This window comes from Nesoenas mayeri (assembly GCF_963082525.1).
Source record: "Nesoenas mayeri genome assembly, chromosome: 1".
Taxonomy (NCBI): domain Eukaryota; kingdom Metazoa; phylum Chordata; class Aves; order Columbiformes; family Columbidae; genus Nesoenas; species Nesoenas mayeri.
The window spans coordinates 11,121,424-11,698,139 of NC_137541.1; the positions used below are offsets into that span (position 1 = coordinate 11,121,424).

Genomic DNA, 576,716 nt, shown 5'->3' on the forward strand with positions numbered 1-576,716 from the left:
ATTATGCAGCCTGATGTGGCCAACTTATTTTTCATTATAGATCTTTTTAAAATTTCCATCTTTAGAGGTGATCTTTTGCTTGTCTTCCTCTTCTGTAGTTACTAGGTATATAAGCAGTTATCTCTAGCTGAGAAACATTTTCTTTGTGTGCCATAAGATACCTAGAGCTTGCTTTTAACATTCCCTCATTCTTTAAAATAGGTTCTCTTAAAATACTGCTGCTAAATTCTGCTTGTTCCCCTCATGCAGCAGAACATAGTACATCCTTATGCAAGCAACAAGTAACTCTAGAAAATGAAAACTTACTGGAAAAATAAGAAATACTTGATAAGTTTATGATATCTGGCAACATTGAGAATATGGAAAAATAATTGCGTGCACATGCAGCACACAGAAGTACCTTTTAACCTTCCTGCAGTAGCTACTTGTGCACTCTCTTGTCATGAAAGTGGTTTAAGGTCGTGTCTGATGTTGCATTTGCAGTGGGCAAAGTGCTCAGCCAGTCAGTTAATACAGTTCAACTGAGATTTCTTAATTTACGCAGTTGCAGTAACCCAATTATAGTGATATGCTCTGAAATAAGAAAAATGTTTCTCTGATGAAAAGAATATCATTTACAGCTATTTTTGCTCCAAGCTCTAATACATTAGAAAATGAGCAAAGGCTTCTTCTCTTAAGCCCAGACTGCTTTGTCAGCAGATGCTCTGCAAAGTGGAAGATGGACAATGTATGGTGTAATCCCATGTGTTGCTACAGCAGTCACTGTCTTTCTTGTTACCATACAGCTTTATGCACTCTGAGTTCTCCTCTCATTATAATCTTTTATCCTATTCAACTATAAACTCATTAGGCTCCGTCAATATGACAAGCTGTCCATTTTGCATCTCTCAGCTATTTGGATCTTTGCTAATAATCATCTTTTCTTATTTCATATCCATAAGTCAGCATAACTAATATATGACATCAGCCATCTTGCATGTCATAGTAATTTGGCCACTGGCAACATGTGACAGTCCGCATTTCAATCATCTGGCTGAACCAATACAACTTGTTAAACATTTTTTTTCCTGTACATTGGTATTATACACTTTCAGTTAAACCACATGTAAATAAAATTATGTCTCATTTTGAACAACATAGGTAGAGTTGAACACCCATAACTTCTTCTTCTTTGTATTTTCATAAACTTCATCAAATTGCATTGAAAAATTCAGATTTGTTCTCACAGTTTATTATAGTCTTACCTCCTTTACTATAATTACTAGATTTTGAAAGAAGTGATGCGGACTCTTTACTCATAAGAGAATTTCAAATAATTTATTTGGCTTGTCATAGTGTGTACAGGCTATGATTCCAAATGGGCAACTCTTTCACTGTACATTGGCCATTTGATTCTTTACTGACAAGGCAAGAATAAGAAGCATCTCTTTTCTATCAACAGAGACAACAATGTAACTGGAAAGTTGCTTGTGGTTATATAAAAAAATGTCAGAAAAAAACCAACTTGTTTTACAGATTGCATTTGAACACATTTTGTTTTAAACTAAAAAAGAAACTGGGGAAAATTGTCAGTAAGTTAAACCTATTTTTATTTTTTTAATGAGTAAAGGCAGAATAGCTGGTTGTCACGAAGTTCCACTCCCCCTGCCACAACTAACTATGTTTAGTTTATTCTGCCTTTCCACATACTAGTGAGACAATTAAGATCTAGTACATGCTGTGGACCATTTTTAGTATCCTCAAAAAATCACTTCATGTAACCTAATATTTTAAAATATTTTTTGCGCCTTGCAAATAAATAAAGCCTTTTCAAAATGTTTCTCACTAATACTGACTCAATCAATACACACAGCACTAATTAAAGTAATTTAAATGACATTACACCTTGCAGAAAGATATCATAAAGTAAATAAATCAATGTCTGTGAACTGTAAAACCAAAGAAGGCCAAGAAGAATCCCCCCTTTAAGTAGGCCAACAATCTGTATCCAAGAATCTCCAGTCTCCACAAAGAAAAATAAAAGCTGTAGAAGTAAAGCTATAGAAGATATTTGGAGTTACCAGCTATAACTTTTGATAGAAAGCCAAGTAAACCCGAATATTTATTGAGAATTTTTGCCTATGAACCCTGTATTTTGGTTCATGGAAATAGGGCAATAGGTGCTGAGTAAAAACGAAAATTTAAAAAAAAGGATCGTAATTGGTTCTAAGCTGCAACTGAGTCATTAAGTAATAGCATGACTTCAGTAATAGAATAAAAAACATGCAGGTAAAATGACTAATTAACTTGAGAAAAGTCCTTTAGTTTGATTTATAATCAAGTGAAGATCACTCTTTTCAGAACTCATAGAAATTATTTATTTTTGGTAGAAATTATTTTTGCTTAAGCACCATTCCAATTACTGAGGCTAAATTTTTAATTAGCTAATTTGATCTTGATTACTTTTTTTTTTTTTTACTCAAATATGAACAATGTCGTTTTACTGGTGATAGTTACAACTGATTTATTATTGCTATTGTTTAAATATTTTCATATCAATACTTACAAATATCTCCAGGGTGGGTGTCAAAAGAATGGGACCAGACTCCTCTCAGTGGTGCCCAATGGTAGGATGAGGGGCATTGGGCACAGACTGAGGCACAGGAGGTTCAATTGAAACATGAGGAGAAACTTTTTTACTTTGAGGGTGCCAGAGCCCTGGAACAGGCTGCCCAGACGGGCTGTAGAGTCTCCTTCTCTGGAGACATTCAAACCCACCTGGACACATTCCTGTGTGATCTGCTCTGGTGAATCTGCTTTAGCAGGTGAGTTGGACTAGGTGATCTCCAGAGGTCACTTCCAACCCCAAACATTCTGTCATTCTATGAGCAGTCCCTAAATTGTGGTTTTTTATCCAATAACTGACTAATCAAAAACATGTAAACAGTCTGAACAAGGTCCTGGAGAGCAGGACGGGTTTTCCTTCATCTTGCTGTCTTTTTGAGCAAAGTATCTTGACAAGGTGGAGTTGAAGCTGCAATGCCTTGTAGGAAACATTGAAAGCAAGGCTCCAGCTCTGTGGAGGAGCCCTAATCACTTGTCGTATGCAGCACCAGGCTTAATCCCCAAGATAACTTTTCTGATTTAAGAGTGTGTCCATTGCTTCTGTGTTTTCTCTAAGTTCAATAGCATCAGCACAGAAAGAACATTCTGCACACACTTAAAAATCGAGGCTTTTGTATAAATTTTTCTTACGGTTCACAACAGAGCTGAGAAACAGAGCTGGTAATTAAAAAAAAAAAAAAAAAAAATCCATTCTGCATACAGAATATGAACATTTAAAATTAAAACCAAATTTCTGGAGTCTCTGACCAGATTCTGCTCTGTAATCAGAAGACTACTATCCAACCTTAGTGCAGGCTAAACAGGTTCAAGATCCACAGTCAGCTTAGTGTCCAAACTCATCCTCAACATGGCACTCAACCACACCAAAAAAGACAGGGATCTGGTTGTTGCAGCCAGGAAAATAGATTTAGGTTTTTTTCCCCACAAAGATAAAGGACAAAATTTTGTCACACCATGGTACTTCAGTAGAGTGATGTCTATGGCAGACAAACTAAGCAGTCAAAGACTTATTTTCTATTTTGTAAACACAAAAAAGCCCCTAGATGAATAAAGCTCTTAGAGTGCAACATGAAACCTTTTAGCAGCTCCTGAACCAGTCAGTATTCCCATGCTACGTGTTTTCTTTTACATCCTGTGTGTACTAATGACAGATTAACAAGCCACATAGGTAGAAGTGGGAGTTTGAAAGCCAGTTAGATGCTGTGAATTTTCCCAAATGTGTCAAAATAAGAGAAGTGACTGTGCTAAATAACTGAGTGCTGATACTCTGTAGAAAATGAGTGGTTAATAAACTTCAGTGCTTTTCGTTTGTCTCCTTGAGGCATGGTGATGTGGCTGCTCCGCAATGTGAAGCAGAGAAGTATGTGTACAACACAGCCAACACTACATAAATCATCCAAATCAGTATTTTATTTTAACTTCCAGTCCTCTATTTAAAAATGAATGTTGGTTCATATATCTTAAGAGTGACAGGATCTTTTTCTCATGATTTTCTCTTATAGTAATGTTTTGAAGACATGGATGGAACTTGGATGGATGGCTTTTTAAAAATAATTACTAATTGTTTGTAGAAAATTGAGAACGAGTATCCAAGTAGGATACTTCTAGCTACGTGTCACAAGTCCCTGCTTCTTTAGTACCAAATCTTTAAGAGAAATATTGTGAATCAAATGTTTTGGCTTTATATTTGACCTGCAGCCTTTCTGGCTTACTGACAGTCACCCTGGGGAGGCAGAAAAGGAAAGATGGGGTGGCAAATGCTATTTGGCAGCCCATTTCTAAGCTAACGTCAATTTTAGTTTTGGCCTGAAGTGCAAAAGTGAAACTGCCAAGACCTTTTGAGGGAAGATAGAAAAAGAAAATATCTATTCTAGATTTTGCAAAATGGTAGATTTCTAGGACTTCTTTTCTAGGAAAACAAACAACTAAACAAACTACAAACAAAAAACAAACAAAAACAAACAAACAAACACACCCCCCCATATATATATTAAAATAATTATCTTGTTTCAAGCCCCCCAAATAATCTTGTAGAAGCATTTTACTGAGCTCTACTCTTACAACAGTGCAGTACAGGTGGATGCTTTTTTCAGTGAAAAAGTTTCTGTGACTTGGATGGGGAGTGATTTCAGTTCAGTGGCAATAATTCCACAGAAAAACTAACTATTACGGTTCACTTCTCCAAAACTAACATGTAAGTGAAAATTTGCTATTGAACTTTGTAGCACTAGAAGTTCCCATGACACTGTCCTTTTGATTGATAGAAAAAAGAGACTTGAAACACAGAAGAGTCAGACCACTCACTTCTCATATAAAGGTGATAGACTAACCCATTACCCAGGCAGTACAAATATGTGTTTTATTTAGCCATGGTTCATGCTTCAAAGTAGCTCACCTGCTTGCAGATTCAGAAAACATTTATTTAGTAAATCTAGGGGAACCAGGTAAACAGCAACAAGGACTTCTCTTCAGTCTTAGCACGTCAGGGGGTGGAATTGTTCCAAAGGTAGCCTTAAACCTCAGCAGGGTGGATAGGAGGAGGAGTGATGAGCTCCCACACTGCCATTTTAATTAGTAGGAAATCAAAGCTGTACATCAGACATGGGATTTTTCTCCCTAAATCAAAAGGACAACAGCAAAGCGATCAGCTCTGTGCTAGACGAGGAAAGGACCTTCCCTGAGGAATGCATGATCTGAGAATGTATTTGAAAATAACCATGACAGCAGCAGGAGACAAAAAAAAATAAAACGGCATTTGTGAGCTTGCAGCTTTCTCCTGTACTTCCTTGGCGAAAGTTGAAAAGGAGGCATACAGACTATTTCCAATACTGTGTCCATATAGTTTGCAGGTTGACACCATCTCTGCTATGAGTTTGCTGACCTTCCATAAGGAGAAAAGAGGACACCTTTTGTAATGACTATTGACTTTTTTACTAGAGGAAATGTCTTCACTTATGATCTCATTTAAGTAAGACAATGTGTTAAAAGAAAGTTCTTAGATCAAAAGCTTGGTTTTGTCACTGTTTAGTAAAATCAAAAATATAAATCTGTCTTTATGGGGAGAACCCATAAAAAACAAGCAATAGATTTATGTTTTATGCCTAAGATGTCTTTACATTGGGAAGGATACAGGGTTATAACAATTTCAAAAAACTACAGTAAATATGAGTCTAAAACTAATAAAAGGAAATATAAGGTGAGCCAACTACTGTAAATGTCACACATATTTACCTGCAAAGCTCTGCTGAGTGTAATTCACTTTCTGAATCATACCCAACAAATAAAAAGGAGTATTCTTGATTATCAGTGGTCCCTATGATTAAGAAATTTCACTTACTGTTGACAGAAAAGCATAATTTCATTCATATGGACCGCTCCCTGACACACCTATTTTTGAATGAAAATTTTCTTGGTTTTACTTTTACTTTTTTCCTCCAGATTTTACCAAATGCATTGACATTTCTGAGGACAATTCAGTAACATCTGTTGTTGGTTTCACCATTGGGAAAATGCTACAATCTCTCATGAGAAACTTTTAAAAGTTAAGGATTGAACAAAAAAATGCAATGTTTTCAGTTTGAAAGGCATTACGTAGGTGCTTTCTGTAGACTGAAAAACTCTTTAGCAAGAGTGTCCAGTTTAGAATATCACACACCTCTGAGCTCACCTGTCTTCATCTCAATGAAATGAACAAGTATTTCCAGTAATATCAGAAGCATTATACAGGTAGAACAGATATATCATTAACATGCCATTATGGACATCTGTCCTTACATAGAAATCTGACAAGATGATTAAAATATGGTTGCCCAGAAGGAAGGATCATAAATCTTACTCACTCAGGAGTGTACGAAGTAATTATCATTGAGCAATGATTATAAAATTAAGAAAATATGTTGCTTTTTCGAGCCTCAGGCTAAGTTTACTTATTCATTGTCTGAGACTGAATTTGAAGAAATCTCCAGCATTGATATAAACGTTTTAAATATTTTGCTAGAGGCTAATTTTTTAAATAACTGACTGACTAATTGATACCATCAAAGGGTGGAACTCTACATCACCTTTGGTATTTACCTACTTCAGTGAACAAAACTCATCGTGTGCTGTGACAGCATCTTCACTGCTGAGGTGCTCTTGACTATTTTCTGAGTGAAGGCAAAGGACTGATTGAAACTGATTGAAATTCTATGTTAAAGGACTGTAGCAGATGTAGCTTGCAGACTGCCCAAGTCCCATTGGTTAAATGGTTGCCTTCTCTCACGTTGCTGGGTATGATAAAAGATTATCCCACTCCAGCCTGAGCTCTTGGCAACATATGGAAATTCTCCTGTGTAAAAAGGGGGTATAGATACAATCTCTGGCACCATTCTTTCTACTCTAAACACCTCTTTTTTCGGTCATCACTCATCTCACTTCCCCTCTAAGATTTTTTTTTTTTTATTTTATTCTCTCTGCCTCTGTTTATCTTTACCTTTGTCATAAGCTATTTTCTCTTGGAAGACTGTATTTGACTTCTCTATTCTACCAACTGTTTCTGGTAAGGCAAAACCAAATCAATGTGTAGTCAGGGTCAAATGAAACAAAGCAAATAATCCATAGTCAGTGCTTCAGCATGGCTGAAGAATAGGAATGACTCCACAGTTTCAATACCTAGCAGACCATTAGATTTGCAGTATTCCTGTGCTGTATTAACAGTTTAACAGGGAATCTCTCTTCCTCCTGTTGGTCTTTCAAACTCTATTGTCTTTTCTTCCTGAGAGAGTGGAAAGCACAGCCTAGAGGAACCAACCCACAATTTTCTTCTTTGGGCAATTCAAAAGTTTGTCTAACAGACTTTGCCTCTACATCTTCAGTCCACTAAATTCAGCTTTGCATCATCGGGATGCGAAGAAAAGACTGTTACTCAGTTGACTCCTAACCCACATTGCCGTAGCATCTTCTAGTTACAAGAAAATAACATTATTTTAGTTGTGGTTTTTGTTTGTTTGTTGGTTTTTTTTTTTTTTTAAACAAGAACCCTAGTGTCAGGCTTCAGTAGCTGAGATAGAGCCAAAATCTCGATTGTAAAGGCCAGAGTAGCCTGGCAAAAAAAATAAATCATTGGCAGATACTTGAAGTTCAAGCCCTGAAAACAACACCGCTAAGACTCATTTATTCATCCTCCAAATACAAGAGAAAAATGAAATTAAATATCTTCATTACATCATTACAGATTAAACTCTGCATGCAAAAGGATTTGACTTTCTATACTTTATGTCGAGTTAAAGTGCTGTACCAAAATTAATATAAGCAATTAACATAACTAAATATTCCAGGGATTTCCAATACACTTATTAGCTTGGTATATGGGTATCTTGCAATCTTAAAAGCATTTTCCTCCCAGTAACACTGTGAGATAATAAAGTATTCTTAATTCCATTTCACAGATGGGAAAGTGAAGCTCAGACTGTTGAAATGGTGTTTGGCTGTGCATTGACATTCAAGTATGGCAAGATCCATGAGTAATTAGTACACATGGCCTATGAAAATGTCATGAAACTTCCAGAGTTCAACTTCACATCTCTGCCAGCCTCAAAACACCAGCTTAGTTAGAGCTAGCCTAGCATTTCTGTGAGATATTGCTTTGTACAGGCTTAGTGGAATTGCAAAAACATAGGAAACTGAACTTGGGCTATGGAAATGAGAGGACCAGTATCCTCAATGTTGAACCATGCATTCTATTCAGGTGTTGAATAATGTCAAGATCATATAAAAAAAAGGCAGATGCTTTGGAGCTTATCTTTGGTTTTATCAGGACTAAAGAGTAATGAAAAAGAAACAGCAGGAGTATGTTACAGAAATGCTATCTCCTTTATAAAACTAGCATAGAAATAGCATAAAACTTTGAATAGAATTTCTCAGTTAACCCTTGCTCTACACATCCCCAGATCATTTCACTAGTGAGAATGTAAAAAAACCCAGACCAGAGTAAGAGCATTTTATACCCACTTTACACCAGTCAACACAAGTCAAGAGAAAGCAAATTAGACCCCCTATGTGTGTTATATTATTTTTCATATGTGAATGCTAATGGCTTTCACATTTAGTCAGTTCACAATGAGCAGGTTCATAAAATACCTTGACATGTAGCTTGGCCTACAGAGTCAGCTATATTCCAAATATAATGGACTGCAGACTTTTTTCAGTGAAATTTGGGCCACATTATTTTATTGATTTTCCAGCAGACAGTCTAGTGAAATCAATGGGCATCTCTGCTTAGTAATCAATGGTACCATCTGGCCATTAGCTGATATTAGAAGAAAGATCCGAACATCTGATAGACATAGCTAACAGTGCCTACATCTCATTACAGCTGTGTAGATCAAACCACAAAAGCTATGGCAACTTTACCCTCACATAGAAACGCTACTAATAGAAAAGAAAGTAACAGCGGAAAAAAATGCTGCTATCACATAACCTCTTAAAGAAGCCAAATCATTAAAAAACAAGTTGCCCATGTTTTCTTTAAGGACTACGCATTGTTAAACAGTCACACCAAAATCTGCAGTATTTTAAATTAGTAATCGTTGTAAATCTTACTCATTTCTGTCAGAAAAAGGAATCTATGCATGAAAATTTTAATTCCTTAAACCCCAATTCTTAGCAAATTGATTTTGTGCACTTTTTACTTTCAGTTAATAGTAAGAGCGAACAGAGTTTAGTAACCTTAAGAACAGAGTCGATTCACCAGATGGACTTTGAAGTCACACCTTGCAGAGCCAAATGTGTGTTTTCAGGACTTGTAATATTTTTAGCCATACTGCTTCTTTTGATCTGTGCTGAATTTTGAGTTGTTCAGACATCTCTCGATCAAGCTAAAAAAAGAAAATAGTATATATGTGTGCTACAGTGACTTCAAGTAAAAATACAGGCAATTCACCTCACGTAGATGATAGAGACTTCCTGCACAGCATTTCAGGTTTAATGCTCCATAAAGCAAGACTTTATGAGAAGCAGTCTAAAGCATTTAGACCCCTGCTGGAACTGAAGCAAGATGTTGAAAGCTATCTGTATCTCAGCTGTCTTTATTCTATGCTGTATTAATTTCTGCAAAGTGTCAGTATGACACTGATATAAAATTAGCTGCTTTTTTGTCAGAATTTTATTTGATTGATGTTTTTAGTTTTTGTTGATCCATTATTGTTGTTTACTATGGTGTTAACAGTTTCTGGTGCCCATAGTCTCACCAGAACATTAAAATGGTGGGCCTGGTTCAACGGAGCCACATGATGAGCTGATTCTAGGATTGTATGAGGTGGAAGAGATTTAACATGTACCCTTTGTCTACCCCCAATCATTCAGGTGGTACATTTGAGAAAACTAAAGACCTTTTTGGTAATCTCCATTTCTGCCTTTGGTCATTCACAGATCCACCGAAGTACAAATAGCCCCAAGAGATATTTTGAAACCTCTAGTAGAATTCACAACTGAAATCTATCCCAGTTAGCACAAAACAAGAAAGAAGCATCAGTGATTCATGTCTCATGTTGTACAACAGATAGTAAAATGATACCAATTGGCCATTTGTATTTAGAAGAGTAGCAGTATGAGCAAACAAGGCCTACCAGGGAGCACAGGAACAAATTCTTGGTTTATTTGATTTCTACTTTCTTGAAGTGTTCCATGAGCATGGGTCCTGAGGTATGCTACTCTGAATCTTGCTTTTTACACATAATTATGTACTCACTGGAAGAGGAATTGTAATTGGGTCCTCCAAGGTAACTGCCCTAATATCCTAATTCTCTGTTCCAATGAATAATTAGTCTCCTAATAATAATTATATTATGCAAAGTGGAAGAGTTTCTCTGAAGTGAAGAATTAGATCTCCATTTGGTCAAAAGTGAAAATACAAAAAGAGTAAAAGAAAAAAAGGTCCTATAGATATGCCACTCTCCTTTTCCACAGTTTAATTTTCCTGGCACGTAGGTAGAGTCCTTCAAGTGCCCACAGAAGCCTGGGAGGAACAGACTGTTCGGTGCTAAGCTGTGTGATTAGAGGCTGGTCACCACAAACCCAGGGGCCTGGCACAGCTCAGAGGAACAATGCCAGGGCAAATGAGGTGCACCAAAAAGGCTGCTCCAAGGGCTACTCAAGGAGAACACTCAGACCATCGTCCTTGGTGTGAAACCCAGAAAAGTGGTTCAACCAAAGAAACTGTCACAAGAATAACTTGCAGGCTGAAGAGGGTTGTTGCTATAGAGATATAGGACTTCTTATGGGAAGCAGAGGAAGAACGTTTGGAGGTTGTGTGAAACTTCTAATGTATTTATGGGGACTATGGGAATAAGCAAGACTTGTTATGGGTTGTTTAAAGGAATAATTGAAGGGAAGGAAAGGTAGACATCAAGATGGATTGAGGAACAAGAAGAATGGGAAAACAGAGCAGAAAGAAAATAAGAAGGCTGGCTGAGAGTAAACAGGTTGCTAGTCTCTAGGTTTGTCTAGCCTGGACCTGTGCCTGATCACCATATAGGATTATTAAATCCCATTCCTGCTTTCAGCGTGATCTCACGTGCAGTTCTGTGTGTATGTGCATTGTATGTGTATGTGTATGTGCAACAACTGGAGAAGGGACTGAAGGTCATCCAGGTCTGGATGCCAGCAATCCATGTGACCTGAGGTATGTTTCCCTAAGGAACTGCAGGACTTCATGTGTGCGTGGAATTTGCTGGCAGACTTTAAGCCAGAGTAGCTGATGAGTGGGATAAGAGGTCTGGGAGTCAGCTACTGGGGAGATGGGGCTCTCGATACTGGGCTGACCAGGGAGTGTGAGAGATGGCAGCTTGGAAGAATGTAGGTCTGGACCAACTGCCATGTAGACCTGGTTTTGTCTGGTATTGAGAAGAGGTTTGTGTCCTGGCAGCTGGAGTGGGGCTGGGGGAACTGGGGCGCAGGGGTCTGGGACCAGCCACTGCATAGACTGATTGTCTAAGGCCAGTTACTGAGGGAGCCTTATTGTCTTCAAATATGTATAGACTTCCATCCTGATCAGCAGAAGAGGAGGATCAAAATCAGGTCAGTCACGCTGGTCATGTTTCTGTTGGTGTTGGCAAGGCACTGTGTGCGGTATGTGAGCGTGTCCCTAAAAGCTCAGCCTCTCTACTGGCTGGACCAAGACACATGAAGCTATAGCAACTCCCTGTTCATCAGGGTACCAGGTATGTCTCTGGCAATCTGTTTTTTTGTTTGCTCTTCATCTTGCCTTGAAAGAGTAAACAGTTTCCTCTAACCCCTCCTCCTCCTTTTTTCCAGGGCCCAGGTCTATAAAGCTTCACATTCCCTTTAATCTCTTATTTTCTTCTTTGCAAACCAGCATTGTCTCTAGGAGTGAGGATCAAAAAGATGCTCTTCATGGATACACCACAGGCTGCTATGTTGTGATGCTGTTGGGATATTCTTTATTTGCATCATCACACTCTTGGCTAAGTACCTTAGCAGCCCTTTTTGTAAGTGATGCAACTATAAATGAGTTACTGTAAAGCCATAAAACCAGGTACCATATCCTTTAAAACAATATGTATTTCCAGATTTGTCATGGTGAGCAAAAAATATGATGCAAGGATTGACTATCAATCATAAATCGCAAGATCTGTTAGTTGTACAGTATCACACAACTAGAGGGCTGAAAGAAACATTATGGTCCTGCAGTTTGTTATCCCACACAGCAATGAGAAGCACTATGATTTAAAAAAAAAAAAAAAAAAAGAAAAAAAAAAAAAAGGTTTAGTGAACTTGAACTTAAGCACATATTTTAAAGATTTATTGAGTCTCCATTAAAAATGTATAATTTTTGCTGTTCATATAATAACTATATTTAACATGTAGCCTTTTCTTCCAGTGAGTAAATACCACTTGATATAGCTGAATAAATGGCATGTATATTCTGCTCATTAACTGTATTGTGCATGTTAGAGACCAGCTAATGAATCTGTCCGAGAACTGTGTCTGCTTGGGAAAAAACTCATCAATTCTCTGCATAAAAGACCAATGTAGGAGTTTCATTAATGTCTCTTTAACTGCTTTCTAATTAGCAATTATGGCGCTTTCCTATGATTTTTCAAAAGCTAATACACAAATGTAACAAAATGTTTTTGAGAGAGAGTAACAGTGCTTTAGAAAGAAAATCCCCTTGTGCTACAAATAAGATCCTGAGAAATAATCACCAGCTGGCTTTTTTAATGCTTATTTTCTACAGGAGAGATCATGACAGCTACATTCACTCCAAGGAGACTGAATCAGTACAGAACTCCATTGGGTCTTTTTCTTTCAGACTCCTTTCTCATGCTGGCCCTTTTTCTTATATCCTTTTTGAGTCTGTCAAACTACCACAGACAGTTATTAATGTATCTCATGTGCTTTGTTCACTGAGGAGGCTTAAAATGCCTGTTACAGAATTGCAAAGCCAATCTGCTCTACATGAAGGACAAGGGAATATAACTTTAACAGTGACTCAGCCCTTCTTTGAATTAGTGTGCTCATGAGGGCTGAAAATTAACACAAACACAAGTGCAGAGCCTCCTTTGAACATGTGAGCAAGCTTGGTAACTGATAATTGTAGCCTCTTAAACACAGGGTTGATGCCCTTTACATAATTGGCCCCAAGAGAGAAACTGCAAAATGTAGCTTGAAGGTTTTCCTCTGGGAATACAGAAAGCATCTACCCTAAGAAGTTCATTTTTAGCAATTAAAAAAAAAAAAAAAAAATCCAAGTCCCACCTAAATCTTTCTTAATTCAGTTTTATGAAAGGTTAGAGAAGTTTGGAAATAAAGAATATAAAGAAAAAATAACCACACTACTGAATTTCAGTGATAATTTGCCTTATTTCAGATAGAGCTTTCAACAATCTGGTCCTTTGTTTTCCTTCCACACAACAACCACTCGTGGTTTCTTAGCAAACAGTGTATTAATCATTTTCTAACAAGAAGAGAAAATTCATCTACAATTGAAGCCAGAGTTACCATGAGAATACAGTTCTAAGAACATATTTGTCCACAGGCCAGATATGAAGATGACTTTAGGAGCATAAATAAAGCTTCCATCGCTTCAATCTAAACCCAACTTTAAATCCAAAGTCGCCCCCTACAAAAACAAAATAGTACTAATTGTCTTCCTGATATAAAAGGAGACTAAACTTACTGCTTTAATTTAAATCAGTGATTTTATTAGTATCTTTACCTTCAGGACATAACCAGAGCTCTGCTGTGAACAGCCAAGGAAACAGGTCTCACCCAACCCACTCAGCTAAAACCTAGGAGAAACAATGTTTCAGTTCTCTACAGGGTCAGGCCTGGTAAGCCTGTTTGAATGACCGTCATGTACTCTAAATGGGACACCTTTACTGATAAAGAAATTGCATAGGCCATAGTATTTAATTACAATCATAACTAAACCATTAAATGAAATACAAGTTATAACAGCCAGAGCCACCTTCATTCAAATCAAAGCAAGATGAATCAGTGGTGCCAACAATTTGTATCAGGTATTAGACATTATTGCCTTAGACTCCTACCTGTCTTCAGATTCAAGTGCATGTAGTTTACATACCCTAAAATGCCTTAAGCACCATATGGCTTCAGTGTGTCACCTTCTACCCCTCCTGCTAAAATCTGACCAATTGATTAACAAGAGTTAGGTTAGGTTATGGTTAGACTTGATGATCCTGAGGGTTTCTTCCAACTGAAATGATTCTATGATTCTAAGTAAAGTAAGATTCATATGAACAGAATAGGAAGAAGAAGAAAATAAAAAATAAAATAAATAAATAAAACAACCAACCAACCAACCAACTCTCTACAGATGGCCTAATATACCCTTTAGGTCAGCAGGAGACTCCTGAACTCTGGTAACTGTTCCCATCAGTGTTTATACATTTCATATTAGGCAGTCATTGGGTAAAAGTAAAAATAATTATGAGAGCAGGAATCTGGAATTCAGGCTTCCCATCACCTACTTGATGGATATCTTAGCAACTAGGCTGGTTTATTTTTAAAATGACTCCAAGCCCTAACTTAGCTGGAGTAGAACACTTTGTGTACAATATACTCCTGCAATGTTCTTCTGTCCAAACAACAGAAACAGTCTTTAGTCATTAATCAAACTACTCATTTCATATCACGAGGTATTACTTTTGTCAGTTCACTTCTCACACTCTTTTCCAGGCAAGTAACAAAATCAAGGCTCCTTGTGTGGTCCTAGACATTCTTTAGATCATCACGGGTGCTATAATAAGTATAGCTACCAAACTTTTTAAATGATGGAACTGTTATAACAGGTTACTGAAGTGAAAGGCTGCTAGGCTGTTTAGTTAAGGAAGAAGGAGAAAAATACCATTAGGAAAAAACAAAATTCAAAACATTGACAATGTTATGTTGAAGAAAAAACTGCTGGTTCATTGTGTGTCCATTAAGATGATGGCAGCAGCTACTTGTGTTTTTGAGTATGCTTTTCATCCTGTTTAAATATGCTTCTCAATGAGTCTTTACATTCAAGATAAAATGAAAAAAAATGTAGAGGCAATCTCATTCTACCTGCCAAATGACAGATCATTGCAAAGATGTTCTGATACAGAGCAGCCTCCTTCACCTACTCCTTGTCGCCAGTCCACTTAAGAAATTATTTTCCTCCTTCTCCTCCCCACACTGCTCTTCTTTTAATATCTTTCCTTTTATTTTCCGTAATGTTCCTTCTTTGTTCATCTGCAGTGGTTCTGAATGCTAATGAATTCACTTCTGACTTAACATTTTGTGAGGTCAGTTTGTGAGGACACTAGAAGCAGACACTGTATTTTGAATCCCAGATTAATTAAAAAACACCTGAACAAAGACTCAAGGTCAGTTATTGCAGTAGAGGAAAAAAGAAAATATAGGTTCAAAAAATGTAACCGGCAAATGATGTTAGGATGAAGGTAATGTCAAAAGTACTGCAGACTGTTCAGAGACCCTAAAACTTAGGGACAATTTCAGTGCTCATTAGTTCTGCAAGGTACACATAGTGTGTGGTGATAGGGGAATCATATAAGTGCCTATGAGCAGACGCTTCCAAAGATGTTGCTTAAATGCAAACTTGGTCTGAATCACAACCAATTTTCTGTATTTAATGAAATGCATTATTTTTTCTCTATTTTAAAATAATAAAATCACAGTAGAGGTTTTCAACTGCTGGTCATATCCCTTAGTAATACAGCTTCTCCTTTTATTTACTTAGAATTTTTAGTGTGACTTATTCTGCTTTACAAATAATCTACTTTTTTTAATTTTGTCCCAGACTCTTTCAGTCTCAGTACTGAGCATGTATCTTCAATGTGTCTACTTAGAATGAAAAATAAACTAAAACTATTTTGAGGGCTCCTTTCAGGGTATGTATATGTTTTATATATGTTGAAAATAACACATGAAACTCCAGCTACTTACCCCAGCAAAACCCATTCCTTCTGACCCTATAGTGGCTTATTTTTCATGTCCATGGTTGTATAACCACGATTTGATAACAAGTTACCTTTCATCACAGTCAATTAATAATCACCTGTGAGCTCATCATTCTATCAAGGATAGGTGTTATCTCACTATGATAATGCCTAAAGAATCCTGTACTTTATCATAGAAATATATTGCCAGAGAAATCGTATTACCATAAGAGCCATATATGTTTAGAAGCGGACCTTTCTGCATACACAGGGGAACCTCCATGTCTAGGCCAAGCTGTCTGGAAAGACAGCAGAGCACCTGTGTCTTTCTTTGACTTTTAGTTCCAGGGCTGTAGATGAGTTTCCTGCAGAATTTAAGGCAGAGAAAAATAGAAAATAACTGTAATATGTAGTGTGATGTGTTAATCAGAAAAGTACAAGCACAAAATCCCATAAATGCTTACTGAGCATAAAAATGGTCCTGATTCAATCTATTCCTTCATGTAGAAGACTGAAACATCTCCCCTACAAATCCTTCACCATCACCTCATCGACCATATTCTTCTGTGTCTGATTCCTCCCTTTAAGGCTGCTCTGTTTTGCATTAAATACTTATATACTCTCTCCTGGTAAGAATGACCACACAGTTCAGTTATCGAGGCTTGGGAGTTCAATGCCTGTGTTCTTGTCTCTCTACCTTTTTTTTCTAAGCACTTCCTAGTGAACATTTTTCTTGCACAGACAGCCTGATCGAAACTCAAATTTAGAATCTAATCAGACTTGTACGAAGTTCTATTTGTCTTTTACAATGTGAGGCAATGTGAGAGAACAGATTAAAATGCCACCCTAGAATATCTCATGGGAATTTGAATAATCTCTAGAAAGATGTGATTTAGTCACATATTCTCAGGTAGAGGGAAAATAGACACTACCCTTTATATCCTGATTAAGTCTTCTATCTACTGTATAAATGAATAAAAAGAGGAATGTCAATGACTAAATCTTTTTTTCAAGAATTCTGACTAGAAAAACTTTGAGTGTCCTTCACAGATATATTGTAAAGGCAAGGCATGTTTGAGAGGTCAGTAGGGAACAAAAACCACACTCAAACATGTACATTTATGTTCATATCCTCTCACTCAATGTACACGCAGTACTGGGAGAAAAAGAGAGGTAACATTGAAATTAGATAATATTAAACATATAGAAGATCCAATTGAATTATTCAATTGCCCTTTCTGGGCTTAAACTCTAGGAAATCTATAATCATCTGCCTTGACCATATAATGACGAATCTGCTCTTAGTTTCCTCCATCACGTAGTCAGAAGATTGAATATACCCAAAAATATATATTTTTTCACCTTTGAAAACTGTGGCATTTATTAGGTGCTGCCACAGGATAATATTGACAGTTGCTTTTGTTAGGTTAGGAAATAACTTCAAAAAAATTACATCAGAGACCACCAGTGTAGCTGCTATCTAATACTGACTTTTCAGTTCCTATAGATAAATTTAGACCCTTAGCTCTAAACGTTTACGTGTCTATCATCTCAATAAAGGCAAAGAAGAGAAATAGATGAGTTTGGAGGCCTCCAGAGGGAGAATCTGTTCACATAGGTCAGGTACCTTACTTATACTAGATCTTTCCCTGTAAGTACTTGTGGGATCTTAACTTTAAAATATATTTTTAAAATTATATTTTTATATTAAGTACTTATTTGAAAGAATGCTCCATTAGATACATAAAATTTAGGCACGAATTAAATGCCCAGTGTTGATGGATTTGCACGTGGCCCTGTATCTACGTGAATAATATCAAAGCCAAAGGGCTCACAGATATTCTATGAGTATAAATGAAGAGGCAGAGTTATTTTATAACTTTCAGGTTAATAAATATTGATGTGTAATTAACAAGCACAATGATTTGGACATTAATTTCAGAAATGGGCCAGTCAGTAAATTCAGCCATCTAATCACAATACATTTTTTTTTGAAGGCCTGATTATTTATGCTTTATCCTCAAATTCTAACAAAGTCATAAGAAACCTTTTGCAGATATGAAGCCTAAAAATACTTTTAATCTGAAGTTTATACCAGGATACAGTGTCTATTTTGTTTCATTGTAAAAATATTTCTCTGTACAGAATGCCAGCTTATGCTTGAATTGGTTAGAAATACCTTGGCATTACTGCAAGTAATATCAACTTTACAATGGCAGTAAAGTGATTTTAAGCCTCTTGTTTATAAACCTTCTCATTTTCAGGTTGGTTGGGTTTCTTTTTTAAATATATTTTATCAATACTATATAATACACAGTATTTTATCCAAAAAATGGAGTAGAAAGGAATGTTGACATGGGATACACAATATGCACAATGTAAGCAATACAGCTCTCAGGTTGTGCTGCAGTGTGCATGTATCCAAGATACTGCTTCAAGAAATCTTGATAGCTAAAGCAGACAGTGTTCAAGCTACAGAGCTGCCTCTTTTGGTGATATTCACTTCTATTTGATGTGTTTAAGCTGGGTGTGAAATGTGTGGGAAATTTTAGGCATGTAATGAACTAGTATGTGCCTACCTTGTGCAGCAAGTGGAGAAAGATTTAGATCCAGATTACCATTAGATACACTCAGTCTCTCCCTGGGATCCCTCAAAAATGAGGAAATTCATGTTTCTATTTTGCCTTTATAGACATTGATCTCTTCAGAGGAAGAATTATGCTGGTCGATATTGGTATTTATATTGAACAGTTCTCCTTTGGATTTAAGCCTAAGACAAATTTAGAACCCACTAATCTTTTTTATGTATCTGGGAAAAAATATATAGAACATAAAGAACCTCCCTAAACCATATATGATAGCATGGAGTCCATGGAGCATCACAGTAGCTACAAGTGCTTCTGCTTTTCCATCCCTCAGAGGGAAGATGAGGTTGGTAATCCGTGCCAGGAACAGGGATATAACTCCTCCAAAACAAAACTTTGTGTCCAGCCACGAAACAATAAATCTAGTAATTAATAAATCCATTCACCAAGCAGAGATGTTACTGAGCACAAGTGCAGTTGTTTCACAATCTGTATGTGTCCATGCAATCATCTTCCCTACAATCAAGGAAACCAAAGTACCAAACACAGGAAACACAAACTGCCATTACACAGTGAAGAGAGGAGAAGAAAGTAAATTCAAATATGCAGAGATAAAAATAAAGCAAGAAGTTGTTCCACCTGGACATCTAAGTCTCACAAAAAGGACACCCTCATTTTAGAGTCACAACAACAATCACTTCAAATCTGCTCTTGTCAAACTGAAATTACTCACACTGCTCAGAACTGCTGCAGTCATTCACTTGATTTTATTGATTCTTTTTGTCATTGCAAATTTGCAGCAGTCTCCACCACAATGTCTCGGACCACGAGATCCAAGACCACTCTTGGGAAAGAGATAAACAGACACCTCATTTTGCTCCAAATCTTATTTGACTAGGAGAAATCAGAACTTCAGGTCAGTCTGACCTGAAATCTGGGAGGGATGGAGAGGAATAACAAACAATCTTCTCAACAGAAACAAACAAATTGAAAAATGCAGCTTTGTCAAGTCATTGATTTCCTTTGATCAAATTTTAAAAGATTTTACTATTATTTTTAAAAAGGAGTAAATGAAGATGGTGAGGAAGCATCCTATTTTATACAACAAGACAGTAGTTAAGATATTCATTGCAGAAATTCAGGTTCAGTTCCTTTGTCTGGATGAGGAGATTGAAATTCACAGTCTCTGTGTAATTGTGTGAGCATTCAGGGCAGGGTGGGCAGCTCCAGCTGTTGTAATATCAATTGGCAAAGGGAATGGAACTCCAGAAAACCTTTTCTTATGTTTGTAGTCAAAGACAAAGTCATGGAGTCATTCTCTCCTGCTCTTTGCCAGTGAATATTTTTGTATTTTATGCTTAGGAGTACTTCAAAGAGACCTGTTTTGCTCTGCTGCACAGCCTGATGAAGGGAGGAGAGGGAACTTGTCTCAGAATTTCATAATGATTGTCTGTCTACTTTGCTCAAACTGAGGTTTCCTAGTGCAGGAACGGTGCTCTATCAGTCAAGAGGTAGAGCTGTCGTATCTTCTCCTTAATGAGTATTTAAAATACTGTGTTCAGCACTTCCAGACAAAAAAAAAAAACCTGGTACAGAATGTCATTATAATAATGTCATGAATGTATTTACATGCCAATGCGTATACTCAGATGGTGCCTATCCTATGGGAAAAAGGCACTAACCCACAGTTGCTGTTACTTGAGCTGTAAGGACAGTTGTGTTAGCTGTTATCCTTTTTCTTACTGATACGCTAATCACTCAGTTTATAACACTGAGCATTGTGCTCAGCAATGAAAGTAATAAATTCCTACCAGGTGGTATGTTTTTAGCCTTATCCATTAGCTTAGTGAAGTCCCTTTTTATGTACAGTTACGATGGATGAAAAATATTAAAAGTCTTTGTCTGGGTCCTGGAATTTCATTCTTCTCGTTACTATGGGGAGCTGAGGGAAGCAGCTTACACAAATGATAGGTAAATACAATTAAGTGACTACTAGAGCATGCATCAAATACTTCTTCACAACATCAGAATATTCCCAAGCAAACCTTGCTGTTCAGTCAGAAGCTGTTCACACATCACATTAGTTGGACACACAACAGGATAATAAGTCACAACTCAGCTCAGTTCCCTGTGTTGCTGTTTTCCAATGCAGATAAGACATTAACCCTCCAGAGGAGCAAGACCCTTTTCTGGCATGTCTGCACATCATGCTTTGGGGAGCTCCCAGCAACTCAGAGAGCAAAGCTCACAGCTGCTTCTTTTGTCTTTTTCTGTTTTCATCTTTATTCATTTCCAGGGCATTACAAGACTCATGCATTTTCTTTCAGCAGCTGAACTGCTGTAAATGTTATGAAGAGTTTAATAACAGAGGCTGCTAGGAAAGTGAAAAGCATTCTCTTCAAAACCACCAACCAAGTATCAGGTATCACAGACTGCCTGTGTCATCATCTACATCATAGATCAAGTGCTCAGAATGACAACATTTGGACTCATCAGACTTTCCTGTATATGTTGCACTATGACAGAATTACAAAACATTCTCTGATATTAAATAGCAAGAAATAAATACCAAAAACTCACAAAGAGCCATATCCTGAGTTTTAATTCTTTTTGCCTTTTTTTCTTTCTTGTATGTGTGTGTGATTTTGCTCCAGCAAACTCACATCAACTGTAGTTTAAAAGAAGGAGAATGAGAAATATAAATTAGGAAAAAAAGCCTGAACAGTGAACTCCAAAGTTTTGGTTTATTGTTATGTATTCCATTTGTGGCGAAGATCAAAATTAGAACCTTTAGTTATTTCTCCCTTTCTAAGTGCAGTACTGTAAGCAGATTTCTGATGCTGAGGGCACATCAATAGGTAATGGTAAATGGCATGGAAGTATTGAGTAATTCAGGCTCAAGCCTTTGGTTCCTGGATGACTTGAATTTCTGTTTACACTTTCATATTTCACTCTATAAAACTTTGATCACCCCTCCCTCTCCCCCCATTTTGAAGAGTTTATTTCAATGCTGTTTACTGGATTTCTTTTGGAAACACAGTTATCCTGAGATGCATGTGAATTGTACTAAAATCAATGGACCTCTCCATGATCTTTGAATTGGAATCTTTTACACTTGTGGACAGTGAAACATAATTTTTAACTAACAGCCCACAGCTATGTTTTGGGTTTATCTGCTTTTTGAGCTTGTCAATAAGAAAGCTTGTTTCTCTTAGGAAATAGTCCCAGTAGTCTCATTACACTTCCTATTCTATATGCATACCCAGGTTCATATCAACAAAATTGTTTCTGCAGCTATTGGACTGAGTTCATTGAACACTGATCATAAAAATATTCTTTAGGGAATCCGAAAGAGAGTTATCTAGTATTGATGCTGAGTTATATGTTGGCTGCCCTCAAAAAAAAAAGAGAATGCCAGATTTTTGATGCAGAAGGCTATGCATTCAGTTTTTAAAACTCTGTTGCTTTATACAATGCTATATCCACTTCATCTTAATAATCATTGTCTGAAGTGAAGAGTGTTGGAAATTACAGCTAAGAGGGTGAATAAAAGAGGCGCTCAATATTTTTAAACATATGTATTAATCATAAATCAAAAAAGGGGTGAGAATGGGTGTCTGCTCAAGGAGATGATAAGACAGTGAGTAAGGAGTCTGTTTTCTAAATATCTGCTTCACCAAGGCTCAGAAGAATTACTCCAAGTGCAAATGTACAGCTGGCGTGTGCAGAAAAGAAGTGAAATGGGTATTTTTCTATATTAACACTCTGAATAAGCCCACTCATTCTTCTGACGCAGTGGGAGACACTCAGAAGCAGGGGGGATGTGTAAACGTGAACTTGTATTAAAATAGCAGTCATCATTAAGTTTTCCTTATGTTTCATAATGAACACAATTTAAAAAAGTATCAAATGGACCTGACAATACTCTGAAGTATCTTATTATTCACAGTGATTTGTTCATGATAATTTATTTCTCATGTACTAATATAGACTAGGGATACACTGACAAGGCTGCTTTATTGCTTCATTTTCAGTTTATAAGTGTTGAATGTGTAATCCAACCGCTGGGTGTGAGTCTGAGCAGTTCGATCACATGAATAGAGTTGGGTACACCAAAAGTCAAAATCAGTTCTTGGTGTCCTATTCCATCTGCACAACTCATTAGCCAAAGAGAATTGTTCAAATTCAATTAATCAGCAGAATTTCCCTTGTATATACTGCTTATGCTAATTTATAACAATGCATAGATGCTATAATTGAGATAATAAAGGAGTGATTTCAGGCCAAGAAATGTATGTAGCATACAGGAGAGCAAGTGAAAATACAGGAAAATATTTAGTTAGGGGAGAAACGTTCAGTAAAGAAAGGTATGATTTTTAGTTGTTTAAATCAAAAAATTATTCATGAGAGGAATAAATTAGAGAGATGGATCAGAAGTATTGACAAGAACTGAGGAGCTTGAACAAAGCTGGGAGTGAAAGGAAGAATCTTTTACAATTCTAAGAGCAAAAGGGTTGTTTCTGGTGTTTTCTCTACAGATTTCAATTACCTTAGGATTGTCAGAGCTTTAGTTTTCTATCCTTTTTTCTTGAAAGAGAAAGTTTTTGCCAAGCAGTCAACATGAGGCAGGGGAATGAAGAGCTGATTGTTTATCCCTGGCTTTGCTGACTGCCCCTGGGCACATGCCCTCCGCCTGCTTCCCACCCAGGTGTTCTGCTGAGGTCGTAACCTGTCCTGGGGAACAACAAACTTGCAGCATTCACACACTACAAAGCACATTCACATTGGGGCACACAGGCACAACTAGAATAGAAATAATAACATGCTCTCCTCCCCAGCCAGGAGGGTCTTCTCATGAGACATTGTGTTAAAAAACACTGAGAGCCTTCACTAGGAAGCTATTTCACATTCATTTTTTCTCATTCATGAATGAACTGGCTATAAGTAATTGATTTAAGGTACTAAAGAGAAATGTTATTTGTGTAATGTTTCACAAGCATGTATTACCCACGACAAAACAGTGCCGTTATTTTTTTTGGGGGGTGGGTGGTATTTAAGAAAGAAATTTAACCATATTGTTTGTCCAGTTACTATAGGAAATGAAACCGTAGCTATCACCTGTGCCAAAGGAGAAAAAAACCTACCTGCCACGGTATTCCCCTGAAAGCATGAGTCATGGACCTATTGAGAACAAAATATGGCTGTCAGATGGTCAGCCCCTCAGGCTGTCTGGCAACCTGCTTGCTGCTCAAACAGAGGTAACAGCTGCTTTGTAAGACTAATAAGGATGATAGAAAAGCCTACATTGGCATAAAGAGCTCCACACCTGAAGAAAATAGGCAAGACAGGCTGTTTTTGAAACTCAGCAAACAAATAAATTCTACTAGTGGGTCTTGGAAGTAACCACTGGGTACCCTCACTTATGGAGCATCAAGGAAGATTCAGTTCTTCAGTTCATTTTAGTAAGTTGTTGGGGTTTGTTTGTTTTAATTTAGCTTTCAGCTCTTCTAAAATGTAAATCTTTAAGGCTGTTTTATACTGTCTGTGTTATGTTTGTGTTCTTATACCGGGGGTCTGAAAATGAGCTGAGGGGATTCAGTTGCCCACTTTGGTAATCCCACTCTGTTCTTTAAGCAGCTGATTCTGGGATGCTGTGATGGCGAGAGAGTCATAAAGCGGAAATCTGCCAAGATGCTGCAGAAACTTCAGTTCTGAAAACTCAGTTACAGGTAGCAAAAGGTCAGAAAAGAGTCAAGAAGTTGCCTGTTACTCTAGAACAAAGACTTTACGGTTTTATTTTGAAATCCTGAAAACAAAGGTGTTTCGTGGAGTTAGGGTTAAAAAAAGGGGGGGTGATGGACGCTTTCTTTTGTAGGTAGTTTCAATTATGGGATCAGAAACAGTGTCTATGGAAACACAGATGAGTGGATCAGGAGTAAATGGAATCTGTAGCAGATATGTTGGATTGTTAGGAAAAATACCCACAACAGTTGTGGGAATGCTAAAAAGATTTCAAAAATGCGCATTGATTTCACAATATTCTTTGCTCTATTAAAACACAGCAAGAAAATCATACAAGTCTGAGATTGCAAATAAACAAAAGCAAGGTTTGTGCGTTTTGTTTTAAATGCAAAATTCTTGTCTTTATGACACTTCTTTATTTTTCAAGAGGAGAAAGCTTGAAAACAAAATGTTTTACTCCCTGTCAAATGTAATGTTTTGTTTAAGCTAGAGTAGTATTTTTAAAAAACAAAACTCTTGATTCACCAAGAAGCTCAAATAAATCTTGGCTTGACCTCAAAAGGTGCTTTGTTTTTCTCATCTTCAGAACTTTCAGGAAAAAAGAACCCTTTATTCACACAGCTGTAGCAAGGCAGAGGGGGAGAAGTGGGTAGCTGATGAGAGGAAACATGCCGAAGTCTTTCTCAAGAGATGCTGCAGTACTGCTGCTGATGTACTTCAAGGTCTATTACGCTGTAGCTGTTTCCTTTGTCCTTCCTCATAAAACAAAGGAATATGTTCCTTTCACTTCTTTTTGTTCCCCCTGCACATGACCCAACTGATGCTAAATGTGAGCAAGTGATAACAGACCCCTGTAAACCAAGTGCTAGATGTCTTGGGCCACCCCTGACAGAAGCCTTCATGTGTGTTTAGATACAGCTTTAAGTAGATACTCATGTTTGTAGGAAGTTCTTAATTTAACAGGCTGAAATAAAATGAAGAAATACCATATAATGATTAAAACAGCTGGACATTCCTTATTCCTTCAGCAATGAAGATATAAACAGTACCCCTGGCACAACAGTACCTTTGTTCAAGTGCTAGCTGGACTCAGCCAGAGAAGCTTTCTTGATTTGAGGAAAACTGTTTTCAAATAGAGATCAGGTCCAAAATATGACTCAATCCAGACACAAAGATTTAACCTGCCATTTTCCTATCCATGACTTCACTTGCTTTCTATTTTTGGTGTCAGGTCTCTCAGTAAAATTTAAATCAGCATAAAGAGTGGTTTCACACCTGGGATAAGATGTCTAGAAATAGAAGGTTTAACATTCAAGTGATCTGCTGCAGGCTTCTTCCCCATTCTCTGGGGAGTTGAAACACCTCCTTCAGCTTCCAGTCCTTAAGGCAGACACAGTATTGTACTTTTTTCCATCCCTTTTCTGCCTTACCTACTTGTGTTTGAAAGTTGCTTGCAGCAGCCACTATAACAGAAAGTTTCACATCATCTATTCCAGAGGGTTCCTCAACTGCTTCTAAAAACTGTAACAAAAAATGCCTTCTTCAGGCCCAAACTGGGGTATAAACTGCTGCTAAATGTCTGTGTTTGAGTGTTTAAATAAAAGCAAGCCTTTAAATCCTTGGCAGTTTGCCCACAGCTGACAGAATATGTAGAAATGGTTAAAATAATTTTCTATATTCAGGTTATAAAAAGATATTCAATGCAATTGTGTCAAAATCTCATTGAAATAGGGGAGTGTCTTAAATGTCAAAAAGTATTTAAATGCTAATGAATGTCTGATTCACCCCTAAATGAACAAGATAATTTAGGAAATAAAAATGACCTCCCTCCTCCATGCCCTATTGATTATGTGCCTATAACACCTCAGTGAATAGGATGTCACCCACTTCTTCAGTTGGACTTTTTGCTCATTAGGAATATTTGACAGTAGCTTTCAACTGTCAACTCATGTTTCAAATATACAAGAGCTGTGATGGCTGAAGGGCAAGCTTCTTATCTGTTCAGGTAATGAACAGAGCTATAACTGCTGTTGTTATGTTAGATTCTGGAAAAACTTCAGCATTATCCAAGTTATATGACACACACTTCTTTTATAAAAGCTCTCAACACCTCTCTAAACTAGTTAATGAAGTAGCAAAAAACAAATCTGAAAAATCATAACAACAACACAGAAGTTAAAATATGCTGTTCTTGATTTAAAATATCCATTTAAAATTATTTACATTATTACTTATTTTAGGAACTTTCATGTTTAGAAGTATCCTGGTTATCATATCTGAGTAGAAGGTCTTCTCCTCTCCACTCCCTGTCTGGGAGAACAGGCAGACTGGAGAACTCTCCTGCAGGTTTTCACAGATGAAAAGATTAATCTAGAACTTTGTTCCAAAAGTAGAATTGCAAACAGCTCTACAAATACCAAAACTTCAAGACAAAACCCCAGGTGTTCATGAAAATTACTTTCTTTTGAATTTTGCAAAAGACTTGGTTATGCATATTTTTCAATGATGAAGTAATTCTCTCAAGGCTGTTTTAGTGCATGCATGTCTTTCCAGTTCATGCTTACCTGGCTTTCTGACTATACCACATGTGAGTTGCTTTGGAGGGATGAACACATAGAGCCCTCCAGCTCTCCAGAACTTTGCTTTTATTGTTGAAGATGGAAAACCTGAGATCCAGCTCCATGCTGGAGCTTTACCATCTTGCAGGATCTCAGACTTGTGTCTCTGTGGGGTAAAACATACAGTATCTGTAGCATTTTCTCAGATATTGTTGTGAAATCCTTCTCCTTTGGCCCCAGCTGGGTCAGGGTTGCTGTCAGCAATATCGGTGACGCAGGCACTGACGGTTCCCACTTCTCTTGCAGAGACACACATTGTCTGGGCTTCTTTAGCAGTTCTGAAGTTGTTTTCTTTTAACTCACAGAAAAACCAACATTTCCCACACTTGCAAGTAGACAAGCTAAAAATTATAAAATCAGAAAGGCTAAACATGCCAATTCTAAGCACTTAAAGATTTGGATAACCATTTCCACAAGTGTAGTCATGTTATACACAGAAGTTTACTGAATCATACTCCTAGTTAGCTATAATGGCAAGGTAAACACACAAACCCCGGGATCACAGGCTATGCTTAAAAGAACAGGTGCCCACAGTATTCCTAGAACTAAAAGCACTAAAGGTAGTATATTTTTTCATTTGAAGTTTAAAAAGAAATTACATTTTTTTTTTTCCCCTCTAAAAATATGATGCTGGTTATTGCCCCATTTTTAGAGGTACTGAAGCTTTTGATTCACATAAAATAGATGCTCTAGGTAGATCTGAATTTAAAAGAAATAAATTAATATATATTTCTCCAAAATTACTGCTTCAGGTAGGCCCAATATAGATAGATATCTGCACTGAACTTATGAACATCTGCAGCCTTGATATGCAAATTTCAATTTCTGTTTTTTAAACATTTTCTTTTCAACATGTGCAAAATTCGACATACAGAAATAAAGTTCCATTTCCAAGCATAATTTTATACTTTGAAATAAAAGTAAAGCTGAAATTGTAATATTCTTTTGTTGGGGTTTGGAATGTTTCAATTACAATCTTTTTAATAAAGAAAATATTTTTATTTCCATAGAGTGAAATCAAATACGTCCCAATGTTTTCCAGCTCAGCTGGTGGATCACAACTAAATGATCTAAACCACTGTGTGATTAAATATGGGCTTTGACTGATAGACTCTTTCTTCTCTAAACTTCCTTCATAGACAAAAGAGAGGCAGATGTTTCAGTTGCTCAATTAATCCTTGCAGCTCTGATTCCTCTCTGTTCTGAGGGTACAGTTTTTAACATTGAGATGTTAATATATATGTTCTGATGTAGCCTGCAGTCTGGTATACAAAAGACACCTTGTTTCATGCTAGGTCAGTGAAGGAGAGAGACTCACTGACAATATTGCAGGTGTGGTGACTGCTGCAGAGCAATTCAGAATTCCTGGGTAACATCCTAAGGAGACAAGCTTATCAATATAAATCAAATTATTCAGAAACAATATGTCCTCATTTTTTTCCACAGGAAAGTCAGAAAAGAAGCAGTTTTCTATGGATTTCATCTCTGATGTGTTGTTCTGCTAAAGGACAGGATTTATGGGATTATGAAAACAAACATTGAAAGTTTTCCTGTGTATCATCAAAGTGAATTAACGAATTAAAAGCTTCCTTTTCTCTAGAGGTGAAATCTTCACTTTTGGCACTCCATCCTGCAAAGTGGAGTGAACGCAGAACTTTAGCATACAGTAGTACATCATATACAAGACCTATAGAAGCACATATTGGTGAGGAGTGAAGTTACTTTTCAGCATTAAGTATATACAGGTCTGCCTTGATGTTTTCTTCTTGCCATAGCTTCTGCAATCTATCTATTCGAATATCCTCTGAAATTATATGACAATTACTTTTAACAGTCAGAACTAAGAAAGCAAAGGTTTAGAAATGAATTATGTTTGACAGGTTATATTTTTTTACTCTTATCATTTCTTCTGTAGATTTATGCTATTTTAAAATTAATCCTTTGAAACAAAACCCTTTTTTTTTCTCTTCCCTTTGCATAACAAGCCTGTATTTCTGAATGATAAAAAATAAAAATAGATTTGCTTTAATTCTGAAAAACAAACATCTGAATCTCAGCAATAATTAATACATGGAAGTGCATATACCGCAAAAGATCATTATCATCAAACACAAAGTGAGTGAACATATGGTGGCAGGACAAATCAACACAGAAGTAGTATAAATAACCACACCAAGTCATTAGGTAAATAGGGAGGAAAGGAAGATAACATTGCATGAAATAACTGGTGACAGAACAGCATTTGAGAAGAGAATTTATGTTTAATGATGTTTCTCTTTTCTGTGGGGCAACTGAGGGTAACATATGATGCCGGTGATGTGGACATAATTTGGGTGCATCCTTCTAATTAAGTAAAATGGCCTTCAGAGCAATGGTGTTAAGTTCTGCACTTTAGATTCAGACTGGAGTTCTGGCCCTGCTCATGGAGTTCAAGACTATCCAAAGCATGGAGAAGGTTAATGTGTTGTCCTCCCTATCCCCCTACTACCACCACTCCAAGCAAATGGCCCACAGGACTGCAGGGAAAGAGGCAGCTTGTTAAACCATCTTTGTACTCACTCAGGACATCTAAGACCGTCAAGTCGTAACAGCATGCTGCAGACTGATATTATAATTGACAGAGGTGCCCTAACACAAGTGCATTGCTTCAGGACTCTGGACGCATTGAATCTGGGGGAATTCAGGAGCTGGGCAATGCATTGCTCAAGTATAGGATGACATTACAGTGGAAGGATCCTAAAGCATTAAAATATATCAAACACTGTGGACAGTCACCCTCTAGAATTTTAATTTGGCACGCGGTCAACTATGACTGCCAGCTCTGAGGGGGAGGAGGGGAAAGGATTGGTGTCAGTAGAAAGGGTGCTGCTTAGAATTGTTTCTTTGGAGACAGAAATAGTATGAAGCTGATGGAAGTAGCTCCAGGGAGAAATAACATTCCCTAGTGAAATCTATCAGAAATAGCCTGTACAGTACTTTCACCATGTCACAGAGTAAATGGTGACAGTGCACAGAGGGTATTTCTATGCAGAAAATTACTGAGAAGCAGCAGGAGCAGGAGACATGTTACAAGATCAACATGACAAAGTGAGCAATTAGGCTTTCATCAAACAGAGGACAGAATTTTTCTGCACCCTGTCATCAGCTCTCAGGGCTAAGGATGATGCATATGACCCTACACAGGCTGATCACAACAGACCATGCAGGGTTGGGACCTATTGAGTTGCTTCCTTCAGTTCAGGTGATGGAATCTATTCCAAAGGCTCTAAGGCATAAAACAAAACATAGTATGCATTAAAATTACATTATTAAGGCTACAAAGCTAATAGAGGCAAGCATTCAAAAGCTACCTCTGCAACCTTAATTCAGTCCCCATTGTGTGGTTTCTCCATCTTCCCCTGAGTCTCCCTCATACTTTTATACCATAGATATGCCTCTTACTGAATTTTGTTCATGTCATCGGTACAGTGACACAAGAGCTTGAAGACACTGTTACATAAGCAGTATGTAAGATCTCATATAGGAACTATCTGTTCACTATTTATTTTACCTTAATGGTTTAATATGCAGTCTCTGGATATATTTATTTGACAATATTTGAACTGGTCAGACTCAATCCCTGGCTTTTTGACTCATAGTAATGTAACATCACTTTAAAAGTCTCAATGAGGCACCCACATTAGAAGGATGTGCTCTCTCTGAATATGGAGAGATTAACTCTTGCTATATGGAGACAGAAGTAGTGACTTGTCATTGCCTCTGAACCCGGGGAGTCTCTTCTGTAAAGAGGTAAATAAACAGTTAGGGAAACAAATTGCCTAAACTCCAATTAAAATAATCTGAAATCCACTGAGAAGTTAAGTCCCTCTACTAATAAGACCCAACTAAAATGAACACAAGTATCCTCCCTTCCCTGTCAAACTTTATTTTATCCACAACTGGCACCAATATATAAGTTGCCATGTATTTCCTGCTATCAGGAGACTCCACTAAAACCCAGTAAACAAGCTAGAAATTACCCTAGTGATAACTTAATTGCATTCTCTGCAAGGGGCACTGTCATCAGGTCAGGTTTTCTCAAGTCACGGCATTAACAAATTTCTATTGTTAAACCTTTCCTGACACAATCAGTGTTTGAACAGGAAATCTGTTAGCAAAAGCTACAGAAACTGATGAAAATAGCAACAAAAATTCACTAAATCTGCACTGTCCCAACATTTGACTCAGTTCCTGACTGGGAGTTGCATTTCTCTAGGCTTTATGTCTGGGATTTTGTACCAGTTTCATTTCTCTGACATTCTTTGGTCAAATCTCTTATCTGCAAAAATTTCCTGAGGTTGAACTGTGGACACTGCTGAACTCTTACGTCAGGCCACATTTTGTGTTTGGGAATAACTTTAGTCGCTCTGGTAACCAAAACAGCCGTAAGTTATGTTTAGCCCATGAATCCACATAAATGTTGACTGAGAATAACCTACAGGCAGAAATATTTCATCACAATAATTTTGTAACAAAACAAAAACCAAAACCACAGTAAAACCCAAAAGCCAAGACAGGGGATGTGTTAATGGTTATTTATCAAAGCCTATTTGTCAGCAGATTTTCCTAACTGACTTTCTACTTAAACCACCTTTTCTTCTGATTTGTACTAGTGTGATATCATGGAGCTGGAAAAGAGAGCTTAGAAGCTCAGACCTTAAGACCTTAGCCTTTTTTTCAGAAGAGCTTTTGAATTCCTCCAGTGTAACTAAAGGCTCCAGGAATTAGGCACCTATTTTTTAGGACCATGAAAGCAGATAATTAACATTATTAACCTCAAGAAGTTCAACAAAGCCAAATACAAGGTCCTGAACCAGGGTCAGGGCAATCTCCAATAGCAATATAGACTGGGGAATGAGTGAATTGAGAGCAGGCCTAAAAGGACTTGTGGGTATTAATGGCAGAAAAATTGGACATGAACCAGCAATGTGCACTTATAACCCAGAAAGCCAACTGTATCTGGGGCTGCATCACAAGGAGCATGGCCAGCAGGTTGACAGAGGTGATTCTGACCCTCTGCTCTGCTCTGGTGAGACGCCACCTGCAGTGCTGGTCCAGCTCTGGGGTCCTCAACACAAGACAGACGTGGACCTGTTGGAGAGGGACCAGAGGAGGCCACCAAAATGATCAGACAGATGGAACAGCTCTGCTGTGAGGAAAGGTGGAGAGAGTGGGGGTTGTTCAACCTGGAGAAGAGAAGGCTCTGGGGAGACCTTATTGTGACCTTTTGATATTTAAAGGGGGCTTATAAGAAAGATGAGGACAAACTTTTTAGCAGGACCTGTAGTGGTGGTTTTAAACTAAAAGAGAGTAGATTTAGTTTGGACACAAGGAAGGAATTTCTACAACGTGGGTGAGACACTGGAACAGGCTGCCCAGAAAAGTTGTGGATGTCCCATCTCTGCAAGTGTTAAAGGTCAGGCTGGACAGGGCTTTGCGCAATATGACCTGGTGAAAGATGTCTCTGTCGATGGCAGTGGAGTTAAAACTAGATGATCTTTAAATGTCCCTTCCAACCCAAACTATTCTATGATTATTAACAATAAATAAATTATTCAGCCTATAAAAATTTTACCTCTGTAAATGCAGCTTTCTCTGGTGTTCTTAATGAGGTTTTCCTTACAGCTATCAACCTTTGTCTATTCTACCATACTTGGAAACATCTGTTACTTATTCCAGTTTTTATTATGATTCATTATTTATGGGTTAGCACCTATCAGCATTATGTGATGACCATTAGGGTGGATGTTTCAAAAACACAAAAAATACAAACCAGCCCAGTTTACAAAAAAAGAATTTATTCTATCTAAATAGAAGAAATAGGCAACAGTTTCAACACATTTTTAATGAAACAAATAGCATTTTATAATTATATATTTTTCACAGTGGTCCTGTCAAATAATTGGATATGATATTTGTTATCACAATATTGTATAATCCTGTGATTGCTAGGCACCCAAATAAGACTACAAGTACAAAAAAAGAATAAAATTTCAAACAAAATATTTTTTTTCTATTTTAAAGTTAACATATAACAGCATATAAAATGAGCTCCAAGACTGATGAATATTGTGTGGGATTTCAGCAACATAAAATGCTTCTGTTTGTAAGACAAATACATGTCCATGATTATTTCTTTCCCAATTTTACCCGTTATTATTTTTTTTTTTTCCCTTGGGTAAGTGACTCAAGCTATCAAAAAAAATCATTGCAATGAAAAAACAAATAAAAGAAATAAATTAGAAAAAAAGAGAGCAATGAGCAAAAGTGAAGTTTTAGGCGCCCACCTGCCTTTGTGGCACTGAAAATGTGTAAATTACACATTCTATTTCAATCCTTCTTGGTCTACTTTCTTCCTCTGGTCTTGAGTTTGACAAAAAGCACATCTGTCCTTCCTAACTTTCTCTTTGGTCCGGCAAAACAAGCAAATGAGCTGCAGAGCCATGTGCTGGACGATGGGACAGGCAAGGCAGGAGCAGATGTGAGCTGGAGCACCACGCAGCTCTCAGGGGCCTCTCCCATCCACCCCATGATAGGCTTCCCCACCACCTCCAGCCTTGTCAGCACTTGCTGCAAGACCACCGCTTGGAGAAGAGGAGACTGAGGGGAGACCTCATGGTGGCCTACAGCTTTCTCACAAGGGGAGGAGGAGGGGAGAGGTGTGGATCTCTTCTCTCTGGTGACCAATGACAGAACCTGAGGGACTGACAGGAAGATGTGTCAGGGGAGGTTTAGGTTGGGCATTAGGAACAGGTTCTTCCCCCAGAGGGTGCTGGACAGTGGAACAGGCTCCCCAGGGAGGTGTCACGGCCCCAAGCCTGACAGTGTTCAAGAAGAGACTGGACAACACCCTCAGACTCATGGTGTGAACTGTGGGGTTGTCCTGTGCAGGGACAGGAGTTGGACTCGTTGATCCTTGTGGGTCCCTTCCAACTCAGGGCATTCTATGATTCTATGTCAACCCATTTTTTTACAGGTACCCTGCCCTGAAGACTATAATAAAAAAAGTTATATCCTGAACAATAACAAACTTCTTATAAAGGTTAAAACCTGCAGCAACAGGTTTTTGAAAGTATGATAGTAACTTTAAGTCCTTCTGAATTTTTTTTTATTTTGTTTGTTCATTTTTTACCTACTTTGACTTTAGGATCTTGACTTTATTGGGTTTGTTCTCCTGCTTATGGAAGGCTAGAGGTAGCCTAATTTCTAATCCTGTCATAGAACATCATGAAAGATCATTTCAGGGAAAGAGCTGACTGATTTGGGAGATTCACTGACTAACAGGGAAATAATTAGATGAAGTCAAATAGAAAAATGGGCAAGTTATGCAGTCAAATTAAGATTTTTTATTTTTTCCATTTAAATAAAAACATTTTAGTTAACTTTTTAGTTACATAAGTCTTGTGTTAAATCATAGGAGTTTTATTTCAGCTCTTGTAAAGATAGAGCATGGAGTGGAGTATTGAAATCCAATGTTACACCTATTCTGAAATCTAGTCTTCCAATTTTTTTTTTCAGCAAAACTTCCAAAACACTTCGCAAATTCAATCCAGTCGTGATAAATGCTTCAGTGTTACATTTGCATTTTTCATCAGTGTTAATATTTTAGATGTAAAATCAAACCGCTGCTTAGTTGGCTTTAACTTACAGCTCTATTTATGTGGAACATTTTGAAGGACTGGGGTTTCCTACTTACCTGGAACAAAACCAGGTATGAAAACTCTTTCTGAAGGAAAATGTCCAATTCTCATTGCGCTCCTGAGAGGAGACCTTGGTGTGACAGGAGCTGAGTTATGAACAATGTATATCTCATGATGTGTTCAGAGTAAGCATGCAATTCCTCACTGACTATCTAATCCTTCTGAAGCAAAGATTTCTGGTCATCCTCATCTGGGCTTGCATAAATTCACATATTAGTTTTAAAATGAGATAGAAATTGTATCGGATGTTACTGCATTTAACATTCTGACTTTAGTCTGAAAGAATGTCAGTTTATAGCTGAATCTTGGCAACCTTTGCTTTCATAGCCTAGGAGCTGACTTAGCATTTAAGTGCATCAAACAACTGTCTTGCCCCAAAATAGTACTAATGGTAATTTATCTATTTGAAAGTCAAATTGTTTAAATGGTTTGCTAGAAGACATTGGGATAGAAGGGCTAAACAGCTAATGTTTGAGAACATTTTAGTCTGTCAAGAATAATTAAAGAAAAAAAAAGTAAATGAAGTAAGCAACCATCTTTCCTTGGCTTTTCTCCACTCCTGACAACTCTATCTGTTTGAGAAGGTGGTGGACAAAAGCTTTATTTGTCTGTTTTTAAGTGAGCACCAGAAAATATTGAGAGCAGAGGATTTCGCAGCTATGTGCTTGATCTAAGGGGGGTAAAGGACTTACAGTTTTTAGTGGCTGCATATAGGCTGACATACTGAAATGTAAAACATACAGGTCTCAGAGCATTTTTGATGGGCAATTAAATGGAATGGTGAAACACTGACACATTTAGATAATAAGGATAACAAAGAAAAAGAAATGAAAGCAATTTATGCTTGTATTAATCCAAGAAGTAATATGCAGTCTGCCTGCCTGTTCCAGTCCTATGTTGGTAAATTTTAATGCTGTTACATGACAATCACAGAGAATCCTGCAACTGAGTTGCTTTTTACAGCATTGAGCAAGAAATTATATTTCATCTGTTTTGGTGCAAAGCTTTTCTAGAAAGGAAGAAAAGGAAGAAAGGAAGAAAAGGAAGGAAGAAAGGAAGAAAAGGAAGGAAGAAAGGAAGAAAAGGAAGGGAGGAAGGGAGGAAGGGAGGAAGGGAGGAAGGGAGGAAGGGAGGAAGGGAGGAAGGAAGGAAGGAAGGAAGGAAGGAAGGAAGGATCAGGAAACCTAAGAAAATAATACAGAAACAAAAGGAGAAAGACATACGAGGAAGCAGAACAAAATAGTAAGAGGGTGAAGCAGCACAGTGAAAAAGAGCATAAACACAAAAACTGCAGGGTAGGCAGGTGAGAGCAAACGTGAACTCTGTTAAAAGAGAAATTATGTTTAATTTCTACTGTCTGGAGGGGTTTAGCAAAGTAATCCATTAGTGAAGAATAATGTCATTCATGTTAAGGGAAATATGTACTCGCTGTGGAAATAAAAATGAAGTGAGAAACTGGTCTGGACAAAGGGGCAATTGCAGCGCTGCTTCTGTTTCATGAACTGGAAACACTCCTGCTCTTTTTGCCCTCATAGGCTCTCACTCCTCTGACAGTCTTGATTTTCCTTTTCACATCTCTCTATCTATGGTTAATTTGTGCCTATTTATACTTGTACCTGCATTAAAAGGTGTATTCTCTCTTTTCTGTCTGCTTTTACATTTTCAGAGGGTGGTCATACTCCTCATCTGCCCTTACCAGCTTGTAAGAGCAAAGTACATTTAATCCCATAACCCTTCTTAGCCCTCGCTCCAGTTTGAATTTATTTGCTTAGCCAGAAGTGTATTCCACAGTCACAATGGGGTCTCACAGGCTATATCTGCATGGGAATGTAAGAAACAGGGTTCAAACTCCCAGTTTTCCACTCAGCCCTAATTCAAGTACTTTATAAAACCAATACCAAGGAGTAGAACCAGATTACAAGATCATATTTGGTTATTTTGCATCTACATAATATTAGTGGATCATAGTAATCCTGTAACCAGGTAATATGTCCAGCATTTTTTTTTTGTATTGGCCCATAAAGTCGTGATTTTCTTCTTACTCTGTTACTGCCATCATCATTCACCTTTCTCATGAAAATATTAGAGGAAATAAGTCTCTTAACTAATAATTAAGGTAATTGTTTAACCAACAATTTACCTCAACATTTCACTTTTTCTCTTTTAAGTCTGTTCTTTAACCATTTTAAAATTCTTGTACTAATCCCTGACTTCTCTATTTAACTAATAATTTTCCTTGTGGAATTGTATCAGATGCTTTGTAAAAGTCCAAGTAGATTAGATGCATTTCATTTCCCTTGTCCAGAAAATCAAAGGAAAATATCAGCTTAATCCAGCATGATCAAGTAAGTCTTTGGTAAACCCATGTTGCATTTTATCACCTTTTTTTTTTTTTTTTCCTGTGTCTTTAATTACCTTCAAAATATCTTCTGAAGCATTTTATAAAATGGAAGTCAGACACATGGAAGAATGGGATGTTTTTTGGTTTAAAGTTTATGTCATAGCTGTGACATATGTCATTTTTTTTCCTTAACCTCATTGTATAATGCCTCTGCTTCTCTCATTTATGAAAGTAGTGAAACTTCTGGTTCTTGTTTCAATTTCAGTTTGATTTTTGGCAATTCTTATTTTATTCTAAACCTTTCTGACCTTAGGAGCATGACATTTTCTGAGCATGCTTTGCCAGCTCCTAGCATCCTCATTTCACACAGCAAAATCGGCAAGAAATTCGTTCCATTACCTCCAGTTAGCAGGAAGCTCCAAGCCACAGGATGACCTGGTCTTGACTATTTGCATCTTCATTCACTCAGCTAGGTACAAACAGAAGAAAATTCTAGTGCTTGGAAAGGTGGCCCATAGGGAATTTAGCATACATAATGCTGCAATCATATTTCTAGATCTGTTTTCATCTCTACAGTGGAATTTCACAGAGTACTTAAATGATTCTTTTCTGATATCCAGGACATTCCATGCATGGGGTAGTTGAAAGATATGTAAAGACCAGTTAAATATCTGGAGTGAAAGCCAAGGACAGCAACTCCCTATCTTAGAAGCATAAGGGAAAGATGTTACTGTCTTGCCCTACAAATTCTTCAGCTCATTTCTCCTCCCCAAACTTCTTCAAAAGTCCAATTTCTTCTCATCGGCCCCGTTTCCCAAACTTGATCTCTCTTGAATTATCCCACTCTTCTTGCCACATCAAAACTACACTGCTATTTTCTGTTTATTTTTACTTCAAACTCTCATAAGCTCCTTCATCTGCTAAGAAGCCACTTTGCTTCCACATCAAAATTTAATGTTGCTTACATGGCTGAAAAACCTGAGGCTGAACCAAGGTGTGCTTGGTTTTTTAGTGCAAAACTATATAAATAAAACAACGGATGAAAAAATTAAAAAAGTATGTATAATAAGAACAAATATTCTTCACATCATTAAATGGCCCATTGAAAAATCAGTCAAGTACTATGATAAGGAACAAAAAATACTAGTTTGTATAAAAGTAATATACTTGACCTCTCTCCTGCACATAGGCAGATGCACTTGCAAAATGGCAACACATCCCATTGTTAAAACAGGGCAATAGTGCTCCCCTTAAAGTAAAATCTTTATACTCACAGTTTTCAGACAGAAGGTTCAATGTAGGAAAAAATGAACTGGTATTGTGTTTTCAATATGTTGACTATTTTGCTAACAATGATTCACTGCTGCTGGTTGCACATGCCAACATGTGCCAGTTGTCAGTCCACAAAGTTAGAGTAATGTGCCTTACCCACCTTCTAGTATTCTACTCCTTCTAGCTGATTTTGATGCATGAGCTGAAATGATCTATAACAAAGGGATATAAATCTGTAAAACTGCTGTAACAGAAGTAGCCTTCAATCAAATAAACTTAAAATCATGTTACTTTCTCTTTGATGCACAAACTCACTACGTCTCCTTTAACAACAGAGTTATTAAAAAAGTGTTTTCATTTTCTTTTCCTGTTAAGCATCTTTCATCAAATGAAATAATATTAGAAAACTAGATGAAACATGAAATAGATAGATTAGATTATATTACAGTAACACAGGGTAGTACAATAATGGGCTTGAATTTTTCACCATTTCCATTATAGCCTGGGTATTAGGGGTCACAGTTGAGCCACTGTAGATTGTGTTGGAATTAAACTATAATTCAAAAATTTCTAGGTTACCAAGAGTTTTGCAAAGCAATTTTTAAAGTACTAGGGGAAGAAAACTGGGGTTTTTTTTTGTTTGTTTTCTTATAGTTGTACATATTATACTTCCATTCTTTTTAATTGCTTTGAAAGAAATATTTTTAAAAAATACAGAATGTTCTTTGTGCAAACATCTACATTTCTGGTATTTTGTAGGTATTTTGTTTGAAACATTGGACATTTTTTCCAGTTTGAGAAAAAAATAGCTACAAAGCAGATGCACTAGCTATTTCAAAATACTCCCTCCCGCTACACCAACAGAAAACCGTGCTGTTGATTGCCACTGCTTAATATTACCTCCCACACATTTAGAAAGCCATGATTTCTAGAGTGAAATATCCAGGACAGTTCACTTAAATAAGGTTTGGCATCCAGATTACTAGCCTGGCTGTAATCAGCCTTTGAGTTATAGAACTTGTAAATCACATATCAAAACAAGGGAACACATCAATTAATGTTCTACTGGAAACAAATCAAGGACAAGCCTACAGTGTGACATTCTGCCAGTTTTATTTTGAATAGACGTGGGTGAAAAGCTGCAGTGTTTGGTCACAGCCTTTATTTACCCAATCTGTCTTATATACTATTGCATAATGCTATCACAATATTAATATGCAAATTGCTGCTCAAATAAAAGCCACGCTTTCCCCATTGATTTTCAGCAGAGCTTTTGTTACAAAGAAAAATACTTAGCACTTATATTCCTTTTTCATCTTCAAAACTCTTTTAGTACATTTTAATTAATCCTTTTCATTTTCCTGACCCTGCACTAGGTTTTCTGCCTCCTTTACCCATGTACTCTCAAGGTTATATCCTCCTCTCGACACTTTCCCAAGACTTTTCATGTTTTCCGAAATGATCTCCCTCTCATCTCTTTTTACACGTAGAAAGCAGACCTCAGGAGACTGCCCAGAAGAAAAGGCTAGACAAGGGCCAAAGAAGTTTCCAAGGTCAAAAAGAAATAAAGGAACTCTGTTCCCAGGGAATAACGTACAGTGGCCCCATCTAGTGCTGCTACAGCTTTTCTTTAGCAGATGCTTCAAACTGGTCTCAGGCAATCACTGGTGAGGGGGCGAGGTGACTCTTCTATAGGACATCATGAAAGATGTGCATCCAGCACAGCATCGCCAGCCGGGCAGGAAGGGGATTGTCCCGCTCTGCTCTGCACCGGTGTGGCCTCACCTGCAGCACTGTGTGCAGGTCTGGCTGCCACAGGATAAAAAAGATATGAAGCTACTGGAGGGTTTCCAGAAGAGGCTACAAAGCTGGTGAATGGTCTGGAGGGGAAGCCATATGAAGAGCAGCTCAGCTCATTTGGTTTCTTCAGCCTGGAGGAGACTGTCATGTACTGATAAGGATAATGACTGAAACATTGTGGCAAAACTAGTTCTTCCAGCCACAGGAGAAGATACCTTCACTATAGGGTGAATTGTGATTTATCACAATATCACAGTATGTTTGGGGTTGGAAGGGACCTCAAAAGATCATCTAGTCCAATCCCCCTGCTGGAGCAGGAACGCCTAGGTGAGGTCGCACAGGAACATGTCCAGGTGGGTCTTGAATGTCTCCAGAGAAGGAGACTCCACAACCCTCCTGGGCAGCCTGTTCCAGTGTCTGTCACCCTCACTGAGAAGAAGTTTTTTCTCAAATTTAAGTGGAACCTCTTGTGTTCCAGCTTGATCCTACTACCCCTTGTCCTATCGTTTGCCACCGAGAAGAGCCTGGCTCCATCCTCGTGGCACTCGCCCTTTATATATTTATAAACCTTAATAAGGTCACCCCTCAGCCTCCTCTTCTCCAAACTAAAGAGACCCAGCTCCCTCAGCCTTTCCTCATAAGGGAGGTGCTCCACTCCCTTCATCATCTTTGTTGCCCTATGCTGGACCCTCTCCAGCAGTTCCCTGTCCTTCTGGAACTGAGGGGCCCAGAACTGGACACAATATTCTAGATGGGGTCTCACCAGGGCGGAGTAGAGCCACAGACAAGGCCGATTGGCAAACACAGGATGTGAGGGATGTGCTAGAGGGCACATAGCTCTACCTTCTGATACGCCCAGCATGGCACAAAGGGAAAAGCTGAGACCCTTCAACATGGCCCCAGACTTCTCAATCTTTCACACTCACCCCTTCGCCCCAGACTATTCTCTCTTTCAAAATAACACCTCCACAAAAGACCAGAAGTTATGCAAGCAGGCAATCTGGAGGTCTACAAAGGCCCACCTTGTGCAAGCATCATCCTGAGGCCCACTCTGCCCACCAGTCTCACCACATGAACTGAACAAGACACCAGAGGATGCCATGCACCCCTGGACCCAAGACTGTGAACTCCATCACACATAAAGCCAAGCCATAAAGATGGTGAAATCTTTCTCTCTCTTTTCTTTCTTTCCCATAATTTTACCTTTTTTGCTTTCTATTTTGTAAGTAACATAGTAACATAAGATTTACAACCCTGCATATGCCACAAACTTTTTGTGTTTACCAATCGAATCTACAATAATGTAAATCCTTCTGTTGCCGAATCATACACCAAGCTGTGAAATAAGAGTCTTTTTTTTTGCAGACCTTAAGTACTGTATGTACTATTTTCCAACCAAAGGGGACCCACGAACCTGAGTCACTTATCCCCCCAACTCATACCTGAGAGTGGGACGTGACAGAGACTAAGAGGACACCTCATCACAGAGAGAATGTCAGGAAGATGTGCCAGGGGAGGTTCAGGTTGAACATTAGGAAAAGGTTCTTCCCCTAGAGGGTGCTGGAGCACTGGAACAGGCTCCCCAGGGAGGTGTCACAGACTCAAGCTTGACAATGTTCAAGAAGAGACTGGACAATGTCCTCAGATACATGGTGTGAACTCTGGGGTTGTCATATGCAGGAACAGGAGCTGGATTCAATGATCCCATGTGGTTCAGCTGACCTCTGGGGTAGAACACATGGGCCTCCAGTCCACAGTGCCAGATGAGAAATTAACAGTAGCCTCTTCTGGAGAGGAATTTTTTCCCCTCAAAGAGGAGTCCTGCTTCAAAGTGTTGCGTGGGAGGCAGAATATGCTTAGGTCCTACAGGAATTTCCCGGCTTGCTGGGAAGATGTTGGTCTGTGTTATAAAAGGAAAACTCTCAGTCCAGATTTATTCTCTTATTCTGTTTTGTTTTTTTTTTTCTTTCCTCCAGATTCTAATTTTGTGTGTTTAATTATTTTATTTTGCCCTGGATTATTATTACTTACCATGTGCTTTAGGTAGATGGTTTGATGACAATTTTAAATGCTGGACTATTAATACATACAAGCAATTGAGGTGCTATGTACCTTTCTGAAGATTACTCACAAACTGGGCATTACTTCTGACCTACTTAAAGTCTGAAACCAGGATTTCAGCAATGCAGGGGACAAAGGCTGTATTTCACTCCCAGAGCACAGATGGGCACGTGTGGGACTTGACAATGGGCTTCCCTTGGTAATAAAAAGGGGAAAATTCTCGCAGTACTGCTAGAGTCAGTCATCTGCATTTCAAAATGGGGGAAAGGCTTTCTGTACTCTAGGGAGGGAGAACTGGGCATTAAAGACACATTTTCTATTGCAGCTATTTGTGGAAATTCAGCTCAGAATGTCATGATTTTAATATGACAGTTGAAGAGTTATAATACAATGAATGATCACCACATTTACCTACAGAGTGCCATTACTTAGTGAAAAGGGTTTATTTTTTAAGAAAATATAAATTTTGTCAATAACTATATCTTCTGTTTCCTCTTCCAATTTTAATTATCTTTAAGGACCATTGGTTATAAATGTAAAGAAATACTTGAAAAATCCTTTGAAAAGGAAATATTTCTCTTATCTCAACATACCATCTTGAAATATCAAAAAAATTCTCACCTTTTTTTCCCCCAGTAATTTCAAGTTGCAATAATTTGCAATTTCAATAATTGCTTTTTATTTTCCCTTGACTTTCTGATATGAGAGTAAATATTAAACTATGCATATCTGCCTTTACAAGGACGCTCGGTCTAGATGTTTCAGAACACTTCTTACCCAACAGCAAAAGTAATTGAAAGACTGATTTTACAGATGATTCAAAGATATGGTTACTTGGTGTGTTAGCTGATACACTTTGCTCTTCTTCTTGTAAATGTGCTGGACAGTGGATATAAAAAGCTGTATTTCAGTTTGAGGTGACACAGTCATGTGGTTAATTTTTAATTCATATAAATGATATTAAATTCATGCTACATTTTCTTTCTTTCAAGTAATAAAAATCTATGATTTCAAAAATTTATTTCTAAACCAGCACTGCTGGTAACACGATTATATCTAGGAAATCTGTGATGTTGGAGGCAGATATAGCTCCACATTTACTTGTACTGTATGTACTCTGACTTCACTGGACTTTACAGATTGTACCAAAAAGTTCAAACTAGGATTAAACTTAAAAGGATCAAATGAGAGTATATCGTTAATTTAAGTAATTGATGTTTAGTAGCTTGGTATCTTCTGAAAACATCCATATTTCTCTGTGTCATTTATTTTTGTCTATCTTGCACTGCTTAGGGTTTGGAGATTTTATACATATATGTGTGTATATATATATGTTTTGTCAGATTGTCTTTGTCCTCCTTTTAGAAAAACAGCACCAAAAAAAAAAACCCCAAAAAACCCAAAACAACCTACCAAAAAAAAAAAAAAAAATCCCACAAAACCAAACAAAAACAACTACTCAACATACTTCCCTTCACACCTTCTTTAAATTACCATAGTTACTATGGAAACAGCTATTAAACTGGGAGTGACAGTAATTAATAACATCTGCAAGTGCAATATGAAGTCTACAACATAATTAATATCAGCATTTGGAGTGGATAGTTCAGAGCTGCCCTTTTGGCTTTGCATGGAACTGCAAACCGTGCAGAGCTGATGACAACAAGGGGGCTTAACATTATTGTACTGATATACTACAGCTTGTGAAATAGTTTGCACAATAGAAGGAGTATGAAAGGAGAGGAATAAATGGCATAATTATTACATTGTTTAATGGAACATGATTCTGGAAGGAATAGGACCTGTAATAGGTATAGGACCTTATGGGCACATTCAAAAGTTTTACTTTACGCTTTCAGACAACATAAAAATACTCACTACTAAAATGATAGCAGAAGCTTGAAATGTAAATTTTAAGTCCATTCCTTCGTTTTAATTAGAGACTGATGCTGATTAGACGTGCAAGTTTACCTATAGTTTCTTTTATCTTTTGACTCTTCACTTTAAAAGCTGAATCAGAATTTTTTAAGAACTGCCAATTAAAGATTTTTAATAAATCATGAAAGACCTGAGAGAACGTATTGCCCTTAGGCTTTATAAGAGATGGAATATTATAAATATTTATTTATTATTCTATTATTTCTTAAAGATACTTAGCATAATGTCTACCATCGATCCCACTAGCTTCTCTCATTAAAAACTATGGGTGCACACAAGATTCAAATTAACCTTAAATCATTTTTGCAGTTTGTGTAAAATGTGTAGCAGACGCCGTATCATCAGATTGAGGTATACTGTATTATACAGGAGAGAGTTCTGCCTTTACGCCGAGCCCAAGTAGTGAGCTTTGTGCTCCTAAACCAGAAGCTGCGTGGCCTCTCTTATCTGAGCAAATAACCTCTGTTTTGGGGCAAAGTGAATTAGGTGGGGCCCGATCCTGGATAACAACGCCCAGCATGGGCACAGCAAAGATACAGAATCATAGGATCATAGAATGTCCTGAGTTGGAAGGGACCCACAAGGATCAACCAGTCCAGCTCCTGTCCCTGCATATGACAACCCCACAGTTCACATCATGTGTCTGAGGACATTGTCCGGTCTCTTTTTGAACACTGTTGGGCCTGGGGCTGTGACACCTCCCTGGGGAGCCTGTTCCAGTGCTCCAGCACCCTCTGGGGGAAGAACCTTTTCCTAATGTCCAACCTGAACCTCCCCTGGCACATCTTCCTGACATTCCCTTGGGTTCTGTCACTGGTTACCAGAGAGAAGAGTTCAGCGTCCATTCCTTCTCCTCCCCTTGTGAGGGAGCTGTAGCCACCATGGAGTCTCCCCTCAGTCTCCTCTTGTCCAGGCTGAACAAACCAAGTGACTTTAGCTGTTCCTCTTACGGCTTCCTCTCCAAACCCTTCACCAACTTTGTAGCTCTATTCTGAACACTCTCCAGTAGCTTTATATCCTTTTTATACTGTGTCACTCTACAGCGTCCTTCCCCAACACGCTCAAAGACTTGATCAACATATGTCTTTTGTACCAGTAAGATTCTTCATTTGCCATCTTTTAAAACTAAAATAAGCAGAAATGTGCACATCAGTATGTGTAGACCAAACCTCTGTCAATGTTCCTCCTCTTTTTCTTTTGTTACCCTTCCCACTTACCTGCATCTTTTCAGCACTGAGTTTTCCTTCCCCTTAATTTCTCATCTTCCTACTCATTTTATTTTCTTCCTCGCTTTCCTGTTTTCTTGTTTCACTTTACTTTGCCCCACCCCTTTTCCTTTCCTTTTTAAAATTTTAGCTTCCTTCTATGAAATGTAATTTTACTGGTTTGTATTAATTTCCACATGCATACCTTTTCTTCTGAATTTATCCTTTCCTGTTCTTTACTCTTACTTTTCCTTTGTTATCTTTAATTCCTGTTCTTTCATTTTCCATCTTTTCTCTGCTCCATGTTCCTTCTGGGTTATTTTTGTGTTCACTAATGGTTTGTAAGACAGATAAAATAGGAGACTGATATCACCTCAATCACCTGTTTTCAGACAGAATGTATCATTCTGTGGAAGTCCTGGTCTATGTCCATTGACTACAAATGGAGCCCAGATCACCAGGTTTTCCTAGCTGTTAAACTTAAAAGCATTGGGAGATGAGTGACCTAACACCTTATGCAAAGATCACTCTATAAAAGGGTCTTGGAGACAATTTTCTGAAAAATACCATGTCTGGTTCATGTGCAATACCTCAGCCAAAGACGACAATGTTCACACACTCTTAGGCTGTCATTCTCAGCAGCACAAGTCACTTAAACAATAGTCATGTAATTAAAAACATATTACTTGCTGTTGTTATTGGATAAGATAAAAGAAACTTTTTGTTTGTTTGTTTGTTTGTTTATTTCCTAGTAGATTGTGTGTATCTCAACAAATGCTGAATGGGAACAGTAACAAAGGGAGGGAGTCAGATACAACTTTCCTAATAGGCTTTAGCTCACTCTGTCGAACTTCCAAAGCAGCGTCAGTGGCTGGATGGCATGAGTGTAGCCGTTCTTTTGCAGTAATATTGCTAATTAAAATCTCAGCAATAACTTGTGAATGCAGCTTTCATAACCAACTGCTTAATTAGGTTTGAAGGGTTAAACAGGTATGAGATACTGAGATGGCTTCACTCCATTTGGCTGGACATGGTTTACTATGAATATTCTGATTGCCACCTCAGAGAACTGTTGTCCTGGATGATGTATTAATACCCTTTTCTAGTCCTATAAAGTTGCAAGATACCAGATTTCAGGAGAGTAGCACACTTACGTTTAGTAAACTTCCACTGGTGTAAGGTTGTCTCTCACAGGGTGAAACTTTGGAGAGAAATTGTTTGATTTAGGAGGTGAAAGAAGAAATGCATATGTATTTTTGGTTCAAGAAAAAACTAGATCTGATTAAAGTCAATGGAAGGGATGGAATAAACAAAGTTAAAATAGATTAGGGGCTGAGTGGAAGATAGACAAGGTTGTACAAAAATATTGTGTCGCTTAATCCGTCCTCATATAAAACACACATATTATTTGTATAAGACTGTTCTTAGAAGTTATATTTCTTTACAAGCTCAGAACACACCACAGTTTAACATTTATAATTGAGGGTTTCCTTCAGCAAGATTACTGGCATCTATGGTTTTCTGTGAGTAGTGTCACAACATCAATATGAGATTTACAATGAGCACTTATACATCACACTGTGAAATACAATACAGTGATTCTCGAAAAAAAGAGTTCCCTTTCCTTCCAATCTCAGAAGCATAATAATAATACTGGAATGAACACAGAGCCTTTCAGAACCAAACTACTATCACCACATAATGCTACAGGGTCCTGTGTAGATGTGTCAGGATCAGTAACAATAGAATAAATTTTGCCCTATATTTCCTCCTTAAATAGATGAAGATTTACAAGCCTGCACTTTGTTTTAAGATAGTTTTCTCTAGTATGCACCAAGAGAATATTTATTATGCTGGGTTCCAAGTTTCAATATAAAACTATCTTTATATTATTGTTGGTTTAACAACAGTGTCCATAAAACCCGATCAAACTAAAAAACTTTAAATGTGAAAATGCATACATTGCTGCTGTCATGACTAGAATTAAGATTATTGTTTTCCTCAAATCTGACAATAACAAGAAAAAGATGAACTCTTAATAATATTAGATGGGAAAAGTTTTGCTATTAGGTTCAGCACTCAAATGTGAATGAAAACAAGGGTGAAAACAAAACAGTGTTGACTACCTTGCTGCTGGATGTAGTTCACAAAATTTTCACTATATAAAATGATATTTGATTCAAATATGTAAAACAATTCAGCTCACTTACAACGGGCCAGATCTTGCATTTCCATCTGGTGCAAATTTCAATAAGAGGGTTTTGGGGTCTTTTTTTGCCTGAAATTAGAAATTGAGATCAGGCTGCTTGCACTCTCCAGTCAGACCTGCAAAAGCAAACAGAATGAGAATTATTCAGTAAGATTACCCCCTCCTGCCCTGGGTAACACACAGACTTCAAGAAGGTACTACATGCCAGGAACAAAATGGTATTGGTTAAGACCTTGTCATACTTTTTGCGGTATTTCAGCAAGCATATTTTGGCTGAACTGAATGACATCTGGGGTTCCATCTGTCAAAATACTCGTCACTCCAACCACAGAGGTGACGTGTGCTCAGATTAGGTTTGCGAGAATAACAGCCCCTACTGATTTATTAAATACAACCAAAATAAAAGAAAAAAAGAAAAAAGGCACTTAAGACACTTAGTCAGTGCATGTTATCTATTCACACAAGTATTACAAACACTGTACATGTTAAGCCTTAAACTGCCACTGTTTTCCAAAAGTTTGATGACAATGCTGATTACTGAAGAATCAGTTTTATATATAAGCATAAAAATAGGTCAATAAAATTCTGAATCTGGTTCTAACTTAATAACTGTGGGGTTTTTTAAAGAAAAATGGCCAAGACACAGAAGACCCAGCTCTTTGTCTCTTATGCTGTATTTGCAACATGTAAATAATTTCTGAAAATGTAAATAATCTACCCAGAAATTGAAATTAAAGAGAAAGGCTTGGTCATAAATTAATACTTGTTATTGATATACTGAATTGAGAAGAAGCCTTTGATGCAAAATAAATTCTGTATTTTTGCAACAGGATTTTTTATTACTGATTTACAGACCACCACAGTCAGTTGAAAGATTCCCAGTAATTTCACTAACATCATAGAACAGAATTATAGAATCTTTAAGGTTGGAGAAGACCTTTAAGAGCATTGTGTCCAACTGTAAACCCAAGGCTGCCAAGTCCACCAAGAAGGTGCAAAACAAGCTTTTTGTAACAAAGACACTTCTCATTATATCAATCCCTGGCATTCCTGTGCTCCTTCACAGAAAGGTCTTGGTCAGGTATGATAGGCAATAAATTTAGAATGAGGTGAAGAATGAAGAAAGATTTACTTTCATGGTTTGCCATTCAAATCTGTATTTAAGTGCTTAAAAAAGAAAACTTGTCAGCTATAATAGATCTTTAGGAACCTTAACACAGATTAGTTATAAGAATACCTGCAGTGCAACATGTCTCTGAAGTAAAAACTACATATTTAAAATAGAGTTTGAAACATGACAATGTAGGGAAGTAGTATAACCATCAAATGTAAAGGAACTGATCACTTAGGAGATTCTAATGAGTTTTTAAAATTTAATGATGAAACTACGTGGAAGGATGAAGAAATATCAAGAAACTTAATTCTGCTAACATGTTTTAAGTCAATCACTCCTTCCCACCAAAGCTAGCAGGAACTCATTTGAATACAATTACTCATACCCCTACATGTTTGTAGGATGAGGTCAAGATTTCTAAACATTCTACATCTTTAATAAACATGTTCCACTTAAATGCATTTTTTAGCTGTAAAGAATTAGCTGAAACAAACAGGTGAGTAAAGAGTAAATAACGTATTACTTCTGGAGTAAATCCTGCATTTATTTCTTCCTGTGCTTCGGGGTGATACTGGCTTCTTAACTTTCCAATTCAGAAAAAAAAGGCAAAAATTCAAAACTTGTCTTCAAGTCTCACTTCATTTTGAAGTAAAACTGTTATTTGAGTTCAGTTTTTCTTAAAATTGGGCTCTTGTCCAAGTTTGCTTGTAAATCCCGTAAAGCTTGCTGGTTGAACTTGAGTTGTGTATCAGAGATCTGAATCTTCCCATGAATGTCCCACAGTTTGCCCTCACCTGGCTATTTCTCCTCCATGCTGTAGCTGCATATAGACACCCCTTCTCCTTCAGTCCTGAGCCTCAGTGAGCTCCACAGGCATTCACTTGCACCTCAGTAGTGCTCACTCTAGGATTACCTTGCAGAGAGTCTCGTTATAGAGTTGTAACCAGCATGGTAGATCTGATGCTGCAAAGATTGCTGTATTAAAACATAGTGGGGTTTTCTCTAGCTTCTTTTCTTCATTTCAGCTATCATTACAGTGTATTATTATAGTACTGATGAAACAGTCACAATCCGGACCTGAGGTACTAAGTGGGTGGCAACCCACCCATGTATTGCCCTGTTGTGTTGCTAGCCATGTGTTGCTGTTGTTGGAATTATTAGTAGAGTGAGCACTACTGAGGTGCAAGCGAATGCCAGAGTGTTAATGCATCACTGTGTTGCCCACTGCGAGGCTGCAGGTGCAGAAGAACATTTAGTTTGTGGATCTCAGCAGAGTTTAGGCTTGAACTTGTGCTGAGCTTCAGTGTCTTATCAAAGAGCAGAAACAGTGTTTTTCTGGGAATATTCATTTTCATAACTGAATTGTTGTCCTCTTGATACTGGATAATGCCATCCTTAAACAGTGTGGGGCCCTAGAGTGAAGAGACACCTTAAATTACACTCTCAGAAGTAAATCTGTTGTGGCCTTGTGCAACATGAACTACTGCACGTTTCCAGTCTCTCTCCTATGTGCATTTCTCCAAACCTTCACTCCACTCTCCAACATCTTCCCTCCACCCTGGACCTCATCTCATCTCAATACATCCTGTGTGAAGCAGGACCTCTGTGTCACATATCCATGACTCTGCTGATATCTGTCACACCTTGCAGCAGAGACCATCAGTACCTCTGCATCTCCATAGAAAGCAAAGCTGCTGAGTACCTGAAGCGTTGCCATTCATGTGGCAAAACTGTCAAGCCATGGGAGACCTACAGGAGCTGGTTTATACACACTCTTCAGACTGCTTGAGTCTGCAGGCTGCAATATCACTTTAGAAATTGCTATTTTGGAATTGCATCCGAGCCCTGAATCCTACATATCCACAGGTAGGTGGATAGGTGAAGACAACCGAGAGTTCTTCCCACCAGCTCCAAAGCGCCAGCTCCAAGACCGAAACAATGTGGATGAGTGACTGCATGCTTTACAGATTGCAACTGAAATATTATGCTGGCTTGGAGCCTGGGTGATGTGAACACTCAATTCTTCATTTGTGGATCACAGCTTTGGTGCTTTTGCCACCTTTAAATATAGAGATGATCACTCTTCTGTTTTATAGAAACTGTTATGAGTTAAAACATTCAAGATGATGTGACCCTGAAATACAAAGCACATGAAAATTGCCTGAATGCTGGGTCTGCTCTTTCATTTTCACCTGTTGAACTAATCAAATGTATAGAAATAGAAACATAATACTATTTCATTAAATAATTAAAAATGTATAAACATATAAAAAGAAAGAAAAGCAAGCAAACAAAAATAACAACCCACTGATCAAAAGGAAAATCGAAATTGTGACTGAACTTTTATCTACTTTGGTAAATAAGCTGAGAAATATTTCCCTGAATTACTTTCTCCATTTGTACGGAGAATGTAGTTGCCACAGAGACCGGTAGATGTGAACATCGGTAAAATAAAGGACGGGAGAGGGAATTTGTCCTCTATGTTTTCAAAGGAATCTGAAATTAATATCTAGGTTAGAGATGCGGCTGGGGCGGGAATGAAGCCTTAGGACTCCCAGCCGCGCCCCCAGGGCCCGCTTCCCACAAGTGCTTCGGGCACCCGCCGCGGACGGGACCCTGAGGCTGGCGGGGACGGCCGCGCTGCTCCGCCGGGCCGGCTCCGCGTCGCTCCGTTCCGCGGGCAGCACCGCACTCGCCCCTCCGCGCTGAGCAGCGCTTCTACAGCCAGCGGCGGAAAGAGCGGCATTTATATATACATATGAACACATATATACATGCAGACTGGTGGCACACGGGCTGTGTGAGGCTGCTGCTCAACAGGGCGGAGGTGGGGGGAGGAGGAATTAAAATAAGGCACGAAGCGGTTTTAAAAATAGCGTCCGGGCGCTGGGAGGTGCGGCACGCAGCCCCGCGGCGGGCGGGGCGGGAGCGCGGCGCCGGGGGCGGCTCCGCCCGGCCCGGCCCGGGGAGTTCCTCGGCTGCCTTGTAAGGAGCGCGGCAGCCACAGGGCCCGGCGCCCTCCCCCGCTCCCCGCCTCGACTTTCCTCCGCTGCCGACAGGGAAGGCAGGAGCCGGGAGCGATCTGCCCGTCTCCAACTCTCGCTCCTTCTTTCCTCCTCTCTCTTCAGAAGCCCATACCCCGCCTGCCTTCCGCCTCCTCCTGCGCTGCAATCAGGGGAATAAATCAGGGAAGGACACACACACGCACAGAGTGAGGGGAGATCTGTTACAAAAGTAGCGCTGATGGCGGCGGATCAGATGAAGCTGGAGCTGCTGCTGGAGTAACAGAGAGTAGAGTATCTCTCTCTCTCTCTCTCCTTTCCCCCCTCTCCACCCACAGATCTCCATCGTTTCTCCTCCTCCTTCCCACCCTCGGCCGCTTCTCCGCACATCTCTGGGCTGCGCCTCCCGCGAGGGGGCGGGTGGGGGGGGAGCGGAGGAGGCTTTAAAAAACAACAGCCCCCCCACACCACCGCACACACAGTAATTGAATTTATTATTATTGCCGTCTCGCCGACTTGGGGAAAGGGGATCGATCTTCGATCAGGAAGATGGCTGCTGGCTGGCTGCTAGTCTTTAGCCTGACACTTTTCCAGTCCCTGGTGATGAACCACTCCTCGGAGGGACCTTTCCCTTCTGCCACCACGTAAGTCCCCGCGGGGTCCGGGGGTTCGGGGCGGGGGACACGGCCGGGGCGGGGGGGCATCCCTGTGCCGGCGAAAATACAAAGGGAAATACAAGTACGGGCGGAAAGTGGCGGTGAGGAAAAAATTGCAGGGTTTCGGCTGCTTTTGTTTGGGAAAGAGTCACGGTAGCAGAGGATGAGGGGAGAGTGCCCCGGTCACGGCCGGCGGCGGCACTTTTGAGGGAAAGGTTTTACCTCACAGCCCCGCTCCAGAGCGGATCCCAGCTCTAAATATACCTTGGCAGTTCAGCGGTGCTGAGAGGAAAGTTTCGAGTTACACAGATCCCGCCCCCTCTTCCCACAAAGGTTATTTCAGCCTGGCTGGAGTTTTAGCACTATTGAAAAAAAAAATAACTCTGGCAATTTATTAAAACCCACTCGAAAGGTAGGTTTTCTTGCCTTTCTGCCGCAGGCGTGTGTAGCAGGCAGGGCGAGCATCGCTTTGAGTTTTGAGCCTCACTCCTACCTGGCCATGTTCCAATGCACACCACGAATATTGTGACAGTCGCAGGGTTTGTTTGCTGCCCGCGGTTGTGGGGGGGTTGTGTGTGCGCACGCGTGTGCCACCCCGGAGGGGTTTCACATGCTTAAAGCAACACCACTGAAGAGCTGTTTTCCTCAGCTCTGGCCTTGCAAATCGGTACTTCTCCAAAATCACCTTCGCGAAAGCAGGTGGATGCTCTCGGTGCAAGCAGCTCTCTGTTTGGCGGGGCCGGAAGATAGAGATCTTTAAAGCACTGCAGACTTATTGGCGTGAAAGTGTTGCCCAGGGGAGTGCAAAGATCATGGAATGAAAGCATGTAATAAAAGGCAAAAATAAGCCAACACATCATATCTGAGATTCGCCTACAGATTGGGGAAAAAAAAAATAAACACAACGAAACACTATAAACTAATGACCATGCTTTCTTTTCCTTCTCACTTCCTCGACTTATTATTTTATATTCTTTTGGGGTTTTTTTTTTGGAAGCACTTAGTCCTTGAATTTGGGTTAAAGCTGCCAGTAGGTAACTTTAAGTGGATGACTCACTTTAATGCATTTTACATAAGAAAAACAGTGCTAATGGTAGTCTTCCCTATTGTTTAACGCGGGGTAGAATTTATTGCCCTCTTTCATCCTGTGCAGAAGGATGAGTTTACAGCAATTATCAGCAATGGATTTTCACTAATTAGTACTGCTGGTAGCTTGTTATAATTGGATTCAGTTCTGAGTATCAGTTCCATTATGAAAGACTCAAAGGGATGCTCGCACTGTTAAATGAAAGGAATAGAAAGATAAGTGCAAAAGAACCACTTAATACCTTCTAAGTTGAATAAATAAAGCCTTTCACTGAAGGGAAAACTATCTTTTAAAATATTCTCGTGTTGCTGTTTGTAAAGCTGTGCCATGTAGAAGCAAGAGTGACAAAATACAAAACCAGGGCTTTTTAAATCGCTGCTTTTCTTGTGTTTGAGCTCCTGTATTTACTGTTTCTTAGTGAGCTGATAAGGTTATCATACACAACTAATTAGAATTTATCTTCTACATAGATTTTTGTAGGTTTTTTTTAAAGAGGAAGAAATATGTAACCTAGTGAAATTAAAATAATAACATATAAAAAGAATGTTGTATAATTTCAAATAGAAGTCTAGACCACTTTTTAGCAAAACATCACGTGATATTTCCTTAAAATTGTTTTTGTCCCTCTGATCATGTTTGATAATTGCCTTCAGAATTTATCTTAACTGCCAATCACGATAATAGAAAATGTCAACAGAGAAATATACTATATAACTTTAATTATAACTATACTTATGATTGAGTAATTCAGAATATGAAGTTAGTGAATAGCATTTCCATGTTCTACACAATCTACTTGCTGTTGGCTTTCCTTTTTCTCATTATCATTCCACTGAAATATTATAGAAACAATCTATAGTGTCTGTCCTTCCTTTGTAGTAATGTTTCCCCTTTGAAATCAAATCAAATTTCAAATAAGGCTTAGTTCATTTAGAAGACAACCCAACAGGTTGATGGAGGGAGAGATGCTTTGCAAAAAGTAATGATGTAACAGGTGAAGGAGAAAACAATTTTGGGGATTCTTTCTTAAGACTTGACAGTAGTGTTTTGTTTCCTACAATAGATTACAAATGGGGAAGAACAAAGTGAAGTGACGCAAATGCCCTTAATGTGAAATAGTTTATATTTTAAGAATATTAAAAATAGGAAAAAACACAGGAGAAGAGAATAAGGGAAAGAAAGGATATTAATAATTAAAGAACTGAAGGTTTGCAGATATTATGTTCTTAGCAAGGTGATTTTTCCCTGTTATCTTTAGCATCTTTTTCTCTTACTTAAAATGTTGGTCTGAGGAAGCAGTATTTCCCAGCTGTTGTATGAAAAATGTGCATATTCATGGCTATATAATTCATTATTTCATCAACAACTCATTAGTGTACAATCACTTTCCTTCAGTCATCTGTTCCTTCTGCATCAGTAAATATTTCAGCATGTGCTTTTACTAAAACATTCGGAAGTTCTAATCACCAATGCAGTAGTATACAAGTATGAAACATTGCAAGCAAAAAATGCTGAAGGTTTAAGTAATGCTTGTTTCATAGAATCTCAGTCATTTGATTAATTTTACTTGTCTGACAAGGCAAAAAGGCTCTGATATATTTGCCCAGCAATGCACAGAGAATTTCAAGTGAAGGATTATGCTGTATAAAATGGGAGCCTTAATTTTTCATTGAAAATCTGAGCAGGTGATATAATCACATTTCTTTCTTCCCATGTTGGAATATTTCACCGCAAATATTGAAGACTTTTCTTTAATGAACTACTTAAGTGTAGCGGTAATTATGTCTTGATCTTTAGCTGTAAGGCTTAGTTACTGATCGATACATTTTAGGTTTCATTAAAATGTATCATTTTCATTGCATCATTGTATTAGGCATCTACTATATGTTGGCGCAGGGTATCATGCTCTTTTAACATATTAACTCCAAATATTTAAAATTATATGCATAGCATAGCAGATATTTTGCACTTTCATAACCATCTTCTTGCATATAGTACTCCTGTCCCTACAACCACACTACTGCTAACACAGTATGCAAAGCACTTTTTTCTTTGTAGCTATATATATTTACTTATCATCTGCATCCATACAGACTTAAGAAGAAAAAATACTTTAAGTGAATGTAGTTTGTATGTTTCCTGATAAAGGCAGCATAGGACTCACTTTTTTTTTTTTAATTATTATTTTTTTATTATTATTATTTTAAAAAAATCTATGCTGCATCAAAACATATAGCCTTGAGTTTAAAGATAAGTTGTCATTCTTAGGCATACTTTTGGCACAAGATGTCTTAGCAGTGTTCATATTTTTACTGATCATGAGTAATGTACGATATAAAGCTATACCTGCTGCTTCCTGATGAGAACCCTGTCTGTCCTGATTAAAAAAAGAAAAAAAAAACAACCAAGGAAACAAAACATATATTTCAATTTTGGTGAATTCTCTGATGAAGTTGTTCAATATCGGTGGTATTTTTTCTGTAATTACATCATTCTGGATATAGATTAATGTCTGCTTTATTTTATTTTCTCCAATTTCCGCCTTCCCCTCATTTTCCCTCTTTCCTTTATCGTTTATCACTTTCCCCCCCTCAACCACCTCTCCTGTACGTAGAGATTAAATTATATGTTATATTCAAGACAGATCTGCTACTTAAATAAATTCGCGTAAAACATCTGAGGATAAATATACATAGGAACATATATACATATGTATGCAGGCAGAAAATTTTCAGAAAAGAAGTTGTGTATTCCCATTTTTTTTAATTTCCATGAATCATCCTTACAGTTTTGGTGTCATTGGGACAACTCAGGGAAGTCTATATGAGTCATATGAATTAGGGCTTGCACAACCAGGACATTCATAATTTTTGGTTTTTGTACATAGACCTAACAAAGGTAGGTCTTGCTGAGAATGTAGCTGGGCTTGGTACAGAGCATCGCTTTCTGTATGAAAACAGTGACCAGATGCAAACAGAAGATATTTATGATGTTTTCTTTTCATGTTTCTACTTTCAGACTTAGAGATTTTGACACCTCTCATATACCTAAAATCTCATTTTTAGCATAAAATCTATGACAGAAGAATGCCAATTTTATTGCTGATGTTAATTAGAAAAGACAGCTGCGTTCATGGATTGTAAAATACCAGGTTCTTTCTCATTTGAAAATTGTTATTTTCCAATCTATTTAAAATTCTTCCTTATTAGGAAAAAAATCATCTGCTGAAGTGTACCTTCCTATCAGTGAATTGGCAAGAAAGCCAAAAGGTGTAATCTACTTAGAATCAGGGAAGGTGCAATATCACCTCTTAGTGTTTTCTCAGCAGCACATGTAGGAATACTGACCATTACGCAAGATGTACAAACTCACTGATATTTTAGAGTATCACTCCTATCCGTTCCTCTAGTAGAAACATACTTCAAGTGGGAAACAGCTTGTTGATTGCTGTTGTTTTCTTTTTGTGAGTGTCTCTGTACGTGTGGTGGTGATAAATGCAAATTACTGGGATCTCACAAAGCATTTTCCTGTTTTGCATATTTTAGATGTAAATTGTGAATGGGTATTATTTTTTATACTGTTATTCTTCTTTTATTTCCCTATCAGACATTTATACTGTGGCCTCAAAATTAGCAAATTCCATAGATTTATGTTTTATTAAGTATGAAAATTCAGCTGAAAATGTCAAAACATACACTGATTATAAGAGACAAAATTCCATGGAAATAAATCAGCATTGTAGAGGTTCTTGCCATCTTTCATCTTGCAGTGATGCTATTTTCAGAAATGCATTGCTCATACCCTGCAAAATGATTTTATCCAAGAATTCAGCTGCTAGAAAGAGAGCTGGAGCTTGGCAGCACATTAGACTGAAATGTATTCATTGTTAAATAGAAGGCCTGTTGTACAGATCTTAAAAATATTTATCTAGCAGAACATTTTAAATTGATGGAAGCGTGGTCAAATTATTATTACTTTAATCTTTTGTAACAAAGAAACAAAATAGACTATAGTTGCCGACTGATAACTGTGATCAGACAGGCTTATGCCTTTATTCTTCCCTTCTATGAGAATCTTTTACCCAAGGTGGTATTATCTTCCAGACTAATGTTTGACTTAAACCTCAGCGAGACAGGGGTTGCAGTTTAGGAGCATTTCAGTAGTTTAGGAGAAAAATGGCTCATTCTCTCTGTTGTTGAACATAGTAGAGGCAGAGCTGGGCCCCAGATGGTTTTGTGCTTCTTTGCAGCAATACAGGGGCTTTTGATCCCTCTATGCTCGGGACGCACATTGTGCTTAGAGAGCTTAAAGACCTTAGTGACAAAAGCTGGTATTATGGACTACTGAAAATATTGGGTTTTTGTGCCCTGTTAAAATATCTGCTTTAACAGAAATGATTTACCCGAACATAACACTGGAATAAAATTTTTGGACCATTCAGTAAATTCAGTAAAGCCAGATGCCATCCTTTATTTATGTCTTTTATGAACACTGAATCAGACTTCTTGGAAGAAGGAATGACAGTTCAGTGTCCTCGGTGTCCAGGCAAAACATATCCAGCACCTTGAAAATACACAGAACTTAAGAAGTACAAAACAATAACTGCATTTCTGCCCCCATCCCTGGGCAGCACCTGCGTGATGTGTCTTAGATGACTCTTAGATCATTCCTGTATCGGCTTTTTCATTCCATCTGCAGCTGCTGCAAGACAGGTGTCAACAAATACTATACTTAAATGATTCGCATTTGAGATTACAGGTCTGGCTTATTTCTCTTGTTGCATCTATTAAATAGCCTGATCCCACTCAACTTCTCTCAAACTTATATTGGGCAATGTTCTGTTCCGTAGGATCTGACCAAGAGTTGAATTTTGCATCAGTTGTGCCATTGCTTACTGTGGTAAATTGGTCATTGCTACTAGAGTGTGCTGAGATTCTTCTTTCCCCCCTGATTTCCAACACTAAAAGAACTGGAATCAATATTGTTTGCAGAATACAATTTGGATGTTGAGTGGTACTGTGTAATGCACACAGTAGTGTGGAGTGGCTCACTTTAAGGTACAAAGAGGTAACACTGATAGTGAGATCACTTGCAACTGAACTCAGACCTCAGTGATGTTCATGGATATTCTCAATTTAAGGCCAGACTATGCTGCTGAAATAAAAGTCCTGTTGAAATTCTCGGAAAAAAAATAATCAGTTTAAGAGTGAAGATTTTCAAAATATATCTCAGCACTTTTTAATGGCGTATGCCTGCAGCTATTCAGCTCAGGAGGGATTTGTCTTCTCCTGTAGTGCTTTCCAGACTATTTTTTGACCTATGCTGTTTCTAGGAAAATTCAACATTCCATGTCTTCTTTCTTGCCAGACTTAATAGGTTTTCAGGGTGAAATGTGAAATATACTCCCTCTTTCACAAGCTCACTCTGACAAGAATATGGCTCACTATTTGGTGATGTTACACTGGTGATCTTAGGGAAAGGACTGTCATTTTTCACTTATGTCCCTCGTTACAACACCGTTCTCTACATGTCAATGGCAAACCTCTGACAAAGAGCCAAATTTCTGTTCCTCGTATAATTTTTGCTATTTATTTACAAAGATTCTAACAAGTTTATGAGAAAGATTGACATTATTTTGCATCAACAAATCAGCAAGCTTTTGCAGTTAATTACAGTAATTCAAAATCAGACTATTTTTTTTTTTTTTTAATCTGAGGCAGGCCTGAAATACCCATAAAATATGAATGTGAAGTCATAATACTGCTGACTAATATAAAAGTGTTTTATTAGATTTTTCACTCTCTTTAAATTACATTCTCACTCCTTCCCATTTGAGAACTGGTCAGGACCAGAACTATAGTCTGACTTTGTAACGGATTTACTACATAGTGATTTAAGCATTTTCTTCATTTTTGAAATGTCTCCTATTTCTCCAGAGCCATAAATACAGAAAGAATAGGATCTTTTTGAAGAATGTGTCCTATGGATAATATGAGCTAAGACTAATTTTTTACACAGTAATTATTATCTTTAACATGGAGCTATATATTGGATCAGTGCTCCTCATGTTTATAAAGCTTCAGATGAAGTCTACGAGCAAAAACTCTCAAATTTATCCATTACATTAAATTCTGATTTGTTTTTGACCTGATTTATGAGGTAAATAAGACCATGAAGGAGTTGCTGAGTCCACAGTCTGGCTGTTTTAGTAATCAGATGACAAATTATGTGAATTTTTATCTAAAGAAGAAAAGCTAAACTTGATTTATCTAAACAACTTCCTAACTCAAGTGCCCCTGTTTCCTCTGTACAGCTCCCCACTAGGCTGGCCTAAAAGCTTTAAACACTTCCAAGCAACATACTTATACTCTCTCCCTCTCTTATCTTTACTGGGATGTTTATTATGTTTTGCTAAGCACGGACTAAATCTTCTTTCCAGTAGGCATAAAAATAAAGTTATATTAGGTCTCTGGGCAAGGGTGGCAGGGCTAAGGCCTAAATCAAAGCATGCCATTTTTCTCAATTGTCACTTTTGATATCATGCTGCGTTTTTCTTTCTGCACTAAGGTAGTCTTAAAGACACCACTAAAAGGGAAGTTTTCTTTGTTCTTGGAATGAGTAGAAATTTGCCACATCTGGGTTGTATTTACTCTTGATTAGAAATTGAAACTTTTTCCATAGGAGAAAATTAAGTCACTGGGGCTGTTCTGTTGATGATTACTAAGTAAAACATTTTGCCCTCTGAGCTGGAAGAAACGTGTTTATCAATAGTACAGGAATAAGGAGAAGAATGAAAGAAAGATGACTAGAAGTATGAATTACAATTTTAGTGTTTTTACTCTTTCTTTCTCATTCTTACAGGTGAACAACTTACTCTGGCACAAGTAGATCCAATATCCCATTAGATCAGTTAAAATGTTGAGTGATAAGTTCAACTGTCCATTAAAAGGCAAGTTTTGATTTATGATATTCTGATGTGGACTAGTGGGAAAAATGACTTAGTTTGTAAATGGCTGAATGAACCCTCAAAGCAATGATTTTCCCTCAGTGTAGATTTGAACACTCTATTTGCTACAGATCTTGTGGATCCTACATACAACTCTGTACTTGGAAGCAGTACTCTTTACTCGCCGAGTGCCCTGTGAGATATGTTGATATCCTGTTTTGTGAATATAACCCAGACATGTGGTGGTTTCACATGCAGACATTAATGTAGATATTGCCTTTCCCGCCCCCACCCCTCCCACCTCTATGTGGCTGATTTATTTTAGTAAATTGAATTAAAATATAACTCCTAGTATACTGCTCTTCCGTAAGTATTTCCCTGAGGTGCTTGGAACATATCTAAACAAGAGCAATGAAGTTGGTGAAGGGTCTGGAGCACAAGTCTTATGAGTAGCAACTGAGGCAACTGTGGGTGTTCAGCCTGGAGTAGAGGAGGCTGAGGGGAGACCTTATTGCTGTCTACAACTACCTGAAAGGAGGTTGTAGCATGGAGGGTGTTGGTCTCTTCTCCCAAGTAACAAGTGATAGGATGAGAGGCAATAGCCTCAAGTTGCAGCAGGAGAGATTTTGGTTGGATATCAGGAAAAATTCCTTCATGGGAAGGGTTGTCAGGCATTGGAACAGGCTGCCCAGGGAAGTGGTCGAGCCACCATCACTGGAAGTGTTTAAAAGACCTGTAGCTGTGGTGCTTAGGGACATGATTGAGTGGTAGACTTGGCAGTGCTAGGTTTATGGTTGGATTTGATATCTTAAAGGATTTTTCCAACCTAAGCAATTCTATGATTCTATTTAGAATGCTTCCTGCAGAATTTATTGAATGTTCATATTTTCTGTTAGCCTCATATGTTATTTTAATCTTTTTACATATGGATGTAACAAGTTCATTAGAATTTTTTTTCAAAGACAGGTTACAGTGAAGAGACACACATATAGGAATGTGTGGTGAGAGATGGTGGAAATTGAGTGAAGTGAGCCATGAGTTTTCCTGCACCATCATCTTCTGTGGAAAGGCATCCTTTGTTAGGGTGCTTAGCTGGGTGTGTATTTCCTAATGCAGCAACTATTTATTGATCTGTGACATTTATCATAAATGAATCCAGGGGCACCAATTTTGGAAAAAAAGACCAAAACAAACAAACAAACAAGAATAGCAATAGAAGAGATAATAGGCTTTTAAATTTACTTTTATTTAATCAGAAATACTCTATTTGTGTTTTCTATGATGTACATCTGGAATTGCATGTATCTTGGCTGAACTCTTTATTATTGTATATTTCTATTAATATCTGCCCTTTACCTCCCTTGCATTATTTCTTAAGTTTTGTATCTTTGTTTTCTACATTAATTTTTCTCAGTAATGTGGGAAACTGCAGTATCTTATCATTTAGTCAGGCCAGGGTTTATTGTCAAGATTAATTTGTTAGCTAATGCCTCTGAAGCCCCATGTAGTTGAAAAATGTTGTTAAGCTGTTAAGCCTTGTTTATTAAGATGTATGTTTCCTATATTCCCATCTTACCTCAGAAATTCGAATGATCAAACTTTTCCTGATTTACCCGATTCTTGATTTTTTTTTTTTTTTTTTTAATAGAATCTTTGTAGAAAAGGCATCATCATATCTGCTTCTTTTGGTAACTTGAGATCTGGGGAGTTAAAAGAACTCTATCTCCATGATCTGTACTTCTCAGATGTACACAGATTGTAAAGCAGAAGCTTAATGACATTTTTAGAAACTAAGAGGAGTCAGCAAAAATCTGCAGACAGTACTGTGAGGAGAAGCCAGCGTATCTGACTCATGCCAGCGCTTTGAGCTGGTTACACCCCTTTGCCACATGGAAAATTGTTGTTCTCACCGTTGAAATCAGTTGGAGATGTAGATGCCCAGTTTACGTGACACTTGCACTGTGAATGTTTTGTACTTTCTAATTAAAATAGAAGCAATACATGGGGATAATGCTAACCAAGGGCTCATGACACTTGAGTTTATTAACCTGCTCTTCTACCGGCTTCTTTTGCAGCACTGGCTACTGCTGATTTTGTTGCTTCTGTTCCCATTTCTAAAATGGGAATGATACCCCACTGCCATCCTGCTTGAATAAATGCATTGCATATTGCAAGTTGTCCCGCTTCTGTAGGAAGAAAGGTCATAAAAGCACATTATTAGTGCTATTTAGGTGGTCCAGCATCAACTTATTTGTGTTTATGGACTTGTAGCATGCCTAAGATTGTCATTAGCAATCACTGCTTACCTGATAATCACCAAGGCTGTCAAGATTTCAAGTAGGAGTAGCATAGTTTTTATTACTATTTGTGGCAAGCCAAAATGATTGTAACAGTAAGTGTGGTCCTTACTAATATTTTTCTCCTTTTGTTATTCACCAAGCCACTTTTCTTGCCTTAGTATCTTCTTGGATTAGATTTTCATTTATTTTGAAGATATTTTAGATTATGCAGGTAAATATATAAGCTGGGAGAGGATCCCTAGTATATGCAGGAACAGGTCTTAAGGAGATTTCTGTATACCTTATGGGGAAAAGCTTTGTGGTAACTGAAAGCAGAATCTGGTCCTTGCAGCCACTTTGAACTGATTAGAAACACATGAAGGAGTAATTAGTTTGTTGTATGACTAAGAGTATGTCTCAGGATATACTCTAAATGTCTTTGGAAATGATTAGGTACCCAATTTCATCCTTCTTTGCACCAGTGTATTTTCAGCAAAATGAATATCAGTCCTGTATCATTTAAATCCTGAGTGCAAGGACAAATCCACATAAGATAATTTCTGATTAAACACATACAGGTTTCATCGCAACAGAATAAGTCATCATTGTCAAGGCCTGATTGTAAAAATTACATGAAATAAAATATAATACATGATCGTATTAGGCTATACAGAGGGGAATAGTAGTATATCACAAAGAAACCATGCGTGATATCAGATGTGGTCATTTGTCTTCCTTTTCAATGATAAGCTCTGACACCACTTCATTGTCCGTGCCCCACTGAGCAAGTGTCCATGTAAAAAACTTCTTAATGTGCCGGAAGGCATTGAAAAATGTTCCCCCAGATTAGGAACAAACACAATTTTATGGAAGTATGGAATTGTAAGAAAGAAATACTTTCCTTCTCAAAATAATGCCATGTCTAATAATGTGCAGGATAACTGCAAGTGGCTTTTGCAAATTTCCTTTTTATTTATTTATTTTTTTAAGCATTTAATTCTAGAGTTCAGCACTGCAATTTGGAATGGTAAGAATCATATAAGTCATTTATTTAACCCCCATTATGCACAACCAAATAATTTGTTGATCTTCTGGTATGAAATCTTGATTTTTTTTGTTCAGGTAATTAGATTTAAGATCAGCAAGAAATTTACAGACAAACTATATTTTTTCTTACAGTGAAGCTGGGTTAACTATGAAAGATGAAGTTGGTATTTTATGGGGACGTGAGGTGGAATTCTGATGTGATAACTGCTCTGCTATTAGAAGGACTCAGCCAGTATCTTTACTTATCTGCTACATAAATATTCCTGGTACAGATACACTCTCCCAGTCTCCAAAATTAGGATTACAAACATCCATCACTTTCTTGCATGGATGGTGAGAGATACAATTAGCAAGTGGCCAAAAAGAATATTGTAGTGGATGTATAGAAAGATACTTTGCTTGCAGATATTTTACTGATAATGATTTTTCCTTTCATAACTAGATTTATTTATAGAATAAAATACCTTTATGGCCAGCAAGGTAGTTTTACACAAAAATGCTCAGTTATTCTTGTAGATGTCCATGCTTTTGTAGATGTCCCTTCCTGTATTCAGTGGTGATTGTTTCACCTTTGCAAGCACATGTTCAATATCTGTGATTAGATGTTTTGTTCCCCATATCTAATTATCTGGGGCTCTACTTCTTTTGGGTGACTAGTTGTCCCATTACTATCCATGAGACTAATCTGTTTATAGAAGAAAGTGCTGACGAGTCTTTAAAAAAATCCAAGAGTAAGTTATACAATTATATAGCTAAACACTTGAAAACTAGGAAATTTAAGATATTGAAATTGCCTTATGGTCTTGAATTGCTGTCTTTATACATCTTCATTGTGATCTTGTCTTCAATTACAAAATCAACCATTATTTTTTCTGCTGGAAACATGTTTCATTGAGGATATGAAATAAATGCGAAAGGGCAGAATTAGGCTTACATATTAAAATGCAGATGAATTTCGGTTATTCGACTTTACAACTTTTATGATATTGACTTAATAAGAGGGTTTTTTTCTATAGCTAATTATTCAAAATGCACTTTCTGTGTAAGACTAACATGACAGGTGGATTTTGTGGGTAACTTTGGTAAAGTTGCAAGGGACATTTGAGGTCTTTGGCAATGAAAACCTGGTAATCACCTCCACTCCAGGGAGGGAGTGCAGGGGCATCTGCCTCTGAGAACTGCACGTGAGCTATTAGCCAAAAGTTATTCTTTGAAACCAAAAGCTATGGCAAAGATAACCTACGCAAAGAGATGTTTTTGAGATATGTTCGGATGTTTTCTATTGCTAGGATATTTTTTCACTGTAAAAAGAGAAATTGCTGCCTGATCTTGTGTTTTTTATGCTATGCAACTTCAATAATTGTACAACTCCTTGCTGAGCAGGAATTATTTCCTAGCTGGGTTTTTTTCTAAAAATTAACAAACAGGAATTGTCAGCAGTATACCATGGAAATACAGGCTGTTTTAGTTACCTGCATGTATAAGAAACTCATGCTTGTGTGTCTACATTTGATCTTATGATTATGGGAGTGACCATATCCAAATTTAAGAGGTTTCACCTATACTTGAAATTTTAGATTTCTGGTGTACAAGATCAAAGTTTCATATATTGACACTTAATGACATGTATTTGGACAAAATTTATTTAAGGCTTTTTTAATGGCCATATAGATAAGCTGCAAACGGGATTGTCTGTACAATGACTCATTCAAAAACTGCTTAAAATAAAGTAGTTCTTCATTACCTACAGTGAAACACCCTTACAATATCTGCAAAGTAATGAAATACCCCTCCCCTTCATTTAACATGCTGTATTATAGGTATGTTTTAGTCCAATGCCCTTAATCAAATATATGATAGACAAATAAAGACTGCATGAGGTTCAAGTTCTGTTTGGTGTGAAATGAAGCTTCTAATTCAGCTTCAATTTAGATAGATTCTAGTTTGTGGTTTGTTACTATGTGATTTGCAATGGACACACACCCTCCATGTGACATTTCTTTCACCTGAGAAAATTGGATAATGAGCTAATGAAGGTTTTCTTGGCTGGTAATGCTGTCTATTTTCATAATGGTGCAATTACACAATCTTTTTAGCACTCAAAGTCTATCTAAACAAAATCAATGCAAAAATAAGGGCTATTTACAGTGAAGTATTGTTACTCTACATTATTTGTATAGTTCTCTAAGAGTCTGAAATTATGCTGAAATGATACAGTAAAAAAAATTCTCAGGAGCTTTGAAACCAGCAGTTTAATGGCCACCTGATTTTTCTCTCAACTGAAGTAATTCACCACGATTTGTCTGCATCCATACAAATGTAATCCCTTATCATTGCTACGCTTACTTTTTTTTTTAGAAGAAAAGCTCATTCTGTGCATCTCAAAACTAGACATGGTTTGAATTCACATGGCTTCAAAGTTGTAAGCTAGGGCTGAATTAAAGGGTCTGAGCTATTTATTTACAAAAATAAAACAGGAGTTTCAGGGTTTGCTTTTTTCTGTTCTTATCCAGTTTTCTCTTTCATCTCTGTATCTTCAGAAGGGCATAGATAATTGTTTGGACAATGCTTTCAAAATGTAATACAGTGTATAGTTGCTGAATTTTACTACTATGTATCAGAGCAGACTAAATGTCTGATTACAAATTAGTATTAGGATTATGGTAAAGATGAAGCTATCAGCTGCTTCACAGACTTTAACCTGCAAATTAAGGTAAGGAAAATGCATATTAAATATACACAGTGCCTTGATCGTACCACTGGGTAGCTGGTGGATTCATTCTCTGAACATGTCCATGATGCCTCTGAACTGTTAAGCTTCTACTGAAGAAAAATCTGAAAGAACAAAAGCTCTCTCCTGTATTATTTGGGAGCTAGAAAGTATTTTTTCATTGCTCAACTGTTTTCTTTCCAACTGTTATGTTACTAAAAAAGAAAAACAGAAACAAAAGCAAATAACAAACAAACAAACCAAAAGACCCCAATCAACAAAAAAACGTCATTTTTAAGTCCACTTTGAAGGTGTAAGTATGGAATGGTGTCATAATATGATGCTCAAGATAACATTTCTTCTGCAGAATTTGACTTTCAGTTTTTGGATCAAGTACTGCATCAGCTGGCTCATCTGAAGGAGTTACCACTAAATGACTCCAATACAACACATTCCCTGGAGACATCCCAGGCCAGGCTGGACAGGGCTCTGAGCAACCTGACCTGGGTGAAGATGTCCCTGCTCACGGCAGATGGGGGCAGACTACATGATCTTGGGAGGTCCCTTCCAACCTAAACTATTCTATGACAAAAGCTTAAGAGACAGAGATCCTTAGACAGAAAGTGTGGCATGGAAACAGCATCCCTAGCAATGATGAAGCAATATAGTTTGTCTCCTGAGGGTTTTTTCTGATAATGCCTGTCAGGGAACAAATAATAGCAGTGGTAATATTATGTATACTAATGTGTGTATACCTCTAACATGATGCAAGCCAAATCCCTTCTATTATTTTTTCTCCTATAAGTTTGTTGCTGTTATCAATGTAGGACAGACATGTAATGTAGGCAGACATTAAATTGTTTTATGGTTTAGAACCCAAGAGAATGGCATAACCTCTGCTATAGGTGACACCATTCATGATGGATAGGACAGAATAGTGGTTTGCCCAATACTTAGTACAAGTCTCTTATTCTTTTGTAAATGTGTGTTGCCACCCTTTAGGACTTCATAACACTTCGCAGGTCTCTCTTATTGTTCTTATCCTGCAGATAATTTTGCCTATGAATATTTCTGGACAGTCCAGTTATGCAACAAACAAAAAATATGTAAGACTGGGCACAGTTAGCTTATTATAGGAGCTAGATGCATTAATTTATTACAGTACACCTAGTATGGCCCCATTCTGTCTTCAGACCGTGGTCAGTTAAGAGACTTAAATTTTTGTATCTTTAATTAATATCTGACAGCTGTTCAGGCTGAGATCCTTTGGATGAGTATACTGAGGTTGCATTGGTTTGGATGAGAGTAGCGTGTACTTTGCCTAATTTCTGTATGCTAGCATTATTGATACTCTACAGCACTATTATACTTTCCCATTATGATGCATGGTAATATCTAGTAGGATATTTTGTAACTGTAGAATTAAAAATCATTGAATATTAATCTACATGACATTCAAACAAAAGAAACCACCTCAGCTTTTCAAAAATATAAGCTATACTTCAAACCTAAATTTATAAAGTCATTTTATAAACTGCTAGTAACTGTGTGACCTTATCACAGGATTATGTTTGCCTTAACTAATGGGTCTGCACTATGCACATCATCACCACTCTACACCACACCAAGCACAACAACTTGCTCTGGATCCAATTTCCAGCAAGTATCGAATCATTTAATCCTCTGTCTTTTAAACTATGAGGAAAATGCTTGGATCTAGATCACAAAATTCATGTTGACATCAGTAAAGCTGTAATTCTGCCTTATACATTTTGAAGTTATTTCTGTGGCATTGAGGTAAATAGAACTACTGCATGCATGTGTTGATGATATACAAATTTCCTCTGCTTGACTTTAGTTCTTTATTGAGCTGAATATATCTTCCACATGTTCTTATATTCATTTGCCTATTACCTCTGTATAGTTAAAGTTAATATCTACATAAACATCAGCTGCATATACTCAGAGATGAGCTAAGAGTAACTACTGACTAGTGGTTAAAACTAGCTGGTAGACAAACAATTAGGGATACTTTTGAGAAGACTCAGAGGTATTTGTGCAGCTGCTCTCTGTGCTTTCTGTCCAAACTGAGACATCCACGTTTATGAGTATTCAACTTCTTTCACAAATACTGAGCATTTTCTTTCAACTGAACATCCACATCATTAAATTTTGACAAATAAAATGCATTTAATCTGCTATCAATGGGAAAAAAGACTTGCTTGTTTGCTTTCTGAGAAAGTAGTAGTTATTGAAAGTTAAATTGAGCTTGGCCAGCAATAGATATAGGTTGTTGAACACTAGGGAATACTTAAAGGCCATTTGGTTTCTTTTTCTGAAAAAGAATGCAGAGAATCTGGTGGTGAATCAGATACTGTTTAAAAGGTTACTTGGATTGCTGATATGAGTCAGGGAAGGTGGAGTGAAATTTGATTTCTTTGTTTAGGAATTGCCATGTAGCATTTAGAAAGACGTGTGTATAAATTTAAATAGCGTGATTTTTCCTTACTTCCCCAGCAGTGCTATTTCTGTCTTTAGTCTGTATAAACCCAAATATTTCTGCTTATTGGGAGATAGAAAATTTGAAAGGAGCGGTGCACCTGCGGTGGGAGGAAAGCAGCATCCCTGTGTTGAAAGCAAGCTCCTGGTAGGGCTGCATGCCCTTCCATTGGAAATGCAGGACTCTGTTCTCTTTAAAACAAAGGAATCTGAAACAAACCTACCAGATTTTTCTTTTCTTACGTTCGCATATGTATCTATGAATCATCACTATAGAAAGAAATGCTATCAGATTAGCAAACAAAGAGCATCCTGGACTCAGACAGGTGCCAATCAAAGCCAGAAAGGCCATTCCCAGTGACATTGCTAAACACAGGGATGAATATTCTCCGGAGTTCACTTTGGAACAAAAACGTTGCCACAAAGGCCTTGTGCTTTCAGCTAAGGAGCTGCAGGGAAGGGGACACACCTGAGGAGCACAGGTTTGACACAGTTGGACTGTATCCAGCTTTGGGTAGCGCTGTGGCTTCCCACAGGAAGCCAGAGTCGCTTAGAACTAATGAGGTCCGTACCGTGCTCGAAGCGCTCGCTGACAGCCTGTCACAGAGCGGCGGGGTAATACAAATAATAAGATTTTACTCTGTTTTCTGTATTGCTCTTTGTTGCCTCTATTTTTAGCTCCTTGCTACAAGAGATGGGTCTCTGGATTGCTTGCTCTGGTGCACACACTTTCTTTTTCACTGGCTGTCTCTCTCTGTCTCTTGACAGGTGTAAGGAGGATCCTAAATATAGAAGCCACCCGTCAGTTGGCTTCAGCAATCAGCAAGCACAGATTTAGCATTTCTCTTAACCAGCTAAGCTCCAGAAAGGGTGTTTCTTTTAAATGTTTAGAAATTTATTCAATTACAAGCTTTCTTTAAAATTATCAGCAAACCAGGTTATCCTATAGTATGAAGAATTCCATAAGCAAGCATGTCTTAGAAATGATAGTTGTCAGGGATGGCTCTTGTGATGGAAAGGAGAGAAAAATGCTCTTTAAAGAACTCCCATATTTTAGCAGTTTAGTTAACACTGCAGTATCCCATTGGGGAAAACACAGACACTAGGTGTAAGTACAGTCTTTGGTTTTCAGATAAGGAACACACTTTCAAACACAAATAACTGTACAATTTCCTACAAGCTTTTTCCTCAAGAGAAGACACTTAACTGCAAGTTTACCAGTTAGCTGGGGTTTATTTGCTATACACAGAAATGAGACACATGGTAAGAAATGCAGTTGCCCTGCTACTGAATGTTTGCACTGCTCAATAAAAGTATTTTAAACACAGAGTAATATTTTTCATGATGTACCTTTATTGATGCTTCTGTTGAGGTCAGCACAACATTGATTCTTAAATATTAATTGGCCAAATTTAATGTTACCAATGCAAATAGTTCTAATTAGGATATTTGGAGAAAAAAGAAAGAACAGCAACAGTATATTAGAGGCAACATACACGCGTTAGTCCATAGGCAAACGTCTCAAATTCTTTCTCTTCATTGTTGCCAGTTAACATTAATATTCATAGAAATTTTTCACAGTCTGCAGTGAAAGAGATCCTAAAATTCAGTATTTAATTGTGAAGAGTTGCATGTGATGAAGAACCTTTTTGATATTGACTTGCTTTGATTTTTCTGTTTTATGATTGTTATACACTAGTAGGATATTGAAGATTGTGGTAAACAGAGGAATGCAAGTGAAGTCAGTGCCTTCATGTGGTTCGAAAAGACAGTAGTACTTTTTTTATGATAGTTGTAGTGGTTACATGTGGCCTGTCTGGTTGTGAAAAATTCTGTAGCAAAATATAGCATGGGTTTGTTTTGCTTATGTAAGGTGTTATTTTTGGTAACCTGTTCTCCCTGTTCTGAGATATGAGAAACAACCTCTTCCCCTATTTCTTTTTCTTATTTTTTTACTGTTTTTAAATTGGTATAATACATCGCAAGCTTCTGCCAGGTCTGGGATGTCTACTTAGGTGGTTGGTGGAGAGTGATTCAAACCTGCAGAAAGAAGCGAGAGGGTCACTAGGTAAAAATAGCAGGACTGGACTTAGAAAAGGAAAAATGGTGTAAGGTGGAGGATGTTTCCAAGAAAAGGATGTGTTCTCAAGTGTGGAATACAGGGATAGGTCTAAGTTTCTTGATACAGATGGTCTCAAGCTTTATACTTGAAAATTCAAACTGTCTCTAACGAATCTGAACCCTCTGAAGCCTGGTGTTTTTAGTTATAAGCTTGAGTTTCTGGGTCCAAGGGAAACTGAATATTCTTCAGTGTGAACTTGTGTGATCTGGCTGTGGCTTATCAAAGGAGCAAACCGGAATTGCCGTAAGCCGATAATGCAGCTACCTGAGCACAGCTTTAGCTGCAACCAGCTACTATTGTGGTGGGCAAATGTATCTCTGCTGAGTTATGAACCACCAGGCTAGAAGGAAAAATGCTTGTGCATCTAATAAATAGAAATTTATTCTCTTCTCAGTCCTCCAGTACTATGTCTCTTCTAGTTGGCTTGAGAACTGGCTAGATTCTGTCTGCCATTGTTTGCAGAATGGAAACAATGGGAAGAACTTTTCTACTGAATTTATTTTACCAGCCTGGCCTTTATTAGGCAGAATAGGTGGTAGTTTCCTCTCACGAGTATTGTGCTTTAGTCACAACGTACAGGAGTGGTGTTGTGGCTGTATGGTTGCATGGTTCAACGTTTATCCAGCATAGAATCCATGTACTCTATCTTCACCTTTGTGTTTTCATAGTCTAGATATATTTTCTAAACAGAATAAAAAAAATAGGTCAGATGTTTTTTTCCATCAACCTCCACAGGCATTAAATCAGGTCCATATTGGGATTATGTGAAAATATGTCCATTTTTGTATCTTACATCATAAAGTTGCATGAAGCAAAAAATAGCGTTTGCTCAGGAAAATTCATACTAAAATAGCTCTTAGCAAAAGATAAGGAAAAAAAATGCATTTAGATTGTGAGAGTTAGGAAACTACCTTCCAAATAAAAACCTTTGTCTGTCTATCTAGCTATCTATTGATCTCTTGATCTATCCATCTATCTACCTATTTAGTGGGATGAAAGTGAGTATAAGAAATAATGCCTATAACTGGATTAAAGATGTAAGAAGGTTACCAAGAGGATACAACAGTACTTTGTGAGAAGAGTTACTAAGATTCTTAATGAAAATAGAATCACCGGTCACATTACATGCTTGGTAATATTGTGGTTGAAGTGGAAATACATGGAACAAAAAGAACCCCAGGGTGTCTGTAGCATTAGTTAGGGGTGGTTTGCAGTGCTGATAGTGATACAAATGTATGTTTGTCCAAATAATGGGAGGAGGACCTCCAGAAGTAGAGTTAGTAGTCTCTTATGCTGAAATAGTTGCTGAAGTAGTTTCTGAAATGGTACTTAGTCTTGTATGCACACATATCAGGTTTTGTCTCCCCTCTCTATGCGAGTCATTAGTGCCCAGCAAAAGCAGTCAGGCTGGATGATGCACAAACCTCGGGCATTTTCAGACAGCCCAATTACAGATAGGAAGTGGAAATCTCAAAAAAAGCACAATCAGTTATGGTCTTCCCACAGAGAGAAGGAGCCCTTCACTGTTTTCAAAACAGACTTGTGACTAACAGCTAGCTGTATAAATAATGGAGATCTTGTATCTTATGTGACACATAGGAATTATCCTCTCAAGATGTGTGGTAGTCCCTTAAGCAAACCAAGTATTTGCTTTTCAAAGGTCTGGATAGTTTTTAAAAGCTTTACTCTTGCTCAATAGTACTTATACTACTGGAATTTGCATTTAAGCAATTTCAGACCTTGTGGGGGACATAAAATATTTTATTTGTTAGAGTGAAAGTAATATTTGTCCTCATTTTCAAATTCCAGTTGCTGCTTTTAAAGGTAAAGGTGAACAAAATCCTCTTATGAAGCATTATTCCCATACTCTTAGTTCAGCAATGTTTTGGGTTTTTATTCTGTGAAACAGGATTCTTCATGGTAAGCGCTTCATGGAAGAAACCAAATTCAGTGCTGTCACAGTAAAAGGTTCAGAAAACAGATGGGCAGGATGGCAGTTTTATTATAAGAAGCAAGGAAGAACTGTGATCCTCATGTCTGAGTGCAAACCTAAGCCGTGGTAATTGCATAGTATCATCTTTTCTGTCATTTCTAGTTTTGGATTTACAGGATCTCAGAACCTGTAGGTTGGACATGTGCCTCCTGTTTTCCTTTCCTTCTTTCTCCACTAACAAAATCAAAGAACTGGTACTTCAGGAAAACAGTTCCTACAAATTAAAGCTATAACCCCTGTCAAGAGAAAACAACAGAGAGCTGTGTACATATAGTCTGTTTCTGTAGGCTTTTTGCAAACACTATGTAGACCTCGAGCTTTGAGTACTTGCCTCCAAATTTATTTAGAACATTTAACCTCATTCTATGACAATGATGTATGTTTGCATAACATTTTTCACCAAACGGTGGTCAGAGGGCAGGATCTACCCAAATATCCCTTATTGCAGCAAAAAATGGCTACACCTGTACCACCCTGCTTGCCAGGCCTGGGGGAGCCAGTACGGATCCAACAGTTGTCCCAGCAGAGAAGATGTCAGTAGTATGTAAGACTTAAGTTGCAAAAGGCATAGCAGGTCTGATATAGGTTCGTAGATTTCTCCTGTGCATCTTCATTCCTTTAGGCCATGAAATCTCAAATACAGTGTAAACTCTGGGATTCTCAGGCAAAAGCCTTCCAGGAAAGACCTTGTCTGTTTTTCAGGGAAGACTTTACTAGAAATGTAGGCATCAGTTGTAATTGATGCCTGCTTGGCTCTGTCCTGGGGAAACTAGTGTCTGCAGGATATGATGGTAAACTGAAATGTGAATGCCATGGCAGCTGTAAATCCATCAGCTGTAGATAGAAATTCAGAACAAACGGAAATACATGTATATTAGCTTAATGTGCTGTGCTCCTATGAGTGAAAGGAAGCCGAGAACGCTGCAGGAAAGTGCTCTTTGTCCTGAGTAGCCATGCACCTTAAACCATTTATAGCCTTTATATTGATTGCCCTGCTTGCAAACTTCCCTGACCGCAGTCATCCCATTTCTAGTTCAAGAGTTAATCCCTTGGTGGCTGAAGCACAGGAGTGGCAAATCCTCAAGTAGCCTGATCCTCTTAAAGGGAAAGTACATATACCGGAGTTGTAGCTCTGCAAAGTGCTTAGTGGGGCACTGACTGAGAGTTTTCCACCCTGGCTTGTCCGAACACATATATATATTGTTTACATACCTTTTAGTGGGGACTAAGTAACTGTGAGGAGAGTTAAAGGCACGCGTGCTAGGAGACTGTTGCCACCTGGCAGTGCAACAGCTTGACAGTCCCAGTTTTGCAATTAGTCTTTTTAAGCAGAGGTTTGCAAGATTATGAATCACATGTGCTCAAACTAATCTTGGGTTGTTTAATTAAGGAATGTAATCTAGTTTTCTGGAACTGCTAGGAATCTAATGATAAAAATATGAGTAACTTTCATACTTTCACAGTTTATATGTTTGGTTTTATTTTTTTTAAAACATTAAGAAGTCAATTTCTTAACACTAATCATACAGTGACATAAATACTGCTTCTTATACACATCCTTTGTGGTAGATTTACTCCCTGTATGTGATTATGTTGCAGCAGGCAACACACAGTTAATGTATTTCTCCCAGTTTACGGCTTGTATAAGGACTTCAGCCCTTGCAACCCAGAACTGCATAGCTCTCAAAGGACAGCTGGAAAGGGGTGTCAAGACAGCACAGCTTTGTGTTCACTGCACTTTACATGTTAGCTTTTGGTATTGCACATTCAACTTTTTAAAGAGGTGTCATAGATTTTTCTATTCTTAGTTTCAATGAAAGCCCCAAAGAGGATCTCTTTTGGAGCAGTGTTGGTACAGTTTGGCTTAGGGGGACATGCTAAAACATAACACTTTGTAAACAGTCCCCAGGTTTGAATGGTTTTCATCATGAGACATTCACCACTTGTCAAAGTGTCAGCCTGACGACGGGAGGGGCTGAAATACCCACCAGAAAACAGCAGCATGGGCAGGGCTTGGGCTGACTCCCTCAGTTAGCTGTTTCCATCTCTGCTGTCTGGCATTGATAAAAAGTATCAATTTTAGTGGCCCCCAGCCCCACTGTAATTCTGAAGTCTTTCAAGAGCCAAGTGTCAGTCTCAGATATGGTGAAGGTGTTGTTAGTGTTGCTGGAGAGCCATCCCAGCCCAGCTGTGAGGAGCAACTGCAAAGCATCTGACATACACGTGACTGCCTTTGAAGGATGGCTGGAGGCATTCCAAAATACTTGCTGGAGGATGTCACTAGCTGTCTGTCCCTTTCTTCTTCCTTCTTTTTAATGTTCTCTGTCACCTCTTGTAGATGTTGTCTAACTCCATCTAGGCAGACTGCTGCTGCAGTGGGCTCTGTGTCCCTCCCTGTGCTGCTCACTTCTCCTGCACAAGGGACGTAACCCAGTGGAGGTGTGAGGCGGGACAAACCTTGGCTGTGTCCTCGGTGCATTTGCAGCACAGCTTAGCTAGTAAAGGAAGCTGGCAGATACAATTCATTCCTGAACTAGCGTGTGACATAAAGCTGAATTTCTGAGCTACTGCTCTCGCCCAGCTCTGACAGCAGGCATCATGACAAAAAGCCAATGTACTTCTTTGCGCTGTCAGGACATATTTCTCCTCTCTGTCCGCAAGGGAGAGGGTAATGGCAACAGCCTGAATCTGCAGAGATCCAAGAACCAAATGCTTCTTCTGCAGCCTTAGACTGATGCTTGGTTTCCTTGAGTCTCCTGAACTGCAAGGGGTTGTCACCTTTTACGACAGAGGGATGCTGAATTAATTTCAGATCATAATGCACTGAGATTTTAAAGGAGTAGGCACTATGTAAATACATTTCATAGACTAGTATCTGTATTATATATATATGTTTATCCTCTCCAACTCCATCATAACAAACATTAAAAAAAAAATTCACTACAAACTGTATTTACATGACACAAGCTTTCCCTTGCAGAAAATAAAATCAATCACCCTAGCAGGAACAGGATGATACAGGTGTTACCAAACATAGAGATTCCCATTCAAGCTACCACATTTTCTCTGAAACCTCTCCTTGTCTTTCAGCAACTGGAAAGATTAAGCACCTTTTCTGCACAGATAAATAAAAGGAAGAAGCAGCACTCTGCTCCATTTACACTGGAAGACAGTTGATCATAAAACTAGTGTTCTGGTACCTGGTTCTGGATCTATTCACTCTCAGCTTGTCATCTTCCTTAGGCATGCAGTGGTCCTGGCAATTCTTCTTCTACTGTGCTACTGCTGCTAAATTCATGACAGTCTCTCATGGATCAAGACTGATATCTGGCTACAAAGTCCAGTCAAGAGAACATGGAGGCTGATTTTTTAACAAAAAGGTTGTAGATATAATGAGATTAGTGGCGAACTATTAAAATAGCATCTCATCTGATCTGCTTGCAATTTGAGTCTGAATCTAGTAATTAATTTACATATCAAAATATTTCTCTTGAAAGTAAAATTCCACACAGAAAATGTGGCAGGAACTTTAGCAGACTAAAATCCTACCTGGATAGACTTAATTGAAGACTTAATTTGGATTTTTTTTGTAGTACAAAATTGAAGAGGTTTTTCTTATATGAATGTGTTGTTATGGCAGAAATCATTAAAAAATCATGCTCCTTGTATGACTGATCAATAAAGACAACTCTTTTTTTTGGTTGTTGTTGTTTTATATCCATTTTCTTTCTCTGGATTTGTAAATTTATCCTAAAGGCCACATTTATCATGCAGATTTTAATAGTCAATAAGATTTTAAAAAGGGTAGAGCTTACAGTTGCACATGTCTGAAAGATGAGTGTCTCAAAAGACTGTACAGAGAAAAGTATAAGAAATGGGAAAAAAGGAGGAAGTAGGAAAAAGGGTTAACAGGACATTATCACAGCAGTGGAGGCACACAAAAGGCTTCAGATTCTGTACTTGGAAAATGTCAAAGTAATAGTAAAATAGGATAAAAAGAGGAGAGTACAGGACCTACAGTAGCAAAACTTAAAAAAAGACTTATTCAAGCAACATCCTGCAAGACTAAATGCAAATTCCAGCTCTATTGATTTAAGTATTTTGAGGTGCATCTTGAAGACTGTTGGTTAATGGAAAAGATGACTACTCAATTTTCATCAGCCAAAATCCATATCCCCAACCTCAAAAGTGTTGAACTTCATTATCCCCAAGTAGTTATCAAACTGTCACCTTTGCAAATCCCCAAAGAAGCATAACCAAGTATATTTAGTTAGACTTGTATAGTCTGTACATGTGCAGCTCTGGACAACATACAGTTTAGAGCTCTAAAGGGGCAGCCTCTGAATCTGTGAAAATTATCTCCCATAAATCCTATGTGTCAGAAAAAAAAGATTTGATATTTGAAAGAGGAAAAAAAAACGAACAGAGACTGACCTAGGGAGATACCAAGCAATTACTCTGTTCTTGAAAAATATGTAAACAGTGTCAGGAGTTATTACAGCATACTTCAGATGACATTATGGAATTAACCAGAAATACTGTTAAACAAACATTTTTTTATTAAATTTAGTCATTTTTAGCAAAAGAAAATTGAAGTGGGAATTGATATGAAGATGCCTAATAAAAGTCTGAAGTCATCCATTTAAACAACATTGAGGTACTGTGGGCATTCAGAAAGCAGCAAGTGAAGAAACCTGACCTTGCTGCACAATGTCTTGGAAAGTTTAGAAAAAGATCTTTACAGTGTTCTCATTGTTAATTCATTAAAAAAATCACTTTGAGGGAGAAGATAAAAGGATGCATTATATAAAAATGTTTTGGGAGAAGAGCTATTTGGAAACTATTGAGAGACAAAAAAAAGGCGGCAGCTGATACAGTACCATTGAATAGTTTTGGTTGGAAAAGACCTTTAAGATCATCAAGTCCAACTGTTAACTAACCTTGCCACGTGCACCTCTTTACCACATCCCTCGAAATCACATCTACATATCTTTTAAACTCCTCCAGGGCTGGTGACTCAAGCACTTCCCTGGGCAGTGAGGTAGAAGAATGGCCACATTATAGGATACAACACTTTCCCAGCAAGAAAGAAAATAAAAAGTCTCTTAAATGAGAAGAGACATATATGAGCATCTATACATTTTCCAAAGGCACTCTATACTTCCATATTTGAGGTTAGATTTTTGTAAAAGTAACAATTCAGCAAGTTTGGAAAGTCAATGTACTTTACTATGTCTTGCACACCTGTGCAGAAGCTTTAGCCACCTATAAAAGCCTTGATCATATAACCTGCAAATTTAAGGTATTACTTGTAGTCTTGTAGACAGTTCCTTGTGTCTTGCATGTGATTTCTCTCTGGAATTTCTTGGGAAGGATGTGAGTATGAAAGAACTGGAGAAAATACAACGGATTTATTTTTAAGGATCTAGAAATGTGACTATAAGTCTTTGGAAGATGTTAAAACACTTGAGTGTATACAGTTCAGAAAAGAGAAGTGTTTTATCATTTGTTGTCCTTACTGGCCAGTGTTTCTTTTTCCTCTTCATGTTTGTCTTTAACCTTTTCATTTGCACTGATTCACCAGCAAACTTGACAGCAGTTAGTCTGGTTATGTACTGGGAGGTTTGTCTGGTACACAGAGGAATATTGCCTTCCCATTTTATTAAACTCTCTTATTCACCTGTATTATCTTTGAGTTTGTATTTTGTAAGTTGCTTGCGAAATGGGACACTCTGGACACAACTCAAATGTGCCATAACTGTGTGCAGAGGATGGCCCATGAGGGTGACTTTGTCACAAAACAACAGTAACATCCTTAGTGTGCAAATAACTATTATCAGATTGTGCCATGTCTTCTATGTGAGCTCAACAGGATAAGAACCAATTATAGGTAAAGATTTGTGCTACGCATATTGCATGAGAGACTATACTGTCATCATTATGACCCTATAATAACTTTCTTGGAGGATGGGATGAAATTCATTCATGATGTATTTATGGTGCAATGATGAAATGTGGCAAAGTAGATTCTGTATGCAGGAGATATGTGCCCTAGAGTTCATAGTCATATGACCTTACTTTTCTCCTTTCCTGGAAAAATGATAAAGAACTCAAAATATGAGTACCAGCAGGCTATTAAGACTTGTGGCAGGCAGTGTAGTGACCTAGACCATAGATTAGCATGATCATCTAGTTTGACCTTCTGGTTAATGTGACACCTCACTCAGTAATTCCCCCAGTTAGCAGATGACCTCTCCTCCAGCTCTGGGATTACATATCATTAGAGAATGTCCTGACCAGTTGAAGGACAGAATTCAGTAAGGACTCAGCCTCAAAGGATGAAGAGAGCAGTGATTAGCCTCGTGGAGTAGGCATTTTATTTCCATTCATCCTCTTTAAATAAGAACAGTTTTTCAAGCCAGTCTTGTGTTCAAGAGGCTGAAAGAAAAGAGACCAATAATCTTGCCTGATTGTTCTTCAGGCTGTTGGAGCACGAGCACCGCGATGCCCCTATTTATTCCCTCTTTTATTTCTGTCTCTATTTTATTAGCAGATTTCCTTTAGTCTATTGCTCAGTCTTACAGAAGGTTCTTATAAATGTCATTTTCAGAAACATGACACAAGTTTTTAGTATCCTGGGATTCAGAAATACCTGCCTTGTGAATGTGTCCTGACTTTGACCATAGAATTCTATAGAAGAGATGCATTAAATGTATAAGACACAAAGCTCTATATGGCAGACTCCAACAAAAAAGAACTATTAATTCTGGGAATCAGAAATCACAGTAACAATTGAAACTTTTCCAGCCAGAAAGGTGAATAATTTCCATGTCATGGAATTATAGAATGTAAATAAGCAGAAAAAATACGTCTTTTCTGGTGATGTAATGAAATCTGTATCTTTTGTAGCAATGGGCATAGTTGTTAAACTGTTATGTAATAGTAAATTGAAAAAAATACTTTGTTATGCAAATAACTTCTTTGCATTTTTGTCTGTCCCTCCCAATTCAGTTTTCAGGTTCATTTCCTTAGCTAAGAAAGGAAAAGAAACAAAACAAAACAGAAACAAACACAACAACAACAACAACAAAACAGAGAAAAAAACAACCAATCAAACAAAAGCCACAAGAACGATCAGTCTATGATGACATTTGAAGATCAACAGATACATGTTTAAAAATGATAAACAGGAAAAGGTCACTTTTGTCAAATCTCTCAAAAAATATTAAACTGCTCTTAAAAGTGATACATTCTACTTTGCATTGCATATAGTAGGTCATAACTGGGGGGGACAAATGAAAATGCAGTAAGGCTGGAAAGGGATTAACAGAAACTTTTAAAAGAAAGTCTAAGATTTTAAAACATAACAGAATTACTTCAAAATTTTTTAAATCTATGACATTCTATTTTTCATGCTTTCTCATGCTCTTAAATTAATAAATATTATTTGTATATGAAGGCCTTCACAATAAATTGTTAAACCAAACTTACTGTCAGAAGTGTCTCTTTGCAAGAGCTTTCAAGAAATCAATGTCCAGATATTGAATGTTTTTTACAATGTGCTAATGAATTTTTGTGGCATTTTCCCAAGCAAACTCATTTGTCACTTGCAAAAGAATTCCTGTACGTGACTGCCTGAAAGCAGAAAAGTTCAGAGCAGTCCCCTATATGCAGTAGAGAACACGTTATTATTCTGGATGCGATAAGGATGGAAGATTTGGCTGTATCATATGGCTTGGAGGCATTTTCTTCCTCGGAACCACAACCCCATTAGTCTTTGTGCTGGATCTCTGCTTGATCCCACCCAGCAGCAGTGATAACTGGCAGGTCTGCATTAACTCCATCCATCCATCCACCCTATCCCACAATGGATGCCACTAGACCTGGGGACATAGCACAGTTGTCTCCACAGATAGACTAAGGAGTGAACAGCACTGTAATCTGAATGTCCCTTTACCTTTAGAAATGATTTCTCAGGCCACAGGTTATGGGATATTGGCAGGACAGATTGCTAGAGAAATGCTCTGTCACCCTTCACTGATAAAGAAGCTGTCGGCTTCTGAGCTGGTTGAACTACAAGCCCTTTGGAATTGATGCCAGAAAGACAAAACTAGATGAATAGAAGGTGATGTTCACACTTATTCTCCTGTGACAAGTGAAACATCGGCACAGGTTCTACAAACAAAGAAAAAAACCCATAATATTCTTGAAGTTTCATCATTCTTTCCTCTGTAATGTTTCAGTCTCAGGACCCTGGCTTGCCAAGGGAGTTGAACAGCACTCTGCATGACAGTGAGTGCATGTGCCAGGCAATTTGCTTGAAGGTCACTTTCTTAAATGTGATCTTTAAAAAAAGGTTTACACCTCTGCTGCAGCATTGAGATTCTCTAAAACTTCTCTGCTGCTGCCTGAAGCCTAAATACCAACAGGTTCAGTGCAAGCAACATATGGTGAGAGTGCTGTGGAGTAATTTGTTAGCAGAGTGATTGTTATCTTGCTTTGAGGTGCAGGTTTCTGGCAGGATACTTTCCCCTCCCCCCCCTCCCTTTATACTCTAACACACTATTCCAAAAAAGCCTGCCAGGTTTCAGATATTAGTAACACCAGGAATGGATAAAATATCCTCACTAAAGCAGGCATCACTTCTCAAGATAGACAATGCTTGTAAGAATTAAAATAACTGTGAGCCTAAAAGCCAATCTCTGCTTTCAGTTAACCCTTTGCAAGCATTAGAACTTGGGTTTTGGTTTGTTGTTGTGTTTTGTTTAGTTTTCTTGTTTTCCTACCTTCTTCACATCTACCTCACTGCTGATATCTGCTAGTTTGATCCTTTTGTCTTGTTAAGTGTCCAAAATCTTCTGCTGAGAGGCTGAAATGATGTGAGACAATTGTATTTCTAGAGCCCCTCAGGTATTCACCTGTAAGGATACGGCCTGTCAGTGTGGATTGCACGTCCATGCTTGATACATGGCATTGCTGTTCTACACCCGAAGTGTAAAAAGCTGATGGAAACATGAGAGTTTTGCATATGGCTGAGGTGTTCCTTAGGCTATGACTATATATGTTGGCAAATCCAAGCTGTCTTTGCTGTAACACTGAGCTGCCTGGCAGCCGGAGCATCCGTGGCTTTGTCAGCAGCAGCGCTGTGCTGCTGAACAGGCCGTGTGGGGGAACAGGCTGCGGCTGCCTGGCCATAACACAGGGCTAACAGAGGTTCTAGGGTGGAAATGGCTCTTCTCCAGCCAGCTGGAAACAGGCACAGAACACAGAATTTTTCTAGAAGATACACATTTTGCTGATAATTTGTTGCTGCAGAAGACTCCCTGTTTTTATATCCAAAGGGTATGATCTGTGGGTTCCTGCATGTTACTGCAAAGGAAATTATTATTTACAATAAAATTCAGTACTTGGTGCTCTAGTACTCTCTGCAACTCCAGAGCCACAGCTTTCCAATGCAGCAAGCTGCTTTTTACAACCCATGTGTGCCATATTCATCCAGTCCTCCTTCCTCAAGCTTGTCTGCCATTTATTTCTTCAGATAATCTTGAATCTCTGCGTAATACTTAGGCCTCTGTTCTTATAAGTAGCCAGCCTTCCTGTGCTGTACCTTATCTGCCTCATTATCTCATTTTGATAATCTTATAAGATGTCAATCTTTTTATTGCTACTTTGCTGACATGGAGATTAAGTCAGTTCTTCATGTTCTTAAGTTCTTCACATGAAAATCAGCTATGAGTTCTTGTAACTACTAGATGTGGGAGATTCTGATAATGCTTAAAACTCCCTGTATTGATTTAAAGGGCCCTCCTGGCCGTAGAGTGTCCTTTTTCTTTTCAGAAGGCAAATTAAGAAAAATCACAACAAATTATAGTTTATAGGTTCTTTCCTATCTGGCAAAGCTTTATCAGCTACAATAAGAATGGAACCTATTCTGACTTTTTGGAGCACCACTCCTAATTTCTTATATAGATATAATTTTTATAATAGCGTCTTAGAGATTGCCTTAGCAATTTTTTTTTTTATAGCACAAGTAATTTTATGCATGCTTCAACACCTTTGTACAGCTAGTCCTTTTAAAGTCTGTTAGAGCTCTTCCCTTTTCTTCTTTAAGCTGGTGTATCACAGCTCAAACTGTGCTCCAAGATGACACTGTTGCTAATCAGAATAATCTGTATCCACATAAGAAAGCGCAGGCTGAAATAGTAGCAAAAATCTATTCTCCTGTCTGCATTGCAGATCTCTAATGCCTGCTACATAGCTCATCTTTGTATTGGATTCCTAATGCCTTGGGTGGAAATTGTGTATGGGATGAGAGAGAAATACGCAGCGGTAACCTGATGGGTAGATACACGCACTGCAGACAGGAGGAGCAGAAAATTGGGCATTTTATTGGCTTGTGCAAGGGAGCCGATGCTGCCATACTTGCTCTTCTTTGCTTTATTAATTGTAGATTAAATCAGCAGTTCTGTAATCAGTTCCACATGGGAAGGTGCAAGTTAATTTTTCTTGTTACCTTTTGTGGTTTTGATGCAGGCTTTCACATGGGGCTTCTTATGCAGAAGAGTTTGCAGAACTAAGGACTAAGTTAAGGACATGGAAATATTAAAATGGATTTTAAATATTGTAATAAAAAAAAAAATCACATCCTTTTTCTCTAATAGATTGATGTGTTGGAAGATGTATATATGTAAATTCCCCCAAATACATGTTAATACATGTTTGTTTACAGCAGAGGCTTGACACACATTTAAAAAGGAAATAAAGATATCAATTCACTAAATAACTTTTAATATGTGCATAGAGAAAAACTCTTCCATTAAAAGTAGTGAGGAATAGTGATATACCCATTAACTACTAATATTTTTTTTCTAAACAGTTTCCAGGATAACTATGAATATGAGCTGTGCAAATGTTACATTTTTCTGTTACTGTTAAAATGTATTTGGAATTCATCATTTGATGTATTCATGAATCATTGCAAAAGACTTCTGTGTAAAGTTATGGGGTTTTTTTGTGTATATACAGATGTTTACATATATATACATATGCACACATTCAAAGAAATAGATGATCTGTTTAAAACTGCTGTAAAATAAAATTTCTTGTGTGGTATTTTTTAGTTACTGGAGGCTAAAATTTAAAATATTTTATTATTTTTCTGCAATAATTACAATACATTGAAAATATCTATAAAAAACCAACTGTAAGAAGTATTTTATAATTTTGCAATGAGCTACTGTTCTGCTGAATTCTTATACCCAGTGGCCAGCATCTCATATGATCACTTAAGCGCAGATGTGATCCATCACTACAAATTATCTCAAAGTGCATACAAAACATCCCTTAGCTGTCTTACTTAAATACAAGAGGCTGTCCTACATGACCATTCTTTCACCTACAGGACCAGTTTCTGCTGAATGTTTAAAAATAACTTATCAATGTCCAATTTAGTTAATGCAGCAGCCAAAACCAGCTAAGAGAGTGTCTGGCCAGATTCACTCTAAAGGCTGTTGATCAGTGCAGTGATATGAGGATATTAGGAAAAAAGTCTTCACAGAAAGGGTTGTCAGGCATTGGAACAGGCTGTCCAGGGAAGCAGCGGAGTCACCATCCCTAGAAGTGTTTAAAAGGCATTTAGATGAGGTTCTTAGGGACATGGTTTAGTGCTAGAATTAGGTTATGGCTGGACTTGATGATTCTGAGGGTCTCTTCCAACTGAAATGATTCTATGAGATGTCCAAATCAGTCCAGATACAGCAGGAGCTTCCTGAGGGAATCTTCAGGACTGGCCAAAATTCCCACTTGGAAAGCTCCTGTACCAAATAGTGATTTTGCTGTGGAAGTCCCTGGGATTCACCCAGGCTAAAGTAAGTCCTTGAACCCAGATCAGTCCATGGTCTTGTCTGCATAGGAATTCCTGGCCCACTCAGGGAATTGATGGTCCAAGTACACTGGATGGGCACACAGGCACAGACCTGATGCCCAGGTGCACCACAGCTGGAACACTGAGAACTGGGTTGAAATTCACTCTGTATCACACTTGCATGAAAATCTCCATTGCTTTTGCACATTTTCTCAGCTGTGGTGAGGCTGAACCTGGAGAGCAACATCCAGCTCAGGCCTCTCAGTTCAAGGATGATGTTGAGAAAGAAAAGGAATCTAAGGATAATGTGTTTTCCACACATACTGGCTGATAAAAAGAAAAAAAAAAATTAGCTGTCTATATAAATACTTACATAAATGAACTTTCCCTTTTAGATTGATAATGTGTATTAAGAATATGAATTGTAAAATTATTTTCACAGCGTTTGATGTATTGACAAAGTAGGCAATGCACCCTCATCCTCAACTGTTGTGTCAGTACCTCAGAACTATGCAGCAATTCTGGCACTTGAGACAAACCTTTCTGATCTTTCATCTTCTTATCAGCAGTTGAATGTGTTTTGATTTACTAATGATTTGATGGAATGATTGCAGTGAAGGTCATCATTATGAAAATGAGGGATAGAGGGATAAAATGAGCATAAAAATCAAATCTTTATGTTGTAAACTATTTTGCAGTGGTCTCAGTTAAAACAAACCAACAACGTTCTTTATAAGTGAAGAAGGAATAGTATTGGAAATGTGAGACTGTGAGAAGGACGATAAAAATATTATTGCAAAAGCTCACCAAGTCTGGCTGTAGATTTTGGTGTGTTGAGCATTTTAGTTCAAATGCAGAATATACATACTTGGTTCATGTTGCAGAGTGATCTTGGTGCACACAATTTTTATTCCAGGTGAAAAGTAACTGGAAGTTGTGCTTCAAGACCACGACTAATTGCTCACAGGCATTCAGTCCACAGGATCAAACTACAGTCAGTCCAAAGAAAAATGCCCCAAGTGCACCTGGTTTGGGCATTTGGTCCTCAACATAACTGCTTTCCTCTCCAGAATTGCTCCTGATGTGCATCAGTGTTTGCTAATATGAGCGTAGCTTCTGTTTCAGTGATGTTATCAAGGACATTTTCTAACTCCACTGTTTTCCTTGGGAAAATCCTGACACAACTGACATCAGTGAGCATTTTGAAAGTGATGAAAGGACCCAGCAAGGTTTCATTGCCTTTCCTCTCTTCACCCATCTACTTTGTGTTTCTTTGAATTTGTTATGATTTGAAGAGATTCATCATTTTATAGCAGACACTTGCTGTTTGTAGAGCAGCAGTCCCACAATAAAGAATGAAAAAAGCAAGTCCTCTGAAACCTTTTCTTTCATTACTTCATTATTCCATTCCCCTGTCTATTCTTAAAGTATCAATTTTTCATTGTGGTACTGAAACTGGAGCTCATCAAATTCCCAAAAAGAATTTCAAGTAGAAGCTGCAATTATTGTTGTTCAGATGCTTCCAGCATGTCATGCTTCATATTTACGGATGCCATTACGCTGTGCTGTAAAGCGTTCATTCTGCTGCAAGGAATTCTGGCTGATGGTACTAACACCCAAAGGCCATGCTGAACATTTTAGGTATGTGCTGTGATTTTCCTCTGCTGCTTCCTTATGAAGTGGTGCAATTTTAGCGTGTTCATGTCATAAGGTAGGGTGGCTTTTTACTTAAAGGAATTGGTTATATAGAATCACGGAAGAAGTCACGATCGTGAAGACGGTAGATAACTGATAAAAGTGGACAGTCGGTGAAACTATTTTATATCTGCTCACTATCTTTTGGAAACAGAGCTGTGTGAAATAAAATCACATTAAAGACAACACAGAAATGATATGCTTTCTGTCAGCAACAGCTTTGTGTTTCTTTCCTACCAGTTTTTGTTTTGTTTTGGTTTTGGTTTTTTGTGTGTGTAATTCATCTACCTTTCACTTTGTTTAAAACACTTTTCTTCGGGGGAATGAAAATGGACACGTTTTGCCCACAGCACATGTGTGAATTTGCTTTAACCTTTTCAAAATGATTTTTTAAAAAACAAAAATAACTTCTTGAAGTACCTACTGATAACACTTAATTTTTTTTCCCCTCCCTGTTTGGATGGGCTTCATTGAATTCAGTGAAAAGGATTATATTTGAGTCCTTAAACAGTGAAATTATTTACAGTACAGATTTTACTGGATTGTAAGAGTTTGCCTGAAAGGAACATATCATAACATCCTTTTTTTCTTTGCTTATGGCTAAAGCAGTGTTACATGAGTCTGAAAAATACTAAGTCTACTCTATGCATGTCTCTTAAGTAATAAGAGCTTGAGTATATGGCTGATAAGTGAAACACTTACCTCTTGAGTAGGATGTGCATAGTCACAGAAGTGACTACCGAAGGACTGACAGAAGTCGCACAAACCACCTGTAGCAGAAGATGTGCAGGGCAAGAAACATCCGAAGAGGCAGTCGAAAATACATAGCACAAATAAAACACGTGCTGTTTGCTAGTAACTGGAGTTTGAGAGTGTGTTTAGCAAATGGCTAAAACAATGAACTAAATGGGATGTATGTGATAGAAGATGAGACCTACTGGAAGAATGCATGAGCTAATGCATGAAGAACTTGGTAAATGTATATAAAATAGATCCATAGTTTGGATTCTTTGGATTCAAGCTACAAGACAGCTGCCCTCAGAACTTGGTTTGTTGTTAGGTTTGCTAGCATGATGCCATGAGTGAAAAGGACCCTATGTGAGAAATCCAGTATTAAAATTTAGGGCTGTGCAAGGTGACTCATTGTGTCCCTTGGAGGAGGTGGAGGAACTCTGGAGGAATCAGTTGTGACCAGTACATGAGACCCTCTGGCCTGGAGTGCCTGAAAGTGACATGACACCTGGGAAGCCAGAGACCTGCTTGTCCTGCAGTGGTTGTCCTGTGCTTGTGGGAGCGGCAACCTTGGAAGGAGGGAGTAGCATCTTGTTTAATCAATTTCCAGGTAGCTTTAGAAAGAACCAATGGTTTATTATTTAGCCGTAGCCACATACAAAGCTGTTAGTTGGCTTTTCCTTTGAAATTTTAAATGCCTTGTTGGGTAATAGCAATTTTTCACAATGGTAAACTAGTTTTGTCATGTCAGTCTTCCTTTGGAAGCTGCTAAACCAAATCAACTTAAACCAGCATAAAAGTAGTGTCAAGTAGTGTAGATACCTCTTTTACTGCATCAGGTGAGTGCTGAGGATTTGAATGGATGTGAAGAGGTATGACTGCTCTGAATAGTTTTACTTGCTGCTTCTCCTTGAATATTAGGAAGTCGGAGAGGTTAGAGGTTTGCAGAATGAAGTTATTTCTGCTCACACTTTCTTGCCCAAAAGTCTAGCGAACCAATGACAAGGGTGATGATTCTTTTCATGGTTCTACCATTATTCCCTTTATGATTCAGCAGGTCACTTGTAATTTATTTGGCCTTTCAGGAAATACCAATTTGGAGCCTGTAGTGTTGACAAAAGCCCAATAAACATAACAAAGAGGGTGGTCCCTGTTACTTGTCCAGAAGACTGGTAACAAATAGAAGGTCAGCTTTGCATTTCATAGGTCACTTACTTTTTTCTTGTGGGAATAAAATCAATCTGCCCACTTTCCCTCCCCAAGACTACTGCCAATGGACTGTGTGAATGATGATGTGACTCTAGTTGTGCTGACACGCTTTTTGGATTGGCATTTGAAAGGAGATGGTAAAAAGTCAAAAGTCGTTGCAGTAAATGCGCACTTGCTAAGGGATGATACACAATTTTAGGTAGAGCAAGAGACTATTTCAAAGTATCCCATCAGAAGTGGAGAAGAGAGAATTCTGCAATGGCAGTGAATAGCAACGGGTTTTACAGCTTACTAGTCCAGAACATGCTACTTGATTATTTTCTATTTAGCAGTTGTCAATATGGTGACTGAGCTGTCAATACCTTGCTTGTATAGGCTAACAGGTACATGTACAGTACATTTTGATGCACATTGTCAATATCTCACTATGTTGTATGCTATAAAAAGAGAGTCTGTATGGAGAAAAGCCTTGTATTTCAATATTAAAGTTTATATACATAGAGTTTCATCTCACGTAACACTACCTACTTAGGATGTAGATATTCAAATGGACAATGTTGTTAAGAATTTTGGAGCTTTTGTGCATAAATCTATTATTTTTTTCTTCTTTGGCCTTTTCGTGGCACATCATAGTTTTGCCTTCATTTTGTTTTATCAAAAACTGCTTTCAGCTGTCTCAAGAAAGGATTTCTACAGAGATGAAGAATGTGACATTAGTTCTGTATTGTGTGTGGACTAATGCTTCTGATGTCTGATACCAGTGCTGTTTCTGTACTGGAAATGAGGAGAAGATAGTGTTTTATGATGGGTGCTTATCATAAACCACACTTAAGAAATACCTGATTTTGTGTTTGCAATATGAAAGTAATTTATTCAGAGAAACAGAAGAACTATAAAAGATTTATGCACAATTAGGAGTTTAACTTGAGTAGCAATGTCAACATATTTCTCCCCAAATGCTCTTCTGTGAAAGTACTCTCCACTTTCCCTTGGAGGATATACAGTAGCCTACATAAATCAAAGTATTAAGTTGATTAAATATTAAACACAAATTCTAAACTTTCATTAAAGTGGTCTGTTACCTTTGTAAGACTGAAAGCGATCGCATCCTTATCTAAAGTATCATCAGTTGTAGTGCAGGCAGCAGATCTCACATAGCACTGCACTCTCATATTCTAACTGAAAAGAGATTATATTTCAGTGACACGTTTAGAAAGGGATATAAATGGATCGAATTTTGATTGTGCTCCTTTGTTGTGCACTAAGGGCTTTTAAACATCAGTTATCTCAGCATGCATTCCAGATAGCCTTCAGCAGTCATGGTTGCTAGTAGAAAAAAGGACATGCTAATTCTGCAAATGGGGCTAGTCAGATGTCTCTGCCTTTGTTTACCTTCTATACCCACAGAGACCAGGTGGTTGGTTATAGATGTGATAGACTGGCCCATTCTCAAACTCTCACTTGAATTTGAGAGGGTAATTTTCTTGATAGAGGCAGGTTGACAATTTTGCAAAGGCACATTTTCTTTGGCAAAACAACCATGGGGATTTAGACACTTGTGAAAGCTCCTGTACTGTTTACCCCACAATACAATTCTTAGGTGCAGCTCAGAAAGCCCAGGTCAGGCTTCCCACATGTGTCAATGGTAAGAGGCAGAAACTTCCAAATAGGCAATTAAGAAAATCTCCAGCGAGAACCTGAAGCAGATCATACAAATACCCCTCAGATTTTCATTAATGTAATGGAGATTTAGTACACAGATCCTTTAGGCATCGAAAAATCTCAGCCTTCTACTAGGAGAACATTCAGAGACTTCATTTATACTCCCAAGCACTAAACACTGTGTAAAAGTACAGTAAGGATGTAGTATTTATCTAGGGATTTATCACAGAACACTAACGGTGTACGTGTCAAATTAGGCCCTCATATTTACTGCCAGATAAATATACTTTGACTGTCTGCACATAAAGCACATACAGCACCTGACTGCTACTGCCTGTTAACCTACAGACAGCAAAATCAGCCTGTTGCCTCTGCTACCTCCTGAAGCAGGCCTAATATTTAAAGGGCCATTGTAAGCTCTCTCAAATAACCCAGATAAAACCTAAGTAAGGTAAATTGGTTCTTAATATTACATTTCAGCACAAATGCATTTTAAATCACACTCTTAACTTGAGGCTTGATTCATGATTTCTGAATGCAGTCCTTTAATATCCTGTTAAATAAATGACATTAGTGAAAATGATTGCAGGAGGGAAATACAACTATATGTATCTAGAAAAAACTCAACCCAGTGAAACGTAGTTCTTAGTACATGGAAATGGCTTAAAGGATGTTGATCATGTTGTGATCATTCAAATCACACTTGAGAAACTGGTCCCATTTGGATCCCATCTGCTGTGCTCATCTAATGTGATGCCTGTAATCCACAGAGAAAGAAAATCGAGGACCTTCTGATGCACCTCTGAATCATTAATCACTAATTAGGATGTAAGAAGTGGGCAATGGCACAGGCATTACATTTAAGGCTGGCTTCATGATCACAGTGTAACAATTCTGATTTTATCTGGAGAAGACTGTGACCTTTATTTTGTGCAAGCTAGCTAGAATCTTTGACAAAATATAGGTAATCGGTTAGTGCTTGTTGCAGGTGATTTTATTTGACTTACTGTGTAGGGTGTGTCAGGTACTACTAATTCATCAGAAATACCTCTATGTAAGAGAGTATTTTGAAATAAGCAAATGGCATGCACATTACAATGCTATGAAGTTTATTTTAGCATGCATGCAATGGAGCATGCAAGAAAGAACTTTGATATAGAAACTACTAGCCTATTTATTCTTCTATTTAACCCCCTATTTTCTTTTATTTTTTTATTCCTATCATGGAAAGACTTAAATAGACTCCATCCTGAACAGACACGAGATGTTTCTCTCACTGGGCAAGAGTGACCAAGGTGTTGTCTGATAAGTCTAAAGTCCAAAGTGCAAGTACATATAGACAGAGATTTGCAAACTGAGCACAGACCATTTTCTGTACTGTTTCAACATGTCAGATGCAGACAAAAGAAGAAGAAAATTATGAAAAATACGCTTATGAAGAAGAAAATTGTACAGATTGTAACACTTAGTGAATGTCTGGCAAAGGTATGACTGCTGTTTCAGAACTATCTTTATGGTGAACACGAGAACAGGGTTGTACCACAGTTTTTGCCTTTCATTCTGTCTGGGGGATGTTACATAGTCAGAGCTGTCGAGGCTTTCAACGTACCCTTGGAATCTGGTATGTTGTCACAGCAAAATTGCATTACAGTCATGACAATGAAGAGAAATGCAGAAACTGCACCTAGTTTAAAAGGCTCCTTCATCTTCCTCTAATGATATTGACAGCCTTTTACTGAGCAATTTGGAAACTGCCTGAAGTAGTGTTATATAAATATAATATTTTTTTTAAAGTTGAAATGCCCTTGTTCATAGACATTTGTCTAAATTAAGCAATTCAATATTTTAGTTTGTGCTTTTGCAGTATAAGAGCTGCCCATTCCCACTTCCCATCCCTTCCAGCCATTGCTCTCTTCCACTTACTGACACCCATCCAGGCCTATATAAATGCAACATGAGCCTCCAAGAGTTGACATTTTCCTTGCTTACCAGACTCTTTCTTATTTTCCTCTTTTCTGTTGCCTAAATAGTTCATGTCTTTTAAATGCTCTTTAGTTATTTCCGATAGCCCAGGTTGGAACCAAGGCATCTCTTTCCTTGCCACAGTGCAGATCACAGCAGAGGGAGAGGAAGCTTGAGGGGGAGAGAGGGTTGTGTTCTTTGCATGATCAGATTCAAATTAGTGTTGTTGTTTCCATTTGAATACATTCTTTTTCTTTTTGGGAAAAAACAAAAAAAAAAAAAAGAAAATAAGATAAAATCAATCCTTTCCTACATCAATATCAGTGAATTTGTTTTGCAATTGTTTATTAAATTGTTGGTAGTGCAATCCCTTCAGATCAACTATCACCACAGCTCTGGATTAACACTTCTCTTAATTAAATACTGTTTATGACTCCGTAACTTAAAACCACAGTACTTTATACTGGGAAATGGAAACGGCGAGCAAGGTGCTGGAAAAGCAAATGTAATGCACTCTTGTGATTTATCCATTTTGCATAACACAGAGGGGCATTACTTTACCAACTGATTTTTTTTTTTTCTTTGCTCAGTGTAATGACTGCTAGAGATACTAATTTAATCAACCAACCATGCAAGTGCAATGATTGTGAACCAGATCGTTGTGAAGCAAACAAATGTTTCACAGTAAATTGCCAAGGGATACCAGCTACCCTGCTCTGTTTTTACTCAAATAGATTGTCTTTTAAGCAGCTGCCTCATAAAAAGCCTTCCCTGTGTATGGACCTTTAATCAAAATGTCACTAACGCCTGCATTCTGGTATGCTTCATTTGAAACACATCCAATGCCCTTATTTATTAAATTGTCCGGCATTGGCTCCAACCGCCATTAACCCTAGTAAGCAAAGATGGATGAGGGAGTGACAAAAAGCTTGTGTCAGAGCTGAGATCAGTTGTGCGTGTGTGATGTCTTGATCTATTTGTACATCCCTCTTGGGGACCGTCAGGCAATTAAGTTCACCCATTTCAAACACAGCCCTTTCTGTGCACTCTGATGCGATAGGAGAATGGGTAATTCCTGGTAATGACTACTACATCTGTTCAATTATATTGCATTGTATTGATGCTTAATTAGAGAATGTGTTGAAATTGGGGAAGGGGACAAGAGGAAGAGGGGAGAGTTGGCTCCTAAGTAAATGTCAGAGACTCTTCCTTAATAGTCTGTCTTTTTAATGTGCATTGAATGCCCTGACAAGCATTGAGGCCTCCTGACCTTCAAGCATTTACCCCAGCCTGGGAAAGGAGAGCGGAGCCTCTTTGAGAAGGCATTGTTTTAAAGCTGAATTACATTTAATGTCATTCTTGTTCAGCTTTACTGGGAACTGACCCTTACAGCCCTTTGGCCCGTGTGCTCAGTTGGAAACCGTTTCTGTGCCTGAGCTTTCTGAATCAAACACTTGCAGTCTCATCAAACAGGCTTTCAAAAGTGAAGCCAAAACATCACTAGTACGTACTCTTATTTTTCTAACAGTAAGTAATTTGTGAGCTATCTGTAAGAGTTCTTTTTCTTTTAAGGAATGAAGCTGAGAATTTCATATCACTCCAATAACAACATTTAGCATTATCCTTCAATCTCCAGTTTCTGCAGATTTAAGAAAAATACTGTATATATCACTGTTGGAGGATTACAACAGAAATATAAGACCTGCACAGCTATTCACGACTGAACTGGCCTGTGAAGCCTGACAGCAGCCATTACAAAAGGTTAATTTTGTAAAGGGGAAGATTGAAATATGGTTTTAGTTGCTGCTGGTTCTTTACAGGGTAATTATATCAATTTTTTTCTGTTAGCACTTCTGATACACAGCTGGTCTATCTAACACCCTGGAGAAACTTAATCATGATTTTAATATGTCTAAGGTCCACCTACATCAGGCTGTGTGGATGCTGTACTGATCCTGTGATCAGGAATTTTGACCTCCCCCTGGTTTGCTAATATACAAAGAGTTACGGGATTTGGGCCTCGTATTGGAATGGACAGTTATCAAAAGTGTTTTTGAGATAGAAAACTGGAGTGTTTGTGGGAACAGATTGTTAACCTCTTGAACAGGAGGAAAATAATGCATTGATTATTTTATTGCATACTATTATCCTTTTCAAATAGACATTAATATGCATTTGCATCCCAGGAACCACAACATGCCAGCTGCGCCTTTAGGAAAAACTCAGTGTAATTCAGCATGACTTTGTGAAATGGAAAGGATTTAAAGACAGCATGGCTATGCTAATTTTGATGTTAATTTCAGTAGAAACTTAATATTCTATGCCAGTCCTTTGCTTGTATGATAATCTCTGCCTTGCATCTTTTGCGTCTTTTGCCGTGATATTTTACTTTTTGTTTTAAATGGCAGAACTGAATGCAGATAGTGCCTGTCTTTCAGAAGATGGAGTCTATTTAGGTCTTTCCAAAAAAATGTCTCTTCATTACTATAAATGCTATTACTACATGTGCCACAGTAGTGGCACGTCAGGGAGGTGACAGCTTTGCACATTGGAAGTCAGTCCTTGAAAGGAAGAATATATTTGCAAATGAAACAGCTGATTAATTTGGATGTGCAGCTTTCAAGTAATATTCTTAGGAGAGCACTGTACAACAAAAAATTCTTAAAATATATTATAATTTGAAAAAAATATAAATTAGAAGAAGAGTAGCATTACATTGATGGAGTATAGTTGGAGTTGGTGGTTTGTTTTTTTCTTAAACTATATAGGTGTATCAGAAGGTGGCATTCTGCTATCCAATGTAATAGATGTTTTATTTATGAATCATTGTCATTATTAAACAAGAGGGATCAATGTCACAGAAAACTGCGTTTTAAAGGAGGTTTCAAAATTTGAAGCTTGGTAGAGAACAGCTCATAGCTGCATAAAAAGATGCTACACTTTTTTTGCCAACCTTTGTTTCTTTTTTCAGTGCATAAAAGATTATAGAATGTTTTCAAGATGAGTTTCATATTACATGGCCATTACAAATAATTTATCTTAATAATTATAATAATAATTTCATATGAAGTTATAAGGAAGATAGTTCCTATACAATCAAGTCCTGTCTCCCAGAGTGCATAAACACTTGCTCATCTTTAAGCGTACCTCTGTTTTTACATTTAACTCTTACATTTAGGCAAGTGGCAGATGCAGAAAAGGCAGACCTGCTGTACAGGTCTGAGGGCAGACTCCCAGTTTAGCTGTGTCCTTAAATTATACAACTAGTGCCAGATGCACAGGTGGGTTTGTGGTCCTGCTGATGGACCTCACTGCAGCAAAGGCTCCTGCTCAGGGCACATCCCTGGGTTGCTGGTGCTGCTGGCAGCCCTGAGGGCTGGACGTCCTGCTGCTGCAACCAAAACCCACATCAGACCTCAGATGAATATAGAGAAGTGAGTAACTGAACTCCCTGCTGACACAATGTCATTGCCTTAGTTACACTTACCTAATATGTTCTATGAGAGGTGAAGTACTTTAATACCCATTTTCTCATTGAAAACAAGAAAAAATCCTTAATTTTTAATATGGGTGCAGATTTATACCTCAGTTCCCTGAAAGACAGTGACATACACTGATTCAAGGATGCATTTCTGTGTTGCTAAACTCAAGGGAGGTTTTGCCATTCACTTTCTCAGAAGTGCAGGTGGGGACAAAATGGGATGGACACGTGGTCATTTCTCTGAAAGCTTATATTAGCATTGCTGTGATATACATTCAATGCTGCGTAACCTAAACCATAATAGGTTACTCTGCATACAGTCAATGATAGATAAGCTAGAAAAAGAAAGGTTAAAATTTGATTGTTTTTAATCTGAATTACTGTATCATTTGTTTTGTTTTGGTTTGGTTTGGTTTGGTTTGGTTTGGTTTTTCATTTCATTCTCAGGTCTGATCCTGTATTTCTTTGTCAGGCTGGGGCAGGCTTTGAATTCATTATGATCATACCATCTCACAATACAGTGATAATATTGTGCTGTGTTATGCAGACATGATGTGATCTCTATTTTCACACAGTTATACCTAGATACTAGGGTTTCTTCATGTATATTATGAAAAAAATGTAAATCTCCTACCACAAACAGCAGATCAAACTAATCACATGCTTTATGGAAATAAATGTATGTGTGTTAATGTGCTGGCCTAGATAGTTTAGTCAGTATAATGAGCACCCACGTCTGTCCATATGTGTAACTTGTGCATTCTAGATCCATGAAAATAAGATACTGCAATGATAATGGCACAAATTTGGTGGCTCAGATAAAGTTCTCAATGAGTTGAATTGGTGAACATATATGTAGATGCACAAGTGTGAGTTTCTGAATATGGTCCTGGTTTGTATGAAACTTTCTTTTTACCCTTCAGTCTCTTCTTTACTAGTATCCAATATGCCATGTTTTAATTTCCTTGTGCTTTTTTTTTCTGAGGCTAAAATGTCATGCTTATTAGTTCTGTGAAAAAGTAATTTCAGTATAAATTATGCTTAAAGTATGAGTGTGATATGTTAAACGCAACTGATAAAATCATTTTTTGCCTGAAATGCCTTAGCAAAATTGTGTGGTTAAGCATTTTGTAAAGTTCCATTGCACTGAGATTGATTTTTCAATCATTTTTTTAAGACATGCTTTTTTATTCTCCAAAGGCATTATACCATTAGCAGACTTACTGTATAATATAAAAAACACCAAAAAATGATAGCATTTACGTATTCCTTTGCATAGCGATCAGCTTCTAATCCAGATTCTGCTGCTACGGTACTGGAATAACTGTAGTGATGTGGTCTCCTTTTTACCAAACTGAATGTATGATTTTAGTGGAATATATGTGTTTGTACTGATGAACTTACTCCAGAATGTATTTAACACTCTTTAAATACTAGTCATCAGAACTGAAGCAAAGAGAGGATAAGAGGCATTTTAGGCAATGTTCTAGGGGAACTCTAGTGGGGGAAAATACATGCAGGCCTCTCTAGTGGCTGCTCCTTCACAAGATCTATATGCTAGGCCGTATGTTAAACCATTGCAATTTAGAACAAAATGGTTCTGTTTCATCTAATAGAGATCAGAAACAAATTAAGGATTCTTCATTTTGAATTTATATTCCTCTGCTACAGGAAAGGAAACTGGATTTTGAGTGATTGTTTTTCAGTGCTAAGCAATAAATGGTATTAGATGTACATCTGATAATGAAACACATCTGAGGACTACTGACAGTCATTTGAGCTGCAAATTTGTGATGTCTTTTCTGTTGAGCTGTTTTAGTACTCTAATCTTTGAGAATTAAAACAATAATTTTTAAGAGGTTCTTTTTTACAGCTTATAGTAATTTTGCAGTTATCTCTATTTGTCAGGCTTACATTATTAAATGTAAGCTTAAATTATTAAATGATATTTTGTGCAACAGTAATCTCCATAAGAGTATAGTTTTCATGTTATTTGCTAGGAAGCTTTAAACTCCAAAAGAACACTTTTAGCAAAGTGAAGGGAAACATTTGTAAAGCAAAATCTGTAATTATGAACATGGTTGACTAAACACCTGTCAGCCACTTTTTTTATACTGAACAAACTTATAAAATAACATGACCATGCCTGATGCGGGATTTTGAAAGTCAACACAATTTTTGATGAATTACTTGGTCACTCCTGTTTAACATTTGGATGCTTTGGAGAATCTACCACACACTTATTGAAGTGGAAAGTGCAGTTCCAGATAAAGAACTGAACTGAAACATGAGGAGAGGGTATTTAGATGAGAGTGAGTAGCGGGTCCATCTGCATTTCCAGATCCATCCTTGAAGCCTTCTGATGAGATATTTAGGCAGGGTTTTGTTGGAAGCTGGACCAAAGCAGCCATTCAAGCTGTGTTCCAGGGCTACACAAGCCATGACAGGGTGAAGTGGTTAGTTGGACCTAGAAGTTCTGCGTGAAGACAGCGAGGGGTTTCTGCTTTCTTGAGCACTGAAGCAAACACTGAGCAGCCCATGGGGCCATCTGCCTTGACTGTTTCCATTCTGGAACCTGCCACTGGAGCTCAATGTTAAGAAGCAAACCAAACTGAGATTGGACATGGCACTTAGTGCCATGATCTAGTAAACGGACTAGAGTTGGACGAAGGGTTGGACTCGATGATCTCTGAGGTCTTTTCCAACCCAGTTGATTCTGTGATTCTGTGTGATTTAACCATTTGTTTGGATATAAGCAGTCACTGAGGTGTGACAGATGTGCCCTTCATATGCTGTGAGCCATTGACTTGCCACTGATTTTGTCCTTGAAGTCAATGGTGGAACTTAAATCTCCTGACCTGCTGGCCCATTCCTTTTCTTTCTGTTTCTATCAGGGCTTCATGACTGGGTTTCTAGTGCCCCATTTATCTGTGATGCCGAGGGATTCCTTGCAAGAGCGGTTAGTAAATCAGTCATTAGCAAGTGCTACTGCGTGCTTGTCCTGTGAAGACTATGACAGAGAACAGCTGTATTTATATAGAGAATGGGTGTATAATATCTTCTGTGACTGGAAGGCTTAAACTTGTGACATAAGAGCATAAAAACCCCAAGTCTAAAAATTAAAATGTCTGCTACTAAAAATCAAGCGTATCCTGAAGAGTTTTCTATCTACATTGACCCTTCCTACGCAATGAGAGATATGACACAGAAGTTTTGTCTTATCCTCAAATGTCTCAATGTGACGAATGGAAAATAACGATTCCAAGCGAGGATTTTACATTTTGAAAACTGGAAAGAGTAAGAGGGACCCTCTGGTCTTAGCTGTTGTGACTGTATTATATCTGGAAAGTCCTTGCAGACTGCATGGGCAGCAGCTTTGCCATGTTTGGACAGATAAGACAGTCAAATAGGGCAGAAAAAAAAGTACTATTTTTTCTTCTTGCCAACAGAGGAAATACCTTTTCCTATGGAGCAGATAATTCATTTTGTGCATCCATTTGCATGCATAGAGACAGCATATCTTCTGTATTTTCCTCACTTAGTGTGGTAGCTAAATGCCATGAATTAACCTGTGTTTTGCTTTTATTACACAAAAGTTCTTTCAGACATTTCTACAAAATTGCAGGGTATTTTTTTTTTCAACAGATAGCTGGCAGTGCATACACATGCCTGTATCAATATCACACTGAAATTAAGTGGGATTTCCTAACACTTGTAGTTTAGATTGGATATTAGGAAAAATTCCTCACAGAAAAGGTTGTCTGGCATTGGAACAGGCTGCCCAAGGAAGTGGTGGAATCACCATCCCTGGAGGGGTTGAAAAGGCATTTAGACAAGGTTCTTAGGGACATGACTTAGTGCTAGAGTTAGGTTAGATTATGACTGGATTTGATGATCTTGAGGGTGTCTTCCAACTGAAATGATTCTATGATTCTATGCCCCTTTTCACTTAAATTACCGAATCCTTAACTTCCTTGCAAATTGTTATTTGCTATATATAGTATTTCTACTATACTGGCCGTCATACCTTCACATAGTCCATCAGCCAATTTCCAGACAATAGAAAGAAGAGTATAAGAGGGCTGTGCAGCACCCTGAGGGGTTCATAGCCATAGAAGTTATAGAATGAAGTGAGCATGTCTCTTGATTATGAACTTATATCTCCTCTACTCTGTGGCCCCTAATCAGACTGTTACCTACCCTATAATGAGATCTGGAAAATTTGCAAATGCTTATTATGGACTACTTTGACTTTATTTTTATATCACATCTAAATTATATAACTCTCTTTTATTCATTTTCTGGCAGTGCAGTGGAGATTCAAGAGTTTAGTCTAATAACCATGGAATTTTAGTGAACTTTGCATCAGTCTCTCCATATCAAACCCTTTTCATTCCCTGATTTAGAATCAGTGAGATTTTAGCACACTATGACAATTTGTTCAGTATTTCACAAAACCTGCCTTTATTACTCCTTCCAAAGTGTGGTTCTCTATATATCTATGCATCCACCCACCCACATACCTGAAATACGAGTATTGTCAGCTTAATAGGTCATCAAAATATATAGTGTATTAAAACTCAGTAGTTTTGCAGTAGGAGGTATAAATGCAGCAACACGGGTAATTTCTGTGTAGAAGTTTAGTAATTCCATTATAACATATGTTCTTCTTTTATGCACCTTCTATAAATTACAATAACAGTTTCTGTTTGCCCTTTAATTTTGCCTAAGAGGCAAAAAGAATGGTCGAGAATCCTGGCCTTTCCCCCCTACTTCACTGGCAGCAAATGTTCTGAAAAACATCTGATTCCCAAAGTGAAGGTTTTTCTGAGCAAGAAAATAGCGTAGGGTTAGCTTGGGAAAATGTAACAAGGCTTGCTTCCTCACTTTTCCTGAGTCTGATCTCATCTATCCTAATTTTTCAAATACCACTTTTCTACTGAATTAGGAGTAATGTGTTACATATTTATTATCTCAGAAATATTGACCTATTTTGAAAACACTTCTTCCTCTTGCTACTTTCAGCTTTCTCCTCTCCTCTCCTCTCCTCTCCTCTCCTCTCCTCTCCTCTCCTCTCCTCTCCTCTCCTCTCCTCTCCTCTCCTCTCCTCTCCATCTCCTCTCCTCCCTTCCCTTCCCTTCCCTTCCCTTCCCTTCCCTTCCCTTCCCTTCCCTTCCCTTCCCTTCCCTTCCCTTCCCTTCCCTTCCCTTCCCTTCCCTTCCCTTCCCTTCCCTTCCCTTCCCTTCCCTTCCCTTCCTTTCCCTTTTTTTTTTTTTTTTCCTTTTTCTGATATGCAAGAGTTATTCAGAAACTTGAACAAAATGTAATCTTAACTGAGGAGAGCTGGATGTGGATCTCCAACATACCAAGTGACTTCAATTGGCTGAGTTAACTTATATGTCTGCCTCTTCAGATTATAAGACATTATTCAAGCAGAAGTCAGCTAATGGACCTGAAGTTAGTGTGAGTGGTCTGCAAGCTATGGCATATAATTACATGAATCTGCTTTCCTTGAAGTTAGTAGAAAAATGTGCATTGGTTTCAGCAGGAAAAAGTCTATAGCCAAGCTATTCTACGTGTAGATGTCTTGGTTTCTTTAAGCCTTGTAGTTGAGAACTGCTCTGTTCTGAAAGTACAGTTTGATATACAGGTTTAACACCAAAATAGGTTTAAATGAAATTAGAAGATTTCTTAGTCTGGCACCTGCTACAACATGACTAAGGGTGTACTTCTGAAAATCCTCTGACTTCAGGAAATATAATTGCCCTACTTAAAAAAAAAAAAAAAAAAAAGGAAAATAAAGAAGATGAAAAAAGGTGTTTCTTTCATTTTGTTCTATATATAAGCTTTCTCTGCTGTCTAAAGAGTTGTTATGCTGCATTGTCTAATAGTGTAATGTGGATGGATGGCTCTGTAGTGTTCCGGCTGCTTCGTCATCAATCTGGTCACAGCCCGGGGACAGCAGCAGAGTTGTACCTTCCAGTTCTCCAGTAAATGACCTGTGTCTGTCAGTCTTTAATCAGACAGTCCCCTTCACCATTCAAATCTTGTAGAAGTTACTGTGCAAATGCATGTGCACACTCCTTTTCTCATTGCTTCATGTGGGGAAAACCTGTGTGTGGGAGGAGGTGCTTAAAATCAATTGTACTGCAAAATGTAATCACCTTTCAGTGGAACATCCATTACAATTTTCATGCCAAACTAATAATGATAGGAACAAACTAACCTTTTGTACAGGCTTTCTGTTGGTGCCCTTTGCAGAAAGATTGTTGCTTCTTTAAGTCATGGGAGCTCACGTTTGCTGTGACAGCTTTTCAATTGTTAAATAAACTCTGACCATGAGCAGCTGTCAGACAGATATTGCACTACAGGCTTCAGTTAAAAGGAGCACCAGACAAGCATTTCAATGCCTAAAGGCTCTTGTTACATTTTTTGAGACACACATTTAAAACCAAAATACAACAAGATAATATGATTCCTTAAGTGAGGGGAAAAAAAAAAAAATATTTATAAATTCTGCCAAATTTTGCCGTGAAAGTTATAGGATGTGATTGTGCCCCTTTCTGAAAAACACTCTATGAGGAGCATGAAATACCTCAAATGTGCACTTTTGTCTGGTGGCAAGATGGGAGAACTGCTATGCAGAAATAATGATGTTAGACCTTATAAATAATACTAACGATGTCATTTAAATTCTTGTGGGAAGGCAAGACTAATTATACCAAACAACCTCAGAGTTGTGAAATGCCATTTTATCATTTATACTTTCGATATCCTTCTATAAAAACCTTTCTGAAGCTATAACTTTTTAGGATGTTGGATCCTGCCCTACTAGCTGTTGTATAGGCAAGTAAGAAAAGGACAGTTTCCACTACAAAATGTATAATAAGCTAAAATGAATATGCAAGAAAATTATTTTTTAAGGTAAATATGCAGTCAGTACTGGAAGAAGCATTATTATTTACATTGAAGTTACAGCTGGGGAGGGAAATTGCAATTAAATTAGAATGAAGGTGGACTGATATTGTCTACCCTAATCTGTCTAAAAGACAAGTATGTAGCTTAGCTAGGCTGGAGAACCTAGACCAGGAATCACAGTTGTCCTGGGCTGTGCTAAAGACAATGCAGGAGATGGGTAGTTCACCTCAGCCTCCTGATAATAGAAAGGATCAGCTCCGGAGGTGCCTCTTGCCATTGACTGAAGCAGAAGGGTAGTTCAATTGAAAATAAAACCAAAGCAAAACAAAAACAACCACCAAAATCAGCCTGGGTGACAAATTTCAAAAGGCAGGTGTGGGCTAATTGTGTGGAGGCAGGAATTCTAGACAATATATGTGTATTTATTAAAAAATCAAAAATATTTTTGCAAGTTAAGAGGAAAATACTCATTTACGAGTAATAGTAGTTATAAGTAATTCATGTCTTTAAGGATAACTTCTGCCAAAATATCAAGTTTAACTAACTAATATATGTTCTCTCCATTACAGTTTCCTCTTTAGGACAGAGGCAAATATATCCAGTAAAAATACAAAGCAGTGGGAAATGGAAAAAGTCAATTTAAAAATCAATCCTCCCTGTTTTTTTCTATCGACTCCTCTTAGAAATAACTTCTAGAATGTTTATAACTGAAATGGATCAGAAAAAAATCTCAGCGTGTTCAATTATTTATTTTATGCTTTTGAAAACAATTTTGGGTAATGGGTTTCAGTTTTTTTTACCTTTCATATACCTCATTCTTTCACACAGAAAAAATAGAAACCATTCAGAAATGGCAGATGATTGCAGGTTTTTTGTTGTTCATACTTGTGCTCATGAGTTGCGACTGTTCTCACAGATACACATGATGGGCTTAAAGCCACGGTAAACATAATACAGTGTAGAGGTGATTTTTAACTGATTTCTCTACAAAGCTAAATATTTATATAATGTAAGGGCTTTATGGGGATTTAAACCAGGAAGTTAATTTATTTTGCATCAGATTTTGGAAAGCAAAGTATAGAAGGGAAGGTTTGGGAGCATTAAAACAACAACGGAATCAGTTGTAATAGTCAATGAAAATGTAATTGGTCCCTAAATCCCCACATATATTGCTTTTGTGTGGCCAAGTTGGAGACGTAGGATGTGAATGAGCAAAGAAATAAGGCAGTAAGAGTACTCTTGGTGATATGGTGCAAAAGTAGAAAACAAATACAGACCATGACTCTGTTGACCTGTTGCACTTATTAGTCTCTGTTGAACATCCATGGAAAAACATCAACACTAACCTGAAAGACTCTACTTGTTATTTGGCTTGGAGATGGGCAGAAAAGTGACTCAAATCACCACAGAATGGCAAAAATAGCCTAAATATTAGTCAAATCACACAAAGGGTAAGGAGGGTCAAGAAAAATCTAGAAAAAGGGCTGCGTAGTTCCAGTGGATAAAAGGAGCCTTTGGACACCTGTTAAAATAGTGTGTCCGTCTGGAGGTCTGTCCTGTAGCACTCTGTGTGTTGTAAACATTTAGGGAGATGTTAATTCCTGCAGCAGAGAGTTCTGGTGGGGCACTGGAGGACAAACTCATAGAGTTTCCAGTCTTTTTAGTCGTTCTACTGCCACCCCATGACTTTCTTAGGATTTATGAAAAGAGCAGGGGATATATCAAGTTAAGAAGTAGGCCTGTTTTGAGGTAAATCCTCTTTACATGCAACAATATGGAGAGAGTACCTCTGGGAATTATGTATCAGTAAGACTTCTATTGAAGACACTTGTTCAAACCCTACAGTTTCCCACTAAAATGAGGAAGTTTGCTCTTCCCAATTTATTAGCAGTTTATTACTAATCTACTATCAGATGACTGGAATCTTAACAACTGTTCTAATTCCCATCAATTCCTTTTTAAGTGTCAATGGGTTTGTCACAGTAAGCACTTCTTACATTCCATGTTACACGTTTATTTTTTTCTTTTAACAATTTTCACAATTTTCTGTACTTGCTTTTTCCTCTTGGAGAACCCACTGAGTATTTTATAGAGTAGGACTCCTCCTGTCAAGACAAGAAGTACTTGTTTACTATGTCAGAATATTCCACTTGTGGATAAGTGTATTCAAATAGGATTCATGGCAGACAGGATATTGACCAGGGAGCTGCCCAATGTGGATTAAGAAGAGTGTTTTGTCTTAAATATGGCACTTTGGTAGAACTCAGTACCTTTCTGTCCAGATAGTTCCTATTCCTATTTGTACACATATTATTTTGGGCTACCAGAAGGTCCTTCATGTTAAGATGTCATAGCCCTAAATCTTCTGCGATTGTATGACTAATTGCTTTCTTCTAAAGCATGGAGAAGAATCCTTTCATAAAAGTAGCAAAGTCACAACTCCATAATAGAGATTTTGCTCTTTTAGGATATTGATTGTGGTTTAACACACAAAGATCATGGAAAGGAGTAAAACCAGTTCCCCATATTCTTTCTTAGTCTTCCAAATTTTCCATATTGCAGCAAAAACGGAGTCTGTCTATTTTTCCCATCTTTCCCACTTTTATGAATAATCTAAGCAGTCATTCCTTGGGTATGAGATTAGTATAGATATATGTATCTGTTCCATGATTCAGAAGAGGGAGCTGTGATAATGACAGGGGTGCTCTGACAGACAAACTGTAGATTAAACTTTCTGCCTAGGCAAGCAGTACAACCTTCTTTGGTTACGGGAGTGAACGTGGACTTCACTGGAATAAACCGGTAGCATGGCTCCTTTCCTGCTGCAAAACGTGACATGGCATAGAAATCTAAACACTGTATTGGATTCAAAGCTTTTCCAAAGAGTCAGGTTCACTGGGCACAGGGAGCTGAGCATGCACAGCAATAAATCACTGCCTGTTCCCCAGTGAAGAACATCAGCCAGGAGCAGCCGCGTTTTGCCAAAATCACTCATACCACCTATGGCTGCTGCTGCTGGTCCCACTGCTGCTTTCTCGGTGTGTCCAGAGAGGGGCTGCAGGGCAGAAGGTTTATTCTGCTTTGTCAGCCTGCTTTCAGCTGTGTTTTTTCCCTTATGCTATCTGCTGGGAGTGTGGCCTCAAGTGTCTCAGGAAAGACCTTGGTGGGAGTGAGCTGCAGGCCAAGCAGTTTGTTCTGGCAGGGAGTGCACCAGCTTTTTGTGCTGATCTTTGCTATAGCTTGTGATAGCTACAATGAAATCCTTAGTTTACAGCTGAGTTGGTGTGGTGACCACCTCAGAAAAATGTATGAGAAGAATTAGGTCATTAAGGCTGGGTAGAGGGTCTTCTGAAAATAATAATAATAATAATAATAAGTGTGTATATATATATATATATATATACACATAAGTTAGGCTCTATCACATTTGGAAAAGACCTTGGTACCTGTCAACAAGAGGCAGCAATATATTTGATGGTGAAGACAGTGTCTGTCCTGGAGAGCACCAGGCAAACTTCAGCTGATAAGAAGTAAAAGAAAGAAAAAAACAAGTGTGTAGCCTGAGTATTTTGACCCATTCTAAGCTTAATATTTTTAACAAAGACAGGTCTTGTTGATTTTGTTTTCAATTTTATCAGTGTATTCTGACTTTAAGCCCTTTTTCTGTGCTATATAATTGTGTGTAAGTTCCATTTGACAGTGATCTGATTGGATGTCTCTCTTATCTTTTTGGTTTTTGTAGGATAAAATCATGGGTAGATAAGATGCAAGAAGATCTTGTAACATTAGCACGAACTGCGAGTGGAGTGGACGAGCTTGCTCGTGTAAGTAAGAAGACACCCTTTAGACTGCAGTAACTAGAAATTGAAGTGACATTATGATCATTTCATCCCAACATAGTGAATTAAAGAGAATTAAACTCTGCAGTGATTGCTGAGAGAGAAATGAACAACTCAGACATCCATCAATTCAATCTCTTAATGCTGCAGCACTTGCTTACTGCTAATATTTAATCAACTTTGCAGTATCAGACATAAGCCTTACCATTGTTGCAACACTTCTACCTGAAGCAAGCGCTTTTAATGTTTGTCAAATACAATATCCAGGAAGCAACCATTCATGACAGTGGAAAATTCTGCTCTCTGTTAACAAGGGAGACTATTTTTCTGACACATACTTCCTGAAATGAGGTAGCTTTGGGTTAGAAGAAAAGTAGACGAGAATGAAATCTACTTTTATTCAGCTGTTTCAATCTAACCCAAAGTGTGTTTTAGGCAACAACTTACAATTCTTCTGGCATTGAGACGAAACTTTTGTGCTATATTCTATTCATAGAAGGTAGAAACACAACTGTAATTGCAGCAAAATGAAGCAAAAATGCAGAAAATTTCAGGATTATGCTGCCTGTATGACTTCGTCTGTATATAACATGATCCAGTATGCAACTGCAGGATCATATATTTCCCTCTTTCTGTCCCCGCACAAGTCCCATGGCTCCTTCTGTGAACCGATAGATATCTGGGTTGATGTAGGACTTTATACTGAAGGGAAATGTTGCTGGTATATCAGGAAGGTTATTCTGTCAGCCAACAAAAGCCCTTGGTGATTTGGTTTTCAGAAGTCATAACGTCCCCAAATGATCCCTGAAATGAATAGTAACTGTGTTTCAAAGCCAAAAAGAAACACATTGAAAAAATCAGGTGTGAAGTTTCTCAGATTTAAACTGTATTAATGTATTCCTTTGATCTTAATGACTTTTTACCCAAACATCCACATGTCTCACGTGAATCCTGTCCCAGAAGGACATTTTCCCTTAACTGACTATAAGGCAAGGCTAGATGACTAGCTCAGATGTCCACGTTTACCCTGTGGAATTTTCAATTTAGATGACATCATTGTCCTATAGAAGGAAGGGCTGTGTCACCTCATGTACATGAGGAACACAAAAGAAGATTACAGAGATTTACTTCTGGCCTTTCCTAGTATTTAAGTGCTTCATATGGCAACACAATTTAAGGTAGATGCTTTAGATGCACTTTTTAATCTTGGAAACCCCAAACGAACTAAAGACAGAATCACGAGATCCTAACACAAAGCATCAGATTGATACACACATGGGTTTCCAGCACAGGATCTCGACAACACAGAAATGTGTATCACTTGAGCTTTCTGAGGAACTGTGAGGTTTACCCAGCGTGGAAAACTGACGAGAATTTTTGTAGGTGGATTTCACATGTATCTGCTGACAGAGAGCAACGAAGCTTGTGAATCATGTCTCTCCAGGTTTTGGTGAGGAGTTTCAGCTAAAAGGAGGGAACGCCCTTCTTGTTCACCTGATTTTCGTGTAATCTGTTCTCTTCTGCACTTGCCATGTCTCTTTTTTCCCTACCATCTCCTCCTTCAGCATCATACCTCTGATCCACCATTGGACTTTCCATTCCATCCCTGCTGTATGGCCATGCTGTACTGCATGGCCTTTCATCTATCCTGAACATATTCTATGTTTCTGCCTTAGTCTGTGCATTTGCTGTCTGGCCAGTCTGCCTTTCTCCCTTACACTGGCTTCTTAGCCCTATTTTAGGATATCTCTCTTCATTTTTTTCCAGTTCAGCACCTTTCTCTGGACTCTTCATTTTGCCTTACTTTTTCCTGAACATTCTGTCCAGGTTTGTGTGGCCAGCCTGCCCAAATACTCCTGTTGCATCTCTTCCCTGGGTATTTTTCTTCCCCCTTTTAACCTTTCCCTTCTCACTAGTTCTTAGTCCCAGATCTGTGGTTTTCTCCAGTATATTTTTTCTATTTCTTCTCCTCTTCTACATTCTCTTCTCCTTATTCTTTGCCTGCCATTTTCCAAGCTGGTATCTCCTACTTCCATATCCCAATCTCTTAATCTTTATTCTTCATTCAGTTCTCACTTTCTTTTTCTCCCACTACTTAGACCACAAGGGTGTAGAGATCACCTGAGAGACCACAACAAGTCTGAGCTTTAGCTTCTGAGGAGATGTGATGTTCTCTAGGAGGGATGCTTTTTGAGTTGGAAAACACCTGCATGTAGGATCTCGGGGATTTAGCTGATAAAATCTCTGCAGTGACCTGCAGGTGCTTTTCGGACTAAAATTAATTAAACACCAAAGAGTAAAAAGTGTATCTTTGAATACATGTGTTGAGTTTTTAATCTATGCAGGGACCATGGAGTATTTCAAAGGGAAATGAGTTAGAGAGGATTTCTAACAAGAAAAAAAAGAGTTTTTGTCTCAACTGTTTTGCTTGGCATTTCCATGTAGAGACCACATAGTAAAATCCATAATGAAAAGCCAAGAGATTGACGTTGTCACTTTTTTCCCTGAGGAAAATGTTAGTTTAGGTAGTTAATATTCAGCAAACTTACAAACTGCTAAAACAGTCTTATACTGAGAATTGCTGGGCAAGCATAATAATATGTGGTGCTACCAGCTATACTTCAAGTATAGCACAGTGACATTCATGTTGAAAAAAAAATCGTCTCTGGATACTGTAGGTAAGTTTCTTTCTGAAAGCCAAAATTTATAGCACACTTCAAGCAAATAATAAGGTATCTCAGAGAGTATCCAGCAAGTGGTCAATATGTGCTTGTAATCCTAAGATTAAAAGCATGAAATGGGGATGTTTCCATGTAAAATATTCTTCTGTATCAAAGCCCTTTGTTTGACCTAAATAGTATGATGTCTTTCTCTAGCCACAGGGTTTTAATTAGCTCTTTTCTCTGCAAGGGAGAATGCAAAGCCCTGCGAGGTGTGAGCCAGTCTCTCCCTCTCTCCCTCTTTCCTCTTGTTTACAGGCTATTGTCACTTTCCCATTTTTGAAAGACTTTTTATTTACTTATTTATTTATTTTCTGCACTGCCTAATAACATTTAATTGGTTCTCTTCTGAAATGAACCACAATCTTGGAAAAATGGAGACTACGAGACACTAAAACCAGCGTTCTTGCATGCCTTGCTCAAGCTTTAAAAACACTTAACAGTCAGATTGAATTTTCAGCTTTGTTTCTGACTCATTACTTCTTCCAACTCCAGAATTGTTTAGACTAAGACTATAGTCATCATGTTGTTGGAAAACTTCAACGAAGAAATAAATTCCTTTGTTTTATCTATCCCTCCTCTCTCCATAATAGAATGATTAATTAAAGGGGAAAAAAAAGGGAGCAGACTGCTCTTATTATAAAATAATAGCAGACATGACTTTCTGTGAACAGCTGTAGTAGCAGAGTGTGTAGGGTTGCAAAGCTGCATTTTGGTCAGACAGATTTTTGGTAGGAGAAATGTCTTTCCTTTTTCTAGGGAAAATCAATTTTGATTTGGCCAAGTGCTGAGGTTAAAGCTCATAGCAAGGACATGGAACAGATTATAAACATTTCACAGTCTGGTCAGCATCTCCCTGGACTCAGTCCCACTGGTTCAGCTGGAGTTTCATTCTGTGTCTGCTTCACACAGTTGAGTCTTCGGTGAAGTTTCCGTAAGTGACCAAGACAGCTCTCGAAGAAGCACAATTACTGTGTTCTCAGCTGGAGTGAATTAGTTCTTCAAAAAACAGGGCTTTTCAATTAGCTGCTGTGTCATGTAAGTTTGCTGTGTTTTCATAACTCGTTGAAGATATCTCAGGGTCCATCAGTGCTATACGTGCTTGTATGTGTGTTGGATGACTGTGGGTCTTTGTGCTGCAAGAAATTTTATTACACAATGTTCTCTTCTGGAGAACTCAGAAATATTTTCTTCTGGCCAACACAGAAAGGTGTAGGAACACTGCCTGAACACTCACAGAATCACAGTATGGTTAAGGTTGGAAGGGGTTTCTGGAGATCATATAGTCCAACCCACCTGCTGAAGAAGGTTTACCTAGAGTAGATTGCACAGGTTTATGTCCAGGTGGGTCTGAATGTCTCCAGAGAAGGAGACTCCATAGCCTCTCTGGGCAGCCTGTTCCAGTGCTCTGGAACCCTCTAAGTAAAGAAGTTTCTCCTCATTTTCAGATGGAACCTCCTGTGCTTCAGTCTACGTCCATCGCCCCTCATCCTAACGTTGGGCACCACTTAAAAGAGTCTGGTCCCATCCTCTTGACACCCACCCTTGAGATATTTATAAACATTGATGAGGTCCCCTCTCAGCCTTCTCTTCTCCGGGCTGAACAGACCCAGCTCTCTCAGTCTCTCTTCATTAGAAAGATGCTCCAGACCCCTCATCATCTTTGTAGCTCTCTGCTGCATTCCCTCCAGTAGTTCCTTGTTCTTCTTAAAGTGGGAAGCCCAGAACCGGATGCATTTCTCCAAATGCAGCCTCACCAGGGCAGAGCAGAGAGAGAGGATTACTTTGATTTTAGACTAGGAGAGCTTTTGACCGGAGAGAATGTAAAATAGAGTATAATAAGTACTTCCAAAGGAATAAAGACATTCAAACCTAAAACATCATTGAACTCAAGTGATGGACTTGTTAGGTGGATAGTAGACATTTTGTGATCAGAACCTACATAAAAAACTGATTTATTCTGCAGTGTTGACATAGATATCCAGTGTTTACATTCAACATACGCTCAATTTAATGGAATCATGTTTAGAGAGAGTAATCTCCTCAAAGCATTTGCTTTTCTTTGTTCATTGACAAATTTCTTAGAGTGACCTGGAAGCACAGTCTTGTCCTGGTAACTAACAACTCTTCGTCTTGCTTTTGCACATGCAGTAGAGCCGTTGTAAACCATTGCAACTTTCATTAATCACAACTTTTGAAAATATCTGAGTAGTGGGGATACACTATGATATACTCACGAGTACTCCACATATAGTTAAAAACGAGAAAATATTTGTGATCTGATTTAGTGAATTACTTCAGTGGTGACTATATTTCTGAAAATACGAATCTGTTTATGCCAATGGACATTTCATACACCTTTTCTCTTAGTAGCAATGAGAACAACAATATAATGCTCATAGGAAGCAAAATTGTGAAAGAAAACTTGGAAGCCATTAAATTAAGAGCTCTCCATTGAGGCTACACTTATCCATAGCCTTAACGAAGCAAACCAATATATCTAGAGTAGAAGGAACAGACAAAACGAATATGTGTAAGAGATGGAGAGGCAGGAAAGAGCTGAGGTTTATTATGATGTACAGAAGAACCATGATCTTTAATTTATAGATGTGCCTTTACTCATTAATTGATATTTGCCATGCGGAGAGAATCCTGATCCAACCAAGAATTGAACTCAGATTTTCATTTTTCCCATTTAGAGCTTTAACTCCAGATCACTCTTCCTCTGAATTAGTTGTGGTAAATTAATACTTTGGTGGTATGAATCAACATGAATACTAGAAACATCTAAATGTGAGTTCTGTTATCAGTAAGACTGATTGTATTTAAAGTGTAATTCCTCCTTGTGTCCTTTAAGTCTTAATTATACTATCTGGGAACGGTCTTAAAATGGTCTACCAAAAATAGTTTTAAAGCACATTTTTAAATACTGCTTTTTTGACCTTTATTAGGAGTTTAGGCAAGATCAGGGAGAACTCCAACTTGGATTTAATACCAGTGTAATATCCTCCTTAGAGTAATGCAAAGGTTGGTTCAACAAGGCAGGAAGTCAGAATTAGAGATGCTAAGATACTCAGCTGATTGAAAACTGGCACAGTTCCACTGACTTCAGTGGATTACACTGATTTACATATGCTAAGAATCATGCCTAACAACGGTTAATTTACAATTCAAGAAGGTAAAAAGGACTTTGAAACAAAAAAACAAACAAACATTTTTACATAAGAAACAGAGGCTATAGCTTGATATTATGCCTGCTGTAGATTCCCTGCTGAACAGGGTATTTTTGGGTCCTTTATATGATTTAACAGACTTTTTTTCCCCTGGAAGAACAAAGGGAATGTTTATAAGACAGTGTTGTAAATACAACTTGAGACTTAAAAGCAGGTAGATGGGATACAAAGGAAAATTTGTGTTAAGGAGGTATAAGATGTCCAATGTGCTTTTTAAAATATCTCTCAACTAAGACACAGCTTAGTATATGCTATTTACTGTTATAAGTATCGTGTATAAATAAAACCAAACAGTCATATAATTGTCAGTTAAACTTAAAAAGGTTAATGTAACTTTGTCTTACTCATGAACTCTCTGTGCTGTCAGGCATTATGAAGCTGCTGTGGTGTGAATGATAAGCAGTTTTTACAGAGCTTTTTACAGACTTTAAAAAGGTAAGAAGGAATAGACAGCAGCTTAATAAAATTTGAAAACCCGTATAGCAAAATAAATGTTGAGGATGTATCTCATCTCACTAGCTTCATTTATCAGGCATTTTGTCTTAGTAAAGACAAAAAAATGCATATAGAGTTTCAAGTCACATTCTATACATATGAATAGTTAGCAGGTGGGAAAAATAGGTGAATAACCTACTGAACTACAGAATTGAGTAAATACACAGACCTGTTTTGATTGAAGTAAGCTCAACTTCTGTTTTTACATAGACCTTTCACAGCAAAGGCCTATGACTAAGCTAATTGACAGCTCTTTTAATCTAATAAACTACAACAACTATACTTTTGATTTCCAGCTCCCAAAACACCTCTAGGGAGAGGAGAGAGGAGGGAGGGATCCCTGCAGTACACAGAAAGGGAGACCTGAGTGGAGAACATCCCTTAGAGCAACACACGAGCCTGTCTGCCCCAAGCTGATTGAAGAGAATTCTCTTCCACATAAACACTATATTATAAATGTGGGTCTGTGTTAAGAGCTTTGACGTGACAAAACATACTGAAGCTTCACTATGACTGCTACGGCAAAAAAATGCCATGTTGTACAGTGTAACCTTTTCAAGCAGTGGCATAATTGAACAAAGCAGCAGATAGAGAGGCAGTTCCAAGGAAATCTAGTCTCTGAATCTGTTTTCTTTTTGATACATCGCTGCGGAAACAACCCATGCATGATGCTCATAAGGCATGCTGTTATTACAGTCCCAGGAGCTGTAGAGTGAACCCATATACACTGACTTGGCCTTTAAATGATATTCATACTTAGATAGAAATACCGTTTTTTCCTCCGAAGTGAGAGCTACATGCAGATATTTGATACGTGGCAATGAGTTCCATTCACAGAAGGTGTCCACCAGCAACTGTTAGAATTTTTTATTTATTTATTTTATCTCTGGAATGCTGTTTTATAATAATTAGCTCTTTCTTGCTGAACACCCAGTCAAGGTTCTGCATGAGCACATTTCATCCACTGCTCAGTGTGAGGTCTCTGTGCCTCATGCACAGATGGTGCGAGGCTGCTGAAGCGCTCAGGTTGGCAGCGGATTCCCCATCCATCCTTTTAGCTTTTCAGGTCTTGGATCAGCATCTAGAGTTGAACTGAGATGAGTGACTTGTAAAAGAGATGTTGGTCTCACATTTGAACTGCCCTGGGGCAGGGATATTCAGGAAAGCTTCTGCTGCCAAAAAAATTTGTGACCTGGGGGTAATTTTCTATTGGACTCATTAAAGGTTTTTGCTACATTAGTGTTATGTTCTAGAGATTTTACAGATAAAGTCATGACACTAATACATTACCTATAGAAGCTGCCATATATAGCTGGCCTTGTTCTCTTCATTACCTGTATAGAGGTCTGTGCAAAGGGAGGCTTTAACACGTTGCTTGAACTCAATATAAAATTTGCATCTGTATGACTTCTCCCTACTTCCATAGGTCGTCTGGAATTCCTGCTTCAAAAGCTGGTTTGACAGATAAGTTAACAGTAAAAGTTTTCATCATTACTATTTTTCTCTATGATTGGTATGATACTTATGTAGTTCTTTCTCTAAAATCACCAAGTCAATGGAGATGAATTAACCAAAGTTCGATATAAATCTGAAATTATCTATTAAAAAATAAAGATGATCCATAAAACTGAAATTCCATTTATTTTTACCATTTTTTTTAATACTCTATTTATCAGATTGGATTCTGTTTGAATATGCTTTAGCCAAAGGAAGAGTATTGTACCTCATTCTGTTCTCTGATAAACTACTAGATCCACCTGTGCTATATATGACCATGTTCCAGAATATATTACATTTGCCCTTGTTAAGGCTGAGGTAGTGGAGAGCCTTATGATTAAGAAAAATATAAAGAAGAAATGTGAGAATTGATTATTTTTTTAAAAAATGGTTTGATTTTAAGAAGAACAACACAAACGTTTGGTTTACATTTCTCTATCTATGGAAGAATTTCATTTGAATGTTCTGATTGCTATAGATTCTGATGAGCTTGTCACTGTTTTGACCCTGAATTATAAGACACTTCTGTATTAATATATTGGTCTGCACTCTTTATCCTTCTTCACTCCTGAAAAAGGGAAACATAACCAATAGCACAACACATGTAGGTATAATTCGCGTAGTTGTAAAGCTATTCACCATGTGCCCTGGGTGTACTCTGCAGTGCTTCAAGAAAGGAGATAATGTGCTTAAATGTGGGAATTAATGAAACTTTTGTATCCAGTGAATAAATTTTGCCACCCACTAAGGTTCACTGTGGCTGTTATCAAAAGCCAGAAAAATATTGTGTCCCTTTTTCCCCTTTTTTTTCTCTTTTTGTTATTCTCCGTGGAACACAAGACTAAAACACCTTTTTTTAGCATCAAATAAAACAGAGAGGAATTTTTAACTATAGAAGCCAAATGGAATTAAATTTTGAAGAGTCATTTTGAAATTAAAATTTAAAAAAACCCTCAAGTGTTTTGAAGTTGTTGAAGCACTTTTTGTGTCCTCATTGGGTTGCTGAAACTTCCCTGAGTTCAGGGCACTTTTATGAGTGGTGCTGGTAGGTCTAGAACTGCAGTTTTCCATGAAAGTGCACTTTAGTACATTGTTTTTCTAAGGAGCAGAATGATAAAAATCTGAAAGCAAGGAGACAACTCCTTCAATAATGTGTAATAAAATAGTTCATCGTAAGTGGGATTGGTTGAGTGGGCAAGTATGAGGTCAGTGCTCTTAAAACCCGAATCCTTTCCAAGCATAAGTTGGCTGTTGTACACTCTTTACATTTATGCCTTTTCCCTCTTCCCTAAGGTGAGGACACCAGTTTGCTATCTGAGCGGGTTGTGGCAAAGGGAAGTGAGGTCAAAGTCACTTTTAGAATGGAATTATGAAGGGGCTGGTGCAGCAAAACATGGACATTTTGGGTATTCATTGGGAGGTCAGAGTCCATTTACAAGAATTAAAGTAATGTATGAGATGGGTTAGACTGGTTAGAGATTCCCAAAATACAGTAACAGTCTTTTTGTAATACAGTATTTAGAAAGATACATCCCATTTGGGATATACCACTGCCACTGCTACGTTCTGTGTGCAACCAAATCCCAAATCTGCAGACATTAAATATAGAATCCTCCAAACTCACTTCTGTTGAGTTTACACATTGCTAACCAATGTCGAGATGTCAGGAAAATTAAATCACTTTTAAAAATGCAGGCTGGGAAATTTGAAGACACATCTGCAAGTTCCTTTGTAATCCAAATGGAAATTAAGAGATTGTCAAAACACAGGGAGCCTCATTTATTTTTTGCAGATGCTTCTCCCCCTCTGCTCCCTTAGCAATAAACTGGCATTTTGAAGAGTTCCTTCTTCCAGCAAACAAAATCAGCTGGAAGTCTCTAAGAATGGGTGGCTGCATTAACAAAGCTTGCTCAGGCTCAAGGGAAGGGGTGGCCTAATATTACCATAGTTTTAATTACTATTTGATGATGTGGATAATCTTTGAACAAAGCATTGTTCTTGATTCATTTATAACTTTCCATTGGCTTTAACACTAATAAAATCTGTCCTATTGTTGCTTATGTTCAGATGTTTCTCATAGAAGCTGAGAGCAAATTAAAGATTTTCCTTAAAAAAAAAAAACACCACCACACACCAAAACCAAAAATAAGTCAAACATTATAGTTAATCTGTTTCCAAGTCCCGCGGTTAGTAAAACACACAAAAAAAGACTCTGATAGTTTCCTGCAACTTAAAATTACCTTTGGGGAGTGAGTCAGTGGGTGTTAAATTGCATTAAGAGCAGCTGAGACAGGGCAAAATTTCCTATGAATAAGTGAGCTTGAAAAATTATATAAGTGCCCACCTCAAAATATGCCAGAAATGCAGAAGAAATCTGAAACACTTTCTTCTTATTGTTCTTCTGTTACAAAAAGGATTCACTTCTTGTACATGTTGTACTCATCATGAGTTGGGATTTTTGGGTTCTCATCCAGTCTCAGCTAAGAGCCTGAGCTAAAGCTGCTGTGAAACCACTAAATGATGTAGTCTTGTTATTTAATACTGTATTGCTATCACTATGAAACAAAATTGGATGCCTTAAAATATATTTTACTTAATAACAGGGGATTTTTTAGATCTGTTTTTTATGTTTGTACAATAGCAGGGGTACAAATCTGAACTCATGTTTTATGGATTGAACACAATGTGACAATTACGAAAATTACTTCTTGATTTTAAAGTCCTCTAGAGTACTTTGTTAATTATCAACTGTCAAAAGTGTCTGGTTTTTCCATCCTACAAAGCATCCCTTATTATCTACTTTCCTATGAGTAGACATCTGAGTGAACCAGTTGACTCTGGCGCTGTTATACTTTGTGATGCTAACTGAGGCATAAGCATTCCCAACATCTTGCAGAATTCAGCCTGAATGTTCTACTTAACAATGAACTAGTTCTGATATTTTTTTTTTCCTAATGTGCACACAGCTACTATGATATATCAGAGTTTTCAACGTGTCAGCTGCCCTGTGACTTGTCATCCCAGACCTTTACAGCACTCAGTGATCCGGCGAGTGATTCTGAAAAGCAACAGCTACAGTAAACTATTGAGGTGTTTTTTTCCTTTGTGTTGTTGCCATGAATTTCAAGAATGAAGGCATCTGTGAGTTGCTAGGGAGCAGCTGTAATCTTATTTATACACTATGTGTAACAGAGAGTAAGACATATTTAAAATACTCAGCCTGATTTCTTTGAACATACAGAATGCTTCTTGGGAAGAAGCATTTTTCAGTGTGTTCCACAATGGATCACTTGTGATTCAAAGACTATAAATGTCTTGTGAGAAAAAAAAAATCTCTGGCACAGAAATAGAAAGTGTTAGTATAACTTTGGAAATAGGATATGGTAGTAAGAAGATAGAATTTACTGCCTCTGGGAAGATTATATAGTTGTTTGTGACTACTAAAAATTTGAGTTAAATGAAAATATCTACAGTAATAAAAGGTTAGCAATAATAATGACTCACATGGATTGGAGTAGTTATTTCTGTTTTCTGACTTTTTCTGCTCCCAAACTCTCTTCATATGTTTGCATGGCTGTCAAACAGCCCCCCTTCTCCGCTTTTCTCACATAAATGAGATCATGACACGTAACTTCATGGCATTCATAATGCCAACAAAGAAAATTAGTGAATATGTGGGTGTTAGTTGATATTTAGTTAGCTAAACAAAGTTATTAAAACTGAAGCTGTTTGTGATTCTGTAAATACATTGAATATTGCTGATAAAACAATATCATTTCATCAAAATATTTGTTTTGAAAATTTTAACATTATTCAAGGCTTCAATAAGCAGTGTGCTTTTTTTTTCAACGAGATGACTTTTTTTCTATTAAACTTGTGGAGGAGTCAGTCTGTATGATTTTATTTTGGATGGGAAGAGGGAGGAAGGAGAGCAATGAATGAGCTCAGACTGACCAACATCTTGGGCCAAGCTGCAGTAGATGTATAAATTAGAAAAACCCTCTAAGTTATCCCATTAGCTATTTTTTTATTTAATATTTCGATACATTTTATTAAGAAAGATTTTTTCTTCAATCAAGAATTGAAAGGTAAGTATCTTTTGTCTAGATAAGGAACAGATAGAAATACTCTGTATTGGAATGAATAAACCACTGGAAGTGTCTGTTCCTTTCAGTGACTGTAAATGTGACTTGGGTGCTTGCTCAGCCTTAGGTTTAGAAATCTCTAAGTTACATAAATCCTCGACTGTTTGCAAAGAACCAACATAATTTTTCAATTGTTATTGGTTTTAGCAGGGAACGACACAGTGCACAGAACCAGCTTTGGTGTGGAGTGGCACCCAAAGTGTACACGCTGGATGGGACTTCAGAAGTTGGCCTGAACCTGTTGGGATATTTCTGCATCTTACTCCCCAGCAATCATGGCTCTAAATGCTCTTTTAGTGTGAGGTCAGCTCTGTACCTGAGCTACTTCTCTGCATTTGTGACATACCGTGCCACAGCTAATAAGTAATCTGGGGTTGCTGGTGCATGAGGTGTCTGTTGCAGAAATGCTGGCTCTGAATGTGGTGTCAGATTAGCTCTTTCACAACCACAGGTAGTAAATCTGTAGTTGCTCCACGAAGAAATGTGCAAACATCCATGAAAAGTGTTCTACAGTTTTTCTAGTTCCATCTTCTAGTTCCCGGCAGTTAATGCTGAGGTAAGGTAGTTTCCTCTCTGTAGCTCCAGCCTGAGTCAGGGAGGGAGGATAGTGTTTAGCTCTGACTGCAGGTTTAAAGGAGTTGGTGACAGGGTCTGTCAGCAGTCTCAGACAATGACAAGCAATGGACGAAGTCCAGGATTCAATTGGGGCCTCCAGTCATGAGTAAAAGGAGATAGGGTGAGGAACAAGTTGGAGACAAGCTTACAACATAGGTCAAATGTCCATCCAAGAGACAGGACTAGAGAAAAGTTTTGACATACATCTGAAAGGTCCACCTAGGAGATGGGCTAACTACAGGATAGGACCAAAACCCATCCAGAGGGTAGGGCTGGAGACAGGCTCACCTACACCATAGCCCAGGACTGGGCTGAAATAGAGCCTGTGGACAGGGGTGCAGGTGGAGGTTTCCAGTGAGGCAGGTCATGGTCATCGAGGCCTATTAGTGCCCCAGGGTGGTAGAAAGCAAGAGACTTTTTGGAGGGACCAGGGGGAGCTGGCCATGGGAGGCCCACTCCAAAAGCAGGGACCAGGCAGGAAGAGAATCATTTACAAACCCTTTATTTAACATTTGTTCTGTTCTGAGTTTTGTTTGCTTGTTTTTCCTATGTATTTAATAAGTCATTTGTCATATAAGCTTGTAAAACCTAGCTCAAGATTTCACAAGCACTCTTGGTATTTTCATGCAGTCACTTTCAAAAATTATGGAGGAAGAACCTCCACAAAGTTTTGGTTGATTTGGGGTCCCAAGCTCAGTAGTATCTTTGAGCAGTAATTTTACCACCATGGTACTCTCTAGCTGATCTAGACTGATGATAAACCATTGATTGTTGACAGAGGAGTACCATCAGCCTAGCTGAGCCGAGTGGTCTTGAAAATAGTGTTAAAATAATAAAAGCATCAATATATTTACCATCTATAGACAGGTATTGCTGGAATTGTTGAGTTATTTTGTTTTTCTATTCCAAAGCATATTTAAATATAAGAAAAGATACAGCATTTTAGGTTAACTTGAAATTCTGGGTTTGAACTTCTGAAGATCTTGTCTCATAAAACATCTGTTAAATGTTCATGAAAGTATCAGCGCTGGAACTGAGATCGCCATGTTCATGTCCCACCCTTGCGCCCTCGGCCAGGTTACCTGTTGAAAAAGGTCCATTTTTTCTTAAATGGGGAGACTGCCAGTTTCAAAACAAACAGACAAACTAACAAAGAGGCAAAGGAGTTCTATTGTAGTTTAGAACAATTTAGTGTGAATTATTATCCCTTGTTACTTGGGTAGTCTGTAAACAGTGCCAAGACCACAGAGCCAAAGCACAGATAATTTGTCACTCTCAGGAACTTTTTCTTAGGGTAATAAAGCATGAGGGCCATTTAAATAAAATTTCAATGTTAGAGGGGGCCCCAATGCCTGCCACAATGTAACAAGAGCTGTGCAATGAAGGCACATCTTTCATTCTCTCTCAATTGGTACAGAAATGTTTTCCTTTCCCTCCCAAGTCTTATAGAAAGCAAGGAGAATGTCTCTTTGTGAGAGGTTTATAAAGGTGTCCTTAAAGACTGAGTGGAGAGGGGCATGTTCTGCCAAGGACCTGGCTGTATTTTATCATCTTTACCACATACAACTATTGTCCTTCTTTTTGTGTTGTTTGACACCAGTGTGACTCTCTCCACCATATTCTCTCCCCTAAAACCTTGCAGTTCATTATACCAGAATAAATACTCCGCATTTAGAAAGCAATTTTAATACGTTCTTGCCTGAAAAGTACGTGACTATAGACTTCAGAGAAAAATTATTTCTTGTGCTATGACCTTGCAGATTTCACTTAGTCATGCAATGAGACTTTATTCTGTGAGAACTGGTAGGATTTTACTGACAATTTTGAGAGCTTTTAGCACAACATAAATGATTAAAGTACTAAAAATGATTTTAGATGTAAAAGCCAACCCAAACTTGCATTCACTTGGTCAAAGCAATTTAATAAAATATATTCAAATTAGCTCTTCTTAACAAGCCACAGAGCCTGCCAAATTGCATTTTGAAAGACAAATGAGCACACCTTTGCTGATAAGAGCCTTTATGGCTATTTGAGATGAGCTTTTGCTAATTGTATTTGACTGCTAGGCGGGAGTCTTGGAGAAGGCAAAGTTTGTCCCAGGGTGCCAAATCCTGAAGCGTGCGTTATTTCCTCATGTGTTGTTGTGCTGAACTGCTGCAGTGCTACATCTGAATTAAAGAAAAGGGGAGCAGGCAACAAATAAATTATGTACGCACCTCTTAAATAATTAGTGAAGATTTCTTACAGTGTGCCATGGTAGTAGTGAGAGGTATCATGCTTCAGGAAAACAAAGAAGTGTGTGAAGTTCCCAGTTATTTCTGATACCTTTTGTGTGGGAACCTGTGGGATAAACCTTTCACCGGTGGCAGAAGCAGGGAGATGTGTGCTCTGAGCCCTGACGTAGGATAAAGTGAAGAGGAGGACAAAGAGTCACCAACTCAACTCTATGTGGGATGTTGTGCAAAACCCAGTGGGGTTTTTTGGGGTGGATGGGTTGATTATTCATTCATTTATTTATTTATTCATCTATCTATCTATCTATCTATCTATCTATCTATCTATCTATCTATCTATTTGTCTGTCTATCTACTTGAATCATAGACAGGTAACAGCTTGTGAAGCCAGCCTTGGAGTCAGGCTTTCTCAGTGGTAGGACCCACAATCCTTGTTATAAAGGTTTTAAGTTGAAGTATGGTGACCTTATTAATGGTGACCTTATTAATGTTTATAAATATATAAAGGGTGAGTGCCATGAGGATGGAGCCAGGCTCTTCTCGTTGGCAAACAATGATAGGACAAGGGGCAATGGGATCAAGCTGGAACACAAGAGGTTCCACTTAAATTTGAGAAAAAACTTCTTCTCAGTAAGGGTGACAGAGCAATGGAACAGGCTGCCCAGGGGGGTTGTGGAGTCTCCTTCTCTGGAGACATTCAAGACCCACCTGGACATGTTCCTGTGCAACCTCACCTAGGCGTTCCTGCTCCAGCAGGGGGATTGGACTAGATGATCTTTTGAGGTCCCTTCCAATCCCAAACATACTGTGATACTGTGATACTGTATGGATAGGACTGTCTCTTCTGATGGTGATGTGAGGGAACTGAGGGGAGAGGGGATTAACGATGTATCTGCCATGGTTTTATTGTCACCCCACAATCAAACCTCAACAACTCACTAGACCATGCTTTGATAGCCTGCAGCTTTCAAACCATTCAAGCTTGGAGGTACAGGAACAACTTCCCTATAGGAATGGGATGTGGGAAAAAATTGCGTGCTTTCAAACTGGGGTTTATAGGATCATGTGTTTGGTATAAGAATGAATTACATATGGGAATGAAAGTGCAAATTTTACATCCAGATTCCTAAATCCTCATCAGTATGACTTACTGTGTCTTTGCTTTATATTAAAATATTAAGTCCAGTGAATTATTTTTACTTGTTTCTGGTTGGTGGAGAGCAAAATCGTGGTTGTGTGGCTGCAGTGCACCATCACCTTAACTTCTGCTGAGGCTGTTAGATCACAGCCTGTCAGAAAATGTATTTCACTAAGTGCTTAAAGACATCACAAAACCAGCAATATAGTCTTTGCACTTATGTAGCTGGTCAGCACAGTCTCCAAGTCACCAAGATCATTGGTCTGCTCCAAACCTGCATTACTTGAATTGCCTGTGCCCCTACTGTGTTTTTTCTTTGCTTGTGGCCTCCTTAATGTTTATTTGTAATATTGACTGAAAAACATAATTACAATGAAATGCCATTTTTGCAATGTTCTACTGCTTGCTTCAAATTTTATGATGTTTTTGCCTAACTGAAATTCCAAAATGAAAAGGGATTATATTTATATTTTCTAATTGCTTTCACCATTGAGCAAATAAAAAGCAATTGCATGAAGAAACTTGCAAAAAGAAAAAAACAGTAAAAAAATGAACAAAGCAAAACATTTTTACAAGTAAAATACATGAATGCTTTAAAATGATTTTGTAAATTATTATTTTAAAATTCCCATGAAGTTTATTTTACATTTTTCTAGCCTATTTGCAATATCTTGTGACCATTCTTCTATAAGTTCAGTAACTTTTCTTCACACAGTCACAAATGAAGTTTAAAGAATTTGGCACTACATTTCTCTTCAAAGAATAAGACATGAACACCTGGTACCACCCATATTCCAGTGTCTGTTCCTTACGTGATCTGGGTGAATATTTCCTGATGATGGGAAAACTGCAGAGTTTTGCCAGATTTGGAGGTGACTCCAATTTAGATGCTCCTCTGAAACTTCCATTATTCAGACCATCTGGGTCTATAAAACTGATTTCTACTCTTGCCTTGCCTGTAGGACTCTAAGGCTCTTCTGGTCACTATAGTCAATTAAGCTCCAAATGCCACTGCTGAATGTGCAAATTTAATGTGCTTCGAAGAACAATGTAAGAAATTCCATAGTGATCAATTGCAGGACAAAATGTCTTTATTTCCAATTTTGTTGATTAATAATTGACCTATGGAGCATTTCTACTATTAAGATAAGTCCTCAAAAAAAAAAAAAAAAGAAGAAAGATAATTTGGGTTAAACGTTGTGTGACAATTTTGAAGTCAAACACTTAAAAAATATCCAAACAATAATCTGAGCTCATTAAAAATGGTCTTTTGTAGTGGCTTTCTGCTCATGATGCACTGATTTTTTAAAATAGTTGCTACTATATGAAGAATTAAAGAATATTCTAATTATTCAGTTACTGGTGGAAAGACTGTACGTCCGATGAAAACAAAACCACAAACCCAGCATAAGTGTTGTGAAATTCAAAAGTGATGAAAACATATGACAGTTTATGAGACATGCATGATAAAAATTTGCAGCTATAACTGTAGTTGTCAGAACTTTATTTGTGATAAATACCCTTCCAAGCATCAGAGACGTATTTTGGGGAGTTTCTTCAAGGTCTCCAGAGCTTTAACCTGAGAAACCTGGTGGGAATCGCTCCCTCAGAGATGTGGTTGGTGCTACATTAGTTTTCCCCGTTTGCCGATCTAGCCATAAGGTATCCATCTTTTTTTCTCTTCTTTCTTTTTTCCCCCAAATAATGTTTCTTCACCTAGTTCTAGTAGAACAGAGATAGGCAAGTAGATTTCTTGCTACTCTTTTCTTTCTTTACATCTTGTGGTTGCATGCATTTCATTGTAGTGGCTTTGTTTAACAAATCAAGTTATATCCTTTATATACATATTCTGCTTTGGAAACAGTCAATGTTCCCTCACCAGAGATAAACTATTCACAATAGAGAAGAAACATGATTATAGTTCCTTTCCCTTTATGTCTCATCTTTTCTCCTTCCTTTTTCCCCCATTCCCTCTTTTTTCCCTCTTTTCTTATATTTTTTCTTCCTTTTCCTCTTCCTTCCTCATAAATACTAACACTATAATATGAATAAATAGGTAAGGGACTAAATTGATTACATTAGCATAACTTAAGTGGCTTACTTCAAATGGCATGTTTGTTGTTCAGCGTTCAAGGAAGAAGTAAATTCGACAATAATTATTTGATTTCAACCTCAGTCATTTCAAAGCATCTTCATTTTACTTTTCTCTCAGCATTGTATGGAAATTCAATTCCTTGAACACGTAGCAGTTGGATAGTCCATCACTAGAAACAATCTGTTTTTAAGATGTATTAAATTATTTTTAGTGGCACCTTCTGCTTCTCAGTCAAAAAAGTGAAGTGTTTCTTCATTTCTTTCCTGAAACATGTTTGGATTTTCCTAGCAATAGCTTATCTCAAGCTCTCCAGTAAGAAGAGAGGACATCTTGATGCCTCTTCTGACAAGTCACTTTGCTTACTTTGTATGTCTTTTGCCGTTTTGATTTATTTCAATTTTTTCCTCTTGCAGATTTATTCCAGAAACAATCACTTGTATACTGTAGAAGCCAACAACCCTCGTCAGCTAGTGGAAATTGCAGCCAGAGACATCGAAAAGCTTCTGAGTAATAGGTCTAAAGCCCTGGTGGTGAGTACTAATGGGTTATATTTCCTATTTTCTATTTAGCTTTTAAAAACAATCTTTATTCATTGTTGAAACATGGGTTTTGTTGCTTTTGCTGCCTATACACTTACGGGTAGCGTCAGCCTGATGTGTACAGGACATGACATGTAGATGGATGGCTCCTGACATCATGGTAGAAAATGAACTCATTAGTTCTTTGGCATAGGGCAGATGCTTATAATATTGACAGACAGATTAGGAACCATAGCCAAGTAACAAATCAAGTTATAAATAGATTGGAAAATATTCCTTTAAGTGACGCACATGAATTCTTATGACTTGAAGATCACTGTACTCTACAGCCACTAGTGATCTTGTGGAAACAAGAAGTAGAGTTTTTTAAAATGTGATTTTAAAATAACGGTATCTTTGAAGTCATGATGTTCATTTTAGTATTATTGCTAACTACATCTGTTGCTATTTGGTCTCCATCTTTTCAGTTACTCAGTCTTTTTTCATGGTAGCAACTAATTCTTCTTCAACAAATGTAGCCATGTGTGAATCAGATTAATTTCCATAAATATTCTATTTCTGACTTGTTAATTTAATCAGTATTTCAATCATGTTTCATATCAGCAAAGATAATTCTGAACTATTATTGTGAGCACCATGCTGCATTGTAACATCATGGTTCTTTATGCTTTAAATAAGGAGTAGCTATTTCTTTAAAGTGCTTTTTGCCAGCAATACTGTTCTGTTTTATAAAACCCAAACCTGAGTAATTGCTTCTTACAATTCCAACTCACATTGCTCTGACTTGTGTCAGAGTGTAGAGTGCTTTTCAGAAGGTACTGACCAAAGACGTGCAAGGAGGGTCTGGATGAATTAATAAACAAGCTTTTTACATAATAGAGCTATTAGAAATAGGCTTAAAAGGATGGAACAGGAGACTGGGATTCCCGGAGCAAATATATATCCACACAGACTTGCAGATTAATTCGGACAAGTGAAAGTTCTTTTAAAGCGAAAGAGAGAAGAAAAAGAGGTTAATTCACATTACTGTAGACATCTACTCAGCTGGTTGTCCTAAGCTCTCGTTTTGTTCAATAGAACAAAATGGACATTTCTCAGTCAGGATTGACCTGACACGTTCTGAATATGACTTTAAAATGGGATGAACTACAACCCTGAAGTACTGACTTCTTTCTCTGTCAGAGGAGCCTCAATGTAAATGTCTATACTGTAGGTTTGCAAAGCTGGGGGAGATGAGTCCCACCCAAGCAGTCCTTTTGTCAGTACCGTTCCGCACAGCTAAAGAATCAGACCAAGAGTAAAACTTCTGCTGCACACTATCCTGAATACTGTCCTCATAGGCAATGAGATGTTGTGTAGTCAGCTGTCTGTGCATCGCTCCCACAGGAGGGACCCATTTTCCCACCTTTGGTCTTAGGAGGAGTTCACTCCTTCAGTTCCAGAGCTTCCCTGCCATGTACATCAATCTTACCTGGGCCAAAGCTTCTTTGTTTCAGTCTACTGAGTGTAAATAGATATGAGTTTTCTTTGTTTTCCTGTTTTAACTCAGTGGGCACGAGTTTATGTAGCACTCTGTTGACTTTGTATTGTGGCAACAAATTATAAGTCATTTGCAGACCTTTGTGAACATACCAGTTTTTCCACCATTTTCCCATCAACCCTATTAAGTCACGTGTTTCCAAGTTATGACAGCCATATCTTATATTTTCTTGAGATTTAAGGTTAATGTAGGGGTTTGTGTGTTTCTGCAGTGGTTTGATCTTGAAACTTTAAGATAATTAAGTAAGTAAGCATCCTGTGCTTAATTAGATCCCAGACCAGTTTCTCTCAGAATGTAGAAGAAGAAAGGTGCCTACCTCATTTTAGGCAAGACTATGGCCATTTTTTGAACAGGGTAATATAATTCAGTTCCCTGATGTAAAAGAAGATTAAATTAGGGAAAGGATGTTCCTTCAGGCTAGTTTCTCTCTCTTTTTTTTTTTTTTTAAGAAGTTTTTTAGTCTTCAGAAATTTTCCGATAATTTCAAAAGATCAGGTTGATGCATCTTGAAGGCAAATAAAAAGTCCTGCAGATGTATTAGTGGATAAAGACTTATGACTTCAAATACCCATTTTAATATTTTGGTGGATGTGACTCATGGTGTCTTTAGACCTTGAGGTTGCCATTACTGTTAGTTCTGCAGTGGATGTACAATAATTACTCTTTTTAGCTGCATGCCATCATTTTGGAATGCATATCAGCAAGACTTCTGCATGACACCTTTATCAATCTTGCCACTTCATGCAGAGTGCAATTCATCCCCAAAGAGATGGAAATAGCTTAGCTTCCCCCACACACTTCACTCAACTGAATTTGATTTGTCATCCTTTAAATACTGATCAATGATGCTTCTCTTTAGTGTTGGGATATCTCTAATTTTTCTTTTAATTACTTTTTTTTTTTTTTTTAATTGCCAAGGAAACACCAGAATTTACAAACACTAATTACATGCTTACAACACATAAGTAAGATCCTTTTTGTAGCTAAAATGATTGAAATGACCTGTTGAAACATTCCCCCACTCCAGTTCAAGAAGGACAGAGATGGCTTAAGAAGGTTGTCAGGTTTCGGATGTTTGCCTTGCCAAAATGTTCTGTCAACTTTATATACTTTTAATGTGCTAAATATATATATGTGTGTGCATATATATGTCTCTTAGTATTTATACATAAAAATAAATATAGATACTTGGTAATCTACTCTGCTTTTTTTAAACAAGTGAGCAAGTGATATTTATGGTCTCTCTCTATATATACTAGTTTGTTCTTTTACTTTTTTTTTCCTTTTTTTTAATGTCTACACACATTTTAAAAATAAAAAAATATGCAAATTGCTTTCTTCAGAACAGCTTTCTAGAGGCGGTTGGCCATAGATTGTTCCTGAGAAAACTTACTTTTCCTTTTGTATCAAATGCCAGACACAACCAAAGCCAATGCATTAAAAATGAGTATAACCTCTCGAATTAGTAAAAATGACTCAGTGTTGATAAAGGTTTTAAATATTATTTTCATTGTTTGGTTTAGCTTCTGATTTCTGATTCAGATGTTTTTCTCAACTGTTATCAGTGTTAACTGGTCTGGTGATTCTGCTGTATTTCTGATGTGTATTCATGTACCCAGGGGCTTAGTTGGACTACAAAAAAAGAAGAGAGGAAAAGGCCTAAAAAGTATTACTTAAGGGAAAAAATACCCTTTTATTAATCTCAGTCCTAGTCAGATCTCTTTGCTGACTCATATTCTACATGCTTATTAATTTTGGATCACTTCATGTTGCTTTTTCTTCGGCTATCACCTGACCTTAAAAACTCCTAACAGCTCAGATATTTATACTGGCCTTTCTATTTCTAGTTAACCCGATTTATATCAGAGCTTCCAATGACTTCTGATTTTAAACCTTCCTCTAGATTACCTTTATACGCAGGAGACACTATCTCAGACATCTGAACTATTACTTTCTGCTAAGAGAATTTCTTCAGTTTCCATATGTATTTCTCTTTCTTATTTTTTTTTTTTTCAGTAACTATCTTTATACTGCCATTTTGTAAACTTTATGTAGTGAAGCTGAATTATTTAGGTGAAATGTAAGTCTTAAATCTGCTGGGTCACATTCTCTCTGAAATCAGGAGTGGAGTTGGATGGAACTGTTACTAATGATTGCGCAGAGGGTTTTACCGTTGGGGCTAATATGACTCACATTGTTAATTAAGACCTGAATCCTGAAAAGAGTATGATGCAAGAGGATTATACATCCTCCAGTGATGCCATGAGGAAGGTGCCAGTGAATGACATCAACAGTGTCATTGTTCAGAGACAAGCATACCCCAGGGATGCCATGATTTTCTCTAGGCTGGCTACACAAACAATCTTTGGGCAAGGTTGTAATAAGCAAATATTAGTGTTGACTTTTCTAATAATAAGCTGGCTTCCCTTGAGCTGCAAGTGCACCTTTAAATGAGAAATAACTCCTGCATTCCAAATTATTTATCTCTTCATGTAACTTTGTGCTGGAAAACTCTGTAGCTATGACTTCAAGGTAAAATTACTTAGTGGTTCTGTAAAGTACATAGAAAAAGCTTGAGTGATATGGAAAAGCTTTGTGATTTCATTTCTATTTTGTATGAGAAAAGATTATAAGAAAAATCTGGATGTAGATGACTTGGCTCACTGTAAGGAAAGAAAGTGTATTCTTATTTTTTCATGTGTATGAATTTATGCCTGGGAGCAGCTTAAAAAAGGTGGTTGAAATAGGTACCTAGCTGTGAAGGAAGAAAGGAGAAAGTCCTGATCTGAACTCAGAGAGCTTTCCTAGGTAGCTACTACCAGAAAATTGTGGCCATACAAGAAAAAGTTAGGATGAAAAGAAAACGGAGTTTTGCTCATAGTTGCCGCAGGATAGGTTTACAATGAAAATTTGCTTTGCAAAAATCTGCTCTGGGATTGTGTTCTGTATTTATGATTGTGTCATGAGAGAAATGAAGCGTGACATATCTTGAAGTGACGTTTGATCTCGTGCTGCACACTGAGCCAAAGGCCTCGCCGCTGCACGGTGTGGAGTCGGGAGTTGTGCAGCCCTGGGCCTTCCTCTGCCTGTGTGAGCGACCTGGAACTCATTACATATCAGGAACATCCTCAGTCCTCTACAGCAGGAAAATCTGCAGTTTTACCCCCTTGCTCATTTTTGTTCTTATATGTTAATTGAAAGGAGTAAGCAAGTTTGGCTCTCTTAGGTAAGAGAAAATTAAAGTTAAGAGAGAAAATGATAAATAAAGAACACCTACTAACACTCTTTGCAAGCAGAGGCTGGAGAAAGTTTTGAAAATAGGATCAAAATGTTCTATTTCTTGCTTAAATACTATCCCTTTCTGAATTCCCAAATTATTAACTGTTGGTTACTTGTTTGCATAATACTTCGAGATGAATCCTGCTGGTCGTCTTCTATCCAAAATGAAGAATTCTACAAATTCTCCTGCAAATCTACTTTTCCATAATGAATTATCTCTTTCTGGAAAGCCTTGGTGTCAGTACCTTATTGTCAACACTATGTTGTACATTCAGAGTGTGTTTATTATTAAACTTTTCTCCTATTACTGCCCATATTCTAAGGTAACAACATAACCGTTTGTGTAAAGTAAATGCTCAAGTTCTAATAAAATACATTTCCCTTGAGAATAAGAGATTTCCATATTTTCACTGCCAAATTCCTGCTTAATATTTCTCTGTTTTGCTCTGGGGTTATTTGTTGTTGCCTTCAGCTATTAAACTCTTAGAGGAAGGCCATTCATGGGAAGGTACTCGTCAATACCTTTGGCTTCTTGGGCTGTATGTAGAGAGAGTTAAATGTAGATTTGTACCTTATTGTCCAGATTTCTTCAGACATCTCAGCCAGAGGCATCATATCTTCATTCCAGTCTTTATGCTTTGGTTCCTTCTGAAAACTGAGGCAACTCAGTTTCCATGGAAACTGAGGCACAGATCGTATGCTAGGAGACAAGTTCCCTCTACGCGCTGCTGGGCAATGTCCAAGGTGCACAACTGTGTCTGGGAATGAGGAGCTGCGAATGTTTATCTGCTAGTTTAGATGCAATTTCAACACAGCTGTGTAAGTGTGTCCAGATCCCTTAGTATTGCCCTGCCCACCTCAAATAAGGCTTCAGTGTCTCACAATACAACTGGGAAGCTTAAATAAACATGTGTTGTAGCATATTTTAAGATTCCTGGGCAGAGAGGCTGTGCACTTTAAATAAGGTTGGGAATTTTTCTGAAGGCTGAAATACCTATAATACTGAAATAAATTTTGTAGCTGTGCTTGACACTACTGTTTTTTGGAAGGCATCCAAAAGTCTAGCCTGAGTTTTAATTAGATGCTTAAAACCCACCTGACATCCTTGAAAACACTCTAGGACAGCTACTTTCTGGTCTGCTAATCTTAAATTGCCTATACTAACAAGATATCTTTCCACTCTTCATAGTACTCTATAGATAAATGGAAGTTATTCACTCATGTAGCAAAACATGCACTAGGCAGCATCTCTGGCTTTGGGCTCCATTGCAACTCAGCCACCGGTCTCCTAAGCTCCCCTAGAAATTCTGAATAAGCCTAAAAAGTCCCACCTGATAGTGGAGTCCACCGCTTTTGCACAGTAATCTAAAGGTTAGAGCTAATCACTACATGAGGGCTTAGGTTAGGTCTCTGAGATGAAAGTATCTGTGTGTACATATGGATACATATCTTGATCTGGACACAGCCAGATGGGTATATTGAAGTTCGGCTAAACAATATTCCAGTGAGCATACCATAAATAAATATCTTTCCAGTTATCTTCTAATCTAAAAGATAAATAGACAAAATATCTGACCAGGGAGAAGGATCTGCAACTCACTTCTTCTGCTTCCCACTTAAGTTCTCTCATCACACAGCTAAAGTCCTCCAATTTGTAGTATAAACTGTGCAGTAATAACATTTTGATGTTAACAATTGCCCTGCACCTTTGTTATGCCTTCAAATATGTTAAATACATTTATTCTCAGTCTCAGGCTGTGAATGCCAGAGTCCTTGGCCTTTAACCTGAAAATGTGGTCATTCTCCAGAGGTCTAGTTTGGATGTCAAAGACAATCTGTGATTCTGACTTCCCTCATTATTTTGAAAATGATGACATGGTAAAGACTGTGATTTTGTTGCTAGAGGACACTGATGAACTAGGTCTTGAGATGATGAATGCACCTGATGTTTCCTATTAGTTCCTTATGCACAGTGGTGATGTACCATAGAATCTGCAGAGAAAGGGAGAGGTTTTACTGTTGAGTTGTGGTAGCATCATAAGGTTCATCAAGATAAAATGTCTTTCCCTTCCTCTCTTCCCTAGCTGATTTTAAGAATGTAAGCTTTGTTGAGAATTCTTTTCAAAGCTCATGGGTTCAGGGAAACGAAGATGATTAAGGGAGTGGAGCATCTCCCTTATGAGGAAAGGCTGAGGGAGCTGGGTCTCTTTAGCTTGGAAGAGACTGAGGGATGACCTCATTAATGTTTACAGATATACAAAGGGTGAGTGTCATGAGGATGGATCCAGGCACTTCTCGGTGACAAACAATGATAGGACAAAGGGCAATGGTTTCAAACTGGAACGCAAGAGGTTCCACTTAAATTTGAGAAGAAACTTCTCAGTGAGTGTGACAGACACTGGAACAGGCTGCCCAGGGGGGTTGTGGAGTCTCCTACTCTGGAGACTTTCAAAACCTGCCTGTACAGCTTCCTGTGTAACCTCAATTGGGTGTTCCTGCTCCAGCAGCGGGATTGGACTGGATGATCTTTTGAGTTCCCTTCCAATCCCTGACATTCTGTGATTCTGTGAAATTCATTTCAGTGCACAAGAGAAGCATCACTCATGTCTTGATATATTTGCTGCTATTTTTTGTTTGTTTGTTTGTTTGTTTGTTTTTGTTTGGTTGGTTGGTTTTTCTTTTTTTTTTAATTTTCAGATGTTTCTGTCCTTTGATTCACTTGCCAGTTATAGGCAGTGTTGAACAATTGTATTGAAAAGGGCCCAAGTTGGAGAAATTCAGAGAAAGAAAATAGCTTGAATTGTGTCTAGTCTTCCACCAAGCCACACTTCCCCACATTTTACTCGTATTTTTTATTAGTTATTATGTAAGTAGTCAGCCATCATAAGGAAGCTGGCAGTGGACTTAGTGTGCTCAGTTGTTTACCAAAATAATTTCAGGTCTGACTTCTACGTGGATGGAAAAGAGCAAATTAACTAGAGGAAATTACTGGTCAAACAGATGAACAAAGTGTGTCTACACATGTTTTTGTGTAATATACACAGGTTATGTGTTAGTTTTCACTCTAACATGTTCATTTTCCCCTTGGAATTGCTAGGCTGTGGTTGTGTCTTCTTTGTAATATTGCAGAATATTTTATTCTTTTATTTTAACTTGTCACTTCAAGCTGGAGAAGTCTCTTGGGCTATAGGAAAAGGCATTTAGTGAAAAGATTAAAGAAAGTGTGTACCAGCATCACAAAGCAAATAGCTTTAATTGTGGCAGTATCTTGCCAGAAAAATCCTGATGTTGTGGAAAACTACAAATAAAAGAATCTTTTCTCTGTATAAGGACAGTAAGATCATGCATACCATATGTTATTACATGACAGTATGTCTTGGTTCTTTAAGTCTTTTCCATTATGTGTTGGGTAGAATTTTACAGTTAGGACTGTAGGTCTATTTATATGTTTACTTTTTATATCTCCATCAATTCTCTACATACTGACTAATTCACCGAGGTGGAAAATTTCAGAATTTTATTTCTGGATGCTTCCTGCAAGTACTCAGAATAGACATTGTCATCTCCTTTTTACAGCATTAGATTTACATTTCAGTCCATGACTAGAGCTGGTCCAACTAGCAGAAATAGATCCTTCAGGTATGGCAGAAACTTTGCAGGTAAGTTAAAGGCAGATACTGCTCTTTTATAACTGGCTTCGGTGGAAAATCTGCACACTAGGAAAAATGTTTTACTTGTGCTTTTTTAGGCTACTCTACTGAGTCCACTGGCCTGTATGAACATCTCCTGATGCAAATATAGCCTATTTTGAAAGTCAGTTGTAGTTGCTGAAGCAAATGTGCTTTGGAATGACAGCTAGCAAGATGTGACACTTATGAAGTCAAACATTTGTCAGCTTGTCCACATGTCAGATGTTTGAATTTGTTTTTACTTGTCTTGCCTTGAGTCTTATTTTATTAAGCAAAATCCAGGTTGTATAAATGCAACGTTATGCCTCAGAGGACAGATTCGTGTAACTCACATACCTTACAAGGCATCATAAAAATCTGGAAAAATAAATCAGAGGGCTTGCAATGAGAGTTGTTACAAATATCACCTGTTTCCATGTTTTTTCTTTCACAGTGTACTTGATTTTTCTTCTGCAGATCTTGTTTTCTTGTTGACAGATAAGAGGGGGTCGTCTCTCCCACTTCTCCTGCCCTCATAGAGAGCCATGAGTCATCATTTGGATTTTTGTGGACGGGCACTGTACAGAATGCTGGAATGGCATCTAGTGCATTAGCTTAGAGAGACACCTGCTGAATGTCGGTCCTGCCAGCACAGTGGATTGCAGTTAGAGCTTATAAGTGTAGCTGGGGTGATGAAAGCTCAAAAGAGCTTGTGGCAAATAATATTACTGGATGATCAGCTTCACAATTTGACTTTTCTCTCTCTTTACAGAGCAGGTTGTCATTAATAGCACAGCTTCTTTGTTGCTTTTGCATTTGGCATGGAGAAAAATAAGGAGCACTGATAGCTGTAGCAGTGCTTTCCCATTCACTCCCCTTTATTTATTCATTTGAGAAAATTCCCTTACAAAATAAACGGCTGTGGCTAATTTTCCAGAGGTTGCATTGTTGTTGTTTTTTAAAATCTCTGTGGGGGGTTTTCTGTGTGTTTGTTACAAGCAGGTTTCTTTGTCCGGCTTTATGGATACTGAAATTCATGGGTGAAAGATGTTCTGCAGGTGCATAGAGTCATTAAAGCGAGCATTGCCCTGAGCTGGGGGTGGGTGGAACAGCTGTGGAAGGTGAAATCTTGCTCCAGAGAGCTCTTTTGGTTTCCTTTCATTCTAAAGTTACTTTTCCAGCTTCAGAAGCTCAGATTTAAAACAAAACAATGCAACCCAAATCTTTGTTGTTACTTTTCTTGGATTTGTCCCAGTTTTTGTCTCCAGGGCTTTACTACCCTTCTTAGCTGAGCTTTACCCTCAGGCAGCTGCTTCTCCTGCAGGTATTTTTGTTTTCCTTGTATGTGCTTCTGCCTGAAAGGCAAAAAGAACTATTTTCTTGCTTATTTCTTGGTCTGATGACTTCCATTCAGACTGTCTGCCCAAGAAACATGCTGATGCATTTATTGGTGTGAGACTGTTTTCCACCATGGCTGGTTGGAAATTTTACGGGAGAATGATTTTCCCTGGTAAAACAGGCATTTTTCAAAATCACAATATTGTATGCTAGTAGCTTAATTTGCTCAAATTTATCTGGCTTAATGGAATGTTACCTATCTAAACAGGTAACTGAAGAAGAATATAAGAGTTTTTGAGCATTTGACTCTAATGCTGCTTATCCAGCCCTCCCAAAGCTCCTAATTTTTCCTGCAACCACTGAATTTACTTTTCCAACCACAACAAAAGTGAACATTAAAATTTTCAAACCCTCTGTGACATGAAAACTCTACTTATTTGTTGAAAGCTCTATTAAACATTACTGTGAAGAAGCGAATATAAGTGGTGTTTTCTGTGGTCCAAACTGGCACATACGAGTTATCCATAAACTGTTGTACAGTAGTTGGGTATGGCACACAACTCTCTGGGCTTAGATTCTGCTTTCTGAACCCTTTTTGCCACATCTAGGATAACTGAGGACTATTTCCTGCATCTTCCCTTGTCTTTCAGTATCTTTGGGAGCATTGATACCTGAATGTATGCACAATTTCACTATTTTTGTCAGTAGAATGCTTTGTACCCTTTGCTTCTCATTTTCCTCATTCCCCATATTAAAAGTTCCAATTAGGCTGTGTTGCTATAGCATCACACTAACTCATGTTGAATTGTTCACCCACTTCACCTCTTAAATACTTTTCAGAGTATCTGTGTCCAAGATACCGTCATTATTTTCTAAATATGCTCTGAAATCTATGAGTTTCTGATTCTGTTTCTAATGATGATACATTCACCAGTATAAATACACATTGTGTTTGAATTAGATAATTTTAACCTATGTGTCCTAGTCTACTTTGTATAAAAATTGCACAGTAAATAATGAGGTTTTCTACAAAGTATGTTTTCGTATCATATTGCAGTTGACATATAGTGTTTCTACAGGTTTCCTTAACCAATTATGGCTTTTAGGGAACGTGGTTTCCCATACTTGTAGCAGCCTTAAAAGCCAATGTTGCAACAAAGACATCTTTTTTGGTTTTAGTACACAGAATTCATTAGCAATATAAACACTTTTTAAAATAAAGCTAAATTATTTAAAATGGAACTCTTCCTAATGGTTGTGTACAAAATTATCTAGGAGTTTTGGGTCTCCAGGCTTACCCTTTCACTACCCTGTGCTCATGCTAATGTTCACTTTAGCAATCAGTGTGTCATGTTGGAAATAGATGTTTTGGGGCAAGGCAGAGATTTTAATAAGGGAACAGCAGAAAGAATTATCTGCCATGCCCTCTGTTTTTCTTCGCCTTTGTTACATGTTTGTATTTCTTGTTGCTCCTTTTCCTTCCTTCTCTGCTAGTAAGTATGTGGAAGGCAGGAATTACAGATATACCACAGCTCTGCTCTGCGTTGAATGGGGTCGGTGATACTTGGTTTTGTTTAACTATATGAGAAAACAAATAACATTTATTCATTAAAGTGGAACGACTGTGGATCCCTGCTAGCTGAAGCTGCAAGTTACATTTATCACCAGTTTCAAGGTCTACAAAGATTTTTCTTTCCTTCAGCAAAATACTAAGACCTCATTTTTTTAGTGAAACCAGAGGGCAGCCTCCGGAATAAGAGCACAGCAAATGCCCTGCTGGTAGAGGTAGCCTGTGGAGTCAATATTCTGTCTTGGTGTTGGTATGGAAAGGTGCTGGGTAAGGAAACATACAAACAGCCTGTATCCATGGTTCACTATGCATGTAATCCTTCACTGTTCACAGGTTTTGGCTTTGAGATTTTGAAGAGGGTATCTCTGCCTGTTCCCTTTGAATTTACCCTTAAGTTGACCGAGTTCCTCACCTGCCTGCACAACCTACCTCTGTGACACCTGTAGGAAATGCTTCCCAGACCTCACTATTTATGGATCAAAAACTATTCTCTCCTATCTGTTCTAAAGAGATCTCTGAGTAGTTGCAGTGAGTCCTTCCTGGTCCAGTATTGCCACATTTGCTATCTAACAGTTTTGGCATTTGGTGTGTAACGTCAGCCATATCAGCTCTCAGCCTTCTTGTCTACCAAAAAGAGTCTCAGTTTTTCTAGTCTCTCCTTAGCACAGTATCTTACAGAGACTGCATAACTGCTTTATAGCAGCTACTTCCATCCCATTAATCATTTTGTAGAAGTATTTGGAAGAGAAGAGGCTTAGGGATAGTGCAGGAGGTTCTTATACTATGTCTGGGGTGTCTGCATCATCCTCCAAGTCCTCTTCTAGAACATGACTGGTAACAGTAGGAGAGGAACGGGCATTTCCCACATTTCAGACTTTACACATCATTCTTTGCCAGGTCTAAGACCGGAAGATCATTACAAAATGCTCAGATACTGCAAATACATAAGTAGTGGTAGGTTTTCAGACTAGCACTTCTCGACAAAAAAAATCAACACTAAGCCGCTATCAGAAAGACAAAATATTTTAAATCAAAAAAATAAAGTAAATTTAGATCTAAATAAGTGTTATCCAAATAAAAAATGTTTTAATTATTTTGGTGTATTTTTAAATTGGAAGAGAAGTGTACTTAAATCTTTTTCTTCCCCCTTAGTGAGAAATTGAAATACATTCTTGGAATGAAACTACCATTTTCTCTAGATTTTTCTCCACCTTTTTCTTCATTGTTGCTGAATGCAAGGAACTGTTACTGTGGAGCCAGAGGAAGATTAAATCTAAAAATGCCGTTTTTGACTGATGAAATATGTCCATGCATCAGACTAACTTTCAACTTCAGTAGAACCCTTGCAGCAATAAGGATCTATTGAATTAGAGGAAGGGAATCAGTTTATGATTTTAAACTCATTGCAGTGTTGTTCTTTGCACAAGTAAACAATAAAGTCTCCACATTCAGGTTGGCTGGTGGTCATACATTTCAATAATCTAATAGTCAACAGTGGGTAGTTGATTAGTCTTTCCTTTCAGTCTTCCTAACTTTTTTCCCTTTCCATAAAGGATTTGGTTTTCTGAGTGTTGTGCCTGCCATCCCAGCATGACCATAATGCTTATTATATAGCTGCAGTATCCTTAAATGCACTGGCAGACTGGATAATAGCATGGGTTCAGTAGTGAAAGAAATTGTTTCCTGGAAGATTTGAGTTTTTCCTCGAGCATGTTGGTAGCAGGCTCTGTGCCAGCATTTCAGGCACACAGCTAATTGGGACCTTTGGGAAAAAATGCAGGTAAATCTGACGGTCTTCCAAGCAAGATTTAAAAGAATCAGATCAGCAGGGCTTGAATCCTTGGAAACACTCTGCTGCAGAGCTAGTTAAGAAGAAATACTGAATTTCTGTCTTCATGAAAATATGAAGCAGATTCAGGCAGCATGTTCACCTGGCATCTTTCTTTTGTAAGTTTTTTCTCCCTTATCAGCTTAAGGTGTCTACCTGCCACCTTTATCACACCTTTCAGGCTTTCTAGTGGAATTTCCATGTTAAAACTTTCCTTGAGGGAGCTCCTGTCAGCTTGCTTTGCAACATTGACCTTTGATGTGCTTGTTATTACAAAAGGTAAAATTCCCCAGGATCTCAGCAATTGCCTTGCACTGTAAGTCTCTGTGGAAGAGCTCACAAAGCAGGATATGCTGAAGGAAAGTGGTGTAATAAACTGTTTTGTGCTATTTCCTGAAGGTCTAAATTGCAATTTCTAGCTTTCTGTGATCTAACTGTGAATTTGCTGATAAACAAATATAAACTTCACCTGTAGAAAGGTTTATTGATAATTGGAGGCTGAGGTACATTACATGTTTTTTATGTTAATCTTTTTGTTGAATTAAAAGATTGCCTTTGATAGGGAAGCTTCAAGAAACAAGGTGATGACACATCTTATGATGTGTCAATGTGATGAAAATATGTTTTCTTCAAAGTCCAGGAACATTTTTCACTCCCTCCTATGCAGCTGCTTAGCAGATCCAGACTGATGCTCATCAACTAGACTCCTTAAAGGGCTCAAATGTGCTATATATTTGGATTTGATTTATGGCCTTATGTGGAGGTGGAATTTATCCCCAGTGGCCTCTCTATGAAAGTATGTTCCTAGTGTTCAGAGGGAAGGGGATTCCTGCTGCAGCAGCTCCAAACACTGAAAAGTCTCTGAAGTCTTGAAGTCTCTGCTAATGTTCCCTCAACCTTTCATGCCAGTGAAGTTAGTAAATAAAGTTTTTCCTGTTAGTGTTTTCTGGCTACCTTCTCTTTAGTCTTGTTCTAGGATCTTAACTTCTATTTTTTGAAAAATGCTATTTTAGATTTGCCCTTTATAAATTACGACTTTGGTACCTTCCACACTGTATTTACAAAATTCTGCTGGTATTTTACAAACTATGCCTGATTTTAACACCCCGGACTGTCCTGATGGAATCGGACACACAGAGTCACCTAAGTCCAAATTTCACCTTTGGCATATGGACATGATGAACACAGCTGAAGGACAGATATATACGTGCTAAGCACAAGATGGCTTACATAGATGCAGCTGAAATCCTTTGTCTGGAGCATTGCCAGTTGGGTCGATGTTGAGAGATGATACCTCAATTTCTTTCAGATCAGAGACTGAAATTTCCTACTTAGGCTGGGTAGCTGCAGAGATGTGGGGTTTGGTTTGGTGTGTTTTGTTTCATTGTAGGTTTTTTTTGGTAGGTTTTTTGTTTGATTGGTTGGTTTGTTGGTTTGTTTTGTTTGGTAAGGTTTTCTCTTTTAATACATTTGGGGGAAGATGCCATAACTCAAATGACTGTCTAGGAAATTAGGGATCTGAGATCAAATTTGTTGTCAGTCTAACAAGGCTCATGTTTGTCTTCCACTCCTGAAAGACTTCTCTGATTACTTAATTACAAGTTGAACTGATTGGAAATGCACTGTTCTCCCTTGGTTCTTCCTTCATCCTTCCAGTGCTGAGTTGTTGTGTGAGGAAGAGAGGATTCATGGAATCAGGAGGGAGAATAACAAAGGAGGGCTTGGATCTTAGTTTTTGTAGCACTCAGACAGATAAGGGTAAAATCCTTTTCCATTGATCTTTGTATAAATTTAAACATGATCACCTTCTTTACATTGGAAGACATCTTAAAAAACTATGGCAGTAGGTCGGAACATGTCCTAGGCATGACACTTCTGAATTAAGCACTGTAGCTGGATATTTGGAGTCTAAGTAGCTGTTGCTGCACTTCTGCTAATGCTCAAAAGTCACACCATTATCTAGAGAAGTCTCTGCTAATGTTCCCTCAACCTTTCATGCCAGTGAAGTTAGTAAATAAAGTTTTTCCTGTTAGTGTTTTCTGGCTACCTTCTCTTTAGTCTTGTTCTAGGATCTTAACTTCTATTTTTTGAAAAATGCGATTTTAGATTTGCCCTTTATAAATTATGACTTTGGTACCTTCCACACTGTATTTACAAAATTCTGCTGCTATTTTACAAACACAAAACCAGTCAGTTTACTCTTCCAAGTAGATGGGCATGATCTTCATCAAACAAAATCACCATGTAGAGCCTCAGTTCCAGAGGGAGTGGAATGAATTCACAAGTATGTTTCAGCACTTTGCATTGGATTATAACTGGAAGAGCAATTAATTTTCATTTAATATTCTTTTTTTAAAATAGTTAAAAACCATCAATATTGATTTGGAAGTTGTCTCACAAATGGAAATCATTTAGAAGCCACTTTTATAGGCGAATACAGAGTATAGCACATTCAGACAAAGCCTGGTATGTCTAGTTTAGCTATGAGAAAATATATACTTTCCATTAAAATGTTTGTTGTTGTTGTTTCTTGTTTTTTCATTTTTTAAGGTTCAGTACACCCTGAGATAAAGTGGTTTTTTTAATAGAATTGTTTGGGGATTTAATATATTTTCAATTCTTTATTTCTTATTAAAACTTCAATCACCCACCACTTGATTGTAATTAAAACTTCCCCTAGGCAATACATTTTGTTCTATGCAAATATGACAGGTATAATTATAGAAAATCTAATTGTTCATATATTGCTATTTTTCATGTGATGTTAAAATAAGTGACAAAGTAATTCAACTTTTTTTTTCTCCTTTAAATACTAGAACAAAACCAAACAGAGTTTGTACTTTTCCTTGAGCCTGGGTCTGTAGTGCATTCTCCTGACTCAATGAATTCTGAAATTATATCCAGACCAAAGATACAAAGTTGTTGATTTGTGCCCTATTGAACATCGCTCATAGAAAAATAATAAATCAGAGCACGCAGTCAAGCATCCTGCAAAAGCACATCTCATTCCCACATCTCTCTCACCTCATATCTGTCCTGTTTTCAGCTGGAATAGAGTTAATTTCCTTCATAATAGCCGAGGAAAGTGTTTCTGTGCGGTGGCGAATGTCCTTGGCCAGGCTGGTGAAGAGCAAAGGGAGATAGGTTCCTCTCCCGGGGTTACATGGTCACTACAGTGTTCAGTGGGTCACATGTGGATGGGACACTGGTGGTCCCCTCTAGTTTCTTCCATTAACATCTTCAGCACATCTAGCTCTGACACTGCTAAGGAAAAGGATGTATTTCTTTACCTGAAGTTACCCAACCTGAAATCTACCCGTATGTTTCAAGAGTATTTCCTCAGGTGTTTCTCTGGCGGAACCTGTTACAGATCTCAGCAGGTTGCACTTTCATTATGAAGAGGATTTTTTCACCCCCCACCAAGGAGCTGGTAGGGAACACTTGCCAAAACAAAAAAGATCATGCTGATGCTTCTGGTCTTGCTCTCATGTACAGAAAAACCTTACATAACCCTTCAGCTTCAATTTTTGCTTGCACACTGGCTATGGCCGGGTTTCTTCTCTTTCTGCTGTCTCCAAGTTGGTTTGTGTTACAGCAGCAGTGAGTCACTAATGCTCAGCCCAGTGTGAAGTACTAAGCAGACAGTCTCTGCTGCTAAATTCAGTGGCTATTCCCCAAGTACCTTGGCTGAGTCAAAGCACCATGGAGCAGTAATTTTGTTTGTTTGTTTTTTTTCTGGCTGTGTTTGGGTGGATGATGCAGGAGTGGGCAGCTGTAACGCTCCTGTTGCTGAGCAGGCAGTGAACAGTCCTCCTTGACATTTGTTTTGGCTTTTTATTTTATTTTTTTTTATTTTTTAAGGGTTTACATGTACTCTGGAGTTGTCAGGACATATTTATGTTTAACCAAGTCTTTAAAAATATTAATGTGGATGAACAGAAAATGCTAGAGGAGCATGTTTACCTGTTCCCAAGGTGATAAAAGTAGATTGAGTGGAAATCCCAGGGGTGAATATTTTCAGGTAGATTTCAAACAGAATCAGCCTTTAGTGACATAGAAGATACTGACGTGTGTAAACCATGCGATTCTACCAGGTACTTCCTCAGCATTTCCAAACCGTCTTCCCTTTGCCAGAATTACTGACCAGCCAGACCTTCCTCTGGGTCAGCAAGAGTCCTTCTCTCCCAGCCCCTCAACAATACTAATTGTTTTCTTTTTTCCCTGAAAGCCTGTATACATTGTAATGACTATAGGCAAGGAGAAGTAATCACAGAAGAGCATCTTAAGGACATTTCTTCCATGAGTAATGGAGGGGAATGGGTATCAAAGGACTAGTCCCTGGCATTTGGCAATTCTAGGAAGAGCATTTCATCTCATGACACATCTCATGGGCTTCGAGTCCTTGTAAAAATATGGTAACGTATCTAAATGTGGTCCTGTCTTCTTTGGTATATTAAAACTACAAAAATCTCATGTATAAACATAAGTGTGTAGTGAAAAGACACTCTAGTAACTTCAAATTTAAGGCTATAACCTGAGAAACAGATTTTTTTTTCTTTTCATTACTTAGTTATACTCTGGATAGACTTGTAAATTTTTATTAAAATTCTTAGTTATGCTGTTTAAATGAAATACTTCTGTAAATAAGTCTTCACTGTGGTCTTAGCTACAACTACAGCTGCATCAACTATTGGCCATGGATTAGAATTTGTAGGAAGGATGTTGCGGTTTAACCCCAGCCAACAACTAAGCCCCACGCAGCCACTCGCTCACTCCCCTCATGGTGGGATGGGGAAGAGAACAGAAAGAGTAAAAGTGAGTAAACTTATGAGTCGAAATAAAGACAGTTGAATAAGTAAAGCAAAAGCCACACACAAAAGCAAAGCAGAACAAGGAATTAATTCACCACTTCCCATGGGTAGGCAGGTGTTCCGCCATCTCCAGGAAAGATGGCCTCCGTCACATATGATGATTACTTAGGAAGACAAATGCCATAACTCCAAACATCCCCCATTCCTTCTTTCTCCCTCCGTGATATGGCAGTGAATGCCCTTTTGGTCAGCTGGGGTCAGCTGTCCTGGCTGTGTCCCCTCCCAGCCTTTTGTGCGCTCCTTACTCTGTCATTGGCACTCCAGGATGAGAAGCTAAAAGGTCCTTGACTGCTCAGCAACAACTAAAAACATCAGTGTGTTATCAACATTATTCTCATACTAGATCCAAAACCCAGCACTATACCAGCTACTATGAAGAACATTAACTCTATCCCAGCCAAACCCAGGACAGCCATGAAGAGACAGAGATGTGGGAATGAGATGTGCTTTGGCAGGATGCTTGACTACATGCTCTGATTTATTATTTAGCTGAGAGCCGTGTTCAGTTCAGCAGGGGAGCTTTTCTTCTTGCAGTTCCATTGAGACCTCTATGTAAAGTTACTCTTGTGCAGTGACTCGGACATTGTTCCTACTCACATGCTGTTACTGCAAGCTTTCAACAGAATGCATTTTCACAGTGGCCTCAATGCTACAAAAGACTATTTTACACTTGTTTCTATACTCTCTGATACTCATCCTGTACATTATACTAACATTATACTAATTGCTTCTTTCCTGACAACCATTTATCAGCTTGGAAACTAAAGAATTCCACTCCATTATATAAAATTGTTATTAATGATAGCAAACAGCTGCATAATTAGAAGCTCCCTTATCATGTCAGAGTAAACTCCCATCTTTTCAAATTACATCTAATCTCAGCAAAGATTTCTGATATATTTTTGATATGGTTGGGTAAAGATCAGGCAAGCAAGTTGGGAAGGTGATACATGTTGATGGAACTGAGATTTATTTTAGTTGCTGTAAGCAACATGTTTGGATGAAATGATATTTGTATCATAGAATAATGGAAAGGTTTGGGTTGGAAGAGACCTTGAAGATCATCTAGTTCCAATCCTCCTGCCGTGGGCAGGGACACCTCCCACTAGACCAGGTTGCTCAACATGTCATACATCAACATATTAACATATGCGAAAGGGATTTCTACATCTGCAAAAGTCTCCTGTGTTATAAATTAAAAAATTTAATAGTAATCTAGCTAACTCTGTAAATTGCTAAACGCAAGAGAAAATTCTGCTGTCTGAAAAGGATGGACAGAGAAAGTTTAACAAGTATTGAAGTTAAACTTTTTTTGATCTTCAATGAGAATTGTTGCAATATCTACTCTTTATAATAATGGAATAAAAGTCTAGGCTGTGGTATTTTTTCAAGCATTTTTTTTTATATCTGCAGTTGTAATGTCTGTGATAAAAATGGAGCACTACAGTAAAAGCCACCGGGAAACATTTGTGATCAGCAAATAAATTCCATAGGCAAGGGCTTGGCAATTGCTCAGAAACTGTCTGTAGCTGCTTTTTCAGCCCTGTGAGCAGTTTTGTGAGGAAGCAGCCCACAGCATATTAAAGGTAGGGGACTCAGATAACCTGACATAGATAGGAAGATTACAGATACTTTTCAATTTTTCATAGCTTTTCAAAATGAAGACTGATATGCCAGCTGTATCACTACTTGTGCTCCCGCTGAACCATTGCTATGTCATGGAGTCCAAGTGAACCGTGTGTCATATATATTAAATATTGCCTCTGCAATACATATGAGAGCTGCGTGCAAGGAAGTATAAATCCCTGACACAAGACATGTCAGTAACTGACTCCTTTTTACAGAATTCCCTATAGGCGATCCTTGAGGTCACTGTTTATGCTATCTATCACATGCTGAATATAACATGAAAAAAACATGATGTATGATTCGTCTTGCTTAAATTGAGCTTTATAAAAGAATGTTGTCTAGTCTAAGCTCAGAATGTGGGCTGGAAAACAGGCAGTGCCAGTGTGTAGTGGAGGATTCATTTCACACTCAGTCTCTTCAGTGCTATTTCCTCAATAGAGAAACACATACTATCTGTTTAAAATTCTTTACAGTTTAGCTCCTTCTTGCTCATCTACCTTGTGGATATTTTTTGTTTAGTGCCAGCAGTGACCTGCAATCTTCTTGCAAGACTTACAAGTCTTTGTTCTCTGAGTAGATCAGGTTCTGGTATGTTTAAGTATAAATACTAATTCTTTCATGTATTTGACAGATTTTCCAAATGGACAAGCATTTAAAAACTGAACAGATAGAAAGAGCAGGCTTCTATCTGACCTGCAAAAGACAGTATTAGTTTTCATTAATATCTAGATACCTGGTGGGCATCATTTGTAGCTGTGTAACCTCCCTAGGCTCAATAGGTTTTCCAGAAATGTATTTTCCCCTATCGACTGAGAATCGGAGCTGTAAAATCCTGTCTGTCGGATATCATTTTTTTCACTGGTAGAATCAAGGGAAGTGTTCTCTTGCCCATCCTTGCTGACTAATAAAGATGGTGCCAATTACAATAGATCTGTTGTTGACTCAACTTGAATGTTCTACTTATTTGGAGGTCTGGCTCAAGGCACTTCTATGATGAGATCTTTGGACTTCCTGGAAGGCTGTTTTTTGGGGTTTTTTTTGTATTTATTTATTTGAAGTCAACCATTTGAGCTGAATTTAGGAGATGAAAAAGGTACCTCAAATCTAGTTATCTTCCCGGTAAACTGCTAAAGTGTTGAAGAGTGATGAAGAATGGGGAGGCTGATTTCAGAGAACAGGGTTTTATTCTGAAATCCCCTACACATCATTTTCAGGTCTTCTTTGTGTAAGAAGGTTCACTTGCAGAGGCTGGAAAGAAGGTCCAAAAGCCATTTACTAAGATGGAGCAGTTAGATGTGCAAGAAGTTACAGAATGGGATTTTTGAAATGCAGAAGAATATCAGACTCCTAGTGCCCTTATCTTCAGTTGGAAGGTGGCATCCAAGCTCTTCTCGTGCTTGAGTATATATTACCAGATTTTTATCTGAAGAGGCACAAATCTTGGAAATCTGACCCAAGCTGTGTCCCAGTAAACAGTTCTGGTCCCAAATCATAGAGAATTTATTCCCATGTTGGAAATATTAAGAATTTGCAACAATTTGCAAGTGCATGTTCATTAAGTGCATGGAGTCCCTGGGTGTATTGTAAATCACGGTACTACCTGTGGCATGTGTTATCATTTGAGAGGCAGGGTTAGCTCCTGCTGAGGAGTTTGATTTTCAATTCCTCTGTGATATTGACTTGTTTCACCATGTGGGCAGTACAGGGAAATATATTGAACAGATGTTTTGGACTGAAAAGGCAACAGACAACACAAATGTGCACACAAACACAAGCAAGGAGCATTCATCAGGGATTCAGCTATTTGAATTGGAAGGGATGAAACCATCCACAGGGTAACAACGGCAACAACTACATGATATTTAAGAAAAAAAAATAAAAAAGTAAATTCTGTCTGGATCTGCCTACGTGATAGGAACTTAGCTAATAGCAAATCAAGCTCTTTAAATGTGCCATGGGCCATCAAGCTATGGCAGGGATGAAGGAAATTAGAGAAGGCTGCACCACTGTACACTAATTGATTTACATGTCAGACCCCGGAGAGTTGCTTTTGAGGCTGTGCTGTGGAAACTGGAAAAAAGGTGTCCATGCTAATTGTCAGTGTCATCAGATGAAGGCGGATTTTTAGTGGAAAAGAAAAACAACAACCCAGCGTGTAAAGGACACATTTAATAAGTAGCAAATGAGTTGTAAATTAGCTGACATGTTGATGGTTTTGTCCTTCTCCATGCTAGCCAGGCTGTGATTTCCATCTCCTGGTGCTTCCCTGCCAGCTGGACCTGCTGTGCCACACTGGGACACCTGGACATTGGTCAGACTGCCCCAAATTAGCCTCAGGGACATCAGGTCATCCTTTCTGTTTGGAGGGAGGGGAGATAGGATTGATCTCCATGTCTAAAACAGGAGCCAAGCAAGTATTCTTAGCTGTTTTTTTTCTTTTTTTCCTTTTATTTTTTTCCCCCGATATTTTTCTCTCTGTTTTTCTTTCTTTTTATCGTCTTTTTTTTTTGTTTGTTTTATTTAGTTCCATTTTGAGGATGTGTGGGTTTTTTTCTCCTCTGGTAGCTGTGATAACACAAATGGATATTGTCCACCCTGAGGACTGTATTTCTGTCCTATATCATTTGTACTTTTCTGGTAGCTCCAAATAACTTTACAGAGTGGATATAGGGAAAAAATGAATTCTATATTGTCATTTGGATGTTTCTCTTTATTTTAGGGAATAGAGAGGAGAAATATCCTGTTCTCCTAAATGCAGACAAGGGTTATTTTTTTTCTGTGTCTTGTGTAAGTTTATAAAACGATGTTTTGTGGAGGAGGAACAATGTTTTTCACTCCTGTGAAAATGGCATTGAATGGCTTCTGTGGTTTCTGAAAGCCCTTAATACCACAAGCTGCTAATTGATAGTAAAAAAATCGAAGTTGTTATCACTGCAGCAATTCGTGTTTACTTTTTACAGTCTTATATAAGAGTGAAAACCTTGAATGTTGCTTAACTGAAGCAAAGATCTGGGTTCTGGGAAAAAAAATAGGCCATTGCAAAAGCACCAGAGACCTTCAGGTAATTTGTTTACCTTCTGTTCACCCGAGTCAAGGAGCAGCATTATCATTAAAAGGATGAAGTGCATTCAGACAATTGAAACAACAGTAAGATGCTAATTAAAGAAATTACAGAAAAATTTCATGCTGTGTCTTTTTGCTCTATAGGGGGATTTAACCCGTAGTCTTTTTTACAAAAGCAGAAGTCACACATGAGATTTATTTTGTTGACGTCGGAGCTTAGTCAACAGAGAGTCCCATGGCAGAATGACAGAACACCTGATCCTTACACAACAGTGGTTTTATATATCAATGTCAATTTAAATATAATTAAAATTTGTCTCAGGGGTCTGCAAACTGCTGTAGAGGGAGAGAAGATACACAAAAGAGAAGCTGAAAACAAAGAAACTACACAAGAGAAACAGATGAGGTGCATTTGGGTAGAAGCCCTAATTTGCTGGTGCTCAAGGAGAGCAAGATGAGACTTGAAAGAGGCAAGATCAACCCAAAAAAGATGAAAGGCAAAGAAGGAAACACAGTAGAAATTATTGTGTCCATGTTGATAGTTCTCTTGATTCTCAACTTCGGTCTTTGATAATTGATCAGTAAATGATTCGTTATTAACTTTTCATTGCAGGTATGAAGATTTTATGATTAAATTTGGGACCTTGGAAAGGAAGCAAAATCTCATTTTAGAGAGATAGGCTTGAGATGGGTGAGAGCAGACTACAAAGTAATTCCTGTTGTGTCATGAGGGAGAAGACTTGGTGATGGTTACCTGCAGATTAGCAACCAAAGCCTGCAGAACAGGTGGTGTGAATGGCCACAGAACAGCAAACAGCTGAAAATCTGCTATCGACAAACTGGCACCCTAATAACATGCTCTTTGCACATCAGAAAAATAAGGGGCCCATAACATGGTGATTGATGTGATTGATATAGTCTTCAAGGTGGAAGATGGAAGGATCAGGAAATTCTGTGTTTTCTGAGTGGAGTGGAGTGGAGCGGAGCGGAGCGGAGCGGAGCAGAGTAGAGTAGAGTAGAGTAGAGTAGAGTAGAGTAGAGTAGATGTCCTGTGTATTGGTGTTTCTTGATTAGAAACTGAGGAAGAAACTCAGTTTGATACCTGGTAGGTGATGGATTTTTTTAATTTTTTTTCACCATAATTTGATAAGTTGAAACACTAAATCTAAGAGAATATATTCCAAATACAAACCCAAACCTAAATCTGTCATGAAAAGAAACAAGGTAAGTGGCATGGAAGTACTTAAGTGGTAGACTGGTAGATCTCATTAACTTTAACAATGAGTGAGTCTTTAGCACATTCATTAGCCTTTGACCCATTTCAAAACAGACATCAGGCACCCAGCAAGTTTTACTTTCAGAAAACATATTTTGAAGAGGTAAGAACTAGTAAGAATTAGAAGCCTAATTTGCCATCTACTAGACAGGAACCCGATAAACTCTTCTTTATTACAGGTTATACCAAGGTTTAGGTACCAGAGACTAAAATATTGTTTTAAATCTTGTCTTGGTTTACCTGGATTTTGTGACTTACTAAAAGCTAGTAATTCCTACAAAGCTGAGAAATTCAGTACTAGAAAAAGCAATCAAATATTAAACATCACAGTCTCTTATTGATTTCTGAAGTGAGGACTGATGCTATAAGGTTTCAGTTCCTACCAATAAATGTTACTATAATTTGGCATTTCATAACAGTGGGCATATTGGTCCCTCAAGGGAGACTGTGTTGTAGGGAAACATAATTACTCCGGCTCGTTTATTGCATTGTCTTTTTTTTTTTTCCCCCTGAATTCAGGGAAACAAAAGGCCTTGCTGAGAGTGCACTCAATCCCACTGCCAATGTTATTGATGAAGATATTAAAGATTACTGGTGCCAGTATGGACCGCTGAGGGTCACCACTTGTCACCAGTCTCCATCTGGATATGGAGCCATTGACCACTGCTTTCTGGATGCAACCATCCAACTAATTCCTAATGCACCAAACAGCCCACCCATCACATCCATATCTCTCCAATATAGAGAGAAAGATGTTGTGGGGGTCTGTGTCAAAGGCCTTACACAAGTCCAGATAGATGATATAGATATAGCACAGTTATAACACAGCTGCACAAAAAAAGAAGACTGCTGGAAGAGCTTTTGTTTGCTTGTTTGTTTTCAAATAAGTGATAAAAATGAAGCTTTTTCTTTTAGTCATTAGAGATCCCAGGGCACATTTTTTAAGATTCAGGCACTTCAGTAACTCAATGTAGTCAACTAAGACAAATTCCACTTTAGTAAATTGGACTGTGCTTACTATTTAAATCATTCCTACAGTTCTTAATGAAAAATTGCATTTTTTACCTTCTCTTGTTCTACCCTAAATAATGTCATCATATTGTGTAATGGTATGGCTGTAGGTTTCAAAACATTTTCAGCTGCAGGAAATCTTTCTGTATTTGTAAAACATCTTTTTGTTTGTTTTCAAAAAGAAAGACCTATAAACCTGATGCAATTTATTTCCCATGATAAGACAGAAATGTACTGTTGTATGCTCCTGGAATTAGCATTGCAATTGTCTATTAATAAAGATAAACCTGATGAATATTAATCACTCTCTGTAGACTTCACCTCTCATCTAGAGTTCCCACTGCTGATCATAAGAGTGGTCCAGTGAGTCCAGCTCAGTAAAGGTTCCTACAGTGTTACGAGAAAATAATCAGACTTGCTTTGGACATTTAGCTGTGTATTAAAGGAGTGAATAGAGTAGAACTGATTAAATAAGTGAAATACTTGTACAGAGCCTGAGTGGCAGAAGGGCTTTAAACTGCAGAACTGTGCAAACGTCATTAAACGCTGTGTTGTTATATGAATCGAGGCAGACAAGATATTCCCCTAGCTGTCTGTGATTTGTCATTTTGTGCCATTGAGAGTCTGTGGCCTTTCATCAGTTTAACAGACTGAAGTGTTGCCTTTGGAAGATAATTACAGGTTCTCGATGAAAATGGCAGAGTTAAACCCTGCTAAATGGTACTTGTCTCTCTGGAGAGAGCACAAGAAGCACACACAGGCTGTGGGTTCTCTGCAGAAGGGCCCCTTCCTGGGATAATGATACAGCTCTCTGTGGGAATGATGGGTCTGGATAAGAACCTGATGGGGGAAATGCAGTTTTACCTTATGTGACCGGCTGTGCTGGCCTTTCCAGGAGAGCTACAGAGTCCGGAGGGAAATGTTGAACAACAGGCAGCCTGTGTGACTCCTCCTTTTTGGGGAGGATCTTTGCATTCCACATAAGTCTGATGGAAAGGGGATTTGTTGACTCAGGGATACTCTGGGAAGTATCCAAAGGTATTCTCCATTACTATTTCAGAAAGCCACTCTTGAGAGATACAAGTCTCTTGCTGGAGGTCCTTTGCAAATTTTAATGTTTAATTAACGTAGTAAGGTTTACATTGCTGCTTAATTGACATTGCCATTGAGAGATGTCTGCTTGGTGGCTAGAACAGTGTCTTGTGCTTGTGTCTGAGTATATGCCTTTATTAAAACCTGATTTGTTATTCTTAGCATGATCACACTCTACGGGGATACAGTTACTGAGCCAAATCTTCAGCTGACAAATATCAGGCTAAGTTCAAAATAAATTAATTGATCTTTCCTGTCTTCGCCCATAAATTGCAGGCAATGTTAGAGGGGATATACGGAGGACTTGCTACTTTCAAAGTTGCATGAAGGTCTTTTTGTATTTATAATATTATCATCTCGTTAGGAACTGGATCCTCAAACTGAAAAAAAAGCTTCAGATATTCAGTTTTGCAATTTAAAAGAAAACTTCATTATATGATGTTGATATTTCTTACAATTTGTGAGTGGAGGACACCAAGTATTGTTGAAAACCTGGTATTACCACAAGCATGGAAAGTTAGAGAAACTAAGTTGCGAGTGTGCAGCTTTCATTCTGCAAAATTCTCTTTAGGATTGAGTATATGTCTACAGATTACTATAGATCGATCATTTACCAGCTCTGTTTGCTTTCAAGAAGCATATCTATGAATATAATATGAAAAAGGAATGATTCAGTACTAGTACACAAATAGAGAATTTGAGAGCAAACAATTAACATTTCTTTCAAATAATCCGTTAAAATGCAGGAGGGACAAGTCAAAAGAAAAAGCTGAGAAATGGAATCAAAAGAAACACTGCCAAGATGATTTGGTTGCACATTCATGTTATGAATGCTGGTAAAAGACTTCTTGCTTTTGGAGAGACAGACGAGTAGTTCCCTTTGTGAGAATATATCAGATGGCAGCAAAATCATGAGTAATCTGATTAGTTCGACAAGTTGTCAATTTTCACAGACTCTGTCTTGGGGCAGGGAGCACTGCTGGGTTTTGTGTGTGGAAGACAGATGTTCTCTTTACAGTCTCTAAGCAAGATAATAAAAGTTCCCCATCTTGCCAACCTGCATTGGAGCCAAAAAGAGATAATTATGTGCTGCCAGTGCCACTGCTTCTGGTTCTTTTGTACCAGACACAGGAAGGCACAAGAAAGGGGAATCTAAAAATGATAAAGATGCAAAGATCTTTGTGCTGTGTAACTGTGTTTGTGCTACAGAAGCCTTTGCTTCTCTTATTATTTCTTAATATTACCTCTCTCACACTTATGATTATTTGAAGGAAGTGTGATAAAAATGTTTGTTATGGACAAATATACAGCAGCGTGTATTAGGAGAAGACTGGGCAGTAAAAGCAGTCTCTACCCTACTCTTTTCTAAACATTTTAGCAAGGTTTTTCAAGTGACAGTATGTTAGATCAATCTGAAATAATGAAAGTGCATATAATGAAAGAGAACAGAGAAAGGACAGCATTTAGAACCGGACAGTCCTAATTGGTTTGAATTGGCAATGGAACATTTGTATTCAGAAAAGAGTAGATGCCATTTTAGATCCATACCTAGTGTCAGGTCAACTCAAGTCTTGAATCTAGTTACCTTAGAATATTTTTGGTTGAATTCATATCTGATCCTCCAGTGTTAGGATCTGTTTCTGTAGATTTACTTTCGAGTTGGAGTCCAAACTACAGGAATATGTGGTCCTGAGTCTCATTTGGATGTATGTTGCAGGTCACAGGAGCAGCTGTGTTGGGAGATGTGTTCCTCAGGTTTTCAAAACTTTTGCATAAAGATGTGATTGCATAGAGTTATAGTTGTTTAAGGCTGAAAATTTAGGAATAAATGAGCTCCTCAGTTACCAGAACTTTAATAATTTGGAGTTAATGAAGAAAGCTCAAATTGGCAATCTAACACTAGCCTAAACTTCTTGTCCAACAAGAGGAATAAGAACCAACTTGCTGCTCCAAGCAACATGAGGACACTCTGAAAAGCCTTCCAGAATTGAAGAGTTAAAATAAATTGGAAATCACTGGACACATGAGAGGTCATCTGATATTAGTTCAGGTCTGTGAGTCTCTTGCCTCTTCTGTTACTTCTGCAGATTTTAGATCGCAACATCAGCTCAAGGGCACCGGAGACAGACAGAAAAGATCATGAAGGTAAAGTTGCAACTGGAATTTCTAGGAGGTTGGATGAATCCAATCAAAAGAAAAATAAAAGCCAAATTTGTAGGTTTCATTTCCACACAGCATGAGAATGAAAAAATAAAATAAAATAAAATAAAAATAAAAAGGTTTTCAGTACCAAATTCTCAAAGACCTTTACTATACATTAGCTCATGGCACTGTGCCGCTGAGAATAGCAGAGGCACTTTTGGGGACATTTTGTGGTAAATTTCTCAGCAATACTTAAATCTTGTCTGTCAAAATCAATTTGAGAAGCTTAAGTTTCTTGAGTTGCTGTCTCGCTTCAGGCTCCATAATGAAAAAAAGTGATGCAGAGTTTCCGCACTTCTTACTCTATCTTGAAGTGTACGCTCTAAAATTTGTATTTAGCAAGATCACACTAAAAAAAGCTCCTTTTTTTCCCATATTGATTAAGTCAACCTTCTTTTAGAAAACAACAAAAAAAACAACAGTCCCACACATAGATTTAGATAGAATATGTACTCTAGACTCTTTATCACTGGGTTAAATTGGGCTGTCTTTTATGAAAAGCATTCAGTGGGAAAGATTCGAACCTGTGGCCTTTCCTGCAGGCATGATTTTAATAGCCAAAATAAATTCTTTCTCTTTGATTAACTTACTTAGCAATTCTGACTGATCAGTTAGGAGTCTAGGAAGAAGTAATTTAGCAGTCAGCAGTAGCTTTTAATTAATTTGGCATCAGTGTCTGCTGATTTACATTACTGACAAAATGTAAAAATGGTTTTTGATATCTGGTTTTGACACATTAATTATGTGTTGTTTTCTTCTATTTTTCTGTTTGTTTGTTGTGATTTTTTTTGAAAGCTATTGATTCATTGATCATGACCACAGTAGCATTCAAGGTGAACAAATAAATCCTGTCTCAAGGATCAGCTTCCATCTGTGTCTTGCCACGGTAGGTTTCTCTTTATGACAGACAACATCTTAAACCAGTTGGTCTCTGGGAGTCTCTCATGGGTTTTCACTCTCATAGTCAGTTACTTCACACAAATCCTTGCTCACAACAGACTGGCGAACTTTGGGAATCCTGAACTCTCCTTAGGACTCTGTAGGGAAATTTGTTCTTTTAGGTAGAAAGTCTTTTGCCTGATTACCACCAAATATAATTGCCTCTTACCTTTCTGCTCTGCTTGGCCTTTTTTTTTTTTTTAATTTTTTCCTCTCCTCTTAACTCACCTCCTCATTATATTCCTGTTTCACCAGCATAGAAAGTCTTGCCTTTCTTTTTATGCTACTAATCCTAGCCTGAATCCTCATGATCAGGAGGAACCTCCAGAGGTTTCCCTCCATCTGCCTCCATCAGCAGTTCTAAATCTTCCGTCTGGCTTCTCTTCTTATCTCTTAACTTTTTTTTTTCTTAGGCTTCTGTCCCCCTATATCTTGTCCTAGAGATTTCCACCCTTTCCACCCACCCAGTCTGAATCTTTTCTCCCTTGCTACCCTTGCCCCTTCAGTCCTCTTTTTTTCTCTGTGTCACTTCCAGGCAGCAGTTCAAGAGTGAGAACACAAAATGTTTCTCTAGATGCTGCTTTGAAACATACACCTTATTGGGTCCTCTTTGCCAAGCACATTGATGTTGCATGGACTATCAAATCACAGATACGTTAGCAGGAAGGGACCTCTGGAGGTCATCTAATCCAGGCTTCTGCTCAAAGTGGGACTATTGCCAACTCTACAACCAGGTCAGCCTTAGCAGCACCTAGACAAGTCTTGGAAACCTCCAAGGGTGGAGATTCAGTAGCTTCTTTGAGTGACCGGATTCAGAGCTGCACTACTCTCTTAGTGAGCTTCTTCCCCCTAATGTCTAACTCGAACTTCTCAAGCTGCAATTTATGGTCACTGGTTCTTGTATTGTCTGTCAATATGGCAAGCAGTTGCAGGCTTCCACTAGATCAATCCTCAGCCTCTCCTTTGCTGGACTGAAAAACCTCACAGTCTCTTTCTAGGACATATGCTCTGGGCCTCTGACCATCCTGGTAGTCCTCTTTGGAACCTTTTCTAATTTATCAACATCCCTAGTGAACTGGAAAACCTGTAGGTAGACACAGTATCTCAGATGCAGTGTCACCATTGGTGAGCAGAAGAGAATAAAAGCCTCATTCAATCTACTGGCCACATTGCTCCTGGTGCAGCCAATGTGCCATCTGCCTTCTCTACAATGAGAGCCAAGTGTTGGCTCCTTTTTGGTGTGTCCTCTGCTCCAGGTCCTTTTCTGCAGGGAGCTTGTATCTGGTAAGTCCACATGCTGCCTGAAGGCCTTCAACCTTCTCCTTGTTGATCCAAAGGACGTTTCTTTTGATTCGTTTCTTAAGTTTCTCAAGGTCTCTTTGGCTTGAAGCTCTGGCATTCAGCATGTCATCCCCTCTGCCTTATTAGTATCACCTTTGTATTTGCTGAGGATGTATTCTATCTCATCATCCAGGCTGTCAATGGAAATATTGAACAACATTGGCTTCACTATTGACCCCTCATGTGTTCTGCTTGTTACCAGCCACCAATTAGATAGCAAGCCATTGATTGCCCCCTTTCAGCCTGGCAGTGCCTCTCTTTCCTGCCCAGCAATACAATACAACCCTGCTTCTTTTCTGCAGTTTTGTTTGTTTGGTTGGTTGGTTTTCTTCTTTTTTTGGGGGGAAGGAAAAGGTTCAAAAACCCCACAGAGAAGAGAAGTAAAATCCAAAGAAGTTTTGAAGAGAAGCTGGGAGAGACAAGAAGCAGAGTCCTAAATCTTGTCCTTCTACTGCTAATAAGAAGAGCAAGGAATGGACTCTTTGTTGTTGCTGTTGTTTTTTCTGCAAGGAGTTCGTAACCACAAGCTTTATTATTTTTTATTGATACTAGAATAATTTTTCAAGTTAGCATCTGCTTCATTTCCACATCTGATCAAGATATTACTAACTCAAAGCACTGCAAAAATCTTGTTGAATAACAGTTGGTTTTGGACAGAATACTCAAGTAAATAAATAACTCTAAGGGATATGCCACCTTTCAATAGATATGTGGGAATTCACACAGAAGAAAAATACAGTAATGTGGTTTTTTTGGCCTCCTTTGTTCATGGTCTTTCACTTACAGTTCTTGGCTATGTCACTGAGCAAAAGAGTAGCTTTGGCAAAAAAAGATCCTGCCTTCTTTCCCTGTCCCTTCCAAAGCATACTAGATTATTAGTAACTTCTTTTTCCCTGCAACCAAATAATTCTCCACTTTTGATGTCAGTACTTACCCTAAGATTCCAAAACCTCTCTTCTGTGCTTTCATAAAGAATGTGGGGTTTGTTCTGTTTTCTGTTCATTGTCTCTTTTTTTTTCTTGTAATTAAGAAAACTTTTGGTCCTTGACTGTGTTTCTGAGATATCTATGTTGTGTCTTGTATAATGCTTTTTAACTCCTTTAATAAGCCTGAGTCATTCAGTATGCCACGTTCCTCAGGCATTAAGGGATTTTGCTGCCACGCAAGGCTGCTCATGCTGGAGAGCACATTAGGACAAATTCTGTGATTTTTTTGTCACTCTCACGAAGGGCTGGATGGAAACAGGGTTATCTTGTTTCAGTTCTGCTCTGTGATCACACATAGTTGTGATCTGACAACCTTCCACAGAGAAGACGAGCTGTATTCTTTGGAACCACTACATTTCTAGGATCTCATTGCAGATGATAATGATATCTCACACTTAAAATAAAGACACAGTAATACAGTAGAATAGGATCCTCTTGTTAATGCAGTGTCAATCAATTTTGCTAAGCTTCAATGCTTGTTTACTCTTTCAGTTGTAAGTTAATACCCAGTAGACTTTGTTATTTGAATTATTGATAAAGCATTTTGTTCCAAGTAAGAATGCAAACCCAGTTTTGAATTGCAAAGGTAAGAGAATGCCCTGTGCTCATTCCCAAGGTGTCGCTGTGAATATGTAGTTTGGAACTAAATAACTAAATACAATTGCTTTTACTTCAGCTTTGCAAAAAAATATTAATGAACAAGATCATGAAATATTTAGTTAATAGAGAAACTTTTGTTATATTTTGTACCTAACTCAAAAGCCTTTCTGTCCATGGTATGTGAGAGCTAGCCAGACTGCAGCAGCAGCAAATGCAGCTTTCAAAACAAAGAATATATTATCTCACAAACTCTAATTTGGAAACTCAGCCCAATAGTCCCTTTTTCTTTCAGTGCATAATCGAATTTGTCATCTTTTCCAAGCAGTAAGTAAGGATAATTTTTACATTTGATTTCACTCTTAAAGGACAAAACTCAGAGTTTTAGAGTCTAAATGGGACCCTTGTGATGATGTAGCCCCAGCTCAGCTCATAACAGAAGCTTCAGGGTCTCCCTTAACATTTCTCAAATGAAGTTCACAGCCAGAGGCCAAGGGTATCCTGTGGAATATGTCCCAGCTGCAGGCTATGCCGCAGAATTCTGCATAAAACATAAACATGAGATTCAAGCTAGAGCTTCTCTAGCTGAATTAAAGTGAATGAGAAATGAAGAAACTGAATTTGTTGTTACATTTTATTCAAATGTAATTATAATAGATATTTTACAGGAAATAGAGCTAGTGAAATAATTTTCAAACTTGTGACTTTTCTGTATGACTTCTCTATTTTCTTAGCGATATGTATGTTTATCATTCCCAGTCTTAATGGAGATTATATGAGTTCATGAAAGTAAGATCTTGTGAAGTGTTTGTTTACTGAACGAATAAATTGAAGAGAGTCAAAGGATGGTAACTCTTCTAGGAATCTCCAAAAATTACTCTTTTTCTAAAATACACCAGGACCCTTAATCCTAGAGTTGAACTAAGGGATTCCAGATTTTGCAGGTACGTTCTCTCCCAGTGAATACCGTGGGAGGGAAATGTTTTGTACGTCAGGACTGTGTCCTGCATGGTGCTCAGCCAGTGCTGCTGATGGGTCTGATGCAGGAGACAGCGAAAGAAGGATTCGTCTTCTGGGAGAATTAGTGTTACTGGGTTATTGTTGTGAGGAAAGTGACTGCACTGCCCTGTGAAATGGGCGAGAGCAGAAAGCAGGAGACAGTTTTATGAGGCTTCTGGTCCCTGTATGAGATGTGAAATGTCAGACAATGTGAAGGCCATCCTGGCAGGCAGAGGCAGCTTTCTCGAGCCTTCTAGTCTGTCCTCTGAGCCGTTTAGACACCAATTAGACAACGGCAGAAAAAGAAACTGATTTTTCTTCTGAACACTGATGTCCAGTGAACTTGTCAGAAGGGCTTTGAATGTGATGGCACAGGATTCACCAGATGGAGCGTGAGGCTGTGATTTTCAGATGGAGTCATTAATTTATTTGCTTGTTTTAGAAGATGTATTGACATTTCTAAATTGTATTTTTGGTTTAGGCACATGGAACATTGTAGGAATTATTTCCTTCCTGATTAACTGTAATAGCTTCTTAATGAATACACATATTTTTTGTGCATTTTTCTTCGGTTTGCGTGTTTACCAGAATTGACTTACCTAGGATTTCTCACACATCGCTGTGTCAGCACAGAGTACTCTGATAATCTGAGCTGGAACTTTCCAGAATTCACAGGTAGGAATCTGTGAACAGTCTGTGCAGAGGTGAAATCCCTCTCAAGTGTGAGCCCTGTGAGAACATGGGCTGTGGGTACAAACCCGGCTCGGAGGCTCATAGCTTAGAAACAATTCTGCTTCTCTTACAGAACTCCCTTTTTATGCTTTAATCTAATACATTTTTACATGTTTTATTGTGTGTTGCCCTCATAATCAACTTGCCCCTTTAGCTATAATTTTCATTATTGAAGGGGTGTCCTGGTTTTGTTAAAAAACAAGTTTCTCTTTTAGTGAATTTGCCTGTCAGCTAAAGCCTTCATATTAGCTGTATTTTCCTGGAGAACCAGATACATGTTTTGGTAAACATAGCAGTGGAATGCGAAGTTATTGATAAGCACGGATGGACATCTCACGAGAGGGGCAACGAGAAACAGGTGACCAAGAAACTGACCAACTGTGTATAATGCTCCATTCACGTGAATACTTCATATAAAAGTGGGAGATCACGAGGATCTTGTCCCTTTTCCTTCTTTTTCCCTTTTCCTTATGGCCAACATTAGGAGAGGACCTTGCTAGTCGTCCCTGCGAACTGAGGCCTAGTGACACACTGAATCCAGCTCCGGTTGGCTGCAGAGTCCAATCCAGGATTTTGGGTGCCGGCTCTGCAGTTGCTGAGACTTTCAAGATTGGTTTTGTATATTTTGTATTATTTTCTCTATTCTTATCAGTAGCATTAGTAAAACATTGTTAATTATTCCAACTCTCTTCTCTTTGTCCTTCTTTCCCTCCCGATCACCTGTCCTTAGTGGGAAGGGGGGAGAGGGAAGGACAAAAGGGGAAAGGGAGGGAGAAGAGTGAGTTAACAATACATCTGCCAGGGTTTTATTGTCACCCCGCAATCAAAACCCTCGACAGTGGGGAATTACATTTCTTTCCTTTTTGTTCACATTGTGGCCACATTGTTGTCTGCTTCTGCGGCTGTTATCTTTTCAGAAGGGCCAAGAAACACAAATAACCACTTACAGAGGTTTGTTTGTTTGTTTGTTTTCATGTTTTTATTTTATATTTTGTTTATCTTATGTTAAAAAGTTGTTAAAACAATTTTAAATTTAGCTGATAAGCTCTCTTAGTATATATTATCTTCCATTTTTCAATATGTTTATTAGCAAAATGCTCTTTTTTTTTTTTTTGAGGCAAACATTCTAGGTAAATATTTACATATTTTGAAATGTTTACAGAAATTGAACAGACCACAAGATAATTAGTTATATTTTTACCCTTTAGCTCTTTAGAAAGCAGGAAGCCTGGATGCCGGGTTTTCAGAGCAGCCAAGTGAGTTTGTGGCAGGTGATTTCTAGGCTCTTTGGTTCTCAGTGTGACTCTGTGCTGGGAAGACACTCACTGCTGGGAGGTTGAGGAGATTATCACCAGGATGCCATGTGTTCTCTTGATCTGTCTTTATGATGTTGGTTTCACCTTAGTTCCAAAAGTAGATTTATTTTTGAGAGACATGACTTGATTTAGATACATGCCTACCGGGTACCGTACTGTCCCTCACCATCTGAGAAGTAAAAAAAGTAAAGCTTTTGTTATTTAAAGCTGGTATTTTCTGAATAGATGGTGAGATTTCAGACCTAGACCTATGTGGAAAATCAAATTCAAATACCAGATCTGAAGCCTGCTATGAAAGTTCACATACACAAAGAAAGACACACATAAAGTTCACCATATTATTTTTATATAATTTTAATCAATACAGCAGTATTTAGCATTCTCATCTTTTAAGTAATGAGATGAGAGGAACTTGTTCAGGAAGCATAATCTTCCAGCCACCCAGTATTTATGTTCTGGTTTAGCCATTGAGCTTTGTACCAAGGGCTCCTAGAGTCCAAAGTTTATGTTTACTTGTACAGCAATAAAGGACTGATGTTTATTATCAACTTCCAAAACTGACACACTGAACCAGGTCATGAAGACCCAGAGAGCTGATGGGCAAAAAAATATTCTGTCAGACAAATCTACACATTTACAATAAAATAGATAAACTATTCTCCTACAACTGGGGTTTTTGGTTTTGTTTTTTTCTCTAATCAAAAGAAATGGGGAAATTATGATTTTAAGTTTATACAGAACATAAACAGTTCCCTCACTGTTCAGAATACATCCCTATGTTTCTGATAAAGTCTATCTTGGATAGAAACATAGGAACAATAAAAGAACAATATCAGAAAAATGAACTGTGTCCAGTGTCAGTCAGTTCTGTCTGAAATTTAGAATTTAAAAAGTATGGATTTTGTAAGAGAAATATTTTTACCAAGTCTTAAGACAGCAGGAGATTTGTACAAATTCTCAATCCCTTATATTCATTGGTTTTGGGCATCACCAGTGCACAGAACATCCAAAACACCCATTGACATTGTGGGAATGCACTCGTTTAGTTATTCTTGAAGGATGCAGCCACTGCATGCTTTGTAGTGTTTTCTATGTGTCTATGAGGAACCTAGACCAGGAGAAATTATCTGATACACATGATATTTATAATCATGATATGTTTTAACATAGTCTAAAGAATTAGAGAATAAATATTTATAATTTTAAACCTTTTTTTTTTGTTTGTTTTTTCTTTTAGCTTTCACTTGGGCCATGTGCTTGGAAAGAACCAAGCGTGCTTTATGCTAGTTTTATGCTTATGAACAGTCATGATGAATTCTATGTGAAAATGGAATAATGTACAAAAATGCAAGCACGTATTTATACATGAGCTTGTGTTGGGTGGGGACCTGTGAGTGCTAACGGAACAATGGGCCAATATTTAGAGCTTTAGCCTCGATCATGGGAAATGCTGGTTGAAGATTTTGCTTTGCTGGAGATTACGTATGTGTTTTCAATCTAATTACTTGCAGGATAATGTTCATCTGACTTCAAATTTTCTAAGTAAATATTTCTCTAAATTAGTCCTATCTTCCTCCCTTTTCAGAAATCAAAGAGAAGAACTTGTTTCCAGGGAATATCTGGAAGCGCCCTCTCTGTAGAGGGAGCATGGATAACTAGCTCAGGCAAGACACCTGATATTTAAGCAGGTGAAGTTAGATACCTCATCCATGACATCTTTTCCTTATTTTGTTATAGCTGTTCGGGGAGTATAGACAAATGAAGTCTTAGAACATATATCCTGTTATGTTCCTTATTTTCAGAAGTGTTCATAAGTGTGATGCTGGGACAACCTGGATGGTGCACGTGTGACTCCAACATACGAAGCCTTGTCTGGCTGCCTTCTCACTGATGCATCGGTGATGTTGTTTGCATAGAAATCCCAGAGAGATTTTATTTGAAGGTGGCCTGATTTGGGGCTGACTTTCTAGTCTTCAGGATGTTCCTGGGACAAGCCATGTCAAATAGATATAGAGATTTTAATTTTTCATTAGTTAGCTCTTCTCTAGAGGAGAAATCAAAATGATCAGAGGGCTGGAACACCTCTCCTATAAGGACAGGCTGAGACAGTTGGGGTTGTTCAGCCTGGAAAAGAAAAGGCTCCAGGGACACCTTATTGCAGCCTTTCAGTACTTTAAAGGATCCTACAAAAAAGATGGGGGCAAACTTCTTAGCAGGGCCTGTTGCAATAGGACAAGGGTTAATGATTTTAAACTAAAAGAGGAGATATGCAGACTAGATACAAGGAAGAAATTTTTTACAATGAGGGTGGTAAAACACTGGGCCGGGCTGCCCAGAGAGGTGGTAGATGCTCTGTTCTTGGACACATCTAAGATCAGGCTGGACGGGGCTCTGAACAACTTAATCTGGTTGAAGATGTTCCTACTCATGGTGGGGGGGTTGCACTAGATGACCTTTGAAGTCCCCTTCCAACTCATACTGTTCAATGATGATTCTATGATTTTGTGCTACTTTGCAAGGATTTGGAGAATATCAGCACATTCCACATTCAGTCACGGTGACTGCGCCTGCCCTGAGCCAAGGCACGTGCAGTGATGTGACTGATCATCTTTTAGCCCATGTCTACTGTTCCCTTCCCACAGACACTTAAGGATCTTCAGGTAATGAAACAGCAACACGCATTTAGGTCTGGCCCAGGGCAGGTTGGCTTATGTGCCTACATCAAAGCATTTGGAAATGTTCCTTGGCAACAGCTTAGCTACAACTTCAATCTCTATGGTGATGGGCCATATATATCGCAAGATTCTGTAAGACTAAAGGTGAGCAACCTGTATATTTTCCTGGCTTTTTTTAACTACTTCTATATATAGATGTAAAGCAAACAAGAGAAGTCAAAATACGTGATCTCAGATGAACTGTGTTTCGTATATCAAATGCACTGCATTCTGTAATGGCAGGCAGTTCCCGTACCCTTCTGATTGCTAACTAATTAATAAAATTGTAGCAATTTAGCATTATCTTCCATAAAATACCATTGCAGCAGCTTTGACACAATGAGCTTTGGCCTGTGTAACAGTGTGGGCTGAATTCTGTAGCTGGAATTCTAAAATTAGAAATGTAGAAGCCCACAAGCTCTGTATAAATATATAATACTGTTTCAGGAAGGAATCAAGACAAACCAAATAGCTGCCATTCAAAATAAATCTCAGGGATTTTGAACAAAAGCCATAGTGAGTTTGGATTGCTCGTTATTTTTTAAGGAACTTTCAGCAAGAAATGCATTAATATGCACAATATAAATCCAACCCCACAGGTCACAGAGAGTTTGCAATTTGCAAGTGCTTTAGGAATAGTTGTTAAAGAGTGGAGAGGAGGAGGGGTAGGAAGTGTCAGTAGGAGAAATAGCGCTGTAGTGCTAATGAGCAGATGCTCTGTTGTGTATTCAGAGACCTCCTTGCAATTAAAAAATAGTTGTAAGTAGGAGGAGATCATTCAGCTGTCTGTGTGCTGTCAGTTGTACCTTGACCAGCTTTTTGTATGTTGGATGCATTTTGATTAAAGCAAAAAGGGGGAAAAAGTGTCTGTAGCTGGTGGATGATTTGGCAGCAATGTTTTGTGCAGTTGAAAAGTGAGACTTGGGTGCAAAGAGAGCTGCGGAACTCCACTTCTGGTAGAAGCCAGGTATCGTTCAGCTGCTGGTAACTAATGGTTTCCTCCCAAAATACTGGCTCATCTGTGGGCAGGGAACATGAATGTTCCTTGGAGGAGGTCAGAGAGGCAGTTCCTACCTCACCTCTTCAAGCAATGAGTTGCAAGGTAAAAACAGAGTAGCCAATATGTGGTTCCCTAGCCCGCATCAAGAGGTTCAAAGAAAAGGAATGAGGAGCAAGAATCTAAAGTAGAAATTCTTCTGTGGCTGGTTACCTCATTCCGCTTGGGTCAGGACGGTGTGCAGGGGCATTGGGCTGGTTTCAGCAGCAGATTCCAGAATTATTGTCTTCAACTCAACTCCAACTTTGTCATGTTTATTAGAGAAACACATTAAGGTTTAGGAAAGAGCTGCATCTTCCATGGGCAGAATTCATTAGTAAAAGTAGCTCATTTGCTGCCAGCATTGTTTGATCCAACATATGTACTTTTTCCCTCCTTTTCCTCTACCTTTCTTTCTTCTTCTTCAGTTTAGGGAACTTACAGTGTAATTAGAAATTGAATTATTTATGAGAAGTCGTTAAATTGGGTGGATTGCAAATTCATCAAAGGCAGGAGACATATGATATGAAACTGCCTTTTCCTTTGCTGCTTTTGCTCATAGTGACTGCAGGGAAGCCTAGATGAAGCATCTTGAGCTTTGGAACAAAAAACTAAATGGTCTGTGATATCATTCATGTGTGTGCAAATACCCATATGAGTGTTGGGCGAAAATACAAAATACGGAGGAGATTAACCAACAGAAGGGTATTCTGAGGAGGCAAAGGGAAGGGATAGGTCATGACTCATTACACCCCTTTGGAAATCAGAAAATGTAATTTGTCTGCAAACTGGAGGAGTTTATGGGCTTAATGACATTTAAAATCAGTGGAAGCTCATTTAGTAGCAGTAAGACATATAGTATTCTACTAATATTTTGAGGAGTCTGTCTAAAAATAACATAGGAGGCTTTTATTTATATCCTGCTGTGATACTAAGGACATATCTCTAAGTAGATAAGATCTATCCCTCTAATAAATGAGATTCAAAACAAACCAAGTTAAGCCTTTTAACTGCCTTGCTATTTTTGTCATTATGAAACTTACTTATCTGAAGGTATTCTGAGAAATACACACTCATGCCATTGAAATAGTTTCTTTATCACTAGGTTCTTGTTTGTCTTCAGGTGCAGTTTGGCTGCTCATGTTAGTCCTTTCAAAGCTTGGTCTTTAGAGTGTGAGAAACCATGTTTTTTTGCTGTGATACTGGTGAATTCAGGTCATTTGAATTCGCAAAGCTAGCAATTTCTACGTATTATTAGAGGTGCTTGTGGCATTAATCATCCATTGACTGGATTTAGGTGTATAATGAAGATATGGTAAAGGAGAAAAGCTGAACTTTTTTTTCTCCTAATTTCTGGAGGAAATAGCTGTCCATCTATCTTAAGTTTTTTGAAGTGCATTTTCACGCTCTGAGCCTATTAAAGGAGGGGTCATTAATAAAATAATAATCACAAATATGATTATAAAAGAGCATAGGGAGGAGCTGGGATCCTTTCCACAAGATGCTCCCTCTTATTGGGATGTCACATATTCAGTTTGGTCATCCTGGCAAAGAAGAGCAGTGTATCTTTCTGGAAAGGAGTGGGCAGTACACGTGCTAGCTTGATGTTCAGCATCAGCATGAAAGTGGAGTGTGCGTAGTACCATCTTGGAGATATGTTAGTTCAATTAATGCGTGTTTCAGTGCTTTTAGAACTTCTCTTTGAATGTGTATGAATGCATGTGGATGCGTAGGGTGGCCAGAGGGCACAGAAGCTCACTGTTACATTTTTAATCAGTTTCTAAGTTCCTCAATGAGCCATGATTGATACAACCTAAAACCATCTATTATCCATTTCAGATGCACTTTTGTTGCTATATTGGCAGAAGTGCATGAATGTACAGGAAGAAACTCTTAACACATTTAAAGCCCATGCTATTTGAGACATGGAATTATTTTGTACAATAAAAATACATATACGTCATCACATTAATATAAATAGTTTCAATTCAAGCTTAGTATGCACAATAAAATGATTTCCGATTGTCTTTGCTTGTGTGCTCATGGTTTACAGTGAATGATCCCATGGTAATTAATGTTTTAGTCTCTATTAGTGAATAATTGCTACAGTAAACTCCTAAAAGGACACTTCATGCTCAGGTCATTGTATAACTATTTTCAACAGCAAGTATTCACAAGCTGTTATTATTCCTAGCTAATCAACATTTTCAACAAAGGCTTGTGCTATGGAGTGTTTATGGGGTTTGGGTGTCCCATTTGCAACACCACTGACGCAGCCTGATTTTCAAAGAGGCTTGAGGAGCACCATTGACAGGCACAGACCTGTGCAAGATCTTTCACTTTGGATATCACACAACCAGGGTGTCCACGGTAGCTACTTTAAAATGCATTACCAAAAACACTACCTAGAGCTTCTTCTATTTACATGTTATTTAGTGTTAACACCAGCTCACTCCCACAGTCACCTCTTGAGGTCACCAATATCCATTCAAAGATTGAATATCTCCATGTTTACTGTCTCCATATCTCCACAGTATACGTATCCCTACAGTTCCCATGTATAAGTGTAATGCTTTGTCACAGAGGCACCCCAAGGTTAGTTTAAGGGACAACGGGGTCCAAAACAACTTTTATTAAACTGGTGGGAAATAGGGTTTTAGCACTCCAAAGTGACTTGAATGTGAGTTCGGATGTCAGTTGAGGAAACTGTTAAAGGGCAGCAACTAATACAACAGGAGGTCCACAGTGTGCATGCACATGGCTTTGCCAAAAACAATGCCGGAGCTGTCCCTGAGTCCGGGAAGAGTCCACACTTGCCTGAACATGGTGTGGGATTATTTTAAAGGGATACACGTACTCGTATTGAGTATGGAAAGTGTACACTCGCAATCCTGCAAGGAGAAATACACGTGCAAATATGCACGGAATATTACACGTGCTTATGTGGAAGCACGGGAGGAAAATACACTCGTGATTATGCGAGGAAATAATTTATACATGTGATCGTATTGAACACGGAAAGGACATGCGCAAATGTGCACGGAAAGTATAAATACACGTGCAAATGTACACAGAAAGTAGATACACTCGCAATCCTGCGAGGGTTAATTTTACTCACACACTTGGAGGCAAGGCAAGCGGAGTCTCCATCCTGGAGGCGGGTGGGGTGGAAAGCGGCTCCTGGCAGCAGTAGCTCAGCTCCTAACTCACAGAATCACAGAATCACAGAATTGACTGGGTTGGAAAAGACCTCAGAGATCATCGAGTCCAACCCTTGGTCCAACTCTAGTCTGTTTACTAGATCATGGCACTAAGTGCCATGTCCAATCTCAGTTTAAAAACCTCCAGGGATGGTGAGTCCACCATCTCCCTGGGCAGGCTGTTCCAATGCCTGATCACTCTCTTGGTAAAGAATTTCTTTCTAATATCCAGCCTAAATATCCCCTGACAGAGTTTAAGCCCATGCCCCCTTGTCCTATTGCTGACTGCCTGGGAGAAGAGACCAATCCCCACCTGGCTATAACTTCCCTTCAGGTAGTTATGGAGAGTGATGAGGTCACCTCTAAGCCTCCTCTTCTCCAGACTAAACAACTCCAAGAGGATCCCGCAAGGAGCGGCCCTCGACATGTATCCTGTTTTTATAGCCTGATCAGATCTGACTGTAGGCATTCCAGAAGCTTCTCTGCACCCCCACACTGACTGTGGGGTGCCCCTGAAGCTTCCAAACATCCTCCACACTGGCCGTGGGCACCCAGCGGCTCCCTGGTGCCTCTGCGCTCCCTTCTCCTCTCTCTTAATGACACTGGCCAGCCAGCTCTGGGGTCAAACAAAAGAAGCTGTCAGACTCAAGCAGCAGAGAGAGAGGGAGATGGGTCTACACCTTCCATATCGAAGGAAGGGAGGGGGAGAGAGGGGAGTTTGCATTCTGCCACACGCTTACATTTTTCTGCTTTTTGGTAAGAATGATAAAGTTGCCTCTTTGAGGTGAATTCTGTCATATTACTTGGATTTTTTTCCAACTATGTGGCTTTGATATAGCTTAATACATTTTTGTTATATATGTTTACCTTAATTATAATTCCTGCAGGCAATTTGCTTACTAATATTCCCAGTTTTAACTTAGCATATGATTTTGTTACTGTGATATTAATATAAAAATGTCATTTCTATCTATAAAGTTATTGGGCCATGTTACAAGGATGCAGGACGTTTGTTTTGCACCTTTCTTGATAGTTTTTTTTTTTTTCAAAGGTTTTACATGTATTGTCTTGAAATGACATACTGTAAGATACTTTTTTGGAGAAAAAGCTGCCAGAACATGGAATAAATACAGTTAATGTAAAGGAACACAGTCCATGTTCATTCCTCTGTGCTTTAGCGTGGCAGACCGCAGGTGACACAGTGCTTGAAAACAGTATTTGCTATAAAGTTTCCAAACTTTGGGGTTTTTAAAATTATTTTTATAAGTTTTTTTTCCTTCTTTTTGTATATTTTTTTTCTTTTAAGCAACTGGCTTTTTTCTACATGATTTTTCTTTATTACTGATATTCTGTTCTCCTTAGTCATTGAAGGAGACAACCTCAATATACAGAATGCAATAAATAACTCGAATTCAGGACAGACTTTTGAAATGGTGAATTTCACTGGTGGATGCTTTGATTATTTCTTTTTCAAATAATAACATCGAGCTGCATTTCCATACTTTTACAATGCACTCTATAAACACAGTACAGAAAGATGGTCACTGTTTCTAGTCTAATAGCGAAAAAAGACAAAAATATGTTGTTCTAAGAACTGATTGATAATTTGGAGGCTATTTTTAAAGGTGCTTTTTGAACAAAAATTCATATCTCTGTAGAATGTTTGCTATTTCTTCTATTCTAGCACCCTTCTAGTTTTGTTACTGGGCTGTTTAAATAAAGTATCTTGTCCAAACAATTAGTACTTTAAATTTGGCACACTTGCTAGTAAGCAAAGTAATAAAATCATGGATGTTAAAACAGGCCTTCTAGATTGTATCTGTTCATCAGACAGCTCCACTCTTTCAAACTTTGACTTTTTTTGATGTATTTATTTACAGAACTGTGCCGATTACAAGTGGATGACTACTAGTTGACATTAGGAAGGACACTTAGTGCTGCTTAGTAGGATGCCATAGTAGGAGTCCTCAGGGAGGAGCCCAGTGACATGGATTATGTTGCTCTTTCCCAGTTTGGGTTATGACCTATAATGTTTTTTGCCATCTCTTTTATTTGTATGCTGGTTTTCCATGTGAGAAGAAACAAGCTGCTTCACTGCCTGGTGCTCCATGCTTAACATCATTTTTTTGTGTGTAGAGAGCTTAGGGCTTTACAAATGAAAAAGCACTACATGACTACTAAGCATGAAGACTTTGTTATCTTACTGTTGTGTAAATTGAAGGAATCGAACGTCTTTGGTACCTTCTCCTGTTTTTCTGGTCTAGCAAATAGCATGTAACTCATGAATTCTTGTCCTCATTATGGATAACACCAACATTTCTGTGTTGTACTCTTATATTTTTAAATTATTCCTACAATCTGTCAAATCCATTTTGGTACATCCCACATTTGCTTTTATTTATCTACAAAGTGGAGCCTCCTTATCCATTACATTTTGTCTGCCAACATGGATGGAAACCATCCCAAGACGTATATGAATTTAAATGGCAACAGAATGACTGGCACTAGGGATGTGTTTTTAGTGTCAAGGGTATGGTGATGTATAGCATTAGTTGTTAAACATAGTCTGCTGTGGGCTGGGTGCCAGCGGGCTGTCTTGTGTGCAGTGCCAAACCTTGCTGGGAACCCAGCATGTTCTGTGGTTCAGCTGCAGATTTTCTCAGTTGTAGCTGCAGAAAGGAGACACCAAATGTAGTGACACAACGTCACTTCTGAACCATGGGAACGCTATTCCAGTGTGACATGGAAACCAGTCTCGCTTTGGGGCAGGGCAGTTGCCGCTTTGTTTTCATCTTCCTTTTGGCTTCTTTTGTCCTTACTCAGCCATCCTCAGTGAGTAAATGGGAGTAAAATCATCCCTGAGTATCCTTCTCAGGTCCTTGCTGATTGTGCATGTCCATGGTGCCTTCTTGCCAGTTACTTCCCACGATCACAGCAGAAATATGCTTGTAGAATACAGAGCAATGGGGATAGTGATGCCTCGGAAAAGTATCTCTTTATGTGGGGCATTTCCTATCAGACGGTGGGACAACAAAGTCTCTGTCGCCTTCCTCTGTGTTGTTTGTCCACCTTGCTGCTCCATCCAGCTCTGACAAGTGTGCAGGAGCAGGGAGATCACTGAGTGTTCTTCCCACCTTTGCTGCAGAGATGGGTAACCAGATGCAAAGAGAAGCCGCTTTACAAAAAGTGTTGGCATAATTTGTTCCCTCAATGCTAGGAGTTAAGAAATACAACTAAATGGTGAGTTACTTTTGGACTGTTTTCTGCCCATTTCGTAGGACATCTCCATGTTGCTTCTCGCTATGGGTGAGGTTCCAACCTGGCTCTCTCTAGCCTGTCAATGTTGCCTACACTGAAGTAGAAGACTGAAAGAAAAACTTGAATGTTTCCAGACATGAACACGTGGTGACAACTTGTAGTTCCATAATGACATTTTTTGAGTATCCTATCATTCCTGATTAAAATTTGGGCATATGTTTGTATATATTAATATATGTACATGTGTCTGTGTGTGTGTTTGTGTATATATATATATGTATACACAGACATTTATTTATGGCTGCTACAAGAGCAAATTAAACACACACAAAAATGGAAAGTAATCTAAAATGAATCTGAAGTCCATGACATACTTGCAGAGCTGATATGATTTGCTCTGTTCAGCCCCGATAAGAGAAAAAGAACGGGGTATGTTAATGTTGTTGCCACTTGTGTAATGGGGGTAAGGGCGACAGAGAAGGTGGATCCAAATGGTTTTTGGTGGTGCACAGTGATAGGACAAGTGACAAAAGACACAAGCTGGAACATGAGAAATTAGTGTTAGACATAAGGAAAGACATTTTCCCATGGAGACAGATGCTGGAACAGGTTGCCCAGATGGCATTTAGACTTGTCATCTTTGGAGATGCTCAAAATTCAGCTGGACAAAGAACTGAGCAACCTGGTCTGGTTGGTTTTGGGCTAATTGGCTCTTGGGCCAGATGACTTCATGAGGTCTCTACTAAGCTGAACCATTTTATGATTCAATGGAAATGCTCTTCAAAAAGAGACAAAAAACATGTCAAGTAATACATGAAAAATTTGTTTTGCTTACTTGTGCAATTCTCCCCTTTGGAACACTAGGATCATGCACCTAAGGAAATTTCTTGATTCACTTGATCACAGTAAAGCTGAAGATACAGGACTGAAAAAATGAGGGGAGATTAAGAAAGTGAAATATTAAGGGTTAATATTGTTTGGTTTTGGTTTTTTTTTTAAATAAAAAGGCATTGCAAAGCTATTTTGCCTCAGAATAATTTTGTAGGGAAAGATATTAAAATCTTAAAGTAATCAAACTTAAAGCAGGGATTCTGAAAGCATCGGAGATAATATTTTAAGAAATATTTTTAGCAGAAATTCTGTGTCATGAAACCTTTTTGATATAGACTGTCATATTTTTTGTACTCTGTAATTCTACATATAAAATACAACAAGACAATAACAGTTAGTTAACGTGTTTGTTTAAATGTATTTTATGACTTTATTGCAGTGTCAGTGTAGTCATGATGGAAGTTAGAAGGCTGGCATACAGCAAAAGGGAATGACAGGGTTTTTTCTACAAATGCAAAAATTTAACTAGTCAGAAATATATCAATAAGTAAAAGAAAAAAAAGATTTTTATCTGATAGTTTAGTTTAGTCATTCCAGTCTCTTGACGAAATTAGAAAACTCAAGAAAATTTAAGCGATCTGATATAAGCCACCAAAAGGGAAAAGGCAATTAGTGGCAAGTTACAGTCTGAATGGTGCTGCACGTGGGAACTGATGGGAAATAAGAATTGCAGGGAAGGGTTGAGCTCATTGGAATAATGTGTAATAGTCCAATAATAAAAATCCAATATTTTTAATCAGATTAAAGTATTTAGATTTAGTGCACTTTACAGACAGATGATCATTCTTATCTCCTCTGTTTCTGCAGAATTATTTTTAGTTATCAGACCCTAAGCTTAGAGCAGACAGAACAGAAGAATAAGAATTGCTAGTTGGCATAGATAAAATTCGTTTAATTTGTTGCTTTGCTGGTCATTTCTTGGTTTCTCTTTTTCATTATGGGTTGGCTTTATCATCCATTTTTCTCAGAGAACACCCGAATCTCACTGTAGTTTTGCGTTGTTACTAATTTTAGTAACGATGTATTTTCATGTATTGGACTATATTGCTTACACTTTGTAGGGTTTTTTATTTTTCTAATTTTTATTTTTACTTTTTTACCCTGTCTTTATAAAAAGAAAAATGTATTATTTCTGAGGGTATATGTTGGATATTTATTCTAGAAAACAGAAGAGAAATGCAGAGGCTGTAAGTTCCATAGCCCTCACAACTGAAATGCGAAAGGCTGAGTGTCAGCTGCTGTCTAATGGCATTAGAACTTGTATTACTAATCTCTGCAAAATGGCTATAGATCATTTTGTGACTAGGGAGAACTTGACATAAAAGTAATCACTGAAACATCTACAAATAAAGCTAAAGAGAACACATAGATTGGTTTTGATGTCCAAATACTTTAAATTGAAAATTTTCTGTTTAAAAATAAAGATTTTCTGATGTTATGAGAAGAAAAATTATTTTAGTACAAAATTGCTTAAACCTCAGTAAGCCCAGCTTTAGTTTCCAGGCTGAATCTTCGAACAGCTCCAAGGTGACCACACAGATGGCATTTTGGGGACATGCCTTTGCTTGTTGCTGCAGACTTCAGTGGGCCGCCACATGGCAGCTCAGCAAAAAATGCTTCTTTGCTTCACCCCAAATTTAATTTATATTGATCACAAAAATCATTTTCTTTACAAGAGGGAAGGTTGAGTTCATCATAAGCTATTAAGCTTGTGCTGGGTACTCGTGTGACATGGCCCTCCAAGGAATGTCCTCCTCATGTGGTCCCTGAGCCTGTGCACAGGACAAGGTTGGAGCAGGGCAGAGCTGGATGCAGGGCTGGGGTTGAAGGTGTTCCCTTTAACGGGGAAAACAAAGGTAAAACAGAGTTTAACAAAAGCAGCCTACCTCGGGCTGATGGAGACTGCAGGGTGGTGCTGTGGCAAAAGGGCAGGAAAGGCCATGAGGTTCCAAAGCCCAGCTGCAAACACTTCCTTCTCTCCTTTCACACATCCAGATGCTTGGCGCTTCCCACAGTGCAGTTTTCAGTATGTTCCTGTAATGAGTATCCCTGCACCATCAATTGCAGTGTTTTCAAAGGATATGGTTAAAAAAAGGATTTCCATGCATGGGGCCAGAAAACTTTGTGTTTATTTGTTGCTCCTCGGAAGATCTGAGAGCTCCTCACTGTTCCAGAGGTTTCCTATTTGGCTTCAGGCAAGCCACTTCAATTTACTCTTTGTTCTTCTATGATCTTCATCAGCTGGAAGAATAATAATATATTTCTGTCTCCCAGGATGGATTAGTGGGGCATTTCTGCTGAACAGGGTGGCACGGAGGCACCCCAAAAGACAATTTTAGGTGGACAATAAGTTCTAAATCAAACTTTCTTCTAGCTGGAAAGTGTAGCAAATAAACTGACTAGAAAAAGGGTTTATACAATTATTTAGCACTCTGATATCAGTTGAGGAGATTATTAGGGTACGACTACATAAGAATAATGAGCATCCACAAAGTGCACACATTCACTTACAAGAAACAAAAACCAGAGGCCTCTGATTCCAGGGTACCCACAAGAAATAATCACTTACCTGGGTTAGGCAAGGACTTATTCAAGGATATATCCAGTAAATAACCACTCACCCAGTCAAGGAGGTGGGGTGCTTTCAATCTTGGGAAGTCTCCTTAGATGGTGTCCCAGTCTAAGGGGAGGGCTCCAGTTCACAGACCCGCTGCTCCAAGAAAACCACTCAAAAGGGGTCTTTGGCAGGGACCCCGTTTTACAGCCTGGTCAGATCTGGCTGTGGGCATTACAACATAGTCCAGAAGCTTCATAGCTACTCTGGGCACCTTCTTTGTTAAGGGCCCTGTCAATTGACTGAGGATCCCAACACCTTCTGCTCCCCAGGAGGTGAAGTCACCCTGCCCTGGGATAGGGGAGGATGTGACTATCAGTAGTACCTTGGTACCATCCTGGGTATGAACATGGGAACAGACACAGTGGGGCACAAAAAGTGCTAAAGAGCCATAAATCGCCTCATTGAAGACTCCAGATCTCAGGAGGATGTGCAACTGACACATAGGACCCTGTCAACACCACAAGAATGCCCCATACCTTTTGGAATTACTCCAAGGTCTTAGTTCAATGTTAATTTAGTGCAATGAGTTCCAACAGCTAATTATGTGTTGAGTGGGAATGTGTTATGCATCAGATGTATTTCACTGGGGGTGGTTTTAAAGTGACAACATTTACATTAGTTTTGCATTTTAGGACTTTTGAGTATTTGCCTTTGGAGCCTTAATTTAGCAGTGACATCTGCTTTGGTTTGGTTTGTTTTCAGATTTCTTTTAGTTTTTAAAGCCTTTGTGATTTTTCAAACCAAAAAGAGTAAAGAAAGATGCTGTTACGTTTCACCAAGCATTTCAGTTTTACAGAGGTTTTTTGCCTGAGAGATAATTTCTTTATTTCCCAAGGTTTTCCTGCACTATCTGAAGGCATCTGGAGTGTGTATATAGGGAACTCACCAAACTGTGCTAAACAATTTGGCATTTGTGAATTAAGTTTTGTCTCTCTCATGGTAATCAATTAATCCGTTAGTACACATGGGCATGTTCATCCAGGGGTGTATCACAGAAGCACAGAACGGTTGAGATTGGAAGTGACCTCTGGAGATCACCTGGTCCAACCTCCCTGACCAAACAGAGCCACCTGAAGCCGCGTTCCCTGGACCATGTCCAAGTGGATTTTGAATAACTCTAGCAATACAGACTCCACAACCTTTCCTGGCATGAATGTTTTCAACAATAATGGATGATTGCTGCCAAGAAAAACAAGTTATGAAAGGCTTTTGAGGAGGTTCAATGTCTCTTATCAGACTAGACGATAAACCAAAAAAAAATGTGGAATGCTTCTTGGTCCAGAGATTTTTCTTTCCACCTTGATATCTAACATAGTTTTTAGGTTAAAACTGGGTTCTTGTTTGCCTGTTTTTCCTCTGGCCACATCCCTCTTGAATGTGTGCCTGCAACTGCTCTCATCCAGAAGAGGAGGAATAGAAAATGCCTTTACCTGGGGAGCAGCACAGCCAGCAGGATGGTGTGGTCATGGGACAGGTGGCTTTGCTCCCCTGCTGTCCGCAGCCTTCTCAGGGTTACCGGGTAAGCTGGATCCCAAATAGGTGGGGAGGCAAATCCTCAGTGCAGGTAAGTGCAGCTCATTCAGGCAAAGTGTTGAGCTCTCTAGTGAAGACAGTGCAGCCAGTGTACCGAGGAAATTCTATTGTATAGCGTGGATTTCCTTCAAGACATCTTTGGTTTCCCTTGTCTTTTTGTTTGGGTGTGGAACGACCTCTGGCAGAGATGTCAGATAGACCAGATCTCCTGTCCCAACTCATAATAGTGAAGCAGAGCCTAAATTGTGGGTGGGCTGGGTTTCATTCAGGAGTTTTATACAGATGTATAGATACGTGCATAGAAGGAAAATCTTCTAAGATAAAACCAAACCAAATCAAACCAAAACAAACCAAAACAAAAACCCAACCAACCAAACAAAACACAAACAAAATCCACAACAAAACAAAATAAAAAAACACCCTCTTCATTCTCACACTGGTTTATCTTTATTCCTGAGTAGAGGCTGATTTATTTATGCACATTAAAACACATAAAGTTGAGCCATAAATCAGGAAAGATTTTTTTCAATTGTCATGGAAAGGATGAATGTCATGATATAAAAAGCTTAAAATAAATTAAACCTAAACATCGATTACATTTTCAGCACTCAGCAATTGTTTTGCTGCAGTTCATATTTTCTGTGCTACACATACATCAGTTTACACTATAAATTCTGTAGGGTGTGTGACTCCATCATCTCTGCTGATACATGATCTTAAACAAATCAGATTACATTGTGAGCTTGGTATAGTCACTGAAGAAACACCGAAATATAGATCTACTTTTCCTGGAGGAAAGGAAGATAACTAAAATTTAGTGTCACCCAACTCTGTAGAATATATGCTTTGTTGTATCTGTGGTCTATATCCTTGCTGGAGTTGATAATAAATCAATATATATCTGTGTATGTTTCATTCATGAATTTTCTGAACATTTAAAACTTTCTGTGAATGAGAACTAAAGTAAGTCTCAGAATGTCCAATGTATTTTATTTGATGTCAACAGCAAAAATAAAAGAGAATGAAACTTTTATACGGCAGTGAAAGAAGGCAAGTGAAATAAATCACTTTCAGATTCCCTATTTAGACCAGAACAAAATCACCACTAAAAATAAATCAAGGAATACATCAGTTTTTATCAACTATAACATTTCTTTGTCCACTGGGAAATACCTTAGTCAGGGTTCTGGACTATCCTGACCATACTGGTGTCACTCAGAACTCTCAAGTGGCAAAGTGACGTTCACTGGAGAGGAAATCCAGGGCTTGCACATTTCCCTATCCTTTAGCACATATAAAAGCAGAATTGGAATAGATTATCGCAGTTCAAAATAATTTTTAAAATTCTCAAGTATTGTTTTGAACTGGGATTTCACAAATATGTTCTTTGACTTAAAAATATGAGATTTTATTATTTCATTCTTGGGAGTATTTAAGTATGATGTTAATTGTCAGACTTCTAATATTTAGGATTTTTGCTTCCAGAAAGAAGTCACTTTACTATCTGAAGTGGCTGAAGGAAAAAAGGTCTACTGTCCAATAAATTAGCAGGGATAATAACATTTTAAATTACATTTTATTGTGTTTATTGTATTCACTTCTGTGACAGCTAATAGTGTCACTTCTGTTTTCTGAAAGTAAATGCATAATAGCAGTTCACAAATCATTATTAAACATAAAGTATATTTTTCAGGTTGCAAAATACTAGGGCAACCAATTAAAACTCTTTTATGGTGTTTTTGTGTGTGTGTGTTTTGTTTTGTTTTATTTTGTTTTTATTATCTTCTGCTGGGATTCTTCCATGAGCTTTATTGATAGCCTGGTTTAAGAGGTGGAAATGGCCTCAAATGAGATTACCGAGGAAGTCCGAAAGACTGGTTCGACTGCGCTGTCCTAAGACAGGCTTCGATGTCTCACTGAAAGAAAAAAAACTACAACAAGAACTAAAAGACCTCCTGATTTAGAATTTAATAGAGAGGGACAATTTCACATTAGAGAAACACATTTAAAAATGTACTGACAGCCAGAGCTCCACAGAATTATAGGTGTCTCCTCTTGAAACAGCTTTTGAAATTTCTCCGTGAAAGATGACTGAGTACTTTTCAGATTTATATATTGAGCATCTGAGGTCTGGTATATTTACTCTTTTACTGGTATTAAACATAAGCACAATAACTGTTTAGGGTCTTGAATTTTAAGCTTTTGTTTAAGCCTTTGAAACCCTAATGCTAGTAGAAATATTTGCATAAAACCTGTCAAACTAACAATTAAAGTCTTTTTGCTTCTCACTACCTATTTTGATTTAAGTCTTTGCAGTCCAAGTGCTGCAGCAGCCTGCAGAGGAACTGAGGAATGAAAGGAACTACAAACAGACTGGGATAGTTTCATCCCTAAGCAGTGACTTGCAGAGTAGATGAACAAAGTAAAAGGATCCTACCTCATAACCGGCCCCATCCACACGTAGGAAAGTCAATATTTGTTCAGCTTTAACTACTGCAGTTTGAAATGTACTGTCTGATTTTACATTTGAGACTGAATAGCTTCCAACTAATTTAATTTGAAGTAAGAATTTTGTGGACACACCTAGAGTTTAAAGAAAAATTGACAGCTGGGGGTGACCTATCTGAAATTAATTAGTCCTTTCATTCTGTCTCATGGCATGTATGTGTCCATCAATAGAAATGTTGCCAGGTACAATTATAATTAATTGGCAGTTAATCAGTCTGGAAAAAAACAAGGCTAAGTATTCAGGGACTGACCCTGCACTCATTAACACAGAGGACAAAACTTAAAAATACTAGAAATGAGACAGAAAAGAAAAATAAGGAGGAATCTGTATCTCTGTATTGTCTCCACATGATTGTGGATCTAATAATAGAATAATAGAATCATAGAATAATTTGGGTGGGAAAGGACCTTCAAAGGTCATCTAGTCCAACGTCCTGCAATGAGCAGAGACATCTTCAACTAGATCAGGTTGCTCAGAGCCCCATCCAACCTGGCCTAAATGATTTGTTTAATTGAAGTCATTGATGGGGTGAAAGGAGGATTGTTGTGCTACTAACAGACCAGTCCAACAACTGACATGCAGGAAATGAAAGACCTGGAGCAGTGAATCTCTGTGTGAAACTCTTTGAGAAATGGATTAACAAAAGGAATTTACTTTACTTGGCACTTGGAGCTTTCCTTAGTGATACATGTGGGAAACTGTTAAAAAAGAGATGCAGTTCCCGTGGTATATACAGGAAGCCTATAGACTTTGTGAAAAGGAATAAGAAATACATTTTTTTTTTCCCCAAAAAAACCCAATTTCTATTCCTTTTTGTATTTAGGAAAAGAAGGCACAAAATAATTATAAATGGGCTGGACAGTGGCTTTGCACTGTGACAGATATCCTGTCACTGTACAAGAAATGCATGTCTCTGTGTAACAAAGGGCAGGGGCAGTGTTTTATATTTCATTCCTCATTTTCCTTTTCCCTCTGGCAGAACTATTTAATTGGTGGTTCGTGAAACTCTCTGCACTTTAGAACTTCAGCTCTTTTAATTGAAACCGAGATACTGTGGCTGTTCAGAATTGCAGCTGGTTCTTCTACTTGCAAATCTATTCTGTATTTCACTTCACATTGAGTCACCGTCTTCCCCTATTATCAACATGAAAAAATTATCCTTTGTTTCTGTGAAAGCTCCACTTAATGTCCCTGGCACACTTTGTGCATTACCATGTTGGCAATGGACAGAATGCTTTTCTTGAAGGAAGGAAAAGGAAAAAAAGAGGACTATTAAGAGGACTATTTTAATGTATGTTATTCTCTGGACACTACTGGTCTTTGGTATTTGGCCTAGAGTACATCTTTTGGAGTCATAGAAGAAGTTAAAAGCAGAACATGAACAGAGTTGAGGAGAAAGATGATAAAGCACACAAATACTTTTAAAGACTGACAATTAACAGTATTTCCAAACTTGTCAGATATTTGGTGACTCTGGAGTCAATTGTTTTTGTATTACACTGATAACTAGATAAAACCACAGATCCTTTTTTTAGAGTACTTACAAAATGTTGTCATCTTCTTCCACTACATTCTATACTTCACTCAGTCATTGCAGTGCATGCTGATTCCAAGGCAGCAAATCCCTTCCAGCTGTAAATATATTAAGACCAGCTTGCTTGTTCCACTACAAGACACAGGAAGCATCGTGTGATGTTATCGGATAACAGACTGAATTGGAGAAAGGAGGTGGGACCTCAGCATGAATGTAGGCTGGAACTCTGGGCTGCAGGTCTTCATAAATACCTTCAGATTACAGTCAAGGGTGCTGAACCACTTCACAAAGCAAATCCCATCATGGATCTTAAATAGGAAAGCACTATATGGAGCTCAGGTTATGCTTGAATGGCAAATTATTGAAGGCTATAAAAGTATCATTGTTGGCTTGCCTTATCTGATATTCTTCTCGGGATAACCTCTTTTGGTTGATGTTGGAAAGAAGATATTATATTAGTTACACTGTGTACAACTGGATGTCTGTTCAAGTTTTATGAAGCATTGCTCTATTGTACTTTAAGCAAACATTTGAACAATATGTACAAAGCAAGAAGGTCTCTTGTCCCTCAGCTGAGATCCCCATTTATTGGGTTTCAAGATCATACTCATTCTTCACTATTTAGTTGGGCACAAGATAAATTAAATTTTTCTTCTGCAAATGGAGAAAAAAAACAACTTGGAAGGATAGGGTGAAGTATAGAATCATAGAATGGTTTGCATTGGAAGGGATCTTAAAAATCATCTAGTTCCAATCCCCCTGCCATGGGCAGGGACAACTTCCACTAGACTAGGCTGCTCAAAGTCCCGTCCAACCTGACCTTGAACACTGCCAGGGATGGGGCATCCACAGCTCCTCTGGGCAGCCTGTTCCAATGTCTCACCACCCTCACAGTCAAAAATTTCTTCCTACTATCTAACCCGAATCTACCCTCTTTCAGTTTAAAACCATTACCCTTCATCCTGTCACTCCACTCCTTGATACAGTCCCTTCCCCATCTTTCCTGTAGGCCCCTTTAGGAAAAGGAAGGTTGCTAAAAGGTCACCCCAGAGCCTTCTCCAGGGTGAACAACCCCAGCTCTCTCAGGCTTTCCTCATCTGGGAGGTCCTCCAGCTCTCTGACAGTGATTGACCAGGGCACACTCCAGGCAGCGGGGGAATCTGAATGTCTTTAGCTGGCTCTGGGCTTGGGACTCTCACACTTTCAGAAGTGGGTACTCAGCAATCTACTGCCGGTAGCAGAGACATCAGCAATAGCTGGACTTGGAAAGCAAAGAACGAATCCTGTCATCCCATGGCAGCTTTCCATGCAGGGTGTTGGTCCATTATAAAATGTTCACGTACCTCCCATGTAGGGAGTTTATTTGCCTGCTATTTGGGCTGCAATTCTCCCTTTGGATTATAAAATGTCTTGTGTGCTTTTGTCCGTCCTCTATGTGGCTTTGCTCTTCCATCATCAGTGGCGTAAAAATACTTCCTGATTTCAATGATGCATGGCAAATGCATAAAAGACTGGGTTAATCAGCCAAGTTTCTTTCTTTTTTTTTCTTTTTAATGTTTTTGTAGTAAAGTAGAATATCATATCAACTAAAGTTAACAAAAATGCTGTGGAGTTACACAGACATAGTCAAATTGACTATCCAATACGCTAGATTTGGACTGAATGCTGCAGGTTTGCTGTGCTTGGAATGAGAAAAGCATGATGAAGATTTAAAATTCCAAACAGAAAGGAAAAGCTCTTATTAGCGGTTTTAGGTTTTCTTGTTTGTTGTTTGTTTGTTTTTTTAGTGAGACTGATAGCAGCAACACTAGTGCACTTAGTTTAGTGATATGTCAAGTACTGTTGTGTGGTCTTAGTTGCAAAATTAATTACAACCGGCTTACACATTTTCACACCATTGGAAACTGAGTACATGCCTACAAACAAAGGCTGATGATGGAAAGTAACTGGCCAGATTCATTGCTTGCACACATTGGTGCAAGTTTTTAACATTACTTGAAATTATTCTTTGTTTACAACAAGAGTAAATTTGGCCAGGTATGTTAAACTCTGGAGAGGTGTCTAATGAAGTATCACAGGGGAGATTTTAAGTTTGGCCTGGATTAACATCATCATTAATGATCTGGAAGAAGGAGACAGTCAGCACGTTCATTAAATTTGCATGAGTTACAAAGCTTGGCTTTAAATACCGCTGAAGGTACAAAACCACAGAGGGGCAGAAAGAAGTTTGACAGAACAAAACCAACAAAAAAAAAGGGAAAAAAAGAGAAAAAAGGAGGTTCAGCTCAACAAAATGTAGGTTGATAAATGTAATGATTAATATTCTGAATTACAGTGCAGGAAGGAGAAGGCCAGGTAATACTGACAGAGACAAATACTTTTGTTATGGTTGTTATTACTATTAATAATAATGATGGTGATAATAATTCTACCAAAAATCCCCAGATTAAAAAACATGTTTACACTCTATTAGTTCAATCACACCACTGATACACTTCTATAAACAAGGATAAATATTACAAAGAATTCTGGGCATACTAAGATATTGAGAGTTTGGAAAGAAGTCAAAGTAAAACCTGTGAATACATCAATAATGGTAAATGAGAATTTATGCAATACTGGAGTTAAAATATAACTTCAGAGAGGGGTTAAGATGTGGGGATATTACAGTGCATGTGTAGTAAATGGCAAATGTGTTCAGGGTAACACCATGGGGTATGACTGGAATAAGGGGAATGGAATCACAACAGCAAAGATTCAAACTACTCATAAGGAAAATATTTTGGAAGTACAATCTTTTCATATGCGAAGTGATTTCTGCAAGGTTGCTTGGGTTTTAACATTTCTGTGGAATGGATGGAGACTCCCTTTTTACAAGGAGTCATATGGAAAAGATGAGGGGCAATGGATGTAAGTTACTCTTGGGCAGATTCTGACTGGACATGAGGGAATTTTTCACAATGAGAAAAATCAACCATTGGAATAAACTCCTTAGGGAAATGCTGGATTCCCCAATATTGGACACTTAAGATTCAGCTGGACAGGGTGCTGGGCCATCTTGTCCAGAGGGTGCTTTTGCCGAGAAAGGGTGGACCAGATGATCCTTGTGGTCCCTTCCAGCCTAGTATTTTATGATTTCATATATTTTAGCCTCCCTGTTATATTTGTCTTCCCAAACCAGTGTGCGATAGGCAAGCGCTGTTATCCTCAGTTATCTGGCAGGGTATTTTGGATGCTGCCTGACACCGCTGCCGAGCTCTGCAGGGCTGGTGCTGCTGGCAGGGCTGGATCTGCTCTCCCACTTCCCTATAAGAGAGGGCAGCAAAAGTGCCTTCAGCTCTGAAGAGATATGAGCAAAGGATCCAGGTCATTAATGATGATGGTAGTATTTTATCGCAATGGGGAGACTTGAAGTAAGGCTATTTGTACTTATTGCATCAGCCCCAAATTATAAATGTATATTGTCATCTTAGTTCTAGCACTGAGGATTTAGTGACTTTCCTACCTTTTACCCTCAATGTGGCAATTAACTCGAAGTACTAGATGTGTTAGAAGACTGCTTTGTTTAAAGTATGCCCTTGCAGTGTCCAATTCTGTTTTTCCTTTTGAGTAACCCCTTTTATTGGAAAGGAGCAGGAGTCCTTTTTTTCACAAGACAATTTCAAGAAGATGAATATTTTTGCAAGAAATATTTCGTTAGTGTGTTGTGTTTGGTGATGGCCTCATCAGCTGTTGTAGTGAATTTAGTGAGTCTTTTTAATTTATCTGATTGTTTCTGTTTAACTAATTTTCTTGTTAAGTTTTCAGTGGTGAATGTATCTAGGAAGAACTGATGTAATTTGAAGATAAAATTCCTGCTTCACATAGCTGTAATAAATTAGCAGATCAAACCAACAGCTATTATTCGCTATCATCTAGGTTTTAAAAATAAAATTAAAGGCTTTTTTTTTTTCCTTCACATGATCCTTAAAGTCTATGAAATTGTTTTCCGACCTCTCTAAGCTGTAATTACTACATTAGGAATGAGAATTCTAGAGAGCTTTATTTGTAAAGGCACTTGACGATGGAGCCTCAGCAAAGTGCTGTGCCAGTAGAAGAAAGGATAATTTCTGAGATATTGTAATTGATTTACTGTTCAAAAATTTTAACTTTAACACAATATTGGAAATAATCATAAAACTCTAAATATCAGTGAGCAAATAATCTGTGTGGAGGAACACCAGTCTTTTCGTGAAGACCTCTGGATATCAGCTTTAAGTGGCTTTTCTGCCAAACATCTTGCGTTTCATGGTTAAGCCAATTGACTTAATCACTTTATGCTGCTGAAAAATGGTGTAATTATTTCTTTTTTCATCCTTTTTAAGACAGTTAGCTCTTCACAGTAGGCAGCGTCATTTGCCATGTGTTTGTTCCGATTTAGACTGAAAGTGTTTGGGGATCTCTGGATGATACGGTAATATAGAGAACTGACAAAAAAGCTTGTTTCTTGTCAGCAAGATCCTTCCACCTGAAACTTCAGAATACAAGACATAGAAGGGCTGTGTTTGTGGTTTTTTATTTCTTTATAACCCAGAAGAAAAATAACGGGTGAAAGGTACAAAGCCAACATGTTGCATTTAAGAGGATAATATTGATACAGAAGACTTGAAAAATCCAGCAGTACAGATGTGGGCGAGAGCAAGGTGCATGGCAAACACTCAGCAAAATGTCTGTGCTGCAGGGGGTGCCAGGCAGAATTTCAGAGCTGGATTATGGGAGAGCAGCCCAGGAGACTCCCACCTGCTTACCATAAGAACCCCTTCACACTGCATGCTCCAGAATTCCAGGAAGAAGAAAAGCATCTGTGTATGGGCTTAGTGACTGCACATTTTGTTCCTATTCTCTCCTACCTGACAAAACTTAGTTGACTGTAGAAGTGTGTGTCTGTTGTCAAAGATGCCTTAGGCTATGGATTCAGTTTCTTGCCTAATTTCCTCCTAGATGCATGATTCTTGAATTTTTAGCCACTTGCTGACTAAACTTTGACAGCTTTGTAGATTGAATCCAGGTATTCAGAATATTGGCAACAGAAATTAAACTAGCAACATTAATCAATCAAAATAGCTGCTGTATGATTCAGAGAAGGAAACAATATACTTCTCTGACAGGAAAGCAGTAAAACACTAATTGATTAATTAAGTAAAGGGATTAATAACAATATAAAGCATAAATATCTTGAAAATAACTTATATCCACATGTTTTAAGGAACCCTATGAATAAGCAGACAAAACATCTGGTCTAGTATTCACTTTTAATACATCTTTCACTAATGAAGATATTGCAGAAGTCTGGAAGACCACTAATGTATTTTCATGAATCATAAAAGCCAGCAAAATGACTTGGTAAACATAATACCAGTTCCCCAGTCATCCCAAATGGCGATCATCATCCTGTATTCGGTTGCTGAAGGTGCACTGGAAGCAGATCAGTAGATCGAAGGAGTTGACTGATGCCCTACATTTACCATAGCTGCAATTTAAAGGGTTTACTTCAGACAAGATTTAGTATGGTCCCTTAGAGTCAATATGGCTCAATATAAATGTGTTCCTCCAGAAAAAAAGGAGATGAAGTGAATTGGAGAGGAGGAGCTGTCTTCAGAGAATCAGCATCTCCATAAAGGGTATAGAGGTCAAGGCATTTCAATGACAGTTTCTAGTTCGATGCAACATACAACATTGGTATATATACCACAAGAAATACTTGTGAAATTCAGACAGCATATAGGTATGGGACTAATGTATGGGAAACTTTCACATTGTTTGTTAAAATGGTGACTTATTTATGCACCGTAAATGCCTGATGTATTTTTTATAATAAAAAAAACTCAAAACACACATACACATAAAGTTGTGGAAGGTGATTCAAAGAGCACAGAAAGTGGTGAATAAGTGGACAAAAAGCTTCTACATCTTGGATATTAAGGAGTACTCTATACATACCTCTGTTTCCCAGCTTCTGTATGCTTTCTCCTCCTTACTGAGCTTCATTCATGGGTAGGCTCTTCTCCACCTCTCCTCCACCTCAAGTGCCACTCCTGATTGAAAATGCACATTTACATGTCAGGCTGGGAGGAGGGAATGCTACAGCCTTTCCTGTTAAGAAAAGGTGTGTACCGCTGTGCCATGGCTCTGTCCCTGCCTTTCCCCAGCCTCCTGCATTAGGTTTCTGGGCATGCCAGCTCTGTGATAGTGTTGACCATTTGTATTTGCATCCACATGTGTGCTCCTTCTTTCATTTCCTTGCTTAAAATCATAGAACCATAGAATGATTTTGGTTGGAAAAGACCTTTAAGATCATTGAGTCCAACCATTAACCCAACACTGGCACTAAACCATGTCCCTAAGAACCTCATCTATGCATCTTTTAAATACCTCCAGACATGATGACTCCACCACTTCCCTGGGCAGCCTGTTCCAATGCCTGAAAACCCTTTCTGTGAAGAAATTTTTCCTAATATCCAGTGTAACCTCTCCTGGCACAACTTGAGGCCATTTTCTCTCATCTTATCACTTGTTACTTGGGAGAAGAGACCAACACCCACCTCAATACAACCTCCTTTCAGGTAGTTGTAGAGCGCTTGTTCCCCTTCACCTCTTTTCAATCATTTGCTCCAGTTCAGCTGGTCCATTCTGGCATCAAACTCTAGTAGAGTACTGGAAAGGATTATCATCAATACTGTTAGTCTGTACAAGGAGTTTTGCCTTTTGTTATATACAACTAGCCTGTTTATCAGCATTTCTAAAGACCACTGCCCAGCTGTAACTGCAGACACACAAAACATTTCAGCACAGAAACTGCTTGAGGTCAACTCTGAAGTGAAATCTAACCTGACAACTAACTCTTTAAAGCAGTCAGTCTATCAGTTACTCCATATGCCTGCTGTGAAGTGATAGTGGTGTTGAGTACAGGCACATGGAGAAAAATATGTCTATGAAAAGTCTATCAAGTCTATCAGAAAAGGAAAGTCTGTACATCAATAAAAAAAATCAGAAAAAAAACCACTTTCCAAACAAATCTCATTATGGTATGTCCATAATAAAATTAGCTGTGCTTCAGAATCAATGCATTCATTTTATACTGAAATACCAGAAATTTTTTCTAAATTCAGAGCATTTAGAAATATCTTCTCTGTCTTTTCAAGTTGTATTAAGTTCATTTTTTTATTTAAAAACAAATTATGTGAGATCTGTGAAGGTAGTATTCCTGAAAGTAGATGATACACTTGTGATAATACCTCATCATACTTATCCTAGCAAGAATTAACTTGAATAATGGGGTTTTCATAGTTCTGCAATGACTACTATCAGAAATAGTGTTCAGTTAGTACTGGACATTACTTCTCTGCAAGGGAAATTTCCATTTACTCCATAAATATAAACCCTAGGTATTAGTTACTTTAAAATCAATGCCAGAACATTTTTATTTTGCCAGGGTAATATCGTATTTAGACAAAACTGTTACTTACGATAGGAAATATCTGTTGTCTCCTAACTCTGTGATGGTTGCTTATATAGCTATGGTTTTCATGATGATAAGTGCTATTACATATTTAAAAATTACAGTTGTTGCAGGCTGTCTAAGCTCCATCAGAGACACAATGGGTTATGCATCGCAGGCACAATTCTTCCATGAGAATAAGAGGTTTTAATCTGCAAATACAGCGTAATACCTATTCCCGGGTCAATTTCTGCTTTGCTCACTAAGGCAAATGGTTTAAATTGGTTTAAATAGTTGGTGAAATTGAAGTGACAAGAGTAATTTATACTACTTGAGGTTCTGTTTGCTTCTTTAAAAGATGAGCCACCCTGTTAAAGTCCTTGCACACTGGTCTAATTGGGCAGTCTTGAAGGATGCACAGTGTTCTGTAAGTTCCCCTGGGTCCTGCAGCTCATTCTGTAGAATCTCCGGCAGAGTCCCGCAGGCCGGCTCTGTTATCAGCTGCCTTCCACCCCAGTCTCCATAGCTATTCCCATTCGAGCTTTCTCACAGGGTTCAAAAAGACTTTTTGTTTCTATCACTGTATTCTTAAAAATTGAACGAGCTTTTTACACTCAAAAGTAGCTTTAGTGTTCAGAATGTGTGAACAATTCAGGATATGCCAGTATCTACCTCAAATCTTTTTTATATCACTTGTCCCGGAACATGCACAATTTGCACAGAAAACTGCTCGCAATGTCTGATCCATCAGCTATGCTTGTGGCAAACTATACCTTTGTCTCAAATACATGATGCCAGAATCTCAAAAGAACTCAAGTTTAGTTTCTTTCACATGTGACCTTCTGTAACAAAGCACATATTTTAGAGTGATACCAGTTTTTCTATCACGTAATTCTTAGTTGGCAAAAGAAGCATGGGAAAAGAAATGAACAAAAGCTAATTTGTTCTTCTTTTTATTCTCAAAAGAAGAACAGAAATGTGTCGCTTGAGCAGTTTTTTCTCAAGTGTCTTTCCCAGTAAATTACATATCTTCTGTTGCATGCCTCGTATATCATTAAACACTCCATGTATCTCCCAGTGCTTCTCCATTCTAACACTGAGGAAAACAGTAATCAGATTAATCTTTGTCACTAACAATCACTTGTACAGCCATAAGGGAGGAACTTTACATGTATAAGCACAATAGAAGTTAAAGGTTAAGCTGTGGGCTTCTAAATTAAGGGCTTCTATCAGTACACTCAGTTTTCTCATACCTCATGCATTCCTGTGATGCTGTTATATTCGAAGAATATATTTAAAAGCTAATCTAAGGAACCAAATGACTGGTAGTTAACCATCTGTATTGATATAAAAAATAATAGCAAAGCGAAAGCCAGACCTGGAACTATGGTTATATACCCACTACAGGGCTCTGAGATTTCTTTCTTTACACAGCCTTAACAACATCCCTAAGGAATCAACACTTTCTCTTCTATCCAGGCATCTAAGCTATCCCTACCTGTTAACTAGAACTGTGAGGTAGAGGAAATAGCTGGCTGGGCTTACCTGAGAACATTGGGGTGTAATTATTCCTATAAACATTTATGTCCTTGTTGTATGGTTGGTTCTAAAGAGGAGGATTCTTGGTTTGTGGAAACACATGCTGGAGGAGCATCCTGCAACTCCCATGGAGACTTTCCCCTTGCAATTCTGTTCTTCTGTGCTACTGAATCCCAATGGTGTTGTGACCCTGTGAGTTCTGTGCCAGTGACAGCCCACGCTGCTTGTGAAACACAAGATGGTGAAAGAGGCAAGTGCTCTTCAGGGTGAGAAGGAGGTGTATTTTGGATTCATTTTTCTTATATGGCATGGACTTCTTTGTAAGTAACACCGCATAACGATGTAGATACCTATGAACAACACATGATGCCACTCATGTCGCCAGTTAATTATTTTACTCCATCATGTGTTTCTAGGCATTATAGAAGAATTAGATCCTCAGCAGACAAAGTAGAGAGTACTTTATAGTGACCTAGATAAGCAAGATATGGCTGGGAAATCCTAATTAGCATTTTATTTCTCTGCTCTCTTTCTGCATGACTGATTTATCATTTAATATTGCACATTGCTATGAAGGTATCCTTCCTTTTCATGATACTGTATTCCACCTAATAAGCCCTGCCTTTCAGCTGGGCTTGTTAACCGAAGCACTACATAGCATTAATAGTTGTTACTGTTTTCAGTTCTTCCTTTAGCTTGAGTACAGCTGTTACTGGACAACATCTATTCTGCATTCAAGCCATGTCCTCTGGATGGAAGTCCCAAAGCCCAGAAAAAAATAGATATAAAACCAAAACCAGCTTCCTGATTCTTACAAGCTGGTGTCAAGGCTCCAGGTGCCAGAGATGCAATTTTCAGGCCTCCTGTTAAGCCAAGGTGTTAATGCAACGTGAGGTGTTGTTCTCAGCTGGTGGGGCTGAGCAGGGGAAGCTCCTCCAGTTCTGAAGTTTATGCTGCATTTTAGGAATCCTTCAAAGTGAAAACTGTGACAAAACTCTGTGTGTAAAAATGATAATGCAGGGTTTGTGTTTCCCTTCTGTCCAAGCCTCAAAGATAGTGAACTGATGAAGAAATTTGTGAAAAACAGGTAAGATTTCACAGTTCCTTAGGTATATTAAGTTCATTTACTTGGTAAAATAATTTGAAAATATAGATATGTCTAAACCTTTTCTGTCTTTACTATTTATGCAACTAATTTGACATTTACAGCCAAAAAACACTGCTGAAGAGAGGTTTCTAGATTTATTTCAGAAAAATTAAGTCCTTTTGTCTATTTTCTGCTAAAAAAAATAGCTACATAAGGAAGGGTGTCTTTCATATAAAAGAATACAATAGGATGCTTTCCACAGCGGTGCAAGGTGTGAGTTTTCTCTCATGCTGAGATAAAAATTGAGCTTGGTCTTATGTTCTGGATAAGTGTGTGGCTCTTAGTACCAAGAACTGCTGTGTGTTCAGAACAAGCAGGGCAGGGTACCATTGCATCTGGCCCTGGGCCTGGGCTTTTAGGTATGTGTTAGGCGTCTCCTGGGAATGGATGTGGGTCCAAGTATTTATGAGGACCATGAGGAATTATTTAGTGTCTGAATTTTACTTAGGTTAAATGTAAGGGAATTGTCAAGCTACTTACCATTGTTAAGAGTGTGGTATTTCCTAGTATGTCCAGAAGCTAATCTTCAAGAGCATCTTGATTTCATTTGTCTCCAAAGCAAGGTGGCAAAAAAAGGAGATTTTGGGAGACTAAGGCTTCATTTCAGTCCTTTTCTAGGCATGGTCCCTTCTCCTCCTCTATTAAGATTGACTAATAGTATCTATGTCATGAAGGATTTCTAAGTCCAAAGTAATTAAGTCTGAAAAGCGTGTTGAGACATTCAGATGGAAAGCGCTGTATAACTGCACTGGTATAATTATACACTGCAGAACCGATCCAAGTACCAAAGAAAAGTGGAACACGAAAGAGCAGCTAAATTTATCCTAGAAAATGGGTTCAACAGTTTAGTATTCAGATTTAGATCAGTAGAGCAGCCTCACTGCTCTTAAAAGCCACGTAATCAGCTAATTTTGGCTCATGAACTATCAGTTGTTGTGAAGAGCATTTTTATGTGCACTGGTATAGTTATTAATTAAGAGAAATTTTAGCATACAATTAACATATGGTTGTATTTTAAAAGTGTTCTCTGGATAAAACATTTATTGCTTGATTTCAATTCTTAAATACTTTCTTTTCATTAAACTTTCTGCACTTTCATGTTTTACAATCTGTACATGGAACATAGCATTAATAAAGTATTTTTAGAATACTGGGAAGAACAGTTGTACACATATTTTGCATACTGCAAATGAAAACTCAGAAAATACCTAAAATACAACTGGTGGTGTGCAAAGCTGCTGACTGGGCTACATGTACAATATTTAATCCCTTTGCCTTTTTTACCACCAAGGTATAAATCAAATGCATACATAATCTGCCAGCAATGTGATCTGGTTCATAAAACAGCTAATGTATTGTATTATTTCCCAAATTCTGACAGCAGTGCTTGTGAAAATTGAGATATTTATAGCTCACACTCGTGCTTTCAAAAGGAAATGTGTTAACAGGTAGAGGTGTTGCTTGTTTTTCCTGATGCCACCAGCTTAAGAGGTCCAGTAGCTTTTACAAATGAATTTTTTAAAAGAACATTAACCCCTTCAGTAAAAGGGATAATATAGATATATTTAGGGAATTTATCCTAATGTTGTAGGTGTGCCACAACATGATGTGTATTGAAGTAGTACTACACAGAACCTTTGACTTAAAAAGAGTATTATAAAAGAAACCACCTAACCCCTTCCCTATATTCAGGGCCAAATTTTGACTTGGTGTTAATTGAGCCAACACTATTGCAGGCAATGGAGAGATGGTAATTGATACTGGTTGTGCACCTGGCCCAGGGAGTTAAAGCATGAGTATCATGTCCTTCCAACTCTTTTCCACAGCAGAAGGGACTGTCCTCAGCTGATGGCTCCGCATTGTGTTGAGCGCTGAGTGACAGTGCAAAAAGCTTTGCCAGACTACACTAGGGGACAATACTTCAGTTGAGTAAAAGTGTCTGGCCTGGGAAAGAAATGAAGTAATGTACACAAGCTGTGTTGCCCACGATGCTCTCCTGTTGTAAGCTTAAGCACAGGGGTAAAAATCATCCCAAGGTACAACATTAAACTCACTATGTTCTCAAGTGCTGCTGCTTAAAATGCCCATACTCTTCATTGCTTGCAGTGATTATTAAAAATACTATATACTTAAGAACAGTAAGAGTATAATTTATGTGATGATACAATAGGGATGTTCAGAATTCTTATTATGCTTCAAATCCCAACAGGACTTGTGCTTTTGGGTGAGGTAGTAGCTATTGCATTTTAAGTGCTAAAATAAATGCTGCATTTACTGCTGGGTAATGAAAGGGATGACTGGTTAAGTTTTACTCTATCACCAATATATACTTGTTGTATGAGAGATAACACAGAAGAGCGCTACTGCTGCTCATTCATACTGCAGAAATCAGATCTTTTTTTTTTTTAAAAAAACTACTACCAGATGCACAGATATCAAGCGTAAATGTTGGAGTACTTACCTCAAAAATAATTTCAAATAAAATCCACACCTAAGACTGGTAGTAATAAAGCCTTCTATAGAAGAGAAAAATTCACAAAAGATAAGAGTAATAAAATTGAAAATACAATTATCTTAGGATTTTTAAGTTGCTGCTGTTGCTACTTAACGGAACAGGTACTTCAGGATTTTCACTTTTCTTTTTTAAAGAAGAAATCTTTCCTATCATCCAAAATGATATCTTAATTTGCAACATTGAAAATTATGCTTTACTTTTCAATGTGAAGGTATTAAAGCTGAATTATTCTGTTTGGGTGAAAAGTTCTGACAGCCACTATTTATTTGAGCAAGTTCTAATGACCACATTTCAATTAGAGCACACTGGTGAACAGAATCAAGATGCATCTTTAAAAAATCAAACACATAGCTACTGGACTAGATTTGACTGCTTACAGTGTGACTATATATATATACTTATACACACACACATATATATATATATATCTGTATATATATAGATAGATAGATATCTATACACGATACCTCAATGATGTTACTACCCAAATTTGCTTGATTATTTATTTATTGGCGATTTTCTTAACAAATTAGATCACTGTCTCTATTTGTTCTTTGTCTCTCACTGGCCAGTTGAGGCTGTGGAGGCTGCTTGGCCGTTGCCCTCCCGGCAGGAGAGCAACGCCCCCTGAGAAACACTGCACCAGAATCGTTATTTTACCTTTAAACACGGCTGGAAGTAGAAGATGTGGGTGGAGGGGATCAGTAAACGACTTTGTGATCCGTTCTGGTTGTTAATATTGCTATTATTATCGTTAACCTGAGGGTGTTTTGGGGGGTTTTGCAGGGGTTGCAGCCGCTCCCTCCCGCCTGTAGTGCAAGAGCGCGGCCGGCAGGGGGCGCTGGCGGAGCGCTGGCGGCGGCGCGAGCTGCGCGTTCCCGCCTCCGGCCCCGCGCGGCGCCCGGAGCCCCGCGACACCCCCGGCCGTTCATTCCCGATATAAATGAGTCAGTTATACAAGTACCAGTCCAGAAATTAAACAAAACAAAACTTGTTTTGTTTTATTTTTTGTTTCTTTCCAGCCAGCCTTTTTCCAGGAGTGCTAGAGGCCAAATAACCCCCAGCTCTTGACTGATAACACGTGTGGAGCAGCTCCTGTTGCTGCAGAAGCTGTACAAATAAGGAACTAAAGTGAAGATGTTTGCCCCGGTTGCTTGAGATAGAATTATAGAATCGTTTTGGTTAGAAGAGACACTTAAGATCATTGAGTCCAACCATAACCAAACTCTAGCACTAAACCATGTCCCTAAGAGCCTCGATTACATGTCTTTTAAACACCTCCAGGAATGGTGACTCCATCACTTCCCTGGGCAGCCTGTTCCAGTTCTTTACAACCTTTTCTGTGAGGAAATTTTTCCTATTATCCAATCTGAACCTTCCCTGGTGCAACTTGATAATGATGGTAGATGATGTACAAGGGATCCATAAGCCAGTTGTAGTTTAGCACAATGTGAAGTTGTCTCAGGATTGTGCCAGAGCCTGGCTTTTTGCAAGGTTTGGGTGTTTTTCCATTGTTTTACTGGGTAAACAAAAAAAAAGGCAGTTTGAGTCTGATTTTAACCTCTGATTGTCAATCAACTACAGGAAGGCTTTGGTTTGGACAAGTTACAGGTCTGTAATAAACACACCAGGCTGTGAATCATCAATAGTAGCTAGTAAATGGTAGTGGAACTTGCAGCTATGGGTAATGTCACCTAGACACAAAATGTAGAGGGACCAAAAGAAAAAAAGAATTAATAAATAGACTGTAGTCAAAGCCCTATGAAACTCCCATAAGAATCCTGCAGAAAAATGACAAGGCTCTGCAAAGCTTCATGTAGTAGAAATGAAAGCAATGGGAGAAGAACTAGGAAAGGATGATATCAGAGAAATTGAGACGAAAAATAATATTCTCAGGAGAACCTTTGTGCTGGAAGTGATGTGTTTGAAAGATGAAGTCTGAAGGTGGATTCTTGAGATTGGTTAGTAAGAGGTTATTAGAAGAATTAGTGGTTTTATTGTGGGATATTGCAAGGAGAAAATCTGATTTGAGCTGGCTGATCATCTCATTAATAAACTGTACTTAACTCATATGATATGTTTTCTTTTTTATGTTCAAAACTGAACATTCAGAGCCTTTAATGCATCCTCCTGCAACACACACACTTGATAAATGTTGCAAGGTTAGACAAGGAGATACTTATTCATAAGTGTCAGACACCGTTAGGAAACTAGAGAATTCTTCGGATATTTTCACCAGGCAGTGACCCTGAAAAGACTGACACATGATAACGCTGTGAGATGGCCAGGTTGGGAGTTACTCTGGTTTGAGGTCAGACTTCTCTGTTGGTGAGAGACGACTCTTACTCTTGCTTTGTCCTCTAGAGTGAGAGTAATTTCTTTCTCTGGACTTTGATTTTATTCTTTAGGTACAGATACGTATTTCAAGGTGTGAGCCTGTCTAGGAAAGAAGTTTCTGAAAACAATATTCTGATTCAAAAGTATGTAATGAAGAAAAAGCTATGAAGAATAAAGATCTCAAGAAACTATAATTTTCTTGTTTTATTTGCTTGCAGTTTGAAAATAAGGACAGAATAATACTAAACATACTAAACTCTTGCATCAGAAGAACTGAGGTACTAACCATGTGCTGGGCATGTGTCCCAAAATGGTTGTTACCATTTAATAAATTACCATGATATCCTAAATTTGGGATTTCATTTACATATTTATAACCTACATGCATTTCAATATGTGTAAGCTACAGCCATGGAATGATTGTTCAACTCTGGAAATAATTTCTGATTCATGTAACAGGGGGTGTTTAGCCTTCTTTGTGAATCCTCTCTCAACTCATGATCGAAATTCTCCGATCAGTTGAAAAACAAGGGTTTGGTGATTCTCAGGAACAAACTTTTTCCTGGGAAACTAGAGAAGACCTATGAGTTTAAGGTTTTATATTTTAATGAAGTGAGTCAGAAGCATTTCATTAATAAAGTATGCTTTGGATAGGAAATTATCCAAATAATAAAAACAGGTTTTACTTTCCATTTCAAATATTTTTATCATTGATATTGTTTAAATTTAGTGTTAAAACTGGACTCAGCATTCTACTGATGAATCAATGATTGGTCTTATAAACAAACAATATGCAAAGTAACAAATGGAATGAAGAATGAAATCAGCATCTGTTATCTGTTAGCTAATCTCATGATTTATAAAAACAAAAAGCCAGTTAAGTCTTCAATAGAAATTTATGAAAACTCTATTAATTAACAGAGACACATTGTGGTTTGAGGCAAATTTCTGTTTAGGTAGATGTAAAATATCATTGATAACATACTGTGTATGAACCTGATAGACCACAGCAGCCGCTCTGTTGGTGGGAAATAACGTATATAAACACGACGAGCCTTGGCAGAGAGCCTTAAACCACAAGAGGAGTCCTAAAAGAGGAGTGAACAGACAGAATGTTGTCCAGAGGTCACCAGGGGTATATAGAGCATAGTGAGCATGCTGAGAATTAATGGAAAATGTATAGAGGCTGACTGAAATATAAACTATTATTGTGTGTGTGTATTTACATTTCTTTCCAGCTTCGCAGTGCTGTTACTCTAAGGTGACTGAGGACTTTAGTGCGGTTCTGAAACAACTATATTCTTGGTTTCCCACAAAGGTATAGCTGGTAAAGACAGAGAACTTAAACCATCACCATTGAAAAATCCAATGGATTTTCATATACAAGCAGAGCCCCATTGCCACAATGTAGCATCAGGTCATTGACTCTTCTGTCTTCCATACCAGTTTTGAGCTTCAAGAGTCCATAGCTGCTGGAGAAATGACCCTCTGCAGACTTGCTGCCTTCCATCTTTTAGGTGTCTGAGAACTGGTTGAGAAGGTCTCATACGAGAAAGACTAGCGGGTATCTACATTTTGCTTCAAAGCTATTTGCACTTGAAAAGAGGCTAAAGGGTTGCTGGGTAGAATAATTGACTTAGTCTGTAAAAACTAAGGAAGTAATTTTTCAGAAAAATAGTGATACATAAATTACAGGATTTCATTGATCCCAAAGCAGACATCACTGCATAGTGTAGCATCATGTTCCCACTACAGCTTTGTCATTTATTTTCATAACCTCTGATAAAACACCTCACAAAACTAAGGAGAAATCAAAACAAAGACCAAAGAGTTAAATTTTGAGTATGAACTTAACAGTGCTTAATGGGAAGGGTCTGATGGCCTTTTATTGTCCTAAGATCACCCCATTGGTCTTGACTTTAAATTAATCTTTTTTGATCTGTGTCAAAAATCCTCAGCCAATAGAGGAGGAGTCATTTATTATTTTGCTGTTACTACGTTTTTCTCATTTTTTTCTTGTATTATTCATCAGGTTTGTGGCAGTGACTTAGTAATGTTAAGGTCTGAATATATTCATTTTGATTTTTTAGTATGTCCCTAGAAACGAAGCAACAGGACATGATATGGGTCTTGTTTTGCTGTTGGTGTATGTAATTTGCCCACTCCCACCTAGCTGGACAGAAAATTTAACTAATTCCTGACGAGGAGGAGCTGATCAGAACTTTTGTTCTCCATCATGAGACAGAATCGCCCCATGTGTCCTTGCTAAGGACTTCAGAAAAAGGATTTATTTCATCTGGTTTTTTTGGAGGGTGCAGTTTGGTGCATGGGAAAGGTTTTGAGGCCATGAGGACGACTACTTTTTGGCACACATTATTTTTTAGCAGAATCAGTTTTCTGTGTTCTACCCCACTGAAGGGTAGGTATCCAGAACATGCTGGTTTTGCTTCTCTCGGTACAAGAAAGGCGTCCTGGAGCAGCCCCACAGCCCATCCCTCGGCAGCGTCTCTCCGAGGGTCGAGAGCAGATGTGTAGAAGTGGGTGTAAAACCAGGACAGATATAGTAGAACTTCCTCAAAATGCTCTTCTTGCTTCCAGCAGTTTGTAATCCAGGAATATTCCCAGTCACAGATGGTTTTAATTGCATTAATAACCCTTGGTAGATTTTCTTCCCATGAATATATGTAGTCTATTCTAAAGAGACGTAAACTTTCAGCTGTCTCAGTAGTCTGTGACAAGTTCTGCAGCCTGTCTGCCATGTGAAGAAACGTTTCCTCTTTGTTTTGAAGCTTTTCCCCGCAAGCTTGTGCTAGAAAGAACCAGAGATCAAGCAATCCCTGGTCATCCTCTCTGTGTTAGTTATGTTTTTATATGCTGCTATCGTGTTTAAACAGTGGTGTTTTCCAAGTTGATTATAATACACACTAAATTTAATTTTTAACAGCATCCCTAAAATTATCTTCTGTAACATGACAGGTTACAGTCATTGGCTTGGACCTTTGGGTGTGTTGTGTGGTATCCAGTTTTAGTTTGAAATCAGGCTTGTGTGTCTTTATTAAATCTGTTACTTTTTTTCTGTAAGAGATATTGTAAAGCAGATAAAAAATAAATCATAGCATGAGCTATGCAATCCATATTAAAAGCATTTCCATAATAAATATCTATTATAATTAGATCTAGGAGGTTATTTGGGAGATGCCTAGGTTCTTTAATGATAGAGTGAGTTTCTGGGGAAGAATGCAGATATGAAAATGAGGCTTATTAAACAAACCAAGTCTCCAGACATTGTCTTACTCATCACGACCACTAATTCATGGGCTGAGTTATGACTGATGGTCTGGGATTCTTTGTCTGTCATAAAGTGATGCTCTCCTGTTTGGATACGTGTTTGGATAACATTACTAGCAATGATTAACCCTGCAACTACACAAGTTAGAAAAAACAAACAAACAAACAACAGCAACACAAAACAAACAAATAACCAAACCAAACCAAAAACCTTGTATAAAATTTGGATGAAAGTCAACTGAAAGTAACAGCAGTCATACGATGTAATCTCTAGAATAATTTCAGGTTTTGAGGATACAGTTAAAGCATAACCATGTGAAGAGTGAAGCTTCATCAGGGTTCTGGCATAACCATGTGAAGAGTGAAGCTTCATAAGGGTTCTGTATTATGCTTCAGGACACGGCCTGATGTAAAGACCAAAACCTTACAAACTCTATTGATCTCTCTGCAGTTTGCTACAGCTTTATCAAGAAGTGCCATATGATTTTTCCTACTTGCAGAATCACAGAATGTGATTGGAATGGGGTTGGAAGGGACCTCTGGAAATCATCCAGTCCAACCCACCCGCTAAAGCAGATTCACCAGAGCAGATCACACAGGAGTGTGTCCACGTGGGTTTTGAATGTCTCCGGAGAAGGAGACTCCACAACCTTTCTGGGCAGCCTGTTCCAGGGCTTTGGCACCCTCAACATAAAAAGTTTCTCCTCATATTCAGATGGAACTTCCTGTGTTTCAGTTTGTGCCTGTTGTCCCTTACCATGTCACTGGGCACCACTGAAAGGAGTCTGGTCCCATCTTCTTGACACTCACCCTTGAGATATTTATCAGTATTGAAAAGATCCCCTCTCAACCTTCTCTTCTGCAGGCTGAACAGACCCAGCTCTCTCAGCCTGTCTGTGTAAGAAAGCTGCTCCAGACCTCTAATCATCTTCGTAGCTCTCTGCTGCACTCTCTCCAGTAGCTGTTTGTCCTTCTTAAACTGGGGAGCCCAGAAATGGGCACAGTACTCCAGATGTGGCCTCACCAAGGCAGAGTAGATGGGGAGAAGAACCTCCCTCGACCTGCTGGTCACATTCTTCCTAATACACCCCAGGATACCATTTGCCTTCTTGGCCATTTGGGCACATTGCAGGTTCATGGTTAACTTATCCACCAGGACTCCTAGGTCCTTCTCCACAGAGCTGTTTTCCAGCAGGTCAACCCCTAACCCCAACCTTATTCATCATTTAAAACTTCATTATAGCATACCCTTTCCAAAGGGTGCTCTGAACCTGAACAACCGAATCAGTGCTAAAAATATACCTGGTATTTGTGCTATTAGTGTTCCCAATTAAGGTCAAACACTCACCATAATCCATGCCACAAGCTAAGGTTCATACATTTTGGGGTTATTTTCTATTTTTAGATGTGAAGAACCAAAGATAGAACAAAAACCACTTATAGAATGGTGATATCCTCAAGCTTGCCTTGCTGTGAGTTTAGCATTCTCTCTCTGCTACAGTGCTGTTGATGATGTTGTAATCTGAGGTTGACCATAATACTCTGGGGGAGCTGGATGTGTTGTATGTGGTACTCTCATCTTCTCTTTGGAAGCAAAAGGAAGTTCAAAGTGAAAATGAGCAGCTTTATTCTGTTACTATCACTGTATGAGCATTAGACTCAGCAATTCTAAGCTTTGCATCCTTGTCAAGGACTATAGGAAAATTTATTTAATTGGTACAATCTTTCATTTAAACTTAATAGGCAATATCTGCTTGCTATGAACATATGCTATTTACTGGCTTTGTGTTTCCAGTGTTTTATCAGCCTTGCATCACCTGATCTTACTGAGAAAGAACTATATTTAAATTATGTCTACTTAGCTCAGATTTCTCTGTCAAATTTATTAAGAAATAGTTATAAAGACTGAAGAATGGAAAGGTTAATTAAAAGCCCACTTTTTTTTTGTTTAACCAGCAGCAATTACAACTAATATTAGGTAAATTTCTTTTTTGTGTCATAAAAGGAACAACGTAGAAAATCTTGTATTTCATAAAGAAAGTGAATGGGCAAGGTATGCCATCATGATGAGCTGTGAAGAGCATCAAATGCCAGAGGAAGTTTGGTAAAAAATGGGTAGAAACTGGATTTTTTTAATGGGATAATAAAGGAATAGAAAAACTGTAGCTTGGAGACAAAATATGGACATGAAATGTTAGATTTTTTTAAAAAATTAAGCATCTTGCTTTTCATTTTTAATTGTCTTGGATAAGTAGTATGTCTGGCTTTATCATATTCAAATAAAAATTCTGTGTTGACAGGGAATTTATTTATAATGGATACTTCAGTTTCTTGGCTACAATATCAGTTTATGCTGGGCTCTGTTTGTGTAATATTTCATGAGTGTCAGATTAAGTCTTTATTAAGCCTATTTCATGAGACATCTGCAGTGCTGGTTCTGCCTCTGAATTGAGGTTATTGTCACAGCTATCCTCATTTGTCATAAGATTAATTTCATTTGATAGGTAATACTGGCAAACTAATATGTGTATTTTTAAACTGCAAAACTCAATGGTATTAAAGCATTCAGAAAAACCCAGCCCAACCCAAAACCAAAAAACCCAAAACAAGCAAACATAAAACCAATTTAAGACAGAAGTTAATACCTCAGCATCATAAATATGGTTCATCATCATAAGAACAGCACAACTTGTTAAAAATGATCCTAGTTCATGTCGTAAAAAACTGTCAAAGAACCAGGGGCTCACATGGTTTGATAAAGGTCGCAGGCAGAATTGGCTTAGTTTTCATTTCTATGATGATGTATTTGTGTTGTTAGAGATGCCTCAGGAAAATGGAGTATGCCAATCATGTAAATTTGTTAAAACCAGTGTTATTAAGAGAATATTAACACTAAGTATCTCTTAACACAAATGGCAATATTAGAACATTTTCTTGGTGTCATTAGAGAAGAACAGTGAAAAAATGAATATTCTGAGTCCCAAGTAGAATAACTGTTCTTTGTTATAAAAAGAATTATTAATTCGTAAAATACATTGCTAACCTCACACTTGAAATCTCTGATTGACTACCAATCAAAATACTTGTTTTGTATAAAGTTATATTTAAACTTACTCCATTTCCTTTTGGATGGGAAGAAGTTAACCTTAAGGTCTCTCTTTTTCCTCTAAGTCCATAACCGTTGAATAAATCAACACTCAGAAACCTCCAGACCTGATTCTTCATCAGAGCTGCTTCATGGTTGCAGTGATAATCTGTATACAGCCTGAAGTCACCAGTTTACACCTTTAGAAAAACTACTTGTTCAGAGAGAAGCTTTTTCATTATGTTCTGTTCTTGTATTGCTAGACAAATAGAAGTAAACAAGACAGTAAAATTAAAGAAGCAGAGAGAGTCTACGTTACAGTGACTAGGCAGATACAGATGCTCACCCTGGTCTTCTTTACTTGATCACATAACCTAGATGCTGAACAAGATCATCCTTAGTAGTATCTTGTTGAGGGAAGGGTTTGAAACATGGGTGCCTGCTCTTCTTTGGTCAATTAGTCTTGTAGATCACAGAATTACAGAATCACACAGAATGTTGGGGATTGGAAGGGACCTGGAAAGATCATCTAGTCCAATCCGATGGATCATTCATGGTATTTATTCTTAAGACACAGAAGCAGGATACAGGAAGACTGCTTAGCTTGCCTACCTCTTAACTAATTCCTCCACCATAACACTTGCTGCCTAGATATGTATAAAATTAAAAGAATACATGGAACTCACCTATAAGAAAAAAACATCTTCCTTAACAACAGCAGTTGCCATTTTGTCTGCTATCCAATGTTACTAGGAAAGGATTATCCAAAAGAATAATTTTATCATAAAACTTCCTGTTAAAGCAACAATTCTATTTACTTTTTCCAAAGCTGTCACACTGGTAATGAAGCTAGCTATATATAAAAAAGGAAAACATGCCTAAGAAAGCTATATGGTGGCTAAAACAGGTTTGTGCTGAAAGCTACTTCATCTCTATGCTTTTGAGGTTCTGGAACAGTGTAATTAATTATCTTGACTTATTTCCTCCCATAGTATCTTAATTTGGTCTTTTGTGCATCATAAACCATTCCACATGTTCCTGTAGTATTTACACACTGTGTAGCTTAATTTCACATTCATAATTACTCTCCTATGCATGGCCACAGTCTGGATTTCAGTAGCAGGCTAAGGAAAATATTTGTGTGTCAAACCATCTGCATGCACACCACGTATTTTCTGCTCCTGCGCCCCTACCCTGGTCCAGCTTCTATGAAAAACATGGAAATGTGGAAGTCAACAGAGTACTGAACACACAAGGTTTTGGTGACAGTTTTTGCACTTGAAAATGGTGCAGTAGCTACTAACAGGCAAATCAGAAGCTGTTGCTGTCAGGGCTTGATGCACCGTGCTCTAGAATTTGCTGTGTGACACTGCTGTAATGGGGAGGTTCATAGGACTGAGGAAAAAAAAGATATTGCTGCTCTCTGTAAAATTTAACCTGAAGTAATGGAGGACAGTGATATTACCCTTACCTCAAATAAATGATATCAAATAAAATTGCCATAAAATTGAAACTTGGTTTTTTTTCCTCCTAAAACTGTATCATCTTCATTTAGCCATCAGATGTTAACAGCTGTTTTAAAAAATCCAAATGATTTTGGCTCTACCAAGTAAATGCTTAAGAATGATTATTGATTTTATATAAATGAGATATGGATTTGAAAATGGTTTGCAAAATGTATTCTAGCTTTACTTATACATGTATTTTCCTCTGTTTTAAAAACTGTTTACCTTAACATCACTCTTTGCAGAAAGAGAAATGTTTAAAACAAAAAACTATGAAAACCTTACACTTGCTTGGCCTTTGTTTTCCATTGCTTTACTTGCTCCTATTTTAAGGTGTGAAACAACAATATTTATTGGGACTAGTGACCTACCTGAAAGTTGGACTGAGGGAAGGATTTCTTGGCTCTGAGGTTACACAGGCTTCATTGTTTATGCAAATTTGACAAATGTTACTATTTTATACACCCTGGAGATAATACTTTATCAGTTTTGTACGACGCATAGTTAAGGTAAGAATTCAATCTGCCATATGGAGAGAGAACAATACTTCTGTCCATTATATATTTTTCAGCTTTGATCAGAGTCAAAAGCTTTAGATATTAAAATTCTATTAGTCATACACATCTTTGCCTTTTCCAGAAACATGGAACAATTTAGGGTGGAAGAGAATTCCTGAGGATATCCATCCAGCCTGGTCTGGGATGTCTCCAGGGATGGAGCATCCACCACCTCCTCTTGGCAACCTGGGCCAATGTTTTACCACTCTCATTGTAGAAATCTCTTCCCTATCTCTAGTCTGATTCTCCCCTCTTTTAGTTTAAAACCATTGTCCCTTTTCCTGTCATAAAAGGCCCTACTAAAAAGTCTGTCCTCCTTCTTATCAGCCCCTTTTAAGCACTGAAAGGCCACAATAAGGTCTTCCTGGAGCCTTCTCTTCTCCAGGCTCAACAACCCCAAGTCTTTCAGCCTGTCCTCCCAGCAGAGCTGTTCCAGCCCTCTGATCGTTTCTGTGGCTCCTCTTGCTCCTCTCTAACAGGTCCGTGTCTGTCGTGTGCTGAGGACCCCAGAGCTGGACGCAGCACTGCAGATGGGGTCTCACCAGAGCAGAGGAGCAGAATCATCTCTGTTGACCTGCTGGCCACGCTGCTTTCAATACAATTGACCTTCTGGGCTGCAAGCGCTCATTGGCAGCTCATGTCCAGTCTTTCATCCACCAGCACCCCCAAGTCCTTCTCGGTGGGACTGCTCTCAATCCCTTCATCCCCCAGCCTGTACTGATACTGGACGTTGCCCTGACCCAGGTGCAGGACCTTGCACTCGGCCTTGTTGAACCTCATGAGTTTCACATGAGCCCATTTCTCGAGCTTTTGAGCATTGTTCTGTCAATTAGATCCCTAGTCTGTCATCAGGAGATAATGGATTAAAAAGAAGGCGTTAATCTTATAACACGTCAGTAAATTTGTTTAATTCTTGATAAGCCACAGGTCTGTGTTCAGATCTACAGTTTGCCAGGAGATATAACCAAGGCAGTGAATTGCTGAAATGGGAGGGGTTAGAAATCTCTATTCTTTAATGTATTTTTGCCTATCCTAGTGTCTTTTCTTATTATTGTATCAAATTAGAAAACTTGGTATGTAATATGTTGATCCAAGTATAATTACATTTAGCCAAAGTATCTTCAGGTTTCTTTCAGCTTCGTACAGACTATTTTGTTTGAAAAAATTAGTTACTGTTCCCTATTGTTGGGAGAACTGCTGCACAAAGATGTAAAATTACTAGCAATTAAGAAAATAAACAAAGCTTCAAACTCAAATTAGATTTTTTTTTTCATTATTCTTATCAGTTACTCTTCTGATTGTGGCATAATGAGGCATATTATGGATGATTGTATTTTGAAACACAAAATGATTAAATAATGAGATCCTGTACTAATAACTTTTTAGAGTTACTAGGGAAATCTCGTTGCTTAAATAATGTATCAGAACGTCAAGTCCAAGGGCAATGTTGTGAAGCTGCACATTTGGAAATGAATACAGTAAGAAAGAGGTTATTCTATTATCTTTTGAAATTTATTTGTTATTCATCCCAATGCACATGCAGACATACATACTTAAAAATAACTGTATAAGTCACATTTTTATGTATTGGCGTACCTGTTCTATGTTTATGTCATTAACAACTGGTTTGTTTTCTTCTTCAGTATCAATATCTCCATGTCTAAGAACAAATAATAAATCAGAGTGAAATAAATTAAGATTATATTAAAGATGTGACAGAATCTTGGTACGTTCCAGGTGGAATTCACAGTTTACACCTGGCCCTGCTTCAGTGAGACAGAAAGAATTCTCCAGAAGTGAATAATCACATTATGCCTACTGATTGCTCTTCTTTATTAGTTCTACAGTAGTCTACAGCACAGTTGTGTGGCGTAGTAGTTTGGCATGACACTTGTGTTTTTCTATGCCTGTCTGAGTGTATAGTATGGAAGGAAATTCAGTAGAACAAAAAATCTGCTATCTATAATAAATGTATGAATAATTTTAGTAATAATAATAATAATAATAATGCTATATTTTTCTCAAGAATTTATTTCAATATTACTGAAGAATAAGGGAAATCTTGACATTTTACTGTATTAGATACTGTATCAGATGTATCTGACCAGCTAACCAGCAGAAAATAATTCTACATGCAAACCAGATCTGAATGGTTTGTGGTCAGTATGGTACAAGCCCAGACTTTTGAAACTATGACCATTTAATTCTAGGCTGCCCATGGCCCCAGGAGGGACAAAGTTACATAAAATGGACAGCTTCAGTTCTGCTGTTTCCCAATTTTTTCATGCTTAGCTTTGCTACAGTTGTTGATTTGTATCTGGAAAAAGCCAGAGGCACATACACACTCATGTCTGGTTACATTTGTGGGTGACTTGCCACAAGGTGCACAGTCTGAGTTGTTTACTAGCTGTTTATTGTTCTCGGTGACGTTTATGTGAAAAATCTGCTTTTCATATTGAATTTTCTAACTTTGGTTGCTCTTTGCCTTTATATAATTTCTTGAAATAATACATTTTAACAAGCTTTAGATTTCTGTCTTTCGCCTGTAGTTAGAGTTAAGCCAACCCAATTTATTTGTTGAGTACAATTACTGAATTATTCATTTCAAATATATAAATATCTATTTCTATTCATAAGTTTGTTGAAGAAGAAACACACCTGAGAATACATTTACTAAATATATGCATGAAGACATGTATTTCAGTATGGGAGTAGTTCAGAAACCAGCAGGTCAGAAGACTTACTTTGTGAATGACGACTTCAGTCATATAATGCTCCTTGTGCCTCTTAATTGGCTGAGTGACATTTTCTGTACAAGAGAATATTGTATAGTTGGTGATAATTTATTTCCAATATGAATATTCAAGTAATGGAATTAAATGGAATTTGCAAACACCTACTAGCTAAGGAATCTCATTCAAATTGAAAAACATAAGCTGAAAATAAGCAGATATAAGTTAAAAAATGTAAATGGAAGATAAAGAAATTTATAGGTGAACATAGGACTTGTTATAATATTTTGTGTTAGCTGAGATATTCCTTTAGGGCTCAGTTTAGCGCTAGTGCAGCAAACTGAGGTTAAGCAAATGACTAATGCTACTTATAGCAATAGAAGAAGTCATATTAGAAAATTAAATATAACATAAAGGTTTTTTCCAGCAGGAGCCATAGAATTGAGCTTTAGGTGAATGATGCTTGTCGAGGTCAGTGTCTGTCTCCCACGTTACTCTCACAGGTACCTGTGTTTTGTAAACACCTTCAGTTGGATGCCATCCTGATGCAACCAGAAAGCTTTTAATTTCTGCTGCATCCTCTAGGAAATCTGAATTTTCAGTTTAGTATCCCCAGTGTGGAAATGGGTCTGGTTTGTCATCGTACATCTTAGGTAGCTTTGTCATGCTGAGGAGACAGAATAGTGAGTAGGACAGATGGCCTTGCACATAAGTAAATAGTAACAACAGGATGGATAACAAGTTGCTCTGAGGTGGAGACAGTTTCAGATCTATGTGAAATATTGTGTGGGGACCCGGGATCAGTTAGGTCCAGTTTTATGTTTCTGTTCCTCCCAAACTGAATTGTAAGTTTTTTCATGTGTTACACCAAAAAAACCCCCACCAAACAAAGAAACCCCACAAACACACAAAAACCCAACAAAACCAAACAAAACCCCAAACCATCACACAAACAAAACCCAAAACAAACAAACCAAACCAAAGCAAATAAACCAAAACAAAAATCAAAAGCACTTTTAAAACCAGTTAGTTGGTATACCTGTTTCCTTGATGCCATATCTCTTACCTGTTCAGGATTCAGGTCATAGATTGGGATTTTCAGGGTAAACTGTGATGAAATGAATGTTCTTTCAAAAGCTCGTTTCATGCAGGAGTTCTTCCCTAAAGCTTTTCTAAAGGAAAAAAAAAAAGCTATGAAAATATAAAAGCTGTATCAGTTTACTGGGGATTTTTCTGCCTACCTCATTTATAATTAAAATTTCTTGCAACTGCCTGATGCAAGAATCTGTTGTTACCTACAGCTTTAATCTTTAATCACTACAGTGTGTTCCCCAAAGAAATCCAAAAGACTTCTAAATTTGAAAAAGTCAAACTTCACATGTGTAAATAATAAAAAGTTAACTTTTTTTCAGTAGGACTAAAAGGTTGTTGAAAAGCTCTTACCCTGCCTACTGTGCTCCTTCAGGCAAGTCCTTCCTTCTATGCTTGGTTGCAATTAACTTGACATCTCCCTGGGTTGCAGCACAGTTGCTCTGTTGGTCCTTTCTGGTTCCTGAGGAGTTTGTTCTGTCCCAGAGGCCTGACAGGCTGCTTCTTGCTCCTCACTGAGGTTTTCCAGCTCTTTCTGGAGCTTTTGTGACCACTGTTTAATGCTGTTTCTTGCCCTTTACATTTGGTGGTCTGCCACTGAACACTGTTCACTTTGAGTCTATTCAGCTGGTCCAAAAGAGAAAGAACATTCTCTTTCCTCTCTGGAGGTTGCACCTCACTGCATCTTGTCAAAGGAGGCTAAGGCGCAAAACCAAGAATACCTAAAACAGTGGGAAGGGTTATGGTGGAGTGCTTCTGGAATTTGTTATGTTCAGGCAGCTGGAAAGGAGATTTTACACAGTATTTGATTTGGGGATGCCAAGGTTTCCTCTGAGGAATACAAAAGGTCAAGAGATTCAAGCTTTGTCCAGGTTCTTTCACATTTTCTTTTCAATGCCTTCTTGAAAATACTGTATTTTTGCAAGGCAGCGTAAATTTGGTTGTGATAAATCACTGTAAATATTGGGAATCCAAAGAACTGATAGTTTCAACAATACAGAACCCAAGTAGGCAAAGTCTAACCCTTATTTTTACGCATACAGGACAAGATATGCAGATGATACCAAATGGCTCAGCTCTGTTGACTTCAGTAAATGTCGGACTCTATAAGCTCCTAAGTGAAATCAATGGAGCCATAGCAGGTTATACACAGGGGATTTCACTCAGTGAGTTTAAATATACTCAGGAGCCTTTTACTGATGAATGTTTCAACTTCCTGTGTGAAGATTTCATCCTCATGCATTTTTTCTAAAACATTACTGATAAAAATTAAGATGCAGAGACAATTTTATTTTCTGGCATGTGCTAACTGGCATGTGAATATTAGATCTGCAGTATTATATTTCTGTAGATACCTGCAGTATTGGTTTTTGCCACAGGTAGAAAGTTATTATATCCTGGCAATCACAAACCTTCCTTCTCTCCTTCTTCACTTCAGTTGCTCAGTTTTTTAAACCTTTCTCTCTTCTTAGTCTGCAGTGTTGAGTTATATCTATCTACTTGTCCAGCATTCCTGAGCTTCCTCTTATGACCTCATTATTTCAATGTTTACTAATGAAATTTGCTCTTACTCTTTTTTGGCCTTATGAACTCTCTCACTATCATTCACTTCGCTCTTCTTCTCCCTGTCACAAGTGCTTTTGTCGGTTTGAGGTTCATGGAGGTATAAAAATCCTCTCCTCAATTACTCATAGTTCTGATGACATTTTGTTATCATAGCAGGTATATGGGGGTGAAGGGACTGTGATGACCCCTTAGTCTCTTCTGGACGTGACCATCTGCAGAGCTTAGCTAGTGCAGCAGCAAAGGTACATTGTGCCATGAAAGAGTGTCAGAAAACTACTTTCTGGGTGGAGCAAGAAAGGACTTGAGCCTAAGAGTCACAGTTTCTTCCTGAATTTTCCTGAGCTGCCTAAGCACAGAGACAATGGTGTTTGCTGGCCATGCCCTTGGGCTTCAGGTCCTTCAGTGGAACTATTCACAGGATAATGAACCTAAGCAAGTTATGTAAATATAGCAGAATATATTTTCACCTGATCATTGACCGTTATATTTGTTTCAAAAATGTCTTTAGCTTAGAGAAAACAAATAATGTATGGTTTACAAATTATCTCCAAGCAGAATATTTCCTTACAGGCTTGTGTTTGACATTCTTAAACCTTGCCAGTTCCTTTAAAAGTATTTTGTACCAACACTTTGTAGGAGTGACTTGGAAAATTTTGCGTGACAGTTTAAAATGGGACAGTTGGGGCTAAATGAAATCAGAGTGTTTCAGTAAGTCTGTCTGACACTTTTGACATTGAGATTAGTGGTAATTGGTAATTATATGATCCTTTTCTGCTTTTTAAATACTAAGAGAGAGCTTTTAGTGTTTCTATAAAACAATTAGATAATGTATTTATAAATTTAAACTCACTTCATACAAGATTTGTTTTTCTTTTATATATTACTCTATTATGTCTGTGTTCATAAAGGGAATTGTGTGACTTTCATAAAAGATGAAAACTTTACTATAATGGCTCTAGCAATGTATCCAAAAGACTTTACTAAATAGAGTGTGGTACCTGTTCAAAGTTTTTACAATTTAATATAAGAAATAAACATGAGTGTATTACAAGTCCATAATACTATCGATTCCAAAACTTAGGAAACAATGAAAACTGAATGTGGACTGTAGACAAAGAAGTCTTCTGTCTGAAACTACTGGTTTGCTTTCACTGACAATGAAGTAAGGTAAAGCAGGGCAACCGAACGTTGCATTTAAGTTTTTCATTTACATGGAGAATAAAACTTGTAAAACATTGTTTGAAGTGTTTTAAGTATTTATTTCAAGATGAGGTGGATATGCTTAAAAATAAAATGTATTTAATGGTGCAAACATATGCACATATAATATGCAACTTCATAGACATCTGTCATCCTCTGCTGTTTCACTGCAGCTCTCTGTGACACAATGAATTCCACATAAAAACATCTTTACAGGGAGAAAGGCTGAACATGTTTGAAGAAAAAATGGGAATGATGCTAACAAAGTCTGAGGCAAGTCAGGTTTTGATTGCTGAATATGCCGTCAGACAGGACTGATAAAAAACAGATAAAAAACCAGATGAAACTACTACTCATCATGATGAAATCTGTACATCCCTCAGAATTTTTCGAATCTTGTATCTAGTAGTCAGGTTACAAGCAAAAGTTATGTCTTTTTGTCCAAAAGCCAAAGGAGGGCTTGTTCTGAGAAATCCATAAACTAAATGCTAGTTAAATTAACTTAATAACCAGAATAATAAGAATAAATTAAATTAAATTAATCCATAAACAATCAGGAGAAAAATGCTACCTATGTTGCCCTTCACACTTTTTGGATATTTTGAGTGGAAGAGGTAAACGAATGACCAAAATATTGAACCTTTAAATTCACCTATGCATTAGGATGTTGTCAGTTACAAAAAAAAAAGAGTGAAAGCATGAATATTTCATATCTCTTTTGTATTCAGTCTATTTTGCATCGATGGCAGCTGGAGGTTCAAAACAGAGCATTATTGCTCCACCACTGTCACCACAGTTTAGCAGGTAAATAATGCATGAACTAAGAAGAGTTGACAAGGCAGACAGTAGTGATATATTGGTTAGAAACTTTGTCTCCTCAAAAAGCACCTAGGAATGACTTACATCAGACCTATTATTTATTTCATATGACTCTTTAGATAATATTAATAGATACAGTGTGTAATTAACCTAAAGAATTAACAGCTGAAGGGTGTGGAAGGCAAACAGCTTAGCAAAGTTTCAAAAGAACCTTAGTATTATTATATATACAGAAACACTTGCAAACTTTCCAGCTAAAAATTGTGACGAATATTAATTCACGCTCTTTGGGTTGCCAGATCCCAGTTTTATCTCTAGGAAAACAAAAGTTCCTTCATGTTCTACCCCAAATTACCCAGTTCATTCTAGTTGCAGTGCTGAAGATTGCTCCAGTTTTCTATGAATATGATTCATTTACCCATTATGGAAGGATAGCTGACTGTTGAGATGCAGTAATAATAGCCTTTTACACTGATTTTGTTTTTATTTTTTAAACTTTTAATCCAGGGGGAATTCTAGAAGCTTTGCCTAAGTAAGCAGAGAGCATCTTGGCAGGTGTGTTATGCAAAGGCAGGGCTGGTAGTCTGTATTATCAACATTTCTTGAGTAATGTTACATCTGATTAAAATGTTGACAGGTGCAAACAAATAACACTGTGTTTTTACAGCACCAAGCACAATACACTGTTTTACAGTATGAATGTACAAAAATGAGGATAAGGGCTGGTGTACTGCAGCCATGGAGCAATGGGGGCTCAGATACCCTGCTGACGTACCCAGTTTTGTCAGAAGTACAAAGATCTTTTTATGACTTAATTAAAAAACAAACAAACAAAACCAGTACACTAACAACCTATCCCTGTTCATTGCTCACAGTCTGCTTAACCCATAAAGGTTAATTTGTTGTGCTACTGCTTTGTTTCCTATTTTGTTTATGAGATCACTCTCTGTAGTGACATCTGCATACATTAACTAGCCCAACACATTTTGTCTTATCTGGCAGCTTATTTAATTACTGGTCAGGCATCACTTTTTAATATTGCAGCCAAGCAGAAATATATGTGTTCCAGTAGCATTTTCAACATGAGCCCATAATATCTGAGCTTCCCTAGAGAGCCCTTCCAGCCAGGGCTCGCCAATGAACTGCAGCCTGAGGTATCGACAGATGCTTCGAACTGGCTGTACGATGTGTGGTACCTGCTGTGAATACAAAATCACTAAAGACTGAAGGGACATTCCTTAAGCACAAATAAGCTTCTCGTCTTGTAATGGGAGGCTGTGATTTTTCTGTATCTCAGTTGTGGTTTAAAATGTTTTCATTTTTCCTTGAGATGTGCAGGATATAGCAATAACATACCAGGATTACAGTATTAAGCACGTGAAGTGCAAGTAATTCATTACACTGACAGCACTTTCCAGATTAAGAAGAAAATCGTGTCCTTAATCCAAATAATCAGAAAGTGGCAATAGTGCTGGTAGGAATGTGGCAGGGACAAACAAGATGTGAGTAACACACTAGGTTGGATTAAACCATTTGTAGTTACAGTAAATACCGTATGCAGTAGTCAGTCAGATGGAATATATTAGGATAGTAGACTATATCTCATGGTCAACGGACACATGGAAATGTTCTTTATGACTATAAAGCTTCACTGCTGAATACCCAGGGTCTGGAGGTCCAGCATGTGCTATAGACTCTGTAAAAATGCAACATACCTCTCCTCAAAAGAACTGACAATATAAGACTAAGTGTTGTATCTCATCCTGATTTCAATACTTGTTTCCTAGGAAGCACGGAATTAAGCTTAAGTGTGTACTTAAACTGTATTGACTCCAACTAGAGAGTCAAAAACGTACATTTCTGCTGAAAAGGGAGGTGTTAAAAGGAAAAGAAAAAAACCCAGAACTTTTCAGTCCTGGAGAACTTGGCAGAACTTCAGACTGCAGAACAAAATTCAGAGGTTTTTGCCCTGTGTCCATGTCCCACGCCACCGTGTGCAATCCCTGGGGAGCTGGTGCCGCTCAGGCTGTTCTGTATTGGAATTCAGAGCACGGCTAAAGTGAAGCAAAATTATTTTTCCTTTCCTCCCTCCTACTACAAACCATTTTACCATCTTTTTTTTTTTTTTTTTTTCCTTTTTAATTTATTGTCTGAGTTAGAAAGAGACTGAGTTCTGTTACATTCCCTATTATTGAGGAAAGCATTCTTACTGTAAAAGTTGAGGTCCTCAGGCTGGCCTGGCAGAGGTTGGTTCACTTCAGGTGTATCAGTTTGTATCACTGCCTGTCTCAAATACAAGAATTTGTGGCCACGCTGGCAGGCTCTGAAGGTCATCGGCAGCTGCTTTTTGCTGTGATGGGTATAGGACGCCGTTGTCAAGACACTGATTTATTATCTAGCCTAATGATTACTTCTAGAGGGATATGCAGTTTACTGCCAGAAGTTACAGAATCAATATGTTCCAACAGAATAGACAAGTTAGAATTAGGCTCAGATGTATATTCAGTTAAAAAGTGAGCATGATTTTTCTATATATTGGGAAGTATATAAGTAGAATTGGACCAGTTTCAGTGGTATGGCTTGATTCTGGTTTGTATGTAGAAGCTTGTAGAAACTGAAGTGTTTGAGGGACCATGATCATGATTAATTTCCTGAAATATTTGTAGTATGTATATACATTGTGAAGAGCGTTCAGAAGAATAGCATAAATGCAGTGTCCACATAGTACTTGTTTGTTCATATAGTATTTTATATTGTTTTGAAGAAATTAAACTCGTATTACACTCTTGAAACAATCTGTTCTTTTCTGACATCTAAATCACATCCTTATAAGTACCATTAGATTAATAAAAATTGACAGAATAAGGATAGACCACGATAAAGGGCATGACTATGTTAAAGTGGAGATTAGTACATGAAGGGCACATAAAGGCATTGCTCTTGTTCTTACATTTGAGTACTATTTTATATACCCAACACTCTGCTGTACCAGATAGACTTGAAAATTAAATTCTTCCATGAAAAAACTTGAAGGGAAACAGTAAAAAATTGTGTGTGAAATATTAATAAATATAACAGCCTGTATAGTTATGATAGACATTAATATTTTCTTCCAAATGAGGATGAGTCAGATTGACTTGTTAACTTTCTCTGAGGTTCAAAGGAGCAACAGCTTCCATTATCTGAAGAATTAGTAGTGCAATTGATCTAGAGGATTACAAGTGCAAATTGTAGTCTTAGTGCAGAACTGAGATATTTCTCCTATGGAGTGTTTGTGAAGATTTAGAAAGGGGAAATTTATATTCTAGATGCATTTCAGCATCAGCTAATTTGCAAGCATCACAAATGAAAAGGTTTGTGAATACAGCAGGATACACAAGGGTCAAGAGTCTTCTCCTGGTCTTCCTTGAATCAAGACCTTTCTGCCTTTAAAGGTTGTGGTTTGGTGGGTGGCAGCTAACTGTGCCACTGAGGCTCATTTAGGGGTTTAGCAGTGCAAAGTTGAAGTGAAGCAGCACAGGTCTGAATCTGACAGGCTGGGTTTACAAGAGCTCTGGCTGACACTCTGGTAGTTCCATTTTACATGTTATTAATGTGGATCAAGTGAGGGACAGAGAAACGCAACTAATTAGGGCTCTGACTAGCAGCTTCAGCAGCTGTGCTGCCTGTTAGAGGCACATGAAAATAAAGCAACAGAAGAAAATACCAAGCTTTGGGATAAGCAAACAGTCTGGTAGAAGTAAGATTGCACTGACAACATGTGCAGCTCTTAAGAGGAAGGAAAATGGTATTCCCAGCATACACAACATTTAGTTGTTCATCAAGGAAATGAATATTCCTTTGTTGTGATGAATTAGGCCACTTGTCCTAATGTGGGAGCTGTAGCGGAGATCTTTGAGTGCCAGGCTAAGACATTTCTGAACCTTATTGTAGCCGTTGCCAATCCTGAGTGAGACCACTGGTTATTTGTTATAGAATCCTGTCTCTGACAGTGACTGGTACCAGGTTTTTTAGAGGAAAGCTCACAGGCATATGAAATATTCAGGTGGTAAGGGGATTTCTTCTAATCATCAATTTGTAGCTGATTTGTACTTTGAGTGGGAGAACATTTAAAAAGCTAAATTCTTAGAAGACTTGCAGATGTCTCTGAAATCCACTGCAAAATGGACAGGTCTCCCTAAAAGCAGACATTTCTCCAACGTAATATCATTCTTTGCAAGTTACTTCTTATTGTGGCTGATATTTCAAAGGAAAGACTTTAAATCCACAGAGGGAGGAGATCTGCAGCAATGGCTCTGTTCCTGCATTCCAATGGCATGGCAGGCCATGAAGAGGCCACTGGGTCTGTTGAGCCTGCAAGCATGGGCCTGGAATGAAGATGTGGAGATGCCCTGGGTGGCTATGAGAGCTGCCACATTAAAAGCAACAATTTCTTCAATCACTTTCTTTTTTAAGTGTCAAATCCTTTAACATATGCATAGTTAAGCACTGATTAGAGAAAGTAATTGAACGTGCTGGGCAGCTAGCAGTCCCAAGATGAAGTAAAACCAAAAATTTTAACTGTACCTTTGAGGTCAATTATTGTGAGGAGTTTACTGTCATTAAACGTTTCAAATAACTCCACATGTGGAGTCTGTTTGCAAGGCTACTGCTGCCGGTCAGTAGTTGCACACACAAAGCTGAGAACAGTCTGGAAGGTTGAAAGGGCCTAATGCAGCCAGATGAAAAGGAAAAGCCTGGATTAGCTGGATAAGACAAACTAGATGAACAAACTGTCACATAAAGAAATGCCTTTAGTTTTCTCCCTCTATATAATGTTACACAATGTGATAGGGGGAATTTATATGTTCCTAAAGATGAATGCGATTAATATTTTCAGCAATACTTCACATGAATATGGAAAACTGGCTGTACTTTTATTGCTGTATTCATAAAATATGCATCTGTTGCGATCCTGTTTTCACAGTATGAAATATGGATTGGAATTTGTAATTTCTTCATTTATTTTGTAGAGGGTTTTTTTCTTTTAATAAGGTGTTTTAATGTAATGATTTAGAATGTGAATCTTGTCATGATTAGTTATGGAATAAGTTGCCTTTAAAAGAAGCATTTGCTTCTTTTACTCCCTGGCTTCCAGTTCTCTTATGACTTCAGGATAAAATGCTTGCAACTCTCATGCAGGCTGGGGAATCGAGCTATTGAATCTCTCTTTCTTGACGTTGTAATATTATCCCATCTCCCAGAAAACATTTTGCAGACTACTTAATTTTCAAAATCCCATGTAGATGTAAACCTTGGGACGCAGAAAAGAGGATCCTTTGAGGAAACAACAGGGGACAGTGGTGGCCTCTTGAAATATCAAGAAGTTCAGGTCCAACAAGAGATCAGTTTCCCCCTCAGGTCCATTCCTGATTTGCACTTCTTAGTGCACTACAAGAAACCTTCTTGTAGTATAAGAACAATAATGACATTCATTTTCTTACACAGAAAAGATGAAGCAGGCAAAAACATTAGTTAAGTGTCATAGCCAGTAAGTTCTGACTAATCGCATGCAAAAAACCCAGTGGTGAACCTGAAAGTTAGCATAAATATTTTTTATTACCTAGTATTTTATTAATATATGAATATAGATAGATATATCACCATTTACTGTACTACATAAAAGAACAGTTATATTAAATGAGAAAAATTAATTACCCAGAATAAAATTTGCAAGGAAGGTTTTTTCATTCCCTTTTAAAAGCCATTGCTTTGAAAGAAATAAACTCAGTAAAAGGTGTGTAATTTTTAAACTTTAAGGTGCCTGTTTCCCTGTGGTGTGTAGCTGGAGCCAAATACTAATGCAAGTTCTTGTGTATCCAGACTACATGGGGACTATTCCTTACGGTCTTGAAATTAAATGATAAATCTTCACATTCAGCTCCTATGGAAAGAACCAATGTTGTGTCATTAACTGCCTTTTGTAAGATTTTCTGGGTTGATTCTGCAATGAATAGGAGACAAAATAATGAAACTAGATCAATTTCTTCTATGAAATGATTCTTTAGAAAATCTGCTTTCAATGAGTAGGTATTTTCCAGAGTGATGATAGTTGCCATTATCTTACACATAACTTGCTGGGTTTACTTAGATTGCTCTGTACGTATGCTTGGTGTCAAACTGATATGAATTTGTGTAGATTCCAGTGAGCATTGTACCTGAACCTGAAATATTATTTTCAAAATATAGTTTTTAAAAGTGCAAAGTAAGTTACAAATGCAAATTCTACAGAAATTCCAAGGAATGTGCCCATAAAATTTTATTTGGGATAAGCAGTGGGTGCATGTCTGTTCCTACAATGGAGATGGTCGCAGCCATACTCTGAAAACATCTGTCTTTGAAAACTTCCCATTTATCTTCAGATTATTCAATTTTTCACATGTTAAATTTACTTTAATTTTGTTGAAATTTTTAAGACCAACATATTGATGTTATTGAAACATATTAGTAAATCTCATGGAACTTGCATTTGCTCTTTCTTCAGTAGTAATATTTTCATAGCTTATGTAATTAATTTGTCTTCTAAAAGGGTCCAGAACCAAAGAAACATAATTCAATAAAATAGAGTATTTTGAGAAGGAGGGTAAGAAAGAGGTGATTTCTTAAAATACTGTTATGAAAGGTACCATGGAAAGTACACAAGCGCCAAGTGGCAAACTTCCTTTCCTTGATGCTTTCTGCTTAATGTGAATTTTCAGCAAATTGAAAGTGTTTATTGAAATGCAGTTTCTTTCTTTTTAAGTGTACTGATGAAATTTTTTTTCATGGAGAAAGGACCAGAGGCAGTGGCTAAAACTTGCACTATGAGAAACTGTGATTAGATATAAGGAAAAATAATTTTAAGAAGGATGCTCAACACCAGAACAGGTTGCTCAGACATGTTTTGGAATCTCCATCCTGGAGGTAAATCAAGGAAAACAATTGGATATAAACCTCAGCCACCTGATGTGACTTTGGAGTTCACCCTGCCTTGAGCAGGCACTGGAACCGACGACCACCAGAGCTCCCACCCAAACCAAATTATTTATGATTTTTGAAATCAATCTGAAATGGACTGAGTGTAATGGGCCTCTCTGCTTCTCAAAAATATTGTTATATTCAAACTAAAAAAGAAATACCGTCTTCAGAAGAAATTATTCTGACTCCTGAAAGTGAACCATTATCCATTGTGAGGGAAAAGATGTCAAAAGCCAAAGACAGGACTAAGAAATGAAATAAATGCTGTTGTTATCACACCAGGCCTTTACCTTTCAGAGTTGGGCATGGATAGTGTCTGTTTGTAACTTCCACGGATGGCAATTAGATGAAACAATGAGGAAGAATAAAATCTATAGATTCCATTAACAGAGAAGATATGATGTGTTGACAATAAATCAATAGTTATATTAGACCTTAAAAACAAGAAAGGAAATGTTCAGAGGATGACTCATTTTAGTGAAAGAAAGTGACAAATGCTCTCGGCTTAATGACAAATATCAAATGTTGTTAGCGAAAGTAGATTTTGAAGGCACAGATCAATATTACCTCTTAGAGTCACAAAGCAGAAAATACCAAATCAAAGTTAAACTGTCAGAAGGCCCAAATCTCTGAAAATACAGAAAATTCACAAAATTAGACAAAAGCATTGTAATTCTGGCCTAGAACTATAACCTTAAAAATCCAAACGAAAAACTAATGACCAGAATCCGTGTTTTTATTCATTCTAGCTCCATAGCAGCATCCTTTATCATCTGGTATTCATCCTTTTCAAGAAAAAAACTAAGGATCTACATCTGAAATATAAATGGGATTTAAACAATTCCCATGCATTCTTTTACAGTTGTGTAGGCTTATCTCTCTAGGTTTATATCTAGAATTATTATTGAGACTGGGAGAGATTCACCTTCAGTTACAGATATCTAAATTCAGTCTACTGAACGATTCTTCTCAATTTTAGGTGGACACCTTTGTTCATTTGAAGTGCTGTCTAGACACAAATGACTGCACTGATCATACGTCTCCATTAGAGGAGGAGAAATACCTAAAAAAAAGTCTCTTAACCTGAAGCTACATCATCAAATCATAGAACAGTTGAGACTGGGACATTTAGAGGACATCTGGTCCATCCCAAATGCTCAAGCAGGGCCACCTAGAGCCAGCCACCATTCCAGAAGGTTAAACGCTGCCCTTGTGGTTGAATAGTGTCCTATTCTGAAAATACGATCATCGAAGCAGTGAATGACTTGAAGCAGTGAATTATCAGGTGGGAAGATGGCAGACTGGGAGTGGCAAAACTTCCCAGTGATGTTTTATGGCCATCTACAGCATGTTAAATGGACTTGCAATGATTTTTTGCAAACACTTACCTGTAAAACTCAGACAAATAATTTATTCAGGTGATGAGACTTGCTTAGACTCTTCAACTTGCAAAGAGTAGGACTGAGATGGTTATGGAGGTCATGGTGGAAGGCTCATTGAAATACAGAGTTTCACAATTACATGGAGAAGTGAATTTGAAATTATTTTATAGTTTTTTAAAGTATTAAGAATGAGAAAGTACCAAATAAAATTATTGTGTTGGCTTTGCTTAAAACAAACAAAAGATTCTTTAGCATTTCTTCCCAGAACAAAATTAGGTTGTAGGTTGCTGCGAATGTCAAAATAGAAATAGATTTAAAAAGCTATTCTGTCAAAGACTATTAAATACTGTGATGCAGACGCAAATTCTAGATCAGGAGCTTCACTCCTTTTGAGATAGGCTTCCAGGATACACCAACTTTTGCTTGAACAGATACAGACCTGCATCATTTCCATTTACTAATCGTTCTTCTTTATTTAGTTATGAATGCAATTAATCTGTGCTTGAAAAAAGTGTAAGCATCTTATTACAAAGATATTTATAAGAGAAATAAAAAGATGACTCTGCATATAGTAAATCTACTTAGAATTTCTTTGGGTAAATAAAGAGAAAAAAAGAGACGTCTTTTCCTAATTGAGGGCAGGAAGTGGCAGGATGGCTATGAAAAGAGAATAACAGATGTAATTCTTCATGAACAGGCATTTTTCAAATATAAAGTATTTTAACATACTGCAATTGATGGAATTAAGGTGTTAAAATGCCACAAAAGCATTACTTGGGAAACAAAAAGAGCTATAAAGGGTTTGAAGTTAAATGTAGCCAAAACAAGACGTGCATATTTGTTGCTTATTCCTCCTTTAAAATCTCAAATAACTGTGTTCAAATAATAATTCAAAAAAAGTCTACATTTGTCGTTCTACAGGGAGCAATATCTGGTTTTAAATGCTGACCATTAGTACCATTGTATAGACCTATTTTTGTTTACTGCTATCAGAAAATGTAACCATTTTTTTCTGAACTTTTCTCCTATGGTTGAATCAGGCTGCATTATTTTAAAACATTCAGACAAAAGTTACTTTGTCAGTTCCAGGATCAAAGGTGGAAAACAGGCCAGCACATTTTTGTCTACATGTTAGAAACAGTTGAGATTTTGTCTCTGAAGCCTTTTTCCCTGGTGCTTATTGCATTCTTGTTGTATGTTATATGTTTATGGGTCCATGTGGTCACAGCATCAAAATCTTTTTAGACAAAACCACAAACTATTAGTTCATGTGGTGTTATCAGATTTTTCACTTGCCTCATGTTTATGCAGCTGTTGCTATTGCACACATACCTTTTTTATAAAGGATCTTTTTAAGCTTATCTGCATTACAATGTTCTTTTTTCCTGTTCTTGGAGGAACATTGAGACATATATCAGTCATACATTTTTCACTTGCCTTTTCCTCAATTATGTTCCAACCTGGAACTACTTATACATATATATGCTTGAATGTAAGCTCACCATCAATTGAAATTCAGTTGGAGGTGGCTGCTTCACTTACATTTAAAAAAATATAAATAATTAATGAATCAGATTTGTAGAACTAACTTCAAAATAATATAAAACTATGCTAGCTTTGTATTTCATATAAAACATTTTAAACATTTATCACTCTTACATTGCTAAAACCAAATGATATCTAGAAATGTCACGTTCTAGAATGATAGAAAGCTTGTATTTATTGACTCAATAAATCATGAAAAATATATTAAATCTGCTACCAGTATAGAAAATGATGCACTATGTTTTTTAAAGCAGTTTATTCCACAGTTTGTTGGTCAGACCTTTGGTTGTCATCTTGGTTTTACTTGGGAAATTTCTTATGTGAAACCAAACAATATCTAATTGTTGTTTCTGGAAATTTTGGAATATCATTTTAGGTTTTTGGAGAATTAGATCACTGAGCAGAAAGAAAATAAAGTTCAGAGACAGAGAATGTGTTCAGGTGGGTTTGAATGTCTTCAGGGAATGAGACTCCACAACCTCTCTGGGCAGCCTGTTCCAGGGCTCTGGCACCTCTAAGTAAAGAAGCTTCTCATATTCAGATGGAACCTCCTGTGCTTCAGTCTGTGCCTGTTGCCCCTCATCCTATCATTGGGCGCCACTGAAAAGAGTCTAGTTCATCCTCTTGATGTCACCCTTGAGATATTTATAAGTATTGATAACATCCCCTCTCAGCTTCTCTTCCCCAGGCTGAACAGACCCAGCTCTCTAGGTCTTTCCTCATAAGAAAGATGCTCCAGACCCCTCATCATCTTTGTAGCCCTGACTCACTGGGGTGAGCCCTGGGGATGCTGGATCTCAGCACCAACTGCTTCACTTTACAGATGGAGATTCTTTCACTGTAAAATGTCTTTTGCTACTAGAGATATAAAAATAAAAGGGTAGATATCTTGATAAATGTAAACATCTTAGGGGATGGAGCTTATCCACAAAATAATAGCTATATAAGCCAAGCAAAAACTTTGGTTCCTTGGTCCTTGTGGTAAAAACAGATTCACTTGTTCAGTATATTAATTCATATTTGAGTTTTAAAACTTGTAATTGTACTTCTAACCAATAAGAATTTGATAAGAAAAATGAAAAGACCAAATAACGATCTACTTTTCTCTTTTCAGTAAGGCAAAGATTTATTGAATTTTTCATGATCTCTGAAGCCTAGGGTTTTGCTAGTGTGCAGTCAAAAGGGGTAGGGGGGTGGTGTGAACTTGGAATCTTAAATTAACCTCAGGGAGAAAAAGATGTCAAGGTAAAATTTATATGACTGACTTTCTGAGCACTGGACTTGATGCTTAATTACTCCTGAATAATCAAGATGGGTTGAAGTGTTTATGCCTTAGATTGCAAGTTGTGAGTGCTTGAAAAGTTAAAATGTGTCTGTCTGTGAAAATAAGCTATTTTTTCAGTGCTGGGGCTACGCTATGGGTGGAAGGAGGAGGGACCAGGAGCTGTGGAGACAACTGAGAGGGACTGTCAGGCAAGAAGAGGATTGAGGGGTCAGCTCTGATTTCAGACTGATAAGTAGGAGTGTTTGAAGGCAGGGCAGCTGCAGAAGCCACAGCCTGAGACCTGTTTTACCAGCTTTTAGTGATACTGAATTATGTTTAATTTACAGTAACTTGGAAGACAGGAGTGACCCTTGGACATATCTGACTTGCACAAGAGTGGGAAAAAAAGGCATTTTGAGAATCTACTCCTAGACTATACAATACTATACAATACCATAAGGGTTTTTTTTATATGCACTTGCTATATCTGTAAATGTGGTATTAATACCAAAGATTAAATCAGTGAAAGTGGATGAAGCAGGATGACAAGGATACAGCAGATGGATCCTGCAAACCCTTGTATGTAATATTCACAATGTATTCTTCATTCCCCTCTTTGTTGGTGGCAAAGAGCAAGCGAGATAAAGAACATCTTTCTTATTGGATAAAAGCACCTGAAGAGGAGAAGGAGTTCACTGAATGGGAACAGTTGTGTGTGACAGTTAGGTCTGGAATAACAGAAATTGTCTTTGTATGTGAAGTGACCTGTTTTGTGAAATGTCCTTTTCACTGGAACACCAAGAATTTTTTTAGCCTTGGTTGCACTTGGACCAGATTTTCATTTAACTTCTGTTTTTTTGACAGCTGCTAACTTTATTTGCTTAGTCTTTTTTTTGAGGAATAGTTCAGAGTCAATAGTATTTCTAGATTTATAGGTTTCTGATAGAAAAACAAGTAGTAAATCAAAACATATGTAATGTAAATTTGCTTTGATTTAAAATGCTCTTTATTACTGAAATATGGTTCTCATAAGTATGTTGAGAGTGGAAAAAGGCATAAATTAATCATAGTATCACTAGCAGAAGAAAACCCCACACTTGGCCTTATTAATCCATAGCTGGAACATGTACAGGACATTTCTCTTTGACTTGGAGGTGTAAGAGCCCCTGTGAAGTGCATGGACACACACTGAGCATGTGTTCATTAGCCCCAGCACCTCTCCTTTGAGCTGTTAGGAACAAGGAAACTAAGGCCAATCTGTTTGTTTACTATTTCATATTCATATACTATCTTCTTTTTAATGGCTTGACTGACAGCCTGGTTAGACATTGTCTGACGTCTTCACATCAAGCCGGTGACCTCAATTCACCCATCATTCACTTCCATCATGTCAGCTGAGCCTTTTGTGGGTGTCCATTATTCGCACACTATATTGTGTTATGATGAATTACCCACTTGGGGATTTTAGGACATCTTAATCCCAGTCTGACAGTACTCTCTGCGATAAATAATCGACAAGCCCTTATGCTAACTGCAAGTACATCAGAGGATGTGGATTTTTGACAGCTTTTACTGAGTAAAAAGAAGCAAGAGAGCATGCCTTCAGCATTGTTGAGCAGCTTCCATCTCTCATTTTCATTGGATGCTTTTCTACCAAGAAACTATAGGCAGCAGGGGCTAGAGATTCATTATGATTTTTATCCTTTGTTGCTTTCCTGATAAACAAAACATTTCATTAAAAAAACAATTATGGTGAATTTATTATAATTTAATCTCATGTTAAATCTGGCCTCTTTCTCCATCCATGCATGTCAGGAAAAGAGGACTTTGAGAAAACCCAGGAAGGTTTGAATGTGTATTTCCAGTGACAGCCCCGTGCCTCTGTGTGCTGTCTGGCACTTAAAACCAGGCTAATTCCTAGTGCTCATCAGGCTGCGCAGGGCTGGAGATAAGGAAGATGGACTCTCCACTTTCTTGTCCTGACAGCTTAGGTCTGCCCAGAACTGCAGCGTGCATTGAGCTGACAACTTGCTACCAATTATTTTCCTTTGGAAGGGACTGGAATAAACAGAGTCAAGCCCTCATTCACAATGCCCGTGCTATGCCAGGCGGTATTAGTGGTGTGATCAAATATAGTCCTGGCGATATTGTCACCTTTCACACTTTGCTGGAGTTTGCTGGTGATTTAGCACTCGGTGTGGCCCTGACATTGGCTCTTGAGACATGCCAGGAACCGCAGGTCTGTTCCCCTGGCTCCCTGAGTTATGGGGGTGGCAGAAACCCCAGAGGATTTGGCTGCAGCATTATTCCCATTTGTCCTTTTTAGAAAACAGAATAACTTTGTGCTTGCTGGAGTTCCAGGAGTCATCCCTCAACCACCAGTAAGCTCAAAGTGAGCACAAGCTTAGTCTAGAAAATCACAGGATTTGAAAAACTAAAAGGTAAAATATTAAAACTACTTTGAGAATAGATATAACAGATTTTGGGTTTTCTTTCCCTCCAGTGTTCTTGTGTGTCAGCTAGCTGAAGGAGAAGAGAAAATAAAACAAAATTAATTGTGTATTTTCTAGGATAGATCCTTCATATCATCCTTTTTAGTCAACTGGAAATAAATGCCACTATTTCTGCCAGAGTGTATCCGTAAGGTATTCTGAGCCACACCTGAAAGGACTAAAATTTTAGACATGCATGTTCTTTGTGTGGAAGCTGGTGAAGAACGTCTCTTCTCATTTCATATAAACTAGGTTGAATGGAAGTTCATATTTATTTTGGCAGTACATGCCCTAGGGAAGAAATTGCTGCTTTTAACCGCATTACATTTAAGGGTGTGATACAAGAATCCGTGTAAGATACATTATATGGCTTAACATGACCAAGACACGAAACAACTTCCACGTGTAGCTGAGTGTTACTGTCAGGTGCATCCGTGTCGCTTTTTCCTCTATTTTGGATCTAGCAGAAATTTGTCTTTCACAGATGGTTCTTTAACTGAGGTTATAAGATCTGTTGTCTGAGTTCTTATTTTCTTATATCTGAAGGATAAGCCTGACCCACAGATAACTTAATATTAAATAGGGACTTGCTTTCCCTTTTTAATTTCTCCCTTGTTTTTAATTTTCTCCATTTTCCTTTTTAATTTCTTTTTTTAATTTTTATTTTTATTTGGCTGATCCCTCCTCCACCCTTTTTTTGTTTTTAATTTTCCTTTTGTTTGTTGGAATGCCTGTTTGTACCAGTAATTCTAGTATGGATGCCAGGAACTATTTTTTGACAACACATTTGCCCTTTCAATAAAAGTTCCTAATTCAGAAAAATGTTGGTTTTATATTAAAACAAGCAAACAAGCAAACAAACAAAATCCCCACAGCAAAAAAAAAAAATGTGGAAAAAATTCTCAGCTACTTGCATTATAATTGAACTACTACTATGTTGATAATTAATTTTAAATGTGTACAGACTCCCTAAAATAGGTCTAAAGAACAGTAGGTTACTATATGAATTCTCTTGGTGTTTGCTGGTAGTTATAAAGCTCATTACAGACATGCTTTTAAAGTACATTAAAATTTCAATTAAAAGATCCTAGGTACATATACTTGCTAATTTGGCAGTCATGCATTTCTATTAAACAAATTAGTGGAAATAAAAGAAAGATAAGGCTATTAGAGGCTGAATTCTGTAAAGCTGGGGGCTAAGGTTTAATGTCACGTTTCACTATTTCTTGCATAAGTTGCATTATCACATTTTAGCTGAAGATGCTGTCAAACCTTGCAGGAGAAGCAAATTCTCATCTTCAGAACTGTCAGACACTGCTTTAATTAAGCTACAAAGCAACTCCTCTCTAAATAAAAAATGGTAGGTGTCGCTTCTCACATTCGAGATCTAAGGCTCAAATTGACAATATAAAGTCAGGGTGTTGCCAGGTTCTATATGATTTGACTTTAGAGGTTAGACAATTGCAGGCACCAATTTATGTGTGTATGTGTGAGAGGAAGAGTCAGAGAACAGTTTGGGTAATAGATGATAATGGGTTCAAAAAGAGAGCTGTCTCCAGGATGCACTTACTAATGAGGAAGCGAAGTATGATTAGTGATATTTACAATAATGTCACTTGCACATTTCTTTATTTCTCAGAAATCATAATCACAGTTTTACTTTATCAGAAGCTGTGACCCATTTTTTCATATTTCAAAAGAGATTTTTATTATTAGATTTTATGTCTGAACAATTAAAGAGTAGGAATAGAACTGAAATGTTGGGAACTGTGTACTGACCATTTGCCAGTCTCTACATGGCACTGAGCAAGAATGTGAACATATAGATGTCTTAATGTACATTTGAAAACAGGTTTCTTGAGGGATAAAAACACTGCTTTAAAAATACAGGAAAAAGAGAAAAAATATTAAGGGCAATATGGTTTCAGTCTGAGTAACAGGAGATCATACATCTTTTGGGGGTAATTCTTACAATTTTGGTACTAGATAACAGAAAAGAATGGAAAGTGTTAATTGGGAGTTATTTAAATTTATTATATTCTCAGGAGGATCTTTACTTGAAAGCTGCTGAAGACCAAGAAGAGCTTCAGCTCTTAGTGTATGAATATCTGTTTTACGATCTATTTGGCACAAAAGTGAAGTATACAGCAGTGTAATTCATTAATTAGAGAGGAGAGAATTATTTTTTTTTAATTATTGCCTTCTACATGTCGGAGGCACATGGATCTGCTCATGGGCAGTGCTGCTGCATTAATGTGTCCTCTTTGCTGCCCCCTCCACCCCACAGTGACACCTGCCAGCAAAGTCTGACCTTGGTAATATCTTGTAAGGTGGCATTTAAGTGCTCAAGTTAAAATTAAAGACAGTGATTAATAATCATGATGACATTTATTTTAATTTGTAATTAAGGAAAATCACATTGCATGCTTAAGAATACAACATTTAGGTTTTATTCATTTAATTACAAGTTCAGCTGCCTTGAAGAAGACACAAACCTTTATTGGTAGCATAAAGCAACTGAAACCTAAGGGCTTCTTTGTAAACACTTTTCACTCTAGGAACAAAATCATTGTCTCTCCAAAAGTAAACAAAAGACAGTTTCAAAACAGAAATAAAACAAAATAAAAAGGTTATCTTAAAAAAACAAAGAGGTGTTTCTAATGTGTTTGGGTTTCAAGTCTTAGCTTTTAATTAGCTTGTGTGTTTTTTCACACTAAATTATTTAGCAGTTGTTTTATATTTCATATCAATTTAAACGGAGAGGGAATTAAATAGGGCATATATAATGAGATTTAAATAACTGAAGAAAATTCAGCTCAGTCAGTGCTATTAACAAAGCTACAGTTCAAGATGTGCTCTGATACTGTATTTGTACACTTGTTCTTTAGAGATTCCTATTCTGTCGTGCTATGCCAAGGCTTCATCTGCATAGAAAGTTTGCTTTGTATCACTGCTTTCCAGTTCTGCTGTGACTTCTGTGGTGCCTGCACAGAAATGAGTTTCCTGGCTGATTACAAGACGGAGCACATGTGCTGTAGTAACAAATAACAGGGTCCTTTATAGTACAGAGCAGTTTGGTTAGCGTGCACTAGTAAGGAGTATTTTTAATATGCATAAAAGCACTTACTTGTTTGTAAGGCAACCATAATGGGAGATTTCATAAAGCTGTTTAAGTATGGAATCTGGGTACTTTGGAGAGCTGTTAAGCTCTCAAACCCAGATATATTAGCATACAGATATTGTCTGAGATAGAAACAGTGTTGTATATACATGAGCACATATGGTTTATTGAGTCTTTGTGACAAACATCAAATCCTTTTATGCCTAAGGATGATAGAGTTGTAAACGCAGAATATGAAATTACAGTTGACAAGGGAGTAAAAGTGACTAAAAGTAGAGTAGATGAGATTGTACTGAAATCTCCATATACCTTGTATTTTACGGTAAGATTCTAGGTGTTGCAGACTTACACCTAGAAGACTAACTCAATATTTTGTATTGAAGATCAGTAAAATCACCCTGTTTTAGAATCTGATCTTTATATTCTGGTCATTGGGTTGCTTTGTATCAAGCAAGACAGAAGATAGTGTTGCATCCCTATAATGCAGAGCAATTAATTTTGATCATAATTATATAGATAGATGAATAGTTCAGTTGAGTGTAACTTTCTGGTTTCTCTTCTGCCACAGGCTTCCTTGGGTGGGCTCTTAAATAAAAGACTCAGGTTTCAGTGGACAGTGGATCTGGGCTCATTTCATCAGTTTTAAGGTAGCAGGAAATTTTTACATCCTAAGCATGGAGATTGTGCTTAGGCCAAATTTTTGAAAAAAATAATATGTTCGGACCAGGATTTAATCAGTTATAGATGCGATTTAGTTCTAAGAAACCCCACTGACTTTTGGAAGTTTTCCTTTCCAGATTATCTGCCTAGTTTTTGCACCAATAACATCATTTGCTTAGTATTTGTCATCTGATCAGTGCTATTTCTATAACTTAAAAACCAAGCCAAACCAAAGCAACCACCACCAACAGAACAGCAACAGAACGAAACAAACAAACCTAAATCTGTTTAATAAGCTGCTTCTGACTGAGCAGATTTTGGTACAATGTTGTGGATTCTATTTAAAACAAACCTGACAACTTGATTGTTTAAAAACAAGAAAGAACGGTATTTCTATGACATTGTTAAATGTGCTATACTTAGAAACAACATCTTTGAAAAATAAACATTTCAAGTATTATTAACAAACTTAAACTTCTATTCCAAATAGGAACGTTTTCTTTCTGTGACTTTTGAATAGATATATAAGATGGGGAGGGTAATGCTAAAATATATATTGAATGTTCAAGTATGTATTGAAGATTCAGCTCTTAAACCAGTACAAATGTTATTACTCAATAAAATCATAAATAGGGGCTTTTTATGTAAAACCAATATAAATTCCTTTCTGGCTGCACATGAAATATAATACATGAGATGACTAGCCAGAAGAGACTTCCTTTCACTGCAATAAGCTTAATTATTGTGAAACTGATGTATCAGCCTGGGAAACTGTTCAGTTTAGAAAGAATTTCATTTTATATAAATGCTGTGAATCAAAATCCTTATTTGAAAATATTCAGTGTTCTAGATTGACTGGAACTGTTAGGATGCCTCCTGCTAACATTGCAAGGTGTTGCCCAAAGTGAGAGGAAAGTGTTTCTCTCCTTTACCTTCTAATTTTAAAAAATGACTGAACCAGATTTACTTATATTTGACAAAAATATTCAGATGTAGGTATAACTATATTTGGGAAACATCCATGCAAATGGTAGAAGAGGAAAGGATGGCCTTCAGGAGAAATTTGTCTGCAACACTAGGACTCCATTTTCTCAGTTTTCTCATATAATGTCAGTTTACTGAGCATACAGTACCTGCAAAACTCAAGCATGGAACGTGTAAACAAATCTCCCTTCCACGGTATTTTTATGAAGACACAGAACCTAGGCGTTCCTGCTCCAGCAGGGGGATTGGACTAGATGATCTTTTGAGGTCCCTTCCAATCCCAAACACTGATACTGTGAATATCAGTGACATTTTTTGCTTTTATTTCCTGATAAATTGATAATTGACTCTGCAATCTTTCCAGCAACTGAATGGTGATGTGAGCAACCTCTGTGGTTTTCATTTGACACCAACTGTGTAATTGAGGGATAGAGTTCCATGGTAGCTTTGCAGTTAAGTATCATAGAATCATAGAATGTCCTAAGTTGGAAGGAACCACAAGGATCATCGAGTCCAACTCATGTCCCTGCACAGGACAACCCCACAGTTCACACCATGTGTCTGAGGGTGTTGTCCAGTCTCTTCTGGAACACTGTCAGGCTTGGGGCCGTGACACCTCCCTGGGGAGGCTGTTCCAGTGCTCCAGCACCCTTTGGGGGAAGAACCTTTTCCTAATGTCCAACCTAAAACCCTCCCGGCACATCTTCCTGCCATTCCCTTGGGTTATCATTGGTCATCAAAGAGAAGAGACCTGCACCTGAGCCTTCTCCTCCCCATGTGAGGAAGCTGTAACTGTGATGAGGTCTCCCCTCAGTTTCCTCCAGGCTGAAGAAACCAAGTGACTTTAGCTGCTCCTCGTACAGCTTCCTCTCCAAACCCTTCACCCTTCTGGACACTCTCCAGCTTTATACCCTTTTTATCCTGTGTCATCCAGAACTGCACACGGTGCTGCAGGTGAGGCCTCCTCAGTGCAGAGCAGAGCAGGACAATCCCCTCCCTGCCCGGCTGTCAATGCTCTGCTGGATGCACTCAGGACACGGTTGGCCTGTTGACTGCCAGGGCACACTGTAGCTTGTCTTGGAATCATAGTTATATAAATTTATGAGCTGGCAAAATTTGCCACTTTTTAGTGTTGTTTTTTTGGACCTTTCTGGACACATGGAAAGCTGGTGTCAGAGCATCAGCAGCTGTGCTGGTGCAGCCTCGAGCTGCAGTTACAGGGAAGGGTGGGTGGGTATCCAGAAGCCAAGTGGAGAGGTTGCTACATTGTCATAAGGTTTCTTATTTGTTATGCTGATTTATTTCATCATCGCGCATCTGTCTGTGTCTGCTAATATTTCCATTTTGAAAGGGAGTTTTTTTTAAGAAAAAAATAGATCTCTCAGAATTAGGTTATGATCTTGATAAGCTTGAGTTTTTAATAAATCTGAACTTTTGCTGTTGTTTGTTGTTGTTTATTTGTGTTTATTTGTTTGCATTGGGTTGGAGTTTCCTCCTCACTCTCCTGAGTTTTACAGTTTTATCTGTGTTATATATCTGAGGGTGTGGGGTTTTTGTTTGTTATTGTTTGTTGTTTTTTTCTTTGTCATTGTTTTAGTTTTGTTGTTGTTGTTTGTTTTTGGTTTTGTTGTTTATTTGTTGTTTGTTTTTAGGTTGGTGTTGGTTGGTTGGTTGGTTTGTTTTGGTTTTCTGTGAAGGATGAAAATGTGGTATACATGAAATTAAACAGATAAGAATAACATAACTAAGTCAAAGACCTAGGGTTTGCAGAAAGGTATTGTGAGACTTGTGATGACAAGTGACTAATAATAATAGTACAATAACAATCTTGAAAATGCAGTTTACAGTTTTAATTTGCTAAATAAATTTAATTTTCTTTATTTTTCATCTCCTCTTTAACCTAACACAACTGAACCATGCAACTGTTCAGCTGTCAAGGAATGTCAGGCTGTCTGGTTTCCTGAACCAGATCTCCAAGCAGGATATTCTCATAATGTAACATGGTGGAAGGGATCCCTCTTGTCACTTCTCACCTCATTCTTCATGTTGAACATTGTAGGTGATTTTCTCAGTTCACAATTCTTTATACCCTACACTTAAGTTTGATAAAACCATCTGACCACATGACAGGTGAAGAGTTCAATATATGATTAAATTTAGCTGTAATTTAATTTAAGGTTGTTTTTTGTTTACTTGAAGCTTCTGTTCTATATGCAAGTGAATGCATTTTATTATAATTGATGGGAATGCTAATCTATGATGACTCAAGTCATCGTGTGGTGCAACATGAAGATGAAACTGCATTTTCACTCTATGCTAATGCAGTATGCACATCTAAATCTAGAGGTTGGTTTCATGGAGGAGAATAAGATGTTTCTGTTGTTAGCATTAAGAGTCACTTTCTAGCTCTGGTAGTAGAGGTTCAACATTTCAATACTGCCGATGACCTAAATGAGAACACAGAGTGTTTGACTTCTCAAATCTTAATGTTTCATATGTCAGGAAAGAGTCCAGAAGAATCTGCCTTTTCACGTATGTAAATTATTTGTTTTCCAGAATCCCTTAAGAATATAGCCCCAACTCAATCTTATGAAATCCTACAGGAACATTTTATTAAGTTTTAAAAATGTATGAACATTTAATAAGCTGCCAGACCCCGTCGAGTTTCAGTTCAGGTCTGTTGATGTAAGGCTCAGATTGATTCCTGAAAATCACCTCTCCCAGTTTAACAGGACTGTGGAAGAAACTCTTCCCTGTGGGCAGATCTCTGAGGTTTTAAGTGCAGCTCAGGCCAGCTGCACCATTCTGAGTTACCTGCATCAAACATTCAGTCTGGCAAGGTACTGCCACATTTTGCTTTAAGATATACTTGTACTGTGACATTCTTGCCATGTCTATCTAGTTTCTCTTTTTTATAATTTTGTTTTAACTTTTTCATCTTCCTTTTTTCTAGTCACAATTTGCTTCTGATTATGGCTTTTAGTAAGTAGCACTAGCTGCAATGAAAGAAAACACTCTTTTTGTAGGCGCTAAATTTGTTGTTATGGTTCAAAAAATATGAAGTAACATCAGATGTGGAAGTGACATGAGGAAGACACACATGCAATTTGGAGATGGGATAATGCTTCGTGATTGTGTTCTTTGAGCTAGAAGGTGGCAATTAGATTTTCATACACAGAAAAGTGTGAGACATCCTAATTAAACACCTTTGGTGGAAGTCATCACGGATGAACCCAAACCGCTTGTAGTAGTTCTCAAATGTGTCACCTGTGATGGTAGTGCAAAGTCTCTTAAGTCTTTTTTTTTTAATTATCTTTTTTCTTCTTCTTCTTCTTCTTGGAAAAATTGGAATGAAATTATAATCTGAATGCTGATTCAAATATATTTTAAGCATAGATATAGGTCATGTATAGAATTAAAAAGGGAGAAAAGAACTGAAAGGAAAATACAATAGGTTTACCTAGAGGATAAATCTTATGGACTTAGGTGTTACTAGCACCTGGCATTAGTGTTTTGTGTGACTTAGGTAAAATCTTTTCACTTTTCTGCTTCACTTGCCTTTATATGTTAAATACTGTTAACAATTTTTGCTTCACACTGGTTGTGAAAGGATATTAAATATATCTGTAGCCATGACAATATGCAGCATTAGTTTTTAAACTGTAGGTTTCAAAATGATATTTTTTTTTTTTCACATATAAATCAATTTTTAAGATCTTATATTGCAGAAATGGGAACCAGCTCCCTTACTTAAGATATTAATTGTATACCTGAGCCAGGTTAGATTTTCTTGATAATCACAAGAAGGCCCAGAAATGCACTGTACTGCATTCTGCTGTCTAGAAGAAAGAAGTGACTCATTGTCTGATATCTGACATTGACATGACAAGAAGTGCTGAAGAGAAATAATGGCCAAACCCTTGCATGGCTATTGGTGATCACTGAATCTGGAAGAAGAATATCTCTGGTTATAAATTTCATGATCTCATACACACAGGGCTCGAGGCAGCAGGAGGGCAATCTCAATGAAGTCAATAAAAGTCCTCACAAGAACTTTAGCAGGGTCTGGATTTCATCCTAAAGGACCAATTCTTAGGGAATCTGGTGACCTTGAGAGATATTTAAGCATTTGCTGAAATATTTAATATAGTAATATTGATCTTTTAATAGCTATCCCTATGGGTACACATTTAATACTTATATGCTAAAAGTGTATTACATTTTAAGTTGAGCAACTGTAGCTTTACAACCCTGCAGCTGTATGAGGATAAAACTTGCATTTGAGCGCAGGGAAATGAAGGTGTATCTGAGTATAAACTGCTTGCAAACATAAAAGTGCTGGGAGCTTTCCATGTGCAAAGGACATGGGAAGATACTTCAGAAGCTAAATGGACTGAGAAAAGGTAGAAGACACCATTTTCAGAATTCACCTCCTAGATTTTCGTCTGCTTTTAATTTTTAGGCAGTTTTTTATTACAATCAGAAAGTTTTCTGTTGGAGAGTAAGACCATATGTATTCCTTTATAGAAAACAAATTAGCGATGAAGGACACAAATTGTTTTTAAAAACATTGCATGGCTACACTTGAAAGTTAAAACTTGTATCTGTAAGAGAAGATTAGGATTGCAACACCTCTTTTGAAAGACATTAGGAAAAGTTTAGAAGCAGTATATTGTTTCACCCTACAAAATAAGAAAGAACTAAAGGGGCTTTGGGAGTCCTGTTACCGCAGCGCAAACCAGGTGTAGGAGCACTTGAGGCTTGGTGGTGTTTCTAGCATGTCTGTCGCGATTGACACATTATCTCTGGAAAGATAAAAAACGTTTTCATGATTTGCCAGTAGAAGGTCATTTTCCTTTGCACTCAGTTTTCTCCAGGACTCACAGTTAAACACTTCTTTCTTTTGACTAGAATTACTTCCATTAGGCAAATGTTGCCTGAAAATAGCGTGTGGTATTAACGTATCATTTGTTTCTGCTGTTGCCAACAGTAACACGTTTCCTTGGCTCTCACCCCCTGACTGTTGATGAGATCAAGTTGATTATTCAGCAGCTATAGCCTACCACCTGCTCCACTTTTTTCCTTGACATGCAAAGCTGTTAATACACTTATCTTGCCTTGTTAAAGCCACATTTGTTATTCAGCTGTGTTTTTTTCTTTGTTTGTTTGTTTTCTTTGTATATATATATATATATATACTTAAAAATTGTATTCATTTTGCTTTAACGTTTAACCATTCAAGTTCAGATTGATTTTGTTCTATACATCTGAGAACCTAGGAGAAGGTACAGATTTATTTTTTTAAGTTCACATTATTATTCTACCATTCAAGCTCTGAATTTTATTATGAATAAAGTTGCATATTTCATAGGCACTTTTCTGGAAACACTACTGAAGTCTTCAGTGCTATCTCCATTTTACTGCAAATCATTAACTACTTTGGGCTTCATTGTGCTGGTTTAGGTTATGAATATATCTTAAGGAAATAAAACTATTTAGTCCTGCTCTACAGAGGAAGATTTGGTAATGAGCTCTGGTCACTTTTGTTATTCTTGAAATTCTGGACTCTGTTCTTTATATAAATATCTGTGTAATTCTAAGAGAGCTGAATTTTGTTTCTGATGATGTGGCCAAAAGAGGCAACTGACTCTGTCTTCAGGGGAGATTTTAAATTGCCAGATTTCTAATCTTCTTTTGGGATTATAACAGCATTACATCTAAATGTCTTCTGTAGCACAAAAAGTGTGAGGAAATCCAGTGCTCACTACACTTTAAATGTAGTGTTTCATACCTACTTCTGTGAACAGCGTTAACTAGAAGAATGCTATAATTTTAAATAAAATAAATACTGCAAACAATAATCTGAATATTTGATACATGTGATATATATCAAATTTTGTTATTGAGTTAAGTCGCATGTATATTGACATAACTCGATATATTTTTATTAAACTTTTAAACAAGATTCTGTTAAATGTGTTGTTCAGTTTGGTTAAACAATGAGGCAAAATGCAGCTCCTGTTACACCCCCTATTTGTTTAAAGATAACTGACTTCTTTAGTGTTTTTCTTGCATAAGTGTTGCAAGCCTATACTAATGTTTGCTTCTCCCTGTCCTTAATAAGGAGGTGTTGACCTGATTTGTTCCTTTTCATACTTTTCCTTTAAAATGAGGCAGCTCCATTTGCATTTCAGTTGTGTCTGTTCCCATTTAGATCCTAGTCAGATTTTAATGGAACTGGTAATGTATATAAATTTTGAGCAGCTAAGGGTGTTCTGTTTGTTTGTTTTTACTGGATACTTAATGAGGAGATATTAAGGGAGCTATGAAGCAAGCTGAACTGCATCCAAATTTGGTTGGTTTGGGTTGTTGGTGGGTGTTTTTTCTGAGTTAGAGGAAAATTACATTGTTGACATTTTAGAACTCTTGTTTTGGAGCTGATTAATTTTGATATTTCAAAAATACATTTATGTAGTGCTGATTTCTCCATGGGTTGTTAAAAACTAAACATACACTATGGCTGAAAAAACAGGTTAACAAGGCATACCTGCTCAATATACGTGTCATCTTTTAATCACACCTGTGAAGTTACCAGCTCAGCTGTGAAGCTTGAAAGAGTTTCCTAAGGCAGGCGCTGAACTGGAGCTGGTGCTGTTATGCAATTTGTGATTTGTCGGAGCACTTGGCAATTTCAGTCTAATGGTTTCAGCGTGTGTCCTTCACTTTGAGCTTGTTTAAAAATATAACACTAATGTGAGTTGCATTTAAGGCATATGAATTATTAGAGTGAAAATGTAATAAGCTCTAAGGGTTTGAAACCTCTGCAAATGTGCAGGATAAATTATATGCTAAAAGAAGTGGTCTTTTGCTGATTCTATCCTGCACTCTAGCAAAATTTCACTGTTAGATGTCAAGATGCATTTGACAGACTATTTTTTACTCTTTTCTGATCGTTTTTCTTCATGCCCTTATCTACAATTCTATCTTACCCTCTTGTCCACTGAAACATTTTTGACAGTATCCAGCTGTCATAATATTGCCCAGCTTCTCAAATCGCCTGATTGAGCATCCTACAAATATACTCAGCCTTGAGGACTGAACCTGCTTCCTCCTCCCTCTCCCCATAAATGCAGAAAATGTAGAATTTAAGAAGGTGCTGGTTCTCTACCTTCTGATGAGAATTTCCTACATTCCTTGCTGCTGTTTATTAATAGTTGAACAGAATTATTTTGTACACTCATTCTGCAGCATATTAAATTTGCACAAAATTTCATACAAATCTTATCTCATCCCTCATGGACTGGACTCAGTGCTGCAATCATGGAAGTGAATTTTGTGCTCCCTCTGTTCTTCCTTGTGGCTGTATGTGAGTTGGCCTGCTCTCTGGTACACAGAAATGTGCCCTTCAGCAATGTTTTTGCACCTACACTTCATTTATCCCCTTGACTGCTCATTCCTCTAGTATCAATGTTCTCACCAGTTAGGACTATGAATATTAGAGACTAAGCTGAGGTGGCAACCAATAAGTTTCTAGTTACCAACTGGTACTTGGCAACATCCCCCTTTGGAACATCCATACTCGTACTCGTACTAGTGTGTGTACCCAGCTGTATGGCTTTTCCAGAAGTTTGGACAAGTATTTGACATGTATTATGATTAATTGAGTTCTTAAATCCACAGAATAAGAGGGAGAGGGGACGGGAGGGGAGGGGAGGAGAAGAGAGGAGAGCAGAGGAGAGGAAGAGGAAAGGAGGAGGAGAGGAAGAGGAGAGGAAGAGGAAGAGGAAGAGGAAGAGGAGAGGAGAGGAGAGGAGATATTTTTAAGTCATGTTTTAGAGAAGATCTGCTTTTATGTAGTGAAGTGTTACTGTGCCAAATGATCTTTCAGTTTTACCCTTTTTGCCTTTTCTTATAGGACAGACTTTTCAGAGACAGGTGGTTGCACATGACATTTTAGATGTCAAAAGCCACATGTGTGATATATTTATTTGTGGTCTATTTTAGTTTTTCCTATTAAAACCAAGATGATTATCAATGTTAGAAAGCACTAACTTCACCTGCATTATTGTAATTGCAGGTCAGGTCAGGTTTCACTTCCTATTGATTTCTGACATTATTTAGACCAGTGGTTTCATTTATTATAAGTTTTCTTTTTGGGATTGAAAATCCACTCCAAGGGTAACATTACTCTGTGGTGCATCATCTTGATTCTTCCTTCACTCATCTAATTAAACAATAGGAATATTGTCTTGAATCATAATTATTTACATTACAGTTGCTAATAGATACAGAAATCCTTTAAAGCCATGTCTTCTAAATACATGGAAGGTGATAATACATTTTTTCCATTAGACTCTTTTTAGCCAACATGACAGCTTTGTGTTGGATATGAGGTCATCTTATTAGAGAAACTGATTAGGAAGGTCTGAAATAGAATTGCTGTTCATGTGAATAAAACAGAAATGGCTTGAAATGTATTAGACGAGCCCACAAAACATGTAATTCTGTTTATTGTTTAATTAAATTTGAGTGGAATTGGAAAAAAAATCTAGCAATTTAGGTTGTTGGTAATGGTTAGTAGTGGAAGAGAAAGTTGGAGGCATTATTTTGAATTGTGTTCCAAAGTGTAATAACATCAGCTTTAAAAAAAATATACTAATTGCTGATTGTATTAGATTACGTATAAATTTGGACAAGTAATTTATACGAAGACTGTTTTGGTAAGGCTCACAATGTCAGCAGACCTCTAACAAACCCTTTTTCCTTGTGAATATGACTCATCTGCTGCCTCAAATGACAAAAGTGAAACTGAATCCAGATAGTAGCTGGGGAATATATCATACAAGGTCTATGTTGAATATAGGAGACCTATTATACTCTTTGTCTGTGACCTTATATGCTTCAGATACCCTCATTAACAAAGCACAGATCACGTTGCCATCATGTGGCACAGCAGATGCTGGAGTGGGAGGGAGGCTGGGACTCTGCAATGTAAATACATGAAATAAAACCACACAGCAGATCAACATGAAACAAAAACCTGCTGTTGGTTGCCATAAAAAGAGTCTTAAAAACCCTCTGTAAGTATCAAAATTGTGGTTACAATTTTACTGAAGATAATGGTATTTACATAATGAAATACAGCAATGTATATGGTAACAGTTCTTGTTTGAGGTAGGGAAATATGAGTTATCATGGAAACTTATGTGCTACAGTGTTAGCATGTGTTTGGTTCAATCTAAGATATTGTTTTAAGATTGTGACCGTCTTACCAAAACTTAAGTGCCACAGCTTCACCAAATCTGAATCAGCTTTTGTGCTGATAATTATTATGAATTCCCATTTGGGAGGAAGGTCATATGGCAAATATAATCATTAACGTTACATGTAAATAGGTAATCAGTCCCTATTAATCCCTTCCATGCCCCACTGGGAATAAGGAAATAAAGACAAAGAAAAGGAAATCCCTGTGTATTTATATGAAGGTTATGATCTTGCTGTTATCAGCACTCCCAAGATCACTTTTAGTCTACTGGCCTTCCAGTTGCTTGTTGAAATCACACCCCCTTGGGCCAAACTGGGGGGTCTTTTATCTAATAGGGTAACAGGGTAATTCATGGGTATTTAACTAATTCATCACCAAGAGTTTCTACAAAAACAAAACCAAAACAGTCTATGCAAGTAAAATCAAGGCAAAAGAAAATAGTTCTAATTTGGTTTAATACAGAACGTAACAGTTTACTGAAGTGAAAATGCCATTCTGTCAATTGGTTATAAAGCTACAGTGAAATAACAGTATCAGATTTCCATTGGCACTTCAGACACCTCATCCCAGTCTTACAAATTTTTTCCCTCATATTTCTCATGTGTAAGTGATGTGCAATTCATAATCATCTACAAAAGAATACTATTTGTATTTCAGATGCACACATGAAAATCATGTTTGAAACTGCTGTTACACATATTGTTTGTGGCTTTTACGCTGTTCACGCAAGAATAGGGACTGTATATTTGGATCTTATTTTAAAATCAGGATTTGAAGTTCATTGTATATTCCTACATTTTTCTATTTAAGCGTGATATTGCTATATTCTCCCTGAGTATCTATCTTCTTAAGATAGACTAAAAATTTCATGGATTTGGTATTTTATAAAGCTTTGTGAGGCTATTGATGTCTAATAACTCTAAGCTTACACACTTTATGATAGCTTAGTATATCAAGGGGTATTAAGATATTATTTTGAAGATAAAATACTTAAAGGACAGTGAGAAGTACAGAAAAAGACTGATTTCATTGTACTGAGTATAATTGTAATCGGGCCATTAGCTGCCAGAGTTCTGTGCTGGCTGGGAGGAGATAAAGATATGACATGTGCACAAAAGTGATGGCTGGAAGATGAATAGACCTTCTAGGGAGCTGATCTTTACCGATCAGATAAAGATCCTTCAGGTCTCTTTTTTTGCAGTCTGTGGCACATCAAAGGCTGCCTTTCAGAGACAGTAACGTGCACTTGGAATCTGGGAACAAGACCTTCGACAATGGACAAATTTGAGATTGACAGGCAGCTGAGCTTTGGGTTTTTAGTTGTTGGTTTGTTTTTCTTTCATTTTTTTTTCTTATTTTTTTTTAATGTGTGGTTGTGTAATCTTTTGTAATCCCTTTAAATGTTAAAAGAAAAGTTCATAGGCTGATGCAGTAAATAACACTTGCATCTTATCTATGTTTCCCAATAACTATTTTGCTTTAAAGGTAATCATTCTCTTTGAAAGATTTATGGAAATCTAGTGGAAGGTAACTTGACTTCTTTCAAAGTTTGAATAAAAATAGTTATTTGTCAGCAGTGGCTGCCTTTCAAGAGATAATTTTTCTTTTGTTGACAAAATAAGTACTCTGAAAATAATGTACCCTGCACAATGTTTAGAAAATAGCATGGGAGAAAGCAGTTGTCATTCATCACAAAAGGTTAAAATAATGATAATGATAATAATAATAATAATAATAATAACAATAATAATAATAGAGGTAGAAAATATTGTTTCATCTAGGAACATCTACTAAACAAACACTTGTTTAATCTCAGTGTTTTCAAGCACCTTAGATTTGACATCAGCTACTGTGTCAATCACGCTGGCTAAATCTAGCATCAGCCCTTTTGGTTGCTTACTTTGAAACACCATCTCACAGCTGTCGGGCATCCTCCAAAAGTGTCGGAATAGATGCTACAGCATTTTGTTAACTTTTGCAGACCTCTTTTCCTGGTCATAATCTCTCAATTTATGTACTACTTCAGAGTAATTTGAGTTTCATTGCCGTAATTTGAGAATCCTCGTTCTCCAGCAGGCTGCACAAAGTAGGGATTTTTAGGTATCTCAAAGGATGACAGAGTGTTTCTGTTACATGTTAGTTTTGTTTCTTTTCCCCTTTTTAGTGGTGATAGGTTTTTCATCCTCTCTATCTAAAAAAGATTAGGTCAAATAGAGCTTCATTCAAGTCCTGAAAACAATTCACAGCTTTTGTCTTCACAGCACACATACAGAGGCACAAAGTAGGAAATGATTAAAACCTATCAGGCAGTAATATTGTTTTGGTTTAGAACCATTTCTGCTTATTTTCTTACATGTAAAAATATGAAACTTGAATTTCTAGCATTTGCTAGAGAAACCTGCAGGGAACCGCAGTGGGTCACGGTGTTAAAGGAGGTGTTACCTTATTAAGCCCTGACTGTAATGAGCAGGGAAATGGGAGGTGGCAGGTGGCTCCTGTGTCACTCTGCTGCCACTCTCCAGAGGCCTTGCCATCAAAACAGGGAAGGCGAGACCTAGCATTTGCATACCTCAAAAGGCAGCAGGCATGATTTCTTTGAGAGAGATGAAAAATTAGTCTCTCCTTGTGTCACAATAAAGGGCATAGGTAACTTCGCAATCTAGCTATTTTTGACCCAAGAGCCTTGACTTCTTACTCTGGCTCTTGACAAAGCTCTCTCTGTGGAAGGGTAGGTATCTCCGTTATTAGAATCCAAGTTGCTGTAACAGCAAGGTTGTCCTTGCATAGAAATGTAAAACTTCCATGAACACCTTAGCTTCAATATATATATTAATATATATATTTAATTAATACTCTTCCTTTGTCTTGCTAAAAATATAAGATATTTCAGGGGAAGGAATGAATTTTTTGCATGCATGGGCTTCCCATTAGTCAATCCATATCTTTCGAAACACTCACTTGTTGCAAATTAAGTCCCTACATGACCTGTATCCTTGTGATAGCCTGCACATCAATGCTGATTAAAAGGTTTCTGCTGGAGATGAGCTGGGTAGTCAGAGTACTGTAATAAACTGGTTTTTTGGGAAATGATCCTGCATATTTTTTGCATAGGTAACTTCCACAGCTGTGGAATTGCAGAATTGTTCTGTTGCACTAATAGATGGTCAGAATACAATATTTATCCCTGTTTTGAGAGACCAAATGACTTCTTCTCGTGACCACTTACAGATTTATTCTAGGCTTGGCTAACAGCGACTATACTGACTACTAATAATCTTTGTAGCATTTATAAGAATTGTTGATGGAAAAGATTATCAGTTTCAGGGAAAACATGGCTTTTTATTTGCTTTTACATTTTTTTTTTGCTTTATAGTGCAGATTAGCTGAGGAATCTACCAACTTTTCTTGAATTTGAGGAATTTCAAGTATGACTGCATTTCTTTCCATGCAAAATTCCCAGTAATGTTAATGCTCATTATGTATTTCTCTTCATAATCCATCTATCAGTTTGTGCATTTGGGTTCTGCTATCTTTTGTGGAAAACAATTGCAGTTTGCTGTGTACCTTAAGGGAGTTGAGCAGGCTGTGAGGGAAATCTGAGGGCAACAGCAACCGCAGCTATTGATGTGTAGTATGTGTCATATCTTACTTTGCTACAATCTGGTGAAGCATGATGGAATCAGCTTGAACCCATCAGAGGATACGCAAATTTAGATGCAGAACGGGCTATACTGAGTGGAGAAATTAGAAGGACCACATTGTTCTAGTATATTACAAGAAAACTGAAAATACTGCAGGTATCTGAGGTCTTTGTCCAATGGGGTCAGGGGAGAGCTGAGCTCTGCTTTTTCCCAGTGTAATGCAACAAATTATATTACAATTTTGCTTTTGTAAATGCGGTACTTGGCTACTCTGGAAGGTACATCCAGTTGGCAGTGTCTGTAGGATGCGAATAATTTTCTGATAGCTCATAATCATTTGAATTGACAATAAAACAAATGAGAAGGGACAGTGATTTTCTGGCAGCAGAGCACACAGGTTTGTTGGGTTTACTTGTCTATATGGGATGATTGCAAATGAAAAAGAAAGGAGAAGGTCTTCAGTTTTGCTTTGTGAAATTTATCATCCTGATAGCTGTTAGAAGGAGGTCCCTCATGGGATCAGATACCATAGCAATTGCTATCCCAGACTGGGGTTGAGGTGAGATTCTGACAGCAATATCACCGCGATTCCAGCTTACGCGAACTTTCTGGTCATACTCCTTTTGGTTATCACTGAGAACTGTCAGTTGACTCAACTGAAAATGTGACTTAGACTACCAGTTCATTTTGTGTGGGAATTGGTCTGAATATTAAAAGGATCATCAGACTTCCTGCGCACATGTCGTTACACAACAAAGCATTTCCATCCCTGGGTATCTGTGAATACATCCAGACTGTTTCTGTTAAAAAGGGACCAGAGATGCTTGCTAAGATATTTATAGGGCTATAAAATGATTTAGTCCTTGAAACAAGTCACTCAATGATTAGGACATGTCTGAGTGCACATGAACTTCATTCACATCAGGCAGCTGCTTCTTCAGGTTCTTGCTCTCAGGCCGGGCTCTTGCCTGCAGGGCTGCGGGCACTGCGGTCTGTGTGCAGCTCAATGGGAGAACACATCATGTTCAGCAACTTTTAAATGCTTCTTATAAATGTGTACAAACAGTTTTTTTTCAAAGACTTATGATTTTGTATGAGGGACGTCACCAACGCAATGGATGTGTCTGCACAAGAGATTGATTTCAAAGAGCAAAATGTGATCATTCCTGTGTGCCATGCTTTGCTTCCCGGGGGGCTAAGTGGGCAAACTGGATTTCTTTCAAATTAATTTAAATGGGAAATATGCCCTCTAGGAGCAAGCCTGTTACTCTCCATCTGCTAAAGTGCAATCAGTCCATGGGACCAGACTACAAGCTAGTTCAAATTACTGAGTTTTTATGGCTCCCTAATAATCACAGGGGATGTCAAGACTTCCTATAATTGAAGCTAAATAATTTAATGGAGAAATAACTGTTCATAGTAGAGTGTTTTAAGATTCTAATAAATACTTGTCATTGTATGATCAGATTAATACATATAAGGCAAGGTGGTGTGTGTAAGGAGAAAGTATTTTCAGAAAGATATTGATGGATTTTGAACTTAACCAGAACTTCTTAAATGACTTTGGAATGAGGGTTAAGCTTTCTAATGCATAATTACAGTACTTAAATAAGGAAATAATACAGAAAGTAGCATTTTTTAAATTAGATTGTTCATCTTTACTCAAATATACATAATTTTCACGTAAGTGCAAAAAAGCATAGCTATATAGAAAATCATACAGAGAAAACATGTATTTGAAGAAAATAAAAACGACTTTGCTATATGATGAATCAGTAAACACTAAAATGTATGTCCTCTCTTTCTTTGTTTCCAGCGCCTTGCTAAAGAAGCAGAGAAGTACCAAGCATCTCATCAGTGGAGGGATGAGTTTGGAGTAAGTTTCAGTTTTTCTCCTTTTAACCCTTCTTATTTTTTTCCTCTTTGAAATGTTGACTGTATTCATACAAACACATTTTTTATATATCCACCACAGAAGGGTTCATTGCATATGAATGGGCATTTTCTCTTATTCAGTAAACAAAGTCTCATTCTGGGTGTCTAGAGAATAAAGTGGACTTTTCACTTCAGAAGCTTCAGAGACAAAGGGATGTAGCTCTGAGATGTACACAAGGCATCTGTTTGTTTTGACATATGAGCAACGATTGCGGAGAAGACATCTGAGCTATGGTTACTGTCAGTTAAAAGTGTGCTACTTCAAGCACAGAAACACAGAATCACAGACAAGAGTTTTACAAGTTGTTTGTAGCTATGTGGTGGAAAAAAGCAGGAAAAAGCTTTATACAGAAGGTTGTGGTTATCTATGTGACTGCTCATATTGAGAGTCATAGATTTCATTTTTAGAATCCTTTTCTGTACTTTAATAATTGTGTCTCTTCAGTATTCTAGTAAAATTAGAAGAGACTCTATCCTGGTCCAACACTAAACTATCTTCTTCAGTAATTTCAGACTTTACTGAAAAAAGCAACAATGTACAACATTAATTCTTCATTACCGATCAAGCAAAATTAATGTTGTTCTGCATGATTATAAGCCTGCTAATTTTAGGCTACAGCTCCCTGCTAAGTGTCAAAGTAATCTATTATGCGTTCATTACCTGTCCCTTCAGAAACAAAAGCAGATGGTTCCTTGACGTGATGCTGCCATAAACTGAGACTGTTTTTCCACATCCACTAGAATCACAGGGGCAGAGTTAAATGCACAGTGCTTTTCTATAATGTCCTTTGTGATCCAGTGTTGCCCAGACACTTAATGGTCAAGTACCGAAAACAAACAAAAAACCCTAAAGTCAGGACAAATAATTCAGGTAAGCCTAACTGGCTTTTAGGAGCGCAAAGAGGGTCTGGACACAGCCTGAATGCTTTTCGATGTGTGCTCTCTGGAACAGGCACAGCTTCTAATACAGGATCAAACACAAATGTGTATTCCATAGGGACGCAATAATGAGAATGCTACAGCGACCTTTTCTACTAATCTGTGTCTGTTCTGAATGGAAAACAAAACCTGCAGGTTTGATGAACTCAGTGTGGAGCAGTGTGAATATAGTCAAACGCTCTTTCTCATCATTTTGCTTCTTATTGTGCACACTGGCATCACATCAACAACATCATCTCAGCTCTTGCTTTTCTTCTTACCTTTTACTTGCAGTAGAAGTCAGTCATACCAGAGAGTGTTCTGGTCTCATTGTAATTCATTGCCAAGGAGAGATCTCAAAAGTAATTTTGAAATGTGATTTTATATTAATGTTGTGGTTCAGACAAAGACTATGGTAAGAATAAAATTTAAAAAAAAAAAGGAATGCAGTTGGATTTATAATAAAGTAACTGCAAACTGAGCTTGTGCTTTACTGTTTTGAATTTGGATGAGAACAGTGTACACTATATAATAACCTTGACATTAGGTTATGAAATTAAATTTCAAATAAATGTATTAAGCTTCCTATAATTTAATTTGCTTCATTTTTGCCAGAAGTAATCTTTCTTCTCTGCTAGTCTTCTTCTTAGAAAATGCCTGGTCAAATTAGTTTGCACACAGATCTTTCTGATAAACTTAATTTTCACTGGAAGATTTATTCTTCTAATGACTGTGATGGAAAATACAAGATATACTTTAAAATTTTCTGGGAATGAGGGTTCTGATAGCATTAGGAATGGTCTTCACTGTACTGTATGAGGTTTATTTCTTTTCTGGGGTTTGGTTTTGGGTGATGAAAGCCCTTCCATTAGCATTGCACACAAATCACTGTAGAAAGAAACTCTTTGGGACAGTCTATTTGTGCTTCTAATGAGCCCACAATCAGCAATGTCTTTGACAGCCAGATTGAATAATGGCCTCTAGAGTTTTAGGGTGAAAATGCCACAAACATTCTTTCTGGGGAAGTATAGATGGGCTGATTTCGGTGCAACAAATCCAAAAGAGGAAGGGCAATGGATGCTGGCCATGATACCAGGGTCTATACAGAGCCACAAGGGATTGGTCAATCAGAAGACTGCCAGAGGGCCTGTTCTAAAACCTTATTCAAAAGATTAATGTTTATTGCACAGTTTGCAGCAAAAGAAGCATATAAGCATTAAAGATTTTGTTTTGCAGGTTAATCTCACATTATAATAAAAATTCAGTATCCTCAGATGTGGTCTTTTGAAATTAGGTGTTACAAGGAAAAATCTTTGAAGATGCAGATTTGGTCTTACAGTCTAATTTTTGTTATTTCAGTTAATAATTTCATGTAAAGACTGTCAGAATTGTCTTAAGGAGTGAATTTGCATACCTTTTAGAAAGAAACTTGGTACTAAACCATGAATGGAAACACATATCTGCAACTACTACTAAAACCCCTTTTTCTTACTAATTGTGGTTGAATTAAAGTAGAACCAGGTGATCAGGACCAGTTACCATGAGTTTATGAAAGGCAGGTCCTGCTTGACCAACTTGATCTCCTTCTATGACAAGGTGACTCACCTAGTGGATGAGGAAAAGTCTGTAGATGTTGTGTACTGAGACTTCAGTAAAGCCTTTGACACTGTTTCCCACAACATTCTCCTGAAGAAGCTGGCAGCTCAGGGCCTGGATGGGTGTAGTCTGTGATGGAAAATGAGCTGGATGGATGGCCAGAGACCCAAAAAAGTGGTGGTGAATGGAGTAAAATCCAGCTGGCCATGAGTGGAGCTCCCTCGGGCTCAGTGCTGGGGACAGTTATTTTTAATATATTTATCAATGATCTGGATGAGAGGATTGAGGGCACCCCCAGTAAGTTTGCAGATACCAAGTTGGGCAGCAGTGTTGATCTGCTGGAGGGTAGGATGGCCATAGACATGGATCTGTAACAGCTGGATCAAGAGGCTGAGGCCAATTGTATGACATTCAACAAGACCAAGTGCCGGGTCCTGTACTTGGTTCACAACAATCCCAGGTAGCGCTACAGGCTCGAGGAAGAGCGGCTGGAAAACTGTTTGGGGGAAAAGGTTCTGGTGATGTTGATTGACAGCAGCTGAACATGAGCCAGCAGTGTGTCCAGGTGGCCAAAAAGGCCAACAGCATCCTGGCTTGTATCAGGAATAGTGTGGCCAGCAGGACTAGGGAAGCGATTGTGCCACTATACTCAGCACTGGTGAGGCTGCACCTCAAATCCTGTGTTCAGTTTTGGGCCCCTCACTACAGGAAAGACATTGAGGTGCTGGAGAGAGTTCAGAGAAGGGCAACACAGCTGCTGAGGGGCCTGGAGCACAAATCTGATGAGGAACAGCTGAGGGAACTGGGGCTGTTCAGCCTGGAGAACAGGAGGATGTTCTCTGTGTCTGCAACTACCTGAAAGGAGGTTGTAGCATGGAAGGGGTTGGTCTCTTTTCTCAAGTAGCAAGTGATAGGACAAGAGGAAATGGCCTCAAGTTGAGCCAGGGGAGGTTTATTTGGATATTAGGAAAAATTTATTCACGGAAAGGGTTGTCAGACATTGGAACAGGCTGCCCAGGGAAGTGGTGGAGTCACCATCCCTGGACTGGTGGATTTGACAGTGTTGAGTTAATGGTTGGACTCTATGATCCTAAAGATCCTTTCCAACCTAAATGATTCCATGATGCTATGAATGATTTCAATTTTAAAATCGTGTTTTAATTTTATCTGAAATAGTTGGTTCATATTCATCAAAACAAAAAATTGCCATGAGCATAGAAATTTCAGACTGATGTGAATTTGAGCCAGGAAAGCAGTGACCCAGCAACTTCTTGAACAGCAAATATCTTTTGTTAGCCAAAGTATTTTCATACTCCTGTCATGCTGTCACCCTGCATAGCTTTCCAAAGACATAGATTGACACTGGGTGCTATATATATATATTTTTTTTTTTTTAATTAAGAAATGAACACTTTCCAGATATATGTTGAGTGTCTCAAAAGCAAAAATAAAAGTTTAAAATTAGTTAAGGGCATGTATCTTGCATATTTACTATTAGTCTTTAGGTGACCGAAATAGAGATCATAATGGATTTTGGCATTTTACATTGACAATTAAATATCAAAATAATTTTGGCAATTACTAATTAATTTACTAAGAAGTGCAAAATTATTCAAAGGAATATTAATTGCTAATAATTAAGAATATTGAATATCTTCTATGTAAAAAAGGAAAAAAATCATTAATATTGGATTGCAACATGTTGTTTTCTGATTAAGCTCAAAGACAATTAAAATATCTGAACTGCAGTTCACATTTAGAACCCTAAAATAATGCTTGCCTGTTATAAAACTATTAAGTCTTTAGAGAACATTTTTGAAGTTTATGAAGGTGAATCCTGAGTACTTAGCTTCAGGAAAATAAAGAAATGCTGTTCTCTGCTTCCTGCTCCATCAATGTTGCCCAATTCCCTAGCTGCACATATAGCTGGAGAAATAAAACCTTCTTAAATGTTTTTTAGATTAATGCAGTTACAAATCAGAGGTACAAACCAATATTTCTAAATGAAACAGCCTTGTCAGTCCGAATTTTCTTGTGTGCTGCAGAATGAAAAGGGAGTGGTTTTGACACTTGTGATGGTCCAATTAATTTTCTGGCTTAGAGATGCGTGAAAAAAATTGTACGTGCGTTGAAAGAAGGAGGGAAAAATTCTGTATGGAATAATTGCTGTTATTCCCCAAATGAATCTTCTACAATTACATCTGATACCACATTTGATTGCCTTGCAATGGTTGGTTAACTAAAGCAATTTTGTTTCCAGTTGGGTTGCAATATTAATTGTACTTACACATGTATAAACATAAGGGATATCTCATTCATATTTTAACAAGGCAAGTCTTTATAGATGGCCTATTAGCATCCACTTATTTGTATGAAGACTGAAACTCAGGCTCTAGGAATGAATTATCACATTAAAATGCCACATGAAATATCCTTTCAATGTACCTTATCTTTTAACCAATACTGTCATTTTATATTCTTCTGTGTAAATGATGATTCATCAGTCCTGGTATTTCCGAGATAGCATTTGCTGTGATGATAATGTGTAGGCTGGTGTTTATGTACTAACTGCACTGAAAAGAAAAAAATATTACTTTAAAATTATGATTTTTTTTCTCGTACAAATATTGGCAGCCTAATACTGTAGTGAAAAGTTGCTCAGCAAAGAAATGGAAGATAAAAAGAATAACTGAGATAAAACAAGTCGCTCATCATAAGAGTTGATCTGAGAGGTGACTTGCAAGAGCAGAGCAGCAGTAGTAGGAAGCTCTGTGCTTGACCTCTCCTGAAGATTTTAGTTTTCAAGACTCTAATTTATTGTGGATGTTACAACAATGCTAAAACACTGCATCTTGAAGTCTCAGCTGGAAAACGAGCAAAACAATACTTTTGTTTCAGCTTTAATGCTGCTTCATTCTACAGAGGCAACTTAGGTAACACCATTTGTCTTCTGAAACAGAAAAAACCTCTCTTATTGCTTGCACTTGATAGTCCTCTTGGATGTAAAGAGCATCTGTGGAAATGATACTGTTCAGATTAGTCTCCAGACCTGGGGTACAGGGAACTGGTCCCCACAGACACACAGTAGGTGTGGGATCCTTTCCCAGTAAAGTCATATATCCTTCAGAATTTTGTGAGAGTTTAACCACACTAACCATGGGCAGAGTGTCAAAGCTGTGTGTATCTTCACACAACGCTCTGATCCAAAACCCAGTAACATAAATCTTCTATTGATTTTTGACACTTTGAATAAGGCCTCACACTTCTAAAGCGAATGTGATTTGGAAAAAAAAAAAAGTGCTGAATGTTTGATTTAAATTGACAGGCAGATGGTCAAGGTTTTATGGAGGATAATATTTTATTCTCTGAAGAGCTGTGTGCCGCCTTCAGTGACATATAGTTTTCATTTGTGTATAATTTAAATCAAATGTACCATATCTCACTGAAAGGAGTGAAATCACCTTTTTTCAGTCAGTGATTCTTTGTCCTTTGACATCTTTCTACTCCAGGGACAGAGCTCAGTGTGCGCACTGGCAGTGCTGGGAAGGGGAGTTGCAGAGGAAATAAGAATGAATAATATTTACTGAAATTCAATGGTTTTAGGGGTGGCTCTGCTTATCAAATCACTTACACCTTTTCATTTTAGAAAAGTGTAGGGTGAGCATTTCAGTAACAGGTATTTTTTGGTAAGTTTTTTGGTCGTGCTTTTTCAAAAGCATGTGAGAGATACAGCATTGGAAACACCCTCACCCTGCTTTCCTGATACCTCTGTATGGAGTCAGAACAGATTCATCTTGAATGTAGAATCTCACAGTGAATCACAGAATCACAGAATGTTAGGGATTGGAAGGGACCTCGAAAGATCATCCAGTCCTATCTACCTGCCGGAGCAGGAACACCCAGATGAGGTTACACAGGAATGTGTCTAGACAGGTCTTGAATGCCTCCAGAGTAGGAGACTCCACAACCTTCCTGGGCAGCCTGTTCCAGTGTTCTGTCACACTCACTGAGAAGAACACGTCCCTGCTGAAGTCTGCATGGAGACGTGTGACATTGGCTTCACCAGAATTTGTCTGTCATTCCCTACTGCCAACAGGATCTTATTTTCACCAAGTCTCCGTGATGCCTTGTGGCTTACAAATATATAGGACAGGCTAGTTAGGTATAAGAATTAGTCTTAAGGGCAAAAAAACCCTTCAAGGTCATTAGAAAACTTTTAAAGGGTAACACCTCTTGGTAGCTTGCCTGGAGTTTTATACCTATAGAAATCATAGATGTCCTCTAAAATTTGAGTTGCCATAGGTGAACTCTTCCATGCTTTTGTTCCATTTTTTAAGATCTAATGTGTTCCTATATAAGAATAGTGTGATTAATAATTTGAACACAGTTGTAATCACATTTGTAATCCTTGATTTATATATCTTTTCACACTTTAAGCCAATTAAGAAGTTGATCAAGATGTCAAAAAGTAGCTTTACAATTGGAATGAAGATTACATGTAAGCAAGGACCTTAAATGTGTAACTATAGTGGAGATAGCTTTTCTGCTGTCTTTTGGCCATTAGATTTTGGTTTTGTCATCTCTTAATATGCTTATATTGAGTATAAATCATTACAAGAATCTCATCTGGACAGCAAAGTGCTTCACTGATAGGGAACTTGCCAAAAAAGCTTTTAGAGTGAAGTAAAGAAACAGCTTCAATCATTGTTCAATCTTTCAAGCATTCATTTTTTTTTCTGAAAAATCAAATATGTTAAAAGACATCTAATCCTCTTTTCACTTATTGACCAGAAAAAATGTGCAGCTTCTGAAAAAGAGGTGGAGGGAAAGAGCTGGGAAAGGAAAAAAGAAAGGTGTAAATTCTCATTATAAAGACACCATACAAATGCATTATTATCACCTTCATTTTGAATGATTCTTTCATGTGCTTTCTGAACAAACACCTTATTAAAGGCAAGATGTACTATTGTACTGAATTTATTAACAGCCTGTATGTACTTTAACTTACAAAAGAAAAGCATGATATCTTAAGAAAAGCTTTTTGTAGACTGCAGCTGTGCATATTTTCTAAGAGTTCATTGAATTAGAAATACAGATGAAGCTAATTATTTTTTTATTTTTTTTTTTTTATTTTCCATTTCACCTTCAAATTCAATCTCTGTTAAGTAATTCTTAACATTGCTTTCCTACCCTTGGTGAATCAGTAAAATCAATTAGAAATGGACTTTAAGGATGCTGTTTGTTGTGTCTGTAAGCTTCTTTACCACATATTTTCAGTTCAAAACTAATAGTATCTTTGTCCTTCATTCATTCTATCCTGTATAACTGGGATCTAATACATCTCCTCTGTTTCTATCATGTCCTAGGCGAACTCATTCTCTCTATTGCCCGTTACACTCATGCTGACCCCTTTTTTACATCGAATTTAGAGATTGTGCCAATCTTTGTGGAAAAAGGAGTATTAACCTACCTTAGTGGTCTCAAATTATACTTCAGTGAAACACTATGTATTTGTAACTGTCTTGAAAATATGAAGAAAAAGCATAAATATGACTATGCTAATCCAGAACAGATCTTTCATTTTAAAAATGGATGAATAATCCCTGATGAATAATTCAGGCAGGATTCTCTTCTTAGTCCTGTGGGCATTACAACTTCTCAAGAGAAGAACTTCACTTTTGCATTTCTTAAGAGTTACACATGGGAACAGTAAAACTAAGGAGCTTGCTTCTATTGATATGTTTCTGTGTCTGCAGAAAATTCTGGTGTTTTCTCCTGATAAAACTTTCTATGCTTTGTGTGGTTTTTTTTCCTATTTAAAAAGTGAAAGAAGACTTAAAAAAAAAAAGTTTTCTAATAGATTGAATGTTCTCCATATAGACGAGTTTAACTTCATCCAATTTGCCACGGGTATAGGAGTTGAAGTATTTCAAAATATGCACTGAGGAAGTATGAAGTCTTGCCATAGCACTTCTCCACCTTTCAGATAGAACATAGTTTTATCTTGCTAGTATATGCAGATATTTTGTGCTAGAGTTGTGTTACTACAGCAAAGGTTTGTTTGGTTTGTTTGTTTGTTTTCTTTTGGTGAGGGATACCAGTAGAAAAATACACATATTAGACTAAGACTGAATTATTTTGAAAATATTATCAATACATGTGTTAATCACAAGTTATGTCTCTTTCCATTTCTTCTGCTGGCACCTGACTTGGAAGGAGATTCTTTCCCTTATTATAGGGAAGCACAGGACATCAGAGATTTAATTCTAAACACTTCCATTCTCTCTTTTGGTGTCTCTCTTTTTCCCAATGCAATTCTACCTTAAATCTTTCCTTGGTCTGGATACCGTTCATAATGTTTGGTATTGAGGAAAACATAGTAAGCCCTGGAACGGCATCGATATGAGAACTACAGAGCAGTAATCGTCAATAGAGTCTTTTTTGGGTCAGACATTTATGAAACATATCTGTAAAGATTTGCTGATACTAACATTGCTGCATAAAGGCTTTCAGCTAATTTAAGTCATGTTTTGAGAGAATGCACTTGAGGTGGAGAATTGCTTTTTAAAGGTATAAATGGTAAAAAGGAAAACTGGTGGATAATGCAGATGAGAATCACAGATAGTTTTAGAGTAGAGCCTGGAACCTGCTTAAAGCCTTGGCTAATTCAGCACTTTCTAGCCCTTGCCAAGGATGGGTAGGTAGCAAAAAGCAAAGGGCCAGCAGTGCCAGCCGGACAACTGTGCAAGGCTTTGGCAGCTGAAACAACCCTTCGGTACAGAAGAAATCTCAAATCTGTATGTTTTCCTCTTTTTAACGCTTTTTGTTAGTGCATATTTCATACCTCTCTGAGGTATTCTCTAAGAACTAAGTTCAAAATTAGAACTCAGTTATATTTCTAAAGCTTACTTCTATAAACCTACACTGCTGAATAGAATAAATCTAGGGACCTGGCTGTTGGACCAAGTGGCATAGTGTTCAAGCTACACCTGGTTTGGTGACTTCTGCTAGTGATACCTAGGAGGCTCTCAGCCATAATCTGTGTGTGTGCATTTGTGTATTTTCCTGTTCAAAGTTTCTGAAATAATGTGAAGTGGTGCAGCTTAGAAGAAAATATTTTCAAGGCATGAAACCAGGGAGTGTGCCTGCTTTCAACAATTGGAACACGTTTCACAAAAGCACAGGAGGATGTAGCCAGTACCTGGTTTCCTTTATTTTTGTTTGTTCCTCATTTTCAAATAACATTTGCATTGGCAGTTTTCACTTGTGTTTCATAGTATCTAGGGAAAAAAGCAAAACCAAGAAAGAACCCCTCTGCTACCTCTAGAAAGTGACAGGACTGGGTGGTGATAAGAAATCACATCCTTTTACTATTAAAAAAAAAAATAATAAAAGAATATGAAGTATTTTTAAACTGCACAGTTTGCTGTCAAGAGATGTATGAGATTCCCTGAAATGAAGCAGCTTGTGCTTGTGACAGTGCAAATGCTCATCCAAGCATTTCACTCTGCCGATTTATCTGAACCAGTTTATTCATAAGTCTGGGTGTCTCTATATTTCTTTGCAGTTTGTGGCATAAGCATCACATAAATGGTGAGAGAAAACCCCTGTTGTGATCCATGGAAGAACACACAAATAACTTTTCACCCAGTGCAATGGTTAAAATAGAGAATGAGAAACATAATATAAAGATGTTGATATAGCTCTTAAACCTTACTGCTTTTCTACATAAATTCTAGCATACCAATGTAATATGTCAAATAATTAGGAAGAAATGTAATTACGTTTTAATTATTTTTATATGGTCCTTTTGCTTGTAGTGATTAACCAGAAAAGTCTCCTTCGTTTTATGTTAAATCATAAAATGAATGACATTTTCCAGCTGCTGGCTTGTCTCATGCTACTGAACTGCTTCCAAAATAAGGTGTAGTCATGGAGCTTTGCTTTATTGCAGGGATTGAGTGCACGACATGCACAAGACTTGTGCCAAAGCTGAATAATTAAATTATGATTCCTTCTGGTCTTTATTAGTTAGGTGAACAAGGGGTATTTCTAAAAGCCTGGAAACTGCCGTCCGCAGTTGCTTTCCTTCTAAGATATTGGAGAGCTAACAAAATCATTTAAAGTAAAATCTTAACGAAGCAGATAAGATTTATCTTTGTAAGAAGTCCATTAGAATAATCAATAGCCAATAAGCCAGACACATTTGTGAACCAAAGCTGTCTGAAAAAAGACATGGTCCAACATGTTTTGAACTTCATTACCTTTTGGAAAAGTACTTTTCAGATTTAGAAGGAAATTGAGAGTTTGTTTGTTTGTTAATTTTCCTGATTTTCATGCAAATTGTAGAATATAAGTTATAGCAATTCCTTTTTTGTGTAACTGCTTGGGGTTTTTTTTTGTGGGCACACTTTTAAGTGATTGAATAAATCAAATGGAGGACTTATACACACAGGGAAAAAAATCAAGTGCTTCTATGAAATTTGAGATCATTAACTTCAAAGGTCAGTGTCAGCTATGTGAGATGTGATCCCAAGTTTGGATCAGACTTTCGTAATTTATATATGAAAATTCATTTTTCCTATGTTACACAGTATTGTAATACTAAGGACAAAATACTGTATGCTTGATTTCCCTGCAGAAACACCAGTTGTAATCACTTAGTATTTTAGTTTTTACATATGGAAAAAAAGAAGAAAGTAAAAGAAATATAAAACCCTCTGCTGCTGCAGTTTAAGGAAAACTATGCAAAACATAAGAATTTTTTTGTATTGCAGTGAGATTCTTAAAAAACATGAACCTTGTCTGGGTATTTTGCTTAGAATTTAGTTACAGTGACTGTATAATATATTCACCTTGCCATATACAGGGTGTTTCAAAAAGATGGACCCAATTTGAAATCACGGTATTGTTGCAACCACAAACTGCCTGTGAATGAAGCTCTTACCATTTGAAAGGATGGGATATTGGGGTTACTAAAGGGTAACTAAGAGGTTACTAAAACCCGCTAACCCATTAAACAGTTTGTAAATTTTTGTGTAATTGTAACATGTTGCCATCGTGAAATATAATACTTTGATACTGGTCTATCTTTTTGATGTACTATTCCTTCATAAAGAGAGAAATAGAGAAGAGAATGAAACAGAGGACAGTGTGTCTATGTCTGTGGAGCCATTTCAACCGTTGCATATATCCTCAAAGCACCTGTATGTATGGAAATACACTAATTAGTCTTACAAGTTTTCATTTTTCATTTCGAAACATTTTTTAGTAAGTAAGATGAACACATATATTTTGTAGTAATTGATATTCCATGGAAAACAATGTTTATCGGAATTAAATCTCTAAGTTTTCTGTGCACATTTAAAGAGGAGGATGAAAGAAATATCATTTTGATAATGTTGATTTGATTACAGTTGGTGCACTTGCAGTATGGAAAACATTTGTACATTTTATTAACACATATTATATACAGATTGCTATATGTTATATTCAGTAACTTAAAATATTTTGAATAGCTCAAACCACAAATTCACATTAATTCATTTGTTCAGAGCCAAACATATACTGAAATAATGTGGTTGCTTTTCATTTATTTTCTTAATTTCTTGCCAAAATTGACATATTTGAAAGCAAATTTTATCTTTGTGTTTAAAATCTTTGCCTTCGTAGTCTTTAAGATCACATGTTAGTTCATGGACTACTAATGATTAATCTAACTATCAATCCATACTTTAGATTCTCAAGTTTAAGAATAATTACCAGCATCATTAATTGGAAATTCCTGCAAAATTTTTCAAATGACTCTTTTTTTTCCCTTGTATTATTAGTTGTTGGTTTAATGTCATTAACTGTTGTGCAGTTCCCAAGGAGGTAGGAGCTTAAATGATAGGTTTAAAATACAGTGTGCAGCCTTTGAATAGAAGTTAAAAGAAGGCATTCCAGTCTAAAAATAAATATCCTTTTTGTATCTAACCTGGTGAGTCAATGGATTTCCACGACCTGCAGTGCAAGCTTCGTGACTTTGCTTGTGAATAAGTTTGTTAGACTTATGTTGAATATATAGAGATTATTTTTCATGGTACAAGTGTGGAACTGGAAGGGAGAATAACCTTGTTTATAGATGAATAGTGTCCGTTTTGTTGCCAGAAGCAAAATAATCTCTTTAAGGATACGCTCTGCATTTTATATAGTAGATCATAATTACTTAATTAGAAAAGTTATAATTCAGTTACTTATGACCATGAATTGTTTAATACATTACACAGCCAGAGGGATTAGAATAGTGTAAATTTACTTGTGTAATACTGGCAGTTGTAGCTTGTGGAGTTCACTTTTGTGTAGTCCATTCCTTGTACATTTACCTGGCTAACATTTGATGAAAACTCAAGCGGTAAGCAAATCAAGTTTCTCCACTGAGAGTCCTCATCTCTTGTCATGATCTATCAGCATTTTTCAGTAGTTGTGGATCTATCTGCTGAGCAATAATTAGTTTCTTCGTATTGACTCCAAGTGTGGGCTATATGAATGTGAATCTGCATACAAAAAATGATAGAAACATCATTTTAGAAATAGACACAAACATTTATCCTCAGGTTCTAGGTTCTGGAGTCTGAGATAATGAAAGTCCAGACACATCTCCTAGGGACCACTGGCCTCTGCACAGCTGGATTTGGAGAAGCCTTGGAACACACCTGATGTCTTCACTCACCATTATGGATCACCCAGAACCTAGATTCTTGACATTTTACTTCACTGTAGTGTCATATGCTTAAAGGTTTTCCTTATAAACATTTTGTAACCACTGTTTGCAGCATTCCTGAGCATGATCTTATTCATTGGCTATCATAAATTTAACACAGTAGCAATGTAACAAATTCAAACTCACTTTTTTGGGGACAAATTGTATTATAGGTTTGCCCGTTACTTGGTAAAAGCACAAATAAACAAACAAACCCGAGTTCAAAAGTTTTGCAAATTTGAGCTGGAGAAGCAGTGTATTTTCTATATTCAGTTATGATTATGCAAGAGCTATAGCCTAGTTCATTATGTCCTAGCAGCTAGACAAGTATGAATTCAGAATGCCAATGCCTATTTCCTGTGAATCTGGTTTAAATTCCTGTTCAAATTGTTTAACTCAGCTCCTGTACTGCACTAGTCCTGGTATTTACAATCTAGATAATCTGCAATCAGTTTAGACAAATTTTCTTTATTATTTTTTATTTTATTTTTATACTCTTTCATCAAGTAAAGAAAGTAATGCTGAATAAATTCAAATAAACATGCTTTGCTGCTTTAATTAAACAGATCAGACAGTGTGATACAGAGGTTAATTAACTGCTAACAAATTAATTTCATTTTCCCACCTGGAAATCTGCTTTGTATTTGCATTTCACCTTATAAAAAGAAGCCATTCGCAGTTGCTTATACTTTGAGAGAGTTACTGTGATGAGAAGATTAGCAGTTTCCTGAAACTTTTGGAAGAATATATTTACCAAAACTAAACAAATTAAAAGACATTTGTCTGTCAGGATTGTCTTTGCCTTCCTCACTTTTGGGTTTGAGAACTGGAGGAGGAATATAGAGGAATATGGAAGACGTTTATTTGTATCTCTTCCTATGTGTAGCCAGTTCTTTTAAACTCATTGACTCCAGAAGAGACTTTTTACAATTTTCTTCATTGTTCTTTTGTAACGCAAGTACATAAAATCCTAAACTTTTTTGTCATTCTTTGGGGAGACTGTAAGAATATTAAGGGAGGTTTGGCTGGTAGAAAGAGAGGGAGAGAATAACTTTTTGAATCATTATCTTTTGTTATCCACCTACCACCTTAGGCATATTATCAGTCTTCTACTTGAATTGGAGTGGATATTGATTTTTGGTGTTTCTATATTTGTGAATTTCTATTCATATCAGGAAACATATGTCTATATTGGGTCTGTTCTGGAGTCTGTTCGGTTGACTTCAATGAATTTTGACTCAGACTGAAATAAAATAGTGGACAGAAGAGAGTAATGTGCAAAGTTGAAGGTATTTGCTATGTTGCCTCTATATCATATTATTCTTAAACAAACAAACCCACAACAAACAAGCAAACAACACCACAACAATAACAACTAAAAGAAAAAAAAAAAACAAACCACAAACATCCACAATGTTTAAAATTCCAAGCCAGCAATTTTAAACAGAAAGAGGGTAGATTTAAATTGGATATAAGGAAGAAATTCTTCCCCCTGAGGGTAGTGAGGCACTGGAACACGCTGCCCAGAGAAGCTGTGGGTAGAACTGTATAGAAGTCTTTTACATAATAATCCATTTCTAAGGTGGATATAACCACCTATCCCAAGGATTCTTTCTTTTTTTTTCCAGAATATTACCTTAGAAGTGAAACTGGTGGTTAATAAATCACTCTGATGCATCTGTGAATGGACAAGTGACCATCTCATGTAAACTGCCTATAAATTTGAAGGTTTCCAGATTGATAATTTCAGTGAAGGAATAACCTGTAAATGAATGCTGAATAAATTGATGTTTCTTGCCTTTTAAAAGAAAGTGTATTCTATGACAAAGTGTATGCAGCACCTTTAATCATCCTTTATGTTATTTCCTGTAATCTTCATCTTTTCATGCCAGTTATTAGTCTCAGCAGAATCTTAAGAAGAGCTTTTTACACAGATCCAATGAAAAGGGCTTATCATAAATTATAGTGCGGATCTGGAAAATTTTAATTGGTGTATGAAATTTAATATTCTGAGAAAGTAGTTCTTTAATCTAATTATATCTTGGGGAAAAATATCTAACCCAAGTGACTCATTTCCCCATATTGTGGGTAATATGGGGAAATATTTCTAGACCAGGATGTTATTGAACTATTTGATATTTGTCATTTTTTTAAATTAAAAAGAGTTTAATTTTTAAAATATGTGGGGTTTAAGTCTTGTTTCAAGATCCTATTATAAATGCACATTCTAACCTATTTCTTGCAGCCCATGTTGGGACACAGTAATTGCAACTAATCTACTATATTGCCTTTGTGTTCGCTTTAAAAAATAAGGTAAATCTGTATTTCAACTCACAGATACGGAAGGGGAAAAAAGTTATTAGCTGGTAATTCCCTTATTTTACCTGTGCCATTTCACTTATGTAAAATTGCAAAGCTATAACAAAGACCTTATAGTAGTTGGCATTCTTTCCTTTTTTCCCTTTTTGTGGGCTTTTACTCCCTAAAGTTCTTCTCTTTAGAAATGAATGTCATTTTTTATTTGTGGTAGGCCATATTTTTACTGTCTTTTCTGAAGAGTCTAATTATGCCTTAAGCTGCATGTCAGACTGTGTAAGGGATTAAACTAAAACTATCTGGCTTATTTTTCATAGTATTTATTAGATTGGGTTTAAATATTAATTACCCTAAAGGTATTAGAGTGAACTTATAAAATTCGATATCTTTATGCAAGGGGATAGAAAAAATTAAATGAATGAAAGATTTTTTTAGCATTTATAGGTATTTACACTCGTATCATCCAGTATGTCTATGGCATATGAAATAAACCAGTATTATTATTCTTATTGCTGCATGCTGAGCAACAGGACTACCAGTTCTTTCACTAGTGTTCTAAGTCATTTTAAAGTGTGTGGGACTAATATGATTTTAGAATGTTCTCCAAATTTGTGCTATAATTCTAATAACTTATTTTTTTAAGTGAACAGTCAAAATCAGACATATATCTGTAATATGTTTTGTTGTTGTTGTTTTCTGGGTTTTTGATTTCTTATGCTACCTGCAGAACAAAAGAATCTCATAAGAATCACTACTATCAGGTTAACTGTAATATAAAGGAGCTTTTATATGTCGCCTATTTTTGGTTGCTTTAGCACATTTTGTATAGAATACTTAGAAGTTATGGGAAATACGCTGTTTTAATATCAAATTCATGTAATCATATTTGGCTGTCATTTCAGATTTTAAAACATGCACTAATAACTATGCAGTAATATATATTTGCAATATAATCTACTACACTAATTTTATATTTGCCCGAAGTGGTTCACTGAAGAAAATGTTTGAAGTCTGGAGATGTTTCACAAAAACTCTTCTGTTTTCTGAGAGAGTTCATTATCGTCTTTCATCTCGGTAGCAAATGAAGTCATGGAAAGGAGAGTTATATTTGTTCTCACATCTTATCTACAATTGTTTCAGTACTGCTACTTTTATGAAAAAAGCGTAATCATAATGCTTCTCTAAATTAACACTTTACATTAATTTCTTACTGTATTTAAAAAAAAAAAAAAAAAAAAACCAAACCTGAAGAAAAGTGATTTCTCCCCTTCACCCTGTATTTCTTTAATTTATTTATTTTCAGGTTGTCTATCATAGTGTCTCACAAAATCCAAGGATTTCTTTTAGGTGTTCAATCTCCCCTGCCTGCCTAACCCCATTCTGGGCTACATTACAGAATCGAAGTTGAGTAGATTCTCTGGGAATCCTAACATACAGACCTGAGGGCATAAGGAATCTTAATCACATCTTCTGTGAAACCAACATTCCTGATTAGATAGAATTAGATGTTTGTTGAATATCTTAAGATTTCCAGTTTTTGTTTGTTTATTTGTTTCTTTGGTTGTTTTGTTTTGTTTTCATGAGTGAAATGCAAACATCAGTTGTGGAAAAGCAGATACTTCAAAATTATACATGCAGTGTTTCCACTGAAAAAGAAGTTTGACCAGTTAATGGGGTCCATATTTGATGGACAATTCTTGGAATTTCTAGCAGAGGATTTACAGATCAGGTTTTCCTGCAAAAGCCATTGTGTGGCAGTGCTGACAAAGAGCTTTCATCTTTGGCATTTGGTAAAGAATATAGGAAAGAATAACTTTTATCAACAGCGTGACATAGATATATTATAATGATTTACTATGTGTAGTTATCTTTAGAGTCAGATATGGTTTTTTGCAATGTAATCACTTTGTGTTGCTCTTAAAAGATTTTAATTGAAAAAGATACAGGTGTCTCAAAAAGACAGACCCAATTTGAAATCTTTGAAATTGGGTCCATCTATTTGAAACACCCTGTGTGATTATCAAAGTTATATTAAAACCCAGCTTCAACTCCGTTCACATAAACCTGAGTCAATAGACTGTCTGTAAACTTGCTCTGTAGAGAATCAAAATGCGAGTGTAAGTCAGTGTTAGTGTGATTCCAAACTTCACCTGCAGATATTCTTAAAGATTATATTTTCCAATGTTTTCCTTCTATTTGATGAATCTGTGTGTTTCTTTAAATCTCTATATACAGACATCACAGAAACCAAGAACTTTGGATTCTGTGTGGTGAAATTTAGGAAGTCATAATACTACCCAATATGTACTATTTCCCATTGGAATGGTTTTCTACCCAAAGCTTGGAAACAAAGCACAATTTAAATGAAAAACAATGTAAAGACAATGGAGCAATCTAACTTCAGCAAATAATAATATCAATGAAAGTGTGGAAGAAAAAAGATGATTACAATAGACTAGAAGAAAATAGTAAATCACAAATAAAACATTTATGACCTGGCCCTTAATGTATTTTGATGTGCCTTGCATATCCTTGTCAGTTACTGGAACTCTTTGCTTTGAAAGGGGAATTAATGATGGTGAAAGATATCCTTTCCAATTGCATAAATTTTGTAAACTTGTATACTGATACTATTCTAAGGTGTCTAATTTATGCATATGGTCTCCTAAAGTTGTTGTTCTCCATAAATTCAGGACTGTCTTACTCTGCCCCTTCATTCATGAACAGAAATAACTGAGGATTTACCCCTCTCTCAGCATTACTGGATAAAGAACAAAAATAAATGTCTAGGATATTTACATTCTATCTTGGGCTTGCTTAATAAATGTGCAGTATTATCTGGTGGCAGGAGTGAATAACAGTGGGAAGATCCAAATTCTTTGTGTCAAGAAGTTAATAAATAAATAAACTACTCGCTTGAGAACCAGCAACAAAGCAATTTGTTCTTGTCAGCTGGAAGTGGTTAAATTATGAAAAATTGTCCTCTAAAGATATAAATGATCCATGAATCTAATTTGTGAACTGTACAGCATTCAGTGTGTTGTAGCACCCTGTACCTCATATTTTCTGTATTAAAAGTAGTGAGATATGACCTATGTCAGTGTCAGTTTATGCACTGTGTAGGTAATATGTCCAGGCACAGTAATGAACTACAAAATATGAACAGTCTAACAAACTATAATTCATTTGGAGGGGGTGGGGGTATTCTAATTAACCTGTAAATGTATCATGTTTCTGAAAAATATTTATTTAATGTGTGATTTAAAAAATAAAGTTTAGTCCCGTAGAAGCAGATAGCAATGCTCTACCAGCTTCGATCAATTTAAACGAATAAATTAAGATATAAAAGAAGGGTAAAAATATAGTTGTGGTGATAAAGAATAATTTTAAGTAGATAAACAGAATTGTATGCTTAGAGGACTGTTAAAAATCCAATGCATTAAATAACTCTATGACAGGGTATTTTGTTAGGGTAAACTTGAACACTGGGAATGGGATAGGGTAATAAACTGATATCTTGATGAGAGTCAATACAAGAGAAGGCCTAAGAGTATTGGGTTTTTTTATGAAAATGTTCCTTTTTAAAGTGAAACCACTAAGCAAAAAGAATATTTACATAATAACCAGATATACATGGCTATGTTGCTGTTCCAGGTCTCATTTCTCATGAACAAAAGCTTCCAGGGAAGAAACTGCAGCAGAACTACTCTAAACATAACATAGACCTTATTGCTGTCTGCAACTACCTGAAAGGAGGTTGTAGCATGGAGGGGGTTCGTCTCTTCTCCCAAGTAGCAAGTGATACGATGAGAGGAAGTGGCCTCAAGTTGTGCCAGGGGAAGTTCAGGTTGGATGTTAGGAAAAAATTCTTCATGGAAAAGGTTGTCAGGCATTGGAACAGGCTGCCTAGGGAAGTGGTGGAGTCACCATCCTTGGAGGTGTTTAAAAGGCATTTAGACGAGGTTTAGTGGTAGGTTTAGACATGGTTTAGTGCTGAAGTCAGGTTAGGTTATGGTTGGACTCGATGATCCTAAGGGTCTCTTCCAACTGAAATGATTCTATAATACTATCACTCTATAACATAACGTAACATTGCATAGCATAGCATAACATCATAGCATAATGAGGTGTGGTGAGAGAAGTATTATTTTCCCATTTTCTGAAATGGAACCACATATTTAAAAAAATAAAAAATAAAATATGAACAGATCAACTTGTGCTGAAAACACTTGTGCTATCATTTCCAGCTGGAACCACTCAGAGGTGGATCCTTTGTGGTTTTAAATTTTGCCTACTAAAGAATCATGTGTGTTTGAATGGATCAATTTATTTACAGAACAATTACTTTGTACACAGCCACATACAAAGTAAAGAGGATCCAAAGCAAATTGATTTTTTTGTTTCTTCTAACTTACATGAAGGCCTCCACAAGCTTCACATGCACTTCTGTTTACAACAATCAAGTAGCAAGTGAAACAACTATTATCTTTGGTTTTTAATGATGAAAGGCATTTCCTCCCCTGTCTGTAACACACTGAGATCTGGCTTAGTTACCCAGGTAGAGATACAAAACCAATTGACTTGAGGATAAAAATGTATCTTGACGGAAAAATGCATTTTGAGGGAAAAGGAAAGAGGATGAGTTCATGTTAATAGCATTTACCTCAAAATGGCATTTAGCTCATCTATAATATATTCCGTGTTTGGATCTCAAAAGGGTCACAAAGGAGAATGAACAATGAAGGGAGGGAAACAATAGTTTGTAAAGATGAACTGTATTACCTTGTAGCACATTATGGTACTTTTTTTTTAGTGCAAATAATAATTGTTATTGGCTTACCCACTTGAAAAATGATTCCAAGGTCATTCGTTCCTGTTAGTACTTCTAAAAGAAAAGAAGAAAAACTTTTTGTGGTCAACTTTTTATTTAGGTATGTAAATCCAAAGATATTAGCATAAACAGAATTGAAAATATAAATTAAAGCTATTTTTAGAAGTTAGCATCGGTCATCTATTTTAAACAAAATTCTGGACATGAAAAAAATTGAACTTCTGCTCCTTTATTCAGAATCTGTAATGGGACTTTCAAAAAATGCTGTGCACATATGTATGTCTATTTCATACAGAAATGCACACAAAATTGCTTACTTTCATTCCAAAAAGTATAAAAGCAAATATAGGGCACATTGCAGCAATTCCGTTTAGTGGAATGCTACTTCAGTAAGCCTAAATCTTGAAGGCTTTTAAATGGTTCAGAAATATTTCAAGAGAAAATAAAAATTTATTCCATAGGAAGTACCCCAATTTTCAAGCTGCTGTAGACATTACACTGAATGACATTTCTGACTGATTGTGCAATGGAAACTAGTAATCTAACTAGTAATCTTCTCCTTCATTGCTTTGCTTTAATTACATGGCACAGTGTTTGCACAGGGCTGCCAGTATCCACTCTACGCTCCAACAGCCAGACTCTCCTGTGATGTTTTCCCCAGTCTTTATTTTCACCGTGGGAAGTGAACAAAACAATAAATGTGTCTGCAACAAATACTTAAACCACTTAGCAATGCCCGTGCCTCATTGTGTCTATTGCCTGCTGGATGTCGTGGTGCATAAATCACCTAATTGCATAGAGAAAGAGGCTTGTGTCTGTAAAAGAAACAGTTTACAAAAGTTCTTTTATGAGCAATTCGTGATTTAATCCCAGCTGGCAATTAAACCCCACACAGCCACTCACTCATTTCCCCTGATGGGATGGTGGAGAGACTAGGAAGAGTAAAAGTGAGAAAACACATGAGTTGAGATGAAGGCAGTTTAATAGGTAAAACGAAAGCTGCACACATAAGTAAAGTAAAACAAGGAATTCATTCCCCACTTCCCATGGGCAGGTAAGCATCCAGCCACCTCTGGGAAAGCTGGGCTCCATCACATGTAATGGTTACTTAGGAAGGCAAATACCATAACTGAAAAGGTCCCCCAAAATATACACTGAGTACGATGTCACGTGGTATGGAATATCACTTTGGCCAGCTGGAGTCAGTGGCCCTGGCTGTGTCCCCTCCCAGCTTCTTGTGCACCTGGCAGGGCATGAGAAGCTGAAAAGTCCTTGACTGCTTAACAACAGTTAAAACATCTGTGTGTTATCAACATTGTTCTCATAATAAATCCAAACCACAGCTCTATATCAGCTACTAGGAAGAAAATTAACTCCATTCTAGCTGAAACCAGGACACAAGCTGTAGATTTTGTCCAATGTTGTATGTACTTTTAAAGGGAAAAATGCTGTCTGTACTTTTAAATGGAAGAAGCATTAAATGATGCTAAACGTAGAGTGTGGGAAATATTACATGCAACAGAGAGCAAGCAAAGCTCTGATTCTCTCATATATAAAAGAGTATACATAAAGAAACACATTTTTTAAAATTGTATTTTAGTACAAATTGTTGCTGGTAAACTTTATTCTTCAATTTTGAACTAACAGAATTATTTTCTTTCTCTTACAGAATAATGACATAGTCTATTACAATGCAAAAGATGATCAGAACGATGTAAGTAATGTGTTTATTTTTGTTTCATTACTTTTAATCTCAGAAAATTAAGGGATTGAAAAGATTAATTAAACTCTTGGACTAACATTTAAATATTTTGCAAAAGTAAGCAACCAAGAAACTTAAAAATGTCTTTAAAAGTTTCATCAAGAGCCAAATGATATCCTATGCTCTAATTCTGAAGGTCTGGCTTCCCTCATACAGTCTGAGTTACTGATCAGGCAGAGAATATGCTGGAAGGAAAAACAAAAACCTGAACCTGACAGCAGTATCATTCAGTTTTTGAAATGAAACAAAATTGTAATTATAAGACTGGAAAATCAAAATGAGAAATGCAAATAATTTACTCTGAAGGAACCATTTTCTGGCCCTATTTTCAAGCTCATATTATCTCATTCTGAATTCTTTGTAGGATTTTTTTTTTTTTACATGAGTGGAAAGCAGATGTAAAATATTACTGAATAACTATTTTCATGCACTTTGTACTCACTCAAGTGACTGTAATAAGTTTGGGTTAATTGAAAATCCAGTCCCAAGTTTTAGACAAAAAGTATGATATTTCAATTCCTGGTTCTGCTAAAAGTTTTATTTTAAGTGGCTTAAGTTTCCTATCTGGCTTTAACTATTAAAAATCTAAATGTCTTCTGGGGAGACTACATGTTATCTCCACCTTCACTTGAGATAATAAAACTACTTGTCTTCATTATAGATTTAATATATAAAACCATAGAAAAAATGTTGTAAATGTATTAATCAGAATTGCCAGCATGCTTCATTTGCACTTTTTAATCAAGTATTCTTTAGAGATTGATGGCAACACTATTGTAATTGATGCTTCTGCTGTAAGGCAATTAAATAAGGTACATAGATCTTGTCAAGTAGAGCTATTTGATATGCTTATGTGGAGTTACAAGTACTGGAATTCAGATGCAAAAAACAAGTCTACTGTCCAGAGTTTTAAAATTTGCATGCTTTAAGTATAATTCATTAAAGCCAACCTACATTCGAAAGATATTAGTCTGTTTTTATTAAATTCACTGGGATTACAGGTGCTAATCACTCTGGAAACATGATTACGAAGCTTAAATGTTGGATTTTGAATCTAAATGTTCCATCTGGTAATGATAGATTATGGCGTGAACTAAAAGACTCTGCTGTATCTGTTGTGACTAAATAGTTTTGGGAAAGGTCTTGAGGTGACTGCTTCTACTAGCAGGAATCCAAATCAGGTAGGAAAGGCAGGAAAGGAAATACTGTTCTAAAGTTCATTCTCATTTCACAAACACACACACACATACACACAATATATATATACATCTCCACCAGGTGTCCTATTTGTATTTCTGTGTCAGCTTTATTTCTTTTAATGTCTTTTTGAACTACTGGAATGAACCTTTATTGCTGAGTTAAGAATAGTTCCTTGGGAGTCGGAGCCAGTCTCTCAAGAAACAAGTAACACTGCAATGTGGCATCAGCCATATTTTGGTATTGCAACAAGTGCAATACCAAAACCCAAAACCAGCTTGAGTTCTTATTTTGAAATGTTTTGTATCACAACTAAAAACTTCGAGTCCTAGGAATTTCAGATTACTAAGGTGGAATGTTTTGCAAATCTATGCTATATGGACTCTCTAAAAGACAAAAAATATATCACTGAGAACTGTGGTTCTGCTTGATAGGCCAGTATGTTTCTAAGGCTATATGTGTTGAGATAAGTATTTTTCTTTCCTTCGTAAGAGTCCTCAAATTAAAAAGTTAAAGAGGGAGAAGGAAAAATAAAAGGAGCGGTTTTGTTTGTTTTGCTTTCAATCTCTCTATTTAATTCTAAGTTCAGAAAACAATGCATAGGAAAGAGATACCAAGAAAGTACTGTATTTACAAGCTATGGTTGGAGGTCATGTGTTTTCTGTCAGTCATTTAAGCATTTTTGGCTAGCTGATCACAACAATAATTTTGACTAAGGGAGATGCCAGTAACAGGTTCTAATTGCAGCGTGAAAAGACCAAATCTCAGATAACTCAGCCACTGATACCTTGTTAGTTCAACATATCTGAGAAAGGGCTGGACATGTTCATCTCACAGAAACATACTCAAATTCTGTTTCTTTGCATGCAAAGAAGTGCTATGAAGCTGGTGAAGGGTCTGGAGAACAAGTCTGATGAGTAGCAGCTGAGGGAACTTGGGCTGTTTAGCCTGGAGAAAAGGAGGCTGAGGGGAGACCTTATCGCTGTCTGCAACTGCCTGAAAGGAGGTTGGAATATGGAGGGTGTTGGTCTCTTCTCCCAAGTAGCAAGTGAGAGGATGAGAGGAAAGGGCCTGAAGTTGTGCCTGGGGAGGTTTAGGTTGCGTGTTAGGAAAAATTTCTTCACGGAAAGGGTTGTGAAGCATTGGAACAGGCTGCCCAGGGAAATGGCTGTGCCACCATTCCTGGAAGAGTATGAAAGATGTGTAGACATGGTTTAGAGGTGAACTTGGAAGTGTTAGGTTAATAGTTGGACTCAATGATCTTAAAGGTGTTTTCCATCTAAATGAGTCTGTGATTCTATGGTTTTATGATTCTTGTTATTTAGAGAGGTGAATATTTCATAACGATGCTAAATGTTATCCTCCTTTAGCTACAAAAGTAGTATTAATCCTTAATAAAAAATAAGTCTTATTTCTGGACAAATTGGAGAACTGAGCAATCACCAACTGCTTGAAGTTCAACAAGAGCACGTGTTGGATATTGCACCTGGGACATGGAAACCCTGTCTGAGGGGACGAGATGCTGGAAAGCAGTTCTGCAAAGAGGGATCTGGGGGTTCTGGTCGATAGCAAGTTGAACATGAGCCAAGAGTGTGTCCTGGCAGCCAAGTGGGCCAGTTGTGTCCTGGGTGCACCCAGCACAGCATTGCCAGCTAGGCAAGGGACGTGAGGGACGTGATTGTCCCTCTCCGCTCTGCACTGGTGCTGCCTCACCTGCAGCACTGGGTGCAGTTCTGGGCACCACAGGATAAAAAAGAAGCTATTGGAGAGTGTCCAGAAGAGGCTACAAAGTTGGTGAAGGGTTTGGAGAGGAAGCTGTATGAGGAGTGGCTAAAGTTGCTTGGTTTGTTCAGCCTGGAGGAGACTGTGGGGAGACCTCAGCACGTTACAGCTTCCTCACAAGGAGAGAAGGAGGGGCAGGCACCGAACTCTTCTCTTTAGTGACCGATGACAGAACCTGAGGGAACGGCAGGAAGATGTGCCAGGGGAGGTTTAGGTTGGACATTAGGAAAAGGTTCTTCCCCCAGAGGGTACTGGAGCATTGGAACAGGCTCCCCAGGGAGGTGTCACGGCCACAAGCCTGACAGTGTTCAAGAAGAGACTGGACAACACCCTCAGACACATGGCGTGAACTGTGGGGTTGTCCTGTGTAGGGATAGGAGCTGGACTTGATGATCTTTGTGGATCCTTCCAACTCAGGACATTCTATGATTCTATGGTTTAATATTATAGAAGAAGAACAGTTATTTTAGAGATGTGATTTATACATGCAGATTAGATTTGGATCCCCTATAAAGGCCTAGCATTTCAGAAAATACTAACATAGACCTCCTAAGAAAGTTTCTTCCATAAGTCTCAAGTTTTTCACTTTTAAAATTTTGAAGCAAATATTTATTAAAAAATGTGAAATATTGAAATTATTTTTTTTTATCAGTAAGGCTGAGGCTTATTAGATAAATGCAGTTTAGCAACCAAGAAAAAATTGTATTCTAAGTGTAGCACTTTGTTGGAAATATAAAGTTGTGGGTGTGCTTACTGATGATTTGCATCTCATTAGGGTGGTAAGAATCACTTAAATACTTTTTTGGTAAAACACTTCAGAAGTGTGAACATAGGTGTATTTTTTCCTATGCTGTCATTGTGATCAGTATGCTAAGTTAAAAGAAGCAGCAATAAGAGTGACATGGTCAGTGATCCGATACCAATTTTTTGTTGGAAAACCTGCGTCCAAATCTAAATTACACATGCAAACATCACAGATTCTTCTTCTCTGTTCATGCCTGAACGACTGGTGGAGTTCTACTTCCAGGTCCTTTGTCAGTATTCATGAACTGGGTGAGACAACTTAGGTGACATGTTATTTTATACAGAGAGAGGTTTTAAAAGAATAATCTCAGAAATGTGGTAAAGCTTCCTTTTCCATCCCTTCTTTACTTTCTCTAAGAATTCTTACTTTTTTGCTCTTCCTTGCAGTAAGCCTTCATTTAATCACAGGACATGATATTTGTTTTGTTTTAGTACAAGTAGGAATAATTAGTTGCAGTAACTTATTTATTAAAACTAGATATCTAAGGTAGTCACTCTGGATACTTCTAGAGAGCTGTTCAGTTTCTTGTGAGGTAGGTGTCTAAGGTCAGTTGAGTCACTTCAAGATGTGTGTTTCTGTTGGCCAGGTTTCTCCAACAGACACTTTCAGGTCTTAACTTTTAGATGTTGAAGAATTAAAATAGATTAATTTCACATGTACTGTATGCCAATCTTTATTTGTCTTCAATCATCCTTTCAAAATTATAGCTTCATTAGAAGAAAAATTCTCTAACTTAAATTCCATGTATTTTTTCTGGTGTATGTTAATATGCTGCGGTATAGTTTGTGTTCTTTCTTCTTATTTATGTTCCACATTCGGGAGATCCTTCTCTCTCATTTTTCATCTGCTGTCTCAATGGACCTTTTTGAATCTAATGACTGTGTTTGCTTGGACTTACCAAAAAGACAAAAAAAAAAAAAGCATGAGAAGACCAATCATTCTTTGGCCTTTGGATTTCTCAGTTTCTCAGATAAAACAATCAATTTGTAACCTCTTAGTCCATCAATCAGTAATATACCTTTTGTACTCTTTATCCTACAACAGCAATTAGATTCTACTTGCTTATTTCCTCCACAGTGCTGTAATGGGTGAGCACTTCATGATAATTAATGAGTTTTATCCTCCCGACAAGGTAGGAGGTATTATATTCCCATTTTTCATATCTCATGGGAAGATAATGGCCAAACTTGTAATTTAATACAGGTCTCTCAGGTTTTTATTCACTGTCCTGTTCTTAGAACCTTTTCAGTTTGATATATTGCAGTCTGTGTCGTGCACTTTAATTTGCAGGTGTCGGCTTCTTGTGTCATATGACTCTTTGGATAAATGCTGCAGTGCTTTTATTGGACAACTGAGTGGTACCACATCAAGATGTCATTTCCCATAAGTTTTAATATTGCTTTGCCTGTTTTCTCTTTTTTTCCTTTGTACACCCCCATCTTTGCTTCAATGGTCAGCTCTTTCCTTTTATTTTTTTGTACTGGTGTCCACTTTATTTTTAGTGATTCCGTGTCTTCTGTATAGAACCTTTCTAAATCTAATTTTTCTATTTCCATAAACTCAGGTAATTCACCTCTCCACTATGCACTGAATAGTTCAATTGCTTAATTTTTGTTTTTCCTTGATTCCTTTCTCAATATTTTTCTAATCTCCTCTTTGTATCTTGTCCCCTTTTTACATGGTTTTAGTGTAATTTCTTTAATACTTTAATACTTTAATACTTTAATAATCTCCTTCCTGCACAAGCTACAACATCCTAAGGAAAAGAGGACTGAAAATTTTCACCGATTTAACTGAAAGGATTACAAAAGTATGACAAATAAACAGGCAAATGATTTTTTAACATGAAACCACCCAAGCCTCGTTGGCAGTTTGCAGCTCCTCTGCAGGTCCTACTCTTTAGGTTTTAATTGGGAGCAGCCAGTTGCATCTCCTGGCAAGAGCTGTGGGAAATTAGCCTCACATAATTTAGGATGAGCTTAAGTACTAGGGTGGGGGAGACCTATTCTCATTTTACAATGGGGCAGCTTAGTGATAGTAGTCAGTTCACTTTGTTACCTGAAGTTGTGTGATGCTCTTCTTCCCTCTGCTTTCATTGTGTAACAACTCATATGGTTTGATGTTAGAACATCACAGGTAACTCTGAGAAATAGCTATAGTCACAATTATGTGCTGTGTTTCTGTTTATCTTCTATTTGTCCTTTGTTTTGTTGATGCTGAAAAACTGTTAAAATGAGCCATGAAGATTTCTTTTCTCATTTATGATGGGTAGGCAAAGTATATTTCGTATAAATTAGAAAATGTTGTTAGATAACTTGATAATAACTGTGATTTGTACAACTCTGCAGTCAAGAAGGGGCCAAGAAGGCCCTTGTATGTATAGCAGGTCTCTTCATGGATAATTTTTGTTGTTGCTGTTCTTTGTGTAGGCTGCAGCTTTTTTTAGATTAATTTTCTTCTCCTTTTGAATACACTAGCGTTTTTCAGTAGAACAGGTGGCTAATGGTTACATTTGCAAACATACCGACTTATTAATTGACTGATGTTTGATGGAGATTTTTTGAGTTTGAACTCTTTGCCAATTTAGATTGAATCTTTGCCAAAACTTTCTGACTCTTGGTGATATGACATGGATTCTGTTTGTTGATGTTTTGTTGTGTGTGGGGTGGGGTGCGGTTCCTTATCACTGTAATTAGTGTTACCTATACAAACAAATGCCCCATTCCAGGCCTTTTTTTACATAGACAAGTGAGACATTTTACCGGGTTAGTTTGCTCTTAGACTGACCTGGGCTAGAAGAGGGAAGGAAAATCTGTGCTCGTGTAAATTATATCTTCCATTATGAAAGACTCTTAGAGTAGGGCTGCTTGTACACCCATATAGTCAACATTTTTAATGCCTTAAGGAAGTTTCATTAGAACAGGAATTTCTACTCTGCAATAAATGTCATATTTTTCAACTATATTTTAATTTCAACCAAAATATATCTTAGCTATTAACCTATATATTTTGGTACTGGCATGTAAAACTTGGAATTGATAATTAAGTCTATAATACATTTAAAATTTTATGAATTGAAGAAGGGAAAAATTGATGGATTCGTGTAGACGTCCTAAATCTTGCCATTTTCAGCAAATGCTTCCTGGTTGTTGCACTCTTTGATTCCTAAGGGTATTCTAAGCCTCTCTCCTATGCTTCTTAAATATCCAACAGATATCCTGTAACATATTTACTTTATTACCTACATTGAAGAAATTCCATTTCAATTAATGTACTTGAAAATGAACTGCCCTAAAAAGGTGGATATTGTTATTATTATTGTAACAATAATTTCATTTTGAGGTGTTGTATCTCTTTCATTGCAGTGTTTAACAGAAATAGCAAGAAGTGTATACTTGAAACATAAATGCTATAGTGAAGATGTGAAAAAAACCTGTTATATCACAAAGCATCTTTAGTATATAAAGAGGAACAGTAAGCAGGAAAAACATATTCTTATGTTCTTTTGTCTTACATTTAGTGTTCAACATTTTTATACAACAGGACTTATTGTTCTTATTTCTCGTAATTTCATGGTACTGTGATTTCCAGCTCTTTGAGGAAAATGTATACTCCATGTTTTTGCTTTCACATCTGGAATCCCATGTTACCATTTCTAGAAGTGTGATTTGGATGCTATTTTTCTGGAAAATGAGCATTGGAACTAATAGTGAGGATATGATTGACACTGGCTGCTTTAGTACTGGGACTTTTTGCATTGTTCACTGAGAAATGTGTGCCTTTTACTAAGTATCACTGGGAAACGTCAGCTTTTTCCATTTTAAGGCATTTTAGGTAAGCTTGAATCCAAACCATAGGGAGAAAAGGCATTCCTTTGAGCTTCCTATTGAAATTATAATGATCTGTTGCCACAGGGAGCAAAGCTTCTTGCTTTTTTTTTGCCCTTTTTTTTTTCTATTGCATTATGGGTAAAAAACTAGGTGTCAGGTTTATATTCCTTTATTCAAATTTGTGCAAGTCTTCTCTCAAATGAATATACGTTCAAGGCCACAATGAAAAATACATGATTATGAAATATATGACTGCCCCCAAGCTGTCCTACCTGTGAAAGAGAGTTATGAAATAATAATGGCAAGACTGATAACTGTAGCTGTCCATGTCCTAAAAAGATGAGGATGTTCTTAATGCAGAGAATCCTACCTTGAAGGCAAATTTGCACAAAAAGCAGTGCTCAAAGTCTCCCCATGGAGGATAACTTTATGGCACAGCAAAGATCAGAATTCAACCCTGAAGCTAGTAATTTATCAGCTTAATGGAAAATTTCTTTCTTCAGGATGTTTCCTACTAATATCAAATGCCTGAGTGATAGCAATTGCAGTGAATATGGTGTAATTGTTTCTTGGTGAATAAAAACAACTCCAAAAGCTGCACTTCTTATAGAATGGTTATAGCATTTGAATTTGTGATTTTTAGTGAGTGCAATTTTGTAGAAGTGTTTTGACATGTCACTTTGAAATGTGCAGGTTACATCAAGATTTGTAAGTGGGACAAAAACCAAATGACTGAGACTCAGGTTTTCATAGGATCGATTGAAGATAGAAGGAGGCATTGGAAACTGCAAGTCAGATCAAGAAAACTGAAATGGAGTATTTATAAAATTTTAGTAAAATTTACTAGTAAGACTCAAGATAGCTAAATCAGAAGTTAAAAATAAGAAAGACAATGAGCTGATAAGTGTGTCCTCTGTAGTTCTGCGGATCTACCGCTTACTCATATCTCAAATGGAACAAATGACCAAATGGCTGAGATGAGGTAAATATTGTAAATACATAATTGGCTTTAATATTCAATTCATATATGGGGCAAAGGAGAAGTTCAGGAATCCCAATTCTGAGAAGTGTATAACATTATTATTAGTTGTTTGGGAGATTAATATGTAGTTTTACTTTCCTTAGATGATGTGAAATGCTAATTTACTCATAGGCATAAAACCATATTGGCTTTAACTGGAGATACTTTCAGAGTGGTTTATGATTCTGAATATATCCCCAAATATGAAATAATCTATATGTTACACCACTGTAGGATTTTCAGGAAGTTCTGCATAGTTTAAATGATCTGAAATGCAGTTCCTCCCCTGTTCCTGCCCTGCCTTGACTCTGCAAATGAGGAGAGTATTTCTGAACCAGCCAATATCACCTCCAAAAGCCCAGATCACTTTCCTTGGCCTTTCCACATATCTGTTCTCACCATGATCTGACCCTGGTGTTTTCTGGAGAATAAAGGGGAAAAGCAGACTGATGAAGACAGCCATATCTAACACAAAGTGTTTAATTTGTAGGTGTTTGTAAGCAGGTGATCAGTTTATTCTATGCATTATAAGACTGGTTACTTTCTCCAGTGTTATCCTTTCCTGCAGTTCTCTTCATTAACATCTCTGATTTCCAATACTTGCCCTAAGAGTGGCAAAGCAGCAGAGCTTCAGAACTGAAGCCTCACACTTTACACAAGGTCACTTACTCTGTAGTTCCACACCCGATTCAAGCTGTGAGTAGGGCTGTGTAAGAAGCACCATGGGGTTGAGTTTCAGAAACATTTCTTGCCCCCATGGCTGAGAAAGGCCACCTGTGCTTCTACTTTTATCTTGTGACTCAAAGTCTTTCAGAGGTTTTAGTGAACGTATGTGAAAGGGAGGATTACAGCTACTCCTGCAGTCTTTATAGCATGTGCTGCAAGTCATTTTTAATCCAGTGGGGAATAACATTTTCCAGACCCTAAAAACTTTTGAGTTCTGCTTCTGCTGACCTTTTACAAACACATTTTCTTTTGCTGATTTTTCGTTTTTAGTTCTTTCTTGGGCAAAATATCCCTCTAAGCTTTCCCTCAGTCTCTGTGAATGTTCTTCTTCTAACTCATTGCATTGTTGATTTTCACTGTACTAGCATTTAAAAAAAAAAATATTAATGGTCTTACATATGCTATAGCAGTTAAATTATTATATGGTATTTAGTATGTAGGAATAGTTTATGGTCCATATGTAAACCCAACATCGGTGTGTGGTTTCTTGTTACCTACCACTTTCATCTACCTAGATACAGCTGACACTTAATTAGTAGTGAAAAGCTGCATTATATTTATGTGCACATGAATTAGTGAGTGTTTGTAAAGTGTTTTGAGCCCCATTAGTGTTAACTCAGACAACCACAGAAAAAATCAGATTAGGAGGGCTTCTGGAGGTCATGTATTCCAACCTCCTTCTCAAAGCAGGGCTTTACTGTTATTAATGTTGTTATTGACACAGAAGACAGTACAAATTAAGAATCAAGAGCAATAACCAATTAGTATGCTGCAGGATGTACAGAGTCTGCACCTAACCAGTATGACTGGAGATAAGAATGTGCTGTGAAACAGGATCAGTTGATGGCTTAGCAAAGCATGGCAAAAACAACTGCATCAGATGAAAAAAAATCAAATTAATTAAATGTTCATATTGAGTGAGTGTTATAAGTAATTCTCAATGAAGCATTGAGATGATTTAACAGCTCTTATTCTCCAGGGGTATGATCTTTAATCAGATGTGGGGCTGGTAAAATGTAGACAGAGTAATTTATTCCAGGAAGAGTAGAACAGTCTCTAGGTTGAAATTTAATTGGATGATGTATGAAAAATCTAAGTTGTCTAGAGTGCATTTTGGTCTTGAAATTGTAGATGACCAAGGAATCTATGGGACTTTGGTCAATAATGCACATTTTTATTTTATTACAAATGTTTGAGTACTCTAGTGGGATGTGACTACAGTAATTTGAAGGAGGCTATACATTTTAAAGGATTTTTTTTGTTTAATAATTCACTAGGCTTTTCTGAACTACTTGTAACACTTTAATCAGTTGTAGTAAAATGTACTTTTATTCTAATATGACTATATATTCCTAGCGTTAGTTAACGACATTATCCTATTCAGTCAAGGCACTATTGAAGTCAGTTCTGCAGTAGGTGGTTCTGCCTAATATGTGGTACCTTAAGGGCAGGCAGGAGCCTCTCTCTTGGTGAACGCCCTAGTCCTAAACTCCTGAGTTTTCCCCATATAGAAGAGAATCAAGTTTGGCAGTTCAGATGGAGTTAGATATGATGACTCATGACCAGGATGTATGACCCAGAAGGATTATGGAGATGTTGCATGAGCCTTCAAGGATGGAAGAGATAGAATTAGCAAAGTCAAATTTCAGCTAGAGTTTGTATTGCGGAGGGTCAAAAAGAGCAACAAGAGGTGTTCCTTCAAGTATAATACATTGATATCAAAAGGAAAGCTAAAGCAGTTCCACAATGTGGAGGAGACCTTGTGGCTATGGATATAGCAAGGACGGGATACCTAGTGCCTTCTTGTCTCAGTCCACCAGGTGCCTTAGCCTGGCAGCAGAGCTATGGGAGAGAAGCTATTCCACAACAGAGGAAGATAGATTTAGGGACCCCTGAAACATGTCAGACATAAACAAGTTCATGGGACCAGATGGGATGGATCCAAGGGTGCCGATGTCATTATGAGGCAGCTCTCCATCATCCCTGAAAAGCTGTGGGGATTGGGAGATGTTCCTGATGACTTAGGGAGTGGGGAGGCAGTGTCACTCTTATCTTCAGGAAGATAAATATGTCTTATGTGTCTTATGTGCTTAAATATTTGAAATACATTTTTCATTTTACCTGACATTGTAGTAAGAGAGAAAATAGGGAAGGACAGAAATGAATTTTTACATACTGATGTTACTACAGCAGACTTTATTCAGCTTTGCTGTGAAGGTCAGCTGTAATGTGTAGTCATAAGGAAAGGACATAAGCTTCAATCCTTTTCTGGTTATGAAATAAGAAATCAAGGGTTGAACAAATACTAAGTCTAACTCACTAAAGTATTGTGTCAATTTGAGGAAAGACAAGCTGTCTGCATAGTTCTTTAAAATATATTATGTTAATTGCAAATATGCTTAGGTGACTTCAGATTTTGAGCCCATCATCCCACCACCCAATTTAACCTCCTTTGCTTTACCTTGCTGGGACATGTAACGAGATAGAGTTGTCTTTGCCTTTTCAAATCACAGGCAAGTATATTGTCACTCACTTGCTTCAGGCCTTTGGTTGCGAGTAGATGGCTTCCCTGAGCTCATGAGGCAATAGTTGCAGGAGCAGACTGACTTGGGCTACTTATACTTTCAGTTACCAAATAAACATAATGGAGAGGGAGGAATGGTCACGGCTTACAAGATGCAATAACAAGTTCCATTTGTTAAGTCCGGTAGGAATTTGAATTCTTATCTTCAAGGAATTTGAATTCTTATTTTCAGTTTAAAAGAATAATAGAAATGAATATTCACAAAATATACTTTTCATTAAAATGGCTTGAGGCAAATAAATGCTTTTTAATTAATTTGAATCTGTATTTGATGCATATTGTTATGCAGTTGACAAAATGCTGAAATTAAAATGACTGCTAATAATGATTTTTTTTTTTTTTTAAAGTAAATGCTCAATCCAGAGTTCTATTCATTTTCTTACTGACATCCAGTAACCATCTGATACACTAAAAACATATGAAAAGAGCAAAAGCACTGAAAACAACTCATATTTTAAAGAAATGGCTCTTGAGCATGACACACTGACAGGTGCAAATAGGAAACTATATCCCTACATCTGAAGAAGCCAGACCCTATATATATGTATATACAGTGTGTTTCAAAAAGACGGACCCAGTTTGAAAGCAGTATATTACATGATATCTTGTGAAAGACTGAGGCCAGGGGCTCTTTGTGTGCTGGAAGAGGCATCTTGCAGGAATCATTTGAAACTCTATATCCTGCCCTTTCAAATGGTAAGAGTTTCATTCAGGGGAGGTTCATGTTTGCAGAGATACAGTGATTTCAAATTGGGTCCATCTTTTCGAAACACCATGTTTTTTCTTATGCTTACATGTATGAATATGTATGTATATCCTTATGTTTGACACCTCTCGTCTAGCAGATAAAGTAAAAAAATATTGACATTCCGAGCCAATTGTTTTCTTTTGATTGAGTTTTGTCCCTAAAAGCAGACGGAGGGATGTTGCTTCCTTAAAATCTCAGTGTAGCTGAATGAAGACTGTGGTCCCCCACTGACACACAAACGAAAATGAACTGTTTGCAGCTTTGTCACAACCACCTAAAGGCACTCAGCAGTTTTCCCACAGCTGGAAAATCACATCTATTGAAAATGAAATAAAAAAAGCTTATCAGAAGGTGATGCAGTCAAGGCATTATCTAAAATGCTGTGAAGGTGCAATAGCTGTTAGGAATGAATTCTAGCTGTCTGTTTTAAAATTAACTTCACTCTGTCTTGTCTTTAGAAGGGTTGTTCCCTCCCTTTGGTGTCTGCAGGCGGATTGCTGAGCTGTGTGCTTCAAGCGACAGCTCCTTTTATTCTCTGGCAACTCCAGCTGTAACTTTTTAATGGGGCTGCAAGCAGTGTTGGAGGGGTTGCACATGTAGTTCTACTGGATTTCTTTCCTTGGGGAGGAAAAACCCGCAGCAAAACAAATTTTGAATAGGGAAACAAATGTAGGAAAAATTCTATGTTGCTTTTGTATATGATAGCATTGATTTGTATGGAGTACAGCTGCGAGTGAACTAAAAGAAGCATAGGCAGCGAGACTCGATGGTTTCAAATTTTACTTTTATAAATTTCAGCAGATATTCAGAAATCAAAGAAAAGCAGAAACCTAGAGGTGAAAAATATGAGACTTCTGGAAATCTGCAAGGAGAGAGAGAAAAGAATGTCAGAGCAAGAATTTTAATGCCCATAAAACTGTAACAATTGTAATTCTGTCTCCACATTCCTTCTCTAAAATGGCATTGATGGGGCACTAAGATTTTATGCAAAATAAATTCCCTCGATATCGGGGCAATGGAAAATACTAGCAACCAATTCCTTTCTATTTTCCATGAGTATGAGAGTAGACAGGTGCCATTGTTTGTTTCAGCAATTAAAAACAAAATAAAAGAAAATAAATCTACCTTTTATTTGTTGTCTTGGTGCTAAATCTACTGCAAATTCTACTTCATTCTTGAAAACAATCTGTCTTCAGAAAACAGCGGAAGGGTTGCTTCCATTTGTTTGGTTGAGGGATGCTTTGTGTTACATTGATGCTATTTTTAATTAAGCTCAATTTTCTGATCTTGAGTTTTCAGCAGCTGCAAGAAGCAAAATAAAATAAGTTTTATATTTTTAAGTATTTCTAATTTCTACAGTAACCAATGCTTTTCAATGAAATGAAGACTTACTAATAGAGATATGAAATCCACTCATCTTCCTATGACTCTGATGATGAAAAGCAACCGAATGCTGTGGAGAGGAATGCAGTGAAATGGGTGGCTGAACTATATAAGGGTGTCTTTAAATGTTTGAATGGTTGTTTGCTTTTCTATACACATCAGTAATGCTACTTAGCATAAAGCTTCCAGTTACCTCATGTACCTACATTAATTTACATTCACAAGCCCTTGAAAGAGAATTTGCTTTATTTCTGCTATATATTTTGCTTAAAAAAAACCCCAGAAAGTAGCCTTCTGTTTATTTTAGAGCATGCCAGAAGTGATTTAGCTGAGAGCACAAAGAAAAACTATGGAAGAACCCACTTTACCTGAATTTTATCTACCATATCATTTTGTCTTTATTCTGGTGGTGAATTGTGGACACATGAAAAATACTTTATTTATTAAAAAAAAAAGCCTTAAAATTGCACAAATTTATACTGAAAAGAGAAATGGATTTTATCTCCCTCTCAAGAGAGGGAGAAATTGGTCTGAAGATTCATTGCAGAGAAATGAGTGACTTATTTCGCTGACTGTCAGTGGTAGGTAACAATGTAATTCAATAAGTGAAGGCCAGGTTTGAATAGCTAGAAAATTAATCTTCAGCCAGTATCTCCTATGGGATTTTCCTGTGCCAGTATTGATTGCATTTCAGCTCCTGACTTGGGAGAGAAATTGGTTGGAGTTGGATTTTAATTATATTCCCATGCTGGATTACTTTCCTTCAAAATATGTTTTTTTTCTATTTTCCTGAAAACAAAGTTCAGCTGGATATTAAAACAGTACCAATCAATGCCACAATCTGTCAGGCCTTTAGTAGAAATGCCAGGCTAAAATAATAGTTAGCAGTTGAGTTTTCAATTTGAGTCTTTATACATATATATATATATATATATATATATATGTGGGTTTTTTCTAATTTTGATGTAGGTTACATTTGGCAAATGACAACTAAATAGCTTTTACTTAATATAGAAGGATCCACTATAAACATTGGACATGTAAGCCCTGGCACAGCATTAGTCTTGCTGGTCAGGAGATAGAGGCCCAAGTAAGTGCAACACTAATTTGCCTGTGATGCTCTGATACTTGCGTGTTGCATGCAGAACTGGTTCAGGCACCTTTAGATTTTAAAGCAAAATGAATCCCATGTGAAGGAAACTATGGAACTTTTAAAGAATTTATCTCATTTGATATCTCTGGCAGTTGGGGGACACTGTTTTAATATCAGAGTTGAATGTCACAAAATGCTCCTAGGAAAAGTCAACAATTGGGATACAAAACCTTCTAAGTTATTCTATATAATTCTGATAGATCCACTATCTTCCATGAAGGTCGCAGAGATAGATATAAAATACAGTTTAGATGGAGAAGGTTAATCCATTTAAATGAGAAAAACAAAGCTGAAGAGTTTTTTGATTCAATTTTTTGTTTTGTTGTCATGGAATATTGGTAGGAAGAATAACAGATCCGCTCTGTATCATAGTCATTTTTTGTGTGTGATATTGGAAATGTGGGAAATAGATCTTATGTTTGAAAGTTGAAGGCATTCAGTTAGATTATTAAAACCCATTTGGTTTCAACAAAGTTTAATCAAATTTGGCAGTAGACTTGAAGATTCTTCCACAGCCTGTTAGCGATGAGAGAGGCTGAAAGCTAATATCTTTTATATGGAATGAAATTGAAATACTAAGCAGAAGAAATGATAATTTTATGTTCAGTTACTTCAGGAATGTCAATCAACAAATCTAAATATTCTGCAATATGAAAGTTTCTGTGCAAGATCTGCTGGGATGAGCATTATGGTTATCCCCTTCCTCTTTTACCATCCCCCTTCCTTCCCACGTATTGTGGAAAAATAGTTGGAAGAAATATTTTGACACATACTCATTTCTGTGTTTTATTGTAATAATATAGCTTGATGATGCCCAGTTCTTTTCTGAAGTGTTCTGTAAAAGCTGTGGTAGTTGGTTGCCATTTGTACTGATTTTGGAAATGAGAGTGTTATGTTTTTGTTAAATCAAATGGCTTTCAGGAAGGAAAGGAGTTTTCTCACATGAACGATTGATTGTTGAGATTGTATTTGCAGAATGAGACAAACTCATTACTTTGAGCAGCATGAAGCCAAAAGATAATGTGAAAAGAACTCCAGAGTTTGCTTAATGTATAGCATTCCAGTTCTATGGAGGGAGAAAAATTCTGTCTGATGATGTAGAAGAAAAAGAAACCAAAAACCTATGTTGAAATTGAGCCAAATTACATTGTCTGAAGTTATCATAGTGCTGTGTCACTTCAATCATACAACACAAACTGCTACTGACCCTCATTCCAGTTTGCATACTTCAAAGTAGCTTATAAAGGTTCATGGTGGATTGACACTTGGCTTACAGGTGCCCATAAAACTCTATCACTCCCCCCTCTACTGCTCTCCTTCCCCACCAGGACAGGAAGAAGAAAATAAAATGACAAAAACCCCATGGGTTGAGATGAAGGCCATGCATAGAAGCAAAGGAAAACCAAAAAGCTTTGGTCTCTACTTCCCATCAGCAGGCCATGTCCAACCACTTCCTAGGAAGTTGGGCCTCAGTACTCAGAGTGGTTGTTGCAAAAGAACAATGCCTTGATAGTGATTGTCCCTGCTCCTTTCTCTTAGCTTAAATTGCTGAGCACATCATCATATGGTTTGGAATATCTCTTTAGTTGTCTTAGGTCAGCTGTGATGCACTTGGGAAATTTAGGTGTGTTAGGTATCAGGCTGTGACTCTTTATTTTTTTGCAGCTTTTCATTTAACTGCTGAGTTGTGTTGGATAATTTGTAATTTAAAAGATACACGAGTATTTCTGGACCTGCAGCAAATCAGTGTGTTTATACACAAATGCAAAATGTTAGTTACAAAGTCTGAGTCTTTTATGTAAAAAAGGGGCAAATTTGAATGGAATTGTTTTTACCGTAACTTGTAATATTTTGCCTTTTCTTGTCTTTCTTTAAAAAGCCTGAAAAGAATGACACTGAATCTGGCAGCCAGAGAATTAGACCAGTGTTTGAAGAAGATCCTGTTTTCCGACGACAAATATCATACCAACATGCAGCAGTCCACATACCAACAGATATTTACGAAGGCTGTAAGTAGCATGTGAATAAAGTGATTTTATTTTAATCCTAGGTTTATTATTTTAAAATCACATAACCTCCAAACAAAATTTTCATCTCCATTTTTACTGCAGATTTGCTGTTACTGTCTTTTTCTTCTTTCAGCAGTACTTCAGAGATCTTCTTTATTGGGCATATGATTCATGTTATTATTTATTCAGAGCCATTGTTAAAGAGATCCATTAGGATTGGATCCAAGTTTCAGAAATAGAGCTAGAGATGGAGCAGAATTCTTACAAATTCTAGTTTTCTTATCCATAATTTCTCTATGTTGTGTTCCCATTTAATACAAACGATTCTTGACAGGTCGTCTTTACATGGTTTTGGCCTCAGGCAGAGATAAGTACTGAAAACATTTTTGAGTATCCCAAAAGCATATACAGTTCAGGCAAATAACATGATGTGCAAGATTATTATATTGTATGCAGTGTGTTTCCAGAGTTGCAGTAACAGACTTTGGCAGAGAAATTGAATAAATTATTTCTAAACCATGTCAAAGTAATATATAGATTCATATACTGTTGAGGATTCCTTAATTGTATTTCAAAATAAAGTATTTAAGTTACTTTTGAAGACGAAAATAACTTCCTTTGCCTGTGCTCTCATTATCAAGAAAAAAATAGTTACCTAATAAAGAGCCATTTCAGCATTCAGAATGACTGTATATTTTTAAAAATGGAAAAAGTTAAATAGGGTTTGCATGTTTAAGGTGTGGTGTATTGTGGTTTATTTGTGTTTTTTGTTGTTGTTGATGGTGTGGACTTGTTTTGTTGTTGTTTGTGGTCCTAATTTGAGGTATGCAGTCTTTCTCCTCTTTCTAAATCTCATCAAGGGGAGAGAGACCCTAATGTGACCTGAGCTCTTTAAAATTCATGGCCATGGTTGTATGCAGCTTATATAAATGACACAGGATGAAAATGGAAATGTCAGTATGATGGGGGAAAGAATCATAGTACCTCATATTCTTCTATGGCGTGTTTGACTGACAGACCTTGAGGATTATTCTGGGATTCTGGCTTTAATAAGTGGTAAAGTGCATCTTAATTGCAGGATTACAGGGAAGAGACAGGCCATTTCCTTTGCTTTTGTTTGAAGCAAATTGATACTTCACTGTTAAAATGTTAGAAAAACTTGCGTCCAAGTATTAGGATATTTGTAAATACCATGTGAACTTATATCTAAGATTGTCATCATAACAGTATTTAAAGTATTTTGTTGTTGTGTTGTATTTAACATTTTAGATGGTATATCCAAAGACACTTATGTCCCTTAAAAATACATCTTAGGTAATGTTGTTGTACTGCCTGCTTACCAATATGACTTCCATAGGAAAGGTACAAGTTTACTATCTATTAAAATGATAATAACAGACTGAAATGTATGTTTTTTCAGAGCAGTAACTGCATATGCAATATATATGTGGTACATGAGAAATTCATTATTTATTGGGTCTGGCTATCATATTAATTACCAGAGATGTGGAAGCCTAGAAAATTACCAGAAAGTCTGTAATTCTTCATCAGCTAAATCCTCTTGTTGGGTAGCTGGGTAAATTTTGGTTGCAGTGTTTTAAGAGGTAACAGCTTGAGAATACCTAAAAATCACAGATTTCATATCAATATCAAAGTCGTCACCAGGTTTATTGTACAGTAGCAAGTTCATGTGTCATCTGAAACACAGTGACCAATTGGGATGTTCACTAGCAGATTTCCGAAACTAGAGTTTAATTTTCTTTTCACAAGCAATCCTATCCACAGGTAGTTCTTATAACCCTAGAAGGAATGATACTGGATATTGGACACTGTTGTCATTTTTCTTCCTGTTCACATGAGCTAAACCGTCATTTTTCGATAGGGGCATTGGTGCCCACTATAACAGGGAACAGCTGTACACTTTGAAAATAGTTCGCAATAAATCTGCAATTCCTTGTCTACATCACAGCCTGCTAGTAAACATCTACAAAGCAGATATTACAACAAACCCTTCTAAGAAATAGTGGACGAGACACAGTTTACAACTTTTATTGCTCAGAAGCCAATTTTTTTGACTGAATTACATTGTGAAAAGCAGATTTCATTTTGCCCCTCTCTTACTGTGTAGGTTTTGTAAGATAGCAAGAGAAACAATTGCTCTTTGGATCTCACAGAACAGATTTCAATGGCTAGATATATGACTTGCCTATTTGTCCATGAGATGATTTTTCACTTCTCTTGCCTTTTAGAGCAGTAGGTTGTCTTTAGAGGAGAGGGATATTTTCAGTTATAGCCATGTGTATTCCTAGATTTAAATTTTCGCTTGGATCTCTTGACCACGCTTTGTCATGTTTGTTTTTGGTTTTGTTTTTTTTCTCCTGTACAAAGCTTGGAATTTAAAAATTACTCACTCTTAAGCAATGTATTTTCTATGGCAATCTTTCATCTCCATTCAGGTTTTATTTTTATTGCAGTTATTAGTAATGATTTTTAGAATACGAATCTAATATCAAATTTCTGTCATATAAAATTCTGAGTGTGTGGATCCACCCCCCATTTAGCCCTTTGAAACTGGGAAACTGGTTTAGCCAGTAACTCTCTAATGATGTGCCACCTATTTAAACCTGTCAAATAGTTTATGCTATAAAATTTTCTTTGGCTTCCTACATATACAGTGGTTTGCTTATTTTGGAATAGAGTGTTGAGCTACTTGTGAAGTAGTCCCTTTTATTTCACCGTAGAAATACATGACAAATCACTACAAAGTATCCATTAACTGCATCCAGATTACTACTTCATGATTTATTTTTTTTCAGAAAAATATTAAGAATTTTTTTTGATTCTCACCTATGTATCTGATGCTTAAATCTTGGTAGAGACAGGGCAAAGTCTGTTAATTTACCTCTTTCTGAGTATTACAGTCCCACCACATGAAAGGGCAATCCCCGTTAAACAGACCCAAATCAGGTTTTTAATTCAGTATTTTTCAAGAGTTCCATTTAGGTTTTGAAATAAAATCAATCTGTTACTGAAAGCAGAACAGGCCCTTGGGCCATCTTTTTATCACATGCACCGGGAGTACGTCACGCATCTCCTATTAGTGATAACAGAAGTCTTATTTCTAAATCCTTGTTAAAACTGTACCCTGCTTATCCCTCAGCAGAAAATGGGAACCGTGGGCCAGAAGGAAGAGGAAAATCCTCAGCACAAGGCAAGGGAGGTTAATCTGCCTGGTGGGCACCTCCACTTCTTGCCCTCCCGCTCTGAGATGCGTAACACACCATCTGCTGCGATGGGCGCTTGGGATCTAAGTCTGTAGTTGCGTTACAGTTTTAGGAAAGGTGTTAGGCAAAGCACACTAACAAGGACTGCTTTTTGTGTGTGTGCATGTGTGGTTACTCCTGCTTTACCATTTCTAAATCAGAAATTGAAATATTGCTTCCACATTGTCACTACTTGATTAGCATCGAAGAGTTGATTAATGTGTCAGGGTGACACTAATGTGGCTTGAACATGATGACATCATGGTGAATATGTTTGGACAGCTTCCAGCAAGAAAAGCAAAAAAAAAACCCCAAATTTCTCCTGCTCAGAACCCATTAAAACAGTCACAAGTAGATTTACAATTAACTGATGGTTCTTACAGCTTAATGAGCATAAAATATATATACTCTTTGATCATATCCTCCTTTTATTGGGACAACAGTCAAAATTTTGTTGCTCCCTAAAATCTTCTATGATATATATTATTTTTTGATAGTAAGTTTGGTAGTGGACATCAATTTTACCTTTGCAGTAGTACTTTATATTTGTAAATATTCAGCTACTGATTAAGTGTTTTGAGATAATAGTGTTTGATACAGGGGGTAATCAAAACTTCTAAGGATAACTTGAAGAAATCTGTTTTGCTACGATGATTTTTATCTCTTGGGAATTTTTATACTATTGAACTATTTCTTCACTTTCTGAATTTCTGAAAATTCTGAATTTTCTTTCTTTTGGGGTATATCAGGCTATAAGCTTGAAAGGAAAAACAAATATTGGCAGAAAACCAAATATTTTTATTTCCATCTCCAACTTTCTTTATAGAGTAAATGCACTAACATCGCGTGTGTCCATACTGAGGTGCAAATGTTATAGTTTTCTCAGGTTCAGTTTCAATCATACTTCCAGAGCAGGAGAGAAATGCTCTGAATAATTCTGTCTCCTGACCTTCTAGGTTTCTATTTGTCAGCTGTAGATATTTACCTTCTGATTGTTATTTTCAAACTTCTTTTTTTTTACACTACTTTCCTAAAAGTGTAACATTAATTTGCATAGTTTGTAATAAAATGTGTGAAAAATAATTTTCTGGTAAATTGAATGCTGATTATCATTTGGCGTGACTGCCTTTCACTGTAAATTTCTTGATCATCGAATGTGGGGAGTATCTTGGACATTATAACAGGTCTGGAGATTCCACCATCTCTTAGGGTGCTTGACTAGGTAATGAATATTTAATCTGAGCATACTGCCAAAATCTGTTTTGGAGGCCAGATGATTCCTATTGCTCCTCAGATCTCTTTCCATTCCTTCTGCAATATTTTCTCTCTTATGCACAGCTTGGAATGACTATTAGTAGTGAATCCTCTTGTATCAAGAGGGGAAAGTTGGCTCTGCAGGATGGATGGCCATGTTCTTGTGGTAAAAATAGCTGACTGTGACATCTGTATTTGACAATACAGACTGCAAAGCAAACATTGACTATCAGTAGATCTTTATTGTTGGACATATTAAAAAAATAAGTCAATTTTAATGAAGATCTTGATGGAGTGATTGATTCTGGTATGTGGAATTTTCCCTATGCGCAAGAGAGTGCAAAGGTTTTTTAATGTTATAAATCTGACTTACCTTTACAAAATAGGTTGATATGGGATGTGTATGTTGCCCAAGATTCTTGAGGAAGGGCAAATGTCACCTCAATCCTGCGTTCAGCTTACATCACTTAAAAACATCTGTTGATACAATTGTGTTTTCTAAGCTACTCTAGAGCAAGGGAAAGCCATCAAGTATTTACTCAGACTTTCTATACGTGTAAATTCACAGAACATCTAGGTCTTTAGGGTTCACAGAAATTTTTGTATAATTACCTCTATTTCAGTCATAACTATTAGGAAGGAATAATGGGTAATTTGATAATAAGGTGTTTCTCTAGCAATACATAAATCAGATTTTTACTAATTACTGGGAGCTATTTTGTGAAGTTTGAACAGGTGAGATTAAACTTAGGTTTCACCTGTAAGTATTTGTATCTCTACATGTATATATGTGTATGTCTAAAGATATTTAATACTACTGAACTACTTTAAATTAATACTATTTTCGAATGCCCATTTGAGTATAAATTCCATTATCTTCTGTGCATCATTTAGATATCTTACATCAATTAATTTGAACTTTGGGTTACGTTACTACATTCTTACGGTATTGCTTAGTGTACAAATATATTGGTTGATTCTCTGTGTCTCTGTGAATCTGTGAAGCTGTGTGTGTGTTGAAGTGCATTTGTGCTCGAAGTATCAGTTTCTTAGCAGGACTTCTAAGCTCAGCCAGGGTATTTCATTGAGACCTCTACCAGCCCTGTCTGCAGGAGCCAGCCCCTGCCCAGCAGACCTCCTTCAAATAAGTGCGCAATTTTTCAACATGTACAAAAACAATTACCCTAAGTATCTGTTTTAAAATGGGACCAGGATTTTTCCATTAATCAACAAGATAATGTTAGTTACCTCTAATAAACAAGGTCGCACATCTCATCAAAAGTCAACTTTCAGCTTACAGTTGTTTATTTTAATGATTTTGTTTTATATAGTTAGACACACCGCTCTTTACAACAATTATCTCTATAACTGTTCATTCTGTAGAAGCATTACATGGTAAGCTATTTACATTTTTTAACCTTTCGGCCCATTCCCATGAAAGGCTGTGTGTCCTTGGTATCCAGTTATTTCCAGCAGCATTTGGGCCCATTCAGGTCAGCACCCTACTCTATGATGTGGAAAAAGAATAAATAGTTGCTGGTCATAGGACAAAGAAGGGGGTGGGTGTGGAGATCTAGACTTTGGCCTCCTGAGCTGGCAGCTGAAAATCATAAGTTCACTTGAGTAGCTCAGCAGGATGGGTATAGCAAGTGACAGACCATTCAGAGCTGAAGGAAAGCAGATAATGAAATCCTAAATTAGAAAATCTTACAAAACAGGCTGACAAAATGGATCAAGACAAATTAAATTAAAAAAAAAAAGTCACATAGGGCTTGGCAAAGTGGAAGAAGGAATAAAAATTGGGAATGCAAAAAGGCAAGTACATCTTTAGAGCATTGCATTTTAAATGGTGATACTTTACCACATGAATGTGTTTCCAGAGGTGAATGAATTTGTGCTGGTTAAATATGTGAAGGTCCAAAGTGACGGTGTCTGTTGATATCTTCTGTTTTGCATCTACCCAGCAGGATGAAAACAGTTTTTTGCAGCAAATCTATGCCAGTAACAGATGTTTGTAAATTATTTATATTCCTGTAGTTCTTTGTGGAAGAACAATACTGATAATCCTTGTTAGAAGTTACTAAAGAGGACTGTATATACATGGTTCACAGTTAAAACATTTTCTTGGGAGAATAGGAAATAAATGGTGTAAGAAAGAAGTAGCATAGGGGCTACTGAGTTGAGGCAATGCTAGAAAATGTTGCTTTAGTGTTTCCTGGTTATTTTTTCTTTTGGGGATTAGAGGAGTTTTGGGTTTTGTTTATTTTTTCACCTTTTATTTTGCTTTATTTGAAACATACATCTCAGGAATTAATATTTTAGTATGTATCTGATGAAGTCTCTGAACGTTCAGTCTGGACATACCAAATATGTATTTTGTACATTACTTCACTGTCATTTTGTAGACTCCAAATAGGAGTGCTCAGTTCCTTGGACAACATACTGAATTTCAAATGCTGTCAGTTCAGTTGCTAATTTGTCAAGGCTCCAAATAAGAACATGTCCTCATTTGGCTCCAGGTTTTACTTTCTGTAGTTCAGAGAATGGACTTTACCTCTGCTTGTCTAAATGAACGTGCTCCAAAGTTACCATGTCTGAATGAGACACGTCTAACATAGAAATGACTTAGCGATAAATTGGAACTGGGAGATACAGCACAGTGTGACCTGTGACTCTAATATTTCTGATACTGTAAAATTGAAATATGATCTGTAAAAGGATTGTGTTAGATTGTTATTTCTCAGAAAAAGCCAATTGCTTGTTTGGCAGCAAATAAAATATTCTACCATCAGCAGTGTTGATACCAATGATATTTGACAGAATTTCTTGGTGACTAAGTTTTTTGCAAGTAATCATTATGCAGAGAAACACTGAAACTGCCTGTGGCACATTGCTATGTGATGACTGAGTTGCGAAATAACATTATCAACACATTAGGTTGTAATATCTATCATTGGTAGTTGTAAACTACCACTAGATTTCTATATGAATTATTGAGTGTTTATTTTATTATTTATTAATTAAAATTAACCTCAGTATTTAAACAAAATATTCATTAAAAATTGGAAGTATGGATTACCTATACATTTGTTACTGTTTAGTCCTGGGAAGGTTTATGGGTCGAAATAGAAACAGGTTCAATGCAAGAAAAGTAGAAGTGCAATACTGAGCAATACTTTGCTGCTGGAACACGTGCTGCCAGCAATGAACACCCAAGTGCGGACATGGCCAGCGAGCCCAATAAAAACCAGTGACAGAGTTTTTCTGGGAGTGGGAGCCCTGATGGACAGTGGCCGTCAAAGAATGAGGGCAGTCTCTAGCCGCTTCCCTCTTACATACGGAGCATGACATTCATGGTATTGGATACTTCTGTTGGCCAGCTTGGGTCAGCTGTCCTGGATCTGCCTCTTCCCACATTATAGATCTGCTTATTTAGAAAATGTGGGAAATTTGGTTTCCATAACAATAAGCATCAATGGCAGTTTTCCCAGAATTTTCCTCATACTAGAAGCTAAAGAAGCAGCAGTTGTGAAGAGAATCAATTCTATCCCAGTGAAGCATAAACATTGCCTAGCTAACAAGTGTAAATGATAGGTGTTATCAGCACTGTTCTTGCACTGATATCAAAAATGCTGTGGTTACCACAGAAGAAAATTGGCTACCCTGGTCAAACCCAGGACAACATTTTTGAAAAATACATTCACAGACATCAAGAAAGTAGATAAAAGAAGCAGTGTGAAAGTGCAATATTGCAAGGTCCTCACCTGCAAGGCTGATTTTGTCACTGTATCACGCTAAATGTCTCAGACTGTTGCATATCTTGCAAGACTTTTTGCAAGTATTTGCTGTTTGTTTGGGTGGTTTTCTTGTTTGTTTGTTTTTTTCAGCATCCTAATCAAGTGACAGGCTACCTCACTTTCTTACACAGAATTGGTGGCTTAACCTAAATTTGCATTTTAACGGTATTTTACTCAGCAGTAACTGCAGGTCAAGTGGGGACAGCTTATCTTAACATGTTGTCAACTTGAATATAACACTAAATCTGACTTGAAGGAAACCTAAATTGTGGATACAGTGAGAGTATTAATTAACCCAAACTACCTTTATCTTGTTGAAATTAGTGTACTAATTTTAGTTGGAGCAGGATTTAACCTAAAGCATTTAAATAATAATTTTAAAAAGTAGAATATTTTCATACTAACATATCAAATTTTCTTATGAATATTTGATATATTGTGAATTTTATAATAGGCACAATCGTAGTTAAAATATAACAGAGAAAAAAAATAAAAATCCTAGAAGATTGGTTAGAATAACACGTTACAGCTAAATTGTTGGATGCTTTGGAATAGTAAAATAATAAGGAATTCAAACTATTTCCTGTTGACAACTTATAAATGAGAAGGAATTGTGTTCTGGAAATTCCATTAGTTTCAGGTTGAATGTAATAGCATGGACAGTGAATAAATGAGATTGCATTGAAGGATGCCTGCTCTATATTTAGAAAAAAATCAGCTGAGAGATAGAGCGTTACTGTTAAACTATTTCTTTATTAACTTTAAATTTTCTTTCCTGCAGTTCTCACCAGCATGAGAAATTTACATTACCTAAGCAGGAAAATCTTTCTGCTTTGAAAATCTTAATGCAATGTGAAAACCATGTTTTGACATGCAGGCTAGATTGTTGCAATATTTATTCTTAGGTCAGCAAATGTAGACTATTCTTTTTTACTTGATTTTAATAATATTGGGGTTTTTTTCCTTAAATGATATTATTTTCTGTTCTCACACCAAAGAAATGGTATAATGATGATGAAATAGTGTTAGACCACATACTTGAACAAATGCATTTGCCAGTGGACAAATATATGGTAAACATCACTTTTTCATAATTTGGCCCATTTTAATGAGTTTGAGCTATTTTTTTTCATTTTATTTTCCTGGGATTTGTCATTTTTTTTACTTTAGATGATAACTTACAAAAAGTTCTTGTGCTTTTTTTACTTAAAGATGAGGTATTTGATAAAGTTATGTGTAAAAATAACCACAAAGAGGCATTTTGCATTTCCTCAACTATGGCATATTTTTCTACCTTACTCTCCATATGTAGCTCAGGGTTGGTGCTGATTGCCATGTTTGAAGAATCTGCCAAGTCAGACTGCAGATCTCTAGCATCTTATGGGTCCTATTTTAAGGAGAGGGGGGAAAAAAGGGCAAATTTTATTTAAATAAGTAACTATACTTAGTATCTTAAATTCTGTTATGGTAATTATTGTATAAACCTACATGTAGTTTATAAGCAGAAACAATGTGGTTAGTCTGTTCTCTGAGAGCAATAGGATTTTGGATGGTGCCTAGCCTTTTTCTGCCTTTTAGTCTGTATAGTGTAATCTTTCTATAACAAAAAGAGTTTTGATTCTATATAGAATAGTTATTTGAAATTAACATGGAACATTTTGATGTCAAAAGTGCGCTAAGTTTCATTTCAAGCATGTTTTTTCTGCAGAAGTTGTTATTACTGGGATGACATCTATAGGAAGACTAAGATTCAAGAATATAGAAAAGAAAAATTGTTCAGGTGACTGTGTGGGTCACAGAATTTGACTTCCCTTTATCCCAAACATCATCCTTATCTCTTTAAAATATTAAAGAAGAATTTGTGTGAAGAACAATTCAGTAGGGAAGAGGTAGGAAGATGAAAACCTGTGTAGTACATGGGTGCAAGCCCATGTAGATCAGTAATTTTCAACACGTTCTTCCTGTGTCCAAAATCACAATCTACTGGACTTCCCTGGATAATTAGGGAAGAGTGCCCCAGGAATAATTCTCAAGAGGGAGGTGGCAGTTCCATTTTTACTGCACAGGACTTAACCCTCCATAATAGTCCTTGAGAAATGTGCATCTCAATCATATGTATGCCATTAACAAGCTGCATGGTGTTGAGAAGTTACTGCCCATCTTATTTATTTTTAAAATAATAGTGGTTGTCCCTTATCTTATGAAAGCCTGCCATGAAATCAAAAAGTTATCCAACAATAAGGTAGCATCTGTTCTTAGATTAAATATTTGTAATACAGGAATTAATTACTTGATTAAGAATTTGGGGAATGCAGAAGGTATCCAGATTGTCTCAAACAAATTAGACCCATAGACTACCAGGCTGACAGGTTGCAAGACTGGCTGTGCTAAAAGTCTTGGTTACCTGTAGAAAATATCTTTGTGCTGGTCTGTGGTGGTTTGTGTGGTGTGTTGTTTTTCTATTTTTTTTTTTTTTTTTTTTTCAAGGTGGGGAGTAAGGGATAAGCCTCAAAATCAATGTTTAGTTTTTCAGGCAGTATTTGCTGTACATAGATGATTGAGAACATGCCAACCTAATGGAAACTCACAGGATAATATTCTCTTGTCAGTAGCTTAAGTACAAGGTGAAATAGAAATATGTATTTTCCAGATGAAACATTGATTTAGTAATAGCTTTCTATTACTGCCAATTACTGATACAGAAGTTAGCATTTCCTCCTATTTGACACAGCCTGCTGTGTTCAGAAGGAGTTACATGCGCTAGCAGTTTCACATAGCTAAAAACTCTTTGGCTCCAAGGACAGGCTTGTTATCCAATATATGGATCATGCTTAGAGCAAAGATAAGATCACAATTATTATTTTTGAGGGGTATGCTTGTTTCCTTTTTTTTCCCCCCACTTTGTTTTTGGTTTTGTTTATTTATTTATTTTATATATTTATTTATTTATTTATTTATTTATTTATTTATTTATTTATTTATTTTCCCTACATGCATGCTCTGGAAATGTTAAGAAAACAGATCTGTTCCCTTGTGATTTTCCAGTAGGCCTCATCCCATCCATAGTTATTATTGGCTGCTTTAATGGGAGTTTTGTTGTATGTTATAGCAAAACACTGTTGCTTCATTTTAGACCTGATGAAGTTATTTTTTTTCATAATATTTATTTTAATGTATTTTCTGCTGTTTTTCCACTATAGAGTGATGCTATTGTGTAGAAGCTGAGAAAAGGGGAGACCAGTGACAAGACTGGTGCCTTTCTGGAGTGTCTTGTGTTGTTTGAAACAACCATACTGAACTGTGGTAAAATACACAGTACATAAATATAAATACCTAATAAATGGATCTGAAAATCTAAGAAGGAAAAATAGGTGTTCTACATATAATCCAACAAGTAATTTCTTCTTTCCCTGTAGTTTATCTTTCTGTGATCTCTAAGAGGTTCTTTGCACATTTTGTTCATCATTAGAAGGCTACAAATTAACATCACCGTCAGGCAAATAGAAGGTGTAAAGATACGGTGATGGGTGTGTGGTCATAACAGAAGCTGGCAAAAAATAAGAGAGTTAATAAAAGCACATAGTGTGACATACAAACCTTAACTTCTCTGAGCTAATAATCAGCTGTTACCAGATGCAGCCTAAAGTTGCAGCAGATCTCTTCCATAAACTAAGAAAAAAGGTGTTTGAGGTTTTTTTGGTGCTTTTTTAAAAATTTTATTTTTATTATTCCTCAAGCAGTATAGCTTCTTGATGTAGTATTAAGTTGTTAGTTTATCTAACCTTGAAAAATTGGAGACATCCTTTTTTTTATCTACTCAAAGTATATGTAGATCCTGTTAGGCTAATTTAACACAGAGCTCTGAAGGGCTAAAGTTTCACTTTTACTCTTTAAAAAACCCATAGATACTTTCTCTGATGCAAAATGTTTTATGAAAAACTGTCTAATGAAAGATCTGGCTCTTTCCTAAAGATATATCTTCTATAGAGTGAACAAAAGCTTTGGGGACATTTACCTTCAATGCTGGATTTTGGAATTTTTAGTTAATGTCTACTCAGCTTAGAAACATTTCGCTTTTAGAATTATCTATTTTAATCATTCCTTGTTACCATTTTTTGAATACAGATTCCTAATGCATTTTGTTGAAACACCATGAATGTCCATGGAAATACATAAATTAATTATAAGATAATTTAAACTCTATACCAAATACAAGTCAAACTTAGCGCTCTTTTTAAAGAACTAGTTCACATACATTTATTCAGATTTATAGAAAATGCAGTTGTATACATTTTTATATGTTAATTAATCTAAAAGTATTTTTTAATAGCATCTAAATGAATGAGACAACCAAGTCCCTTTTTTTGTTGTTTAATCCAGCTCAGCTTCCTATTTTAAAACAAGGCACACCTTTCCTCATGTTAAAGGGGGGCTCATAGCTAACACTATCAGAAACTTTGCGCTCCCACAAAAATAAGTGAGGAAATTGCATCCTTCAAAAGAAAAAGCAGCCAATCAATCTCCCAGTCACTTAGCAATGCATCAGGAGGCATTCTTCAAATGCACTTCAGAATATGGATTTGTCTCTGCTTTGTAAATTAGTAATGGGATTTGAAGTATCAGAAGACTGTTTGTTTTCATCGGGTGGCAGGTTCTGAAGGATTTCTCTCTTAGTGGGTTGGGTTTTTTTCGAAACCTGGCCTGACAAATACTCTTTTGATCTCAGTTATCTGAGATGTTAGTGTCTCATAGAGCTTCCCAAGAAAGATGAGGGAAAGGCCAAAAGCTGGTTTTAGCTAATTTATAAAATTCATTAAGAGAAAAGATGAAGAGAGAACTTTATTTTCATTTCTGCATTCATTGCTTCTATGCTGTCTGTCATTTCTGAGTCCTTCCACATGCACTCACTTCTTTTATCTAGGAAGATATTTTTTACTTTAACTTAGCTGCCAGAAAATATTGTTTAAATTACATAAAAATAATAGGGAAAAATAGGAAGTTTCCTCACAGAAAAAGGATCAAGTACTTGTTTGCCTTTTCACAGCACAAAGATTTTCAACAGATGTCACAAATGTTTTGCTTTAGATGAAAAAATTGACTAAAATCCTATTTAAAAAGAGAAAAGAAAAAAAAAAAACTGATTTGCAAGAACATGTTTGTAAAGTTAATGATAAATGCATTGGCCAAATTCTCTCAGAAGCCCTGATTAACTGTTAATTTAATGATCCATATTCCTTTCATGTTATCCATAAAAGAAAGAGTACTTCTATAATGGTCGCTTTCTAGTTGTTCTTTTGAAATATCATAAAGAGCTCATTAAATATTGAAACAAAACTTGAGCAACCTTTCTAAGGCAGCGTAGAGTTAGAAGTTCCCTTCAGCAATATTCATATTTTTAGAAAAGTTACACACTGATCCAGGTCAGCTTTAAATCTGACGTGATACAGCAGTGATTTAAGAAGCCTTTTATTCTTTTACTTCACTTGTATCATAGCCTAATGCTGTAATACTCCATATATACTCTTGTATGTCAATGAAGCAATATTGTTAATCATGAAAAGAACATTCAGTTTTATGCTCATATTTCTTCCCCTAAATCCCTCAAACTAATAATTCTTGTGTTTAGAAGGCTGGTGTATTTGAGGGAAAAATCAATTTCCCAGTGCCATAGTTCAAGTGTTTCCTGCCTGATGATTACAAGGTGCACATTAATTTAGCTTCAGTTTATTATTGGTTACTGGTCATTAGTATCATGTTTTTGCAAGAGTCAATTTATACTGAGTGCTCCTTAGGAATACGGATGTTTAGTTTCTCAAAAGGAAGAGACCACTTTTAAATTACGTCATTTTAGTAGGTTAAAAAAAAAAAAGAAAGAAAAGCTTAATTTTGAGTAAAACAGTTTGCATTATATTTCCATTATATTTCCATTGCCAGAAACTGAATGAGAATGTAAAGGTCATTTAGAGGACAATTAGTCTCAATGACTTTATTTTCAGGCCTCTGGAGATGATGCTTAGGGTGATTATGCCAATAACCCAACAACAACAAAAAAATCAAAACCCGTTCATGATATAAGTATTTCAAGGACCAAAGCTTTGCCACAATTAGGAAGAGCCCTAAAAAACTTGATAAATAGAAAGTGTTATATATTGTCACAAAAAACTTATCTAAAATGAAATATTAAAAAAAAAATCAAAAAAACATCTTACAATTTGGGGGTTTACTAATCCCAGAACTAAACAACAGGTCCTCTTTCCAAACTTCAAATTTAGATGGATTTAGTCAGAGTAATTGTATTTTTACGTCTTCTGAAGTTTAGGGTACTGGAATGAGTTTCAGGAGATTTGGGCTGATTACCTATTTGTTCAGTGCAACTGCTTTGTTGAAGTTGAACTCTTTGATTCCTGAGTTTGCAGTTGCTCAGGCTGGATGACTGAGCTGATCCTGTGCAGGATGAGACCCAGGTGGTTGCAGTAGCCTGATGCCGCAATCTCAGCAATGAGCTCAGGCTCTGCCTGTTTCTCACACCGCTTTCATTTCTGATATTACAAATGCCTACTGTTGTTGTGATGTATATTGAGCTCCTTTTTCCTTGTCAGAGTTTAAAACATCCTGATTTTTTCTTGCAAATTGTGTGTTGCAACTGTGACAGTATTCATAACACTTTTTGTCAAGAACAAGATGTAATTTAAAATGTAAATGATTCCTTTGGTTCATACCTAAACTGTGTGGTCACTTTACAATAATAATTTTAGAAACACATATTATGGTTGTTTTTCAAACGCATGAGGATTTGTTGGCTTTTGTGTTGAAAAATGCGCTCCGATGTTGGCTTTGAAGGGAAGCCACAGAGTTTGTATATTGGACTGTTAGAACTGTAGTGTCAACACAACTGGGAAACTGCACAGTGTGACAGCTTGTGCTGTAGAAGAGCTTTAATAAATAGTCTAGTCGTACTATAATTAACATATAGAACTGAATGAAGTACAGTTAACTTTGACTACATATACTTCAGAAAAGTCCAGGATACGAGCTGGTGCCGTACAATAAGCAACTTTCATTATCCTGATATGACCAGCCATCCCTTTCCCTCCTCCTATGCACCCTGCTAGACTATTATAAAAAAGTGAAATTGCTTTAAAATCCCTCTTTCTTTGTGTGTAGTGGTTGTTGTTGTATAACCTCTCTACATGTATTCACCAGCCCTTCTGGTGCAAGCATCCTTTTTGAACATCAATGGTGGTGTTCGCTCTCACATCTCATATAATGGCACTAATACTGAAGTACATCTGGACTTTTCTGCCTCTGATTTTTTTTTTTTTCTAGCTGTTGAAAGGTGCACATTCTAAGAGAGTTTTCACAGTCAGGTATAATTCCGTTTCTATTACCCATGTCCTTGCGGTTATCTTTTTCTTTCCACAGGTCTTTCAGACCCTGCTCTTCACTCACAGGGCTTTTTGATTTTATGTCATGGGTATAAACCACTAAAATACTGCAATGGTGCTTGAAGTTGTTTGGTGTTTTATTGTGGGTTCTTTTGGCCTTCTTTGTTTTTGTTTGTTCATGTTTTTTGTTTGTTGTTGGTTTTTTGTTGTTGTAGTTTTTTAACAAACTTCAGTAGTACTATCTTCTTAGGTCTATATTTGCTTTACCAATGCAGCTTCTGGATCAGTCGCTATCGAGCCTACGTTTGTTGTATCCCTCTTCAGAGTCTTCACTTCTACTAATGGTTATTCTGTGTACATAACTTGATAGTAGGTTTTGCAGAAGAAAACAATACATCATCTTGAGCTTTGAACTGCTTTCTAAAAGATATTAATTAGAAGACTGATGACCATTAATGGACAACTCTAGTTCTCTTTAGAAGGTAGAATACATTTCTCTTTCTCACTAAGCAGAAGAAGAATCTTTGAGTTAGAGTAGCAAGAGTACTTTAGCAATAACATATTTAATATTTCATATATTACACTGGGATGAGATGCATTTTTCTACAATTTAGAAACAAAAAATCCTGCTGGAAATATCCTGAGAGCAACCTAATTCATTGCCCACTTAAAATAGTTACTGGGTTGGTTCATAAAACACTCAACTACATCGCAGAAGAGTCTCATCTGAAGCTACTGCTGAAATAGCTTTGTGTGTCTACCACTTTATACTGATAAATTCCTTCCTGTTATCTCTACATCACTGTCAAGGTAATTTTTTTACTGTTATTATGCCAATAATTATTGATCACTTAGTCATTCAGTGTATATTCTTAAGTGCTACTATGAATTAAGGTACAAATTGATAATAGTAAGCTTTTTTTTTTTTTTTCTAGGAAGGTAGATGCAATTACACAATTTCTGAAGATTAAGGGATTTTTATACTTAAAACATGATAGTTCATGATAGTTGTTTCTCAGTTAGTAGCTTAGATTTCTTGTTTCAAAAACCAAATAGTTAAAGCTTCTAATTTCTACAAACATCAATCATTTTTACACTGATGTGCTGGGAAGAATAATATGTACAATCAACTTCTGTTTCCTGCAGCCATTGCTCTATGTCTCCCATCCTGATCTCACCCAGGGGGGTAGATGCCCAGTTCGAAAGTTCACATCCTACTAATCATCCCATCTTCTGACATTGGAAGATATGGGTCACAAAATACTCTCCAGTTGTTTTCTACCTGTAGTAAACTTTAGAACTAAGAAGAATACCAATGCCAGCATTGAAGTGTGTCACAAGAAAATATGCAGGAGAGACTGAATGCATTTCATTCCCGCACTAGCAGTAGATTTGATAACTTAAAATATGAAATGGAAATTTTTGTTGCTTTCTTTAACAATTTCTTTAGTAACAGTAGCTAGTGGCACATTTCCAAGGAAGAGTTCAAAGCATATACCCTTAGTACACTACAGTCTACTGGAAATCATGGCTGAGGGCCTTCCTCATCAGGGTTAATGTCTTTAATATTTGTCAGCAGATTTGCTTTTTCCTCTCCTGTACCTATAAGTTTTTGAAGCTATATGAACTTAGTCTCTTCAACATAGTGTGACAAAGGATTTGTATCATGGAAATATATACATATTTTTTCCCACCTCCTACTTCCTGGTTTCTCCTAATTCTTGTATTAAAAGAAACAGTAAATGGATGTTTACCTTTCCCAGAACACCAGTCATTCTATAGCTTTCTTCAGTGTACCATATAGGGGTTTTAAGGCTTCCTCTTCAGGCTGAAAGGATCCTTATCGAATCAACTGTTCGTTATCTGAAAATTATTTTATGCCTGTTTTCCTTTATGTTAATTTATTTTCCTTTTCTTTTTTTCCTGAATGTTTCAAAGAAAAGTAGAAAAGCAAAGAAGGCAAAAGAAACCCCATGCCAAATTTTCCAGCATCTAAGACATAATTCTTTTCACTGGTCTGTTCCTCCCTCATTCTTGGCATCTTGTCCAACACGCCAATTTATCTACAGACAGTGTGTCACATTTATCTCCTTGTTTTCCTCTTGAAATGCAAATAGTAAATAGTATTTATGGTTTTCTGTTAAGCCAAATCACTGTTTGCCATCTAGACTTTGTTTTTCAGTTCAGCTGTTTCCCTTAATCTCCTTATCTTGTTTCTCTTATCTTGTTTCTTTTCATTTCTCTTGAGATTTTACTGTGCCCTTGTGGCCAGGAAGGCCAATGGCATCCTGGGGTGTATTAGAATGGGGGTGGTTAGTAGATCGAGAGAGGTCCTCCTTCCCCTCTACTCTGCCCTGGTGAGACCACATCTGGAATATTGTGTCCAGTTCTGGGCCCCTCAGTTCAAGAAGGACAGGGAACTGCTGGAGAGAGTCCAGTGTAGGGCAACAAAGATGATGGAGTGGAGCACCTCCCTTATGAGGAAAGGCTGAGGGAGCTGGGTCTCTTTAGTTTGGAGAAGAGGAGACTGAGGGGTGACCTTATTAATGTTTATAAATATATAAAGGTTGAGGGCCATGAGGATGGAGCCAGGCTTTTCTCGGTGGCAAACAATGATAGGACAAGGGATAATGGGATCAAGCTGGAACACAAGAGGTTCCACTTAAATTTGAGAAAAAACTTCTTCTCAGTGAGGGTGACAGACACTGGAACAGGCTGCCCAGGGGATTGTGGAGTCTCCTTCTCTGGAGACATTCAAAACCCGCCTGAACATGTTCCTGTGCGACCTCACTTAGGCGTTCCTGCTCCAGCAGGGGGATTGGACTAGATGATCTTTTGAGGTCCCTTCCAATCCAGAACATACTGTGATACTGTAATTGTTTGTGATAGTTCTCAGCACAATCTCTCCTGTAAGTAGCAGTTTTGCAAGATGGAAAAGAAAATCTCTACTTTTTTCAGAGCCTTCATTCTGCCCCTCAAGTGCAGCCATTAGGAGACACCTTCCTCAGCTTTCTAGTGACAACGTGTTTAGCAAATGAGATGGTACCTGGTGTCTGCGATGAAACAACCTGTCACATAAACCTAAAATCAAATTTCCTATTTTGGTAATGATCTTTTCACAAAAGTCTATATTCTGATTGGAAATATCAGAATCTCTTCCTTAGTTGTGGATTTTTTGGAGTATGGAGTTATATATGTTCCTTGAAAGAGTTATTTTCACCATTTTGTTTATAATTTATCACTCTCCATATGCAAAAGTGAGATGAAGTGCCCATAACAGACCCCAGTGATCTCCTTTTAAGGCTTTTTTTTAAACCATATTGTCTGACATATCATCTCACCCAACACACTGAAAAAATAAGACATCATGTTAAAAATATTTTCTTTTTTTTTTTTATCAAAGATACAGCACTGCCACATTATTGCTTTACATTCTCAGTTTCAGTTGTAACTTCCATTATGTTCGATCCTCTCTGTTTTCAATTCCATATCCGTTACTGAGAGCTCTGCTTCTTCCAGGATTTGTCCAAAATACTGTAATTAGGACAATCTTTTAAACATTTTCTTCTCTTGTAGCCAAAGCAGAATTCCTGTGGATATGGCACAACTGATATATTGACTCTACTGTTCGGTTGGATACTCTGAGGTGTTTCTTTTTACAGTTGCTGCATTTATCTCATTTCCATCTGTGTTTTTGCATGAAGTGTGTGAGACAAATGTCTTGCATCTTTCTGCTTTTAGCTGAAGAATTGTGCCTACCTTTACTCTACTTTCCTCACTAATTCTTTGAAAACTCTTGGGAGCTTTACTCACACACATTTATTGTGGTCAGACATCACCAGACTGTGATGACACTGGTTTCTGAGCCTTTTTATTCCCCTCTGTGGACAAGAAGATTCCTTTCTGAAGATCAGTTGAGCCTCCACTTCTTTGAACATCTTTTGTCACCTGACACGCTTGCTTCTGATCCTTGCGGAGGAGGTTCAAGCTGAATTATTTATTCCAGCATGAAAAAACATCAATAACCCCTGTCTTGCTGTCATTGGGCTCTTCTCTGACTTTGTATATTTTAGTTCCCATGAGGCAGAATACCTGTCTGATTTCTGGAACTTTACTTATAATAAGCATATTTTCCTTAGTACTGTTTTCTAAAGGCTTTTAGTGGTGCTAGTGAGATTTTTTTTTTCCCAACTTCTGTCTCCCATTCTTTCAACTAAATATACATATATTGTCCTGACATCTCTCTCTCAAATACTGTGAAAGAAACATTGTCTTAGGCAATCTCTGAGGAATTATGGTATCGTCTATTGCTTTTGAATTAGATGCCCATTTCTCCCCAGTTTCCATCATTTGCCACTGTTTGTTTTTCCTTTGTATCCTTGAAGGCAGCTGATTTATATGGTTGTTTTTTCACTAGTTGGTCTTTCTCTGCTTTGTTTTTGCAGTTACCTTCTTCCACTCATTGCCCATGCATCACTCAGGTTCTTTGATTTAGCTGCTCCTGTACAAGCAATTTTATGTCCAGTCTCATTCTTCCATCCTTCCATCACACCCTCCAATTCCTGCCTGACATTAATTGCTGTTCTCACTGACATTTCCAGTCTTCAGGTTTTCTCAGCCAGGAGTTCTACCTTCTGCACACATATGTACAAATAGGTTATGCATATGTAACCTCTATCAGAAACAAATTTCAGAAGAAAACCATTTGGGTTTTTGAGTTTTCAGTGGCTGAAATGCCACTGTTGAAATTCTGTTACACTTTTGCACTTTCCACTGTGTATGTTTGCAGTTGTTTCAAGAGGTGATGCCTTGTTTTATTTTCTCAACAGCAATGTACACAGATTGTTTATGAAGAAAGAAGATACCACTTACATTAGCTGGAAATACAGTGACTTAGAAGCAAGAGCCATTTAACTTTGTTGAAGAACAGAAATTACCTTTTATTCTTTAATGCATATGTAACAGTAATAGCAAACACATTATAATAAATAACATACTTGTTCACTGCAAGTAAGTGGAAGATTAGGCCAAAATGCCTTCTGGTGCTGGCTTTAGTATAGAAATTAATGTTTCCAGGTTCTACTATCGATGGATCAGATAAACCATAGAGTGCTTCCTAATATGTCAAATCAATGAAATGCACCTTCAAACAAGGGAACAGTACTCCATTTGGAATAAAAGCAACTGAATATTCTTGTAGTAGTCTATATATCACCTTTAAAAACATAATAGAAAAGCAGCATCTTTATATTCTGTTAGGCCAAGTCTTAATCATTTGAAAATGCTGAGAAGTCTCTTTTTTTTTTTTTTTTTTTTAATTTTGACTAATGTTTTTAGTTCTGAAAAAATGGTGATTGAAGTGGTTTTGTTGTTAAGGTCTCTGGGAAAAGTGTAGCTTCTGATGTTTCTGTGCAGGTGCAGGACTTAGAACGTGCATACTTGCACCTTAACCCTTATATTCTTGTATAATGTCGATTTAGGGTGCCATGTGTACCTTGAGAGGTACAAAGAGGTGAACACTTCAGAGGATTGGGACCAACTCTCCCAGCAGCTTGACAGCATTAGTATGTCATTTCATAGTATCTAAGTATTGAATAAAAATATTTGGAAATTCATCCGTATATATATTACCAACCATGATGACTGGATTGATAAAGAATCCTTTTAAATTTAGCCTCACAGCTGATAAGGGGAAAAAAAATTACCCAAACCTGTGACTCTTATGTCATGGTAGCTCTTTCTGTGCCATTTTCCCAGTAAACAGGTTTCTAATGCACCCCAGTAAGCCATTATCGGAATTGTTTCACTGTGAATAATTATTTTCTATGTTTTCTTAATACATTAGCTAGGGGAAATATTGATTACAATGATTGCTAAATTTAATTGTGGTATTGAGTTTATTTGTAAAGATCACTTCTGGTTAAAAGAAGGCATTTTTTATCATCAGCACAAAATGGTTACCTTACAGGACAGACTCTGAAATGTGTTCTATTCTTCAAAATAAATTCCTCCCTAGTGCTCTGCTGTTCTAAGATTTTAGATGAGTTCTCTGCTTGTTCCTTTAATATTCCAATTTTATCCAAGTCTTTTTTTTAATTAACTTCTACTAATTTTATGTTTATGATCTGTTATTCTAAGTATTACTTAAGAGATCTGAATAATTAGTCACAGCCTGGAGAGGATGATACCTGCTCCATCTTTCTTCCAGCCACTGTGTCACTGGTAGATTGGAAGTTTTGAGTTCTGTGTGCTTCTCCTTAGGACAAATTTTGGTCTATTTTAGCCTGAAGTGGAGTTGAGACAATGACACGCACAAATAGACTGTTTTAAGGGTCAGTTCTGTGAGCTAATAGTAATCAGCAGTTTCATGCCACAAAAAGAAAGTGGTTTATTGAGCTTAATGGAAGTGAAATTGCATAGGGATGAAATAGCAGGTGAGAGGCATTACTTCTTAGTTATTTTTGGAGAAATAATTCCTGACAATGGTGGAAAGCTTTGCTTTCTTAATTTTTTTTCCCAGGCTTCATATATAAGTAAAAAGCTTAATTGTTCTACTTGTACCAAAAAACAGATGTGCAGCTGTGTGTGTGACAAGGTTGTACAGCTATGAAGTTTTAGTTTATTTTTACTCTCATTGAAATCTGTGGGATAATTTGAAGAGTGGACAAAGTTTAGTGCGAGAATAGAAGGGTATGATCCAAGACTGCTGTGAATTCAGAACTGTAAAATACACTGTCTAAAGTCATCACTGGGTTTTAAGATTGTCCTTCTGAGTAGCTGATGATAACATTGAAATCAAGTCTTCAAAATGTATTTAGTAGTAGAAATGCTATAAGAGTGAAGAATGACAATGGAATATCCAAATGATGACTTCAATATAAAAATGAACATGATACATATGAAAATAATAAGGAAGTGGGAAGCTGTTACTTTGAAAAGATCAGTACAAAAAAATTCAATAGAAGCTGACAAGAGAAGTGAAAGCTTTTTGCTTGAATAAGATGAATATAAAATAGGGAGGAACAGAATCTGACAAGTAAGTGAAAGATCACTGTTTGCATGCGATCGATAGAAAAACAAATGCAATGCAAACTGACCAAAAATAGAGGATTCTTTCAAGAAAAAAGATTAATATGAAATAAATACTATAGGAAAATACAGATCAGGGCGTGTGATAAGGTATATAAATAACAATGTTCCTGTAGTGTTCTTATATATTTTACTGTTATAGTTTTAATTTTTTTTAAGTTACTCATTGAGGCATGCTGTTTGGTCACCCCATGGCAAAAGCCATAGAATCATAGAATTCTTTTCGTTGGAAGAGACCTTTAGGTCTTTTTTCTTTTTCTTTATTCCTTTAATAGCTTTTGCAAATTGTTGTATATCATAGGAAGGTGTTAGGGAAGTAAAGATAGTATATTGGTACAGACTTTTAAATTATATTGTCTGCATCTTTGGAAGGGGTAATCTTAATCCATATCCTCTAAATCAACTCTTTTCAGTGGCTTGTACTTGTTTTTGTTGTGTGTGTATGACTACAAATAAATCTATCCTAGACAGTTTTTTCAGTTTTGTTGTTTATAATTGAGTCCTTTGTCCTGCAAGAATACACTGTTTGCTAATACTGAAGACAGAGTAAGAAACACATGAGAAACCTTTTTAGGCCTTGTGTTTCAGTAGTTGAAGAAAATGAAGATGTTCCACATTATTAGAATCACAAGACTATATTGGCTAAAAGGAAAGTTTATCTTGTTATCCCCCTGTACCTCTTGAAGTTTTTATAAGATTGCTTTAGAAAGATCCCATTAGCAGATCCAGTGTGACTGTGTGTGTGAAGAGGGATGGGTGTTTGGGGGTTTTGAAGCCCCAACTGTAATGATACGGCTTTTCTCGGGAGATAGGTATCAGTTCTGCTTTATGACACTGATATGTAATTTATTTACATCTGGTGTTTCAGGCTCCCTTGTCTGAAGGTTTTTTACTTCTTAACACTAGTATTGACCACTGAAGAATACTTCAAATGTCATCAGTTTGTCCAGATAGAGATAGGGCAAAGAAAATAAAGAAGGATAGTGCCATAAGTTCTGCTGAACTTTTGGTGAGGGGCTGGTTGTCACTGAGGTAAATTCATCTTTCATCTCTTAAGATTAGAATTGCAATAGTGTTGAGGTTTCTTTGCTGCTTGCTCAGGTGTTTGATTTATGATCTTTCATAAATGATCCATTAGCATTTTTCATGCATTCTGGTAGTTAAACTTTCCAAAGACAGAAATATGACATGAGTGTTTCATTTCAGTGCTTGATGCCGTCTTGAAGTCACTGAGTTGAGCCATGAGGCAGATGACCCTCGTCATTATGTAGTGGTCTAACGAAGAGCAAGCCAGAGTTCATCCATTAAACTTTGTTCTATTTTCCTTTCAGATAGATTCTGCAGACCTAAAAAGATAATTTAAAATATGGCGATGTAATATGTGCTGATATAGTGGCTGACTGTTGGTATTCAGTTTTGCTATTCACGTTGCAGAGAAAAACCTCTCTAATCTTCCATGCCAATGTGCACTCATATCAGCGAGACTACTGCCATCAGTACGTTTCTGTGCTTACATTGCTCATGCATCTGGTGATTGAATTTTTCCTTGGAGATCCCACTGAGCAGTACATTATTTGCAATATTTAGGGTAATGTCATGCTAATTAAAGCAGTGAATACAGTCACTGGATGAAAGAGTGAATTTCGTCCTGATTTCAAACCTAAGGAATTCTAAAAAAATGTAATGTTATGCCCTACTATTTTTCTTTTGCACTTACACAGAAAAAAAACATACAAATATTCCAGTTGTTTTTTCCTTTTGAACCTAACGGCATGTTGCTGTGTACAAACACTGACAGCTCTAGGCAGATGGAGCAAGATCATGAGCAAAATATAAATTGCTGGAATGGCTAGAGAAAGCCTACAGTCACACTGAAGGAACATGCAACCTGAGGGAAAATTAAGTAGCTGTTCATCTCCGTGTCCTCCTGCTGCAACGTTAGAATTGTCCTTTGTCTTAACCATAGATTGAACTGATCACTTACACATAATATATGTATTTAAAGGCAGTATGTATATGTACACATACTCATATATAACTATAATTATTGTGAGGAAATAAGGCATTTCATATTTATTCAAATGTTGTATGTTTTGCCTGCTCTGTGAATCGGAGTTTGATGTTGTAACACAGATCAGTGTTCTTGTGCAGATCAGCATTATTTTCTGGGCAGAATTTTTAAAATGCAAGCATTTTTTAAATTACTGAAATATATTTTACAAACATAAGAACCGCTTGTTCTATTTGAATCCACACATGCTAGAATTTAACTGTAAATCTGTCCTTTCTAAAATTAATCTCTGTCTTGAGCAGTTAAAGCTTCCCAGGCTCATTTGAATACAGGGCTACTTTTGACAGCTCAGTCTGGAATAAAGTAATTAGTTGGGGTTTTTTTGTGCAAAGTATCAACAATAAATGCTTTGTTTATGTATAACAGTTGCATCTTTACATTTTGCCTAATTTTTAGCTAAGGAATATGATGCTGATGTTAGTGATGTGGGTGCTACATGTGTTTTAATCCTTAACATCAATTGATGTAGGTGGAAATGACACAAAAAAAGATAGAAGATAGATAGTTTTGTGTTATGGGAGTAAGCTAAGACAAGAATAAAATACAGACGAAAGAGGATATTCAGTTTTTCTGAACATAGATTAAATATTAAAAATGAGTTTACATTATTTATTTTGATACAACATCTTCTTGTCTGTATATAAACTAATAAGTTGTTTGGGAATGGTGCATTGTATTATGCAAGAGCTAAAGGCCTTATATAGTGATCCAGCCAATGGATCATTCTGACAATATGCTGCAAGCTTGAATATATATCTCTAAATGCACAACTGCTGTTTTTCTTCTATTCCCACCAGTGGATCATGCAGAGTCGTGAAATGTGAATGTTGGGTTATCTGGGCTTTTTTTTTTGTTGTTGTTGTGTTTAATTTTGTTTTAATTTAAATATACCTTTGCTTCTTTTTTTATTCAGAAGGTGTTAAATATTTAGAATATATGTAGCTACAAATGATACTTCTTGCATATCTATGCCTTTTTAATATGTATTTTTTTAAGGATTTCTTGATGACTGGAAAATGGCATAAAATAGATAACTTGTTGAAGATGTTTGTGCATCTCTGCAAGTGGCTTTGTTGCAGCTGGTCATATGGGGTTAATGGTTTTGTTTCCTTTCTGAATAATCAGTAGTAATTTTTGAGCTAAATTTATGAAGTACTTTCATCCTGCTCACAAGCATAATTCTTGATTTACTGTCTTAAAATGTCTCATTTGTTGCTTCCAGTTATTGATCCCCCCAAAAAAAAAATGTTTTCTATTTTTTGGTGATTCGCTACGTTGCTGTACAGAACACACCTTTTCGCTAATTTATCATTAATGTCTCTCAATTTCTGCAGCAGGTGGGTTCTTGCATCACTTTCCCTTTAGTTATTCCATTTATAGTCAGTATAATTTCATTGCATTTTCAAATTATATCTTAATTAGATCCAACTTCTCTATCACACATAGCAGGGAATAAGAAGTCAGAGGGAAGCTGAGCAGTTGTTTTTATTTTGCAGAATTGGGAGGACAGCAGGTAATTGGAGAGTGTGGCAGAGCTCTGCAATAGCTTCTCTTCTTGTTCTGCTGCTCATACGGTTCTTCCCTCAATCCCCTGCTTGTGTTTGTCTTAATACGTTCGGTCTTAATTCTCATTTAAAAATTTCCAAGACATGAAAGATGCCTGCTTATGTGATTAGATAATACATAGCAAAATGAAATGATATATTAACAAATATCTAATTAGTTATGACAAATTACATAGCTACAGCATTTTTGTTTTCTTATCCCATGCCTTAGAGGTTATAGTCTTCTGAGCAGATGATGGATAGCTTCCCTGCCTTTTTAGTTTGTTGTATTCCATCATGAAGTGTGAACTGGATGTCTTTGACAGTATTTTATGCTTTGCTTTGGCATAAGCTGTCAAGAAGGGGGGCAGGGGAGAGATACTCAATGATAACTCACTAGGTCATACACCTGAAATCTGATTTTATGAAAACAAAACATTGTCTTTGGTTAGCCCTACCATGTTTCTTTAAATGTTGTCTCTGAAGTAAGTTCATGGGACTCTGTGATCCAGAACATCTATAGCTTGCCAGTTTTTTTGTTCTATCTTGTAGAAAACTGAAGGAATACCATATCTTTATTATTGTTTGTGCAAAAATGAATATATCTTACTTAAACAAGAAAAAATATATGAAACATTTTTTATTTAAAATTCTGCCAGTTATCAGAAGCCCAAAGATCTGAAATAAAAAATACTACATACACTGAAATGAAAAAGTGTTTTTTGTTGGGCACCTCTGCAAACACCATTGATGCTCCAATTGTTGGATTTATGCTTTGAAAAATATGTTTACATATGACTCTTCTAACTTGAGTTTGCAACTGCAAAATGCCAGCCAGATGTTGACTCGTGAACAATACAGAAACTACCTACATCATAAGGCTGCTTTTGTGCCAAAGAACCAGGTTATGTCAAGAAATCACTCAAAAGACCAAAACATTAAAGACAAAGTTTGTTACTATGATCTGACAGTGACATAGACAATAAATAACTTGGTACTGTTCTATAGCTGAGGAAGATGCTTAGTAAGGTTATGATATGCCAAAGATTTTCCTGAAAGTCAGGATTAGAATCAAAGTTAAAAGCACGTGTATTAAATTAGCACTAATACCTTCAATGTTATTATATCTGTTTACCTGAGATGGGATCCCAGCTCCGGGATCTTTACTACTGGGCATGTCTCATTTTCTGAGACGTTGTTATATGCATAAAGCATTTAGAGGAAATAAGTAAAGTAAAACACAACCCTTGTATAGTGTTGTTGGATCCTGAAAGTGCCAAAGTTTATTAACTTTGCTTTTGGATCCCATGTTTTAATGGTAAAATAAATATTCATTCTGCTCGCGTACACTAGAATACCATTATCAGTGGCTTTGCTGAAAAAATATCCACTTGCAACAGGTGGGAATCTGACCATTGGTCTACAGAATATTTGTACTAAGAAAGCAGTTGCTTTTTAGATGAGAAATTGTGATATTATGTACCGATTGTTGGTTTGTATATAAGAATATATATTTTGTTTGGTTTTAGTTATGCTCAGGACCATCTTGTGAGCTGAAATTGAGTGTTGTAGTTAGAACTATACAGCTATATCACTCTCAGTTATAGACAACAATATAGCTATATTTGAATGCAATCACATTTGCTGCTAAAGATGCCTAGGATGATGAAAATTGTGAGGTGACATTGTGCTCAAGACAGAATGTCACTCTTGAGTCTGGAGGTTAAGTATTGGCTATTGACTGTGAACTTCTTTATCATTGAAAGGCAAGCTGTTCTCACTTTCAGCTATCTCATTTATTTAACCATTATTCTTTCAGGAGAGCTGGCTCTGCCTACATTAGTATTTTAGTTCAGATCAGAAATGACCTTTGGAAGAAAACACTGTTTGGCCCAAGTTACTGCACTTGATGCTGCTGGGCTGTCTTGGACGTGCTGGTTGGTTCCCCCCCATGCAGCTGAACCAGGAGGTGCCATTTCACAGGGCACCTGGCCCACACCAACTGTTAAGGGGCATTCAGGTCACAGCACGAACTAGATGTAGCAGAAAGACCTCCAAATCCTGTATAACATGAATGTGACATCTCCAGCATCAACTCTTTCGATATGCAGACCTGCTCCCATTGCATTGCATTGCTGGCTGATATAGGTGAAGCCACTGAAACCAGTATGCTGTCAGAAAAAAAAAGGAGTTTCTCACTTAGGATTAACTCTTTCCTTTTCCTTTTGTGAAACAATTGTTCAAATGGGTTGTTAGCAGATTTGGATCCTTATTTCCCGGAGTACATCCTGAATTGAGGCAGATTGTCAGAGCGTGATGGGATTTAGCTGATGCTAAACTCCTGGAATTCAGTTTTGCTTTCTTCATTTACCAAATATGAAAGTTTAATATTAATAGAAATGCCTGTAAGACTGGGGCTGAATTTAGTTGTATTTCACTAGGTGAGAAAACTCCTTTTTAAAGCCTTATTTTAAATCCAGATTCATACTTTTATATCCTGCTCCTTATCCTAGGAAATGTGGTACTCTGTATCCTCAGTGCCCAACTTTGGCTGAAAGTAGCTGTTCAAATTGCAGTATGACTTCAAAGGTCTTTATAATGTATTCTTAACTGTTTTGGTTTCAGATGCATTTTTTTTCCACTCCATTTCACTCCATCCATGTGTGTATTTCCTTGACACAGTGATCCCTTCCTATTATTTGAAATGATCTATATAGAAGCACTTAGAAACCTCAAACTCAGCAGCTTCTCTGATTTTAAAAGTACTGCGTATGCAGTACTTCCTAATTTCAGGAAGGGTTACAGCCCTTATGGGAAGCTAAAGTAGCTACAATTTAGTGGAGTTCAAACCATTAGGATAGGTATATATAAGGTGATAAGATTTCTTCTTAAACTATAGCGTAAATATACATAAAGTGATGGGATTTCTTTGTTTATCCTGTTTAATTTGGTTTTTTGCAACTTTGCTCTCTGTTCCTGTGGTTTCATATAATCACAAAGCAAATTAAAAATAAGGAGACCTTCAGCAAGCACATGATTATAAAAATGTGCTTCTGTTTGGACATGGTTTGTAGAACACTCAAAGAGTTGCAGTGTCAGATGAATAAAGCAGTGAATACAGAAAGTTCAGATGAATCCCAGGAGAATACTCATAGCATTGAAGTATATTAAAAAAACTGTGAAGAAGCTTGATTTTTGCTGTGTTCCTGAAGATCATTCTGAGTCTTTTATTATTTCAAAGTAATTTTGAGTCTTATGAAGTGATTTGTAATATGTTGAGTGTGGGGGGTTATTTTTTATTTACTTAAAAAAAACCCCTAAAGTAACAAGTCCAGACTCCTAATTCTGTGACCTGCTTATTGCATTAGACTGACAAAATACTATGTAAAGAGAGAGCATCTGTACAGGCAACAAGCTTTGAACTTTCACCTCCCTACTGCCCTATAACCTCTTCATCTTTGAGAAGATTTTAATTCATATTCCCCCTATATAACCTGGAAAGCAACACCAAACCATCAGCCAAGGTACAATATGTATGATGATGATGTGCTATAGAATGGCGATTTCTATTTTATTTTTATGTTCTATTTCTATAATGCACGATGCAGTTGTATGTGGGGCAAATGTTTCATCTGTTGGAGAGAAGGGACCTCTTTCTTGGGTAGCTGAATTTTAGAAAATACCTGATCTCTTCCTCTTTGATGCAACTTTTGGCCAAAACCACCACCAACTAAAATAAAAGTTTTGGAAGTTTGATTACTTTAGTCCACGAGACTCACCCATGAAATGGTTTGAATATTGACATGGAGCAGAAGCTGTCACATCTGCACCAGCTCATCTCCTCAACCAGACCTTATCTCAGCAGCATTTTTCTCACATTTCCTGCTTGTGCACTGTATTCCCCTCACTCTGTGTGTTTTGGATTTCTGTTGCCAGAGATACACTTAGATAGATTAAACCAACCTGCTATTCATTAATATTTCATTTATATGGGGATTAGATTAGAATCCATGAACCAAATCCACCATATTATTTCATATTTTTAAAAATGCCTTAAGCCTCAGAAAAAAATATTTTCTATGTTTTATCTGTATGTTCTCCATATATTAATATATATAGACAATAACTTTATAATGCATAATTATAAATTATATGATTTAAAATATAGATTTTAATATATCTAGAACATACATATGTATGTAATACAGGGATACATATTAATGCAGTAGAAAATTATCCATTGTTTATTTGCAAACATTTAATAGTCACTAATGAAAAACTAATAAGAAAAGCAGTTTTACTTTCAATTCTCTTGCTGCACTAACTCTGTATAAAACTGCATTGTTAGTGGTTACTAAGTTTCAGTGTCTAAAAGTACCTTATTTTTTATTTTTAACGAAGGTTGATATATCAGAATATGGCAGAAAACAACTTTCTGCATGACAAATCCAGTTCTTACTCTAGCTAGTCCATGTTGTTCATTTAATGAACTGATAAAGCTCTGTCTTAAAAGACCTGGGCTCCTTGAGGGTGTCTCCCATCAAAAGGCCATCTCAGTTCTTCTACTCTAAACTTGATCCTAATTACCTGATGCAATTATTCTTAAGCAGTGTATATCCATTTGTTCTTGTGCCAGTGCCATCCTTATGCCTACCAACCCTTTTCAGGGCTGGGCTTCTTTTCCAACTCTGCCTCATTTTTCTAGATTATATTACTCAAACTCTTTGTCTTTGTTCAGAAGCCAGATTTTCTGTGCCAGGCATCTTAGTGGCCGTTTTCAGCATGTTTTCCACTTGCAATTCATCTCTTTGCCTTAATGGACAAATCAAACACACAGTATTCCAGAAAACATGTGAAACAATCCTTATTTTATTAATGTATCTACATATTTGCTGGAGATACTTGTGTTTTCCAATGGCTGGGGAGAGGATAGAAGGAATTGCTGTTCATAGCTAATAAACATTTTGTAAGAAAAAAATGTAAGAACTTTTTAATAGGTGATGTATATAAAACTAATGTGATAGCATCCATTTCTGAATTGAGTTTCAGACTTCAAGTATTGCAAATTACAATGGGATTCTCACCCTGCTTAGGATTTCTTGAACTTGTAAGGTGCTCTAGTGACTGGAAAGTTATTGAAGTGGTGGTGGCCTGGCAGACTGAAGATAAAGTTCAATAAATTATTCCACAACAGCATTTCCAAGCAGTTTTTGATTGGTTTTGTTTTGGTTTTGTTAACAGCTAATTATTTATTTTTTTTTTAATAGAGACTTCATAGAAGATGAAGCGTATCTCTATAGCTGGTTTAATTTGGCTGTCACTGTGATATCCTTTGAAATACTAAGAAAAAATTAGAGCAAAGTGAAGACCAGAGTTAATATGTGTAATATAGTGATCCTTTCTTTGTGTGTTTTGTTGATATTTAATCCCTGATATTTCCATAAAAATACAACATACTAATTTTAAAATGATACTTCATCTGTGTCTATTTTATTCTATTTTTTTTTTAAGAAGGAATTATTTCTAATTTAAAAGGCCTGTGTTAGAGTCACCTGTAAAAACTAATAACAAATAGTGGAAAATCAGGAGGTGCTAGAATTACTTCAAAAAAGTTAATTGTTTTTCCTTTATTGAAGTTCTTACTCTGTGCATAGCTCTACAAAATCTGAAAGTCTTCCAGAACAACTCTAATCAACAATAGTTTTCTTACATTTTTGTGTTCTTTCCATCTTCCCATGAAAAAAAACAAACAAACTGGAGTACTTTATGGATTGTTTACATCAGGTATTATTCCATGCTAGACTACTTGCCAGTATAATTTCATACTGCAAGAAACAAGGCAAAAAACAGTGTTCATCCTTCCTAGCTCATAAGATTCACAAATACTGTTATCATCAGTAGGTCACAGTATGTAATAGGGGTGTCTTTTGTCCTTTATAGACATGAATGACTTGTTGAAAAGTTATGTGTGTACTGAAGAGTCTATGACTCTGCATTGTATTAACTCATTTTTGTTGAGCTATGATAGAAGCTTAATTCTGTCTCCTCTTCTTGACATTTTTTTTATTCTCATTTCCTTCTCTTGGGTGTTTCTTATTTTAATGAGCTTTTACTGAGCTTCTCTAGCGATCAGCATGTGGCAGCTGAGCCACTCAGCAGACAGCGTCTGGTTTTGCCAATTAATTTACTTGATTTGACACAGACACAACAGCACACTAGACTGCAGTGACTTCTGCAGAAAACTATTTATAGAGTGTCTGGAACATAATGTCAGATATCTAATGGGGAGTGGAGAAGTTCATTTAAAGAAAAAAAAATACATGCTGTTTTATCATTTAGGCTTTTAATTAAGAGTATGAAATATGTACTCTCTAAAATTTTCTCTCAGCAATCGTGGATGTTGAAATTATTTGATTTCATTATTGATCCATATGCTAAAAAATGCCTTTTGATGCTTTTTTATGCACCATTGAATGCATGTGGCCCAAGCAGTTCCGATTATTCCATTGTGATAGGAAATACAAATGCTATTTTCAGAGTGAGATTTTTGTAACTGATTTAGGTATGTAAGATCCAGCATAATATCACTTAAAATAGTGACCTATCCAATTGGAAGTGCCACTATACAATAGCTGGTGCATGTTAAATATTATATATATATAATTATGTCTATTATATAACATTATAGTAAACATTATTATTAATAGAATATTAATTAATTTTATTAATATAATAATAGTATGAATATTAAAGATTATTATACAATATATTATATATAATTATATTAAATAATATTATTTTTCCTTTCCTTCCATGCTTTGAATGAAAATAATTCCTTTGCATTCTTATTTTGTTTTTTTTATACAAATGAGTGGAGTTTCTTTATTTTGTAACACTTTGCCTCATTTGTAATTCTTTACCTTTCAAATTAAGTAGTTAATTCCTAATATAGTAAACCTACACACAGCATAACACTTTCAAATCAGCTGGTGGATGCTTTCAAAACTAAATACAAGTTATTACAAAGTTTGTAATTAATCTGATAAATTTGGAATTCTGGAGCATGTGTGTAAACTACATTTAAAACATGAACTTTGTAGACATGCACCCCTATGGTCTGTGCCTGTATCTATCAGGTTATTCTGCCAGTGCCAGTGTAAGTGGATAGAAGTGCATTGTTTGGAGCTCTAATTTATTTGCTTAACCTCTATAGGGATGTTGGATAAAACACTCTCCAGTTCTCTCTATTCTCAGAATATTTTCTTGTTAACAGGTTTCTAATCAGCTGTAAAGTTTGTTGGGTTTTTTTGGTTGTCTGGTTGTTTTTTTTTGTTACTTTTTTGGATGACTGTTTTGAGTTGGACACTTTCCTGTGGTTTTCTAAGGAAAGCCTAAGTATCCAAATCCAAATTTCTGGTTCCACTCTGATGACCAGTTACCTTAGAGACAGTCTTCAATTTGTAGCCTCTATAATCTTTCCTTTGCTCTGGCCTTTTGCTCACTTTGCATGACAGAACTAGATGGCTTGAAACATGCATCTAAATTTGAAGGGCTGAGATTCAAGTTACTATCAGAGTAGTTCTTCAAATCACTATATTTGAGAATTATGTAGAAAATGTGTGTGTGTGTAGATATATATACATGTGCATATAAAAGCCAGTGTAAAAATCTAATTTAAGACAATTCCTTCTTAGTCAAATACAAAAATGAGATGGGAGTACAACTTCCCAAACACAGTTGGGAGTAACATTCTATGTAATTTAACATAAGCTGGAAGGAATGTGATTTTGAAAAGATTAGTGAAACACTTAAGTCATAAAGAAGACTAGTTTATGCCTTCAGTAGAGTTTCTGTAATATCTGATTAACATGGCTACCAATGGAAGCACTTGTGTCTGTACATATATGCAAAAAAAAAAAAAAGTGCACTTGCAAATGTATTGTCCCTCTGTGCCCACTTCTAAATACCATAATATTTAACTACAAATATAAATTTCATTCATAACAATAACTTATTGGTGTTATCTTTAAAGAAATCAATGAGTCAACTTCATTAAACAGGGTATGGAAGTGTAAATACTACAAGATTAATGAACTGCCAAGGAGGTCCCTTCTGCTCTCCCCAGTAGATGTGTAGCTGCTGCATCAGGGAACAGCAACTGCCATTTTTTCAGATCTAGTAAATAGCTCTCAGGCTTTTCAAATAAAGTTATACTCTGCCTTGTACGCAGGCCAGGGCCTATACATTGAATAAATCATCAGAAGTGTGTTCCAGCTCTTTTAAAGAGACCATAGTAGTGCTCTCTATTTTTTTATTGATTGCATTTGCAGAGGAAAATTGAATCCATTCCTTGTCAAGGCCCCTAAACCTCATGTCATAAAGAAGAGGGGGGGAAAAAGGAAAAGATAGATGGAGTTCAGTGCAAAAAGCCAGAAAGAATGATGTTTCCTATTGCGTGATGATAAATTTTACTTTTTCATCTTGCCCATATCAAGTGAAAGGTAGCAGTTGAAGTACTTTGAAGCACTAATCTTCAAAGACTTCTTTTAGTAGAATTGGAAATAAGCTTATTGGACAGATGTCTCCAACTAGATTTTTCTGCCAATTATCAGTCAAAAGCACTTTCTTGTACTCAAGTCAACTCAAAAGGGACTGTATCTGTTTCTACGATATGCAGCATCTCAGTAGATGTGGCCATAACACCTCTAAACATTTTTGTTTTAGTAAAATGCATTGATTTTAAAACAGCAGAATAAATTATATTCTTAATGTATTAATGAAATTAATATGAATCCATGTCTCTCAAATTAGGATATTCTGACAGGTGCCATAGGCTCTACTACAAGCTAATGAAAATAGCACTGCATTGATTTTTATGTGCAAGTTGGGAATCATGATATTTTAGTAGGGATCATCTGAAGGATGGTTTTGTTGCTGTTTATGAGTGGTTTTACTTGCTTTTCTTTGGTTGGCAATTTTCAAATCCATTGCTGTGGGCTTTAAACCAGGATCTAGAGGTATTGGTTTGAAATTGCCTATTACCAGACTTGATTTACAGCTTGTCTTTTCCAATCCATGGTATATTCTTTAGCAGAAGCAAAAGAATAACATAAGTTGTGGAAAAACACTTAGAGAAATAAATGATTAAAGCTAAAATTTCCTTTTACTGATTACTTGATTGTGTAACACAAATGCAGGTGCGTTCTATATGGGTATATAGAATGAAAAACAAAACAAAACCCAAACAAACAAAAGCATCCTGAATGAAGGGAACAAGTTTGAATTACAAACTGCTCCAGGAATAATTGTTTTAATGATTGTACAATCAGCTATTGACATATCAGTCCCACAAAATAAACTGTGTCTGTTCCAACCAACATACTCTTGTCATCATAATGAAAAAGTGAATTAGGAGGAAGGTGACATATGCTGAAGTTTATATGTATGCTGTTAACATTTATTTCTGAAATGCAGCTTGGGCACTTAACTGTGAATTTCTGGAGTGGGTGAAGAAATGTTTTTTTCAGTGCCTGAGAACAGATATGTGATGTACTATTAACAGATTTTTCCCAGATTTATTGCATTTTACTTCTGTTAAGATGCTCTCTTCTCGTTGCTCATCTTGAGTTGCATGTTATTTTTTCATTTTTTTTAATTCCATCTTTGTGGTGTTTTTTTTTTTTTTTTCCTCCTGCTGGAAGTACTTGGAATTTTTTATTTTTTTTTTAGGGTGTTATATATGTTTTTGGGAGAAAGTTTTAGAGAAGAAGGAAGGGGAAAATGGGATGTCAGTAAGATCCCAAAACTCTTGACTGTGATACAAAACATCGCTTCTCCACAAATATTACAAATAAGATCTTGTAAGCTATATTTCTTGCTTTATAGCTTAATCTTCACAAGTCTAATAAAATGCTGAAATTATTACTTCCAATATATTCACTCAGCAGTTCAGTACTCAATTATTTTACTATTTGTAGTTTGTCTCATTAGTTTCTCTTTTTTTGTTTTTTTTGTTTTTTTTAATTATGGATGTGTTTTAGATATGTTTATACATATTACTGTGTATGTGCAGAGGTGTGTGTAAATGCATAGATTTGTGTGTGTGTATATATGTATACACACACACACACATATATATATATGTATATGATTCTTTGCAATGTATTTTAGGTGATGTTACACAGCTAGTCCCTGCAACAATGTATGTGAATGTATGGTAACAATATAGCTTTACTTAATGCAGTTTATTCATTTGTAAGCTTACTGTCTGAAGGAAATATCTTTAGAAATATTGTATCACATTTCATACGTGAAGAGTTTTTTCATGGGGTGCATAGTTACCAATTTCTAAAAGCTTTTATGAGCATGTAACTTCAAAATATTTTTTTCCTAGAGAAATGTTTTGCTGAATAGGGGTGTTAGTGCTCTGAGCAGGGTGGTGAAGCCAACAGCAGAATTTGGGGAAGAGGCTGCAGCAATTTTAAGCCAGAACAGGTCAGAAGGTGATAGAAATGCACTACTTTATATTGTCATGGGGCTTAGGAATTCAGACAGGACCCTGAAAACTAAATTCTATATCAGCTGGCAAAGAGATAAGAACTGTTGTCTCCCATGTGCCTTAATTAAGCGTCCTAAGCTGCAGAGTCCTAAATGTCACAAGGAACCATTGGCAGAGGCTTCCACTGGGCCAAATACCCTGTACAGAAGATCAGGAAATGGTAACATTAAAAAGAAATATTCAAACTTGAAAGGAAATTCTTGCCTAAGTAAAGGCCAGAGCTTCTAATGGCTTCGTGAGGACACTTTTGCAAGTGACATCTGAAACAAAATCAAGTTTAGAAAGTAGGTACATAATGTGTAATTACACAGTAGATCAAAATGGATCTTAAAGATAATTGAACTGTAGCTATTTTAAAATGCTAATAAACTTCTCGTGGTGTCTCAGGCAATTATTCCTCTTTCTTATGTAAACATATATATTTTTATAACTATCTACTTGACATAGAGAGGTATATAGTACAAGTTTATTGCTCAGAAAGAATCAAGAGAGTTGAAAATTAAATTTGGTATTTCTATAAAAAGCTGTATCTTGAGTAATATTATCTTAAAACTACTTTGAAGAAAACAGATAAATGTTTCTGCAAAACACCTGTAGCAATTTTCTCCTTAACCATTAAAAACCAAGCCTATAAAATTTAACATTGTGATCTCATTTCTCTAGTACCTGTTAACAACCTCACTGAAAATGGACTCTCTAATGTTAACTTTCAACCTGTCCTTATTTTTATTTATTTTTTTCACAGTGGCATTAGGCTACAATGTAGACGCATATATCAAATTGTGTACTATGATGACACTCATGTGCCTTAAATGTGAACTGTTTTTATTTAAGCTTGACATACTCATTTGCAAGAGAAGTTGAATTTTCTTTCCTGTGTGCAATATCATATTTAAGCAGGATCTGTCTTACAGTGTTAACTTTCATAGGATTCGTACTTAAATCTTTAGCTGTTTTGAAATGTTGGGTTTTTCCCTCTAGTTCCCTTTCTGCTTTTGGCTTGCCCGGTGTTTCAGTTTTAGAAACATTCTTTAGTGTTGCCTAGTGGCATTGTAAGTAAAGAATTAGAGACCAAAATAACAAAAAACCCTTCCTTTTCTAATCAACTGAATACTTGTTATTGCTGAATATTATTAAGGGTTTTGGGGGTAAAATTAATGAGATATCTACAGCTGATTAATTGAGGTGAAAAGCATAATTTATCATAAGTTATATCATCAGGTATTTTGTATCATAATAAAATTTCTTTGACTCTTTAGTCAATTGATTATTGCTGTACCCATGTTCATCAATTGTAGAGTAAGTCTCACTATGTTTTGGTTTTTTTTTTTAAGGCACAGAACATGTCAATATATTAGATATTTCATTATACAGTATATTTGATTCAAAGAAGCTTAGGTAGAGGACAACTTTGTGAATATATGTTTCTGTGTAACTGGCCATATAGCATTTAGCTAAAATGTGAATTTCCTATTAAGTTCGTTGCAGAACTGACTGAATTAATAAATACTAACGGTCACGCTGCTCATCTTCCTGTAACAAATCACATCTATGAATATTGATATCTCGTTAACTTGCAATAATTGGTACCATTGTGCATGTGACCCACCTTAGTGTTACAATTCAAATAACTCATCATTGTCTTTTTCCCCATATAGTCCTGGAAAGGGAGTCCTTGGTTACCTTTCACCTACTCTTGTTCCAGTCTCTCTTATGCAGTGTGCTGTGATTAGTAGAAATATCAATTTATAGGTCTGCATTTACTTTTCTAGCGCTGGGAAATGCAACTAGAGTGACATCTCAGAAACAAAGTAATTCTAGAAGGTAACAAATAAGCCAATAGACATTGCATACAAATAATGCAATGGGAAGAAGAAAGCATGAGGAACTTAGGGAATATTCCCAATGAAGAGGAGTGTGTTTCTTTAAATTTACTTTGTTGGTTAATTAAATGTTATAACTTTCTGTAATTCAGTTTGCTTTTCGTAGTCATTGCTGCTTCTATTAGGATGTAGATTTGTAATACCACATATGTTTTGTCTTTGACAGCAACAATAGTGTTGAATGAGCTCAACTGGACTGCAGCATTGGATGATGTGTTCAAGAGGAACAGAGAAGAAGACCCCACTTTATTATGGCAGGTTTTCGGTAGTGCAACTGGCCTCGCCAGGTATTACCCAGGTAACTGAAGTCTCCTAAAGAACTGTACTATGCAAAACATTGCCTTAAAAATATTTTGAATTATTTACAAGCAATAAAAGATAACTAAGGATTACTTTGTTACATAGATGGGGTTTCTGTATATCAAAAGTAACTTAAAGACTGTGAAATTATTCTGGCATAAAGCTGGTATGAGGGGGAAAAAACCGGGGGTGAAATCTGAACTAATATTTTTTACAGTCAGAGGAGCAGAAGATGATGTCTGTTGAAAAGCCGAACAGTTAAATTTTATTGTTGTATTGTTTATGTGTTGTGTAAAAATCAGTTGAATAGTTGTCAGTGAGATTTTTGGACTTGTCTAGTTTTAGAAACAGTGACTTGGTGATTAGACAGGAAATCTTATGGTTAAAGTCAGTAAAAATCTGTTTGCAGCATGATATGTTTATGTCCTGCAGAATCCATGATCTCTGACACTTACGTCTTTGCTATTAGAGCCAAGACCAATGAATACAACTTGATTACTTTAACCAGCATCTGTTCCACCTGTCAAAGAATCCCATTACTGGATCAGAGTACTTAATTTAAACAGATGTATATTTTACTAAATTTAGATCACCAGTAACCTTAATTTGATTTTTTGATATGTTCTAACTAATGAAAAGGCTAGTTTTATGGCAAGGCATTCCAGTTGTGCTGCTGCTGCTCTTATTAAGTGATGCTGTTATCAACAACAGAATGATGTGTCCACTACACACAAAACAATTGTGTGCAGTGATTTGTCTCCTGCTTAAAACTGGTTAAGGAAGAACTTTGGGATCCCTTCCCTTCTGTTTTTACAAGATTGTTGGTATTTCTGAAGGTGAAGGGGATTATGGTAAAGCTGTTACTGTGTCATTAGCACAATCGCTAGCACAGCCAGAGAAACTGCCCTAGGCTAGTTTACAGGAAAAAAAAACAATTCATAGCACTTGAGTCCTGTTTCTTCTGTCATGCTAGGTGCTGATGAGATAAATACAGTGAGATGGTGCAGAAAAAAAAATATTGAAAATACTAACTTTGTATTTCTTTCCTTTCCAAATGTTCTCTTTAGTTGATTTGGGGATTTCTTAGTTCTGTGTTTGGGGTCACCATTTGTCCCAGCTGACTATATAGTGATGTTTTCCAAGTGCTGAAAAATTAACATTTCTTATAAGTGTGGCAATCTCTAGGGAATACATTTTCAAGTGTAAGATTATCTTATATGTTGAAAAAATGTATTCTGTCTAGCTAAACTCTCTACTCATTTTGTTTACCAGCACAACACAGGAGCTTCAGAATCTCTATATATTCCTTAGAGCACTTCTATAGAATGGGAGAAGCTTGTTTTTGCTGTTTTTCTGTGAATATGTTGATTGTATATATTCCATCTAAACATAATTTTATATTTGTTTATTTTTATATGTATTTTTGACGTGCCATGTGGAGTACCGTGTCCAGTTTTGGAGACCTCAGTACAGAAAAGACATTGATGTGTCAGAGTAGGTCCAGAGGAGGCCATAGAAATGATCAGAAGACTGAAACAGCTCTCCTGTGGGGACAGGCTGAGAGAGTTGGGGTTGTTCAGCCTGGAGGAGTCTCCCGGGACAGTTTATTGCAGCCTTTCAATACTTAAAAAGGTGCTGATAAGAAAGGTAGAGACAGACTTTTAAGCAGATCCTCTTGCAATATGACAAGGGGTAATGGTTTTAAACCAAAAGAGGGGAGATTTAGCTTGGACATAAGGAAGAAATTTGTTACAATGAGGGTGGTGAAACACTGGCCCAGGTTGCCCAGAGAGGTGGTAGATGCTCTGTCCCTGGAAACATCTAAGGTCAGGCTGGATGGGGCTCTGAGCAACCTGGTCTGGTTGAAGATGTCCCTGCTCATTGCAGGAGGGTTGGACTAGGTGACTTTTGAAGGTTCCTTCCAACTCAAACTATTCTATTTACTATAAAACTCAGGTCTTCACACCTCCTGCTTATTTCATTCCTAAGTGCCTGAGTCTTTTTTAGCTATCTGGTCCTGTCAGAACTTGACTTCAAAAATTCCTGGGTAATTCCCTAGTTCTTACATTTTACACACACATACAGACTAATCTGGGGCAGTCTGACAGTCTTGAAATTGTATACGCATTTTTCTGTGTATCTTTTCCTTTAACTTCCTTCAATTTAGAGCTCAAATCACTAAGCCCTTTGGGGTTTATATTTTTAGAAAAGGTCTTTGTGCAAGTTTGTCCATCTTTCTCTCTTTGTAAACTCTTTATCTCAGTTTGCAGAGATGTATCTGACACAGAAAAACATTCTGAAAATGAAATCAAGTTTCATATACTGGAAAGGATATTTGCTTTTTGAAAATGAAATGATAAATTGTAAAACATTGCTTCACAACCCACTGAGTAGATGAGGGAAAGGCTGTGGATGTTGTGTACTTAGACTTCAGTAAGCCCTTTGACATTGTATCCCACAGCATTCTCCTGGAGAAGCTGCCAGCTCAGGGCCTGGATGGGTTTACTCTGTGATGGATAAACAACTGGCTGGATGGTCAGGCCCAAAGAATTGTGGTGAACAGAGCCAATTCTGGTTGGCAGCTGGTCACGAGTGGTGTGTCCCAGGGCTCAGCACTGGGGCCAGTTATTTTAATCTCTTTATCAATGATCTGGATGAGGGGATTTAGTGCACCCTTACTAAGTTTGCAGCTGATACCCAATTGGGTGGAAGTGTAGATCTGCTGGAGGATAGGATGGCCATGCAGAGGGATCTGGACTGGCTGGATCGTTGGGCTGAGGCCAATTGTATGAGGTTCAACAAGGCCAAGTGCCAGGTTCTGCACTTGAGCCACAATAACCCCAGGGAGCGCTACAGACGCAGGGAAGAGTGGCTGGAAAGCTGCCTGGCAGAGTGGGATCTGGGGGTGTTGATTGACAGCAGCTGAACATGAGCCAGCATGTGCCCAGGTGGCCAGAAAGTTCAACAGCATCCTGGCTTGTATCAGGAATAGTGTGGCCAGTAGGACCGGAGAAGTGATTGTGCCACTATACTTGGTACTGGTGAGGCCCCACCTGGAATACTGTGTTCAATTTTGGGGCTCTCATTATAGGTAAGACATTGAGGTATTAGAGAAAGTCCAGAGGAGGGTGACAAAACTAGTGAGGGGCCTGGCGCACAAGTCTTATGAAGAGCAGCCGTAGAGGTTGTAGCATGGAGTGTGTTCATTTCTTCTCCCAAATAACGATTGATATAACAAGAAAAAATGGTCTCAGGTTGTGCCACTGAAGGTTCAGATTGGATATTAGGAAGAAGTTCTTCATTGAGAGGTTTATAAAACACTGGAACAGGCTGCCGGGCGAGGTGGTGGAGTCATCATCCCTGGAGGCCTTTAAAAGGTACATAGATGAGGTTCTTAGGGACATGGTTTAGTACTAGTGTTAGGTTATGGTTGAATTTCATGATCCTGAGGGTCTCTTCCAACTGAAATAATTCTGTGATTCAATTTGCCTTAGGTAAGCCTACTTCAAAGTTATTAATTTCTCCATAATATTGATATTTGTGAAAGAATTGAGAAGTGTCAAAACTGGAATTAAAATGCATAGTTAAGTCTGCACATTAGTAGCTGAAATGCATCCACTCAGTCTTTCCTCTCTTGAAAGGAATCAATCTTTGGTACCTCTAAGCTATAGAAGGTGTCTTCAATCACAGGTTTCTTGAACTCATGTTTTTATCTGATAGTGTCTCACTGCCTTGAGTAATGGGCTAGATGGTACATCACTTCTGTCCTAAAGTAGGTTCTTAGGCTGACCTTGTCACTATAATAACCAGCAGCATGAAGGGATCTTTCTATAAGGGACCCTGTGGGTGAAAAGTATGTGTGAAATATGGGATTATTTTTGTTTACATATATCTCCTTGTTTCCTACATATATTCTGGTTTTGGTACTGCTGTTCACTTCTTTAACATCACATGTATGATTTCATATCATTTTCATCTGTGCTTTCTCTGCTTCTTTGCTACATTTGTGTTCCCTTGTCTCTGTCAAGAGGACAAGACAGCTTCCTTCTGACCATAACCTAGGTTGAGACATATGGCATTCAGACCAGTTCCTTTCCTCAGACCTTCTTCTTTATACACTATAATAAGTGATATTAGGTTTTGATATAATAGTAGTTAGATGCAGTAGAATAAGAATAGGAAACTGTATTTTATGAAAATAGATAACAGCACTAGGTATAGGAAGTAATAGTACCAAATTATTCACTTCCTTTAATGTTATGACATAAATAGTCCATCAAATGTTCCTTAGTCAAAATGTCATTTTTACTGAAGGAAAAATTACATTCTGTGTGATGTTATCTTTAGTTTTGTTTTGAAGAAGAAGATAAGCCAGATTTAGGAAGATATTTCTGTAAATGGGTAGACAGATGTGCAAGAAAGCTAAGTATTAAAACCTAGACATAAACACACTGCCAGACACAAAAGGGATCTGTACAGCCATGTCCTGTGTTTACCTTATAAGATACTCCAGTAGAAACATTAGATACTGAGGTCAAATTCTCTTTTATAGAAAAATAAACAAAATTAAGCAAGTAATGTATTAATTATTTTTTCTCTAGAATATATTCAGTTCAGCTCTTCTTCTCAAATATCAAGAAAGAAATAGAAGAGCCAAAGGCACAGGATACCTGCATAGTTCTCAAACCTATTTTATAATCTCTTTCAGCTAGGGTTTTAATCAGCTTGATTTAAAGAGTCAACATGAGTCTCCTCATACTGAACTTCTTTAAATTATTTTAAAAAGTGTGTCTTGCCTAAAATAATTTTAAAAATTAGTGAGAGTACTTAGTATCAACATTTTCATCAGTTTCAATGGCAGCACGTTTGTGAAGAGAAATGCTGTGCTCTGTGACTGTGCTGGAAACTATCAATTTTGATATGAAGATGCCAAGAGCAATTTTGAGATGTCTATTAGCTATTCTATGAGCTCTGAACAGCTCCAGAGTAAGTAAACAGTAGTTTAATAAAAGAGCTCAGAAGAATAAATAAATTGAATGGAACTTTTAGGAATGATGTAATATATACTTATTCTTACATTTGAAGTTGTATGTTCCATATTAGTCTGTCTTTCAAGAGATGGTTTCAGCATTGTAAGGATGATTTGTCCTTTGGGATTGTGTCAGAATCAAGACAGGAACCTTCTTAAGGTGATGAAGATACCTGTTTTGTACAATCACTGTTGGTTCAGAAGTAACAGTGGACTCAGTGTTTGTTTTACGAAGTAGGTAGTTATTAATTTATTATTTTTAATTCACTGCAAATACTAATGTGTGGAAAAGACAAGGTGAAAAAACTTGGACATATTGAATACGTCCAGTATGTCCACTGGTATGTCCAGTGTTTATGCTGAGGCCAGCTTCACGTGTCAGCCTGACCAGTCCATATGGACAAGGCAGCTCTGAGCTCAGGGCAGGGAATCTTGGAGTCAGGGACAGGATCAGCAAAGCATAACAAGGTGCGCAGGTATCCACACAGCGCAGCTTGGGCAAGGAGCAAGTGCTGGAGCTTAAATGAATCTTCCAAAGCAAGAGGTAGAGGCTCCCGTGAGGTTTCTTGCACTTTTTTGTCCCTCTCCTCTTCCTACATCAGCAATCCCAGGTTATGCATCTTTACCATGTAAAGGTGGTCTTGAGCAGAGGCACCAATCACCCAGGAGGCTTCAGAGGCTGCTGACAGATGTAGAGACTGTCATTTGATTGATTTATTTTCTTTCTGAAGAAACAAAGAAATTTGGTGAGGCTACAATTTATTCCTTAATCTCTTCTACTTTTGCCTCTTGCTCAAAGGGGAAACAATGTTTGCTGACACAAAGTAGCATCAGATATTTTCTTTCTGCTCAGAAATGAAATTGCATTTGTTGGCTTACTGAGTGAGGATGAAAAGAAGACTCCATATGTTTTTCTGTCTGTGTTCATCCATCAGTGGAAAAATTAGACACGTATCATACACTGGTTGTTTGCAAACTATCTGAAAATTATTTCACTGGATGTGCTGAAGTTAGCTTGCAAGTACTTTGGATTCTGCACGATAAAAATTTTCTATTCAAGTTACAGTTGGCTATTTCATCTGCCATGAACACAGACCTACTAATAACACATTAAAAATGCGAAATGCTACAGGTTTAATATACAATGTGCAGTTGTCGTTGTCCAAAAGTTGGATAGTTTTTGAGCTTTTATATACATATATATTTAATAATTCTTAAAAATAGTTAACTTTTAACGAACTGCTGAAATCGTCAATTGATTGAAACGAAATGGCTGACTTTTTAAGTGAGTTTTTTCACAGCCAGCCATAATGCATCAGGCTTCATGTAAAATACATGTCATTATGAGAGGTGGTTTTGCTTATAGACTTAGCCTTGCAAGCAACACATAGAGAATCTTTTGTGACCAATATGCAGATAAATCAAACATTCTCATGAAGCTATAGGAGAGGGATTTCTGTTGTTTAAGTTATTGGTACTAAACTTAATTTCCATAGCAAGAAGATAGCATGTGATAGATGAGATCTGATTCACTAAAATTAAATTCTAAAAAAAAAAAAAAGAAAGGGGGGGGTGGGGATGTAAAAATATGAACAGTCTTAAGTATATATGCTCAAATGTAACTAAAATCAGAATTTCAGTTATTTTGTTTTCATTGACAGGCCTGGCCAGAAAAGCCAGACCCAGACAGAAGGGCATGTAGTGAATATATGTTTTGTCCTGTTAGACATGACACTGTTTTGTGTCTTGTCCTGTCTGACCTGCAGCCACAGGGACCTTGAAGTCCTTACCCTGCCCTGCTGTTCAGCCTCTGCTCAGAGGTTGTCTTGAGTCATCTCAAAAAACAAGAAATCTCAATTCATGTGGTGGCATTTTGGGGAATTAGTTACAGCTTCTTTTCTTCCTTTTAACAGCAAATCACAGTTGGCTTTTCCAAACATTTCTCATGTATAACTTGTATGAGAAAGCACTTCCAGTTTCTTATTGTTTGATTTGCAAACAGAATTTTAACTGAATTGTCTGCAGAAGATAAGATAGGACTGGACATAAAAATAGCTTCTTCCCTTCTTGTTTTTCTCTGGGGGCTCAGTTTTCTTGAATACATGTTTACAGTTGTAGCTCCTTAACAAAATCTACCAGATTTAAAAATATTTGTGCAAGTTTCCAGCCTTTGTCCTGCAAGCAAACAGTTTTCAATTATTTATGTTTAACTCAAGAATAAGACTCAGGTTTCACCACTACCATGAAAGCAAGCTCCGGTTTTTTTGTTTGTTTTTAAGTAAACCCTCCTGAAATTTTAGATTATGGAATTCTGAAAGGCAATTTTTTTTTAAAACAGTGCACCTAAAATTGCAAAAATATCACATATAGTATTTTAATATCTAAAACTTTAATTTCTGGAATGCTTTAAAAGAATAGGTAAAATATGGTTTTTCTCAGAGGATAAGATACTCTGAATAGATGAATACTCCAAATGGATGAATATTCTGGAAGGATTATCTCATTCAGCAGATATGGACTACCTAAAACAGAATATCTGATGCCTTCTTAAAAGCTAAGAATAAGTGACAGTAGTCACAGAATGATTGAGGCTGGAAGGAACTTTTGAAAGTCACTTGGACCAACGCTCCTGCTCAAACAGGTCCCCCTACAATCTGCGATGTAGGGCAGCTTTGGGGTTTATTTTTATAATATTTTTTTCCAAATTTATTTTTCTTTGCCAACAGGAGTTTGAAATTATTTTCTTTATTTAGTTATGCATACTGTAGAATCATAGAATCATTTCAGTTGGAGGAGACCCTCAGTATCATAGAGTCCAGTCATAACCTAACCCAACTCTAGCACTAAACCATGTTCCTAAGAACTTCGTCTAAATGCCTTTTAAACCCCTCCAGGGATGGTGACTCCACCACTTCCCTGGGCAGCCTGTTCCAATGCCTGACAACCCTTTCCATAAAGAATTTTTTCCTAACATCCAATCTGAACCTCCCCTGGCACAACTTGAGGCCGTTTCCCCTTGTCTTGTCACTTGTTACTCAGGCTATGACACCAACACCCTTCATGCTAGTTGTAGGAAAAAAAAAAAAAAAATATATATATATATATAAATAAGTACATATATTTGTGTATATATATGTATTTATATCTGTAATATATATAAAAAATCTTGAATTCATTCCGTGTGGACTTGTACACATAGAGCTTTCTTGACTCCATGTAGACAGAAAGGTACTTTAATATGGATCATACTGCAGATTTAATTCATAATAACCACAGAGCAGTGGACAAATAAGTTATACAGAAATAGTTTCATACTTATCAAGCCATATAAAACTATTTTAATTAAGTTACTTATATTTTGTGAGGCATCTACCTGGCTAATTTTGCCATGAGGTTTTAGAAAGCAGCTATCTGAAAGAACAATTTAATATCAAATTTTTGGCAGGCTACTTGGAAGTGTAGGTACAAACCAACCAGTTCCTCTTTTAATCTTGAAACCCTTCTTAATTATAGAGGTAATGAGAATTGTAAGTGTTAATCAATGTTTCATTAAAATATTGCAATGTGAGGCATATTATTTTCATTGTAGCAATTACTAATTAAATACAATTTAAAACCATTTTATATTTATGTACCTTTTGCCAGATATCACCTTGTGTGTGTGTGTGTGTAAGGCTAATATTCTTAGTAAAAGATGCATTTTGTTTTGAACTGAAGACAACAGACGTTCATTTGCAGTTAAATATGATATAAGATGCTTTCTAGTTATAGCAATAAATACACTTAGGAAAGTTTGGCTGCCAAGGATTACTCAAATGAAAACACACTCTTGATTTGGATTAATGTTTAGTAAAAACAATCTGATCTGCAACACCAAGTCATCTCTCTTGGGCAAATATACTAAAGAATATTTCTCAAAGGTAATACTAGGAAGGGTGGTACTGATATAGATAGTTTCAGATCTCAGTTAGTGGTTTGTATATAGGAATAACAGTAGCATCGTGATGCATGGAGAGATTCAGCATTTTTTATGAAGAATTGTTGAACCTGGACTCAATGTGACAGTGTTTGTTCTGCAGCGTGTTGAAGGTGGGGATGTGCCACGGCTGGTCTAGATCCAAAAAGCTGAGGCAATTGGTAACAAAAATAAAACTGAAAAAGGAATACTATACTGTCCCCAGATGTTCCAAAACTCCCCACTTCCATCTGCATATTTAACAAGAACTTGTAGGAGATTAATTTAAATTAATTTGAACTTGCTTTCCCAAAATTATATGTCTGGCATCTTCCACTCTCCCAGAATGCTGCATAACTATTTCTCAGAGGGAAAAACAGCCTCCAGCCTGTGGCTCTGTGGTCCTTTTCTTATCACATAACCTAGATACACTTATTTGTCATCGTCATCTGGCCTTGCCTATGTTAGACAAGAATGGAAGGAGAAGGAAGGAAATAGATAGAGGAGGGCTTTGCTTTGGTTCTGCCCACGCTCATAAAACTATGAAAAAACCACTAAAAAGTGCTACAATGTTAACATCTTAGATGAACGTTAGCAGCTTCATATTCATGAGGAAAAATATTTCCTAGGGATACCAACTCTTTGCCAGTCTTCCAGGTGAACTGGACATGATGTAGCATTTAGAGATGCCAGTCCTGCTATTTATGGAGACATGACTGTTTTTCTTGAGAAGTGTTGAATTCAAGTTGCAAAGTATCTGTGAGGTTTAAGTCCTTCTTAGCTAAATCAGCAGATGCTGAAGAAGGCTGTAATTTTGGATTTGAATATCTAGGTAACCTTACTTTCTTACTGTAAACAAATCTGAGCATGTCTTAATCATGCAAACAAGCATTTCTTAAGCTCATCCCCTGTATGTCTGTACTAGCAAATGGAACAAGTCAGAGTTTTGTAAGTATCTTTTAGTCAGACCCATGATGAGACAGAAGGGATAAGACATGCTGGCAGCTTTTCCCAATGGACAGAGATGGACCCTCTTACGTTTCTTCTATACTACAAGATTCTCCAGTCCTGTCTAGGAGGCTGCATCTTCTCAGACACCCCTAGATTATTTTCTGCTATACGTCAGGGCATAGATACACTGCATGACATAGATATACTGCACAGCATTTAATGCACAGCTGAATTTTCATCCCAAACACACTTCCTGGTTTAAAAAGAATATCACTGTCCTCATTTTGCAGATAAAAGAAACAGGTATGGAGAGAGAAAATAAATTCTTCAGTGATTCTCTGAATGTTTGGGGTTCAAGCCAGGAATATGTGTAACAGCCAAGTTTTTTGAAATTCAGTGTCTTATTAAGTCATTAAATTCTTAGTGTTGTATGATAATCTTCTCAGGATCTTTATAATATTAGTGCTGAAGAGTTAAGTGATAAGAACTGTTGTATTATTTCCCTTTTTTACTGTAGATTAACCATGTATCGAGTCTTACTTTCTTTATCTGTGTAATAAACAAGTACAATATGATGGCAACTTTAATTAGAGAAAAGTCTGTTTATTTTGCTCATGCTAGTATTTTACTAATATATTCCTTTGTAATTAGGGCTTATAACGTGCTAAACGGAGAAATTCCCAGACAAAGAAAAATAATGCAGCACCAATTATGCAGAAAAATAGTTTTGTCCCTAAAGTCTTAAAATTCTTAGATTGAGAATATGGATAGAGAAGACCTAGTATTATCTCTTCCCTCTCATTTAAAAAGAAAAAAAGAGATCTCTAAAGTTTTTCCAGATATCAGCGAAGCAGGTCGCTCTGCTATTGGAGCATTCCCTGCTTAGACAAATTAATAATGGAAGAGCTTTAAAAATCAATTTCTAATAAAATAAAATGGTATGTCTCCAAATGATGGACTTGCTGTGCACAGCTGCTCTTGTGTCAACTACTAATGGCAAGCAATAGTGTTGCAGCCGTGATATTGAACTCTGCAAAGAAACTCATTACTGAAGCAGATACTAAGAGACTAGAAAGCCTAAAAAATCCATACAAAATGAATCAAAAGCCTTGAAAAGCTAAGAACTTCACCTTTTCTTTTTTTATTGCAAAAGGTTTTATATCTTATGGGTGTGAGCTCCTGTTAACAACTCAACATTTACAGGAACCCTTAGAGTAAAAAACGGCCCAAAATACTTTTCCAATATTGCAGGTTATCAATTAGTACAATTACTGTGTAAGTTGGATGGTTTGCATTTTATCTTGAAATAAGCCTCTTTGACTGTTGTTCACTTTGTTGTTGTTGTTTAAATCTGGGAGGAAAGGACCTGGGCTGACATGATTTGGATCTGACCATACTCATATGGAAAACCTTACAGTATGTTTAATTGTGGTTCGTTTTTTAAAACTGATATGCTGACTGTTGTAGCTGTGCACCCAGTTACAGGATAATGTGTTACTTCTAGTGAGTTAATGAAATTGCGGCTGATGATACTGCCATGCTGGTGTCTTACCGTTTGTTTTTGATATAAATTGAAATCTCCTGAAAATGCTTTTCCAGGAAGAAAAACAAACGAAAAAACCCAACACACCAAAACCATCATGTGCCTTCTCTACCTCTTCTACTCAAGCTCTAAGGATACCCCAGCCTCCTTGTAGGGGATGCTAGTTAGTCCGGATGAAACCAACGTGAGCAACATGTTTATTGAGGATGTAATTCAGCTTATACATGCAGAAGCAGAAATATTTGCCTCTGAACTAGGATAACACAGAGTCAGCTCAGAGGTTAATTTTAAGTCACAGACTGCTCTATGTGTTACAGGTTTAATTCAGTTTCATTTCTTTTGACATGTTTGGATCAATAAAGCAATAGATTTGTTTACATACAGACTGTTCCCATATAAAACTCATTGCCGAACTGATTTGAGATGAAACTGAGTTCAGTATTGCCCATAACCACATAAGTGACACATGTTGAAAAAATAATCTGAGATTATTATACTCTTTTTCTGTGTGGGGATGGTGCTATGAAAGAGACAGAGGACATTGCACAGAGCTGTCAATGTTAGATGTTACGTGAAGAGAATTATTGGCAATTTTAAGTCATTAGTTGAATAAAGTAGTTAAGTGTCTGCATTTAGTCTTGACTGAACATCTTCTGTAGTAACGGGTAATTGACCAGGAATCTTGGGGGGAATAGTGCTGATCAGTAATTAATCCAAGGTATCATTATGATATCTTGAGTTTCAAGTATAGTGGTGCAAAACATTGTATGATGGTTAATGCCAGGTCAAAGTTACAGCTATTTATTTTTAACTACCATGTCTCATCACTTTTCATCTTTTACTGAAGAGTAACCAAGTAATTCTGCAGAGGTGCGGCTGCCACACCAAACTTCACGTGACTTCTTTCTGAGCAGTGGGCTAAAGAATGACACATTTCCGAACTAGTGTGGGCTGATACATACCTGATTATAGTTTTCATAGAATCATTTCAGTTGGAAAAGACCTTCTATCATCAAGTCCAACTGTAAACCTGCCAAGTCCACCACTAAAATCTAGCTTAAATCTTATTAATTTGTCAAACCATAAGAAACACAAAATGAAACTAAAGGCAAAGCATAAGCTGTATATTGCACCTTTGTTCCATCTGAAGAAGACTTTACTGAATCTGGTGCAGGGAATTAAATAGTCTGTGTTCATGGATGTTTTTAATATGCATATGAATATTTATTTGAGATAGAAAAGTAAAATTCAACTTTAACAAATATTTATTTGTCTAACCCTGTAAATGCTACATTGAGGCTCATTAACTAGTAACCCTCCAAGATGGAAAAGTATGGAATTGGAGCCAGAATAAGGTGCTGCTGAGGTTTGATAACAGTCTTTGTTTTACCTGTCTCATTGTCAGATTTCAGCCTCGTTCCCCAAATATGTTACAGGTATGTAAAGCTGTTAATAATTCATCTGTGTCTCTCTGTTCCTTGCACATGCACAGTGCACCAGTGGAGCAGGGCAGGTGTCACTGGGGCTCCATCCAGATGGATTTTCAGGAAGGTCTCTGGAATCATCTCATGAATTAAAATGGGCAAATATAGCCCTTTCCCGAGGAATGCTTTCATTTAGGCTTTACATTATGACAGCCTCTGTACTGTATGAATTAATTTTGTGTATAATCAACAAAACTGAGGATTTCCACCCTATATGTGTAGAAATTACGGAACATGCCTCATTCTTGATTGAAATATAGCCAGGCCTGTATCTCTATAATGCAAAGAGCAGAAGTGGGAGGGATATGGAATCCAATGAATAATTTATAAAATATCAAATCTGACCACACGCCAGACAAGAAAATCATCAAAGAACATGACTAAAGCCTAATGTATGCAACAGAGACTGTGTAGTGTTGACATAGTTCAAAGATATTAGCGTACAACAATGAAACATGGTGAGCCTGATGTCTTAAAGACATTCAGTGAGCGGGGTTCCAAGACATCTGATTAAAATGCATGTTTTTTAAATATTAGATTATATAAATAAAGCTGTAAATCTCAAAATCCTCGATCTTCAGTTTCACTTTTTTAGGAAAATGTGTGATCATCTTTTTGTGCATTTCATTTTTGCTTTCATCTTAAGCCATATAAAGCCTTTTCTCAATAAGATGGAAGCCTGTTTCCCCAAATGACCCAAGACAATACTTGTCTTTTTCAGTGGTCTTCATCCTTTCTAATTATTTCCTATATAATTATAAATGCATAATTATGTATATTTTTTTGTATTTTTGCATAGAGAGCATTTTATTTTTTTTTTTAAGCTGAAATCAGGGTGAATTAAAATTAGATCATTAGAAATCAACTGTCCTAAGGGAACTTCAGTTTTCTAGTAGCAACAATTTCAGTAAGATCCTTAAATAGTCAGAATAGTTCCAAAACTGGTGAATAGATTTGAGACCATTGAAAGCCATCTAAAATTGAAGATGTTAACTCAGAGAGCTGAGGATGAATGAGTAATTTAGTCTTGTTAACTCCTGAAGAGGGAATTCAGCACTACTTTGGTGTGAATGAAATTTCAGATACTAAGTGCTGACTCCTTAATTATCTTTAGCCATGCAGAGACTTACTAACAGATGATGTTTACTGTTGTAGAAAACATCATAAGAATCAATAGAACTAGTTCTCCCAGTAAATGTGTATTTCTTAATTAGTGTTTGTATAATCCATCCCCCGTTAATATCTGACAAAAAATGTTTCAGTCTCAGTGTAAATCCAGAATGTTTTCCTCAAGTGGAAACTTAAACATGTTGATGCTTGTTGTATTTGTCTCAAACGAAGGTAATATATTAATTAGGAAAAAGAAACTTATTTATGTGTGGCATAGAAATCGCTCTTTTAAAAGCATGGTAAGGAACAATGTTTTTAAAGACCTTCTCGTATCTCTTTCCAGTCTTTCCAAAACTGGGCATGCTCAAAAAGTCTTGCTAGGGCAAAAGAAATTGTGGAATTTAGCTGTCATCTTCAGCACTCGGAATATCTCCCCAAACAGAAAACACTGTTATCATTCACAGTCATCTTCAAAAGGAATAGATAGGCTGTGAGTAGTGTGCTGAGTGGTTTATTCACAGTTTGTTTTATGATCTAAGAGCATGACTGGACCATTCAAATAGTTCATTATTTAATTCTGGCAAATGTCTTCCCTACAACTGTGTTTTTTAAATTATCAATATAGATATAGCTATAGATATAGCCAGAAAGGGTGAGTTTGAACTTTGTTGCAATCCAGGAAATTACTGAAAAAACTACGGTAGAACTGAGTGCAAAGCTTAGTTGCTCAAGTCTTAACAGAAGGACCTTGTCTGAAGAGCAATTTGGAAAGACTTGTCTTCAGATCCTTTATTTTACTTAGTTTCAACCAGAACCATTCTCTCCATAAAGAGAAAGGCAGGGAAAAACAAACGAACAAACTCCCACCAACACCAGCTTTTGTTATACAGAGATTCTTTTGTGCTTTTGGAAATATTACAGAAAGTCTCAGGCATTTCACATTTTATTATTCTGTGTTTCCTCACAATTTTAAGTAACACTTATTTTTACCACTTCATGTTTCTGAAAAATTTGTCGCAGTAGATTTGGTCTAAAGGACCCAATCCTGAAGTGTGTTTTGTCTGGGCGACTGGTGTTGATCTCAGAAAATGATGTGCTTCCCTGTCAGGTTGTGTTACATTAACACATATTGTACCTCTCAGATTTTGCAGAAAAATGTAGCTGGATTGTCTTTTGTTACACAGACAAAATATAATCTTAACACGTTTCTGTAAATTTTAGTTTAGAATTTAGAAAAGTTACATGATACTTCAAAATAATATGTGAATTAAGTTACACTGTCATCTTCTTGAAGGTTATCGTATCAGATAAATTATAGCTAAACGTTCATGTGATGGTTTTCAGTAGACAATTTATGTTAGTCAAGGAGCTAGTCTGTTATTTTGTGAACTTGTAGAAAATGCATTCAATTGTAATAATGACTATGTGAGTATTCATTGTTCTAGAAAAACATGTTGATGTTATAATAGAAACACTCTTCTTTAGCTCCTGCTTCTGAATTCTCTTTAAATCACCATTCATTTGCTTTAGAGAATGTAGTTAAGGAGGCAGATATATCTTTTATATGAAAAAAATATAATTCAAAAACAAAGTTTTAATTCACTTCTTAATTGAGATTGCTGAAAGCTATTGTCACACAAACAGTGTAAATTACATTTTATCTGTTGTTTTGAAATAAATCCAGACAGGTACATTTGGGTAATTTTCTATTTATGAAGATTGTCTAAGAAATGAGTTGATTAAGAGGGACAGATTTGGTAGGGCACAATCTCTTATTAGATGTTAATGGAAAGCCTAAAAGTTTGAGTTAAGATACAGCAGTGTTGGTCAGTACCCTGATTTATATTTGCAATTTTGCCTGAAATACTCTTAATACAACCTGAAATGAGTACACGGAATGCAGATTTTTGAAGTCTCGGAGAATGTATTTGAAGGATGGATTTTCAGATAGAAATCAAATAGATAAGTTAGTGTGGAAGGACACAAAAAGTCCACGATTGAACATGTGCTAACCATGGCTTCAGGCTGGTAAAATACTAAGTAATCATACTTAAGTTACTAACAGTGTTGATGAGTCTCAAAGGTTTTATTCTTTCAACTATGGAAATCTCAAAGACCCACATCCATTCAGTTCACAAAGGTGGTTTGGTCTGACATCATAAACAATATGGGTATCAAGTTTGAGGTTCTTCTGGTACACAACAGTGAGCAGTGTTTTCTGTGGCTGACAAATGTATACCAATAAATGTATGCTGATAAATATATACTTATAAATGTCTTGTGGGTCACGCTCTGTTTAAATGTTCTGGTAACTAATGTACTGGCTCAGGTTATGCTCACGTAGGAAGGAGATTGTTTAGTAAAATCACAAATGGGCAGCTGCTCTCAGCTGTTGGCTTCTTTTCTATTCATGTATATAGATACCACAATTTTTCCTATTTGTCTCAGATGAATGCTTTTTCAGGAAGGATCCTGGAGCTGCCTACATCTTTCTGTATTTCCTAGACAGAAAAATGATTAACAGCAGGAAATAGCTCTCCCAATGCTGTTGGCATACAGTGAGAGGACAAATTGGAGAACATTATTTCATTTCATTTAACTTTTCACATTTTTATTTGTGTTCGTTAAGCTGTCAAATAGTTTTGAAAGTCTCATTTTGTTTTTCAGTAAGGAAAAAATGCCTACCCTTGCTTAAAATTATCACAAAGCTTAGATTAAATGCTTGCAAAAGGTTATTAATCTTAGCATTTTCTTTACAGAGACGCTAATATATCCATCTCATTTTATTTCCAGAAAATATGATACTTTCATGGTACTTTTCTAATTTGCAGTTTTAGGCAAAGCTCTCTTGAGCCAGTGAATAATTTTTTAGATGGATAACTGAGCTTTGCATCAGTACAGTCTGATTGTATACAACATGAATCAAATTATAACTGCTTTTGAACTGAACTACTTTCTTGTTCAAATGTTATTTCATATTCTAAGGTACTTTGGTTCAAATTCTGGTTCCACTGCATTCAGTGGTGCACTATAGTCAGTAACTGTTTCTCCAACACAATTTGGCACTTTAAGATCTTTATCTATGTATACTTGTATTGCATTATATTATATGTTTTCATATGTAAGAGTATGTAGGTATTTCAAAAACAGATAAAATACAGACTTTTTAAATCCATATCAAATGTTATATACTATGAAGTCTATGCTACTGATTCATTATAATGTTGTGTCTAAAATGCTTAAGATAAAGGTGTATGTTTGTCTTTGTTTCTTAGCTTCCCCATGGGTAGATAAAAGTCGAACTCCAAACAAAATAGATCTGTATGATGTTCGCAGAAGACCATGGTAAGCTTTCTTTAAGAAACTGATTTCTATGGATCACTGTCTTGATATGACTGTAAAGACGTTTTTTTCTGGTTATTTTTATCTAATAGTCCTTACATTTAGATACTGCTGTTATGTTTTTATAAAATCAGTTAATTCTCCTGAATAAACAAGATTCAAATCATATTATTTATGTAGTACCTACTATAGTACATCATACTGCTGCATTACCTGGGCCTTTTCATAGGAGAGTAACTATGAAATATGTATAAGACAATTAACAATTTTAATTTTATTCCAAAATCAAACACAATCCGTATTATTAAACTTAGCCATTCTTCCAGGGTTTTTTTTTTGCATATGTCTCAGGGATTAGACAGTCAAAAAAAAAAAACACTACATTGGTAGAAGAACAGAGAGCAGTAGGATTGTTTTTCATTATTTTTTCTGTAATACATATTGATACTTGGATTCATACTGGTTGTATACATTTTTTCCAAGAATGAAGTATTTTTCCTTCAGCTAGGCTGATGTAATGATTCCTCTGTCATCTAGTCTTTAGTTCTGAAATAGCATTCATGTTTTTCTGTTACCGACATCTAAAAATAGTGAATTCAGATGAGTATATCTGACTTCCAGGCTTTCCTAATGTGGTTTAGACTTTGGTTTACTTAGAAGACATAGCAAGAGAGAAAATTATAGTATAGGGGGTTCTAGTAGCTACAACAGAAGGATTTTGTTGATTCAGCTAGATTTAGAGATCTCAAAGTGTGTTTCATCACACGCAACAAATGCGGGTTTGAATTTGTGTCATTCATACTCTTCATTTATTTCAGGTATATCCAAGGAGCTGCATCTCCCAAAGATATGCTTATTTTAGTGGATGCGTAAGTGTTTAATGTCTAGATATTGACATTAGAGGGATAAAAGTACTTAGATATGTTGAACAAATCTGTATGCTGAAAAAGGGAAAGAATTAAGTCCTTATAGGCAAGAATTGAAAATCTTGGTATGAACAAAATAAATACACAGGAAAAGAAACAATTCCAAAAAGTGCAAACCAAACCTGAAAGTTATTTCAGCTAAGTGCAAGGAAGTGGTTTTTTTTAATTATTCTAATATTATTCTGCTTTAAGCATCTTAATTTTTGAAGTAATCAATTGAAAATTTCCCATGTGCATGGCAAGATCTGTTGTAAAACGTAACCCGACCCCAAATATATAGAATTATTGTAGATTTAATCATGATTTTATGATCCTGAAAGATGAGACTCTATGCAGACTTACATATTTTATCATACATCTTTAAAAAAATTGTCAAGTTTGGTTGCTATAAAATATTACTAGAAAGTCAACAAAGAAATTAATAAAAAACTATTTTCCATAGCAAGGTTTTCTTTCTTTAATGTTGAGGGACCAAAAGAAGTGTTGATCCTGATGTGTCAAACAGATTGTTTAATGTCAAAAAAAGTCTCAGTAAGAGAATTTGCATTTAATGCTTCTAAACATGAAGTACTTTCATATCAGCAGTGAGTCTTATCAACTTTTGTTATTTCTGCACTTCAGCTTAGGCTTTGCCTTGAATCAGACAAGTTGCCGTTTGGATATCTGAAAATCTAAACCTGTAAATCTATGTGTAAGAGTATAAAAGATTTTGATAATGCAGTGGTTGAAGGTGGTAAACCCTCTCAGATCTCTTGAAATGAAAATGAAAATATGATATATCACTATGACTTCAACTAAGCCACAAGACTGAGGCTTTCAATGCCAGTTTTGGACCTTATTTTTTATTATAATGTTGTAATAATACTAATAGTGAGCTGAAGAATTTAGGAGAACTATTGAAAAAGTGTGAAAGTTGATGAGAGTGCTGGTTGGTTCTCAGTATTTTCTTTGTAAGTTTAAAAGAACATTTGTTCAATTCAATTTCTCTGTTCTGTTGTGTATTTCTGTTAGGAGCGGGAGTGTCAGTGGATTGACATTGAAGCTGATCCGCACCTCAGTCATTGAGATGTTAGAGACCTTGTCTGACGATGACTTTGTGAATGTAGTTTCAGTGAGTATCTATTCTTTCCATAAAATTTACATTGTCAACAAAGCCATAAGCAAACTATTTCCAATGCTACATGTGAGATACTTTAATGTTAAGCTTCTAAGAGACTTAAAATATTGCAAAATACCACCCTTGGTTAGGTGTTTTCTTGCAAAGTATAATGGAAGTCCTAGATTTGCTGCTATCTGAACAACTGAGTGAAAGGTAAAAAACATTTAAACAAACATATGTGCAGTCAAATTCTCCTTTCCAATATATTATTCCAGCCTGTGTAACACATCTTCTAGTTGATTGGTATATGTAAATTCTTTTGAAACAATTGGTGGTTCCCAGGTTTTATTTTCTGGTATGAGATAAAATTATATAGAGGAGATGGGGGAGCTCCTCTTCCACAAAGCAGATATTTGGATTGCTTGTGTTAACTGATGTGCGATGACAGATGTACAGCCATACATCTGACCTCTGAAGAGGTGTTGCTGAGAACTTCTACAGTTAGCAAGTTGATGGGTAGGAAAGCAATTTTTCCTGTTATAAGTAAGATAATAAAGGGGAGAATCAATGAAAGAATTCCAAAATGTGCATAATTTATATGTACAGAGAGAGCACATATGATATGCAGGTCAGAGAATTGTGAGGAGGGCAGAATTGTAAGGATTTTTTTGAATGAAGGTGGTAGTGGCTTTTTCAGAGCCGGCTTTTCAGCAGCTGAGATTTTTCAGATCATGACCTCAAAATTTAGTACTGCCTATAATCACTACACTTCAAATTTTACTACCAGACTTAAAACTGTTTCTACATAATGACTTTTAATAGTTCTTTAAAGTAGTGGGTTGTGGTTTTTTTGTTTGTTTAGTTGGTTTTTGTCTTGATTTGTTGCATTTTTCTTTTTTTTTTTTTTTTTTTTAATGGTATTATGTTCTTTCTAATACTTGTCTGGAATTTAAAGTGGTTTTCAAGAAAGCTGAAGGCTAAATAAAATAGATTTGGGCCAGGCATAGGCATAGGCAACTTTTGGTTTTCCGGCTGATACTTCGGATGTCACGCTCTAGCCTTAGGCCAGGCTTTTGTGTTTTTTATTAAGCTGTTGAACTGTAGAGCTTTGATTTTAAGGATTTAGGATGGGAACATTGACATACTCTTAATGACAAGAGACAGCCTGTATGGTGAGTAACTCTGGAATGATTTTGGAGGCAATTTTCAACTTCTACAGATGTGTTGTAGCTAGCCTGCAGGGAGAGAGACCTGAAATATCACTATCAGAAATCTCTTTGAACACCACTTATTGCTTCATTGTTTGCTGTCAGTCTAAGTAGACCTTTCTCCAAGTAGTAAAAAGAAGCCTTTATTTGCAATGGCACTTCCTTTGTTGAAGTTTTTAATAGTGGATTAGACCATTTTCTTTAGTCTAAACTGCAGTGAAAATAAACTATTATTTTAATCCTATTATTAAAGGAAATAAGCTTTCCTGTAATGACATTAAAGAACTCAAATCTTGTTGTTAGGTTCACTAATTAAAAAAAAAAAAAAAAAATCTAATTCTAAACTGCTGGAAATTGATTATTGCATTGAGCAGAGCTGTGCCAGCTTTTGCTATTGGAAGAACTGGAACCCCACTACTTCCTGATAGACACAGCTTTCCAAACTCTTTCCTTCATTTACTCCCAGCTGCCCAGAAGTAGCGTAAATTAAAGCTAAGCTTTCTTTGGGTTCAGGGTATTTTATTAGCTAAGGTTCAGTGTCATTTTAGTGAGGCCCCAAGATCTGTCTTGGAAAGGGACTAGAAATCTCTAAATATTTTCACAGTGCTTTTCCCCAGTGGTTTATAATTTAGAATATGTGATGACCTTTCTTCCTGTAGTGAACTTCAGAGACACACATCAGATACTTGACTGCAGAACTGAAGAGGAGCTTTTGGTTGTGCTGTGTTCATCCTCAGATCAGGGCATCATTTGCAGAAATGTACATAATTGTCTAATGCATTTTGAAATGTTTTATAAAGTGCTATTTGGTGTTGTGCACTTACAACTTAAAAGTCCATATTAGGTTCTTTCAGTGTTTGATTGACTTTTGTATAACCTGTGTTCTTATATGTTCAAAAGCCTTACATAATTCAAGTTGTGGGAGATACTGTGTTCTGGCATTTGATTCCTCTAACAGAAAGGGAATCATATGCTATAGATTCAAAACAAATTGCTCTACTACTATAAGGCATTCTTTAAGTGAGAGAAGTGAACACAGAAGTTTAGGGGTTTTTTTCCCTCTTTTTAATGTTTTGTTTCTATTTTTTTTTCTCATTTGCTCAGTTTTTCCACAGTCCAACCAAAGCCTCAAACCAAAGTTAAGCACCAGAGGTGACACTGCTTAAGGAGGAGATGTATTATGTTTTCCATCAAGTGTGATAATATATTAGAATGATGATTCTTCTGATCAATCAGTTAGATCTTTCTTAGAAGGTCTGAGATCTCATCTTTATTCAAATATTAAATTCTTCATTTTACTGCTTTGATTTTTCCTCCTTATTCTTCATTGTATAACTTTGGTGAAAGGCTTGATGATTTATTAGGTTTATGTACTGTATTAAAAGGCAGTTCATTAATTCTTATCTAATTTTAAAATAATCTCATTTTTCTTTTTTCTAAATGATCTGAGGACCATATGGAGAGATGGTGATACTTGAAAGATCATTATTCTTCACGGAATATTCTATAACAGAGAAGGCATGTCTAAGTCAAACTCTAGTGTTTTCTTAATCCAAACACCAAAATATCAACTTAAATAATTTGTTCTAGCTGAAAGAAATTTACATTCATTCAACATATTTCATGTTGTTACTAAAGGACAAAAGGAAATGATCTCAAATTGTGCCAGGAGAGACTTAGATTGGATGTTAGGAAAAAAAAATATTCACAGAAAGGGTTGTCATGCATTGGAACAGGCTGCCCAGGGAAGTGGTGGAGTCACCATCCCTGGATGTGCTTTAAAGGTGCTTAAAGGAGGTTCTTAGGGACATTGTTTAGTGCTAGATTCAGGTTAGGTTATGGTTGGACTCAATGATCCTGAGGGTCTCTTCCAATTGAAAAGATTCTGTGATTCTATAACATTTTCTCCTGAGGAATCCCAGTGTTAGACATTATTCACTGTTGGAGTGATAAAGGACTCAGCAAACAATTCGATTCAATGTGAATCATGCTAAAGCCATTTATTACAGAAACAAGCCTCCTTATATATGCAACTATATTCTAATCACATGTCCACGCTCCAAGCATGGATTCACTAAATGAGTATCATGGGCTGTCCATGTGCTGGAGTCTCACTGATGGTATGTCCGATGATTCACGCCACGCCAGGACCCCGCTGATTGAGGAACGCCCCTCTTTCTCACAGCAGATTCTGTTCTCAGCTTCTCGAAGTGGCCTTGAGATTCCTTTGAGCCTGACTAATTCAGCAAGAAATCTTTATCTATCAAGACCCCTCCACAATTCACTAATTAAAAAGTCAAAAAAACTAGGTGAAAATGTTCGATCAATACAATATTAGCAGACGAATATGTGAATATTAGCAATAGCCAAAACTTATCTACAGTTTTTCTTTTGGCCAAGAAAGCAACAGTTGTTTTATGGCTTGTTAGCTTTAATAGCCATGGAGGGTTTAGTAATGAGGTTTTGAGTTAACTAGAGAGCTGTTTTACCGCTAACCTCTGCCAAGATGTTGTCCCACAAAACCCATATGTATGATGATTCATGCCCACGACTGAGAGACACAGATTTAAGCTCATGCCAATCACTTCCAGAAAGTGACAGATGATTTAATGAACTGTGCCTGGTATGTGGAGAAATCCTGGGGAAAAAAAAGCTCGAAAGTGGATGTGTTATAATATATTAGTTCTACTAATCTAATGTAGTTCTTGCATTTATCACCCGTGAGAAGAGGTTGAACAAACTATTAAATCACGTAAAGATTGCCAGGGGTTAATATGTCATGATTTCCTCTGGGATTTGCATTTTTCTTATCTGAAGTGCTGTGCTTTGTTGCAGAAAGAAAACCTACTGTTTGAAAGAGCTTAAATGTATGAGTAATACAGCTGTTTCCCCACTAATCCGGTTACATGCTTTGATAGCAGTAAGTGGTAGATGATAGGGGCAGCAATTCCATCCCAGCACGCTATGATTTAGTGACTTCATTTCAAATGTTGACACAGAAAGTGTAATTTGTTTATGATTGTGGGTAGGCAGCAGTTTGCAGGAGAAATGTATTTCAAGTTCAAATCTGTAGAGGTGGGAAAAACCACACAAAGGAAAAACCTACCTTGCAGCAACAGACACAGTAAAGGTCAGGAGCTGTAGGACTGTTTAAAATCACTTAGCCTTTGTAAAAATTCAAACTAGTATTTACTGTTTATGAACTGGGAATTAAATGTTATGAGCATCACAGGGACAACAGAAAACTAAAAGCTCTTCTACTTTTGTGAAGTTCTACGCATGAAACAGAGTAAAGGAGATTTCTGTCTAAATTGATTTCAAAGAAAAAACTATGCACCCAGCCTATGAAATTGTTTTTAAGGATAAAAGAAATCTGTAGAAGATACACCTCTTGTTTCACTGATTTTTAATAGCAACTTATCATGTATTAATAATTCCCACGGCTCAGTGATTGCCAGTCTGTTCATTTTGCCCCCCTTACTCTCAAGGTGAACACAAGCTTTATGTCTTCCTAATTAAAATATTTATTATATAATAATGGGGAGGTAGTGGCACAAAGGACTTTTCAGTTTCTCAAATGATTTTCTCTTTCTCCCATGTGTTCCTTCCTGCATTCTGCAGTTCAGATTGTACCTATATTCTCTTAGGCACAGGGAAATATTCCTTTACTCTAGGAAATACTTTCTTAAGCTTGTTTAAAAACTTAACAGACATGCCATGGGTGGAAACCTTAGCTTGAAGGCCTGTTGAAGGGAGGAGGATGCTAGATTTTGCAACCAGGTAACCTGTCACGCTTATGTTTTCTTTGTTAGAAGTTTTAGATTTGTATGACTGTGCTTCAGTTCACCTCATAAAAACTTCCGGAAATGTCTATGGTTTCATTTATTACTTTCATTTAAAGAGGTTTTTAGTGAATCTTAAATTAAATTACCTACTCAAATAGATTAAGACATATCTTCTTCCTGTGTTTTTGAATTTTTGCCCAGAAGAGTTCACTGGTGTTTTGGTTTGTTGAACAACATCACTATTCAAGGAAGTCATAAAGCATGATAATGATATCGGTGTGAGATACTGGCACAGAAGTAGTTGTGTGGGTGGATGTAGAGGAGATAAAAAGGTCTCCTGTATGAAAGGGCCTACCAGCAGACTTGCTAATGAACTGAAGGAAAGCAAATGTCACTCCAGTCTTCAAAATGGGCAAGAAGGAGGACCTGGGTAACTACGGACTGGTCAGCCTCACCTCCATCCCTGGGAAACTGATGGAATGACTTAACCTTGCTGACATCTCCAGGCATATCATGGATAAGAGGGTCATTAGGGACCGTGAACATGGCTTTACCAAGGGGAAGTCATGCTTGACCAACCTCATTGGCTTTTATGAGGACATAACAAGATGGATGGATGATGGCAGAGCGGTGGACGTGGTCTACCTTGACTTCAGTAAGGCATTTGACACAGTTTCCCACAGCATCCTTATAGCTAAACTGAGGGAGTGTGGTCTGGATGATCAGGTAATGAGGTGAACTAGCTGAACTAGCTGAAAAGAAGAAGCCAGAGAGTCAATTAAGAATTATATAAAGGCAAGTTTAAAGCTGGGTGTTGAGTTCTTAAGCATGATCCATCTAATTGTATCATAACCTTTAAGTTTTTCTTAAACTGAACTGGTCGTTTTCAAAACAAAGAGGAGCAATGATAGTTACAGAGAAACATCTTCATGGGAGTGTTCCTTAATGGAAAACCATTAGCGTTCTGTAATGGAAGGTGATTATCTTGCATCTTCCCTATTCAGGGAAGTAATTTGGTGTACGTGTTTTCATGCAGGCATGTTTGGTAAGCGCTGTAGGTGCTGGACTGAAATAAAGCTGGTCAAAGTCTAATATTCGAATTCTGCATTGCTAGCTGAACTAGACTATATGTATGGGAAACATATCAGAAGGACTGTTTAACAAATGTAATGAAGAACATGTTTCTGCAAATAACTATGGAAACAATCTAGGGACCTGGAGAAAATTTAGGGACTAAGGAAATCCAACAAATGTTTAAAAGTTAGAAAGAATTTTCTTTTTAAAGCATTAATAATAGTAGGAATAGAAGCAAGAAAAGCAGTAGTATCAATAACATCATCTTTTTTTTTTGTTTGCCCACAGAATTATGTTTCCATTTTCCTTCCCCTCTAATGAGAAAGTTAAGAAAGGAGTCAATGTTGCTATGTTAAAGTATTTCATGTGGGGCTTGAGTTGAGAGGAAGATTAGGGTGGAAGAACATTACATTACCTGGCTATTGAAATGTGGTTGATTGATTTCAACAGGACTCTGAACCTCATGAAAGCAAATTACACAATTTATATCATGAAAAAGAAAAAAGTGAAGGACGGCTAGTAGTCAAACTTCTTGTTGTCTTCATCTGACATGAATGAGAACTGTTGTACAGCTTCAGTGGCAACTTTCTATCTAAATAGTGGATGGACTGATGGTTTCGTTTCTCTCCTGGGAGGCAAAAGATGAACTCAGATTTTGAGTGTGTGTCTTCCCTTTGTTGTGGCTGCATATTGTTACATAAATGTGGATTGTATCACACAAAAGCGATTGGCTAAGATTTTACAAAAAAAAAGATTGTAGGTGTCTTCTTTCAGGGTGGTAGGTGGTTAATGGTTGATTGTTTTGTTCTTGAAAGCATCATGACACAGTCTTGAGTGAGTCATCTGAGCAGCTGTATTTCAGACATATGCTCAAACTCACAGAATTTGACCTTTTTTTTTGACCGGAGTTCATAAATAAATAAGTGATTTGATTAGAGCTGAGAAGTGCTGTTGCTGAGGAAAGCTCTTGTGTCCATAGACTTCAAAACTGTCAGATAAAGGCACTCTAAGGATCACTAGTGAAAGCCCAATAAATTTGAATGGCACATACATAGTTAATATGCCTCAACAAATTGCAAGGATAGATTCTTGTTGTCTACATATCAATATTTAATGCTTTCCTGGAAGATGCGCTTCAAGCAAACATCTACCACTAAATGCAGTTTTTAAGGTCTATTACAGAAGTAACCAAGGGAATTTTAAGTGATATGTGGGTGGTGAGACACTATGCAAGAAGTCAGACTAGATTATCTTGTTTCCCTTTTTAGCTTCAAATCAATAATACATAAAGGTTTTGGTTGTGGTTTTTGTGGGGTTTGTTTGTTTTGTTTTTGTTGTTTTAGTTTTGTGTGGGTTTTTTATTTGTTTGGTTTGGGTTTGGTGGTTTGTTTGGTTTTTGTTTGTTTGTTTTTCTTTCATTTTCTCCTGCTTATTTAAATATTTATCCCAAATAGCTGTTCATCATCCACCTTAGTTATTAATGGACTGAAATATACTTCATCACCCTTGTATGATACGAATATTTTGGCCTTCATCTTTGTAAACAGGCAATACTTACCAAGTACTTTTTTATTTTCTGTGTGTACTTAACAGTTTAACCATATCTATCTTGCAAGACATGTTCTAGTAGTTAGGCCTTCTGTTATCCTTAATGTACTTGAAAATTCCTTGTTATCTCCAGTTTAACCTGTCCTACAATATTGTCTGTGCAGTAAGACAGAACAGTGAATACTTATATAAAACAGACATATACAGAACAAGTCTGCGATAAAGAGGTGAAAATGAAGTGTTACTTTACTGTCCCAGTGATAATACTCCTTATGGTACTTGCTTGCCTTTTTTTTTTTTTTTTTTTAAAAAAAATATCTGGCTTAAAATAGTGTGCCAGTATGCAAAACCAATATATTAATAACACAAAACTCATGGTGATGTTAATGTGGGGTCAAGTCTTCTCTTTTTGAGAATTACAGCTAGTAAAAGGGACCTTCTCCAAAAGCCAAATTGCCATGTTCAGCTTGAAAAACCTTTAGAAGATGAAGTTATTTTTCTTTTAGAGCTATAAAGTGATAACTAAGCCATCTGAATTTAGGAATTTGAATCTTTATATTATTATAATAGATCTTTATATTATTTTTTTCCCCTGTTAGGGGAAAGCATATCTTGCTAGATTCAACACCCCAAGATGGATGAGGCCACCACAGCTCCATGCCACAGATCCAATCACAAGTGTGGCTGAATATGCATTATCAGTGGGCATATACACATGGAGTACAAGTATATGCCACATAACATATATTCATGTGTAGGCATACATACCAAGTCAGCCACACAGGTAACACAGACAGATGCAGAGCACTCATGTGAACACAGGCAGTGCCAACAGCCTCATCCTGACCCCTATCTGCCTGAACTGGGTGGAAATCTGCTGGTGAAAATATACATACACATATATATATATATACACATATATATATATATATATGTGTGTATATATATATATATGTATATACAAACACATGTGTGTGTACTGTGTGGATATTTCCAGCAGCTGGGCTCAGTCACTCCATTTGCCCAGCAGCTGCCCCTCGATACCAGTCTGCTGTATTTCTGCACACAAGTTGCAGGTAGAGGCCATCTCGTGTACACACGCAGAGCTATCGGGGTTTCCTTTGGTTCCAATAGCCAACCCCTGCTCTGGGATTTCACCCTGATGGACGCACACACACATAAAGACATTCCAGTCCCACTCCAGTTTCTGACACTGAAGTCCACTCATTTCAGACTCTCTTGGTGCTGCAACATGGACATGTGGGCCCTGCAGCCCCTGGTCTGACCACACACAACCCCAGGCACAGACACACATGCAGAATAGACAGTCCCTCACCTAGGAAAAGAGCTAGAAATAGAGTTTAATTAGAAGGCAGGACAGATTGCACTGATGAGGTGTAGGATGTGGCCAGACAAACGCACCAACCAGCAAACTATTTACACGAGACCAACATTTTTTTCCTCTTATGCCTCTGTTTTCCCCTACTTGTTTGTCCCCAAATCACCTGAATCCATTTCCTCACCTTCATTCCTTCATTGAATATTCCATACTAAGTCCTGTGCAATCCTGAAATGTTCTTCTCCTACACCCCATAATATCGCTCATATAACCTCCCTAAGACCAAAAGGCCTAGGCCCTGGCTATAGTTAGTGGAGGAAAATTAAAAATTCCTCCAAGCAGACAAGTCATTTTGATTCTCTTAAGGACAATGCACAGCCCCGGAGGTGCTTGTCTGTCTCCACTGGCTGTAGGGAGAGCTTGGGCCACTGCCCTGTACTGGGCTTCCTATTGAAATATCATGAAATGAGATGAGCTGAGTCATATTACCTCTTCTCAGCTGAGAATGCAAAAGGGAATTAGTTGGAATAAAAACAGGCTTTTTTGAGGTTTTTTACACCTTTTTTTTTTTCTTTTTTTTTTTCATTATTATTATTATTACCATTTGCTTTAACATATCAGCTAATTTTTTACTGTTGGGTTATTAATTGCTGATTTAGTTTTCTGTGAAAGGAAAATGTTCAAAAGATACGTAAAAGAGAAAAAAGAAACTGAAAGAGTGGAAAAGGAATAAGACAAATCTTCAGATCTGTTTCACTTTAGATCTGTCATAAAGTAACCTTAATTCTAGGCAATGGAATACTTGAGTGCATGAAGAGCTGAAGAGAATGGAAATTAGAAGTTGAAATCCTACATTAGGGTGTCAGAAGCAGGAATGCTCCTGGAAACGATACATTTATTGCTGTACAGTATAGCTGACAATTCCAGATGACTAGAAAAGTCACCTCCATTCCCCCTTTGAGATATTGCTCTGGGCATCAATACAGATTTTTATTGTCTCCTCTTATAGTTGTCAAATGTCAGGATGTTAGACTTCTAATAGGACATGGCATGGGCTTCTGTGATTTCCAGAATAAATTCTAGCTCTCTAGTGTGTTAGAAGTATTTAAAATTAGTAGTTTAGTAGTATATAAAATGAGATGATAGCTCTAGCTCATGGTTCCACAGGTTATTAAATCTATACCTGTTTCCCATTTCATAATTTTTAGTAAAGCCCAAGTCCTACTAAAGAGAGCCTTGCTGCATCTCAGACCTATCATCAATCCATGAGTTTTTGTGACACTTCGAATGCTGGACAAAAAGTGCATTTCTGAGTCAGCTTTCCAACCAGGAACCAATTATTACAGGGAGCTGTGATAGTATAATTAAAAATTTGTAGTGGGTGAAAGGTCTCTCAAACAATGAACTTGTTTCTTACTAGTTCTGAAGAGTCTGGACTGGCCTTAAGGATTCTGCTGAGGAAAGATGACTCACCATGTTAATGAAAAAAGAGGAAAATGCAGGCTGCCCATAAGGTTTGGACAGGGTGTGGGCTATTTGTTCTGTGCTCCCCCTTTTTTAATATCTAAAAGTCATCTATTTGGTAGTTGAATATTTAAAGAAATGTGGCAAGATGTTAATTCACTGTGAATCTAAAGGGACGCTTAGGCAAAACATGAATGAAATAATAATGGACTTCTCAAGTCTCACACTTTTAAAGACTCATACTTTTCCCTCCTGGCTCACACGTCTCTACCATAGCAGCAGCATCTCACAGGGTGGCAGTGAAGCTGCCGCTGCCTCCCCCTGGCTCGCAAACCCCAGGTACCGTGTACAGCCAGGGACATTGCTCTGCCCTGCAAGGGTGAAAGGGACATTTAAGTCAAGCCCTGGGAATATAGAAGTGATATTATAGTCCCCTGCCATCCCCCAATTCTGTGGCCTGCTGCTGAAGTGTATGTCTTTCTTGCAGTTTGGTGCACTGACTAAACATTTATCTTGATTATGATGCCCTGAGTAGCAACCTCACATATTGAGTAAATTTATAGATAAGGGTTTAATAGTAAAATCTTTATCTTTGGTGACCAGTGATAGCACATGAGGAAATGGAATGAAGCTGCATCAGGGGAAGTTCAGTTTGAGCATTAGGAAAAGATTCTTCACCGAGAGGGTGATCAGTCACTGGAACAGGCTCCCCAGGGAAGCGATCACCGCACCAAGCCTATTAGAGTTCAAGGAATGTCTGGGCAGTGCTCTTAGTCATTGCTTTAGTTTCATGTAGTTCTGCAAGGAGCAGGGGGTTGGACTTGGTGATCCTTATGGGTCTCTTCCAATTCCAGATATTCTATGATTCATCTTTTTTGGCAAAAGGTGTTTCATGTTCTAAATAACTTGAATTTGACTGAAGATTTTTAAATACTTCTAGTCAAGTACTTAAAAAAGAAAAAAATAAAAAAAAGAATTTACAAAATCGTTTTCTATGAAGTCTCCTGTTAGAGCTCTCACGATGTCTCTGGGTAGCAATGCTGTACAGCACAGAGAACAGACGGCAGCTCTACAGCAGTGCAGGAGTTCAGATTAGCCGAGTTTCTCTGGGAGTTGCTGAAGTTTACAGTACTGAATTTTTCAGTAGAAGTCAGAAACACATCATCTTTACTAAATAATACATGTTTATTTAGCAACAGCATCATGAAATGACCATAAGTGAGTTCACCTTGCTAAGCTACTTCATCTGTCATCCTGCGCTGACAGTCTTTGTTGTAACTCTGAGATTTGCAGCCCAGCATCATGCTCTATGGCTCCAACATTGATCCCTTTGTACTGCGTGTGAGCGTTGCATTTATTAATGTGTGCATTATCATACTGGTAAGAAAGGTTAACAAAGTTAACTGAGAGCAGATTTTGGCACAGTATTTGGTCCTTTCACAAATAGTTGTTTCATACTATGCTTTTTTTTTTTTTTTTTTAAACAGATATCTTGTGATTTAACAGGTTTATTGTTGTTGAACACTCCTACATCTGATCTATCAAGAGTCCTTTCAGAAACCTTAGTATTAAGCATTTTTGCACCTTACATGCCTTCTGTCTGTAATATGCATATATACATTTCACAATGAAAAGAAATGTAATGCATTCAAAATTTCAAGAAGTGTCAATAGTGTAAATTGTCATAGAATTCTAATTTTATTTCATCCTATGCTTACAATACAGTTTAAGAAATTCAGGAGTGCTCCTGAGTACTAGAATAAAGTTTAAACATTTTCTCTACAATGTATATGTAGGGTGGTACTGTATATCTGAAGAGTATCAGTACACAGGTCATAGGATAGGAGAAAACAATTATTCTGTAGCAAGATATGAATGCTGATCTTTAACACCACGTATTATTTTTTGGCATGTCAAATTACAAACCTTTATTGCCTGAACTGCCTCAAATTCTCTTTGTGCTGAGATCTACATGGGAATAAAACTTCACAAATTGCTTTCTTACTCTTCTCTAAATGGATTCTGATAAATATTTATAATAGCTTCTCACTGCTGAAATATAGATTGTAACCGGCCTTATTCAAAATTCAGTTATTCCTGGGATTAACCCTAAAATCCTATTACCAAGCCTAAAGCAGGAGTAAAAAAAAAGAAAAGAAAGCAACAAAGCTGGATTTAGCTACAAGACGAAAGCCTGATGAATTCAGATCTATTTCACTATTGCTCATTTAATATGTATAGATACAACTGGGTCACCAACCTGATTTAGCCATGAGGTAGAAGTAGCATAGCAACAAACCTCGGCAGATTGAAAGTCAGCAGTAGTAGTATCTGATTAGATCTTCAGCAAGCTACCTATATTTTTCTTGATTTTCAGTATTCCCAGAGTGATTTATTGGTATTTTAAATGTATAAGTTTTGTCTCTGTAGCAAGTTAAATATAGGAATTACTGCTTTGTTCAATTTTATATTATTTTCTATAAATGAAAAACATTTCTGAATGCCTGAAAGTACACAATTTAACACAGTTTGAGGCAAGGTCTCATTTAATGTCAGCAGTTTTTGAGGGGTAGTTTTTTAGGGCATTTTGGGGGGGTTATTTGTTTTGGTTTTTTGCCTAGAAGTATGATTTCAGGAGATTGTGATTAAACATGCTATTTTGAATCTGTAGATATTAGTAAACTAACTGGGATAAGTGAAGAATAGGGAGGCATCGGGTAAAGATGACTGGGAAAATCTGAATTTTTACATAGATTTGGTACTGAACAATATTCAATAACAATATTATCACTTGTACAGATTTTGAAGACGGAGAAAATGTTTAGATGGGGGTTGGTAGACAAATGTTAACTTTTACAGCATTTTCATTATGAGTATTGTAAACATGGTTTGTAAGGCTCTTGGCAACTGAGATACTCATTTTGGTGATATATATCTGGACAAAAATAGATTTTGACCCTTAGGGAGCTGGAACCTCTTGTGTTCAACATGTGCAAATTTTACTTTAGGAAGGAAGTTTGGATTTTGATATTGCTGCTTCTTCACTCATTTGGCATACAGGTGTATTTAATAGTTTTATTTCTCATTAGAAATGTATGCCATTCACAGAAGGTCCCAACTGCCTCCATCAGTAGTGTAAATTTTCCCATTTCTAGAGAGCATTTAGTGCCACCTAGTGACCAAAACCTGAAAAGGTTTTTGAAAGTTTCATAGGTTTTGATTTATGTTGTTTAATTTTCCATTATTGAGATAATTTACAAAAGAGTTTGTTTTTCAGATTGAATTGCAGAGCTACCACTTCTTCCCTCAATTTCTTTGCCTGAAGATTTACATAAACTTATCGCTGTCCTAATCAAATGTTGACTGAAGCTTGCTTTCCTGAACATGTCATAAAAACAATTAAGCACATATATGTAGATAAACATTATATAGAGATAAAATTTTTTAATAAATATCTATATGAAAACATTAGATACAGCAGGAAAGAAAAGTTACTGTTAGAAACAGTAACAAGCACTTTGTGATCAAGATAAACTACTGCCCCAAGATACTACTTTTTAATTCTTTATAACATTTCTTCTTATGCTGCTGTTTCTGATGCCTGTTTGTTTTGCTAATATTACAAGCAATGTGAATTGGAAGACAGTGCAATTAAGGGGATGCTTTGGTTTTTCTTTCATAAAAGAAGCAGAATCAATTTAAATGTTTTCTTTGTATTTAAATCACCTCCTACCCTTGCCAAAAGAATGATTGACACTTGATTTCGGATTTTTATCCATAATATGTCTCTTGAGAGGTAGAGATATATTTAGGTACATAGAGGTATAGGTGGATATACAGAAGCAAATTTGAAACATTCATCAATTTATACATTGACTGTGAAATTAGAGGTTTTTCTCTCACAGTGCAGTAGTCTTCAGAATAAGTCACAGTAGCTGTGTGTGCATTTCGAAGAAGTTTAAGTGAAGAGCTATTTATGAGTAATTTTTGCTGTAAGGATTTGTGCCTTGTTTGACCTTGTGGTATAAATGGCATATAGCAAAATACTAATATCAAGTTAAAGGGCAAATTTGCGAACTGGGAGTTGGTTGCACAAAGGAAAGGGAGAAATCACATTCTGGTGCTCTAGTAGAGGGAAATTGAGATTAAAGCTTCTGGCCGTGTCTTTACCTCACATTTACTTGTTTTCTTCCCTATTGCTTTGCTTTTCTCACCAATAAAATGAGAACAGTTCTGTGCAATTTCACAAGGAGGCTGAGTTGCTCAGTAATGTTTGGAAATGTCTGTGATGCTAAAGTGTGGATGTCCCTGGGAGTTATGTGCTATGTGCTACTTGCTAAAGCGTGTCAACTGAGGAGAGGTCGGTTGATGTCTGCAAAAAGCAGATTTCTAAAAAAAATCTTGATAGAGCAGTTTGCATCTGTTCACCATGTGATATATTGAACTGAATGCAATTGTAGGGGTGGAAAAGGTATTATACATGTTTTTCTTCTCATCTGTTTCATATTTGTTGGTTGGTTGTTTTGTTTGTTTGTTTTCCAGACTGCTTGATAGCTTTTATCTTTCTACTTATCTGTCTCAAATATTTTTCAGTCCATGTATATCCCCCTTCTGAGTACTTATTTCTTTCTTCATTTTGCAGTCTTTTTCCATGAGAGTATTTCTTTCTGTCTGTCTGTCTACTTAATGAAAACACCTCTCTGTAGCACCTCTTGTAATTTATTTTCTGATCTGCCATCGTATCCACAGAGGCCTTAGAGTGGGAACAGAAATAAATCAACATTTCTTTTTCTCTTTCCTTAAATTCTCTAATATCCTGGTGTTGGAGTAAGAGTTCTAATAATATTAAAGAAAAATTTCCAAGCTGAGACTCTAGAAAAGAGGAGGCTTTTAGCAATGCAGAAGTAGCTATTCTAGAATCAGGAGGGTTTCAGAATGACAACCCCTTTTCTTGTCCATCAGTTGACCTCTTGAGACACTGCATTGCAGTGGTCCACGTGTCTGAAGGATCTCACAGCAAAATGCAACTACCCAGGGGAGGGGAAAGTTCTCTGGTGTTCAGGTATTTCACTGCACTTCTGTATAATTTTCCACTGGTTTTGCAAGTTGATCCTTCTCTGAATAGGAAGATAAAGACAAAATTCTCATGAGACTGTCAGATTAGTGCTTCTGTTTCTGACCTTCTCTAGAATGACAAGGTTCAAGCAGTTTTAAACCCCTTTTTTTCAGAGTTGCATGGTCAGAGTTTCATGTTAGGTTGAACTGATCAACTTATCTTTCAAGTCATTGAGTTGCCCCATATCTGGCCAAAGATTATACTAGGTGATTTGAGGTCAACTGACTGAAGTTCTTCGATATGCTTAGTGCCCCAGTAACAGGTGTGGGTATTCCTGGCCAAACCTGTGAATAGGTCTTCATTTCCTCAGGTCAGAGGATCATTCTGGGAGATCCCAAAGGCAGAGGCTATGAAAGGATATAAATATTTGGGTACTGAGAAATTATCTAGGGAAAAATATATTTAGATCCTATGCCTGGCTATATAATTATAAGACAGATTTAATTATATTAATAATTCACGATATTATAAATAAAAGCTAAGTTTGCCCAATTTTCCATGATTTCCAAGTATTTTGCTGCAAGCTCCTTTTATTTTGGCTTAGATAACGAATAAGCTTTTTATAACATAGAGTTGAAAAGCAGAAGCTGTCACTGGTGGTGACATACTGTATAGGATGGCTTTAGATTTTAACAATTGAATGGTTTGCCTCCAAATGTCATCTGTTGTTCAGTAAGTGACTCACTGATCCTGTGGCATTGTACACAAATTCCACTTCTTTTCTTTTCTTTTCACCACAATAGTATTTTTGTGAAGTATGTTTGTCTTTACTGCAATAATTAGGGGAAAATTCCAGTCTGATAAATACCCAACTGACGTTTCATATAGAGGCATTAAGAATATTTTATTCAATAAAGTATGAATTGTAACTAATTCAACTTTAAACACTTGATAGGATTGGATTTTGAAAGAACATGGACTTTTTGAAGTGGCAACTGGTTTTTGAAATTTTGCATCTTCTTTTTTCCAGGCAGATACTAAGTGATTGAGTACATTAACTGTTTTTTCAAGAAGTCATCCAAACATAAATAATCATTATTATGACTCTTAGTAGCCTGGTAATATGTCCAGTAATCATTAAAGGCTTTTTGCAGGTATTTTGGCTTTTGAAATTGTAATGTGTGAAAAATTATTAATGCCACTAGTGCTATTGTATTTCAGATGAGTTTAACTGAAACCTGGCTCAGTTTGTCTAACTCAAAGTTAGGAATAGTCCTGGTATTTGTCATATAGTGAACTAGTCAAAGAGCAAAATTATTGAAGTGTTATAACAAGCCAGTTTTAGGGTGATTTGAAAGCCTTTACACTTGAAATCCTTCAGTTACTTCAGTATTGTACTGGAGTTCAAATTAATGAAATGTAGCCCTGAATTTTCGTTCCCGCTTTGAACATTTTTATCAGTCACATTTCAACCTTCAGACTTGCCTTCAATTCCTAGCAAACAGGTAAATGTTTGGAGGATAGTTGTTCCATGTACTGCTCCCTTTATATATTAAAACAAGTCTTCTCATCTGCTTTGTTGACTGATGTTAACATTAATATTGTCTGATGTATTTCAAAACATCTGGCTCATGTATCAATTAAATCATGTTATTTGCAGACTTGGGTTGATATAACTCTCCATTCTACAAATGTGTTATTTCTCTCCTTCATTTTAAGTCAGCTTTTGTTGATTTTGACCTTGGCCCTTTGTTCACTTTGTATCACGTGTAAGTGCAGCACAGTTTACTTATTAACTGCTTAAGCAATTTGAGCCAGTATTCCTGTCAATTTTTAAAATGTCAATTTTGTATCAATAATTACTAACCCATATGCTAGACACCTGAACTTAATAGAAATAATTATCCTGATACATTTGCAGGACTGCTGGCAAGCAATTTAGATTTGCAGTTTAGTGTTAGTGGCGTTCTAGAGAGAAATTTTCACTTGTCGCTAAATTTTCACATGAACACCTAAACCACTGTTTGCAATAGCCCAGGACAAAGAATGTACAGACCATAAGATTTGACTTATGATTACTTTTTTACTAACTCATTAAATAATATGCATATAATGTCAGTGATGAAGCAGAACTGTGTTTTCACTCTACTTTTTCAGATTAAATTGGCTTGTATCAAGCAGAGCTACCTACCTGAGAGTGTTCTTCTACTGTCCAAGCACAAGACCTGTGCTCTCATCCCATCCCACAGTTAGAATTCATTTTCAGACCTTGCATTTTTAAAATATCTTCCTTGAGTAATTTTCCCATCATCTCTACAAAATTAGGTCAAGGCAAGCTGAAATAATTCTACAAGCACAATAGTGTTTTCACTCCTGCATGGTTAATGCACCTAATAATCATTGGTTGATTTATTGGGCACTTCGGTAAGAAACTACTATAAGAAGCATCGTTGAGTGTGTCAGTGTTTTGCATCAAAGTGAATTGATTACAGTTGTATGATCATTTTGTGGTTTTGCTTAAACAGCAAAACATGCTGCTTAAGCACAGCGAATAAAAAACCCCACATGATAGCGAGGAGAAATGGAAAAATGAATGACCGTAATTTGTTTGAGTCTGGGGAAAGAATTCTTATAAAATGGCTTTAAAATCATTCAATGGAAATGTTAGAGTTCAGCTGGGACTCCTACATTTTAATGACAGTAGAAGGTTGGTCCTACCAAAATATTATTTTCTGGGAAGTATGGCACACATTAAAGGAATATTCAAGCTGAAAATTTGGTTATACCTAGTTCAATTCCATGCATTCCTTTAAAATAAAGGTGAAGTTTGCATTGTGACACTGGGAGAGATGGAAAATATTTTTAATCTTCATTATCTCATCCTATTTTCACACTTTTGTGACTGTAAGTAATTTAGATACACAACACTAATATTTGTAGTATTTTGAAAATTAAAGCCCTGCTAAATAAAATATTACAAAAATTAATAATATGACAAGGTTGCTTATTTTATACAATTGACTCCTCTGTAGAATACTTGGTCAAATATAACATTGCATTTTTCAAAGTTTGCATTTGCTGATGCTTTTTTCATGTTTTTGGAAACAGTTACCCCCTTGTGACACATTGGGAACTGCATATTGACAAAAAGGGGACAGAAAATTTTGTATAAAGTCATTTGAGAATAAATTGCTCCCACTGATTTAAATTGCCTAGGGAGGAAAGACAGAAAATTGGGACAAAGTAATATCTGTCCCTATTAATTAGACAGATGAAGATTCCTATATGGGTATTTTCATAGTGTATATCCCTGCCTAGCCAGAATCAATACAATTTTTTAGTGAATTCGGGAAAACACAATATAAAGTCATGAGCCAATCAGCAAAAGTAAGGTCCCTGGAAAAATAAATGCAAGATGGCAAGCTATTAAGTTAGTTGCATACTACTTAATGCTCAAAATCAAAATAGTAGGTTTTCTTGTACATTCATGCAGGAGTGGCTTGTGATACAATAGTGATATTAGAAGATGAGGCAGGCAAATTTTATGCTTTAAAGTGTCTAGTTCATGGTGCACTTTGCCATATGCATTTTACAAGAATAAAAAATTAGATGTGAAAATATAAGTTAGAATGCAGCACAGGAAATGTGGTTTTTCTCACAGCCCAAAACCCCACAGTTGCAGATCTGTGGCTATTTTCAGGAAGGTCCTGGAACAAATTAGGCCAAGGCTTCTACTGATATGATGCCTTTCCCTGTCAGTCACCTCTGCCATAAGCTGTACTGTATTTGCTGTTATGCATTTGCTCCTACTAAGTCAATAGCAAAAGTGTCATTGATTAAGGTGGATGTTTGACAGAAGTTACTGGTAGTTTATATTTGGTGGGTCCTAAGGACAGGAAACATGCATCTGCATGGATCTGACTCTGGGACATGGAAAATCTGCATAGCTCCTAAGCATCCTATTAACTTGATTTGAATTATTATGCATTATTAAAACTGGTTTGATATTATCAACTTAAGTTCTTTTCGCTCTAATTGTCCTACAATTACAGTGCAAGTCGATGTTTGCTCCTGATAGCAATTCTCTCTCTGTACTTCGTGCCTGGCACTTAGTGTTTGATTTTAGACATGTAAGTAGTCAGAGCAGTTATTGAAATTGATGACCTTATTTACCTTATCTTCTACACAGTACTACTGAACTAATAAGTATTGACACTTAAGCCAACAAAGCTTGTTTTTGAAGTCATTTTAAGGTTTTGCACCAGGGTGGCAGCATAAAATTACATTTACTTTCACTGAAGAGCCCTAGTCAGGAAGAGGCAGAATAATCTGCTTTCAGCTGAAACATAAATTAGGAGGTCTTGATCTTAGTACCTTTACAGAGTTTTTTGACATTCTATTTGCCAGCGACCAAGAAAACAAAACAAAATAAAAACAACAAACCTCACACAAGAAATCTGGATAGATAACACAGTTTAAAAAATAGTCTTTAGTAATATTAGTCAAGAGTAGCATTAATAAAAATCACTGTGTTGTAGTTACAAGGTGATTTTCGTTCAAGTACGGTTCAACCCAGATTATGTACAGTAATTTGTGCTTTCATGCAAGGTTATACTTAGAATTGGACATGCTACAGCTTTTCCTTATTTTTTTTTCTTTTTAAGAGAAGTCTCATCTTTGACTTCAGATAGGTAGCTGAAAAGTGAAACATATTTCTGTGTTACTTTCTACTGGGATATATGTATCTATATATCTATGTATGTATTTTTATACAGAGTCAAATTTTAAAGAGATCATAAACTGATTTCTACTTGTACAGACAACATTTTACACATCAAAAAGAATCTTATATATGTTTCTAAATAATGTCAGAATCTTGTATAAATTATTTTTTCAGGAAGTAGTATTTATGGATGTGTCAGTAAGCGAGCACGAATATGTGTGTTCTCAATACACAAATTTGTTTTATTGATAACAATATTTTCCTATTTACAGCTATAATGTCGTGTGCTTCCTTTGTCTCAAGAATGTATTCTTTTTTCTGTAAGCTACCTGCACTAATTGATTAAGACCTGCAAGTTTCATTGTAAAGTAGCAGGTTTAGCAACACGCTAATATATCTACCACAATATGGAAGTCACCTGATAATTTAACTAATATTTTTCTGTATTTTTTTCTTAAAGTTAAAATAAATAAATGTTTTCTCCTGTTTTTATTTTCCTTACTCTGCATTCTTAGTTCCATTTCATTATATGAGCTTGAAACAAAATTTGTAGGAGTTTTCCCACTACAACAGATGACAGAGAGTGAAGTACTAATTACTTTTGTTTGTTTGTTTTTTCAATGTTTATTGCCCAATTTAAAAATCTTCAGACACTGCTGGACATTGTCAGTGTAGTGGAAATGAAAATCCAGGTGTGACATGCTTTATCTCATCAGTCACAAACCCATCAGCCTTTACTACTTCAGTACTTAGAAAACAAAATTAACTTGGTTTAATACTGTTCCTATTTATTTTACAGTTCAACAATAATGCTCAGAACGTCAGTTGCTTTAATCATCTTGTCCAAGCTAATGTGAGGAACAAGAAGAAGCTGAAAGAAGCTGTCTATAAAATCTCTGCCAAAGGAATTACAGATTACAAAAAAGGCTTTAGCTATGCTTTTGAACAGCTGCTAAATGTAAGTATGAAAGTCATCTCTCTCTGCTATAATGTGAAGAAGGAGAAATGAATGTTCAGATGTCACTGTATGCTCTTCCATCACCTGAGTGATAACTGATACAATACCTTATTTAGCAAGCAAATTTACCCTAACGATATGTCGGCTTTTTTGTTTGGTTGGTTGGTTTTTGTTTTATTTTGTTTTTCTTCTTTACAGATCTCCCAGCAGGTTGTTAAGGTTTGGGGTTAAATTTGAGTTTCAATGTGCTGTACTATTTTTACTTCATTCAGCTATTTTCTTTCATTTGACATGTGATTCTCTGTTGTCGCATAGCTGTGGCTGATTTGCAGGTAGCTTTAAAATGGCTTTATGTTACAGTGTCATCATTTCAATTTTACCCCAATATCTCCTACTAATGCTTAGTTAACCTACAATTCTATACTTATTACAAGTCAGAAATAATTGACCATGGCTTGAGTAGGACAGAGGGGAGAAAATACTTAGTTAATAGAGGAATATTACACATCTGAGAGAATTTTAATTCCTTTCTGTTTTGTGTTTATAAAAAGAATAATTTCCTCAAAAATTAAATTTATTGTTTCCATGTTTCAATGACATTGTCCATTCTAATTTGCACCAAGCACTGGCTTTCTGAGTAGTAATGTTTCCGATTTACCATAAAAGTTGGGGATTTATTAGTTAATTTTTAAGAGTTTCTGTAGTTGTTAAAAACCCCACAAATCTGTATTGACCTTTATAAAGGCTACACATTGATTTTCACGTTAGTGTAAATGAAGCTATACCAATTTACAGAGGTTAAGGATCTACTTTAATAAATATGAAAATTATTATTGTTGTTGTTATTATTATTGAAAAATTTCGAACCCTCTTAAATTCTGATAGAGGAAAAGAAAATATAATTGTATTGTCTCAGCAGAACACTATGTAGGTGAGCAGAGGGATTTGGTGTGGAAATGATTGGGTGCCCTCTGCTGATGGTTTTATAAAACTGCAAACAGGATTTTTAAAAGCTGTGGGACTTTTCCAGACCAGGCTGGGAGGCATTTTCCCTTTTTCTTCATCCATCTCATGCAGAGGCAACCAGCAACACACAAGAAATTTTATCAAATGCTGCTTGTTCCTTACCGTATTTATATTTGATTGACATTATGTATTACATTTAGTGCTGCACCAGATATGTATTTTGTCTACAAGTAGTGTTAAGACCTGAACACAGAAGAAACCTCAAAGTGAACTTGTTTGTAGGACTAAAAAAATGCTTAAAATCCTAATTGGAAGCCCATCTCATAGTGGGGCTGCCTCTCTCATAACTGGAGACAGAGGTGTGATTAATCTCACAAAATCTCTGCAAGCCTGTAAATTATGTTTGGACATTGTGGAAGTGCATATCAAGGATAATAAAGAGATTGCACTAAGTTATAGGAATTACAGTCGTGTTTCCAGATATTGGGAAATCCAGCTGGCAGGAGGAGCAAAGGGCTCGTGATGGAGTTAGTGCCAGATTCTGGTGAAAAGGCAGCATAATAGGATGATATAATACAGGCTTAAACAATAATAACACAGGCATAAAATATGCTTTGGGATAGTTTCCAGTTGTATATTTGTGAATTCAAACAGTCCAATTACTTGAAGCTCCATGGAAATGAAATATTTTTGAACAGCTCAAACTTTCATAATAATATTGTGGATACTGTTTCTGGATGACAGTTATTTTAGAGAATTTTCCTGAATGCCGAAATAATATTTCACTTGTGCCATAAAAAACTTACTGTCTGATGTGTTGCAAGATGGAAATAGACACTTCAGATTTTTTCAGCATGCTGATTAAAGTGGTTGTTATTAATCTGGATGCTATCTTTTTATGCAGTACTTTTCTATTACTTATTATGTTAACTTGCTGTTTCTTTGGAAATAATAATACTTCAGCTTCATCGATTCAGGAGTTGTTTGTTTTTTTTTTCCCCAATACCATAACTATGATTTGTCAAAACAAGAGATCTTGAAATCATCTTTTTCTGATTTGAGTAGTTGATCTTTGGTTTGGTTCACCTTTTCCTTCTTCAGCATCATGAGACTCATAATGAAAAATGTGTCAAATCATACAGTATAATCCTGACCTGCCACTTAATGAGTTGATTTTAGGAATGTGAAACTTGTATAAAACAAAAAGCAATTTCAGGCACAGTATAAAATGCATCATCTTGCTTGTTCGAAAATTTTTTTAAAAAGGCCTTTATCAAGTGCAAGAGAGAAGTAAAAGTGAATAGGTAGACTCAGTTTCATGAATAGGTAGATTCAGTTTCAAGTTATATTTTCCTGAGATTTAAGCCAAGAAGCCAGTTTTTGTCCTGGGGAAGCTGCTGAATAGGCAACATATTGTGCTTCAACTGTGGTCTGTGATGGGAGGGCAGAGACATCCTTAGACTGCTGAGGAAAACTGCTCAGAAAAATGCTAGAATTAGTGCATCGACTTTGCAGAATATTCATTCTCTTAGCCAGTATCTCTCCATAATTATGCAAATGTGTGTGTGTGGGGGGGGGGACGGCAGGAAAAGGTAATTCTGCCTTCTTCTTGATCCCTTGAGCTACTGACCTGGTAAGTTTATTCAACAGCATGCAAAGTTTTTTTTATGGTGGGAAAATACGTGATTTGAGCTTATTCATGTTCATATTTCCAATGTTGTTTAAAGGCTAAAATCTTGGAATTTTTTTTCCATGACATCACTTTAGTGTCTAAACAGTGTAATGGAAGTAAATGCCCTTTTGTAAGTGTAACACTAGGAGATAAAGAGAAAACATTGCAAATTTCTGATATTGTATAAGCATATACTAAGTAAGCCACTTGAAAAATCCTGATTAGTCAGTTAAAACAAAGACTAGGTCAAGTTCACATTGCCTATAATAGTGTTTGTTTCAAAATCAAGAATAAAGTTCTGTAAAATGAGCAGAGTTGGGTCCCCTTCCTTGTCGTGCCTTTGGTTTCCCTCTGATTTTATTTTGGCCCTTATACTGAATCACTGTAGAGTTTATTTATGAAGTATCCAACTCTACTCTTATTACTTTTTTAATATCGAAAAGATTGTAGCCCAAAGCACTATCTTGTATTTCACAAAAATAAAGAAAAAAAGTCATAAATTATTTAATTCCAAACGAAACACAGTGTGCTGATGAGATTGGAGAGGATGTATTGATTTCAAGTGGTTTTTATGTGTTGTTACATGTAAGAAAATCTTTGGACTTGTTTTTCAAAAGCTTAAATACATAGTTATTCACTGAATATTGAACTACCAATACAGATCATCTCTGAGGAATAATTATTCTTCTGTTAGTGTAGTGATTGCAAATAAAGCTTTTATATTTTAGTTTTCTAGGAGCATTACTGAACCATGGAGCTGAAATACTGACAATTATTGGCTGAGGTTTGAGGGCTGCCTTTGGTGTTTCAGTCTCTTTATTACAGAAGAACAAGGAATCAGAGCAGAGAGCAGGATGAAAAGTAATGGAAGGGAGTAGGATAATCTCACCTGAGCACCTAGGTGAAAATTACTATCTGCTCAACAAAGACTAAAGCAAGGGAGAAGTAGGTACTTCAGAAGAATGACTCTCCTATTTCTTTTCCTGACTTTATAGTAAATTCATACAACAGAATTCAGGGTTTTGGGAAGGGGAACTTGAATTTAGTTTACTGAATCTCTAAGGGTTTTACTCTGTCACATCCAGCTGCTCAAAAGTACCGAGACATGACTGACTGGGACCATTTGTATGCAACACAGAGGACAAGGAGTGCTGGCTGTAAAATTCATGAACAACTTGCTTAAATTAGATTCTTAACTTTTAGGGAATAATGAGAAAGAAGATGAATGCCAAAGGAGGAGCCTTTGGCTCCTTTCATAAGGAGCCAAAATTCTTATTAATCTCTCTATTCTGGCTGTGGAACATTTTTATTCCTTTGTACAACCCACTGTGCTTTTCTCAGTGGCTTCACTAGTTACTTTGCTGAATTAGGAGTCAGAGGGATGACTTCTCAGTTCTTTCGGTTCCAGGCTTGCTCTACGGAAATAATGGAACAAGCTCAATTCTTCACCTCTGAGCTGCAAACTAATTAGAAAAGTCAGTGGTGAAAAGATTTTTGTACTCTAGGCAGCTATATCTTGGCTGCAACGTATTACGTAAACCTGATTCTAAGATACTTTTCTGAAGGTTAGCTTTTCATTTCAGTGCATTAAAATAAAAATAATAATAATAGTTATAAACCAGGAAAGAATTTAAGAAGTGGAAAGTGGAGCTTACTTTAAGGAAATGTGATGAAAATAGCGAATGCAAAAATATTTGTACGTTTATAAGGTAGCATGTTATAGATGTACCTATAGGATGCCTACATTATGAGAGTTCTTATTTAAGTGGTCAGTGAACTTGATAGTTTCTGAGAAAAGGAGATCAGCAAGGGAAAAAAAAACACGACAAGACAACATAACAAAAACAACAACAACAACCACCACCAAACAAATGAGCCAAAACCAAACAAAACCCAATATTTCATTAGAGGGTCATTCTTCCCAAATTTCCAAAGTCAGTTAGGATAATAAAAAAGTAAGGGTGAGAAAAGAGAAGAATAAAAATGTTTAGAAGCCCCCACTGTACTCGTGTAGAACATCTGGAGAAGAAAGCTGTGGGATTGATGTGATGGACATGAGCTGAAGAGCTTGCTTTGTGTTGCTGGAGGTGAGAGGAACCACCAGATCACCATTTCTCTGTGTTGGGCCAGATCTAAATGAGTCATCTTTAATTCTTCTGGAACAGAAATCTGTTTTTGCTTTATTTTATTTTTGCTTTTAACTCAGAAAGGGTTGTTGAATTAAATTCTAAAAGACTTGGGAAGTTTTGCTAATACTGTGTTAAAGTAGTAAGCATGTTGATATGAAAGCCACCAAATATAACAGCTGCTATTCCCTAGAGCTTGAAATACAAACTGAAGATTTTTTTAATTATTATTTTTTTTTTATCTCCTACAGCACAGTGTTTCTAGAGCTAACTGCAATAAGATTATTATGCTGTTTACGGATGGTGGTGAAGAAAGAGCACAAGAAATTTTCCATAAATATAATGAAGACAAAAAAGTAAGTGAGATATGAAAGATTTTACTACATAAAATGCAACAGTACCAACAGGGACATTTAAATAAGGAACTGAAATAATTGTTGGTATCTGTATAAGGTACTTTTAAAAATGTGTTAGTATAGAATCTTAGGGCACTTGAAAGTTTCTTAATCTATAACATTACTTTAAAAAAACCCCATGAAATACATTTAATATTTTACACCTTGTGACTTGTTGTCAAGCAGTACAGGAGTATACCATAACCCATAAAGAATTAAACCTTTTCTTGACCTTTATTTCTTGTATTAATGTAGTCATTATCAAGCAGAAAGATGGGTAGTTAAATGATATGAGAAAAATCTCTCTCCTCACTGTGAATATTTTCTCTGTGATTTTGTAGTTCATCAGGCTAAGGAAAGAGCAGATCTCAAGGTTAGAGTCTGAATCTGAATAGATTTGAGCTGGAACAAACCCACATGTTTTTCCCAGTGAGAGTCATTAAATCTTTGAATGTCTCAGCCAGGTGTGGGATGGCTTTTTATTGATGAAATCTGACCTGTGGTTCAACCAGAATTATGGACTTGACATGAGAATGACTGGATGAGTTGTGTTCAGATTAGATTAGATTATTAGCTGTGCTGGTCTGGGGTTTAAATTTAGGATCTAATAAAACTTCTGGTCTGACTTTTGCATACTTATAGATGTAAAAATGCAAAAATGTAGGTGTGTGTGTGAAATAAAACAGCTTTATGAATTGTCTACTGCTACACTTCAGTGCATATCATTATATTTAGAAGATTAATCGCTTCCTAAATTAAAGCTAAATATGAGCTTGATTCACATTACAACTGAGAATTTACTCTTCTAGTGCTTGAGGATGTACCTCTACCTGTTTTTTGTGTGTTCTTGTTTTGTTTTCAAAAAAAGCAGCTAGAAGTTAGATCACAATTCACCAAGATACTCTAACAGTTACCATGGATGCTTATGTATAAGCAATGGAAGTATTTTGTTGCAAATCCTCAAATATTTTAATTAATCCCTTAGAAAGGACAACTAAAAATGCAAGACACAATTTCCATCTCGACCAGTGATTCACCCAGTGACCTTGAATAATCATTTTGTGCCTACTTTATAATAGTGTTTCACACAGAATGATGTGCTGGGGTTTAGTTAATCTTCATGTCTGAGCTGAAAGTACTTTTTAAACTGACAATTACAAGGAAGAAGTGAAATCATAACGATTTGCGATGTGACACACATGGCTGCATTCTGAAAATACGTGCAGAGATTCCTCCTCAAATGTGGACTTTGTGGCTTTTATTATAACAAAAGCCATCAGCTAAAGGAAATACGTGTATAAGGGGGAAGATGTATGATTAATTTCTTATTATTTTTGATTTAATTTGCTGTGTTAGGAGGACAATATATAGTACAATAGTACAATATAGAGTCCAAATCACCAAAAGAGATTTGTAGTGCTGAGATTTGTGGTCTTACATCATGCCTGATGATTGCTTATTCTCTGAAGTATTATATAATAAATGAATATTTAGATATACTTGTTTAAAATAGTTATTTTACTCTATCCTTTAATACTGTACACTTACGCTGCTAAGAATTGGATTTGTTTTATATATACTGCTATATATAATACAATGCACTCTCATTTTCTTGTTCCCTCTAGTGAATGAGGGTTTGGGGGTTTTGTTGCATGCAACAAATGTATAATGGTGATAATGATCACTGTATGGATTTCTCATGATTTCAGTATATTTTCTTACATAATTAAATGCAGTGCAGGTGCAATGCAAGGGAAATTTCCTACACTTGATTTAAGTTCTCTGTATCTACAAATTTAAATCTTAGTAAGCACTTATATTGTGTTACTTGTCCGACAAAGTACTGGGTTGCTAAATGCCATCCCTTTCTGTTGTTGGGTTTTTTGGTTGCCTTTTTTTTTTGTTTGTTTGTTTTTGGGGTTTTTTTGTTTGTTTTTTTTTGTTTGTTTGTTTGATTTTTTGTTTTTTTTTTTGTTTTTTCCCAAGATGACTTTAGAAATACAAGAAATCCTAAGAAAGTTTTTGCAGGTATAACTTGAAGATCCATTTTCTTTCTACTTACAGTTTTCAATCAGTAACAATCTTTGTGATATTGAAACTTCGTGGTATTGAAAGGAAATTTATGATTGAAAAACTTGTAGTGAGATTAGTGAGATTGAATCAGTAAATTCATTTTTAGGAATCATAACACTTCCCCCCACCCCCCCCAACAATCTTTCATTACATTCTAATGCTTTTAAAATTAAGACTAATACAAAACATGCTTGTGGTCACGGTCTCCTTACAAGACTACACTTGATTCCAGAATGATGACATGTAAACTCTCCTGCTGTTCCATCTTTGTGTAATTTAATGTTAATCTTAATCCAGTAGAACATAATAACATAATTGACAGACACATTCTAACATGAAAAAAAACACAGCTACTTTTAATGTTGTAAAGTCATAGTTGCATGGTGTTACCTTCTTAAATTACACAGTAGGCTGCCTTCATTTAAATGGTGAGATATGTCTAGATATTTTGTCTTCATATTTTAATTATTAATTATAATTTCTTTTTTTTCCAAGTAGCCAATTGAATGTAAGACAAATTTTATACTTATCATTTGTAGAGACTATTCAATATATACAAGTGTGGTGTTAAAAACTTTTCCATGTTTTAGCATAGTAGCATTTCATGGTATAAATATGTATGAGCTGATGTCTTTTCTTGCCTGCTCTGCATTTGTTTGAACATTTTTCTTTGTGTTTTCATACAGTATATAAAAGATGAATCTTTGTTTTATGTCACAGTCACTTCCCATCTTAGATACACTCTGTTGTAAACTTACTTTTTTTCCCCCTCGTACAAACAAAAGACCATTCATTCAAATCTATTAATCCTTGTTTTCATCTTCCTGATGTAAAATTTCTTCAGTTCTAAAAGTATTTTCTTCTTTATGTCAGTTACCCTGTAATTCCTTGGCATGAAAGAAGCTTCAATAAGTTTGGCTCATCAGATGACTTGACTTAGTACACTTATTTGCAGTGCCCTTAGTGCAACCTTCAAGCTAAGAAGTGAAAAAATACAATAAACAATTAGGAAGTACTAGAAGAGCAGCCTAGAATCTAGAGGCTGGAAAACTGTCCTCTGAAATTGGGGTTTTCATCTGTTTGAAAAAGCATACAGGTATATTTAAAATAGCTTTCTGTCTTTACAATTCATTTAAAGTATGAATTTGAGGGTTATTATAAAACCGAAGTTTTTATAATTATAAAAGTAATAATTAATAAATAATAATAATTAATATAAAATAATATCTTTATATTAACAATTTTGAGGAGAAACATTCTTAGTTTTCACCTGCTTGAAGTGGAAAATCACAGTTGTGTTTCACCTTTACATGCCTTTTCCCCTTTATAAAGTTAGATTTTATTGTCACATCTTGCTACTCCATGCTGTGCTTGATATTTAAAAAATGGCATGTTTACCTTTATGGTGACATTTGGGGCACTCGCATTAAATGTGTTAAATACCACAAACACACTAAATTTCTGAAATCAGGGTGGTAAATGTTCCTTTTATTTGCACTCATACTACAGATGGCTTCTCTGAAGACAGCAATATAAATTTAATTGAAATGTATGCTCAATAGGTGTTCTTCATCCGGAGAATTTAGAATTCAGGTTGAAAATAGAAAACTAATTACAGCACTTTGGGGCAAATTGTGCACCATGAAATCTGTGTTTTGAAGGATTGCTCAACTTATGTGAGTAGGAAAAGACCTTTAACATACTCCATGCACTTTTAGTTGTTTGAAGATTCCTGGCATAACAGAGGTTTGTGTGGGTCAGGTGAATTGATCTGACCCACACAGGCAGGACAATTCAGATCAGAGAATCTGACCCCTCAGATAGGAGGAAAACTGTTAAGTGGGTCTCATGTCCCATTCCCTCAGAGTTATCTGCTATGATGAGTACAACCTCATTTTGTCTAGATTTTTCTGACAATATCATTTGAGAGAAAATGGCATACAGAGTTTTCCAACAACTCTGTTCTATTCAAAAATCCCTGTATGTGGTGTGCATGGAACTGCTGCAGTGGTGGGAGGTGCTATGTGAGAAGGCTCCAGCTTGATGGAACTCCACTGGGAAGCTTACAGTTGACAGCGACTAAATGGGACACATTCAGCATGTCAATAGAATGATATAATAAAATGAAGTATCTATGAGAAAGCACTTGCAAAACTTTCTTCTAAAACAGGAGAAATTACCTCCCACTGTCATTACCAAAGGAGGGAATATTTTCTTTGTTGGTTTGAATCCACTATTGCACAACTGCAAGTCAGTATAACTAAAAAGAAGATGGTGTTAATGTAGTCAATGGTGTATGAATCATTCCAGACAAGGCTGAAAACATTAGTCCTGACTACAAATGACCGCTGGAAAAGCCCGTGACATTTCCACTTGAGGTGAAGCCATGGGATTCTCATCAAGTGTCAGACTGAATGAATATGATTTTCTGGGGTTTGCTTATAGAGCTGAAAATAGAAACGGCATCTTTCTCATCAAGAAACAGCATCTTTGTGAACACTAGTATAAGCTTTGCATAAAGCTTAACAGCTGTCAAAGCATATCCCAACAGTTCTTGCATTTCTGAATGTGTGATAGACTTGTGACACAGGATATAACATGCAGTAATTAAATTAAGGGTTGACCCCAGCAAAATTCTGGTTTATATCTGAATGGCATGTGGCATAGTTTCCTAGATAAAATTTTAAGCTTTCTGGACTATAGATGGTTCTCAGACCTCCTCTGCATGAGCCTTCTGTGATCTTTAGACAAGCAGGCATTAAGATATTTCTTATTCCTGCTGATAGTCCCCTTATGCTCTGAATTTTCTTGGAGGGATGGTCCAGGAAATCCCATGTAGAAGAAATCTCCCGCTAGCTGCTTAAATTGGCTCCCTGGCTCCTTCTCTAATCAGTTCTGTTTTAAGAGTGTGTCATCTTCCAGCTGTTAATTTTAATTCATCATATGTACGGTGACATGCGTAAGTGGTAAAGCTAAAATATTCTGGGTGAAACTTGGGTCAGTATTTGTATATTCCACAATCCATTCCTTTTTCTTTCCAAGTGAAAGTGGAAACTATGTTATTAGATTGCTTACTGAAGATATCTCTTATTCTTAAGGCAAATTATCTATTTCTTACCCACTTTTTAGCTCCGCTTATTCATGAAGAGATTGCAACATATCCACTGCCCCAGCTTCTGAGTTCCTAAGACAGATTAAGGCTCCTACATTAATGAATTTAAACATTCCTTATCAGCAGTCTTCCTTCTGTGATACTCATTATCCATATATATTTAATAATAGTCAAGTTGCACAATAATAAGCTATTTAAACCATGTAATATCATATTAATTTCTTGAATTTATTTTTCACTACTATATTAGGCACATTTTTTCTCCATAAACCTAAATTTTGAACCACTGTTACCTGATGGTGTGTGAAGTCTTATTCGCTCAGTAGAAATAGGAGTACAGTGATTTTTTTTAGGATACTATTTTTCAAAAATGTCTATATATTGTCTTTTCAGCAATCATCTCCTAAACTGATGTGCCGCTCACATGTTTCGATGCCCTGAGAATGCTTTTCGTTTACAGGACTCTGCCACAGCCTTTCCCTCACTACCTTTCCCTGACCCCTTTATCTTTAGAATGTGTAACATCACCTCTAAGGTTTTTCCTTTAAGGCTTCAATAAGGAAGTCACATCCATTATATTTCTTCTCTCTGTTTCACCTACTTTTTGTTTCAGCTATCACACACGCATATATGTGTTGATACCGAGTTTCTCTATAGGCTGCTGTTTCATTATGAGCATGAATCCATCTGGGTATCCACATGGTATTTTTATCTACTGTGCAAGATAAAAATCCACATGGTGGTGTTGAGAACTGTAGAAAGGTAATGGAAGTTTTAATATAGCTTTGTTGAAAAGTGACCTTATCGGTCATATTAAAATCATGAGTATCTGTTACATAAAACCAAAGTAGCAGCTTATTTTCTTCAAATTTGGCATGAAGGAGGCTATTTGATACTTCTATTTTTGTAGATCTTCAATTCCAAACCACAACATTAATAGTGATTGATTCAGGGTATCATGTAGAGGTTGATGCTGCAGATGGCATAAAATGATTAATTAAGGAAAAAAGAATAGAATGTTTCTTAATATAGAAAGAACATTACGTTTGTTTGGGGATGAAAGCAAGAGAGTCAGACTGCATTTTACTTATTTATACAAACAAAATGCTACACAGGGCATAACTGGTTGAGGTTAGACATCAGAAGGTTGGTTTTGTCTCAGAGTTTCCAATTATTAACTGTATGCTCATTCTTATGGATTTGAGATTGCAGTGAAATGCAGTGTTAGTTGATTGTATTCTTCTGTAATTCAAGAACTGGAGGAATGGGACTTTCTGCAATGAGCAATTTAATACCTGGGCCATGTTTATGTAACGTTTTATTTAAAATATCCAATTCCACAGCTTCCTTACATTTTTCTTTTTCAACACCTACCTGTTTATAAAGCTTTCCCAAAAATTCCTTAAGGCAAAATAAGCTTAGAGATTTTTTTCCCTTTCATTTTACATTCATTACAGAGAACAATTAGTTCTCATGGACATTTCCTCTTACATTTTAGGGAACTATTTTTATTTTGATACTCTCATCCAGCTATTGAACTTTTCGTCTTTTCAGTGGAACAAACTGATTTCTTCCAAATTCTCCTTAGTTATATCTTAAATTCTTCTAATTCTTTATTCTCTCTCCCATTGTGTACCAGAAGTTCTCTCCACCTTTCTTAAAATATGCTATTGAAGAGTTAGAGAAACATAAGTGGTATCAAGAGAACAGAGTATTTTATATGACACTTTTTTTCCATGCACTGTAGAATATAACTTGTCTTTTTGAAACTGCTTTGCACTATTGAACTATATTGGGTCTTTGCTTTGCTCTGAATCTTTTCCCCATAGTGCTGCTTTTTACAGGTATCCTTCAATTTCATTTTCCGTGTTTGATTTTTTAAGTATTTTTAATCTTAAGTTACATTAAGCAGTTTCTTCTTGTAATCATAGAATCATGTAATAGTTTGAGTTAGAAGGGACCTTCAAAGGTCATCTAGTCCAACTGCCCTGCTATGGGCAGGTTCATCTTCAACTGGATCAGGTTGCCCAGAGCCCCATCCAGTCTGGCCTTGAATGTCGCCAGGGATGGGGCATCTACCACCACTCTGGGCGACCTGCTCCAGTATTTTACCATCCTTATTGAAAAAATATCTTCCTCATGTCTTCCTCATGTATTCTCCTTCATGATTGACAGCTTTTTTGTAAGCCTTTATTCTTCAGATTATCTTCCCACAACACTTAACAGGCTAGTTCTCTGCATTTGTCTCTTTGAAATGTAAATCTTTGATTTACTGCTGTTGTACATTCCTGCCCTTGAAATGAGAATCAGGTCTTGATCTTTCACACAAACGATGTTTCTTCTACATTTTCAGTCAACTCCTCCTTCAAAATCAGAAATAAATCTAACTGGTTTTTGTGTCTTGTAGAACTATAAATTTTCCTATTCTGCTACAAGATATTCAAGAATTGTGCCTTCCATCATAATGCTTTATCCACATGAACCTATATTATTAAAGTTATAAATAATTTTTCTATGCTTCTGGTGTTTATTGAAGGAAGAGCTATATTTCAAAAAACTGACTGTAATGAGTGCAGTAGCAGACAGAGAAGCTGTAAGTTGTTCTTCTGTAAGTGCCATGTAAGAGAGACTTGCAAATCCCATTCATTTTAAAAGATAAGAATGGAGAAAGTTTAGAAGTTAAGAGTAGTGTTCTGCAGATAGAGAAGCAAAGGTGGACACAAGAAAAAAAATACAATTATGAAGATTAGAGAGGTTTTTCCTATAAAGTTACTTATTATATAGTCACAATTCTGACATTCGTGTATTCACGGAGTCTGGAGTTTTCCAAATGTTAGCTTTATAACATCGGTATAAAACTGCATCTTTCTGGGAATAAACTGCAGGTTTTGTCCACTTAATAGAATAAGTAATGTAATGCAGCTGGCACAAATGAATATATATATTTTTTAAAATAATAAACTATTATTAAGTAACTCTAAAACTTGATAGTAATCTTAATTTGTTAATGCTGCTCAGGTGAACTGATAGATGGTTGTTGAGCATTGGTTAAGAATTAGTCCCTTAGTAACTGGAATTGTTTCAGATATTTGAATGAAAAGATTTGCAGAAATATGTAGGAGACTTCATACTAGGGTTCAAAGGAAGGAGTAACAGAATGGGATTTTTTGTAGTAGGCATGAGAATCAGGTAACAGCTGAAACAAGCAGATGGGAACACAAGCTCTATGCTTGCAGCAGCAGAAACAGATAACAGGTTAAGAAGGAAATGATAATTTCAAGAAACAAAGTTACAGTCCATTCAGATAATGAGAAATGTAAGCTTATATATTCAAGAAGCATAACAGAGGAAAGGGATATGAAATGGACAATGAGAAAACACAAGGACAGGTGTACTGTAAACTTCACTTAAGCAAGTAGAAACCCCGTGCAACTTAAATGTAAAATATGAGACATTGCTGCAGACACTGTAAGGAAGGGTTGTTTTTTAGGAAAGAACATCAGTACCTGAGATGAAAGAGCACTGTCTGAGAAATCTTATCAAGAGTAGGAATTATTATGTGTAATTAATTATTTTTATATGGCATTTTGCAAAACATATTTTGTTTTTGACAAAAAGCAAGAAAAAATTAATCTTTCAAGTAAGGGATGAGTATTCTCGTGAGAAACAAACAGAAAATACTACAGTCTCTACTTAGAAGGTTACTTGAACTCAAAATCCTGATTAGTCTAAAAGAAAAGGCAAAACCTGCTCTGTCGTATCTCCAGGAAATCACAGTCACATTCTTTAATATTTTGCGCTATGCAGCATAGAATTTAATATAGAGAACTGAATGTGCTGTACAGAATACAATGTCTTTAATAGAAAAATGAAACTTGTACTTGCATGGTTATGGAAGATGACATTCAAGTTTGAGCTTTTAATTATTTTCTCTTGAGGTTTTCACAAACATTTTAATAAGTCTCATTACTAAAAAACAGAGGAGGGGAAAAAAAGTCTGTTATTTTTCAGAACAGAATCAGTCCCCATATGAAGTTTTTTGTATACTTAGCCTATTATGCGTCTCCATTCCTCTGTTTCTATATTCAGCTTCTATTTGAAGTAAGACATTTTAGTTGGATTCATATTCCTGTTAGCCTTGTATCAAATTCAAAATGATGTATTCAGGCTTAGGTGGGAATTCTGTGCTTCATAGTCTCACTGTTAGTCATGTGAAAAAGACATTTAATCCATACTGACCAAAGAACCTGGAGTGCAACCTGCAAATTCATTCAAATAAATTCTGGATTATTAAAAAAATGCATCTTTTTAACAACAAAGAATTAGGCTTATTTACACAAGATTTGATGAAGCCATGTCTTTGCAGGGGATGAATTGTATAATGCAGACTGGTCATATTGTATTCTCTATCCTACATGTAGATAGGAAAAGCAATGATAATCTGAATTCTTTCTGTTGCAAACTTTGTCTGTAGATGCTGTTTTATTTGGAAAGAAAAGAATTTGCAAGGCAAAGTCAAAACTCTCTAAGGCAATATTTTGTCTGTAATAAGTATATCTGTAAGAAGTATATTTATAAGGCTGAAGACTTTTTTTTTTTTTTTTTTTTCCTCAATTAAAAGGCAGAGTTTGGGAAAGATTATTAAAATTCACGTACATCATAGACTGAAAAATGGCTTAGATCTTGTCACCTAAATGGTGATTCAACAATAATACATTCTCTGCTCTTTCAGCCAGTGGGAAAGGAAAATGTACATCTAGTTTTACTAAGAAAACTCTGTTACAAACTGTGAAACACACCAGGGCTATAGAAAACCCCCCCAGGTTGTTTTACCTGTGGATTGCATGTAGGAGTAATATATTTTTTTTTTTTCTGAATATTTAGTTTATTTACCTGATTACAAAAGAAATAAAAATAACTATTATTCTATTATTCAGTATAGGAGTGAAGTGTCTCATGATTTTTTTTTTTCTTTTTAAACCATCCATAGAAGAGATGGTATGTATAAATCTCTATACACAATGTTTCTCATAGACATCTTGAGATTTCAGGTGCATTTTGGCAAGAAGGGCAATCTGTGAGCATGCACAGTGATGCATTAATTGCTAACTGTGAAGGATGTTCTCTATTACTTGATGGCACATAAAACTCGGTCTTTCAGCCACACTGGGACATTTGCCAAACGGTGACAAGAGGCATCAGCACTGCCTGCTTGGGTCACTGATGGAAGATCTTGCCTGCAAACACGGGCAAGGTCAGGTTGCCCTGAGCACAGTCCGATATGGCAGTGCTGAGTTTCTATTTTGTTACCCAGTAGTTATTAATGTTTTTCCCTCCTAAAAAAAGGAAAGGGAACTAAACTTGAAGTATTTTCATACCTAAATCTTCCTCTTTTAAGGTGGTTTGAGGATACTGTTCTGTTCCCAGGTCAATGTTCAAGAAACAGCACATGGACATGGACAAAAGTCCCTTCACCTGTTTAGCTGGCAAATCCTTTTTCAGGTTCTCTAAATAGTTTTCATTTAGATTTGTCATGTTCCTGTGAAGATCAGGCCTCTGTAAAATTGGACGTGAACTTTTTATAACTAGTAGTTCCAGAGAGGAATATTTCCTGTAAATGGGTTCTGCTGGAAATGAGAATTTTCAATGGTCCTTCCCTTTTCTCCCCATGCTTTTCCCTCTTTTAATACAACTGTTAGGCATTTGCAACCATTTACTTTCAGTCAGTGTTTTCCATGCTATACACACTTGAATAATTAGAGCAAAAAAATGGAGGGAGTACAAAAATAAAAAGAAAGAAGGCTTAGTGTCACAATATGAACAGTAAACATCTCTTTAATTATTCTAGCCCTTTCCAGCTGCTCAGCTGCCTCCAAATGTTTTGACTATCAAAGAAACGCCCAAAATGTTTTTAATCCAGACTACAGAGGGAATTACTGTGTCAACTACTTTGTCTGACTCCCGATATGAACCACCCAATTTACAAGGAACTCTCAGTAAAAACTTACTTTTTCTCCAGGGAACGCTAAATGCTGAGTGTCAGAGAGAAGCAGCTTAGGGAAAAGGAGAAATTGAGTTGGGTTTTATTTCAACAAAGAAACTCTATTATTAACATGACCAAGGAAGAAAACAGATCAACTGAGTAAAACAGATAGTCAAAGTAAAACATTCAGCAGCTGAAATATTAACAAGATTACAGTGTAATTTCTTCATCTGAAGACTGGGAGACAGGATGAGTGACTGGGAAAGCCACTGATCCAAACTGAGTGCTTTACACTTATTTCGGAGGTGGTGTGGGGTGCTCTGGAGAGGATGACACTTTCAGTGGAAATCCCAGGAGAAGCAACCAGTGCGCCAGCATCCTTTGAGCCACAGCCACATATCTGCATCACAGAAGGCTATCTGAGGACTGTTTTGGGGTTTTTCAGATAAAATCCATCTCTGCCTTCCAGCAGGGCGAGCTGAACATACAGAAACTGCATTACACTCTGTCAGAGACTTATTAATCTGAATTAAAGCACCGTTTATATTAGTAAGTTGTATGGAGCCACGACCATGAGCTTGGCCACTGTCCTTCAATCCTTTGTAGATTTTAAGTGCTAGGAGGTTTTCAGCCTTTGCCAGCTGGTGCACTCCCAGACAAGGTGCTGGGGCTGCTCTTGGGGTAGCAAGGAAGAGGGAAGACGAAAGGAGCAAAGGTTCAGCTTTTGTGCATGAATGTGCAATGTGCTGCCATAGTTGCTCAGAAGGCTGGAGAGTGGGCCAAGGCCCAGTTTTTGGTAGGACAGACACAGCCAGATTGACTCTCAAACTTAAATTCGAGCACATCATTGTGAAGTCCTACCGGTGTTTTTGAAAGCATGTATTTTCTCTAACTGCTGTTCTTGAGACTAATCCTATAAAAAGTTAACAAACCAGAACTGGTTTACACTTACACCTAGAAAATGTTGAGATTAAAATCTTCACCACTCCTACATGAAGTTATTGTGAGCATGCAGAATACAATAATTCCACTTGTGTGATACTTCTGACTCAGCAAAGATTAAGTCTAAGTGAGGAAAAGATTTAGACCACATGATCAGCAGTCCATTTATCTAATTATAACCAATTTAGCAGAGGTAGATTAGTGGGTATCAGCAGGGGATTTTTAACTTCATACTTCTAGCCATAGAGTAGAAGAGGAAGGGGCACCACATTCTGGCCTTTTTGTGAGCAAAGAATGAGTTGCTGCAGTCCCACAAGGTGGCACTACGAAGATGTAGAACAGTGTCACTGAATTGGTTGGGTTCTTTTTGCTTCTGTGAGAGTGTTAGTTATGAAATTTTTCAATATGATAAGCATAATGGTGTTTTCAACCTCAGCACTAGAAAATACCCCCATTTTCATGCTGATATTTTTTCTTTCTGAGGAAACAAAGAAAGCTGGATGAAAGCACTCTTTTAATTTTTGAAACATTTTGCAATTCTCAAAACACATTTCAGGGATTCATGGCTTTCACTTTAAAGACTTCAGTGAACATGCAGCTTTCGTTGTATGTATATGCTATGAAAACGTAAGGTATAATCCTCAGTTTTTAGTTATTTTTGTAGAATAATTGCATATAACTATATCACACATCAGTGGTCTTGGATCTATTTTCCCAATAGTAAGAGTATAGAATCATATCCAAAGCAAATTAGATCCTCCAATAATCTCCTAATATGTAACAAACTTATTTTTTCTTTTTATTTTAAGACAGAAGGATTAACATTTGATTGTGATGTGAGCTAATTTTGAGAATGTCATTATTTATTTTCTTTATTAGACTATAATTACATAGACTGTAATTAGACTGTGAATTCATAAGTTATCATTGCAGCTTGAAGTTCGAGGTTGAATTGTAGTGAATGAAAGATATTAATGATAGAGAAGACTGCAAATATACATGGAAAACCTGGAAGAAATAATTCATTGTGGATAAGTGTCTAGAAAAGTAGTTCCAAGGACCTGCTCAATTAGTCTTTAAACATGTGCCTCAATTAAAGCATTTTTCCATTGACGTCAAGGGGATTACTTGCATAGTTACATGCCTTGCATAGAGAGTCAATTATGAAAACATTTAAGTAGGTGTTTTATCAAACCTATTCATATTTTCTTCATGTCTATAAATTCAAAGATGTCCAGCCTAACATTATCTTTGCATCTCAGTATTTGAGAGCTTAATTTTTATTGTTTCCCCTGTATATTTTTCTCCTCAATTTTCCCAAGTCTACCCATATTTTTGGACAGTACTCACAGCAAGAAATAGATCCTAACGCAGCCAGAAATATCAAAACTAAAAGCTGATATATTTCAGTTGGTGTATCATGCCTTCTTGATATTTCCTAATTTGTCATAAAATTATGAATTCCGTGTTTTGAGTTATAGACCTTTAAGACTTCACAACCTTAACCCATAACTAGGCTTCATACCCTGCTGCTTAGGTCTTCTCTGGTTTTCCCAGTTGCTGTTAAGGGCAAAATGTGTAAGCAACCTAAGAGACAAAAACTGAAATCTCCAACTTCAGAAATCTCTAGAGCCCGGTGTTCAGAGCAGTGGAAGTGATGCATTTGCTCCAACTAAGAAATGTAAACTCAGACCTCTTTTGTGTGAGCATTAAATTCTCATTTAAAAGTTGGAGGCACCACTGCCACAGTCATATTGAAAATGGTTGGGTCCTACTCAGTCTGTCATGAGAAAACCAGCTTTACTCTTATAAGTGGATCAAACAGCTGCATCCATACTAATAAATGATCCAAGGCCAGGGTGAAGGCTGGGGAAATGTCCACAATTATCCATATGGTTTAATTGTTTAACAGACCCAACAGTATGGTTCTTGGCCTGTGGCAATCAACTCAACAACGTTTGGGTTCGGTGCAGGGGATAGCATGGGCCAGGGCCTGTTCCCAAGTGATTTTTATAAAGAGATCGCTCAATATGGGGGGGGAGATGACAGGGAGGGAAGAAAGCAACATAATTTAGCTATAGAAATGTGAGCCATGCTGTGCCGCTTGCCCTCATAGCCTGAGAAAGAAAATGGGTTATGTCTCATTTTATTTACTGCATACAGACAGACTAAGGGATCCAAAAACTTCCCTCTAGCACATCATTGTGAGTCTTATCCCTCCTGCTATACACAGAACTTGTATTTCTTTTTCTCCTAAAAAGCAAAGGGAGAAAACAAACAAAATAAATAACCAAAACAAAACACCAAATCAACAAAAAAGAACCCAAACAAACAAAAACCCCACTCTTTTATAGATACAACCTAACAAGATCAGGAATGTATCCATGGAAGTCCTGAATCCAGCAGTTCAGCATGACAGATTATGGACCAGAATTTAGGTGAAACTCTGTTCTTGGTACCTCCTCTTGGCTAATCCTAGGTAGTTTCCTAATTAGTGCACAGGGTTTTCTGATCATCCTCTGAAGTTATGTTCTCAGTTCAAATTGGTCATAAATGCCTTCTGGTCTCAGTCTGTAGCAGAATCCAAAATCCTTTTCAGATTTCTGCCCGCAGATGTGAAGACAGTAAGGGATAAAAGGCAATCACAGTTTTAACTGTGGCAGCTTGAAAACCACATAACATCAAGACCTATGTCAGAAAAGTACCAAAATGATTAAGTGGTTTAAAGCCTCTGCTTGCAATAGATTTAGAAGGCAGGGTGCATAGTAGGATATTGAAAGGCAGTTTTATGATTTTGTTCAGAAAAGTAGGCTTGATAGGTTGTCCTCTTATTTCAGAAGTGTACCTATTAAATATAAACCACAAACAATTTTTCATCATATCTGATAACCCATAAACACATTAGTGAGAAAAACAATTTCCTGGATCATGCTGGAAATACTGAATTATTTATTCTCCTTTATCACAGCTTCTTTTTGTCTATAGTAAAAGAGATTATCTGTAAATATTTACCTGCACTTATAAAGGCCAGATTAAAATACTCTGAAATCATATTGTCATTACGAACACTGAAGTTGCAGGATTTGATGAGATCAATTTTTATCTCAGTAATTTTGTTTATCTAGTGTTAGAGAAAGATGCAGTCTTGCTATTTTTACATGATAGACATAAAATTATGAGATTCCTCTTGCCTACATGTAGCTTGGTAAATAAATTGTATTTGGTAAATTATCTTATTAATCTTGATATCTGATTGCAAAGGCTGGTTAATCTCCTCCTAAACACACTAATTAAGAGATGCACGGAAATGACTATTGAGAGCTCTCTCATTGCAGCAGCACAAAATTCAAGACAAGTAATTTGTCTGTCAAGAAATATGCTTTTTCATCCACTCTGAACCACTTGCAGAGTGGCTGCCATTTCTAAGACTGTCACAGTCTCATGCAGATTGCCTATGCATACATGCAGTGGTATAAGCAGCAAGGGTGATTTTTGTGCTTAGTTACCACTTTGAATCAACTTCACTTAAGCTGTCAATTTTCTGTAATACTCATACCGTGATACACCCAAAGGAGGAGTCTAATTTAATCTTTATTTTATTCCAATAGCAAAATTATGAAATAAGATAGGTAAAGAGTGACTGAGATCTGCAGGGAAAGCAGCCTTTTCATGGGCAGCTCTTCATTTTTATCACAACTCTCTTGAGTGTCATTATCCCTTAATATCTGTAGCAGTCAGAATCCTCCTATTCACCTTGATTTTTATGAGCTTTTTCTGCTAGAGAGAAATAAAAAATGAAAATAAAATTAATTATATAATTAGGGGACAGTATTTTCTTCAATACAGTACTTCATCCATTTTCTGCAGCTTTCTTTTTTGTCTGGCACTTCTTCTGATCAGGAGTTGGAGTTTTGCTTGTTTTTCTTTGATGCCTTTCATAGGTTCTTAGGGTAAGTCACATTGCAAGGGACCTCAGGAGATCTCTAGTCCAATGTCAGGAATAAGATCAAGCCAGGTTGTTCAGGGCTTTATCTAGTCTGGGCTTTAAAACCCCAGAGGACGCAGACTTCACAAGCTCTCCAGGCAGCCTGTGCCACTCCTCGCCTGTCCTTATGTTAATTTTGTACTTGTTTTACTTATTAATAAGTATATTGCTCTACTATATACTGTAAATGAATAATATAAAGAATAAAAGATGTTGTGTTCTGTCCCCAAGATTAGTTTCAGAATCTGAAAAACACAGAGAACTAGCTACCTGTTAGCAGCAAATGATATATTCCTGACAGGACTGACACAGTTTTGGACTTGTACTCTCAGATTTCAGTACTGTATCTGACCAGGATGGCAGAGCATGCTGGTGCCTATCTCTATTTCTTCTCCATTCTAAGGGTACAAATTTTCTAGAAGGACTTTACTTTGAATAATCCCATTGGAAATTAGGAAGCATGACAGCTCCTACTTACTTTTCTGAATCTTCTGTTGTTTTTTACTGATTGGAAAGTTCTGTTTATTTATGAAAATAATAAATGGATCTCCTTTGTATAGAGGCAAGGTTGCTCTTTCCATGTGAAATGGTTTGGGGGACAGAAGTGTCCATTTGCTAGTGTAGATGGTAGAGAGCAAGAGTCATAGCAAAAGGAGCCAGGGACCTGCAGTGTATGCAGAGTCTAAGAGGCTGCAGAGAAGCACAGAGAAGAAACAACCAGGGCTCAGTGGTGATGGAAAACAACTCCTTGGGATCAAAGAGTACTTGGCAGTTTGCTTCTACTCAGAAATTCTCTTGGTTGAAAGCAAACTTGAAAGGAGGGACAGGCGAAGGGAGAGGTGCTCATATCCATTGTGTCTGACTGAGTTGCTCCAAGAGCATAAATTCCCTATTAAATGTAATTAAATCTGTCTTTTCTAGTTTAAGCACCTTTTGTCTTCTTTGGACAGATGTCTACAAGGAAGAGGTATAGACAGATGCATCTCAGTTTTCTGGCTGACTCTGTGTCCTGTCACAGAAAATGTTAGTGCAGAGCATGTTTTTTTGCTAAAATTGGCTTGTTTAATTTGACTTGCTGACTCATTTTTCCAGCTGGTCTGTCATTCTACTCAATTCCAGATGAGAGAATAGGAAAAAGAAAACTCTTTTGAATGTTCCATCCTCTTGCCAAACCAAGTAACAATTAAAAACTCTGATTTTCATTGCTGTTCTTTATCTCTGTTAATTATCCAAGGAACAGTAAATCAGCTATATTGTCCTCTGCTTGTTGTCAATAATTTAAATTCTAAATTCTTTATAGATTAGTTGCAGATTTAACGTGCTACTTTTTCCTCTCTAAAGTACATACCATTTTGCAACTTGAATCCAATGCAGTGTTTCATTTTTATATTTGAGATCAAATGCTAGACAGTCCAGTCTAATTGACTTGAGTTTTATACACACACAAACCCACATGAGACTGTCTCAACATAATTAGTTACTTTTAATCCAAAAGAGACATCAGGTCACTCAGCTATCTAACTAGTGACTTTCAATGGGGGTTCTCTTATTGCCATGTAATTTTTGAGAAGAATGTAATCTGAATCAAGTGTTTAGTGGACACCAAACTGGGACAAGTCGTGAGTCCAAAAAAGAGAACAGGAGTATAGTAGATACGAACCTTGTGAGCTGAGAGATACCAATAGAAAATAACATTGCGATATTCAGCTTGGGAAAAATAGATGGTAATTAAATAGAAACAGAAAGATCTACTGTAAGAGTTACATCTGACAGTTTGTAAACGAGGTCAAGAACAAACAGAGGATGGCAAATGTAACTTGAATTTACAACGTGATGTAGTATTAACAAATGAGGTGATGACATATCAGGTGAAGTCATGTTTACACTATCTACTGATATTTTCAAGGTAATAGAAGATAATTTTCAGCTATCTCTCTCCATATGAACTACGAGAACAAATTTGACCATCACACATGTACAGTCATTCCCATACATGTCTGGGTAACTAGAACTATAAGTGGCTTGACTGATTACTGAGAAATGATCTTATATGGTATAGTCTTATTAGTTTTATTGAAAAACTTCAATTTTTGTCTGTATTTAAAAAAGCCCAAGAATCTCAATCAGCATTCAGTGCAGTAGTGTACTTGTTTTAATTCCGCTTTTAACTGCAGAAACAAAGGGTTTGCATGGATAAAGCAAATCAAAATGTATTGTTAATTAAAAATGACATCAAGCACAAAACTTTGTTCTCCCTCCTTGCATATAGGGGTCAACATTAATAAAGTTTCTTCAATTGCTACTTGCTGACTGATGATTTGGAGCTATTGCTACAGCTTTTGGTTAATATATAAGCTCTGATTATGTCACACAATTTTTGTTCCTTATTTAATGAATAAAGGTTTAGGTAATAGTTGAATGGGATAAATAATCTTATTGTTAGCATAGATAATACTTTTAAAACTTAGCAATAAGCAGTAGTTTACAAGGACTATCTGCCATTTTATATTCAGAATATTATTTAAAGAAAAACTTACCTTATTACTCAGTTATAGCCTGCATGTAAATTAATTGTATTATGTTTTAATTTTAAATGTAGCTATTAAGTTCCACAGAAAGGTGTTCATATTCTGATTTCATGTTGTCATCTGTGATTTGTAAAGTGAAGCAGTAAAGTTAAACATCCAAAAAGAAAGAAATGCCTGAAAAGCAAAGTCAGTCTGGTCCTTGAACATTCCTTCAGAGGGACGTGAGAGCAGAGAACAGCTTATTAAAGCTGTTGGGAAAGTATTTTTCCCACCTTTTATAGAAACACCCAGCTTTGTAGCAAAATATCAGCCAGAATCTAAAATATATTTGTGATTTTTCTATGTGCAATACCAATTTCTACAGCAATACCAATTTTTGTCGTAATTTTCTTATTCAAATCAGAGAGTTCACATGGAAAATTATTTCAGCTGAGAATCCCGCTTTTAGTCTAAAACTTTGATAGAATTTGTTGAGTTCTTCTGAAGCCATGGCTCCTCTCAGTTACTGAGATAGGTTGAAGTTGCATTGGCTAAATAGAATAGAATTATACTTATAAAACATATAGCTTTAATGAGTATCAAGAGCTTAAAGTGAAATATCAAAAGCTTAACCCTTTATGGAACTCTGTTGAACTAATTCAGTGGGTTTCAATGAAAAAGAATAAAAGTCCAAGCAAAATGATAATTTGTTTTCTGTATTACCTGAAAATATCTTCTTTTCCTCAAATTATTTTATATCCTAAAAAACCCTGGTTTGCATTGCTTTGAATTCTGCTGCCATGCATATGTTCATTTTAGTTCCTTTTGAGTATCTAATACAGATAGGAGATTATGTCAATTAATTTAAGAAAACCTGAAGAGTTATCATTACCACTCTAGGACCAAAAAACAGGACAGTAACTAATGGAAGAGCTTTAAAGTATGAAAGATGTATGAGAGAACATTCTTCCTGAGTTCTACTTCATGGACCAAACAATAAGAATACATAAAATATGATAATAAAAGGGTATCTATTATCATGATTAAAAAAAAAAGGAAAATTCACCATTTTCTTTTTCTGTCCAAATGTAGGAAAAAGAAGTCTTTTTAACTTGAGACTCACACCTAATTAATGACAAATAGTTACATTATATGCATTGTTTTTCAACTTGCATAGGTACGTGTGTTCACATTTTCTGTTGGTCAACATAATTACGACAAAGGACCCATACAGTGGATGGCCTGTGAAAATAAAGGTACCGTGTTTTCATTTGAGACTATTGTTTGCTAAAGACTTGGACAGGCAATATCTTTTTTTTTTATTATTTTCTAAAAATTATAGTTCTTTTTTCAGCCTGATTTTTAGCTTTATTGTACTTTTAATAAAAGTTCAAGAAAGTTATTTGATGAATTAATGTGTGTGTGCATAAATGTGTATATAAAGAATAAGCCTGCATATTTATTTCTGGTTACTTTATTTAAAACTTTGAATTATAAGAAAAATATCACAGTGCTTTTTGTAATAATGATACTAAGATATTATGGTTCAGTTTTGAAAATTCTTGTTGTAACAGCCATCTATGAAAAGATGGAACTGATGACAGATAAGAAATTAAGCAAAGCTGTTTTATATTAAAGGGTCTGGACAAAGGGATTTTTTGTTTGGTTAGTTGGCTGGTTGGGTTTCTTTCTGTTTTTCTCCAAAACTTACAAGGAACCAGATGACTTGCATTATTTTTCCCTTTTTTGATGAAAACATCAAAATTATTCTTGCTGTTATTTCTTAGCTTCTAAGAGCGTGTTACATCTTTTTGGTTCGGGTGGCTTGGTTTGTTTGTTTGCTTTTCCTGATCTCTTTATGTAGGGAAAAAAAACCAAAAAAGGCAAAAAAGGTAAAAGTAAGGAACTAAAATGCTTCTCCTAATGTGAAAAATGTGGTCAGAAATATCTTAAAAGCATGTGAGAAAGGGGTGTCTCAAATACCTTAGAGTATAACTCTGGAACAAGAGGTAAGAGGTGAATACAGATAAATAAACTATAGAGCAATTATCAAACAATATTGTTTAATATTTTAAACAAAGAAGTTGCCAGGCTTGCCTGAAAATACAGATATATTTTAAGGATCAGTAACAAACAAGAAGTTAGAGGTGGGATAGATTACAAAGGGCCTTGAAAATTAAGGCTGCTGGGGAAGGAGGAGAAGATATGGTTATGGGCATGAGAATAACATAAGCTGAAGATAAGAATGAAAGAGGAAAGATATAGACACAGAAAAAAAAAAATATATAGAAGAATCCATAGGCTGTATGAATAGCATACATACCATAGACTCGTGAATCTCTCAGGATGCTGACGAGTTATGCAGAAGATACTGCATCTTCATGAAGAGCAGATAGTATCGTTGGATAATTACAGAAAATCAACATTTGTTCTTTTGAAGGGGGATGTTCAACTAATGTCTTTGTATCTCAAAATACTGTGTGTAGTGAAGTCTATTGTCTTACAACAAATGAGGACCAGTTGGCTTAAAGCATAACCACCTATGTCATCTTATTATCGAGGCAAAATGATCATAATCTTCTTTCCAAAATTGATGTGATTATTTGTTTGCATAGCCAAAGCAGCAAGGTTTTGTTTAAATTTTCCTTAATTAAAAGTTTTAATCTATTATCAAGTCATGCATTGCTTACAGCAAAGTAAGCGACTAACTTTGGTACTCTTAGCTCTCCAGTCCTCCTCAGTCCCTTGCAATTTGACTTAAAACTTGTTTGGTCTGAAACTGGATGTCTGTCTGAAAGTACTTGTCTTTTCAGTCTTATTGGTTCATATGGGCAATATTTTTAATTCGAACCAATAAGGGATATAGTCAATGATGAATGAAGACCTTTCTGATGTCTAGTTAGAAGAAATACAAGCTTGATTTTTGCATCTTTTCTACAACTCTGTACTTCACTGTTGTGGCAGACTGCAGCTAGACTTGAATTCCTATATGTATTCAGCATATAATTATACTGTTGTCGTAGAGTATTAAAATGACCATTAAATATACTTGCACATCAGAGTAACTGGGAATTCAGCAGTACAAATTCAGCACACTATCTCAGCCTTAAAAACAACAAAGATACATATTTCATATTCTCAATGCTTTAGAGTAACTAGCTTGGCCTATATGGCATGGGGACCCATCATATGTAGCTATGCGTTGTGATGGCACGTACTAAAAAAATATTCCATGATATGTGATAATTTTTATAAAAATAAGTTAGAAATTACAAACTAAATGAAATTACTTTATTATAGTAAGATGATATTATTTCTGTTCCAAATTTTAGGTTATTATTATGAAATTCCATCTATCGGAGCCATAAGAATAAACACCCAGGTAAGTGTGTTGGCCAAATGCAGATACAGTTGTAACATGAAGAAGTGGAGTAGTTTCTGTTCTTAAGTATGTTTAATTTCACTTCTGTTTGAATCAATTGAATTTTATGATACATTACACTAGAATAGAGAGAAAAACTAAGACTTTCTTTTGCATATGAAGTACTATTCTCTTGAAGTACTCTAACGTATTTATTTATTTTTAGTAGTTTCAGTGAGCCAATTTACAATGTGATCCTTGTGATCCTTCCTTGGCCAGCTGGCCCAGAGCAGCTTGCCTGGGTACCAGTCCGGCTGGCTGAAGCAGGTTGATCATGGTCACACAGCAGAGCCTTTGGAGAGATCTGTGTCCTGCAGACCTTCTCTGCACAAGGATTACGTTTTGGGCTCAGTTTTCCCCCTGACCTTACAGGGTCCCTCCTGAAACACAGCAATGGTGTTTTTTTTTTTTTTTAGAAAGTTCTATAAACCCAGTAATTTTTTGTAGCCTGTCTAGACATTTATAGTCTGGCTCCTGCCATAGTTACAGTATTATCCTCAGGGTTTGTATCAGGCGGAGAAGGCTGTGAATGTGTGTGAGGGCACAGTTCTACTACAGAAACAGTGACCTGGTACAATCCTGCTCATGGGAGAGGTTCCTGGCTTGATCGAGCTAGGCTGGGAGGGACACTGCATCTTTTCTTCAAAAAGGATGCAGGATAGATTTAGCAGCCATGTATGTTGATAATTAAGGGCACAGGACCCTGAAATTTTATCGTGTGATCCAAACTGATGATGTAGATGAGCAGGTATTCTTTTCAGTTGTCTGAAAGTCCATGTACACACATGTCCAGAAAAGCAGAGAAATATCACAGCACTTCTTTGTCCTTTCGAAGCCAAGCATAACATTTTTTGCCAGAAAATGTGTCCTTTATTGGCTTGAGTAAGAGTCCTTTGATTCTGTTAAACTCTTCCAGATAGTGTCTGGCAAAAAATATCCCTAATATGATCAAATAAAATAGACAAGGTTGAAGACTGAAAGAAGTTTGACTGCATCCACTCCCAAACCAGACCAGAAGTCAGACATCTCATAAGCTCACCAGCTTTAGTTGTACTTCGTGACTGAAGGAAGGCAGGAGTTATTAGGTTTTAAAACTCTGGCTTTTTTGTTTCAATAGAAGTTATGCAAGTTCTTGCTGTAGGCGCTGCTACAGTACTCAACCTCCGTCTCCCACTCTCTCTTCTGGGTTGAAGGTTCTGCAATCTGCTTGTAATTTAATTATATCATTAGCAATTAATTTTGGAACTGAAATAGTTGTAATTCTCACTTTGTGGAAAGAGAGCAGTGGTTATGGATATGTAAGGTCCATGTAACTGAAATATAGGAACTGCCTTGGCAGTAAATACTGCAAACTGAAGATGAAATTGTTGGGTAGTATAATTTTAAATAAATAATTAAATACTGCTGCTGTATTAGTTGGGGAATTTGACCTTTTTTTTGTTTGTCTTTTCATTGTTTTATTTCATTATTGTTTATTTTTTATGCTCTTTCTGGACTTGCTCTAATAACTGCCTTCTGATGAGTTTATTACACTTTTTGGCAGGAATATCTGGATGTTTTGGGAAGACCAATGGTTTTAGCTGGAGAGAAAGCCAAACAAGTCCAATGGACAAACGTCTATCTGGATGCACTGGTATGATCTGTATTTATCTCAAGTAAAGAGAGAAACTTATCAAATCAGCAGCTATTGGGGTCCATTTTCCACAGTCCTAAGGACTTAATTTCCTACAGTTCCAAACATAATATTCTTACATTTCCAGCATCTATACACTTCAATACAGTAATTTTCTTAAAAGCTATTTCTAACGTGTTGGTCATTACTTGCACCTAGTATCCTCTTAAGTGTCCTGAATTTTAACAGAGAAAAGCAATTTATCCTTATGTGTAGGCCATTGCCATCCTGAAATTAACAAAACAAAACCAGAATAAAGTAGATTTCCATTGTTGTACCTGTGCTGCGCTAGAGGTCGTGTCCCTGGGGTGGACTTCTATTTTGTTTTTATTTCTTTTCTTTTAAGTATTCCAGACAGAAAACTGTCAATGTTATTGGGTGTTTGCACAGATTTTTAACTCGGATCTCTAAACTATCATAGATACTGTAATTATTTGCTTGCTTAAGGTAATGATTATTTTATTTGGACAGTGTATATGATGGAGAAATAAACAAAGAGATACGTGGAATGCTTACAGCTGAATTTATCACTTCAGTCTTGTAAAACAAACATATTCAGAAAACTATGAAATGCAAAGTATTATTAGCAGCAGTCTAATCCATTGGTCTACATAACCTTCTTCCGAGGAACTCTTATCTAGGCAAAAATTACTACAAAGTTGTCATCTGAAATCATGTATTTAGACAAGTTCACATGGTCATTGAAAGTCATGTCAAAATTCATTTCTGACCATCACTCAGCATTGCTGTTAAATTTGTATCAGCTCAGAATAACACTGAGCATGACATAAAGGAAACAGTTTTTCTTTGGAATTTCAGTGGCCAGAAGTTCATTAACCATGTTTTCTTGGATACTATTTAGGTACTTGCTGGAAACACAAAGGATGTTATAAGGAAAGTTCATAAGTTCTGTACATATTCTGTTGTAAATCCAAATCCAAATTTGTAACTAATGATACAAAGGGATCTCTTTAATTAAGTAAAATGAGTGATACCTGCAGAGTTCTGTTGTACTGTTTTATATTTTCAGTAGGTTCGTTCAAGTCTTTCATTCAAACTTTTCTGCATTCATGTGTTATGTTTGTGTATCAGTAATTATCTGTGTATATAGGTATTTGTGTGTATGCAGACATATAAATATATAAAAAGTATGACATGTTCTTTTAAATAATATATTTTTTAAGTGAAGACAAATCCAAGATAAACTGTTGCAGTGCAGGCTGAAATTTGTGGGCCTGCTCATCACAGATTCAACCATAATGGCACAGGTCTATCTAATCCACTCCGGAGCCTTTTCTGGATTTTTGGTTTTAGCAGGGATTGGGACTCATTTGTCATACTGGTTCTTTATCTTAAATTCCCTAAAGCAATTCTGTCCTGTGGGGCTCGTCCTTCTCCTACTTGGGCCTCGCCAGACTTTGTCCCATCCTTTTTATCTTACTGTTCAGAAGCTGGTTTGAGGCTAAGGCTAAAATAATGCAAAGTTTATTATTCATATTTGAGGCCACATTTGAACTGAAGTTTAGGTTATGAAATCCTAAAGAGGTACTTTCATTTGATGCTGTCTTTGAAGACTGCTTGTAATAATTTGATGTATTTGTGGCAGCTCACAGCTCTTTTTTTGCCCTTTTCCTTTAGGTTCTGTTCTGGTATTACTCTGGCATCACTTTCTGCAATATATTCTCAGAATTTTCAGATACTTTTAAGTTTACCACTTAGTCGTAATTTATTTGCAGTTATTATCCTCTCTAACTATATTTTTGGGGGAAGAGGTGGTGTTACCCACCACACATACCCTTCCTGTTTCGTTATATGTCTCTTCAATGCCACTTCTAAAAATATGATCCTCTCTCTTTTTTACTGATTAATCTCCATTTCTTAGTTCTCTTATTCTCATAAAATGTCCATTTCTCCTTCTCTTCATCTTGCTTGTGGTAATGTAACTAACTCTGATCTCACCACCTTTCATTTTATACACAAACTTAAGTTCATGAAGGATGGTTTAAAATTCAAAAAGGTGCTACTAGACTGGGAAAATGGAGAACTGTTTTCATGGGAGCGGTTTAGTGAAGTATTTTAGCTTATTTTTTTCTAATGAAACAAAGGCAGAGAAGAAATACGATTTCTTACTTGGAAGGAGTAAGTGTCTGTGGAGGGGGTGGAAATTTGAAATTAAAAACCGACATTAGAAAAAGAAAAAAAAAAAGGTCGAAATCTGCCTGTGGACAATTTCATATGGAAAACAGATCCTTTCAGGCTACCTAAATGTATGGTTTTCTGAATCCTATTTTCAGTCTAAATTGTAAAAGACCAAGTTTCTTATATCTTCCCAAATAAGTGTAAATCCCTTGCCTCAGTACCAGAAGAGTCAATGTGATTTTGCAGAACTGATGATGGACATTATTGCAAGCTACTGAAAGGTAGAAATGGTATGAAAGTAGTAGTGTTACCTCTTGGATTTTTCTACTGATTTTACCTGTATGTATTTGTTGCCTACCTATTTACTATCTCTGAGTTTGGTTTTGCTTTCTCCTTTTATTTTTTGTTTTCTGTTCTTTTTTTTTTGCCCATACTATCTAGAGTTTTTAGTATAGTGGGAACTGTAGCTGTAAACATGTTTTCATAACATTTGTTTTTTATTTAACTATTAAGTCCTAAATTGTTGCATACCATATATATTTAAAAAGCAATCTATTGTTCTCACTAACACATGGACACAAAAAATGTAATTTTAACTTTCTGTGCATAAAATCAATGAAGTAGTATTATTTTCTTCTCTTTTTTTCAAGCTAAAACTCAGTGCTCTAATCTAGTGTTTGGCTGGATTGTTCTAATATATTATAGTTCGATAATTGTTACTTAACTAAAGACTATTTTTCTCCCCTCTGTATGTGATTATTTTCTAGGAGCTGGGCCTTGTGATTACAGGAACTCTACCTGTCTTCAATCTAACAAAGGAACAAAATGACAAAAGAGTAAGCTGTTACTCAAATGAAAAACAAACAAACAAACCAACTGCAAACAGCAAAAAAACCCCACAACAGTTATTTGTATTAAATTTAATGCCAGACTCCTTGAAAAGTGTGTATTTCCATAGAGCTTTCTACAGTTTGTGTCCTATATCAGAAACAAAAGGGTCATCTCTAATTGCCTGATAACCTCCTGGGAACAAGAAAATGCAGATCACCCTTTTTGTAGTTCTGAGTGTCAGTATATGGCATCCCTTGATCTATCTCTGTTACATGGAGGCAGTGGGGATGTATTAAGTGCTCAATAGACGGGGAGCATATGATGATACTATTCAGGCCATTTTAAGAAAGGAAACTCAGATATATTTATAAGAAGTCTGTGAAGCTATGACATTTCAAGGTAAAATGCAATGATGTAGAGACTTTAAATTAGCTGTTTGTAATGATAATAGAAAATAGCACAGTGTACTTAAAATCTAAGTATTAAATAAATACAACTCCCTATCCCTATTACAGTCTGGTAGGGAATTAATTTATGTCCTTTTCACAAAACCCAAATGTTGCTTTTTTAAAATCAGACCTAAAATATGATTTACAGTGTGTGGTAAAATACTGTCTATTTGGTGTGATACTCATGTTCATTCAGGTCAAAATATGCAGAAGTTTAGGCAAGATATTCTTTGATTCAGTTTCTTAGATATTAAATAGACTCAGAAGTAATAGATATGAATTGGATCACGTGTGTTTCTTTTATTTACTTTCAGAGTAGTTCTCTTAGTTTCCCTTTAAAACCAAATCAAAATGAAAGATTTCATAATCTTAATTACAAGATAATTCACTGAGTCCAGTTTCAAAGTAAGAGATGTAGCAAAGTGAGAGACTTATCAAAGAATGTCTTTCTAAGAAGTAAGACAGTCATGGTCTAGTGCATAGAACCTAGATCGAACAAGAGGAAAACCTGAAACCGCTTGACTTAGATCTCTACATGAATTTCAGGTTACACACTGCAAGGTGTGTCTTCCAATACATATTCCAAATTTATTTAATATGGAGAAAGGAGTTAGGCGGCACTATGCAAATGACTACCATGTTTTCTGTAGCAGGAAAATAAGTTACAAGTAAAGTAAATGTAGCGCCTGAGTCCCTGATTTCAAATGCTGATGTTTGTTGTAGTCATGGATTATTCTTTTTGTTGTTGTTTTCATTCATCATTGTGCCATTGCCAAAAGAGGTCAATTGGTTTTGGGCTCTTAGGAATTTCTTAACCTATGCATGTGATAGTAGCTCTATATTGGTGTTAGTAATTTAGTATCTACATCATTGGCAATATTAATGCATCACTTTTGATTTCACCTGTTTTGTTACCACCATTTATTGTTTATTCATTGAAGAAAGCATCAATATTCACCTTCATAAAAAAGTTTTCATGTTCTACACTAAATTCTAAATGTATTGAATACTACTGTAAAGAACTTCGATACTATTTAAAAAATAGTAATATCTGTCAAATGAGATGAAGGCAAAATCAGAATTCACTGACTGTTGCATTTATTCTGCATTTTACATATGCCAAACATATTCTAACATTTTGGAATCTTGCCAGAATCAGCTGATTCTTGGAGTAATGGGTGTTGATGTCTCTTTGGAGGACATAAAAAAACTCACACCCCGATTTACGGTAAGTTACTTGCGTCGGTGGTTTCTCTTTATGTAAGATTTATGCCTGATTTCTTTGCATGTTCTTTCATAAGTCATACAGCAAAGATTGGATACAAGTCAAAATACCAGCAGGCTTCTTTTATATACTCTTTTCCATTGTTGTAGTTTTTCTGATGATTTTCTCTCCAGCCATATATGTGCTTCTGTGTGAACTGTCCATCAGGATGCATCTGTAAAAGCCAGCTCTTACATTGGGGGATATATTCCAAGTCATTATTTTCCTGTAGCTTATGGCACAGCTGTTTAGTTGAATGTTTGGTTCTTATGCCAGTGTAGAGTACATAATCATTTCAGCTAATAATACTTAGCATTTATGTAGGACAGTTCTTTATAGAAAAGTTATTTAATATACGTATCTGTCTGTACCCCACTCAGTAGGATTGATTTATATATTTAGACTTCTAACTGGGAATTTCTAAGAAAATAGCTAGTACTGTTGAAAACAGCAGCTGAGGAAGCAAAAGAACATCACGAATTTGACCAAAGGCAAATGAAAAGTTCTGCATCTAGAATGGAATAATCCCATGTCACAGTACAGTCTGGAACAGAATGCCTCAAAAGGCAGGAAAAAGCCTGGGGTCTTAGAGGAGGACAAGCTGAACAGAAGTTAGCAGTGTGTCCTTGCAGTAAAGCAGACCAGCTGTGCAACCAACACCTGCATTGGGAATACTGCGGCCAACTTTGACCTCCTTATTACTAGAAATACACAGAAACTCTGGACAGAGTCCAGCACAGAGCCACTAAGTTGACCAAGTGGTTGGGGGAGAAGCTGAAAGAGCTGGGTTTGTCCAGACTGAAAAAGAAACCTAAAGGGTTACCTAATGGGAGTTATAGGAATGATGGACCTTGACAGTTCTTGAAGGTTCATAGCAAAAGACAAGAGGCAATTGGCATAGTTGTGGCAACAGAAATTTCAGCTGGAAATAAGGAAAAAACAAACAAACAAAACCCAAAATCATTGTGAGGGTGCTTAAACACTGCAGCACATTGCCCAGGGAAATGGTGAAATTGCCATTGGAGGTCTTCAAAGACCCTTTGAAACCTAATCCAAATTTGAAGTTGGATTTTATTTTGAAGTTAGCTCTGCTTTCAGTGAAGGGTGGTACCAGGTGACCTCCAGTGGTCCCGTCAGCCCAAATTATTCTCCAAGTTTATGATTCTAACAGAGTAATTACTGAGAAATTACCTTGTGTATGTTAATACCTCATGTATTTCATGATGCCCGAGGGAATGTATTTTCCTAATGTGGCCATTGCTGGGAAACAATTAATTCTTTATTGCTCTAAAACCTTAGAATGCTAAACTTCATTTTTTTTTTCTTTCAGCTTTGTCCAAACGGATACTATTTTGCAATTGATCCTAATGGGTATGTGCTACTTCATCCAAATCTCCAACCAAAGGTATGAAAAACCTTCTAATTTATTTCTCTATACTGTGAGGGCATTGTCAGAAATACAGAAAAATCTAAGATCTGCTGAATGTACCAGACAGCTAGAAAACAACAGTAAAGATTTCTCAGTTGTGGGGGTGTCAAGAAAATCCATGGTGCATGTATGGCTTCTTCCAAATCTGCTTTAGTCAGTACAAAGACCAGCACTTATATTGAATTTGGTTATCAATAAAATAAAAATATGTATATTTTACACACACGTTTTTATATGCGAAATATATGTTTTAGTACACCTATTAATATAAAACCAACTACTGGAATATCATTGTTAAGAACTTGCAGTGTGTTACAAGATGCTCTTGAAGCAAACTCTGAGGAGGTTACTAGTGTACAGGTTTATTTCTTATTTCAGAAACTGAAACTTCCATACTTGCAAAACCACGGAAATCAGGGGAAAACACAATGTAATTTCTTGTATTTTTGTATTTCTCTACTTGCTTATTTTCTGTTTGCCAGAGCTGAAACCTGAACTGCAGAGCTGGGATGGATCTAGCTGAGCACTCTTTCCCAGAATACTAGAATTTTTAGTAGTTCAACTTGAGAAACTTCTTTCACCTTTAAAGATGAAATCCTTATCTAAATTTGATTAGGACTCAACTTTCCTCAAATTTCAGGAGAATTTAAACCCAGTACTTTAGTCTGACTGTAGTCCTGACCCTGAAGGGACTCCTACATCACATGTAACTCCTTACATAAGTTGCCTCCCTGGCTTTGATGAGATGTTTAAAATGTATAGATGATTTTTTTTTTTCTTTTTTTTTTTTTTCTGAAATCAGAACTTTAAATATTTTCCTTTTAGTGAAAGCTTTCTCCATGTCAAACAGTCTTCTGTTTAGTGGAATATATGCAAATGTTTGTTTTTTAATTACAGTAGAAACATGCTTTCAGCAAATTTTGTCTCACAAGTTCATAGTGCACAAATGCAGCATTATATAAAAGAGAGTTAAAATTTAACTAAAAATAATTTTAAAAAATCACCCCAGATTGAGAGAAATGTACAGATTATTTTTACAAGTTAGAAAGGATAATGAATCACTATAATTACTGAAGAGTAAATAATATATCCATGTAGTACTGTTGTCAATATTAAAATTCCTCATTAAGATGGTTTGAGCAATATATAGCCGAGATAAATGCAAGCCATCAATACCCAGGCAAATAACTGTAGTATAGTTTTAAAACTTTAGTGGTACCCTACTCCTAAGTTATTCTTAAGCGCTTAGTACATTTTAAATTTCTTAAGTAATAGAAGCCCATATTTGCTGCCTTTAGGCATGGAAATACTGTTGTGGTTTTTTTTAAACTGAATGCATATCCATCACTTTATTCCTCCCAGCCATGTTCCTGTGGCAGAATAGCAGAAAGTCCTCGACCTTTTGGCTGTGGGACTGTCCTCTCTTGTTCCCTCACCAGAAGGTCTTACCATAGGTACAAGGGGGACAGCAGACCCCCTTTTCAGTACTTCACCATCTTTCACTGCCAAAGGCAGAGAAAGAAATGAACAATTCATCTACATATTTCAGTAATTCATTTAATTCTTAAGCTGAGGGAAGTCAGCATTGTGAATATGTGAATTAATTTCCTGGTGAAGTAATGAATATGTTTGAAATCTTTTGCCAAATGTGTAACAAAAGAAGAAAGGAAAAAAAACCCATGCTTCTGAAGAAGAGAAAGAATAACTTGATCTTAACTGTTGATGAAATATCCCCTTTGATTTATTTTGAAAGGACCCTTTTAAAAAGAAAGAAGAAGAAAAAGAAAAAAAGAAAATTAAGGATTTTATAGAGTTTTCATAATTTACAAGGGCTTCATATTTTGGATATATGCATTAGATTTTAATGTGTTAAAAAGTAAAATTTTTGTTCTGGTGATTTAGCTTGGTAAATGGCTCTGAGATTAATATATGCATCATTACTGACTGAATCTCTTCTTCATTAAATATTATTAGAAATTCAGATGATGACGAGTAGTTTCTTTAACTTTTTCTGATACGCAAATGAAACTATTGTTGTTAACAGAAGGAATATAAAATGAAGCAATGCAGTATTCTCATTTTAGGCACAATCTTGTGAGGAACTGATGGATATGGAATCTGTTCATCTCCCATGTGCTTTTATATTGCAACACTGGAGAATAAAGAACCTTTGTTAGAGAGTGAAAACTCAGCTCATCTCAAATAAATCTAGCCAGACCGAGATGGCTTATTGGGATACTAATTGACACAGGCTTTGTTTTTTTATACTTAAAAGGATATAGAAGTTCAGAGATGCTTTCAGATACTGCTCAAATGTTTGATTTAGAGTATGTTTTAAAAACGGTGTTTTATAATTGATATGTTTTCTGTTGTAGAATGTCTAAATATAATATTAAGCATATGCATTATTGTTATTGTTGTTATTAACAGTTACACAGACTAGACTTTTTCACTCCCAGTTTGTTTGGGGTGATGCATGCTATTCAGACTGATACAAGAACTACATTTTTAAACTAAGGTACACTCCAAAGACAGATGTATTTAGAATTCATGGACCTCTTTTAACATGTCATATTAATTTTAGTTGAACCTCCCAGTAGCTGTTAACTTATTAACAAACAACATCTTAACCCTCTTTGCCAGCAATTTTTCAATAGAAGTAGACTAAATTATAGCTTCATCTTTACCTTCGAAGAGGTGAGGGTGTATTAAACTTCCAGTGGTCACTTCTGAATGTCTTCTACTTTCCTTCTGAAAACCTGCTACCTCAAATCAAAACTGGTTCAACACAACCAACTCACAAACAAACCTCTAGAAATTCAGAACCTGTAAAGTCATTTGCACAGCTGAGAAAATTAAATGAAAGTCAGGTTCAAAAGTGGATTAAAATCATTAAGAACTTTCCCATCATGTTCTTATTTGCACACAAAAACTATGATACATCAAAGCATAAAAGAGGAAACCTTTTTTTAACTTTAATATAGCTTTAAACTGCTTGAAATACCATCTTTCAAGTTTGTGCAGTTAGTTATATTACATTTTTAAATAGATGCTTAATTTTATGTTCTTCTAGCAGTTTTCTTTGTGTGTCTGTGCGCATGTGTGTGTATTTTACCCATTGTCGTGAGAGAGAACAGGGGTATACCCCACCAAATAAACGTAACCACTGAAGTGACTGCCCTAAGCATGTGTCAACAAGATTAATCTTAATTACATAAGATTTGAAAACAGTAAATAATTCAATTTCTGCATCTGTTCTAAAGATTAGCAACCTTTTCTTCATTTTCATTATAGTTCTAATCAAAATCCATATAAAAGTCCAGATGTCTTCAGTAAGATCCAGTACTTTGTCTTATGGTTTACAGTTTTGAAAGAAATGTAAGAGGGAGTGGTTTTAAGACCAGATGTAACAGTAAACAAAATTTAAAACTCATTCTATATTTTAATTTTGTCAGAGTATGTAGGAGGAAGAGCTCTCTGATAACTTAATGCACATTGTTTAACACGTCTGATTTTTATTTCCTTAGACAAAACCTCTGTGTAATTCTGATAGGGAGATCAGAGATCTTGATCGGAATGTGGTCTCTGGTTCCAGTAAACGTATGCTGGAGAATATAGACTTCCATTCTATAGTGTAGGCTGTTTACTAATTGTGTAAAAATATAAATGACTGCTTTTTTGTTACTTCAGCAAATTGGTGTGGGCATACCAAAAGTTAAATTGAGAAAAAGGAGACCCAATGTACAGGTAACTTTGGATGGAGGTGATTAGTGCATTAGAGTGCATAGACCTGGAAATACAGTTAGAAAGCTTCTGCCCTGCTTACTAGGAAAATCTAACTAGAGAACTGTTTACTTTGACAAACAGCTTCCAAAGCATGAAGCTTGCATCCTTCCTTGTTTAAATAATAGAAAACATGTTATTGGCTGTAGTGAAGGGCGTTCCATCAAATTATGGTGTTTTACTAATAGGTGCTAATTAAAGCCGTGTTGTAAAGCTTATTCTTCAGATTTTGAAATGAATTTGAAGACTGAAAAAAAAAAAAAGAGACTACTTGTGCTGGCTTTGCTTGGATAAATCCAAAGTCAAGAGAAGATCATTCCCATGACTTATTACTAAGTTTTATTGTACAGTGTATACTGTATTACATTAAAGAATGCAAATAAACTGTTTTATTTTCTTTTCTTTTTTTTTTCTTTTTTTCTTTTTTTCTTTTTTTTTTTTCCTGGGGAAGTCAGCATAGGACACTCGTTTTATCTGCTATTTATATGAGATTTCTTGGTGTAACAAGCCCAACTCCAGAGGATTAACTGCCATTAAGCAAACAGGGAAAAGGAAAGTAGTAACAGTTATGTAATTCTTTCCCTGAGCAGAAAACACTCACAAAAACTTAAAAATCATTAAAGGAATAGCTTAACTGTGTAACTAGCAAAATAACAAAATTAGGTACAGTATATATATATCAGTTAATGTAACTGTAATATATCAGTTAATCAGTTAATATATATCAGTTAATTTCTTACACATATGGGAATATATAATGCAAAAACAGTGGCTTGCTTAACAGTACCAAGAATACATGGTGTAAAATCCTGACCTAATTGAGTTCAGTGATTTCACCAAGACTGTAGTGACTGTGTTTATACCATAGCTAGAAAAACACCTCTGGGCTAGAGTTGTCTTTCTGCACTGGAGAAAGCAGCACTGGAACATAAAACAATCTCAATTTTCAAAGATCCCTTGGCTCCTCCGTGTGCCGGGATAAGATGTGGCTGTTGCAGGGTGTGCCTGGCTGTGCTGGCTGCCCAGGAAGGTGCCACTCGGGACTCCCATCCACTCCAGATCCCCTGGGTCTCCCTCTGAGGCCCAGAATTTTGCTGCCTTCTCACCGTCTTTTATTTTAAAAAGCCTAAACAGCTTGTGTCTTCATTAGTACTGCAGGTATGAGTAGGAACTAGGCTGCTGCAACTCACACCAAAGAAGACTTCCATAGAATTTGTGAGAACACTGACCTCCCAAAACACACAACAATGACTTTTTAATGAACATTTTTTTACGTTGCTGCACCAGTTCTTTCTTTCTTTGTTTCCTTCTTGATTTATCATTGAAGTAATAGATCTTTACCTTTATTTGTCATGCTGAAAATAGATTGCACTCCCTTTATTTGCATGCTTCATTGCTAGTGATTTATTTCTGTTTTGTTTTATTAAGTTGTGCTGGTGAATGTGGTGGTGTTGCGCTTGTTCTAGTCATGTCGTGTGCATGACTGGATAGAGAAGAGCAAACTGAACAGTAAGTTTGTTTCTTCATGGCTCGGAATAAACCCTACTAAATGGCAACCTTGGAAGAAAAAATTATGGAGCCCAAATACTGGTAAAAACGCATTATTGGGGGAAAAAGATATAGCGGGGAAAATAATCTTCCATTTAAAGTATGGGTCTAGAAATTTTCTGTTCTAATTTCTAATGGATTTCTTTGTGCCTTGGGCACATCACATAATGGATCTATACATGCTCAGTTTCTTCATCTATTAAAAGTCATTAATGAGTACCTTTATAAAGAATGTGTGGTGATATAAGACATAAAAAGAACAAGAACAAATAGCTAATTTGTACCTGAATTTTGGCAGACTGTTAAAGTTGACTATTTTGTCTTTGGGACTCCTTAACTATGGCTAGTCCAGGTTATCATTTGAAATGAATATTGACCTTGGTTTGATGTGGTGGCTTTTATTTTTCTTTTTTTTACCATTTCTTTTTTCCTCTGTTCCTTTGTGTGTTGAAATGGAATGTGAACTTCACAAATGCCTCCTCTTCCATGGCAATGCCTTCATGCATGCTGTTTGGGTTTGACCATGCTATTCATTATCCATTGCATGTAAGAAAATGTATTTTTTAATTTATTTTTACATTTTAGCCTTCTGTTGTTTATTTTGAGAGTGTGGATTTATTGGGGGGAAAAAACAGCTGCATAACAGTAATTAAACTGTTTGGAATTAGGAGAGAGCATATGTTAATGCTATTGTATTCAAGTTACTAGTCTTATCTATCATATGTAAATAGGATCATAAACATTTATTTGAAGTGATCAGTAGACATTTGGAATCTTTATCTGAAATTTTTCCAACGCACATTTTCTTTCTGAGAATAAATTTATTGACTTTTCTCTTAGCAGACAGTAAGTCTTACTTGCTAAGAAAATCAATGTTACCATATAGCCAGAAACATGTACACTTGTTCCTCAAGAATATGAAGGAATAAACTTTCATCTTCTAGCACTGTTCTATATTACAGTCTTGAAAATAAAGACTACTGTTAAGCTCTTAATGTTCCAGACTTTTAGATGAAGTCATCTTTTACCAGCTATTCAGGACCTTACTTTATTCCAATATGAACTGGAAACGCATACCTAAATTGTGATGAAACTTGCTTGCATTCTTTGATAACATAGTCACATGTACATTTGTCATGTACCTGTGCCAGAGAATGTTAGGATAGAAAGAATGCAATCATCATTTTGAAATAAAGCACTTTAGTCTACCCTGTAAATAAGTTAGTATAGCCGAATCACTGAAATCCTCTAAAGTTCTTGTGTTGTTAATCATATAAGAAACAGTGCTCAATGGCTGATAAAACTAGGCCTTGTGATCCTTTCATGGATGAACTGTCCTATTATACAAAGCAAATTACTATCAATCAAAATAATTTACTAAAACTGGACTTTTTTCATCTTCTATTTTAAACTATCAGATTTAAATGATGAAATAATATATCCCCATACTCTTTTTCCTGAAGATCCCTCATTAGTTGGCTGCATTAATTTACTACTGAGTGATAAGGATTGAGGATTTTTATACCACAGTTGAGAATAGTTAATAATATTTGACCATAATACAAAGTCAATGGGGCTTAGCCAAAATTTCTTAAAAAAATTAGTTAGATTCCTAAGAACTGGTGCAGAAGGTGGCTCTGTCCAAGTACTCCCTGAGAAGGGAATAGAGGGTGGAGGGTGGTTTGAGCTAGTTCAGCAGAGCTAGAAACAGCTCAGTATAATGTTTTTCCCTCAGCCCTTTGGGAGCAGAGTTACTAGAGGAGTGCACCACCAAACTTTTCTGTTCTCCATAGTGGAGGGTTGACATCATGGATGTTCCTCAGGTCTTGAAGCTACTGGGTCACAGTATTTCTGCACTACAGGTTTCTGTCTCCTAAATGGAGATGTCAAGAGAAATGCAGTCAAAACTGGAAGAAGCTCAGGGAAGTCCTATAATACTGACAATAAAAGTGACTTTTACTTTTTATAACATTGAATCACTTGCTGTAATTGCTACCTCATAACAGCAAGTCTGCAGTCTGCTTTTGGCAAAGTTGCAGAAGAGTACAATTGCCCCATCTTACTGATCAGCTGGAAAATTCTCCCAGATTTCTCTCTGCCTTCTTGGAGGTAGGAGACCTATTGAGAGATTCATGTCTGATGGTTCTTCTGATGCATCTTCTTCCACCTTTCCAGTCCGAGACATACCAACAGCTTCCCGACATGAATCTCGTAGATGACAGACTGTAGATGGACACTGGCCATTAGTGTTAATTTGATTTTCACTTGTCCAATCAATGTCTCTGTCCAATTAGTAAAATAAACGAGAAAGGGCCACTAGAAATTTATCATAGTGTAGGAGATTAAAATAGATGGGTAAGTAAGCTCAGTTAAGTAGCTTACTTTGAGATGGAGGGATTAGAATGATTTGTAACATTATAGTGCTCTGTCTTTATTATTTCATTGTCCAATATCTTCTGCTTCAGAATCCTAAATCCCAGGAACCTGTTACACTGGATTTTCTAGACGCCGAATTGGAAAATGATATTAAAGTTGAGGTGAGATAATCTGTTTTCTTAGAACCTGTTGTTGCTTGTATTTTACTGTATAATAACTTAAAAGCAATAAATGTTCTAGATTTCGAATGGGAATCTATTTCACCATTTAGCCTTCTGTTGTTTATTTTGAGAGTGTGGATTTATTGGGGGGAAAAACAGCTGCATAACAGTAATTAAACTGTTTGGAATTAGGAGAGACTATATGTTAATGCTATTGTATTCAAGTTACTAGTCTTATCTATCATATATAAATAGGAACATAAACATCTATTTTCTTAGAACTTCTTGTTGCTTGTATTTTACTGTATAATAACTTAAAAGCAATAAATGTTCTAGATTTTGAATGGGAATCTATTTCACCATAATAGAGAAATGAAATTATAATGAAACAAATTAGACCTGGTACTATTTTTAGATAAGGACATTGCATTATATTCCTGTGATTTTGAAAGACATCATGGTTATTGTTTTAATAATTCTTTTACATTAAGTGGAAAATCTTGGGGAGGAGACTAGTGGAATTGTAGAATGTCTCAAGTTGGAAGGGACCCACAAGGGTCATCAAGTCCCCTAATTTTTTTCAAAACAGAACATTTTTTAATAAAATATTAATATATTGGCTGAAATACTTTAAAAGTATTTCTCTGTTCTTACTAATGCAAACTTTTTGCTGTGGTGAGAGAGAACTGAGAAATAAAGTTAAGTGAAGTATTTACAATAAAATTAATTCCTATATATGGAATTGGTGTTCCTATATATGGAATATATATATATTCCTATTGGTGTTCCTATATATGGAATTTGGTGCTTGATTTTGTAATACATTCGGAAATCGGAATTTTTAAAAAGTTTGTTATTATTGTTTTATTTGGGATTTTTATTTTAAAATCTTCCAGGTTTTGACCAAATATTTTTCCATTCTTCCATAATGACACAAATCAGCAGTTCTTCTTATCTTTAAATTCCACTTTAAGTTTCTTTAAAAGTCTTGCTTCAGAGATGAATTAGTGACAGATTGGTTTTAAAACATGTTTTTGTGAATCACCGCTACAACCAGAAAGAATCACACAGATGTGCTGGGAGGCATGAGAAATTCTAGAAACGTTCGTTCTCATCTAGACACAATTCATACTCCCTCTGATGCCCAACATCAAGGAGTTGTATGGGATGGTTTTGCTATGTGAATTGTACCAGAATTGTTGCTTCATAATGCTACTGGTTCAGAATATATTTGGATAAAGCAACTTCTAATTAGAAAAATCTGAAAATTATAAACTTTTTTTTAAAAGAGCTATGACTTTCAGATGTATTACTGTTTTCTGTGTTTCTATTAAATAATTTGAATCACTGAAAAGATTATTTATGTTACAGGCAACACCTAGTTCTCTCTTTTTCTTCTTTACCAATAGATTAGGAAAAAAATGATAGATGGAGAAAGTGGAGAAAAAACATTTGAAACGTTGGTCAAGTCCCAAGATGAGGTAAGATAGGAACACAGGCTACTATATTTACAGGAACAAACAAAATCATAAAAATACTGTGAAATGGTGAAAAGATGTTCATTTTGCAATGTCAGTTTGTATCATTTTTTCCTCTAGATTTGCTGGTTTCACTGGCTTATAGTAAAAGAAATTATGTGCTCATGAAAAGAGGAATTGTTTTGTTTCTTGGTTTCTTTGGTGCACCATCAATCAGGCAGTTGTTGATGAGGTCTTACACCCTGGTCACCAGGAAATGGACCCAGCCTACTTCTGTGTATGAATCCCAAAACAAAGTACTTAATTTGTTTGCAGAGATGTGTGAGAATGGGTTTGGTAGTTTATATTGTGGTTGAATAGGAAAAAAAAAAAGTAAGTAGTGAGAAAAAAAGACAACATTTATATGCCATAAACAAAAACTGTTTGGATAAGCAAATTCATCCTACATTTATATTATGGACTTATGCTTTCTGAATAGTTTTTTAAGTTCTTTATTTTCTTGTCCAAAATGCTAATTCCTGATAGAGATTGCTACTGGTTTCTCTAATAAAACAGACATGTTTCCTAGCAATAGGAAATATTCAAATTTTATACGGATTCTTACATGTATGCTCTACTTCTTGGGGACCTTAATGAGAGGAAATTATGATTGATGTGCCAAAGGAGCAGTTCTGGCCAGAGCATGCCCTACAGTCATAGTTCCACAACAGCTTTTTGAAACTGTTTTACTCTGAATGTAAACCAGCTTGAAGATAGCTAATGTAATGACTTAGCAGAAGAATGTGAAGCAAATCAAACATCAAGCAGATGGTACACAACCCTTGTATATATAAGCACACTATAAGAATAATCAGCAGAATTGTTTGGTTGTGTGCAGTTAGTTTTTCATGTGTAGTATTAGCTGCCCTCTCCTGATGTTCTGTCACTTTGCTATTTCCAATGGCTCTGCTGTTTGTATTTAAATGGTAGAATGTTCCAGTGAAGAGATAATTATCACCAGACATATGGTACAGAATCTAATCCAGTTGAATTGATATGAAATCAGGCATCAGAGTTTAAGTTTTTGGTTTGGTTTGGTTTGGTTTTTTTTTCATTCTGTCAAAAGCAGCACATTCATTAATTATACTCCATTCAATGGATAGTAGATGTCTGTGACTTTTAAACTCTGTTTCAGTTTTTCTCCAGATGAAATCAAGCGATGCCCAATACTGCAACGTTCCTCTTATCTGTCCTCTGATTCAATTCTGCATGGGATGGTGGAAGATTCCTATATACATATTCTCATTTTGATACTTAAAAAAAAATAAAAAAAAAAAATCATAGTCCTAGTCTAATTTTGCATTAAATGTTTTAGAAACTTTCATGTCTTGCTGAGTGAAAATTAATGGCAATGCATATGTTGCCTTTGCTAGATGAGTCTGAAAGTGGAGCTGAATTTTCTGAAACATATTTTGATCACTCATCCATGCTACAATTTTACAACATCAAGTTCATGTTCACTTGGTTCCATCACAGAGCTTTGGGAACATATTAATGTCACTTGAGCTGGTGTGCTCATCTCACAACCAACCCTCAACCTCTTAGTATCTGCACTGGATTTGACAAAGGAAGATGTTTCTGATAATATAATTTAAAAGGAGTGCAGATAAGGACATGAAGCCATGCTCAGGATCTTCACAAATGTGAAAATCCCTCAGAGGCATTTTTCATTCCTGATCTATGGGTGTAATTGAGGAGATCAGTGGCTTTACTTGTTATGTTTCTCCACTTGTGAGGAGACAGGTTGAAACCTGTATATTCATTCAACTACCTGCTAACAAGATTGTGACTGTTGTGGAAAAGTGATCATGGTATTTTATCATACTGCAGAGCCTAGGGAATTTGCCTCAGTGTCTTCATTTTGATAATCTGTTCAGAAAGCGCAGAACCTTACATACTCTCTTCTTGAGTACAAAACCTCAGCTTCAGTGGGGGCAAACAAATGTGACTGTAGATGGTCTTAGTTGAAAGATGATGGTGATGATTGTCATGTAATCACGTAGGCAGCAGAGTTATACTTTTCTACTTCAGTCTCTATGAGAGAAATCAACTCAAGGTTTATATACTTACATTGTCCAGATATAAAGCACACCCATAAGTTATAGTCCTTGACCTGAATCCCATCATCTTATTAAACATACCCACATTCCTTCTCTGTATACAATTTCATGCTGCCTTCCACCTCTTCCCATGTTCTTCTAAAGTAGAGACCTGTACCAGCAGTTGCCTTACCTTCTGCCAGGACTCTCTTCAGTGTTTTCTCACCATAAAGCCCCTGTCCCAAGCCTCCTGAGTAAGGCTTTACAATGCTTCTCTTCAGTCCATGGGGAAATCCTGCTGTGTGAAGTTCCTTTTCCTGAATGGTTCCTCTATTGGAGGATGGTAATGAATGGGGTCTTCTTTTCCCCTCTGATGTCAGTTCTGCTGCCTCACCTATGTCAGGAACCTGTCCTGTTTAGGAAGCCACCAGCCTGTCCCCCTGTTCTGAAGGGAGACTGGGTCATTCCTGACCCACTGCTGGAAAGTCCAAAGTCCTGCTGGCATCTGCATTGGGCATAAGCTGTTCCTGAAGGGAAGGACTTATTGGGACAATTTCGGACTTGTTTTGTTTAAGGACTGCCTTTCCACTCTTCTGAGTGAAAAGGGCTCTGTGTAGGTGGATAGAAAAGGGAGGATTAGAAGTTCATCAAACTACAAGGACATTGGGGTTATCCAAGAAGTTGCATTAGTGGCTGTGAATGCATTTCTCAGGCTATGTGGTGACAAAGACCCGAAACTGTTGGTCCTGTGACTGTTTGCCCAAAGAGGGAGGGGAAACATTTACACTTGCAAATGCAAGAGTCGCTACAGCATCAGGGCAAGACAGAATGTGATGTCCCTGAGTGTATGAGAATGTGTCGGTTATGTGTATCCAATATGATAATCCATACCAGAATAGAATATCCCAGGCCTTTTGATCCCAGATGCTTCAAGTTCTCAGTGACATTAATTTTCCTCACCTTCCCTTGCATCATGGCCCAAGATTTTTTCCTCTACTTGGACCTCTCTGAGGATGAACGAGAGGTGGCTGGCAGTGGTGACTGCTTCAAGCCTTGCACCTTTCCAGCTCCAGGCTGCTAGAGCCAGAATAAAGCTGCTTCAGACCACGGGCCACGCATGAGCCACGCATCACTTAGGAATTGATAGCTTCATATATTTTCTTAGAAAAAGGGCTGGTGCGGTCAGTTGCTCTGAACTGACAGTTGTAGTCTTGAGGCTTGAAATTGATGGCCTTTTTGTTTTGCTTTTTGGTTGAAGTTTGCATTGCTTTCCTTTTGTGTTGCAGCTGGCCCCAGCAGTGTCTTGGGAGATGACCTCATGCTACAGCATAGAGACTGGACCCCTAGCAATCGTGGGTGGGGTGTGCTGAAGTCTCCCAAGGCCTCAGGGGGTTTCCAGCTAACAAAGAAGATGCCATAGGAACAGAAGTGTTGCCACATTCGGGCAGCTAGGGTGGGCAGGAGTGAAAACTGAAGGGTCACAAAAACTGCAATAACATGTAGGTTGTTTGGCAGCAATCAACTCAGGGGAAGATGGTCTTGCATTGCTTAGTAATGAAGTGGGTGAAGGTAAATAGGAGCTGACGTGTGAGGACCTGTCATCTCCTGCATTATGTTTGAAGGGACATTTCAGCCAATTTGCTTTCAAGCACTTTCACAGTACTAGTAGCAGCCAGATTTAATATGAGCCCAGTTCTCTCTTCTTTCCCACCCACCCTGGGCACTACTTTCCTCTTGCCAACGTATATGATGTGTGGCACACGGCACTACGGCAGACTTGGAGAGGCTGCCAGCACTAGGTTCACATGTGTACTTATTATTGAGCTGAAGGAATAGTGTAGGCACATTATTAAATATAAAAGGCTTGGATAGGAATCTCTTAAGCCATCTTTTTACCTTAAAAATAAAATATATCAGGGCATCAGACATTGATACATGTGTATATTTTTTCTTTTTTTTTTTTACTTTTTCTTTCCAAAATGACAAATTATTTACACTGTCATGCTGTGCTGAAAACCAGCAGCCAAGTAATGAGAGGGTTTCAAATCATAAATGTCGAAAAAGACACCTCTTTCTCATAAGCACGGTAATTTTTACACTTTTGTTTTACTGCACGGAAAGAAAGAACATAGATGTATACCTGTGGTACCTTTCACTGATATTTATAATGCTGCAGTGCAACAGCTGCACAGAGTTTATTGCCGCCATACTTACAAATCTCTGACTGTAAAATAATACTATGTTGCAGTTGGCAAAAACTTGTAGTTTACAAAGTGGAAAATGGAGTAAAACAATGTCAGCCAGGTGCATTAATGATTAAATCTATGGGGACCTGTAAGACTCTGTCTGTCACATAATTTTTCATACCAAAAGAAAATAAATGGTAAAGTTTATCCTAATGTATTATTTAAAAATAAACATTTATTTCCATGTTAAATTTATTTTTGCAAATGCAAGTTTCCTAATGAGATTAGAAACACATGTAAGTTTAGCATGGGGTGCCTATACCTAGCTGTGCCTGTACATTTGACTCAAAATTAAATGCATTTAGCCACTGGTACTGTGACCTGAAAAGACAGGTACTGGGTGTTTTTGTTGTTAAAGAGTCTTCTTTTTATAATTGTGGGGGTTTTTTGTTTGTTTGTTTCCATTATTTAACATTATGGTTCATAAAGGCAATAACATCTTTTATCAAATTTATATCACATAGAAAAAAGGTTTGTATTGCCCTGGCTAATGAATTTAAATGGGAAAAAGATCATATTTCTATGGTTTTATTTATATTTGTGTTTCTTTAATGTTAATAAAAAGGATATAGGTTATTCTTTTGCATAATATAAGTTTGGAAAATGTTTAAGAAAATGAATTGCAGCTCAGCCATGCTTTTGGCAAAATAATAAATAGAATTCCATCAGATTGTGCTTGATTTTATGCTGTATTTCTCAATAAAATGGCATGCTTATTGAAGCTTCAGAGTCAATGATTTATTTTTTCACCAATATCTCTTTGCAGAGATATATTGATAAAGGAAACAGAACATACACATGGACTGCTGTGAATGGCACTGATTACAGGTAATTAACTTCTGTTCTCTGAGTTCTTTTGTGTCATTACATTCCTTTTTGTTATTTTGGTTAGTATTTTAGCATTATATTTTCTATACTAGCAAAGTCAGGATCATATCGTCTTGTGTCCGGGCCTGTAGGATTTGCTGAGTTCCTTTGCAGCTCGGAACTGTTACTTTGCCTAAGGACCAGAACCTCAGTCATTCATCCAACTGTTGAGATTTATCACTGCAATATTTCAGTATGCAGGAAGAAAAGTCTTTTATGATTGATATTAAGAATCTTACTTTTCCTCCTACTTTCTGTATTGCACCATACTTTGATTCTGAAATGTACACTTTCTCTTAGATTCCTCCTCTTATTTCACCTTTTCTTTGCATTGTCTCTGTGTTCTTGTTGTAATATGCACATTACAAAGGAAGATGCTGCATGTTAGTCTAAATAAAAAATGTGACATGCTTTGTGCAAATCTATTTCAGTCACAGTCATTTCTTATATCATGACTTTGCTAACCTTCACATCAGATCTTAGGGGCCGGAACCATGCTACTGATTATCTCTGAAATCTGTATCTATTTGTGACAAGTTTTAACTGAATACTAGGTTGGTGCAAAAGTAATTGCGGTTTAGGACTGTGAATTTTAAATCGTTAGAACTAGGCTCAAACACATCTTTATTAATCAAAACAGGAAGTATTACAATCAACACATTTTTGCCAACGAAACATATGTTTGCTGATTCCCATAGCATAAAAATCCATGCTTCAGGATTCAATGAACTCTTGGAAAGTATTTTCTGCATTCTGTTGGCTATGGAAGCATTTTCCCTGCAAAAAGTTGTTGAGGTGCTTGAAGAAGTAATACGCAGTTGGCAAGATGTCAGGTGGTGGATTAGGCAAAATTTCAACAATGCAAAAACTGCAATTACTTTTGTACCAGCCTAATAGCACTGATACTGTTTTGCATATAAAACTCCTATGGAGAATGGCAGCAGGAACAAATGAAGTAATGGGTAGAAGTACAGCCCCCCTCTAATGCAGCTTTGGCATGCATATTATTTCAAACTCATTTAAGCAGATGGGTCTGTGACATTAAAGGAATGTAGAAACTTTACATTATCCAAAAGTTAAGCTTTACCAAGTCCCTCAAAAGCTAAACTACTCTGATTCAAAACTCAGTGGTACACATGTTAAGTCAAATCACCAACACAATACTTTTATTGTGTTGAATTACAGTAGTCCTCAGCCAAGCTGGTTCCCATTTTTTCATACTCTGCACAGGTATACAGCCAAGGGGAATACAAACATTAATGTATATGTATTTAAAAACCAACCAAACAAATCAGTACTAACAAGAGAATGCAAATGCAGGACTTTGTCTTTTATTCAGCATCCCATTTTTCTGTTGAACTGCCTCTATCTTTGTAGTCTGCAATAAAACAAAGTTTTTGATCAGACTATGCCATCTAGTAATCAGTAAAGAAATATGGTTGAATTATATGACTTCTTTATTCTTACTGAGCTCCCTGGCATGAGATACAGCAATAAATCCATTGAGTCACATTGCAGCAAACCTATTAAACATAAAATTATAGATTTTAATTAGCAATTTCTGCTAGCAGTAACTGTTAATGACAGGTAAACTGCTCCTGATTTCCCTAGGGGAGAATTGGTAGAAGGCTACCACAAAATATTCAGCAATCTTTCTTACATTCTGTTTAAATGGCAAATGTATCATTAAAGGTCATCTCATTTATGGCTTAATTGTACAACTCTTTTAATGTTAATTTCTGCTGCTATCCATTAGAAACCATTGCAGTTGTGCAGTCATGAAATCCAAGTGTAAATATTAAGGATGTGATGTGAAAGATGAGATACCTCTTTAATGATGACTCGTACCTCCTGTCTTTTGTCTACCTTTTCAGAACTAATTCTTCTACAGGTGCATTGAATTTAGTTGCAAAAAGAAGCCACATTTTTTTTAACAAAAATAAGCATAATCTAAAAAAACAAACAAAAAAAAAATTGAAAATGCTTTGTAAATATTAAAATTTTATTACACAATGATGTTCAAAGGTTTTTTGTGTTGACTGCATGTTTCAAGAAAATATTTTGCATCTTGAATGTAATGTGGATTCATGTATTGCCAGATAGATTTCTTAATCACAGAATCACAGAATGTCAGGGATTGGAAGGGACCGCAAAAGCTCATCCAGTTCAATCCCCCTGCTGGAGCAGGAACACCCAGATGAGGTTACACAGGAAGGCGTCCAGGCGGATTTTGAATGTCTCCAGAGTAGGAGACTCCACAACCCCCCTGGGCAGCCTGTTCCAGTGTCTGTCACCCTCACTGAGAAGAAGTTTCTTCTCAAATTTAAGTGGAACCTCTTGTGTTCCGGTTTGAACCCATTACCCCTTGTCCTACCATTGGTTGTCACAGAGAAGAGCATGGCTCCATCCTCATGACACTTACCCTTTATATATTTGTAATGAATAGTGGTAGTTGTCTGATTAGTAAAAGGAGAGTCTGTCATCATGTGATGCACGCAAATCAGTGTAGTATTACATGTTCGTTTGTTTTTTTACAGTCACTGATCATTTTGATGTATTGCATTGGCATGCTAAATGTGTTAGGTGAAGATACAACAAATCATGTGGATTATTATTTACAATTATTTGGAAATTCCTTGCTTATCTGTTAAAAAGTATATTTATGTTTAAATGCACATCTAAGGATGAAAATAAGTACAGGAAACTTCAAGACCAGCATGAACTGACTTATTATATCTGTTGCAAAGTGTCAGCCTGGTATGTTCATTGTGTGACTGTCTCCTCTCATGACAATCCAACTTCCAAACTTGTTAATTGCTTTCAAAACACATAGAAGCTGAAACTGGAAAACTGCTGCAAATAACATAATTGCTTTATTTGTCTCATTTCTATTGCAGTTTGGCATTGGTGTTACCATCATACAGCTTTTATTATATTAAAGCCAAAATAGAAAACCAAATAACACAAGCCAGATGTAAGTACTATGAAGGTTCCCTGGTTTTGCCTACTATTGCCAAGCTTCTGATTCACTTTAAAAAAGCAATGTTTAAAATTCGTAAATTTTATGGAATTCACTAATGTTACCATGATGTACCCAAAATCTGCAGCAATGATTCTAACCCATTGTAACATCCAAGGTACAAGAAATATTCTATAAAGATAGAATATGTACAGGTACCCCACTTCCACTGACGATCCTTCCCCCCTTGCTCTGTGCCTATAGAATCATTGCTTTGTGTATCCTCTGTTGCTGTCATTTTAAGGGTCTGAATACTATTTTTTTCAGTCTGCTAGTTAAATGTCATGATATAGACCATAGAAGTAAACCATTTTTTTTGTTATTGTTGCAGTAGTTACATATAATATTTAGCAAATTACCTCTGCTGCCCATAGGAATAATGTCAAAGCACTGTTGGGTTTGGCTTGCAGCTTGGGTTTTATTTTGCATTTTAAAAATAGTTTTACGGGATGCTTGTAATGTATTTTTGGATTAGACTAATTTGAAGCCATTTACAGATTCTGGTGAGATAATTGGACATTATACTTGTGAGTATTCAAGTGCTTTTTGTTTATTAGGTCTAGTTTAACTGTAATCTAGATAGCAGACAAAATAAAACCCATCACGTCCTTTTAACTTTTTCCAAGTGTTACAATAAACTTGAACAAATATGCAGTTAAATAGAAAGTTAGAAAAACACTATGAATCTCTCTGACAGGCATAGAGACTGATAGTTTAGAGAAAACTTGGTTAGCACTAAATCACTGTCCTCTCTAATTGCCTCCTTCATATGAAGTAAAATATGGCAAGTTTTTAATAATCAGTGATTCATTTTGTAACTTTGTCAAATAGTAAGTAGTTTAAAATCAAAGTTTTAGTGAGTATGGTTCTCTTAATGGGTTAGATCATCTGATTTTGCACATATATCAATGTAACATGCAAAACAGACCCTTGAAATAGTCACAGTATATAGAAGGTACTTGAGAAATAATTGAGAAAGACATATTCTTCAGTCTTCAAAGATGTTTGTCTTTTTTCCAGATGACAGTTGTATGTAAATTGAACCTCTGATCTATCTATGCACAATATTTTTATTCAAGGGGCTGTTTGAATAAAATATTGGTTTGTGACCCCTTTTGCTTTACCCTGTTTTTTTCTGTTTCCCTGCTTTCTCTTTCTGATGGATAGTGGAAAAGGGCAAGTATATTCTTGTTGCTCAATTTCTTTCTGTTGACTGCGGTTGATATTTTTCACTTATATTTCTATTCCTACTGGATATTCTCCTCTGTACTCTCCATCTCAGGATTTTTCCCATGATCATTGGGTACCATAGCAATAGGAAAAAAAAAAAAGCTGTGAAGTCTTTTTCTGTGTTTGTGCACATTTCAATATGTTGTTAATCTCTAATCCTTATTTGTCTGGTCCTGTTAGTGTTCAGTGACACCAGCTATTAAAGTCATCATTTTTGGTAGCATTTAAAATGAAGCCTATATGGATAAGTTTTTAAACTTTGTTGCAGAAAATACTAGAAGCTTTTTCCTTCATGTTCTAACAACTCAGTATCCGAAACATTTCTTTGTATCAGATTGTAATTCTAATGAAAACATCACACATTTTCATGTTGCCATGCTAATGAAATGTCTTCTCTAAGTTGTTAGATACATTATTGTTGTCAGGTGTGTGTTGTATATAATAATCAAGTAATTTGTTCCTATACTGAGAAATATTGAGAAATATATAGTATAGGAGTAGAAAAGTGGCTCAAAATACACATCTCTTTCTGAATTTATGGATGCATGCAAAAGTTAGTCAAATATTTTGAGAAGAATAATGATGGCAAAAGCCCTGTTTATTTACTTGGTGTTTACTCTTCATCTTTGTAGATTCAGAAACACTGAAGCCTGATCATTTTGATGAAGCTGGCTATACGTTTATAGCACCAAGGTTGGTTAATTTCCCAGTACAAAATATTATTTCAGCAGTAAATAGGCATTTGAACAGGTTAATAACATTTACAAAATACAGAATCGACCAATAGAGTTAATTTTGGTAAAAAAATATTAAGTGAAAGAGGAGTTATTAAACTCATGTTTTACAAGATCAATCTTTACTTCTTGATGGAGTGCAAAGATCTTTAGGCTCTGATTCTGTTTTATATTAACAAAAAAACCTGTAAAATCTGACATATCATCATTTATTGATGTGTTTAATGGAAATCTTCTATATTTCTCTTTTTTCTTGTGTCTGTGACTTTTAAGATTTTACAGCTTTGTAACTCAGCTTCTCATTTGTAAATAGGTGCCATAATACTTACCTTAAGATGTTTTCCAAAATTCAAATAAAATGTTTCAAAGCTCTCTATCAATTAAGCATGAATTCATATTTGATTCATCATGTGAGTTCATTAGTTTCCTGTTTTTTCATGTCAAATCGTGTAGCCCTTGTTGCCCTTGTAAACAGATGTTTTCAAGGGAAACAAGGTATGATAAATAGTTCTTAAAAATTAAGTTCCTTTAAACGATAGTTATGACAAATAAAGGAAATTCTGTACATCAAGATCAGTTAAGAATTACTCAATTTCTTATTTATCATGTAAATTTCTGTATCCTTTTACATTTATGCTGCTTTAGATAGATTCATATATAAAACATAGTCTTCTGTCTTCAAATATATTCTCAGTGTAGCTGTTTATTTTTTTGTTTTGAAGGACTGAAGTTACTGATAATTAGTCGCACCAATTAGCAGATTCCAGCAAGTCCCTAGTTGTTAGGCTGGTCTACATGATCAAAGCTTGCTTGATCCGGAGCTCTGTTTAAATGGGAATGTTGATATAGTAAGGCAAATTCTGCCTGTAGTCTTTCAGAATCATGGTGAAGTAAGTAAAGGGTAATAAGACAGTTTATTCATATTAAATACTTGAAAGACTTCTTTTGTTCATACGAAATTAATTTAATATAAAAAGCTCATTTAAAAAGAGACCTCCCTGCTTTACTGTTTAATATTCTACATTTTAATTAAAGTTGTTTAATGCCACTCACAATCTAACATTTGCCTTCAAAATGCTCAGTGACTTTTATTGTAATTGCTTGCATTCAGTGAATTGCCCAATGATGTATTGTTTAATTTTATTACATTATGTAAAGGACAGTAGTTTACTGTTTAACTGTTTTGCATATGTCAAAACAAGGAGTGTTTATATGCTTATGTGGTGTGTACTCTATTAAAATTGCCTTTAAGTCTTCTCAGAAGATAGAAACTCATCCCATAAATCCGGCCTTAGTTGAGCATAAAGTGACTAGGTTTTAAACAGCAGTCCATGTACTTTCCAGTACAGTTAACTCAGGAGCAGTCTAAAGTCACTGAGCATTTCATTCCCTTGTTTAGTTTCCAGACTCTATGATCTCCTTATTTCATGACCTACACTAGTCCTGAATGCTTTCTCTGGGAATCTCTGCCTTATCTCACACATGGAGTTTCCTTATAATTCAAATTTAGGCAGACATTTGAACACTTTATTTCCTGTAGATGCCAGAACTATTCAGTATGGTCAACACTCAATATTTACCAAGGTAGCCAACTGAGGTAGCAGTGCCAGCCACATCCTTGCAGTTGCACAAACCTTTTTGGCTCTTAAAATTTCTGAGGTATATTTATCTGTTTTAGTAGCAAAGGAAACAAATCTGACAAGGAAAATGTTTTGTTGTTTTTCAGAGAATACTGTAGTGAAGTAAAAAAATCTGAAAACAACACGGAATTTCTATTAAATTTCAATGAATTTATTGACAGAAATACTCCAAGCAGTCCATCATGTAAGTATTCTTCTCAGTTCACTGAGATTTTGGCTTAGGAAAATACTTATAAATGAGAATTAGCCAAAATGACAGCTTTCATGACCAAATCATGTGGTTTGGGTTTTTATCTCTACTGGTTTCTTTTAGTAGAAAGATGTATAACGTTGGGATTTTCTGCTCAAGGTAGAGATTGTAAAATTAGTTTGCAGTTTTCTGGGTTTATTTACAACAGTTTACGGGGCATTATATCCAGCGTTTTCTGTGTTTCCTCTCAGTATTCTCTACTAGCAGCAAATAACTACAAGTCTGTTTTCTTGTCAGCTCGTATAACCAAAATAAGTAAAGGACTGATAACCAAAATAACCAATAACCAGAATAAAAGATGAGGAAGTTCTATTACTGGTTCACAAATTGCTTCAAGAGATCTTGCTTGGGCTTGAGTTCAGAACACAGATTCATATACTGCTGCAGTGTTTGGGAAGGTACTCACATATTTAAATTGAGCCTTAAGCTCTGTTAAAAACAAATGAGGAGTTACACTTTTAAATGAACCATCAATAATGCATTAAAGTCTTGTTCTCATGAAAAATTCAATGTTTGGATCTGTTTGTTTATGCATACAAGTCTGTTTAGATTTATTAGTAATTTATAAAAAAAAAAAAATCAAATAAACAATTTTTTTGTCTCACATTCCTCAAGTCTTTTTATCATGTTACTGTCAGGGGTCACTGATCAGTTCAACAAGAATTTCAGTGCTAGACCATGTAACTGAGGGAATGTGCACTTGGCTTCTCACAAAAGGATATTTTTGTGTGCGTGTGTGGGTGTTTGTTGTTTTTTATATGGTGATCTTCTTCATAGACACAGTACTGACTGATTGAAATTTCACCTGAGTCCCTGGGAAATGAAAGCATTCATCTCAAATGATTAAACCAGCTAATAACTGAAAATTCTAGTTTAATATTCACTAGTTATATAAGCGAATATTGAAGACACATTTAGTGATATTATATACACTAGGGCATAGTAAGTAATTATGCCAAAATGTTATCAAATGATTGCTATATTTCATTTTGGAATCCACAAGAAAATCCACTTTTTTCCTTCTTATTTTCTTATAATTAAGTTACTTTAAAAATAGTCTCCTGAATAAGTAAACAGTATTGACTAAACGAAACAGCAGCTATGGAAATTACATCAGCTAAAAATGTTTCTCAAAAGGAAAAAAATGGTAAAACTATTTAAAACCTAGCAAAAAAAAAAAGCTCAACATGAGCCAGCAATGTGCACTTGCAGCCCAGAAAGCCAGCAGCCTCCTGGACTGCATCAAAATGAGCATGGCCAGCACATCCAAGGAGGTAATTCTGCCCCTCAGCCCTGCTCTGGTGTCATGTCTTTCTATGGAGCAAAACCAAAGAAAAGTTGGTGGGTTTTGTTTTTATTTTTATTTTTCCTCATAAGGATTTTTCAGTCTCCTCAGCAGGACTGAGCAGCTGAGGTCTGGCAGATTCAGAGCTGCAGGTTCTGGTCACAGAACAATTGATTTACCAGCACTGATTTACTGTGTGACATTGTAGACCAAGAGCCAGATTTTCCCATTACCATATTCAGCTCAAATTTAGCCCTGTTTTATTTTCCATAGTGTTCACCAATCTCTATTAAAGTGTCCACTTCTATTGAACATTCCTAGAGCTTTCCCCTACTAAGAGGTACTGAAAAAGATGTTTCAGAAATACTGAATTCAAAGCATCCTTTCTCAGATATTTAAAAATGACATATCCATCTAAGCTACTATTTCAACTTAATTTATTTTCTTGTACCTATTTTCAGATGGCAAACAGGTTTTTTGAGAGGCTGGATCCTAACTGATAATAATATATTTATATTGTTGTTGAATTGCCTTAATTTTTATAGCATGTACATATCACTAAGGATTGTGTTGTTCCATTGCATCACCTGAAATAAAAAGTGTTTGAAGGAAAACATGCTTTAAAAATAGCTTAATTTCCAAATTTAATACAGATGCTTTGCAAAGCTGAGGCCTGTACACTTATCACCCTGCTTTTTCCTATGACACAAAGGTAGTTTTTTTAGGATACAATGAAGGACAAGTTTAAATGAAGTCAACAGTGTCAGAGCAATCTATTGAACAGTAAGTACTTGATGTAATCAGAAGTTAGTATGGCTAATAAAAATAGCTCAATTTTTGTGTCTGTAGCATCTTGACAACTCAGAACTTAATTTTAGCTACTTAATGAAACTCCATGTCATATAGTTGCAGATAAAAGTCTTAACTCTTTTGATAGGTAATACTGATATGATCATTAGAGTTTTGCTGGATGCAGGATTTACAAGTGAACTTGCTCAAAATTATTGGAGTAAACTCTCTCTGTAAGTATTCTTTTTCTTGGCTGTGATTTTTCTTATGCATTTCAAAGTTCGTTAATAAAATAACATACATGTGTGTATATACAGTTATGTTAATTTTTACGCAGGGTAGACATTTAATTCACAGTTATAGATTTAAATTACAACCCCTGACATAGGAAATTGTGAGAAATTCAATCCATTTCATTTGAAATCTTATTTTTGTTTACAGAGATGGAGTTGTTGCACAATTCGTTGTTACAGATGGTGGAATTACTAGAGTGTTCCCAAAAAGGTAATAATTATTACAAAATAATATAATATGATAGTTTTGAAACCTGAAAGGCTGGAATGTTAAGTAATGGATTTATTGAACGAAAACCAGCTTCTCCTACAGGCTAACTTGTACTGATAACTATGAAATGAATAGAATGCTTTTTTTTTTCTCTGATTTTACCTGTGTCACTGTGTGAAACCGATCTGTAACATTATTTCCATAGTAGGTCCATGTAATCCAAGTTTCTAATCAGTGTAGAGCCGCGGTAAAAGCTGTGCCCTTGTACTACTAGTGAGGCCATGCTAATCCCTAATCACTCGTAAGCACTCATTTGTTTGGCAGGCTGCAAATACTGTAAAGCAGTATATAGACTAATAAGAGCAGACCAAATGGTCCAGAGACTTCGATAGAAAAATAGATCATTACCAGGGGCAAAAAGAACATGTGAAAGTGGTCCTGTAATAAACTAGGCAGTTGCATTAGTGACTGGGAATATTGGAATATTGAGGGCACCAGTACAGATATACTGGTAAATGGCAAATTTATCAATTTTCTTAGGTTATTCTGTGTTTCTGCAAAAAGGGAAAATGGCAATGAATTTTACTTCCCAAACCAGTTTCTGTTTTGATGTTATACAAAATCTTTAGGGATGATTTCTCGGGAGATAGCATGTGCTATAAATGCTTGTTTATATTTTGTTTTAAGTAGTGTTGCAGTTATCTCAGTATATCCAAAAACGATGAGTTAAGATCCAGAACTAAAAATGATGGTACCAAATCACACAGATCCAAATCCATGTTGTTCCAAGAAAATGGTTTTCTTTTTTTCCACTATTTTTTTTAAATAATTACACCTGGAAGTTACCCAGTGAAAGCTGACAAATTCTTAGGACTACATGAATAAATCTCACCTTATTTTCAACTGTGAAACGTAAAAAAGCATTGCAGCCCAATTTTAATGAGATGCTAACTATCTGTTTTTTGATCACTACTTTTTGTGATTAGAGCAGGAGAAGATTGGTTGGAAAACGCTGAAACTTATGAAGTCAGTTTCTATAAACGGAGTTTAGATAATGACAACTATATTTTCACAGCTCCCTACTACAACAGTAAGTCCTCACTGTTTTATAATGTCACAGCTAGCTAGTCCAATTTTAGTATATTCATGGAAGTTTCCCATACCAGTTGAGGCCACTGACAAAGGATGCAAGTGGGATGCTGCATAAGAAAAAAAAATATCTTGAGATATCTTCTGTTATTAAAGAAAAGGTAGCTAGGAGGGCACTAAACAGGGGACATAATTTATATTGAATCTGGTGGCCCTGTGTGCCAGAATTAACAAAGCTGCTGGTATTCATTTATTTGACTGGAATATTGGGTTACAAAGATGCTTTGGCAGAATTACTTTAAAAAGAAGTAATGGAAAATTACACTCTCACTCAGGGCCAATAATGCTACCTGAAAAAGCTCTATTTGAGCAAGTTCTTCCTCAGCACCAAACCTAATTCAGGCTAGCAGGTACAGGGGTCCAGAGGCCACAACTCTGTCCCATGTGCCACTGCTCAATTTAAACTTTGCTTTCAAATTCTATTTCAAATTGTTGTTATTCCCCAAAACCAGTCTATATGAAGTACTGCGATATTTTAAACCAATATATGCACAATAGTAAATGCTCATGACCGATGTGAGCAGCATTAACCTTGCCAAGCCCGTCTAACAGCAGATGATACCACAAATGACACTCTCCTCTCTTAAACATATGGGATCTTTTATTGCTGTTATTTCATACTTATTTATTGCATCTTTTCTCAATAAAATATTAACACAGTAATTATCTAAATTCCCTGTAGTCTTTGTTGTTTCTTAGAGCACTCCAGGGAACGTACTTTTAACTTGCTTTTTCATACTAAGCAGTGTTGAAAACAGGCTGAAGTCCATCAGAGAAGTAATTGCTGGCTAGTGAGTGGTGTCAGTATATCCTGCATTGAAAAATACACAGACGACAGCAGGATAAAATCTTTGGCTCTGAGCCTGCCTTTAACAGAGCTGCTCACATATATAAAGCTATTCATGACTCTGTTTGCAGGAAAAAAAAAGAAAAAAGAAGCTACAGTAATTTTATGAAGCTCAGAAAGAAACTGTGTACAAAAAGTGAATGACAAAAAGTAAACCAAAATATTCCTCTTAGTCATCCAGGTGTTGGTGATCAGTGACAAATGCCTGGTGTACAGCTGGGTCAGTACTTCTGAATAAGGATTTTTTTTTTTTATCATTCTGGGTATTCGAATAATCATTGATTACAGATATATATACAGATAATAACTAATTTTGGAGAAAGAGACTCTCATAATACCTTAATTTTTTTTTTTCCTTTTTGTCCTTCTATACTCTCAGAAAGTGGTGCCAATAGCTATGAAACAGGTATTATGGTAAGCAAGGCTGTGGAAATAACAATTAATGGAAAGCTTCTGAAACCAGCAGGTAAGAGAGAGCAGTAAGGAAACTCTAAATACATTAGTTATTTGGTTGTTGCTCTACAGTGAATTAGAAATGTAATTGACATTTCAAAGGAACTTTACTTTATGTAACTCTTTTCTTTGAGACTGTTTCAGTCTTCCTAGTGGAAATCAAGCCAAGGGTCTTGTTGTATTCTTAATTTATTAGTCTCATGAAGGATATTGGTGGTCAGGCAACTGGGCAAAACTCATATTTTATCCTTTTCCAGTTTAATAATTTAGATGTTATTATAATTTCCCCCCCTTTTTAGGATTATACAGTTATCTTTTATTATTATTATTATTATTATTTTATTATTAAAAAAGACTTTCATGTATTTCTTATTAGTTGTTGGAATAAAGATTGATGCAACCAGCTGGATGGAAAATTTCACAAAAACCACAATCAAGAGCCTGGTAAGCAATTGACCAAGTCTTTTTTGAACTTTATTTGCATTTCTCAAAGCTTCAGATGCAAATAGGTCTAATAGCTCTTTGTGCCAGAGTCACACTGACGTGTAGTTGCCAAGTAGTTGTGGTATTTAAATCATCCAAATGCACAAAATAAATCTATGTTGAAATAGGCTGTATTTTGTACGTAGATAAAGACAAAGAAAAATGACATGTTCTAGCCACTAGGCTCCCTACTAAGATTATGCTGTGGCAGTGAATAAAATCTGCAAAGGACTTAGTGAATCTATTTTTATTCAATAAGAAGGATGGGTAACCAGTGAACAGTAAGGGTTTGTATTACAGCCAACATCACAGCATTTTACCAGAACTTAATGAAACAGGCGCTTAAGCCTTTCGTTCCTTACATCTAAAGCCTATGCACAAATGGGAAGGAGGAAAGGCTAAATGGAAGGAAAAATAAAGGAATTAGTACTACATTGGGAAAGATGAGGCAAAAAATGAGGACAATTCTGGAACAACTGGATGAGCAATTTTGCTTGTTTGGTTGTGTGTTAAGGGACTTGATAACAGCATCTGGCCGATAGAGGTATTACAGCTGTAGTTCGATGAGTAGGCAAATGCACTGCCTGATGTCAGAACAACTAAGGACAACAATACATAACTGAAAAGGAGAAATAAAGAAAGAGGAATATCTGATAATTAATTTGAGATGAATGATTGCACTATTATCCAGTAGTTGTTTTGCTCAGAATGTAATGCAAGGACACAGTTATATGTGTATGTATACACATATTGGAAGAACAGGAGAAAAATGTATTCGTAATCAAAGCCATATAAGCTAACTGGAGATAGTGAACTTCCTTTTTCACATGGGATTCCCATGCTTTGAGGCTGGTGAAGATTTTTGTGATAAAAAAAAAATACTTTGCAGCAGGTTTTCCACATTTTTCTTTCCAATCCTCAAACATCTGGAAATGCAAATGTTCATTTTCTGTTACTTCATATAACACTGACATCCTGACAAGACCTCCAAACTGTTTATCTCTAATATATTGAGTATTCTTAAGAGAGGAGATGTATCAGAGACTTTGTGTAAAACAAAATTAATTTCAATTAATATACGGATATCACAGTATCACAGTATGTTTGGGATTGGAAGGGACCTCAAAAGATCATCTAGTCCAATCCCCCTGCTGGACCAGGAACGCCTAGGTGAGGTTGCACAGGAACATGTCCAGGCGAGTTTTGAATGTCTCCAGAGAAGGAGACTCCACAACCTCCCTGGCCAGCCTGTTCCAGTGCTCTGAAATCAAATCACTTGTTCTTGTTTTGATTGATTATCATCACTGTGAAATACAGTTTCTTTTGAAACATTATTGTGAATATTACTGTACTTCTATTTTTTAGTGCAACAGTGAAATCTGTGGTTGTGAGAGAAACAGTATGGTAAGAATATGTTTGGTTTATTAATATTTGTCAGATTGTGAAAAGTCATTTTTTCTCTCTAGATTTATCCAAGATAATTATTCTATTATTATTATTATTATTAAATTTATATGAAACAGGAATTCTTCACTTGTGTTTGAGAAAAAGGTGAAGATGAGAAGGGAGGGGATAAAAGAGGGTATAAAAGTCAGGTGAAGTTGTTGCAAGAATGATTGCAATGAGGTTATGAGAACTAGAGGGAAGAAAATATAGATTAAGAGCAATAGAGAATGATGTGATGAAAAAATGGCAGAAAAATGTAATGGTAACTTTCAGAATAAGAGGTGAATCCTAAAGAAAGGGAATAACTGATACAAACAAACAAACCTGAGAAAAAAGAAGACTAGAAGAAAAGTACCTTAGAGAAGGGTAAATGCAAACGGCAAAGCCCTGGAATATGAGATGTGCCCTTCAACAGTCATTAGTCATCCTCCTTTCCCCTGTTTCCAGCCCATTCTGATTTGGGGATCCCATAGCTCTACTGGCACTCAGGAGAGTACAGCTCCAGGGGCAATCACAGTATCACATTCTGCTATGTGTTTAAAAGCTTTCTCTGCTCGGATCTTCTGTGAGTTCTTTTGCAGAGTGTGAAGATCATTAAATGCAGGAGATACAACAAAGGGGGTACTCTGGGAAGTTGTCAATCTGGTCTCACAGCTCTGTCTCCAATCTCTGCCTGCAGGGATCTTTTACAAAGTGCAAAGCACAGGGAACCAGTGGGCTTCCCATTTCTGCACCTGACACCTGGAAGAAACCACTATAGTCCTTAACAAGTGAAAATAAGCGTGACTAGCAAGCTGAGTCTGCCCTTAAGATTTTTACCATTAAAAGCTGCAAGTGGAAAAGGACTTTAAGCACAGCTGAAGCACACAAGAAGTTGTAGTCCCTTAGTATGAGCTGAAATTCAATTATAATCAGATTTAATAAGGTTATAGCACTCTTGGAACTAACAAAGTATTGAGCAAATAAGAATTTACAAAACAACTTTTATGAAGTTAAGCCACAAATAAGTCTTTGATCTGTACAAACTTTTATAATACTGATAATGCTGCTTATTATAGCTTAATATTGGCCCTTGGCTATGGGGTTGTGATTTAGCCTGAGCCACATAGATTTGAAGATACTTCTGAAGTGTTGAATAAAAAATAGTTTCTTACAGAGTGTTCTATTGACAAATCCTTCCTGCAAAACATACTTTACTTTCTTATAATAGCATGTGGACTGTGTTATCCTTGATGATGGTGGATTTCTTTTGATGTCAAATCGGGATGAATATACACAACAGGTATGTATATTTTTAATTACAGTACATGAAAAACAATAAGCAGAAGTTCTAAGAGAAAAGCAAACAAACAAACAAAAAGAAAATAATCTTTCTTTGGTTTATACGTATCATGCCCATCAGAGTTGAAATGAGCAGGTCAGAAACCAAAAGACATTTCTGAATCACAAAAAAATTACTATATCAGAAATTCCAGGTTTTTTGTTAATCTTTTTCACAGTCTTATTTACGGTTTAAGACACCAGATCTCTACCAAGTTATAGTCTTTGTGCTCTGCCCTTAGGCTGGGAGGCTGTTAATGGGCCTATAGTGGTGTGGGTGAGCAGGATGGCATGCACGCACCTTTCTTGTATTCTTCTTGCTCTTCACCAAGCAGGGCAATCTCATTGATAGAGCATTTAACAATTGCTGTCTAACTGGAGTTCTCCAACCAAGCTTTTGGGAGAGAAATAGGCAAATAAAGAAATAACTACATAAGCAGGCCAACCGGATGATCTGTGTAGTGGAAAAAATAATGGGTGGTAGAAAATCAGAATTGCTCACTTTTTAATGAGAAAAATACTTGGAAATACTTTAATTTATCTCTGTGTATTCTCCCTCATCAGATTGGAAGATTCTTTGGTGAAATTGATCCTGGCCTGATGCGAAACCTGATTAACATGTCCCTGTATGCCTTTAACAAGTCGTATGACTATCAGTCAGTCTGCGATCCTGAAGAAGAACCAAAGCAAGGAGCTGGACTTCGTTCTGCTTATGTGGTCAGTAGTCCCTTGTGAGGTGACTAACATTCCCTTAAAAGTCTGCAAGTGTTTATACAAAAAACATAATCTTTGTTGTTTTTTGGTTTTGTTTTGTTTTGTTTTTTTCCCAGCCTACGATAACAGATATTTTGCATCTAGGATGGTGGGCTTCAGCAGCTGCCTGGTAAGTACAAATGTGTAGGAAAACTGTACATCCAAAGCAGAATTATTCAGTAGATTGAGACTGTTCAGTCTTCCCACACACAGACACAAAAAATCCAACCAAATAAAAATAATCTGCTCTGAATCCTTTGCTTCTGCAGTTTCTCATGGTGAAAATTCTTAGCTATCTCTTCAAACTTCTTGGAAAATCCAATGTTCTGTCAGCAGTTGAATTCAAACCTTCTCTTGCCACGTTTGTGACTGTGTGTTCTGATTCTACAAAATCAGCTTCAGGAAGTCAAGTTGCGTTATTGGTCTAAGTCTGACTGGCAGGTATGAAGGCTTAGGTGAAATTGTTACATTTATAATTATTAATCACTTATTTCCTTATTTCAGGATATCATCTTTCCCTTTTTCTAGCAAGAAGTGTTAAGAAAATCAAAGTTTGCTTTTCAGTGAATTATCTTACAAAAACGAATGAAGTTTCTCTATTATAAAATACAAAGAAGTCTTGCTTCAGACCGCAGGATAACCAATATGTTACCTGATGGCACAGTTCAATTAAAGGTTCTCATGACAATTATTGTTAGTTCTTTCAAACGGAATGTGAAAAACTCTACTAAACTATTTCACAGAATCACAGAATGTTTGTGGTTGGAAGATACCTCTGGATATCATCTAGTCCAACTCCGCTGCTAAAGCAGCTACAAGGAAGCAAATATATATAAAGCATTTTGGATAATTCTATAGTTGTTTACCCTGCATTTTCTATAGCTAACGGGAAAAGTCTGAATAGTAGGACTGTTGTGGAATTTTTGGACTGACCTTTAGAGAGGTGGGATTGTACCAGTGATTAGGTTTATCTTACACAATCAGAAAACTGGGTACATTTTAAAACGAAGGATCCATTTAGGAGCTTTCTCTTCTTTTGACTTTGGCTTGTGCATTGTTAATAATAGCCACAGAAATAATTCTACCTGCTTCGGAGCTGTGTAGATAGACACCTCTATGAGCTACTTATCCCAGCACCAGGTTGGGCTAAGTAATTGGGACTGATGTGATACTCCTGCATTGGTGTGAACTGCACCCTTGGAGACTGCCTGTTCCTCTTTCTAAAGTTTCGTGATGCTTATTTTTGTATAATACTTATCAAACTGGAGTAAATGACTGACTTCATGAAGCTAAGAGTTAAATTATATAGCAGCTGAACAAATATATAGTAATTTTCTCACGGATAGTGCTATGAAGATTGTATGTTGGTTTTTGTTGGTGGTTACATTTTGTTAACAGCAAAAGCAAAATCTTGGTTTTCTGGGACAACAGCAAACCTCAAAAACTGGAGATGGGCAATAATCCAGAAAAGAAACTCGAGCTCTTCTCAAGCAGAGAAACTTTAGTTTATCACTGTTCCAATCAAACTCAGTGGTCTGGACTCAATTTAGACCTGAGGTTTATTTTGTGTGATGTTTAACTTGAAAGCACCACATGAAAGTACTTTCTGTGGACATGTTTTTAATGGAATCTAGGTCAGGAGGAGGCAGAGAAGGCCATTAAGCAAACAGAGTGAAAAGGGCTGACTGAAAATGGTTTCAGAGAGGCACCTGGCAAAAGCAAACATAGAGAAATATGAGAGAAACCAGGTTATTAAAGAAAGCTATAGTGTTTCAGGCAATGATGTAGAATAAAGGTGTGAGTGATAATTTTCAAAATTTTTATAGGATACATCAGCATGTAGTAAAGAGGGTACGTATCATTTCTCCTTCACGCTATTTTAACGCAGATTTTACGGTTTTCCAATGCTGCCTTTTTCACTCAGTTCCCTGTAAATTCTGTTGAATCCTCATGAAGGATTGCTATTTTCTGTCAGCAAATTGCGTCACTGTTGAATGGCATCAGGTCTTTTCTCATCCGTGACAATCAACTGAAGGCACAAAGCTGTGGAAGTGAATCCAGAGCTCCTTCAGGCAATAGTGCCACTGGGAAGGTGACAGGCAGATTCAGTTTCTTTACACATGGATCATGCTGGATAAAGAGAAAAAGAAAAAATCTTGGAGGCTTAATGAAGTTATACAGTCCCCTCTCTCTGCAGATCAAGTGTTAGTGCAGAATGATGAGGAGGGATCAGGACATATTTGTAGGTAGAAGCAAAACTAAATATATCATGATAGGTAACTATAAATTATGAAAGTTTAAGCAGAAGCAGGGAGTCAAGGAACCAAACTGTTGAGATTTCTGTTTTGACAGGTTGGTAGAGGAGAAGGAGGCTATGTATGTGGCAAGCTAGTATTTACTTCAAGTAAATAAAATAGAAAATAAAAAAAAAATCATGAAGGAAGAAAAATACTTTGAAATAAATGGAGCTCTTTAATCCTAAGTGTTTTGGCAGCATCTAGGGGGAAAATATATCCCATACCTCAAGAGGAGAAACAGAGATGATTTTAAAATTCAACATTACAATAATATTTTTATAATATACTTGTAATATTCCAGTGTTCACGTCCTTAGTAATTTAATGAGCCTTAATCAGTGTAAAATATCTAATTCAGGAGCATTTTTCCCGAGTGTGTTCAAAAGGAGTTCTGGTTGCTTTAAGTGCGAGAGGAATGCCAAGATGCCTTGTTTGCCACCCACAGAGATATAAAAGGAGGACGTGGAAGGCATGATATAAGTTGTGGGCACAAATGGTAGCAAGTGTGAAAGAAAACCTGGGAGAAAATGTGGAAAGAAAACCACAGTCAACCTGTAAGGTTTAAAGCAACACAGATTTAATAACTGACAAAAGCATAATAAGTCGTGATGATTCTGTTAATTACTCAAGTAGTTTTTAAGGCTCCATTAAATAAAAGATGGCAAAAAGGCTTTAACAAATGTGTATTTTCTTTCTGTGTTCAGGTCTATCTTACAACAGCTGTTTTTGAGCTTCACTTTTCCACGTTTTCTTGAGGCAGGTAAGTCAAGAGAATGTTAAAGAGTGACCTTTGAGTGAAATAGAAGGTGAGAATCTCAGCTGGGGGCCATATTTGGATCTCCCAATTGCATCTGTGACTTAAAAATGTCATCTATCTATCTATCTACCTACCTACCTACCTATCTATCTATCTGTTTATTTATTTATGGTTGTGTTGGTTTTTTTTTCTTTATATCAGCTGATATGGAAGACGATGATTTTGGTGCTGCCCTGCCGAAAACAAGCTGTATCACTGAGCAAACTCAGTATTTCTTTGAAAATGATGATAAATCTTTTGGTGGGATTGTAGACTGTATAAACTGCTCCAGGTAAATTTTCTTCAATATAAATAATAATTTTTAGGTATGTGTTTATCTTGCAAACTATGATTGCACTATTATTAGAACAAAAATGTATTTTTGATTAATTGCACTAAACTTACATAAGGAAAACAGAGAAGTATATAGACAGTAAAATGATAAAATGCATTCCTTTTATATTTTTAAATTGATTTTAATTTAAAAATTAAATAACGGTAGAAATATTTTAGACAAATTTTTGGTTTATAGTCTGTATATGCTCCATGAAAATTGTGTTTCTATCTCTGTTACAATTTGTTTTCTTTTAATTTATTGCATAAACTTAAAGATGTTCTGCAATATTCAGAAGGAGATTATTTTCTTTAATCTGGTTATGTACTGGAACTTCTGATGGTCAGTAAGATTATGCAACTGATCAAATTTACCTCCTAGTCAATACTGCTCATGATGTAAGAGCTATAGGTCAGATTAAGCAAACCATGCTGTTTTGCTTTGTCCGTAAAAGAACTGGTCTTCCAGGTCTATGTGTCTATTCAAGATTATATTTAATGCTATATTAAAAAAATTAGATACTTCAGAATCAAAGTAATTTGGACCTAATTCTGTGTTTCATACAAAAGCCTGCTGGGCTGAAAGTTTACATGCATTAGGAGTTTCTGAAAATGTCTTAGAAATTAAGATTAACAGTCAGATTAAAACTCCTTGAAGACAGTATTTCAAGTCAGGAAAGAAAAATAGGGGACATTGGAAAATGGTGAATATAGCCAAACCACCCAGCCACGGTTCCCCACTTCCAACCTTCCTCCTCCAGGTTCCTGTGATGTGTTTGTGCAGAGAACTCATTCAGCTGTTGTTTTTTGTTTGGTTGGTTGAGTTGGGGGTTTTGTTTGTTTGTTTGTTGGGGTTGTTTGTTTTGATTTTTGTTGTTGTCGTTTCTTTGTTTGCTTGTTTTGGGTGGGGCTCTTTTGCTTTGGTTTTTCATTCTGGAGAATATTTGGAAGAGTTCTTTAGGTCAGTTTTCTGAAAGACTACAGAAATTCTTTTGCTAGTATTGCAAAAATAGTGCTATTGTGTGGGAATGAGTATGAAACGACAACCTAAGCTGGTTAAAACCAGATACGTAATCACAACACCAGTTATTTAATTAACAGGTATTTTGCCATCTATGAAATTTCAGAAATAATCAAATCAATTCACACCTAAGTAATATAACTCTACTTACATACAATGGTAACCACTTATATGGAAAGACTTGCTTGTTATTTTATATGTGTATGAGAATGTATTTGGAATCCACTACAAGCAATAAACCTGTTAGATTGTCCTGAATTTACCTCTCTTTAACAAGCAAAATATATTTTATTAATGAATAAGAAATATTAAGATTTTTTCCTCGTTTTTTTTTTGTTTTTTTTTTTTAAGATCTGTCTGCCTTTCCAGTACATTTAAATTGTACATGAAAATTATGCTTGAAAAATCCTGTAATATCCTTACCTTTAGGATCTAAGGCATGAAGTGTAGTATCTATAGCTTAAAGATATATTGTTGCATATTCAATTATTTATAAATAGAAAATGACCCTACTAGTTTAAAGGTCTTTTATATAATTGTATGTACATAGAAACATATGTATTTGTTACATATCAAATGCACAGCACACATACCCTAAACCCCTTTCTCTTCCTTCTGACAGACAGGTTTATGTGTTGGGTTTTTGTTTGTTTGTTTTTGTGAATGAGGGTTTTCTGAGTGTTGTTAGGAGAGGAATTGATGCTGAACTGATTTTATTTCTCAGTAGACCTACTGTTATAGTGGCACAGAGCTAGCTATTAACTCAATTAAAGTCATTTTGTGTTCTTTTCCATTTTTCCACTAACAAGTCTAGTTCAAAGGGGGAACCATGGAAATGCTGAAAAGATTACAAAATTAGTTATAAATGTTTCTTGCTGTTTATTAATGGAAAAGATAAACAGTAGCAGGCAGACTGAATCTGGAATGTTGAATAACTTTTATTCCAATACTGTGTGTCCTTCTCAAATACAGATTTCTTTGTCTCATTTAAACATAGGTTTTTCTTGGCTTTTTTTCTAGACTTTATCATGCAGAGAAAATTTCAAACACGAATCTAGTATTCATTATAAGTGACAGCCAACTACTGTGCCGCTCGTGTGACCCAAAGCCACTGATGCAAGCGGAGAAGCCGGGTATCCTTTGAAATCATGTTATTTAGTAGTGTGGATTGATTTTTGGCTATGATATACTGGAATACATCGAGGAAAAATGGTCTGTTTATTTGCATATTAGTAACATGGTTGCCACTGGAGTACTTGAAGCAGCAGATATTTGTGGATGATATCACAAATCATCTGAGGCAACAGCTGCTGAGGTAGAGAGCAAAGCTGTTATTTGTGAAGACCCAAACAAAAATGGACTCTCGGGAACTTAATGAAGTTTCCAAAAGGCAGACACAAAGTCTTGGATCCAGGGCAGAATAATGACACACAGCTGGACAGACTGGAGGCTGAGTGACTAGAAACAGCTTTGAAGAAAAGGACTTGATGATCATGATGGACAAGAAGTTCACCATCAGTTGGCATGTACCTTACCACAAAGAAAGCCAGTCATGTCCTGACCTATGTTAGCAAGAGTGTAGTCAGCAGGTTGGGAGAACTAATCCACCTCATCTTTTCAGCACTGATGAGACCACATCTGGAGTGACATGCATAGCAAAGGGTCACCAGGGCAGTTGGCATCTGGAGCTCAGGACATGCAAGGGGAGCCTGAGAAGACCTGGCATTGTTTAGCCATTGGAAAAGGCAAGGGTATGTCTGCCTAGAGAAATAACAAAAGATGGCAACACTAAGATAAATAGTGTTTGACCATGAAACATTAGGGTCCTGCTCTGATGCCCACAACGCTGAGTCAAGGTGATTGAGGCACTTTAGCATGTGCTAAGTGCCAATGAGAACTGCTTACTCCTTGTGGAAACTACTTCAGTCAACAAATACTGGGTTTATCCAGCTGCTGCCCTAGAATCTCTTGAGAGCTGGCTGGAGGCATAGGTGACATGCATGCTAAGCAGAGTCCTTGCAACACATGCAGTAAAATTGAAAGAATGTGGAAGTTTGTTCTCATTTAAATCACCTTAATGCCAATCTCTGTGCCCCTAGCCTGTTCACTCCAGTAGATACATGTAGGTAAAGGCGGTGGAAATACAATAAATCAAACATACACATATTCTAGGCCAGGATAAATTCACCTCAATTTTTCTCTGCTCTACATGCTTGAGGGTGGTTTTCCAGAGATGGTGAAACAAGTCCTAATTTGGATTATTATGATGGAATATGGAAAACAATTAGTAATACTTTTGTCCATGTCAGGAGGTTAGTTGAAACAGCCTCTCCCATTCCTGAAAAAAAAGCAGATGGTTGTAGAGATGACTATGTTTCTTTGGCACAAGCAATGCGTTCATTGCCACACTAATAAAACTGGAATTCCGTCTACGCTTGGGCTGAAAAGGAAGTTGCATTGGGGTGGAAGCAATATCCATATCATCACAGAACTATGTAAACACAGCTTAATATTCTAATGGGCTCCAGTCCATGACAGTTTGATTAACTGTTGCCACTGTCTGAATTTATGGACAGCATTTGCTATAGAAAATGAAGCACATTTGATGGGAAATGGGCACCTGACTTGCATTTCCCTATGGGACTCAGACCTTCTAGAAAGCAGTAACCAAACTCAAGTGGCAGCCAGAACAGCTGGGTGGGCTTATATTGACTAAATGAACTATTTTATTTTTGTTCCAGCTATGCAGTACTAAGCTATTCTCTCTTTTCTATAACTAAGGTACATTGTGAAATGCAGATGTAGCGTAACATCACACGAGCAAGCAGAATGACCTTTGGGTGCTATTCAGATGGTTATTATTAGACTCTGCTTCCTTCTGGCTGGTACAGCTTTGCTTGTGCACATGGTCTTTTAGAATATTTCTAAGTTTCAGATTCCCTTTCAGCTGGGCCCCAGCAGAGGAAAGGGGAGGTGAATTTGATAACATCTGAATGAAGACAGATGTAGATCTTCAGAACGAAATTCCTCATCCTTTTGCCTTTTCTTCTGTTGGGCATCTCGGCTCATTGCAATGAAGCTGCTGTAGTTTTCCACAGTAGTGCATGAGTAGGATTGCTTCAAGCAGCAGTTAGACCTACTAAGATAAGTTTTGGTGCTCAGTCTTTTAAAACACTGTAGCTTAGCTTTAGTGTGTGTACTACCAACAATGGAATAAAAAAAGCTTAATGTACTGATTGATAGTATAAGCAAGTTTCAACAGAAGATGGTTTTGCAGTTTACCATTTTCAAGTATGTCATGATGACTTGTGTCCTTTGTCAGCCTCTGGCAAATGGGAAGTATACTATTTACACTCAAATATCAGTAAGTACAGATTCCAGAGACAGAAGCTAAAGCACTACCTCACATTTGCAGTTAGCTAATTAATAGCACGTCACTGCTCCCATTTCTGTTCCGCTCTTAGTTTTGGCAGCATTTTATCTGTCTCCATCACTGACATGCAAATGGGATGGAATTAGGTTTTCTGTCATGTATTATCAAAGTCTACACTGGGTTGATCTTGTGTATGATAACTGGGATAACAGAGGTGTACACATAATAAAACCAGTAGTTTTTATAGGCCTTCACTTCAGCCTATATATAGCATTACTTTTCCAACCAGATTTCCTCACTTTTACTGTATATCTTCATTTTAGCAGAATAATTCAATGGTAACGTATCTTGTAACCAATCAGCACTCTTGAAAGCTTACCACTGTATAAATTATTTTCTTTAATATTTATGCAATGGTAATAAAAGCAATACAGAAAATCTAAAAAAAAAACCCTTCAGCTTCTATTTTTATTTTATTTACTGTTCTGGAAGTACTGGTTCTAAAATTCATGCAGGATGCTTATTTTCTTGCTTAAAGCAATGTAGAAAATAAAAGGTGTGTGTGTGTGGAATTTTATTTTGCTTTGTCTGAAGGGCTGGTTTGGTTTGGTTTGGTTTAATTTAAACAAGGAACTGTGACTATTGATGTTTATTTCAGTACTATCTGAATTAGCATAAAACTTCTCTTCTGCCATGAAAGCAAAAACAGAATGTTAATCCTGCTAATGTACAACGCATGGAAAACATTTGTGCTCCTTAACCAGAGAAACAGATGAAGGGCCGAACCCTTGTGAAATGGTCAAACAACCTAGATACAGAAAAGGTCCTGATGTCTGTTTTGATGAAGCCAAACAGGTAAAATTGAACATGTAAAACTTTAGGATGCTCTTTAAAAACAAATGTAGAGCTATTTTAGAAAAGCAGTGAAAACTATGTTTAAATGTACCGTGGTGCCTGGTAACCTACCTTTCACTAAACATACTGTTCATTCTAGACCACAGCCACTCTATTTCAAGTATCCCATGATTAGCCTAAAATTAACAGCTGCTTTCTTATCTGCCTTTCCTATAACCATTGCACTTTCACACATGATTCGAACTAAAACAACAAAAAAATTACGAGAATAAAACTGATGATCTCTGTACGGTGCTGCGAAATTTAGCTATTCTGTGGCTTTCACAGATAGATTAGATTCCTGTCTTAGTGGTATTTTTAGATTAGTGTTTTTAAATATTCCTTAAGGTGTTGTTAAATGATTAAAAATATTATATTGGGTTTAGGGTGTTGTTCCTCTTAGAAATTCTGCAAATATATATTGACCTTAAGTCAAAATTTTAACAGTCACAAAAGTGCATTTCTTTACTGAAATCAACAAAACCATGCTCTTTAGTACTCCTTCTATTGTGTACCTTACAGTTTTGAAGGAGGAAATCTTATAACTGTGCCACATATATAAATTATTTTGAATACATGCTCTGTCTTACTTTCCAAAATACCGTGTGAAAGAGAATATGTTGAATTCAAATTCTTCAGAATAAATTTCAAGATGAAAAGTACTGAACAGGGAAGTACCTGCCAATATATAAAATAAATATTTTAAATAAATATTTTAAAAATACATTTGTGATGCCTCATTCCACTTCTGGAAAGGAAAGATTGTGCAAAACTAGTGCATTTGTTGGCTATAACTGCTGTATTCCAAGTTTTGTTCCAGCATATTCTTTGCTTTTCTTTTATTGAGAGTTGTAGTGTTAAAGTCCAGACAATTGGTATTCAGTGCATATTCCCAGTAACCAAATTTTCTTTTAGAACGTAAGTCTTCTTACTGGCCAGTAAAAGTTAAACAAACTGCAAAGCCATCCAACAGCTGTTTGGCCATTGTAGATATTCCAAGTCCTCCTGATAGAATTGTGTGTGAAAGTACAACTCTTGCTCACTAGCTTGATGTGCCAGTCAGTGTGTAACTCATGTGTTTTGTAACAGTGGATTGTTTTGGTTAAGTTTATTTGCAAAATTTGCTGTGAATCTCTTGCTCTTGGGTGGATGCTTTCACATTAACTCTGCTAACTGCCAGCAATCTGCATGATATCTCATCTTGTATGTCTTTTTTTCTGTGTTTTCTTTCCTTTCCTCTACTTGCTACTTTGCCCGTTATTAATAGGATCAGCCTATATGCACCACGAGTCGTGCCTCTGCCATGATGTCCGCTCCTATCTTCATTTTTCTGCAAGTTTTCATGTGGTGTGGATGGTCAGTTACTTTCTCTAATTTTTTGTTTTGTTCTTGGCGTAAAAAATTAGCAGACTTTTTTTTTTTTACTTACTAAACATACAAAAGAAAACAGAATGAAATGAGTCCCAAAAGTAACAATCTGGAGCAAACTATTATTGCAATATTATGGGAAATTAAATATGAAAAAAACAAACAAACAAACAAACAAAAAAACAAACCACAAAACAACCTGTCTAGAACCTTATAAATCAGAATTACAGAACACAAAGACTTCTCCCAGAGCAAATACAAAGACACAGGAACCTGTTGGGTTTATTGGGTCGGCTCTTTGAGATTGCACGTGAACCGATGGAGTGAGTGTCATTCCCTTCAAAACATTTTTCCCCTGTCCCTGTTAAAATGAAACAGAAGAAGAAAGTTTTCTGCCCAAAACCAAACAAAGATACAAAGTAATTAGAAGATAACTATAATATCTGTGAAAATGAAGCTGTACTTAAGGATAGCAGAGATGAGTGCTTTGTGTAAGGGTAATAGGAATGTTGCGATTGAGAGGAATCAGGATCACTGCATTCAAAGTAATGTAAATGTAAATGACGGAAGGTAATAGTGTGTATCAGTTTGGTTAAACTATGAATTGAGTAAAATAATGTTTTTATTTCTTTATTTTTTTCCAACTTAAACATATTCTTAATTACATCAGAAGAATTTATTTATTTTTTCCTTCTAATGAAATACACGGATACAGAAAGTCCTGCATGCTGACCTAATGCAGGCTCTGGGGTTCCTACCAAAAGCCTTGCCAATTTAGACTGTGTTGCATTTAATGGTGTGAGAGTGTGCACTGCTGTGCTAGTGACATGTACACAAGAAAACTACTGGTCTAATGAAAATAAAATTCATGACTTTGTGCACTGGAGGGATTTCTGATCAATATTAGTGCTCAGAAAACCACTAGAGGGAGATACTAACATATCTATCAAAGTAAAGCCAATTGAGAGGTAGAAACAGAAATTTAGAGGTAATTTTTCAGAGTTAGCATAGTAAAATGTTGAAAATTGTAACAGTTTAGAACACTCATTTTCTCAATAATTTATATTGTCTTTGTACTTGGAGGAAGGTTCAATTAATATCACTCAAGCATTAGTGAAAAAAGTCTTGAAGTTCTGTTTAACAGCTGTATTTAAGTAATTTCAAAGTTTTTTATTCTGTATTTTAATGATCTAATTTCTAGCCAACCTAGGAACTTGCCCAGCCATGGCTGAATGTTGTAAGGAAGGGTGAAAGTCCCTTCCCCTAAGCCAATGGTATTTCACATTAAAATCTAGATTAGCATCTCATGTTCTTACTCATGCAATTTGCTCTCCAAGTAACCTTACTTTAATTAAAAAGCTACTGTCCAATGTATGTAAAGTAGCAGAAACTCACCTTGAGCTAAATTCTCTGTGTCCAAAATGGTTTTTCTGTGCAAGAAAGCAAGCCAAAGTACTGGGAAAGCCCAGAAATCCAATGTTAGCTGATAGACTTTTGGCAGCAGAAAGTTAAAAAGGTAATTTTATTCATCCACCCTGTTTTTAATAACTCTGTGATTTTGGAAATGGGTTCTCACTGGTCATTAATCTGTGTAGTTTTATTAAAATCACTGAAGCCAACACAGATATAAACCAGCTGATATCAGGTTCAATAACAGTAGCTTTTTTTTTTTTCCTTATCAAGGGTAACAGAATAGTCTTTATCACCTGCTTGAACAGGTTGCTCTTACTTTGTATGTGCACACTGGTTTTGTATGCCAAGCCTGAAGATAAAGTGAACTCTACAAGTTTTTAGTCTCTTCTGGCAATGTCTTGTTTCTATCAGCTCCCAAGGAAGTCAAGGGGAGCTTTGAGGATGATGAGCAGCCCAGACAGCTCTATACATCATGATGGGATCGACCATATCCCTGATCTATATGTGTGTTAGCTGGACAGCTTTGACAGCCCTATGTAGTAGTCCAGATAAAGGAGGGTAACACAGAATTTATGAAAGACCAGGCATTGGAACTTGGAATGACTCTTGAGTAGCAACAAAGTTGTTCTCCATGCAATATGAAACATTTAAAATATATGCTTATAAAAGTTTAATTTTGAGGTAAACGGTTAATACCAGAGGACAGATCAGAAACTCTTTGACAGATGTTGTTGTTTTATCCTCCTTCTCATCGCTATAGCACGAGTTCTGAGAAATTATTAAGTTTTCAAGACAAAGTTTTAGTACATTAAATAGTTACAGTGTACTAAAAGACAAACAAGTATGTATATAGACTTAGACCTGTATATGTATGTATATGTATTTATATTTCCACGTGTGTCTTTAAAATTCTGGACTGGCACTGCCTCCAAGGAAATTCTGATGTATAGCATTAAATATGTGGATTTCATATTTAACAATGAATATATAGTTTTATGAAAGCAATTATTTCCATTCTCTAAGTACAGAATAATTTTCACAGTGTATAATGATGTAAAATAACCCTCTCTAGAGTTATCAGTGTAAGGCATGACTTGAAGAAGATGACAGTTATATTTGACACTTCTCTACCTCAAGCATGCAAGAAGATTTGACATTTGACTTATTAATGCAAGAAATTTCTGATACACTTCTGATGAAATGAAACTAGATAAATGAGATTTTTTTTTTCAATTTGTTTTCCAATTCTTTCTCTCTTCGATGAAAAATGATATGCATAATATTATTTTGAAGAAAACAAAGATAGGGCATCCACAATTGCTCAGTTGGTTATTGAAGTTTTCTGTGTGACTAATGTAGTAGTGACTAGTGTAATGAGCTGGAAAATTTCAGGGAAACTGCTTAAAAAATAGTTCAGTGTCTAATTGCCCCGGCAGAGGTAAAGATAAGGTGAAGATAAGATAATATGAAGCTATGTAATTTGCTATAAGAAATTTTACAAGAAATCTTAGAAATAACATTTTGAGGAAATAGGTGATAAGTTTTATTAAATAGGGGAAGTGTTTTCATGAAAGACATTTGAAGATCATTCAAAACTGGTGTTTTGCTCCATCTGGTTCCAAATTAATAGTGGAATACTACTCATTGCCATAAAACTGTTGTTTTCATGAATTTATGTAAATCAGCATGTAATCAGACTTTCTCCTTCCCTTTTTTTTTTTTACATTTTTTTGTAATTTTCATAACACTTAAAGCATACAAGAAAATTATAATGTGCAATGTTGGGAAGGAAAAAGTAATTTAAATAGCATTTACTCTACCTTCCTTACTACTGCTATTTTTATCTTGGCTTAGGACACAGAAGAATAACTGATGCCAGAGAGAATATTTAGAAATTGTTCTTGGCAGAACTGTTGGTTTACCACTGTAAATTGGTCTACAAACCTCAGAAATTCAATGTGACTTTGATCAATATGAGGTTAAGTTCTCACCAGCCTCAAAATATGTGCATAAACCTTGTATACTTTTGCCTAGTGCACTTTAACTATGTCATTCATAGTAAGAAGGTGCCTCTTCTGTGTGAGGCTTCCAAGATATTCTCCATTGTGATGAAGTTGTGAATTCTTTAAAAACTGCTCTGTGTAGTCTTAGAGAGCAAAAGGTATTAAAATACTTATTTTGACTCCAATAGGAATATTACATAGTGTAACTGTTGGATGGGAAAGCAGTGTCTGCAAATCGTGATTAAGTTAAAAAAAGAAACTCAAAAAGCAAATAGAAATGGGCAACAGATTTTTTTTTTTTTCAAGTCCATATAATGGTAGGATTAATTCCTCAACATAATTTAGCCAATATTTGTTCTAATTCAGAGTCAACATGAAAGCTGAATACTGTACAATTCTGTATGTAGCAGTCCATCTACTCTGTATCCATACTGGCTGCTATTTTCTCGGTAATGACGTTTTCACCTTCTTATTATGCACAATCAAGACCTTCAATTTACTTCTCACTTATTCTCCAGATGTCTCCCCTTTGTCAGAAAATTTAAAACCCTGTGTTTACTTTAAAGTATTTATTCAAAGATAACTCTTCTAAATAATTTCAGTGATAAGTATCTTAAATACCAAGAGGTAACACTGAATACTGTTCATTGAATTCATGTGAGATTAAACCTTTACTCATAATTCTGTTTCTGATAGTACTCACTGTGAGGAAGAAGCAACAGGGTTATTTTTAGGTACTTTGAATAGAAATAAAACTCCATGACAAGACACAATGCAGATGCAAAAAGTGACAGAGCCAAACTAAATAAAGCAGAAAGTTCAGTGCGTTTCCAAATCTTAGCATCCTACTCCAAATGTGGTGCAGCAGAGTTCACTGATGACTTTACTTGTTGATCGGAAACCCTGGGAATTTTGACCTTAGCTAAAATTATAGAACTAAATTATAAAGTTACCAGGTGGCAAATACGTGTCTGGAAATAGACAGTATTGACAAAGAGCAACAGGTAACATCAGCTATTTGCCTTAAGACAGAATGATTTTTTTTTTTCTTCTTTGCTTTCTAAAGAACTTGGATACGTGGGTTTTTGGGGTTTTATTTACACCCAAGTTTCTTAAAGATACTGTTGGTGAATACTATCATTCCTGTTGACTCACTGAGTCTAATTTGTCTGCTTTATCAGATTTTCCGTATGTTTATTCCAAACTGATCTGGTTGCTCTGACATCTCTACTTTAAAGAATGCATTGTGTGGTGGCAATCTCATTAAAGACTTAACCCCTCAAAAGGGACACAAGAACTAACCAAAGTACTCTGCTCTGCCCTGTAATCACCAAGTTCCCTCTTTATGACTCTGTTATCAAACAGTCACCCCAACTCCATATTTATCTTTGTGTTTTTGATTTATTCAAAGCTTTCTACTATCGTTTTTAGTATATTTTGAAGGGAGATAATAAAAAAAAAAATCTTTATCATCCCTCCTAATTTCCTGTTTATATCTAATCTGCAATTTTTATGTGCTTTCATGTTCTTGCCCTTTTGAGTAAACTTGATTTCTTAAATACTGCCCTTTTCCCTAAGGCAGTGTGCTCAATTTCCCAACTGATTCATGCAGGGGTGGTTCTTTGGGGTTTTAGGTTTCTTGAGGTTGTTGGTTTGGTTTGAGTTGGATTTTCTTTTGCTCTCTACTAATAATTTTTAAGAGACCCCCATGTAGCACTAAAGATTTAAATACTTTGTTACAAAAGACAGTAATTTATCACATCAAAAAACATGATCTCTACGTCTCTTTTTGATAAGGCATCAATCCAGTCTATATGTGGCCTCTCTAATCTCAAATAACATTTCATAATTGATATAGTCACTTTAACCAGGTGGTAAGGAGTGCAATGTTAGTATTAAATTTTTATTATTAGACTCTGAAATTTCTTACCCACAAAGATTCCATCACACTTTCCTTTTCCTGTAATACTTTCATTCTCCTACACTTTGTATTATTCTTTACATACTAGCCTTCTGCTGCATGTCCTGCACTACCATTCTTAACAAGGTTGGTTACTTAACAATACACTGGTTTACTGGTTATTCTCCTTCCACCAGTTTTCTGATATGTATATAGAAGGGGGCTGGTTAGTAGGTCGAGAGAGGTTCTCCTCCCCCTCTACTCTGCCCTGGTGAGACCACACCTGGAGTATTGTGTCCAGTTCTGGGCCCCTCAGTTCAAGAGGGACAGGGAACTGCTGGAGAGAGTCCAGCGCAGGGCAACCAAGATGATGAAGGGAGTGGAGCATCTCCCTTATGAGGAAAGGCTGAGGGAGCTGGGTCTCTTTAGCTTGGAGAAGAGGAGACTGAGGGGTGACCTTATTAACGTTTACAAATATATAAAGGGATGATGGAGCCAGGCTCTTCTCAGTGACAGCCAACGGACAAGGGATAATGGGTTCAAACTGGAACACAAGAGGTTCCACTTAAATTTGAGAAGAAACTACTTCTCAGTGAGGGTCACAGACACTGGAACAGGCTGCCCACTGGGGTTGTGGAGTCTCCTTCTCTGGAGACATTTAAAACCCACCTGGACACCTTCCTGTGTAGCCTCATCTGGGTGTTCCTGCTCCGGCAGGGGGATTGGGCTAGATTATCTTTTGGGGTCCCTTCCAATCCTGTGATTCTGTGATTACTTTGGAATGGTTCATAGATGACCTCTCTTCATCCACTCATCTTAATTTAATGTTCCTAGCATTGGTGTAGAATTACTTGAAAGTTTTGCTTAAGGATAGCCCAGTAAATTAGAGGTGTTTTAATGACCCTTATTTATTCTGATAGTACTTTTTATCCCCAACAACCCCCAGCCTTTTCTGAGGTACTTAGAATATTAGTTACATCTGCCTCAGTGGCATGTCAGTTTGAACTAGGAGCTGTTCCATGCTCATTGGCTTTCTTCTGCTTTCTGTTCTAAAACCTTGTTAATTTCTCTGCCAGCAGCCAAGCTCTGTTTCTGTTAGGGCACAGTTGGTCCTTCTCTGCACATTTTCCTCCTGTTCAAGAAGTTTCCACAGTTCCCAATACACCTGAGTTCCTTCCCTCCTTCACAGTTGACTTGTCCTTGGAGGTCTGGCATCTCTTGGAAAATGGAAAGTGTCTTTTTATGTTCTGGGTACAGGATAAAATGAAAACAAATGGAAGACCTAATATTTTGAGCACTCAGAGCTACATATGAATCTTAGACTCAGTGGACAGAGTAGTGCAGGGGATGACTGGATCATGTCCCTGGAGTTGTAGAAAGCTAAGCATAGATTGTATCAGTCCTGAGAAACAAGAGGTGTAAAGATGCTACACACTCTAGAATGGGTATCAAATATAGAACTAATTAATAAGTCCAAGATATGAAAGGTATTTTGCATTATTGTCCAAGTGGGACCAAATAACAGCAATTAATGGTAAAAAGGAATGGGAAAAAGAGGTGTGAGTGCTGTGTGGTGTAATGGATAGGTAGGTCCACTGAATCATGACAGAGCAGTGCAACTCAGAGCGAGCCCTCAGTTTGGAGGGTGACTTCTCTACAGACTGCATCAAACATGTACAAAAAGCCAATGGACAACTTGGTTCTCATACTTGAATACACCATCAGAGATGGAGAAAGGCTTTTCCTTCTCTTTCATCATATCCTCACCTGCAGAGCATACTCATTTTAATGTGTGATTATGTTGATGAAGTGGACAAGAACATATTCTGGTATTTGCTATCTTATCTTGAAATGTTATCTGTTCTGCCATCTTCCCTTGCAATAAAGTGATATTCAAAGTCTCTAAATTTATGTAATTTTAAGGAATATAGGTGTGGTTTGCTGGGGCCTCCCAAATATATTCATTAGGATTTCTTGTTTAATTATGTAAGTATCCTGTCTAGTTCATAATTGACTGCAGTAAGCTTGTTAAAATTGAATTCTCTTATGTCTATAGTTAATATAATAATGCCACTCTTTGTACCAAAAATCAGACAAGCATCCAGGAATTATTTTGCTGTATTTTTTTAGGCAAGATAATATATATAAGACCAAAAAGATTGCCTCAAGGATAGTTCAAAATGCTGAAGACCAAAACGTAGATTACTTCTCAGGAAACTGAATGGTAATTCATGTTAAATGATCTCTTCTTTTCTTGTCAACAGGAAGATTCGGCTGACTGCGGTGGTGTCTCTGGTCTGAGTCCATCACTGTGGTCTATGGTAGGAATTCAATTGGTCCTGCTTTGGCTGTTATCTGGCAGCAGACACTGCCAGTTATGACCTTGCTAAACCAAAATCTGCGTAACTTAATCAAGACCCGGCCAAAACAATAGCCTCAGTTTCGTTTTAAAAAAGGTCAGCTATTCAGACAGTGGCAGAACAGCAGCGCTTGTGTCTGGTTATCACTTGTTGTAAGACTCATAAAGGCACCCACAGTGGCTGCATGTTGGAGTGTCGGATCATTAAACGTGTGTGAGTGCTGCATCATCTATGCCACCCAAACAGAACTCTGTATGTGCTTCACTGGGGAAACTAAGATTATTCTTTTTCTTTTTTTCATTTTTTTGTTGTTGTAATCTTGATGACTTCATGTAAAAGGGCTCCCCTGACAATAGCTTATGTATATGATTTTCTTTTCTTTGAAGCTTTGGATATCTTGAAGATTTATATTCTTTTACATGAACAGTTATTTTAAAAAAAAAAAAAAAAAAGAAAAAGAAAAAAGAAAAAGTACTCTCCAATATACATTACTAATACCATGATGGCGGCTTTCAACATCAGTTTTATCCAAACTAGTTGAGTAAAACGAAAATATTGACTAGTCTTCATCAGAAGCTCAGCATGATTGAAATGCTTTATGATGAGTGCTTTATTCTTCCAAAATGAATTATGTAGCCAGTCAAGTTTTGATCGGTTAATAACAGGAGGGACGGAAGGAAGGAAAGAAGGAAGGAAGGAAGGAAGGAAGGAAACTTATATTTTTAAAAATATAAAGGTGCTTGAAAGTTTAACTGAAAAGTGATTCTCATCTTAAACTTGGTGTCAACTTATGTCAGAAAATGTCACTTTCAATGTAATATTCAACTCCTTTTCACAATGCAGTTATGCATAAAGCTAGTCAAATCCTTCAAAGGCTCAAACAAAAATGCTTGTGAATAAAAAATGTCTTTGTGATATTTGAACGTTGGTTTCCAAGGGTATTTTGCATGATGATGAAGCTATGTTATTGTTTTTCAGTTTGTTTTCTTTGATGGTAGAATATAGTCCATTGAAAAGGTAACTGAGTGATTCTTTTATTGTGTGAGAAACTGATCATTGCAATGTATTGCAATCAAATGATATTAAATTATATTATGAAACAGAGCTCTGAATATACTGTGCAATGAAAAAGCTGAGAAAATAGGGTAAATTTAGCTATTGTAACAAAAGGGTTGAGTTGGCTTTTTTACAGAATAGTGATCTCACATGAAAAACCTATGTACAGATATTTTAAGTATATAAAATCAGATCTAACACATTTATTTTTGGAAGTATATGTTCTCTAAGGTTCATATCAGGTTCTCCCTTTGTTTCCTTCATAAAAAAAGACCTTAATATTAAAACTTGTGCTGTTGCTATTTATTATTGAAAATAGCATATTTAACAGCAAAATGTCCTGGTTGCTGAGATTAGGATAACTCTAAACAAATGGGGAGCCTTGAATCTATATGTATGCACATTGATACTTGATTGTGAATAATAATTTTAGAAGTTGTTTTTATACAACCTCATTGATGATACAGATTGGTGCAGTAAATTACAATATTACAGTGTAGCATAGTGTTGATGCAAAATAGGATTTGCGCTTTTTTTCTAGTTTTCAGAACTAAACAGTATTGCAAGACAGCTAAACCAATGAATGTGCAACTCTGCTGGTATTGTACAATTCTGCTAACAACTGCAATATGCAAATATTAACATGGCACAATACACTAGCTCTTTAAAAGAAAAAAAAAAAAGAAAATGCAAAGCATTGGTATGTATATGCTGGCAATTGATTGATGTAATTTTGATCATGTCAAAAGCTTAAAGAAATAATTGGGCATGCATTAATATCCTATGAAAACTGAAGAAGCTACTCAAAGCCATGGCATGGCCTAAAAGATCAGTTGTCTACTATAGCTGTACCCATGGCTGGTTCGTTGTTTTTCTCATGTACCTTGGCTCCCACTATGTATTTTCTCATATCTGAGAATACAGTAAATGAAAAAAAATAAAACCTGACCTTCTGTTCAGTGATTAGATTTAGCTTTTTGAAAAAAAAAAAAAATATCTCTAATAAAGTCATGAGATTAAAAGTACAATTAACTGTGTTGGACAACTTCAGGTTCTCCTCAGGGAAGGTGAGCTAATTTTCATAATACGAGTGAAAATAAACTTGGAAGCTCCTCCTTCCAGTTGTCTTACTGCAGTTCTCTTTGCTCTATCACCAGTTACCACCTGATAAAAAACTGATTTGTGTCTTTCTAATGCTGAGACTGCATCCTCTATTTTTCTTTAACAATTGAAATTTTATGGGAGGAACAAGTTTTGTAGGATTAGGCCGACACTTATTCCACTCATGGCTTTTACTCTAAGATTACTTAAAATACATATTAGTTTACATTTTGCTCTTTTAATTTCCTGAAAGTTCATCAGTATATTAAGTTCTCTCTAGTTTTCACTTAGCTGCCCAAAAGAAACCCTTCATGGAGAAGTTACACTACTTAACATTTCAGAACAATTTGCTTATGCTGGTAGGCCATATTCTGAGTTAATAAACAATTGATTGGTGTCTGTAGGCAGAAAGATGGCACAAAGCCCTGCTGCCACAGAAAAAATACGGCTTTTCCTCTCATCCCACTTCCCTTAGAGGGCTCAGATGGCAAAGGAGGGAGAAGTCCTAGCACTTAGTACTGTCCCCGTAGAATATAATACTTTAAACAGGCAAAAATGAATTTTTAGCTTCTTTTTGCAGAAAGCAAAATATATTTTGATTATACCTAAGTGATGATAAAGAGTTTTAAAATTCACTATGCAGATATCTGCAAACTACAAAACACAGATAGAAAATGCAATATGAACTTTGGCTATCTCAAGATGTGAATAGCAGTCCATTAGAAATAAGTTCCATGAATAACCCACATCCTTATGGAGAAGTGTATCCTTCCTCTCACATAATGCATAATAGTAATTTTCTCTTGTCTGTGAAAGAAGAAACTTGATCCTAGGATTTAAACTGAGACATTTTCAAATTACAATAAACTGTAAAAAGTTTGGTTTTTGTTTTTGTTTTTTTTTAAGCCAGATAAAAAGCTGTGTTGATATTTGCTCAGATCCTTTAAATAGCATTAAGGGAGCTGTTGGGAGTGTTTCAGTTTACACAGAAGTCATGCAGCCTATTGTATGTCTGACAAATAACCACCGTTAAAGTTGTTACAGCATGGTACTGTGCAAAACTTGATCTGAGGACTTAACATGAAAGGTTTCTTTCTAGTTTTTCATTTAAACAACCAGCATTACTGCCAAAACACTGACCGTGGTCCATATTTGTAACAGGTTTTTAACATGACATAACAGGTTTGATTCACAAGATTTTTAGGTCCTGTACCTTTAAGACTTTAGTATGATCTTTTTCATGTTTTTAATGCTTGAGGCTTTACTGCTTAACTTGACAAAAAACAGTGTTGCTGCCATTTGTAAATTTTCCTATAATATTCCTTTTACTAACTTAAAAACTGGCCTTACTGGGTTCAAATAGGCAGTATCCCTTTTAAGTGACCTTTGCAACCCAAGTGTTACTTGCTGTGGTTGAGAATTTTTTTGGTATCACTGAAAAGACATTAAGATCTTTTGTTCCCATTAACACTTCAGCTCGGAAAACATACTTAGTATGTTTTAATTTCAGAACACAACCTCAGTCCCACCAGTCCTAAAAATTCAGATGCTAGCACACTGGTTATTAAGAAGTTTGTTAATGTCTATAAGGCACTGTAACACACACGGGTGTTTTTGGTATGTCAGTTGAAGGTAGAATCTTAATAACTCCTTCCTTGGGTTAAATTTTACCCTCGCTTCATCAGACATCCAAGCCTTTAGCAAAGGCCAGATTTATTTATTTTTTTCATACCACAATGTTAATATTGTTAATACTCATTGTACACTACTGTAAAAAGATTAAAACAAAGTGTCTGAAAACAATTCAAGAGTTTTGAAAAGTTAGCCTCACCCTCTTCCCAGCTACTTACGTCTGTCCTGTTTATGGTTTAAAAGAAAAACATCATCTTGAAGAAATAATTTCACTGAGGCTAAAGGGATACTGTCTTGTTCAGATGCCATGAAATTGCGATTGTGATCTGACAAAGCTGTCTTCTCTTCTTGTGCTGTATGGAATGTCTGGATCATGCTTTCTGGGATATTTTTATTGAAATGCTCAGTGTGCGTTTCTGCAAAAAAAGGCTTGGTTGCTCATGCAAGGCAAGCAGGCCTTTCTCCCTTTTCTTGTGTTCTCTTGACACTTTTGTGGAACTTGACGAGCCTGGAAAAATAATTTTTTTGTAAAAATTTGTACAATAATGTTATAAAAAGTTTATAATCCTACAACTGTTGTGTTAATTCTTGTGCAAAAACAGTATATTCAGAATAAAAGTTTATCATTTAAAATCAATAACTATTTGGATTGTTCACTCTGTATAATAAAAACATGTAAATAAGAGCCTACATAATTTGCTACGTAATACTTCTGTGTTTCCTATATAATTATAGCCAAGTGTCTGAAAGAGAGATTTTTCCATGTGGAGATAGTGACTTAACATGGTCCTCATTGGGGTTCAAAGAAGGATGTGCAGCAAACCCTCCTTTATGCTTCATTTATGGCTGTGAATTATTTTTTTTTAAGTGAAATAGAAAATGTAACCAACAAAAACTGAGAGTCTGTAAGGCATTCAGTAAAATAATAGCCTGCAAAACATCTGAAGCAGCCCTGTTGTTCTGAAACAATTGCTTTTGGAAGGATTGATATTTACTAACTTGTAAACATTGATGAAGTCCAAGGGTTCATTCACACGGAGAAGCAGAACGAAATCAGATGGGTGCTGCCCAAGTTGTTGCTCCACCTCTGACAAAGATTGCTGCGTGATTTATGAATCAGCTTCTGTATTGCTGCTGTTCTTAGCTAAGCATTGCATTCAAAGTGGATCTGTGTACCTCAATAAACAGGCTTGAGATGTTCAGATGTTTTTTGGCTGCGTTTTCAGGCTTGCTGCAGTGGCCCTGGCAATCCCCATCAGGGCAGTGGTAACTGCTTTAGAAGCCTGATTTTAATCCCTGACGGCGTATGTGTCAAAGCCCAGAGAGAATGGCAGTTCTAAATTACTGCTGGATTTACCGAATCCCTGAGGAGTCAGATAAGAGACTTAGAAATCAAATGCAGATTCTAATGCTGCAAAGTAACAGATCGCCCATGTGGAAATGCTACAAGGCAGCGCATGACACTGCGCATCAACATCCAGAGATCACTGGCCTCAACTAGATTAAACATTGCTGCCTAACTACATGATTACCTCCACATGCTGAACTCATTGTATCATGTTTTGTGTGTGCTGACTTCCATTGAGATGTAGAAATAAAGAAGCCCCCAAATTCCACTCCTGGTACACCACTAATTTAAACTCTATTACAATACACTGTTTATTATGTACCAGGAGGCGACCTCTCAGAAAACACAGGATTTCTTTCCTGCTTCTGTAACTTAGAAGCATCTTTGACTTAATCAGTTTGACTTGCGAATGGCTTCACTGCAGTGAAATATTCTATATTAGTCCCTGATGCAAATCAAGTCAGAATACACTTGATCTGTCATATCGTATTATTTTGAGAGGTGACTTCACATTGTCCACTGCAGCTCTATTGCTGCTAACCATGTACGAAAATCAAGAAGTTATGTAACACTGATGTTAGAAAAAAACCCCTCGTGGTCACATCTATTAGCCCAGTGCTTCTTGTAACACTCGACTGAACAAAATGCACACTCTAAACAGTACAACCTCTTCTCTGCCTCTTGCAAAAGACGTTGAAAACAATGTTTCACTTTCCAATAGGCTATTAGAAAGTGTACATGGGTTAGAAGGGAAGGAAAATGAGACTCCACCAGGATAATTATTTTACCTCAATTCTAACTATTTCTTCTAAAATGTTTTGTATACATATTTCTCAGTTTTCCTGATTGAGAATATCACTTTCCCAGAAGCTGGCGGTTCCTTTTGAAGCCTTGCTCAGAAACCAAAAGCCTCTTAGTAAAGGTTTTCCTTTTAATAGAATACCCATAACACTGGTTTTTTGGGGGTTTGAATCTCTTTTGCTTTGGATCTCACCAGCATTTTCTTGAGTTGATCTCCCGTGTGAGTCTCATGCTTTGTAGAACAGATAGTGGAACTTGGGAGTTTTTCCCTTAAGGAAATAGTAAACGTGTTTGTAATTTGTCTCTCCTAACTGTAGTTGTCTACAATTAGTCATGAGTTCTCTCTACAGTGAAAAGCATTAAGGAGCTTCCTGTGCAAGCTGCTGGGCCTGCCATCTGCCTTGATGATTAGAAGGTGGATTCTTAAAAAATAATTTGCTACTGCTATTTTAGTAGTATGCATTTTCAAAGAGGGGAATTATCACATTAGGTAAAAGTTTCATCTGCTACTTTATCCATTAGTTTGCTGTTATTTTTTTTTAATGGGCTTTTAGTGCTGCTAGTTTCTGACAGCTGTTTTGAGAAAAGAAATATAAAACATAGAACTTCAGTAATAATCACTCTTCTTCTTCAAGAAAATCCTTTTATTTTTTCAGTCACTGATTTAGTTATTTCATAAATGAAACAAAATGTGTGGAATGGAGAATGGAAGCCATCTCAGAATTTCCATTTTAGCTTTTGTTGTTTAACGCAGACTTCTCTTGTAACCCAGAATCTTGTGACCTCAGCCTCCAGTCTGTGGCTTGATTATTTAAAAATAAATTTTTGGAGCATTGCAGTACACACACATATGCTATGGAAAGAGTAGTTAATATGCTTGGAACACTGACTAATAGCACTATGTTTTGGTATGTGTGGTTAGCACGTATTATTCTTGTAAGCTATTTTGAGAGTTCAAGTAATTAGTGCTCACTGTGGTAAGGTTTAGTCCGTTCATCACATAAGCTCTTATATCTTCAGGAATCAATTAGCTCTAAGAGAAAATAGCAGTCAACTGAGGTTCAGCTGTGCCTGGAAAGATAGTGTAACACTTAAATGGCTTGGAAATTAGGAGCATTCTCCTGTCGTGGTTACCTGTAGTCTACACAAAGGATAAAAGGGTCCATATAATAGCAAAATTTGCCTTTGGCATCTTTTGGGAATTATGCCATGGGAAACAAGATTGATGAAAACTTTGAGAACCTGAGGCAAAATCATATGCCGTGGGATTTACTAGGTGATCCCTAGACGGTTCACGAGGTGTCTGTGTTCCTAGGCTGATCAGTGGAGATCCACTCAATATAATCACTGAAGGAGGGAGAATTATTCAGATGACCATCCACTGGAGGTTTGATTGTAGTTGCTGTTGCACATACAAACTTTCTATTGAAATCAAGGCACGAGGATGCTAGATCCAGGGAAAAACAGATGAAGCAATAGAGATATATGAATTGAAAACTTGATTCTTCTGTTCTGCTGGATCAAGCTAGTTCCTAGGATCAAGGTCTAGGCTCAGGCAAATCTTCCTAAGGGAAGACAGATGTGAAATTTATGCTCTTAGCTACTAGAGAATGATACATTTATGTCTACTTTAGCAGCCAGTGCTATACAGACATAGCAGAAGAGATGCCAGATTCCATGTCCTGAGAGAAACTCATTTTGGTGGCTGTGGTTGGAGCACAGTCTGGGCCAACACTGAATTCCTTCCCAAGTGGAGGGGAGGTATTGGTGATGGTGAAGGGGATGTTACTCATCTTTTGCATTGTGTGTTTCCACTTAAAGAACTTGTCTCAAAAGTGTAAAATCTGTTTCTAATCTGTCTTCAGTCTGAGGATATCTATGGGAGATGGAATCTGAGCAATTACAAACAGAAGCAGCAACGAAATCTAGCTTACAAGCTAGATGCCTTGCTTGAATGGTCTTGCCATAAGGCTGTTGAAGAAACGTCTACAATAAGCAGAAAAATGAGCAGCTTTAAACTTTTTTGTTTTAAGAAATTATCACTTCACTATGACACAAGAAGAAATGGAGAGATAGGTAGAACCTGAAGCTCTAGAGAGTTCTGGAAAGTTTAGATATTTCTATCTATGTGGATGGCAGTTGTGTGCAGTATTTCCAGCATCACGGTTTTGTGTGTTTGGCATCCCAAATTTTGACTAAATCACATTTTACTTCTTAGGTGCTATGATTTGGGATTCTGAAGTTAGACAATGATTCTGGGACATTTCTGAGTTTGGTATTTATGCCATTAATCACTTGAGGTTTTCTGCGGTTAATTTTCTATATTTATGTTCAGGTCTAATCAAGCAAGTCACTCCGTGTCAAACTTTAAAACACATCCTTATTTTCAGTGAATGAAAAGTCTCCTCATTCACAAGGAAAACAGTTGTGCTTAAACTTAAGCACTTAGAAGGTAGGATTGAGCCCCAGGTTGGGTTTTAGAAAATGTGTTGCTCCTAGATTCAACCAAAAATTCCATATCCAGTTGTAATTGTATCCAACTTTGCATAATCCTGTAGGCTAGGGCAGCAGCATGGAAAACAGCAGTGACAGATTCCTTGCTTTGAGGATCACATGGATGCTGCTTAAACTGTCAGCTCAAGGTACAGTTGAGAAAGCTTTCTTTTCTTCAACCTGAATTGGTGTGCATCCAGAAACATAAGGGTGATGTGACCAAAAGGAAAGAAGAGAGGACACATCTGGCACCAGAGAGCCAGAGAGCACCTGCTGCTCTCCTGAGGTGTACCCACCAGGCCAAGGTGATTGTTGGGCAATGTCAGCACTGTTTGATGATTCCCAGGACAATCTATACACCCAAATGGAGCAAACTTACATATCTGTCTCTCTGTCTCCCCTTATTAACAATAGGAAAATCAACACAAAATATAGTATCTGAGTTTTCAGATGCTTAAAATTTCACTGGGAAAAATCAGAAGTCAGAGAGAAGAGCTCTCAATTGCTTCCACATCTGTCGGGGAATATAGGTGTTAAACTAAGGTTTTGAAATATTGAGATTTGGGGAGAGGAATATGTAGGTGGACATGAATATTTTTATCCCTTTCAGATACTACCAATGGTCTTCTAAACTTGTGTGCTTTTCTTTCACAAAGTTAAACAGCCTTGTTGTGCTTTTCTGTGGCAGATGGCAAGTAAAACTGTGCTTTAAAACTGTCTGCATGTAAAACATCATTTACAGAGCATGAAGGAGAACCTACAGTGTGATACTGGATTTTTTAGCATCTATAGTTGAGTGAAATGCCATAAATAAAAACTATTCTTGTTCTGAATGAAAACCTATCCAGGGCGCTGCACAGATAGGCACTTTTATTGTTTCCAGAAAAATTTGTCTCATGTAAATGGATATTCTATTGTTTCATGGGGTTTTTTTGTTTCTATTCTATTGTTTGGTGGGTTTTGTTTGTTTTGTTTTGTTTTGTTTGTTTTGTTTTCTGTTTTTAATAGCTTAAATAGCCATTTAAAAATTACAGAATAATGCTGAATGCTGTATTATGTAGCTCAGCTGTATTCACCCTGCTGTAAGTAAGAGCTGGGTCTGCCTTCACCATAACTGAGGCTTTTGCCTGCAATTTATAATACAGCTCATTTACACAGTCCAGTGGATCCTACAATCAAGTTCCAAAACTGGGCAGATGATGCTGACAATGGTAATGGCGGAATAGCTTTTTGTTTGTTTTTTCCACTAAACCCAACCAACAAACCAACCAAAAGCCACAGATTATAAATCATTTTAAAAATAACAAAGAATATGCATGATTGAATTGATTGCTGTAGAAAACACAGTATTTTTTTCACTGCTTCATAATGTTAGTATCTTTCTGTGCTGTGGGTGGGGTTTTGTGTGTGTTATTTGTTTGTCTGTTTGTTTGTGTTTTTTGTTTGGTTGGTTTTGTTGTTGTTGCTTTGGTTTGGTTTCTAAATTTATAATTTGTGTGTAGTGAACCTGAATCAAAAATAAAGCCAAGTTATTTCATTTTTAAGTGCAACATGGAATAAGTGCTGTACCAGACATAGGCTTTCTCCAATAGGTACAGAAACTGTTATTAAAATTATAGGACACTTTAACTAGTTATAGCTTTATATCAGGCATTTAATAGCTTTAATTACTGGTAAAATGAAATTCACAGCTGCTGAGCCAAACAGCTAGTATCAATTCTGAGCAAATCTGAAAGGCAAAGTGATTCTATTAGCAGTTTATCAGTGAGGTTGTATTTAAATAATAGGTGAATACTCAATTTCTTGCTACAATATTGCTAGTGACAGACGAACTCTCTACTTGAAATTAAAAGTCTGTTTGTTTACTTAAAGTTAGATACTTCAGATTGTCCTGTACTGTTTTCTTCTGACACTGTTATACTTAAAGAGAAGTCTGGATCATGGATGCTGCCAAGCGTTTGCTTCTCAGAACAGAAACTGGAAGTGGAGATTGAAGGCTTAGCCACTTCTGAAAAGCAGATATGTTTTATTAAAGAAAGAGTTAAATAATGATTTATTAAAGAAAGAGATTCCCCCTCCTGGGGAGAACTTTAAGCAATTTAGAAAAGATAGTTGGTCTTCCTCTTTCTCTTTGCTAATTGCAACAAGGAGCTTGAAGCGAGTGAGCCATATGAGTATGTACAGCTCTGAGAGGCCAGACTCTGTATGGCTTATGCATAGATTGCAGTACATAGAGACTTTCTGAAGTTTGTACTGATCTCCAGTGGGATTGGTGTCCACCCTGTTCACATTTCATCATTTAGGACAGTGACAATGTTTCTATGCCACCTGCATATCCAACTCATTTCTCCTCCTTCCTCAGCCTTGCAGGCTGCTAGCAGACTTCAACCCATCTGCTCAGCAGCACAACTGCAGTGGAGCCTCTCGCAGCAACTGCAGGCGCCTTTCAAACATTCCTGTGCACAAACACAGAGAGGAACTAGCCCCAGTCTCTGTGTTGGATGGCATTACTCACCGTTGGTCAGAGGAAAACCTGACAGATGAAATTCATAATTAAAACCACAAATAATAAAATTTGAAAAGTATGTCTAGAGTGTCTGGATGTAGTTTTGCATGGAGTAATGCAATCTTTGGCAGTGCCAGGCAATTGCCTTCTGGAAACATTGGGTGGCCTGAAATTAATTTGTTTAGGTTTTGCTTATGTAAAAATGTTCAACTTCGTGACAGCATCTGTTATGAACCTAGAGGTTATAGATGTCCAGCTTGCATTTATATGAAATAGAACCAGATGCAGTCGTTGGGAAACAGATTATAAAATCATCTGAATATTTTTTAAGTGACCTCATTGATATTTTGTCTCATGTTTTCTTACAATCCATGATTAATATTTTTAAAGGTGATTTATCTTTCATCTTGGGCTCCACTAATGTTGACCTAATCTTGAGAAGGCGTGATAGCGACTGAGAAGAAAAAATGTTTGCTGAATGCAATATTTTTATATATTTCAGTTAGTAAAACATGAATGAAAGTCTGAACAGTTATAAATTATTAATATTAGAAGAAGTTTATGTGTTTGTTTTGGTTTTTTTTTTCCTCCCAAGGAGAACAAAGCTGAATAATTCTTGTCTTTCTATTACACTGCTGTGCATGATAGCACTATGCCAGGTGGATTGTCAACTGCTTGTACATCTGACTCAGCAACTGTGATTGATAGAAGAAGAATATATGTAGCAGGCTCTTCCTCTACTTCTTTTGTATTACTAACAGTACATTATAACAATTAAAAGACACAAACTTCATTTTCATTTCTGGTTCTGGAAATTCAAGAAACATTTGTTCCGAAAATAGAAATGGTACTTATGGAAAAGCTTTCTGAGGTTTCTAGTAGTACCATCTGGTTGCTCTACTAAACAATCATTGCAGTCAATTGTCTGAAAACCATAGAATTGAAGCACTTGTTTTAAATTTAGCACTTTCACTATATTTCCGGGGGGAACATTGTGCAAGCATAAAGTAAAGTATGTGTTTAAATATTCTCGCTGAATAAAAGTATTTAACAGCTAATACACTGATGTCTACAGTGGGATTTCTGTTATGCTCCTTTTCAAAGCTACTTCATGCTTGAGATAACACTGTTCATTTTCTCTGTTACTATTTTGTGGTTGCATATATTCATGCTTAAAAAAAAAAAAAATAAAATAAATATTAAAGACTAAGAGGAAAACTCATCCTGGTCTACAGCTTCCTCACAAGGGGAGGAGGAGGGGCAGGAGCTGATCCCTTCTCTTTAGTGACCAATGACAGAACCCCAGAGAATGGCAGGAAGATGTGCCAGGGGAGGTTTAGGTTGGACATTAGGAAAAGGTTCTTCCCCCAGAGGGTGCTGGACAATGGAATAGGCTCCCCAGGGAGGTGTCACGGCTCCAGGCCTGACAGTGTTAAAAAAAAAAAACTAATGGTGTGAACTGTGGGGTTGTCATATGCAGGAACAGGAGCTGGACTCGATGATCCTTGTGGGTCCCTTCCAATTCAGGACATTCTATGATTCTATGACTCTCCATCAAAGGCTGAGGGAGCTGGGTCTCTTTAGTTTGGAGAAGAGGAGACTGAGGGGTGACCTTATTAATGTTTATAAATATATAAAGGGTGAGTGCCATGAGGATGGAGCCAGGCTCTTCTCGGTGGCAAACAGTGATAGGACAAGGGGTAATGGGATCAAGCTGGAACACAAGAGGTTCCACTTAAATTTGAGAAAAAACTTCTTCTCAGTAAGGGTGACAGAGCACTGGAACAGGCTGCCCAGGGGGGTTGTGGAGTCTCCTTCTCTGGAGACATTCAAGACCCACCTGGACATGTTCCTGTGCAACCTCACCTAGGCGTTCCTGCTCCAGCAGGGGGATTGGACTAGATGATCTTTTGAGGTCCCTTCCAATCCCAAACATACTGTGATACTGTGATACTGTGAAACTTCCATGGGGAAATGAAATAACTGTTAAAAGCGTGATGAAACAGTGTGACCTTTGTTCTTTGCAACAATTCCATATCTGTATTGCAAAGATTGTAAAGAAAATACTCCAGCCATATTGCTGCTTTTTTCCAAAGCAAATAATTTCTCTTCAGTATATCTGAGGAAACAAATGTATTTCATTTTGTATGAAGTACATATATAATCCACAAATGAAAGATGATTAATAATTTGTGAAATTAGAGTGCAACACAAGGAAAGCTGGTGATGTATTTAACAGCTTCACTGCGAAACCAGGCTCTTTCCAAAGAGATTGGCCATGTTTGTGAATTGCTTTGTAAAGGCTATGGAATAACTCTTCCAGTTTGTTTGCTTTCACAAAAGGGACTGTTATACTCCTGGACTTCTTAACTTTTCAGTTACAATGGAACCTGCAAAGTTAACCCAGAGGTAAAAGTCTGTCCTGCTCTTCATGAGCCTATTGGTGGCTTCAGGGTGTGCAGCCTCCAAACCAGCTCCCAATGTGTTGTGCTGCTGAGGGGGGCCAGGGCTCAGCAGAGCTGCTGTTCCCACCTCAACCATGGCCATGGGCATCAAACAAGCTGCATATGGGACACCTGGATTTTATGACATATTGAATACACACTAACAACTAATAATTGCTTTCCAATTCTGCGACGGTGGCTGGAATCTTAAGAGTATTTCCTAGTTATGTAAGCTGATCTCTAGTTTATTTTTATTTGAGGGGAGAGGAAAGAAGTCAGCATTTTCATTACATAACGTCATGTTCAGTATGAAGAGTTCACTTCCCTAAAAAAAGAGTAAGCAGTGCTCATAGGGAAAAGGAAATTTTCGATCTTTCAGATCCTCTAGGTTTTCATCTAAATGTCAGAAACCCCAAAGTAAAGGCATAGATTTTATTTTTACACATATGCAGAGAAGGTAAATGCCTCGGAAATCTAATAGTCCATGAAGTTTAGGACACATTCAGGTGTGTGACAAAAGAACCAGAATGACCTTTAGTGCCCCAGTGCTCGTAGGAGCCGAGGGAGAAGCTCGATAGGACAGCTGAGGAGTTTATTGTTTAAAAGCAGCAGCAGATCTTCTTGGATCTTCCTGGCCTGACCCCACCTCCATACCAGGGAAGACAATTCAGTTTCTGAAATGTAAAGCTTCACATTCATAAGTAAGGAATTTATGGTGTTAAACTGCTGTTGGGCAGAACCACTGCAGACTAATACCAGGCCAGTTGTTTTAATGACAGTTAATCAGCGGGAAAAAAAATCCATACATTAAACTAAAAAACCATGTTTGGGCCTTTATCATCTATCATCTATGCAAACTGATAGGTCCAGTTATCTAGGCTAAATTCATTCTCGTTGTACTTTAATCTAATAAAAACAAAATGCTTTTTGTAAAAAGAAAAAAAAAATAAAAAAATCAGGTAATTTGGAGATTGCAATTTGTTCACTAACTTGGTTTCTCAGCTTTTAAAGTCCAACTTCTTTCTATTTTTCTATTAAGAAATGTTCAAAACCACATGAAAACTGAGCTGCTCAGACCCCAGGTGCAGGTTTTTAAAACTGAGGAATATTGACAGATTCCTGGTTAGAAAAGACAAAGATTGGCAAAGTTTGGGTTGGGTTTTTTTTTGGGGGGGAGAGGGGTTGGGGGGCACTGTTTTATTTGTCCTTCAAGCACCTGCACATTGTACACTGTTTTTTAAACAGCTGTGCTTGGTAGTTTAAGTGTTATCTGTCACAAAAACATATGCCCTAGCAATCACAGGAAACTGTAAGCTGTTCAGTGACTCATGAAGTTTCTCAGAACACTTTTCTAGCAAATAAATTAATATGTTTCATGACCACAGAGCAACATTTACAATCAGTGCTAGAAAGATGAATGTGGGGTAATGTAAGACATATGTGACTTTCTTTTTCTACCAGTGACTCTCTTTTTGTTCTGAGTCCTATAAAAATGGATTAAAGATAGATTTTTCTTATTCTAGGCCATGCAGAAACCCATTTTGCCCTCTATACAAAATCATAGGTGTAAAGTGGACAAAGGCTTTGTATAAAGTGCAAGAAAGAGGCAAGTATGAGACAGAAACAAGAATGTCATAATAAAATATAAATAAATATATAATGAATGTATGAAATCAGTATCCTGCAAACTTAGGGCACATGAGTATCTCATATGAGCTGTCCTGCTGACTTCAGTGGAAAGCCTGTGTGACTTGTTGAATTATCTAAATAAGAGTTGTTTTGTTAGACACAGGAATAGCTTTACAGTACATTATTTGCGTCTTTCTCTTTGAGGAATGCATGTTCTTTCATAACAGAAACTGAGGTTGGATTTAAGGTCAGGGCATTCCCCTTTACTAAAAGTTCAGACACTGATGTAATAATAATTTTAAAAAAATCTTTTTCTTTTTCTTTTTATTTTTTTTAATATACTTCAGAGATGACTGCTCCAAGTTCAGATACCTGATTTCTTCATTCCTTTAGTAGCTATTCCTTAGCATTTCCTTGTAAATGCCAGAGCTAGGTAAAACATGGCAGTAAGCACCACATGATCTTGGAGATGCAGTGTTTTAAACATTGTTTTGCTGATGATTGTGCTTATTGTAACAGAATGAAAAACGTTCATACTCAACATCGTCACTTTTAGTGTGTGTCCTGTCTTCTTGCAGAAGTCACCAAAGATCAAAATGAGCTTTGCTTTTCACTGTCTCCACCACACACTAAAGAAGGGCTGTTCTCTGTTAAAAACAAAAATAAAACACAAGTTCCCAAAGAAACAAATAAAAAAAAAAAACAAACATGATATTAGATTATTTAAACCACAAGGGACTGTGGGAACAGAGTTATGAGTCTATAATAATTTCCTCAAGCATCTTTTCAGAAGGACCGTTACTGATATTCTGCTACATGGTGGTTCTGATAGAAGCAGCCAACCTCTGTGTTGTGTAGTGTGAACTGTCACTTTCCCTTCCAGTCTTGTCCAGAGAATTTCTCCTGTTGATAGGGGAAAAAAGACATGTATGTATGTAACAATAAATGTTTATTATCCTTGTACTAGCTTAGTACTTTTTAATATTTTTTTTTCAATATAATATTATTTTGCTTAATCCAACCTGTGCAAAATGGAAATGTTATATTTTCTCTTCAATTTTGGATGAGGTCTTTGTCTCCTTCCTGTTTCCTATCTATACTGACAGGTTTATGACATTGCTACTATGTTTTCCCATCTACAAGATGCTCCTAGTAGTGGAAAAGTACTGGTGTAGGACTTAGAAATGACAGGTGTGATATTTGTACACCGCTGAGCGCTCATGAGCAATTACCATCAACAGTAAGCTGATGTTTGTTAGATGCTGCTTATGTCAGTAACATCGATAGCTTCTGCAGTCTCATAAAAACAGACTTTGTAATTACAATTTTGACTGGTGTGGTTTCTCTAGTGTACATCAGAAGAAGACTGCTTTATGCAGATTATCAAGGGGGAAAATTCTCCTACCTGAGGGTCGCATTCCATTTGTAACCAAAATGTCATCTGTGTAGAACAGCAGAGAAGGTCTCAGCCACTCCAACATTCTCCTAACACAAACCAAATCACCTCAGGGCTGCAGTAGGTCAGAAGTAGTTAGTCTGGGGCTTACAACCACAAACATTTCGCTCTTTTAATTGTGGTTAATGGGAAGTAGCAATTCAATGGTGAGACTAGTTGAGGCAAAAAGCTTACGCAGTAAAATAAATAATAAAAAAAAACCCATTGTCCTAGATGAGAGGCAAATTTCCCCAAGCCATTAGCTATGGCTCACCACAGGCTGTGGCCTTGGCTAAAGATACACCTCCAGTGTGGGACTGTATGCATGAAGCTGTTTTGCCAAGCATGTAGCACCAGCCAAATTCCTAATGTGGGACAATTCTCTAGTTATTTTGTGAAGTTAGAATGGATCCAAATATGAGGCTAACGAAAGGATCCAGCTGCAAATGCTAAATGCAAAGCCCCTTGGATATGGGGTAAATTAGATGTAACTCTGTACTTCACAGCATTTATCCCATCTCTAATTACAATCAGCCTAAGGGAAGAAAACAGAATCCTTGTCAAAAACAGGCCAAAATCCAACCACATAAATATACATGAGCACATTGCACAAGTGCAACCTGTGTAGTGCAGGTGACTGGCCCAGAAGATCATAATACACTATTTGGCTTTAAAATGTACAGATTGTTCTCTTAGTTCATATTCACTATTCATCTGGGATAAAATGCATATCCCTGAGAACATGTTAGCATTTCCAAATGGTCAATTATTATTTTTGTTTGTTTGTTTGTTTTCTCACATTTTAGATAAGAATGTAGCTTCTCTCCAGTTTCATACTCAGTGCTGAGACAGTGAACTCCCTGCCTGCAGGGCTTGCCTACTTCCATCTAACTGATGGAAGGCGGGTGTCTCCCAAGTTATCATCTTGTGCTGATAATATGCACAGCAATTGTGAACCACACTCGCAGAAATCTTCCTAACACCACTGTTTGGGCCTGGGGGTGAACTTAGAGTCTGCCTGAAATACTTAACAAGAAGAGATGGGAAATGATATTAAAACGCTGTGTCATGGACTAAGTCCATTCACCTCCCCCAGGTATTATGAATAGAAAAGGTTAAGCAGGCAGCTCAGATAAGTCACTTCAAATGTGTTTGGTAGGAATAAATAGTTGTAGTGTGACATCCATACTGATGTGTTGTTGACTTCAAGCAAATTGTAGAATGAGTTCGTGAGAGCTGTGTATGGAGGATTGTATTAAATAATTTATTTACTATAAATGGACAATGCCATACAACTGACCTACAAATTGGTGCATTTATTGTAAGTTTGGGGCTGTGAGTATTGTTTTCATCTACTATGAATCCTGATTAGAAGCTATCCAGCCTCCACACCTTCAGCCAAAACGGTTTGCTGATACAGGAGTGTGTTAAATGGATGAGAAGCATTTACACACATTCTGAAGTCTAGAGATGGGACAACTATCTTGCCTTCAGACAGGAGGTGTTCAAACACGGCTTCTCCTGCCCACAGGAGGTTAGTCATAGAGAAGGTCCAGGAAATCCTTTCACGTTTCTGTGTGCAGTGAAAGCTGGAGGACACTGAGAGCAAAGCTGCCGTGAGGCTGGTACGGGTTGGGACACCACATAAGCAAACCAGCCACATCCCAGAGAGATGGTGGGTCCAGCCTTGAAAACAAATTTGTGTTATTGCAAATCACTGACGCAGGTTGCCACAGGCAGGATTTGGAAAACAGCCTCTTGGCAGCTTAGCTGCTGGAGGCAGCAGTCCTGCATGTGAATATAAGTCACAAAATCACAAGTGATATCTCATATGCTCTAAGTACTTCACTGCTAATGTGAAAGCCACAAAGCTGTTAATAAGTTAAATCCACCCTAAAAGTTTCTGCTTTAGTCCTACAGCAATGTCAAGCATGGTGTATCAAGAGAGATGGAGTCAGTCATTAAAAGCAGAAACCATCTCTCATAGCAAAATAGTGCCCCAGTGACTCTGAGTATTGGGAGTTTATGCCAGAGAGTACAAAAGGAAAGAACCATTAATCAGTAGGGGAAGAAAAAAAGGGTTTGACAGCTTATCTGAGAATGATCCAGGAAGAAAGTCTCTCTTGGTGTAAATCTTTATAGCTTTATTAAAGCCCATGGGTAGCTGCATCAGGACTTAGGACTCTTCTTCATCAATTTGATTCTGAAGTAGCAACTCAGCATTCTTTTTGATTTCTCATTTCAGATTACCAAACTGCAAATACATTGACACTTCCTATAAGCTCCTGGGAAAAAAAAAAAATCGATCAGTTTTTAGTGTTAGGTCATTAGTTTTCCTATCTGTGTACCTTCTGTCTGAGAAAAGGAAAGCTAGAACAATAATTTGATTTCTCTATTGTGTATTTTGAATTCAAATTTACTGTGGGCTTTTAATATGTAAATTCAATAAACTGGTCCTTAGATACCTACAGTCTAGTTTATCAGCCACTTCTGATGTTAATGTTAACCATTTGTCCTGTAAATAGTATGAAGCTGAGAAAGACAAGCTGGGTGAAGTTCAGCCATGATATATTGACAGCCTTTTGGTTTCTGTTTCCTTGGAATAATATCTTTAGTTAAATATATTTAGATATCTATATATTTGGCAAAATTGAGGCATACAATCAAAACTTAGCCAAAGTTTTCTGAAAGTACAAAGGCTGAACATTTGGTTTGATTTGAGTCATGAGTAAAGCTCAGCTCTGAATCTTATTTCTCTGCCAGGAACCACGCAAGTTTCTATTGAATTTTTTTTTTTTTTATTTTTTTTATTTTTTTAAGAAAAAATTTGTTCTAGAGTCTCTTCCAAAACTGAATACCCATTGGAAAAAAAGTGTTTTTTCACATTTATTTTTCACATTATTTACTTAATTAAAAGCAAAATGAAGGAAAGTCCTGAGAATCCCGAATATTTGGTCATTAGGACTCCACATGTGGCAACACTGTTCACATGACTGGAAGTTGCCTACAGCTGCTTTTTACTCAAAGGCCCATATTCCATAGTCATATATACAATACAAAGCTGACCTGAGAAGAAGACTGCAGGTTTTCTTACAGACCTGTAAAAGATAATATAAAGCACTTGAGAATCTTACTACATTGGGAGATTCAGACTGAGAAGGACAGGTCTCTGTGACAGGGAACAAGATCGGGGATCCCCCAAGATCAGAGCCATTTATGCCCAGGAAGCTTGATCTCTCTCTCTCATAGGGCCAATTTCTATCCCTTTTTCTCAAGTTGAATTCATATTCTCTATTAATATGATCATCCTTGAAGTAAAGCACTACTCAGTGTCAGCCTATCAGATTAGGAGTACTGTGAGAAGTTTTACAGAGCCTTCTGGCCAACAACATGACAACACCTGTGTCAAAACAATTCTACACAGCAAGGAGCACCAGCTGTGTGTGAAGTACTTGGGGATTTACCTCCTTTTCTCTTGCTATCAGCTGCTATCACAACATATTCCTTCATGTTTTAAAAAAGAAAACGAAGACGTTGCAGGTAATAACACTTTTGCTCTGTGAAAACAGTTATAAAGGGATATTCTGGAATGTCAGAACTTGTGTAATGTAGTGCTTTAATTAGATACCATGTCCTCAACAGCCTGCAGTCCAAAGATGTCAACTTTACTTAAAGCTTCTGATACACACACAAAAAAGACATTGAAAAAAAGCAAAAATATATAGCAGCTTTATGAGGCAGAATGAGATTGTGTTGTTAGCAGGGGACTGTGGAGCCAAGGAGGACTAAAGGCTAATGGAGACAGTAGGTGTATTGTAGGATTTGAGTCTTTTTTTTTTTCCTTGAAGGGACTTCTTGTTAAAAGGCAGACATTATACTGCTGCAGAGTTTTTATACAAGAGAACTCTGAATGCCTGTGAAATATTTGGAACATGGGTGAAGACCAATACCATTACAAATATAACACTTTCCAAGGAAAGTGCAAGGAAATGGCATCTGAGAGACCCTGATCTTTGTATAGGGGACTGAAGCACTAAGTAGGGGGTCTCTTTCTAACCTTGAAGATATTTTAAGAACAGAGTGGCCCTTGCTAATTTTATACAAAAAAGGAGAAGAGATACCTGTTCTCTGGAAAAGGTCCCAATGTCATGTAACTGTTTTGAATTCTTTCTGACGTGTCTAAATCTGCCTTTTCACTACCCAGTCACGGTTCAGGATCTCATAGAAATAATTTGCTGCCTACAAAGAAGTTACAGTAGCACCCCTCTTTTATTTTCTTGGCTTTTTTTTTTCCTCTGCTTTGTCTCTCCAATTTCTTCACTTTAAAATGGGAATTTTTTATTTTTTTTTTCTTTCAAAGAAGCACCAAAGAAAACCCATGCAGTCTTGTTATACAAAACCATGAGGTAAGAGCCATCTCACCTAAGTTTGTGTGGCTATATGCTAGATGTCTGATGTAGAGCTCAATATTTGATTTTCTATCTATGATGGATCAAAGAGGTGGTTTTTGACAATTTCTACCTTATGTTTAGATGTTTCCTTTTAGGGTGAGATGACATTCAGCCTACCAATACCTACTTCTGTCTGACTGTGAGACCGGTATACACTTTCACATTTTACGCTTCACTCTGTGGTCAGACTAATCCCATGCACTATACCTGGTTCAGCCACAGTTATCTTGTGGGATCTTTGGCAAAACACCTCATCATTTCACATCCATTCCCCACATGTAAACCATTCATTCATCAGTCAATTGTAATGCTACCCTCTGCCTGACCCCTCTGTTAGTATGGAGTTTGGCCAGGGCAGATGATTGTCTTCTATTGAGTGCAATCACAATCCTATTTGGAGCTATGAAGTGTTGAACTGATTACAGTGATTTGTTATGCCATACTATTGCTTCATTAATATTTTTTAAAACACTTCAAAAAAGTGCAGTGCTGAGAATGACACAGATTTAAAATAATGAGAAAAGGCAAAGGCATGAATTGTGCAGAGGAGAGTGAGAGAACATCTATTGGGGAAGTGTAAGTCAGGGCTTTTTGTGCACTTGTGATTACAGAAGAGTAACATTTTGTCTGACTCTATGTTAAATAGCTTTAGGTCTACCTAGTGTCTGTGTACTATCAATCTATTCTTTCTCAATGGAGCTTAAAAATATGAAATATTGAATTCTGTAAAGTTAGTTCAGGCAGGAAAGGTAACACAGATTTAAAAAGAAAAAAAAAAAAGAAAAAAAAAAGGAGTACGGCCCTCTGTGGTTCTGACATTTCCTAAGGTTTGGAATTTATTAAGATAACAAGGTAAATCCTTCTGTTTTCCAGAAAGGAACAAATCTTCTCCCAACCAACAATAAATTAATTTTCCTAATTTCTGTGGATGGACGTTCAGTTTCTCTTCTCCATCTTCAAAATACAGCATTCAAAACCCCATTGGTTTTTCAAAGATTTATTTATTTTTGGATGTGCATGAAGCACTGTCTTGCCAGGACCTGAATAATTTAGAACAAGACAAAAACACATGTGGGATTTCTGCTTTAATCAATGTCAGTTCCATATACTATGCAAAGGGATTTTCTAAGGGTTAATATATATATATATTGTACACTGTCATTATTAATTTCTTCTCTGTATAAATAAGATAACATTTCTACTGAAGTAAGGTCCAAATGGCACTCCAAGCTTGTAGCTTTCTAATGTGGGTTTTTTTTTTTTCCCCCTTAAGTTTTCCTAGCACTTTTAATAAGAATATTCAAAGACTAGGCTGAAAAGTTTCTAAAAGCAACTAAAAACTTCCAAACAAAACAAAAGAACACTGAACTTTCCCTTTATCATTTTCTATCAAGTCAGTTGTAAAGAGCCGAGTCAATGCTGCTTTGCTAACACTGATTCAGGTGAGTTCTCCTTTTTCACAGATTTTAAAAGAGTATTTAATTGGCATAAAAATCTGCAGTTGCAACTGACAAGGGAGCTGCTGACAAATGCCTCACAGTTTATAGATCTTTCAGTTCTATGTTGGTGGGACTTTATGGATAACGCACGTACAGGGTGTAGTGAAGTTCACACTGTGATGGAGCATGATACAGAGACATCTAAATCTCAGCAAACTAAATTTGTGTAACGTGTGTTCAGGTGCCAAAACCCTACACACTATTTCTTTAGTACCTTCCATCCGTTTTATACTAAGGTGGCTTCTCTTTTGTATTTGCCTGGACGTGCAGTGTATTTTAAACAGCTTTCTGCCTGTGCATGGAATGATATAAGTGTAGTCTCTGTACCTCCAACAAGTGTTCATCCTTCACTGAGTGCTTCAGCCACTGAACAGAATGAAGATGATGTAGAGGAAGGTGTTCAAGACACTTTGGAATTAAGCTGGGTCCTCAAGCACATCAAGAGTTTCAGCTCCTTCAGGACTGATCATAGTAAATAATCACCAGTAGATGACAATTTTGGATTTCAAGTTTCAACTGAGATATCAAGTAACAATGAATTGATGCCCTTAGCAAACCATAGCATTATGTAGACCTGTTGTATCCTATTAATACGCACTTGAGTTTAGGAATCTCTGCTTCTCCCCTTCTCTTCCATAAGTGAAACTGAAGCAAAGAGAAGATAATTGTCTCCAGCACAAGGAAGAGACAGAAAATCTGTCAAATCCTGTGCCAACACAGATTTGCTGAGGCAGCTTTCAATTTTCTGAATGACCACCACTACAGCCTTGGCTTAAATCTAAGATTGAGAGCTATTTGGGAACTGGTGTTAAGAAGCATTTTTGAATGGGAGGGAAAAAAAAGGACAGCTGAAAATCCATTATTAAAAAACAAAACAAAAACAAACTGTTCAGCATTAACTGAAAAACTCAACTCCACATTTTAGGCAGATGTATAAAGATTTTCCTGTTCTGAAGGAGTATTTTTCATGTTGTGATTTATCTGTTTTCAGTTTTTCAGGCTTCTTTCTTTGGATTTTCAATAGAAAACAAAACAAAACAGAAAAAAATACTGAAGGATAAGTCCATGGACGTACCAGCTTGAAACAACTATTTTCCAAGTGATTTTTTTTTACTGAAATACTTGTAGTAACTCTAATAATTATATTAAGACCATTTCCTCTAGATAAGTAATTGTTTAAAGAATGCCTTCTTTTCTCTACAGACATTTAGTTCATTTCTCTGATAGTCTCTTGTAAAGCCACTGAAGAAAGGAAAAAGGAGTATATGAAAGCATCCAAAACAAACAGATTTATCATCTTTCAGGATAAACTTTTTGCAAAAGCCAAGTGGAAAAACAATACCTCAGCAAGAAGATGTAAATTAACTCACTCTCTTTTGCTTCTATCCATACAAATCTTCAGAACTGGTGTGATGAATGTAAGGAAAATGAAATAAGGAGTTAGTTTTGTCATTAGCATCATAAAATCCCAGAACAGATAATCTACCCTATAAGGTTTCAATACATAAATAGAAGAAATGACTAAACAGGTCCATATTAGTGAGGTGTTAGTACCACGCCTTAACATCACTTTATGGCAATACTTTTTCACTATCACGTGTTTTTGAGATGACTAGTATTGAGTTAGGCTAATTTTGATCCCAGTCAGATCTGGGCACTGAATAAATGGTATTTTTTTTAATGTTTTAAACTTTGTTTCTCACTTTAATCCAATTTTTGCCTAATAAGCCTAGAAGATCAGACTGATATATTTCAGTGAGACTGTGGGCCTAATTCTGAGCCCTTAACTGAACTGATCACAGCTCCTTCTGTTGTGTCAACTGCAGCTTTCTATGTCAAGTAAATACTCCTTTAAAGCCTGTGAAAAAGCAGAGCTCACCTGGATAAGTGACAGTAAAGAAGCTTTGCCTCCACTCTTAAGGCAAAGAGGGAATTTTGTCAAAGAACAATATTGCTAGACTGGATAACTTCATTTCAGGTTTAAAGTTTTTGAGTTTTGGTTTGTTTGTTTTTATTATTTTTTCTTAGCTTACTGATTAGACTCCAAAGAACTAAAAAATGTAAAGTAAAATGGTAAATCACTATGATGTCATTCAGCAAATCTTCACTCATACCTCTTATTGCTATGTTGATTAAAATTGATTATTCAAACCTGTTTTCTTCAGTTCTCAGTAATACACTTTGTAGTCTCAGAACGAAAATTTTCTCTCTCTCTTTCCTTTTTTTTTGGTCATGTGTTTCTGTAAGTCAACATATCTAAGAGCTGGTAATTTGCAGTGGTTTAGCCGTAAGTAATTGTATTTACAGTCAAAGTTCAGTTATCTCATCACTCAGGTCAAAAGCCAATTTATTTATAACACAAAACACTTGAAAACTGACATCTGTTCTTGAGATACACAGAACTTCTGAATTGACGTCAATGATGTAACCACACACACAAAAATGTTTCCGGTGAATTTTCTTAATGTTTTTATCTGAATGATAACTCAGCTCTATATATCGCAGTTTGTTTTCTTCATGCTACACAATGGTGTGAAAGGGCAAATTAAGAAAAAAAAGTGGCCACTAGTTATGATGTGAGTGCTCACCAGTTATAATGTGAGTCAAACTCAAACTAGTTAAGCTTAGTTATCCTTCTATCATGAGGACCTTTTGGGGGGCCAGATACAGATCTGATAGGCATTGTTGGGAAATTGCCCCTTGCAGTAGAAGGTGAAACTTCAAAATCTGAGATCACTTCAACGGTGGGGATTAAACAGGTAGAGGTCTGCTTTTAAAAGTTAAACAGGTAGCAGTAGATATTTAATTTCTTTAAACAAGTAATTTTTTTTTTTTCCTAAAAAAATTATGGCAATGATTTAATTCTGCAGTTTTCAGTTTTCATCATAGTATGAAACATGTCTTGAAAGAATAACTTACAGCAGCTATTGCCACTGTCGTTAAAGTGCAGATTTGCTCTCTTTTGATGCCATTTTTGCAAAACATATCTCCAGGTTTTCTTATTTGAAAAAGGAATAATCAGGAAATAGGATTACTTTTTATTAGCTATTTACAGTGTGCCAGCCTCTAAGAACGCCATAAGGAAGCAAGTCTTCTGATATCATCAATGATAGTTCGATGTGTAGATATAAAGGATCTTTCACGTATTTATATAATGATGACTTTGAAAACACTTGAAAGAGGAAAGCTCATGCTTGATTTTGAAAAGCCTATATGTGACGAATTCTGGAGGTAATATGGTTTCCTCAGCTTCCATTTATAACCTGGAGAATCTATCGATGACACTGAGTAATGTGATATTAAGAATATCCTGAAACCTTGAGACATTTGTTTTGTCTTCTCTAGTTAATGATATCACCACTGGCTAACCCAGCCCAGTACAGTTGCTTTATTGTAAACCTATTGTTTAAGGCTGGGAAATACCATTAGATCATCTAGTCTAGTCATCTAGTCTTGCTCATCGGTAGAGTGATTGATTAATGTATTTCAGACCTTTTAGCAGGATTCTTTTGTTACTCTGTAAGCTGTAGAAGGCTGGTCCTCTATGGATTTACATCCTACCCCAAGACAGGGATGATTTGATTTATATGGTATATGAACCCCCCGATCAGCCAGGAAGCACATGTAGTTGGATTAGTCCACACCTAACATAGACTGTTCCAGACATACATACATAGAGGGGTTATTCCTGACCTACAGGGTCATGTTTGATCAGCCCAGCTAGATGATACTTTGCATGACTGAGCATACAGCTGCTTCCAAAGGGGTTGGGTAACAGCTAATGTCTGCCTGCCTTTCCTTCATGGGGAGATCTCTCCTCTCTTCAAATGTGCTCCATATTTTTACAAAACTTCCAGAAATGTAGCTGGTTTTGAATCTTCTACACTTTTTTAGATTGAAATTAGGCAATGTCATTGGAATTGGATGGTGATCAGTACTTACTAGACAGAAAATTTTACAGACTACATGATTACAAAAGCCTTATTTTTTAAGGCAATCAGAATTAATAAATAAATCATCTTACAGCAATCATAATGCTAAGTGTTATAAATCCATAACTTCAGGTGTTTTCCAAAAGGCATACAAAACGTGACATATAATTTCTCCAGCTCCCTTCTCTCTCCTGCATACTCATGTAGAGTATAAAGTATTTCACTGTAGATGGTCATAAGTGTGACGTGAGTGATTACAACTCTAGTGAAATTAGTGTTTTCAAGAATCAAGTTTTCTTGTTCTCTTTAGGAACACAGAACTATATCTCATAATGACCACGTCCAATGACATAGAGCTGCCTAATGTGTAGAATCACTGGTATTATAGGTGATGGCTGAAAAAAAGCTTTACTTTTTTATTACCTGAGGAGACATTACTATTAGAGAAGAGACCAAACTGGCTTTTAATAAGAAATGGAAATAACACTTTTTTTGCAAGGCTTTACTCACACTCTTTCCCTGGAAAATGCCTGAAGCTCAGTTGCCGCGGTCACAATGTTTCCAACCAAGGATTCAGCCACCTTAACTCAGCACTTAGAATCCAGTTTTTAAAAAAATGGCCTAAAATTTTTCTAAATATGTCTAAATAGATATTCTTGTTTAAGCACATCCGGAGAGCAGTAACATGCTGTAAAGAGAGTTGGACAAAATACAGAAATGGTGAATATGAGGTGGTTAGATTAGACATCAAAAGAAAGTTTTCAACTGCTAGCACGGTGAAATTTTACAATAACTTCAATAAGACTGTGGTGGCATGAAACGTGCCTCTTTTTAATACATTGATGGAAAGAACTGTGTGATATTGTTGTCTGCAATAAAAACGCTCTGGGCTTGATGATCAAGATGCCTTGCAGCACTATGCCCCATGGTTTGGACATACCACTCTTATTCATTTTAATGAGAATTACATGCCCAATTACAAAGTTAATTTTGAAAACATGTTTTGCTGTTTGAAAACTGTACAGGAAGTTCAGAGAATGTGTGTTGTGTTGACAAATAAATCTCCCTCTGAGTGAGACACTAATCAACAAGTGTGAAACTTTTGAATCAACATTTTCAAAATCAGATGGCTAAAACTAGATTCCTAAATTCATATTCAGGCAATTATTCGAGTTGCTTTTCAGAAACATGAACTTTTAAAATGATGGTGCCAGGGAAAAGTTGGTAGATAGATGTTAAAAAGAAAAGCAGTCAGAATTATCTATGCCTCTGAAATCTGAATAACCAGGACCTTAGCATCATAGGTGGAATTCCTTAATATTAATGTAAAACTTTCAATTTTGTGTTACATTATATTTCTCATTAGTATTCACTCAAAATCCTTTGTTCCATTGCATTGATGGAACTGATTAGCTTTCCTACACTTAATTTGTTAAGTGAAGGAATCATTTATGAAGCTAGTTGTTCTTGGTAAAGATAGACCAGAAGCTAAAGGTCACTCTCTTTCTGTCTCCCCAACTGTTAGGTCATCCTCATTAAAATAAAACAGGTTTGGTTTTTTTTTTTCATTGGTATTTGCAATTAATTTAACTATGTTGGGAGGAAGGATCCATAGCAGAAAATACCCATGAAACTGAGACAATAGAATGAAACATGAACATACAAGAAATAGAGTTGTAAATGCTTCAAGTTTACAGGAAATAACATAGGAAATAAATTAAGAAATATTGAACAAAAGATCTCTTTGGAAGGAAGTGGTTTCTCAGCAAAGTTCAGATATTTTTATTGTTTTAGCACAGCACAAACATCAGATTGGGTGTGCTATAATGTGCTATTATGTATTTAAGATTCACATTCCCCTTTTTCTTCCTGTGGACGGATGATGCTCAGTATCTTTTAATCAGAGGAGGCAAATTAGGCTGCTTACTTTTACAATTGAACTTTTTTTGTTGTTGTTGGTCGACTAGCATGACATGAGCAGTCTATCTCTGTCTATTTCAGGAAGAATCATTAACCCCTATACTCTAGTAAGCTGAATGAAATAAAACATAGCAAAGAAGAGGTTCCTTTCAAATTCTCTTAAAAATCCCCTATGTCTGTGGAACAGACATGCTTTTTTGAACAAGTTTTAAAGGAGTACCATGATTTACTGCATTTTCAACTCAAACTAAGTCTACATTAAATCACCAGTATATGTAATGTCAAGGTGAATGTAGAGATAGAAGTAAAATCAGAGCATGTAGATATTTTAGAGATTTAAAGATAAGGGATTTAAACATGTGAAGTGGCAGATCACCTTTAGAACTTTTTGTTGGTAGTTGCTGTTTTTTGAAGTTGACAGTAGGTGAACTTTACATGGTCATAGATGAAGAAAGTCTGTCTTATTCTCCAGCTGGTACTGGCCTCTAAGCAGCCTGGACATCATTTCACTAAGACCTACTACAATAATCATAGAATAGAATCATAGAATCGTTTTGACAGGCCCCTCAGTTCAAGAAGGAAAGGGAACTCCTGGAGAGAGTCCAGCACAGGGCAACAAAGATGATGAAGGGAGTGGAGCATCTCCCTTATGAGGAAAGGCTGAGGGAACTGGGTCTCCTTAACTTGGAGAAGAGGAGACTGAGGGGTGACCTCATTAATGTTTAGAAATATATAAAGGGTGAGTGTCATGAGGATGGAGGCAGGCTCTTCTCGGTGACAACCAATGATAGGACAAGGGGTAATGGGGAACACAAGAGGTTCCACTTAAATTTAAGAAGAAACTTCTTCTCAGTGAGGGTAACAGAACACTGGAACAGGCTGCCTAGGGTGGTTGTGTTGTCTCCTACTCTGGAGACATTCAAAACCCGCCTGGACACCTTTCTGTGTAACCTCATCTGGGTGTTCCTGCTCCGGCAGGGGGATTGGACTAGATGATCTTTCAAGGTCCTTTCCAATCCCTGCCATTCTGTGAATCTGTGGTATGAAGAGACCCTTAAGATCATAAAGTCCAACCATAACCTAACTCTAGCACTAAACCATGTCCCTAAAAAACAAATGTGTCCTGTCTTCTACAAACACTTTTTTTTTTCTGTCAGTCTCAGAGCTAAGGTAAGTATTGGGTGAACCTATAGAGTGTAATTCATATGAGTCTGTCATCTGCTATTCATACTTACATGGCTATTGAGAATTCATCTTTGACGATTACTTACAGATGACACAGGAGAAAGAAAAGCCTTCCTGAGTAGTGTGTATTTCTGAGATCTGAAGCAGAAAGGCATTTTTTGTTAAAGAAAAGGAAAACAGGAACATCTAGCTCTACCATAGTCCTCTGATTCAGCAAAGACTTGTATCACTGCTTGTTAGTGGCTTTTGGACAGTCCTGCACAGATTCGTTACATTTTCTCTCATAGTCACCAGGCGAATTTGGGGCAGAGAGAAGCTAAACCATGGTTGGCCCTCTTTCTTTTTATCAGTCGTTTGGTTTTCTTGAAAGATTTTTATGCAGAAAATATTAGAGGAATATTATGCAGAAAGTATTAGAGGAAGTAAGTCATCTTTATCTTTATAGTTGTTGCTAGTGAACAGTTAGGCCCACAATGTCAATAATAGGCTAAATTAAAATATAAGGGTTTTTATTTGTAAATGTTAGATGGCTATAGTGTAGCTGTCTACATGAGAAATAATAACTTCTGGCTTCTTTTCTAAATTCAGGAAGAAGGGCACATTGATCCATTTTAGATATTCAACTTACACTGAACAGTGATTCTGACACAACTGCCACTTTCCATTGACTGTAATGGGGGCCTTGATAACTTGTTCAGATGCAGACATCAACATCTACTCAAATCAATCACACCTAGACTTCTGAGCACCTGGCATTCTTACTGTGTGGTAAAGCAGCCTCTGTAATTTATGCACACCATAAAAACAAAAAAAGAGATGAGCAACAAAATAAGTGGGTGCATGTAAAACAATGGCACTTTAAACAATCTAGATTGCAGAAATCTCTTATTTTATAAAAGACATATACTCTTCATGCTTGACAAGCAACATTTTCTAACATTGCTGTTGAATCTGTTAGAGAATAAAAATACATTACAGTTATCTAACCAAAAGAAAAAGAACAGGAACTGAACTCCTCAGAGAACAATAGTTGTAGTTTCTGAAGGTGACGTTGAGTCATCAACAGCATTCTGCCCCTGAAAGAATGTTTAGGAAGTGAAAGTGCAGTCTTGGGTATTGCAGCCATCCAGAATAACAACCAGACAAGATCAAGTGATATGATCTGACTATGTCTGTGTCTTTTCAAATAACAGTGAGCTTCTTCCTTCTTCTTCATTTTTTTTTTTTTATTTTGATTCTTCTCCCTCTAATGACTGTCCATCATAATTTACAGATGCTAAAGATGGATCTGTGAAGGAATCCCTACTACATAGCAGAGATGCAACTTCAGTCAAAGATTCAACCAATTTATTTTGAACTTTCTCTTGAGTGTCTAGAAAGAAGTTTGTATTTTTACGTCAGAAACACGAAAAAATGCCATTATTATTCTTATCTGTTGTGTCGCCAGGAATTTGCTAGCATTCCTACAAAAAAATTATTTGAAGAATATGTCATTTACACTCAACGTGTCACAAGCCAGAAACTCACGAGGGAAGAGGAAATCATGACAGTGAGATCATACAGTTACCCAGAAGAAGAACTTACCAAGATGGTCCTGGATTTTTCTTATTTTTCCTTCACAATTTCTTGCCTTCTTTTTTCTTTCATATTTTTTTTCTTTTGTCTTTTTGTTTGTTTGTTTGCTTTTCTTTGTGGATGAGAATTTTAAAAGTGATTGCATGAAATGAGAAGGTTAGTCTGGTTTGCCAACACTATGTTTATGAACTCAGAGAACAAGCACAGGGACAGTGAATAGGGGTGAAAAAATATAAAGACTGGTAAGAAATCAACAGGGAATATATTAATACACTTTGAAGGAGAGACTGGTAATGGCTGTTTGATGAGTGGACTGGAAAGTAGGAATAGATGCTGGAAAGATATGTGGATGCATCTGCAAAGGAGATGGTTACTGAAGAAACTTTATAGGGCTTATTAAACCTAAAAGATGTGCATTAAAATACATATAGATAATAGGAAGAGAATGGCTTAGAGTGCTGTGGAGAAAGGCAAGCCTGAATTTTCTCCAGCATGGATGATGCTTGATTTAGAAAAAGGTCTTAAATGATTTTAAGCTACATTTATATGGGGGTCAAACAGTATGAGAGCATGGTTAGTTGTGATTATTAAAGGAAGCAGTGTAGACAATTTGCCTTGATCATACTGGACATAGCAGACAACTTGTTCTAGATGAGATATTCTAGATGAGAACAGCATAGTAAGATTGTAACTATAAAAGTACTGGAGTATAGAAGTGTAAATTCCAAGTAGTTAGTTTAAGCATTGCAAACAAAAAATCCTCATAAATAAATAAGGATCTAAACATGGAAAAGAGGGAGTCATGATGTAAGGGCTGATAATGAGGAAACAGAGGTGCCAGTGGGGCTGCTGACGGAGCAGCTAGAGAAATTAGTAGTAAAGAACAATCATGGGGGCCAGAGAGAAACTTGCTGCCAAGAAGAAGGGAAATGACTAAATGCATTAAGGACAACAGGAAGATCAAATAGGCTTTGGGCCAGGCCAGAAAAAGTAAGTCGGAGGGAAGCTACCATGGCTAATGTGCTGGATTGAATAGTTGTTCTTCGGTGAAAACAACAGAGATGTTATAAGCACACTAAGATTTAGAAGAAATGTAGAGACAAGACAGGTCCCATAAAACATCTCAAACAGGAGAACAGACCTTCATCGAATTTCAGTGGCTTTTCATCATTATCTTTGATATTTGTTTGCAAAATTTCTTCTCCTGAGCTGTGCACTACTGATTTGGTGTACAGGGATTCTCTGTTCCAGCAGTTTCTCATCACCATGTGAAAGGTTCATCTCATTCCGTGATGGTAGCTTTTTATGCTTGTAGCAATTCCCTGGGGTTACGAATGGATCATTTACACATCTGAGAATGCTGTTAAGCAGCTCCTGAGGTGGAATGGGATTCCAGCTGTAGCAGCTACCTACTGCTCTTATGTCTTACGGCAGACTCCTGAGAGTTGCACAACTGCCTATTAGCAAGTTGATGATGGATGGAACAGCTGTAAATTTACAAGTAATGATAAGCTTGAGACTCCTAAATTAGTTAGAGAAGAGCAAATTGCAAATTTTAAAACAGGCCTTGAACAAGGATCTTTTTACAGGATAATGCCACCAGCAGGACAACAGGTCAGTGTTTGAAAGCTGTAAGCATTCCTCTGTCCTTTCTTATGGTATTTCATCTTTGCTGAAAACAGGTAATCTAAATCTCACACTGGTTTGAGTATGGGTTTTAATTTTTCTATTGATCTGCTGGATGGACTTCAGGAAGTTATATGTTCCTCTTCGGTTCACTGGAATATGTAGCTATATTTTTCTGCAAAGTCACCTAAAGTCATTTGTTCTGGAAAGTAAGTGAAAAGTAAAAGGAATTTATGAAGTAAGGAGGCAAAACAAGAATAGTCACTCAGGGATGGTGACAAAGGAGAAACAACAGAATGAGGAGGGAGGAAGAATGAAGCAGCTGGTTTAGCAGATGGAAAAGAGAGAGCATCATACTCATGGTGATTCCATGAAGCTCTTGAAGACACACTAAAGTGAACACTCTGGGAAAGGAAAAATTAGAGAATGAAAACATGCAAGCTTGATGCACAGAAACTGAAACCTTGTTTCTTTGTATTCCTTGAAAGAAAGTCAGGAATACACCTGAAAGGCTAGATAGATGATTACAGACAGAGAAATTAACGACTTTTCTGTAAAGAGAAAACTGTGTTTCAGTCATCCTTAGAAGAGTGAAAGGAGCAAAATGACAAGTGGCCTTTCTTTTTTGCTATTTCATCTCCTGGTCTTATAAGTCAAGGACTAATAAGTCAGCCTGACCTCATCTGACTTTTCAAGACTTTATCTGAGTTAATTTTTAGCACATGCAGGGTTAGGTGACTCTGTCATCCTCCACTACCAGGCAAATAATCTGTATCCATAATGTGGGGACCAGAGAGAACTCCGGGCATGAAGAAACGGCACCTGAAAATCTTGGATGAAGATTCTTTCCATAAAACAGTTGTATCCAACCCAATTGAGTTTTAGTGTCAGTTTTGCTGACATTTAATAATTAATCATGTGGAAGATATTTCCCAGGCCTAACAGATTTCAAATACTTCCTTTAGTATTTGAAAATCCTTGAAAGGATTTCTTGTAATGGCGACTCAGCCTGAAAATATTGATGCCTTATGCACTCTATGCCAGGAAACAGAAATAAACAAATAAACAATTTAAAAAAACAAAACAAAAACAAAAACAAAACAAACCAACCAAAAAAACCACAAAGAAATAACTCAGAGGAGAGCAATATGAGTTTAGTAGTCTTATTTTGTTCTTCAGCAAACACTGAGTACTGACTGTTAACTGCTTTGAACAGGCAGATAATTAGTGAAGAAATACACAGAGTACTTGTTTCACTTAATAGTCAGGTTATTGTTTTTTTATAGAACCAAATTTTATATGAAAATATGGAACGTGGCATAAGAGCTAGATGGTATTGAGAAGCACTTTTAATTAATGTCCAGAGTCTTATATCTGGAGTTCAATGGTATTACTATGTGAAAATAAGCTTACAGCATCTAGACCATAGTAGTTTAACAAGAGCAAAGTGAAACCGTTAATGTGACATTAATCTGGTGCTCACAAAGCCAGTTTCTCTTCTTGGTGTGCTGTTGTTACTACCAGCTGTGCAATCTCTGCCTCCTTTCTTTCATGAATATACAGAGTGCAAACCTTGTAAAGCAGGCACTGTCACTCACTCTGGATTTGCACTGTCTGGGGATCGTGATGTCTGACTTCGAGGTCTGGGTAGAACATCGTATCCTTGACAAGTGTGATTGCATCACACAGTGATGGAAGCCTGTACTTGTATTGATGGCTTATTGCACTTCTTTATTGCTTTGTTTGGATCCGCTCTGCAGTCCTTTGCAAATTTAAAAATGAAATGTGTGACCCTTTTTCTTTGTTGCTCCTCTTAAAAAAAAAAAAGTGACTGAACATTCTCATCTGACATCAGGAGTGTCACTTAGGGAGATGATTCACATGATATCATTTCATGGGGAAAACTAAAGGGTAAAAGGGCACACTGAATCCTATTACATTTATTTCTCTGTTGATTTGGGTTTTATTTGGAAGTGGGTGGCTTTTTACTAGTTCTCTATCTGTTTTTATGATTTCTACTAGTCTGTGTTCTTACAACAAACTAGTGGCACAAACACTGAAAAGAGAAAAATAATCAGAGCAGCTAAAATATTACATGAGTTTCACTCAGAAATGTCACAACTGTGGCTTTTCTGGGGCTGTGAAGAATGCTGCCAGACTCAAGCAGTGTCACCTATGAACAAAGCACACACAGCTAATGTGCCACACTGTCACAGCTTTCATAACACATTAGTGTGGTTAATTTTAGATCAAACCATACAGATGTGTTTAAGCAAATATCTTGCCTAAGAAGAATTTTTGGGTTGTGAAACAAAGTGGAAATTTACTGACAGGCCAGAATGCAATGTTTATTAGAACGGTTGGCTTTCAAAGCAAATATAAACTCCTATGCTGCTCAGAATATCTGTCCAATAATTCTACTAATTAATATTATTTAACTGTAGACTGCTTTTTGACCACACTGCTTTAAAAAAAAGTCTGTATTCTCGAAATGTAGTGAAATCATGCACTTAAAAGTATGTGGGGCACCACTATTTCTACATAACTCTAACTGTGAACATAGTCCTAGCATTTAGATTTTTTTTTTTTTAACAGACATAAACAGATTTAAAAAACATGCCTGGAAAAAAAAAAGTCTCTTTTTGGTGCAATTTTAATCTTGGTTTAAGTATTGTTTCCTTTACTGATCAATAGGTTTTGTCAATGCTGTTTATTTGATGCTATGAGAACATTAATTTAAACCCTGATTTTGAAAAGAGAGACCAAAAGTAAAGATTCAGTCTTCACAATGATTCTTGACACAGTGAATTATTTTATTTTATTTTTTAATAATGCAATTACGAATGTGATGAATGACATAGGTAGTGGGCACAGGAGAATATACACCTACCTATGTTTTTATAAACATGAGAATAAGATAAAATTGAAATGCTGTCCACAGTTTATCTTCAAAATAACTCATTTTCCAGCTCCAGCCAACTCCAGTTATGGAAAAAAACTTAATTATGGTTTCCTCCACTCTTGCACAATGTTGATACAAATTTTAGTGCCTCTTTGTTTATCCATTTGGAAATGTTATTCTTCCTCAAAGTCATCACAGTTTTCCTTAAGATTCAACATGTATGTATTAATTAGTAAAGCAGAGATGTTTGGTCTATTATCTGCTTGAGAATGCCTTACTGAATCCACAGTTCTCCTTGATTAAATATTTCACAGTATAATGGAGACCAGAATCTGGTCCAGTTGTTTGGATTTTGGGACAAAGCTGTTAAAAAAATACAAGCATAACATGTCTCTTTTGGGACACCAACTGCTGACACACTTTTTTGTTTGGTGAATCAGTGTGATAACTGAGTTGGAAAAACACTTTCTGGCAATGTGAAAGTAGTCACAAATATGTCATTTTCTCATACCTTTATGGAAAATCAGTACAACTTAGCATTCCTGTCTGTCTTCAACAAGACTAATTAGGAGGCTAATGAGGGTAGCAGCCTGCACATTTTCCTTCGGGTTCTCAAAGGACTCAAAGGGAAAGTCACTGGGATTTGAATATTACTACCTATTTTCCTTTTGCTCTTTTGAAAATTCTGTAATAAAATGTAGAGATACAAACATACATGTATAACAATCAGAATATATATAATAAGTAATTAAATATAAGCTCTTGACAGTTGCCTTGCAAGCTCTTTTTTTTTTTTTTTTGCTATTAAAAAGTTCTCTATGAACAGAACATTTTTGCCTTTAATACTTCTGATATATATGCATAGTATTTTTTTATTTGTGTGTTTGTGTATTCTTACTCTAATTTAATTTTCATCATGGGTTTCCAGTAATACAGAGGATTTATTGTTGTAGTTTTGGTCTTTCTGACATCAATATATCAGAGTGTGTAATGTGGTTAGGTCCAATTTGGTTGAGTTTCCATTTGCAGACATTTTTAATGATCCTACATAACACTTCCCTTAAGCACAAGATCATGCACTATCTGCATATATTTGACTGTACAGATTATGGATTTTACAGATTTTTCAATTATATATGAGGTCTACATCTTCCTGTATTATACACTGGAAAACATTTTTCAATATTCATTATTGCTTGCTCTTGTTGGAATTTTCTTCCTCTAACATAAATATTATTACCTCTTTTGAAAAATGTATATATTTTCAGGGGAAAATAACTTCATATTTAGTTTTAGAAACTGCAGTTGTACATAACATATATGAAATATTTTTAAGATAAAGAAATCTCTAACTGTTTCTTACTTATTATATTATGTAAAAATGGACATTACCCTGAAAAAAGTTTTAATAATAAACACGTTCATTGTTTATGTATTACTGAAATATGTGTCTTAGTGATGAATTAATTTAGACTTAATATTATTATTCACTTAGAAAGTTTGCTGAAAACACACTGGTTTACTTTCTCCCAGTTTAATTTCACTCTGCACAAGTATATCTAACATGGTGTAAAATGAACTGGAAACAGAATAAAGTCCTAAACAAGTTAATAATAATAAGAAAAGAGAACCTCAGTCTTAACAGGCAATTTTCAAATAATTTATCTGGTTTTGTCTGGAACAACACCATGTTGAAACTTTGAAAGCTCAGCTATTTCTTGAGCTGAGCTTTTTTTTTAAAAAAAAGGCAAAAGGTGTGGAGATATATATATATATATATATATATATATATATATATATTTTAATATGGGGACAAAACCATATGTATATGCATTTTCATTCTAAGCAAGACCTTATTTGTATTGACCATAAAATTTTGCCTTTTTGAGCTCAGAACAATTATAGTGAAAGAGGTGGGAAATTGTATCCAGGAGGAGGAGGTTCCATTAAACAAAGATGAGCGTGTGAACATCCTAACTGATAATTTTGGAGCTGATTACTTGCTACACTGTGTTTAAGAAAAGAGTCATCAGCTTCAGCATATTTTTCCCCAGAACAATGCTTCTGGTCCACTTAGTTAGTATGTTAGAAGGAGAATCACCCATTGAGTCAGGCTGTCCCCAGTACATGTATTTTGCCTCCTAGAATTGTTCTATCTATCTCTGACAGACCATCAAATCATCTCATTTTGTTTGCCAGAAACATCCTTTCTTTGCATTTGGAGTATAGAATAGACATTGGAGTAAAGGCCTGGAGGCAGAGTGAGCAGTTCCATCTGTTAAGTTGCTGAAGACACGAGTTTAAACCTTGCTCTGGACTTGCATTAACACCTCAGCTGTATAAAGCATAGAGAAGGAGTCAAAGGTGATGGTAACCACATTAATGTTTTCCCATGGATGTAGGATCTGGTGTCCTATAGTTATTCTGGTTTGGTAGGTGACCTATCCTAGTAAGGCCTTTGGCTTCTTTTTTTGATGTAGCAAAAAGGAAGGAGTTGGATTTTGGATGAAGTGTGCAATACCCTCATGGGTGTTTCGGATTTCTCTGTAGGTATTTGATACAGTCAAATATAATGAGAAGCCACATTGGTTACTTCTTGTTTTCCTAAATACTCCATACTTCAAGAGGAAGAAAAACATATTCAAACAGCCCTGGTCATCTTCTGTTTACACCAATATGGAGATATGTTAAATTTCTTCATTGAAACCAATTCCAGTAAGTCAGTTGGACTATGAACATGTTTTCTTTCTTGTTCCTTCTTAGAAATTTCTCCCCTTTTCTCCTTTGCCATGCCCTGTGATTGCAAAAAAGGACACATAAGAAAAAACTTGTAACATGCACTGGAGACAGCAAAGCAGAGATAATTTTGTACCTTTCATGAAACATCTTCAAGAATTCAAATCATTCTGTCTAAGGATTTTTTATTTTCAATTGCATATAATTCTTCTTATAGGTTTCTGTTGCTAATGATTGATAGTAACATTGTAAGCACATGAGTTCAAGAACAAAAAATTACAATTTGTGATGAATGAATTGTTTAAACAGTATGAAACTGCCAGTCCAAATTTAAATGTGCCCTTTAAACAAATCCATTCTCTCTACCTTTCCTTTACAAGTGCTGTAAATGTGTCACTTCTTTTTTCTGTAGTTTCAGACTCCTCTTATCTCTTAACAGAGTCTGATGGAAGTATCCCACTAGCTCTTTTCCCCTCTTTCAACATGTCCAGTGAAGCAGGATTACAAAAACCACGACAACACTGAAAAACCACTATTTTCATGATCATATCTCTTGCCAGTTTTCACTTCTGCTCTTAATTTCTTCCACACAGCTTATTTTAATAACAATAACAAAGTTTCTGATACGCACAGTATATTTTTTTGAAACTCTTTTTAAAGAAGTAGGCTAAAAATTTCCGAAGGCAGCTTTTAATTCCTGGTGCAGTGATGATTTAAGCATCCAAATTAAGACAAGTGAGAGCTTATTTTAGAGTTGCTGAGCATCAGCATCTCTAAGTTCTAGAACTTTAAAGCTCAGCACAGTCAAAGAATCAAGCAGGAACATACAAGCAACTCCAAATCAGAGACTGCTTTTGGGAAATTTAGCCTTGTTTCTTAAGGGTGAAATCTCGGCCCTTCAAAGTCAATTACAAATCTCCCAATGACTTCAATAGGCTAGGATTTCACCCTTTATATTTTATAGGAAAAAACAAGCAACATCATACAGAAGTTTCTCTTTTAAGATTTTCTTGATGTTTGCTCAACCCTGGCTTCCCTTTAGGTAGGAAAAATCATGTTTTTAATTTAAACTCCATAAAAACAAATAAACAGTAGCTAATTACAAGGGTGGATGGGGTGTTTCACAATGCTTAAGCTAATGTAGTAAAACACCAAGTGTTTGAAAAAACATTTTTAAAGCTCAGAAAACTTCAAACCATGATGTGTTTTCTCCTCCCTGTTCCCAACAATGCTAGAGTTGCTAATTTTACTGTACAAATGAGAAACTGATGACAATTTCTAGTAAAGTAGGTTCCATTTATTTTGGTGGATAACACTTGCAGCACTATAGGATGACACTTTTAACTACTTTATCTGTGGCACTTTTTAGGTGCCTCAGTGTATGTAAGATACACCGTGTCTTTGCTCCAATGGTGTGGTATTGATCAGCTTACAATGACGTTTGTGTAAAACACATTTCGTGCCTATGATTGACCACACTATGACAATAATTTATCAAATAATTCTACTGTTTGTCATTCTTAAAAATGACATCCTTAATTTTGATTCAGACATGGAAAGTACTGAAATATAAAAACTGAAACACAAACACTGTATAATTCTTTAATTCATAGAGTCTGTTGGTCCTTGAGTCACTCTGCTCAGGTGAAAATTAACAAACGTGCTCAGTAAACCTTAGAACCTATGAAAACCCCAATAAGATTTAAATATTATTCTGTTCTACAGCTGTGACATATTAAAAGAAAAAGTATGGTTCTATCAGTTCAAAGATGGAATATATGGTTTAGCTATTACAGTCTTTCCCCTAGCCCATTTCTTCAGGTGTTTTCAAAACAAAAATTGGCCATGACAGGGCTTATTACCATACAAAATATGGATCTTTATTTGGCATATATACCTGTCCCATCTATGTTTATGTATTTTCCATAATAAGATTAGGTACAGGAAGTATTTATCTGATTACTCCCTTTAGAGACTAGAGCAGAACCAATATTGTTGGTCCATATATGGAGGGTCCTTCTATGGTAGAAGATTTTGAGAATAATTATGGTTCAAGAGCTGTTCTTTGGAGGAATATGACAAGGATCACTCTTTTCTTTGAAAATTCTGCTGCTCATCTTCTGCCTAATGGTCAGAGATTTGAGGACAGATTTCCTTTTTTTTCCCCATTCCATTTTCCCATTTTCCATTTTAGGCTGCAAGAGTAATTTTGGAAAAATTGCTTTCAATGGCTAGCAAAGATAAAATATGAAGAATATGGAGAAGACTTCTTCCTTGCTGTATGCCTAGATGTCATGTTTTCATCTGAGCTCTTCAGAGATTCAAATTGCTCTTTTATAAAGTACACTTACTGTCATTCAATATCAAAGCTAAGTTTGAGTCATTCTATTAAGCTAATTTTTTACTGGATTTTTAAGCAACAAAAAATCTATCAGATGTTTCTATAAATAAAGGACAGTGCTAGCCCAGTGTATTTTAGCTGGATATCCTTTTGGACAGTGTAAGATTGTTTCTAGGATTTTAAAGGTCTCTTAATAGTCAGAGTGTATCCTTACCTACCTATCAATTCTGTGTATATATTGTGCTTAGAAAATATGCTGCGCTAGGCCACTTTACCTTTTGCCTGGCAATACTCCTGAGACATCTGTTCTCAGATCAAGGGAACATTGAAAAGCCTTAAATCTGATCTCTCAGACAGCTGCGCTAATTTAACTAAAGAGGCTACAAGAGGGGATACAGAGAAACCCATAAAATATTTGGCTGACATTTGAAAAAAGAGATAGGATGTTTTCTTATTAACCTTTAGAGCAGCCCATTACATAAATTGTGACAATGTTCTCAGATTAAATGAGACTGTATTCTAGCTTAGCTCTAGATTTATCACTCCAGCAAATGAATTCTACTGTAAAGTCTGGCAATATATCTTTTAAAGAATGCTGTTTATCTCACTGGGGAAGCAGAGTGCTGATAAACAAGGAGCACAGCCTTTTGGTGGAACATGGTAAAGATGGACTGGAAGGAAGATTCAATAGTCCTGCTTTCCTTCTTCGGTGTAGGAATGTTCCATGGTATATATCTGATTAAAGTTAGAGATTTCTCAGAGCTTTAACATGATAAACAGAAGTATCTAAGAAATGTTGCCTTGATTATGTGAATTCTCATTACATACGAAAAGCATTTGAATGGAATTCAATAATGAATGTTTGTTCAGTATTAGTTTCAATTCCTAGTTGTTTCCATTCACTCTGGATGAGTAAATGTCACCAATTTATGTCTAGGAGAGAAAGCTGAGCACTGACTTTTAAAATAATTTTAAAATCTCATAAAATTAAAACAACTTCAATGACATTTTTTTTTTTAATATCTCAAATAATGAAACTAAATCCTTCACTAGTTACTAAGTGGTGAAAATTTATTTACATTTATTCAAACTCTGACTAATATCAGAAGCTGAAACAAAGACTTACAGAAATCTATAAGGCCTATATGCATCTTTAGGAAGAAAGTAGCAAAAAAAAAAAAGAAAAATTATTTTATTCTAACATATGAAAATAATATGTAACAGCACGAAATATTATCGGAGGCAGCCAGTTGATAAAACTGTTTCCTGAAAAATAATTATTCAAATTCTGTAAAAAAAAAAGTATTTTAGAAGATCAGTAAATTAGCTTTTATTATGCCAAGGGTAATGAGCACAAACCTTGATTCCAATAGTATGAATTTCTGAAACCTAAAAACAAGTTTTACATGTTAGTTTCTAAACTGCACGGAGGAAGCAGTTGTAAGTTGCTTAAACTATTAGGAGCAAGAGTTTACACACATTGTATGGTCAAAAAGAAATTCCCTGATTATTCAGTGTGTAAAATATTGGAATTATTAGGAAGATTGTACCTTTCAAACTGTAATTCTGTTATTCATGAAAATAAAGCCTACTTGCCTGAATAAAACAAAGGATAGCTCTTTCTTACAGGGTAAAATTTATTTTCAGTAAGATTTTGTGTTCTGAGGAAATTGAAGATAGCTGACCAGAAAGCAGAAGTATATAATCCTACCAGTCCCACACACTCATTTTGTTGAAGGTTGCAGTGTTTCTTTATTTTATCTTTATTTACTGTAGAAAGTTTTTTGGGTGATGGTGACTAATAGCTGAACATCTGGATGCAGTGACCTTTAAAAGCCTTTAGTCATTACTGTGCCCAATTAAACTCAGTATCAACAGAAGGGCTTGCATTTTGACTGGACTAGTATAAATCACTTTGAAAATGCATTGTGCAAACAGGGGGAAGTATTACCATCCTGGGCTGATTCCCCTCTAAATGACTTCAGCAGGATGGGTCAAGAGCTAAGTATTCGTCTTCTTTTTTGTTTCCAAAACACAAACTTTGACAATTAAGAAAATTAATTAATGAAGTTAACTGGACTCAGAGCTCAAAAACTTCAATGGGGAACGAGGATGGAATTTATCTAAGTCAAACGTCCAAAAATTATCTGGGCCTCACATCTCATCCAGAGAGAAAATAACTTTTAAGAAAGCTTTTTAAAGGCCTAACTGGATAAACAACCATCTCATAAAAACGAAATTAGAAGTAAACAGGGAGCCTATTTGGAATGGAAAAAGTACTGATCATTAAAGGAAGCTATAATTTGAAGGTCAGAAAGTGCAAGTACAAAGTGACAAATTCTAAAAGTCAAGCTGGGAAACAAAAATAAAACAAGTGGGCAAAAGACTCTTCTAATAAAGTAAAAAACTTGGAAGTCTGAATTCTGTTCAGTGACGAGCAGAGATAAAGACAATCTAACGTGGCACCAAATCCTGACATACAACAGAGTAACCATTGGAATGAGGAGACAGATAGAAAAGAAAGAGTGACATATACAATGGAAGTAAAGCCGAAATCCAGAGTCAGTCAGGGCACCATATGGACCAGGGCCGGTGGTTCCCTGGGCCTGGGATGGGGTGTCAGGGGCTCCTAGGGGCTGCAGGGCCAGGCCTGGCAGCTAGGGCCAGCTCATCGAGCAAGGGCAGCCGGGTCAGGGCAGCAGCTGAGATAGCCCCAGTCCCGGGCTTTGGGCACCTCCCTGTAGATGATGACAGGCCGAGGCTGGGCCAGGACTTTGTCCCCTGGGTGAGGGTCAGGATCCAGGGCAGCGAGGGGAACGAGGGTCAGACCCAGCCTAGGATGGCCAGGCAGGGCCATGGGGACAGGGCTGGGTGGAGGCTAGGCTGGTTCATCAGCAAGGTGGGGGGCCCAGCTCAGCAAGGCCCATGACAGGCAAGATAGGGCTGTGGCAGGGCTGGGGCCAGTGTCCCACAAACTAGGGCAGGCATTGATGCCCCTGGGCTGGAATGTGGCCCTGGGCCATGGGTAGGGCAGAGGGAGCCCTGGGGCAGGCAGGGACATTGGGCCCCCTGGGTGCACTCAGTGACCTGGCAGAGTTTCCTCGCTGTTAAGCACTTAAGCAAAAGCAATCAGAAGCCTGGTTTTCCCACGCTCCTTTAAAATCAATGGGAAAAAAAAAGCACCTCTATAAACAGCCATCCAAACTCTCTAAACTGGTGTTTGAAAATCCCTGTCTCTCCATTGATGAGTAGGAGGTCTTTGGGCTGTGCCTGAGTTCGTGTGTTGTGAAGTTATATGGTAAATTTGGGAGGGCTAGTAAGCATTATTTCAGACCCTTAAGAAAAATGACTCATGAAATGTGTTATAGTAAGAAATAATCAAAAATTTATCAAGTTAAGATTGTCTTTTATATAATAGCTAGAAGATATACAATGCAGAATTTGTATCTAAAAGAAGAAAAATGAGATCTTTGGTGACTGAGGAGCAACTGTTTAACCTTTTTAATATGGAACACCTGGAGGAAAGAGTAATTGAAGATTTCACAATAAACAGAAAATGACATAATACACAGAGTTTATCAAAGTTAATCATGCCGTGCCAGCAGGAACCTTTGGTATCATTGGTTTCTAGACAATACATATATCCAAAGACCATTTGATATTATGTCACGTGGGAAACTATTAATTTTATTGCAATTAACTAAATTATCAATTTGAGAAGGCAACATAACAATAGATGGTCATGAACATAACTAGAAGAGTAGAGACAGTGCAATTATTTATAGCTAATGTGATTTAGTATTTCTAATCAGTGGCGTCAGAATAAAATGTAGTCTAAATGATTTCATAGAGCTTGTTAATGATACTGTGTTAGGAGATGTCGGGTTTATTTAGACTAGACGTCACATTATACTACATAGCTACCAAAAGTCCCAGTTCTTGCATTGTTTATGTTGATGACCTACCTGGAAAATATCACAATTCCTTTCTGGTCCAGATATCTGAGTACCTTTCTTCTGTAAATTAAAGCTTGGCAGAGGGGAGGCTGCTGTGTGCCTGGATCTTGCCCTGAGGTGGGGTTAGGAGCACTCTTAACATCAAGCAGGTTAAATATAAACATATTCATTGTAAGAATGATGACTTAGAGAACTGAAGTGCTAGGAATAAAATGAAATTGAACAGCAGAATGTGCCTAGACTTACATGTGGATCTCATAACAGAGAATTATCCTATAGTTTATCACTCATCAATGCAGAAGCAGAAAAAGATAAGGTGCCTAAATTTAGATTCTGTGGACACTGCTTGAAATAATTCAGTCCATTTGTCCTGGTATAATAGATCTCTACTAATAACAAGATGGCAGAAAAATGTTTTAAGATATGCAGCATTTCAAGCACAAGAAATTGAGAATGAGACTCCTATAACATGAAAACAAAACACTAAGAACATAAAGATCTCTAAGCATCAGACCAAAAAAAATCTGGAAAGTCTTTCCAATGTTACAATCATAAGGTGAAGAGTTATTTATCTTTCTGGATTTTTATATATATTTTTAATATTTTTAATATTTTCAATATTTTAATCTTTTCAACATTCCTATATTGAAAGATATTCACATATGACTTCCTAAGAACTTTAAGAACACAGAGTTGCTCTAAGTTCCTATAGTGATGGATTTCATAGAGTGATGCCCTTCCTTCAACCACATTTTCTTTACACTGAAACGAGTGCTGTCAGGATATACCAAAGGAACCCTTTTATTTCTTCATTGTGCGTGTCACATTTCTCAAGACAATTATGTCCTTTGTGTTGTCATTCCTTAATATGTTTTTGATATGAAAAAAATCGCATAAAGATAGATTATTTGAAGATAGAAACTAGATTTTTTTACTCTTTAGGAAGAAGAAAAAATCCACAGCAAATATATTTAAGTAAATTGTTTATTATTTATGCATGATAAATCTTGGTGAAATCCATATGATTCTTTTAATCTTCCTGCAGTATTACGTAGTATTAATGGAGATTAAATTAAAATAACCATGCATTCAGGCCACCACCATTGGTAGCACTAAAGTGAAGAAAGAATTCAAATGCAAAATGCCTAAAAAGATTAAATTACTAAAGAGGACAAGAATTTAAACTGTACAAACTGGCAAAATAAAAAGTGATTTGGAGTCATTGACCCCATGTTGGACACTGCAAGGAAGAATTATTACTTAGAAGGTTGCAAAGGTTTTACAGCAAAAAATCCTGTTATTCAAAACTAAAACCCAACAAGACCGACAGTGAGGCAATATGTAGCTGAGCAGCTTGACATCTGACTGCCCTAATACTGAAAAATGTACATTTGAGAGCCATGTTCTACATTTCAGTTTTACTTTCTGCTTCCTCTTCTTCTGAGAAAGATGTACTAGACCTATCCATAGTAGCTACTGTCCTATCATGAGCTAGCACAGCTTTTCTGTGCCATATGTTGATGAGTGGCATTTATATCTTATTTCTTCTCTCCCCCTTCTCTTTACAGTATTGGCAGGTTACAGTGAATTACTATAGCAGTCTCACAGGTTGTGTCTGAACTGAGCTGTAGGTGTGAATGCAATGCAAGTCAAACCATGATTCCTGGTAATTCAGACTAAGGAGCAGAGCTGGACAATTGTTCTGATCTGACCTAATTTTCCGGGTGTTATTTTGTGCAAACAGGAGCTGAGGGAAGAAGGGAATGTGATTTGTACTTGTAATGGAATTAATGCTAATTGAAGTGAAGGAAACAGGTGTTTCATTATTTGTGCAATATCTACTTGTATGAATTATATGAAAGTCATATATTCCTTGGGAATTTTCCCCTCCATTTCATTCAAAAATACACAAAAAACATTGTTTCTTTCCAGTTTCTAAAATATTTTTATAGTATGTATTTGAAAAGTAAAAACATGTTTTAAGAGTAATTTTTAATATAATTAAAAAAAATACTGTGATATGTTTATTTTGTAACATGCAATAAACCAAACTTTTGCTAACATTTTTTATAATGAAAGTTTGCTGTTTACAGAGAAACTCAACTCAGGATTCAGGTATCTAAATTTAGTTGTCTATGAAATAAATGTCTGTGTATGAGCTAGATGTGTTAAAATCCCATTACCATCATTAAAGGTACAGATTCACATCACTCGAATGAGAACACTAAATTTGATTAGCTGACTAGGTTTTTTTGCTCTGTTGACTGTACCACCAAAAGACTTGATTCAGTTGCATAGAACATAGGTGAGTGGTGCAATCTGAGATACTACAGAGTGTCTGAGACCATTGCATAGGACTAGAAGATATCCAAAAAGATATATGAAAAATCCATACTCCAATACTTTTTTTAACGTCAGGGTGACTGAGCACTGGCGCGGGTTACCTAGAGAGCTTGTGGAGTCTCCATCCTTGGAGATATTCAAAAGCTGTCCGAACACAGCCAGGGGAAACCTTGTCTAGGTGGCCCAGCTTGACCAGATGGGTTGGATCAGATGACCTCCCAAGGTCCCTTTCACCCGCAACTATTCTCTGTGGTTCTGTGATTATGTGAAAATGACAATTTTCAGTTTCATAATCTCTTTTGCATAGTTTATTCCTTTACAGAATACTAACCAGAAGAACTAACTAAAATTTTTTGAGGCCAAAATAATGTTTATAAAGGAAACCAAAAATAGTCTCTAAATAAGAATACTGTTTAAGCAGAGTATTCAAAATATGTGGACTCATCATGTTATATGCTGCACATTTATAATTAATGTTTTGGGGGTTTTTTTGGTTGTTTTTTGTTTTTTTGTTCAATATTCTTGAGAATATGGATTTCAGGACTCCTTAATGCAGGTGATTAAACTTGTTTTCTATTTAAGAGCACTTTTTGAGACTTTTAAAAATAAATAACTTCTAGAATTTGTATTGAATAGACTATTAAATCCTCTTCCCCCCCCCAAAAAAAAACCCAACCCCCTCCACCTTGAACATTTTCAAGTTGTATGGTTTCTATTCACAGTCAAGTACTATTTAAATAATAAATACTTTACGATTTTCCCTGATGTATTTCCATTCTGAAGAAAACAATTGTCAGAGAAATCTCTGAGGCAAAGAAAACAAGACAAGTCTTGAAGTAGAAAGTTAGGCTCCCTGGATTTCTTCATGAACTACAATTTCACCTTGAGTACCTAAATTTAGGGACTTTGATGGAGGAGATAAATGGTGCAATGCCACAAATTAAGTGACCAAAAGGAAAACATATATAAAATAAACCCTTAATCATCAGCAAGTGGTTTCAACAAAGACAAAAAGGTTGAGAGAAACAAAAATGTAATTAAGAAAGTAGTAATAGGAAAAGACATGGAATAACATCCTCTCGCAACAGACAATAGTTACAAGCACTTACAGAGCATCAGTTTTCCTTTTAAATTTAAGTCTCCATAAAATATTACTGTTGTATATAAGGTTAAAAATTAGTCTTGTAAGGTTAGCCTATGTAAGGTTAAAAATTAGTCTTCAGATTTAAATCTTGATGGAGAGTGAAAGATAAAGGAACATATTCAAGTACTTAATTCATGTAGTTAGACATGTAAGCAAAACTAAACAGGCATCTAACTTGACTTTTAAATATTTTTGACAAATATGTACATTAAAATTAAATATAATGAATTTTATCCTCTTGTCTTTCTTATAAAAAGTACCACAAACAAAATGAACTGAAATTATTACTAACCTAACTGTAAGTGTCCACATAGCAGCCATTTTCTCAAACTTTGACTTGCTCAAACTGGAACTCATAAGCCATCTTCTCCACTGCCTTCCAACAGACCATCTGGCCTCATTCTTCTTCCTTTTTAATCCCTCCTTTAGTTTTCATGGTCTTATTCCAGAGATGATTTGGCAGTAAATATCTTATTTCTTTTCCACCCAGTCTGTGTATTCCCCGCTTCAGATACTTCCAGCACACCTGTGGAAATAAAAGAATGTGTTATTATTTAATTTTATAATGAAAGAGCTGAACTCTATAAATGATCTTAAGTTGATGAGAAAAGTCGTGCATCAAACTAATATTATTACAAGACAAAATATGAGAAGGACATAGAAATCAGGCCAGTTGCTGTTTTCAACTGTTGTTGTTTCATATGCTACAGTGACGTGATCAGATTTATACCCTCCTGAGAACCTGTCTCTGTAAAAGATATCTCCATGTGTTTATATAATTTACATAAGTAATGCACATCATAAAACTGTGTTACTGAGGAGACTCAGCAGTGGAGTTCTGAGACAAGATGTGCAGCCTGTTGGCTTGGAGTCATGGTTTCAGATTTAGCTTGAAGGTAGAACTAAATGCCTCCTGCCTTAGGAAAATGCACGAATTCCCGTGCTGCTGGACATGTCTGGACAGGCCCTTCATGTGGCACCTTTGTGGATGGTAAGAAATATGAGATGCTTCTCCTGTGGAAGGAAAGCCCTCTAAGAAATTTGTAAACATTGCTATCAATTCAGAAAGAAATTCAGAAATTTAAATGAAAGAAAAAGCTGTGAGCAGTGAAACAGCATGGACCTCACCTCACAAGTTGTTAGAGGTGGGTTTTTTTAATAGCCCTTTCAACTCTTTACCATAAAATCAATTGACAGGTTTTACCTTTGTTACATTGAGGCAGAAACAGGTTAGCACTGAGTAGTGATAACATCATAAAACAGAAAGTTATCTTTCTGGAATGGCCCTCTGTGCAAGTCCTGGATTATCACACATTCCTGAAAATGTCAGTGGTGATTTGCTATGACTACAAGGAATTGTGTTCCCATTTACTGCATGTTTCAGCAATGGCAACCACTCAGATCCTATATTTTGTGTATTTGGTATCTCCTGCCTTTGTAGGTTACTCTCAAAGAAAGAAAGAAGATGTCATAAGAGACTATGCATTACCAGTGGTGACGACAGCAAATAAAAACTGCAAGGTGCTATGATGTATTTACCTTTCACTACAAGACCCTCTGTTTGGATTTAACAAATTAGCTTCTCAAAAATTTGCTCATCTGAACAGCAGCTGCTTGCCATATGGATCAAAACTGAATTTGGCAAAAAGAATCATTTCCTCATGCCCATCTGATTTTCATGTACAGTCATATATCTGAATGTCTGAGGGAGGAGTTTGCTGGTCTGCTGAGGGTGGTTCAGCTGAGAAGTGTTTATTTTCAATCTCAGTTTTATTTTACTCTTTTTTTTTCTTTTTCCCAGAAAGTTCTTCTGCAGAAGAACTCAAAATAAACCAAAGCAAAACCAAAAGCCCTGAACCCAAAATCTAATAATCTGAGGAAAATGAAAGGCAGTGGAAAAGTGGGGGAGAAATATTGTTTTAATCTTATCAAAATAAGCCAAAGAAAACAGTCTGGGTGAAATTCTAGCTCCAATGAAGTACAAAACACTATGTTTCTTGTATCTTCTAAATATTTGATTGCTATAAATAAAATCAATAATTTAATTAAAGAATAGCAAGAAACATTAATAGTAGTAATACTTAAAACTGTTGACAAGTAAGTTCTCAATTTACCTAATTAAAGTTTAAGTCTATTAAATATGATTATGCAAATATAGAAAAAATACGATTTGCTTGTGTGTGTTACAATTCTATGAGCACATATATATATATATATATATATAAAGTTATAGACTTCTAGCACTGCTCATGGAAAGCTGCCACAGCAGATTTCATGCTTTTAATGAATGAAAAGAACCTCACAATACCTTTTGGATATTCCAGGTAAGAATTGTAGCAACCAGTAACTAAAGTGAGTGAGATTAAGAAATTTATTCATGGTTTCATTGACCTCTTGACTCATGACTTATTTAATCAGAAACATAGCTACACAGGAAATTACTTTTTATTATCATAAGATTTATTTTTTTTCATTATTTTAAACTTTTCTAGGTTTTTCCTGTCTTTGATGAAATCACAAAATCTGTTATTTTTGGAAACTAATAGTAAAAATGTATTGAATTTCAGCAATTAAAATGGTCCATTCTATTTTAGTTCTATACTATTTTATAGTTCTTTCCATTGCACATTAATTCTAATTTTAATTTAATATATCTAGAAACTGATCCAAATTGGAAAATATGATTTTAAATTCTGATTACATTCTGATATTAAAATATCAGATCTGCAAATTCCCAGTCAGATTTAATTAATGTTCAGGATAAGTAGCTGGATATAACTTCTATATACACCATGTGTATTGGCAATAAAGATAATCTCTTTATTGATCATGTTCTGGAATTTTAATGTGTTCAAAATAACATTTATAATTAATTATAGGACTTTCAAATCGAATAGATTTTATTATTCTATTTTTGGAGCTCCATTCACTTCGTTGTTACCAGTTGTGATAAATTCAACAAAGAATCTAAAAGGCAAGGACTGTAGGGGTTTTTTTTAAACTAGGAAATGAGTCCCCTAAAAATAATCAATAACCCAGAGTTGGATGTCTAGCTACTTAGGCAAAATTTAAAAGCCGAATCCTGTTTCAAATTGCAAATATCCCCTTAGCTACTTTTGATCACATTGGCACATCCACGTAGCAGTGTAAAACAACACAGACGTATTGCCTTCCGCTTCTGGAGAAATACATGGGTGCTAGCACATCGCTAAACATCAACTTCATCTCAGATTAGCTCTAATCCAGGAATGCTGTGCCTCTTCTAAGTCTGGTTCTAGAAACAGATAGGTGAAATCTTGGTGATATCTTTACATATGTCAGTAAAGACGTATTGAACCTGGATGTTAAACCAAGAAGTGAACTGGAAAAGCTTAAGTATAGGGATTAATCCATGTTTATCTCCAGAGTTAAATTCTTGATTCTTGGTTACTTTTTAGTGTCAGGGAATTAGCATCCTTAGGTGAAACAATAGATATTTGAAGCAAATATTGAAATACTGCAGCTAGGGTCCTTATTTTATTTTGCTGTGATTTGCATAGAAAAACACTCAGGAAATGTGAGTTAATGGGTCATTGTCCCCTAAAAATTGTTATTGACAATTTAGGATTCTCTTCATTTATGCTTACTGACTCGCAGGCTGGACTTAAGCTTGAGTGCTGCACTGAGCCGTTGTGTTATCTGTCTTTCAAACCAAAATCTGAAGTCTGTACTAAATTTTCTACAAATTCCTGAGGATTCTGTGTTACATCATAAACATACAAACATGGCAGTTTCATGTGAGTCCACTGTTTTCAGCATGGTTTTGACTCATTAGAGCACATCTGATCCACTAAAACAACATATTTCCTCCCCTTATTCTACCTTTTGCCTTGTTGGATGTATTTCGTTAATGCTTAACATTTTTTTTCCTATTCTCCTCATCTGTAAATTCCATTATCTTCTTGCTATCAAAATCAGCGAGCAAATTTCAGCTAGAAGGAGTTACATTGAAGACGCTCAGAAAGGCAGGCAGCTGGCAGAGAGGAGGTGGATACTTCCAGGAGACTTTGAGGGCAACCTGAAAGTTGCTCTGGAAGTTTGTTCTACCCAGTCATATCACTAGTAATTGTGCCCAAAAATGCCTATTTATATCTAACAATGTCACAATCAAAGCTAGGTGACTACCTCAGAAAGAATTGTCAAAAGCATAGTTATGTAACATTAGTTGAAAGGAACACAACACAAAATTTATAGCTAGGTAGAAGTGAGAGGCCCACATAAAATTGGAAAATTGGGAAAAGAGCCTTTAGCATGGAGTCACTACATGTTTTTTTAAGTTTGTTTGTGATCAGCCAATATATGTATGCCATGTTACATGGCAAACTGGTGTTTGTGCTTTTCAGAGTTCACCACTGAACCCAATGTCTCCAGCCCATCAGGTTGCTGAAGGCAGCACAGGAAGGAGCAGATGTGTCCTCAGGAGGAGGCATCTGCACCCAGGAAGCTTCCAGAGCCTTCCTGTGGAAACACTAAAGCTGGGGGACTAAAACAGAGGTATGTAGGAAACACAATATTTAACATGCTAGAATTATAGTGTGAGTCAGGTAGAAATATATGTTTTCCCATCTATTTATGGTAGGATGGTAGGTGTTAATGATTGTCCTCCGTTTTTAATATTCTGACAGACTTCCTAGACTCTAGAATTTATCTGAAAGTCTTCCTATGTTCATTATTTTTGCTTTTGGTTCCCTGATGTGTACATAAAAATGCAATTTAAAACGGATTTGTGGGTAGGCAGTCTTCCATTCCAAACACAGATGGTGCATCTGCATTTATTATTTAGACATGCTAAGTGGAACACTTTTTTGTCATGTATTGTAACTATACTTAGTTCTCTCTGACTTATTAAATGTGGAAATGTGGAAATACAATGACTCTTTTATTTAAGATAGAACATTTGTGCTCCATTAATCAGCTAAAGTAAAATAAACTAGTTTATCTCTTCTACAGTTGCTGTTTTACAGCCTTCTTGTGTGCAGAGATTTTACCTAGAAAGAAGGTTGTGTCATTGCCTTGTTCATCAAGTATGCATTCGGACTTGGCTTAAACAGTGTGATGCACCACCGAAAAATGTTCTTCCTTCCTGTTACAGTTATGGCATGTTTGATTGAATACTCATTTCACCGTGGTTGCTACTTCACAGGAATTTTGGACAGATGACATGGCCAGATGACCTATGTTTCTCAGTTCGAACATATATTTTTCTGTCCTGACATTCTCTTCTTTGAATTACATCACAAAAGCTAGCTGTTCATTCAGACTTGATTTTACAAGGCTCAGACTTGTATTTGGTCAGTTTTGTTGTTCTTTTTTTTTGCCTCAGGACAAAACTAAATGTGTTTTCCACTTCACTCTATGAGTTTTTGATCAATAGTTTGTAAGTTGTTTCAGAGTCAAAGTCCTTTGAAGTACCTTCTCCATTTTCATAAAACTAGTCCCATATGCCAATACCCAAGAAAGTTCTTCTGAATACGTCTAAACCCCTGGGTAGTTTCACAGATGTAAGTGAAGGTAACAACGGATTTAAATTTGTGGGGCATGTTTTACTAACTCTTTAAATGTGTCACACAGAACAAGTAGTTTATGTTATTGATGATGAATGAAGTTTAGGGCAAACCTGAAATTCACTTGCGTTACACCTTTTCCAAAACATAGTGGAATGAACATTCATGAGAATTAGGGTGTTAAGTAGAGTTTTACGTGCTTTTCTAAAGCTAAGCTTCTATGTAAAAGAGAATTACTACAAGCAAAATTTATCAGCCTTTAGAGTTACAACAATTATTTATTTTTGGCCTGCAGGATGCTATAAAACTTGTGCAATATCACAGACTGGGGGACATTTTCCTGAAATGCCTCCTCCCAACTGTAACACCTTCAGCTGTGACCTTTGTGATCAGTGTAAAAGCTGTTCTCTGCTGTGAACCTCCTTCTTTTAACTTCCGTTAACAGCAGAGCCTTGGAAATAAGGATTTAATAGGCTTCTGTTTATTGTACCATTACTTTATCTGTACTGGATGGACACACTGATGAAAGTGATAGAACATTTCAAGCTGTTATTATTCCTTCACCTCCTTAAAAAGATTCTTTGAAAATCTATTGTGCTTTGAAGAAGTGTTCTCTTTGGTTCTGTTGTAACTTTACATTTCAGCAGTCATTCTGTTGTCTGCAAGGTCAGTAAAGAAGACAATTAACTGGATGGTGATTAGCATATCTCAGGATGCCACCTAAAATGCCTACTAGCTGGAGTTCTAGTTGTTAAATTTTGTCCCCAGATTTTAGTGAACTTTTCTTCTAGTGTTTGTTTTGTAGGCCAAAAGTTAATTCATAAATCTCAGCCCATCTAATTGTATGTTTAAATTGACAATAGACAGGAAGACATTGTAATTGTGTGGGGTTTAATAAAACTTTTAGAAGAGAGAAAGAAATAGAGAAAGAGGAAAAGAAGGAAGGAAAGGCAGAAGAGTAGAGAGAAAGTTAAAGGGAGAGGCTGATGGGGTCAGAGAGAAAAGGAGAAAGAGAGAAAAAATAGAAATATAGAGAAAAATAAACAGAAGAAAAAGAAAGGAGGAAAAGAGAAAAAGAGAAAACAGAAAGAATGAGAAAGAGAAAGAAAGTGAAATAAATAAAAAGAGAAAGAGAGAGACAAAGAAAAAAAAAAGAAAAATATATGAAATTCCTTATACACTGTCAGCTACTGGCAATGAGGCATATAAGTAGTTTACCAGAGTAAATACTGCTCATTTTTTTTTTTCAAAATGTGATATACAGCATTCAAAATTTTGGTTAATTGTGCCTCACATTAAAAATTGAAATATTATTTCCAGATACAGACTCAGCTTTCTACACCAATTCTTTCAATGGGACTATATCAGACATCTGTATCATAAAATGCATGGTAATTGTAGATAGTGTACTTGCTATTTTAATCTTGGGAAATAAATACCATTTTTTTTCCTGGAGAAGCTACAAGAAAAGTAGTTTAAATGTTGTTCTTCTCAAGCTGAGTGACACAACCCTCTGTTTCCTGTGGGTGCTCAACGCACATTCGCAGTGGTTTATTTGAAGTGCTTCCATAACTGAAGGACATGTGCATAAAATAATCTCAGGCAAAAATAAAGACAGTTTGTTGCCATTGCTCTTTAATATATGAATTGAAAACACATTTTTTAATCTACTGAGACTAAATGAAGAAATACATTGGAATGGTAAAAAATAGCTAATCAGATATGCAACATGTAAATGTACATATTTTCAGAATTTTCAAGTGTTTACATGATAGAGGGGTTCTTAACGGGTTTTTTTTGCTTTTTTTTTTTTCTTCTAAAGAAAAAGTAAAAAAACGTAACACTGAACATTCGCTCTTCCTTAGGATATGAAAAAACTATTATTTTTCATGATTCTGGATGTGAAACGTTTTGTACCAGAAATAAAAAGCATCTCACAAAATTGTATATTTGAAAATTCCTTGTCCAGCTGACTTGTCTCATATTTTTGTTTAGTTGTTTACATCAGAACCTTGGGAATCTGCATGAAGAGAGAAAAATAGTCATGAATCACCATGAAGATAATTAATTTCATAACACCAAAAATTGGATGACCATCGAATATTGACAGGTTGGAAAACATTCTAAGGAAGTATCACTGCAAACTTGCTCTGTTTTCATACTTTTCCCCAGACAACCTTCATTGATTACTGTTAGATAAAATTTCTTGTGTATGTGGACTTGTCCATCAATCCAGTCTGTAGATTCTTAAATTAAACCCCAGTGTTAGTGATCTGGGGAGTTAAATATACAATGAATATTAATCTCTATATCACTATTTTGAGACAGACTTCAAAAAAACTTGCAGCAATTGTACAAAGTCAGAAATAATGTGTTTCAGTTCAGGATAGACCACAACTGTTATTCAGAAGAAAATAAAATACCTTTCCATAAAGTTTTTTTTCTATGCAACTATTGTAAAGGTATTTGTTGCTTTATGTCTAGTAATATAAATCTGATTTTATTAAGATAATTTTATTTAATAATCTGATTAAAAATATTGAAATAGGCTATCATAGCAGCTTGCTTAACAGTAGTGTTCCAAATTGAAAAACTTATTATTTGATAAGTTTAATTTTGGATGTGAAGAATGGGATCAAGAGTTTGGGAAAACTGAGCAAAGTTGATGAACGTGAACAAGCAGACGGCTTTCAAATTGTAACTTCAGCCTATAGACATGTAAATTCTGCAGCAACCTTCTTTTCGCTGCAGAAGTTAGTAGCAAAATCCTCAACAGAAGAATATGCAAAAGCAAGAATATACTCTGTCACTGTTTAATATGCAGCAAAGCCTAATCATCCATGCTCAAATTTCACCTATAAGAACAAAGCTTGACAACAATCAATCTCTATGAAAAGTGGGAATTGGGTACTTGGTAAAAAGAGATGCCATAATATTGAGGTATGGAATACTAAAAATAGCATAGAGAAAAAGTGTGCATGTTTTATTGGCATAGCAAATGTAGAGCAATCACACTGTGTCATTTCAGTACCAGCATTGCAATACCTGTGATAAGATCTTTGAGGGACAAAACTGTACTGAAAAAGGTTTCTCTTTAGTATATAAAGAAATTGAAGCAGCAGAGAAATGTAAGAGTTTGCTCTAGTCTTCCTTTGAAAGTTCCTGTCCTGATTCTGCAGAGATGCCTCTTTTCCCTACTTGACTATTTTCCAGTAGCTGCATTACAAAGCTCATATACCTTGAAAAGAAGTCAAGCTGAGATTCCTCCTCTGATAACATTTTTTCTGATGTCTCGGCAAGCTTTCTGTCTCTGGGGTTACAAACCTTAAACCAGGAAAGACCGGTGCTCTATGGCCATGAATTGTGAGCTCTTTTTTGTTGTTTGTGTTTTCTCTGAGCTGCTATTAATATGTCCTCATGCCTGAGAGATTGCTAAGAAAGTGATGAATCCTTGTTTAGGTTTCTTTCTAAAATCTTTAACAGCAGCCTAGGTAGAAATTCTCCTCTTTGATATGAAATCCTAGAGAATTTACTCTTGACAAGCAAGTTCTGGAAGTCTTCATTCCCTGAATTCAAAGGGATTTTGTCTCTGGATATTTGAGTCGCTGAAGTTATTCCATAATGTATAATTCACAATCAAAGACCAGTTTAATCTTATTCTTTGTTACTCTAAACATATTGAAAATACATTTTGAAATGTCTACCAGACTGAGAGATATTAATAGTATTTTTACAGAAAGACCTCAGGTTTTTTTAAAAACCTCTGTATGTTCCTTTTTTTGTAGTGGCTCTTTCAGCATTAGTTTTGGTAGGGTCCTCTCAGCATACTTCTCAATGGTGTTTCTTTTACAGAAGTATCATATTGCAAGACAAAAATCCTTTGCTGTCTGGTAAACATTGTACCTCCTCTAGAGGTAAAATGTGTTCTACAAGAACCCATTTTAAACTTGTCCCAACATAAAAGCACACATTTAATTTGAACAAAACCATATATGCGGTTACATTAACATGTCTGTATTGTTTGTGTCAAATTTTTCCCGGAATTGTTTGGATTTTTTTTTTATACCAATTTGGTTTAAATTTATAAGTAAAAATGATGTCCCGATTTGAAATCCATCAGAGGTTTATTTTATTTTTAAAATAGGAGCAATTACTGAGAATAAAAAATGCTCTAGGAAATCCAAAAATTGTTCTCCAGTTTGCAATTTAAAATATAAAAATAAATCTTAGAAAATCTACCCTCAGTTTTGATGTTGAGCTAAAAATGAAACACTTATGGAGAAGGACCAATGTATGAATATTTGAACAGTTAAATAGTACAGAGAGTAACTATCCTCAGAGAAGTTACTCAGCAACTATGGCATGTATTATCACTTAAGTGTTTTTGAGGTTGTTACTTCATATCAAATCTATTCAGCTTCTCCTTGTTTTTTCCAATAGCCAGTAATACAACTTGATTTTACTAGACTAAGGTCAAAGACAGGTTCATTTTTTTCTTACATTCTTGCACAAAAAAAAGTCTAATGTAAAAGTTTTGCAGATGGTGTTTTTCCTGCTTTTTAGACATTCTTGACACTACAGAGACTGGTAGAAGAGGAAACAAACAATTTTAAACAAAAAGTTTAAAATCCTCAGTCAATATACCTGAACTCTGAGTACACACAAGGAGTGATTCTTCTGAGTGAGGGATTTTTTGCATCTCTAAAAGCATATAGCCACAACATAGCACATTCCCAAAAACTTCAAATGGATATTACCAGGGTTTTTTTTTTTTTATGAAAATAACCTTTTGGCATGTACCTTTGTTTGCAAAATTTATCTCCTTGTAGATAAAACATTTAAGTGTGGAAATATCTAAATTTTGATCAGATAAAATTTGATCAGATATTTCGTACTTGTAGCAGTATGCTGTATAGAGATTTTTTCATTTTTCTTTTATTTTTCCCAAAATATTGGAAAGAATGATTTCCAAACTTATCTTGAAGGACTGTGTTATCATCAACTGCCATTAGGTACCATGACACTAATGGCTTAAATGGCTTTCATCCTAGAATTTAAGAATAGTTTTGCTATTCATCTTAACTAGTCTTAGTTGGCATATAACATATATGTAAAAAGCAGTTACAATATGTCTTATACAGGAAAACCGCAAAGCACTTCTGTTATTAACTGGCTGCAGGGATAATGCTGGATTATCTGACTAGGGTTTAGGTCCCAGACCTGAGCACTTGGGAGTCTTGGTGTGGAGAGAGTTGTGAATTATATACTTTTGATTATGTGAATTATAATGGGTAGAACCAAGCACAACCAAGTCAATTTGGAGCTCATGTTCCCTCTTAACCTCAGCAATTTCAAAACCATTTCATTCATTCAGAAACTTTTCATTCCCTAGGAGCATGCATCTGTGTATAAAATGATGATCTAGACTGGTTTGTACTTTGCACGTGCCCTGGATTGTTTTGCAGGTTTGTGCAATGAAAGTGCTCAGTCAAGGTGTGAAGCTGCTTGCAGAAATCTGTTTTAGGGTAGTGGAAAATGCAACAGTAGAGGTTCAAGCCAGATTATACCATACCTTGCACCTTTGAAGCCAGATAACAGCCCCTGACTGATTTTTATTTGTAAGCTCTGCCATGGGCTGAAGGAATAAGAGAATTTTTAAAGCTAGACAGTTTAGGTTACTAAATACACATGGAATTTTACCTGTGAATGCCATGTTGCAGCGATGACTATCTCAGGGCTGTAGGTTAGTGCCCACATTGCAGAGGGAGGTGTGGCTCATCTTCATCCTTGGGTATCCCTGGTGGCTAATCAACAAGAAGCCTCATCTGAGGTGCCATGCTCTCCTGCTTCACTGCATGGTGCTCTGAACACTTGACTGGGGTGGTAAATTCACCCTCTGGGACTAGCAGATCAGATCTGCAACATTTAGCGTGATGACATGCAAAATCCTTTTGGCTGAATCTAAAATGGGAGACTCCGGGGAGTTTCTGAGCTTCTGCTTTCAACTAGGCATTAATCCCTGCTCTTCGATCTTGTTATCTTCTTCTCTCCTTTCTACCTTTCAGCCTTTCTACCCCATTTGCCTTCCTTTTTTTTTTTCTTCTTCTGCATGAAGAAGGCTTGGGGATTGGGCTGGAATGTGTTGTGTCCAGCTGGGGCACTGGCTAAGGTGCCTCAACAAGCATTGACACCTGGCATATGCTGCAACTCCGCTTAAACTCTGCCTTTCCCAGCAGTATTGAATCTCCATACCTCAGGCTTGTGCCCTCCTTCTCTCAAGTTCAGTTTATTAAAAAAAGACAATAAAAAATTATCCTGCTTGAAATGTGAAGCACAATTGCTTGATTTTAACTTCTCAGGTAGCCTGTTAACAATATCTACTACATGCACTTGATGATTTTATTTGACTTGTTATCCAGGACCTTTACAGAATGATACCTGAGCTAGACAAATCAATAAATAAAAAAGTTTATTTTGAACAAAACAGGTAATTCATATGACAGATGCTGGTTTATTTAGGAAAGCTTTCCTTTAAAGCTAATTGTGATTTGGTATTTCTGTGTGTTTGTGTGTGTGTGTGCGTGTGTAAAGGTTCCTGCCAAAACTGTGAATATCTAACATTTCTGACCAGCAAGTTACATCTGAAAAACAGATCCAACTGTGGTTATGGTCAGAAAAGGAAATATAAAAATAGCAATTTCTATGTATTTGGTCATGTCTGCTTACTTTTCCAACCAAAATAATTTTTTTCAAACTTTTTAACTCGTGTAGGCAGTCCAGAGCAAATATATCTTTGGTAAAGTGTGTAGTAGCTCTTTTTAGATATCTTCTACACAAATGTTATGCTACTTTCCTAATACAGAGCTACACTGATTTGAAAGTCAGGTTATCGGGGCAAGTCTGCAAAGATGCCAAAAAAAATAGAGGAATAATTAAAAAAAAGGCAATGAAAAATCTGCACTCTCAGCTAAGACCCTAAAAAATAAAGAGGAAGAGATTTGTAGGTCAGAAAACATGCCCTCAAAAGGTTGAAAACATAACAGATTATTCTTTTATGAAACCTGAAACTTTTAATTATAATATTTAGATCTTAAGTTTCTTTATGTATGAACTGAAATTTGACATGGAATTCTTTTAGAAAATTTATGCATGAAATGCAATATTTGCAGCCTTCCTTCATATTGAAATTCATTGCAAGGCAAAATTTGATTGAACCGAACTAAAATACTACGCTTCAGTTATAAAATACATGGGGCAAGAAGAAACAGAAAAAGGATCATACTACATTTCGCAGGATATGATGCGAGACCAAAGAGCATTTTATTTTCCCAAATCCCGATGCAAACCTTTGTCTTGACTGCCTACAAATAGCGCATCTGCATATAGCATCTATAGGATCTTTCCCATTTCAATCTCCCTGCTGTGTCTGCCCCTCTACCCCATATGGCTCAGTTTCCACTGAGGGGAAATATATAGGGCTTATGTACAAAGCAGAGGTGTCCTCCAGCAGGTCCCCAAAACTAGACAAATTGAGTACCAGAACTATGAAGTTGCACTTGCTCAGCATAATATATGCAGCCAAAGAACCTTATGCCCATGACTTCATCTCTCAAGCAGAACTGTAGATACATCATGAATAATACACAGGGCTATGTATTAATAATGGGAACCCATATAGCAAAATATTTTCTCCATTAGGGATCACCATAATCCTCAGGAGACACAGCAGAAATCTTCCTAAAATTCAGGAGAAATCTGACTACAGGCCAAATACTCCCTCAGGGAAGTCAGAGGCAAAAAAAATCTACTTGACTTTAATGGCGTATGTTTTCGTGCTTTATACGAAAAAAGGTCACTCATCACATGCATGGACAAGTCAAATACATCTGGTTAACAGAAAGGGGCTATTTTAGGCTCAGCGTGATGCTATGATTATTTTGGTTGCCTATTGTTTATATTTATGTCTATCTTGAAGCACCGGGAGAAAAACAGAAAACAGAAACTGAGATATCCATGTTCTTCAGTCACAGTGGACAAGGCTTTTGCACAAGGTCATCGGCCAGCAAAATACATCTTCTCTGTTCTCAGGTTCTACATCCGTAATGAACTCCTGTAAAATAACTTTAATTCTTGGGAGAAAAATAAAGACATAACCAACCAACCAACCAACCACAGAAATAATTTTCCTTCTGAAGATTTCAGAAAGTATTTATTTTCTTACATAAACATGTTTTTCCTGTTCACAATATTTTCTTCACAGGATCTCTCACAACTTCTTTCTGTCCCCTTTCTTTCACTTACCAAGGCAGTAATTCCCAAATGGAAATTTTATGTTTTGCCACTGGGCATAAATTCAGTGAAAAAAAAAAAAAAAGTTTCAGGAATATAGGAAAAAAAATGAATAAAAGTTAACAATGAACATTTGTGACTTGGGAAACAACCCTTGTTTAAGAAAAGCTGTTTCACTCAAAGGTGTTTATCAGCAGTATGGAAAGTAAGTCTGGGCAAATAAGTCTGGACTGGAGAAGGAGACCCATTTTCTAATCATGTGGCATGAGGCCACATGCAGGTCTCTGGTTTATTTGTGGAAAATGGAGGGAAACAGTTTCCTGTGTTGTCACACACTCGTGCTATAGACGGTAGGTGGGTGCATGGGAGTAAGGAATAGTTTAAACTAAGGCAGAACTTTTCCTGAAGTGTTTATTTTTGAACACTTGTATGTCACGAAGGCCGGTCTCATGACTCTAAACAAAAACCAATGCCATGGATTCCACGAGGTTAAAATGAAGTGCAATAGAAGAATTACAACCACTTTGCCTGCGACAGGAGGAAGATCAGACCTCACTTTGGACAGAGACTCATCTCCATGGAGTGACGCCAGCCAGCTGAAACTTGACCTTTAGATTCCCCAGAGTTGTCACAATTTTGGGGAAGTGGCATTTGTCAGATAGCCAAAGAGGGTAATAGAAAGGCCAGGCTGGTATTCAGGGGCAGCTATGGGCAGGTTAGAGGAAAAGTGTCCCTGGCCATGCATGGGGGAGTCCTGCTGAAGAGGCTCTGAATGAGTGTGCTACCTGGAGATGGGGCTGAGGGGCAGGTGGAGAGAGAGAGAGGTTGTGAAGGGAATTATCTGCAAAGAGATTTTGTTGTGGCTGTAGGTGAGAGGGGAAAGGGGGCTGCGGGGCAGGAGGGGCTAGGAGAGACTCTGGAGGACTGAACATCAGCATACACCAGCTCTGGGGTGCCTGGGGTATCCGGCCCAGTGGCTCCTCCTGAGCCCCTAGGTGATGGAGGAGACGAGCCATAGGGGAAGGAGGGAGGGCAGGGTGGACGGAGGGGTGAGGCGGTGGGAGCCCACTCCCCGGGCTGGCTGCGGGGCGGGAGGGGAGGCAGCTCCTGGGGAAGGGAGGAGGAGAGGAGGCAGAGAGGGGATGTTGTTAAACAGTTTCTTACCGTAAGAGGGAGTTGGGACCCAGATCTTTCCAGTTAATCACACAACAAACTTAGATCATCGCAATAAAAAGCAGCTCGGCTCACTCTGCCTCCTCTAGTGACCGGCTGTGCACAGGGTCCTTCCGAGGAGCCATCTCCCCTTCTCCTCCCCGCCAGCCGCCGGGGGGGCCGCCAGCACCATGTGGGCCACCCAACTCCTGCCAGCCTTGCTGCTCCATCAGCTGCTGCTGCTTCCCATCAGCATCCCTGTGGCAGGTTAGTTTTCTTATCACTTCGCCAGTGACTCCCCCACCTCCACCTCGCAGCTGCATCATTTTCCCTCTCCCTCTCTCCGCCGTGGCCAGGGTGGTTGCTCGGGGCGCTGCACCGAGCGCACCCCCCGCAGGTGGGGCAGGCCGGGGGACCCCGCCACCTCCCGCATCCCTCAGCTCCTACCTGCTCGGCTGGACCGGCACCTCGCCCAGCGGCTGGGCGCGGGATTAAGGTGCGCCGGTGCCCGCCCAGCGCCTCCCGCACCCGAGGAGCGGTGCGAAGCGGTGCGGAGCGGTGCGGAGCTGTGCGGGGGCAGCGCGGGGGGTCGGGTCAAGCCAACTCTGCCTGCGGCGGGGTGTACGCGGGCAGCGATTTGCGGGGAGGCACGGCCGGGGGTTTGCGGAGAGGTTGCTGCGTCCCGCCACCTTCTCCCTGGGTGAGGGGGCACTCGGGGCTCGCTCGGGACTTGGAGTTCTGGAGACACTGAGAGCGGGAGAAGGAAATCCCGTCGTTGCCCCTAGGTGTTGCCGGCCTTTATCAGGACACGAGGAAACGTGTGTCCTTAATTTCCAAGTGGTAGAATAAATGTTAAACAACTGAAGTTGACAAGGAATACCCAAAACACAGGATAGTATGCTGCTGAAAGGGAATATCCTTGCTGTAGTTCACCAGCATGAACATGCTATTTCCAGACTGAAATACTTGTAATTTCATTAGACGTTCCTGATGAAATCCGGGAGGTGGAGGCGCAGGGGGGGAAGGAACAAACAATAAGTAATCAAGTGCTGGAAGCTCTTTAGCTGAATTTCTTTCCTGAAGTGTCCCCCTTGGACTGGATATCTGAAGAGCTAATTCTGTGTTTCTATTGGCCCTCTGGGGAGACGCTTAAGGAAAAAAAAAAAAAAAGTTTGTAAAGGTTTCTGCAAACCTTTCCTTCCTTCCTTCCTTCCTCCAACATTGTTTGGGGCAGACCTTTGCACAGACAGAAACAGAAGACAGCCACAATTCAGGGAAAGGACCTGCCAGGAGGAAGCAGAGCGAGGGCAGGGATGGCAGCATCTGGATCCCAGGGCAAGGTCTGAGGGCATCAGGCGACGTGTATTGCAAATGATATTAATAGCTTCCAAGACATAACTACATTTTCTAGTTGAAGAAGTAAATATTTTGAAATAGGATTTCAAAGTGGAATATTTTGTGATCTGAGTGGGCAAGTGAAAAAAAGACTGGCAGCATCATGTGCAGTAAAACCTGTCATTTTTCCTAGAGTAAGAGTGTGGTTCTGTAGGATGCTGAATATCTCACCAGAGCTTCTGTGCTCAGTCTGCTCAATTATGGTTTTGGTTTTGTGGGCATACTTGGCAGGTGACACAGAGATACAGATACTATGCGCCTAGAGTTTTCTTAACTCCTTTTCCATGTACATTGCAATTTCTATTTTATGGACATGTGACCTCTCTAAAGAAAATGATGACTATGGCTGGTTAGGAATTTTCTAAGGATTTTTTTTTTTTTAAACTAGAAGATGCTGACCCATCAAAACTTTTCACAAAAATATTTCCTTTTGAACAGAAACTTTTTTTGGTATGGTTCACCCAAATCAAATGAAAGAGAAATCTGCAGCAGGAGACATTCACAGTAGTTTGTGGTACCTGCTGTTGAGAATCCCTCACCTGTGGCAGAAGTGATGGACTAATTTGGAAAAAAAAAGCAGAATAAATACTCCCACACACACTTTATTCTATGGGCCGTAGATACAGAAACTGGTCTTTAGCCAAGTTCATAAGAAGCTAGGTCATGCTTACTCGATAGTCAGGGTGCTTTTCTTGAATGAAAGTCCTTGTTCCTCCTGACTGTAGGCTCTTAGGACTGGTCTGCAGTTTCCCAAGCTCAATGAATATTTAATCTAATATTCCAACAGGAGAGACTGAGAAACAGTCTCAGTACTGCCCATATCATCAGGCTGATGGTTACAGTTGTGCCCTAACCAATGGGCTCTCCAGTATAGGAGTGGATGGTTCGTCTTCATGTGGAACAAAAGAAGATTTCCAAAACTTCAGAATTTTTCACAGAGTAGAACTTGTTTTCTGGCCAACTTTTGTACTGACAGTTAGTTGGCAACCCTCCCTTTCTTAACTTTCCTCCCCTACCCGCCTTAATATTAATCAATCCTATTGTTTGCCTTATGAGCAAGAAAGATGGCTCTTACCACATGCTGCCATTGTGCTTACCTTGCTTTTTGAAAACACATGAGCTTTGACAGAAGTGTCTGGATTTTTACAATGTAGGCTAGGAGAGAGGTGTCATTCCATTGTGCCATTGTGCCATTCCATTGTGAAAATGTATCAATTGCTTTCTAAACATACATTGTGTCTTTGTATAGGATGTTGAATTACTTTTACTAGGAGGTTTTTAAGAAAGATTAATATTTGCGTACATATTTATTATTTTTATATATGAAAAACAAGCTAAGTGCTGAAAACAGAATTCAAAAATAAGGAAAATAGGTCTTTGACTAATGCATGATCATACTTTTTCTATTATTATTCTGTCAAAGCTGATATTAAATCTACCTAATGATGAGTGTTGTTTCTTCTGTGAATGGATCTTTTAGGTTTGGAATCTCATAGCCTATATTCTGTGAGAAGACAATGTCTTGCATTACTGGGTTTTCTGACTAATACATTAGGGTTACAATAATGAGTAAAGAAAAAGAATGGTGAAGAAAACTCTGAGAAATTTTCATGTCAGCAAGCTGTCTGTGTTCTCAGTTTCTGAGTTTCTTTTTAATATATAAAAGATAAGATAGTGATTGTTGAAAGATAAATGTGCGGAGTTTCTACAGACTACTTGCCTAGTCATTATCACTATCCTACAAGTCTCTGTCACTTGCAAAAACACATTAATGTGTAGTTAATAACTTTATCAGGGAGTTTTCTTCCTTGCCTTGATATACTTATTATTGAGTATTCTTAAACAATGTATCTTTAATAATGTTAATCCAGTTAAACTAAAAAGGACTTTTTAATCAAATCAAAAAGTAGATTGGTATGTTGCAAAAGAATGAATGTTAAAGATTTATTTAAATTAAAGTTATGGGTTTTTTTCTGTGAAAAGCCTGTCAGCCAAGTGTGTTTATTCAAATTTCTCAGCACTTTCTGTAGTTTGGATGATCTGAAACAGTTGCTAATGAAGATATGGAAGTTGCACTTAGTTTCTATAAATAACTCTTGCTTAAAAAAAAAAAAAATCCCATGGTCACAATCGATGTATGAATGTTGTGTATTCCTGTGGTCTGCATAGCTAAGTATATTTTAAAAATTTAACGTGATTTATACTTCCACATCCCAGCTGTAGATAATCATTATACTATATACTGTCAACAAAGCGGAATGATACTCTGCCAGTTGGAAGACTGTATTCCTTCTGTTTAATGGAATCCTTTTGGTACTCGGTGCCAGGGGCTGCTTGTTTTGCTCTCACATGTAATACAGCACTTACCCTGCTTAACAGATTTACTGTTTCTATTAATGCCATTTTCATAAGCAACATAGCAGGAGAATATAGAGTTGAAAGACATGAGATTAGAATGTTGCATAAAACTCTGGAAAATTGTGCACTGAAGTCGAGGAAAGGAAAGCCTCTTATTGGAGAAGCTCATCTGTCATTATTGTAATACTTCAAGTGAGGCCAGGGTTGGAAGGGAAATGTGCAGTCTCCCTCAGAGAGCATGATATCTCCCCTTTGGATCTTTACTCTGAGCATTAGTTTGCCACTTAAGCATTTTGAACTTTTCCAAGGAGATTTGAAAGCAGGATGACTGGGCCTCTTGATGGGGAAAAGCTTTATGTGCAGAGGAGAGGGTTGCCCTGAACATTTTGCCATTACTTGTACTGGATGAGTGTTGGAATTTCACTTTCTCCCCATCAGCACTGAGGTGGCAGTTTGAAGGGCAGAGGCTGGAAGGCAGCACAGAGATGAGAAAGGACTGATCATGGACATGAGACAGGATTGAAGTCCTCTTGCTTGGGAAGCATGGATAGTAGGAGAATTGGCATCATGTGAACAACATTTGTATCTCACAAGTGAGGAAATATGGTAACCACAAAGAACTAGGCGGGGGTGAGGACATCCTTGCTATTACCCTGTCTTTTTTCTGTAGGTTTCTTTGGCAATGCCCTTAAAGGATAATATAGCTGTTCCTGAGCATGGTTAGGACCTACACGTAAAACTGTTGTGGTGAAGCAGAGCTAAGAACATGCTCCAGATTAGTCAGACGTGTTGGCAAAATCTAGCTGCAGGAGTTTTGAAAGGCTTGTGGGCCTCCACCCATGTGTTGTCTATGAGCCCGGCCATGCCTGGCAGTCCTCGGTGCTGCTGGCCCGGCTGGGGACTGGCTGCTCCCTCCGTCTCCCCTGAGCTCCAGCTCTTCCTACGACTTCTGGCCTTGGCCAGCAGTGCTATTTTTATGTATACAACAGGCTGCAAGACTCTCATCACTCCTCACAGGGTCTGTTTTGCTGCCCTTAGCAGCCTGTCGCTCTCTGTTTTGCCCAAATCCCTGCCCTGCCTGCTTGTGCTTATCTCTTTACCCCACCACTTCATGCCTGAGCATCCTCAGCAGTGGCTGAGACCCCATCACAAAAGAAGGTCACCATGAGCTGGGTGCCTCGGAGGAGACACCCAACGCTTGTAAAGATCATGGAATGCAATATGAAATGGTAGAGATTTAATTCTTGTGCAAAATGCATAAAAAGATGAATCTTACAAGGGAAAATCCCCTCAGAAATTTAGCCAGAGGTTAGATACAGCAAGTCAGAGTACAAACTGCAGAACATTTGTTTCTGCCAAAGGGTCCCAGCATCCTGCTGAGCAGATAACCTTTTCTTGGAAGAAAAAGAGCTGTCCTATTGCATCTACCATCCAATTTTAGAATATACTATCAGTTGTTAGCACTATCCTTAGCTTCGTGAGCTTTCACACTGGCTATAGGAGAGGGTTACAAAGGCAGGTCTTAGCAAAAACATGCAGTTGGGTTCCAAGTAATATGGCAATCTTTGCAGCCGCTTATAAGGGGTATGCGTGCATGGGGGTGTGTGGGAGAGTGGTAGTATGCAATGTAAAGCCAAAAAGAAATATTTTTTTGCATTTCCTGAATCTGCTCTACAACTAGACTGGAAGCCAATGTAAAAATAAGGAAAAAATTATCCCTATATTATATATCTGTATTTCAAACTGCTTTCTAAAAATTGTAGATTTTTTTTCATGGTGACTCTTTTGCCAACAAAATAAATTTCAGAAATTAAAACAGTCACTTCATCCTCCAGATACCTTTCTGAGAAACTGTTTAATTGTGACAGGCTAGAGGTGCCTCCTTGGACAGCTGGTTTTATTTTGGTGACTTTCCATCTCTACAGCTGACTGCAGTTTTTATGGGCATGGTTGGTAAACTTCTTTCACGCCAAATTATTGCCATACATAAATAACTACATTCAATTTAATTTGGCATCTAAATCTGGTAAATCTACAAAGTTCTTTTCTTGGGCACATTTTAGAATTGTTTCAGTTTCTCATTATGTTGGTCTTTTTTTAAATTTATTTATTTATTTTTTATTTTTATTTTTTTTATTTTTTCCAAATGAGAAGTCATTTGGGAAAGGTGTTCACTTTTTTTGCATTCTAGCCAGGAAACTGGACATTTCTGATACTGAAACAGTCATAAGGAGAAGTCAAAGTAAATGAAAGCGAGTTAAAAGTAAGTTAAAAGTGCTGAGCATTCTTTTTATCAAAGTGAGACTGTTAGGACTTGCTTTGAGACAAAAATGCCTTGAATGTATTGGTTTAAAAAGTGCTTTCTAACTATTCTCATAAATAGCAATACTTTGATGACCCTGTTAATGATTTTAGCATCAACATTCACCCTTAACATCTTTTCTTTTGTTACTGTGACGGTACTGTTAACTTAAGCATGTGATATCTGAAACCATTTAGTAACATCTACTTCCACCACCTGGTCAAATTTTGGCTTTCTTTTTTCTTAATGAGTCCAGTATATTTACACTGTCTTACTGGGGCCTGCACCAATGTGTAATTTACCCTTGATCTTTTACACTTGTTTTTAAACTATTGTCTTGGAAATACATCTTTGAATTTAATTTAAAATATCTCTTGAACCACAATTTACTGAAAAGTTAAATGCCTCATCGTATTTGCATACTGTTTTTCAACCCAAGTATGCTGAGAAGTAAGGGTGACAGAGCACTGGAACAGGCTGCCCAGGGAGGTTGTGGAGTCTCCTTCTCTGGAGACATTCAAGACCCACCTGGACATGTTCCTGTGCCACCTCACCTAGGCGTTCCTGCTCCAGCAGGGGGATTGGACTAGATGATCTTTTGAGGTCCCTTCCAATCCCAAACATACTGTGATACTGTGAGAACTGTTGGTTAATTTCAAACCCTGCTCACTGACTTTTCTTCTTGTACAACCTTTGCCAGATGCAATTTTACACATATAATTAAGTATATTTTAATTTTCCTATTAAAATGTAACTAGTTATACCGAGACAGGAATTCAGATTTGATATCTCTTATGAAAAATGTTTTCTGACACTGTAATAATCCATGCTTTTGTAGATTTTTGCTTTGTACATTTTCTTGAGCACTAACATTTACATGGTGGTTTTTTTTGTTTGGTTGGTTGTTTTTTTGTTGTTGTTTTTGTTTGTTTGTTTGGTTGTTCGTTTTTGTTTTGTTTTGTTTTCCTTTCCTTACATTCAGATACATACTTATCTATGTTTGCTTGGGTGTTACTATGCAATTTTGTTGAGTATTGTGTTCCTTGATAAAATATTTATTACATTTATTGTGTAGAACTGGGCTTCCCTGAATTTATTTCAGATGTTTTAGGTTTTTGTTGTTGTCATTTGTTTGTCTCTATTTGTTTTGATCTGTTTTTCCTTTGCTTTTTTTTTTCCCTAGCTCATTGGGGAAATCCAGTTTACTTTGGCTTGCAGTGATGATTGTTTTCAAAATTAAGTTAATAGCTAATCTCATTTTGACATTCTGACCTGGTTATCAGTTATAACAAATAATTCAATCTCTAATCAGTCCATCTGTTAACTGCTCAAGGTCAAGTGCCTTAATTTCTTTAAAAACATGATGCAAAACATTAAACAGAGATCCAAAATACTAATTGATACTAAGGAAAGGGACTATGTCTCTTCTATATTTCTCGTATAACTGCGTGACTTTATGTGATTACTTTTCTTTAATGGAATACATTTTGAATCTTCAGCTTTTCTGAGCTTTCTATGTAGTGTGTGGACAATTCCCCTCTTTTCAATTTTTCACCCCAGTGTCATCTTATTTCACATTTAATTGCATTATTTGAAAGGATTGTAGTTGATTCATGCAGTTCTCTGACAGCATCTTCCAGCCTAAGGAATTTAGTTGTCTTCATTTATTTGATTATCTTTTCTTTCCCTTGAAGATTTAATTTATCTCATCTCTGACATCTAGCAAACATAATGAATAGCAGTTCTGTTATGTGTCTGTCTATATATTTTTCAGAACTGAAAATTATAGAATTTCTTTTTTCCATCCATGATATGAAGACCTGTATGAAGCATACATACATCAGTAACTATGTTAACAGGAATAAAAAACTTTCATTACCCCAGGTAGTTGAAAGAATAACACAACAAAGCAAATGACTACTTAATAAAATGTTGAAGTTCTGCAAGTGTAAACAAATAGAATAAGGAAATAAAACCCTATACTAAGCCATCAAGATTTCATTAAAAGTCTTGTTTTAAACATAGATGTTTACATTAAATGTATTTATCTTCTCATTTGGAAAATTTAGTGTTGAATTTTGATGTGTTTGTTATATATAACAAAGTTGGATGTAAAATTAAAAAGAAACGAATGAGGCCTCTGACAATAACACAAGACTTCACAATGTGTTTCTTTAAAAGAGCACTAACTATTGCATAGACTAGAATGAAACTTGGAAACTCTGGAAGCTGACACGCCAAAGGCATCAGAACTCCTGTTTAATAAAAGCTTTGTAGAGTCTATGACAAGTCCATAAAAGTGAAGATTTTTCTAGGGGAGACAGCCAATATGCTCCAGTTGTACTTTGTAAGGCTATAACTGCTAAGCCTAAATACACATCTATATTGGAAAAAGCTGGACTGGCAGAAGAAGGAGAAAGGGATTACCAATGAGGTAGACAAAGTCAGAAAATTTAATTGCAAATTTTGCTGTAGACAATACAAGCAGTGTTTTGATCTCATTATAATGGGCAAAGGTGATTTTTGGACCTGTTGATGTCCTGTGTGCTATTTCTGTTGCCACAACAATGGTATAATATTTGCTAAATTAGTTTTTTACTACTAAACAGCTAATAGGTAATGCAAAACCAAATTCTTTTTGTGGTGAGACCAAGACCCAAGGGTCTGAAACTTGACTTGCTTAGGTATTTGAACTCTAAATGGCCTGAAACTAGATTTATACTGAATTTCTTGCCTCTCGTATAGCTTAGTGTCAGACCTATTGTCTTCTACAAAGTGTAAAGTTTTAATTGATACACAGAATGTAGCCAGGTAGTTTCAGGACTGAGTGATGCAGTGGTGTGGGAGCCCAAAGCCCTTTTTTTGTGTGGAACACAGGGTCAGAAGAGAAAACTGAAGTTATGTTGCTGCCATTTTCCCATTAGCCCTTTGGTTAGAAAATTCCTTGAAGGTTGGGGAGATCAAAATAGAAATGTCTTTGCTGATTCAAACTTATTTCTCTTGTTAATCAAGAAATTATCTTAATCTCTAGAATACTGAACATTGTGGTGTCCATTGCCCTCTGTACTTGCTGTTATACCTGTTCTTTCTTGTGTAAGTATAATCAAAATTTCAGTTAAGTAGGTTCTAGAATACAAGGACTACAAACTCCTAGTGTGTTTTCTCACTAAAAGATGAGAATAATAACAGTATTTATCTCTGATTATTGATTTGGCACAAACTGGAACAACTTCAAGAAAAGGTATTGTTGGAAATCTTTTCCCTCAGATGCTCTATAGTTGAAGCAGTCTCAGTTAATGCTTCATATCTATGAAGATTACATAGAAACCTCATATGTGAAAGGTAGTAATGGAATCCAAAGTTGGGTTCTTGTAGCTCCCAGGTAAATGTCTTTCACCGTGAGGAATATTTTTTCTTAAGTAAATATTTAAACCATCTTATGAAGATGGAAGAGCTCCAGCAGAGAGACTGTGGAAATCCCAAATGAGATTATGGAGTACTTGACCAATGCTGCATCCTGCTAGACCAAATGTGGTAACTTCCATTTCCTTGCATACAGGCTGAGTACTTCTTTTTTTTTTTTCTGCTCAATCAAAGCTGATATCTTGTTAAGCAACATAAAGAGGTATGACCCTCACATTTTTGAGGAATTTTTTAAGTCAATCGAAGAAATATATTTAGTTAGTGGTTGTTTCTGTTGAAGAAAAAAATGTTGATTCATATTTGACTGGATTCTTGTGTGTTTGAATCAGCTGCTATTATTTTCAAATTTAAGTGGAATGTCAGACTTCCTTAGTAATATTATATGCAACTACAAGGAACACCAGAGGACATGACCCATAAAATAATAAAAAGTCCTGATTAATCAAAGTTTAGGAAGTAGAAATGAATGACAATCATGAATTAGCAAAAATGTTACTTATACCATAATGTATGACAACTTCTAATGTAGAACATTTCTAGGGTGTTATTTAAGATTTTAATAATAAAAGCATTTAATTAAATGAGAAAAGCCTCAATAATTTTTATTTATTTTCTTGTTAGAGTAGTAAAAGTAATGTTTTGCACTATTCTAATGGTTCTAACAGTCACACTACAGATGCATTTGGCCCTTTGCCTTTTGGATTATAGGCAAGTCGTAGATTGTTGTTGTTTGAAAGCTAAAGTAAATCAGGCTGTTATGAATTGCTAAATGCAAGATCAAACCCATAATCCTCTTTGGATAACTGCTAGGAAAAGAAGAAAAAAAAAACAAAAACAAAATAGAACTATGAACCATGTTTTTCAGGCAGAACAGAATTTCTCGATTTTTTAAATCATGTTCTTGCATGCTAGCTGGTGAGCTTAAGAAACTGTTATCATTGGGAATTAAGATAATTACACTTATCAGTAGATGGGAAATCTTAGTATCACGAATGGAAAGAAAATACTTTGATATTTCTGTACTGATTCTTACCTCCATTTGGCATAAAACTCTTGGCTGAAACAACACAGAACTACTAAACCTGCCTTATAGGATAATAGATTGAGAAATCTACCAGAAAAAAACTTTATAGAAGACTTGTTTCTCTGTAATTGTGTTAAAGAGCAGATGCAATCCTCTTTGCAGCACTTTGACTCTATTGCAAGTAAAGCAAAAATAAAAAGCATCTTCAATGTATACACAATGACTTCCAGTAACAGGGTGCTGGTACTTAAGGCAAGTGTGTCCTCACAGCATTTCCCTAAATATAATGATTCATTTTGGGTGCACTAAACAAATACAAGGTTGAAAATGCTTAAGAAAGCTGATAGAGGTCCTTAATACACCAACAAAACTATTAACATTTGATCTTTTCATCAAAAGCTTCCTCATACAATAACTACATGGATTTGGAGGCAAATATATTAATTTTTTCTGAAAATGTAGTTGGAATTAAATTGAGAGTTATTAGATGCAGGAGAATAGTGTAGCTCACCTTTAACAGTTCAAAAAGGAGGACAGTAGGATGAGGTGAAGATTATTTTACAGGGACATTGCAGTAGAGATATTCTGCTCCTTTGACTTCTTTTTTTTTTTTTTTTAAGGCTGAAGCTTAAGGAAATCTAATTTAAATGCCTTTGGTGTATTTTTAGGTGTCTTAGGGATAACTCACCACTGAGAGGTGTGATTTAGCTGAACCCAGTGAAAACGTGAGCTCAGTTAATGATCAGGATGGAAGTTCTGCAAAGGGAACACTCTTAAGCCCTCTTTGGCTTTGCAATATGTGGAGTTGTCAGTAACTCCTTCAGAGCCTCAGTTATTGCCATTTACAGAGTTATTCTGAGCTTCTGCTCAGAGTGCACCAGACAAAAGTTAACTCTGTGCTTGCATGAAGAATTGTCTATTCAGGATAACTGAGCAGTAGACTGAGGTTTCATATATTTGAAAGACTCTGGCAAAATTTATTAAATTGATTCTGAGCATTCATGTTCTATTATTGTCACAGATTCTGTAGAGAAAAATGAAAGGACAGCTGTTAAAACAGTTATATAAAAATAAGTTATGAAAAATACTGTCACCTGCCTTGTAAATTAGGGAGGGTTTTATACACCTAACCTTACCTGGATTAGCCATCTAATCCTAAAAGGTCATCTGGGATCATTGAGTGAAACAGGAGGAACTGATCCAAGGGATGATTTGTCCTCCCTATGTTACTCATCTGTCAGAGCAGGGACAATCTCTCTCCAGAGGTTCTCATCTGCCTTCACTGATGATGGAGCAGCCTACACTGGCAGATGGGTTTCTATGGAACAGAAAATGAAAACATTCATACATATTGGGAGAATTGTGGTTTTTTCTTGTAAAAATCAAAGACTTTTCCTCCTGCACTTTAGCCAAACATTTCTAGCTGATCTTTCCTGCTTCATTTTGTATGCCTTCCTCTGAGCCTTTCAATAGTGACATGGAAACCAGAGCAGTGCATTCTTTTGTTGCAGAAATCTTTGCAGTGGTGCAGACTGTTTCCATGCTATGGTCTCTGCTTCCACTCATCATCTTTTCTGTAGGCTAACAACTCCGATTCGGTCACGCTTAACCTGGACGCAACACTCACACTGAGTCTTTGTTGGAGCAGAGGGGGGAAATTATTATTTTGTGTCACTTCTAGGCTTCACTTCTTTTCACAATTTGTCATAAAATGTTTATTGTTTTAAGAACAATTTATCACATTCAGATAGTGTTTCTCTGTAATATTTTATATCTTTTTATATCTTTATATCTGTCCATCCACCTTTGTTCATCTTTTTCATTGGATTTTTTCATGGAAATATTTATAAGATCACAGATTATGATTAGGTTTATTTTGGGGGTTCTGAAAAAAACTTTACAAAGGGTGAAATACTCTTCTCTTACCCTTTTCCAGCATTATGCAAATCTTTATTTGAAATTAGTTTTGCTATAATTCCTGGTTTTGAGAATGGAGATCACCACCTAAAATAATAAATTCTTCTGAGTATCTGCTTATACATTATTTTTTGTGAATTTCTCCATGCTTTAGGTACTGACGTTCCTATAATTCCTAATAAATGTTATTCATATCTAATGTCATCTTTATACTCAGCACTCTTCTTTACAGTGGTTTTTAATTTCTTTTTCTTTGCTTCTTTCTTAGAAGGTAAAGGAAAAAGGAGAAATCCTCTTCATGACTTCAAAAAAACAGGAGAGTTGATGCTCATTAAAGTCAACAAAACACTGGAAGTAAAAACCAAGTTGTTAAATACCACTGAGCAATGTGCCAAGAGATGCAGCAGGAACAAAGGCCTTTCATTCACTTGCAAGTAAGTTATGTATATCTATTATTGTTATGGTTTCTTTTTTTGCTAGTGGGACCTATATAACACACTTTGACCAAAGGTCTCTCTGTAATTGTCTCTAGTGGTAGCTTGTACTGTCGACAACCAGAAGACTGAGCTTTTTGGTTTCCATGATCTTCTACCTGTCCAGAGAATGTCCCTTCTGAAGCTTTATCTAGGTTTTTCTGTCATCTTAGGCTGTCCGATCTGTGATCTTTTCCATAACATAGTTGAAAAAATGTACTCATGTTAAGATGCGGATAACTTGTGTTACACTGTAGTGGTTGGCGAACATTTCTGAGATTTTTATGTCTCTTATAAAATGGTTATTGTCACACATCACAGCTGCAGTATTTCAGCACCACTTCAGACCATATTCTGTCTTCATTCTTTACACATTACTCTTGCTGAGATCGATGGGAACCTCACACATGGAGCACAGATACATGCACTGCTGAAGCTCACCGGCAACTTCTATGAATCTGATACAATGGAATCAAACCTTCTGGATTGCGTAATCATTATAAGTATTCGATAGCTATTCTTCAGCATCTGCTGTCTCTTAGAAACACATCATGCAGTTGATTGCTTGTCTGCTTTGTACATATTCTCTACTATTTTTTGGAACAAATCACTATTATTTTTTCCATGTATTAGACTTAAATTATTCTCCTGGCCTCTCTTAGACTAGACCATTAGCAGTAAATGAAAAGACATAAAAGCAGGAGAATCTTGGAGAGAATGGATGACTTCTGTACTGGTGAGTACCGGGCTAAATGTGAGCCTGATCTTGAAACATAGAAAAGTTTTGACAATTGCTACAAATGGAAGCTAGACCAAATGTGATAACAAAAGCTCTTCCTTGGCAGAAAAGGTCCTTGACTACAATTTAATCCTTCTTTAAGCCTTTAGTTCCAGTGATACAAGATCTAGTTTGTATTGTTTTGTACTTTTACTAGTTATATATGTAAACAATGAGCAGAGTTTACTTATTTCTGTCAGAAAATATTTTCCAGGCACTAACATTTTTTACACGGTACAAGCCACTCCTTTTCCTATTGGCAGAACTTCCAATGATATCATTGCCAAGTGGATCAGGTTGTATTCAATACACCAAGAGATCCTTGAGTTCTGATGGTCAGCAGCAAGAAGTATTGTAAAATTAAGTTTGGTATTATAAAAGATTCTGAATGATGTCAAGTAAACAAAAGTTCTTTATTCCAAATCTGCTTAGGAAAATTGTCTCAAGCTAGTTGTAGCTGCTCTGGCTGGTATGTTTTGTGTTCTGAAAATAAAAAGTAGGTTAACACATTTGTTGATTCCATTTTACATGCATAATAATCCAGAATCTCTGAATTTTTTAAACTTTCTAATTTGTGAGGATTTTTTTTTTTTTCTTTTGGGACAGCATCTGATGAATTAATTAAGGGGCAAATTCTCCCAGCTGTAATCAGTCAATGAAGCAACATAGGGGAGCCATGGGGGACCTAGAGAGCACAGCTTGAAAGAGTCCTACTCATAGATAGAAGAATTGCAATCAGTCGTGTGATTATTTTGCACTGAGGATGAAAAAGAATTACAAATCTGACTACTCATGCCCTGAATTTCCAGATTTCAATGACACATTTTTAGCAAGGAAGGTGAGCAGCAGACGCATAGCTGGTTAGATTTTGCCTGTGCTATCACTATGCAGCAGAAAAAGAAGGATTTTCTGTATCTGGGAAATCTGTGGTTTCCCATTTAGCCCCAGGTGAATCCTGGTGTAGTGTGTGTAGTTCTTTGACGCTGCTGTAAAAACATATTTGACACATGTTCACTGTTAAAGGAAATAGTGATTACTAATGTTTCCCTTTTATTCTTATGATCCCCAGTCTTTAACTTCATAGTAGCGTATGGTTACTACAAGGTGAAATTTGTTGCCAATTCAAATTATAACCGATTGGTTTACTGGTTGCCGTGGGATCATTCTAAAATAAGAAGAGAAGTAACACAAAATGGCATTTTAAATACTTGAAATATGAGACTTGGATTTTCCTTTGTTTACTGACATTTTCATGGCTTGATTCTAATACTCTGTATCCATCACTTACGTCACAGCAACCATATTTTATTTTCTAGATGCAAACCGAATTTGTTAAACTATTAAGATCAAATAAAATAGAAATACTTTGTAACATAATTGTGGCAACAGCACTGGGAGCAGCAAGAGCTGGGTCTGTGCCCTGTGAGGTGCACAAACAGGAACAGGATTTGGTTTCTTTTCTGCCGGAATGTGGTAAAGTAGCAGATTCCAGGCACTGCAGCCTTAGAAAAGATCAGTTACTCCTTTTTTTTTTTTTTTTTTTTTTTTTTTTAATCCCTGAGGGAAAAATATATATTAAGACAATTTTTGATTTGTTTAATATAAGTTTCTGTATCATTTGCAAGTACATTTTGAGTATTATGTCTGATAATCATTAATCCTTGATAGTTATAATTCTTATGCCTTTTTGTTGCAGTTTATATATGTCACTTCTCAGAATGGACCTTTTCTCTTTTCCCTTGCCATCATGTTCGCACAGATCTTGATCATCTCTAACTCAGTTACAAGATCCTTATCTCAACTTGTTTCTTCTTCATAATTCTTTTCCACATCCAAGTACCCCTTGATGACCATGAGCCAGCACTGTGCCCTTGTGGCCAGGAAGGCCAATGGCATCCTGGAGTGTATCAGAAAGGGGGTGGTTAGTAGGTGCAGAGAGGTTCTCCTTCCCCTCTACTCTGCCCTGGTGAGACCACACCTGGAATATTGTGTCCAGTTCTGGTCCCCTCAGTTCAAGAAGGACAGAGAACTGCTGGAGGGAGTCCAGTGTAGGGCAACAAAGATGATTAAGAGAGTGGAGCACCTATCTTATGAGAAAAGGCTGAGGCAGCTGGGTGTCTTTAGCTTGGAGAAGAGGAGACTGGGGGGGGGTGACCTTATTAATATTTACAAATTTGTAAAGGGTGAGTGTCACGAGGATGGAGTCAGGCTCTTCTCGGTGACTAACAATAGTAGGACAAGGGGTAATGGGTTCAAACTGGAACACAAGAGGTTCCACTTAAATTTGAGAAGAAACTCCTTCTCAGTGAGGGTAACAGACACTGGAATAGGCTGCTCAGGGAGGTTGTGGAGTCTCCTTCTCTGGAGACATTCAAAATCCACCTGGACACCTTCCTGTGTATCCTCATCTAGATATTCCTGCTCAGGCAGGAGAATTGGACTAGATGATCTCTTTAGGTCCATTCCAATCCCTGACATTCTGTGATTCTGTGAAGTTCACTTACCTTGGCTTTTTGACTTCATAACTCCCTGTGCATCATTTTCTGCCTTCTCTATCAGCTTTATTAACCTGCTGCTAAGCTGTTTTAATTTCTTTGTTCTACCACCATTTGTAGCCCATTACTCCCACTGTTTTCCTTCAGTCATCCTTCTACTATTGCATTCTACTATTCTACTATTCTACTATTCTACTATTGCATTTCTTATGGATAATATAGAAATATAATTATTATTTTATTGGCTATGCAGATGACTTTTGCAGACACATTACTTCCTTACCTACAAAGCTGTACCTGTCTTACCCTTTGTTATCTGTGTAATTTCTGGAGTGTCTTTGTATTTACACAGAAAGGAAATCTGGTATAGACCACAGGATTCCAGTATCTGATCAGAAAATCTACTGACTATCTCAGTACAAATAGCAACAGCAAAAAGTGTTGTGATCAACCATATCAGTAGAAAAATGTCCAGGAATTTGCTTAAATCTGTTGACTTTGGAAGTGTAAAAATCCTCCAGATTGGGCTCCAATAAAGGGTGGTTAGAAACTTTTATGTGCAGAAGTAGCTGAAGCCAAACTGGAAAGAAACCAAAAGGCAACTGAAAGGCAAAAACTGAAAGAAATGTTTGTAAACAATGCATTCTGCATTCCTACTTTAGGAGGGAGGAGGGGATAGGAGAATGTAATTGGAAAGGCAGGAAAGGTCAAGGATATTTTTGTGAAGATGGAGTTGAAGGCACTTGGATATGCTCATATTTGAGAACTAGCCAGGAGAGAACAGAAGGCTGAACAAGGGCAGAAGGATGAAGGTTAGCAGGTTGGAAACATTTGGAGTCAACGGAGTAGAGAGAGCAGTTGGATGAAAAATCTGTTTGGTGATGGAAACGATAATGAAGAGGATGTTTGAAAGAGAGAAGACTGAGGAGGTTGGATAGGACCTTGTAATATTTTTAACTGAAGCCAACAAGATCTCACACAGAAAAAGCTTGATGGTGAGAGGGGAATTAAATGAAGATCAAAGAGCTTTGAGTTGGAGGATATAGTACTGAGGAATATGGCACAGCCAAAGTATGGATGAAATGTACAAAATCCGTGTATCTTTTGGGTATTATTGAGTAGAGTTAAAAGGCCTTCCCAGGTCAGAATAAAATATCTCAGAAGGTTTGGGAGGACTGACAGAAATGTAGACTTTGTGGCAGGCTAGAGGCAAGAATGTAACGTCAATGAATTGTGATTTGGATCTACTGAAAAATTAAGGGAAAAAAAAAATATACATATATATTTTTTTCTTCCATACTTGAAAAACTGTTGCCCCCACCCAGGCAGTCAACTGTGTTTTAAAAAACCTTTAAAATATTTTAGCCATACTTAAGGAATTTGCTTTCAAAATGGTGTTAGGAGAAAGAGGTCTACACATTTCATTTAAAATATTGAAAAGGATATTTTTACTCCTCTGATTCCTGTTTGTCTGTCTTACCCCCAAAAAATCCACTTGATTCAGCACACATTGTATTCTATCCTTGAAAGCAGTTAAAAATAAGAGAAAAATAATAAAACAAAAGCATAGCAAGGAAAAGCATAGGTGTACAAACACAGTTTAGATTATTCATAAAAATAATCTTGTTTTCAAACAACTCTGTTGTTCTGGGCAAGAAACAGACTCCTTGTACTTGATTTGTTTCTTAAGCCATCAGTGTGAGATACTTAACTATTTCAGAGCCATATTGTAATGAGAGCAAATAAAATGGTTTAGTCTTTTTTTTTTTTTTTTTTTTTTTCCCTAGAAAAGCAGCACAACTGGGGACAGAAATGATGTCTCAGTCACATTTATCTCACTTTTAAAATGAAGATCTTAAATAACAAGGGAACTCTTAGATTAGTGTGAACAACCAAGCTGGTATTTCATGTAATGGCCACATCAATTTAATTTCTTTCTTTCTTTTTTTTTTTTTTTTTTGTTCTTGTCAGCACAGTTGTGGGTTTAAATAGTAATTTGGGTTGTTTCTCTGACTTTCCCAGTAAAAATAAATCTGATGTCATTGCATGCTCCTTGGCAGGCCATGTGTCATTATTATAAACCACACAGACATTTTTTTCTCATCCAGATTTTCTTTGCAGGGCCTTTGCTTATGACAGAGTTACAAAACGGTGCCATTGGTTATCCTTCAACAGCTTGACAAATGGTGTGAGAAAGAAGCAAGACCATGCGTTTGATCTGTATGAAAAGAAGGGTAACTGATTTATTTACTGATTTTGTTTTTCCAGCTATGCACAGGGAAAAAAAGCTGAAGTCAGTCAAAGATTTTTTGGCTGAAGGAGCATTCTGGGCATGGGATGGTTGCATCCTACAGTTTTATTTTAAAGTATCCTGGTTTTGCTGTCATGCAAGTTCATCTCCACATTTTGGAAAAATTATCAGTAGCTTTATTTGGGAAGTTACTGATCAATATTTTGGGGGAAAAAAAAAAAAAGAAGACAAGAACGTATGTGAAGAATTAAGCAGTATTTTGAATAATGAAGTGTTTAAAGGCTATAAAAATGTATTATTTTAATGCAAAAACTAACAATGAGATCTAGCTTTATATACATAAACCAAATCCCTAATTTTCTTCTCTTTTCTTTCAATAGACTATGTCAGGAATTGTATCATTGGAAAAGGAGCAGACTACAAAGGAACGATATCTGTTACCAAAAGTGGTATCCAGTGTCAAGCCTGGAATTCAATGATCCCCCATGAGCACAGGTAAGAGTTCAGCAGCAGAGACAATGAGAATAGTGCTCAGACAGCTTCCATAAACCATGATTTGACTTATTAGCAGACAAAGAATTTATGAGAAAACTGACCTTAGACAACAACATCTCTTGGGTATATTCATACCTTTCCCCAAGAGATGCCATTCTCCAGATCTCAGAAAATTTTTACCTTCTTGGGCTTTCTCCAAAGAGGTCTCTCCTAATGCCAACTTGTGTGTCTGGATCCTTTCCTCTCCTGTGTCAGATTTTTAGCTGTTTATATCCTTTTGATCTCCAAGCTACTGGGAGAAAAAAAACCCAAACATCTGCATAACTTCAGCCTGAGGTCTGGAAGCTTATCACTCTTTTCTAATCTACTCCCAGGAAATGAGTAATTTTTTAAAAATACATTATTAGGAAGCACGGGATATTAGCCCACATATATTATCAGTATATAGTTATTGTTACTACATTTTTTCAAACTATTAATTCTCTATTATTTGTAGAATATGTTAAACTCTGTAAAGCACTTAGAGGAGGCAACAAATACATGGAAAGGACTGAACAGATTTTTGAAGTGCTTTCCTTCAAATCATAAGAGTAATAACTAAAAACTGATGCAGCAGGCATGGAACTTAACTTTTGAGTTCAAGATCTGAGATAGAGAGAAACTGAAGCCATATCTACACCTTGAGAGTAGACTTAGTTCAACTATATCAGCTATGGAAAAAGAAGAAAGCCAACAACTTATGCCAGTAAGAGTAATAGTAAAAACAGATTCAACCACAACAAACATTGCTGGGAACTAGCAAGAGGACTAAGCAGTACTGGTCTACTCTTTGACTGTTTCTCTTTCAACCTTTTTATATTGGCTTTAGCCATTTAGATAATAAACCCTGAAGGTCCAAAATCAAATTGTTCTCTCACCCATAAGCTTCTTATCCCCATCCCTGCCTTTTGCTCTGGACACCCAGCATCAGCACTTTGTTTAGCAGGAGCCAAGCTGGAGATTCCTGGTGAGAAACTAGGCTATGCACTGCTCAGTCCTGTCCTGACCAAATCTATCCAGTGTGCAAGATGATATCTTGGAACAACGTGAAAAGGCAAAGGATACTTGGGTTTTCTCCTCTTATGATGTGTTACAAAGCTGAGCCTCAGGCTTAGACTTGACTGGACTTGGCTGCTTATATTATAGATGGCAGTGTGTCTGATTTCAGTGTGGGATCAGACCCACTTTTAATTGTGAACATATGATAAATACCATCAGCTCCAAAGCAATGACCTCTGGAGACTCAACACCTTGGAGTATACAATCTTCATCTTTTAGAAATGAAAGAATTCTCAATAATTACAGCCTAAGCAAGAATGAGCATTTATTCTACATAACATACACTTGACTTTATACTATTAAAGAAATAAAAGTGTCTGGATAGTATATATTATTACTAAATTACATTTTAATATACAGCATACACAGCTTTATCTAGTACATTTGGACAGCCACTCTTCTATGATGTATTTTATGGGAATGACTTTTCTCCTGCCTTGTGCAATAAGTTTAATTTTTAAAAGGTCACTGGATAAATGAGGTGGCTGCATGCTAATTTTGTTTTTCAACATCAGAAAATATTATTTCATCATCAGAGACATGAGGGAGATTGGGAGAACCAGACAGTAGTTGTGTGTTTGGAACTTATTAGTATGAAAGGCTTAGATTTTTAGGTCAGTTTTTCTCAACATCTGATTATCACCAAGTGCCATTGGAAAATAAATCCCTTTTTCATATTCACGAGAGAAATGTAGTTTACTGTTTGTTTGGTTTTGTGGATTTTGTTTGTTTGGTTTTGTTTTGTTTTGTTTTTCATTCTCTTTCTAGAAAGAATAGAAATAACTTCAGATTTTAAACTTGTGCTTGGATTTAATGCATTATACTTTTATTTATTTTTATTCCAGTAGATCCTGGAACTCCTAGCTGAAATCAGTGTTCCATTATTTCCATTTCCATCCTATTACAGACAAGCCCACCTTTTTTCCTTTTTTTCCCCTCTTTTTTTCTCTTGAGAGTTTTTTATCTAAATGGACAAAGCCAATGCAAAAAAGGTTCAAAGATTAAAAAAATAAAAGACTAGACCAATACTTCACAGGCTTTTTGCTGCTTTCCATGACCTTTGCTGTGGTTGAATCTGTTTTTACCATCACTCTTACTGGCTTCAGTTTTTGGCTTACTTTTTTTTTCTTTTTTTTTTTCTTTTATTTTTTATTTTTTTTTTTTTTCTCCTTACCTAATAGATTTGAACTAAATCAGTGCACAGTTTTAGGAGTGGCTCTGTCTTCTATTTCTGGGTGGGTCTTTACTGCATCTCATCTTTTCCTCCCTCAAGAATGTTACTTCAGGACCTGTTGAAGTCATTTGTCTATCTGACCATCTTGAGTTTCTAATGCTATTCATGTAAACATTTTTAAATGTTCTGAGAGCATATCTGACATAATTTGAAATGTCTTTTCCTTATATTTTCTAACATCTATAATTTCTGAGCAGAAAGATTTTCCAATAGGAAAATTAAATAATTTTTTCTAATACGCACTGACATTAACACATACATAGGTTGCAATATCCCATCAGAAAAGTTTGCCTGGGGCTGTCTTTAGCTAAAAGTTTTTGAGAAATTTATATTACAAGACTACAGAGGAAACACAGAAGCAATAATTTTATAGATAGTGGTAATAAGATGAAAATTATTCTCTTCAAGTGCCAAAAATAAGAAAAACATTCTTAACTAAAGCTTCCACATTGCCTTCAGTAACCACAATGCAGTTAACAGAGGTATTTTCTACTTCAGTTAGTTCAAAGGTTTCATTAATGGGAATAAAACATGATTAAAATGTCACATGGCAGAATATTCTCTCTCTCTATATATATTATTTAATTTAAATTTATTTATCTCTAACATAGAATTTGCCAAGGGCAGAAGAAACCATACATTTCTCTTCTGATTTTGCATATAAATTAAATCAGTATCTGTGTATAAAGACTGTCCCAAGTGTTTAGCTTGGTTTCCTAAGCTGCAAATGTTTACAGTCTTCTATAAGAAGTTAGATGAAATTTTATCGCTTTTTTTTTTCACCTAGAATACTGATACATTTGGAAAAAAGCTCCAACCAAACAAGAAACACATCAGGACAAAATAAATGAAAAAAAATCTGAAAACAAACAAACAAGCAAGTAAAACAAAGCAACAACCACGAGCAAACACCCAAAATAAAGTATTGGGCATTTTCAGATTAAAAGGTGCACATAAGCTGTGATATTTCCACCAGAACTTAAATACACTGAAGAAAAAAATAATAAAAAAGTCTTAGAAAGCTCAAAAATTTAATCAATTTATTAAGTAGAATTACAAGTTTTGTGTTATCCCTATGTGTTTTGCCCAAATTTTCAATTAACAAGAAAGGAAGTCTTAATGGAATTGAGCATAATTCTGAATTTAATGTGTTTTTTAACTACCAAGATTCAGCTTCTGTGTTTACACATCACTGCAATGAAATGGGCAGTGGAGTGTCACTGGGTTTGTCTGCAATGTGCAGCCTGAGCGTGGTCAGGAGCTCTTGCAGTGGCACTGAACACAACCTACTCTGGAGTTGGTCTCCTTACTACAGGGTTACTGATTCCCTAGTTTGTGAGGAAAAATAACTAGTATTGCTTTTATGTATAAATACATATAGATACACATCTGCAGATATCTCTATATGTTGATGTGTATGTGTGGGTTTCTCTAGAGGTAAGTGCATAATTTTACAGACAGTTAAGAACACAAAAGCTTGACCCCGGAGAGTTTATATTTGATGGACTGAGCATAAGCAGCAAAGTCTTATATACTAAAAATGCATGTTAGGCAAAAAATATGGTATTAGCTCACATTTCTATTAAATCACTAAAGAAAAACAAAGTGCTTAGCATTGGCCTGAGAACCCCTAATCTAAGGGAAAAATCTTAAGGGATGTTGTTATTTAATAGCTCCTTATAGCGAAACCAGAAAATAGAATGAAAGCACAGTTGAAGTCAGCTAGGTCACTGTTAAATGACCTAATTTGTACAATAGCAATGGTGATGGGTCTATAAGTAGCAGACCCTAAGGTGACAACAGTGAGACTTGTGGCAGAATATGAAGCAAGACAGCTCAGGCGGGACACGGGGAAATTTCTGATGCTGAAATGCAAAGCGGTCTGTGGTTTTGGGCAGTGAAAGGCTCTCAGCATGGGGTGTCACACCACTCAGTCACGCTCACACGCTCCTGATGCTCAGTTCGAGCGGCTGCCTGGCCGGGGATGGGAAGAGGTTTCTCTGTGGGTTTCATGTAGTAGGTGCCCACTAAGCCTAACTGGGCCTGCTTTATGTGCACATCATGCGTAGGAAAGGTAGGTCTGACATGTCTATGGACCCAACAAATTTTTCTTCTGTGTACTAAGTACATTTTTCCCCCTTGTCCAAGGGCTTCCAGCATTGTGTGAGTAGATATGAGCTTGTGAAGGAGCGTGCAGCAAGGGCTGGCAGGGACTGTGCTGCTGCCTCTGGCTCTGCAGCAGATAGTTGGCTCCGAACACCCAAGGGATGGGTAAAACTCGCTAGAGCAAGCTAAGGGCTAGACAAATTGTCCCTGATTTAGGCCATTGATTGAGTAATCCTGACTGAAGATGTGTATTTGTGTATGCAAAGATGTTTGGGTGTGTGCATTTGTGCAGGCAGGGTGGGGGGCAAAGGAAGCAGAAATGTGATTGTTTCTAACTGTACAAAATAGTATGATTAACACCAAAGTTTGCATGCTCTTATACTGTAATGATTGTCATTTTAAAACTAGCTTTTTACCTTCGAGCTATCGGGGTAAAGACCTGCGGGAAAACTACTGTCGAAACCCCCGAGGGGAAGAGGGAGGCCCGTGGTGTTTCACCACCAGTCCGGAGACACGCCATGAAGTCTGTGACATCCCTCTCTGCTCACAAGGTAACCCGGCACAGCTCTCATGGAAAATTCCCTTTTATCTCTTTGCAGGAGGTAAACAGAACTTCCAACAGTTTCAGTGACACTTACTCATGGACATTGGGGAAAGAATAGGTATTTCTCAGCAAGAATAACTCCTGTAGCAAGAAAAGCAGTTATTTGAGAAAGAGGAGATCTTGTTATGTTCCAGTACTCTGGAAGATTTGAAAAAGCTTTCAGGCTCAGCAGCTTTTCTTCAGGTCATGGGGGAACTGGAACAATGAAATCATGTTGATCACACAAATGTGACCCTGTTTTTCACTTGTCTAATCTATAGTGACTCCATTAACAATTTCAGTAATGCTGTGGGATAAATTATCTAGTGTCTTTCCATGGTAAAATCAACTTTTCTTCTCCTTTTTAATGAAAATATAGATACTGAATTACACTATGGAAACTCAATTTAAGCATGCATTTTGTTTTCCAAATGAATACTGTAAATAAGTAAAACTTTTTAGAATTCCAATCCTGTTAGACATTCAAGTCATAGAATTATAAAGACACTTCATGTGCACCACTGCATTTGTTGACTTCTAAGTTCTGTTAACCTCCAAACTAAGCTCTTATATCTTGCTAATCAGCCAATTCAGTTCCAGTCAATCAACCCATTTAAATTCTCAAGATAGGATGTTGTTAATTTTCCTGCTAATGTGTCATGTGCAATAGCTGCACAGTAGTGGGGGAAGGGAGAGGGAAGGCGGGAGAAAAAGAAGGAAGAAGAGAATGATTTACAAGGAGCTCAAAAAACTATTAAAAGGTAACATTTAAAGATCAATTTAAGTGAACATCAAATGGGATAAGTCCTGGAGCTCACTGCAGGATGAAGACTTCAGTAGCGGATGTTTTGACTGAAGAATGAGATCTGTAATTGCATAAATTAGTATTTGCTAAGTGATCCTTCATTACAGTTACTCTAATTAGGGGGTGCTTGAGAAATGTGTCTATACTTAAATACGGTGAATTTATTTTATATTTTAAGACTTCTCATTCTAAATTATGAAGCATATTTTGTTCAGCAGTGATTTCAAATCCCTTTGGTAGCTTTCGCTCACTCTCCCTCCACCCCCCACTTTCCCAAACCAGGGCTGAAAATGTATCTTAGTTTAAGCTGCCAAAAAGAATTAGTATCGAAAAGAAACAGTATCATATGTAGCTGAAAGTTCTGGGAATGTAAAGAGGCAGACTGTGCTGCATTGAAATTCAGCCATTATTCTGTACTTAAACTTGTGCTATAATTATATTATGGCTTAGAGTGATTTAGAATAATAAATGTTACTTAATTATAAAATATCACCTCTGAAAAATACTCCTTCCTTAGATATGTGTCTCTCTCTTACTAACCATAGGTAAGATTAAAAATCTTCTAGGAACATGAATGCCTCTAGCAGCTCACACCCACCTGCCTTGAAACCATAAGTGTCCTACAAAGTGATACTGAATTTAAGCATCTGGATTAAATCTAAGAAAGAGATGCACTTCTATTCCAAAGGACATTTGCCATACCAGCCTAACTAAATGATATCACTTTTTTATACCTCTTCAGGTCAATTTCTATTTATAACAACAGGGATATAAATATATATACATATATATATATATAAAAAATATATATTTATTTTTCTGTGTATGTGCTACAAGTCATCATAATAATAAATGACTAGTACATTTTTTTTTTTCTCAGTTGAATGCATGACCTGTAATGGAGAGAGTTACAGGGGGCCAATGGATCACACTGAGTCGGGCAAGGAGTGTCAGCGCTGGGATCTTCAGAGACCACACAAGCACAAATTTCGTCCAGAGAGGTAACCCCTCCTCCCCTTCAAGTAAATCCATGTGGTTATAATCTGAAAATTACACACATTCTGGAACCAGGTGGACAAAATCAGCATTAGGTGAACTGAAATTTGTGGAGTTCACCAGTTTTAGTTGCTTGGACTTCTGGCCCATGGTGCATGCAGGCTGGCTACAGTCACGATGGAGATGCAGGATGGGGACTGGAGGCTATTTTGTGCACTTATGGCTGCATTCCATGGCTGTGTAGTGCGGTGATATACATGGGCTGCATTTATGGATCAAAATTTCCTCCCTAGCTTCATTGATAATAAAAAATTAACCTCTGAATACTTCTGTGTATGCTGTTATGCAACTTCAGTCAGCTTAAAATACCTTATAGAAATCACATTAAAAGTAATTAAAAGTAATATATTTTTGTTAAGAGTTCTTAAGACAGTTACTGAATATGAACTTGCAAACTTGTCAAGTCAGAGTATGTTCCTCTTTTGAAATATTGAGCAGCTTGAAGCTATATATAGTCTTCTGTTGTTATGAGGTTTAAGTATCCAATTTGTTTGACCAAAATGTTTGTCCACTATATGATTTTTTTTATCAGCCCACGAAAAGAGTTCATGTTCTGGTTTGTATTCTATGCATAAGGATTTGTATTTCAGACTTTTTTTTTTTTTTAATTTAGACATATATATATAATGCCAAAAGATGAGGCAGAAATAGTAAGACAAATTGCATCCCCATTAGAGTTTGTCCTAGAGGGTAAAATCCACCAGATCGCAAAGGGTCATCTATAATACACCCTTTTGGAAGGGTTTTTTGTGAGAGCTTAGGCCACACAGGAGAGCCTTTGTGTTTCTCTTACACTGGACTAATATTTCATTTTAATTTTACTCTGGATTTTGGATTAACTCCATTTATAAAGTGGAGTGAATAAACTTAAACTGCCAGAGGAAGACTGCAGGAATCAATGATCTCGGAATGAATGAGACCTTCTCCTGAAAGTATCTTTATTTAGGTTGAAATGTTCCACTAAATAAAGCATTATTTTTATACTCAGAAATACAGGTACTGGTAGATTCTAGAAAGCCCAATTATTCAGCAAAACATTAAAGATCTGCGGTTTTGGAGTTTATGTGACAGAACTTTTTCTTCTTGGCTCAGATGATCTGCTTCATGAACAATAGCAGGTTCTCCCATAGTTCTGCTACAATAAATATTTTGTAGTAGCAGAATGGGACTGAAGATTATCTGTTTCTGAGTTTTGCCATGTACTTGCTTTGCATTCTAGAATGTCACAGAAAGAATTTTGTTCCTTGGGAGTGAAGCATTTATAGAACTTCTGGGTATAAACAATAATAACTTTACTGTCAGGAGGAAATTTAGTTCTTCTGCTAATTTTGGATTGCTCACAAAATGACTTTTCAGACTAATTACAGTCTCACAAATTATAATTTTCCTTCTTGAAAGATTTCCTTAAGAAAACAACTTTTTGAGAGTTTTCAAACTGTAACAAAAATGTTTTTTCTTTAAAAAGGAACAGATCCAGGTTGAGCTGATCTGTATGGGCTTTCAGAAGAGAACTTGGGTTCCATTACATTTCTAATACACACTGGTGTTAATTAACTTCATGGAATGGTCACTAAAGGTAGTGAGAATTACATTTTGATTAGACTAATTTTTAAATACATTGTGTTTTTTTGGCTTGATTTTTTAATTATTTTTTATTTTTTATTAGTCATTTAAGTTAGAATTAAAAGATGAGGTCTGAAATAAATTACTCATTAAAACAGAGCAATCTCTGGAGCGGCTTATACTGTATCACCTAGAAGTGATGTGAATATTCTGGAAACTGGGAAGGACTACCTGGAGAAATTTAAACTTGTTTTCCTTTATGGATTAATCACTTGCAATGACAAAGAAAGGGAGGTAAATCTTTGGAAGTTCTTCAGTCTGCCTGCAATGCTTTCAGCTCAGGGTGAATACATCTCACCTTTACTTTTTGTTGCCTCAGTGAATTATTCCACATTTATTCCTGTCAGAGGTTACTTACTGAAGAAAACTGATAATCATAGAATCATAGAAGTGACTGAAGATAGTAGTAGGAATCCCCCCAAACAATGACCTGGTTTTAGATATTAGTAGATGCAGAATCATATTCTGAAGCTCCAGTTCTACGTACTCCTCATGTGGAGGATTATGCCTCAGTATGGAAGGAAGATCATTGAGGGTAATTACTTAGGCATAAGACAGCATAGAGAAGCAACAGTTCTTTTCTGCTCATACTTTCTGCTCAAAATTGAACATACTGTGATAATATGTACTTATTGCATGGAAGAAAGTGAGTCTGAAGTGCAGTACGAGACTAGAATAACTCCATGTGTTCTTTTATTAAAATACTCTGTTTTATATGTCTTGTATGAAATATTATACAATAACAACTTTCCAGCACTGCATGTCTTTTAAAATAAAAAAGAAGGGGAAAATAAGTATTGGTGAGGAGTTTTAGACACTAAGTTTCACTTCAGTTCCAGAAGAGCTAGAAATCAGCATTGATCTCTTCAAAGAGAATAAATGTTATTTCTTCATCTAACCCTTTTTTTCCCACCCCCAGAAACTGAGAAAAAGTTTTGATTGTGAATCAGATTTGTATTTTAATGCTTCATTTCAGTTTCAGCAGTGAAGTACAGCTACTGTGGTTTCAAAGGGGAAATAAAAAGAAATATGTGGCGTTCTGAAAGATGTTGGAAACCTCAGGCTATTTGTTGGGTCCAAGCAAGAAATCTGTGTCCAAGTGTCCTGGCTGAAGAAGGAGTGTGAAGAGCAAAGGGATGAGCTCTTAGGAAATCCTCCACAGTCTCACTGCTGAATTGTGGGGAACACTTTGAAGCTCTGTCATTTATCTCATCCCTAATATTTGCTTCTTAAAGGGGTTAGCTGGCCTTTTCTATAGGAACGGAGGAACTGCTTCTTGTTGGTTATGAAGGAAGGCAGAAGTGTGCTTGAACATTGTGGGAAGAACCAGTGACTGCAGAGGCTGTTGTTAGTCTAGAAAAGGGCACACACATAATAGCAGATGGAAAGATACATTTCACAGAAACTACTCGATCCCACAAAGACATTCAAAGCTTGATCCATCTATACTTCAATTTTAGTTAGTAAATAACATATTTTTTACATACTGTGGGACCATATCTTACAATGTTAGGAAGGACAAAGCATTCAGTGCTATGATAGATATTTGCCTTCTAGAAAGTAGATTCTTAACATCACCAGTTTCTTTTAATACCTTTTGGGAGCTATGACTGCAAATACCTTGCCATGCCTGGACTCACTTAGGTTCCTGAATATTGCTGTGAACTCTCCATTGTTACTTGACACAGAACATGTGCTGCCAACATCAAAGCCCAACACTGCACCTACCAGGTGGCCAAAGCCATCTCATTTTCTGCTATGTTGTTAGCCCATTAACTGCTTCCAAAATCCTTGAAGACAATTTGTTCCTATACAGTTTACCTTCTACCTAGCAGAAAACAAGGTACTGCTTCTAGATATCAAACTACCACATTCTTGACTGACCTTAAATTCTCACTTTTGTGAGGTTTCTACTTGTTGGTGTTATTTGCTTTATTTTTTTTGTTGTTGTTTCATTAAATTCTACTTAAATCCTATCCTTGTCTCTTCTATAGATTAAGGAACCTGATTTTTCCCAAGGAATGGGAGATTAAGTTGCAAATGCATGAATCAAATTTTGAATGATTGTTTGACAGAAAAACCATCCTAGCAAAAACACAAACTTGTAAATAATATTTTCCTCTGCTTGTGTGAAAGACATCTGCTTGCAGTTGTAAATGGGTTCAGGTTCCCAGGTAGTTAACTTTATTGTTCTATTACATACTTTTCAAGTTTCCCTCAGGGGCAAATTTACTTTTTGTTTCTTTTACAAACATGTTTCAATTAAACTGGAAAACCAAGACAATTTGTATTCACTGAAGGGGAAAAAAGTCTGCATTCATCTCCTTCTCTTTAAGTTTATCGAATTTCATGTGACACATTTATACAAAAAGAACCTCCTTATCTTAAATATCTGCCTGATGATTTGATGATGGAAGTAGGAACAAGGAAACAATTAAATGGCACAATAGTTTGAAATCTTAATGAGATAAGAAATAAACTTCCATCTTGCTTTATTTTTCTCCTTTTTTTTTTTTTTTTTTTTTTCCCAAATGCTTGAAATGAGGGCATGACCTAGAATGAGCTCTATTACAAAAATGGAGCCATCATTAGTAACAGCTATCCAAAATAGCTTCCAGTTTGAACCCAGGGCTGTTGCACTGAAGAACCTGTTTTCTTAATGAGTCCAGCATGCCAGGCAGTGTTTATATAATCCACATTTAATTGGGCTGTTTCAGAAAAATGAGTGGCTTCAGAGTCTGGTCATCAGTTGACAGACACAAGAGCAAGAGCTTAGCAATTAGCAGAGTTACCCCATCCGGTATCCTGTGCATTAGCACAGCAGGGAATCCCCTCAGTGGAGGTCTGATTCTGCTTCATATTTGTGAAGAGATTTTATGTTATTAACTTTCTAAGAGTGTTGAAGATTATCTGCATCCATCCCACAGGATCAGACCCAAGGTTAATATGAACTGGTTCTTGTTTGCCTCTGCTGAGGAGTCTCCTTTAAGTACCTTGTACAAGTCAGTGCAGTGTTGCCAGGAAGAATTCCCTGACACCTTTCTTGTTGTGGTTTGCAGATATCCTGACAAGGGCTTTGATGATAATTACTGCCGCAACCCTGATGGCAAGCTGAGACCATGGTGCTACACTCTTGACCCTAACACCCCCTGGGAGTTCTGTGCAATTAAAATGTGTGGTGAGTTCAAGCAAAATTTATTACTTCCTTTTCCTTTCCAAAATCTGGACAGAGATAGTCCAAGCAATATAAGACCACTGTTAGTTCATTTGTTGCACTTTGTTGACTTTTAAAAAACAGATTTCAAAGAGGATCTCCTACAAAGACATTTTATTTAATCTAGACAGGAAATAAAAGAGTAGCATGTTAGTTAGCACTGGAATATGTGTATATCTTATGTACAGGAAATTGCATTAAAATATAGGAAAATCAAGAACTAAAAAGTGAGGCAACAACATCATGAAGATCTCATGTACAGTATTAGCTTGGCCATGCTGGGTGTCTGCATTACAATTTGGGAGTAGGTACATGCACACCTTCCCTACTCAGTGCTCTCTGTCAGAAACTGTTCATTGCTTTGTTTTCCTCTTGCACATTGTGTGGTTCTAGGCCTTGGTTCCTGGAGACTATTCAACCTTGTGTTGAAGACAGAATTATTAATTTCCTTGCAGGTTTCTCTGTGATATTCAGCATTCCATTATCAAAGCACTCAACTGGTAATTAATGTCTTTTCATCCATCAACTATTATACAAGATGTCTTTTGTTATCTTCACTTTACAGACAAGGATTTCAGTCAAAGTAACATTGTAGTAGACAAATATTAGATGTTTACTTTCAGATGCTTTAGTTCCAAATTTTTAGAGCATTCTGCAACATGTTCTATCTTCAAAGCTCAGATCCTTCTAACTTTGGTAGTAGATCTCACAGTTTTGTTTTACTGATAATTAGATGTCTTAAATGAGCAGTACAGGAACAATGAGGAAGGTAAAACTGTTGAACCTCCCTTGAAAACACAGGCAATTTTTTTAGACTTTCATGATAATACTGGGGCCGAATCAGAGGGTAGAATTAAGTTTTGTTGGGACATGCTTTAATCAGGAAATTGAGATTTACATCTCTGAAATTCCTTGTCTCATTCACAGCTTGTGGGATCTACAGGTGATAAACTCCTCTCTTCTATACTTCTCATTGTCAGATTTGGGGTCCAATTTTTTGCCTATAGCGAACTGACAACCTGTGAAATAATCAAGGTACAAGTATGATATTAAAGGCAGTCTCATAATACCTAGGCAGTGTGTGGGGTTTTTTAATATTTTCTTTACTCAAAATACTTTGTAACATTTTAGGAATAAAGGCAATATCTGAAAAAAAAGCATGACTTTGACTGAATCTGTACTATAGAAGCGTGTCAGCTTCATGTGCCTTGGTCTGTGGCAAGGCCTCCAGGAATACAGACAGAAAAGGAAAAACAGTATTTTTGCATTTTCTGTGAAGCAGAGGCAAAGGGAAGCTTCTAAAACTGCTCAGTGAAACCCACAGTGTCATATTAGCTCGTGACAAAGTCAGTTTCTCTTACATCTGCATTTTTCAAAACTACAATTTCTTTTCTTGTCCTGCTTCACATTTGACCAAAATGAAGTGTTAAAAAAATAATCCTCTAAACCAGACACTCTGCTTTTCATGTAGCTTTAAGTGTCACTTCAGTAGGCTTATGTCATTGTAAAATTCATTTGGCTCCCTGGGGAGGAAAATAGAAAAAGAGGATAGAACAGAATGAAAAGAACAATAAAAGTTACCTGGAACTGGATTTCTGTGAAAATTCAAAAAAGAAACAAAACAAAACAAAACAACTATAGTATGCATAAAAGGAGTGATTTTTAATGATTGTTTAATATTTAGGGTTCTCTGTATTTTGTTGTTGTTGTCATATAAACAAAGATAAACCGTTCTTGAGGTATCTCAAACCTAGACAAAATAGATACAGTAGTAGATCTTAAAAAAAAGTCTGTTTCCATAATGTAATCCTGTATTTTTCCCATAATGTTGGCATATACATAAATACTGAGTGAGGTAGAGAAGAGGGAATGGCTCTGGCATGAACCTTTATGTGCAAGCATTTGCTGCTCGAAGAGGAAAGCATGGAATTCCACATATTCACTTGGAATTTCTACCAATCTAAATTATGTTGTGTTTTCTGCTTCTATCACCAATAATTAGGAATTTTCTCTCCTTGCTTGTCCTTGTCTTAAGCAAATGTAATGTCTTGGAGTGTCAGTCATGTCTTATCAATTAACCAATAGTCTGATGTCTGAAGATTGAGTAAGAATACTCTGAATGTACTTCCTGATGTGGAGTAATTGAAGTTATTCTGCACTACTGTATGTCATTGTAAACCAAGTATAACATAGTTAAAACTAGCAAAATTATTCCACTGTAAAACAGTGAGGCTAATTTCTCACTTCAAGCAATGCCTGTAATCCCGTTCTCCAGAGACAAAAAAAAAAAACAAACCAAACTTAACAGGACTAGTTTTGTGTCAGACACCCATTAAGTCTCACCCATGTTGTGAATCTTGCCTGTGAACTACAGAACTAATTCACATCATTGTATCTGCAGTTTTTTATTAGCCTTGACAATGGGGACAGAGTGAACACAGTCTTGCTTAGCTCTCTAACTGAATTGTCTTTCTAAATTTTTTAGTTAATTCATTAAGTTGAGTGTTGTTGTTGTGTTGGATTTTTTCTTAATTAAACGGTGCTTCCTGTATTTCTCTATCGGATAATATATGAATCATATGTACCATACTAGTTCTATTCTTTTCCCCTGGTAGAAGTGTTTTTATTATGAAAAAAAAAATATTCCCAAGTTACAGCTGACTGTTTCACAAATGCAACTTTTATAAACCTTTATCCTTTGGCATTTCCTGAGCTGATGTGTCAGTGTTCTGAGGATTCACATCTGGCTTTGTTGGTCACGTAAGCTTACAGTCCATGCAACTTTTAGTATCTACAGTTTGGCCTAAGCTTTATAAAATACTTGGGTGGGACATCTCCTGCAAACTACTGTAATGTCACCTCTGTCCACTCTTGTCACTGTTAGAGTCCTGCACAAAATGTAATCACCAAAATGAAATTAAAAAAAAAATAAAAATGTTATGATTAAAGCCTTTTGTCTCATTTCTAAGCAAAAGTCTACTGAATTAGCTATAAATTCTTTCTTTCATCTTCAGTTAGAAAGTACATTAGGATCAGTGGAAATTGCACATGCAAAATTGTATTTTCACTGCAGAAAACCATAGATCTTTGGAAATTGCTGAAGCAATCTATATGTGGAAGAATACAAAAGTGCTGAACTTGAATGTGGTTAGTCTAGCAGATATTTTTAAAGGATGTTTAGCACAGGCATATGGCATTGCCCTCTAGATAAGATGTGATGCTGCTCAGTGCTGTCCTTTATAACCCAGAGGGGGAATTTATTGCTGATATTACTCTTATATCTCCAGCTCAGTAACCAGAACATCAACACAAAATATTGGAGTCCTGTTTTCAGTTTTCTGTCTTTCTTGGGGCACATAGAAAAACTGTTTTCCTACCTCCTAGCAGGGAGCCCAAAACACTGGCCTGTTCTGGGTTGCAGTGGCTGCTCCATTTTCTGAAGCTGTGGCTCTGTGCAATCTCAGTACACTAAAAAGAGAACATCATGAGTTATATGTCTTTATAGCTTTGTGGTTTGGATTCTCACACAGGTTTTTAATTCTTGTGCTGAATACTGTTTATATATTTTACAAGAAATACTAATTATAAAAAATGCTTTGGAAATCCAAGTCCTTGGACCATATACAAAAACGTAGGTGTCCTCTCTTCGGGGGAGTGACCACAAGGCAACACGCTGCTTGTGGCTTTTGCTACATGTCATGAGTGCTAGTATGCTCTATAGCCAAAATGCTGACAACAGCTCATATACAAAATTTTCAGCAAAATTCAGTGGAAGGAAGCATTCAGAAAATAAATATGTTTTTAAGACTGAAGAGACAGGAGGGCATTGTAACTTTATTTCCAAGCACAGAAGGCAGCCTTAAACATTGTGGCTCACAGCCAGGGCTGTGAGAAAGAGATGACAGGAGCAATTAGGGATTAGAGATGGCTCAAGCTGCAAAAATTGGATCTGGATTAAGACTTCAGGGACCCCAGGATTGGTTTGAAGTTGCTCACATATGTGTCTGTGGTTTTGGCTTGAGACAATTTTTAGTTAGAAGAGAGGATAAAAGGACAACTGTAACAGCAATAAAGAAGTGTAGGATGAAATGAAGAAATGGAAGCAGTGACAGCAAATATGAAAAAAGAAAATGACTGTTACTTTGGCATGAATGAGGACATGGACTACAGGGAGCTAATACTGCTTTCTAAAGGAAAAAGAATAAAGGGTAGTTGCACTTCTGTGGATGAGCTACAGGCAAAGAGATGCTGAGGCCCAGAAATTAGGAAGTCATTTGAGAGCTGTAAATCTACATGGATTTATTATGGTATGGAGAATGTTTGGTTGCTGCCTGCCTGATTCCAAATCAATCCAGCTGATTTTACCACAGATTTAGCCTTTGCTGTCAGTACTCATAGGCAATAGGCGGGGGTGACTGAAATCCAAAAAGTCCTGAGAGAATTCAGTAAGGGTCTGAATTTGATGGGAAAGAATATGTAATGAGAAGCAGAACTGAGAATCGATGTGTAAAATGAACCTTTACACTTTGCCTACAACTCTTGGAATCTCCAGTATTAGACTAATCCTATAGAAGCCGAGATTTCAACTGCCCATTTGAATGTGAAGTTCTCATTAAAGAGTTATTTGTTGAATCGTAGTATGTAAACAAATAAAAGTGCCACTCAGTTTAAGCTTAAACTTTATGTAAGATAAAGATGTTTAAAGAAAGGAGGCACTGAAAAGATTGTGATGTTTAGTAGCTGATAAAGTGTTACCTTCCATCTTGCCTCACATGGAGGTAGAGCAGAGCATGTTTGTTGTGTATGCAGCAGCTCAATCTACATTTCCTCAAAAAGGATCCTTTTCATCATTCCTATAGTAGTTTTGAAAGGGGGATTCAAGAGCTTGAAACTTGTGGAGATACAGATATCTATCTGTATATTTTTAGCGGATTTAAGCTAAAAATTCTTTGGATTCAAAGCCTAGTTGTAGATATTAGAACAAACTAGAGAGGTCTCTCTGTGCTCAAGGACAAATGAACCATAGCTGTGCACGTTTTACAGGTTTTAGGTGACAGTAAGTTCATCAGTACTGTGACTGTTGAGCTTGGGTCTAATTTATTTCTTTACTTTCTTATGTGATTTTACTTGAAAAAAAACCAAACACCAGAAATCAGTGTGTTTGTGGGTTATTTTGTTTGCTTGGTTGTTTTGGTGGGTTTTGTTTGTTTGTTTGTTTTCCCATGTTTCATGTACTGTGAGATAGTACATTGAAGGAAACATGTGGAAAGAAAAGAACAACCACTGTCATGCTGCCCAGAACTGTAGATCGTATTGCTTGAGATAGGGATGCCTGGAGACAGTGTAACTGAGCATGAGCATCTTCTCCCCATAACATCACTCAAGTTTCCTAGTGACATTTGCAGAATTACATGGATCATGTTTAAAGAGGACTTTGATATGTTTAGAACACATTCTTTACTGGGTTAGGCTCCCCTTTTAAAATCTACTTTTTCAATTATTTCTTTACAAATAAAGGCACATTTTTCTTTTTTTGACTGATACACTTGGGAGACATTGCAACAATATAAGCAATAGTAAGAATTTTCCTGATGAAGTTACTTAGGACTCTGCCCCTTTACCAACTATGTCTTTTTCCAAAAATACATAGCTAGCATTACCATGAAAGATCATGAATACTCTAGCAAAACCCTTACCTTCTTTTAAGTCAGTAGCAATTTCAGCGTTGACCTAAAATTTGTACAGGATTTTCTTCTGGGTCATTGGGACTAAAGACAGAAATAGTGCTGTAAGTGGTTACTTCAGCTGTAGAATGACTCAAGGCCCCTGCTGCTTCCCTCATGCTGGTATTACCGTGAGAACCAGAACTAAGACTATCTGTGGCTTTACACATGAAGCTCTGGCTAATGTTTCAGCTCTTTACTTAAGCATCTATGAATGCATGAGCTGGCCCTTATTAATAAGTTATGTATTTTGAAGTTTCAAAATTGGGAGAGTTTTATGGAGAAAAGGAAACCTTTGCATAATTGCACTTTGATTGTAGACTTCAGAGTGAACTTGTGAAGGTGAAAGTATTACTAACAGACAATATTCAGGTAGCTGTCTAAATTACATGGTTAATTTTAGTCATACAAAATATGAAAAGAAATTACAACAAAGTTCAAAGGCAGCAATGCTGCTAGAAAATTACCAAATTCTTCTGCTCTTAATGAAGTTTCATACAGGAATTAGAAGTGATATTTAATTAATTAATCATAAATATTCATCTTTTATAAGATTATATTTTTGTGTGATCTTCTTTTAACAGTACTTTTTGTTTCAGTTCAGAAACATAAAAGCTGAACTGGAACAAACAAACAAAAAAGGTAGTTCTCACATGAAATTGAAGTACCTGCCTGCATTATAAGGATTGGTTACTGAAGTTAAATTCATCTTCTAACTTAACTCATAATGTGTTTCTCATTGGGACAAGCCCTTGGAGTTGCAGGTCTTAATATATATTTTAGAGGAATTGCTAGGATAAGGATGGGAATTCAGCCTTACTTATTTTTAGCTTTGTCTTGTTTCCACCTTGTAAGAGAACTGTTGCGTGTGGTTTCAGGAGTCTTCCACTAGTACTCCATACATCTGGTATTTGTACTCAGAGTTATTAAACTTTAGATAATTGGCTATGTGGGTAACAAGAGTAATTAACCTCAAGAACAAAACCAGCACTGAATGGAGATGACCATTCAAGTTGTAGGCTTGGACAACCTGTACATGACTTAAAGTTTGGCAACTGCCCTATAGTCTAACTCTGTCAATCCTGGTGAGGTGGGCATGGCTCCTCAAGCTTTTTTACGTACCTATGTACATCCAGTCCACTTTTCATTCTTATTGACAGGGAGACTGGTCCTGTTCCCATAGTGCCTGTTTGTGGAAATCACCAGCTGAATGAAGGATTTCTTGAGCCTTTTTTGATAATTTTTGAGCTTTCTATGAGACTCAAGAGCCAGAATGGGAGAAGTTTGTTTGTTTGTTTGTTTGTTTTTTCAGAATTAGATTTCAGAATCATTTTTCCTGTGTGAAAACTAGACCTTTGTGAGAAATGCACATGGTATAGCAAGAAGAGTTTGGGGAGGGTTCTGGAATAGTAGAACTGCTTCACAAATTAAAACAAAAAACCTTTTAATGATCCTTTTAGTCACTAGAATTCTTATTGAGGGCTGTCACAATGACAGCTAATCCATCACACATAGCAGATTTTGAAAGTTTTTATCTCTTAGCCATATACAATGTAAATCTTTCCAGTAGAGGCTTGGTTGTGCAAGTGTTCATGACATTGTGGAAGTTAAGTTTGTCTGGTTCCTTTAAGCAGAACTTTGACATGGACAAATTCTTTTAAATTCTGACCTACAGATAGAGGTCACTGTATAGACACATATTGTAAGGTTTAACAATGAGCTGTGTATCTGTACACATATAAGAAGGAATGCTCTGCGAAATAATTCTATGGTCTTGCTTAGACTGATGCAGTGATTTAATAAAACAAAACAAAACAAAACAAAACACAAATATAAATAAATACCAACATAATTACTTTTTCCCTAGTATGACTGAGTATGGAGTAGATGTACTATACATTTCATTACAGATGAAATAGCAACTTCTTTTTTATAAATAAGGTCTTTGTGTTAGCTTGTATTAGGTTGATTTTTTTATGTGTTGCTGCCACTATTTAAGAAGACTTTTTTGTTAGAATATATAGTTGTAATTTATTGATTTACTCAGGAAATATTATGCAGCCAGGATGCCATATGTATGCTGAAATTTATCATGGGGGATAACTACTTTTTTTCCAAATTTTACACCACATTTCTTTCATTTTTAAGAAAAATGTTGAAAGTATATATATATGCATATATATATATGTATATATATTTAAGACTAATATGCATTTAAATGAGACACAACAATGTCCAGACTAATCAGCTTAGGAGCTACCTTAGAATCTAATGCAAATTTATTTTCATGCATCAGTGATGATGATCAAAACTTGAAACACAGAGCTATGTATTTCTATTAGGTGTACCAATTTGTCTTTGTTTTTTGTCCAATTACTTATAAAGTCAGTAATAATGATTTAAAATATAGTTTTTAGCGGCAAGCCTATTTGATAAATCCACCAGCCAGGGTGCATTTGTCAGCCTGCAGAAATCTTCCTATGATACTTGCAGTGCAATGTCCTTTTGACTTTGGAATGAGCTTGGAACTCACAATTCCATTGAAACAGGACGACCTTTGCAAACAAAGTGCCTTGGGATGGAAGGACAGGAAACTAATTTGACGGAGAAACACTGATGTAAAAACATCGACCAGATGAAGAGAAAAAGGGAAATTTTCTGCATCATGGAGAAATGTATAATTCAACTGCACAACTTGATGTTATCTTCTGACAGAGAAGTGATCTTTAACATAGAAGATCAGACAGCAAATCAGCCAAACCCATCTGTTATGACATTTGGTTTCCTTAAGATCTGTATTCTCTGCAAGTTAATAGAACTGGCTGAAGTTACCAGGAATGAGCTATATTATGAGTAACATATAAATATTTTTCTAACCACAGGGCCATTTGAAGAAAACTAATTTGAAAACTTTATTAACTTATTGCTGTCAACTAATAATTTTAATGTAGTTAATAAAATTAGTCTTTTGAACAATTACTAACAGATGGGCAGTTACTTAAAAAAATACGATGTTGGGAGCTTTTTGGAACATTGTAGAAGTGTTGTTCTTACTGTAGTATATTTAGTTTTGTACTACTTTGTATATATCTGATGCAATGTCTGTGCTATTAATTTGCAATTTTGAAAATTGCATAAGAAATAAAAAGAGTCTTTCAAGTTATGTGAATGAGTCATTTAAAAAACGATTGTTTTTCTGAATTTAGTTCAAGACTGCCCACACCAGGGTGAATGCAGAGTATATCAACATCTGTAAAAGATCTTGAGTCTGATGAATTTGTTGGTCTTAAAAACATTTGTCTCTCTGCAGAGAATACTGATCCTTGATTTCCAAAAGCTGGACTGTTTTATTTTTTTTTTCTTCCAACTATATGAGGCATAAAAAAGAGAAGCTTCAAGGAGAATTTAGCACATTACTTTATAATAGGATTTTATTTTACTTTTTTTTTCTTTTTTTTTTTTTTTAATCTGCAACTATTTTTTTCCCCCTGTGACTTGATATTCTGGGAATTCTTTGGAGAAAATCAATTGGGTTTAATCTTGTGAACATGTATTAACATGTTTAACAATATACACATGGGTGGTCACTCATTTGTGTAAAGCTAAGCAAGTGGGAAAATATTTGTTGAACTGGAAAGAGAACTGAGAATACCTCCTGCCCTTCAATGATATAGCATAGGCCAGGTGTCTCACCAAACAAAAGCTTTTAAATGTTGCAGACTTTATAATTCTTTGCCTGCAAGTGTGTAAACTAGCATGAGGTCTCATACCCATTTTAATTTCATGGATGTTGTGAACGTGATTAAGAGAAAATTATTCCATAAAAGACATCAGATGATTGTCATTTTCACCAAAGAACTCCAATTACTGCAATTTGAACTGCAATGTAGAGTTCAAACTTGACATGCTGAGCCAGGCTCATTCTTAGGAAAATGAAATAGCACTTCTTCTCTGGGTCTGCAGATGAAAGCATCGTGAACAGCACAGAAGCAGCAGTCGAGACGACAACTTGCATTCAGGGGCAAGGTGAGGGCTACCGTGGCACGGTCAACACCATATGGAGTGGAATCCAGTGTCAGCGGTGGGACTCACAGTTTCCTCACCAGCACAACATCACCCCCGAGAACTTCAAGTGCAAGTGAGTAGAGACATGTGGGTATTACTGCAGTAGAAAAAGAACTTATTCAAATGTTCAGAAATTTGTGCCACAAAAGTAGACCATAGGATCCCTGTCCCTGCTTTGTAACCTGATGCATTTAAAATACTTGCTGCTGATGAAAACCACTTGAACATGGGGAAATCAGTTCTTCAGATCTCAAAATATTAGTTCTAGATGAACTTGTGTGAAACTGCATGTTTTTTTAGGATCTTTTTCTTCAAGCATTGATTGTGAAGTGTATGAATGTTTTCCAGACTGGGACCTGAATCCCAATAGTGCTGGTACATTACAATGTCCTACACCCAGGTTGGTGCAACCCCTTGTATCAGTACCAGCTTGGGGAAGAAGGGCTTGAGAGCAGCTGCACAAAGAAGGACTTAGGGGTACTGGTAGATGAGAAGCTGGACATGAGCTGGCAATGTACACTTGTAGCCCAGAAAGCCAACCATATCCTGACCAGCAGGTTGAGGGAGGTGATTCTTCCTCTCCATGCCACTCTGGTGGGACCTCATCTGTAGTCTTGTGTCCAACTCTGGGGTTTGCAGTACAAGAAAGACATGGAACTGTTGGAGAGAGTCCAGAGGAGGCCATCAAGATGACTAGAGGGATGGAACATGTCTCTTATGAGGAAAGGCTAAGAGCTGGGGCTTTTTATCCAGAAGAGGAAAAGGCTCCAAGGACACATTATTGCGGTCGTTCATTATTTAAAGGGGGCTTATAAGAAAGATGGGACCAGAATTTTTAGTGGGGCCTGTTGTGATAGGACAGGGGGTGATGGTTTTAATCTGAAAGGGATTCAAACTAGATATAAGGAAGAAATGTTTTACAATCAGGGTGGTGAAACACTGGCCCAGCTTGCCCAGAGAGTGATAGATGCTCCATTCCTGGAGACATTCAAGGCCAGGCTGCATGGGGATCTGAGCAACCCTCTCTGTTTGAAGATGTCCCTGCTCATGGCACAAGGGTTAGACCAGATGACAGGTTCCTTCCAAGCCAAACTTTTCTATGATTCTATACTACTGTTTTTCTTTCATGGAAGTAATTACTTGTTCACAGTTTGGCTAGTGACTTTGACTTAATATGTCCTAAATATAACCTAAGTGGAATCTCACTGGCAATACTTGGAACTTATAATATTTGACAAAACTTCTTTTATTTTCCATCTTTATAATAATTTTTCTGTCTCATTGTTAAAAGTATTTGCATTACTAGGACTGCTTTTACCTAAAGAACCACTGGTCATCTAACCTTTCTGTATAGCTCATTAACTCCCAGAATATGAATAATCAACTTATTTTAGGTAGTTACCTTAATCACACTCTTTCAGTCCATTTTGCACTGAGCATAGAGGAAACCTATCTGACCAGCATGGATGCAAAGTCCAGACTGAACTCAATGTCTTTATTGATGTCTAAATAGCAGTCTGGCCTCATGCTGGAATTTAATAGTGTGGATCTTTCAAGGTAAAGAAAAGATTCCAGTCAGAGTTTGGATGATCACTCGAACAACAGCAAGTTTAAGCAAAATAATTAGGTTTGTTGTCTTAATCCCCTCTCTACTACTGTTCAGTTTATTGATCAAATACTGTGCATTGCAACACATCTACTGAAAATGGAGCAATCACCATGGTAAAGGGAAATAATACTGATCCTGAGCCTCCTCTGTCAGTCTCAAGACCACCTTGAATTTATCTGGAAGTTAGTGCTTGAGCCTGATCCCACAGGTTTTTCTCAGACAAACCAACACTAAAACCAATGCTACTGCAGGATTAGGCCCTTGTGCAGTTTTGATGATATTCCCAGCAATGTAGAGGGGGTAACAGTATTAGAACTGCTTATTCACCCAGTGCTTGAGAGTGTAGGAGCTATTCAGGAAAATAGCTTTAGCAAAATCAACATAACTGCTGGTACAACTGTTCAAAACTCACTCACTTGAGTGAGAATTACAGTATAAGCCCCATTCTTTCCGTAGTCTGTTATCTGTAAGTGCTGCAGATGGAAAAATACAGTGAAACACAGAGATACACAGAACATGGTAACAACTGTCAGGAGATGGGAAATAAAACTTACATTTAAATGGTTTGAGTATTTTATGCAAGCTGTGAGAGACATATAAAGATGTTCCCTTGTGGCTAACTTTTACTTTAAAGGTAACAGCTGTATAGAATTTCAACATGCATTTTTTATATTCCAAGATTCAGTTTCTTAAATGAATCACTGACGATCTACAGGACCCTGTTACTTTAAACTCAGCAGAACCATTCAAAGTACAATGAATTTTAAGCACTTTGGTAATGTTTCTATTTAAAAGCACTTGTAATGGATTGCAGGTGTATCCAATGTCAGATGCATGCAAATTTTGATGGAGAACGATGAATAAAAATAAGCTATATTGAAAATATTGTTAATCTGCAAATGAAATCTTATATCCAGTCAAAACATAGGTCCACTGAAAATGAATTTCCATAACAATATTCTTATTAAAATTACTATATTTTTCTGGAGACTGTGTTCTTACTGGCTCTTCATCTCCTTGCACTTGACACTGATTGGTAACACACAGACCTTAAGGAGCCTATGTTATTGCTAATTCATAATACAAAGCAATAGAATGCAACAGTGGTTTAGATTATCCCTGCTGTGAGGTAACATATTTATTTTTATAGGGATTTGAGGGAGAACTACTGCCGAAATCCAGATGGATCTGAAGCACCTTGGTGTTTTACCACTGACCCAAACATCCGGATTGGTTATTGCTCCCAGATTCCTAAATGTGGTGTATCAAATGAACAAGGTAACAGAGGGAAAGGCGATAATGCGATTTCAAGTGAATGCTGTACTGTTCCAAATGGCAGATATGCAGGCTTGTAAACTAGAGAATTTGGTCTCAGTACATCTGCATTACACCTGCGTAGTTCCGCTTTGTCTTTATTTGCATATTTGGGATTCATCATGGTGTAAATGAGATTCATTTCTCAGTTCATGTTTCAATTCCAGCAGGGAAAGCTGCAGCAAAGATTTGCTGTTGGATCTGGTTTTTAGACAAGGTGAATTTGCATGCCGTTTCATATTAGCTGGAGATTTGCTACAATTTGAAAGGCCATTTTCCAGATTATTTTCTTGGTTCACAGTATTTTTATAGTTGCATAAGAGGCCACAAAATGTGACTTTTTTTTTTCCATATACCCTCTTGTCTGAAAGGACTTGTGCTGAAAAAAATACATGGGGCATCCCATATAGCCTCTTAGCTTCAATCTGTTACTTCTGCCTGTAAAGTCCATTCTGAGTCTTCAGGCAAATGTTTTTCTCATGAGGCCTTAGTATTACTCTAAGTTGTATTAATGCATCCTGAGAACTAATGTCAATCCTGGAGTAAACTGAGGCTAAGACCTCAGGCATACAACCTTAACTCAGGATGCACTAATTTCTCCATCTTTAAATTTTAGCCATTTCTCTTAAAATTTGAAAGAGTTGGGCTTTCAAGAGTTCTGTCAGAGCGAGGATTAAACTTAGATTTTAATTCTGTGTGTTAGTTTTTTGTTTGTTTGTTTATTTGTTTGTTTTTGTAAAGTATCAATTATCAAAAAGTAAAAATGAATATGAAATTAAATTCTTCATACAAAAAGTTTTTTTAGTAGCGATCATTTCAAACAATTCTCTTGAAAATTCTCAAAAAGGCTTGTGCTAAAAGCTTATGAATTAAACATGACTTTGCTGGAGTGAACATGCAAGTTTTTGAATTACATTAAAATTGAAGTCATGTTGATTTTTTGATTTTGCCAAAGCAGAACTTTAATTTATAATAATATACTGTTGTCAGTATCCAGAATCTACACAAAGATAAGTTATTTCAAACAGGCTAAGAGTGCCTGGTTTTTGAGGAGGGAGGATTAAGGGTGCATTTTATTTTATATTGTATAAAACAGCTCCTGACAACTTTTAGAATATTGTGTGACTCTTCTAAGTCAACCATAAGCTAACTATTTATGAAAGAAATTTGCCCAGTTTATCTAAGTAAGACAAAATCTAAAATGCTACTGTGTCAAGAATGAAGGTCTCAAGCAGGAGATTATGTATCTAAATTTTAAACTTTCTCCACTTTTCTTTCTGATTTTATACAGGTGTCTGATTTTTATTGCATAGTGTTTGCTAGATGTAACCCTTGTCTTTAATTATTTGGATTACTGATGGGAAGGAAGAGTTTCTTTGCAATGTTGCACAGTCACCCTCTGCTTCTTTTTGTCTCAACACTCTTTATTCAGATTGTTATCGTGGCAATGGCAAGAGTTACATGGGGAATATATCCAAGACAAGATTTGGGCTAACTTGCTCCACATGGGACAAGAATATTGAAGACTTACGTAGGTGTGTATATACGAAACAGAAAGAGATGGTTCAGTGAGTCCTGAATAAATACTGCCTCCAGATGGCAGCTCTTTTTCTTTCATCAGTGATTCTAAAATAGCCCCTTATGCCCTGGAGCTTTTAGTATCTTTTAGTTTTCTTTTTTCTTTCTTTTTTTTTTTTTTTTTTTTTTTTAATAATTGTCCTTGGTGTTTAAATATCTTACACAACATAGCTTTGTTCAGGCTAACAACTAATTACAGATTTTGGAATGATTCTTAGCATTTAGTTTACTGGGTTGGTTTACCCCATCTTTGTCCTTGAAAGGTTTATTCCATGAGAGGGTAACAGGACTACAGTAAGAAATGGTTATGTCATCAATCTAATCTCATAGCTCATGCTACTTCAAGCAGGAGGTTGGCCTTGAAACCACTTAAGGTCCTTTGTAACCTGAAATTGAATCATGAGTCTATGATACAGTGACACTGACATCAAATGCCATTAAAGTGACTTGTAATTTATGTTATTTATCATTACTTTGGCTTCATATTCAAGCTGTGGAAATGGCAAGTTTAAGATGGACAGGGAACTGCTGAAGAGGGTCCAGCGTAGGGCAACAAAGATGATGAAGGGAGTGGAGCACCTCCCTTATGAAGAAAGGCTGAGGGAGCTGGGGCTCTTTAGTTTGGAGAAGAGGAGGCTGAGGGGTGACCTTATTAATGTTTATAAATATATAAAGGGTGAGTGCCATGAGGATGGAGCCAGGCTCTTCTCAGTGGCAAACAATGATAGGAAAAGGGGTAATGGGATCAAGCTGGAACACAAGAGGTTCCACTTAAATTTGAGAAAAAACTTCTTCTCAGTGAGGGTGATGGAGCACTGGAATAGGCTGCCCAGGGAGCTTGTGGAGTTTCCTTCACTGGAGACATTCAAAACCCACCTGGACATGTTCCTGTGCGATCTCACCCAGGCGTTCCTGCTCCAGCAGGGGGATTAGACTAGATGATCTTTTGAGGTCCCTTCCAATCCCAAACATACTGTGATACTGTGATACTGTGTGAATCAGCAGTAAATCCAAAGAAGTTCTGAGTTTCCAAGATTTTTTAATCTTGCCAGGATCCTCAGTGTTGTCTCTGCTGGTTCAGAACAGTAGATTAATAAATCTCAGGAGTGCCAATAACAATAACTTCCATGTACTGCACAAAGACAGATATTCATCAAAAATTTTCTATGTATGAGATATTACACACCTTGGTGGGCCAGATGGAAACAGTTTTTCCTTTGTTTCCCCTTAGTTTCTGAAATTAATGTGATTCTGTCTGTATTACTTTTGGTACTTGTTCTTGAGCTAGTGCTCATGACCGCCATGGTCATAGTGCCCAACATAATTGCCATTTCCCTCTGGAATTTGGCTGTCCCTTATTCCTGATGCTGACTTGGTGGTCCGTCGAGTGAAAGTGTGTAATTCAGTAGGTCGGCCTTTGGGGAAGCTGTACTGCAAAAGGTAGACTTCATTGGCACCGTGGAATCACCAACTGGACTATGTGTGGTTTTCCCCACACCTATTCCAGTGTGCTGTCCATGTAAGGGAGGCAGAGGTTAAAGATCATGACTTCTGAAAGCTATGACAAGTCTTCAGTCCGCTGTGATTGAGACAGCTCGAACCTACTGGATACTTGATGCAATTGCATTCATATAATCTTGAGCAGAGATCAGCCTTTCTACTCTCATCCCCACAAATTTTCTGGCTGTGACCTTCTTTGGGGAGTTATCTGTCTCACTTCATTATTTACTCTGGTTATGAGTGTGCCAGAAGGAGAATGCATGGTTGGTTATGAACTAAAAGAGCAGTGCAGCTGTAACTAGAAAACCTGGGTGCTTCTGTCTGTCAAGCCAGACAGTTTTCTCTGCTTCAGATTGTCACCCCCAAATTTCAGCTTTAAAGTGCCTGTGTAGGTTTCTATTCTAGGTGATCTATCACTGCACTTTGAGCCATTCATCCTTCTCCTTGCCTGATGCTTAGTCTTGCTAACTTTCTTGTGTTTGTTTTTCTTTTCCCTAAGATTCAACTTCCTTTGCAAATTCAGTGCTCCCTTGTGCTGTTAATCTGCAGGAAGAAGGTACCTGTGCTGCTAGAGAGTCCTGCAGATTCACTGAGGGCAACATAGATGCTCTTCTAATCAAAGTAATGATCCCTCCTGAGGGTATGCAGGGATTTTAGCTTTAGTGGGAGATCTAGAAACCTCCCAGCTGTCTGGTGAACACAGCGCTTAAAATACTAACCAGAGGAAACTTGGACCCGGATCCAGCAAATATTTGGGTCTCATCTTCCTTTTGATTTTAACCAGCCCTAAACCCTGACCTATAGGCTCCTCAATCAGCTAATATTACAATGTGGAGCAAAACAACATTTAACCTTGGAAAATTTGGGCTATAGTATAAAGCTTTTCAGCACTTTGAATTTTTTTTTCCCTGTAGGCATATACAAATATTCAGAGAACCAGATGTTAGTAAACTGAAGAAAAACTATTGCCGCAATCCAGATGATGATTTTCATGGTCCCTGGTGTTACACAGATGATCCTCTTGTTCCCTGGGATTACTGCCCTATTTCTCGATGTGAGTACTTGGTGTGCCTCAGGCATTGTCAACTGTCCAGTCCCAGTGAAGCCGTGGTGTCACATGCATATCTACACCTTTCTGTCGTCACTTGTGGCAGCAGAAAATGTGTAATTCAATCAAGAATCAACTGTGCATGTCTGAGAAGGAACAGACAGAAGTGCTTGTGCAATATGTGAACAAAGGGTCCTTTTCCTTGACCAGCTTGGAGATTTCAAGGGTTATTTATGCAGCAGGAGCACAAAAGGGCTATTAGAGATGGTCAAACATTTTCCAACAGATCTAGCTATTGAATGAGGGCTGGATGGAGACAGATAATTGTCTAGTGGTCAGAGTGCTGGCTGTGACCTCAAGAAACCCTGGGACAGTTATCTGCTGTGGTACAAGCTTCATAGTCTCTTTGTGTGATCTACATTTATTTGCAAAGTTAAGATAATTCACTATATATGTGCTGAAAGGTGTATGTGCTGTATAGATTAGGTTCTTTTTTTGGATGGTTATGAGATAATTTAACTCCTGGCAAGAATTAGTAATATCACTGCTTCATAGTTACATGTTACAATCTAAATATCTTACATAAACAATTAAAAATCCTTGGGAATTCAGTAATAAATTGCTAAATGGAAAAAGATAGATTTATGCCAAAAATGTGTGATTCACATTTATGTTCAAAACTTTTCTCTTCACTTGTTATTTCTAAATCACCATGCTGTATATCCTGGGAGAATATTTAAATGGCAAATCAGGCTTTTGAATGCATGTCTGTGATCTCTAGAGGTTAAAGATAGTGTTACATTCATTCCCAGCAGCAATCTGCTGCATTTCCTCAAAGTCTGAATTGCAGCATCTCTAAGAGGTGATATTTGAAGTCTCAGGTGATATTTTGCCATCTATGTGAAGAGTAAACAAGCTCTGCAAAAGGTTATTTGTGTTGATGTGGAGAAAGAAAAACAGCTGAAGAAATATAAATATTATTCACTCACTCTGAGTTAATGATCTGGATCAGTGAAATGCTAAGGAAATATTCAGAGCAAACATTTGTAGGGTATATGACAATGGTGAGTATTATTTCAGGAATCAACCTTCAGATCTGTAATATGTCTGTTTTATGGCTATAACTTGTGTGGACTAGTATTAAATTACTATCATCTCACTCAGGTACTGATAACTGGCTGTATCAGCACAGAAAAAATGTTGGCAGTTTCTAAGTGTGCTTACTTGGTGCCTTTAACTAGTCTCTTCAAATTGCACTGTATATACATATTTGTATGTATACATATGTACGTACACATATACATTTGCACACACATACACATATGCATGTATGTATACATACACATTAAAATTTAACTATGTATATAGCTGTGTCGTGGTTTAACCCAAGCTAGCAATACAACCATCATAGCTGCTCGCTCACCCTCTCTGCCACCCCCTCCAACAGGAGAATCAAAGCAGAAGAGAGAAATCTGGATCAAGAAAAACACAGTTTAATAAAATAACAAAATATTAATACACTACTAGTAAATATATATATAATAGAAATAAAAGATACTCAAGGCAATTCCTCATGAACACACTGAGCAGCTAGTTCTAGGAAACAGCACCTGGTTCCCAGCCGAACACAGAGAGAGAAAAGAAGGGAAAAAGGCAGAAAGGCTCAGAGGCCTCTGCAAAATGGCAAAGGGCTGAACTAAACATTTCGCATCAAAAAAATTCCCCTAGCTGTGCCCCAGAGGGAGAGCAGAAGAGGAGAAAGGGAGAGAGAAACTGGAAGCGCTCAGTCTTAAATCTGGAGCATGACACTAATGGGAATGAATACTCTTATTGATCAGTCTGAATGTCAATCAAGCTCTGCCCCATCCATGCCCACCTTCCTCAATGCCTCTCACCTGTGGGTAGAGTGCTCAGAGTGTTCTTGGCTCTCAGACCAGAGCAATTAAAAACATTAACTCTCTGCTGGGGTGTACCACCTTCTTCTCAAACTAAGTCCAAATAATGAGCGTGCTAGCTATGAAAAAGACAGGCTTCTGACTGCATGAAGGAAATTAACCCATTTTCATTCAAACTGGCACAAACTGTATACCTTAATATGTACATATTTGCATAATCATGGAAATCTGGCTGGATGAGACTGTTTAAATTTTGTCTGTTTTCAGTAGCTACACCTACATTTCTAGCTCATAACACTGGGTCCCTCCGCAGACAGCATTGAAGGCACAAATTTTGAAACAAGTTTAAACAACCTTGTTTTAACTGTATTTTGACTTGGACTAGATGAAAGAACCGAACCATATTTTGGGGAACATGTTTCAATAAGAATAAGTTTTCGATGATAGCAATATAAAAGAACTTTTGAAGTTTCAAATATTTTTAAGGAAATTAGAAGTTTTCATTAGATGTTATTTGGACTGAATCACATGCCTTCTATAGTTCCTAAAGGCTTATAGAAAAGTCATAACATTGTTTTTCAGTGCTTGCTTGTTTGAATAAAATCCGTAATTTGAACATAATAGATAGCCTGATATATTCAGGATTCAACCAAAAATAAAAATGCTTGAAACGCCTGTTGCAAAAAGTTCAATTCTTACATGAATATTTTGGAATTAAATTTTGCCTTCTTGTTAATTTGTACCAAATTGTGCTTTTGTAGAGTATTAAAGAATCATTGAAGTTTAAAACTTTGAGAAGTATTGCAATTAACAATATGCCATTTGTTCTTTACTTTTATTCAATTTTTAATTTTGTATTATGGATATCTTATGTGTCTGTCTAGGTGAAGGTGATACAACTCCTACTACAACTAGCTTGGATGGTAAGTAAGTTTGTAGATTCACTGTGCAGTGCATGTGTTACATCCTCTAAGATAAACCATTTCTTTCTGATTGAGAAACAAGAGAAAGATCAGATAAAAATACAAAAAAAAAAAATAAAATTGTATAGCTATGGAAAAATTGCTACTAGAAGAGGAAAATGTATCATACCTTTATTATAATCCTTTATCTATTCTTACAGTCCTGTCTTGTCAGTGATGAGATGTGGTGATGGTTTTCAATTATTGCTTTATAACTATATAAATCTCCTCAATAAACATATTTAAATATATATATTTTATATTTCCTATGAATATTTATATGGACTGATCCAGCTTCGCTGAAGTAGTTTTGATGCTCTAGAAATGTATATCATTAGTGTAGGAAAGTTAATCCGTAATGAATATTGACCTTCTTGTGGTCCTTATGTGCAACTGTACAGGTTTCCTACCGCTGTTTTTAGTAAAATGTGATCTCTGGACCTGCTTTCAGATACTGCCATTCCTTGTGCCTCAACAAAACATTTGAGAGTTGTAAATGGAATCCCAACACAAACTAACGAAGGATGGGTGGTTAGTTTGACATACAGGTAACTATCACTTTGATTAGAAAGACATCTACTAGGATATTCGGTTTTGAACTTTAGAATATGTTGACCATAATAACAATACTTCTAGATTGTACTTAAATCCTATAAAAACAGATAATCTGCATTCCTGGAACATCTGGTGATTCCCTACTATTCACTCTGTCAGTGAAATATCTATATGTTAATTATCAGTAGCTCACACACATGACCTTGTAAAGTATTCATAGTGTTCTGCTCTTTTGATTAGATATTGCAGGCCAGTACATAACGTTGGCTTAGTATCCAGCATTAAACTATTTCAGAAACTGTTACTGAAAAACTTGAGTTTCATATCAATATTTTCACTTTAAGAACAGTGTATTTAGTTGTGAAGTGTTGGATTCAGGATTTATACCTGTGTCAAATTTAGCTTTCTGCTCATATCATTGCATGCAACTGAGATTTATTTTGTATTACAAAGATAATTAGGAGCTATAAGGAAAAAAAATTTCGTTCTGTAAAACAAGACTGTAACATGTACAACTGGAAATGTGTATTGCATTATGGCAGATTTTACTTTGCTACTATGTAAAAGCCAGAACACAGAATTACTGTTTCCTACACTCATTACTCTTGTTCATAACTCATCAGCTGGAAGTGTGAATCATTAATGTATAACAGGAGTTATATCTCATGCATCAGCCTTGTATCTTCTATCATAAATAATAATAATAATAATAATAATAATAATAATAATAATAATAATAATAATAATAATAATAAAGGTAAAAAAAATAAAATCTTTTAAAATTATTTTGTCTGCTGATACAGACTAAATAACAGATCAATTCTATCAGCTTATGATTCGTCATCTCTTTCAAAGCTGTGTTGTAAAATAGGTCTTAAATGAATAATTGGAATAAAAGAAAATATAAAATCGCTTTGTTTCATTGCTAGAGAAATTCTAGGGGTCCTTCCTGCCCTTCATAATATTTGCATCACATGAGCTCCATCCAGAACTAGACCTTTCTGGAAGTATAGCAGATGGTGCAGAAAGACATTTCTAGAGGAACATCAGTCTATTCCTAGACTAAATAACCAGAACCACTCTCTGGAAAAGTTTATCTTTCCTCTATTTTTTAAGCAGCTTTAGTCTTTTAAGAAATTTTAGATGGGTAGGGCGAATTACATCTGGCTGCCTAAAATTCAAATAGCTAATGTTAAGGTAGTTGAACCTGGCTTTTGTGCTATGCAACAAAATTCCACTAAGCAGATGAGTGATTAAATGATCGCAGATTCTCTTGTGGAAAAAGGATTCCTGGAATACTCCAGCAGCAAAATATATTTTTAAGTATTACATGTGGACATAAAAATGTAGTTTTATTTTGTGTTGTTACCAAGGAAGCAAATAGAATGTTGTTTGAAACAAAATCATCATGAGTTCATGACTTTCTGCCAAAAATTATCTGTACACCTCAAAATGGAATACCCATGTCTAAATGGTAAAGGCCTAATAATACACAGAAATTTGTATTCACATTGGCAACTCAGGTCCACCTCTAAATGTTAAATTAATCAATTATATATTTTCTTATATATTTGATCTGGGTTCTGTTATCAGCTATATTTATATATATTTGGATTAATTTTGTCTGTTTTATGGAATAGTTCTGGATTTGTGCTGCATTTAAATAAGAAGTTTAACCTTCCTATGTGTACCAGTCAATCTTCTAAAGCAGATGATGAAATCTTATAAATTTCTTTTAATAATTAATGTTGGAAATAGAATATGCCAGAACACATTCATACTCCTGATTGTGACATTTTTATAATAAAACTGTTCAGGATCTATATTTTAAAAATAATCCAGCCTTTTGGACATGATATTTTGTCCCTCAATCAAAATACAATTAAAAAAAAAATAAAAAGGAGGCAAGCATCTGTGTTATTCTGCTGTCTTTGAATTCCATATAGTCTGGGTTTCTTCCAGCAGTTCTTTGCAAAGCTTCGAACATTTGTGTGATTTGAATTTATAAATTGTGAGATTTTAAGCTTTTCCTAAATTGCTGACAATTCTGATTCACTTTTCAAAGGACTGCAGAAAATGTGATTTTGAAGGAAAGAAGGAAACTAATTAATCTGCATTCCACACTTGTCTTTATTTTTGAAAGAACTGTCATGTTTAATTGCTTTAATTTTACTTGATATATTATGCTGCAGGTTTTCTATAATCACATGTAGGATGTCATACACTGCAGATTGTTTCCAACTGAAGTATGTGAGGACAGAAATCTCATAGGCAATCTCATGGTAATCAAATAAGAACTATCCATCTTGAGGTCAATGCTTTGATACCTACATGAATAATGAGCAATTGCTGTTTACATCTGGTGGCAGTTTGGGGACTTAAATGTTTCAGTCTAGTTCCTATTACAATGCATTAGTGTTTCCACCTGGTTTATACATATTGGAGTAAATCTCTGCAAAGTCATGGTACTATAAGTTTGGAAACTGAGGGCAAAGGGACAGAGACATATACAGACATATTTTCACAGACTGTCAGCTATTTTTCACCAGCAAAAATATGTTGGGAACGAAACTACTTTTCAAAGTTTTTGGCTGTGTAGAAACTAACGCAATCACTTTTTCTATTTTTCTTTTTTTCCCCCAGGAATAAGCATATCTGCGGAGGTACTTTGATAAAGGAAGAGTGGGTCCTAACAGCAAGGCAGTGTTTCCCTTCTCGGTACAGTAGTCTCAGTAGTCTGTAGCTTTGCAATATTGAAATCCACGTATTTTCAGTAACTTATCAGCACAGCAATTCCTCAACTTAAATGTAGAATTTTTCCCTTCTGTTTGGCTTCAACACTGTTTTTCTGATGTAAAAGTCCTGTGGGACCTTGGTACATTCTGTTATTGTTGTTGTTAATCTAGAAGACCTCTGGCTATTTTATATGGAAGTATAAATATGTTTTCCAAGTGTAATGCTTAGACAATTGCCTCTTTATGAAAATAATCTCATGCTCCTGCTTAACTGGACCAAAAAAAAATAGAAAAATTGGGTAAATCTCCAAAAGTTCAAAGGTTCATACTGTCCAAGGATCTAAATGGCTGGATACTATTAGGAAACAAAAATTAGATCTTAGTCACAGTAAGAGATAAAACTGTGTAGTGGCTTCAGACCAAAAAACTTACATCTGAGCATGTTGATTTTGGAATAACAGTTGGCAGCAAAAAGCTATTTCTGGTCAAGAGTATTAGTTAAGATCCTCTGGCATAATCATATTAAGCAGAGTTTATTGAGTTATTTTATTATACACTCAGCAAAAATCATAACCAACTTTGCCTCCTTTAGGTACAAAGATCTGAAAGACTACAAAGCCTGGCTTGGAGTTCATAATATCAAAGGAAAAGGAGAGGACAAGCATAGACAAGTTCTGAATATCTCCCAGTTGGTATATGGCCCTGCAGGGTCAGATTTGGTCTTACTGAAACTTAGCAGGTTAGTAGTTATTATTGCCAATTCCAGGTTTTTCAACTGATGAATGAGATTCTTCCTAAATAAGATTTGCAAATTCAGTTCTCCACCATATCTGATACTGCATATGATGTCTCCATGGGGCGAACTTTCAATTTAAGAAATTTTATTTGATATGCGCAGAAATGCAGGTTCACCTACTTTAATCACAAAACAGATGTTACTTCTGAATAATCGTGCTTACTTTTTTTAAATTTGATAATCAAGTTTTGGGTTGCAGGGAGTTTTTGGGTCTTGTTTGTTTGTTTGTGATGTCTGTGTGCGCTTGTTTCTTTTGTTTTAAACAACACATTTAATAGTTTTAATTTACAGAATAAGCACCAGATTGTAACTGAGATCCTTGTGTATATATGAACTTTCAAACTTCCTCCATATTAGTGAAAATATATATTCAAATGAAATGCCATCATTACTTATTTTTAAGATGAAAATCCAAGTTAAATGACACAAAAGTGGTGACAGCATTTCAAAAAATCTTTTGACAGTTAACAGCTGTAGCACAAAAAATGGGTAGAAGAAACAGTAAGTAGAAGAATCCATCATATTGTTCAACGACGGAAAAAAGGCAAAGAATTGACAAAGTTTTTAATTTTTGTATTCTGTAATAGATTTAATGTCAATTCAAAAACACATTTTAAAAGTTTTAAGTAAAATCCATTATATCTAGTATTTATTTTCTCTTTTCAGACCTGCCATATTGACAAATTTTGTAGAAATAATCCGATTGCCCATTTCTGGATGCACCATTCCAGAGAGGACCAGTTGCAGTGTTTATGGATGGGGATACACTGGATGTAAGAAACTATTTTTAAAAACTAAATGAATACGTTGACATCTTACTTCCTCTTGTCATTATAGGTGAGGCTGCGGGTATTGCCTGATGCCACGCTTGTCCAATAGTTTTTCTGTTCTAATGCAGTTTCATTTTTTTTCTAATTTTGTGAATCTTTGAGCATTTTCTCTAAGATCATTCCGTATGAGATATGTTCTACTAGTCCATTCTTTTGTTTGTTTGTTTCAGTTACAGGCAAAATGATTCAAACATTTCAAAGACTGAACTAGAGAAAAATATTGTTCTACATATTAAAAAAAAGACTGTCAGTATTTTTTTTGCAGAGTTCTAACCCTCTTTTGAAAAATTCTGATTCATCTACTTGAGCAGTCTTTGCATGTCAACTAGAAAAACTAATATAGAATCATGTAATCAGAGACATAAATAACAAATAGAAAGACTGTGAACTATGGATGCACAGGCAGCCCCACGTCTGGCATTTCATAGCTTTTGAATACTTGAACTTTGCAGCCTTACTAATGTTTGTTAAACACATTTTTTTTGTGTGAAGTGAATACAAATATGTGGGTAAACAGACCTTTATTTAGTCTGGTAAATACTATATCTGGCTAATTAGGTGTCAGTGATAAAGTTAATAGCTGCCAGTTGACAATAATTACTCCAAAAATTACTGTGCTCAAGTGTTGTTTTGCCACAGACCCTGAGTAAGCAGCAACAACATACACTGTCCTGGAAGCAGAGCAGAAACTAGACTGTAACTTTGAGGTTCTCTTCCTTGTAACCATTACTCTGCATTTCTTTGTGGGCGGCAAGTAATCCACACCAGCCCTCTCCCAGATGACCGCCTTTGATGTTCCCAGCATGGCCATATTTACCATCCTCTGGGGGCCAGGGAAGCCGGGCTGGAGCACGGTGCAGCAGCACAGGAACTCTGAGCTTAAGAGAACTGATAAGGAATTTGCAATGTTATGGAGTTATGTAACATAGTAAATACATAACATCTGTCATCCAAGGACTCTGTACTGTATTTTGTGCACTGCTTATTAGAATCCTCACAGAGTCCCGGTCAGGGAAGGAAGAAGTGTTACATCGATTTTTTTTTCAAGAAAGCAGGATAATAAGTCAGTGAAGGGCAAGCTTGGCATTTTCTTTTGATGGCTGTGCAGAGAACAGACAGGTCCAGGCCCTTTATTTATCTTCGCAGCTTGTACAGACTTGTCTTTCGACATGTAGAACAAGAGTAAGCTCCATGGGGCTCCTGCTTCCTGACCTTCAACACTGATGAATGGAGATTGCACAAAGCTGCGGCTCTGCCCTTGCAGGCACAAAGTCATTCAGCGTAGCTGAGCCAGCACAGAAGGAGAAAATCTCCTCTCTGTTACAGTATTTTTCAAGTCACACATCCTTCCCTAGGCCATGGCAGGCACTATTACACATTAACTTGTGTTTAAGGCAGGGAGCAAAACCCTTGCTTTGCTGATGGGAATGACAACATTCTCAGGCTCACTTTTTCTGATTTCTGTGGTTGACAGCGCAAGCTGATGGTGACCTGTAGGGTAAACCTGGTTACCTAACCCTTTCTTCTAATACAGCAAAGATTCTCAAAATATTCTCAGAGAATTAAACCAAATAAATTTATTTAAAATGTCATTTGTAGCAAATATAAGAAATCCAAATGACAAATGCATAATAACAGCAAGAATGGACAAAAAAACGTGAGTATTGGAGAAAAAAGACAATAACTGAAGTCACATGAATAAGTTTATCCAGACTGCACCTTCTTCCCCATCCCCCCAAATAGCTTAAAATTTTCATTCTTTTTTGATCCTAGTAGTTAACTATGATGGCCTTCTCCGAGTAGCAAACCTGTTTATTTTGGGAAATGAGAAGTGCAACCAATATCTGAAAGGGAAGATCACTGTGAATGAGTCAGAGATCTGTGCTGTGGCTGAAACCGTCGGTGCTGGGCCTTGTGAGGTAAATATTACATTTTCTAATACATTCTTAGGAGCCATCAGCCTGGCTATTTCTTTCCTAGAAATAATTTATTTGAGTTTTTTATACTTATTTTCTTCGCATTAAATTTGTACACACACACACACACACTAATAATAATAATAATAATAATAATAATCCTTTGCATTGGAAAACAATTTGTGTTTCTAGTAATCTGTTTTCTGCCAGAGTGCAGGAAGAGGTTCCTTTGCTTCAATTTCAGTGTTCCACCACACTGGTGATGGATTTACATAAATGTTAAATACATTCATATGAATAAGCACCTTGTTACGCTGAGATAAACCTGAATTCTCTATAATACGGGCTGAAGCGCACTATGTGCCAGCAACAGCAGTATATTTTGGTTGAGTAGAAAGCAAGGCTGGAGCAAATTTAACTACTTAGTCAGGTGTGGACTTGCATGAAAAATACTAAAAAATCACTGCACAATAGAGTCAATAAAGTTACAAAGGAAGGAGAAAGATCCAAATATGTGCTGAGGTTCAGTACTAGTCAGAAGGCTGGAGCATTTGGTGTCCCTAGTGAAGACTGAGCAACACATTAATGAGGACAGGGGAACTGCTTCAGTGAAAGTACAGTTTGATACAGTCATTTTGCTGGGGACTAGTTTTGATGATAGAGAAAAGACACCTGAGGAGAAATGTTGTAAATCATTTAGTACAGGAAGATATAATTTTTTGTGTGGAAAATCTTCCTGATGAGAAGATGTCTAGAAGGAGGGCAGTCATGAGTATTTGGTATCTGGACTGAATGCATTTAATATCTAGAAAAAGGCAGATGGTTTCTTAATACTGGTGTTAACTAAGCAGTGAAATTTTCCCTGTCCAAGAGTACTACCAAACATCGGGCTGAGGCCTCTTCCATTTATTAATATTCCACAGGATCATTTTGTTATTATAAAATATTTTCTTCAAAATAAAATATTTAATCATAACTGAGCTCTTAGACATGTCAAGGCTCATAAATGAAACATCTGCATGGAAGTCTGCTGGGGATCCTGCACATTTTTTTTTTCTCTGCAAGAAGAAATGGACTGAATTAATATTAGCAATCAGTCTTAATCACTGCATGGTTTCCTGCTCCCTGAGTTCCCCTTTGAAACTACTTTCCTCAGCAGAGAACAGGCAGAGAAACAAAATCAGATTGGCAGGTGAAACTCCACTCCTGAAGTGTTTTATGATCCACTCTGATAGTTCTGACATAGTTCATCGTTCATGTGGGAACTAATCTGCAGTCAGTCAGGAAAAAAAAAAACACCAAAACAAACCAACAAACCAATTAAAGGTCAAGCATTGTTGTTTCTCTGGTGATCCAGAGAGAGTACAATGCTAATTGTCAGCTTTTATGTTTTGAAATGACGTCTCACTCTCCGATATGAATACTCACTCCCTAGATTTGCAGCTGGTTTGCTGGGTTCAGTACATGTTTTGCCTGGGTAAAAACTACATCTGTGTTCAAATTCTGTCTATGTTAAAGGCCCAAATCTATGTGACTATATCTAAATTAATGTTTCAATCTAATTTAAACTGGGTTTATTTTAGTGCTAAATAAGACCTCAGTCTGAGTTGGCTGTACTCCAAATGTTTACTGAATGCATGGACTGGTGCATAGATGTCTAATTCACTTAAAATTGTGAAAAAGAGTATTTTAACAAGTTATGTCTCAAAATTCTGTCTACAAAATATTACCTTTTATTATGTTTGGGATTCCTCCCCTACCCTGGCCTCTTAATACACATAGATTCTCACCCTAGGGCCTTGCAAGATGATTGACTGACAGAGGATATTAACCTGGCTCTGTCAGTAGTGTCTGATGCAAAGCCTGTTATTACAACAAAGATGATTATCAGTCAAGTCACTTTCTGCTCCTATCATGTATATGCACGTAAACAAATATTATGCTTGCGGGTAGCTGAAAGAGGAGAGTAAGATATAGTAGTCTGAAGTCACTAGAATAATGTATAAAAATGGATCAGAAGATTTAATTTGCATGGGATGCAATCAAAGGTTAAAGACCAACCTTGGCATTGGTTCACATATATTCTGGTTGTGAAAAAGATATAGGAAGTTGGGTTTTGTCCTGTGGCAAGAATAGCTTTATTGCCTATTCATTGAGCTAAGTAATGCCCAAAAGAAACCAGTCAGTAGGAAACAAGTAGGACTTGTGTCTTAAAGCATTTTGACAAGTGACATTCTTTATGTTTACTTTTTCCTAGCGAGATTATGGTGGTCCCTTGGTTTGTGAACAAAACAGGCTGAAGATAGTAGTTGGTGTCATTGTTCCCGGTCGTGGATGTGCAATTCGAAATCGCCCTGGGATTTTTGTTCGGGTCTCATATTACTCCCGCTGGATACACAAGATCATGATGACGTACAGAAAACCCTGAAAAACTCAACAACTTCTATTCAAAGAAAGATTTTGGACAACATGGAATTAACGTGTAATGTAAAAATCAACAGTTTTTTAACTACTTGATAGTCAAGTTTGTTGAGCTTCTTTTAATATTTATGAGTGTTTTTGGTGTTTTTGTCTATCAGTGTTTTATAAATGTTGGAGTGACTTACAATATATGCAAGTATGGTGACATATCTCCTGAAGATACTTGAATGGGTAAACAATTTTGCAAGGATATTATTACTGGATGATAAATGGGTTTTTTTGTAGAAATAGATCATATGACCTCTTTTATGCTGCTCTTCAGATTATTTTAGAAGGAGAAAAAAGATGTAGTTTTATTTAACATACCTTATCTTTCTATGAACCATATATTTCTCTTTGTATATGACAAAAGACCTTCTGAGAGATATATGCATCTGTCAAGGACAGCATATATGATCATATTTCTCTTCTCCCCCTTATAAGAGGTCAAATATTTCAATATTTCATTAAAAATAATCTCTTGAGAAATTAATCTTTTCATTATTGATGGACTTTGACAAACCTGCCATAAGCAGAGCTCTCATAGAAGTCAATATAACTTCCTTTTACACAATGCTCATAGACCCTAGTTCTGCACTTGGTTTCTTCAGTGTGAATGTTGTCCCCTAAGAGATATTTCAAAAACCCTGTTGGATGACGGAGGAAACACAGAAGTGGATGACTTAGCAAACTGTGGATCATTTGTTTAAAGTTAGTTCCAGAAATAACTGTGAATTTACAATGCTAAAGAGAGTATGTAATGCAATTTGAAAAATTAATCCTGATTAGCTGCTGACAGACTTTGGTCATTAAAATAAATTTCAACCAAATATACCCAAATCTTTCTGAACAGATAAATGCTAAAAATTCAGTTGATTCTAGTTATTTCATGAAAGTAACCCTGTATTTACAGCAGGAAAAGAATAGTCAAATCTGGCACCTGGCTGAGAGACTTAATACTGGGAAAAGTAAGTTATACATTAATAGTCTTTTAGAGACTTAAGATCTTTAATAAAACCTCACCTACATTTGGACAAAATTATATCTTTTATATAATTCCTTTCAGTGTAATAAAAATATTGTAGAGATTTATATGATCTTGTATGTAATGTGGAAAACGTCGCCAATAGTTTAGTAGCTTATGTTTCCTGCCTGTATGTAGAACCATCATTTTCCTTTATGTTGATGAGGAAAAGGAACAGATAATCAGCCACTATGAAAAACGCTTGTTCTCCTTCAGGCGTTTAGTTATGTGGCTGGAATTATTAAACAAATACGTTGCTATAGGTGGCATCAATTACGCTGTAATTTCTGGAAAATTGGTACAACATATATCCAATTGTTAGTTTTACTACTGTACATGTAATTGCATAAGTAACTGCACTGTTACTTCACTCGTGACTATGTAATTGTAAATGTTTCCATAGCAAATTGTATGGTATGTGTATCACATCTAACTGCATAGCCGCTAAAGCTGACATCATGCTGTAGACATACAAAAGGACATTTCGCTCAGAAGACGCAGGGTTGAGTTCTGCCCTGGCAGAAAGTAACCACTTCAGAGGAGCTGTCTTTGGCGGCAGCCTTCGTGTTGACTCACCAAATTATTTTCTTCAGCAGTGCACTTTGACTTCAGCGGAACTCAAATATGCTTACATCTTCTGGTGAACTGGGATGAGGTTCAGCCCATACTTAAGTGGCTTGGCTTTCTGAGATTTGTGTCAAGCATCCAGAAATTCTACTGGCACAAGGGAAGAATTCTTTCAGCAAGTGGAGCTTCTGAAATTCCTCCTTGATGTAAATAGTCTCTTTGGACAAGATGCGACTTCTCTGTACAGCGGTTCTGAGGTTGTGGGTGCTATGCAGATAGTCTGTCTCAATTTATTCTTGCTGCCTCTGGAGGCTTTGTGCTCCTTTTGGGTTTTTTTTTAACTTACCAGGCCTAAAGAGGGCAGGATTTAGGCTGTTGTATTTACAGTTAATTCTTGCCATGTACATGAATACTGTATTCTTCCTTAAGTATATACTGACTACATCTTATTGAAAGGATTAACTTTTTAAGAGAGACATCTGAAAAACTCCAAGTGAGTTTTGTTTTCAGCCACAAGTAGAACATGGATAAAATATATAATTCCATGTTCACTCTTTGTATTCTAAGAATTGTTATGTGCTCACTGTATTATATTTGCAGGCATTTTGTTATGTCTATCTGAAAAAAAAAAAAAAAAAGAATCCTAAAATATTTTAGTTATAAGCTTCTGCTGTGCAGAAGACTGTGATTTTTATATGTATATACACATATATATATGATAAAAATACTGTTTTTTGTTAGACAACATGTAAGGATTTTTACCTGTTTGTTCTGGGCAGCACTTCAGTAAAATAAATTGTGCAGAGTTGATGCTCCAGAACTTAACATGTTTGTATACACTTGCTTATCAGGTGCTCTTGCTCTCCTTATCTCAGCATGGAGGGCACATGAGACTCTGAAGAGCAAGGGAAGAGAAGGATAATGATATGTGGTAATGAATTTGTACTTCATTTATTCCTGTGAATATTTCTTGTTGGTACCAATGGTACTGTACCAGGCAACTGTTATAACTACAGGATTCTCTTAAGAAAGGACACTCTATAGATTTTTTTTTCCCTGTTCTAACATTTTTCTCTCTGTAATAGCAAGGGAACCTGATTTAGTGCCCAACTAAATTGCTGGAAAGCCTCTTACTAACTTCAGTAGGCTCTGGAATTTACTTTGTAAATATGATTTTGTTCGCATTAGAATTAAAGGGTACAGAACTTAAATACTTATCTAAGGATATTCTTAAAATACATTAAATTTCATCTTCATTCTTCTTGCTGCAACTAATTCTTGGTCTCAGAAAAGCACAATAACTGGATACAACATTTTAGAATTAAAACCTAAGAGCTGATTTTGTGCTCTTGAAGTTAGTTTGACTTAATTACTGTTTTTCTTTGGCCATTGGAACTGGCTAACACTTCTTCCTTTCATTAATTAAAATATTTTGCCCTTAATAAAACTTTTTTTCCCTATCTCTTTTCTCCTAAACCTCATGACCCTCAGAGAAACTAGCTCTCATTGGGAATGTACTGATCCAGATTTTTGCTGCTATTGCTGGAATCTTCTTCTCTAGTTTAAGATTAAAATTCTCTGAGGCATTCTACAAACCCTGCTGCAGGCAATGCCAATGTACTTGACGGAGCTACTCTTGAGCTAGATCTTTTCAGACAAGGGTCCAAATACAGCTCTGAGGGTCAAAAGCTACTCAGGCAAAACGTCCCTTGAAAACAGTGAATGTGATTGTCCAAAGAGAGGGGGCTGAAAGTTGCTCACTGCTTTTCCCTATGGCTGTGTACTGAACTACAGGCATCCTTATACGTAGAAAAGCACCCAGGTTCTCTACTTCATAGCAACTACAACAGGAGGTGAGGCTTTACCGCTGTCCTTCTGGAAGGCTGGGTGTGAATGAGTTGACCCCCGTGGAACCTGTATAAACCCTGTAGCATTGGTTCTTTAGCCTTGTTTCCTAATCAATTATTTTCTTCCTTCCTCACATGCACTGGCATATTATTGTTTTATGAATGTTGGGGCTGCTGGCAGGAACTAACATGGCTTTTCACCCTCAAATTTTACAGTGTTCCTTTTTAAATATACTCTTGGGCATTTATGTATGGTGTTTCCTTGCATGGGATCTAACTTTAGGAAGCTGCCTGTGGAATTCGGTGTATGATAAAAGTATTTTTTTTCATATTTAAGTGGGAAAAAATGCTTCCATTAAATACAATGAGCAGAATGCCTAATGAAAAGGGAACACTGTGGTTATAACTTGTATTACAAAATTTCTGTAATTAACAGCATCTTCATTAGTTAATAAAGTTGGTATTTTTGTAACCTTGCTTACTCTTATTATTCTTAATAAAGTATTTTATAAAAAACAACAACTTATTTAGCATTATATTTCTTATTTAAAGAAGAAGGTAGTGAACCCCATTGCTAGGCAGAACCTTAGAATAATGAGTGGCTTTGAATTCTGATTTCTGAGGGATTTTAGTATGCAGAGTAAGAAGGACTGGTACTGTAAGGATCTTTACGTGTTCAATAACAGAATTGAACTTAAAATGAAAGATACAACCAAATCCATTCTGTGGTACTGTTGAGTTTCCCCAAGAGCTTCCTGCTGGATTTCTGAACTGAGAATGTCCTGTATATATTACGGAGAGAGTATCTTTGCAGTGGAAAGGATGTAATTAACCTAAATATGAGTATTTGCCAAGAGGTTCATAGTTTCTTGCAGTTTCAGTATGGGAGGCTTGGAATTTTAAGTATTTCTTTTAATGTACTTTATACTTCACGAAAGAACTCCCCTTGCTGTGTCACAGAGTACTATTGGTGGCACATAAGATGATGAAAAGTAGATCACAAACCTAAATGTTGCTGCTGCACTTAGTATCACAACCTATCACCAGCAATAGTTAGCAAAATAGGAAACAAGCAACACCCTTGCTAGTACCACTAGATTAGTGCCTCTGTCCTGCCAAGTACTGTCAAGTTCCTATAACATCATGGCATTCTTGTTCAGTAAGTTCAAATAAGGGCCAGAAAGTTAACTACTTTTTTTTTCATTATTCAGCTGAAATTTCCAAGTTCTAAGCCTTTCTGGTTACAATGAAATTGTGATGATTTAAACATATATTTGCTAACAACTCCAGCTATATCAACAGTGAATCATTCTTCTAATAAACTCATATGTTGAATGTTTGAAGAGTGATTCTGAATTTTACATGGTAAACATCACTTTCTTTTTGTTTGTAGTCCAAAAAAAAAAAAAAAGGTTTCCTAACTGATTCATAAAATCAGTGGATTTTATCAGGAACTTCTGAAATCAATGGGAGACTTGCCAATAACTTCAACATGCAGAAATGTTTCCAAGGTTATAAAAATTTAGAAATAGTCCATATGTCAAAACCATATCTTGCTATAATATCTTGCTATAGCTTTACATTCAAAGTGTTAAGGATGTTCAAGTGACCTGTCTGTCTCCTGGGAGCCATGAGAATTAACTGCTTGTACGGCAATTTGTACAACAAAGGTCTATAAAGTGATATTGCTTTCATATTACATTCTGTTATGGCTTTATCTTTTTAGTTGCAAGAACACTTTAATCTGCAGATGATAAATGATGAAAACCCACATCGATGCTCAGTACTTGATTCCTGATCCTTGTTATTTAGCAAGCCTGATGTAAACAGAGCAGGTCATTTAGTAGAGTTCAGTTGTGTATCTCTGCCTTCAAAAGCACCGATTTCTGGACCACTGTGTTCCAATAAAAACCACTTGCAATAAATAAGAAAGAAAACAGCTGGGAGGAAAAAGGCAAACCATAAAAAGATTAATACCAAAGCAAGCCCTAAAATGAACAGATAATTTCTTTTTTTTTATGTTGTCTCAGTTTTTATAATGTAGGATACGTGATTTGAAAAGCTGCAATAGAAAAGCTTAACAGCCTTAGCTTTCCTAAAGCTGTTTCACTTTGGTTCAGAACACCTAGGAAGGTGCAATGACTTCTCCATTCAGTCGTAGAGGATGTAGGGCAAGTTCTGTATCTGAGGACCTGATCCTTTTTGCATTGAAATCACGGTCAAAACTCCTTCTAGGGCTAATGAGCAGGTCTTAAAACCTCCTTCTCAACCCCTTGAACCTTGTCATGGGACTGTTTCAGATCCTGTCTTAGTCAAGCACAGAGGACATGTTCCAGACTGGCACTGAGTGGCAGAAGACAAAAGTGAATGTTTTACTTCAAACCTGGGCACCAAAGTTCCATTCAGACTATAAACTTTGCTCAGTCAGAGTCTACTTTAATATAATAATTGGTTGATTTCTTTACTATTAAAATATTTTAATAATAATAATATAGGTAAATTTAGTAGGAATGAATTTTTCATACACGTAATAAATTCCTTATGGAAGTCCTAAGAAAAAAACTCTCCACTAGAGCAAAAACCTGTACCACTTCAAAGCCCAAGGGATGTTGGCATTTCCTTGAGATATCTCAAGTTGTGTCTATTTGAGCTAGTGTTGTTCTCAACTCTGGGTTATTTGGCATATTTCATCAGGAGAAAAAGTACAAACAGAAGAGGGCAATTCATAGCAATTTATTAAAAAATAAGGCAGGAAATGGAGCATTAAAAGCACACATTGGATTAGATGAGGCTAGTGGAAAATACAAAGGTACCGTCCTTCCCTCCACTTGAGAGTTTTACCTTGAGTAATATGCAAGTTTATAGTATTTAACTCAGTTCAGATTATACTAACTGAAAATTTTCCAGATGGTTTTCTTTCCTAGAGGATTAATGTCAGCACGATGCACAGACTGAGCAAATATGCATTTACATCAACATTTCTATTACAACCCATGTCAACAATAGTCTCATGTCTTGGGCGTAAATATGCCATCTGCTGTTCAGCCTTGTGTTTAACAGTATTGCAACTTCACATAGCAGTTACAAAACTGCCATCGCATAGGTTCTTCTCTCCTTTTCTTTTTTTTTTTTTTTTTTTTTGATTAAATTAAAGCTCCGAAAAATTGTTGTTTACACAGTGTACATTGCGGAAGCTTTGCATGTAGCATTCACTTGAAAGCCTCTGATTTTCATTGCTTTGCATTCTCATGAGGCAGCTGAGTCCCAATTATTCCCTGATCCTATAATTCTTTGAAATCTATGTTTCTCTTGGTATAGTCCCCACATAGCCTTATTTTTTTCTTGTTAAATATATTCAGAATATGTCTCTAAAATGCCTGCAGGAGGTGAAAACTCGTAAAAGTCCTGAAATATTCAGATATAAGCCTTCAACTATCCACACTGATGTTCCTAGCTTGCCATCAAGTACATTAACATGGGGAAAGGAATATGCTGGGGGCCAGAGGGTTTCTATACATCCCACATCAGTGAGGCTTGGCTTTCCCTGGGGATGTGCTCCACAGGCCTCTCTCTATACCAATGTTTCCATACATGGCCAGACACTTGATGTGACTGACCACCAAAGCACACAAATTACATGTAGACACACAAACAAATGCACCCCACACTCACATAAATGCCCATAGATTTCTTCACAATTATATTTATCTGATTAATTCAGAATTTCTTGATCTGCACAGACAGTTCAGGAAAAGGTTAATAAACTGAGATTTTCCCTGTCCCCCAGATCTCAAATAATTGAAGTACTTTAGCACAACAATAGGACAATCTGAGAAAAAAAGATTTTCCTACTAGGAGCACTTTGCCCAATAATCAAGAGTGACAAGAGGAAGCTTAATGGTGACAACCAAGAGTGTGAACTTTTCACATCTTGAATTTGCACATTTGTGATGTACACTTTCGCAGTGTAAGCCTGAATTGTGAGAAAGTGTCTTTTGTGCTTCAGCTTGTTCACTCACACTCCAGACAAATACAATCAGTTCTACAGTGACAGTGTGCGTCCGTATGTCTTTGTGTGTATGTTCATGTGCGCATCTACACACATACCTATTTTATCTGAGCAATGTAGAAGCTTGGGCATTGGTGTTTATTGTCCTGGAAACAAAGGAGTTGACCTGATTAGTGGTCAGCCAGATGTGTACTACTTTGGACCTGTCATTATAACTATAATCTGTACGTGAAGGTCCCAAAAGCTGGAAATTAAAAAGCTCAGCCTTGGCTCTTAAGGTGCTCAAATCTTCTTGAGAATCAACACTGCTCAATACATTTGCATCTACACTGCTAATTGAAATGGTGCATGGGCCTTGGGAGACCCTTCGGGATGCTGGTTTTCCTCTTATTCCACTTTGATTTTATTAGATACAATTAGAGACTGGTCTTAATGTTAAAGCTGTCTTAAAAGCAAGTGTTACTCCTGTAGAAACCTAGTACCTCACTGGAGATCTTTCTGGGCTGTTTTCTTTGTTAG

The 576,716-nt window shown here is 36.7% G+C and overlaps 2 protein-coding genes across 9 annotated transcripts; both read left to right on the forward strand.

The window, feature by feature from the left end:
• Positions 1-52,221: 52,221 nt before the first annotated feature.
• CACNA2D1 (calcium voltage-gated channel auxiliary subunit alpha2delta 1) lies at positions 52,222-446,862 on the forward strand (the record flags this gene model as incomplete). 8 transcript variants are annotated; one of them, XM_080363990.1, is made up of 39 exons in its annotated part: positions 52,222-52,316; positions 106,276-106,357; positions 124,958-125,074; positions 243,675-243,734; positions 265,865-265,909; positions 283,066-283,195; positions 322,206-322,337; positions 339,687-339,756; positions 340,572-340,622; positions 341,691-341,790; positions 362,775-362,933; positions 367,949-368,053; positions 387,872-387,950; positions 390,027-390,076; positions 391,659-391,748; positions 394,694-394,762; positions 396,360-396,434; positions 397,801-397,875; positions 401,590-401,646; positions 405,696-405,767; positions 407,177-407,248; positions 412,336-412,397; positions 415,334-415,425; positions 417,318-417,378; positions 419,146-419,243; positions 421,532-421,616; positions 421,825-421,887; positions 422,874-422,977; positions 424,263-424,349; positions 424,713-424,780; positions 426,185-426,223; positions 427,476-427,547; positions 428,150-428,302; positions 428,416-428,468; positions 431,339-431,394; positions 431,593-431,722; positions 433,805-433,917; positions 436,930-437,012; positions 446,000-446,862. In XM_080363990.1, 39 exons carry the CDS (start codon positions 52,222-52,224, stop codon positions 446,114-446,116), a joined length of 3,321 nt encoding a protein of 1,106 aa, XP_080220116.1. In that variant the 3' UTR covers positions 446,117-446,862. The 8 variants fall into 8 exon arrangements, with proteins under 8 accessions (XP_080220116.1, XP_080220117.1, XP_080220113.1 ...); XM_080363991.1 differs by having other exon boundaries at positions 415,334-415,410; XM_080363987.1 differs by lacking the exon at positions 446,000-446,862 and adding an exon at positions 438,319-438,819.
• A 62,463-nt stretch (positions 446,863-509,325) lies between these two features.
• HGF (hepatocyte growth factor) lies at positions 509,326-568,718 on the forward strand (the record flags this gene model as incomplete). The annotated part of the gene is made up of 18 exons (XM_080344116.1): positions 509,326-509,401; positions 521,822-521,987; positions 527,421-527,533; positions 527,931-528,045; positions 532,892-533,034; positions 534,752-534,872; positions 539,610-539,728; positions 549,451-549,625; positions 552,312-552,439; positions 553,908-554,010; positions 556,468-556,607; positions 559,381-559,419; positions 559,910-560,006; positions 562,657-562,731; positions 563,341-563,487; positions 564,211-564,317; positions 566,148-566,293; positions 568,548-568,718. 18 exons carry the CDS (start codon positions 509,326-509,328, stop codon positions 568,716-568,718), a joined length of 2,181 nt encoding a protein of 726 aa, XP_080200242.1.
• Between the last annotated feature and the right edge of the window lie 7,998 nt (positions 568,719-576,716).